This window comes from Periplaneta americana, chromosome 3 (assembly GCF_040183065.1).
Source record: "Periplaneta americana isolate PAMFEO1 chromosome 3, P.americana_PAMFEO1_priV1, whole genome shotgun sequence".
Lineage (NCBI taxonomy): Eukaryota > Metazoa > Arthropoda > Insecta > Blattodea > Blattidae > Periplaneta > Periplaneta americana.
In genome coordinates this window covers 61154310-61731025 of record NC_091119.1, presented here as the reverse complement: position 1 = coordinate 61731025, position 576716 = coordinate 61154310, and the positions used below count along the sequence as shown (strand labels likewise).

Genomic DNA, 576716 nt, shown 5'->3' with positions numbered 1-576716 from the left:
GTCTTGATTAGTACTGAATTTATCTTGGTTCTTAATATACAGCATCATTAGGGAAAGAATGTATTCACAAGGTAAAGTCAAGATTTCTAAGTTTCGGAAAATATTTTTACATGAGGTCCTTTTATGCACACCGGCCATTATTCTTATAGCTTTCTTTTGTAAAACAAAAACGTGTTTAGCTTCAGACGAGTTACCCCAGAATATTAATCCATATTTCATTACAGAGTTAAAATATGCAAAGTATGACATTTTAAGTAAGTACCTTCGCTCTATTCCTCTGCACAGAACATCCTTCTACTCATTATCTTTCAGCATATCGATTCCACGCCTCTGGAATTCTCCCCTGACCATCTCAGAGACTGTAGGATAATATCAAAATTCAAATTTAAATTATTAAAGAAGCACATTCTAGTTCATGGAATTACTTGTTGAACACCTGTCATGTTGCGCAACTTCGGCTTAACCCATGACATATAATAAATATTGTAACTATGCTTTTGTAAATTTGAGAATTAATATGTAATGTATTTATTATTGTTATTATTATTTTTTTTTTCAGTTATCACTATCATCATTGCTATCTCTGTTTTTCTTTCTTTTCTTTTTCTTGTATTAGCTCGCTGAGAGATCTATAGAGTTCTTTTGACCCTGTTGACCCTCTATAGGGTTTTAATTTGATTTGTATTATTTTCATCAATGTTTGTATTTTTTTTTTGTATTTATGTGTGCTATCTGGTAGGATGGAAGAGAATACCTCATGGCCTTAATCCTGTCAGAATAGACAGACAGACAGGCAGACACATAGATAGACAGACAGACAGACAGACAGACAGACAGACAGACAGACAGACAGACAGACAGACAGACAGACAGACAGACAGACAGACAGACAGACAGACAGACAGACAGACAGACAGACAGACAGACAGACAGACAGACAGACAGACAGACAGACAGACAGACAGATAGATAGATAGATAGATAGATAGATAGATAGATAGATAGATAGATAGATAGATAGATAGATAGATAGATAGATAGATAGATAGATAGATAGATAGATAAATAAATAAATAAATATTTAGTTCGTGTCTTATATTATCGTTTGGGAGCTCGTCTATTAATCTACATTTTTCACGGTTCTTAGGAACCTCATCTCGAACACCTCAATTCTTTTTCAGAACAACTTAATTCAATGATTTTAAGGAAAAAATTGCTCCGGAGCCGGGCATTGAAGAACCCTAGATCTTTGGCTGAGCGTGCCAACGCTCTACCGACTGAGCTACCCAGGAACTCTACTAGATACTGGATCAGTTATTCCATACCTCAAGTGGGTTGGCAAGACGCCAAAGACCCAGCATTGAGTGTACACTTTCTGTGTGACTTAAATTTGTGGTTTTCTGTTAACGAATAGTAACGTGTTTTACACAAATCTGATTCGATGCTTGGCCTCAGAACAACTTTTGCTTTGAAATTATTCAAATCAGCTTTACAGGGAGCTACACCTATAAAGCCAGATTTGTTTAACTTAATGTAATGTTAATTAATTTAAAACAACGCTTTTTTTTTTTGTAAAGAATGTGTCAGCTGTAAGTCTTTTTTCATACCTCTGTCTTACATGTATATAATGTTCAAAATTATTTGAAGGTAGAAATTTAATTCAAAGACTTCGTTCTACTCATATATCTGCAAATTTTCATTAACTTACAAATTATTTATAGGCCTATAGATCTATATTTCCTCTATTTTCATTTATGAATGTTCACCAGGTGTAACAGAATTTGCACCCGTCTTTTTGCATTAATAGATATTTTGGTAAAACTTTTTAATATTAATTTTAATTTAACGAGACTTTATTTCGCCTACAAAATTATAAGTATAGCTAATGGACCTTATTCACTAAAGTGTTTTGGAATAAAATTATGTTTTACGGTTTGAAAATTTTCTCTCTTAAGCAATGAATGTGGCAAGTAACAAAAACAATTACTTTTACATTAGTATCAATTAATTATTGCTTAAATATGGATACAGCAATAGTGACATACAAAAATGAAAGAGATAAACATTCTGTATGAAAACAAAAAAATATATACCTATACGCACACAAATATTTATTTATTTATTTTTTTTTTTACTCAGAAGTATCACTTATAAAAGAAATAGTTTAAAATTAATTAGATACGATTCGGCATACTTGAGAATTCATGAGTACTACATATTGATATTATAAAATAAATTGTTTAGAACTTCTTCACGACTCCGTTTCCAAACACTGAACATGATATGAACATCTCGGAAGCACTACTGGGGAGCGAGTTCCATCAGTTCCATTAGTTTCTGCTCCTCCTTTATAATTGGTGATGTCATTTTGCGGGTGGATAAATACTTTGCTATCCTTTCTAATTTGAAAGAGGAGCCATTCAGAATAATGAGATTGAAACTTATCTTGAAAATATTTTAGCATTGTGATTGAAGAATTAAATACAACGCTATTAGATGCAAATACGCACTGCGAAGCACAAAAAAATTGTAAAAGGCGTAATATCTCCATTTCACTAATATTTTCTCCGACTAATGAAACACACTTGCTTAATTTTAAACTATATAATAAAATCTCCCGGAACATTAAATCCAGACGTTTGAGATGGGCAGGGCATGTAGCACGTATGGGCGAATCCAGAAATGCATATAGAGTGTTAGTTGGGAGACCGGACGGAAAAAGACCTTTAGGGAGGCCGAGACGTAGATGGGAGGATAATATTAAAATGGATTTGAGGAAGGTGGGGTATGATGATAGAGACTGGATTAATCTTGCTCAGGATAGGGACCGCTGGCGGGCTTATGTGAGGGCGGCAATGAACCTTCGGGTTCCTTAAAAGCCATTTGTAAGTAAGTAAGTAATAATAAAATCTCTCTTCGGCCTTCTTTGTTACAATGGATTTCTATGTCGGGAAATTTTTCACAAGTGCTGAATCAGAACACAACACAGTTCTTACTAGACAATGATTTGGTTAAATTTAATTTATAAGCATAAAATCCATCTTTAATGTAGCGTAACGTACGACAAATCTGGCTTGTATTCAAGCAGTAGTGTAACACAACATTTTGAGCCATTATTCAAATCTATTCTTGTCTTGGAGTTTGTGCTTACATCTGTGCATTTTATAGGCCACTTCTTCTTAGAGCATTTTATTCGTGTGAATCTTCAAATGCCTGATATTGTTGAAGATACCAGACTCTTTTGCAAAAGTTTATTTAAACTAACCAAATTTAAAAATTAAAATCAGAGTGTTAAACTATTAATTGTGATATACAATATCACAATAAAACAAACATTTTAGCAAATTATTTTGTAGGTAATTTAATCTTACTTGGGGAAGTGAAAGATAATATCAGAACATTAACTAAAAATAAATACAACTTCAGGTAATTTATCGGTCTATATATTAATACTGATAAAATTAAGTATTTAAAATATAGGATGATTCAAAAGGATGCGCACAAACTTAGAGGGAATCTAAATACAACAAATTTTGAATAGGAACACATATCCCCGGCGTTGGATCGGAAGGGAAGGTCCAATTGCATGGCCACCCCGCTTCCCTGATTTCACCCTCTTGATTTTTTCTTTTGGGGCATATGAAAATAACTCTCGCCAGGATATTTGCAGTATCTGATGAGTGTGCCAGAATTTTCTACGACGATGTTATGCCTGTACTGAATGTGGTGGTCGCCAATTTGAACAACTTTTGTAAAAAGGTGTTGAGTAAACATTATGTTTGCTTAACTTAAGTGTGTGATTGTCCATTATGTAGTTCCTTCGCAAGTCTCTTGTGGCTCCGACTTAAAGAACGTAGAACTTTACACTCTTTGTCTTTACTCTTTCGAATTCTGCACACTTCAACACCAAATTACCTTTCGTCTCGTTTCTCTTATCAATACTCTAACCACGACGTAAATACCAGATCACTTATCTGTGGCACGCTAAGTATACCTCTTCATAGAACATCTTGTTATTCATCATCTTTTACAATATCCACCTCGCGTCAATGGAATTCCTTGTCACAAAGTATTAGGGGCTGCAAGACAATAAACACCTTTAAGAACAGCTTAAAAGATAACCTTATTAGCATTTCACTCCAATCATACTGATTTAAACTATCACTGACTACATTGTTACTTTTTTCTTTAGACATCATCCTGATTGTGCTGTATTTTAATTGTCTCGTAATAATCTCTTTCTATTATCTAATATTATTTGAAATATATTAACATTCTATGTATTTTAGTTTAATTCTGCTACACAGTTTATTTCAGTGTTTAATTAATAGTTCATAGTATTTTGTTGTTTAATTTGTAAATAACTTTTGTATACATGTAGCTCTCATCTAAATCGAATTGTTGGATTCTTTGTAAGTTCATGCATATGTATATACACTTTTTGCTGGTTGAGTGGAAGAGAAGGCCTTACGGCCTTAACTCTGCCAGCTAAAATAAATCATTATTATTAAAATAAATCATTATTATTATTATTATTATTATTATTATTATTATTATTATTATTATTCTCAAGCTTGAACTGACCCAGGATTACTTCCTAGACCATAAGTTCCTATTCTAAAGTATTTGTATTTCGATTCCTCTATAAGCTCCTTAAGTTTCTGCGCAACCTTTTGAATCATCTTGTATATCACAAGAGCAACATACCTAATCATATGCAAGTTAACAAACATACCTTTGAAGAAGCAGAATATTTAAAATATCTGGATAAATTTTTACTACCAATACTACAAGAACAACATACCTAATCATATGCAAGTTAACAAACATACCTTTGAAGAAGCAGAATATTTAAAATATCTGGATACAGTTTTTACTACCAATACTACTGGAACAACATACCTGATCATATGCAAGTTAACAAACATACCTTTGGAGAAGCAGAAAATTTAAAATATCTGGATACAGTTTTTACTACCAATACTACAAGAACAACATACCTAATCATACGCAAGTTAACAAACATACCTTTGAAGAAGCAGAATATTTAAAATATCTGGATACATGAATACAATATAATATTTTATTACTGAGTCAATGACATTATATTGTATTCATTTATATAAATTGACAATCTGAATATTCCATCATGCTTTCTAAGTTAATGAATGTAAGTCACACAAATATTTATAAGAGATATCTCAATTGTAAAATTAAACTTCATAATACGATAGCTAATATTTGGTTTAATCGTAAATGCTTAGAAAACAAAGTCATTCCCAAATACGCCACAATTGGAATAAAATCAAATACAAAAACTGCAATTAAGACTCAAACAACTGCACAAATAAATTGGATAAAAAATGAGATCAAGTTTTTATATAAAAAGAAAGAAAACGTAAACATACAGTTATATGAACTTTATTTAATAATTTCAAAGACCTTTGGACAGACATGGCCTCTTGTCGACCTAGAAATTAATGAAAAGATCCATTCACTAATGGAAAATAAATACAATAATTTGAATAAGAAATTAGATAGCCTTACAAACAAAGTTGAAATTAAACATGATATTGAACAACAGAATCCAAAACCCAACAGGACAATTAATTTAACCGATGTAGAATTCACACAGGAAGAAATTAACATTTTGAATCTAGGTTACAAATATAATTTTCCTCAACCCAATATAAACCAGACATTAGATACGTTAATAATTGAAACTGAAACCATAATACAAAATTGTGCTCATCCAAACAAAGATTTTCTCAGACATCAAACCGCAAAGTTAATAAAAGATTACAAAACCAGTTCCAAAACCAAAAAACAATTCAAAAAAGCCAAACAAATAAAACGAAAATTAAATAATTTACAGAAAAAATTTAATGATAATAATTTGGTCCAAGTAAAAGCCGATAAATGCAATGCTGTAGTAATTTTAGATAAAGAACAATATTGCAAAAAAACTTTAGAATTTTTTGAGAAAAATCAAATTATTGAAATTAAAAATGATCCCACAGATATTTATCAAAAAGAAATTAGAACCGTTTTGAAAACAATGCCAGATATTATCCCACCTAATGAAATCTTTAAATATATTAACCAAAATCCAAAAATTCCATCTATGAAAACCTTACCCAAGACACATAAAAACCCCCATAACAATGAGACCAGTAGTTAATTGTATAAATTCTCCAAATTATAAAATATGCAAATTTCTCCAACTTTTTCTAAAATCTGCTTTGAAATTACAACATTTATACACAACAAAAAATTCAAATCAATTGATTAACAAACTTCAAAATTTCAAGATTACAAAAAATACTAAAATGTTATCATTAGATATTGAAAATTTATATACTAATATTCCCATAAAAGAAACTCTTGACATAATAGAGAAAAAACTACTTAAAAACAATATACAAAAATCCACAATAGAGAAAATAATTAAACTACTACACATAGTAACCAAACAGAATTATTTCCAGTTCAATAATAAAATATATACACAACAAAAAGGATTAGCTATGGGTAACCCATTATCCGGTTTACTTGCTGAAACATTTATTCAAGATATTGAAGATAAAGAAGTCAATAATATTCTAAAAACACACAATATTACATTTTACAATAGATACGTAGATGATACTTTAAAAATTTATGAAAGCCAACAAATCAATAAACAAATATTAGAATCTTTCAATAATTTGCATAATAACTTAAAATTCACACAAGAAATTGAAGTTAATAATATGATTCATATTTTAGACATTATGATAAAAAAACATAAAAATAAATTAGAATTTAATATTTACAGAAAACCTGGAATTACTAACCACAGCATCCCCATAAATTCAGAACATCCTACTGCACATAAATTAAGTAACTTCAATTACATGGTTAATAGATTAATACAATTTCCATTAAGTAAAAACAATTACAAGAAAGAATATAATAAAATAATACAAATAGCCAACGAAAATGGCTATAGTACTAATTTGATTAAAAAACTAATAAACAAAAATAAAAAGAAAAAAGAACTAAGTAATATATCTACATTAACAAAACAAAACAAGACCAACAAAAAATACTTTAGTTTAACATATAATAAATATATATCTAGTAAATTAGCTAACTTTTTTAAAAAAGAAAATATTTCCATAGCGCACAAACCAACTAATAAACTCAATAACAATTTAAACAATAGACTTCAAGAAGTTAACAAACTCCACAATAATGGTATTTACAGATTGGAATGTTTTATATGTAAAGAAAAATATATAGGACAAACCAAAAGAAATTTCAAAATTAGATACAATGAGCACATTTCTGACTTCAAACATAATCGTAAGAAATCTACATATGCATCTCATCTAATAGATACTGGACATGAATTAGGCCCAGCAAATGAAACCTTAAAAATATTAAAATCAGGAATAGAAACTAAATTATTAAATTCTGCAGAAGAATATTACATTGCTAAACAGATTCAAATAGAGAACAGCATTCTTAATGAAAATTTAACCCAAATCCGAAATCCCCTGTACAACCTCTAACCCCGTCACCACGCAGTATCCTTCCGCGTAGTTGTTTACACGAATGTACACTTCCCCCACGTCATACCAGTTACAGTCCTAATAGCAGCAGATCGTCTCACCACTACGTAAGTACCTCCATAATTTAGCCCTCCAATTAATTTTTCAAATTTTACTAAAATTGATATTAATTATTATTTCATTACAGATAATTTACATTAAACACAGGATGTTATAGTAATCCATACAGTTGCTAACTATGCAGTTGTCACATTTTAAGTCGACGTGAGTACTTTTAAATATCCAATTCGATTACAATTTACATTTGATATGCCCATTTCTATTATATTTTTATACATTTCAGATATTCACCACTCATTGGACTGAACAAGAGTTCCACATATTATGAAGTTTAATTACTAAATGGTTTTAAATTTTCTAACATTATTAAGTTTACTACCTGTAATATTACATTTTATTAATGGAGATGGCTTGTACATCATGAATTCAAATAGTACTCACCACCAATAGCTACGTATGTGACATTGAGATATTGTATAACTCTGCCTGAGGATGCCTGAATAGGCGAAAACGTTCGCAATTTTGTAATTCATGTATATAAACTTAATGACTATAAGATAAGTCATTATTTCACATTGATTTGTCATTGACTGAGTAATAAAATGTTATATTGTATTCATTTATAGAAATTGACAATCTGAATATTCCATCATGCTTTCTAAGTTAAATCTGGATACAGTTTTTACTACCAATACTACAAGAACAACATACCTAAACATATGCAAGTTAACAAACATACCTTTGAAGAAGCAGAATATTTAAAATATCTGGATAAATTTTTACTACCAATACTACAAGAACAACATGCCTAACCATATGCAAGTTAACAAACATACTTTAGAAGAAGCAGAATATTTAAAATATCTGGATACAGTTTTTACTACCTATACCGTACTACAAGAACAACATACCTAAACATAAGCAAATTAACAAACATACCTTTGAAGAAGCAGAATATTTAAAATATCTGGATACAGTTTTTACTACCAATACTACAAGAACAACATACCTAATCATATGCAAGTTAACAAACATACCTTTGAAGAAGCAGAATATTTAAAATATCTGGATACAGTTTTTACTACCAATACTACAAGAACAACATACCTAAACATATGCAAGTTAACAAACATACCTTTGAAGAAGCAGAATATTTAAAATATCTGGATACAGTTTTTACTACCAATACTACAAGAACAACATACCTAATCATATGCAAGTTAACAAACATACCTTTGAAGAAGCAGAATATTTAAAATATCTGGATACAGTTTTTACTACCAATACTACAAGAACAACATACCTAAACATATGCAAGTTAACAAACATACCTTTGAAGAAGCAGAATATTTAAAATATCTGGATAAATTTTTACTACCAATACTACAAGAACAACATGCCTAACCATATGCAAGTTAACAAACATACTTTAGAAGAAGCAGAATATTTAAAATATCTGGATACAGTTTTTACTACCTATACCGTACTACAAGAACAACATACCTAAACATAAGCAAATTAACAAACATACCTTTGAAGAAGCAGAATATTTAAAATATCTGGATACAGTTTTTACTACCAATACTACAAGAACAACATACCTAATCATATGCAAGTTAACAAACATACCTTTGAAGAAGCAGAATATTTAAAATATCTGGATACAGTTTTTACTACCAATACTACAAGAACAACATACCTAAACATATGCAAGTTAACAAACATACCTTTGAAGAAGCAGAATATTTAAAATATCTGGATACAGTTTTTACTACCAATACTACAAGAACAACATACCTAATCATATGCAAGTTAACAAACATACCTTTGAAGAAGCAGAATATTTAAAATATCTGGATACAGTTTTTACTACCAATACTACAAGAACAACATACCTAAACATATGCAAGTTAACAAACATACCTTTGAAGAAGCAGAATATTTAAAATATCTGGATAAATTTTTACTACCAATACTACAAGAACAACATACCTAATCATATGCAAGTTAACAAACATACTTTTGAAGAAGCAGAATATTAAAAATATCTGGATACAGTTTTTACTACCAATACCGTACTGCAAGAACAACATACCTAAACATATGCAAGTTAACAAACATCCTTTTGAAGAAGCAGAATATTTAAAATATCTGGATACAGTTTTTACTACCAATACCGTACTGCAAGAACAACATACCTAAACATATGCAAGTTAACAAACATACCTTTGAAGAAGCAGAATATTTATAATATCTGGATGCAGTTTTCACTACCAATAACAAGGTGAAGGATAGAAATAATGGAAGAATCCGAAATGGCAATAAATGTTACTCTACTATTTCAGATATTTTAAAAGAAAGATAATGCCTATAAAAAGTAAATTATGCATAATATACAAATTAACAATTAAGCCTGCTCCAAGCCTAACTTACGCTTGGGAGACCTTGGGAGACATGAAAAACAAAAACTTAAAATCTTTGAAAGGAAATAAATTATTGATAAATATTTTTGGTGCAATGGAATATCCTCTAACACAAAAATGGAGAATATTAAGTAATGAAAATATTTTACAAAGGGAAATACATACTATACAAATCCATGTATTGTAGCTAATATTAGACTTAGGCAAAGAAAACCAGCGGATTAGACGCATCAACAGAGGTCCAGAAGAAAGAAAAATTTGATAGTGTATTGAAATGGCTAGAGGAAGAAGAAATACTAATGAGACGTCATCGCATGCGGTTCAAAAATAATTTAGAAAAAGAAATTACCTTTTTTTCATTTAAGTAAATGGAAGAAATACTTCTGCTGATAGAGTCAGTTGACGTAACATTTCATTTTTTAGTTGGTTAATTAACGACACTGTATCAGCTACTAGGTTATTTAGCGTCGATGGAATTGGTGATAGCGAGATGGTATTTGATGAGATGAGACCAAGGATTCGCTATAAGTTACCTGACATTCGTCTTACAGTTGGGAAAAACCTCATAAAAACCCAACCAGGTTATCAGCCCAAGCGAGAATCGAACTGTGCCCGATCGGAGCTCCAGAGCAGAAGGAAAGCACCTCTGCCGACTGAGCTACACCGGTGGGCCAACACATTGCATGTTAAGCTGCAAATAATCGACATAGTTTCATAAAGGTTGATGAACAAGACTGACTATAAACTGTAATTCAGATCGTAGATCACAAGCCTTACTAGATGGGTGAAATTTTTATTACATTTTCTACATTTTTCAAGATAGTCCTTATTTTTGTACACATAATCACGGCATGATAGATAATGATGTGGTGAAGTTTCATTTCTGTGAGTCAATTAGTTTCTGAGTTATTAACAAAAATATTCTGAAAAAATTTGCATAGTCCAAATGAAATGTGTCGCTCAATTTTTGAGTAAAATGTTTGAAATTGTTTTTGAAAGACCAGTGACATATTTAGAAAAACAGCACTCATTATTTTTGCTATATCTTTACTACAAAAGGGGGAAGAATTTATAACCACTGCATACTTAAAAATAAAACATTTTCCATTCCCACTACAAATATTTCATTTTTTAATTTCAAAAAGTATTCATTTACTCATAAAACTCATTCGCTAATTTGTTAATCACAGTGTATAGAACATGCAGTAAAAATGTCATGTTCCTAGCATGGAAATAGGGATATCCTGAACTACTACCAACAGATAGCGCGCATGTACTTTGAGGGATGCGCATTGCGTGTGCATTTGTTATCCGGTATATAAACATTGAGAATTTACGTAGTGTATTAGTACATTAAATACTCTTAAAAACAACTCAAAATGCCAAATTTTTGCTATAGTAAAAACCAGGGAAAGCCTTTTGTTTTCATTCAGGTCCCGAAATATTCTGAATATATGCTTTAAATCTTAAAACATTTAACTAATTAAATTGCGCCTCGAAAGTGCTAGCTATTAAAAAAAAATAACTACTTCGAGTAAGGAATTGCTGGCTTCAGTTTCATTTTGGAAGAGGAAAAAGAAAAAAATTAATAAAACCATGTCCACACCTGTGGAGTAACGGTCAGCGCATCTGGCCGCGAAACCAGGTGGCCCGGGTTCGATTTCCGGTCGGGGCAAGTTACCTGGTTGAGGTTTTTATCCGGGATTTTCCCTCAATCCAGTATGAGCAAATGCTGGGTAAATTTCGGTGCTGGAACCTGGACTCATTTCACCGGCATTATCACCTTCATCACATTCAGACGCTAAATAACCTTAGATGTTGATAAAGCGTCGTAAAATAACCTACTAAAATAAAATAAAAATAAAAACATTTGCAACCTCGACAGTCAGCTATTTTAGCTTAGATTATATTCATTACTTGTAGGAGTTTCCGTAGTTTACGCCTGCAATGAACTATCTATTAACTGGGATGTTTATTATCCAGGACGATCCATAGTGAAATCCATTTCGTGAATAGTGTTTCTAATGTGTTGTAGACTAATTATTAAAACCATGTTTTTACTTCAAATTTTCAAAATCATCCTACACAGTATTCAAAACTACATGTTCTTAACCTACCTATTATATCATCTTATCAAACATTCCATTTGATCTTTCTGCAACTAGAGAAAAAATACGAGAAATTCAATCTCGATAGTCCCTTCCCTGCAAAAGAACATATTGGTGGCTGCATATCCTATTTTTACTTATAATAGTAATGATTAAAGAGGTAAATTCACCTTCTACAAAGTTCCTATTTTTTCTTATTCGTGCACCTCGTTCTCAAAGTTCTCGTTAGGTTCATGAATATTCAATTTACTCGTATCTACATTCTGCATACTGCAGATTTCCCCATCCATCTCTTAAGGGGAATCGCTCAATAGTATACAGGTTTACGTTATTATTTATTGTAAATCAAATTAGATTACGAGGTAAGAAAATACTTAATTATATTAAATTATACTAGGTTGTAGAAAATAATTATAAATATAATTTTGACACTCACAAAAAACCAACAAGCGGGAGAACGTAATCAACTGTAGCATATGACGTAATATAGCCCTACAACATGTTGTGCCGCATGGATTTTTTTTTAGTGGGTTGTTTTACGACGCTTTATCAACAGCTTTGGTTATTTAGCGTCTCAATGAGATGAAGGTGATAATGCCGGTGAAATGAGTCCGGGGTCCAACACCGTAAGTTACCCAGCATTTGCTCGTATTGGGTTGAGGGAAAACCCCGGAAAAAACCTCAACCAGGTAACTCGTCCCGACCGGGAATCGAACCCGGGTCACCTGGTTTTGCGGCTAGACGTGCTAACCGTTACTCCACAGGCGTGGACGTGCCGCATGGAACTCTCCTGCCATCTAACGGTAAAACTTCGCATAAGATATCCCTATTGTAAGAGCATTTACACTTCGAACCTGACGAAATGAGCGAACAAAAAATTGTGAGAAAACACCTTTGATAAATTTGCATGGAATTGAATATCCAGGATGCAGCCATGTAGGCCTATATACTGTGTAATTTTTATGCTTTTGAGCAAGCAGAGCACAGAAACTTGCTCAACATAGAAATAAGAAATTGCTGATTCATTTTTACAAGAAAACAAAAATGTGATTTTTGACTGAAAATGACCAAAATTTCACCTGCCATCCCCTTCAAGGGTTTAAACCAGCATTTTTATCAATAAAACTGAATAAACTTTAGAAATATTTTTATTTTGAAGTTATTGCTTTATTCTATCAGATTCCTAACTCATAGAAATTTCCTCATCGCTAGACGAAACCATGTGAATTCAACATAGTATCACCTCACCAGTTTTGGTGACCTCCGTAGTTAAGTGACAAAGCCACATCAAAAACTTCTGCATCGAAGTGAGCAATAAATTTCATTCGATCTTCACATCACTATTCCAGCCCAGGCGCTTTCCTTTGTAAGTGACAATGAAACGCTTTTCACTGTTGACCACCTTCCTATAGGCATCCAACAAGGAAAACTCAGTGCGCAGAAACCAGCGGGTGTGACTGTCTCGCGCAGATGACGTAATGCTCCCGTTTCCAGCATGCTCTCACGCCTAACTGTAGGAGAGTAAGAGGGGTGTAGCATGCGCGCTTCGAGGAGTCCGAACTGAGTTTTGCTTGTAGGATACCTAGAGCAGATGCTTTTGTAATAAACTAATTACAATCCACAGCCACATTATAACTCAAAGCCTTCCGTTTAACATTGTCGTCGTCTCAAAGCCTTCCGCTTTCTTTTACAATGCCTGGGTTCGATTGACTGGGGCTAGTATACAACATTACCAAAGCGAAGCGAATTCAATATTTCCAATCGATTGTTTCTGATATTTTAATTGATTTCATAAAGTTTAATGCATTATTTTTAGTCATTTAATGAAAAATGATTCATGAAATGAAAATATTTTTAGTAGTGTATGTTTCGCTCGTTATAATTAATAAACCGCCCTCCGGGATATTTTAGTGGGGGGGGAAGTTCTTGGGATAAAATCATTGGTGGGGGGAAATCCTACCCATCCCCCCCCCCCGGGATTTCGCACCCTGGCGGTGAAAGAAACTGTAAATGACTGTTGTCAGTCTATCTATTGAAACAGACGAGCGAACACTGAAAACGAACGCAATGAAACGTACAAAAAGTGCATTAATTACCCATTTCTTTAAACGTGATAATGTTAATACTAATATACCATCAGTAGATTCGGTGATATTACAGTACAAGATTCGGTAAGTGAAAATGTGCGGGGGAAAAAAAGTAAAATGACTAGAAGTGATGAAGCGATCTCGGAGGTGGAGTATTTATATTTTGATGAAGATGGAAATAAAGTATTAAGCCATGACGAAGGTGAACCTACGTCATCAAAGATGACAGTGCGATAGGAAATAACTTTTCAACGTCTTGGCAGAAAAATCGACCATGGTTAATATTTACTACTACTAACGAAAAGACGGACTAGTGAAGTTGTGCAGTGCTTGCGTTAAACATTCTCAGCAAGTATGTAAAACAATTAGAACTTCATCTAGTGATTTACCTTGGTCAGGAGACGGTATAGCAAAGAAGAGTAAGAAGAACTTTGATGCCATATATAAACATGAAAAAAGTGTTATTCATTCGGATTGTGTGCAGCAGGAAAAAATATGCAAAAAAAGCAGATCCTAGATTCCACACCCAACTACCTTGCTTCTCGGTTTACTCTCCTAGCTTCACATCATAATCGTAATGCACGTTCACAGCACAATCTGTTGCTATCAACACTACGTCATCAGACATCTCTGTACTCTAGTTCTTTCTCAATAGCCATGGCCCGCCCATGGAATTCACTGCCGCTGGAAATCAGTGGTAGTCTTAGTCCTCAGTTGTTTAAAATTAGGCTGATTAGAAATATTTTAAATGCACAGAATTAGTTTTATAGGTATAATTTTTATTTATTATTATTATTATTATTATTATTATTATTATTTTATACAGTCATTACTTAATTTTTTCATTAATACTAATATCTAGGTAAATGTCATTGTCTCAATGTAACCCGTTCTGTGCTGATCATACTAATTGTAGGCCTACTATTCCTTTAGTTGTGATATTATATTCATATGTATTAATTCTTTTTTTAAATTAATATTTGTATACTAGAATGTATTTTCCTGTTTATGATTATGTATACAGACAGCTATGGAGAAATCTAGATGCCACCGTCCTCAGTGTATAGTGTGGTGCGAATCTTACAAGTGCATATAGTGTTTGTGTACATAGAGCACTCCTTAGGATCGGCTCACCTAACGAGTGAAGTCTACTGAGCCAAGCCCTGTCAATCAGGAGGCCCTTGCCCTTACGGGATCTAGTAGGCTAAATTTATTTATTTATTTATTTATTCAGTCTCCTTTTTTCTTTTTTATTATTATATTTAAGTTAATACTGATTGTGTATATGTATCCAATCTCTCTTTTTTAATGCTATTTGTATTTATTATTATTATTATTATTATTATTATTATTATTATTATTATTATTATTATTATTTAAGTTAATATTTGTATACCGGTATGTATTTTTCTGTATGTGATTTGATCCTGGATGAAGAGAAGGCCTGATGCCCTTAACTCTGCCAGGGGAAAATAAAACTATTATTAAAAACTATTATTAGAAACATGTACAGTAAATGCTCATGAGCTACACTTAAAAAATCAAAAGGAAAAATTAGATGTAACTGTTAAGATGTTACGATCAGTTGATGTGGCCGCAAAAAGAGGGTGGAATTTTCGTGACCATCCAGAACTTATACAGCTACAAATTGCGAATGGCTAGATATGGGGACACATCCTCATACAGATAAGACCGCAGCAACAATGACTAATTTTATTGCTGAACAATTACTTTTAAAATTGGTTAATTTTTTTTAAATCGACTGACTTTTTTTCCATTTCTGTGGATGAGTCAACCGATAGGTTTTCTGAAAAACACTTGAATTTATATGTTACATAGGTATGTGAACGAACAAAATAACGCATGCTGCTGTTTCTATAAACTAGTACCAGAGGAAAATGCTGATGCAAAGTCTCTTGAAGAAAAAATTATCCAAGCTTTCTCAGAAGAAAGTGTGGAAATTCTTAAAGGAAAGTTTGTATGATTTGGTTCAAATGGAGCGGCAGTGTTTACTGGTAAAAAAGGTGTTGCAGCTAGAATTAGGAGAAACATATCTCCACACCTGATTAGTGTAGTCTACATTGTATGGCTCATAAGATGGACCTTGTTTCTGATCAAGTTTTTAGTGACGTCAATGCTGTTCATAACTTTGAATGCTTGTAGATGAACTTTATAAAATTTTCAGTAAACCACATACAACTGCAAAACTTAAAAACATTGAGGCGGCTATAGGCATCACGGGTTATCTGAAAGTTAAAAAGCTGTTTCATATTCGTTGAATTTCTAGTGAGAAGATGCTTTGTTGGCAGTGTTCAAAGATTTTTGTTGTATCATGCAGTTCCTAAACTTAGAATCTGAAAGCCGTGAATTATTAAGTAGAGATCGTTGTAAATTGGCAGGGTTTTATAAAAAGCTTTCACTGAGAAAAAATATTATATTGCTGGGTTTCTTATTAGATATATCATATGTTCTGTCTCCAGTTAGTACAAAAATTCAAAAAGAGTCTGTTTCTTACAGTGAAATAGAGAATAAAATTAATTCCGCAACACAAACTCTTAAAGAAATGCTTGTTGAGTCTTTGCAAAGAAAATTACTTAACATACTGTAAACTTCAACCTGAAGATGAAGGTGAAAACAGAGAGTTTGACAAAATAAGGCGACAAATAATTCAAGGTTTAATAAATGAACTTGAAAGAAGGTTTCCTTCAAGTGAAGTGATGAAGAGTTTCTCAGGTTTTTAAGAAAATAAAATTAGCGGTAAAAGTGGTATGTACGGTAATTCTGACGCATATAAAGCAGTTGAATTGCTTGGTTTGGGTGGTGACACTGCTGTGTCACAATGGAGAGAGTACAAATCAGGCTCTCTAACCTTAAATGCATCGTCTAATCTGCAAAAATTAATACGGAAAGTCCGTTCAGTGCCTCTGTCAACTGCCGCGTGTGAACGAGGTTTCAGCGTTGCTCATACCATCAAAACTGCCGAAAGAAATCGTTTGTTGGTGAAAACTTTACAGTCTCTAATGACAATTAAACTTAATGGGCAGCCACTGAATTTGTGGGATGCCTTTACCGCCGCAGATGGATGGGCCACCTCCGGACATCATTCGGCAGATCAGTCTTACTCGCTAAAGGAAAGGAGGAAGGAGCAGTACCACCTCAACATTTTTCTTTAAGGTAAGCTGACTTTTATTTGACATATTTAACATCTACTTTTCTTTTAAAATGGCAATTTTTTCATTGAATTTAGGGTAAACATTGGTAATTTCTTGGCAGTGGTTATTTCGTGATACTTTTTCTTTGCTCTTTCGTGAACTAACCAATGGTGTTACGAGATTCAAATTTACTCCAAGGGTTTGCATATGTTGTCCGGTTTCCAAAAACATACAGCTACGCTTTGTGTGACTATTGTAGCTGCTTCAGTGAGCTTCTATGTTTGGAGAGGGCAAGTTAGCGTCGACTTCTCAGGCGTACAAATTCTGTAGATGTTTGTAATTACATTACAGGCTTGTTACTAAAGGTAAGCAATGATTTATTATATCTTCATGAAATTTTAGGAAATGTTTTTGGAATTTTAGATACAGCTGTAATCGCCATAAAGGCTTAGCTTTACTGATAGAAATCTTAGCTGTTTGAGGCGAAATTTTGTTGAGTATTAAGCGTTACATTTTATAATATTTTAAAAATTGTATTACAATACGAATTTTAGAAATCTAAAGATAAGATGTGATAACAAAATAAGAAAAGGGGGACGCAATGGGTTCAGTGTAGCTTCTGTTTGATTTGTTATCATGCTAAGTGCCAATGATAAGTGCTAGATAACTTACTTGCAAGAATTGTGACAGAAGATGAAACATGGCTCCACCATTTTGGACCGGAGACAGACGCAGACAATGGAGTGGCATCATGCAAATTCACCAAAGGAATAGAAATTCAAAAGTACACCTTCGGCAGGAAAAGTTATGGGTACAGTGTTTTTCGATTCAGAAGGACTCTTGCTTGTGGACATCATGCCACACGGAACCACCATTAATTCTGACGTGTATGCGGCAACTCTCAAGAAACTTCAAGCTCGACTGAGTCGTGTTCGACGACATCGGGAGAAGCAGGATGTTATATTATTGCAAGAAAACGCACAGCCATATGTCAGTCACAAGACCACAGACCAGATCAGAAAATTCGGATAGACAACACTGAAACATCCGTCTTACAGTCCTGAACTGGCACCGTGCGATTACCATCTCTTTGGTAAACTGAAGGATCCCTTCGCGGAACGAGGTTAGAAGATGACTCCCTTGTGCACGCTGCTAAAAAGTGGCTCAGACGTGTTGGTCCAGACTTTTACCGTGCTGGTCTACAGGCCCTCGTTCCTAAGTTATGTAAGGCAGTTGAAAGGGACGGGGATTATGTGGAAAAATGCCATTTGGTTCCTAAAGGATGTATCTACATTCTGTGAAAATAGCAAAGCTTTAGGATAAAAATATAATTTTTAGAAATATGTTATGCATTACTTTTGGAGTTAAGCTAGTAATATAGGCTATAGTAAAGTCCGTAATAAAAGTGTTTACCCTTTCAGGGCAAAGGAGATGCGTTTTCAATTCAAATTTTTACTTTGATTTCATTCTTATTATGTGTTGATTTGTATTTCTATGTTTTCTTGCTATGAATATTAGACTGAATTACTATGTTTGAAGTCTTGTAACAATAAATGAGAATTTCATTTGACTTTAATGAATTGTTCCACAATTCTTCTACCTCTCACGAAATTATCAATATAATATCACGAAATTACCAAGGTTATCACGAAATAACCAACCCTTTAGCTTAAGTTGTAAAAGTGGTTTTTGGCACTTGTTCAAGAACGTGTCCAATCTTTTACGTCTCCAAATTTGTACAGCAAATTATCGTCTTTTAGATGAAAAAATCGGAATAAGGATATATTTACACATTTGCATTTTAAATTAATTTTCATGAAATTATCAAGAAATTACCAATATTTACCATATTTAAAAATCATATGTATTTGTAACTTCCCAAACCACTACACGTAAGGTAAAGGTAAAAATTCTTTTCTCCCCACCAACTTTTAACGATTTCGCACCCTGCTTGCTACCTTCAAGCTAGATGTACATTTCAAGCCGTTATCAGAAGCCTCGGTGTAATTGATGTGTCTCATTCCAAACGTCCAGGTAGCAGCTAACCTACATCAGCCTGCTGCAATTTTCTTTATTACTGACAAACTGATTCGAGTATGAAAGACCTCCAAATATTATCAAAAACAAATAATTTCTTTCGAAAAGATGTATACTTTGCTTAGTACAAATGAGTAAACATGACTATAAAATTCGAAAAATGTTCAATAACTCAATAATGTAACACAAAATCATAAGTTACTTAACAAACAATCGTAAAAGCGTTAAAAATATAGAATAAACAAAAGAAACATGCTGGTGTTAGGAGTTCTAATGCAGGGTATTGTTAAAACTCTTATTCTACACAATACAGCTCCGTATGTGAATGATTGAGTCGGTTAGAGTCATAACTCACATGTTCCAAAAATGAAAATTTCACAAATGAGGGAAAACATATTTATAATACTTGGAGCCCATTTTCTTCACAATGAAGGTTAATAAATGAAAGAGCAATGATTAAAAACTGCTATTCAGATTTGTAACCGTATTTATTTATACAGGAGTAAAAGTTATTTAGCTTTAAATTATGAATCATACGAGTTTTGACAATGACCTTCAGATCATGACTGTTCTGAGAGTACTCCGTTTGGAACATGTCAGTTTAGATAATGACCAGTTGAGATCATGTGGGATTTGACAGTAACAAATTGAAATATTACACAATAACATTATCTCAAGCATATTTTTAAATTCAACGTAGAAGAATAGGTGTCTAATTTTATTATTAAATTTTTCAGTTGAGTACATTTTACAAAATAATATAGTACAATATAAATTGAGGGGTCCAGTCAGAGAGAAGGATAAATCACAAATCTTGGAATAGGGACATTAAGTATCCTCAGAACAGTCTGAGAATTTATGGTGTAAATTTAAATTCCAGTGGGCTAATCTATTGCCAGAGTTATTGCAATTATGACACAACATTCTAGAGACGAGAAAAAAACTAAATTTTCTTAGAAAAGCGGGTTCTCCCCTTATTCGAGTCGAGCCCTCAATTTACAACCTATAAAAGAAATACTGATCGTAAATTTGATTGAAACTCAAATTTTCGTTATACGTTCCTTTATATCACAAGACTAATATCTGCCTGCATCAATTCGCACATATGTTCAGTATTGTCCAATTGATTATTATTCACGGCACCACCAATGACATACATGTAGAACTTGAATATATTAGAATTGTGATAAAATACTAGGACCTGCTTAATTTAGCAATACATCAGTAGGAGCTAAGCAGAATCAGAAAAGAATATTAACCTTGCTAATTTGGCCTGGTTTCTTTTCGTTATTTCTGGAGCTGCTATACATTTCCGTGGTCGTCCTCTTTTTCCAACCTGTAATACGTTCTCTTCCATAAATTACGCTTACAAAATGCTCAATTACAGCCGCTAAATTCACTGATATTTATAAAAATACAAGGCACATGTAAGATACTCATCCACAACACTATTCTACACAACAACAAGTAGAGAAGCGGGAAGGAAATACTGATTGGCGATTCGTCGAGAAGCGCTATACAACAGAACTCACAAGATCCTGTGGATCATGAGACTTTTGACAGAAACCGGGAAGTTTGTGGCCAGTTTACACAAGCATCATGTAAGAAATGTGAAAAATAAACCTCTGAATCGTGCTCTTCGCAGATAACTGCATGGGAATATAACGGTATCTCAATTTCTCATTTTTGGAGCATGTGAGTTATGACTCTAACCGACTCAATTGGGCCCTGGAGTAAAAAGTGGACCATGTCCATATTTCACATTTCAAGAAAACGGCATTAAATAGTTCATTAACTGGTTTATTTGACATATTATGAGTTGTATACAGGTAATAGGTAATTTAATAACTTTCGTATGTACAGTATGGTCCAGAATAAAGTATACCGAAGTTTGATTATGTTACACTCGCAGCTCAATGAGAAAACATTATTGACGGCATTGTTCGCTTTTGTTGATGTCATACAAAATTTTCTCCAACATTCTTTTCAGAAATTTAATTCCATATGTAGATGAAATTACTGGGGATCATCAGTGTCGTTTTTAGATAGGATTTTTTATATTCGGCAGATATTGGAGAAAAATGGGAGTATAAGGATATAGTACATCAGTTATTCACAGATTTCAAAAAGGCATATGACTCGGTTAAGTCAGAAGTTTTATATAATATTCTCATTAAATTTGGTATTTCCAAGAAACCAGTTCGATTAATTAAAATGTGTCTCAGTAAAACGTACAGCAGAGTCCGTATAGGCCAGTTTCTATCTGATGCTTTTCCAATTCACTGCGGGGTAAAAGGAGATGCATTTTCACCTTTACTTTTTAACTTTGCTCTAGAATATGCCATTAGGAAAGACCAGGATAACAAACAGGGTTTGGAATTGAACGCGTTATATCAGCTGCTTATCTGTGCGGATGACGTGAATATGATGGAGAAAATCCACATACTATCAGGGAAATCACGGGAATTTTACTTAAAGCAAGTAAAGAGATAGGTTTGGAAGTAAATCCCGAAAACACTAAGCATATGATTATGTCTCGTCCTGAACATAGTACGAAATGGAAATATAAAAACTGAAAATTTATCCTTAGAAAAAGTGGAAAAGTACAAATATTTTGGAGCAACAGTAACAAAGCCACCGGCGTGGCTCAGTCGGTTAAGGCGCTTGCCTGCTTGTCTGAAGTTGCGCTCGGGCGCGGGTTCCTTTCCCGCTTGGGCTGATTACTTGGTTGGGTTTTTTCCGAGGTTTTCTCCAACCGTAAGGTGAATGCCAGTTAGGCTAATCTATGGCGAATCCTCGCCCTTATCTCGCCAAATACCATCTCGCTATCACCAATCTCATCGACGCTAAATAACCTAGTAGTTGATACAGCGTCGTTAAATAACCCACTAAAAAACAGTAACAAATATAAATGACACTCGGGAGGAAATTAAACTCAGAATAAATATGGGAAATGCTTAATATTATTCGGTTGAGAAGCTTTTGTCATCCAGTCTGCTATATAAAAAAACTGAAACTTATAATTTTTAGAATAGTTGTTCTGTATGATTGTGAAGCTTGAGCTCTTACTTTGAGGGAGGAACAGAGGTTAAGGGTGTTCGAGAATAAGGTGCTTAGGGAAATATTTGGGGCTAAGATAAATGAAGTTACAGGAGAATGGAGAAAGTTGTACAACGTAGAACTGCACTCATTGTATTCCTCACCTGACATAATTAGGAATATTAAATCAAGACGTTTGAGATGGGAAGGGCATGTAGCACGTATATGCGAATGCAGAAATTCATATAGAATATTAGTTGGGAGGCCGAAGAGAAAGAACCTTTAGGGAGGCCGAGACATAAATTGGAGGATAATATTAAAATGGATTTGAGGGAGGTGGAATATGATAGCAGAGACTGAATTAATCTTGCTCAGGATAGGTACCGATGTCGGGCTTATGTGAGGGTTCCTTAAGTATAATGCTTCTATTATGTTCAGTTTCCAGTGCCAATTATAGTTTGCATAACTTTTAGTTTTTGTGTTTATATTTATGTTAGAAGACTATTATCAGAATATTCCTCTTAGAAATTACGGCTATTGGCCTACTTTTGTCTTAGTTGGTTATTTAACGACGCTGTATCAATAACTCTGTTATTTAGCGTTGATAGCGAGACGGTATTTGGTGAGATGAAGCCGAGGATTCGCCATAGATTACCTGACATTCGCCTTACGGTTGGGAAAAATCGCGGAAAAACCTAAACAGGTAATCAGCCCAAGCGGGAATCGAACCCACGCCCGAGTGCATCTCCGGCTCGGCAGGCAAACGTTTCAACTGACTGAGCTGAGCTGGTGACTACGGTTACATTTTGATATAAAAAATGTATTTAAGGTTCTCTAAACTTAAACATCTTCTGTTTAATTATTATAAAAGTTGAACACTCTGTATCGGAATGGTGAACGGAAAAAAAGTTCGCGGCAGAAAAAAGATATCGGATGATAGACAAAATTAAGGGGTTAGGTACAGCTTACAACAGTAAAATTTTGAAAATATTGAACATTTTTTTCCTTCATTACTATATCTTGTACAATAATGAAAATTAGTATGTGTAAAACACTGTCCTTCTACTTTACGAAAAAACAAAAATATTTTTGTAGTAAATACTTACGGATAAACTTGTAAAAAAACTAAATAAATATAACCGAAGTACGCCCAATCGCTGTGGACTAGGGTGGAGTGAAAATATCAAGTTAATGGAATCAAAATGCAATACCAGGAAAAATTTGTGTGGTGATATTATAAAGAACAATGCAGAATATATTTTCTCTAGATTAATGTTTAGAGATGCCCCAAGAGCATCATATTTTGAAATTTTCAGAAAATTTTGAGCGAGAGAACATTCTTCAGTGATTTAATCCGAACTGGATACCAGGAACATGTTAAAAAATACATGTTAAAAGACTTTGCATATTTTTAGTCTCCTGTTGCTTCATTTTGAAGTGACACAAAAACCTCAATTTATAAGAAAATTGGGAATAATCACAAAACTCTTCGGTAAGATATAATTCATATAATAAAATTAACGGAAATTCATTCTTATGTTGCAGGGTATTTAAATCAGAATATTTCTAATATTAATACAAGAAATCTGACCTTCTACCCTGTGTTCGCAAGGTCAGAGGGGCTGAATCCATCACAATTACCTATCTATCATGACGTAATGAAATATTATCTATGGGTCAAAAATGAATTAAAATCTTACTTGAGATTTCACAAAGAGTTGCTATCAAAACTAAGGAAATTCAGTTAAAGGCATAAATTCCGAAAGTCAGTCATACAAGAATATTACAACTGATTCGTGCTTACCATGATCAATACACAAACTTAATGAAGCCTTGTAAGAAACGACATAGTGACGACAACTATAATGGCAACATTGCAAAATTCAAAGCAGTAAACAAACTATTTCATATAAGCAGTTGCAAATGCAAAAAAATTTAATACTATAGGCCTAATTGTGACAAAGACCGCCGTGTTCCAAAACAAGGAAGAATGTTTTACTTGAGCAAATAACAGAAAGAAGGATGATAATTGGACCTGTTGATTTAGTTACCACTCAGAAATTTTTATTTTAATAGGTTATTTTACGACGCTTTATCAACATCTTAGGTTATTTAGCGTCTGAATGAGATGAAGGTGATAATGCCGGTGAAATGAGTCCGGGTTCCAGCACCGAAAGTTACCCAGCATTTGCTCATATTGGGTTGAGGGAAAACCCCGGAAAAAACCTCAACCAGATAACTTGCCCCGACCGGGATTCGAACCCGGGCTACCTGGTTTCGCAGCCAGACGCGCTAGCCGTTACTCCACAGGTGTGGACACCACTCAGAAAGAAATGAAAAAGAAAGAAGAATAAATTCTAACTAAAAAAAATGAATGGGCTGAAATGGAATTTTTGCCATATTTTACGTAAAATACTATATCTTTTGTCACTTTGGATCCCTTCATACTGCAATCCCAATTTAGAGTTTTCCAAATAAAGTTTAAATGTGTGATTTTACAGCAATTCATTAACTATGTAATGAAAAACAAAATAATATAACAAATACACAAAGAGGCAAAAGAATTATAATTTTAAGAAACTTCAAAGCCTTGGGGCACCTCAAAAATTAAATATAGAAACTCCATATTTTTCACATTTATAAGTAAAGTGAAAATACAGATTTTTGCAACTATTAAATAGAGAAAACAGGTAAAAAAAACAATTTCATGTATAGATTCACTCCACTCTGTTGAACACAGACAAATAGACGGCATGCGGGAATCAATTGTTTCTTTACTATAAGGGATTTCGGTAGATATTTCGAAACGTATTTTTTGCAGCTTTGTCTAATGAGACAGTAACATGAAGAAGGATGGACGCCTGTAATCTTCTTGGTCTATAGGCCTACCTATGACGTAATCTGAGTAGCTGATAACAACTCAAGAAATGAAAGAACCTGCTTCTTAGCCAGACTTGAGTGATTTCGCGTTAACTTGTCAACGAGGAATTAAGAAATCATTTGCTCCCGAAATTCTAGTAGGCTTTTTTTATACTAGGTAAGGGGGGGGGGCGAATCTTATTAAAATGTGACTGCTCATATTTCGAGTGCAACACGGTCTTCGGAAACAGACATTCTTGATTGAACTACCCTTGCCGACACACTAATGGCCACCCCACACCCCCCGGTCCCCAAATTTACGAGTTACATTATTCAAACACCCATCTCCGTCCTGAGCCCAATTTGTCACCCCCTCTCTCCGCGCCGGCCAGCAGACGTCTGGTCTGGCACTCCCATACCCCGGCCGCCTCACCCGGCGCTAGGCCCAACATCCCTTTAGTGCAACAAGGGTCTAACGCACCAACGGAAAGTCCAAGAAGACGTGTGCGTAAAATATCCAGAGACCAGCTTCATAAGTAAGGGGCAGTCGTTGTGTCTGTCATCTATCATTACATCAGTTTGACATTTTCACTTTTTTGTTATAAGCCTACCACAGGAAGTATTGTGATGTCACAAATCTGCTCGTCTGTTCTCTCGTTAAGCCGGTTCACGCATTTCATTCCCGCGCCACTGAAACAAACATTAGTTCAAACACTAGTAATGCCGCACTTTGACTATTGTGGCGTGTTGCCCACTGACTTAAGCACCGAACTCTTGAACAAATTACAACGTGTTCATAATATATGTAGATATGTTTGCAATGTCCGATGATACGATCATATTTCACCTTTTTTTCGAATCTTCATCTTGGCTCCGCTCAACGATCGCAGAACTTTACACTGTCTTTCTCTTCTATTTCAAAATTCTGCGAATCTCAACCCCAAGTTATCTGTCGTCTTGTCTTGTGTATCTATGCTCCAACCGTAACCTAAATAGTCGATCTCAGATCATCGGTACATCATAACACTTCCCGATACTCTTTTATCATTCACCGTTTCAATTTCTCGTCATTGGAACTCCCTACTGCACACCTTAAAAGGCTGTCAGATATTTATCAATTTCAAAAGCCGGTTGTGAAATAGACTGCTTAGACTGTGAGCTTTTCTAAAATATAATTTTTTCTAATATAGGCCTGTGAAACCTGTTCAAATAGGAACCTGAATAATCCGGAAACCTATTTGTTCTTTGCAATGTGTTTGAAATAATCTGCTTGTCTGTCCTATGATCGGTTCATTTCCGTCTCTCTGTAAACTCTGTTATGTAGAACTCAGTCTAACAGTTTCTTGTTGCATATTATGTAATAAATTACGAAGTTTTGGTTTACAGCTATCCATGTGAATTTATGGCAATTTTTGTGCTCAAACATTACTTTCCTAAACCTTAATTGGTTAGGCCTACAGGCTATGAAATCGTTAACCTCACTTCTTTCCATTGCGTGTTTGTTCATGATTTTTAAGCCTATATATTGATATTTGTTCCCAGTTACCAACTTTGCTACTGAATTCCCCCATAAAATCATCCTTGTCATTTGTATTTACTTTAGGCTATTAGCAATATTTGAAATTTGGATAGAATGTATTACTTTCGTTCTTATTAACATCTTTGGGACATATTGTAATGTACCCTCCGAAGATTTAGACTTATACTTAAATTAGTCTTTCAGTCTCACAAACGTAGCTGATTTTGGTTTCTTTCATCGTGACCATTATGTTTGCCTTTCTATTGACTTCTTTCTTAGCACCACTATAATTTTGAATGGAATTTTCAGTTCTTAATCCATTGCAATTTCCTTTGCCTCTCTGTTATTACTGCTATTGCTACGTTCTTTTATTTTGAATATAATCTAACTGATCCTCTTTATGTAATAACTTTACGAATTATGGAATTAATGTTTGTAATCAGTACAATTACAGTATTCTTATGATTTAAATGCAGAATAAAATGCATGGGACGAACTTACGAAATAATTTAGAAATATGTATGTATGTATGTATTTATTCACACTGCAATGGGTATATACCCGGTGGCAGTGGTAACTAATTACACTCAATAATTACAATAATAAACTTATTAATTAAAAATACAGTTAATAATAATACCAATAATTAATACAAATAATTAATACTAACAATAATTAATAATAATAATAATAATAATAATAATAATAATAATAATAATAATAATAATAATAATAATAATAATAATAGGGAATATCCTAAATTAAATGAAGCACGATCACTTAAAATAACATTTAAAATAAATCTAATTTGTATCTTAAATCTAAGTTCGAACTAAAACCCACGAGTATGACATGTTCATATCTGCACAAGTACCTTTCCACATTACACACATTTTGCTGTCAACTCACTCACTGCACTGGAACTATGACACATTTCACTGATTCTATCCTGATTTCACTAACACTTCAGAAACATTTCACTGTTCAAATACTTTGCACTGCCACTATAAACTATAAAGCTTCCCTGACAGGAACACGTTTCACTGACACAACACACTTCACTGACACAACGCACTTCACTGACACAACATAATTCTTCATTGATACAACACTTCAATAACAAAATATCATTTACATTCTTTACATACTGTGTATTAACTACCGTCTATTAGTAAAGTCCTTAAGCCTATTTTAAATACGTTTTTGGTTGTTGGTAAAGCCTTTAGTAAGTCTGCAGGTAAAGCATTCCAGTCCCTGATAGTACGATTGAGAAAAGAAAACTTTCCAGTGTCCGTCCTTTGTCTTCTTTCCCTCAATTTATATGAGTGGTCGTTCCTTGAAGTGTAATTTGGCGGTTGCAGCCTATTTTTTTTTCTCTCCAGGCAGGCTCACCTCTGTATGTTTTGAACAGTGCGCATAATCGAATTCGCGTTCTCCTGTCCTTGAGTGTGTCCCATTTTAATGGTGAATTTTTCCGACAACACTTGAGAGCCCGTTTTTTAATCTTTCCCAGTGTCTTAATATGTTCTAATCTGTAAGGATCCCAACATGCAGCACCATATTCCATTACTGGACGTACTAGTAATTTATACGCAATCTCTTTGGATTTACCAGAGCCTTTTCTTAGTACCCGCATCACAAAGTGTAACGCTCTCCATGCTTTTCCCGCTGTGTCTGTAACGTGTTCCCCCCAGCCAAGATCGCTGCTAAATGTTATTCCGAGGTATTTACATTTGTTAACTCCCGAATGGTTTCACCCCCTAACGTATACGATGCGACTATTTTATTTCTTTTCCTTGTAAAGCTGATGGCTTTGCTCTTTAGAAAATTTATTTTCATTTTGTTGGCTATTGCCCAATCGTTTATTCTATTTAGGTCAGTCTGAAGAAGAGTAGTATCTTCATAACTTTTTATTTCCCTGTATACCATACAATCATCCGCGAATAAGCGAATACTAGACAAGATATTAACTGGCAGATCATTTACAAAAGCCAGGAATAGAAGAGGCCCCAAGACATTCCCCTGTGGGACTCCGTATTCTCTGAGTGCGACAAGTTAAAAATTCCTTGATCCACTGGAGTACTCTGAAGTCAATCCCCGTTGATTGTAGTTTAAACAACAATATATCGTGTGGGACTACATCGAATGCGCGTGAAAAGTCAATAATCACTGCATCTACTTGGCTACTGGAATCTATTCCGCCTTCTAAATCCTGACATACAGTTACTAATTGACTCTCACATGAATAGCCCCCCGAAATCCATGCTGACAGTTATGTAACCAATTTGAGTTATCCCAATGCTGCCTTAGATAAGCTGAAATCAAGTGTTCCATCTGTTTGCAAACCACAGAGGTAAGGCTGACCGGTCTGTAATTTTTTGTATCTAAGCGAGACCCTGACTTATAAATTGGAACCACTATTGCACAGGGGCGTATTTTGCGGACTACCGGGGCTACCGGAGGTAGCCCAAGGAAATTACAAAAGAAAAAGTTTATAATATAACATAATGTAATAATTTTGTATTATTAGTTTTACCATAGTAATTAAAATTAAAGTAATTGTTAGATTTATATGCGCTCTCTGTTCTCGAAAAGAAACAAGTTGTCAAGGCGGCATCGCTGGAGAAACCGCTTGCTACGTGAGGTAGCCTGTGACCGTACCGCGCACGCTGTCCTTCGCACAACTGTCCGTCCCCCCCCCCTCACCCTTCTGTTTCCATCGTGTAGTGTAGGCGGGTGAGTTGCCGCTCTCGTGATCGGTTTCTTCGCAGGCGCGAAGCAGCAATACGCTTAGTACGCTAGCTCATGAATGTGATTGTGTTCTTGCAGTGCATTATTTTAAATCTGTGATTTGTTCGAGTGTCTAAGAGTTATATTAATTGTGAATTATTAAGTTTTTAATTTCCCAATTAAGTGATATTGTCAAAAATATGGCAGAACAAGTTTCTGGAGAGGTTTGTGTTGAAAATGACTGTGTAATAGAAGGTTTATTAAAAGTGCCTTTTAACTGTCGTACATAACAACGAGAAAGTTGAAATTGTGAAAATGGAAAGACCAACTCCTGAGTTAAATTTGTCCATGGACGTAAAAGAAAAACAGCGAGAGTACACACGCCATTTCACTTCAACTTCATATGGTAAGTGGAATTGGTTGTATGGTAGTTCTAAACTGTCTAAACTATTTTGCTGGCCATGTTTGTTATTTAGCCGCGAAACTAATGTGTGGTCAAAAGAGGGGTTTTCTAATATGAACTCCCTTCGAACGGCAGTCCTAGAATACGACAAATCAAAAGCTCATATTTGTAGTAGCATGAACTTTGCAAACTTTGGGAAGACAAGAATTGATTTACAGCTAGATAAGCAAAAAGCTCTACACATCAACCAACACAATGTTCTTGTGAAAAAAAAAAATCGGGAGATTTTACTGCATCTTATTAACGCAGTCTGCTTTCTAGGAAAACAAGAATTGGCTTTTCGGGGTCATAACGAGAGTGTGGAATCAGACAATATAGGAAATTATATTGAATATTTAAGTTCCTTAAGTGAATTTGACCATTTACTGGCCAATAATCTTGAGAGTTCAACAGTATTTCTTGGTACTTCTCTCGCAATTCAGAATGACTTAATATTTGCTATAAGTGGGGTTATGATAAAGAACATAAAACCTTTTGTGGCCATTGTTGTTGATGAAACAAGTTACTGCTCTAATCAGAGTCAATTGTCCACTATTTTAAGATACGTCGACAGTACTGCCAATGTTCAAGAACGGTTTATAGGATTTACAAATGTCAGTTCGGACAAAACTGCTGCTGCTTTGTTTCAGCATGTGGAAGGTGTTATAGCAGAATATAATGTCGGCAATAAGTTAATTGCACAGACATACGATGGTGCTTCAGTTATGGCGGGAAATATTAATGGCTTAAAAACAAAAGCTCAAGAAAAGTATCCTCAAGCAATATTTGTCCATTGATACAGCCATGTTCTCAATTTAGTCTTGCAACATACTACTTCATCCATTCCAGAATGCCGCATTTTTTTCAAAACACTGTCGGGTTTAGCTGCATTTTTCTCATCATCTCCTAAAAGATCAGGAAACTCAAGGAATTTATGAACAAGAAACTCCCAAAAGTAGCACCAACTAGATTGAATTTTACATCTCGGCTTGTAAATACAGTAAAGGAATACAGAGAAAAACGGACTGCTTTCTTTAAAAATATCATTTGTAATGACTCTGAAGAAAACTGGGATGATGCTGTAAATGTGCAGGCTCAAGGATATTTGAATTTTTCACACAGTTTCAGAATATATTTCTTCTTGAAGTCTATGCTAGAGTGTTCGCACATACAGATGTGCTCTACAATATTCTTCAGACAAAAAGTGTAGACATAGCATACTACTTGCAAGAGGTATCAAAGTAAAAAAAAAAAAATACTATATCCGAGTTCAGACGTAGCGGGTTTCCGTCCATATGGAGTAATATGGAAAATGAAAATTCTTCAGCCATATACAATGGAACCACCATTAAAGCGAAGAAAAGGAGATGATGAATTGAAATACAGGCAGCTGTACTACAGCATACTAGATCGTATGCACATGGAAATTACTGACAGATTTTCTGATTATGGAAAGCTTCCGTTCACACATCTTCTACATTCTCAAAAATTTATTGCTTATAGAGAAAACTTCCCGAATGAGGCACTAAACAAATTATTTCAGTCCTATAACAGTCACTTTGATCAAGTACGTTTGAAAAATGAATTAAGTGTAATATATTCAGCAGAAGTCTTTGATTTTTCGAACAAACCTATCCATGAAATATTATCTGCCATATATGAAAACCAGCTGAACCAAGTTATTCCTGAAGTCCTTAAATTGGCAACATTAATTGTGACAATACCAGCTACGTCAGCATCGGTAGAAAGAACATTTTCTGCGTTGAAGAGAATAAATTCCTACTGTAGATCAACTCATACAGAAGAACGTTTATCCGGCTTGGCACTAATATCCATTGAAAAGTCATTTCTACAGAAACTTTGCAAGTGGCCCAACTGTAATTTCAAGGACGAAGTCATCAATGTATTTTCGTCCCAATCAAGACGTCTGGAATTCACATAAATATGTAAGGAATTTTATTATAGGGATTTTAAAATATATTTTGTGTAATAAAAGGGTCAGTGGTAGCCCAAACCCTTTAACCAGTATACGCCACTGCTATTGCATCTTTCCAATCTCGCGGGACAGTACCATTGTTAATTGATATTTCAAATATACGCACTAGATAGGGAATCATGGCTTCCCCTCCCAATTTCAGTACGTCTCCGGCGATACCATCAAGTCCTACTGATTTATGAGTTTTCAATTTAGAGATCCTTCTCCTTATGTCCCTAGGCTTGATAGAAAACTGACCCCTTATTTTCCACAGAAGCTAAGTGTGGTATTATTGTCCTCATCCCAAAAACAGTGGCATAATAGGAATTTAATTATTTTGCTTTTTCGCTGTCCCGTACGATAAATTGATTGCGGTCATTTTTTAGGGGGAGGCTCGAATAGTTTTCCTTGCGTCGTCTCTTCACATATTTATAAAATTCCCCCAACCCGTTTTGTTCACCTTTGAAAATTTATTTAGGTAATTTTCCTGCGCTATCTTCTTCGCATTAAGCAGTTCTTTCGATAGTTGTGTGAATTTTGTTTGTTTTGCAAGGCTTTCCTTGCGCTGTCTGTAGGATTTCCTTAGTTTTCTTTTCAGTTTCCGTATGTGTTTATTATAATATTCCGGATCGGGATTGTTTGATAAGCGTTTAACCGGGATAAATATCTGTATTCCTGTTAATATAATCTGCTTGAACTCCGCCCAGCATTCTTCTACACTACTGCCCTTCACTACCCATAATGAGTACTTTTCTCTAAGATACTTTTGGAAACCTTCTCTGTCCGCTTTGTTATATTGCAAGATGATTTTATGAAAGTCAATAAAACGCAAGAAGACTATTCAATCAATCAATTTAAAACTATTTAAGTCTTCCACTCCCCTGTTCTTATGGAGATTTCTGAAGTGTCTCAATAGAATCTGGAATGGTGATGGAAGCCTGATATCTGGACAAACATTTTTTTTTAAATTATGGTTTCTTTAATGACGTTTGCAACTTCAGATGTTATATCAGCGTCGCCGGTGTGCCGGAATTTTGTCCCGCAGGAGTTCTTTCACATGCCAGTAAATCTACTGGCATGAGCCTGTCGCATTTAAGCACACTTAAATTCCAACGACCTGGGCCGGAATCGAACCTGCAACCTCGAGCACAGAAGGCCAGCGCTATACCGACTACGCTGCCCAGGGCGACTAGCTGGACAAAATCTATCGTATTTATGATCTACAAAAATAAAGAAAATCAAAGTCTGTAACATTTACAAAGACATACAGAAGAAAATCACAAAGTTTTAGAAATACTGAATAATACTGTAAAAATATAATTTAGCTCAAAAATCCTTTCGAGTCAGAATACAGATGGACCCAAAAAATATCCTACACATTTTCATGGATGTTATATCTATTATATGGACTCTCAAAGTTTAAATGAATTACTGTGGAAATATGTAGTGTGATATTCTATTAAAAGATAATATTAGTTGTATAAATACAAAAGGATGAGGAATTTTCGAGCAAAATGATTTGTATATCTTGATTACACAACTTTTAACACTATATCACACGGAATATGTATTATATGCAAAGCTCGGAACTTGGGGACTTGTGTCTTTGAACGTGGCTAAGCGACCGGACTTCAATGTCAACAAACTCCCGCTTCCAGCACAGAGGTATTGTCAGGTCTGCTATAAAGGTGTTTCCTGGCTGGAAAACATATTGATAATATTATGGTAGGTTGAAACACGTAATTTTATAGCATATATATAAATAAACGTGCAAAATATATCAAATTTACAGTTCTGCTCTGTACATTTTATTACAGTGTATGACTACATACATTAGAAGATTTTCGAATCCATAACTTCTTTGTCTGTTAGTTAAACATGGTTTGAAACGAAAGAAGCTTATTTCCACGTCACATGAAGTGACGGGAGCAAACTTATTTTTTTTTATTATTTTTTTTTTATTTTAACTACCTAGCTAGTGAGTACAAATTAAATTTATAAAATAAAAATGTTTCTAGCCACTACCGTACGAGCCAGGCTCATGTACGGTGTGGTCTTAGTCAATAATATAACATAAAATTTACAAGGACAGTTTACTAAATGCAGTAACTTAATTCAAACCAGTAAATACAACACAAGAGCAAGAATAAAGGTGAAAGAGAAAAAGAGAAAATACACATTTAATATAAATTGACAATCCGACAGAAGCCAGTGATATTAAAAAAATATGAATATAGTCGACAGAAATAAAAGATAAAAAAAATATATTTGTTAATATTAGGGCCTATATATCATGTATAATTTTACAAATTTCTTTTTTAAAAGCTTCAATTTTAAAAAATTTCAAATTTGGAAAATGGTGTGTAATTTTATTATAAAGTCTTGCGCCGAAATAAAATACTGAATGTTTTCACTGTCACTGTTTTGTGTTCGGTTTTCAGCAGTTTCTAGCTGATCTCGTATCTGAGAAAGATAAGCATCCTAAATTTTTCTCGAAAATAGTTTTCAATTTCTGTGTCACTACTAGGGAAGGTTCCACTACGAGTTGATCCATGGTTACGGACAAATTTTCCACCGATTTAAGGGACTGCAATGTATTTCAATGAATGCCCGTTTCCAGTCTCTAGTTTATGTGTGGCACAACTTACAAAATATAAACTCTCCACTCGAAGAAAATAATGTATCTCCTCAGAATTCCTCCACAAAATTCTGTACCTAAAATTTAATAAATATATTTTCAAACGTATATAATACCCATTCGAATAATACGTATTTTCTAATTCCTCAAATAGACCGTTTACCTCTAATTATCTGAATCTCATTGGCTTCGACACGACAGGGTTTCCTCGTCCCTCTTCCTGTCATTCGATTTGACCACTTTCTTACTACACACGACTGTCCCTGAGCAGTTGCAGGGTGAGCTGTGTGTACGTTGTACCTGTAACCTTACTCATGCACACGACACACAAGTCCCCAAGTTCCGAGCTTTGATTATATGTCTTTCTCGTGTTAATAGACACACAAAAACACATCCAAATGAAATTCTCAACACACAACTCAATTTCAGAACACACACACTCTTTGACTCCACATTACACTACACAAACACACCCCACAGGAAACACAAACAAAAGGCGCCAAGACCAGCAACAACCAGTTCTGAAGATGGTCTATAACAGACTGAAACATGTTAAACAGGTACGGTAAAATTTAACACGAGAAAGACATATAATACATATTCCAAAATGATTTGGTCTGAAAAGCACAATTTAAGCTGAATAGTAGAGTGAATCACAATTATTAAGTATGCTTATTGGACAACAGAAATTCCATGCATTCATGTAGACGAGGAATTAATTTACTGGGGCTCATTGTCTGACAAGAACCGTCATTCAGGGATGTAATTGGATCATTCTTTAAAAAAACGCTTACTGGCCTTGTGTATCTCGACATGCTTCGTACGTTAATTTCATCTTCTACTCGTGCTCTGTATATGAATGATTTATTTTATATCCAACAAGATGGTGTACCACCAAACTATCACCAAAACCATATCAGGTCAATGGATCGGACGAAGAGGTGCTGTTGAGTGCCCTCCACGCTCACCCGATTTAACTCCACTCAACTTTAAGTTATGAGAGACCTTAAAGGATGTAATGTATCGCAGAAAACCAACTATATTAATAGCGCTAAAAGAAGAAATTGAAGTAGCGTGCAATCATGACAATGGTCACATTGACTAATGTTGCACATGAAATAGTTAATCGAATCCAGAAGTATATCTCCAGAACGAATAAAACAGAGCTCTTAAACGACTGTTGGCTGAGGCCGAAACGGGTCTACAAAAGCTTAATTTGTTAAGAATTATGATGACGGTTATAATGACATAAGCCTAATTGGAAAGGAGTAAAGCTGTTTCTGAAAGGGACACTCTTGTTGTCATTGTTTTACATTAAAGATCTTATTGGCGAAACATAGACAATCAACGGCCACCGGCGTAGCTCAGTAGGTGCTTGCTTGCCGATCTGGAGTTGCGCTTGGGCGTGGTTCGATTCCCACTTGGGCTGATTACCCGGCTAGCTTTTTCCGAGGTTTTCCCCAACTACAAGGTGAATGTCAGGTAATCTATGGCGAATCCTCGGTCTCATCTCGCCATCACCAAACCCATCGACGATAAATAACCCAGTAGTTGACACAGCTTCGTTGAATAACTGATTAAAAATATACAAACACTCATTGCTTTGTTTAATTCAGAAAGGCACTCGATAAAGAATAAATGGATCCCAACATTTATAAGTTGATATTTTTTGTTCACATGTGTTATACAGCTAATAAAATGGGTGAAATAACAGACCAACATTGGTAGACGTAATATTGTTGGACGATAAAAAAAATGTAGACAAAATGTCTGTGGACGTTGTACCTGTTAAAAAAGTGGACGAAATGTTAGTGGACGGGAAGCATTGAACGAAACTACTTAGAACGAATTTCACCAGTTATTTTGTTGTGTTGCGATATAGTCCAATATCAGTTCCTAAATCCTTCAAAACTGCCTTAGTTTTTTGTAGTCCAATTTGGTGTATTCCGCTGTTCGTCTCAAAAAACGTATTTCACACACAATAACTTTATTTTTATCAAACTTTTGCGAGTTCAGTGTTGCTACAATAATAGAATCTTTCTTTATAGAATTTCATATACACATGACGGCTTAAAGTATTGTTGATGATTGCCATTGATTTTGTGTATTTATTAATTTTGTGAGTAGTATTTTGTTGATAATGAAGATATAAGTTATATAGACCTACTAAGTAATTAAATTAGTGCCTTGATTTTTATTCTATCTGTTGAAGTATCCACTTTATATTTATAAAAAAAATATTGTAAATAATATTATTGTGTGTCATCTTGGAAGTATATTACAAATCAACGACGAAATTAAGGGAAATGCACTTACTGAGACCTACTTAGTTACATGGTTTTTAAGGAACCCGCACATTCATTGTCACCTTCAAAAAGCCCGCCATCGGTCCCTATCCTGTACAAGATTAATCCAGTCTCTATCATAATATCCCACCTCTCATCTACGTCTGGGCCTACCGAAAGGTCTTTTTCCCTCCGGCCTCCCAACTAACACTCTATATGAATTCTGGATTCGCCCATACGTGCTACATGCCCTCCCTGTCTCAAACTTCTGGATTTAATGTTCCTAATTATGTCAGGTGAAGAATACAATGCGTGCAGTTCTGCGTTGTGTAAATTAAGGAAATGCACACCGAATAAAATTGATATAAGGACAATAATAATGTGAAACAATATCTGCGGGCACTTTCATATCATACGAAGCTGCAGACTGTTCCCGGTGCGGAAGAACATTAGAAAATAGAACTAGTTACAGAATATTCCAAATTTAACCTACATTTCAAAAATAGATTATTAATTCACATTAAGCGGGGTTTTCCTAGCAGCGCACTTTTTATGTCGCGTATAACGTAAAACGCCAACGTAAAACGCATTACTCAGTGCGCTGCGTACTGTGTTCTCCTAGGAACTTCGAAAAACGCAGCAGATGTCGCAGACTCTCAACAGCTGTGATTGTATGAAGAGTATGAACTGAACTTCAAAATGAGTTGTGCATTAAAACGGAAAAAACTGTGTTCGTTATTGGTGTTACTTGACTTTGAGGATGTAGAAGAAGAAATCGATTACCTGGTTCATCATTATTGCATTAGGAAGTCTGTTAGTGAAGTATTTTTCTGTAGAGAAGAGGAGGGAGTTTTCAGAATACTGATCGAAAAACACCTACTAGACGATGAAGTGAAATTTAAAGCATATTTCAGATTCACCCGAGAACAGTTCTATTTCCTTGTGAACCTCATTCAAGATGATTTGTGTACTAAACCATGCAATAGAGTGAAAAGGCCTATCTCACCAGCCGAAAAACTTGCTCTAACTCTGAGATATGTATTAGGAATGGTGTACATACAGAATGATTCATTATTTCACCTCTACAGTACACACACAAAGTATTTACACGTAATAATGAATCACCCTGTATATTGTATAGCTATAGCTTATATATTTTTAAAATGAATTTTTCATTTTTCGTACAACTACATAGGCCAAGTTTATTTATTAATCTTGTACATAATACATTTAAGTTCAAAATTTCCAGAAATGTCCACTCATATCTTCAGAACATTCTACATTTGAGTTTGTAAATATTGTATTGTTATCACAAGTAGATGACTCAAAAGTTGTACTGGGTGAGTACTGTGACTGCATGCCTACTGCTGACGGCTCACCAGTGCTGCAGTTCGAGTTGTAGGATGCGTTTGAGCTTGGCCTGGAGTTCTCCGAATCAAATGTGGAAGCATTTCCCACATGTATAGACCTGTAACTGCGGACTTCCATTTCAGTCACAAGACTAAAAATTTTCATTTTTGCTTCAGTTCTGACTTCAGGATCAAATTTTTTCACAGTCGCAGCCATGGTTCTGAAGAAGAGATCAGTTTCGTCTTCTGCTTCAGGCTTCATAATTTTTTCCAAGTATTCTCTGGTCTGTAGTCGCTCTTGTTTTCTTTCATTAAGTAAGTTCACAATGTTGTTCTTTCTGACTTTTTTGGTTTTTGTCTCAGGCGTCTGGCAAGTTGAACGTTCTGGTAAATTTTCTTTCTTTCTTTTTTCTTGATTTTCAGATTCATGTCCTATGCTCGTAGCATACGAATCGTAAGTTAATGGATCATCCGTTGCTTCGGAAGCAAGACCACAAATCGTTTCTTCCAGGGTTTCATTACTGTTTCCGCTTTCAGTTTGCATATTAGAAAAACTTTCTCGTTCATCTTCCACTGTATCAAGGAATCTTAGCCTATCCCAATATGATGCCCTTTTCTTCGTAGCAGCGGACCCTGTTCCTGTATTCTTTTCTTGTTTCCGCTGTCTCTTGTAATGGTCCCTAATACTTTTCCATCGCATTTTGCATTGTCCATCTAAAAGAAAAAAACAAGTTATATGTACGAGGATTTTTACATAAAATATATGGTACATAAATTAATGCTTTTCCATTGAGAAATTTCCTATTTAATTTTTTCTTTCCTTTCCAGATTTCTTGCAACTGGGGAGTCATTTCATTCATTGGCATTTTCATACCGCATATCTCCTTCTAGTATCTCCACATTTGTACCACAAGTACTTCAGGCGCTCAAAAGAAAACTGCTACCAAGATTTTTACCTAAACCTAATAAAATTGATTGAGAAACAAAGGCAGAAGAATTCTGGGATCGCTGGGATTTTCCTAATGTTGTTGCAGCACTCGATGGGAAGCATGTGAGAATTGTAGCACCTAACCAAACAGGGACTTTATTTTACAACTACAAAGGCTACTTCTCAATAGTCCTTCTCGCTATGGTAGATGCTAACTATAAGTTTCTTGTCGTCGATGTCGGTTCCTACGGAAAGGAAGGGGATGCTGGGATTTTTAATAAATCTGAAATGGGTCAGCTGGTAAAAATGGGGTCAATATTTCCACCACCACGAATTTTACCGCAATCAAACATTTTGTTGCCCCATGTCATACTAGGTGATGAAGCCTTCAGATTAGATGAACATATCATGAAACCTTACTGCAGACGACAAATATTGGAAGATGAAGAGAAAAGACATTTTAATTATCAATTGAGCAAAGCTAGAAGAGTTTCTGAAAACGCATTTGGCATTATGTGTTCTACGTTCAGAATTTTTTTCACGCCTATAAATGTCAAGCCTGAAACTGTAGATTTGATAGTTACAGTCTGCTGCTGTCTGCACAATTTACTGAGGGATGACTATATTGCTAAACATCCATGTGATGGAGAGAGACAAGACATAACTGATGAACTTCCAGCGGACAACATGATTCCCTTAGCTGGGTCTGGCGGTTTCGCAAAATCTGAAGGTTTCAAAGTCAGAAGCAGATTTACTGAATACTTCAACGGTAAATATTTCAAAACTAAAGCCTCGAGTAAAAGAAACAAAAGAAAATGAACATGAATGAGTGCATTGTTTGTAAAAGTAATTTTAAACAATGGCAAATTTAATTTTCTCATGTGTTCATTAATAATGTAATTATTCTAATTCAAATTTAGATATAAGTTAGCTGTTGAAAGACTGGGTCAGTGATATGTAATAAGATTGCATTCTAGAAATTTCAATTCAATGTACTTCAAAATGTAAGATATTTTCTAAAATTCCAACGACTATAATAATAACTTAAAAATAATACATTCACTCAAAGAGCCGCAAATTATCCAACCTTTTTCTGATTATAATTACATAAAATATATTGATGTGAATTAAAATTATAGGCTACTTCATTCATGAAATAAGTTACCTGACTTATTCACCATGTTTCCAATCTCCTTCCAAATTAAGTCCTTCTTTAAGGTATTCTTGAACTCTACTTCCATCATATTCCATAAAACAGAATATCCAGCAACCATCTCAATCAGCTGTTCGTCTTCTGCGGCTGAGAATCGAACTGAAGGTGGCGCCATTGTTAAAGAAACAATATGTATGAAACAAAAAACCGCACACAACTTCTCTATTACGCAGCGCACGACGTACTAGACTCCTCTAGTTCGAGTTGGTTTACTGCGCCAAGCGCATTACGCTGGCGCACAACGTACTGCGCATCCTTACAAAACACTTCAATCATTTTTTGTTGTCTGAGTCTGCAGAGTATTACGCTCCACGTGTTACGTCGTACGTAACGCAAAATGTGCGCTGCTAGGAAAATCCGCCTTCAAACATTGTTCTGGACATTTATGATATCGTACATGTAATAACTCTGGACATTTTTTATAATGATCATTTAATGACCGTGAATATTTTAAAAATGTCTGTGGACATTTAAGATGCTAGTCATCTAATGATTGTGGGCATATTTTATACTGGACATTTGATGACTGGGGACGTTTTTCATACTGGACATTTAAGATACTGGCCATCTAATGACAGTGGGCATATTTTATACTGGATATTTGATGACGGGACGTTTTTCATACTGGACATTTAAGATACTGGCCATCTAATGACTGTGGGCATATTTTATACTGGACATTTGATGACTGGGGACGTTTTTCATACTGGACATTTAAGATACTGGCCATCTAATGACAGTGGGCATATTTTATACTGGATATTTGATGACGGGACGTTTTTCATACTGGACATTTAAGATACTGGCCATCTAATGACTGTGGGCATATTTTATACTGTATATTTGATGACGGGATGCTTTTCATACAGGACATTTAATGTGTGTGGACATTTAAGATACTGGCCATCTAATGACTGTGGGCATATTTTATACTGGATATTTGATGACGGGACGTTTTTCATACTGGACATTTAATGTGTGTGGACATTTAAGATACTGGCCACCTAATGACTGTGGGCATATTTTATACTGGACATTTGATGACGGGACGTTTTTCATACTGGACATTTAAGATACTGGCCATTTAATGAGTGTGGGTATATTTTATACTGGATATTTGATGACGGGACATTTTTCATAATGGACATTTAAGATACTGACCATCTAATGACAGTGGGAATATTTTATACTGGATATTTGATGACGGGACGTTTTTCATACTGGACATTTAATGTGTGTGGACATTTAAGATACTGGCCATCTAATGACTGTGGGCATATTTTATACCAGACATTTGATGACGGGACATTTTTCATACTGGACATTTAAGATACTGGCCATCTAATGACTGTGGGTATATTTTATACTGGATATTTGATGACGGGACATTTTTCATAATGGACATTTAAGATACTGACCATCTAATGACAGTGGGAATATTTTATACTGGATATTTGATGACGGGACGTTTTTCATACTGGACATTTAAGATACTGGCCATCTAATGACTGTGGGCATATTTTATACCCGACATTTGATGACGGGACGTTTTTCATACTGGACATTTAATATCTGTGGACATTTAAGATACTGGCCATCTAATGAATGTGGGCATATTTTATACTAGACATTTGATGACGGGACATTTTTCATACTGGACATATAATGTCTGTGGACATTTAAGATACTGGCCATCTAAAGACTGTGGGCATATTTTATACCAGACATTTAATGACGGGACGTTTTTCATACTTGACATTTAATGTCTGTGGACATTTGTGATACTGGCCATCTAATGACTGGGCATATTTTATACTGGACATTTGATGACGGGACATTTTTCATACTGGACATTTTATGTCTGTGGACATTTAAGATACTGGGCATCTAATGACTGTGGGCATATTTTATACTGGATATTTGATGACGGATGCTTTTCATACTGGACATTTAATGTCTGTAGACATTTAAGATACTGGCCATCTAATGACTGTGGGCATATTTTATACTGGACATTTGATGACTGGGGACGTTTTTCATACTGGACATTTAAGATGCTGACCATCTAATGACTGTGGGTATATTTCATACTGACTATTTTTGATAATGGACATTGAATGTCTGTGGACATTTAAGATACTGGCTATCTAATGACCGTGGGCATATATTATACTGGGCATTTGATGACTTGGGACATTTTTGATAATGGACATTAATGATTATGGACTTTTTGTAGTCGACTAATTGACTGATAATCTGTCAAAGATCTAGGTATCGGCCTATTTCTTGACAATAGATTTGTTTCATAAATATATTGATTTCATTTAAAAATAAGGAATTAGAATGGTCGGTGTAATACGCTCCATAGAACTTGATATTTTTCTTCTTTCGAATCTTTTTTAATAATTTATTTCGTGTTTTAATCTGAATCTGTAATTTGGCATCCCATTACAATAAAATTATAAAACTGTAACTTAGATCCATATCTTCAAGTTGTTGGAGATCCTTACGCAAGTGCTTCAATAATGGTTATAAAAATAGTGATTTTTTAAAGTGTGACATTATACACCTCCCACAGCAATATTTTCATTCTCTCTTTAAATTTTAAATCATTTTAATGACATTTACTAATAATATTGTCTTTCACATAGGCTTAAGAAAAGTAGGATAAATAATATCCTTCAATTCCTTAATTAAAATGTTAATGGCTACCAGCGTGCTGCATGTTCTAGGGGTGGCAGGCGGGAGTCGTGCTCTCGAACTTGGTTCAATTCCCGCTTGGGTTGATTACCTGGTTGTGTTCTTTTCGAGGTTTTCCTCAACTTATGCCTATGTCTAACTCTTTGACTGAACTCAATATCTTCTCATTTTTACCAATTGCGTTCGACGCTACAGAACCGCGCGTTTTATATTTAGAATGCGTGCAGATAAACTAAATAATTGTATAAACAATGGTCACTCTGAAATTGCAAATTTTTCTTCAGCTAATTTATTTTCCCCTAACTTATTCCCTTTCATGACAAACTTAACAACCAGCCATAGACTTGAATTCCGCTATGATCTCTTTCAGAAATTAGGCCTAGGGTAAACATTGGTAATTTCGTGGCAGTGGTTATTTCGTGATACTTATTCTTTGCTCTTTCGTAAACTAACCAATGGTGTTACGAGATTCAAATTTCCGCCAAGGGATTGCATATGTTGTCCAGTTTCCAGAAACATACAGTTACGCTTTGTGTGACTATTGTAACTGCTTCAGTGAGCTTTTATGTTTGGAGAGAGCAAGTTAGCGTCGACTTCTCAGGCGTACAAATTTTGTGGATGTTTGTAATTATATTACAGGCTTATTACTAAAGGTAAGCACTTCATATTTGGTACAAAGATTTATTATATCTTAATGAAATTTTAGGAAATGTTTTTGGAATTTTAGATACAGTTGTAGTCGCCATATAGGCTTAGCTTTACTGATAGAAATCTTAGCTGTTTGAGGCGAAATTTTGTTGACTATTAAGCGTTACACTTTATACTATTTTAAAAATTGTACTATAATAATAATTTTAGAAATCTGAAGATGACATGTGATAACAAGAAAGAAAAGGGGGACGCAATGGGTTCAGTGTAGCTTCTGTTTGATTTGTTATTATGCTGAGTGTCAGTGATAAGTGCTAGATGACTTACTTGCAAGAATTGTGACAGAATATGAAACATGGCTCCACCATTTTGGACCGGAGACAGACGCAGACAATGGAATGGCATCATGCAAATTCACCAAAGAAATAGAAATTCAAAAGTGCACCGTCGGCAGGAAAAGTTATGGCTACTGTGTTTTTCGATTCAGAAGGACTCTTGCTTGTTGACATCATGCCATACGGAACCACCATTAATTCTGACGCGTATGTGGCAACTCTCAAGAAACTTCAAGCTCAACTGAGTCGTGTTCGACGACATCGAGAGAGCAGGATGTTCTGCTATTGTCAGTCACAAGACCACAGACCAGATCAGAAAATTCGGATAGACAACACTGAAACATGCGCCTTATAGTCCTGAACTGGCACCGTGCGATTACCATCTCTTTGCTAAACTGAAGGATCCCTTCGCGGAACGAGGTTAGAAGATGACTCCCTTGTCCATGCTGCTAAAGAGTGGCTCAGACGTGTTGGCCCAGACTTTTACCGTGCTGGTCTACAGGCCCTAGTTCCTAGGTTACGTAAGACAGTTGAAAGGGACGGGGATTATGTGGAAAAGTGACATTTTGTTCCTAAAGGATGTATCTACATTCTGTGAAAATAGCAAAACTGTAGGATAAAAATATAATTTTTAAACAAATGTTATGCATTAGTTTTGGAGTTACCCTAGTAATATAGGCTATAGTAAAGTCCGTAATAAAAGTGTTCACCCTTTCAGGGAAAAGGAGATGCCTTTTCAATTTCAATTTTTACTTTGATTTCATTCTTATTATGTGTTGATATGCATTTCTATGTTTTCTTCCTATGCATATTAGACGGATTTACTATGTTTGTAGTCTTGTAACAATAAATGAGAATTTCATTTGACTTTAATTAATTTTTACACAATTCTTCTACCTCTCACGAAATTATCAATGTAATATCACGAAATTACCAAGGTTATCACGAAATAACCAACTTTTAGCTTAAGTTGTGGAAGTGGTTTTTGGCACTTGTTCAAGAACGTATCCAATCTTTTATGGCTCCAGATTTGTACAACAAATTATCGTCTTTTAGATGAAAAAATCGGAATAAGGATATATTTACACATTTGCATTTGAAATTAATTTTCATGAAATTATCACGAAATTACCTATGTTTACCCTACACATAATTCAATATAAAATGTTAATAATTGTATGGTCGTCGTCCTACAAAATTCCAATTCCTATTTTCTTTAAATATCTCCCAAATAACATTATTGCTCAACATTTATTTACTTTAATGTTTTTGTTTTGAGCTATTTATTGCAATGAAATAGCTGTAGAACTTCTATTTCGACAAGAAACAGCCTAGAGTGTAATTTCATTGGTCCTTAATGGGCGTGGGAGTGATCATTTTTGTGTAATTCAATTCTGTCCCTTGTTTCTGTCATATTATTGTTTTTCTTGCTTTGTCTGTCTCAGTTTCACATTGAAAACTGCGCGTTAGCTATACTGCTATTTCTATAGTGTGCACATTTAAATTTTAAACAATTCTTAACGTCGGAATATGTATTATATGTCTTTCTCGTATTAAATTTTATTATACCTGGTTAACATGTTTCGGCCTGCTATTGGCCTTCTTCAGAACTGGTTGTTGCTGGTCTTGGCGCCATTTGTTTTGTTTCCTGTGGGGGTGTGTTTGTGTAGTGTAACGTGCATTTCATGTCAACTTAAAATTACTTGGAGCATGGCTTTCTATACGCCAAGCACTTAAAATGACTGGAGCATGGCCTTTCATATGCCAAGGATAATGGCACACAGCCATGCCTATATATTTATATATTGTTGTGATAGACTGGAATGATAAAATGCCACGCAGACGCTTAACTTTATTGCAGAAGAGAAAAACTGCTGCCTGGTTTGAACTTGAAAGCAGTGTCGCTCAAATTAGGCGTTTACTCCGTAGACGAAGTGCTTCCAGGCAGGTGGATCGGTCGAACAAACTCAATCCGTTGGCCTCAGCGATCACCTGATTTAACTGCCCTGGACTTCTTTCTCTGGGGATTCATCAAGGATCTATCTATGCAACTAAGCCACTCACCATTCCTGAATTAGTGGAACGAATTGAACACACGATACAAATGGTTACGCCTGACATGCTCACCAGAGTCCATGAAGAGTTGATACGTCGCTTACATTTGTGCATTCAGCAGAACGGAAGATATTTTGAAAATTGTACACCATAATTTGGTAACAATTGAAACTGGTTTTAAATTTATGTGTTTTAATCAAGGTTTAAAACACTAACCATTCTTTCGTTTAATAGCTCTAGCGGCGAGGGAAGGAGATGTTTATTTCCAAATCGACTTCATGGCACAGGGAAGGGTTTTTTTCCTCGTGAAGATGAATATCATTTCAAAAAATTATCCAAAATAGTTAATTTTTCGATAGATTCGTTACTTATGAAAGACCCTGTATATCTTTGTAATGCTATGTAGTGTATATTTACTTTTAGAACATTCCAGATTTGTTTATGTGCACCTTGTTATTGGCTTAATAGATCGCAGAACCAAGTCAATGTCCTCGTACTAGCTCACGTCCCCGGCCTATGAACCGTGCTGCAGTCAACTTGTGTAATCGGTCCCCAACATCACAAGTCCAGTTATTATTGATATGCAGGTATTTGAGAGCCTTCTGAACAGGACGTGGACTTACACCTGCTCCTGATACAACTATTAGTAAGATCGGCGTATTTAACGGCCTTCTTTCAAAGCTGTGCAATTTCAATTGCGAAATCAGTATAATATATTTATATTTCCGTTGTGTATGCAGGCAGTAATCAACTTTGTGCACAACCGCAATATCTGGCCTTTGGAAACTATGCTTGTCTGCAATTAATGAACTTTGGAACTACAAACTTCTAATAGTAATTTAAGCAAGAGAGCCACCGGCGTGGCTCAGTCGGTTAAGGCGCTTGCCTGCCGGTCTGAAGTTGCGCTCGGGCGCGGGTTCGATCCCCGCTTGGGCTGATTACCTGTTTGGGTTTTTCCCGAGGTTTTCCCCAACCGTAAGGTGAATGCCAGGTAATTTATGGCGAATGCTCGACCTCATCTCGCCAAATACCATCTCGCTATCACCAATCTCATCGACGCTAAATAACCTAGTAGTTGATACAGCGTCGTTAAATAACCAACTGAAAAAAATAAGCAAGAGTTTCCCCGAACGCATTTGTCGTCCTCGCTCAGTTTTGACATAAAACGTCTTACAATTCGGTACACAGAGGACAGGGGGTCACCTCGGCTCTTTCTGTATCAGTTTTTCGCGTTACCTGTTTTTACTCACTGCACTCCGCGTCTACTTCAACAAGAGCAGTGGACGATACATCGTTTGAAGAGTAAGAAATATACGAACAAGAAAAAAAAAATGGAATCATAAAAAAAATCTTAAAAACTGTCAAATGGCGGCCATGTCAAAATCATCCATGCTTTTCACATTATCACCATTTAAAACCTTTTGTGCGAGATCGTGCGTATTTGCTTGTTTTCCGCACAGAACCAATACTCGGTAAGTGTGAAATACCACATTCAGTATTCCCAACGTAACACACATAACAATTTCCCTCTTCTTACCGCTTAAGCGCGACATTCATTTTACTGCTTTAAGCTTTTAACATATTATTTTTAGAGACGTTTAACATAGTAATAATTATAAATTGGAAACTTACCACTGCAATTTGACCTAAATTGCAATGTTAATTATTGTTTTTAAATATTTGCAAAAATTAAGTGAAGTCTACTGCTCCACGAAACTTATTGCATTCCTGATACAAGTAACATTAAGGAAGCCGTGAAAAAATCAACAAGATTCCAGATGCCGATATTAATACTGCAACATGTTATATAAATAATATTGTTAAAATATTAAAATGAAAAATAAATCATTACATAACCTTACCGTTTGTTTTAAGTTCACATTTATAGACTGGGGGAAAAAAAAAGACAGAAGTATATCACGGCCTGCTGGAGTATAGTAAACACAGAAAACATTTTATAGCAACAATGTTGAAGAAAGATATTTTCGTTTTCCGAAGTTGCCGTCATTAAACAGAAACCAACATGGAGATTTCATTGCAACTAATTATAAATTCGTCTTTCAGGTATGAAATAAACGATCTTCGCACAAAATAATGTACGATACACGAGCGGTATGTTTGTTTTCATGTTCTCGGAAATTAAAAAAGCTCAACTACGTTTCGCTTTTTCAATCTTTTCCTCGAACATGAAAACGTCAACATACTGCTCTTGTAACGTATATTACTATAGTATTTCGTGAACTACCCAACATACGCTAACGAACAAATGAAGGGTTCAGAACCATTGCGGGCCAAGCGCCATTTACTAAACCCGTAGAAAACAAGGATTAAAATGAAGTTATCACCATAATTCAATGAAACATATAGCAAGTAATATAAAGTAAACACATTCAAACTAAATGATATGTCAATCTTCATTAAAGTATGGTATTCACTTAACTTTAACCCTTGCTTTCTCCGTTTTTAATAAATGGCGCTTGGCCCACTATGGCTCTGAACCCTTCAAATACTCTTTAGGAAGCTCTAAAAAGCTCAGTCAGCAGAGGTGTTTGCCTGCTGACCTGACGCTGTGCTTGGGTGTGGGTGCGATTCCAGTTTGGGCTGATTATTACCTGACTGGACTTTTCCTGAGGCTTTACTCACCCGTAAGGCGAATGTCAAGTAATCGATGGCGAATTCTAGGCCTCATCTCGTTAAACCACCAATTCCATCAACAACATTTAACCTAGTAGTTGATACTAAACAGACTAACTACAGTAGAATATTAAGGTGTAACGATGCCTAAAGATGTACTAAAAAACTGTAAAGGAATAAAAAACCTAATAAAAAAATTATAAAATTTTATATTACAGCTTCACAATGCCGAGATTAACAGCAGCATAAAAGCAAATAAACTACCGAAAACGGGAGGGTGAGGCAGAGGAGGGTTCACAGAGGCATATTAATGGTATGTATAAGTAACAAATTTTTAGTTTAAGAGATTTTGAAAACCTGTTTTTTTGTGAAAGTCACCGTTTTTTTAAGTATCACTATACCTTCTTTTTTACACATCTTATAATACACTATGCAATAAAAAAAAGATAAACATGACTTTGAGCTATGAAAAGCAATTTCCATTTTATAAAATTACTCAAATATTTCAAGACAACAGCAATTTAGAATGCGCGTTGTCTTGCTTCAGGAAATGCATTTTGTAAAGAAGCAATTTTATTGCTATTTATTTTTACATACAACAATTTCAAAATTCATAAACACATCGTAAGAAAACATCTCGTAATTTTTGTAGAGCTCGTTTGTTCCGGTGAATACACTACCTTTCCATTACGAAGGACGACAACAATAATACTCAACTTATAGCAGTGTAACTGCAGCGCATTATGGCCTACTTGACTTGAACGTTCCTTTGTTTTGTGCCATATGCAAATTTAGTTTACAGATGTGGGTATGACTTAAATTTCAAAACTACAAATGACTTGCCAACTTAAACAATTATTACTTCCCCGCATGCTTATTATAACAGGATTATTTAGGCCGTTATTTACTCGGTAATGTGTGCAATGGATGACATTAAGGGATAGTAGTGGGATATACCGGAAATAACTTTTGCCTATCCATGCCTTCTTTATTTTGCATCAATAGTGGTTTGAAAATGTTGACGTTCGTTCAATTTCTTCTCCTGGCATAAGTGCTGCTCCATATGCTTTTACTTCCTATTATTATTATTATTATTATTATTATTATTATTATTATTATTATTATTATTATTATTATTATTATTATTATTATTATTATTATTATTATAACTACATACTGCTACTGAACCACCGGCGTAGCTGAATCGGCTAAGGTGCTTTCTTGCTGATATGAAGTTGCGTTTGGGCGCGGGTTCGATTCCCGCTTGGGAATTTCCGAGATTTTCCCCAACCGTACGAGAAATGTCAGATAATCTATGGCGAATTCTCGGCCTCATCTCGCCAAATATCATCTCGCTATCACCAATTTCATCGACGCTAAATAACCTCGAAGTTGATACCGCGTCGTTAAATAATCAAGTAAAAATAAAGATACTGCTACTAGGCCTACTACTAACAAGCAAACATTCTGATGGGGGCAAATAAATAAGCTAATTTTTTTTTCTTTAACCATGTTAAATATGTCAAAAGAAGTGCTTATACAAATTCTGGCCACTCGACGCAATTACGAGGCCGTCTAGAAAGTGATTTTCCTGGGGCCGTTTACAGTAAAGAAGCACAATTGCATGGAAAAATTTATTGAAAGAGGTACAGCAATTGTTGCGCTATTTGTCAACATATCCCCCACTGGAATTCAGACATTTGTCATACCATGGGATCAATTTTTATGTCCTTGTATTGTAGAAGTCAGCCGCCTGGGATCGGAACCAGCGTTTGACAGCCGTCTGCACCTCTCTGTCGATTCCATGATATGACAATGTTTCATTTCCGGTGGGGAATATGTTTAAAAATAGCTCAAGAATTGCTGTGTCTGTTCCAATAAATTTTTCCAATGAAATTGTGTTTTCTTTCTGTTAACGACCCCTGGCGAACTTATTTTTACGGCCCTCGTAATTGCAGTCGAGTTGCCAAAATTTGTATAAGAACTTCTTTTGACATTATTAATAATGTTAAAGAAAAAAAATTAACTTTTTTATCTGCCCCCATCAGAATGTTTGCTTATAAGAACACCACCACTTTACATTAGTGACATCAAAAATACCGTTACATCATTTTATTTTTACTAATATGTCTAATAATAACCTGACTATACCTTTGAATTAACGGTTGAGGATCGGAAACACTTTACTACGTATAGGAGGGAAGAGAAGTAGTACATCTATTTACGTAAACTATGAAATATTACGATTTTGATTTTGATAATTTTCGTTCGGTTTTTGTTTACTAAAAATATAGTACAGTATTAAAAATAAGTGTTTTTTTACTCACTATTCATTATGCAATGTATAGTATACTGTATATAGCACATTAGAATACAATATGGAGAGTTCATTTAAATTGAAAAATAATCAAAATTTGAATATTTAAACAACTTGTTAAAATAGTGACCGTTCATTTCGATACAGGCTTCAATTCTTTTGTGCATATTATCGAAGACGTTTTTAAGCATATCTTCGGAAACTGAATGCATTGTTTTTTATGTAATTTGCATAAGGCCCGGTTTTATAAATACGGTTAATCTAAAGATTATGTTAAACCTAAGTTAAACCTAACCATGAACATTATACTCCCAAACACAATGGAACCAAACTAAACCTCGCATGACCATCCGCAAATTCACGCTACAGGAGAGCAATCATTTTCCGTATCAAAGGGTGAACGACTTCTATGCATGTAATGATGGTACGTCAGTTGCAGGAAGATTATTGCGCTCAGTGCTACACTCCGTACGACAAGGAATGTGACGTCTTTTCGCTGCAGAGGGACCGAAAATCCGCTGCTTACAAACAAAGTGAAACAAATACATTATGAAGAAATAATACAAAAAGTGTCGTGCTGTGTTCACAACAGTCGACAATTATAAAGTAAACTACTAAAATAAGTATTATTATCCCTTCATTAGGTTAACATTCGGCTTGTCAAACGTGAGCGGTCTGTCTGTGTTATTGCTCACTGCGAACAATCAACATAAACAGTGCAAAGTTTAATTGCATCCCAAAGGCCTATATTACATTATCAAATTCCTGTGTCACAGAATATGATAAAATTTTTGATCAAATATATATATAATCAAATGTAACATTTAGACTATATTACAGTATGTCAAAACTTTTATCATATTTTTCATCACAGTTCTAATAATGGATCTACAATAGTTCTATGCTTGTTGTAACAGTAAAATATGTGGTAATGGTTACTGCATCAATGCTAAAGAAGAAATCAAAGAAAAAATATATTTCGTCGGCTTAGCGTGTAAACCTGCTAACCAACAGAATGAAAATTTTACAGGGGAAACAAAAAAACTGAGTCTAAATTAACTCTGAAGCTTTAGAGTCAAATTCAAAGTACAGATGGTGAAGTTTCAGAGTTAATATTATATACTCAGTACAGATGGTGAAGTTTCAGAGTTAATATTATATAGTCAGTACAGATGGTGTAGTTTCAGAGTTAATATTATATACTCAGTACAGATGGTGAAGTTTCAGAGTTAATATTATATAGTCAGTACAGATGGTGTAGTTTCAGAGTTAATATTATATACTCAGTACAGATGGTGAAGTTTCAGAGTTAATATTATATACTCAGTACAGATGGTGAAGTTTCAGAGTTAATATTATATACTCAGTACAGATGGTGAAGTTTCAGAGTTAATATTATATACTCAGTACAGATGGTGAAGTTTCAGAGTTAATATTATATACTCAGTAGAGATGGTGAAGTTTCAGAGTTAATATTATATACTCAGTACAGATGGTGAAGTTTCAGAGTTAATATTATATACTCAGTTTTTTGTTTCCCCTGTAAAATTTCCTTTTTGTTAGCAGGTTTACACTCTTAAGCCGACGATTTACGTTAGAGATTGGGGTAGGAAGAAAAGATACAAAAGGAATCCATCAAACTCTACTGAGAGAACTTCAGTGTAAAGATGTGAAAATCTATATATACTAAGTATTTAATAATGGATGATGAAACATTTCATGTGACTCATAATGTGATATTAAAATTTTTGTGGTTTTCACGGACCATGTGTACTTAATGTCCGCCATTTTATTTCTTCTCAGTCACAGATTTTATCAAAGGTATGATGATGACCAGAACTTTTATCACAGAATTATGTCACAGCTAGATATGATCATATATACTACATTACACTGTAAAAGATTTTATCATATATATTTTATCAAACTGTGACACAGATATTTGATAGTGTAATATAGGCCTAACTCGGAAATGAGGAAGCGCTATTGTCACGTTCAGGCAACAGTGAAACGGAGGGATTGTAATAGATTTATCACATGTTGAATTGGTAGGCCTATTACGTATATTGTTCTCCAACCAGGAGATAAACCGTGAAAGGAATGTGCTTACTATTGCGTCATCTATTGGAGCGAAGTAGATAGATAATATTACCGTTATAACGTCATTTTAAAAACCATGCGCTCTCCTGCATATGTTATTTCCTATATGGAGGGATTAAAAGACCAGGAGATTAATAGTGATCTAATTTTATAACTAGGGTAGTATAAATATGTGTGTAACAATGTTATTGTTTGTGCTGTGAGAGCGAGCCAATAGAGATACGAGTACCCACGTCTGTGACCTTATGACATCTTATGACATCAACATTCATTCACAGCATTACCCCGCTCCGTTTCATTCCTCAAAGACTTTCTTGTGGTTGGAGCACAGTATGTACACTTCACTAGTCTCTTCCTTAGTTATTTTTCCAGAGGTCTGCAGAAGATGCTCCTTTTTCCATTAAAAGTTTCCTTTGCCATTGCTATTCTCCTTTTGACTTCCTGACTGAAGGTCATGTTACTACGTACAGCACATCCCAAGTATTTGAAGCTGTTCACTTGCTCTACTGCCTCATTTAGAATTCGCAAGTTTACCTTCTTTATTTTTCTTCCGACAAACATGGTCTTCGTATTGTTTGTATTTACCTTCATCCCATACTGCTCACAGCTGTCATTTAGCTCCAGTAACATATTCCTTAGTATCGTCTCCTCTTCTGCAACAACGCCATATCATCAGCAAATCTTATCCACTTTATTATTCTTCCTCCAACTTTCGCCCCTTCCATGTTCTGAAAACAGTTCTTTACCAAATCCTCCAAGTAAATGTTGAACAGGGTATATGATAAAGGGCATCCTTGTACTCCTCTCCCTATTTCACTTCCTTCAGATATTTCTTCTCCTATCCTGACTTTGACTCGATGTTTCATATAAAGGTTACCGAACAGCCTCCAGTCTTTCCAATCCCAAGAAAAACTGCAAACACGGCATGATGAACAAACAATAATGTGTCATTTAAAATTTTTTCGATGACGTCATAACTTGCACTGTAATAGTTGCAAAAATATTTTGTTTGCATAAAAATATTTCTTTCTAAATGAAGAGTCCACTGCAAGAATGATGGATGTCATTTGGAATACATTTTGCAGGAGAAGGAATTGAAAGTTTGAAAGCGCTCAAAGCTTAACTGAGATTTTCCGATCATTACTGGACATTGGCTATCAGTGTTAATGCCATATAACACGCTATGTACATTCTATATGTCTTAAGCTATGCATTGACAGTCTTGGTTCATTTTCGACAAGAAAGTGACATCCAGCATTCTTGCAGTGGACTCTTCAAATACAAAGTTTGACGTGTCTAATCTTTTTGTCCAAAATCCTCTCATTAAATTTTAATTACAATTATGCGTTATCAGAGACCGGAAGTTTAGGCATTATGAATCATTAAAATAGGCAGGAAAAAAGGCATCATAAATAGCTAAAATAGGCAGGTAAAAAGACATTATAAATAGCTAAAATACGCAATAAAATGCAATTACAAAAACCTTGCACTAGACTCACAATCTTGCACTTTCCACAAAGGGATTTCGGCAGCAAGAAAAGCTTTACATAAGTCGAATGCAAATTGAGATTTTCGACTCGATGTTGCAATTACTGTTGGAAGCAAAGAAATCTTCTTCCCAGTAGCCTTGGAAAGTACATTTTTGTGTTAGGTTGTACTGATATTTTGCGATATGAAATATTTAGCTAGCTACAACAACGTCGCAATGAAAACTGAAAGAATAATAACCAGGGAACGGATTTATATGGACTAAAAATATATGAAATATGTAAATATATATGTAGTTATTTTTACCAAAATATGGAATTAAATATGGATTTTTACCAAAATATGGAATTAAATATGGACTTAAAATTATAAAAAAATGACTATGTACGTTAAATATTGGTACATTTTAATCAAACTAAACAAAAAATATAATGGACGTACCTTATCTTCCAATGTAGTTTCAACAAAACACAATTTTTATTGTCTGTTACCATAACAATAGGTTACAAACATTTCTTTCAAGTGCTGAAAAGTGAATCTTCTTCTATTGTCTCTGAGGATAGATTTATACTGACTAAAAGAGCGTTCGACGTCACAAGAAGTAACTGGTACATAATTCAATTTCACAATGTCTGCTGGGGATAAGTCCAAGTTAATCTTCACTGTTGATTCACCACTCATCACAGCAACAACCTTTTGTAGTTCTTCATATCCAGGGTTTTTTGAAAGTACAGTGTCCACCTTAGCTCTTACTGCATCTGCAACTTTACCTCTACCACGATTCAGTTGTTCCACAGTACTATTTATAATTTCAAAACTTTCAGATAGTGAAAGGTGCCTATTTTGGAGACTTTTGAGCGTTTTTATGATGCATGAAAATGTATGCTGAATGTGAGCTAAGTCATTCTTCACACTTATGTCACAGGTAACTGTTTTCGCAGTATCAATTGAGACTGCATCTTCAGAGTCCAATGCAAGGAGAACATTGTTAATAGAGTCTATATGTTCGGCATAATATTCAACTGCTTCTAGCCATGTACCCCATCTAGTTAAAATTGGCTTTGGTGGCAATGGAATTTCAGGGTACATTTCTTTCAACACGTTAACTCTACTGGGAGCTTTGAGAAATACTTTTTTCACTGATGAAATCAACAAATCTACTTTAGGGAAATTGTCTCTGACCACTTCTGCCACACGATGAAATGCATGCGCCACACAAGTAAAATGAGTCAATTTAGGATATACAACAGATAATGCTTGTCCAGCTTTGACCATATAAGGGGCAGCATCGCTAATAAAGAATAACACATTATCGTACATAATACCCTTTGGCCACAGGATACCCATAGCTTCGTTGAACAGTTTAACTATAGTTTTGTTATTGCACTTTTCTAGAACATCACAATGTAAAAGAATTCGTTCAGAATATTGTTCACTTAACAAACCGATAACTACATTACCAACAAGTCTACCTTCTTTGTCGGGAGTCTCATCAATGGAAACCCAAATTGAACTATCTTTAATTTCATCTCTTATCTTCTGTATTGTCTCATCGTAGATGGATGGAGCATACGTCTTCCTAAGTGTTGACTCATCCGGGATTGTATGTTGAGTATATTTTTCAAGGAATTCCCTGAAGACCTTATTCTTTAGTTTGTAGAGAGGAATATCAGCAGAGATGAGAGAACGGCACAGGTCGATGTTAAACTCAGATCTTACATTCGATGTTGTTGGTTGTGTTAAAAACAATTGTCTCTGCTTGGAATTTAGTTGTTTGTTGGCCTGATGTTTACTAGTTGTAATGTGTTGTTGCACCAGGAACTTTTGTGTAGATGATACTGCACACTGACACAAATTACAAAATAATATTTTATTGTCAGTTGATAAACCATCTTCTTTAAATTCTGAAATGTAACTTGTTAGTTTTGATTTTAAATTGACTGAATGACGTACTTTTGGCATATTTACCGTCTTTATAGTATGATTTACAAAACTGAACCTATGTGTACTCTGACTGGCATTTAACTGTTGAGCTGCACAACTGAAGTCTGTTAAAAATTTTAAATTAAATTAATACAGTTTTGTAACTTACTTTCCCATTGTTGATAGGACTGCTAATTTTCAAATAACTCTGATGTTAAAGGGATTACTGAACATGTGTTTAAATCTCTATTGTTGAAATGTATTTTTAAAAGTTAATGGAATTTTGTTTTGTTTTATTGTTAAACCTAATATAATATGGACTGTTTTATATGAAATATGGAAAATATATGGAAATTAACGAAAATATGTACTAAACTCTAAAATATGGAAAAATATGGAAAATAAAAGTAGGATTTTTCAACCCTACACATTGTGAAACATAAAGATAATGCAAAATATAAATTATATTAGCTTTATAAGTAAATATGTATTTACATATAAATCCTTTCCCTGATAATAACGTTAGACCCGCACTCATTGTTGCGTTGTCAAATAAACACAAGCGATAAAAATTAAAACGCTTACTGTTATACATTTTTGCACGGCAGCACTCATTGTTGCAAAGAGAAGATGAACTGACTGAAAGACAATAATACACACTGGGTGAAGTCACTTTCATTGTTGCGGTTATAGAAATAAATTAAAATAATAAATTAATATATAATAGATAAATAATCAAATAAAGGCAAAAAAGCATTTATTTTGTAAATTAGGCATTTATATTTAAAAAGGCAGAAAAGGGCAACATAAAACTGTGACGTTTCAATCACAAAGGTATAATTCGTACAGGTTTACTTCCAAAATGAAGATAGATTAAACACATTTAAAAAGGAATTCTGCCAAAGTTCCGGTCTCAGTGCGTTATTTTCGACAAAGTCTGTATACTTTACTCTTAAGAATTCAGTACACTTCCCTTCACCTTTCACCTTATTTCTTATACCTAAATCAAGAGCTTCCCTACATTGAACAATTTTACTACCTTTTAGAATGCACTGAATTGCCGCGAACTAAAACACAGGTCCTTCAGTAAATAACCTCCAGCAATGATCTGTGTCCACCAAGAATTCCTCAAATTCCAATCTTAAACTCGACTTTCCTGTTTTTTACTTCTGAATGGCCAACGTGGTAGTTGTGCCCGTGTTGCTCGCAAGGTGGCGTTATTAAGGTCGGGGAAGAGATTGTTTCGGGAGTTTTTAGATGGAACAAGTGCGTATATCGGAAAGCCCACTTAAAGTAAGCCATTAGAAGGCGGAGTGTGGGATGGGGGGTGATGTGGGAACGCGACGGACGTCTGCTCGTCTTCGTGTGACAAAGGGGTTGCCTACTGACTCGAGGTAAGGAGAATGTAAACAAATTGGCACGCTCGTGGATTATCGGCAAATCTTAAACCTCGAGTGACATTTATTAGGACTATTTCGTGAATAAAATAAAAATGTAAATAATATATTCTTAAAATTCGCTTACAAAATGTTAATAATTGTATATTTATGAATACTTAACCTATTCAGATATTGTAAAGTCGAAATAGATGAATAACGATTACTGCATTAAAGAAATTGAATGTTATTCAGTAATGGTAATTGAGAAAAGGGAAATACAGGTTTAAAAATGTTAATTACATTTACTGCCCCTTTCTCTTGTTATTATAACAGTATAGCACATTATGCAACGAGCCTATAATGGTAATAATTAAGACGCAAGTATGTTTGTTTATGAAATGAGCGCAAGCGAGTTTCATAATTTTCATACGATCGTCTTAATTACCAGTATAGGCAAGTTTCATACGACTTTTTATGCTCGACCATATTTCTAGCTTGAAATTATTCATAAGTTTTCATGTTGTGGTTATGTTAAGTGACGAACGGAACTGACCTGAATTGTGAGATGTGCGCAGACGCGAAAGTATTGATTTTTTCCGAGGCATGAATATCATTGACCTTGATATAACCTAGAGAACATTAGTCTTGATATAACCTGGAAATTGATTTAGAATTGAAAAACGAGATGACAGATTGAATTTATTTGAATATTATTTACAATTAACGCTAATTATTATGGTAACAGAACATAACCTTCTGCGACAGTATTGGATTTCCAGCCTCCGTGACATTTCCCTAGTTGTCTTTCGATTGCATATCCGAGAATAATCGAAAACCTGAACTTTAATGAATAGGTGTACTTTAATGACATGCATTAAAGGACTGCTACCAGGTGTATAATTACTACATTTCGTCATGGTCGAGCATAAATACGTTTTCATTATCTGCTGAAATCGTAATTGAATTTAAACATTTTATAGTATATTTTATAGTATAGTATAGTATAGTATAGTATATTTTATAGTATTATAATTATAATTATAATAATATATAACTTTAATGAATAGGTGTACTTTAATGACATGCATTAAAGGACTGCTACCAGGTGTATAATTATATATTTCGTCATGGTCGAGCATAAATACGTTTTCATTATCTGCTGAAATCGTAATTGAATTTAAACATTTTATAGTATAATTATAAATAACTAACAATTCATGGAAATATCCCGTTCTTCCGAAATTGTACTCTAGATACATTATTATATGCAGACGATCAGGTTCTTTTCGCTACAAACGAAGACGAGCTGCAATACTCAATGCATAACCTGAATATAATAGCACAAAATTTCAATATGAAAATTTCCCCAAACAAAACAAAAATTATGGCGTTCCAAGGTAAACAGCCAGTTAGGAGTAAAATTTGCATTGGAACCCATACGTTAGAACAGGTAAACTTATTTAAATATATAGGTTATAATTTGACATATTTACCTGTTACTGATATATCTGAAAATATGCAACATATTAATGGAGTCTTAAAAACCATCAACCAGGTTTTCACAACCACGAAAACCCAAAAACATACCAGGTTAAAAGCATATAAAGTTCTAGCAAGATCTGTTCTCATGTATGGTAGTGAGGCCTGGACTGTCCGAAACTCAGATGTTCAACGCCTAACAACTGCGGAAATGAGATTTCTAAGGAGGACTGCCGGCTACAGCTTGCTTCACCACAAAAGGAATGAACTAATTACAAAAGAATTGCAAATTACACCTATTTATGAACATCTCAACCACTATAGACAAAAGTGGCTTAACCATGTCAATAAATGGACCGTTCCAGACTCCCAAGGCAAATTCTCCGCTATATACCACATGGAAGGCGATCTTTGGGACGCCCCTTGAAAAGATGGACGGAGACCGTAAGTGGCTACTAGGCCTAATACCTGCAAGGACGATGATGATAATTACAAATAACAATACATTAATTAAATGAACAATTGTTATGAAGGCGTGTAATTTTCTTTAGATACAATGGACAAGGAATTAGAAAAGGAAGATGCAGATGTGGAAGTAGGATTTCGCACTTTATTTAGTACAATGGATTCGTGCTCATCGAAACACTGACTAAACAAAAGAACGACATGCGATAAATTGATAGTGATAAATCGAGCTGCAGAAATTTTCGCGGTGTATGATTGTGATTTGTTGGAATTCAAAATTTCATTACACTTCCTTGGCCGAAAATGGAATAATGTCATATAAACGAAATATGCAATAGTAATATGTCTGGATTTAATTTTTGCCAAAGTTAGGCCCTTATGATAGGACACAACTTATGATATATGAGTACATTTAATGTAAAACATAGGGAATCTGCCTTTATTTTTAACACAAATGAAGAGATGATATAAAATTAAAAACAGTCGCCCGAATCGAGAATGCCACTTTATCATTCTGACGTCACAGCACACATTAATACAAGATCATTTTCTAGCTCAATTGGGTTGATATTTGAATCGTGAATTGCAGAAACCTCACATGTCAATTTGAATAATGTTTTCAGGAAGCGCAAAAACTGATTATCTTCAAAAGCGTTTGGTATTTTGAAGTGACTTTTTTTTATTAAAGCATAATAATAAATTGACATATGAACTGTGTTTTTTTTCTTTAGTAGTTTCTAAAAAAAATCTGAATTGCCTGGAAATGTAGGGTTTCTCCAATTCACAACAGGAAAAATCATTTTATTTCTTTAAAGCACTTTTATGTAAAGAAGACGGAGAAGAACAATTATCTTTATCTTATATATATATATATATATATATATATATATATATATATATATATATATATATATATATATATTTAAGCCAAGAAACTGAAAAAAAAATGCACAAACTTACAAAAATGCAAAATTACGTGAATAGCATATTTAATTCTTCAAAATTTATACAATCCTATAAAAAAATGCAAACTAAAGCAAAATGATTTTTTTTAAGTTTCTAAACAATTCCACATGCCCTTGATTTTTGGCGTTCCTAAAATTTTTTTCAATATATTGTAACTTAGTGTCGCTGTGAAATGTTCACTGAGTACTGAATGTATGGGACTTCTGCACCACTTCAAAGGCCTTACTTACTTACTTACTTACTTACTTACTTACTTACTTACTTACTTACTTACTTACTAACTTATTTACAGATGGCTTTTAAAGCCCTCCATCGGTCCCTATCCTGAGCAAAGCCCCTAGCATCATATTCCACATCCCTCAAATCCAATTTAACATATTGTCCCACTGGAAAGTATTCTTTTCTCAATCGTACTATCAGGGGCTGTAATGCTTTACCTGCAGAGTGACTAAAAGCTTTACCAAGAACCAAAAATGTATTTAAAAAATTGGCTTAAGGGCTTTACTAATGGACGGTAGTATATTATACACACTATTTAAAGTGTGTAATTGATGTTTTGTTATTTGAAGTGTTGTATCAGTGAAGAAGTGTTTATTATTATTATTATTATTATTATTATTATTATTATTATTATTATTATTATTATTATTATTATTATTAGTAGTAGTAGTAGTAGTATTAATTTATTATTAATTGTATTGTTTATTATTGTCATTAAGGAGTGTAATTAGTTACCACTGCCACCGGGTATTTACCCATTTGCAGTGTGAATACATACATACATACAAACATACATACATACATACAAGTCCACACTTGTGGAGCAACGGCTAGCGCGTCTGGCCGCGAAATCAGGTGGCCGGTGTTCAATTCCCGGTCGGGACAAGTTATCTGGTTGAGGTTTTTTTCGGGTATTTTCCTCATTCCAATATGAGCAAATGCTGGGTAACTTTCGATGTTGTACCCCGGACTCATTTCACCGGCATTATCACCTTCATCTCATTCAGACGCTAAATAACCTGGGATGTTAATAAAGTGTCGTAAAATAAGCTACTAAAAATCAATACATACATAGGCTATACATACATACATACATACATACATACATACATACATACATACATACATACATACATACATACATACATACATACATACATACATACATACATACATCTAATGTACACCTCAGATTTCTCAAAGGTTTTTTCCCCCCTCAGGTCTTCCAACTAACACTCTATATGCATTTCTGAATTCGTCCATACGTGCTACATGCCCTGCCCATCTCAAACGTCTGGGTTTAATTTTCTTAATTATGTTAGGTGAAGAATACAATGCGTAATATATTGAATAAGCAGTCGCGGACAGCCGATAAGGGATGGTCCTCCAGCTTGGGGATTGGGAGAAGGGCTAACAATCCATCACCATGAAATATAGCATGTTACGAAACCCCAAAATACGATTTCCAAGAAACTAGTTCGATTAATTAAAATGTGTCTCAGTGACACGTACAGCAGAGTCCATACAGGACAGTTTCTGTTTGACGCTTTCCAGGTCACTGCGGGCTAAAGCAGGGAGATGCACTGTCACCTTAGTTTTAACTTTGTTCTAAAATATGCCCATTAGGAAAATCCAAACAGAGAGCGTTTGGAATTGAATGGGTAACATCAGTTGCTTGTCTATGCGGATGACATGAATATGTTAAGAGAAAATCCACAAACGATTAGGGAAACCACGGGAAATTTACCATCATATCCCATCTCTCACAAATCCATTTTAATATTATCCCCCATCTACGTCGGCCTCCCCAAAGGTCTTTTTCCCTCCGGTCTCCCAACTAACACTCTATATACATTTCTGGATTCGCCCATACATGCTACATGCCCTGCCTGTCTCAAACGTCTGAATTTAATATTCCTAATTATGTCAGGTGAAGAATATAATGCGTGCAGTTCTGCGATGTGAAACATTCTCCATTCTCTTGTAACTTTATCCCTCTTAGCCCCAGATATATTTTCAAACACCCTTAACCGCTGTTCCTCTCTCAAGTGACAGTCTAAGTTCCACAACCATACAGAACAACCTGTAATATGACTATTTCATAAATTCTAACTTTCAGCTTTTTTTTTTTAGAGCAGACTGAATTACAAAAGCTTCTCAACCGAATAACAACAGGCATTTCCCATATTTATTCTCCGTTTAATTTCCTCCCGGGTGCAATTTATATTTTTTACTGTTGCTCCAAGATATTTGAATTTTTCTATTTCCTCAAAGAACAAATTTCCAATTTTTATATTTCTATTTCGTACTATGTTCTGGTCACGAGAGATAATCATATACTTTGTCTTTTCGGGATTTACTTCCAAACCTATCCCTTTAATTGCTTCAAGTAAATATCCCGTCTTTTCCCTAATCGTTCGTGGATTTTCTCTTAACATATTCACGTCACCCGCAAAGACAAGCAACTGATGTAACTCGTTCAATTTCAAACCATCTCTATTATCCTGAACTTTCCTAATGGCATATTCTAGTCTAGAGCAATGTTAAAAAGCAAAGGTAATAGTGCATCTCCTTATTTCAGTTCGCAGTGAATTAGAAAAACATCCGATATAAACTGGCCTATACGGACTCTGCTGTACATTTCACTGAGACACATTTCAATTAATCGAACTAGTTTCTTGGGAATACCAAATTCAATAAGAATGTTATATTATAAAACTTCTCTCTTAACCGAGTCATACGCCTTCTGTTTATGCGTAACAGAAGTTAAATATTTGCTGCTACGTCATGTTTGCTTTGAGGCGCCTCTGCAAAAGGAGATATAAAATTCATTGTTATTTTCAATATTGAATTAATTTAATTTAAATATGTATAGTGCAGAACTATTAAAGGGTATACAATCTATTACAAATAAACAAATATAGCATATTTGTTTCATTGTTATACATAGATCACACAGTGGTCTGAATAGTTTATAACTGAAAAGGGATAGGACAAGGTGTAAGCAAAGCACAGTTTCAATATCGTTTCGAAGCTATAGAGTTGTGGGTTCTATTCTCACCTGGTGCATATGTGTATTTTCTGTATTTTTAAAGTCCATTATCTGTGTTGACATTAGGAAAATAATAAACAATAGAAAATCGATTTGCTCTCAGAGCCATTTCCTGTCGGTGTTCTTTTTTGTAAGTACGAGACAAATTGGAAAAAAATAATCTTATTTTTCTTCGCTCTGTGCATTAGTCAGCTTTTTCGAGTCGTAGACCTACGTTCCTAGTTCTGCTCACAGATAACCGTATTGGCTACTATTAATGTAAGTTGTTTAATGACGTTCTACCGCTGCGAGATTACTGACGTCATTGGAATTGGTGATAACGAGATGGATCAGCGTGATGAGATTTAGAATTCGCAATGTTATTACCTGAAATTCGCCATAGAAATGAGGAAAACCTTCAAAAAATTCCAAAACAAAGAAATTAGCAACAGAATTCGAGTCCGTGCCCCAGGGTAGTGTCGGATCATTAAAACAGTACACCATAATTATACACAAATAAAACAAATTATTAATATAAAAATTATTTACTAACGAAGGAATAGGCCTATATAATAAACCCAAAAAATTATAAATATAAAATATACGAACTAATAAAGGAAGAGATGCCAATAACATATAAAATAAATACTCTAGCATTACAATGAACTTTTATGTAGGTCAGTCAGGATATGAAGAAAGTGTGTGTGTGTATGTGTGTGTGTGTGTGACTAATGCCTACCCACTCCACTGGGGTGATTCGGGTTCCGCATATTGCGGATAGAAGGCAGGATTGTGACCCATTTTTCATTTTGCACACCACTTTGGCGGGCCACGTTATGCATGGAAAGTATCTGGGAAGAGTTATCGTGTATTAAGGTGAGTGTATGTTAAGTGTTCGTGGAAGTGTAGTGAATGGGTGATGATGGTGAGGAAGGGAGAAGGGGAAACCCGGTGCCGGCACGTATCCTACTCCTGTCGAATAGCACCAAGGGGGCTGCCAAGCTTAACGTCTCCATCCGACGGACGAATCACTACCAACAGTGACATAGGCTATGCCTTCCCTTCATATGCACTGCGGAGAGATTTGGGATTTAACCCAGGCATATTGGTACACAATTTAGTGATCAGAAGTTATGCACCGCCATCTCTCCTAGTCCCGAAGTATAAATTTTACAAGAACATTTCTGACCCCGCCGGGGATCGAACCCGGGCCGGCTAGTCTGGAGGCAGACACGCTACCACATAGCTAACTCGGCGGACATATTAAGGAAGTAATAAATAGAAAAAGAATTATGTTAAAAATACCTAAACGCCGTATATAATCTGAATATTCATTATGCAAAAACATTTCAAACTTGATGGGCGTAAGGATTGTAATCGTTGATACAAATTTAGAGTTTCCTCCATTCTGTAATTTATAATTGACAGTTTTCTGGTCTGGTATTTTCCGGAATACTCGAAGCATGGTTTATGGCGTGTAATACAATGCAAGAATATTTCAACAGCTCCTGATAAGTTCATGAAATACGGTGCAAGATAATGTAGATTTCTAAACTAACACAATGGAGTGAAGTATACGCATATGATGTACATATATTATAGAGCTATGGCTGCGCCATGGTTCTATGCTTCACGGCTTCACATTTTCAGCCCTGTACTCACATCAAGATGGACTGAAACAACCACTAGCTTCAAACCTTAAAAATGTGTGACTGATTTTGTTTTTTTGCCACTATTTTAAGGCTACTGGGTAGAGCTGCTAACAGTATTTCCGCGTATAAATATGAATATGTAAACTATTTTTTCCTCTGTTTCTATCAAACACAGACTAATGTCATTTGCACCATGTAATAAACAAATGCGTTATAGGGTCTTTGGTCCACTACGTTTCGTCCACTTTTTTTTTGTCCACTGACACATTTGTCCATTTCATGATTCGTCCATCAAGTTTTGTCCACTGATCATTTAGTCCATTTTCACGCATCGTCCATTATGTTTTCGTCCACTGACTATTTCGTCCACTATGGCAAAAAAAATGATATGAAATATATTTCATTTGGTGAAAATATAATTTATTTAAATTTAAATGTGTTGTTGAATGTACATACTGTTTGTATTATAAACATGATTAGTCATCATTTTCTTCTTCCTGAAGAACTTCAGCAGGGTTAATTTTTAATCTGTATGAAATTCCTCTCATGTTTCCAGCCGGCCGTCGTTCTTGTAGTCTTCATACCGCGTAACCATTTCCCTGGTGCGTTCATGATTATTGACATACGTCTGACTTAATGGTGCACGGACTCGTGTGTGTTCTCCCAACAGTTGAGTAATCACCTGGTCATTTGATTCCTGTTCATCCAGCAAGACTTCCAAAAACTTCCAATTGCTGGGATAATAAACTACAATGAGTTTTTGAACTTTACTATGCCAAACTTCAACAACATTGTTAGTCCTCTGCTCCCCACTCAAGTCTGCTTCGTACATATTCCATGTTTCTGGTGGAAATCTTGCATTGCGCCCCGTTCTCCTTCTCCTTCTCCTTCTCCTTCTCCTTCTCCTTCTCCTTCTCCTTCTCCTTCTCCTTCTCCTTCTCCTTCTCCTCCTCCTCCTCCTTCTTCTTCTTCTTCTTCTTCGTCGATGAATCCCTCTCACATAAACTCTTTCCACGAATTCTATAACTTCTTCATTCTCTTCTGTTGCTCTTTCTGTCACAAAATCGAATATTTCGAAAACATCTTATAAAGGTACAAATGGTAGCCCAAACAACATTGCAGCATCTCGGCGACAATCACTGTCTGCAGATGCATTCTAAGATGGACGAAAGGTTACGGACATAAAAGGTGTCAAATTCGCTTCCGCTGCCTGTACTTGAAACACGTCGATTACATTCTGTCCGGCGTCGTGTGTTCACCTTCAAACTCACACAAATATACCGATGTCACGTCCCTACATATGACACAGAATTCAGTTGACAAATGGAAAAATTACTAATTGTAAAACTGAAATATTTATTGTATAAAGTAACATTATAATGTGTTCCCTCAAGATCCGTAATCTGAGTTACCTTTTTCATGTTAGGTTGGCAGTACAGTTGTCAAAAAAAAAAAAAAAAAAAAAGTGGCCGCACTCGTGAACAGCGAATATTTTCTAAGTCCACTTCGGGTCACGGCGATGTTACACGATGCATGTGTTTGTAGTAGGAGTTCCGGAACTATGGAATTATTCCATATGTGCGTCTCGTAGAGAAGCGGCAGAGTGCTTACTTAAGGATGCCGCCGTTGTGGGTTCGGGCCTTCTTCAAGTTTTCATTTTATTTTTTAATCGTTCTTTAGCGATATAATATTTAAATTATCATTTATATTCTGTTACCGTTCTTTATAGATATCAAGTTATGTATGTTTTGTTATCGTTCTTTTAGCGATATAAATAATATTCAAGTTATATTTTTTGTATTCTGTTATCGTTCTTTAGAGATATATGTAATATTCATGTTATCATTTGTATTCTGTTATCGTTCTTTAACGATATGAATAATATAAACGTTTTTTTATATTCTGTTATCGTTCTTTAGCGATATAAATAATATTCATGTTATCATTTATGTTCTGTTTTCGTTCTCTAGCGTTATAAATAATATTCAAGTTATTTATATTCTCTTATTGTTCTTTCGCGACATAAATAATCTGTATTTTATGTAAGTAATTATTATAATACAAATAAACATTTTTCTTTGTAACATAGGTTATTTTATTTAAATAATTAAATATATATTATATAATATATTATATTAATTAAAGAAACCGATATTTATCATTTATATTCTGTTATCGTTCTTTAGTGATACTGTATAAATAATATTCAAGTTATAATTTATATTGAGTTATCGTTCTTTAGCGATATAAATAACATAAATTGGAACAATACAGTTGCATAATACTGGTGTTAGTTTTTATTTTTATATTATTAAATTATACTATCTTCAACCACAATAAAATGAAAAGTAGTGACGAGAAATTGAACCTGAGACGTTAACATCTAAATTCCGACGTTCTTCCGCTGAGCTACGAGGGCACAAGTGTGGAAACATATGCGGAAAAATTGGACCAATCCCCCTCCAAGATCATCTGATAATTTGTAGAAGCTTGTCCAGTATGCGGGGGGGCAAAAGATAATTGAGATTTCCCGGTATCTGATCGGGTCAAACATCCTGATAGAACTAATATTTAACCCTTGCGGTGAATTTCGATGAAGTCCGGAGGGCCCAATTAGTCAAGTCTACTCTCCTCATCTCCACGCTTGCGTCCCCTGGGATCTAATAAGATTTGAAAGAGACAGTGGTGTGCGGAAAGCAATGGGAAGTTACAGCATTTATTCTTCCCAAGAAAAACTGTAAACATGAGCAAAGGAAGCTTTTAATAGAAAAAGGAACATCTTCTGCGGACCTCTGGAAAAAGAACTAAGGAAGAGACTAGTGAAGTGCTTTGTGTGGAGTGTGGCATTGTATGGGGAAGAAACATGGACATTACGACGAAATGAAGAGAAACTAATAGAAGCATTTGAAATGTGGATGTGGAGAAGAACGGAGCGTGTGAAGTGAACAGACAGAATAAGAAACAAAGTTGTGTTGGAAAAAGTGGGTGAAGAAGGAATGATGCTGAAACTGATTGGAAAGAGAAATATGAATTGGTTGCGTCTCTGGTTGAGAAGAATAATAGACGACATTAGGATATGTGGATCATATGCGGAGAGTAAGAGGAAGGCAGAAAATAGAAAAGATTGGAGAATACTGGGTTTGCAATGAAAGACCTGCCCATGGACAGAACACGTATGTATGTATGTATGTATGTATGTGTGTATGTATGTATGTATGTATGTATGTATGTATGTATGTCCAGAATGCTGGAATGTCGTGTCTAAGAACAGTCGCTAATTGCAAAGACTAGTCGATTCCATGCCCATTCGATTGCAAGATGTGATCGAGATAAGAGAAAGATAGACTAAATACTGAATCGTGGCTTTTTGTTTTGTTTTTTAAAGCTTAATTGTTTGAATGTTCTAAGGCAGACGTCACTAATTTTGTTTCATTTACGCCACGAAAGATATGTTTGTTGAGAATAAAATCTTTTTTCTTTCCATTTGCAGCCACAATGTCATAATGATAGAGTCATGGCATAATACATTCATGAACCTGATGTTAATTACTAAAATAATCGTAAACGAGAAAGGAGGAATTATGTATATTTTGTCTCTCTCTCTTAAAAACAAAACAAAAGCAATATAAAAAGCAGAAGGTTGTATTCGAACGCAGGACCCCAGGAATAAGAGGCCGGAACGCTACCATTAAGCTATCAAGTAACACACAGAGTACTTTTATTATAGCTGTAGATATCAAGCAAAATGGTCCAACAACATGTAACATCGCCTGTCTCCGAATTGTAGCGAAGATACTCGAAGGAAACTTTGCTTCAAGAGAGCGGCCACTTTTTCTTTTGACAACTGTACATGTTCCCTTTTTGTACCGCTAGAATTCACTGCATTTCGTCCCAAATCTGCTGTTGACGGACAGAATTAAATAAAATAGACGTGATTACGAAAGATGAAGGCCAGTCCTAAAAGATCAGTGAGCTATGAGGATCAAGAAAGAGGTATCAGTAGAGAATCTGTTCGCAGAATATTGAAATCTGTACGTTTTCACTTCTACAAATTGCAGCATTTACATACAATGCAAGAACAGGATTCACTCAAGAGGCGAACATATTGCAACTGGATCATGCAGTGTTTGCATACTGATCGATTCTTCCTTCAGCATGTTCAGTTCAGTGACGAATGTTTATTCTTTCTGGATGGGCACGCTCATACACAAAATGCATGATTCTGGTCTAAAGAAAACCCAAGATGGATGCATGAAACTAACAACCCTGGTGCTCCAAAAGTTATGTTGTGGTGTTGAATACTATGTGATATGGTTGTGGGAGCATATTTGTTTGACATGCTGAGAATTTGCCAAAGAAAAATGGAGAGGTAAATGCTGAACATCACATTCAGACATAGACTACGTGACGAAGACATAAGGAGCCAAACACATCTCAAAGACGCAGCAGAAACGGCCGACAAGCTGAAGAAGAAATGGGCAGGACACGTGATGCGACTCAACGAGAACCGGTGGACACACATCCTGGGACCCAAGGATTGGCAAACGGAACGTTGGAAGACAAAAGACAAGGTAGGCGGACGAACTTAGATCAAGATTCGGCCTTCTATTGTCAAGAACAGCTGAAGACCAACAACAATGGAACCTCATCACAATGTGACTTGCAACCCAAACAATGACTAGTGAACAGTGCACCCTCCAGTGGTAATCCGGAAAGCATCTTAAAACTATTACATTAGAAAAGTGACCATCATTCCCGAAGTGGCTAACCGGGAACTGCTTGACAAGCCACCCTGCACAGTCAGGAGGCCCTTGCCCTTCATGTGATTTTGTGGCTAATTCTTAATTATTTATTTGTTTGATGGAAATGTAAACTAACACACATATGGGGAATTGCTGGAAGCACTGTAATGGAGTTCCAGTATTATTTGTCACTGAAGAAACAGTTATAGTATTTATTTATTTATTTATTTATTTATTTATTTATTTAAATTCAAATATACAGAATAAAGAAATATAATTACAAAAACAAACAAAGATAAATACAAATAAAATAATACAAGCAATATAAAAAGAAGATACAGTAGTATTAACAAAATTTGAGACCGAATGAGCAGCGCTCGTGCTCGGTCGCAGTTAAGAATGTGGTTTCAACAAGATGGGGCCACGGCACATTATGCTCCAACAGTTCGTCAGAAACTAAATGAGATGTTTGATGTGCACAGGGTTGGGCGAGGTGTATCTCAGTCATGGCCTCCACGGTCACCAAACCTCACACCTCTTGATTTCTTTCTTTGGGGATTTGTGAAACAGAACGTTTTCAGAGAGAGCCTACATATATAGACAACTTGAAACAATGGATCACCCATGTTATCCACCACATCTCACCTGCAACACTTTTAAGCGTGACAGAAGAATTTTATTCAGGATCGAGTGAGGCACTGTCTTCAAGTAAATGGAGAACATTTTGAACATTTGCAGTAGTGAACACACTGTATATAATTGTATTTCAAATTAGAGTAATGTTTCTCATTTGTTAACTGACTTCTGGGTTCAATTCCTGGTCGGAACAAGGTATCTGATTGAGGATTTTTTCGAGGTTTCCACTCAGCTCAGCAAATGTTGGGTATTTTTCGGTGCTGAACCCTGGACTCATTCGCTGCCATCATCATCTTCATCTCAGACCTAGATAATCATAGCAGCGTCGTAAAATAAACCAATTAAAAAACCATTCGCATATAGCTGATTCTTGTTTGTTGATTTCAAAATCAAACATTTGCAAATATTTATACAAATCAAAACAATAATTTCGACATTAATTTATGAATTAAGCGTCAGTTAGAGAAATGATTGATTTTTTACATTATGAGATAATAATGTAATAGTGTATTATGCAACGAGTCTATAACGGTAGTAATTAAGACGTGAGTATGTTTTACGAGCGTTTTTATTCGACTACAATTAAATGTTTAAGTTTTGAGTTTTTTTTACAAATATTTACGTTGTTGCTTTAGTGATAATGAAATGGTGAACATGAGTGTATTTTCAGCGTATTCTCGACTATTGCAGCAGATGGCACGAGTGTGTGTGTCTCTTCATCGTGTCCTCGAATAGTGCAAGAGATGACAGGCGTCTACGCCGTATTTATTGATTTTTTGCAGGGCTTAGTTTGGAGAATTTAACCTCAAAGCAATACACATTAAAACACAGAAAATGAACTCAATTTATTACAATATTATAATTAACATGAACACAAATCGTTTTATTTTAAATACACGTTGCTGATTGTGCAGTTTGTGAAATTTATCTAGGGAATGGCTCCCATGGAATGTAATCACTGAACAACAAAAATTTCGCTCCGACTTAAAACAATATGTACTTATGGTTTGGTGTGCGCTGATTCCGAAAATGCATTTCTTTTCTTTGTACCATGTAAGGTTTTTAAGATATACTATGATTTCACTTTTCGATAAGCGTGCTGCCAGGAAACATCTGCCACGGGTTGGGGGATTGTAAATCAAAACAGAAGCTAACGCAATTTATGAGTTTATGGCTTATTTCCGGTTTCTTATGATTGTTGGCATGTTCTTGTATACTTCTCATAAGTAAACAGATATGGATCCCTTCTATTCAGTAAATTTCATAACAATTCAAAGTGAGGTCTGCACAATGAACAAACAAGGTTGTGGTGTTTAGTAGGGGAAACTCGGCAAATTTGGCAATATTCTTGTATTTCTTTTATTGCCAAATTTCCTCCAGAGTTTTAAGAAGTTCAATGACACCTTCATAGAGTATAACATCTGACTGTACTTTTTAGTTTTCGTTTCATCCGAATCCGCGCATTATAGTGGCAGATATTGTTACTAATAGAAAGAAGGGTTGAATACTTCCTGTTGACGTGGTGGTTGTGTGGACGTGTGTATACAAAGACGGAAATAAAGTGTTGTTCATTACCTACGTTTGTTTGTGCATTATATAGCAAAAGCTGAGATTCCGTATTATAAGGTAAGCTATTTATATAATTAATATTTTCTGTTAATAACTCATCAGGCCTTAGCTCGTTTTATGTTCTTCTTAGCAAAAAATGTCTTCTACAGAGTAGTGTGAATTAGCCATTTTCCTTTATAGTGATATATTGCTGCTCTCTTTGAATAAGAATGTGTGCTCGATGGTAAAATTTAAGAGTAGGGACGTATGAGGGATTTTTACAGTCTTCAATGCAGCACTGTGTGTGGTGTGTTGCAGATATGCCAAGGGAACGAGGACATTATTCTGAAAAATATTCCAAAGTTGATTTGCGGGCTGCGGTTGGGAGTGTTTTGAAAGATAAATGGTCGACTTATAGGGCTTCTAAGAAGTACAATGTGCCCTTTAACAACTTAAAGAGGTTTCTGTATGCATCCTCAGGACCCGATAACGTTGTCATTCCCAAGAAAGGACGACCCCTAGCTCTAACTGTTGAGGAAGAACAAAAACTGGTGACATATGTAATCAAAATGCAAGAACTTGGGTTTGGGCTATCGGCAAAAGAAATTAGAAGACAACCCTTCATTATAATTAATAAGAGTGGTCGGAAAAATCCATTCAATTCTTTTTTTTTTTTTTTTTGCTTTTGTTTTGTGTTTATGATGTTTAGTGACTTCTTGTCAGTGTAAATTAAGTCTTATAAACCTTGTACCACTCTTTTATTTTGAAAAATTTACTTTTTAATCCTATTGTCTAATTACCACTGTACTATTGCCAATTTATCCTGATGAAGTACCAAATCTGGAAACATGTCATTTGTTATTTATTAGTGTGTTATGTGTAAAGTAATTTAGATTTGTAGAATTTTCTTTCAGAGGTTTATTGGGATTTAATGTTTAAACACATTCCATAATAGAGGAATATTTAATTTCAGAAAATGTAAGTACAAACTGTGTCAAAATACAAATATTGCCAAATTAGACGAGTCTCCCCTATATAAAAGAAAAGTTTATCATTTTGAGTGAAGGCAAATTAAAAGAGGGTATTTTCATCGGTCCACAAATTCACGAAGTTATGTCTGACGCTTTGTTTAAGGAAAATCTTTCCGTTACCGAAAAAATGGCTTCATGCGTTTTCAAAGATGTTTGCTCAAATTTCCTTGGAAATTCTAGAGCAGACAACTAGATAGAACTTGTTGTGGAAATCATTTCAAGTGCATATGAGAAAATGGGGTGTAATATGCCTCTCAAAATACACTTTTTACATTTTCATTTGGATTTCTTCCTTCCTAACTTTAGAGCGATAAGCGACGAGCATGGGTAAAGATTTCATCACGAAATATCTGAAATGGAAAGGCGATATAAATAAAGATCATCATCTAGCATGTTTGCAGACTATTATTGGTTCCTTGTCAAAGAAAGTCCCGGGTCTAGTTATAAACAGAAGCCATCTAGTAAAGTCTTTTAAATGTAAGCTCAAATTCCGAGATTTTTCTCATTATACGGTTGAAATATTTTTAGTATTGTAAATCATTTTTGTATCCAGCACACATTTTTCAAGTATTGTGAGGCATTTTCAATCCCTAGTGTGTTGTAATTTTACCAGTAGCAGTGAAAAAATGAAATTAAAGAAAGGTTTTTCAGAAAAAATTCAATTCATTTTCCCCGAAAAATGGTACGTGATGGGACAATTTTGATTTTAAATTCAGATTTAGGGCACACATATTAGCAATATTCACCTATTTTTATTTTGAAGCAAGACAAAAAGTAAACATTTGTTGTTTAGTGAATCAGCATAGTCTATTATAGTATGGCCGAGCAAAAATTTTTCTAAAACATGGCCAAAAAATAGAATTCTCCCTTTTTTACAGGACGGTATGTTATGCTCATCGAAGCGGCATATGTACAGAAAAGCCTGTCGAAAGAGAGTTTTTGTTATCAAAAATATCACCTGACCTCTCTAGGATCTGAACCGGAGTCTGTACGCTCTATTTCTAGTGGTTAGACTTACTAGTGAACTGGTCTCGTTACTTGTTGTGTTAAGTGAGCATTGTCAGAGCGGTCGATATCTTAGAACAGCTCCTCCGTGCATGATGCTTGTCTCAAAACTTGGTCTGTATTTTAAGATTACTTAAAGTAATAAATAAGTAGGCCTACTTCATGCAGAGACCCTCGCCCCTTCCTGCTCGCTCCGCCCAAGCACCGCCTCTGTTGCACACATGTTCATCACGCAACTGTGTCATCACGAAACAAGAAGTGACCGGGAGTGCTTTATACACACTGCAGTGCACAGAGACGTGAAACCAGTCTCAGCAATACATTTACAGCATGAATTATGCAAGCAGTTTCTGGGACGATTTGGATTCTCAACGAGGAAAATGGATACAAGTACTTGCCTCCCTCCGTGGATATCTAGAAATGAGATTTCCAAATTCAAACCCAGGCGAGAATGATAAATTTAAACATCTATAAAAATATTTAACGCGTATTTTTTTCGGAAAGAAAGAGAACTAGCGATCCCAAGTTCCTGACTTACAGCATATAAAAGAAGCTTGACTCTGAAAGAGTTCAAGGGAAAATTTGTAGTACATTAGAACCTCGATTAACTGTCAGTCACTGGACCGGAGCCTTGACGGATAATCGAAAAGACGGTTAAGCGAGAAACAGGAAATTTTTCACAAAAAAACACTTTTTTATTTTATGTGTGTTTTAAAAATCTACTACAATATAATTTACAGTACAGTACGTTTTACAAAAAAAAAAACACATGTATGTAAAATTATTGTTATTGTTGTTTGAAAAGTCGGTTATTATTTTTTGTTGTTGTTTAAACACGCCGCGTTCACAAAAAACACTTTTTTCCAAATTTTAAAATTAAAATGAACAGGGAAGAGAATATTAGAGAAAAACGTACTTCCCATGTTAAATCTATATGTCCAGTACTTTAATTTTCGCAGTATATACAGAGTGTTATAAAGTATCCAATATTTTAGGAGATGATAGCATGCATCAAAACAAGAAAATAATGTCTAATAAACACATACTTTCTGAGATCTGAACACTTGTTCATAGGAGGTGCTCAATGTGACGTCCATTCATGGCAATGCATTCCTCTGCCCTACAATACAACAGACTACCAGATAATCATACTGTAGTTCATACCCTTGGCATGGAATAATGATATGTCGTAAGGAATACCGGAAACAAAAGTCTGGTTGCGGGTATGAGCGAGGTTCAGCAGAGATGATGTTTTCGTAATCAGTACAGTATGTGTGGGCTAATGAAAATCCCCATGCAGTTGAAGAAAGAAGGCATCAGCATCGATTCTCAATCAACTTATGGGCAGGCGTTATTGGTGATGGCACACCAGCACATTTTGTGCGTGAACACCTAACGCTGACATTTCAGGACCGCTGGATTGGTCGGGGAAGCCCCACACTTGGCCTGCTCGTTCCCCAAACCTAAATCCTCTAGACTTTTGGTTATGGGAACATATGAAGGGACCAGAACAATTTCAGAGAGTGCGTGATTCCTTACGCTGAAAGGCAGAGGAATGAATTCCCATGAATGGACGTCACATTGAGCATCTCCTATGAATAAGTGTTCAGATCTCAGAAAGTATGTGTTGTAGGACCCATGTTTATTAGACATTATTTTCTTCTTTTGATGCATACTACCACCTCCTAAAATATTGGATACTTTTTCTTAACACTCTGTATAATATTACTGTATAATTAATTAATTATGTAGTCTAGCTTCATCATTCGCTTTATTTAACACTTTATAATTGTTTCTTGTACAGTAAATATTGCTTTTTATTTAATTAAAATAAGTGCAGTATTAACATAAGTGTTTTACTAACTGAACTATTCAGGTGAACACATTCATCATGCAGTATAGAGTAATATTGTCTACAGCACATTAGCATACAATATGGAGAATGCATTTAAATTTAAAAACAACCAAATTTTGGATAGTTAAACAAATTGTTGAAAATAATGGCCGTTCATTTCGATACAGGCTTTAGTTCTTTTGTGCATATATTCGAAAACATTTTTAAGAATATCTTCTACAATTGAATGTATTTTTTTCTTGAATGTAATTCTTTAATTCTTCTATTGTTGTAGGATGTTTAGCAAACACAACTGTTTTACAGCAACTCCAAAAGAAATAATGCAAAACATTCAAATCAGGCGACATGGGGAGGCCATAATCCTGAGCCTCTTTAAATTATTTTATACCTACTCTATAACAGAATACCTTACGTACTGTAAATTCAGTCTTCACTTCTGCCCGATTGTACAGATAAATTTACTCAGATACTGTATGCTTGTACTGTCCATCCATGTAGTTATGTGGCAGGGTTGTAGAAAGGGTGGAAATGAAGTGACAGTTACTTAACGAGTAACCGGGATGCGACGTAGCCAAAGGGATGCACAGTATCTGTGCGAAAATATGATTCAATAATGAATGAATGCTCTTTCTTCACTGGAAAATGCGACCATACTTCTGGAGCGTACTATACTCACTCAGTACTGTTTACTATAACCGTAAGACGACTTTGACTGCATATGCGGTCTTGGTTCTGTGTGGAAGACGGGTGGAAGTTTGCTAGTAGAATAGGTGGGGGTCGGCCTCGGTAGCTAGTCGGTTTAGCGCTGGCCTTCTGTGCTCGAGGTTGCGGGTTCGATCCCGACCCAGGTCGATGGGACTTAAGTGTGTTTGAATGCAACACGCTCATGTCAGTAGATTTACTGGAATGTAAAAGAACTCCTGAGGGACAAAATTCCGGCACATCGGCGACGTTGATATAACCTCTGCAGTTGCGAGCGTCGTTAAATAAACCATAATTTAAATTTAAGAGGTGGGAGTAAAGTACATTCAAAAACTCAGGTACAAGAAAATGATGTCCCTGTATAATTATTTAATAACAGATGCATTTACTTTTTTGGAATCATGTATAATATTTTTTATTAGGTTATTTTACGACGCTGCATCAACATCTAGGTTATTTAGCGTCTGAATGAAATGAAGGTGATAATGCCGGTGAAATGAGTCCGGGGTCCAGCACCGAAAGTTACCCAGCATTTGCTCGTATTGAGTTGAGGGAAAACCCCGGAAAAAACCTCAACCAGGTAACTTGCCCCGACCGGGATTCGAACCCGGGCCACCTGGTTTCGTGGCCAGACGCGCTGACCGTTACTCCACAAGTGTGGACTGTATAATATTAACCTTACGTAAATAATATAAGAATAACAACAGAATAGCTCACTTTGTTCAGAACCTAAAATATTAATATAAATTAACAATATTCTTCAAACTATTCACGACTCTACACAGCTCCACAGAATGCTACTATGCGTTGTTTATGTGAACATACTGTGTATCGTCTGTAGCGAGCGGGAGCAGGGCGAGGAGCGATGACATCTATACTCGTCGCTGTACTCAACAGAAATGTAATGTTTTGGTACGAACTCCTACCTATGGTTCCAACCAAGCCAGAAATTCTGTCGATAGTGAGGAAACTGGAGATAACTGGCTCGCTTCTCAGCGAGAGTGGAAAACATAGGCCTGCAATGCCTGAAGCTGGTGAGGACGATGTTCGAGAACGTTTACTGAGCTCACCAGGGAAATCGTTGCGCCGGTTAATCCAGTAGACAGCTACTCATATGGCACATGCCAGACAGCAGCAAAGAAATCGCGTTTACGAGCATACAGAGTGCTTGTAGTGCAGGAATTGAAGAAATCAGACTTGTAAAAGCGAGTACGTTATTGCTGTTGAAGTGCGTAGTGCATGTTTGCGATATTACGGCGAACTAATCATTACATACGTTTTGCAATAAAAGTCAATATCAATATCAACAATGGACGACAATTATTATTGTGCCAGAGATATCAGTATGAATTCTTTCAGAACCATAGAGATCATAATATTCAAATTCAAGTTCATATCACAGTCTAGTATATACAGTCACGAAGCTTGAATTGATCAGGTTGCTAGGAACAATAGACTGTGCAGGTACTATTTCGCATTGTCTGTAATGAGGCGACAGTAGCGATCCTAGTGATTAGCAACTATCTATGGATGCATATTTACTACGTATTGAGCTTCGTGACTGTATATACTAGACTGTGGTTCATACTAACTCCCAAAGAGAAATTATAACTTATTAAAATGGTAAAAGTTTAGATCGCCTTCTATTTAACATCAAGTTTGACACATGGAATTTCATGTGACCGTGGCAGAAAAAAAAAGTAATAATACTATTGGTGGTACAACATGAAATACAAAATCCAGTATACATTTTATAATGTTTATTTAATTAATTCCTCTGAACCTATTGAGAAAATAAAATAGTTCATTTCGGTGTATTTTTAGTCCTTTTACATTTTTTCTTATAAAATTTCCTGCAAAACATAAAAAGAAGATAATATTTGCAAATAACTTATGTCCCATATTAAACTCCTATGTATGTGTATAGTAACTGTGTTTCACACAGTAGGCATATAATATGCCTATATGATATGATATCATGTCATATTATATGCAATGAATTATATTAGCCATTGCCATTCTCCTTTTTACTTCCTGACAGCAGCTGATGTTACTACTTAAACAAGGACATCATTTTATTTTTACTTCAATTTTTATTGTACCTGAGTTTTTTAATGTATTTCACTCTCACCCCTTCTATTAGTAAACTTGCATCCGTCCTCCACACAGAACCAAGGCCGCATATGCAAAGTCGTCTTACTGTCATAGTAAACAGTACTGCTTGAGTGAATATAGTACGTTCCAGAAATATGATCGCGTTTTCCAATGAAGAAAGAGTATTCAATATTTAATCGTATTTTTGCACAGGTACTGTGCATCCGTTTAGTTACGTCGCATCCCGGTTTCCCCCACCTGCTTCTGCTGGTCCCTTTGTTAAGGCTAGTGGCTGGGCTGTCTTAGTTCTTTTCTGAAAACATTTGCTATTAGGAATTGGATGTCTACGCAATATTATACAACTGCTTAAAATGACTTAAATAAAAGGGCCTGGTTAAGTAATTAACTTCACGTGATTTCTCTCCTTTCTACGACCCTGCTACATAATCACTTGAACGGATAGTAGATAAGTCTGATTAAATTTATCGTGCGGAACGAGCAGAAGTGAAGTTTGAATTTACAGTACGTAAGGTAGGCCTACTCTGTTATAGAGTAGGTACAGAATTATTTCAACATGAATTACTGTTTTAGGTACGAAGGACGAAACTGGAAATTGAAATTGAAATTGAGTGCGATGATATACAAAAAAGAACTGAAATTTATATCGAAATGAACGGCCATCATTTTCAACAATTTTTTTAAATATCTACAGTAGATTATGATTATTCTTCAATTTAAATGCACTCTCTATATTATATGCTAATGTGTTGTAGACAGTATAAAATACACTGTATAATACATACTCAAAATCATGATATTTCCTATTTTACGTAAATGGGTGAACTACTTTTCTTCCCTCCTATAACTAGTAAGTAATCTGTTTGTATTTTATACTACTACCATCAAACTCCAGTCGTGGAAGGGAGTAACAAACAGTGTTTCCAGTTCTCAACCGTTAATCCAAAGGTATAACCAGGTTAATATTAGTCTCGGTAGTACATCCCCAGTATTTGAAGCTGTTCACTTGTTCTACTGTCTCATTTAGAATTCGCGTCTTTACCTTCTTTAGTTTTCTTCCAATATCCATGGTCTTCGTCTTATTTGCATTTATCTTCATCCCATACTGCTCACAGCTGTCATTTAGCTCCAGTAACATATCCCTTACTATCATCTCCTCTTCTGCTAATAACGCCATATCAACAGCAAATCTTATGCACTTTATTCTTCTTCCTCCTGTTACCATCCTCCATGTTTTGAAAACAGTTCTTCACTAAATCCTCAAAATAGATGTTGAATACAGTAGATGACGAAGGGGATCCTTTCGTACTCCTCTCCTTATTCCACTTCCCTTTGACATATCTTCTCCTATCCTCACTTTGAGTCGTTGTTTCATATGACGGTTACAAATATAAAATGAGATACAATACGATATGTGTAAAATACGCCATGATACATACTTGATATATAAGATACCGCATGTAACATGGTGTATCATCTTTATGTAATTTGTCGACTCGATTCGCTTTATGACAGAATACCAGTAGTCTTATTTGTCTTTATCATCTTTTGAGTTTTAGTATGCATTTCTTTTCTTTTCTCTTTTTTTTTTTTTTTAGTAATTCTAACGGTCTGTTCCTTGTCACTCAATATGACGTAATACTTTACTAGTATATCTGCAGTTCAGATCTATGGTCATTTTTTTAGGCAGCGGAATAATATCATATTCTGAGTTATTAGATTTGAAAATAGATGATGGGAAAGTATTATTATTATTATCATTATTGTTATTATTACTATTATTATATAGGCCTACTGCCGTTGATCTACGATTGCCAACATACTGTTTGTTACCACATTAATAACAAAAACAAAATAGTCCACCGCTGTGGAGTAAAGGCTGGTTCGCAATAAACCGGGAACGGAAACAACGAGAACGAGAACGAGAACGGAAATATTGTTAAAATAAATGAGGAGTCCACTGCAAGAATGATGGATGTCACCTTCTTGTCGAAAATGAACCAAGACTGTCAATGCATAGCTTAAGACATATAGAATGTACATAGAGAGTTATATGGCATTAACACTGATAGTCATTGTCCAGTAATGATCGGAAAATCACAGTTAAGCTTTGAGCGCTAAGCATTTCAAACTTTCAATTGCTTCTCCTGCAAAATGTATTCCAAATGACATCCATCATTCTTGCAGTGGACTCTTCAAATGTATTTAAATTTGAGCATTCACATTTATCGAGAAGCTTACCGGAGCCGGGGAATGGGAATGTTAAAGTTAATTGTGAATATTCATATTTAAATACATTTATTTTAACAATATATCCGTTCTCGTTCTCGTTTCCGTTCCCGGTTTATTGTGAACCAGCCTTGACGGTTAGCATGCCTAACTGTGAAACGAGCAGCTCTGGGTTAAAATCCTGATTGGGTCAAGTTAAGGCTGGTTCACAATAAACCTGGAACGAAAACGACAACGGGAACGAGAACGGAAATATTGTTAAAATAAATGTATTTAAATGTGAGCATTCAGAATTAACCATTGTGAACGCTCACATTTAAATACATTTATGTTAACATTATTTCCGTTCTCGTTCTCGTTGTCGTTACCGTTCCCGGTTTATTGTGAACCAGCCTTTACGTGGTTGAGATTTCTTTCCGGGGTTTTTCCCATAGTAGTTTATATCGTTGTAAAATAAACCATAAAAAAAAGATAATAGAAATAAAATAGGATCTTGTTCTCATACCACATTTGTTCGTGAATCAGTAGACCATAACTATCGCTGAGTGTTGGCATTCAGACAGGACGTGTTTCCATTGTTAAAATGTACGTAGCTTATATTCCAGTATATTTTTGTAGTCAATCTATAGTAGCGACTAGAAGAAGGTATAGTAGAGAGAATAAAATTTTCATTTGAAATTGTAGAATTTGATTCAAAATTAATGGATATTATCAACAGTAATCTCACTAGACGTTTTGATTTATCTAGAGAAAATCAAAACTCGAGTGGGATTTAATTGACTATTACACGATTAGAAGAAAGTATATAAAGATTAGAAGTAACGAAGTATTCCAATAAAATAAAATATTGACTTACGAAAATACAACTGTCTTCAAATGTATTATTGTACCATCTCAACATTACAAATATTATGCTAGATGCATGCTAGATGGCAGTAGTGTCTTTATACAGACACTGTAATGATTACTATTCAATAAATCTTAATATTAAACAATCTCTGATACGTGACTATCCATAATATCATATAGCAAAATTTCTTTTTATGCTCTCAGAGCAGAAGCTATAACATAACCTAACTAATATACACAAGTGTTAGAAAAGTTTTAATTAACGACGATGACATAAAAAAATAAACATGAAAAATTTTAAAAGGAATAATTACTGAATGTACAATTTTCAAATTTGAATGTGGTTGGTGGTTCAATTGATGTTATATTGGACGTGTGCGTAATAGAAGTGGAACTCGTTGATTTAGGCCTACATGGTGTATTCCACTTATTCAGAATTTCCGAATGAGTAACTTTAAAAGGAATAATTATTGAATGTACAATTTTCAAATTTGAATGTGGTTGGTGGTTCAGTTGATGTTATATTGGACGTGTGCATAATAGAAGTGGAACTCGTTGATTTAGGCCTACATGGTGTATTCAACTTATTCAGGATTTGCGAATGGTGCTCTTCATTTATTTGTAAATCGGATTTCAGAAGATGCATAGGTATGATCAGTGATTTTTATTAATTCTTGTTCTTGAATGCCAATGCGAGTCATATTTGAAACTGCTGTTCATCGACTGGAGTGGTTTGTAATTTTATATATATTTTTGACGTCCAGACCAGCGCAGTTTCAAATGTTGGCAAACAAAGAAACAAATGCTAGGGACGCGATAAAATTAAACAAATGCTAGAGACGCGATAAAATTAAACAAATGCTAGGGACGCGATAAAATTGTGCGATAAGCAGCCATAATGGGTTGAAATACGTCCTTTCGTACCGTTTTATTGGTCAGAAGTAGTATGACGTAGTAAGAGCGTAAACAGTAGTTCTAAATACATTTTTAGACTCACAGATTTAATGAATTTTCCAGAAGGCGAAATAAAATAGGAATAAAAATAACATACAGAAAAACACTTCTATAATTTATTGAAGTCTATTAAAACTTTTAATTCAAAATAAAAAGTTATAATTTATCATGTAAAATATACAAACGAGCAGATGAAAATGTTCTCAAATCTGTAGCGGAAATATAACTGTGTGTGCTTTTGGTCACGTGATTTCTGTATGCTGTAGACAATTCTGTAGTGCGTAGACATGCATGTTTTTGCTTTGGATTCATTAGCGAAATGTATTTAAAGTAAGATATACAAGTTATTATGTAATAAATATAGCCACAGTGAACTACTGTTGTTGCTTCGGATGCAAAGAAGAATACGTGAAAGTACCGGAACACACGTAACCTTACTTGTAAATTTCATATTGAAGGCTTAATTTTTAGTGCTCACGTAACTTAAATGATTTGTCATCATTATATTCTTTATTTTCCCGCCAGACGAATTCAAACTCAACCTATGGAAACCCTACAGAAAATTCGAATGGAGAATTTTGTTCTTACAAAATACTCAAAAGTTTCTTCCAAGCAATTCATGGAAGAGTGTTTTGATCGAGAGAAGTTTGTGAGAGTACGGTTGAAATGTGATGACTTTCCTCAACACTTGACACAGAAAACTTCTTTTCGAAAACCTTCTGATGGTAAGTGTACTCGAATACATGTTTTAAAGAGATAAACCTGATAAACAACTTAAACGGAATCAGCGACGGTATCCTAATGGTGACTTACAATATACTTAACCACCAAAACATTTTACCTAGGAACCGGCCATTTGACTGGAGATTCAGTCGTAAAAGTAAATGCCGAATTGGAAAATTCACGATCAATCAGCATCATTCAATCTACATTTTTAACAGACTTACCCGTAACTAGAGTATATATAATAAAATTAGTAAATACAATACTCCATTCCATCCACAAATTTAAATTAACTTTAACCTACATTTATTAACCTCTGATATTTTTATGTTGCGAGGTGTTTTCTAAATGGTTCAATAATTTGTGAAAGAGTAGGCTATATTTTCTTCGTATTGGACCTAACTGCATTCTGTACTAAAGACTGAATTATGTTCTAACCAAACAAAGAATTCTGTACCAGTAGCCTATTAATACTAATTCTTTTTATTGTAAAAAGGTAAAGGTATCCCCGTAACATGCCATGAAGGCACTTGGGGGGCATGGAGGTAGAGCCCCATGCTTTCCATGACCTCGGCAGAGGTGGTGTGGTCGGTACCACGCTCTGACCGCCTTTTACCCCCGGGAAAGACCCGGTATTCAATTTTATAGGAGGCTGAGTGAACCTCGGGGCCGTTCTGAAAGTTTGGCAACGAGAAAAAATCCTGTCACCACCTGGGATCGAACCCCGGACCTTCCAGTCCGTAGCCAGCTGCTCTACCAACTGAGCTACCCGGCCGCCATCATATCATATCATATCATATCATATCATATCATATCATATCATATCATATCATATCATAGCGTATCGTATCGTATCTTATCATATATATGAAATATCATACCATATCATACATCATATCAAATATAATATACATATATCATATCATATCATATCATATCATAGCGTATCGTATCATATCTTATTATATATATATGAAGTATCATACATCATATCAAATATAATATAAATATCATATATAACATCATATCGTATCATATCATATCAATCACATCATATATCATATCACATCATATCATATCATAGCGTATCGTATCACATCTTATCATATATATCAAATATCACATAATATCAAATATCATATCATATCATATCATATCATATCATATCATATCATATCATATCATATCATATCATATCATATCATATCATATCATATATCATATCGTATCGTATCATATCTTATCATATATATCAAATATATCATACTTATCATATGATATATAACATCGTATCATATCATATCATAAATCATATCATATCATATATCATATCATATCATATCATATCATATCATATCATATCATATCATATCATATCACATCGTATCGTATCATATCATATCATATATCATATATTATATATCATATCATATATCTTATTATCATATAATATCTTAACATATATCATATTACAATAATTATATTATGCTTTATAGTTTTGTTCCTTAATGGTATGTGAAGTACTTTGTTGTGAAGGAAATTATTAGACTTCACCATGGAAAATTAAGAAAGCTCTGTTTATTGAAGAAAAACTGCTAAAAAACAGTTGTTCAGCTGAGTTCAGACAATGGAAAACATAAGAGAGCAATATTTTGTTTATCTTAGCTGCTGAAGGATTTATGGCAGAAAATAAAACTTCCTGATGAAGTGTGTCACATCTCAGAAGTAGGCAGTCTTCTAATAATATAACAATGTATTTAAATTTCTTATAGTTTCATTATAGTGATGTACCGGTAGTTGTCTTACTTTCAATAGTTTGCTCACTAAGCAATATTATTTGTTGAGGTTTTTTTTCAGTTATGAAGCATTATAAACATATTTTATTAAATAATAAAGTTCACTTTATATAAGCTATGGTATCCTGGTGTAGGGGTGCGCATGGTTACCTATTTCTAAGAGATCCTGGGTTCGATTCTTCCATTGCCAAGGATTTTTGTAAGGAAATTAGTCTTTGACATGCAAGATCTGGGTATCTGTGTTTGTCTTAGGGGAAGCTTTGTATCTTAGAAGTGTCTCCATTATGCTGTGTGTAACATAAGGGTTCATGAAAAGTGAAGTCAATTCTAGTCTATAATAGACTTCGCCTTGTTTCACAAACTTTACACTCGTGCCAAAAGAGAACCTCTATGAACTTATCTCATAAATAACTAGTAACTCACTTGTGTGTAATAAATGCTGCTTTGTAAAAGTGTTTTTCAGGGGGATAGAGAGTATTTCAATACCCTCTCAAGAGTTCGTTTGAGCATAATCTGCTCTTAATTTGCAATATGTCTAATATTCCTGTTTCTCTCTGCCAAAAACTTTATGTTATCTTACTGTTTGTTCTTATTTGTTTTCTTTCTTTAATTCTTGAGATATTGTATGTTTTCAACAGACTGTAGTTTTATGATTTTTAAAAAGTGTTCTTGTATAGCCCTTACATATGAGTTATACTTAGAGCATACTCAATAAATAAAAAAAAAGTAATTGAATTTTGTTAAACAATTAATTCAACGGCTGGAAAACGTTAGTCTAACAAGGGAATCGTCCCAGGTCGTGTAGCTTGAATTTAATGAAAATGCATATTTAAGCTAATTTTCGTTTGTTAAGAAACGTGGTGATAGTCGTTCGTTTCGCTTTTTCTCGTTTACAAAATATATTGACTTGAAAATCGTTGCTACGTATGCCGCTTCTTGCGTGCTCTCGGATCCTAATAGTTACGCTCTTTCATTAATGCTCCAGTCCAGTGGTCCTCAACTCGAAGCACTGTGTCGTCATCAAGCCTTGCCCACTCGCCCGCTCGGCATGGGAAAATCGTAACAGGGCAAGTAAGACGTTCAGCGGCGGGACCACAATATGAATTTACTGCATAGGTTTATGATTGTTTCCTGATGAAAAAAGATACGGGCTGATAGAAATAACTAAGTAAACTATCTTAAGCAATTTGAAAAAAAATTGTAGCCTATTTTCAACAAAGTTAGAAGTTAATAAATTTATAATTACTTTCAGAAAAGTAATACACATTTCCTTATAATTATTCGGGAAATGCATGACAATTATTGTAAATGTGTAAACTGCTTCTGTTGGGGAAAATGTTGAATAAAACACATAGAAACCCTAGAAATAGTAACGTAGAAATTAACTCTATTCAGTCCACTCAACACTGGCATTAGCACTGATTTTTCGGAATTTGTTTAATTCTCTTTTCCCTCAGCAATTTCTCAACGTTTGAAACTATTGTTTGTATAGTGCATAATGTGACAGCAAATTTTAAGTTGTGATTCGATACTTGGCTTCCATGACATGGCTTGTTTATCTTCATCATAGGAAAAAAATTACTGTTCGCACAGATATGTGAATCCGAAAATGCATGTCTGTACAATCGGGGAAATCTAACAAATGGAAAGTTCATATAAAAGCAAGATAACTTCTTTTGTTTTGATATTTATCCTCCAATTCACTATCGTAAAGTAAATCAGTAAGTTTCAGTTACAAATAATAATCGAAAATCAAATTGAAAATTTCCCTAGTCTTTAAACCTCGAATCATATTCCTGGCGCTGATCGCATGATGTGTGAATATACTCGTATTCTTCGAAATCCTAAGTCTTAAGAAACTAATATGCCTATATCGTTAATTTTGAAAAATGTGCTGTAACTTATCCTTTTAGTTAAGCTAACACTCCACAATTAGAGGTGGTTTCATATTAAACGCCTTCACTCTGTCATATAACTGTATAATAATCTTGTTGTTATCTTGTAGAAAACAATTTAGAAGATTCTGATAATTCCATTAAGAAGACAAGTTCACAAATCCATTTTTTCGGAATATGTTTGATAAGAACTTTCTTGTGTTAAATATTAACGTACCTTGTTAACATGTTTCGACCTATTTTCGGAGTTCCGAAGATGACCGAAAATAGGTCGAAACATGTTAACAAGGTACGTTAATATTTAACACAAGAAAGTTCTTATCACATATTCCGAAGTGATACAGTGTTAAAAGTTGTGTAATCAAGATGTATAATCAAGACAATGCGAGTCATTTAATACACAAATATAGGGAGTTCCCAAGATGACCGAAAATAGGTCGTAACATGTTAACAAGATACGTTAATACTTAACACAAGAAAGTTCTTATCATACATATTCCGAAGTGATACAGTGTTAAAAATTGTTTAATCAAGATGCATATTCATTTTTTCATTTTTCACTTATGATACAGACTTTTCTTCTTTCTCCGTGAACGATGATGTTTCCTCCCTCAGTTCAAAGAACCTATCCAATAATTTTCCACGACTTAGTCACCGTACTTTACTATATTATGACAGATCGCCATACTCGCTATTGCATTCGTCAAGAAATACTTAAATTGACAATGAGCGAGGCTTTTCGACATAATTGTGTTGGTGGTTTTTCCAACTGGGCTACTTCTATAACACCATTTTTATTTGTTTAACACATGAATTCTGTTGTTGTATAATGCAGTGAATAGAAATAAATTCATGAGATAAATGAACATTTTTTACTTCGTCCCTTAGACTCCTTATTACACCCGTTTTACTTCCAACTATGGAAGGAGCACCATTGATTTCCAAGGATATAAGTTTATTCCAAGGAAGTGCAAAATAATTTCTACAGCCTCTACATGAAAATATCGGAACCAGTAATAGTATCCTTTATGAGAACAATATATAAGAGCTCCCCCTTAATCTGAAGGTTTTCAATAACGCCTCTTACAAAAATCACCAGTTGGGGATTATCGCTTACATAAGTATTTTCATCTACTGCCAAAGAATAACAAATGAAAGACCGACAAATAATTACTAGTTGCACCTGAACGTCCTCGGCTAGACCTCTGATGGGATGCATCACGGTGGAAGGAGACAAACTGATAGATTCAAACTCCTACACTTGTTGTGAGAAAAGTTCTTCAGTTGTAATTAAACATTCTTCAAATTTTCAATCTTTTAAAGGTTTCTAATATCTTACTATTACAAGTGAAATTTTATAACTGAGACACACAGCCGATTTACTAACATTGTGATCTTAACAACTTCTAGCTCATTTTCCTTCAATTGTTGAATTAATGCTACAGGCTCTTCATCTTCGTATCTGCCATATTCGTTATTGTGAATTGTATAATGTATCTGTAAGTTGTATTGCTTTAATGTGGCCTATGTTTTGAAATGTTTTCTGTTCCTCACATCTCTTGTTTGAATGGATGGCAAGAACCGCCTCTCTTCACTACAACGCAACTCACAAACCGGTCCTCTGCCCGGTACTTACTGTACTGTACTGCACGCATTAGCCAAGCACTGCCCGCGCCTGTTCATACGCGAGTTGATGATCACTGCTCTAGTCTATTTCCCTTTTTCTTAACTCGCAGTAATAGAGCGCTCTTGCAGAAATACAAATTTCATTTGAATTTAAAGTCTGTATTAACTTTGTGACTCACCTTAAATATGATAATGTGGGTTCGAAATGAAGTGGTTGAACAGTACAAAAATTTTATATAGGCTGATTTTTCACTCTTTTCTATCTGTAACACACACATTGTTTCCAACATGCAACATTGTTGCAAGAAGGTTATCAAACTATCTCGCATGTTTCTCCATCACATATCCACTCCTCTGCCACGCGTATATTAGCATGTCTTTGAGGACAGATTAATGGAACTGTTCATACACAACAGAATGTAATGTCATTATGAAGCCCCTATCGTGCAATGTGTCTGGAATGTTTTCTCAGATAATTTTGTCTGAATTACTCGTCTAGCCTCCCAATTACAATTTTATATTGTCTAAAAATAACACATTGAAGGGTTCACAAATCTTGTAGTTTATCGAGGGATAATTTGTGTTTTTATTGTCTTGCCATGTAAAGTCTTTATTACGTCTTCAAAATTAAATATAATGTCATATATCTGACCATTTAGGAATCCAGAAGTAGTAGTGTGACTTTCTTAACATCCGGGAGAATTACGTTTCTTAACAATCTTCTCACGTGTTTTTTTGTCAGTTTACCGAAACTACTTGCATCGACCACGACATTAATTGGCTTATCTTTATCTACACGTTGTTTTGCTTAAGGTCCAAATTCTCCTTTAGTTTCTTGAAAGCATAGTACGTACAGGCGTGTTCCTAGACTTTCAGTTGCACATATATGGATTTGGACGGTGTACGAGTGAAAGATGCATGGATTGCACTACTACTGTATTGATATGAGTTCAAAGAAAAAAAAAATGACGAGAGCATTAATGCGAAATCTGTAATACTGTGTCGCGGGGCTATGAGAATCCGAGTGACCGCAAGAAGCGGTATAAGCAGCATCGATTTTCAAGTCAATATATTTCGTAAATGAGGAAAAAGCGAAACGAAAGACCATCACCACGTTTCTTAACGAACGAAAATTATCTTAAATTATATGCATTTTCATTAAATTCAAGCACCATGACTTGGAACGGTTCTCTTGTATTTTATACACACGAGAAATCATCATCATAACTATAGTGGATGACCCGTAAGTAACGTAATTAATTTCAAGGGGATATTCGTTGAGATATTTCAAACAAATATGTTTAATATAATTTTGCTCGTTTTTGCTTCAATTTCTAAACAAAAATTGTTTTATATGAAACATTTCATAGCGTGTTTTTGGGAAAGCAATCGATTTAATTCCCAAAATGCTAAATCAGTTTAAGATAGCAGTGTAGTATGGTAATATATGATTGAAAGAATTTTAGTTTTGTTCTTTAAATGTGCAGAAATTTGATCAGAACAAATGTGACATTGAAAAACTCCTTTGCAGAACTAAACATTACATAATGTACGGAATTATGGAATTAAACGCAATTACTGTACATCGCAAATATGATCCAGATTTCATTCGGATATAATTATTCAGAGTTCGTTCGAAGCGGATATAAATTAATTTGGGGAAATGTGTGGCCGTCTGTTGCAACAAGATTGTCTTATAAGGCGGATCGGATCGCTATCCTGAAATCCATGTTGTAACATGTAGCACTGTACAATATTATAAATGACACGTGATCCGGAAAATAGAGTTCTTTAATAACTTTTGTCCCTAAATTATTACTAAAACTCAATATTTCTACGTCCATGTGCACTGCCAAAATTATATATTCTTCATAGGACATACGTCCCGGAAAATAACGTTATTCAACAATATATTTTACCATAAAGCAGTGTTGAAACAAAACTTAGAAACATTCGTATACAGCTTTCAAAATGGTGTAATAATAGCCTATATAGAACATAAGTTCTGAGAAAAATAATTATTCTTTAACCACATAATTTTGTTTAACATATTAAGAATGTATGTTGTAAATCCTTCTATACTCGTATTGTGTGCACTGTCAAATGAAGTAATACGACATAGAATATATTTGCCGTCCTTGGTGCTTTACCACTCGCCGTGCTTGCCTCAGGTTTCGAAGTATGCAATTCCGAACCTACGTACATCATTCGTTGGATGAGAAATTAAGGTTCTTGCAACCGATTCGCTGTATGTAAAATAGTCCTTTATTCAAGAATAAAGACAAATATAGGCAAAATTCTACGTTACTTAACAACGCTATATCAAATACTCTTTGCTGAAATTGGTGATAGTGAAATGATATTTACAGAGATGAGTCTTAGTATTCACTATGGAGTTACCTGACATTCGCATTAAAGGTGGAGGAAATTTTGGAAAAAAAATCCAACCAGTAAAATATCTAACAAGCAAACATTCTGATGGGGGCAGATAAATCCCGGGCGAAATCCCGTGTCGATCCTGTCGAGGAACTCGTCGCCGTCATCGTGAAACCGTTGTAGAAATGTCAGTCTGCTCCTAAACGTTGCATTTTGTGTTCGGGTGTCAGGTTTTTCGGCACCCACCTGGCACATACTTTTTTGAACAGCAGGTGCTTAGTGACAATCTCACGCAACAAGGATCGCGATATCTGCGGAAAATGGCTGTTCAGCTCCGTAATCGTGAAGCAACGGTTCTCCATGATGCACTGCCGCACCAGTTCAACACGATCATCATTGATGAGGGACGGTCGCCCACTGCGCTCTTCATCATGGACACTTTGACGACCTTCGAAAAACTGCCTACACCAGCGACGCACCATCTGCTTACTCATGATGTTCGGCCCATAGACCTGACAGAGCTGCCGATGAATTTCAATTGGCGCAATGCTTTGTGCATTAAAGAACTTTATCACCGACCGAACCTCGCAGGCAGCGGGAGAAGGAAGAAGAGCTTCCAATTCGGACCACTGCTGCCACGCTACTGGCACCAGGCGGGACCTGTCCGGCTGGCATATGATTGATACGTCATAGATCTCTTACGCATGCACAATTGACACGGCTAATTACGTTTACTTTCAAGGGGAAAAAATCGAGAAACGTAGTCTACTTTCTGGATGCGCCTAGTACTAATCAAAATCCGTGATCATCAGGGCCTAAACGTAGTAATTGTATACAAGAAGAAAAACCATAATCCTGATGACAAAATATATTCTGATTTCCTGGAATTATAACCACAATTTTTTTTTAATTATCTGTAAGTAACATGAATTAACATAAGCAAAATTATTTGATTATATTACACTAAAAGGAGTTGTAAAAATAAAAGATAGGACAAAACAAAAAAATTCACTACGGAGATTCGAAGCATGCTGTGGAGGTAGCCCAAATCAGCGCCTTGTATTGTGGAGTTAACTAAAGCGGCGCACGGAGGTTTACGGTAGTGAACTGCGCGCTCACCGGAAAGGACTTAGAATATTTTCGCTGCTTAAGAGACTGGCCACTTTTGTTTTGATCAAGTGTACTGCCTGATAATACATATACATATCAGCCAGAGTCTCAATCAGAGGTAATTGTAATACGGTAATACGATGTATTATTAAAAATGCTACATCATATGTTGTTCCAACAAGTTTATTTCGTAATGAAATACAAATTCAGTAAGAAAATAAAATACAGTGGACACTGGTTAATTCGACATTCGATAATTCGAATTATTGGGCAATTCGAATAAAAGTACAATCCCCTTGAAACTCCTATTTAAAATAACGTAAACAATTTACGTTTAATTCGACGTTTTGAAGCCACCATTTTGATATTTCGAAGGAACAATTTAATTTTTTCATTATAAAAAAAGTATTCTGAATTTTATAAAAGTCGAAATATGGTTCGTGTACATCTCAGTTAAAATTTCGAAGAATCCATTTCTAGTTTCCGCATTCCTAGTTGCTTATTGTTGAATTTCCGTTAGACTGTGACTACTGGCAAACGAACTCTACCTTATTGTCCAGCGCTTTGTGTCTTCAGGTAGACACCCACCCCTCCCTCATCGCCCAAGAACTGGAAATAACGAAGTATGGTCTTACTAATAAAAACCCTATATACAGACGTTTAACTGTCTTATACTTATCCAATGAGTAGCTCGTTTATAAGTCGTGTGTAAATTCCTTACTAATAATCACTACATACGTCGTGTATAACAGTATAACTGTTACACAGCTACGTCATAGTTTCGTTATTACTTCGTTACGAAAGGTAATAGAATATCTGAGGTTCTCTATTGCATCCGGTAGAGCGCTCTAGTGTGGCGTGTTAAATATCGATAGTACAACTGGCTCTAATCGATTACCTCACTAAATTTTGGTCAAAGAGTACAAGCTATAGCAATATTATTCTAATAATTCTATGATCTTTGGTTTGTTCTTCTGTGGTTACAAGGTAACCATCATCATAAAATGACAGTCGATACGAACAGCTGTTAGAGGGGCGGCCATTTTTTCGCTATATTCAACGCTTAAACAAGGGGTTCCGTGTATATAACTACTGCAAAGCAATTCCCATTGTATAGTTACAGCCTGTTTATACGTCCATAGCTTATTCACGGTTTATTAGTAACGTTTTCTGTCTCAACTCTGCATAAGTCTCGTATAAAAACTACACACGATTTATTAGTAAGACTGGTACAGTATTGTCGGACCATCAGATCTGTGCCCCTTCAGCGCTGTCGTCGTTCTTGGAAAAGTTAACGCCTGTACTCACTCCATTCCACCCGCTTTCCTCCTACCACGTTAAACAGCAGGCCACGAACCTTGCCGAATAGGGATGTTGCCAAACGTCCGTAAAACGGTGTCTTAAATAACTGGTCCTCCATGCTACAATATTATTTCTTTCAACCAAAATACATCTTGTATTTCAACATTTTTTAAACCTAAATCCCATGTCTCGAATCACTTTCCGTAGTTTTTCTCTCCAACCTTGTAAATTATTACTTCTCTCGCAACCTTCAGTACCGTAATTTCTTCAATGTTGGAACTTCTTTCTGAACGGTATAAAATTCTTATATCTTTCTTGTTAAAATACATCGGTTCATATCATCTACAATAATTAAAAGTTCCCTTGGTCTGTTCTTCCCTGGTGATTCTAGCTTTTTATCTCCTGCACAGACTCCCTCTCTCCTGATTTTCTTTATTAGGAGTTCTGACCTCTCTGTATAAATTACATAAAATGTTGTATTATTAGTATTAGTTAAGTAAGTAATTTTAATACATAATCAATTGAAATAAAATAAGCCTCACCTGTGATCAGTTGCTCTTTTCGTTGCCTGATTTATAGGAAACAGATATTAACCTGTTTGTTTCTCTTCATCGCAAAATGCTATTACGTACTTGCTTAATAATATTTCTTTCGCCACTCCGTGCTACAATATTCATGTTGAGTTGACAACACTGGACTGCAAGTGCAAATATTGTAAACTGTCCCGCAAGAAGGCCAAAATTGTGAGTAGTGGGGGACAGAAAGGGAGAGAGATAGAAAAGAGAGAGAGATAGGAATGCAGGGAGAGAAATGAATTACCGAGGCTGAGAAGGAATTAGAGTTCAATTCGCATATCTTAAGGGGGCACAGATCCGATGGTCCGACTATACCCTCCCTTACTTTCACAGTACGCACAGTACAAAATTCAGTGAACTTAAAACCTTCAGTTGATAGGAATGTTTCAGTGACTCGTTTTACGTACAATGTCAAAACGCGGAGTGTACACCAGTTTAACACTGGCAAAAAAAGTTGAAGTGCTCAGGGAAATAGAAAAGGGAATAAAAAAGAAGAACGTTATTTCCAAGGAATATGGAATATTGCCGAACACTTTATCCACCTACATAAAGAATAAAGAAAAAAATATTGGAGAGTTGGAACTTACAAAGTGATGGAAATAGGAAAGGCATAAGAGGAGGTGAATTTCCTGAAGTTGATGAGTGTGTGCTCAAATGGTTCAAACAATCGCGTGATCGCAACATACCATTGAGTGGCCCATTAGTGCGTACCAAGGCAGAAGAATTCGCAGAAAAATTGGGCGTTAAAAACTTTAAAGCAAGTTGGGGTTGGTTCAGTGGATTTCAAGAAAGAAATGGCATTTCGTTTAAAAACGTGTGCGGTGAGAGTGCTTCAGTTAATATGGAAACAGCTAATGAGTGAATTAGTGGATTACCTGAACTCACAAGGAATTACGAACAAAAAGACATCTTTAATGTGGATGAAACTGGACTTTTTTTCAAGTGTATGCCTAAAAAATATTCACATTTAAAGGGGAGCAGTGCAGCGGCGGAAAAAATAGCAAAGAAAGAATAACTCTGCTAGTTGGTGCAAATATGGATGGATCTGAAAAGTTGCCGTTGTTAATGATAGGGAAAGCTGTAAAACCAAGGTGTTTTAAATATGTGAAAAGTCTTCCTGTTCAATATGAGGCTAACAAAAAAGCCTGGATGACTGGCGAACTTTTTGAAAATTGGCTCATATCACTAGACAAAAAAATGTACAGGGCTAATAGAAACATTTTATTGTTTATTGATAACTGCACGGCCCACAATAAGATTCCAAAACTAAACAACGTTAAAATAGTGTACTTTCCACCCAACATGACGTCAGTGGCGCAGCCTATGGACCAGGGGGTTATACATAACCTAAAGCACATGTACCGACGGCAAGTGGTTCTACAGATCATAAACGACGACATTAGAAAGTGTAAAATTGACCTACTGGATGCCAGTAGAATGCTACACAAAGCTTGAAAGCAGGTTACTGCACAAACAATTGCAAACTGTTTCCGTAAGGCTGGTTTCAACAATCGAAAAGTTAATACCGGTACTGAAATCGCAACAGAAGAACGAGATGAGCCTATCTCCGAGCAGTGGCAAGAAATAGCGCCTGACGTTAGTTATGATACATATGTAAATTTTGATGATGGGGTTGCTGTATGTGGAGAGCTGACGGAAGAGGAGATTATGCAAGAAGTGACGAGAAATCACATTTCTTCTGATGAAAATGATGGTAATGACGACGAGAATGCCGTAACAGAAGAGCCCGTTCCGTCACCTTCTGAAGCATTCAAAATGGTGGAAGGTTTAAGAAGATTTATTGAGGCTCAACCAAATGTAAAGGATAATTTGTTTCACTCGATAAATGAAATTGAAGACTTTATCCAACATGTAAAATTAAACAAAACTAAACAAACTAAAATCACGCATTTCTTTATGAAAATTATGAAAGAGGGAAATAGAATACATTTGAATAGAAAAGTACAAAATTCAGATAATGCAATTAAAGCTATTCGGAATGTTATTAAAGTTAAACTTGTAGATATCCTAAGAAAGAAAATATTTTTTCATTAAAACAAGTGATTGTAAAGTAGAGGATTCCAAATCTATTGCAAATTCTTTTAACGTCTTATAGTATATGGTACAGAAATATTATTGACAACTTAAACATTAAAGATTTTGCAAAAGATACTACAATTGGTTATTTAACAGTTGCATTTAATAATTAGTGTTAATATATGTAATTAGTCAATAACTGCAACATTGCTTTTTCATTCAATCATAACATGAATAAAATTGAATGCACATTAAATTAAACACTATTGGAAACACGTAGATAAAATTGTTAAAATCAACTGAAGGGGTGAGAATGAAATAATCCAAAGCTACACTTTTAACCAAAAGTGTTTTGTGCGAGTACATTTCTTGCACATATAGGAAAGCTACTAATAAAATATTGTAATAATTACTCAGCAAATGACATAGTCTAAGGACTCTAAACCTTTGTAAAAGTTTGTCTGTGATCATTAACACTTAATCTCAGGACTTTGTAAAACTATATTTCAACGTTACTTAGCTATTTGAACATTATTTAGACAAAAAAATCGTTGATGTAGACTAAAAATCGAATTCTCTCTCTTCTACACAACAGGCAGAAGTCTTAGCGTCTGAGCTATTGAAACGACACGAAAGCTTTCCTTTCTGTGCGGAGTGTCGATCTAGTCATGAAGGTCCATTGTCGATTTAACTACACGATTTACGTATATATTTATATTTTATTTACGTAATATTATCATATTTTTTGCAGTATTTGAAGTGAATTTCGGACCGATGGTAGTAACACACCAAATAGCCTGCATTTAAGTAACTCAATATTCGTTATCTTGTGTATCAGTGCTCTGGTCTCCGATCATGCGCAGTGTCTTACATCTGAGGCTTAAGAATATTCAATCGTCTTATCCTTTTCCAGGGAAACTGTACATAATGGTGTATTGGAATTTTGTTGTTTTATTGACATTAAATAGTAATAAATATATGTTTAGATGTACTGTAGAGGATTTTCCTTACTGCATTGCATTTAAGTTTACAGAATAAAGTACAAAAAGTATGGATACTAATAGCGTAGATTCGTTAGGAATTCTGTCTAAACATTGTGAAGATATGTCATCTATAGATTTTCAGTTTGACAATGGCTCTTACCATTGTGATCTCCTTTGGTTAAGCCAAGGAAAAGTTCTCTCCAGGTTCTTTCAATTGCGTGAACAGAGTCAAGTTGGAAGTTCGCTTTGCCTGGTAATATATCCAGGGTACGAATATTTGCGGCGCAAATTATTTCTATATTTGGCAGTAAGCACGTATGTGAGCAATTTTCCTCACTTATGAACCTCACAAAACCAAGACTAATACCAAGATTATCAGAAGATAATAAGCGTGCTATGCTACGTCATGCTGTGGGAAACATAATTTCGCCGGACATAAGTAGGTTGGTGGCGGGTAAAACAAGAATAAAAACTTCTGTATTAGACGAGAAGTCAGGAATTTAAATTTGTTTCCAGAAATGTGCTGTTCATATAATAAATACATTATTAAGTGTGTAACAGTTGCATAGAATTTAATTAGGTAGGCCTCATTATCTAAAACCTCTAAGATAAAAAATATACTATGTTTATTGTTTCTTGCAATCCTATTATTTCATTTTTCCTTATGCACAATGTCCTGTAATTTCTTTCACTTTTGTATTGGTAAGTTTAAAACAGGAAAACAGTGTTTTTATATTAGTTGGATTATTAGATAATTATATAAAAATTAGTTATATTCTAGCTATTATCTGAAACTATATAAGTTAAGGAGAAGCTATGTTTATTATTTATTGTAGCCTACTAGTTTGTAATTCTTTGCATTTATTAAAAAGATACAATCTACAAAACATGTTCTGATTTCTTGTTGTCTTGTATGAATGTAACACGTTAACTATTATTCAAAAACAGTTTAATTCATCTTGTAGTGACAGGCCAATAGACTTTACTTATTCTCTGCTTCTGTCTGCAGAATAGGTTCATTGCAACCAGTTAGCGCAGAACCATCGACGTGCTGTTGACCTTGACATTGCTGGCCTAAACAGTTTCTATGCTGACGATATCTCATATTTACTACACATTTTAATATTAGTGTAGCTTGTGTTAACATGCCCTGAACTAAATAACATAATGGTAAATTAATTGGGGATTGAAAATAAAGTTAGATAAGGTCTCAATAGGTGATTTTTAGCAAACGATAACCTGAGATTATAGATCAATTGAATATTCAAGAAAAAATTATCCTTACCACATCAATTAAATAGCTTGGAATTTTTATAAAATGTTTATCCTTACTTTTAGTCGGTTATTTAACCACTCTTTACCAACTACTATTATCTAGCGTCGATAAAATTGGTGAAAGCGAGACGATATTTGACGAAATGACGCAGAAAATTCGCCTTGGGATTACCTGATGTTTGTCTTACAGTTGGTAAAACTTCTGAAAATCCAACAAGAAATCAACCCAGGCACGAGCGCAGCCCTGGATCAGCACGAAAATGCACCTACCGTCTGAAGTACGTCGATGGCTTGTATTTTTTAGATCCGGTATTTGCCAAGACAAAGACGACTTCATAGAAGACCACTTAATAAACGCAACCAGGTCTTACACTAAGACTGTGACGTGTCACTGGGCTTAGTATTTGTAAATTAGTAACTTTTCTCCTACCTAATATATTTTTATGAAATTTTACACAGTAGTTACAGGTATCACATTTGTTTTTATACAACTATCCCATATAATGGGAAGAAATTAGACAAAAGTAGTAACTTTTGTCCTATCTAACAGATTTTTATGAAATTTTATACAGTAGTTAGACTTAGTACATTTGTTTTGTGTACAAACTCTGTTTACGTTGGTATAAGGAGAAGTGCCCCCTTACAGGGGGATGCATTTAGACAAAATTCGTAACTTTTCTTCTGTCTTAACAGATTTTTATAAAACTTTATACAATAGTTCCAGGTAGTAAATTTGTTTTGTATTCAAGCTCTAATTCTCTGGATTTTCTTTGTTTCGACCTCATATTTGCTGTAATGGAAAAGCTTTCTTGGGCAGCTACGACTTTTTTCAAGGGTAAGTTTTCTATAAATTTTCATTACTATCACGATGAGAACTTAATTTAATAAGTAGCTCACTAAGCCAATGTCCATTTCATTAAAAAAAACGCATATTCTTTATCCTCTTGCTCTCCAGCGATAAATTATCTTATGGGGGAAAATATAAGATATTAGATACTATTGCACCTTTTGGGCACTCGGGAAGCTTATTTGATACATAATTAACAAGCTGTCATCTTGAATTCCTTGAATTGTACTTCGGAAGCAGATTCGGTTCACAGATATTTAAATAATTGCAACTGAGAAAAATTTCACTACTGCACCTCGAAAGAATAGTGCTCATAATTTATTACTTCCGTAAATCTGCGCACCTTAAGACTTGATTTAAAATAGAGGTAAATAGTGGAGGAAGTAAAAAAAATCATTTTTGGGACGGAACAAAGGTTTTTTTTTTCTCTACCTTAGCAAAATCTCCACTCAATAGTTATATTTATATTTTGTCCCGTGTCCATTCATGCGAATTTGATACGCTATAATAACATTAAATGTAACAAAAACAAACAGTGTTACATACCTAAAGAACTATTTGACATGTGTATACCAAATATGAATGGAATCGACCACTTACGACAGAGTTACAGCACAAGGAAAACGGGAGTCTCGCGGCACTTGCTGAGTAAGAATGCTGGGTGGCGAAATGTGGCATGTTACCGGCTTCTTATCTCGCTCTGCAGCCACCTCCGCTGATTAAGATTATCAATTCAGTGTTACTCAGTTATATAAGAGAAATAATTTAAGAGTTTTATTTCATTTTTTACATTTCATTTTTCTACATTTGTCCTCCTAAATATGGATTTTGGACCACTGTGTGCCGTCTTGAACCACAAAGTGATTACTTACCCATATCATAGTGGATAAAGCGTCAGCATGTAAAGCTGAAAACCCGGATTCGAGTGCCGGAGAGAAATTTTCTCCGTTCTATCGATTCTTCACCACATGGAAACGCAGAATTACTGCACTGAAACTTCATATGTACTTCGGTATATGATAGTAACCGAAACTTAAGATGAAATCGCTGTGAGCGTCTGTAGAGGTGGGGTGTGACAGCTTTTGTTACAAGATGGTTAGTTCAAGTGATGAAAATGTTGCTAATGAGGATTATTGAGAACTCGTTTAAGTTCAAGGTAAAAAAAGTCACAACTAATGATGTGGTTAACTTCAAAACTTGGTGGCGAAAATTGTATAAGCTATCTAGCATGTCTGATTCATCTTATGGCCGTGGTGTACCAAAGGATAAAAAGTTCATTTTAAAATTTCTGAGATGAATGAGTTTTTTCACTGCAATGAACAAAAAGGTAAAGTTCTTTGTAAAGAGTTCATTGACAGCATTGTACCGGCAGAGGTATTCACCATTCGAATTCCTGAGAAAAGTGTTTCTGCTGAAAATTTATCTTTTGAACTGCCAACAGACCTAGCTTATAACAGCTCGCGGCTATCAATCAATGTTAAAAAAATGGAGGACCTTAAGATGATTTTGCAGTACATACCGGAAGAAGTGAAAGGATTTTACACAGAACTGTACACATGGCCTACCACCAACAAAGATAGTAATGGCTGTGGAAGCGAAGACTAGAAAAATAATAAATACTTGTAAGAAAAATGTCTGTTGCAACAGAAAAAACTTTAACTTTTGTGATTTTATACTGTAGCTTTTACATAGATTACAAAGTTTGTTCATACTTACTTTCATGCACTCTGATATTTGGAAAAAGGCAATGCTTTGCTTAGTTTCAGTTTTTTTTGTTGGAAAGACCCCATAACATCCTAAATAATTTAATTTTTTAGGGACTTTATATATAGTGGTGAATAAATATCATATTTAGCACCTAATATCAGTTGTTAAATACATTTTGACAATAAAAATAAAAGTAACGAAACTAAACAGATTTTATTGATTTCCAAAAAGTTTTGTTTTTGTCACTTGTGGGGTTTTAGAAATAAACGATTCAAGTGTGTTGTAGTATCGAGTATCAAAAAGTTACCGATGTTAATCTTTCGAGTGGGACGATAAAATTAATTAGATCTCACAAAGGTTTTCAGTAGGGCGCGATGGATTTGGATGAAAATGTTCATGTAGGCTGATGTAAGGTTCCTGAAAACGATGATGAAGGTCTGTCAGTTCGGAATTGCATATTTGTGAAAATACAGCAATTTCAAAAATCTGGATTGCATGTCGTTCTTGCGTGCAGTTTGCTCATAACCTACTTGCAGAGAACACTAAGGCGAGGAAACTACTTTATTCCATCCCTGTTAGAAATCTAAAAGTGGAATATGTTCACATTTGCATTTTAGGACGAAATTGATAATATTTAGGGTAAACTCATCTGTTATGTTCACCCATGATAATGCGAGTTCAACAAGAAATGTTCAGGACGCAACATCTTTTCACGATACTGGCATCTTATAATAGATGCTTCTTCATACTCGACACAACACACGCTATTTTCCACACGCAAAAGTGTTTGAAGTACATTATTGGAGTTTATTTTTCTTCCTGTATTGTATCCACATTTTTGCCAAGCATAAGTTAACATGTCCTGTAGGGGAGGAGAGCAGAACTGATGGTAACACTTGAATGCAAATGTAAACATATTCCACTTCTAGATTTCTAACAGGAATGGAATAAAGTAGTTTTCTCGCCTCTAGTGGTCTCTGCAAGTAGGTTATGAGTAGGCTAGGATTTTGATGAAATTCCATAGATAGTTTTTCTAGTAAGCCAGAAACATTGCTGCTTTAGTATTTATATGTTATATTGTGTTAAACTGATTGTTTTAAAACATATTTGTTAGGACATTTTTTTGCATTTTTTACCTCTTACAACCCATAAGAACATTTTTTGTCTTATTCGGTCATTTGTGGGGTATTTTTATTTAATTTTGGCCACAAATCCCTATTATTAATGTAAAATATTATTTATTTTCTTCGATATTTTCTCTACATATTTTTTAAATTAATACCCATTATTTTGTATATTATTTTAATCGTTTTTCTACACAAATATTGCCATTTTAACGACGTAATGGATCAGTCCAACCACCCCTTCAATATAGACTCCTCTATACCTGCTAGTTCTGGATAAGAGTGGCTTGTGGTGGACTACATGGGACTACATTAGGTAAAATAATTAAAGTGTACTACTTAGGAAAAGTATGTAAAATTAAATAAACTTGAATGTTAGTACTAGAATTTAGTTTAATTACTAGTCTAAATATTAATATTCCTACTAATCAAATTATGAAAGATCAATTTTTAGGGAATTTTAAGGGAATTTTTGAAAGATTTTTAGTTCATAAATGCATTGTTTTAGGACATTTTTTCATGATTTATAGGTCATCAAAATTCTAGCTCTAGTTATGAGCAAGCTACGCGTAAGAACGACACGCAATCCATATTTTTTAAATTGCTTTATTTTCACAAATGTGCAATTCCGAAACGAGAGACAGCGATTTCTTGGAGTTGTGATTTCGGAGCTATGGTCAAAATCGGAACCAGAGACAAACCTGTCATAGCGATAAAACCACAGGTCTTCAAATCACACCCCATTACTAGGCGACAGGCGGCACACCTAGAACTACTTATTTTGGTCTCAGGGATGCATTTAAAAAGATATCGAAATCTACTAGGGCATTCGAAAATTAATGGAAACATAGTTATTTAGGTTACTTTTGACACTACATACTTCAAATATAGTCTCCTGCCATGTCAACAATACCTTGCCAAATTCTTCGAAGACGACGGACTCTATCTGCAGCAGCATTTATGGATATATCTCTCACTGATCAATCTAAAGCTCTTCGAATGTCAACTTTTGATCGAAAGCGAATGTCTCGCTTCCACCCAACTTGCAATACTTCAGTATGGTAGGACTTCTCTTCCAAAGGCTTCTTGTAATGCCCTAAAGCACTGAGTTGCATGTTTTTCTATTGCAACTTGGATTTTTATGAAACATCTTTGTTCCTACCTTTAGGGCTGTACTTTTTACTAAAAATCAGAAACAGCTACTGTATTTAGAAAATATGGCTACGTAAAAATTAATTTTTTGGTCCTACAGAATTTATTTGTTATGGTAACAATTGATATTCGAGGAGGAAAAATTCAATCCGGCGCCGGAGCGAATTTTTCTCCTACAATATCAATTGTTACCGTAACAGATAAATTCTGTAGGACCAAAAAATCAATCTCTACGTAGATTCTTCGCCCAACAGTATATATACTGTGGAATCCCGGCCACCAAGTCACTCAGTTGAGTGCGCTTCTTGTATAATGGCAGTTGACTTAATTTAACATGTCAACATATACGTCGAACATGAAGTAAGACCACAAAGGGAAAAACACTAGAGGAGTGGGATTCGATCAGGTGCTGTGGATTGAACTTCGGCGTAGCTCAGTGGTTGGAGCGCTTGGTACGTAGAATCAAGAACCCGGGTTCGATCTCCGGTGCCGGAGCGAATTTTTCTCCTCTAATATCGAATTTATGAAATAATCGCACTCTATTACGTAGTACAAGATTTCAATGGAGCACTGATTTACAGCATTGTTGCTATTACTTGTCGAATGCCCTAGTAAGGGAGAGGGAGGCAGGTTGGCTCAAATTTTACGTTTCATTTTTTTCCGTAATTTGTGTAGCATTTTATGAAATCCTCAAAGATTCTACGTGGTTCTTTGGCTATGTGGAGAGATATTTCAATTTATTTTTCACCACGATTTTAATTTGAAATTTTGTATTATTTTGAAACGTGCAGGTTGAGTCAACTTACCCCGCCCTAGAGGCAGATTGACACATGGTATGGGGTAAATTGGCTACATGTTAAATAAAGGCAAACTGCATATAAGACTAGATTTTTTTAAATTTAAAATTTATTTCTTTATACATAGGCAAATGATGCAATATGATGGATGCACATAAATATATATCCATGGAGTTAAACACTCAGATAAAAGAAGAACTGAATCCTAGAAAAGCAAAGTAGAAAAATGAACTTTGAACTTGTAAATGACTACATATTATATTGTCTTATTAAAAATATCTGAGAAGGAGTTTATGCATACAAAATTTCTGTTTCCATCTGTAAAATTATTATGTACCATAACTTACACTCCAGGCACTGTCACCTGGTGCACATTCTGAATACGATTTAACACAATACAGGCAATATGTCTCTCTGTCTTGTTCGTTACTTTCCCTTCTTGAATTATTCTTTGTCTTTCGACTAGTCTTAAGACTCCTTTTCTCACTACTAAAGTCTCCTCTTGTATTTTTTGCTGAACAAATTCATTATCCTTTTTCAATATCTCCTCCTCTAGTGCTTTCTTAACTGGAGAGTCAGTAAATATCGCAGTAGACAATTTTTCCCGTATGTCCACATCCATAGCTTACCTACAATACCGAGTGGGAGTCTTGAATTGGATATTAAAATCCTTGACCACATTTCTGTTTTCTAACTTGATATTCTTTGTTCTTAACTTCTATGATAAAATGTCTAGCTTTCATTAATCAGGTATTCTTGTCGTACTTTAATTTTTATTGTAATTGTCATTGTAAATTTAATATTAATTGTAATCTTATTGTTCATGTTATAGTTGTAATCCCCTGGTAGAGGGGCAGAGAAGGCCTGACGGCCTTATCTCTACCAGGTTAAATAAATAAATCTAATCTAATCTAATAGCACTGACAGCTCGTACCGTCATATTATCAGTAGAAGTAGTTGCTCTATCAGTTTTTTAAAGTCCTCATTTTCTCATTCACTGCAATGAACATATGTTTTATATTTACAATCAATTAAATTGAACTTATATAATAACAAATTGTATGAATAAGTAGACTAAATTATGTATTGTATAATTTATAAAATCATTTAACGTAACACAGCGGAGTAGATTAAACACAGTGCCAATCTGCCCCCTACCGACTGTGCCAACTTGCCTGTCGTGTAGATATATTATTTGTGTTAAAATTACGAATTAGAGTAATGAATGGTCGAAATGAAATTAACACGAAACAGAGCCAATTGATTGCGCTTTCCAACGGTATATTTAAAGTTCACCTAATATTACATATGTACCTTGTAAAAAATAATCACAAGATGGTGAAAATTTACTTATCTGGCTGCAAAAACAACTTTACGGCTTCCTTCTTCTACCGCTTGCCACAAAAGTCTGACGCTTCCGTGGAGCATGCTTTATAAAGCAGGCATCATATTGTCTGCGTGGTGCTGCAATCCATCGCATAAACACCGAAATAAAACTTGTGTACCAACGTGCCTCTGTAGCCAACCTGCCTCCATCTCCCCTATATTCTGGAGAATTCTCTATAAACTTCGTACAGCGGTGTAGTACGACTAGAAGTGCATGCTCAGCAAGCCACGTCGCACTTAGAACATTGAAATAGGTCTTATTCTGTCACCTCTGAATTTCAACATGGGTGAAAAATGACTGACAAATTCTCATAATGCGAAATAGTCGTAATCGGTAAGCTATTGCAGCGTATCTCGGCATCCTCTAGCTAATTTCGTCTGGAGCACTTTATCAGGGACAGAATTCGGTGTTCTCGGATTTGTAATTTAGCGCTGTGGCCCCTTCAGTCCTATCCAAGGATTCGCGTACCGTTGGCTGAGGGTTTATTAAATTTCTCGTGCTATTAATAAATTAAATTACTTTGCAAAATTACATTTCATATTATGTTGTACTCATTGCGATGATCTCTGCATTAGGTTCTAATACAAAAAATAATTCTGCGCTGTATCAGTGATACACTGCACGTCACCCAGTTTCGGAAATGAAGCTACACCCTTTTCGCTCTAAGAAAAATCCTAATGTAAACACAAGCATGTAGCTGTCATACTCGTGATTGGCTTCCAGTCGAAACATTCACACAACGCAGAAAAATATAGTTCCGTATTTGAAAACCATAACCTTATATTATTTGGGAAAAAAAAAAAAAAAAAAAAAAAAAAACATTGAATTCTAGTTATTAAATACGACGAAACATATAACTTCACTTATATGTTAAACGCTATGTAAAAGAAAAGCTACTTTTATTTTATTATTTACGTTGTAAGCGGATGAATACTAAGAGTAATACCAAGGTAGCCTGTTCTTGTAATGCCCTGGCGTCACTTGAGCTTCTTCTCGTAACCACGTGGTAGTATGGCTTCTGGATACTCAATGTGTGTGGTTACTAAACATTAAGTAAAGAGAAGGAAATAATGTTGAATATATATTGCCTACAGTATTAAGTTAAATGAGTTGAATCCAATTAATTAATTATAAAGTAACAGTTTCCTAAGCAAACGAATTCATGGTAATGACGTTAGGTCACGGGAAATGTTTAACATGAAACGATGTACAACAGTAGGCGGGATCACTTACTAAGAATCTCTGGCGCCAAACTGCGGCCGATCAAGTCTCACTTCAGTCACGTGCCACTGTTTACTGTAGGGTATTCTTATAACGAAAAAATTATACAGTTGTGTTAGTTTGAATGTTTTATTTTTATTTCTGTTTACAAAATCAGACTATGGGTCTACGATAAGATATGTAGGCTACTTAAGGAAGGGTCTGGGCCTATATTTTCTCTTCATATGAAGCTACATTCTGAAATTAGACACAGCTCACAAAAATTGCTCACTGTAGTGCATTCATAGTGCGTCGTATGTATCTATTATCACTTTAACATTACAGAACTCGCGATCAAAAATCAAACGAGTAATGGCGCAAGTGGAATGAGGCCGCGTGGCGCGGTTAATGTTATAAGCAAATTTGACGTTCTCATGCCCGTAGCGAGGGTAGTAACTTCATTGGTCGTGGTCACACAAATTACATTGATTCATGATCATACTACTAATAACATTAGCATTCGGCTGAAGCTTATAGTAAGTATTGTCCATTTTTTTTCTTTCATCTCGTACCCAAAATTGGTGCAGAGAAAGATCTATTCTATGTCAACTAGCATTAATACGTGAATGATTGCATAATCTTTCACTTCCCTTTTTATTCATTTATTCATTCATTCATTTATTTATTTTATTCATTTAATTAATTAATTAATTTATTTATTTATTTATTTATTTCTTTATTTATTTAACCTGGTAGAGGTAAGGCCAGGGGAATACAACAACAATATTAAGAATACATTTATTACAATTAACTTATAATTACAATCAATATTAAATTTACAAATACAAAAAAAAAATCAAAGTACTAAAAGATTAACCGATTAATAAAGGCTAGACGTTGTAGAAGTTAAGAACAAAGAAAGATTTTTTTACTTAAGTAAAAATTAACCTAGAATAAAATTATATAGTGATGAAATTACCGGATATCGAAATATTTTGTGCTAGAATAAGAGAACTATTTACAAGAAGCCATGTCTGAACGAGTCTCAATTACTGACCAAGTGCCTAGTAAGTTTGTGTTTGAATTCAATTTTATTTCGACAGTCCCCGATTCTAGCAGGTAGCGAATTCCAGAGTATTGGCACAGTCTACTATATACAGTCGCGAAGCTCAATATGTAGTAAAAATGCAAACATGGGTAGTTGCCCACCACTAGGATCGCTACTATCGCCTCATCATCGCAGATCTCTCTCCTAGCAGCCGACAAAATATGTTACACTTTCGTTCTCGTGTTCTTTTGGAAAAATTAACACCTTCCTTCCATTATTGAAATATTAAATGCATAAAGTTAATTTATTATTTTAATGAAGTATATTAAATTCCACCATAAACTCGAAGATACCTGCAAGAAATAAGTTAATATAATTTTTGTTTGTGCAAAACGAACTGAAATTTACTATAATAGCTACACTCATTCAAGATTATAGCGATAATTAACTATGAAACCGATAAATATTAATTTGCATTTCTCTTTACAACAATAATAATGGAAATATGAATTAATGGAGTAACTTACGTGTACCGGTACTTGTAGTGTAGGCTTACGTAGTTAACAAAGTGGGATGAGGTTAAGCAATAATAATCACACCAGAATTGGAAATAAAACGTGATCAATAAATTTTATTGTAACAGACTTTTTCTACGTCTCTAGTAAAGCAACAAATAAAAATAACAACAAAATTAACAGCAATAATTAAAAACATATCCTTTGAAGAAAAAAGTAGGCGTAAGCAATAATAATCCCACCAGAATTGAAAATAAAACGTGATCAATAAATTTCATTAAAACAAACTTAATTTTTCTACGTCTTTAGTAAAATAATACATAAAAATAATAACAAAATTAATAGCTACAATTAAAAATATATCCTCTGAAAAAAAAGTAGACCTAACCTTTATTTCTCTGGAAATTTAGCAGCCTAAGTAACAGAACTTTAACCGGTATCTAATGTCCTTTCGGTTAGATTGTAACATTTCATTGTGAAAATTAAGGATATAATGTATTCTAACAGTCACAAAGAACTTCAAAATTAAGAGTTTTGTTTCTGCACAGCATTCTTGTGGAAACCCAGGAACCTTTCTGAATCTTTCGGAAATCGGAAAAAGGATAAATCTGGCCTCTTTTTCTTACTGTTGCTACAGTTTATAGCACTACAAACGTCTTCTCCTTGTCCCATATTATTATTCCAATTATTGTATTTTAGCCATTAATATTTTCATTACAACCAATAACGAACATTTCACAAGCATCAATGTGAAATACGCAACGAGCTAGCACTCGATAGAAATACGACACAGTCCAGAGTCGACCATGGACAGTCTATTGTTTCTAGTTGCTAACCGCTTGGAGCGCTTTATCACGAGATTTGGAAAAAAACACCTCAAGCTTCGCGACTGTATATAGTAGACTGTGGTATTGGTGTGACGAAGGAAAAAGTTTTTCACGATACAAAACTCTCTCGAGGGTACACTCAATTATTGTTCATGAATTCTAATTAATCATTGTATCCTATACGATACTCAGGATTCGTGAAGTTACAGTACCTAAACTTGCTTTTTGTATTTATTAATGCATATTTACTAGCAATATTTTGATGTGATCACGTCTTTATTGGAGATACAAACGGGAAAAATGTCACATTTCATAATACGTAGTTTAACAGAAAACAATGCCGTCATGCAGTGCTCATTAAGGCCAGGGCACGCAGAATCAGATGCGACGCAACATTTTGTCCGATGGTACTTGTCTACCATTGATTTCTTATGATGTGGTGCACACAGAATCAGACGCGACGCAACATTTTGTCTGATGGTACTTGTCTCCCATTGATTTCTTATGATGTGGTGCACACAGAATCAGACGCGACGCAACATTTTGTCCGATGGTACTTGTCTCCCATTGATTTCTTACGATGGGCTGCACATAGAATCAGACGCGACGCAACATTTTGTCCGATGGTACTTGTCTCCCATTGATTTCTTATGATGTGGTGCACACAGAATCAGACGCGACGCAACATTTTGTCTGTTGGTACTTGTCTCCCATTGATTTCTTATGATGTGATGCACATAGAATCAGACGCGACGCAACATTTTGTCCGATGGTACTTGTCTCCCATTGATTTCTTACGATGGGCTGCACATAGAATCAGACGCGACGCAACATTTTGTCTGTTGGTACTTGTCTCCCATTGATTTCTTATGATGGGCTGCACATAGAATCAGACGCGACGCAACATTTTGTCCGATGGTACTTGTCTCCCATTGATTTCTTATGATGTGGTGCACACAGAATCAGACGCGACACAACATTTTGTCCGATGGTACTTGTCTCCCATTGATTTCTTACGATGGGCTGCACATAGAATCAGACGCGACGCAACATTTTGTCTGTTGGTACTTGTCTCTCGTTGATTTCTTACGATGGGCTGCACATACAATCAGACGCGACGCAACATTTTGTCTGATGGTACTTGTCTCCCATTGATTTCTTATGATGGGCTGCACATAGAATCAGACGCGACGCAACATTTTGTCTGTTGATACTTGTCTCCCATTGATTTCTTATGATGGGCTGCACATAGAATCAGACGCGACGCAATATTTTGTCTGATGGTACTTGTCTCCCATTGATTTCTTATGATGAGCTGCACATAGAATCAGACGCGACGCAACATTTTGTCCGATGGTACTTGTCTCTCGTTGATTTCTTACGATGGGCTGCACATACAATCAGACGCGACGCAACATTTTGTCTGATGGTACTTGTCTCCCATTGATTTCTTATGATGGGCTGCACATAGAATCAGACGCGACGCAACATTTTGTCTGATGGTACTTGTCTCCCATTGATTTCTTATGATGGGCTGCACATAGAATCAGACGCGACGCAACATTTTGTCCGATGGTACTTGTCTCCCATTGATTTCTTATGATGTGGTGCACACAGAATCAGACGCGACACAACATTTTGTCCGATGGTACTTGTCTCCCATTGATTTCTTACGATGGGCTGCACATAGAATCAGACGCGACGCAACATTTTGTCTGTTGGTACTTGTCTCCCATTGATTTCTTACGATGGGCTGCACATACAATCAGACGCGACGCAACATTTTGTCTGATGGTACTTGTCTCCCATTGATTTCTTATGATGGGCTGCACATAGAATCAGACGCGACGCAACATTTTGTCTGTTGATACTTGTCTCCCATTGATTTCTTATGATGGGCTGCACATAGAATCAGACGCGACGCAATATTTTGTCTGATGGTACTTGTCTCCCATTGATTTCTTATGATGGGCTGCACATAGAATCAGACGCGACGCAACATTTTGTCCGATGGTACTTGTCTCTCGTTGATTTATTACGATGGGCTGCACATAGAATCAGACGCGACGCAACATTTTGTCCGATGGTACTTGTCTCTCGTTGATTTCTTACGATGGGCTGCACATACAATCAGACGCGACGCAACATTTTGTCTGATGGTACTTCTCTCCCATTGATTTCTTATGATGGGCTGCACATAGAATCAGACGCGACGCAACATTTTGTCTGATGGTACTTGTCTCCCATTGATTTCTTATGATGGGCTGCACATAGAATCAGACGCGACGCAACATTTTGTCTGATGGTACTTGTCTCCCATTGATTTCTTATGATGGGCTGCACATAGAATCAGACGCGACGCAACATTTTGTCTGATGGTACTTGTCTCCCATTGATTTCTTATGATGGGCTGCACATAGAATCAGACGCGACGCAACATTTTGTCTGATGGTACTTGTCTCCCATTGATTTCTTATGATGGGCTGCACATAGAATCAGACGCGACGCAACATTTTGTCCGATGATACTTGTCTCCCGTTGATTTCTTATGATGTGGTGCACACAGAATCAGACGCGACGCAACATTTTGTCTGTTGGTACTTGTCTCCCACTGATTTCTTATGATGGGGTGCACACAGAATCAGACGCGAGAAGACGGTCGCGAACAGACACGAGCAGACACTGAATGATTGCTTGAACTTGATGGTCTGATAGCTGCAGCGTATTGCGCATTCGTGACTAGCCACTTCTATGATTGCACACTTCCACTATCTACGGATACTATTGTTGTGTAGTGCACATTATTCATAATGGAAATCAATGCGGATAAATTAGTTGTTTTAGTACAGCAGTAGTTCCCATAGTGTGCTCCGCGGATCCCTGAAGATAATCGCGACGAGATTGTAAAGTACTGTATGCGACTGTACTTGCGAAAGTTAGTATATCGGCAATGGTGGTGACCAGATCTCACCTTTGCGTAAGTTGATCTTCTTGCTGTTGTAAAAACACAACTTTCATTTTTCAGTTAAGGTAGTCAACTCTATTGAAAAATTTTGTCTGCTTGGCGAGGGTGGCGGATTATTAGTTAGTTCTTATCTGACACTAACAGTGTGAGAATAAGTTTTGTAAATGTGCTCGGAGCTTTAATGTGTTAATTGTAAAATAAATTTTATTGGCAATGTTATTTAGTCAGCAATAAAATTTGACACGATTTTTTAAAAAGAAACTAATTTCTTCCATAGTTATGCACGCGTTCTGCTTCTGCTATGTTTATTGTGAAGTCAGTTTTTATTCATTCAGTACGAGCAGGCTTATGTGAGGTGTTCGTGTTAAATTGTGTGTTAATAACCACGTGTCTTTGATTCCGAACATAATAATATTAATTTAAATTACGAATAATTTTAATGTTCATATTATATAGTGTTTTTTCAACGGATCGGTGGCTAATAAAAGACAATAAAAATTACAGTTCTACAAATTCATGAACCAGTCGATCAACCTGTCATGTATCACACCTCAGTGCTACTAATTTAAAAACGAGTGAACCAACCAAAAACGAAAATATGATGAAACAAAGATTTAGCCAACTTCCTGTCACTGAATTGTGTTGTGGCCTACTTCAGGAATAATCGAAAATTTATAAATGTGCAGTGGTGAAACTCCTCCCATTTCCAACATATATCTGTGCGGAGTACAATTTTTATGATAGACCTATGCAGCAACAAAAATCAAAATTCCGTCACAGCCTGGATGCCACATGAGGTATGAGAATTCAACATTCTTCCATTTCCCCCAACTTGAAAGAAATTTGTGAGACGAAGAAACAACATCATTCTTCACATTAGCAATTTGAAAACTTTTTTTTAATTATGCATGTAATTACTAACAAAAATTCATGCAGTTTATAAATGCTATTGCATGTTTATGAAGTCATGGCTATGCATGGTAATTAATGTAGCTGTAGACATATTGTCGATGTTAAATACGTACAGAATATAAATGTGAAGATATTTTAAATGTATATCTATATTAATCAAGCGATTAAATTAATTTAATTTAATTTGAGGATCCGTGAAGCTTCTATCGAGTCGAAAGGGATCCGCGATCAAAAAAGTTTGGGAACCACTGTAGTACAGGAAAGATACGTTTCGTACTGTACAATCCCACTTTGAGGAAAATATCACGACAATAATGTGGTTTGTAAAATGTGAGAGAAAATTGCAAATGAGATGAAAGCACCAAGTGAGTAATAATAATAATAATAATAATAATAATAATAATAATAATAATAATAATAATAATAATAATAATAATAATAATTTTAGTAGGTCTACTTCTCTGCTCTATACATTATTGATTTAATATGTTTTTCATTATTGTGGCTCTTGACGTAGTCATAAACATACAAAATGACGTTTATGCACTACATTAATAGTATTTAATCATAATACGCTTTCATTTGTATAGATTTGTAGGTCTATTAGGAAATAATAACCAAATATAATATAATTTCTGATATAGACAGCGCTCATTCATTGCCGCCATTTTCTAGCCTAGGCCAGTTTTCCAAACCCACACAGCCAGCAGACAGTAAACTATCGCGAGGCGTTTTGTGAGATACTATAAAGCAAAACGACGCGTCGCGAATACCGCTCCGCATCTGATTCTGTGTGCACTCGGCCTAACTGGGCTCGGATTTTACTAGACAACACTTGTCATTACTAGATCTTAGATTTTAGGTTAAATGCCTATTTCTTTCTATAGGAATAAACTAAAACTATTTAAATATCTTCACATTTTATGTAAATTATGAATATTTGAAAGCTGTTTTATGGTGCCTAAAAATGCTTATCTTGCCCATTGAGACACATTTTTAAAGTTTTAGAGCCTAAAATTGCCTTTTTTATGTATATATTACAGTCAGAACGCGAAATTCGTCAAAATCCGAAGTTTCTGGATAATTCTACTTGTGACAAAGCTCTTTAGGAAATTCTAGTTTCCACTTACTTGAATCAGTTACATCTAGAAATAACTATAGCTCTTTAGGAATTCTAATTTCTACTTACGTGATTCAGTTACATCTAGAAATAACTATGGTTCTTTTGGAAATTCTAGTTTTCACTTACGTGATTCAGTTACATCTAGAAATAACTATGCCTCTAGGAAATTCTAGTTTTCATTTACGTGATTCTGTAACATCTAGAAATAACTATGGCTCTTTAGGAAATTCTAGTTTTCACTTACGTGATTCAGTTAGCCTACATCTAGAAATAACTAGGCCTATGGCTCTTTAGGAAATTCTAGTTTTCACTTACGTGATTCAGTTACATCTAGAAATAACTGTGGCTCTTTAGGAAATTCTAGTTGTGACTAATATAATTAAGTTAGATCTAAAAATAACTGATGTTATTAGTAAACGATTTCAGAACGCGAAATCCATCAAAACCCGAGGAAATTCTAGTTTTCACTTACGTAATTCAGTTACATCTAGAAATAACTTATTACTAAAATAACTTTAGGAAATTGGTACTTGCACATGAACATTATTACTACCATTGTCATTGTTGTTGAAACACAAAGTAGTTTTATTACACAAATACTGTGAGATGCTTAAACATTATAATTTTTGTTCTTGAATTACGAATAAATATGTTACAGAAACCAATATTATTATTTTTTGTCTCACAAGTCACTTGTTGCCACAAGCAGAGCCTTCTTCACTTACAAGCCGGAGCCATACGTCGGAAACACTGTAATTCACTGTCAAACGGAGGCCTACTATCCAGAACATGTGTTGGTGCTAATGCCGATTTTCAATGTAAATTAATGTTATAACATAAGTGTGTGTGTGTCGATGGAATTATATTCGCGGTCGTATCAAACGTTAATTGTTGATGTATTATAAACTAAGTTGCATTTGGCGATAAAAACAAGACAATAAATGGAAATGTGGCTGCAGTCTTCAGCAATTTTTACGGTTATTATTAGTGACAAAGTGATTGGCAATTCTTCTAAATATTAAATATTGTATAAAGTACATTTTTATAGTCTTACTTGTGGTTTGTGGTATATCAGAATTCTAGCCAAATTGTTGGGTCTCGCCTGCTATATCAATAAAGTTACGCCGTTGATTTTCAAGTTGTAAACAGCTGTTTTGTGATCCCGTAAATGTTGCAGTTTTATTGAAGATTCGCAATGCCTGCTATACGTCGGAACTACCTATAATTTGTAGATGCATATACTCACTTCGTTGGTTTTCAAGGTTTATTTATTATATTATTTCTTTTAAAATAAATTAGTTATAAACATGTTTCTTTTCACTTCTTATTTACAGGATTTAAAGTTCACTGAGTTTGCGCTAATTGGCACATACTTAACAGATAATGATGTGTTTTGTTACGTGTTATGTTGAAGGTATGTTTCTTCATTTTTTATAGATCTTTATACTTGGCCTTGGCCTATTTAAAATTATATTAAATAGTACATTATGCAACGAGACCATAATGGTAGTAATTAAGACGCGAGTATGTTTGTTTATGAAACGAGCTTAAGCGAGTTTCATAATTTTCAGATGAGCATCTTAATTACCATTATAGGCAAGTTTCATACGACTTTTTATGCTCGACCATATTTCTAACTTGAAATTATTCAAAAGTAGGTCATGTTATGTTTATGTGAGTGAGTAGCGAACTGACCTGAATTGTGAGATGTGCGCAGACGCGAAAGTATTGATTTTTCCGAGGGACGAATGTCATTGACCTTGATATAATCTAGAGAATAACATGAACATTAGTCTTGATATAACCTGGAAATTGATTTTGAATTGAAAAACGAGATGACAAATTGAATTTATTTGAATATTATTTACAATTAACGCTAATTATTGTAGTAACAGAACATAATCTTCTGTGACAGTATTGGATTTCCAGCCTCCGTGACTTTTCGCTAATTGTCTTTCGATTGCATATCCGAGAATAATCGATACTTGCGATTTTATAATGGTACAATGGTGATTTCTCATTGGCTGAACAACTGAATTATAATGAATAGGTATACTTTAATGAGGTGCATTAAAGGGCTACTACCAGGTGTATAATTACTACATTTCGGCATGGTCGAGCATAAAAAATTATAACAAATAATTTAGGATAATAATATTGTTATTGTGATTGGCGAGGTTCAAACTAAAACTGGCTTCCTGGGCATCTGAAATATTTATAGAAAATCAGAACAGATAATCACATGAAATTAAAATGTATATGATATCCTGTACCTTTCATGTCAGAGGTGAAGTAACATAAAGCGGCAAAACATTGTCAATTTACTAGCCATATAAAGGTTAATTGATTGGAATAGGGCATATATTGCGAAAGTACGTCGTTATTTTACTTATTTTTGGTACAAGTCATATTTTTTAAAGTATTTATTTATTTTTCCTTGTACCATCAGTAAAAAAGACGTATGCTTTTAATTTTTTTATCTTATAAGTGGTTGTATGCAAGTACTTACGCGGTATTCTGAAACTCAAAATACCATTTCGGATTCCGTAATAAATTACGTACATCAATATACTGAATCTTGATCATATGCACTTAGTTTTGTATCAATTAATGTCGAAAATGTACATGTGACAACGAAATCTCTTGTCCGCTTCCGATAGCTTCTTTCTTTGCTGCAGTCCTTAGCGAAATGTATGCATCTCTCACCTGTTCTCGTGTCGTGAAAATTTGAGGACATACTACTGTACATCAAATTCGGATTTGAAAGAAAGAAATTATGTACTGGGTGTTGATGAAATTAAATACACTATCAGTTTTTTAAAGTTCAGTCAATCTACCTCTTTTTTTTTTTTTTTTTTTTTTTTATGTACAAGTTGTCGCCATTTGCCTCAAGCAAGACTCTTAGGAGGTTTCGCAAATCGGCCTTTCCCCTGTCGACATCCGGAATGCATATTATGATGTTACCTCCTATACCAACTGGAGGACGCGTTGCATCTTACTTGAAATCGTTACAACGGGGTTTTATTAATAGCAATCAGTTATTTCTAGATCTAACTTAATTATATTAAATTTAAGAGATGTTGAGAACCGATAAGCTAATACATTGAATTGGGGATGAGCGGGATCCATCTATGCTTATCTACATAACAAATAACAAAGTTATTTGTCACATTTTATTAGCTTTAACGTTTTCGGCTCGAAGGAGCCATCTTCAGAAAATTACACATGAGAATACATATAAATATGAGTTGGTACATACGTGTTATGTGGTACAATATGAACAATAAGCAAGTTATGAGCCTCTGCTATAAACAATCATGAACTCAAAAATGATTAAAAAGTAGTTAAAATAGGATAAAAGCTTATATAAGCTGTGGTCAATAAAATATTAAAATATAAAATGTTGTTCTGATTATAATTTGCTGAACCATGTGACAAAGGCTCCAGTATGGTGTCTTGAATGGAGACAATTCAACTGTAATACGGAATAAAATGTGTCTCAAAATGTGGACCAAAATAATACATACATAATAGGAAATTACTAACTAATAACAATGAAATGCACTTATGTAAAGCTTAACACTGTTGAATCCTACACAAGCTTAATATAACAACATTAGGCTAATATAAAGTCTGGGTACAAGCTTCGTATGTAGATAAGCATAGACGGATCCTGCTCATCCCCAATTCAATTAATTATATTAGTCGAAACTAGAATTTTCTAAAGATCCATAGTTATTTATAGATGTAAGTGAATGAAATGAAACTAGAATTTCCTAAAGAGCTTTGTCAGAACTAGAAATTCCTACAAACTTCGGGTTTTGACGGATTTCGCGTTCTGACTGCAACATATATATTTCTACTTTTTTTTTTTTCGTGTAACAGTGAAAGGGAAAGTTTTGAATTTCATGGAGTGGGAATGGTTCAAATATCCTGTAATAGTCTGGTTGTAGCAAGGAAGAAATTCCTGGAAGGTGTCTGGTTTTGTTGAGCACTTGACAGTAGAAATGTGATGAATCGGGTGGATGTAGTTCTCCCTAAAAAGAAATTAGCATGGCAGATATTGTTAGATTTAAATATGCATCCAATGCTTCGGTATCATTGGGAAGAATTTTTTTCGCTTATAAAATGGTTCTGTCTATAAAAAAAAAAAAAAACAAAGTTTCACAATAGGAAATGAGACAAAACGTTATGTATCGCAATGCCAAATATGAATAATGTGTTAACTGTAAATTCATTGGTAAATTAATTTAATTAATTGTAATTAATTGTAATTTGAGAACTTATGCATTAGTAGCCTTACAGCAACGAGGCCGATGAATTCATTAAAAATTACGTACCGATATTCATAATTTAAGATTGAACAAAAATAAAGTTTCTAACTGCAATTTTTTTACTGTTTTTGTCACTGTTTACAGTAATCCTTAGTACTCACTAATTAATTATATGTTTATAGTTACTGCAGTTTTTGTGGAAAGAAATTACATTTCAGCTGCATAAAATACCGGGTGATCCGTTTGGGTATGCATAAAATAAAAACACCGTAAAACATTTACTACTGAATTTTATTTGTTGAAAAGATCATGTGTGTTCCTGGGTTTCTGTGAATAGACAATGTCTTTAACAAAACCCTACACGAAGAAATCAGTAGGAGTTAGATCTAGGGAGTTTGGGGACCAAGCCGAGATAGCTGCTTCTCGTACTGGGTTTCGCCTGCGACTTCCTGCATGTTTTCTTTTTTTTTAACACAGAATCTGTTTCTACAAATGTTCGATAACACAACATTATAAAATCATATTTAGATACAGTAGTGGCAAAAAAAAACCGGACCGACGGAATAATCAAAGTACCCGAAATGAGCCACTGCGCATGCCACACCCGCATTCACAAGATAGCGAGTAATCTATTGAAATTATTGTAGTCTCAACTGCTGACGTAGCCCATTTCGAAAGCCATTAGAAAATAAGGTGGTAAAATTCATGTTCTGAGAATAATAATGAGTTAATTAAATAGTAAAGTATCGCTGCAATCGAAAAGTATTGGGAATAAATTTGAATAAGGAACAAAAAATGTTCCCTTCCCAGGGAGGATTCGAACCACGAAAGTCTTAGTTACCAGTCTATCGTGCTGTCACTGTGAACAAGGCTCTGAAATCAGCTATAAGGGTCGGTCCGGATTTTTTTGCCACTACTGTACATTGTTTGGAAGTAAATGCCGAAAATACAAAGTATATGATTATGTCTCGTGACGAGAATATTGTACGAAGTGGAAATATAAAAATTGAGAATTTATCTTTTGCAGAGGTGGAAAAATTCAAATACCTGGGAGCAACAGTAACAAATATAAATGATACTCGGGAGGAAATTAAACACAGAATAAATATGTGAAATGCCTATTATTATTCGGTTGAGAAGGTTTTGTCATCCAGTCTGCTGTCAAAAATTCTGAAAGTTAGAATTTATAAAACAGTTATATTACCGGTTGTTCTTTAGGATTGTGAAACTTGGACTCTCACTTTGAGAGAGGAACATAGGTTAAGGTTGTTTGAGAATAAGGTGCTTCGCAAAATATTTGGGGCTAAGAGGGATGAATTGACAGGAGAATGGAGAAAGTTACACAACACAGAACTGCACGCATTGTATTCTTCACCTGACATAATTAGGAACTTAAAATCCGGACGTTTGAGATGGGCAGGGCATGTAGCACGTATGGGCGAATCCAGAAATGCATATAGAGTGTTAGTTGCTAGGTCGGAGGGAAAAAGACATTTGGAGAGGCCGAGACGTAGATGGGAAGATAACATTAAAATGGATTTGAAGGAGATTGGATATGATGATAGAGACTGGATTAATCTTGGTCAGGATAGGGACCTATGGCGGGCTTATGTGAGGGCGGCAATGAACTTCCGGGTTCCTTAAAAGCCAGTAAATAAGTAAGTACTACTCTACATTACGCACACAATACTCACGTCGAAATTCCCTTTGAACTTTGTCAAATTTAGCATATTAAAGAACACACTGTGCCCGCTGTTGATTTCTAGTAGCCATTTTAATCATCTATGATTTTCATTTGTCCCTTCAGATTATGTATTGTTGATTGTCATATATGGAAATTCCCATCTTTTAAGGGGAGAGGATGGTATTTTTTTTAACTTTTTTCCTATTTCGTGTAAAATATTAATTTTTTGTATGTAGAGAGCTCATAGCTGTGGCAACTCAACCAAATAAAAATATTTTGAAAAAAAAATATTTGGGGGCCCAAATTTGAAAAAAAAAATATATACCCAATGCAGGATTGTACTAAAACTAATATATCTCGTTTTTAAAGATAGATTCAAACAGTTGTTTGCAATGTATTTGCAAACGCATGTTCTACAAACTGTCTGTAACAGAATTTTGATATTAGTCCCTACGTTTGTAAAATAAACAATTAAAATTTAATAACAATTTTCTGATTTCCTTTCTTGCAATCAAACGGACATATTTTTAAAATGAAATCAATTAACAAAATTCTGTTACAGAGAAAAGTTTCGTAATAATCTAAAGAATGTGTGTTCTAAATTTCATGCATGTATCTTTATTAGTTCATAAATTATATCCATTTTTGTCTAGCAATGTAACAAAAAAATGAAGTTACTGGAAACCGATAAAAGCGGGCGTGTGATTTAAAAATCCATAGCGCAGGAAGTTTAAAAATGACGTCTCAACATCCGATAAGGGCACAAATACCCACAAAATGTTATGCAATGCATTCCACACATATCAAAGGGTATTTTATAGAATTTTTTTTAATTTAATTTACCGGAAACAACAATAATGGGCGAGTAAATTAAAAATCCCTAATGCAGGAAATTTAAAAATGGTGACTCAACATCCGATAGGGGCACAAATACCCACAAAATGTTATGCTATGCATTCCACACATAATATTTTGAAATTTTTTTTTTTTTAAATTTACTCATTTTTCACCAAAAAATGCCATCCTCTCCCCTTAATCATAATATAACCAGCAATAGATTTTTCCTACTATTATAATAGCTTTATAATAATAAATTAATATTATCAATACCCAAACGGATCATACTGCAGTATAAAACTGCTTGAAATTGTATTTAAATCTATGTTTTTGTACCTATTTTGATAAATTCAGGACCTATTTTAGATGCCTAAAACTTAGTTTTTAAGTGCCTAAGAATCCTACGTCTAAGCATTATCAGTCGACCTGGTTGGCAAGTTGGTATAGCGCTGGCCTTCTATGCCCAAGGTTGCGGGTTCGATCCCGGGCCAGGTCGATGGCATTTAAGTGTGCTTAAATGCGACAGGCTCATGTCAGTAGATTTACTGGCATGTAAAAGAACTCCTGTGGGACAAAATTCCGGCACATCCGGCGACGCTGATATAACCTCTGCAGTTGCGAGCGTCGTTAAATAAAACATAACATTTTTTTTTTCTAAGCATTATCTTGGTTTTTAGTAAAAGCTTACGATTCGATATCATATGAGGGAAGTATCGTCAGAAAAAATGAAGGCATATGATCAGTCGATCTCCAGGAGAGAAGGCTCAGGTTGCTCAATAACTGAAGTATAAATTAAGCGAACATAGTTCATGAACTAATACATATACTGTATGTAAATATTACAATCTGTACAATTATATTATCCTTATTTCGTTTATTTTATGACTTTTATTAACTGCTTTGGTTATCTAGCGTCTGAGTGCAACGAAGGTGATAATGCCAGTGAAATGAATTCAGGGTCGAGGGCCAAAAGTTACACATTTGCTCTTAATGGGTTGAGGAAAAACGGAAAAAATAACAACCAGACAACTTTTCCAACAGGAATTTGAACACCGGTCTGCTAGTTTCATGGTCAGAGATTCTAACCGTTATTTCACAGCGGTGGACTGTACAACTATAACTTACAACAAGTAATAAAATTACACCAATTAATTTTTATATATAATCTCCTCAATAAAATTAAACATAATATGAAATTAAGCAGCTGATTTTAAATCACATTGACTGTGTGACTACATAGGTCATTTTTGGGTTATTAATTTTGATAATCTCATAGCATAATATTTAATTTTAATGACAGAATAACGAGGATTAAATGATATTAATGTATAATATCCTGTTGTAGATTATTTATTGTACTAGTTACATGCCATTGAAATTAAAATAATATTCTATGAGTTTAATAAAATTAATAACCCGAACATTTACCTACATAGTCACGTAAAATAATTAACCCCTTCAGACCTGAATTTATATTAAAAACAATTGAAAAAAACTGGTCACATAATCATTCTGGGGATCCAAAATTCCCAAATCAAGTCTCCACAGAAAATCAACATTTGGGGACAATTTTAACCCCTGGGGCCCCAAAATTTAAAATTGTATTTTTAATTCAGGTAAGCTTATAGAGATGTTTCAAAAATAATATTCTCCATTTCTATCACATTGAATTTTTCAAAATATTTAAAAGTGTCGAAGACATTCCAAAAAAGAAAAAAAGAAAGAATGTACACTATAATGTACATGAGGCCTGAAGGGGTTAATGTCATCTGATCATATTATGTTCAATTTGATTAAGGGGATTATAGATAAGGATTAATTGGTATAATTTTATTACTTCTTGTAGCTTATTTATTGATATTATGTTGTAGTTGTACAGTCCAACGCTATGGAGTAACGGTTAATGTGTCTGACCGTGAAACGAGCGTACCGAGGTTCAAATCCTGATTAAGACAAATTACCGGGTTGAGGTTTTTCCGGAGTTTCCCCTCAACCCTTTAAGAGCAAATGCTGGATAACTTTCGGCGTTGGTCCCTGAACTTATTTTGCTGGCATTATCACCTTCATTTCACTCAGACACTAGACAGTAATAATAATAATAATAATAATAATAATAATAATAATAATAATAATAATAATAATAATAAGAGTTAGCTCTGTGGTAGCGCCTCTGCCTTCAGACTAGCCGGCCCGGGTTCGATTCCGGCGAAGTCAGAAATTGTCATGTAAAATTTCTATCTCGGGATGACCAGATGAATTTATTATCATACCCTTTTTATTGTGGATTTTATTTAATTTTCATATATATTTTTTTTGCAGCCTTCACATAAGCCCACCATCGGTCCCTGACCTTTGCAAGATTAATCCAGTTTCTACCATCATATCCCACCTCCCTCAAATCCATTTTAATATTATCCTCCTATCTACGTCTCGGCCTCTCCAAAGATCTTTTTCCGTCCGGCCTACCAACTAACACTCTATAAAGAATTTCTTGATTCCCCCATACGTGCTACATGCCCTGCCCATCTCAAACGTCTGGATTTAATGTTCCTAATTATGTCAGGTGAAGAATACAAAGCGTGCAATTCTGCGTTGTATAACTTTCTCCATTCTCCTGTAACTTCATCCCTCTTAGTCCCAAATATTTTCCTAAGAACTTTATTTTCAAACACCCTCAATCTCTGTTACTCTTTCAAAGTGAGAGTCCAAGTATCACAACCATGCAGAGCAACTGGTAATATAACAGTTTTATAAATTCTAACTTTCAGATTTTTTGACAGCAGATTAGATGAGAACAGCTTCTCAACCGAATAATAACAGGCATTTCCCATATTTATTCTGCGTTTAATTTCCTCCCGAGTGTCATTTATATTTGTTACTGTTGCTCCAAGATATCTGAATTTCTCCACCTCTTCGAAGGATAAATCTCCAATATTTTTATGTTTCCATTTCGTACAATATTCTGGTCACGAGACATACTTTGTCTTTTCGGGATTTACTTCCCGTTTTGAAATACGTCATCATATAAAGCGATTGAAGATTTTCTGCTCTTTCGCATTGTTTTTCTTCTGATTTCTTCAGTGGTTTGAAATATAATTAAAATAATATTAGAAAATGAATATTATGTATACGCATACCGTATATAGAAGATATTAGTGCATTAAGTATGTTTGGTTGATTTATACTTTAATTATTTAGCCTTCCACTTCATATGATAGGGATTATGGACTCGTTTTACTGAAAAACATGGTACTGGAAAGTGTCGTCTAGTAAATCCGGTTCCAGTTAATACCCACTGCATGAAGCCACTACTTCATGCTACACATAAACTGTGACATTTGTCCGTTTCTACCTCCAATAAAAATGAAAAAAATATATAGATGCAGTCAAGCAATCATTGGGATTTAAAAATCTCATACCACTTTTTCTTACTTTTTAAAATCAAGTGGTCTAGAGTTTGTGAATTCAAGAAAATAGTTAGGGAGAGAGTAGCCATCGATGAACCGTTGCTTTCAGTGGATCGTTGCCATATTCTTAGTCATATTGACTGCGTATGCGTAAAACGTTACCTCAAAGTTCCCCCTCGTATATGTCACTCCTGAGTTGAGTTTGGTGGCGGCAGCAAACACGTAGGCTGAACAAGAAGCTCAGATGCGTTTTTGTTATTTTTACTGTAATTTTAAAGTAACTTTAAGTACAGAGTAGATTGGCTCAATGACATTAACTCGTGAAATGAGATATATATAGCTGGAAGCTGTAATATGTCTGCTTCCTTTTTAGTTGTTTATTCATAAATTTCGTAGAACCTCTTCAGCGCTTTTAAAGTGTGATTGGAAAATGGCGATGTCGCTATGGATGGAGCAGCTGGATTTCCCATGAATGGACTGCTTTTTAAAATGGATCATTCATGGAAACTAATTCCCTTCAGGAAAAAATAAAAATCAACACTACTGGTTTTGTTTCATATGTGAAGAAACCATTGAGGAAAATATGTTTCAGTGTATGTCTTGCAGGAAATGGGTACATGAAGCTTGTGCAAATGTTAGGCGAAGTCAAAAGAAATACTTTGTGTGGCATGTGTGTCTTGAAAAGGAAGACTTTTATCTACAATATAAGAATAATCTCAGACTCCAGAAAGAGAAAGAGAGAGATTACAATCGATGAAAGTGAATGCACAGAGATGTTCGAAATAACGGCTAAAGATTTTCGGAACAGAATAAAAAGACTACAAAACCGAAAATCGCGCGGTCCAGACGATATTCCCACAGAAATGATCCCATACTTAATGCGAATTTTTAATATATCAATAAATAATTGTTGGGAGACCGGAGGGAAAAAGACCTCTAGGGAGGCCGAGACGTAGATGGGAAGATAATATAAAAATGGATTTGAGGGAGGTGGGATATGATGATAGAGAATGGATTAATCTTGGTCAGGATAGGGACCGATGGCGGGCTTATGTGAGGGCGGCAATGAACCTCCGGGTTCCTTAAAATCCAGTAAGTAAGTAAGTAAGTAAGTAAGTAAGTAAGTAAGTAAGTAAGTAAGTAAGTAAGTAAGTAAGTGAGTAAGTAAGCAAGCAATAAATACTTGTAGTATCCCAACGACTGGAAATCGGCTATCATAATCCCCATAGCTATATAAAGCAGGAGACAAATGCGATGCGAACAATTACAGACCTGTCAGTCTCACATCAGTTATCTGCAAAATAATGGAACATCTAATAACACAATATATTCGCAACATTTTAGAAAATAACGAGTGGCTGAACAAAAATCAACACGGCTTCAGACCAGGATACTCTTGCGAAAGTCAAATCACATCCTTAATACAAGATTTATCCGATGAAATTGATAGAGGGAGAAGAATAGATGGAACTGTGATCGATTTCGCTAAAGCTTTCGACGTAGTGCCTCACGAAAAACTTTTAGAGAAACTAAGCAGGCTTCCAATAGATAATCGAGTAGTAAGATGGATAAATAAATTCTTAGAAAACAGGACCCAAAAGGTCAGACTAGCAAAAGAAATATCGGAACCAAGAAATGTAAGATCAGGCGTGCCTCAAGGGGCGGTTCTTGCACCTCTATTGTTTCTTATATATAAGTTATAAACGATATAAATAGAAATACTACGTCTCAGGTAAGGTTATTCGCGGACGACTGTATAATATATAGACAAATTAATGACGAATCCGATATCGCCGCCTTACAAAACGATCTTAACGTTATTGAAACCTGGACGACAGAAAATAAAATTAAAATCAATGTCAGTAAAAGTAAGTCAATAGGTACAGCCTTGTTGAATGCATAAAGAAATTTGTCTCGGATATCAGCTGAATGGTACATTGGTGCCACAAGTCAACACTTGTAAATACTTAGGTATATAGTCTATTTAAGTAACAAACTGGGTTGGGAGGAACAAGTCACTAATATCACAAGGAAAGCCTGGAAAACACTACGTTCCTCTATGCGTATTCTGAAGAAATCTAACCGAAGATCAAAAGAATTAGCGTACAAAACCCTTGTTCACCAAATTATGGAATATGGAGCAGTAGGTTGGGATCCGTACAGACAAAACCAAATCGATTCAATAGAAAAGGTCCAACGCAAGGCAGCAAAATATGTAAAAATGGGAAAGGGACATGGTGAAGAGATAGTAAAAGACTTAGGGTGGGAACTTCTCAAGGCAAGGCGGCGAAAAACCAGAGTCATCGCATTTTTAAGGCACAAATGGGACACAAAGCATGGACCGACATCAATGCTAGATTAGCAACACCATCATACTTAGGCAGGGCAGATCACATTAGGAAGTTTAAATGTAGAAAACAAAGAACGGAAGTGGCAAAATTTTCCTTTGTTAACCGCACAATAGTAGACTGGAACAGCTTACCTGCGGCAATCTTTCAGGGTAGTCCTCTCAAAATCAATACATTTAAGGAAAGGTTAAGAAGATTAGACTGAAAATGTAATTGTAGGGCAGTGTAATTATCTAATTTATGTCATGTAATTGATTAAGTTGATATGTAATTAAGGTTATATGTAATTTAGTTGATATGTAAATAAATTAAGGTGATATGTAATTAAGTTGATTTGTAATTAATTAAGGTGATATGTAATTACTTAAATTGGTAATGGTTGGGTGAAATAGAAGTACTTATAAGTTAGGTTTACTTTTGCTTATTGTAGGCGTTATTATAGAATAGTTTTTATTTATAGTCCTAGGTTTATTACATCTATTTATTTATAGTTAGAAATAAAATTTAGGTTTATTTTATTTTATTTTATTTTATTTTTCTTTTATTGCTGTAATTATTGTATAACTGTAATGGTATTATTGTATGTTATACTGCCAGCGGGTGTATACCCAATTGTAGTGTTAATAAAGACATACACACATACATATGTAAAATCACATCATTATGTTGCTGTCTTGTAATTTAAAGTTGTATGCTAACATTTTTAAACTACTGTATTAGCTAATTAGAAATAGCTTAACGTTTTAAAATATTGAAATGACAAGGACTGTGTTTTTCATTATTTTCAGTTTCAAAATACGGTTACAATTGGATTAAAAGCAAGTTCAACAACATCCATTAATCAAATCTATGTTTCTTCATTGTTATGATTATTCCTTTGTTGACATTATTTTGAGATATTTTTAAAATTTTTCTTTTGATCCATTAATAGAACCCTGTCACCTTCATTGAACCAATAGCCGAATTTTAAATGAGCTAATCTTTAAACGATAGAAATAGGCTGTAGCCCTGAAATTTTATTTTATCATTCCTTCTTAGTTATGTAATTTTTCAAGCCTATGAACGGAATTTTAGGGAATTGCCTTTGTTAGATAAAATTTTAAATCTTTAGGTGGTCCATTGATGTCTACTTTCCCCTGTACCTTCACTTTCTTATTTTTTATTTATTGTTATGGAACTTAATAGAAGGAATATTAAAACAAATACGAATCTGCTACGCTCACATTTGAAGAATAACAACTGAGAAATTCCCAAAAACGATAGTAAATTGCCAAACTAAGATGCCATTGAGATAAAGAACATTTTCAACTAAATGGGAGGGTGAGATCTCTTCAAGTTGGATAATAGTAGGTGAATATGCCTGACACAACGATGCATTTCCAGGGACAAGGTCCAAACAAAAAGGTCCATACAGGAAAATCCAAATACGTATTCGTCCATGATATTTAGTCCATAAACAAAAAGTCCAAAAGTAGAAATGTCCAAATTTAAATTGTGCAATAGACAAAAAAAAGTCCAAAGTACAAAAAATCCAAAATGCAAAATGGGCATTATACAAAAATGTTTATTTAAAAAGGCAGTAAACGTATGAAAGCAATACCACGAGAAAAAAAAGTCTAGACGGGAATGTTTCCAAGGTGACACACAAGTGATTAACTCAAGAAAGCAATGTTTTTGTTGTTATGGAAATGAAAGACTTCGAAAATTCTTAGTACTTTGTATAAATCTCAATGATAATTCTGAAGAAGAAATTATGGAGTTCGTTCAATATGTGGATACTAAATACATCAATAGTAGGCCAGCAAGAGGAAGGAGGAGGGCTGTTCTCCTAAGTTCTCACTTAAAATGTGGAATGTTTATGAATTAGTGTTAAAGATCGCCAACGAACGAACAACGCTATGAAGGGATTCCACTCTCAGTTTCAAAGATTAGTTACATCTCACCATGTAAATATATGGCGATTTATACAACATTTAAAACAACAGCAGAATGAAACGGAAATATTGGTGACACAATTATTATTAGGTGGACATGAAAATATTAAACAACTACTGAGGAGAAAATACCTTCACAATCAACAAGTGGAAAATCTTGTAACCAGATACCATCAATTCAAAGACGAGAATGATATACCTCGCTACTTAAGAGCAATTTCTTTCTTTCCGCCTAGAATTGCTTTCTGACCCACAACCTGAAGATGATGCTCATCAAGGCGAACTTTAATGTATTTCTTCAGTGCTTTGTTATAACAATTCTGAATAAATTAACTGTACTAATTAAATACAGTTACCGTAATACTTTTTAATCACTATTCATTAGTTATATAGTTTTAGTAAGTCTCGACATTTTACACAACTTTGTTCCAAATGGACATTTTGGGCATTGGATCATATTCAATTAAGGATTGGACCTTTTCAGATCTGACCTATGCAGTTTGGGAATTTTAATTTTGGACTTTATGTAATTGGACATTTTCTGAGCTTGGACATTTTACATAAATGGACGTTACCACATTATGGACATTTTCGTAATATGGACATTTCAGTATTGGACCATGTATCTGCTAACCCAAAAATGTGGAGAATGCATTGGAAATAGCTGTCGCTATGTAACTATTATTCTAGTAGGTAATTGCTTTTTCTGTTATGCGTATCTCACAATAAATTACTGTATACATTGTAATTTCATTTCACTGATCTTGTCCGATCTGTATGAACATATTAATTAAACAAACCATTATACATAGGAATGCAGATGAATCAGTGTTCGTGGATTCAGAAAAATGAATAACTACACAAAAATTTAATCTTGCAAAAGTCACTGTCCTATGGCCTACTGACATGAAAATTTTTCACATACAATAGAATCACATTATCTTCCACGCTATTTCTTCAAAGTGCAATATTTCTAGCCTATTATTTTGTGATAATAAACAAGTTCGATTTTAACCCGAAACACTTTTTTCTTAATATCACTTCACTTTCGAACAACAGCAGATCACTGTACTTGTACCACTTCTGCCTTCTGGTGTCATGTAGTCCCGTATTAAAAATGTACATAATCGATTCACGGCAAACAATGGGAGGAGTTGCTGCAGAAACAACCAATGGAAAGCTGTTATCCACATGACGTACGACTGGCAAGCCCCTCCTATTACGAAACGATACTTGACGTTATTAGGGAGTCGGGGCCCGCACTATAATTACATATTCCGCCTCGGTCACTCTTCCCGCTGAAAACTCGTTCCTACAAGAAGCAGTCATTTTGCCTTTTTTTTTACTGTATATGTTTATTTTTGTTTTTCTGTCTCCCCAAACATATTTCTTCAAGAGTGAGACCTTCTCTCCTTTTCCCCGCTTCCCTTCTGGTTACCCCACAACCCCTGAGCGGTTCTTGCCCTTGCAGGGAGCCATCTCTAGTCCGTCCTAGGTCGTCACTCCAGATAGAAGGCGTTTGAGTCGCTCTTATCTTACCGGGTCTTTCTATCAGTCTTGAAGTATCGCTTAAGAACAAATTAATAAGCGTGCAATAATCGTGAAATTCTGCAAGTGACAGACCAGCGAGTTATTCCACGAATTTGTGTCATCGAAATCAAGAATCGAGCTACGAACCCACGCAGCTGGATCGGCGTCTGCCATGGACTAGATTGAACCTCTGATTGCAGTTTTATCGTAAGTTATTGTTCTTTATATTTTAAGATATTTTTAATCTAAAAATCTTACGACGTTTGATATCGTAAGTTAAAATAACATTGTTCACTCAGGAACTTTTTTTTAACTATTGACAGCCAATAAATCAGTTTTTGTTTTCAGAAAGAACTTAGCACTATTTTCTCTCTATGTGTTCATCGTTCCAATGAAGTCTGAATTTTCTAAGTGTAATGTTGTATAGGCAGATACCTTGCCTCTCCAATTATAACATATCGAAGTTGATAAACTGGCTTAATAACAACAATGATAAATAGTTTTCTATTGTTTTTATGTGAGCATTGATATTAACCTGCATAATCTACAAATTGCTACCAACATAAACTTTATGGTAACATTAAAATGGTCTAATTTTCAAATGTTTACGATGGCCTTTTGTTCTTTTTATCTGCAGTTATATCATAAATTTATCTCCACATACTCTTGAGAGATAACTGATATTTTTAAAGAACCGGAAAACAGAGATATGAAATATAAAATTATTAGGACAACCTGATTCAATCCATTTGCGGTGTAATTAATTCCATATCATTTTACTAACTCCGAATTGAATAATTATACGGGTTTTAATAAAAAAAACTGGACTTTTTACTCCCTCGGGCTATTATAAACAATTCTCACTCGAACAGTTGTATAAAAAGTTGTCGTAAGTCAAAGTTGTACTCGAATTAACAGCTATTTTATCTCAAGTATAGCATGGAATTGAGATTATGAAGTTTCTGGATGTAATGGATATCATTGAATATTAAGCTAACAGTTTTTTTTTTTAATTTTGGATTAATATTATCAAAAGCACTAACTTATATAATAACGGAAATCACTATCAACAATTTCATTTTATTGTTAAAGTTGATTGAATGTTTGCATACTTTATGGAATTACTTTATTGAGTTGTTAATATGTCAAATTATAGTTTTCTGATAATATGCCTATGACTGTAATATTGAATGTAAATTCCTTTTAAAATAGAAACAGTTAATCTAAATTTATACCATAATTTATTTGATATTCATTGTAATCTTTGCGGTGACGTATTCAGAATCTTTATTAAAAGTCTTGTACGTTATTCTGTGTATAAACAAGGGTTGCCATACGTCCTGGTTTTCCGGGATTGTCACCGCTTCTATGTCCACTGTTCCTGTGTCCCGACAAACTCGTTCGGGACGGTCAGATGTCCCGATTTTGAATTGGTTTACAGTTTCTTTGTATTTTAAGGTTACTACAATAAACTGTATCTATTGTGTGATTTACCAGAACTTGTTGAAAACTTTAAATAGTGATATTGATATAATGATATAGAAGAGACATTGACTTACCTAAAAACAAAACAAACAAACAAAAACAAAAAAAAACAAACAAAAAACTGCAGCTTTCAGAATCTGAAGTGTTTGATCAGTTTGTTTGCTTGAAAATCTTTGTGAGTACAAGCTTGGATGTCCATGAATGGGGAAAGCGGAAAAGTTCAAGACAAGTGGCTTACATTTTTGAGACTGTAAATCATAAAGAACAGTGTTCAGAATTATTGGAAATCTGTCAGTATATTTTCGCTGTGCTTGCTCAGAATGCAAATCTTGAACGCAAATTTTCTCTGATGGTAGCTGAAAATCAATTTTTGCACAATGAGCGGGTGTCTTAATTATATGTCCCGGTTTTAGTTTCAAAGTTTATGGCAACCCTGGTATAAACTGAAGAATTAAAAGTCAGTTTTATAGCAGAAAGGCGTTAAAATGCGACTGCAGTTAAAATAATATTAGGCCTACACGGACTACGTCTAATAGTAGCAATTGAAGACTTCACAATAAAATAACGACAGCGAATATGTTTGTTGATTAACAGAATGTTTGTATATATATTGCATGTCTCGTAATTTGACGTTTGATGACGTAACTTATTATCATGTGCTTGTCTGTAAGTCAGAACGCTGTCACGATAACGTTGTAATTACAGACAGAAATTCAATACCTGATTACTCTATGCGCAAGAGTAATAACTGATGCCTATTGAAAGCCGTTTAATATTTACTCTTATGAATATTAATTTGCATGTAGTAAACCTAGTCAAAGCTCTTGACAAGGAATGGGTGACTATTGTGCAACATGTAGGCTATTTCAAGTAGACTACCAAACATATTTCGAATCTAAACATGATTATTGTAACATACTCATACTTTAATAATAATAATAATAATAATAATAATAATAATAATAATAATAATAATAATAATAATAATAATAATCATCATCATCATCAGGGAAAGGATTTATATGTAAATACATATTTACTTATAAAGCTAATATAATTTATATTTTGCATTATCTTTATGTTTCACAATGTGTAGGGTTGAAAAATCCTACTTTTATTTTCCATATTTTTCCATATTTTAGAGTTTAGTACATATTTTCGTTAATTTCCATATATTTTCCATATTTCATATAAAACAGTCCATATTATATTAGGTTTAACAATAAAACAAAACAAAATTCCATTAACTTTTAAAAATACATTTCAACAATAGAGATTTAAACACATGTTCAGTAATCCCTTTAACATCAGAGTTATTTGAAAATTAGCAGTCCTATCAACAATGGGAAAGTAAGTTACAAAACTGTATTAATTTAATTTAAAATTTTTAACAGACTTCAGTTGTGCAGCTCAACAGTTAAATGCCAGTCAGAGTACACATAGGTTCAGTTTTGTAAATCATACTATAAAGACGGTAAATATGCCAAAAGTACGTCATTCAGTCAATTTAAAATCAAAACTAACAAGTTACATTTCAGAATTTAAAGAAGATGGTTTATCAACTGACAATAAAATATTATTTTGTAATTTGTGTCAGTGTGCAGTATCATCTACACAAAAGTTCCTGGTGCAACAACACATTACAACTAGTAAACATCAGGCCAACAAACAACTAAATTCCAAGCAGAGACAATTGTTTTTAACACAACCAACAACATCGAATGTAAGATCTGAGTTTAACATCGACCTGTGCCGTTCTCTCATCTCTGCTGATATTCCTCTCTACAAACTAAAGAATAAGGTCTTCAGGGAATTCCTTGAAAAATATACTCAACATACAATCCCGGATGAGTCAACACTTAGGAAGACGTATGCTCCATCCATCTACGATGAGACAATACAGAAGATAAGAGATGAAATTAAAGATAGTTCAATTTGGGTTTCCATTGATGAGACTCCCGACAAAGAAGGTAGACTTGTTGGTAATGTAGTTATCGGTTTGTTAAGTGAACAATATTCTGAACGAATTCTTTTACATTGTGATGTTCTAGAAAAGTGCAATAACAAAACTATAGTTAAACTGTTCAACGAAGCTATGGGTATCCTGTGGCCGAAGGGTATTATGTACGATAATGTGTTATTCTTTATTAGCGATGCTGCCCCTTATATGGTCAAAGCTGGACAAGCATTATCTGTTGTATATCCTAAATTGACTCATTTTACTTGTGTGGCGCATGCATTTCATCGTGTGGCAGAAGTGGTCAGAGACAATTTCCCTAAAGTAGATTTGTTGATTTCATCAGTGAAAAAAGTATTTCTCAAAGCTCCCAGTAGAGTTAACGTGTTGAAAGAAATGTACCCTGAAATTCCATTGCCACCAAAGCCAATTTTAACTAGATGGGGTACATGGCTAGAAGCAGTTGAATATTATGCCGAACATATAGACTCTATTAACAATGTTCTCCTTGCATTGGACTCTGAAGATGCAGTCTCAATTGATACTGCGAAAACAGTTACCTGTGACATAAGTGTGAAGAATGACTTAGCTCACATTCAGCATACATTTTCATGCATCATAAAAACGCTCAAAAGTCTCCAAAATAGGCACCTTTCACAATCTGAAAGTTTTGAAATTATAAATAGTACTGTGGAACAACTGAATCGTGGTAGAGGTAAAGTTGCAGATGCAGTAAGAGCTAAGGTGGACACTGTACTTTCAAAAAACCCTGGATATGAAGAACTACAAAAGGTTGTTGCTGTGATGAGTGGTGAATCAACAGTGAAGATTAACTTGGACTTATCCCCAGCAGACATTGTGAAATTGAATTATGTACCAGTTACTTCTTGTGACGTCGAACGCTCTTTTAGTCAGTATAAATCTATCCTCAGAGACAATAGAAGAAGATTCACTTTTCAGCACTTGAAAGAAATGTTTGTAACCTATTGTTATGGTAACAGACAATAAAAATTGTGTTTTGTTGAAACTACATTGGAAGATAAGGTACGTCCATTATATTTTTTGTTTAGTTTGATTAAAATGTACCAATATTTAACGTACATAGTCATTTTTTTATAATTTTAAGTCCATATTTAATTCCATATTTTGGTAAAAATCCATATTTAATTCCATATTTTGGTAAAAATAACTACATATATATTTACATATTTCATATATTTTTAGTCCATATAAATCCGTTCCCTGATCATCATCATTCTTCACGAATTAGCCCTCTGTAGACCTGTTTCGGCTCCATCTAGCAGTCTTCTAAAAGGTCTTCCTGGTCGACGATGTCCTCTAGGTTTATACTGCATCATAATTTTTTGGATTCTTGAATTTTCCATTCTTCTTACATGATTTAGCCAATTTAATTTGTATCTGTTGAGTTTTTCTTCTACTTACTTTACTTCTAATTGTTCTAAAATTTCTTCATTCCTTTTTCGGTCTAAAAGAGTATATCCTGCTGTTCTCCTGAAAAATTTCATTTCCGTTGCTTTGATTCTGTTCATGTCTTTTTTCTTTAATGTCCAAATCTCGCTTCCTTATAAAAGGGAGGGTAATGCTAGTGTATTATATATTTTTATTCTTGTAGATTTTTGTACTAATTTAGCTTTTAATGTATTGTTTATTATTCCTAGAAATTGTGTAAATTTGTTAATTTTCTTGTTCACATCTTTTTCATTTTGATAAGATATTTCACAACCCAGACAATTGAAATTTTGTACTTGTTCGAGGCATTGGTTATTGTGTATTATCTTACTTCTGACTGGGTCTTGTCCTAAAAATGCCATTACTTTTGATTTTTGTGCTGAAATTTCCATCTCAAAATCTTTTAATATTTTATTTAATGTATATAATCCTCTTTGTAAATTATCCTCTGAATTGGAAATTATGACTTGATCATCGACATAGAGTAAGGTATTTAATGTTAGAACACTGGTTATTTTGATTCCTGATGTGTAGATTTGGTTCCATTTTAAAATAATTTCATTTATATAAATATTAAATAATAATAATAATAATAATAATAATAATAATAATAATATCATCATCATTATCAATTGGAGACCTGCCCAGAATAAGAATATAACGAACAAAACCGTAATTCATGTTTCAAGAGAAAAGAAAATAATTTCAGGGGCATATTTCATTAGGCCTATATTTTATATTACAGCCATTTGACTAAACAGGATTCAAGTTTATTCAGTCATTGAAAGCAATAACTTATTGTTATAAATAAATACTTCAAAATTACTTTTTTCATCTACATCACATATTTCAAGAATCTGATGTTACAACCTCCTTCTGGAAAGATATTCAATTATAAATTAGGCTACCTGGTTTGACTTCATCCAGTAGTCTTTACAAGAGGCTTTCCTTTCTGTCTGTAATTTTTTGGTCTGTGTAGTTAGTATTTTTGTAGGCAGTTTGGTTTTGTTTATTCGCAAAAGGAGCACAATTCAATAGACTAATGTCTATAGTTTTATCAATGCTTAGTTCTGCTCTCAATGCTTCTGATATTCCCTTATTTCTCTTCTGGCCCAGAAGTATGTATCCTACTGTTTTCCTGAAGAAATTATTTCAACAATTTTCAGCAAGTTTTCTTTTTTTGATAATCAGAGCGAAAGGCTCGTGTTTTACTCCGTTATTTTAGAGGTTTTCGTATCAAGTTAAATTCTAGGGACTTGTTTAGTAATATTCTTAAAAGATGTGTGAATTTTCCAATTTAATATTAACATCAAGGAGTGTTCGTAAAGTGCCCACTATCACCAACACTATTTCATTTGTGCAGCAATATAAGAATGGCGAATATAAATTAAAAAAAAAAACAATTTTCAAAATGGCTACAAATTTTAAAAATAAATTTTATATGCCATGGACTAATTTTTTTTAGCAGACTGCAAATAGCAGTTAATGAGATCGGTAGAATTACGGAACATTTCAATGTTAAAATTTAAGAAAATAAGACCAAATATATATATATATATATATATATATATATATATATATATATATATATATATTTAGAGAAAATAATCTGCCCTCAATGAGGGTTACCATAAAGATCCAGAATAAAAGCACTACAGAATAATTTAGAAAGACGGGAATTGTTTAGTAAAAAATTCAGAGAAATGCAAACCCAACACAATCATTAATGACCAAAATATAAATGGTAATGTAATAACAATAATAATAATAATAATAATAATAATAATAATAATAATAATGTAATAGCTTTTAGAGGTGAAAGGTGAAATAGTGATCGATAAGAAAATATTGGAACAAATCTCCACGTTTAATTACTGGCATGTAGGATATCTCAGTTCTCATCAATATAAGATTACTTGGATACTATAATATTAAACAAATTCAGGACAACGACTGAGTTAAGGGGACACTGTGGTGAAATAATGCTGATAAATTAAGAAAATACTTTTTTTCTTCGTTTTTAAGATCATGTTTGAGACTGTTTTAAATGATCTAACCATATAATAAAATGTGGTCAAACATACAGTGCTTGAGTTGAGAGAAATTATATTTTTTAATGTTGTTTTAACAGTTTTAAAATTTTAAGCAATTTTTCTAATACAAAAAGCTCCTTGCACAACAGTTACTGTCAGATTGGTCTGAAACTTCTCACAGAGATCAATTAAATATTGATAAATGGAATTTAATTAGCATTTATATGAAATATTAACATTAAGTTCCTTCGGCGCATATTCATATTCCACTTTGATTAAAATATGCTGTAATGGCAAGTTGATTATATTAAAAAAATTATTGTCACTCTCTATTTAGAATGAACTCAGAAAGCTAATTAATTTTTAATTTCATGACTGTTTTCAAGATTGCGAGCAAATATGAACTAAAATTTTTGAAAACTTTGACGCAAGAATCCTTTTTAATGACGTAAATATAAAATATATTGTTTAAAAAAATAATTTCATAACTATTAGCCTTGATGGCACCAAATTTTGTACAGATGACAGCATTGTAGACCTGTTTATGTAGTTTGAATTTTAAAAAAATTGGGTAAAAATTGTGAAAGTTTTAAAAATCATGTGTGTCCCTTAAAGGGTTAGGTACAGCTTACGCAGTAAAATTTTTGGAAATATTCAACATTTTTTTCCTCCATTACTGTATCTTGTACAATAATGAAAATTGGTATGTGTAAAACGCTGTCCTTCTGCTATTTTTTAATTAATTGGTTATTTAACGACGCTGTATCAACTACTAGGTTATTTAACGTCGATGAGATTGGTGATAGCGAGATGATATTTGGCGAGATGAGACCGAGGATTCGCCATAGATTACCCTGCATTCACATTACGGTTGGGGAAAACCTCGGGAAAAACCCAACCAGGTAATCAGCCCAAGCGGGGATCGAATCCGCGCCCGAACGCAACTTCAGACCGGCAAGCAAGCGACTTAACCGACTGAGCCACGCCGGTGGCTTTCCTTCTGCTATATGAAAAAATATTTTTACGAATTAAAAAAAAATATTTATTTACTATTATTATTTTTTTTAATTCATAATGGTGGTAGTTCACTGTGCAGTGATGAAGCGTTTCCCTCGTAACTCATAAACTTTGTAACATTTTAATGTTCTCTCTCTTTTATTGCTGAAACTCATGTTTACAATATCATGCTCTTTCAACTACATTCCTTAATAAATAACATTTTTTTTAATTTTGTGTTAGAAGGAAATACTGATACTTGACAATTTTTTTAAATGAATTTATTTTTTTTCAGACAATCTATCAAAGGTAAAGAAGTGACCTTGCATCATATTGTAGATATGACATGCATAAACACACACAAAACATTTCATCACAGAATGTTGGATAGTTTTTGAGTTATGTGAGAAAGCTTCATCACTGCACAGTGAAATTAATTTTAAAAAATGTTTTTTTTTTAATCGTAAAAATATTTTTTCTTATAACAGAAGGACAGTGTTTCACACATACTAATTTTCATTATTGTACAATATACAGTAATGGAGGAAAAAAAATGTTGAATATTTCCAAAATTTTACTGCTGTAAACTGTACCTAACCCCTTAAGTTAACAAGGGAACTACAACTTAAATTTTATAAAACAATGGCAGTCTCAACCTTGAGTTATGGTAAAAAAGATGGGCAATAACTATAAAAAAGTAGAAAATTGAAATTTCGGAGATTAACTTCTAACCGTAGCTAAAGTAAGCACTGAAGAAATGAAAGAATAGTTAAGTATATTCGGTATTAAAAATATCAAATTAACAGAAATGAGAACATGTGGAAATAACAAATGACAACAGTTTTCCTAAATTAACTTTAAGATACAGATTGTTGGGAACCAGAGACATGTAACGACCGAAACGAAGATGTGGAGAAACAGGCAAGGAGGCCTAAATCTTGAAGCTCAGAAAGATGATTATTAACACCTTTTCATATTCGTATAATTATCAGGGCCTGGGGATTAAAGTTTCATAGATGTTCCAAACACGTTGTAACTGTAATATTGCTTCGTATTGGATCCTGTCAGCAAAATATCATTGTTTGGGTTCTCTCGGTGATAAGTCCAGTCTAAGATTATTTTTCTAGCTTTACAAAGCGGAGTCTATGTTCTTCTCCTGTAGATTATCCTATGAATTCTCGATTAATAATATTTTTAGAGTTACATTATTTCCAACAGAATTTGTTTTCACATCATCAAGCATGCCTTATAATATTGTGATTCAAATTACTTACATTCTCTGTTATCTTTAATTATCACATTTATAAGAATTTAATCTTCTTTAAAATTATAACAAAGAGACGTTATATCAAATAATGAATAAACAAGAACACATTATGATAGTGTAGCAAACTTAAAGCGCAAAGCCATACAAGTCATAAAAATAGGCCTATTGCAGAATGAACACTATGCCATACACTACGATTCAGACATATGTAAATCTATTATAATAATGAAAATGACACTAAACTGCTATATGTACACGTTTTGCGAGACATTATGTAATAATAATAATAATAATAATAATAATAATAATAATAATAATAATAATAAAGGTAAAGGAAACGATAAACACCAATTAGGAACAGGATTCTTTGTACATAAAAGAATAAAATCAGCAGTAAAAAAGATCAAATTTATCAGTGACAGGTTATCGTATTTAGTACTTAGGGTAGATGGTGCGAAATCGTAGTTATAAGTGCTCATGCCCCTACAGAAGAGAAAGATGACCATATAAAGGATAGCTTCTATGAGGAATTGGAATAAACTTTTGATCAGTTACCTAGATACTACATGAAAGTTTTATTGGGGGATTTCAATGCTAAAGTAGGACGGGAGGATATTTTTAAACCAACAATTGGAAAAGAGAGCCTACACATAAGTAGTAATGACAATGGAGTTAGGTTAGTCAACTTTGCCACATCAAAAAATTTAATTGCCAAGAGTACAACATTCCCCCATAAGGATATACAAAAATATACGTGGACTTCTCCAGACGGAATGACACATAACCAGGTAGATCACATCTTGGTAGATACGAGAAGGCACACTAGTATAGTATACATTCGAACTTTCAGGGGGGAAGACTGTAATTCTGACCATTATTTGGTAATTGGAGAATTAAGAGAAAGACTATCAGTAGCCAAGCGAGTAGAGCAACAAGCTAATATTAGTAGATTCAATATTTTGAAATTAAAGGACGAGGAAACTAAGCAACGTTATCAGGTTGAAATTTCAAATAGGTTTGCTGCTTTAGCAACTGCTGACGAAGCTGAGGAAGAGTTAGATGTTAATAGCGTGTGGGACAATATCCGAGATAATATAAAAATTGCAGCTGAGCAGAGCATAGGTTATCATGAAACTAAGAAAAAGAAACCGTGGTTTGATGAAGATTGTTCTATTGTAGTAGATAGAAGGAAACAGGCAAAATTGAAATTCTTACAGGATCCAATTGTGGAGAATAGAGATAATTATTTCAATGAAAGACGGGAAGCAAGTCGTACACTTAGGAATAAAAAGAGAAATTACTTGAAGGAAAAACTGAATGAGGTAGAAACAAATAGATAAAAACATTCGAGATTTATATAAGGGTATAAAGGAATTTAAAAACGGATATCAGGCAAGGGTAAACGTGATCAAGGATGAGAATGGTGACTTACTTGCAGACTCTCATTCAATCCTGAACAGATGGAAAAACTATTTTGGGCAACTACTAAATATACATAGGCCAAATAGAAATGATCAGGACGAAATTCAAATACAAACTGCTGAGCCATTTATACCGGAACCCACACTTTCTGAAGTCGAAATTGCGACAGAAAATCTGAAAAAGTACAAGTCTCCAGGTATTGATCAAATTCCAGCAGAATTAATACAAGAGGGTGGAAGGGCATTATCTAGCGAAATTTATAACCTTGTACTTGCTATTTGGGAAAAGGAAATTGTACCAGAACAATGGAAGGAGTCCATAATCGTACCTATTTTTAAGAAGGGGGACAAGACTAACTGTAGTAACTTTCGAGGAATATCACTTTTGTTGACGTCGTACAAAATTTTGTCGAATATCCTTTTGAGAAGATTAACTCCATATGTAGATGAAATTTTTGGGGATCATCAGTGTGGTTTTAGGCGTAATAGATCGAGTATTGATCAGATTTTTTGTATTCGACAGATGTTGGAGAAAAAATGGGAGTATAAGGGTACAGCACATCAGTTATTCATAGATTTCAAAAAGGCGTACGACTCGGTTGAGAGAGAAGTTTTATATAATATTCTTATTGAATTTGGTATTCCCAAGAAACTAGTGCGATTAATTAAAATGTGTCTTAGTGAAACTTACAGCAGAGTCCGTATAGACCAGGTTCTATCTGATGCTTTTCCAATTCACTGCGGGCTAAAGCAGGGAGATGCACTATCACCTTTACTTTTTAACTTCGCTCTAGAATATGCCACTAGGAAAGTTCAGGATAACAGACAGGGTTTGGAGTTGAATGGGTTACATCAGCTTCTTGTCTATGCAGATGACGTGAATATGCTAGGGGAAAATCCACAAACGATTAGGGAAAACGCGGAAATTCTAGCTGAAGCAAGTAAAGCTATAGGGTTGGAAGTAAATCCCGAAAAGACTAAGTATATGATTATGCCTCGTGACGAGAATGTTGTACGAAATGGAAATATAAAAATTGGATATTTATCTTTCGAAGAGGTGGAAAAATTCAAATATCTTGGAGCAACAGTAACAAATATAAATGACACTCGGGAGGAAATTAAACGCAGAATAAATATGGGAAATGCGTGTTATTATTCGGTTGAGAAGTTTTTGTCATCTAGTCTGCTGTCAAAAAATCTGAAAGTTAGAATTTATAAAACAGTTATATTACCGGTTGTTCTGTATGGTTGTGAAACTTGGACTCTCACTTTGAGAGAGGAACAGAGATTAAGGGTGTTTGAGAATAAGGTTCTTAGGAAAATATTTGGGGCTAAGAGGGATGAAGTTACAGGAGAATGGAGAAAGTTACACAACGCAGAGCTGCACGCATTGTATTATTCACATGACATAATTAGGAACATTAAATCCAGACGTTTGAGATGGGTAGGACATGTAGCACGTATGGGCGAATCCAGAAATGCATATAGAGTGTTAGTTGGGAGGCCAGAGGGAAGAAGACCTTTGGGTAGGCCGAGACGTAGATGGGAAGATAATATTAAAATGGATTTGAGGGAGGTGGGATATGATGGTAGAGACTGGATTAATCTTGCTCAGAATGGGGACCAATGGCGGGCTTATGTGAGGGCGGCAATGAACCTCCGGGTTCCTTAAAAGCCAGTAAGTAAGTAATAGTAAAGGTAAAGAGGTAAAGAAGCCTCTTCACATGCCATTAAGGCACTTGGGAGCAAGGAGACAGTGCCCCATGCTTTCTTGACCTTTAGAATGAGATGGTGTGATGGGCACCACGCTCCGACCGCCTTTCACCCCCGGGAAAGACCCGGTACTCAATTTGATAGTAGACTGAGTGAACCTCGAGGCCATTCTGGAAGTTTTGTAACGAGAAAGTCCTGTAATTACAAGGGATCAAAACCCAGACCTTCCAGTCAGTAGACAGCTTTTGTACTAACTAAGCTATCAGTCTGACAAAAAAAAAAAAAAAAATAATAATAATAATAATAATAATAATAATAATACATTTATTTGGCTTAAGGGCATTCGATAGAAAAAAAAATCTGCTTGGATATAATAATAATAATAAGAATAATAATAATAATAAAATAATAATAATAATATTAATAATAATAATAGAATGTTATAGGCCTACTTTTTCTGGCAGAGTTAAGGCCATAAGTCCTTCTCTTCCACTCAACCAGCTTTAATCAATACAATAGTGACATACATATTTAAATTATGAATATTCACAATACACTTAAAAGATTCTCCAGCAATATTCTTCAGTCAAGTTTTAACAACTAGTACATGTTTATTTAAATTGAGATAAAACTTATAAGAAAAATGCATGGATGATAATGATGATAATTCCAAGCGAACGGCATACAGCCAATCAACCAGCTCATTGACCTATAAGAATCTGATTATACTGATAGTACATAGGATGATGCTCTAAAATTAATAACCGATCAGTTTTTTCTTTTAAATTCATTTGTTTATTCTACGTTCATTTTTTACCACCATCTCTGCTTCGATAGTAAACCTGTGCTCATGCATATTCACTCAAAGAAAATACCGGCAATCAAACGCTAACATCTCTCAACATGGAATAGTTATTAATTATTATAACAGTTATTGTACCATTAACAAATAAGAGTTGATGGAAAAAGAGTTAACAAAATTATTAGGCCTATAACCTTAAGTTTAATGTTAAAAACCTATACTACTCATGCATATGTGTATAACCTCAAATGTTTAGTTTTCATCTATAGTTATTTTTTTTATTTCTACCATCTCTCTGGTTCATTCAATTACGGTGAAGAAAACATGCATTCTGATATTGATTAGCCTAATGGCTGTTCATTATGTCGCTATAACCTGAAATATTCAGTTGTTTTTAAATAAATTAAATTTCAGATACCCGCATTGTTCTCCTTGCAATAAAGGTAATAAAATTTGTATGTTTTGCGAAGATGAAAGAGGTAAATCACTGCCATGTACATGAACATTATGATTGCATTATAAAACTTCCAATCAAAATGGCAATTTTTTCGCATCGGAATTATCTCAATGAATACAATATTCGTTCTTGATATTTTCTCTGTGATAATGTAATTGAGCTTCTAAACTCATGTACGCTGTCATGAGATATTTTTTTTCGGCCTTCGGTCTGGAAACAAAATATCATGACAATATGCATTCGTTAAGCTCAATTAAATTATCGCAAAATTATGAACACTCGTTATATTATAGAAATTATTAATACTTTATTTCATTTATAATTTAACAATTATTTATTATTATTACTTACAGTACGTGATAATTTGCGTGGTGTAAGGCTTCATGCTTGGGGCTAGCGCAGGCTTGCAGAAATGGGCGCCAATTGTGGCGTTGCGTCACTCATCGCAATAAGTCACTCATCCCTTCCTTCCTCCCCAGCGTCATTGACTTGGTAGGGGAGGGGATTTGTATTCAGTGTCTGTGTTATGTGATTGCGTACGGGTCATAGTGACGTCATTCAACGCCGGTGGATTGTGGACGGGGAACCAACTCTTTCCCCATGCTTTCCACCCCTCTCTCGCCAGTTCTGTATCCCTGGGCTAGCATTACGGATTGAGCACTGTGTCGAGTTCTCGCAGGAAGGGGAAGAAATTTGCTTATGTATGAGACCGGTACCCACCCAACAACGTGATGAATTTGGGGAGTTACAGTGAGTAGCGAAATCCGGTTTCGTAAGCCAGCTATTACGACTAGAAAGGATCATCATGCTAACCATACGTTACCCACTTATTGGTTAGATGACTATTCACCTCCGCTGGCACATGTGGAAGTGAGACCAGCAGTCTTCCAGTGAACCTTGCCCTCCATGGGCTGTCGCGCAATATATTTGTTTGTTTCTTTATTTTTTATTTATTTTTTTTGTTAATGTGTTAACAACGAGTTTTTGAATAGGTTAGCATAAAGATATACAAAACAAGCGTAGCCGGGTTCGTACCTAATGAAGGTCGTGAATTTTAGGACTATGTTAACTTTCGTTTTATGGCAACGTTGCATCTTGTCTCAAATGACGGTCTTACTTTACGTCACTCTTTCCCAACGTGTTAGTATATTAAATTAGGCCTATATCTTTAAAGGAACTTGTTTTTGGTAATAATACTCATGGTTACAGAGATTATTTTTTCACTGTGATTTTATAATGTTATCCTGTTATAATTATCTTATTTTTGGAACGTAAAGTTTTAAGCAAATCGGTAACGTCAAAGGTTTTGAAAAAAGTTTCTTCCACATAACAGGTGTAAGTCTTTCGAAATCTCGTTTCCAATGTTGCAAAGTCTATTTTGTTTGTATCTGAATGGATATCAATTACGATGAGAATAAAAGGTACTGTACATTGCTCAATAATTGAGCTGCTGGTAGCACCGAAAGAAATTTGCAATATGTTGTTTTTTTCTAAAAGCAAAAACATTTATTCATACTGTATCTAAGCTGCAGTTATAGCTGAGAAATATGCTGGCACACTAATGCATGAAAAATCATATACACCTGTAGAAGACAACCTTTTTGGGGGTACATTCAATTGTTGAGAAAAAGGAAAAGGAAAATACATCTTAGAATTTTCTCCAGAAATTACGATGTAATGAAACGAAATTTCATCATTTCACAAGATTGTCTTCTGATGTTCTTGATTTTATTATAAATCTGTTGAGTGAGGAGATAAGAATACCAATTACAGAGGAATGCATCGCTACAGAGCAAAGATATTACAATAATGTGTTAAATTAGAAAACAATTCATGGACAGCAGCTGACAGGTGAAAGACAAATGCTCAAAACAGAATGCTTTATTGGAGAGGAATAGTATGGCTATGTGTGACTAACAAAATGCTTTTTGTTTACTTATACCAAATCGTGATGGATAGGGCTTTTGTTTATTGCTCGCTAAGTGTACGGCAGGTATATCTTAAACCACATGAAAGCATGTTGAAATCGTTTTAATAAAATCGGTTTTGACAAAAACAGCTTCATTATTTAGAATTTTACAATTCATTTTGAAAGAGTTTTTCAGATAAGTCCTTGAAATACAATAAATAATTTAATGTTGTTCCGTCACTGACTTATCATTTCATATATAAGTTATAAGAACTTTATATTACGTATTTAATTGTTGGTATTAACGTCTTCGTCACTACATGCGACATCATCAGATACCATAATTGCATTCATAATATAATAACCTCTATTTCTTTATATACCCTTGATATCAAAAGTTAAAAGATTAAACTAATATACATAAACAGACATAAAATTAAAAGTCTTCATGATTTACAACATTTTGGGAAATATCATGCTAATATGCTGAATATGAAGACTTGTTGACAAAGCAGATTTAATTGTTGTGTCATACAAATTTACTGTGAGTATAATGAAGTAACATTTGAATCTGATATTATATTGATATGTTCATGTCGAATGCACAAGTATTGAATTTGTATTACAATTAAGATTACAATTCAGGCGTTGAAGCAATTGTTGGAGAAGGCTATTAATGTTGCTAGTAAAAGTAAGGCGTCAGATGAAAAGTTCTTCTATGTTGAAATAAGTAGCGTAGGATTAAATGTTATAAACGTATTCGAGACTTATTTAACTTCAGTCTTCGATCTAGAAGGAGTGTTGTATAATATTAGGATGCTAGAAGATTTCCAAAATAATATTTTTATTGAAGGAAGACACCTTCAATCTAAGAGCCATGTAGATTGTTACATGTTGGGAAGTTAGTATTTTTATGGAGATTTATAAGACAGTGTATTTACATGTTGACTAGACGATAGCTGTGTGGTTACTATCTCATAGTCTTTTCCTATTTCATACACTGTATAATGGCAATGCAGTGTTTGAGGTACGAAGGCCAAAGAAAAATATTTTAGGTGTTCGGTAGCAAAAAAATATTGAATATTATTGCTCTATTGCATAATTTTTTGTGTGAGTAACGTATTATTTTGTTCCATTTCTTATAATTTTCTTGAATAGGGAGACAGAAGGATTTTATCATTCTCTAGATCCTTCTTAACTTCGAGCTACACATATTGCTTTCGCATATTTCTTTGCAAACAATAAAACTTTGTAACGTGTCGAGAATTTAGACAGATATATCTTGCACCACTAAAAGTTAATAAATTTATACAAAGTATGCAGCTCGAGAACTTTTAAGTGCAATTAAAGTCCATTATTTAAGCCTCAAGTGCTGCACTTTTAAAGCACAGGAATGCAGAACGTAAAACAAGAACCAGGTGAAACCGTATTAACAACCAGCTGATAAAATTAATTATGCAGCAAGAAGTAAGACCTTCCAGATAATCGCAAAAGCGATAGCTTGTCACTTCTGACATTCATACTTTTTAGTACAATCAGCAAGCTCAAGTTATGATTTATTTAGCCACATTTGAAAAAAAAAAAAAGAAATACAGGTTTAATGCTACTGTTGTTTCTTGTTGACTCTGATAAAATGTCTATTATTCAGAAACATAAATTAAAAAATGTATATGATATTGGTTGCAATGTTTTATCGGGTATTGTAACACATAGGAAAGACCTATATGAGTTTATAGGCTTCCACAGTGACTATTTCGTTTATATGACGTCATTCCATTTTCGGCCAATGAAGTGTAATTAAATGTTTAATTCGAACCAACCACAGTCATACTACGCGATAATTTCTGCAGCTCGATTTATCACTATCAATTTATCGCATGGTCGTTCTTTTGTTTAGTCAGTGCCGCCAACTGTTTCCACGTAAATCGTTGAGCATGAATCCAATGTACTAAATAAAGTGCGAAATCCTACTTCCATATCTAAATTTTCATATTCTAATTCCATGTCCATTGTATCTAAAGAAAATTACACTCCTTCATAATAATTGTTTATTTAATTAATGTATTAATCAGGTTATTTGTAATGATACTTACTTACTTATTTACTTACTTACTGGCTTTTAAGGAACCCGGAGGTTCATTGCCACCCTCACATAAGTCCGCCATTGATCCCTATCCTGAGCAAGATTAATCCATTCTCTACCACCATATCCCACCTCCCTCAAATCCATTTTAATATTATCTTCCCTTCTACGTCTCGGCCTTCCCAAGGGTCTTTTTTTTCTCCGGCCTCCCAACTAACATTATATAGGCCTACTATGCATTTCTGGATTCCCCCATACGTGCTATATGCCCTCCCCATCTCGAACGTCTGGATATAACGTTAGTAATTATGTCAGGTGAAGAATGCAATGCGTGCAGTTCTGCGTTGTATAACTTTCTCCATTCTCCTGTGACTTCATCCCCTTTAGCCCCAAATATTTTCCTAAGAACCTTATTCTCAAACACGCTTAATCTCTGTTCCTCTCTCAAAGTGAAAGTTCAAGCTTCACAACCATAAAGAACAACCGGTAATATAATTGTTTTATAAATTCTAACTTCCAGATTTTTTGACAGCAGACGGGATGATAAAAGTTTCTCACCGAATAATAACACGCATTTCCCATATTTATTCTGTGTTTAATTTCCCCCTTGTAATGATACTATAAATTTTATTACGTTTTCAGCAGATAATGTAAACGTATTTCTGTTATAGAAACAAGAGAAACGTACAGTAGGCCCTATATGTAATTAACATTTTTAAACCTGTATGGCAATTCTCTTTTCTCAATTCGCATTACTAAATAAAATTCAATTTCTTTATTACAGTAATCGTTATTTCGACTTCACAGTGTCTGAATAGGTTACGTAGTCATAAATATAAAATTATTAACATTTTGTAAGCGAATTTTAGGGACATATTATTTACATTTTTATTTTATTCACGAAATAGTTCTAATAAATGTCACTCGAGGTTTGAGATTTTCCAAATAAATCCACTCGCTTTGCTCGTGGATTTATCGGCAAACCTCAGACCTCTCGTGTGACATTATTATAGATTATTTTTGGAAGTAAACTTTTGAGTATTCCACCATGTTCCGGAACTTGGTATCTCCAAAGTTTTGGCACTGTATACAGGCTTCAAAATTACAGCACATACTAGGTACTGTTGAAGACTCTAATCTTGGAACCTGCCAGGAATGCGACGCGACCATACGGTTCGCGATAGTGACCCCTATTAGTAATGCTAGCCTGCTACCAAATGTATAAAAATTGTGTTCTGTTTCTACTGTACTCCAACCACGAGAAAGTCTCCAGGGAATGAAGGGAAGCGTGGTGATGCTGTGAATGAATGTTGATGTCATAAGATGTCATAAGATCACACACGTGGGTACTCATATCTCTATTGGCTATCTCTCAAAGCATAAACCATAACACATTTTTATACTACCCTAGTTACAAAATTAGATCACTGTTAATCTCCTGGACTTTTAATCCCTCCATACAGGAAATACATATGGAGGAGAGCGCATGATTCTTAAACTGACGTTATAACTCTAATATTATCTATCTACTTCGCTCCAATAGATGGCGCAATAGTAAGCACATTCCTTTCACGGTTTATCTCCTCGTTGGAGAACAGTACCTCATAGCAGAAGTTGTTGAACAAGTCCCATGTCAGCGTCACATTCAGGTGCAGTGTCACTGTTCTCACTACCCCTACTGCCATCACCGTCATCAGCATTACTAATGTTATCACTATCACTACTACTGTCGTAAGCCTCCTTAAATTTATAATAATTAGGCTTGTAATGTTGGGCACCGATAGGGTGCGTTACAGTGACTTCAAGTTGACTATCCGTTCACCATCCGTACTCTAGCATACATAAACAGTGTACCTGCTGAATACTCCGTTCGCCAGTCACTACCTTAGTATGCATAAACAGTGTACCTGCTGAATAATAATGCCGAAGGTTGAAGGTTCTCAGGCGCATATTTTTGCAGCGGAATTTGGTGAGAGTTTTAAAGTGAATGACGGGAATACTATATGCAAATTATGTAATACAAATATACGAGGTTACAAGCGATATTATATACAGAGACACTGTAGCACACGAAAAGAAAGGAGGAAACTCAAACCCACGAATAATTCTATGATAATTCTTCTGCACATAACGAAAGATACGTAAAAATATATCTTTGTAATGTTTTATAGAGTATATTTACTTTTAGAGTTATCCAGATTAAGTTTATGTGCACCTTATTATTCGTGTAATCGATCGCAGAACCAAATCAATGTCCTCGTACTAGCTCACGTCCTCGGCCTATGTACCATGCTGAAGTCAACTTGTATAATCGGTACCCAACATTACAAGCCTAATGATAATTTTATTAATTGCTTATGATTGGAATCCATCTTTTTCCCAGTATTGTGTTTCATATATTCAATGTGTCTACAGAATCCTTCTCAGTTCGTGTGGACACTTACATTCTCATTTTCCAACATTTTCGAAATGTCATATTGCTGTTCACCAAGGTCTCGTCTATATAAGAGGATTGATTGTCCCTTGCTCCGGAATTAATTTATTTGCACAAGATATCTCGATCTCCAGTCTACGATGGGTAAAATTGTTTTCAGAACGTCTTATAATATTGAACACGTGTAATGATGATACACAAGCCTCAGTACGTTATCTGTTGTTTTTGATTCCTCGCTTAACCCCACTCACTTCCTCACACCGCAAGTTCCAAGATTGGAGTCTTCAACAGTATAGATCATTCGTTATCTCGTGAAACCAAATGCATGCTTGCGCCGTAGCTTATAATAGGAAACTTATGGTGGAGGTAAGTCAGCTCGCTGGCTACAAGCAAAAGCGTAGCGAGGGAGGTAAGTTTCTCAATCAATTTTCTTCATCCCATGACGCGCAGGTAGGTTTCACGAAGTAACAAATGGCCTATGCAACCTGAAGACTGACCTGTTGTGTTGGGTCCGTTATGTTTTACCAAGTAGTGTGGAGTAGCCAGACATAAAGAGCCCCAGTCGTGGCTACTTCCGTCATTGACTTCTAGCAGAATGTGGTGCCCACAAGTGGCGAGGTAACACGGTAAAGTACAAAGTGTCCAACATGCCCGACTATCCAACAGACCCTAATTTACCCTATAGAAACTTTTTTGGTCAAGCAATATTTGACAAATTTTGGTATGTTTGATGGTACTACAAATTGCACCTTTTTTACATTGCATACAACTTGCTATTTTTCTGTTTTTCCTATATTTCTCTCAAGAACTCGAGTGAAGTTACGCATCTTGTGATAGTGATTTTTCTTGAGTGTTTGGTATTGTCTTCTTTTGGTGCGAAAAGAACAGTAGTAACAGCGGTCTACTGGTATATCCACAGATCCTAACACGTTATTTGACCACAGATGTTAAAGCGTGTATACTTAAATAAACTTGTTAAAAATATATATTGTAAATAATGTGTGGAAAAAATAGTAAATATCTTGCTTAGCAGTAGCAGTATCAGTAGCAGTAGGAATGGTAGTGGTAGTAATAGTGGTGGTAGTGGTAGTAGTAGTAGCAGTAGGAGTAGCAGTAGTAGTAATCGATTAATCGATAATTTCTGTTGTAAGATTAATCGATCAAAAATACTTAATCGAATAATCGAGTCTATTAAAATTAATCGGTTGTAGTTGATATTAATTATTATTTTGTTAATACAAATTCATACTAAAACTTCCGACAATATTCCTCTCTCGGAAATTGCTTACTTAAAAGCACAATTATAGTACTGTTATTTTCTAACTGCAAAGCAGGTAGCGTTGGGAAAATCTTTGCACAAACACTTGAGAAAGACATGGAGATATAAGGCCAGTGACCTAGTCTACCTCTATTGAAAGTTGAAACACAATGCGAAACCCATATTAAGTTTTATGGTTTTCCAAGAAAACTTCCACATTGTTGTCAGCTCATCTTCCTGCCATATGAAATACATACTTTTCTAGGATTCGTACCCCCTTATCCCTTGTAAAATAGCCATATCTACACTGTGTGCCATTGAGAGCGTAACTATCTTATTTTCTTTATAAAATCTGGCCACTCTTCTGTTTCGACCGCTGTACTTTTGCAGGAGTTGCAGTATCTGTACTGAGTTTGTAAATAACGGTTGTGTGATTAGTTTGATAAAGAAAAAAAAATCAGTTTTCTGTGGTCTGTGAAAAGTGTAAACTCCATTTTGTCATATGAGAATTTGAGAGGTAAACTCGGTGAAACGTTTGGATTTAAATTGAACGATCGTGGAGAAGTGCTTGACAGAAAACAGTTTTTTTTTTCGTGTTTACTAATACAGGAAACATTGCTACCAAACGTAGAGCGGCACTTAATTCGGAGCATGTGAATGCACTCACATGTTTAAAATCATGGATGAAGCAGTATTAACTAGGTGAGCCTTCATACTTTTTGTTATTTATGTTTGTCTCAAAAATTCCTGGAGAAATTGACACAATAAATTATAAATTATTTCCTTCTTTCATTTCCATCTTCGGGGTTCTTCGGTTTGCTGTGTAATTTCATTACAGGTTGACCGATTCTCACATCGCCAATATATCCTGGTTCGATCCTTATTATAAGAATGGTGTTGATAAAAATAGCCGTCTTTTATTAACAGTGGTTTGTTTCTTTTTGAAGTAATTACTTTGGGATCCATACCTGATAATTTTAAGTAAAACTAATGTATGCATTTTCCTAGCAACACCTGTCCATTTTTGAGTTCTCCACTATTTGGTACCTATTATATTGTTGGCATCTGTTTAAAATGTGCTTCTAATATCTGAATATCCAAAATCAATCACGATTGGACAATATGTACAGTAGGGTGGCCCTTATTTTTCAACTTTCTAAAAGTTTAGCTCCCACCCCTCTATCTTGTTCCAATCAACAAAAAAACGATCTGTGCAAATTTTCAGCTCAATCGGACAACTGCAAGGCGACCCTCATCGACCATGAAGTTTTGAAATTTTAGCCCGGAAAATATTTTTATAATATTATTAGACAAACCTTTATTATTATTATTATTATTATTATTATTATTATTATTATTATTATTATTATTATTATTATTTGTGCTTTATTCACTTATTTTATAACTAAACGTAATCTTGTTGATGAATATTTTTCAGTTATTGATTCAGAACTGTCTGTGCTGACCTGGTGACTGCTCGTGTAAAGTGACTTTCAAGACTTTTTTTTCCTAGAGTTGTAAAATGGAATCAACCTCTTCACGTAGTTCGTCACATAAGTTAAGACAATAATTTTATGTCTCTCTTGTTGGCTACATCTCCAATCAAATAATCGGAGCCAAACTACCTTCAAACCGGCAAGTTCTAAGCGGTTTCTTCTACAATGTACAAGTTGTAAATCTTACAACAAAGGAAAGTGTAGCATTGGAGATTCAAGAAGTTTTAATCTTTTGGCAAAAAGCACGAATCCGTACTAGAAAAAGTGACCACTGTGTTGATAAGTTATTCAACCTCTATGATAATTGGAAAAGTTTATAGAAATATTTGAGTAGAACTGCAGGTAAGGGAAAAGAAAATAAGAGATATTTTGTGAAAATTATGGACTATCTCTTTGATATAGTTCATTCAGAGCTTTGGACAGATGAAAAATGAAGAGGATAAGAATTTTTAACGATGATTTTTCTTGGCAGCGTTCCAAAAAACGGGATATCGTTTCATATACTAGGAGCAGGAAGTCATGCTAGGTGAATGGCAAAAGCAATTTTTGCATTCTAGATATACTTGTTTCAAGATCAATTTCAGTTATCTCATAAGGAGAAGAACTCTTTAAGAAGAAAATGTATTTTTCTTGCTCGAGTTAGGCTATGTTCGAGCCTGGTTTCTGTCAGAAGCAATTAAAGCACCTTATCATGATTTCCTATTCATGCGTGAACTGATAAATTATCAGGATATTGATCCAGAAATCAGTAAGGCTGCTGCAAATAAATTTTCCAACCATCTCTGTTATTCAGTTCCCGAAACTGTGGCTCTATCCTTATTTGATGACTATGTTCCAACAGCGGTTAAAGCAAATATGGCCCAATTATACTGGAAGCAAACGAAGGTGAAGAAGAAAAAGGAGAAGAAAATCAACTGAAGAGCTACATTCTGGAACAGAATGATTTTTCTTCCTTTACAAATATTGAGTTTTCGTCTTTTGTAGCTCCTGGTACTAAAATTTTCTTCACGAGATTTTCTATCAACACCGATTTCCTCAACAAAGACCCTTCAACTTGGAAGGATGGTTCTGTTTACAAAAGTCGAATTTAAAAAACTTTAGAAGATAGTTGTTGTGAAGGACGTTGCAGAAAAAGAAGTCAAATTTATTCAGGATTACAATAATATTCTCACAAAAGATGAAATTGAGAAACAGATTGCTACCAGAGACTGTAAAAAATATCCAACTGCTACTAAATCCTCCCTTAGGAAAAAATAATGTTCAATGTTCGTTCATATACATAGTGTTTTGATTCTATAGAAATTATTGTTGTAAATAAAAATGTGTTTCTCTTATAGAAGTTGTGTGCGTTACTAAAAAAAACCTTATATTTCTTAAATTTTTCATTTTATTTTCAGGAATTTTTTTAATTAATTTTTGAGAAATTTCTTTCAGAATATTTTTAAACAATTGCCGAGGTCGCTAGAATGTCCACATAAATTTCTCTAAGAAGAAAAAAAGAAATGGTCGAGATAGGGAAGAGTATACCGCTTTTGTATGGAATTAATCATTGCGTATACTATGCTCGAACTTCAAAGCGTTTGAGGGTCGCCAAGCATTTGTCCGATTGAGCTGTAAATTTGCACAGATCATTTTTTATGTCAATTGGAACAACATAAGAGGGTGAGAGCAGCACAATTTTAACTTTCGGAAAATTACCTATAGCTAAGGGCCACCCTAATGTGCAGTATATTGGACTAAATTTTTGTGGACTAAAAAATTTCTGGACAAAAATGCTATGGACTTATTCCACTGGACTTAAATGTCTTGGTCATAGAATTTTGGACGAAATGTTGTATTGGACGAAAATGTTTGGACAAACATTCCTGAAAGCGTGGTGATATGCCTTCTAATTTTACAATTATTACGGCATGTTTGTCTAATTTTCATTATTGACACAACCTCGCATAGGCCTACATAAAACATAGGACTGATAAATACTGCGACAATTGCAGGACACTTAATGCGAAGTGAAGTTGTGCAGTTGTAAAGAACCTTTTTAGGTACCGGTACAGAATTAAATTATAAAATAGGAATGACTATAACTTAAAGGAGACATTTTACACACTTTATATTTGAATAGGATTGAAGACTTCCTGGCGATGGTGGTGGTGGCGATGATGGTGGGGGTAGTAGTAATACTGATAATGACAGTTATGTTGTTGGGACGACGATTATGATGACACTTTTAGGGCCTCTTAATTATTACCCCTTCAAGGCTGTTATTTTATTTACTACCTTCCGATTTCCTGTAGTTGTAGTGTTATGTAGCCTACATGACCTGAACGAAATCGCTAAATGGTGCAAATAACTCACGTGCTGTTTCCTATATCTTCGAGATGCAAATTTCTCGTCAAGGCACATAACAGTTTATAGGGTAAGGTTGCCTAATTTCGTGACATATTTAATAAAGTCTATATTTAAGCCAAAATTGTACTAAAATTTTTCAAATAACACCTAAATGACGTTATTTGGACCTTTAGCTACAGTTTTTACAACATTCAGTGCCAACAGTTTCACAAGTTTGGTATATAATATATGATTCTTCATTGTTATACAGTGGCTCCTAAATTCGTGACAGGGATCGAAATTATGTGATAGTGGTTTCCTAATTCCGTGATACTAAAATAATGCTCATTAACTGCTCAGAAAACAAACGTGTATCTGGAAAAATAATTTAAAGTCATAGTATATTGTTTTAATATGGATTTGGCAAGAACTTACAACATAGAAAAAGGGCCTAAGTGACTAATTTCATAGAAAATACTGGTGTAACTACAGGAATACATATTACATATTAATATATTATAAACAAAATAAACTGAAAGTTAAATTCAATACAAAATTAAATTTGAATAAATTCAATTGTAACACAATTATTTCTTATTATTTATATTCCTAACAACATCAGTAATTAAGTTAAATATATGCCCTATTATTTTATTATAATTATAATTGATGTTTTCTATAACTTATTTCTATTATTATTTCCACGAATTATTCTCTTTCATAGACATTAATTTTCACAATTTAGCGTTGGCATCACTGGTCGAGTGAGCCATGAAAGAGAAATATGAAAATAAATCCGAAAATGGGAAAGCTCCTGTAGCATTATTATTGTCTCACAATGTTTAAATAATCATACACATTGATTCGGCTGACTGTAATCTACAGTAATGTATCATTTGTATAATGCTATATTAATTCTTACCTCAAATATAAAATGTTTCTTCAGGAGCGATCACAAGAGAAAGAAAAACTTACTGGTCAACCACCTTTCACTGAACAAAAGCTTCTGCAGTCGACTACTTCTTTGGAAAGACAGGTAGTCAATAGAATTGAAAAGAAGACATCTCCTGACATCTGTTAGGTATTTCAAAAACTTAAAAGTCATAGACCGCAACTTCATGGCAGTCAATAGAAATTTTATCACGGGATTAGGGGTATCACGGAATTACCTGTCGGCACCTTTACTCTACATATCTCTGGTTGCATTACTTATGAGTAGACTTCGTGGAATTGCCACAAGAATCGTAAGGTTTACTATGCACGCAGTATAGGCTGTATGAGAAGGGGGCGTGGAAAGGATAGAGTATGCCCTAATGTAAACACTGAGCAGTATACTCCGGTTACAATAAAACCTGTATCCTGCATTCAAGAAATATAATGAATGATCATTGAAGTAGGAAATGTCTAACCATATAAATACACAATTATTTTGTAGTGAGATATATTAACTCTTAAAATTTAATGTAATATACTCACATCATCCTTGAATATGTGCATTGCAGATAAGAGTTACGTACATTTTGAGCGACTGCAAAGTGAACCTCCTCCGATGGTCACTCAAACAGTTTTGTATTGGGAAAATGTACGTTCAACATCACACGATGTAATAGGTGCATATTTTAAGAACGGAAAGTCACTACTTTTTAGTACACCAACTTCAGACGTCTTGTCGTGACCTGATGGTACATCATTTATAATACGAAGTTGTGAATAGGCAGTATTTTTAGCAATAATGTTTCTCAACTTACATTTCACTTTTTCTGAAATTAGTGAATTGTTATTTTGGATAACGGTTTGTGATACTGTATACACTATATTAAAGGCTTCTGAGAGTTGTATTTTAGACGATTCTAACAGGGCGATGCTTTTGGACACGATTTTAAAATTAGAATCAATGAACAGAATATCTTCCAATATCTGTTCAGAAGGCAATGATTTTACAGCTGCAACAGCGGAATTGTCTGTGCTATCCAATGCATAAATTACCTCCATTATTTTGCCGTAATATTCTGAATAATAATTAACAGCATCCAACCACGTTTTCCAACGGGACAAGACTGGCTGCGAGGGTAAGGATTTTCCAGAGGCAATTGTTTGGAACAGCAACACTCTCATTGTAGCATGTTTGATTGAATTCTTGTCTGCACTGAACAAATGTTAAGCTTTGACTATTCCAACCACAGTAATGCAAAAACAAGTGCTTACATAGGTATACATTAGCTGTAGCTGCTCTATCTATTTGGACCGGTCACAACTCTCAACATGAACTGCTTATACTATGAGACCGGGCGGTCGCTCACCTCTTCTATACTACCATACGTCGGCAACCTGATTGCATGCTGCGTGTGGCAATTCAACGAAGTCTACTTATGAGTTTTCTTAAATTAGATAAAAAAGAGAATTATTTTACTGACAAAATCCTCTTGTAATGAATTTCTTGATAAACGTCTAATTGTACCAGAATTGACATGAAGTCTAGTCACATGGTTATTTTATTTTATGTGAAACTAAATCTGAAGGTGAAGCATACGTTAAAAAATGATTTTCGATAAATATTCAGAACTCGCAATAGGCCTAACTAGTGTTCTAAACGTGCATCTTTGTTTATGGTAAAATGTTAGGCGTTGACCTGGTTGGCGAGTTGGTATAGCGCTGGCCTTCTATGCTCAAGGTTGCGGGTTCGATCCCGGGCCAGGTCGATGGCATTTAAGTGTGATTTAATGCGACAGGCTCATGTCAGTAGATTTACTGGCATGTAAAAGAACTCCTGCGGGACAAAATTCCGGCACATTCGGCGACGCTGATATAACCTCTGCAGTTGTGAGCGTCGTTAAATAAAACATAACATTTTAAAATGTTAGGCTATTTTAAGATAAACATCAAACTACTTGTCGCCCTGTGTTGCACAGTCGGTATAGCGCTAGCCTTATGTACCCGAAGTTGCGGATTCGATCCCGGCCCAGATCGATGGCATTTAAGTGTGCTTAAATGCGACAGGCTCATGTCGTTAGATTTAGAGCATCTAAAAGAACTCCTGCGGGACAAAATTCTGGCACACCGGCCACTCTGATATAAACTCGGCAGTTGCTAGCGTCATTAAACAAAAAATAATTAAAAAATTTTCGAACTACTTGCTTTTGAAGGGTAAAATGTTGTACAAAGATATGATGAAGGATATACATTATGTGATTTTTTTTAATCCAGATATAAAACAATATGAATACGCATAAGATGTAGCTTTTTTGCATGCCATGAAGACGTATTGAAGAAAGGAGGTAAAACTTCACGTTTTCATGACTTCGGTACAAGGAGGAGGCTGAGTGGATCGAGGGCCATTCTGGAAGTTTTGGTAACGAGAAAAATCCCATTATCACCTGGGATTGAAACCGGCACATTTTAGTTCATAGCCAGTTGCTCTATCAGCTGAAGTACCCGGTCGCCAAGGCGATATATAACAAAAAAGAATTAACAATTTACTCTCTAAAAAGTTAAGCAAACATCTCTACTTCCTTTCAGAACTTACCTATGAATATTTGTAACAAAATATGGAGGATAAGATTTTCAACTAATAGAACTGAGATGGTATTCAACCTTTAAAAATACCAATATATAGAAAGAAGATTAAATAAATTCGAAAAGTTACAAAAAATATTTTTTATTAAATGCACTTTTTTAATATTTATAGAAAATTACTAAATTAAAGATTAAAATACTTTACAGTAGCTTCTCTTCTTTAATGTCAAAGTGGATTTAGTAAAGAAAGAACATGCATCGATGATGTATTAATAATGAAACCATTAATAGAAAAAATATAATAATTTAAATTGGAAAAGCAATTGACCTTTTCAGACTTCATAAAAGCATTTTATATGGTAAAAAAGCCTTACACAGAAACATATTCTAAATAAGTTATTATGTAACATTAAAATATAAATATATCGAACTGCATATGGTACAGCAGCGCCAAGTATGCCTAATTTTTCATCAAAAGATAGCCTACTATAAGCATTGTTTAATGCATGATGTAAATTTCGTAAACCTATGACATAAAAATGTTTCAGTATGGCCTTTATGTCATTTGCAAGTACAAGAGCTAAAATAGACAAATCGTCATGTCTCAGTACCCTTAGATTGAAGGATGAGGTTCCCGGTTAGGTGCAGAGTCAGCTACATCCACGTATGCAGATTTCGCGCGCATTTCTTATCAAATAATATAATTTGCTGCAGCCTGCACTGTTGTCTACTTGTACTCTCAGCTATTAATTAATAAACTAACGAACTAATAAATTCGAAGGCTATGAAAAATATAGCGAATAATTCTATTTCATTTTTGTGTGAGTTTTAAAGAAGTAAATTCGTATTTTTTTTTTCTTAAATTTAATTACTTGTATTGAAAAGTCTGTATTATCCATACGTTGTTTGACTTGAAACAATTAAGCAGTTATTAAAGGATAATAGTTTGAAATTTTGCGCATAATGACGTTCTTTCATTGCAAAAACACCTAAATCGACAATGGTGCGTTCAAAGCCAGCTACATCCAAATAAGAAATGTTTCCCGCCAAAAATCAGAAACCTAGCAAATTAAAATTTCTAGTATAGCCTATGTCTGTCTATGCCACTCATGTCAATTGATGCCCATAGGCGCAAGCGAGTGCTTTAGAGCTCAGGAGAGCCTGAGCGCTTTACAGTGGAAAGGAAAGAGACAGACGAAAGAGGTAGAAGGGTAAAGTTGTCTAATGCCGTGATATCCCTAATCCCGTGATACTTTTTTTAAACTGAATGTCATTTAAAGCTTTGTCGTTCGATCATAGCGCCAGACATCTTTTTTATGAAAGAGTTCATCTTTAGCCTACTTTTGAGACGTCGGTGAAATTTCAAGCAAGATACCCAATCCTGTGATAGTCAGTGAAAAAAAAACCGTATCACAGAGTTAGGAGTATCATGGCATTAGGGAACTTTACACTATATGCCGCTTGGTCAAGCTATATACAGGGATGACCAGCAATAGATAAAGGAAAGAGAACTTATTAAAACTGTATCTATGTTAATTTTTAGATTTGTCTCAGAAGTATAAGTACATTATAAGAATGTAAGTTTTAATTTTAATGCTCATTTTTTACAAGTTTGCTTTTTTTATTCAAAAGGAATATTTTCCCAACTTTTTATAGAAAAGTGAAATTTTTAGATATAGGCCTATTTATTTAGTAGCCTTACAGGTACTGAAACAATGTTTTCGTAATTTAATATAAGTACCGTAAATACGTATTGCTGAAGATAATGTAATACAAATTTTGAAAACATTTGCAAGGAAAATGTTTGTGAGGAAATGGATTAACAAAGCAACTACTGTTACATCATAAACAAAAGATATGTGTCCATGTGTTGTAAAAACGTCAGCTCTCTAGCTTCAGCAGGTTTCGAGAAAATAATTTAATATTCTGATGTTAGGAAGTTGCTCACCAATATCACCTTGAAAACATAATGCGATAAGACTTTTGTTATGGAATATTAGTTACACTTAAAACATATACAGTACCTAGGTAACTTTGCTTTGTACTGTAATATTGTTTCGATTAGTTCATTGATTACATTTATAAGGCTAAAGATGCCATCAATATCAATTCCACCTTATCATGTCATACTCAATCTCTCTCTCTCTCTTTTTTGGATATCACTTTCTTTATGAATGATGTATTTCATCCATTTAGTACAGTATAGTTGTACTATTATGGAATTTATATGAATATTCCTTCTTAACTGTTTATTATGTTATTAACGTTTAAAACACAACTGCAATATTAGGAAATTGGTGTTAGTACTTTTGTTTTACAGACAATATAGATAATATCAAACAGAAAAAAGCCATATAAAATGACGACATAAAATTTCATGTTCCATTTGAAATTTGTGCACCACTGTTTTCTTAATACAACAGGCTGCTTATTCATATACACAATCCTTCCTCCTTCCATACCTAGAGCTTGATGTCCGCGCACGACTTCAAGGTCAGAAAAATGCGCTTGCTTTGACCTCACTGGTCTATGCCGTAAACGAAACTTTTTATATAAAACCCGAGTTAAAAATTAGTTTTTAGTTTCTTCTGTAAAATTTTATAAAAAGGATATAGCTGACTTTGATACTAGACAACTCAATTATAATACAAAATTGAATTTGCTACTTTTAATAACGAAGAATGTTTCTATTAACTTTCATTTATAACTCGTAAAAAATCACATTAAGAGCTTAAAATAAACAAATAGTCTGTAGGAAACTCAAGGTCTGGTGCAAATTTGTCAGAATCTGTTAATCTAGGATGCATATGAAGAGTTCGCGGGAAAAACGATGGATGTCACATTTCTGTTAAGAATTATATAATGATCTAATTAAGTCTATAACTGCAAGATGTAGTGCTGTTTCTATAGAAAATAAAGGAAAGGATTACTGTATTCGTGGTGATAATTCTCCTTTTTACCATTTTTCATAAGTAGAACATTAAATTTCGTAGTGATCCATTAAATTAGATAATGACATCAACCTTAACAAAACTGTGACATTCATTGTTTCTCCCGCCAACTCTTCATATGGCTTTGATTCAAGGAGATTAATATTAAACAATCTGTTGTATGACTTACTTTTAAACGAAAGAGAAACTAACGCTTTCACAAATTGGGGAGGAAAGGAATTTTCATATTTCTGTACGTGACAGATAATCATTTGCTGATATTACAAATTGATAGAGAATTTCTGTATCCACAAGTGTCATATTTCTGTACGAGATGAAGAATCATTAGCCAACTTCACAATATTTTCTTCTCTAAACGTGGTATTGTTATAGGCTATTGAGAGCGACGGTTCTTGAAGATAAATTCGGGCGGGACCGGTTCGAACTTAACAACCGCTTTCACCTTCAACCACTTATTCATTAACAATCAGAAGATAAGTACGAAAATGTCCTTAACACTAATGTAAAAAAAAAGCTTTGCGGCGGGGTTTCGGTTTTCGGTAACTTGTTTTAAAGGTGTCTTGAAAGTTAGCTTAATGGGTTAGGTACAGCTTATAGCAGTAAAATTTTTGGAAATATTCAACATTTTTTTCCTCCATTACTGTACCCTGTACAATAATGAAAACTGGTATGTATAAAACACTGTCCTTCTGCTATATGAAAAAATATTTTTACGATTAAAAAAAATTATTTATATCTTTTTTTTTTTTTTTTTTTTTTGCAAATTCAAAATGATAGCAGTTCACTGTGCAGTGATGAAGCGTTTCCTTCATAACTCATAAACTTGCTAACTTTTTTCATGTTTTATTTTATTTCTGAAACTCATGTTTACAATATCATGCTCCAACTACATTCCTTAATAAATAATATTTTTTTTATTTTGTGTTAGAAGAAAATACTGATATTTGACCTTTTTTTTTTAATAATTTATTTTTTATCAGACAATCTATCAAAGCTAGAGAGGAGTGATCTTGCATCATATTGTAGATATAACATTCATAAATACATACAAAAAATTTCATTACAGAATGTTGGATAATGTTTGAGTTATGTGAGAAAAGCTTCATCACTGCACAGTGAATTGAATTTTGAAAAAAAAATGTAAATACTTAATTATGTTAAAATATTTTGTTTTCATATAGCAAAAGGACAGTGTTTTACACATGCAAATTTTCATTATTGTACAAGAAACAGAAATGGAGGAAAAAATGTTGAATATTTCCAAAATTTTACTGCTGTAAGCTGTATCTAACCCCTTAAGCAATCAAAGTCATAGGCAATACTGTCGTGCGGGGTTTCGGCTTTGGGGCGCTGTTACTCTTGCTTTCTCGACCGTTGTTCAGCTCTGATTCTTATCTAATCCAGGAGATAATGGACCTGCAGGCAGACCAAGAGATAGGAGGATGGTTTGATGGAAGATGCTAAGGTTGTTGAAATGTGTAATTGGATGGAAAAGGCTAGACTCAGAGGGGAATGGCAAAATATTCTGCGTAAGGCTAGGACCCTTAAAATGTTGTTGTGCTGCTGCTGATGATGATAATGATGATGATGATGATGATGACAAAACACGCTATTCTTCTAATTTTTTGAACATACAGGATTGTCCAAAAATATGTCACCACTTGTTTGGTACTATATGATAGTACAGGTTACTTCCAGGAAGATGGTGCACCACCATATTTTTCCTTAATGTTTCAACATTACCTGGATGAAAGATTTGGTAGACGCTGGATTGAACGAGGTGGATCTTTGGTTTGGCCAGCACGGTCACCAGATTTGACCCTATGTGATTTCTGGCTTTTGAAAATGGTGAAAGAACGCGTGTATGCTACAAAACCTACTAACATTGATGACCTTAAAGAACGCATACAAGCAGTTGTCCGCTCTATACCTACGGAAATGTGTGAAAGAGCTATGGCCTGTATGGTGAAAAGACTTCGCACATGCATTGAGAACGAAGGAGTACAGATCGAAGGAGTACGCTAGCTTCATTGGACTTGTGTACATGGTGTGTTATTTCATTTGGACTTGTGTACATAGTGTTATTCAAATAAAAGTAAATCCCATCTAAGTGGTAACATGTTTTTGGACAACTCTGTATAGTGCACTGGTGTATTTGTTGTTGAATACCGGACAAGTGCAGGGATGCCAGTAGGCGAGTAGGGCAACTGAGAAGTCAAACGTTTTTACATTTCAATAAATCTATAATTATGCAGATTTTTTTTAATATCGTGTTTACATCTCTATATTTTCCATGTGCGTTGATATCCTTACAATATATCGGAGGAAGGTAATAAGCGAAGATTGGTTGTCGTGGGGTATTGTATCGAGGAAGTGTTTTTCCCCTACTAAGATTAAAGCCTGCGGGCGCTTCTAGGAAAGTGCATTGTGAAGTATATAAAATAATGTGACCTTAATAAGCACAGATGACGAGAGTGATGAGTTTTTGCACTCTGGCATAATACACCAGACATTAGGACTAGATGCCCATAAATTCATACAAACGCTGACGAATAAGCGACTGCCATGAATGTAAATACGAAACGGAGAAAAGTTTCACCGCGTCTAAATGCAGTTGATACTCGTAGTTACATGTTGCGACATCACACTGTTAAAATAGCGTTTTCGAGTCATGTGCCATTTTTTATATTTTTATCACATATTATTTGCATTTTAATCACGAAAGTAAAAGTTCTTGTGTTTTTCGAATGTGTATTACGAAACTATATCGCATTTCTCATTAGGATAACCCACTTCGGAATGAATAAAAATATATGCGTGTTTCTCCTTGTACTTACAATCAGTTCCTGCTGCCAAAATTACCCCTTTCGTAATGGTAAATGTTATGGAGAGAATAGTATTCATGGTATAAACGGCAATCAGTAAACTGCATAGATTTTATTTTCCGTCAAATTTGCCTCTTTTATTGAGAAATATGATATAACGTCAAAATGTCTAGGTTACTCGAAACTATAAGGATATTTTTATTCCTGATGAAAATCCAAATACAATACACCGCTCCGCCGATTTAGTAGAATGCGTTTGAGACTAAAGAAATCAGCAAAACAGTACAACGTGGTGGTTGTTGTGATGAGAATCCAAGCCCCCGCAAACCGGTAAAGCATAAAGTCAGAAACACGTTCACGACTGTGTATTTCTCACAAAGTAAATAGTATTATTCAACGCCTTGAAAACGGCGCAAATATTAAAGGCATTGCTTGAGAGTTTAATATGATATTTATTTTTCTCTTTCTTGATTCATTCATTCATTCATTCATTTACTTATGTATGTATTTATTTGTGTGTATATTTGTCTATTTACATATTTATTTATTTATTCGATCATTCGTTCATTTATTTATTTTATTTATTTATTTTTAGTAGGTTATTTTACGACGCTTTTTCAACATCTTAGGTTATTTAGCGTCTGAATGAGATAAAGGTCATAATGCCGGTGAAATGAGTTCGGGGTCCAGCACTGAAAGTTACCCAGCTCATATTGGGTTGAGAGAAAACCCCGGAAAAACCTCAAACTGGTAACTTGTCCCGACCAGGAATTCAACCCGGCCTGCTAGGTTTCGTGGCCAGACGCGCTAATCGTTACTCCACGTGCTAATCGTTACACGTGGTTATTTAACGACGCTGTATCAACTATTAGGTTAACTAGAGTCGATGAAGTTGGTGACAGCGAGATGGTATTTGGCGAGATGAGGCTGAGGATTCGCCATAGATTACCTGACATTCGCCTTACAGTTGGGGAAAACCTCGGAAAAAACCCAACCAGGTAATCAGCCCAAGCGGGGATCGAATCTGCAGCCGTGCGCAACTTCAGATCGACAGGCAAGCTCCTTAGCCGACTGAGCTACACCGGTGGCCTTTATTTATTTATTGTTCTATTTTATACATAGATATAGTGTACGAAATAAAATTAATATTTATTAACGTTGTATCAATTTCACTTGCTTTTAAATTAATTAACAGCTCTTAAATGCCCATTCCCGTATGATCGATTTTTTACTGTCCATAATATTCCTGGATTTCCATGCTGTACCTAAACACGAAGCTTGCCGATTGCAGGGGACATGTTCAGTGTGTTTATCTAGGTTCGTAGATATTGACTTTCCCCTATATCGACGGAGCAGTGTATTATGATAAACAAATGTCACGTAACTCGAAAATATAATTTCATTGGTGTGACGTCACAACACAATATGAGAACTGTTCCGAGTCTGACGCAGTGAATCAGTCTTTGCTGCGGTTAATTTTTTTATTATCACCATTTGCTTTTTGTCACCCGTTGTTGGAATTTAGTAATTTTCTTTCTATAAAGTCGCACAAGATGAAATATTATGTGTGGTATATTGAGCCAATGAGCCTTTACACACCGCTCTCGTCACATTTTGCATTCCACAAATCACTTTCGTATCCAACAACATTATCTTCACAACTTTCTATACAAAACTGTTTTTTTATTAGAGAGAAATATGTAAACAAATCTCATACCATTTCAAAAAAAAAAAAAAAAATTCAAGAAATGTCCATACTGGTACTGCTTACCTGTGACCTTGGCATCTCGAATTTTGGCGAATATATGGCAGTAATTCTCATTCATGAACGTAATAACCATAGAGTACAGGGGAAAAAGGATGAATATCACATTGCTGTTAAGGGTGAGATAATGATCCAATTCAATGTATTAATGTATAATTTATTGCTGTTTCTATTAACAATTAAGGAAGTGATGACTATCGGTGATGATAATTCTCCATTTTGCTGCTAGGTTTGATAAGAACAAAACTAAAGTTCGTAGTAATCTATTGAATTAGATACTGGTATCACCCTTAAGAGCATTGTGACATTAATCTTTTTCCCTTGTACTCTTCTTATGTAAATTTGTATGTGGTACAGATTATTATCGGATTGCATCTTCTCAATCCTTAGCCAACCACAGCTTTACAGTCGGACAAAAGACAAATGAGTAACCATCATGCAGATAAGAATGCAACCAGAAAATGAACTTTATTCAAGCAATGGTGAACTAGATGACTATAAACCCTGATCACATATTATATAACAGATTGGCCATCTCCATGCTAAAAGCGGTAACATGTGAAAGAGAACAAACACTAGGATCGCCACTGTCGATTGGTAACGACCGCTAGATGGAAGTACAGTTTCTCCATGCAATTCAAATGAGAGTTATAACGTGATTTCTTCTGCAGTCGCTAGATGGCAGCATAATGAAATTGATAAAAGTTGTTGCATTCAAAGCCCATAAGGCTGATCAATCTGTTATATGTGATCTGGGCTATAACCACAGTCTAGTATATACAGTCACGAAACTTGAGTTGTGAGGGTGCAAGGAACAATAGACTGTGCCGGTACTATTTCGCATTGTCTGTAATGAGGCGATATTAGCGATCCTAGTGGTTAGAAACTATTTATGGATGCATATTAACTACGTATTGAGCTTCGTGTCTGTATATACTAGACTGTGCTATAACTGTCTGCACATTACAGATCTTGTGTTATAATATCGCATCCGTTTCAGATGCCTTACGAAAAGAAAGACAAAAATACACCATTTTCTACAATAAAGAGACACGTTGATGATCGAATAATGGGGAATAGAGTCTGTTCTTTTTAATCGGTTATTTAACAACACTGTATCAACAACTATATTATCTAGTGTCCATAAAATTGGTGTTTGTGAAGTGGTATTTGGCTATACGAGGCCGAGGATTCACAATTGGGGAAAACCTCGAAAAAAGCCAATCAGCTTATTTAGCCTAAGCGAGATTCGAATCTTAAGAATTAAACCATTTAGTGAATTTCCTCATTATGTCTCGATTGACCTTGTAGTAATATTGGAAACAAAATACGAATGTTTTCTTTTCGGTTCAAATCATTTTGTATTATTTACTGTGTTGAGGATTACAACAAATCTGACGATCCAATGCGTTTCCAACATTGGTCGACTCTGATTTAAATAATGTGTAGTGGTTCTTGAAACAAGCTACGAATTATCAAAGTACAACCTGTTCTATTTGCTATAGCGTGCTACTTGAGGAAGTTGCATTTAATAACCTCTAAGTTGATAAGTTCCTTGAAATGAAGCAACAAGTTCTGTTTATCTCCTCGATATGTTTCATGTAACTGAATTAAAACCATCACCACAGATTTCACACCTTTTTCTATTGATTATAAACAAGTTAGCACGAAGAAATATTGAAATTAACTTAATGCAGAGATTCTAAACCTCGGAAGTGTGGCGAAGTTGTCGAGAAACTGGGAGATGCCTTGTGGAAATAGTTCTTGCAATTGGCGAGTGGATTACTATTTTTATAAGTTGCATTACCATTAAATCTATACTCCCAGGTATCTGTTTAGGCTACAGATATATTACAATTGAGTAATCCATTGGCAAAAGTCTTATATCCACTCGAAATCTTTTTTTGGCTAGATCTTGTATCGGTTTTGTCATTGGAACTATTAAAACGATATTTTTTTTAGATTATATTTATTAAAATAAGATGCTCTTGACTGGTCGGAACTGAAGTGTCTGCAATTTTTATTTTCTCTACAGATGCAATTGCATTTAAATCTTAGATTAGGTTAATGAATTATAGTTTGAATTTCACATCAATCAATTTTCGGCTAAAACCAGATCGTACTCAAACATGTTATCCTGCAGTACATCAGGATGTCAATTCTCTTACGTCATTAATTGTTGATCCATATAACCTTTAGAATCAAAGCGATGGATATGCCAAACTAATTGATCTTCCATGTGTGTATCGAGAATTGTGATTTTTTCTATTTGTCCGATATCAGTGAAAATTAAAATAAAAAGTTTAATTAAGATTGTACACCATTGTGGCTGAGAGGTTAGCGAGTCTAACTCCGAACCCAGCGGTCCCGGGTTCGATTCCCGGTGAGGACGAGTTGCCTGGGTGAGATTTTTTCGGAGTTTTTCCCTCACTCCTATGGATAAATATTAGGTAACTTTATCAGGCGATTGGAACCCCACTCATCTTCGCCACTTCCTTTCCTCCCCCATCATCCTTTCCTCATCATCCCGTTTCTGGTTTTTTCAGATCACTCTACAGGCGGCCTCCCGGAGCTACTGGCTCTCTCGACCGGCCTCCGTGGAATGTAGTTAAGCGACGTTGGATGGCTTCTGCAATGAGCACTTGAGGCGGACCTACTCGGGGGAGAAGTTTCGCTTCGGACCGACAGGGGGGCCTTGGGGGAAGTTGCCGAAGCAGGAATGATATATGGATTTGTGTCAGCTGTAGGGACCGGTCGTTAAGGGAGTCATGTGATTAGGTCGGTGCGCGTAGGGGATCTGTGGCACGCAACTCATTCCATATCGAGGGTTAGCGCAATAGATTTCAACAGGTCGCAGTGCTGGGCCATCCGTGCCTCCTCAGTTAAATTCCATTCCATTCCATTAAGATTGGTTGAATGGAATATGAGTTTCATATGTAGACAGACACACGGAGAGAAAAACAGATAGATGGACAAAGTGGCACTAAAAAGCTCTATGAAGGATTGCGGACTATTCTAAAACAAAAGAAACAAAAATGTTGATAGAGACAGCCTCTGTGACGAAATCTTTTCCTTCATTCAAAAGACAACAGCAAACCCGAAACAAAGATAATTCTTTTTAGGATAATCACTTTGGCGCTTTTACTAACCTGTAAAATATATGTATCATAATTTGTGCATCTACTAATATCACGCATGTCCAGTCAAAGTACAATAAACTAAAGATGGTATCTTATATTTTATGACCGAAAAGAAAAGTGTAGCTACTATGTTTATTGCCCTCTGTGAACGTAAAACTAAGTTGGAGCCAAGAGATTCACTTACACAGAGATTACAAACACAGTCAACATAGATCTCATATTAGTTCGAACTTTTTTCACTAGGACTAGTGCTCGAAATGGCTACTTTTCTTAAAAGTATCGAAATCTCCCAGAATGACAATAAATTCAAAGTATGTAGTACTGAATAATGCTAGTTCGCATTTGTAGAGTTTAAACTATTATTTCCTAGTATAATTTAGAAAATACACAAATACATACACACACGAATTGAAGAACAGCTTGATTTACTGCTTACTTATTTTATTTACCAAAACAAAACTAATGAAGCAATTGAAACAGAATTTCCTATGAAAATAAAATTAGGTTTGCTGTCTTTTCACTAACCACATAATGTTACTTTTTCAATAGCCTACTATATCTTCATTAAACCGTGCATCTTTTTCCCCTAATGAAGGATGACATAATCGATTTAAAAAATAAAAGTACCTCATATTTCCATTGTGATGCTACAGTGATTTATTTACTGTTGTTTTTCTTTTTTTGTTTTTAGTAGCTTATTTTACGACGCTGTATCAACATGTTAAGCTATTTAGCGTCTGAATGAAATGAAGGTGATAATGCAGGTGAAATGAGTCCGGGGTCCAGCACCGATAGTTACCCAACATTTGCTCATATTGGGTTGAGGAAAATCCCAGGAAAAACCTCACCCAGGTAACTAGCCCCGATCGGGATTCGAACCCGGGCCACTTGGTTTCGCAGCCAGACTCGCTAATCGTTATTCCACAGGTGTGGACTTTTTCTTCTTTATAGTTGTGTGAAAATTAATTATACAATTATAGTATATTAATATGAGAATAGCAATGATTATGTAAATAATAATCATTATTAAACTTTACTTCATAGGTGTTTTCGTAACACAGGGAAAAATTAACAATATCCATACTATCAAGTACGCGTTGAGTATTTCGCGAGGTCACACGGACATAATACATCACTTTTGTATATGAGCTAATACATAAAGACAAAGGAAAAGGACTTTTACTGTTATAATTCATGAAAACGTCATTTTGGCTTAAAATATGGCGCAGTTCACTTTATTCTTTATTGTTTTTGGTTGACACAGTCTGTACAGAGCAGATAATAAGTACCGTCACAATTGAGTTATTTACATGCAAGATATTAGTTTACTGTTGATTGGTGTTTCTCGAACTATAAATCTTTCGAGAGTATTCATTACACCACAAATAACCACATCAATCTTACGAAAGATCTGAGATGCAGTAACAATGAAATGAAATGGGCTTGTTAAACTACTTACTTACTTACTGACTTCTAAGGAACCCGGAGGTTCATTCCCGCCCTCACATAAGCCCGCCATTGGTCCCTATCATGAGCAAGATTAATCCAGTCTCTATCATCATATCCCACCTCCCTCAAATCCATTTTAATATTATCTTCCCATCTACGTCTGTGCCTCCCATAAGGTCTTTTTCCCTCCGGCCTCCCAACTAACACTCTATATGCATTTCTGGATTCGCCCATACGTGCTACATGCCCTGCCCATCTCAAACGTCTGGATTTAATGTTCCTAAGTAGAATACAATGCGTGAGGAATACAATGCGTGCAGTTCTGTGTTGTATAACTTTCTCCATTGTCCTGTAACTTCATTCCTCTTAGCCCCAAATATTTTCCTAAGCACCTTATTCTCAAACACCCTTAACCTATGTTTCTCTCTCAAAGTGAGAGTCCAAGTTTCACAACCATAAAGAACAACCGGTAATATAACTGTTTTATAAATTCTAACTTTCAGATTTTTTGACAGCAGACTGGATGATAAAAGCTTCTCAGCCGAATAATAACAGGCATTTCCCATATTTATTCTGTGTTTAATTTCCTCCCGAATATGATTTACGTTTGTTACTGTTGCTCTCAGGTATTTGAATTTTTCCACATCTTCAAAAGACAAATTTCCAATTTTTATATTTCCATTTCGTACAATATTCTGGTCACGAAACACAATCATAGGCCTATAATTTGTCTTTTCGGGATTTACTTCCAAACCTATCTCTTTACTTGCTTCAAGTAAAATTCCCGTGTTTTCCCTAATCGTTTGTGGATTTTCTCCTAATATATTCAAGTCATCCTCATAGACAAGCAGCTGATGTAACCCGTTCAATTCCAAATCCTCTCTGTTATCCTGGACTTTCCTAATGACATACTCTAGAGCAAAATTGAAAAGTAAAGGTCATAGTGCATCTCCTTGCTTTAGCCCACAGAGAATTGTAAACGCATCTGACAGAAACTGACCTATACGGACTCTGCTGTACGTTTCAGTGAGACACATTTTAATTAATCGAACTAGTTTCTTGGGAATACCAAATTCAATAAGAATATAATAAAAAACTTCTCTCTTAACCGAGTCATATGTTTTTTTTTTAATCTATGAATAACTGATGCACTGTACCCTTATACTCCCATTTTTCTCCATTATCTGTCGAATACAAACTATCTGATCAATAGTTGATCTATTACGCCTAAAACCACACTGATGATCCCCAATAATTTCATCTACATATGGAGTTAATCTTCTCAAAAGTACGAAACCTTGTTAAACTATGATAACATAAATACTGAAGATACGGAAATGATTCCTCGTCCTTGTATATGTCACTATTACTGAATATTAAAGAGAAAACTATTGAAATTAATGAAGTGGTTCCTCTCCTAGCATTTTCACTATTAATCAATAATAAACAGAATAAAATTATTGAAGTTGCCGACGTCATCTCTCGCCTTTGCATATCACTATTACCATTGTGGCTCGCCGACTTCGAGTTTGTGTCAGAATGGTTGTAGGACTTTGCTAAGTGCGAATATATTCTGTGTAGTGACGTTACAATGACACTTATCCTGGACGTTGAATCGGTCGCGGCGATGTCATTTCTTGGCCATCAAGGTCACCCAATCTTAAATCATTCCATTATTGTTTGTAGGATTGGCTAAAAAGCGAAGTCTACAAGCGTAAAGACGAAATAAGGGAGCAATTGCTTTCCCGTGTTCTAAACGCTTGTGATCACATTAATGAATGTCCGAACCAGCTCAGATTAGCAAAACGGTTACTCGAGCTGCAGAGTGATCGAAGTTAACAGTAGAGAAATGGACAATAATAAACATAGCATACAGGTGACAATCTCTTAATTTACTATTACCTGCACTGTTTCCTTTTGTCAGAGTTTCGGTTGTTTTCTCAAAAATCGTCCAGAATAAGACATGTATTTACTATAAAGTGTTGTTTTCGATCTCTGATAACGAATTTAAATGACGTCATGTGCGTCAGGAATCACACCGACAGCTGAATTGCGGCGAGAGATGACAGACTAGTAGTGAGTGATTTCATAATCAGAGTGCACGGTGTATCACAGTAGCAATGCCCAAGAAAATCGAGCTGTTTGGGAAGGGGTACATAACAACCCTTTCCGATGCCAAGTACAGTTACGTTAAAATCATAGGAACCTGCATAAAACGTGGTTTCGTTATTTACAAGAAAGGCATCTTGTGTGTATCTAATAAGATTGGGAAAGCTATGATGGGATTAATTCCAGAGTGGAAAAAGCAAGCAAATCCACCCCCCCCCCCCGTCACAAGTCGCTGCACACCAAGAGATAATACAAATTAATTCCATTCGAGCTTTACCAATCTTATTAAGTACAAAGAAGATTCCTTTCTTCGAAATAACGAAACCTCGTTTATTTGAAGGCTTCTTTTATTTTCACTTAACTGTACTTGGCATCGGAAAGAGTTGTTATGTACCCCTCCCAAAAAGGCTCGATTTTCTTGGGAATTTCTGCTGTGAGTCGCCGTGCACTCTGACTATGAAATCACTCACTACTGGTCTGTCACCTCGCGCTACAGTTCAGCTGTCGTGTGACTACGGACGCACATGATGTCATTCAAATTCGTTATGAGAGATCGGAAACAACCCTGTACAATGTTTTTCCCTTAAAACCACCCCCTAATATCACCCCTCGAAATATGGCCCTATTCTCATAAATCATTCTGTATAATACACAAAAGCTGTGCTCAGTTCGATAAATGACAAGTTTAACTTAAAAACCCGATCTCAGTTAGCATTAGAATTATCATTAGGAACCACTCAGAACACGTCATACACTTGACATGAGTTTCAGGACAGACTGGAACCACCGGCAATGAAAGGGTTGACCAGCTTGCCAAATGAGCAGCATCTTCTAGTTTAAACTGTGCATATTCCTGTCTTGTTCATGTACGAACTACGAAAGAACATGATGAAGTGGGATAACCACTGGAGAAATAGCACCTCAAGATCGTTAACAAAAGAGCGGGTTTTCACTACGGTCCCAAATCGGATTAACTACATATATTGTCACTCAATTTTTGTCAGTCAGTGGTATATTTGGTTGCCATATTCAAAGATTTCATATTAATAACGAAAATGATTATCTCTTGAAAAGAAATATTTCAGACTGTTCATCATTTTGGACCGACTGCATAATTGCCTGGAGAAAAAGACAGAAATTAACATGACATTTATATAAATGTAACATAAACATACACACTGTCCTTTTCTTTTCAAACTGTTTGTTAGACATAGCTGTTACAAACATTATTTCCAGTTGCACTTGGTATATTTTTAAAAGATTGTAAACGTATTTGTATAGTACACAGTGGGCCAAAAATGGCACAAAATTTAAATGGTTATATTCAAGTAGCTAATGATTTCACTTGAAAGTTTATTTCACAGGCAAATTTCACAGTCCTTGTAAACCGGGAAAGTACTGTAATATTTTTTTTTTTACAATTTATTAAACATTATTTTTTATTTTTTGTAAGGCAGTGTAAAATCGATCGTTTATGCCGAACTAAGCATTATAGTCTTACTAGTTAAGCAGGCCAAGCCGTTTGTTGCGCTGTCATCATTTGTTTTCTTCCGTTTTGAGTTCTCATTTTGTGAATAATGGGTCCCTTTATGAACGAAGATAAGATTTTCATTAAACCAGGACTGGGCATCGGAAGCGGATCCAGACTCTAAACGGGGAAGCTTAATATTCATCAACGCTGCGCGGTATTCGGCGGGGAAGAAAGGGGATGAAGAAAAATCATATGGCTCCCCGTGAGAGAGTAGAATCCGCTCTTGCTGCCCAGCCCTGCATTAAACATTTCCACCAATATGATAATTTAATGCCTGTCAAATTGTAAGGAACTACGCTCAGTGAGAATGGTATGTTTCAAGTATACAACGATTGATTAGCAAGATAGGACATCCCTCGTGAGAGATTATTGCGTGAAAGATCGCATTTCTCAGATTCTCTGATGGTTTCTGCTAGAGTTTCAAACGAGATGTTAATCCTATAGACTATTTTGTATGGAGTCAACTACATAAAGCAGTTTACTGCGAAACAAGAATTCGTAATATTGAACATTAAATTTAAGACAACGCCTTCTTGAATGTTGGGACGGGGTTGTTCAAAGAAAGATATCCAGTGCTACTGGACAATGGAGAAGACGCCTACAAAATATGGTTGTGTGGGAAAATGGAGGCCACATAGAGCATCCTTTTTAATTTTGGTTATTTGAAAGACCATTAATAATTATTAATTTTACCAACATTCAGTTTCTGCATTTTGAAGAATAAATTGTCTTCAAAAACCACATTTTTGGCATCATTGTATATTGACCTCCATAAGATTTTAATTGACCCTCAAAAAAACATAATAAAAAGTCCTGCTCATCTTTAAAGTCTACTCTTTCCAACAGTGCATTCATTATAAATGAATAGGCCTATGTCTAATTTTGTGCCTTTTTTGGCCCACTATGTATATTATTGTTGGTTTATTATTTGTTTTAACTACAATTCTAACATACCTTAGGACTAAATGCAATAAGATTATTTGTTAATGTTGCAAATTCAATAATAATAATAATAATAATAATAATAATAATAATAATAATAATAATAATAATAACAATAAAGAGAGTTTCAAATAATATATCTTCACATTCCTACTGTCTTACAGGTAAACGAGCAAATTATATATGTTCACCAAGTTAATTACTCCAATAAGGCTTTGCGGAAAAAACATTTGGCTATCTACCGTGACCTCCGATGTGTGCGATAGTTACCAAGCTCACTTTTGTCGTATCTGCAGGAAGAATAAACTCGTTTCGGGATAACAGTCAAATGCTGGTAGTTCTTGCTGATAACAACAATATACAACGTAGTTAAGCGGGTTTAAAGCTGATAACAACACAAACGTTTTCCACAATCAGTCTCTAGATATCGTGTTCCATATTCATACCGCCGACTTTTTAAACCGATGTCTAAGCCTAAAATTAACTTCAAAACATTTATTAGACTTTTGGGTAGAACTCATAGCCCACAGTATTAGAGTAACCGGGGATAAAGATCTGCATGGGATAAAATACCTATACTAAATATTTTGTTTCCCTGAATCCCCAGGTGACTGCATCGTTGGGGTGTTGTCTGCCATATTAGAAGCTGTGTTTATACAAAATTTGGTGTTTCTCCGTCTAATGTACTAGAAATAATTATTTATTTTCAACTTTTTACTATTTTGATATAATATTGGACTCTATACTAGTATTAATACACGTTAAAATATTAATACCAACTACATTTCTTTGTTTGTGCTTTATTTCAGTGTTTATGACGAACATAATACGTAGTTCGTAGTTTCTCAATTTCGTTCCTGAATGACAGTACTTCCTTGAGTTGTTCAGCCTACCGTGTGGGATAAAGAACTGCACAATAAAGGGGGAAAATATCCGAATGCGGAACTTTGCCCCATGGATCGTAGTGCAATATTTAGTGTGTTGCTGTAATAAAATAATATCCTAACTTCGATAGTAGATATGTTTTTTTAAGAATTACTATAAACGCTGGCGGCCGGGTAGCTCAGTTGGTAGAGCAGCTAGCTACGGACTGGAAGGTCCGAGGTTCGATCCCAGGTGGTGACAGGATTTTTTCTCGTTGCCAAAACTTTCAGAACGGCTCCAAGGTTCACTCAGCCTCCTATGAAATTGAGTACCGGGTCTTTAAAGATACCTTTACCTTTTACTATAAACGCTAAACTAAGTTGCAGAAATTACTAGAGAAAAACGGATTCTAAGCCATTAATATATGAGTATGTGATAGAACAAGTAAGACAACTTTTCGATAAGGGTATATCAAAAACAAAATCTGCCAGAACGTCAAATGTAGAAGAATCCACCTTAAGAAAAGGCTTCAAAAAAGATTCGGTGTTTCTTCACTTGGTTCCATCAGACGTGCATTTAATAACGGATAAGAAAATGAATTGACAGGATACTGTAGGAATTTAAATTTGTGATTTTATGCGTAACACTTGAAACACTTCATAAGTTTGCATAACTTACTAGTGCATGACCGAAACAATATTTCTCATCGCTTCAACGACAAGGCATAGATGGCTGTCATCGACTCGGCACAAGGTCGGATAATGGGATTCAATAACACCGGAGTCAAAAAATATTTTTAATAATTCGACCCGAGTAATAATGTCCATAGTGATATTCGTTTTTTGTTATTCATTAATATTTATTTTCCATACTTCAGCAATTTTGCAAGTTTATGTAGTAGGCATACGTATAGTGTTTATCTGTTTTGGGTTCTTTACCCCAGCTAGCTGTGATAAAGGTCCCAATTGTTGTATATAATTTAAATGGTTATAACTCTAATAAAAATAACAAATACAATTTCCACGATTTTACAACATTTAAATAAAACCTTAAGGTAGATTTAACTATCAAAAACAGGTTAAGAAAATGAATAATGTAATTAGAGGAACAGTAATACAAAAATTGCGGATCTTTTCCCCTGTTACTCTACTCTAGAAAATTTAAATCACATTGGACGGGAGCACTCGTCATATAGGTTCACAGTAGTGAAGAACAAAACTAACTGTCACGCTCGCTTGCTCTGTTCGTTGTACTTGTCTTTCGAGTCTCGTCTTGTAACTCTCGTACACTTCGAGTCTCGCTCATCATTCTCGAAATTGCATTTGGTCGGCGTGGAAAGATTTCGTAACTTTGAAATAAATAACATTAGAGATGTTAAATTGATAAAAAAAGACAAAACAAAACAGTATCATAGTTAACAAAATGTTCTGGTTCTATTATCAGATATTACCTACGGTTATATAAAAAAAATTCTCAAATAAATTTGCATTTCTAAGATACATTATACATAACGTTAAATAAAGCGTTAATATTCTTTTACTTGAGATTGCACACTTCATCTCAAACATATGAAAAAAAAATCCTAGCCTTTTAATAAGGGTCTAGTAGTTAAATAAAGATTGGGGAACTGATTATTATACACTGAAAGGTAGAGATGATGTTTCAAATACGATACTTGCTTGTTTATACATATATAACAGTTGGCAAAATAGATCAAAGTTCAGTATGGTATAAACAACTGTAACGATTCAAGGCTGCTTGACGTTCGAGAGTTGATAACTTCCGAAGTCTTGATGGCTTGATTCACTCATAAGCAGCCAAAGCGTCCTAGGATATATTGTTATGCGGGTTTTCGGCTTCGCGGGCGTTGTTAGTCTTGATTTCTCGATCGTTGTTCAACTCTAATACACAGACATGTGGAATTTCTAGTGCATTGGACTTATAGTTATCTTAAAAGCAGGAGAGTAGTCGTGCCAGGGATCCGCTCCGGTACTTTTTTCTGTAATCTGGGACTGTCTTGCTTCTTTATCTTTTTTTTAAAGAAATAATTTACTTACTTACTTCTTATTAAACTTTGTATTTATAAGTATGGATTAGTAGTATGTACAGTGTCCTATTTATTCTTCTTGGAGCCAAATTTGTAACTTTTAAAAGTGTGGTTACTATGTTGAAGTGTATGTGTTGTAACGGATACTTTGATTTGTTATGTATGTGAGTCAGAGTTATGGGATGCTTGAAGTCGTCGCAATGTCGCAATTATAGTTTGATTGTGATTGTGTGACCATTGTGTATTAATTTAAGATGTATGGTACGGAAAGCTGCATATTTGTGTCACAGAAGTGTTACGTATGTGTGTTGTTAATGTTTTTGTATGTCTCAAATTGATGCCTGATGTTTGTTTTGCAATCGCAATGCCTAATTTACGGATTTTTTAAGTTTTGTTTACAGCCCGTAAGCTAATTTGTCTTTTCCATTTCTCTTTATGCTTACCTTTTTTGTGTAAAACTATAGCCCTAACATACATATGTAAAATAGGGCTAACCCCCCATTGGAGATACAATAATAATAATAATAATAATAATAATAATAATAATAATAATAATAATAATAGTAGTAGTAGTAGTAGTAGTAGTATGTATATCAGCGAAATTATTAATAAGTTGTAGGCTGATAATAATAATAATAATAATAATAATAATAATAATAATAATAATAATAAATTTAATTTATTCGTCTGACCCAATATTTTGCGTTTGCCCTGCGACACAGAATAGCTCACAATAAAATGTAAAATGAAAAATTATATAAACAGGATTCAGACAAAATTGATTAAGACATAAGAAAAAAAATAGAACCAAATATAATTTAAATTAAATGTACACCATAAAGATGCTGACGAAATATCGCTACAGAAAATTTTATTATGGTGGTGACGACGGCATCTTGAAGATCTCTCGTCAGCTTGTATTTTTCCCTCCACTTTACAAAGGCTTTCGGAATGGTGCCTCTCGCTCCGAAGAAGAGACCGGTAACTGTGATTTTTTCTATGTTGTATTTCGCCGATAGGTACTGAATCGTGGGTTCATAGATTTTATTTTTCTCTTCGTTCACTTCAGATGGTTGAGTGGCTGAGATTTCAAATCTGATTGCAGGATCAATTATTTCGGCTGTCTGTTTTATTCTAAGTACTTCTCCCTGTGGGCAACTCCCAAGCACATGTGGTGAAGTTTCATACTCACTGCAGTAATAATAATAATAATAATAATAATAATACAATATTTACTTGCGCACTTAAGCCCAAATACATAACCTACCCTCTTTTTCGACCCATTACCTGTACGCTTAAGGGGAGGTTGTACTATGTATTTTTGGTCTAAAATATCGATTTTCTGTTTTTTCTATTTTGATTGTGTAAAATTTGCTTAATTATCTCTAATTCTTATTTTGTACCAAAACGTCCTAAAAGGTCCTTTAAATGCCACGTTGTGAATTGTGTATCGAGAAACAGAGCCTCCATTTTGAACAAAATCTGTAACGGAATGTAAATGGAATGTAATTAAATGTAAAGAAGTGTTTGGGAAAGCGATTTTTAACCAATTTACTTTTTTATTTATTTTACTTAATCTGACAGGATTAAGACCATAAGGCCTTCTCTTCCATCCTACCAGATAGCACATATAAATACAAAAAAGAAATACAAATACTGATCAAAATAATACAAATTAAATTAAAGCCTTACAGAGGATCAACAGTATTAAAAGAACACTATAGAGCTCTCATCGAGCTAATACAAGAAAAAAAGAAAGAAAAACAGAGATAATAATAATAATAATAATAATAATAATAATAATAATATTACATACATACATACATACATACATACATACATACATACATACATACATACATACATACATACATACATACATACATACATACATTACATATTAATTGTCAATTTTTACAACAGCATAGTTACAATATTTATTGTATGTCATGGGTTAAGCCGAAGTTGGACAACCTGACAGGTATTCAACAAGCAATTCTATGAACTAGAATGTGATTTTTTAATTTAAATTTGAATTTTGATATTGTCCGACAGTCTCTGACATGGTCAGGAAGAGAATTCCAGAGGCGTGGAATCGATATGCTGAAAGATGATGAGTAGAAGGATGTTCTGTGCAGAGGAATAGAGAAAAGGTACATGTTCCGGGTTCGAGGTAGTGAAAGGTAAACAAAACGAGATGCTAGGTAAGAGGGTGTGGAAATGTGGATGATTTTAAATAGTAATAGGAGGGAGTTGAAGAATCTTCTTTCTTTAAGTGAATTCCAAGACAACAATTCTAGTGACGGTGTTACAATCCTGTATATGTAAATAATTAATTATATACATATAGGGCTATATAATTAGGCTATGTGTGTGCGTTTGCATACATATTTTGAATTTGTTCAGGAAAATAAACTATAAACGGAAATATCATAGTAACACACTGAATTGTTGAAAACGCATGAAACATAATATCATAAAGTATGTGTCCTTACCATGAAATCTACTTTTTAAAGCTATGAAACTATACGGGTATAGGATATACTGTGCTGTGAAAACTGGTTTCGAAATCTCAAAGATTTACTGCCGATTGATAACACACTTTATTGTTATAAGTAATATTATCATTTTGACCTTGGAATCGGGGTTACCACCGCACATCGAGCGAAACTGGATAGCTTATCTAACGCTAAATTGCAATTTACATTGCTACTGCTTAAAAAAAATTAAGTTTGTGGAAGTTTGGGAGCTAAATAATAACTTCTAAAATATTACACAGGTCTACGTTTTATAATGTAGGCCTAAACCTAAACCAGTCCTTTAACATTAGCAAGCGCCTGTGTGGGTAATATGCACAGACTGGATTCTGCATTGAAAGAACACATAGAAACGAAGCCAATTTAGAATCAAATTTAACAAAATAGACCCGCATCTTTCAAAAGAAATTTTCCCATTTTTTATATTGGGTTCTTCGGAATGATCTTCAGAACTACTGTATACTTTTCTGACTTCTGTTTGTTTAGTTATGTATTGACCGCGAGAAGATTTCGTGATCATTAGGTTGTAAATTTATTGTAAAATGATCAAACATCAGAGCCATAAGAAGTTCACGGCGGGCCAGGGTTCAAATCCTGGTTGGGACATGTTACCTGGTTGAGGTTTCTCCCCCAGGTTTTCTCTCAACCACTTTCGGAGTTGAACCTCGGACTTATTTCGCCTTCATTAATCATCTTTAATAGTTACAGGTTGACGAAGGATGTGGCGGACGTGGTTCCGGGATCCGCCTACAGATGACATCTATCTGCGGGAGCTGCACATACCCCAGAGACGCCGCAGGGACTTAATACGAGAACTGTGGTTTAATGAGGGAGTCTAGCTCCCTCGGATAGATGGCGCCTTGGTGGACCACGGAATCGACGGCGGCATGTCCCTCGATTAAGAATGCAGCAGATTCAAGCACAAGAATTGCGAACATATGCCATCGATCTGAGAGTCCACACTTGTGGAGTAACGGTCAGTGCGTCTGGCCGCGAAACCAGGTGGACCAGGTTCGATTCCCGGTCGGGGAAAGTTACCTGGCTGAGGTTTTTTCCGGGGTTTTCCCTCAACCCAACATGAGCAAATGCTGGGTAACTTTCAGTGTTGGACCCCGGACTCATTTCACCGGCATTATCACCTTCATCACATTCAGACGCTAAATAACCTTAGATGTTGATAAAGCGTCATAAAATAACCTACTAAAATAAAAAAAAACGATCTGAGGAGGCTGCAGAGGAACATCACGCGCTGACCGTTATTCCACAGGTGTGGACTGCACCGGTGTCGTCTATACGGTAACGGCCACCGTGATGTCCCACTACAAATCCGGCGACCGTCACCGTGTTAACGGCGCGACACATTGTAGTGAAGTGAACAGTTGAATGGCTTTCTTTACACGTGCCGTGTCTGTTGTCCGGTTTCTTATTTATGTACCAACATTGTGCATTAATATTGAGTGAAGGTTAATAATATGTATAAAATCAGCATTGCTATAACTCATCTACGATCCATGTTGCCAACAATACATCAAAATAACCGGCTGCGGATGTGATCGGTTGTGTGTGAAGCGTCGCGATTCCGTGTAAACGGTACCGTTTGGACGCTCGCCGTGTACGTGTGAAACGGGCCTAAGAATTTAAATTATCACCCTAATATAAGGGAGGTTGCACAATAACCCTAAAGGTTGCGGTGGTTGCCCAAAGGCCCTCCGAAGAAAAACACGCTATAAGATTATAAAACAATAAAATAACTTCAGATTTCTACATTCGACCAGTTTTAACATAATAAAATTATGTGTGAACCTTGGATAGGAAGTGAAAGAATTTTGTCATCAGGAGGAGTACATAAAGTAGCCAAAATACTTTATAGAAAATTGCTATCAATTGTGTCAAGTAAATTTGTTATTTTTAAAAATCACAATTGGATGTATATTTTGTCGTCCTGAAGAACATGGACATGGATTGCTAAATATCGATGTAAATTATAGATAACGTAGGTCGAATGCTTAGGGAAGTAACAATTCTGTGTTAATGGGCATTTTGAGAATCTGGTTTATTTATTTTATTGGGTATTTTACGAAGCTGTATCATCATCTAGGTTATTTAGCGTCTGAATGAAATGAAGGTGATAATGCCGGTGAAATGAGGCCGGGGTCCAGCACCGAAAGTTACCCAGCATTTGCTGGTATTGGGTTGAGGGAAAACCCCGGAGAAAACCTCAACCAGGTAACTTTCCCCGACCGGGATTCGAACCCGGGCCACCTGGTTTCGCGGCCAGACGCGCTGACCGTTACTCCATAGGTGTAGACTTGAGAATCTGAAGTAAATATACATGAATAATGAAAAATGAAATATTCTAATTTTATTAAGCCTATTGACAAACTTTCAGTGCTTACAGAGTAGTCTACACCTAACCAAACAATATGAAGACGGATATTAATGGTCACAAACAAACTCTTCGCAAGGTAATGGATTTATAATAGGCCTAATTATTATTTGAAAAATATTAGCGCCTCATCTCTGTACTTGAAAGAATTAACACAAACATAATTTATTTACAATAGATCAAAATATTACGTACAAAGGGTAAGGCGGTCAGTGACAATTAGAATCAGAGCTGGCATTGAAGTAAAAGGATAACAAATCTGCATTAATTTGTGTTTCTGAGATAATTATTTTAGTTGAATATTGCACTTTTACTACTTATACTACTTTGCACCAATAAAACGGTACGAAAGGACGTGTTTCTACCAATCATGGTTATTTATCCCTACAATTTAATCACTTCTTTAGCATTTGTTTGTTTTCATCATTTCCCTAGCATTTGTTTGTTTTTATCACTTATATAGCATTTGTTTCTCGTTTGCCAACATTTCAAAATGCAAATTCTTTATGGTACTACAAAACATGCTTTACGATGGTCATTTCATTCCTTCGTACTTAGCTTTGTTCAAACGTTTTGGTAAAGCTAACATTAGTGAAATAGAATTTTAGAAAGTCAATTAATACCTACAGGGTAATCTGTTTTCGTGTGGATAAAATAAAAACACCGTAAAACAATTATTACTGAACTTTATTTGTTGAAACTTTTGTGCATACAGCACTGAAAGATGGGAGATTCCTCAGAGCTCAACGCGACCCCCATTGCGCACCCTGCACAACTCATAACGGTGATGCAATTCGTCCCATGTCCGTTGTAACATAAGAGGGGTGATTTATTGAAAACCTTGAGTAATCTTTACTCTCAAATCATCAATGTTCCTGGGTTTCTGTGAATAGACAATGTCTAACAAAACCCTACACGAAGACGTCAGGAGGGATTAGATCTGGGGAGTTTGGGGACCAAGCCAAGAAATAGCTGCTTCTCGTACTGGGTTTCGCCTGCGATCTCCTGCATGCTTTTTAACACAGAACCTGTTTCTACAAATGTTGGATACCGCAACATTATGGAATCGTATTTAGATACATTACCATACTCACGTCGAAATTTCCTTTGAACTCTTTTAACACTCTCAAATTTGGCATACCAAAGAACACATTGTGCCCGCTGTTGATTTGTAGTAATCATTTCAATCATCTACGATTTTCATTTGTCCTTTCAGATTATATATTATTGATTGTCATATATGGAAACTCCCATCTTTTAATCATAATATAACACTCTCAAATTTAGCATACCAAAGAACACACTGTTTCCGCTGTTGATTTTTAGTACCCATTTTAATCATCTACGATTTTCATTTGTCGTTTCAGATTATGCATTGTTGATTGGCATATATGGAAACTCCCATCTTTTAATCATAATATAACCAGCAAGAAATTTTTCCTACTGTTATAATCGCTTTATAATAATAAATTAATATTATCCATGATAGGGACCGCTGGCGGGCTTATGTGAGGGCGGCAATGAACCTTCGGGTTCCTTAAAAGCCATTTGTAAGTAAGTATCCATACCCAAACGGATAGACTGTATTTTATTGTATTAGAGTACTTTATTCTTCTAATCCTTATTTATACTTTCATCTATTTTTATCAGCTCCCTCTCATTTCTTTCTTTGTTTGCCAACATTTCAAACTGGAAATTCTTTACGATACTATAAAACATGCTTTGCAATCGTCATTTGTTTACCCATAGATAATGAACTGAAAATGGCGGCTCCGTTCAAACGTTTTGGTGAAGCTAACATTAATGAAATAGAATTTTAGTAAGTCAATATTTTATTGTAAATTATTAGAGTACTTTATTTCTTCTAATCTTTATATACTTTATTCTAATCGTGTAATATTAAATTAAATCTCACTCCAATTTTGATTTTCTCTAGATAAATCAAAACCTGTAGTGAGTTTACTGTTCATATTTATACAACAAATCTTGTTTTATGTATCATTCTACTTAGGCTATTATTTTGATTTGTTGCAATTATGATTGTGTAATTTTATTAACTGACGAGATAAAGTGCAACTAACTCTCAGATAACCATGCTAGGTATAAATCCCTATTATCTTGCGAACAATTGAATAAATTATTTGATAAACCACACAAGTTCATATTTAGCCAAAACAAGTTTATTGTACAGGGACATCATTTTATTTTTACTAACATTTATAATATTAACTTGACTATACCTCTGGATCAACGCCATTTGCTACCTCCTTCCACGACTGGAGTTTGATGATACTGGCGTAATATATAAACAAATCACTTTACTAGGTATAGGAGGGAAGAAAAGTAGTTCATCCGTTTACGTAAACTAGGAAATATCGCGATTTTGAGTTTGATCATTTTCATTAGGTTTTTGTTTAATCAAAAACAGTACAGTATTAACAATGAGTGTTTTTACTCACAAACTGAGCTGTCCATGTGGACGTATTCGTTATGCAGTGTATACGAGGGGGATCCAGAAAATAACGACCGTTCGCGCATACCCGCCGCGCAGCTGACTCCCCTTCCTTGTTTGAAGGTCAACTGGCTTTCTTAACATGTGTTCTCATAATGTTGTGAGTACTGGTTGCAACAAGTCGCCATTGTGCATTTTGTGTTACTTCAAAATGAACGACGTGATTGATAATTCCGCCGACTGTGAGGTGAGTAGTGTGATTCGATTTTTAAATGCCCGACATTTGAAACCTGCAGAAATTTACCGGCAATTGAAAGAAGTGTATGGTGATACTGTAATGAATGAAAGAAATGTGAGAAAATGGTGCGAAATGTTCAACAATGGGCGAACAAATGTCCACGATGAAACTCGACCCGGACGCCCATCACTCATCACAGATGACCTGAAGACTAAAGTGAACGACAGAATCTTGCAAGACAGGCGCACATCACTCGAAGAATTGCATATTGCCTTTCCTGACATTTCTCGTTCTTTGCTTGGTGAAATTGTGTCGCAACATCTTGGCTACCACAAAATCTGTGCACGATGGGTTCCACGGCAACTGAGTGACCAACACAAAATTCAGAGAATGGCCTCAGCATTGACATTCTTGATGCGATATCACACAGATGGAGAGGCCTTTCTTAATCAAATTGTGACTGGTGATGAGACCTGGGTGTCTCACAACACCCCAGAGACCAAGAGCCAATCACGTCAGTGGCATCATCCCTCATCACCCAAGAAACCGAGAAAATTCAAACAGACTCTCTCAACACAAAAAGTCATGGCTACTGTCTTTTGGGATCGCAAAGGTGTTCTTTTGCTGGATTTCATGCCAAAAGGCACTACGATCAATGCAAATCGTTATTGTGAGACTTTACAAAAACTACGGCGAGCCATCCAAAACAAGAGGCGAGCAATGCTTTCGAGAGGAGTTGTGCTTCTTCACGACAACGCCCGCCCGCACACTGCTGCTTCAACTCGAGAATTGCTGGATCAATTCGGTTGGGAAATCTTCGATCATCCGCCCTATAGTCCAGACCATGCTCTTAGCGATTTTCACCTTTTCACTAAGCTGAAAGACTTTCTGGGTGGTACGCGTTTTCGAAGTGATGAAGAGTTGAAGAAGACAGTGAACACCTGGCTTAATGAACTGGCGGCAGAGGAGTATAACACGGGAATTCTAAAGCTAGTGAACAGATACGACAAATGTTTAAATGTAGGTGGTGATTATGTAGAGAAGTAAAGGAAGCTTCAGTTATGTAACAGACTTTGTTTTTTCAAATAAATATTTTTTTTAATTATTACAACAAAACGGTCGTTATTTCCTGGATCCCCCTCGTATTATACTGTCTACAGCACATTAGCGTACAATATAGAGAATGAAGTTAAATTGAAAAATAACATAATATGCATATTTAAACACAGTTTCGAAAATGATGGCCAATCATTTCGATAGAGGCTTCAGTTCTAATGTGCATATTATCGCACTATAGATTATTGTACCTAATCTCAATTACCAGTTTCGTCCTTCGTACTAGTAACTCATGTTGAAATAATTCTGTACGTACTCTATAAAAGAGTATCTTACGTACTGTAAATTCAATCTTCACTTCTGCCCGCCCGATTCGAAAAGATAAAATTATTCAGACATACTATCTACTGTCCGTCCAAGTGGTTATGTCGTAGGGTCGTAGAAAGGGAGGAATCACGTGACAGTTAATTACTTAACGAGGCCCTTTTATTTAAGTTACGAGTATTTTAAAGAGTTGTATAATATTACGTAAACGTCCAATTCCTAACAGAAATTACTGTTCTCAGAAAAGAGCTAAGACAGCCTAGCCACTAGCTGGCGAATAAAAGCTGGTGGGGGAAACCGTGATGCGACGTAGGCAAATGGACGACAGTACTTGTGCGAAAATGATTCAATATTGAAAGCTCTTTCGTCACTGGAAAACGCGAACATATTTTGGAACGTACTGTTTATTATGATCGTAAGGCTACTATGACTGTTTATGCTGTCTTGGATCTGTGTAGAGGACGGTTGAACTTCATTAGTAGAAGGGGTGGGAGTGAAGTACATTCAAAAACTCAGGTACAATAAAAATTGAAGTAAAAATAAAATGATGTCCCTGTATATGGATGTCTGTAGGGGAAAGTGGACATGTCCGACTTATTTTAAGTGATGATATCATGACAAAATTCCCTTGTAAAGAATGAAATCAAAATATTTATTTAGATATATTTACCTGGCCTAGTAGTAACAAGAGATGACGCACATGAGAAGCTGTAGTATGGGATTTCAATAAGATTTCAAGTAGTTTCAATTCAAAACGTTTTAGATTTTTTGTTTCGTAATATGAAGGCCAAAATACATGATGTACTAAATTTTTACTTGAATGACTTTCTTTATTACCTTACATACAAAATAAACATAAATTGTTACAATTTTTACACCAAATACTCAATGTATTTGAGAAATAACATATATCCACGTACTTTAGGGTACCCTGGTGCTCTCAAATACAGGCTGAAAAGTAATTAAACTGACGAACTCCGGGAGGTTGTATGAGACACTAAAACAAACGGTTTTAATAATTATTATATTTTGTTCAGAGACTTCATTAAACCAGCAGAGGACGTATGCGTTTTTCAGTTCATAACTACTCTACAAATTCACATTTTCTTCTACGTCTTGACCCAGTGCAATGCTTTATTAAATCGGCAGAGAGCGTATGTGTTCTTCAGTTCATGACTACTCTACAAATTCACATCGTGTGCGTGACTACTTGAACAATTTCCAGGAAGGTGGATTGGCAGAAGCGGTCCTGTATCTTGGCGTACTCGATCTCCTGATTTGACCCCTCTGGTTTTTTTTTTTGTGTGGGGACAGATGCGTAATCTTGTTTACGCAAACTCAACTGAATCACAAGATGATCTGGTGGCCCGGATATTTGCTGCAGCAAGGAAATAAACTATAATCCTGAAATCTTTCACAGCGCTAGACAATCCATGTCCTGCCGATGTAATAGGTCAATGGAGATATTTTTTAACACCTTTTGCAGTGATTTTGGTATGTAAATATTGTAAACATCTTTGGAGTTATTTTAGTGTGTAAACATTTTAGAGACCCAAGCAATAAAGCATGGCAATGTTTTGTGTTACATTAAGATCTTCTGCCCTCGCGAAATAGTGCCTCACAGCACAATATGACATTACAGAAAACTGTTTGTTTTGGTGTCCCATACAACCTCTCGAAGTTTGTCGGTTTAATTAATTTTTACCCTGTATAATGAAATATTTATAAATATTGCAATTCAAATGAAGAACTAACCCTAAAAAGAAAACGTACTTCCACTACTTAAGAGCCACAGAGAATTGTTTGCAGTTTTCTCTAAACCTATAATAAGAACATGTGCGGTTTCTCAAATAAACTATTTAATTGGCTTCTTTCCTCATACTGTTTAGTTAAATATAGGGCCTTCTCTACAACCATTAGAAGTTTGTCGGTAGATTTTCGTTTCACTCTGTGTTGCGTACTTCTGAATTTTGAGCATACATGTTTTATAGTTATTGTTATTTAATTTTATTGCTATTTTGATTACAATTTACTTATCCAAGTGTCAGATCTAGGAAATTTACATAATGAAAAATATAACAAAAATGAAATGATAATATTATCGGACACCATATACTTGTAAGAGTACTCCAGCTTCTACTTCATAAGATTGTTCTGAGTTTAACAATTTCTTTTAAGCGAGTTATTTAACGACGCTGTATCAACTATTATGCTACTTAACATCGATGCAATTGGTGATAGCGAGATGGTATTTTGCGAGATGAGGCGGAAGATTCTCCATGTTATCTGGATTACGCGAGAAATTTCAAGGCTCTCTAGGCCATCTTTCAATGTATCAATATTCTGTGGATTTCTGCCTTATAGAAAAGAACACGCTCTGAGGATCAACGATTTTTATTATGCTGTTTCAGACCAATTAGTAATGTACTGTACACTGTTTCTGGCCTGATATCCTCTGACAGAAGTCAGCAACGAGCGTACCGTACAAAATTTCACAGTACATTATAGGTTGTTTTTGGTATATTTCACCACAGTATAACTTACATTTATACATTTTATTTACTTTATTTTCACATTGAAGTATACCTCGGATCAACTATTCACTTAGACTACACTTTCTAAATATTACGATAGATACAATCATCTTATGTAGTGATTCAACATCATGAAAACACCCTTTTCATATGCTTTTTTATTAGAGCCCAGTGTTTGGTCACATTGAACTACAAGTTTAGCGAACACATACAGAAAACGGATGTTCACAGAAAACGGATGTTTACAGAAAACGGATGTTGTCAGAAAACGGATGTAGGTAAATTCTCATTTTTAAATAGAACTATAAATGATTGGAATGACGTACCTGCAGCGGTCTTTGAGAGCTGTCCTTCCTTAAGGAGATTCAAGAATAACTTAAAAAGTTGTGTATAAAGTGTAAATTAAAATTAAGGTGACATTTAACATTTAATTTTTTAAGGTGACATGTATTTATTTAGTCTGACGAGTTACTCCCTTGAGTTTGAATTGTAAATTATTTAAAATAGCATGTAAGAGGATCTTAGACTTGAAATGTTTAGTTTAAATGTAGTTCTGTTTATAATTATGCATAAGGGTGTAATTATGTATCTTATTTGAGCCGTTGTATCAGTGAAGCGTGGTGAGTCAGTGAAGTTATGGTTTTACAGTACAGTGAATAGTGCCGATCAGTGATAATTTATAGTGTCAATGGAATGTGTTATAGAGTGTCAGTGAAATGTGTCCTAAAGTGTCAGTGAAATGTGTCATAGTGCCACTACTGTGAGTGAGATGAAAGTAAAGCGGAAGATTACTATCAGTACCAACGTGAAACTTACGTAGGGCCTATAACTATGTAGGTTGTATTGTAAAATTAGGTTCACTTATTAATTAGGTTATTTTATGTATTATTATTAATTGTAATTATTGTGTTAAATTGTACTGTGTATTCTTATTGTATTGTGTATAGTATAATTGTATTGTGTACTGTAATTTTATTGTGTATTGTTTATATTGTGTATACCACTGCCACCGGGTGCTTGCCCACTTGCAGTGTAAATAAATACATATATACTTAAACCCTCCACTCTACTGTGCAACGAACTACTCGACAAGGACCCAACTACTGTAACTGGGCATGTATAAACTTACATAATCAACTCAATAAATAATTTAACGTAATTCATCTGCAAAACAATGTTTTAGTAAATTATTGTTTTATTATAAGAAAACCATAGATGATTGTTTATAATTAAAAAATAGACTTAATAAAAATAACGTAAACTCAACATAGATATATTTGAATATATTTTCAGTTCATTTATACCAGTTTTATAGGAAACGACAGAAATACAGTCTTTTTTTATAAAACGTGATAAAATCTTCTTCCGTCCAGCGTAATTTTAAATGGTATGAAGATACAAAAATTTCCTGAGACTAAAAGCAAAAGAAAGTGTTTATTTAACTCGAGTTTATTGCCAATTAAAAATCAATTTCTAACAGTTCTCTCTTAAATCAAATGATTGGTGCACGGACTGAAATTAATGGATTTTTTTTATCGTATGTTTAATTACCTTGTATCTGTGTACATTGACTTGCCGATATATCTCGGATATTTCTTAGCTGCTGAACTATTTGCGTAACTTGTGTTTTATCGAATTTCATTAGAATTCATGGTATTATATCGTCGAAAGTAAAGGATATTAAATCTCAAGATAAAACTCACAATACAAAGCATGTTCTTTTTAATTGCTTAACGCATTATTATTGTGATAAAATAATAATAATAAATAGAAATCTCTGTGTGTAACTGGGAGGTATTTCGTATTGAATTCTTACTAAGGCATTAACTTCATTTTTATAATGCAGATTGCATACTTGCCATTAAGGGGGAGGTATACTATTGGCCTACAAAAATTTAGTGAAATTCATTTTTTTATATCTCTGCTAAATGAACATAACTTTTCATGCTTAATATACATAGGCCTACATTACACTTTATAAAACACTATTCAGAATATTAAAATACAGGGTTGTTTTCGATCTCTGATAACGAATTTGAATGACGTCATGTGCTTCAGGAATCACACCGACAGCTGAATTGCGGCGAGAGGTGACAGACCAGTAGTGAGTCATTTCATAATCAGAGTGCACGGTGTATCACAGTAGCAATGCCCAATAAAATCGAGCCTTTTTGAGACGAGTACATAGCAACCCTTTCCGATGCCAAATACAGTTATGTGAAAATCATAGGAGCCTGCAAAAAACGTGAGTTCTTTATTTACAAGAAAGGCATCTTATGTGTACCTAATAAGACTGGCAAAGCTCGGATGGGATTAATTCCAGAGTGGAAAAGCAAGAAAATCCACCCCCCGTCACAAGTCACCGCACCCCACGAGATGATACAAATTAATTCCTTTCGAACTTTACCAATCTTATTAAGTACACAGAAGATGCCTTTCTCGGAAATAACGAAACATCGTTTATTGCAGGCTTCTTTTATTTTCACATAACTGTACTTGGCATTGGAAAGGGTTGTTATGTATCCCTCCCAAAAAGGCTCGATTTTCTTGAGAATTTCTGCTGTGAGTCGCCGTGCACTCTGGCTATGAGATCACTCACTACTGGCCTGTCACCTCGCGCCACAGTTCAGCTGTCGTGTGACTCCTGACGCACATGACGTCATTCAAATTCGTTATCAGAGATCGGAAAACCCTGTAGTTAGTGATTATAGATATAGATATAGATTTATTGTCATCAACATTTATATATTAGTTATGGTGTACTACAACTTAGTTAATGATTAACTGTAAATGTAATATCAAATTTGCACAATTTGTTTACAATCATAAAGCATTTACATAATAAAATCTACAATTGATTAAATATCTATATAATTCTTTTACAGAAATATTATAAAGACCTACATCAACAACATAGTCTAGGATCTTTTACGTATTCCTTCAAGAATTTTTTTTTTCTTAATCGTTATTTTCAATATTAAATTTTCTAAAATTTTTTATTAAGGAAAAAAATATTTCCTGAAGGAATAGGTAAAGGATACTATACTACGTTGTTGATGTAGGTCTTTAGAACACTTTTGTAAAAAAAAATCACGCTGATATTTAATTAATTGTAGATTTTATGTAAATGTTTTACGGTTGTAAAAAAAAATGAAAATTTTGTTTTATTTTACAGGTAATTATTAGCTATTTTAAAAATCTGAATAATGTATAGAATTTAAGCATGAAAAGTTTTATTCATTTAGATTTTATAGTAGCTGAGATATAAAAAAATGAATTCCACTAAATTTTTGCAGGCCAATGGTGTGCCTCCCATCTTAATCCGACAATATAAAGATCCCTAGCACTCTGGATGCTATTAGTTGTACTCGTTCATAAGCATTCAGTGCAGCTATCAATAACATGAAGTTATATTAAACTTTCTCACAGACATGTTCAAGTGACTGTAGTGACGTAGGAAGTAGCTACAGATCGTGGACATATCACAGTGACAGTGCAAATTTGAATACATACTTTAAAATGTAGATGAAAAAGCTAAGGCAGTGTGCTTTAATTACAGCAGGAAAGTATTGTACGTTCGCTCTAAGAAAAATCAGAGGAAGGGGTACAATAAGTGATTAAGCTACCGAAGCAGTGGTTATTACACAACTCGACACGCGACTAAGGAAGCAGCGTTGCAACATCTACTAGAATACATCACTTAAGGGGTTAGGTACAGCTTACAGCAGTAACATTTTTGGAAATATGCAACATTTTTTTTTCCATCATTACTGTATCTTGTACAATAATCAAAATTGGCATGTGTAAAACACTGTCCTACTGCTATACGAAAAAAAAAAAATATATATATATATATATATTTTTTTTTTTTTTCGCGATTAAAAAAAATTATTTATATATTTTTTTCAAAATTCAAAACGGTGGCAGTTGACTGTGCAGTGAAGAAGCGTTTCCCTCATAACTCATAAACTTGTTAACTTTTTCATGTTCTCTCACTTTTATTTTATTGCTGAAACTCATGTTTACAGCATCATGCTCTTTCAACTACATTCCTTAATAAATAATATATTTTTTTTATTTTGTGTTAGAAGAAAATACTGGTAGTATTTCACCATTTTTAAATGAATTTATTTTTTATCACACAATCTATCAAAGGTAGAGAAGTAATCTCGCATCATTTTGTGGATGTGAGATGCATAAATACATACAAAAAATTTTATCGCAGAATGTTGGATAATTTTTTAGTTATGTGGGAAAAACTCCATCACTGCACAGTGAATTGAAAAAAAAAAGGAAAAATGTAAATAATTTTGTAAAATCGCATTTTTTCATATAGCAGAAGGACAGTGTTTTACACATACTAATTTTCATTATTGTACAAGATACAGTAATGGAGGAAAAAAATGTTGAATATTTCCAAAATTTTACTGCTGTAAGCTGTACTTAACGCCTTAAATGTCGACTTACGATTTTTGTTTATTTTCACTAATAACATTTGTCATTTTTGTTAGCCTATTATTATTATTATTATTATTATTATTATTATTATTATTATTATTATTATTATTATTATTATTATTATTATTATTATTAACCCGCCAGTGAAAGGGTCATGAAAAGTTACGTAATTGCACGGGTTGGGTCTTTCAGACCCATTTTCTAAATATGAAAAAAAAAAAAGTATATTTATTTGAGTCATATAATAAAAGTTTTATTCTTTTATACAGCTGATGTAATAAATTTCTTAATTTTACAAATTTCAGAACAGTATAACCTATAACAATTGAGTCAAATAATATATTTTTTACCAATACAGCAATTCGCAATCTATGCTTTGTGTGTGTGTTTTTTTTTGCACTTCACTTAAAATGATGTTCAATGTCGGGGGTAGGCCTATGTAGTTGTTGTGACATTAAAAATGGGGCGTCGTAGGCTATTGTATCACGTCCGAAATCATCAAATTTCTTGAATTTCGTAACTGTTTGTAATGCAGTCTGAATTTTCTTTTTAGGAGTGTTATACTCGGTTATATTGATAGAAATTATTTTCTTCACTAATGCTTTTGAAACAGTTTTAGCTATTGGTGAATCACATTTGCCTTCTTCTTCACTGAAGAACAACTATACTTCTTTTATAATATGTGCATCTTGTCTCTCTAATGAATGATCTCTTCCAATAGGAGAAGTACGAACATCGCAATTATTGTCGTCATCACTATGTTGTGCACTCTCTTCAACAGACTGCCATGGTCGCCATATATTTCACTAATTTCAATGTACACTAAGAAAACTAAAGAGATAATGCAAACTACGTACATTCCAAGTCGTTACAGAACTGACAACTATGTGGTGTTTACCTCTGCGCGGAACGAAGGAAACAGCAGTAACTTGTGTGGCCTTCTGCATTCAGCCCCCCCCTGGTTTTCCTCCGAGTGAATGTTCAATAATCTCAACACAACCAGTCTGTGTCACCACAAATTCAAGTTGCACTTTCCGGAATTTTAACTTCGATTTCTGACCGAAAAATGCGCTTCATTACCTATTCAACGCTAACTATGCGATAAATGAAAAATTCCGATAAAATTTAGGTTTTCATTCAACATTTCCAGTTTTGGAAGTGGTTGATCACGACATCATTGGAGATTTTATTTGTGATTTTTCACTTTCTCACAGCACGAAGAACAAAACAGAAGGCATTGTGATCCTGCAAAGAAATAATATATTATATGTTTGCATAATCTCTGACATCATATTGGTTTTGGGTAGGTCTGTCTTTGTACAGCAATTTCTCCGAAGCATATTTTTTTAGTAAGTCATTTTACGACGCTTTATCAACATCTGAGGTTATTTAGCATCTGAGTGAGATGAAAGTGATGATGCCAGTGAAATGAGTCTGGGGTCCAGCACCGAAATTTACCCAGCAGTTGCTCATATTGGGTTGAGAGAAAACCTCGGAAAAAACCTTAATCAGGTAACTTTCCCCGACCGGGAATCGAACCCGGGCCATCTGGTTTCGCGGCCAGACGCGCTAACCGTTACTCCACAGGTGTGTACCCGAAACATATTGTGGACAATGTCTTCGTTAACATTAACATCCGCCCAACGATCAATTATAAACAAATGCTATCAAATGATGAATAGATTGTTGCATGTAACAATTAAAACGTCCGACAACAGTCGAAAAGACACGAATCTGAAAATCACCCGTTTCATTGGCTCACCTTGTATATGATAAACATGTTTATTATGATGAATACGCATGTGCCAGAAAAAACTGCGGTGTTGAGAGAAGCTTACTTATAGTTAATCTTTAAATGTATGTAGGATCTTAGCATTAGGTTGGTACTCGTACAGAGATGAACAAGCGACTATAATAACAACACAGAAATAATCATTTATCTGTGTGAAATAAGTCTCATTGCTCGTGATATTGAGGAAATAGTGCGCTGCTTGTGTTGCTATGTTATCACATTGCGCGGAGATTTCAACAGCCGGGTGAGACATGAACCAGACAGCATACAAACGCTTTTCATATCTATAGCAACCTCTGGCAAGCATCTAGTGGGGGTTAGACAGCTGAGTCTTGTACTCACAGAACTAGAAATGCCATGATGAGGGAACTAGACTTTATCTGCGTATGCTGGCGGAATACTGACCACAGCCAACATCACTCGTAGTTTAAGTGTTCTACAAATGTTGCGCCAATTTGTTTGATCAGGGCTTGGTTAGTGTAAAGCGATAATACTTCTGAATGTTGTTCTGTCATGAGTTTTTATAGTAAGTGAACAATGTTTCATCGACAGTGAGTGCGCGCGTCACTTGCAAAACTCATTATCTTTCATTGAGATTTACGGACGATGTTCTGCGCCAGGTTTTTCTCATTCTTAACATTATACTAAATCACATAGCAGTACTCAATGTTAAAACCCGACCTTATCATTCCACAAACACCAGTTCAATATCCGGCTTTCACTGGAATGATACTTCTTGTGAAAAAGATCGAAGAACGAGAGTTATTTCAGGATATCTTCCGTTTCCCTTTTCATCCCAAATTTCATTCCACATTGACCTTCTCACCTTAAAAAAGATAAAGGGCGAAAGGGTAATGGAGATAGTTCCACGCTTTCATGACCTCAACACTAGAATAATGTGATATGGTCCGTATATCTCCTCTTCGACTGCCTTTTACTCCCGGGAAAGACCCGGCAACAAATTTGACAGGAGGCTGAGCAGACTTCGGGGTCGTTCTGGAAGTTTCAGCAACGAGAAAAGTCACCATCCGAAATAGAACTTGGAACTTTTCAGTCCATAGCGAGTTGCTACATCAACTAGCTACCCGACCAGCTTCTTCCTCATTTCATTATAACATTTTATTTCATAAAAATAAATGTCGTGGAGATGATTACACAGCTAGATCTACACTTCTTCTCATTAAAGGACACTATAACTGAGTTCTGCAAATTTTATTATCTTAATCCGATATATTTAATTGGTTAACTGTTTCTTAGATGGATTAAGAGTAAGTGCGTCTAGTTTTGAGTTCAATCGGACTGCTAGTTTTGAAGTTAATTTTATTTTAATTATGCAAATTAGTGTTATACGGTAATTAAAATGTTTCATACGTATTACATGTAAATACAAAAAGTTCATATTTTTTCATATGAACCATGATTCACGGGCAATATTTTAAATTTGAGAAAATCGTGATATCAAGGATAGTTTAGCTATAATATATTTGTGAAAATCAGACTTTCATTTATTAATGTTTTTTATTTTCATAATTTTTAGCTCCTAATTTTCAACATACTTAACATTTCTCAACGTTATATCTCAGATAACATGTGAATAGACACGTACGAATATTTGCAATAAATTTTATTAAAACCTCATGAGCATGGAGCATTTTGAACATTGAAAATGTAGTTTCGAGAAAAGGGCAAATTTGTCAAAAGAGATACAATACTAACATTTATGGAGCAGTCCTAAAAAAATCGCTCCTGGACCTCAAGACCTAGGTAAAAATACCTCTTTCTATCAATTTTCTAAGTGGTCAAGGAATATTTTAGTACAAAAAACAAAAATGGATTTTTTGACCAATTTTTGCAAAAAAATTAGTCCCTAAATGCTTAGAACTAGAAGTGGAAAATATCAAGTGCATAGTTGTACAAAACTGAAAGCTTTTAAACGTACTTATTTACTTATTTACTTACTTACTTACTTACTTACTTACTTACTTACTTACTTACTTACTTACTTACTTACTTACTTACTTACTGGCTTTAAGGAACCCGGAGGTTCATTGCCGCCCTCAAATAAGCCCGCCATCGATCCCTATCCTGTGCAAGATTAATCTAGTCCCTACCATCATAACCCACCTCCCTCAAATCCATTTTAATAGTATCCTCCCATCTACGTCTCTTTACTTGCTTCAAGTAAAATTCCCATATTTTTCCTAATGGTTTTTGAATTTTCTCCTAACATTCACGTCATCCGCATAGACAAGCAGCTGATGTAACCCGTTCAATTCCAAGCCCTCTGTTATCCTGGATTTTCCTAATGAGCTATTAAACGTAATGAAAGGAAATCTTGATGAAAAAGGAGTTGCTTTGGAACGTTGCACTCGAAAATCTACTTTCTGCACTTCATGTAGCCTACGTCTTGGAGATGAAAATACGGCGACGTTGTGAATATCATACTATTGCACAAGACTATTTTATTCTCTAATGAAATCTCACTCATGACTGCACAACACAACTGATCTATTCCGACTTTCATTTGTTTGAAATATAGTGGGCCCAGTACTGACGATTTAAAGACTTTGGCAACAGATCTCGGTTTCAGGAATGTGCTCAAGAATAGTGACGGAAATCCTTTCAAAATAAGGGAAGTAAAAATTGTAAGAGTAGAAAAGGAAGATGCCGGAGAAGACTTTTACAAAAATTCCTTTACGGAAACAGAATTTTAACATATAGAACACTAGAAAGAATAAGTAGCCTACATCAACATCAGCAACATTTTTGGCAAGATTGTTTTAAAAGCAGAGTATCCGAGCGAACAAAAAAATTTCAAAAAAAAAAAGCAGGGTTTACTGTCATTTATTTTAAAAATTGTATCCCAAACATGTACTTACCTTACTACAGTATAATGATAAAGTAGCTGTAGTAGGTGGGATATGATGATAGGCTGTATAGCTGTATAGGACAGAGCCTTGACTTGTTTCAGATTAAGTAAATACTACACCCTTGCACTAGCTAAAACTACCTGTTGGGAAGAGCGCTTCCCATCCTCTAGCTAAAACATCAGATAGGAACTGAATATAGGTCGTCACTACTGACGGCTGGGGGCACGCGACAACTATTTAATGTTTGTAAACAAAACGCACGGATTAAGATGCCTATCCTGATACAGCTACTTTATCCACCCCTTAATACTGATCTGTATGTGTCCATTTTCAAAGTGATACTGTAAGCATTTTAATTTCATTGAAATCATAATTTGGTTGTGTACTGTAATTTAATTTCAAAAAGTATAATCTATTTTACAATAAAAGTGACGTAAGTGAAAATGAAGGATGAAAATTATACTGTTTAGGATTTAATATTCTAAAGCGATAGGTTTGGAAATAAATCCCGAAAAGACAAAGTATATGATTATGTCTCGTGGCGAGAATATTGTACGAAATGGAAATATAAAAATTGAAAATTTATCCTTCGAAGAAGTAGAAAAATTCAAATACCTGGGAGCAACAGTAACAAATACAAATGACACTCAGAAGGAAATTAAACACAGAATAAATATGGGAAATGCGTGTTATTATTCGGTTGAGAAGCTTTTATCATCCGGTCTGCTGTCAAAAAATCTTAAAGTTAGAATTTATAAAACAGTTATATTACCGGTTGTTCAGTATGGTTGTGAAACTTGAACTCTCACTTTGAGAGAGGAACAGAGATTAAGGGTGTTTGAGAATAAGGTTCTTAGGAAAATATTTGGGACTAAAAGTGATGAAGTTACAGGAAAATGGAGAAAGTTACACAACGCAGAATTGCACGCATTGTATTCTTCACCTGACATAATTAGGAACAATAAATCCAGACGTTTGAGACGTTTGTATGGTCGAATCCAGAAATGCATGTAGAATGTTAGTTGGGAGGCCGGAGGGAAAAATACCTTTGGGGAGGCTGAGACGTAGATGGGAGGATAATATTAAAATGGATTTGAGGGAGGTGGGATATGATGATAGAGACTGGATTAATCTTGCACAGGATAGGGATCAATGGCGGGCTTATCTGAGGGCGGCAATGAACCTGCGGATTCCTTAAAAGCCAATTGTAAATAAGGGTTTAATATTCACGTTATGTTTAAAACTTTGGCTATCTTACAAAGTGCAAGAAATACACATTTAACCGTGAGTATAAATTTCCGAACATTGCTATTTTTTTTTTTTTTTCCTAATCGCTTCTCCTGAAAACTCACACTTTTTGTATTGTGTCACTTTTCTTCTGTGAATTATCGCTAGTTGACTTTGCATAGGCTAAAGAACGAAATATATATCATTGTAGAAAGTATTTATAAAATTAATTGTATGCATGAAAAATGTAAATGGGAATGCTTATCAAGTGGCTGACGGAAGTTGAATTAATTCATACCAGATAGGCAATATATTTTACAGCTGCGATGTATTCACTATTTCATTTACTTGACACACATATCTAGTCTTATATTTTCCAAGCTGATAAATTTTCCTTTGCAACTCACTCTATACATAATAACCGAACTCACTCTATACAAAAAAACCGGAGATGGATAATGGTTTTTGTTGTGTTTAACTTGGCACAAAAATTTAATACCTGATATGAAATTAAATGCGTGTTAGAATAACGTTACCTTCACTTCTAACGGTGATTGGCAACTGAAACTAGGGAAGGAAAAGAACGAATTTTGACATGAAATACCATACATGGTTAACAGACTTTGACAGTACAGACTGTTGCATTTATTCTCCTGCAAAAGAATCTTTTAATAAAACGTATGTCCACAAATAATACCCCAGAAGTTACAACAACAAAAAAAACCACCCATATACGATTAAAACATGAAGCCATACGAACAATATACAAAGAAACGATACTACCCCTGGTTTCTTATGTTCATACGGACAGGATTTTTATGTAATATCAAGGTGCGAAATATGCACATATTTATGTAAGAAAAATAAGCTGAATATGTACCAAAATATGTAAAATCATGAAAATATTTAATATCAATATCTGGCAGGTATAGGATAGGTAAGACTCTCCAGTTGTGATTTCATAGACAACACGACTTTTCCACCCCACACTTGACACATTACTATTTTTCCATCTGTAGTGAAAGCTTCGTCCATTGCAATCCATGATTTTATTTTTATCGTTAGGGTTGAAGATACAGGGGCCATTTTAGTTAGTTAAAAGCAGTAGATAAATTCACTTGGACTTTATACTGTAGTATTAAAACCAGAGAACTGATTGAAATGAATGACACAACAGTACTGCAAGCACTGTTTCGCTTTACTGGATTAGGAGAAAATGAGAGGAGATGTGGGACACATGCATTTTAGCTGCTCCCTATAAGAAACAAGTAGCTACCTACTAAAACCTCAAACTATAGGCATTTACAAACTGTTGTTTGAAAAGTGACATTCTTCTCTCATTCAGAAGGGTAGGATTATTCCAACTGAGAACCATACTTTCTAATTGCTCGGAAAATCCCATTTCAATATAGGTCTAATAAATTTAAAATAAAGAGGTCAAGCAATAACCAGAAATCCCATGTCAGACTTGACATGGGTTTTCCCTGGAAGAATAAGGAAGAAGGTGGGTAAAGTTGCAAATTGCATGGGAACGGCTTGTTAAGACATGTGCAGAACAATTATAGTTCGAGAAAAATCATGTCGTCCTCGTCCCATCCATCGCATGAAGACAGCGCTGCTTTCTGAGTGATTTTTACAATACAAGATAGTTGTATGAGAAAGGTTGCCTTTTGTTCATTGATATTTACAGTGGGCGGTATGGGGTGAGTGCCTCTATTACTTCCTTAGATTAAGAACGTTATTTTTCGTCCCGAAATATATCCTTTCTTGGGTAGGTAAAAAGGCTTTTTATATCTGTATATTTCAAATTGTAAACTTCCCCAGCAGAAGCTCTTTTTTTCCTTTTAGAGAAGTATAAATGAACAAAACCCCTAAATATGAAGATTTATGTAATACCAAGCCATAATATGTAATGTGAGGAAAACATGTAAAAATATGTAGCATCAAATTTTAATATATTAATGGTAATTACAATATTCGCAAAGATTTGTTATTTATATACGGTTAGGTTGAATGGAATATAATACGTATTTACATAAAAATCCGGTTCCTACTTATGGAGCACCTGTGTGGATAGAGGCATTGTCAAGCCAAAGAAATCAGAGAATACATCAAAGGCTACAAAAATTAATCAGTGTTAGAATGGCAAAAGCATTTCGTACCACATCCTCCGAAGCACTGTGCATTTTAACAGGATTAACTCCGACAGATGTACCGGATGCAATGCTATATGCACCTTGAAATTTGAGAGGACTTGGAATTTTTAAAGCACAGTGGGAAGCTTTTCTCCAACATCTTAATGTTTGCAGATTATCAGTTAAAGAAGACAACCTTGATATTAATCAAACTAGGAACCTTCAAGCCGAAATTACTGAGAGTCTTCGCCACTTACCAATTAATGTCAACGATATTGGCACCATTTATCCACGTAACATCCGTAAACAACTTCGTGTCACTTCTTACCATCAGTGGAGCGCATTACCTGGTAAAGGTAAAGGAATTACATTCTACTCTCACTGGAAAAAAGGTAACACGTGATTAGCAATAAGAAAGGTCTATCTTGTGGCCAATGGGCCGAGGCCATTAAAATGAGCACCAATGTTATCGCAGTTAGATCTTTCCCCAATAGACGTCTTAGAAATACCCATTTCAGGAGATGCAATGAGCATGAAACTTTACCCCACGTGCTAGGTTTCTGCTCTCAGGGCAAATCACTGCGAATTGACAGACATAATACAGTCTTATGTTTGATGCGCGAGGAACAATTCCCAAATTTACATTGGAGATCCTCAGAAAATTAAAGATTCCTGAAAAGACTCTTCAGACAATTGCATCATCAATTTTAAAATCTTCATTGAACGTCATCAATCACCATTTCTATTCATTTTTATAATATTCAGTGTATATTATTTATTTTCAATAAATTTTTATCGTTTTGATAGCTACCACATCTTGTCGAAGAATATTTTTTTTTTAATTTTATTATGTATTTTTTTAACAATAATTTACATTTTCTTTTTTGTTCATCTAAATTGATTAGAATGCCGATATTTTAAATCCAAGATTTGGACTGCTATCATTTCGATGATATTCCTCACGCCTTCTATGCTGTAGCTGTGATTGTGGTTGAATTTACGACATTCAATAACGTTGCGTGAATATTTCTGTCTTGTATTAAATATCATTATTTTATATTTTACTAGCATATTGTAAAACCCTTCTGCATATATTTCAACTAGACTATGACTATGTAGTACTATTAAGAATTTTCGACATGTTCCATATTCTAACAGTGAAGGGATGTACGAATACCATAGAATGTAATACAATAGAATACAATACTAGAAACTCTACCACTCCAAACACAAGAGAGGATATCTGTTAGTAATAATAAAAATTGAAATGTATTTGTTATGACTGTGAATTCAATATCATGAAATTTCAGTTACAACACATTCGAGAGAGTTCGAAAGATTCACTCGAGATAAACTATAATGGAACATTACATATTTTTGAATTAAACATTTTATAGCAAGTCATTATGGTACCCACAGACTGAAACCGTTCCTACCGGCTGATAGAGAACGCGTACATAATTTTTCTGTATCATTCAAATAGTCTGTACTGAATGCTAACAAGAGACATCGGATTGAGAAAGTCTGTTATATATTTATTTTAAATTGCTCTCAACATATGCAGGCAGGACTCGATCCCGTAGCCTTTTGTCAGCGGTGATAGTGGGAGGGTTCGACACGCCAGCCGGCTGCAAGAGTGAACTCGTGTGGGACGGCGGAAGGCGAGCAGGGTCATCCCGAGGTGCAAGTACCGGCAGAGACTTTAACGAACGGTAGAGACACGAGCCTGTGACAGGCATAATTCAGTGCCAGAAAGGAAAGTGCTGTTCATGTCTTAATGGCTGAGAACTATGTGCCCCGCATGCTATTTGTATTGTGTTCTTGCATTTTACAGCATTGCAGCGAACGTTTGGGACCTATAAATGCATATATATATATATATATATATATATATATATATATATATATATATATATACACACTACATCCTGCACAGTGACCGTTCCTAATAATTTCTTTTTGTTTTGTCACGAAATAAATATACACGAATGCCGTCCAGAAAATAACTAGTTGACACCAATCAATTAGTAAAACAAATGGTTTACTATATTATTTAAACCTTGGTTACAACCATTGTATATTTTTATTAGTGTTGTGGGATTTAATTGATTAATCTAATCGATTAATCAATCTGTTGTAAGAATAATCGATCAAAAATATTTAACCGAATAATCGAATCGATTAAAATTAACCGGTTGTAGTTGATATTAATGATTATTTTGTTAATACAAACTCATACTAAAAATTCCGATAATATTCCTCTCTCGGAAATTGCTTACTTAAGAGCACAATAGTACTATTATTTTCTAACTGCAAAGTAGGTAGCGTGGGGAAAATCTTTGCAGAAACACTTCAGAAAAAGATGGAGATGGAGATATGAGGACAGTGACCTAGTCTACCTCTATTGAAAGTTGATAATGCAAAACCCTTATTAAGTTTTATGGTTTTCCAAGAAAACTTCCACCTTGTTGTCAGCTCATCTTCCTAGCATATGAAACACATACTTTTCTGGGATTCGTTCCCCTCATCTCTTATAAAATATCCATGTCTACACTGTGTACAAGTGAGAGCGTAACTATGTCCTTCTCTTTATTAAATGTGGTAATTCGATTACAATAGCGGCCAGTCTTCTGTTTCGACCGCTGTACTTTTGCGGTTGCATTTTTTACACTGGATTTGTATATGAAGGTTTTGTGTTTATGTATGTATGTATGTATGTATGTATGTATGTATGTATGTATGTATGTATGTATGTATGTATGTATGTATGTATGTATGTATTTACACTGCAAGTGGGCAAGCACCCGGTGGCAGTGGTATACACAATATAAACAATACAGAAAAAAAATGATAACCAATACACAATAAAATTACAATACACAATACAATTATACAATACACAATACAATTTTATACACAATACAATAAGAATACACAATATAATTTAACACAATAATAATAAAACATAAATAAAATACCTAATTTTACATTACAACCTACATAATTATGTATAGGCCCTACATAAGTTTCAATAGTCTTTCACTTTATTCTCATCTCACTCACTGTAGTGGCACTATGACGCATTTCACTGACACTTTAGCACACATTTTTTACTGACACTATAGAACACATTTCATTGACGCTATAAATTATCACTGATCGGAACTATTCACTGCACTGTAAAACCATAACTCCACTGACTCACCTCGCTTCACTGATACAACAGTTCAAATAAGTCAAATAATTACACCCTTATGCATACTGTACTTATAAACAGAACTACATTTAAACTAAACATTTCTAGTCTAAGGCCCTCTTACACGCTATTTTTAAATAATTTACCGTTCAAACCAAGGAAGTAACTCGTCAGGCTAGATAAACACATGTCACCTTAAAAAAATAAATGTTGAATGTCACCTTAATTTTAATTTGCACTTGATACACAACTTTTTAAATTATTCTTGAATCTCCTTAAGGAAGGACAGCTCTCAAAGACCGCTGCAGGTAGGTCATTCCAATCATTTATAGTTCTATTTAAAAATGAGAATTTACCTACATTCGTTTTCTGTTTCCTACATTTGATTTTAAAATCATGATCGTTCCTACCATATTACGTTGACCTTTCTAACCGAGCCGTTATGTCTACCCATGCTTTCTGACCTAGATGTGCTCTATACAATGATGTTATTCTAGTTTTCCTACGTCTATTTTCCAAAGTTTCCCATTTAAGTTCTTTTATCGTATCGTTTCCATCTTCTCTTTTACCTTTAACAAATTTAGCTGCCCTATACTGGATTCTTTCTAAGGAATTTATCTGATATATTCTATAGGGATCCCAACATGTAGTTCCGTATTCCATTAACGGTCGCACTAACGTTAGATATGCTATTTCCCTCGATTTGGGGCTAGCCTTTCTCAAGATTCTCATAATAAAGTGAAGTGTCCTCCATGCTTTACCCGTAACATTATGAACATGGTCTCCCCAAGAAAGTTTGGAGTTTAAATACACTCCTAGGTATTTACAACATTGTACTTGCGGAATTACAACACCACTGAATTCGTAATTAAGACTAGTTTCCTCTCGGGTTTTACAAAATGCTATAGATTTACTTTTAGAACCATTTATTTTCATCCTATGCATTAACGCCCAGTTATACATTTTATTCAAGTCTGTTTGAACAGCATCTACATCTGAATTATTTCTAATCTTTCTATAGATAATGCAGTCATCTGCAAATAGCCTCACATTTGATGTAATATCCTGGCATAGGTCATTTACGTATATTATAAAGAGTAATGGACCCAGAACGCTGCCCTGTGGCACCCCTGAACATATATTTCCAATTTCCGATATTTCATGACCTAAACATTTCTAGTCTCTGGGTTCTACCTTTTAAGAATTCTTGGATCCATAGCACCACTCTTTTATCTATTCCTAGCCTACTTAACTTATCTATTAATATGTCACGTGGCACCAAATCAAATGCTTTCGAAAAATCAATCACAACTGCATCGATTCTTCCGCCTCTATGTACCTCTTCAGCTAGATCCTGAACCAGCGAAGTAATTTGACTATCACATGAGAAGCCTTCCCTAAAACCATGCTGGCGGTAGTAAAACCAGTCTTTCGCATTTAGAACATGACGAATATAATCCGATATCAAATGCTCCATGACTTTACATACGACAGATGTAAGGCTAATCGGCCTGTAGTTTCCGACATCTAATTTATTTCCACCTTTATGTATCGGTACCACTATAGCTGATTTCCAGTCACATGGAATAGCTGCATTGTTTATGGAAACATGAAATATACACATTAAGTATGGAATTATGGCGCCTCGGAACCTAATTTAAAAATCTCTGTAGCAATACTATCTGGTCCTCTAGACTTCCGACTTTTTAATTTCGTTAGTCTCTCTCTAACCCCTTTGGAAATTATTTTGAAAGTCGAATTTGGTTCACATTCACGGTCTGTGACACAACCACTCCTATCAGTTTAGTTTCATAAAGAAAAAAATCAGTTTTCTGTGGTCTATGAAAAGCGTAAACTCCATTATGTCATATGAGAATTTGAGAGATAAACTTGGTGAAACGTTTGGATTTATATTGAACGGTCGTGGAGAAGTGCTTGATAGAAAAATAGTTTTTACGTGTTTAGTGATGCAGGAAACATTGTTACTAAACGCAGAGCGGCACTTAATTCGGAGCATGTGAATGCAGTCACATGTTTAAAATCATGGATGAAGCAGTATTAACTAGGCGAGTCTTCATACTTTTTGTTATTTATATTTGTCTCAAAAATTCCCGGAGAAATTGACACAATAAATTATAAGTCTCATAATAAATATGTTAGTAAACAATTAAAATAGTTGTTTTGTAATATAACGATACAATATATACAGATATACAACACTAAATACTTATGCTTATCACCGAACACAAGTTAAATTTAACAATAATTGTGTATTACAGTATATTAAAACATTTTTTCAAATCGACCAAAACTTCATTAATCTATCGATTAATCGATTAAATTGAAATACTTAATCGATTAAATATCTTGATCGATCAACAGCACTAATTTTTATACAATCGCCATAATAATTGAGACATTTATTGTACAGTGATACGAGTTTTTTATGCTTTCCTCAAGAAACTTACAGCCAGAGAATATAACTGCTCATCGTTCTCAAAAACTGTGAACTTGCTTTTCTCCACTGCAACATATTCAGAGGCTTAAAACCTGTATCGAAACAGACTGGCATCGTTACTTAGTACTATTGGAATGCCTCCCGCTATTATGGCGAATTTTGACGCTCGGGCATAAATGTTTCATAGCTTACCAGAAATAAGGAGAATGAATTTATAGGCTAAATACGTAAATAAATAAACATAATTTTAACTCAAACCATATATACAAATTATCATAGGCATACCACTTACGAAAGAGCGACAGAAATCAGCTTTCAAAAGAACCCTATTTTTTCTCTAATGCTTGGATCGCCAAAGACTAGTAGCCGAAACACAGTGTCATGGAACGCATTCAAAAACAAGAGAGCTATTGCTTCCAAACCTTTGCAACCCAGACATATGATTATAAGTAAGAAAACAAACACATTGCCGTGCTTACTCACAGGTCTTGGCCAAATCTTTCACCTATTGCACTACAAGAAGTTCTGATGTGTGTGGTTCGATCCCCGGCGAGGACAATAGAAGAGTTTTTTTTTCTCCCGTCTACGAGATTGAGTTTTTTGTCGTCCAAAAAAAGCATACCCACCATTCATGGTATTGGGTTATAAGCCAGTATTAAAAAGAGGAGATAAAACAAACTATAAAAGAAAGATAATATTTATTCCCAAACTGCGTCAACTGAAGTAACATAGTGTGGATCGGGGGAAGATGCCTGACTTATTCTGTGATTAAAAATTTAAGATAATATTCATTTAGTTTTGAATTTCATATTTAAATATCAAAGCCTGGAAGGTATTTTGAAACTATATTTTTGGTGCAAAATAGAAAACATTAATTACCTTGTTTATAGATACAGGTTTTCTTCTTGCCTGCACTGTAGGCATCTTTCCCCGATAGTCGGGTAAGATGGCAAATGCAATTAACACATTTACTGATATCTTATGTATTTTACCTGAACTTTGTTTGATACATGTATATAACAAAACTGACTTACCCAAAACTCATGGACACTTTTTTACTCGTTTAACACTACTTAGCAACACAGTCATTGCACATATTTTATTGCCGTGTGCAAGACTCGCGAAATCACTTCTTGCGCACAATGAATTCAATCCAGTACATTTTTTTATCATCGTTCTTTTTTTAGGCGGCTTTTAAGGTTACGATTAGGAATCCCGTATGCTTGCGATGCTCTAAAACAGTTCATACTCTCTGGTATAACATGTTCCATTGCAAGTTGAAGACTGTCCTCAATCCACTGACTTCTTAATAGAGGATCTTAAGTAATGTTTACACATTCCCTGCAATAAAACAAAAAATAAAACTCTTCAAACAAGTTGTCATCTTACCCCGAAAAAAGTGATCATTTTCCCCAAGTATCGGGGTAAGATGCCTAGTGCTGTGACACAACCTAAGATGGCGGAACAAGGTTGTTAGTTGTTAACAATACAAACTTTAGAACGTTTACTACAATATTCATTACAAAGGTTTAACAGTTATTACGAAATCAAGAATGTATTAAAATTTTAACATACCTTTGCAATTATTTTATAACAAAAAATGAGCTGTTTTCTTGCTTTTTTTTTTTCCTCACAACAAGAACACGTGGCAAAATGAGTTAGCTTCCACTGTACAGACATCCAAGTGTCTCAGTGATCATAAAGACATGCGCGTGGCGTTCTCTCTTGGAAGAATGTGAAACTACAAAGAAATAAGCATCTTCCCCCGATAGTCATCTCCCCCCTCCCCCGATTCACTCTAATATTGTATTCCGAAATTCGAGGCAAAGTATTTCATTCCGAGACAATCCCTGCCAATAAGAGACGGATCACACCCCTTCACAATATCCCAAATATTCGAATTTACTTATTAATTGCACGTTAGTACGTCGGCATTGTTAGAAATGTAACGAGGAATTAATGAGGAACATGATGGAGGAATGCAATGGAATGCAATTTCCGGAGGAGGGCACTAAAGATCTAGCAATGCAACCTTTGAATATCTATTGCACTAACACTCAAGGTAGGTAGGATCATTCCCAAACCCACACCGGCTGACTATACTAAGGTTCACTACGTACCCAGTTTTCGAGCAGGCAATCCTCTCGTTCCTAGACCAGCACTCTCCGTTCGGGTAATGCTATGGAATGATGTCGGAATGAAGAAATGTTGACGGAATGATGTACAGTACGATTATTTAGTCCTGATAGTCGCCGGCAATGTGTGCCTTGGTCAGACCAGTCCATTAAGTTACGCCAAGGGATGTTCAGGTTAGTCTGTCGCATGCAGTCAGAGCGATCGGATGTCACACATGCGGTATACCGTTGTGTTTCCAGTACAGTTAAGCTGTACTGCATTCCTTTACCGACCGCTCGCCCTTATCTCTACTCCGGAACTCTCCCCACTACTCCTATTACTTCCTCTCTTTCGCGTCGCTGAGCTGTCAGGACTAAATAATCGGTCTGCAGATGCCTAATATGCGGAAACGGGAAAATCCCAAGAAAAATTCTCTTCCGTTCTCCCTTCCTTCCTCTCCTCCTCCTCCCCTCCTCTTCTCAATCTCTCTCTCTCTCTTTTAGGAGACGATAGAGCTACCTTGCAGCGGTTCCCGCCATATTCTGGAGATTTGAAGCGGAGTCTAGTAGGCACTGTCTGATGTACAAACATTGGCAGTAATCGCAGGAATCAGATCGAGGTTGTATGGACAATTGTGGTTCAAAATCTAATGAGCTGGCCCAAATTCGATTCTCGGCCAGTCCGTTTTGGAATTTATGGTAAACAAACCAAATAGTTCACAGGGTAAAGCTCGGGGTGCTCATGTTTTTCCCTATAATTCCACCAACACTCTTCACCTTACCCTCGTTTTATCTATTATTATCTGCAATAGTTAGAAATAGGCTGGGCGAAATCTTGGAGATACGTTGATTTCCGACGCTGATGTACGAAGGGCATGGGGCTCCTGGTTCTAGAGTTTATCAGATACTCGTCTGGAGATGGAACCTAGCTGTCAGGACTGGAGCAGTATGGATAGGGTGACCAAACGTCCGGATTTCGCCGGACATGCCTTGCTTTTTTAGTATTTTGTGAGCGTCCGCCGGCTTTTTACGATAAAGCCACTATGTCCGACTTTCTGCCTCTCATTATCATAATATTGAAATACAGTATATAAGATAAAATCTGAAGTCAAAATTACGTGTTTCTGTCGTTATATAAAAAATGTGCACTTTATGAATTCTGTTCTCTAAAAGAATTTGTTTTGAAGCAAGATGAAGCATTTTTTTGAAAACAACAGACTTTCAGTGCAGTACATTTTTTGAGCAGGTTGTGAATGTTAAGTGTTTCCAAACTTTGTTGTATATACTATGTCAATTCTTTTTTTTTTTTTGCAATAATTGCACATAATGCCAATGTTGAAAGTGTATTTTCACTAATCAATACCCAATGGTCAGATGAAGGGAACAGACTATCAGTAAAAGCAGTAAATGGTATTGAAGCAGTACAATATAATTTGAAGCATTTTACATGTAAAGAATTTCACACCTATTTATTGAAAACCTAAAGCTGCTGAAGGACATTTCCTCTTCACAGAAGTATGAACAATGAAATTGTAAGATTAATAACAATGAATAACTTTGGTACTGTGTTTGTCTTTTTTTTATTATTCTCAGTGAATGAAAAAGGAATTTAATGTGTCGTCAGGCTTTTTTTTTTACAAAATGTCCTGCTTTTTCCCTTCAAATGTCCTGCTTTTGAACATTTTGATCTGGTCACCCTAAGTATGGATCATCTGTCAGCTTCAAATTCATGAATTCCACCCCTGTCGGACTTGGAGTATCATCGCACAATGGACCAAAGTAAGTTTAAGTGCAGGGATCCGGCAATCGAAAAGCCAAGCTAGGAGAGTGATCGGTAAGTCTGACTTGCTTTGCGCAGGCACGAACCTATTCAGAACTCTTCACCGTCGATACTTACTGTCCGTACGTCCCTAGTTTATTCTAAAGTACAAGACGTCAGACGACGTCTGTGGTGTAGATGGTTGTCAGTTGTGTTTCTTGAGAATACATAAAAGTACCATACTATCATTGTCTCAATTAGCCTGGAAAAATACTAAAAAGTAAAGACCAACATAAAATTGCGAATTTATTTTCACATAATTAAAGACCTCCCCGGAATAAGAGTGTAACCAACAAAACTGTAATTCGTGCTGTGTTTACGAATTGCATGAGGAATGGAAAAAAATGTCCGAATTGCGTTCGAGGTTTCCTACGAGGTATTCGAGTTGCGTGCCACCACATTCAGAGGTAAAAAGAGGACAAAATGTGACTTATTACGGCGCTTACGGTGGGAATTACTGGACCATCCTCCTTATAGTCCCGACCTGGAACCCAGTGATTTTCAGTTGAAGAAGCACCTGGGTGGTGAAGCGATTCAACACTGATACGGCCGTTCAGCAAACCGTCATGACTTGACTTCAGGGACTTGACGCAGATTTCTTCTATGCCGGCATCGATGCCTTGGTTTACAGTTGAAACAAGTGTTTGGACGAGCATTATGACTGTGTTGAAAAGTAATACGTACCAGTGTCCTACTACTGTGTATCAGTATATCTGCCTGTGAAATAAAGTTTGTCCATGAAAGTTCTTCTTACCTTACTTTTTGAAGCACCCTCGTACATTGTTTTACTCTCATTGTTCTGTAGTAAGATTCAAGATCCACTGGAAGCGATGTAGTTGACATGCTTATGAACGAACAGTATGCGCTTGATAGCCTGTTTCAAACTCTACTCTTAAGAGACGTCCAAGGGCATGTCAGCGTGCAATTCAAGTTTGTGTTAAAAAAATTCCGACACGCAATTCAATGTTACTTCTTCGACCTGCACTGATCCTGCATGCAATTCAGGAGCGCCAAATTCATATTCATTTCATTAGGCTTACATTTACTATCACAACCAATTGACTAAATAGGATAAGGTAAATACTCCTAAGATTGCGCACTTAGTGGATTTGTATCCTTAAATACTTATTTTTGAGACCAATATAAAAACTATATTTATGAAACGAAACTCTTGATTCTTAAGATCACAATAATATGAAAAAAGTTACAAAAATGAAATATTTGTTATTTACAAAAATTCTTCTTTCAAAAGTTGTGAACGCGCAATCTTACTGCGCATTGTCCTTTAAGATTGCGCGTCAACACATGTCACATTTAAAAAGTCCAACGCCTTCGTAGCGTGAACAATCTTCATGACACCACTGTTTACATCCACTACACTGCACCCAGTCCTCAGAAATTGGTTCTTCATAGGTTTCGTCACAATCAGGACAGAAAATGTTTCCTTCTGAAACTGTCCAATATGATGAAGTTGACGCTGATGGACTGTCGTAATTGAAGCTCTTCCTGCATTGTTTAATGTTGCACGAGTTTTTTTTTTTGTTGAAGCTGAAGAATCAATAGAACTGGTGTTTTTGCATTGTTTCTTGTTGCTTGAAGTTTTCATTGTTTTCTAGAACCGAGTTCTTATACGGAGAGGAAGACAAAATGTCAGACTTTTTTGAAATTCGTTTCCTTTTCTTTGACTCCACTATCTTTGGTAAATCTGGCGAAATTAGTGCCTGTCCAATAATCTCATGTTCGACTGCTAAGGAAATTTGGTCTTCATTTTCCTATGTTTTCACCATTTTGAATTCTTGTTCGACTTTTCTATAACATTTCTTGGGCAAATATTAATTTTCTGATTTCTTAACAGGCTTCGGAGTCATGACACACTAGAGGAGAAAGCTGCAAGAAATAATATTTCATTTTTAAAAACTGGTTGTCTGAGACGAAATGTGCCTGTAAGATTGCTTACTGCCTCTAAGATTACGCACTGATGCGCATTCTTAGAGGATTCTACACAGTTCTGCATTATAGTCAATAAATGCCAGGAGTGTTTATTTAGACAAACAGGGGAAAGTGCGTAACGTAGGATATGTATTTGTCTAGCAACAGTAATACATGCATGCAAGTTACATCGTTGAAATTGTTAAATAAAATAACTTTCTTCAAATGCAAATTTATAAGAGAATCAGAGAAAAAAAATTCTTACCTACACCTTTATAAATCCACTTTCACACAAACACTTTAGACCAAACACTTTACCTGACAAGAAACCTCTCTCGACGGAATTGCGGGAATCAACAATGTTGCCAACTATAAAAACATGACACTGCGTAATCTTAGGTGCCTTTACCTTACAAGTTTATTCAGCCATTAAACGCAATAATTTGTTATAAATAATTGCTTTAAAATTACTTTTTCCAGCTATATAACATAATTCAAGAATCTGATGTTGCATTCTTTTTTCGGGGAGGTCTTCAATTATATCATACTTCAAATATTAAGAAGAATCAGCCATTTCTATGCTGCCAATATTAAACTCATCAAATGTATGTCTCTTTACTTCAGCAAGTAATAATCACGATGAAATCATATCTCTGATATACATTTTCGAACTTATTTGTTGCTTCATGAGCATAAGTGACAAGTATTAGTTAATTGAAGTGCTTTCAACCCGAATCTGTATTTATGCTTTCTATATCATGTTAAGTTTTTTTGAAATTGTTAAAATGAAAACAAGAAAATCAAAATTAGCGAAATGTACCTTATTTTAAAAAAACCTTTTAATGCGATAATATAACTTATATGCATAAATTGATGGGAGTTGGGCTCCCGCCAGGTAGTGCGTCTTCTGTATTATGTTATGACGTCATACAGTCGAAACCAGTGAAAGAAATTACATCGTTGAGAAGTTTTTTGCACGAAAATATGCCAAAATCAGGTTCTGAATAAAGGAGAGCGTGGCGTGCAAATGGGCCGCCAAAATTTGAGCCAACAACAAAAAAGAGTAAATTGGAACCAGTGCGAGAACTCAGGCGAAGGAAAAAGGCATTTTCTAACCTCTCTTCTGCAGTTCAGTTACAAAGTGTCAACGATTTAGTGAATGTCCCTACACCGCCAACAATCAACGAACTATCAACGACTGCAATGCCTGATCCAACTGGTGTCAGTGATTCAGAATTAAATCATAGTCCAACTAGACTAGACGGCAGTTCGGAAGACGGTTGGCTGCTATATGCGCCGTAGTATTTCTGGTATGTGACGTCACAAGCTTGTACAGTAGAAACAATCGGAATCAGTCTGTAACAAGTATTTCCCGAGTTCGTTTGTTCACGTGTGAGTGTTCCAATACATTGAATAAGTAAAACTAACATTTACTGTGTGTGTAAGATAAATAAGTGAAAGAAGAGACTGTAAAAGGACAAGTATTGCACAGGCAGGCGCGAAAAATAGTGTTTAAGGTGTATAATTATTTTAAAAACTTTGACGAGCAGAATGCTGCCGGCCATCTTGATGCTGGCTGCAACATTGCCAACGCTCAAAAAATGATTGCAAGAAGTATGAAGTGTGGGATTGAGAACCGTGCAAAGAATATTGTTAATGAAGGAAAAAGTTTTTGTTTGGTGTCATGTTTACAGTAATCAACGGCTAAGATCATTATTGTCTTTTGATAATTTAAGTTCTCTGCTGCACTATTTGTATTGCACATGCTCGTAAAGTACGATGTAGCAATGTTGTACGCTGCCTTGCTCACTCTATCTGTCTCTCTCGACGCAAAAGCTAGCAGACTACCGCCTTCCGAATTGCCGTCGACTCTATAAAGACTTCAAATGAGATGGAAGTGCTCATGAAATATTTAAAAGCAACGAAACGTTGTGAAATTTTATATGCAATATTTCACTTTCTTCACTAGTTACGAAAAAAATTCAGCCTAAACCTTTCATAACTTATTTATTCCTCGCTTTAAGAATAATAATTATCACTGTCACTATCTTAGTACCGTCATTGTCAGCAATATTACCATCACGACCACCACCACCACCACCACCACCACCACCACCACCACAACAACAACAACAACAACAATTATCATTATCATGAAGACAGTACCTGTTTGAAAATATCCAAGTAATTTATTCTGAATTGATAAGGAGTATAAAAATATCCAAAGTTTATTTCACAATAATTTCCATGTCATAAAAGTAACATAAGACCGTACAGAGGCAAAGATGTGAAAGAGTCTTCTTTTATGAAAGCATACTTGGCCTTTGTGTTGAGACACCATCAGCAGGTGCAGTAAGTGTCAATAAAAGTTATATGCAGGATACATCAGCCGGCCACTTTGCATTTAGGCACGGCTCCAGGTCTTATGAAGTTATGACTTGTCTCTGTCTGGTGGCTAGCTGTGGATGTTCGAAAGTGGTTTTAAGGTTTTAAAATCTCCTGACTTACATACAATAGTATAAAGAGGTACTTATTTCCAGCCTGCCTTGTTTTGGAAGTCACAACAAGAGAAAAAGTTTTTGAGATCACTGATTTTCTTAGTTGGAAGATAATTTTAAACTGAATAACACAAAAGAAAATTTTACAAAGTTCAAAAGTTACCGATCGGCAGAGAAAGTTGTTCGTTGCCTCTTTGTTTAATCTACGGTACCTTCTTTTTTCTCACTACTTGGAAGTGGCTGTGATAGCGTATATGTTATATGCCAGACCGGTAGTGGAGGAATTCCGAGTTCTAAACCGATTTGTTTGGTTCTTTTTCCCCAAGTTGTCATATTATTCTACGTTTACAACATTATTGCGGTTTCATTTTTCATTTTCATTTCATTTATTATATTTCATAGATCTTACATTAGCAATGAAGGTTTAAGATGTGGAACAAGTCAAAATCTTACAAGATTACAATTTCAATTTTACAAAAAATTTTTACAATTTTGCATTTTTTTACAATTTTTACAATTTTGCAATTTTCTACCATTTTTTGGCGAGAGATATGATCCACTTTGCAATAGAACCTCTCTACGAAAATGTCCGACGTTTAGAAATGTCCGTATAGAAAATTCGTCCATGCCATAAAAATGTCCTTACCTGAAAAGGTCCACTGTCGGCAAGTCCCCGTCTTAAAAATGTCCTACGTTTTAAAATGTCTACAAATAAATTCGTCCATTTCCCTAAAATGTCCGAAAAGGAAAACTGAAAGGAATATGCCGAGAAATTTGTCATTTCAATTATGTATGTGTGTATGTATGTATGTATGTATGTATGTATGTCTGTATGTGTATGTGTTTATTCACACTGCAAATGGGTAAATACCCGGTGGCAGTGGTAACTAATTACACTCAATAATTAGAATAATAATAAAATACAGTCATATTATTAATAATAAATAATAGTAGCAATATATAATAATATTGACAAGGAGCATCCTAAATTAAATGAATCACTTAATATAACATAATTAATTAAAGTAAATCCGATTTATATCTTAACCCTAAGTTAGAACTTAAAACCACGAGTATATATGTTACGTAATACAAAAGATACATCTATTGTTCATCTTGAGGGTCACTATATAATTTCAAATGGTATGATGTCGCTCTAAGATATCGAAAAATTTAATTCCTATCTTTGTAATCTTGGTATTTACCGACAATGTTGAAAATTCTCGTTTGATTATTGATGTAGGCTACCGTTTATTTACTGGCCGCTTAATATTTGTCTGCCCACCAAAGACCTGGCTTACTAAATGTTCTGTTTCCGATTCTGTTGTTGCAAATGGCTAACGAATCGCGAAATGTTCACGTGATGTGCCACCACAAGTCGTTGGAATTGGGAGTGGAATCCTTCAACCACATTATTCGTATGCTGTCTGCCATTAATTACTAATTCATAGACATTCCATATCTCAGGAGAAAATCTAGGAGGAATTGCTCGCCTTCGCTCTCTTGCCGGATGACCAGTAATATATGTAATTTCAATGTAATATGCTAAGGTGAAGATGGTTTAAATGTAGAGCTTTTTAAATGCGTTGGAGAAGAATTTACTTATAAATTTTTATACTTCTTAAACAATATTTTGGCAGGATCAAAACCTCCAGAAAATTGTCAAAAGGCTATTATAATACCCATCTATAACAAAGGAAACAAAAGACAATGTGAAAATTACAGAGGCATAAGTCTTCTCAATTCAGATTATAAAATGTAAACAACCTTAATCAAAAATAAATTATCACATCTTTATGAAAACAAAATCACTAAAGAACAAAATGGATTCCGAAAAGGAAGATCATATTGTGATAGCTTTTTACTATGAAGATTTTAAAAGAAAAGCATAGAGAGTTTAATATCGAAACACACTTAGCATTTATTGATTTTGTAAAAGCATACGATAAAGTTAACAGAAATAAACTTTTATACATTTTATGGCATGATAATATATCAAACCAAATAATTTCTTTTCATTTATAATTTATGTCAACAAAATGAAATTGCCATAAGAACTGAACGCGGAATTAATAGCTGGACTTCAATAAACCAAGGTGTTAGACAAGAATGCGGTCTTTCCTCTCTTCTATTTATCATATAGTGAATCATATTTTGTACATTTGAAGGCAAAGTTATCATGTCGGAATTCAAATTAATCGGAACACGTTTCTCGATACATTACTGTTTGCCAACTATCAGGTCCTTATCGCTAAAACAGAAGATGATCTACAAAAAATCGTTTATAATCTACAAATAATCGCTTCAGATTTCAATATGGAAATCTTTACAGAGAAAACAAAAATCATGACTTTTTAGGACAAGATCCAATTCCAAGAAAAATCATGATAAATAATAAACTAATTGAAAGTGTCAATTCATTTAACTATTTAGGCTAAATTTATCTTATACTACTGATGAAGATATGGCAAAAAATATCTAAATTTATAAAATTCACTGGAATAATTAACACGTCTTCAAACTCTCCATAGTTAAAAAAAAACATACTAGGCTAGAAATCTAAAAAAAAAAAAAAAAACACTAGCTAGACCAGTTCTGACTTAAGGGCAGTGATGCATGGACAATCAGAAAAGCTGATGAGAAAAGACTAACAGCAGCTGAAATGAAGTTTATGAGACGGACAACGGGATGCTCATTGCTCGAACACCGTAAAAATAAAAACATACTGAAAGAACTAAAAATACGAGGCGCATCCAGAAAGTAAGTTTCCCGATTTTTCCCCTTGAAAGTAAACGTAATTAACCGTGTCAATTGCGCATGCGTAAGAGATCTATGACGTATCAATCATATGCCAGCCGGACAGGTCCCGCCTGGTGCCAGTAGCGTGGCAGCAGTGGTCCGAAATGGAAGCTCTTATTCCTTCTCCCGCCGCCTGCGAGGTTCGGTCGGTGATAAAGTTCTTTAATGCACAAAGCATTGCGCCAATTGAAATTCATCGGCAGCTCTGTCAGGTCTATGGGCCGAACATCATGAGTAAGCAGATGGTGGGTCGCTGGTGTAGGCAGTTTTCCGAAGGTCGTCAAAGTTTTCATGATGAAGAGCGCAGTGGGCGACCGTCCCTCATCAATGATGATCGTCTTGAGCTGGTGTGGCAGTGCATCATGGAGAACCGTCGCTTCACGATTACGGAGCTGAGGAGCCATTTTCCGCAGATATCGCGATCCTTGTTGCATGAGATTGTCACTAAGCACCTGCTGTTCAAAAAAGTGTGTGCCAGGTGGGTGCCGAAAAACCTGACACCGGACACAAAATGCAACTTTTAGGAGCAGCACTGACATTTCTACAACGGTATCACGATGACGGCGACGAGTTCCTCGACAGGATCGTCACGGGCGATGAGACTTGGATTTCGCACTTCACCCCGGAAACCAAGCAGCAGTCAATGCATTGGCGGCATAGTGGATCTCCGGTCAGGACGAGATTCAAACAGACATTGTCGGTACGGAAAGTGATGTGCACGGTGTTCTGGGACAGGAAGGGCATTCTGCTCATTGACTTCCTTCCAAGTGGTGAAACAGTGAACGCTGACCGTTACTGTGAAACACTGCAAAAATTGCGACGTGCCATTCAAAACAAGAGGCGTGGAATGCTTACTGCAGATGTTGTGCTCCTCCATGACAATGCTCGTCCACATACGGCTCGGCGCACAGCAGCTGTTTTGACGAAATTTGGCTGGGAGTTGTTTGATCATCCACCCTACAGTCCTGATCTTGCTCCCAGCGATTTTCACGTTTTCTTGCACCTCAAGAAATTCCTTTCCTCCGGTGAGCGTTTTGGCAACGACGAAGAGCTGAAGACGTCTGTCACATGCTGGTTTCATTCACAGGCGGCAGAGTTCTACGACGGAGGGATACAAAAGTTGATCTCACGATACAAGTGTCTCAATTCTGATGGTGGCTATGTTGAAAAATAGCTGAAACATTGCTGTACATGGTGCCAATAAATGTTTTCCTGAAAGTGCGTGTTCTTTTTTTTATAAAATAGGGAAACTTACTTTCTGGATGCGCCTCGTAGATCATATAGACAAATTTGTTCAACAATATAGACTTCAGTGGAAGAAACATGTCGAAAGAATGGATGGCATTATGGTCCGTCCGAGAAATCTGTAGAGTAGAAAGACAAAACAAGACTTCTGCGCAAGTAGTATGTGGGAGTGCTAGGGCCAATGACTATTCTGGTGGGAGGTATTAGTTGAACGAAGCTAGCAATAGCTTGCACGGTATGTATCATTTCTATCTTAACTCTACTCTACCTTTCACCAAGAGCATCTTACCCCTTAGTGGTCTCGAGCTGATGCTGCCCTCAACCCCATATGCGTGAAGTTACTCTACAGATACCTGGGACGGACCATAGATGGCCTAGGCCAGGCCTGCACAAGGTTTGCGCCCTCCGAGGCGGCTCACAGCTCGAGAGCGGAATGCAGATATTGGCTGCGCTCTGTACAAGGGTGGACTGGAAGAAGGGGTGATCTCGTACAAAATGTATATAAAAGTATAATACGAGTGTTCATGAAATGAATTCGACTATTATTAATTAATAAAGAAATATTTATTTTACAGAAATAATAGAAACTCTATAGCTACTTAAATATATAACATCATTTTGTTATATTTTTATTTATCAGTACAACAAAACGGGATTTTATGCTGTTGGCAGCTGAAAGGAACAGTACTGATTGTAATGAAACTTCAGTTACAGATGTTCGATGTCTGCCTTTATTAAAGTTGATTATAGAAAACAGTTGCTCACAAATATAAATGTTGAGCCAAACAGCAATCATTTTCACAGCCAGCCTATGTAGTCGTGGATATTACTGCTGAGGTTTAATCTTATAAAACTCAACCAGACTAGTTGTATTATTCAAAAGGTCTTTAGCCCTTAGGTCACATTGAAGATCAATAAGTTCGAGCTGTAAATCTTATGACACTGTTTCAACTAGTGTTGAAGGAATTTATTATGATAACTTTAAACTTCTTCCCAATTAAGACAAGATCTTGGAACCTAGAATTAAATTCATTTTGAATTTCAATTAATATTTGCACATAATCGTTTAACATGGCTTCACGAGCAGTTCCTATCTTGGAAATTAAGGCATATTATCTTCCGGCAACTGACTTACGAAAAGTGTAAGTTTACGACTGAAATCCCGTAATTTATTCAACATTTCAACAATGAGCTGGCCTTTTCCCTGAAGAGAGATATTTAAATTGTTGAATATTAATAAATTTTAACGTACCCTACCTCATGTAATAATGCAACTTTCAACTCCTGAACCTTTTTACTGCGATCTTCACCAACAAAACCATCGTATCTCTATGTGTGGACTAGTAACGACGTATTATATTATGTCTTCCTCTTTCTTTCAAACTTTTGTGGCAGATGAATATTGACTTCATCTGCTGTGAAAAAATATGCATTTTTCCATGCAGTATTGAAAGAATTAGCCTGATGATCACTTTTCCGTCTTTTAGATTCCTCCATTACGTAGCCGTAGATATGAAAAGTGAAATAGCTACTGATAATACACACCACACCAAATAGCTGCGTGGACTATCCTCTACCTGAAGCAGGCCTAAGTCATTCCGACATACCTTTCCGGCGAGCTGTTAGACGGCTCTCCCGCTCCGAAGGAGCGGCCGCGCTCAGTGCAGGCCTGGCCTAGACAAATTCTTGCCTATGTACCAAGAGGAAGAAGAAATTTGGGAAGACCACGAAAACGCTGGCATGAGACCGTAACGATTCCACTAGGGTCTAAAACGTGAAGGACATGATGATTTTATTATTGGTGACACTGAACACTAAAGAAGCAAATGGTGTCATGTCAATTGCACGTGCTTCCCTAATATACAAATTGCAGAGAAATCATTAAGAACTCAATACTTTCGGCTAAGACACATGTACATTTTAAATTTAATTTAGTGGAAGTAATTTATTCGATTCAGATACGGCCAAAGTAATTATACAGTAATAAAATAATAATAATAATAATAATAATAATAATAATAATAATAATAATAAATCACATAACGAGTCTGCCCTGTAATATATTCGTTTTCGTTACATTGAGTAGAAAAATTATTTCCCGCTTGTAGTTTTTTGGTTTGTAATAGGCCTGTATTCAGAAAAAGCCTGCATTGTTCTATTGAAACTTTTCTCGTTGCTGGTGAAAATATTAAAAGAAATAATGTCATTAAGGTGGCACATATTTTCTCAGTACACGCTTACGAGTCCCGCATCAATTTTCTTCCTTTATGACGTAACTGTGAATAAGTTACAGTCTGTAGTTCATTTTCATTGTCTGTTCAAAAAACATACACAAATTAAATCATGTGATATGTACCGAAATAAAAAGTAAACTTTCGTGTTTTGGATTGCATATAGGCTAAGAGGTATTGTCTATAATCCAATAATTAAGATATTTGATAGAATTCAGTGGAAATAGATAGCCTATATATAATTGGGTTTTTACTTATTTTCATAAAATGGCTATATGTTTACATAAATATTTTGATATTATTTTTCTAAATTTATTAACGAATATATTGCTTCATTTTTCTATGACACAAATACTTTCGAGTAATATTATTATAATATTTAGAACTGGTATTTCGGAGTGGCATGAATGTTAGAATAATTTATTATACCCTACTTTGGTTTACACAAGAGTAACAAAAATGCTGTTACAAAAACGTGTTCTAATTCTCTAACAGTGAGGTGCTCTTCACTAGGGGGTAGTGAGTGAATATACCTGACCGGATCTCGAGGATATTTTGGTCTTAGATTAATATTCACAGCGAAAAGTATAAATAATTTAATTTCTCCTAAATAGGCCTACAATCCCTTGGAAACAAATTGGACAGCTCATTTCATTTATGTTTTCATCTTATACAGTACAAGAATAAAAATAAAATTAAAATTGTTTGATCAGGTTGCGAGCCATTATATATCTTTGATTCGTATAAAGATCAATATTAATGCTCTACTAAAGTTATTACAGTTCATGTTGATTAGCCTCACATATAATGTATGTGAACAAAACATACATATGTGTATATTGGAATACCATAGCACAAGGAGTGTAGTAAGAGTTCAGCATGCCTTCACTTGGGAGTTTAAACATGCTGCACCTACTAACAAGACGATTCTGAGATGGTACAATACACAGCAACTACATTCCTGTGGGTTCACCTTAACTGTCTAAATGCTGCAAAATTCACACTGACTTGAAATGTAAACATTCACACCATATAACATAATTTGTTTCTATCCACCAATGCCACAATAATAAGCGAAAGAGCGGGAACAGCGTCTTGTTTTTCTTATGGTGCCATGTATTGTTTTCCGCCAACAATTACAATTACACATCCCCCGAAATTCTTTGAGTCGTTCTTTCTAATGGCACCCACTACTGGTATGAATTTCGTAATACGCATAGTTACAAGATTATAGCAGTTTATAATCATAGATTGTTTCTGTGGACACACTGTATATCAAAGCCATTTGTCTTATAAATTTCTGCCGCAAATGTTCAATTAAAAGTCAAATATTTTAAACCACACCTCCTACACGTGGAGGGCACCCTAAGTCTGGTTAGGCGTGAAGGGAAATGTGTGATTTAAAACGGCGAGACGCAGGTTAGTTGTCTCAATAATAATAATCGGACAGGTACGTTGTCTCTCGTCAGCCCGTTTCTGTCATTTTAGGCATGAGTTAAAACTTCACCGTCATCGGCGGAATGGGAAGGAATAGCGTATTGTATACCTTTATTCTTTAAAACCTTTTCAAACTATATTGCGCCTTAAAGCGTTGTTCGGCCTTAATAAAATCTGTGTAAAATTTATTATAGATGTTTCTAACGTCCAGATCCCATTAAAACACAGATTGTAGTCATTAACGTATCAGATCAACAGATACGAAACTGTAATGCTTTAGCATGTAGGCTAGTATTACATACACTCTTTCATCAATGTTTTATAGCTGTTTAATTGCTGAGATAGTCTTGAACTTCTCAATTCCTGCTAGTGAGATCTACTGTACATTACAGAAATCCACATTCTTTCACTTTATTTCAGTTCTCCTTGAATATAGTAAGTCTATTATTATTTCTTTCCAAATGCATTTTTGTGTATGCTAATAAACTTCCTAAAATCTCAATTTTATTTATTTGTAGTCTAGTTCTTCCTTTATCATTTTGGTTAGTTGCTTACGGCTCCAGATTTGGTCATGTAGATCTTCCCGAACTATGCTAGTCTCGCATTGTGAGGAATAGGGAACTTGCGTACATTTTATTTTCCGCTTTCCGTGGAAATCTGGCGCATTTAATTCATTTAAAACTTACGAAATTTTATCTTTCTTCATAAATGCGGGAGCAAATACAGGGACATCATTTTATTTTTACTTCAATTTTTATTGTACCTGAGTTTTTTAATGTACTTCACTCCCACCCCTTCTACTAATGAACTTCCACCCAAGGCCGAGTATGCAATCAAAGTCGTCTTACGGTCACAGTATATAGTATTGAGTGAGTATAGTACGTTCCAGAAATGTGGTCGTATTTTCCAGTGAATAAAGTAAATCATTATTGAATCATATTTTCGCACAGGTACTGTGTCCGTTTAGTTACGTCGCTTCCCAGTTTCCCCCACACGTTTCTGCTGGCCCCTCTGTAAAGGCTAGTGGCTGGGTTGTCAGCTCTTTTCTGAAAACATTTTCTGTCAGGAAATTGTACGTCTACGTAATAATATACAACTGTTTAAAATAATTTAAATAAAAGGGCCTCGTTAAGTAACTGTCACGTGATTTCCCCCTTTCTAAGACCATGTGACATACAGGACGGACAGTAGACAAAAATCTGAGTAAATTTATCTGTGCGAATCTGGCAGAAGTGAAGTGATTACAATACGAAAGTAAGGTACTCTGTTATAGAATAGGTACAGAATTATTATTTCAAGAGGCATAGGATTATGGCCCCCATGTCGACTGATGCTTTGCATTATTTCTTTTGGGATTACTGTAAAATAGTTGTGTTAGTTAAACATCCCGATGGCCCAGAACCAGACTGTGCCAAGTCCATTTTACTATTTTTTTTTCAGAAGTGCTATTTTAAGCTCCTGACATTCAACGCTTCATGAAACAATTTGGAATAGCTTCATAACAACCTTATAGAGAGAATTATTGATAATTTTGTTCGATTCATATATGCAGAGAAGAACTGGAACACAATGAAACACAAATTTCTTTCTTATAAAAAGTTGGCTTTAGAACAGTCTGGTTCTCAGCCATCGATCCTACAACAATAGAAGGATTAAAGAATTACATTCCAGAAACAACACATTCAATTTCAGAAGATATGCTCAAGACGTTTTTTCGATAATATGCACACAACAAAACTGAAGCCCGTATAGAAATGAACGACCATCATTTTCAACAATGTGTTTAAATATCCAGATTTTGATTATTTTTTAAGTTAAATGTACTCTCTATATTGTATGCTAATGTGCATGAATACGTCCGCCTGGATAGTTCAATTAATGAGTAAAAACACTTATTGTAAGTACTATACTGTATTTTGAGTAAATAAAAACCTAACGAAAATTATCAAACTGAAAATCGTAATAGTTCCTAGTTTACATAAATGGATGCACTATTTTTCTTCCCTATACCTAGTAAAGTGATTTGTTTGTATCAAAGTCTGGTCGTGGAAGGGCAGTAACCAAGTGTTTGCGGTTCTCAACCGTTAATCCAAAGGTACAGCCAGGTTAATATTAGAAATGTTAGTAAAACAAAATGATGTCCCGGTATGTTACCTCCGTTCTGGTTGGATGATATTTCACCTCTGCTGAATCATGTGCACATGAGACGAGCAGTCGACAGGTCGGCCCTGATCTTTCATGGGCTGTCACGCCATGGATTACTGTACATCGGTTGACACGGAAAATGGTTGCTCTCCTGTAGCGTGAACTTGTCTGTCATTGGGGTTAACGCGAGATTCACACTGGGAAATATTAAGCATCGATATCAGAGAATGAAGTGAAGTCATTGCAGCGAAGACTCTGTATGTCACGAAACGACATATTTCCTACGAAGCCTTTATGGCTCTTCCTTCTCGTTACAAAGACCGGGCTTCGAATCTGTCTATGTAAAACGCAAGCGTGTAAACACAGCGCACACGATGAATCCAGACCTATTCCGAGGTGGAACTTAGTCTCTGAACAGCGACCAATTTCCATGTCAAAGAATGTACATTCGTAATTTTCACTAATTTTAAGAATTTTCTCTGAAACGGAGTTAGTATTTACATCGTGTGCCATAAAATTGGTCTATTAGAATGCCTCTAAGCTACCATGAAGCTATGATTATTAGAGGAGAAAAATTCGCTCCGACGCCGGGGATCGAACTCGGGTCCTTGGTTCTACGTACCAAGTGCTCTAACCACTGAGATACGCCGAAGTTCAATCCACAGCACCGGATCGAAAGTCTCTCCTCTAGTGTTTTTCCCTTTGTGGCCGGTGCTGTGGATTGAACTTCGGCGTAGCTCACTGGTTAGAGCCCTTGGTACGTAGAACCAAGGACCCGGGTTCGATCCCCAGCGCCGGAGCGAATTTTTCTCCTCTAATAATCATTGTTACCATAACAGATATATTCTGTAGGACCAAAAATTAAGTTTTACGCACCATGAAGCTAGTTTCTTTTCTTTTTTTTTCAAAATTTTCCAGCAAGTTTCGGAATGAAGAACGATTACGTGACCCACACCTGAAATCATTTACAGTCCTAAATCTTCTCGGAAAGTTGACAAATTTCAATTGTATTCATAAAATTACCGAATGCGTAAGACTAATTTGCGTCGCAAGAACAAACCATTGCTACAAGAAATAAATTTGCGCAAAAAAAAAAAAAAAAAAAAAACCGTTACAACCTACACAACAATATCTATGAATAATGCTACACATCGAAATTTTCGTTGTCAAAGGAACCAAAGTGAAACAACTGAAAATAAGTATGATGTCCCGACCTTTGAATAACTTCAATTGCCTCCTTATTAACTTAAGTTTCAATATCTTTCTCTAGTTATGTAAACGTAAAGGTAGACTCTACACATGCCACGAAGACACTTGCTGGGGCATGCAAGTAGTTCCGCATGCTTGTTTAACCTCGGCACTGGTGTGGTTTTACTCCTGAAAGTCGCGGGTTCTATTCCCAATGTTTTCATGGATTTCGCCATTTGATGTAATTCTTCTTCTATGGTCCTGTGGTTTATCCACCCTCTAACAGGTTTATTTCCTGGAGGTAAAGATGGCAAGCACGTAGGACTACTACTACTACTCACTACTACCACTACCACTACCACTACCACTACTGCTACTGCTGCTGCTGGTATTACGCGTAATCTAACTATTTCATAAATTCCAACTTTCAGATTATTCGAAAGCAGACTAGATGAAAAAGCTTCTCAACCGAATAATAACAAGCATTTCCCATATTTATTCTGCGTTTACTTTCCTCTCGAGTGTCATTTATATTTGTTACTGTTGCTCCAAGGTACTTGAATTTTCCCACCTCTTCCAAGGATAAATTTTTAATGTTTATATTTCCATTTCGTACTGTTCTGGTCAAGAGACATATCCATACACTTCGTCTTTTCAGGGTTTACTTCCAAACCTATCTCCTTACTTGCTTCAAGTAAAATTCCCGTGTTTTCTCTAATAGTTCGTTAATTTCCTCCTAACATATTCACATCATCCGCATAGACAAAGAGCTCATGTAACCCGTTCAATTTCAAACCCTCTCTGTTATCCTGGACTTTCCTAATGGCATATTCTAGGGCAAAGTTAAAAAAATCACTGGCGATAATACATCTCTTTGCTTTAGCCTGCAGTGAATTGAGAAAGCGTCAGACAGAAAGTGGCCTATACGGACTCTGCTGTAAGTTTCACTGTGACACATTTCAATTAATCGAACTAGTTTCTTGGGAATACCAAATTCAATAAGAGTATTATATAAAACTTCTCACTTAACCGAGTCATATGCCTTTTTGAAATCTATGAATAACTAATGTACTGAGCCCGTATACTCCCAATTTTCTTCCCAGTATCTTTGGAATACAAATTATCTGATCAATAGTCGATCTTAATCTTCTCAAAAAAATATATTGGGCAACATTTTTTATGACGTCAATAAAAGTGATATTCCTCGAAAGTTACTGCAGGTAGTCTTTTCCTCGCTTTTTAAAGATAAGTACAATTATAGACTCCTTCCATTGGTCGGGTACAATTTCCTTTTCCCAAATAGCATGTATAAGGTTAAAAATTTCATTAGATAATGCGTTTCTATCCTCTTGTATTAATTCTGCTGGAATATGATCGATACCTGGAGACTTTTTCTATCGCAATTTAGACTTCAGAAAGTGTGGGTTCGGGTATAAATGATTCAACAGTTTCACTGCTCTCTTAAATTGACTAAGTCTATAGGGAATTAAATCAACGGCTTTCCCAAAACATGCTATGAACTGTTTCATATAAAATCCGATTTCCAAGCAGAGTTCAAGCTAGAAAATACTTAATTGTCGCAAAAATGCACAAATGAAAATTATATTTGTGCAAACTACGAAATGCTTGTGCAATATTATAAATAATTGTGCAGAAAGATAAAATTAATAATGTATGCAGAAACAGAAAGTTGTGTAATTTATTTCTTGGAGTTTTAATACTTGCAATCCATTTTATCACACTCTAGATTTTTTGTTTTACTTAGTCATTTAACGACGCTGTATCAACTACGAGGTTATTTAGCGTCGATGAAATTGGTGATAGAGACATATTTGGCGAGATGAGGCCGAGGATTCGCCATAGATTACCTGACATTTTCCTTACGGTTGGGGAAAATTTGGAAACAACCCAACCAGGTAATCAGCCCAAGCGGGAATCGAACCCGCTCCCGAACGCAACTTCGGATCGGCAGGCAAGCGCCTAAACCGACCGAGCTACGCTGGTGGCTCCCCACACTCTAGATATAGGCTACTTATTGAAGTAAATCATTAGATGTAGGTATATTTAGAATCAATTACGCTGCATTTACATCACATTAAAATATGTTATTTTATGGGCACTCTAAACATTGAAATTGTTTGTATGATTTGAGGCTTTCTCGGCGTTGGTTCGCTAATATGTTTTCGCGGGATATCAGCCGAGTTAAGATTTTGGAATGCTCCAAGCTTTCGACTGCTATCTCTGCAGCCATCTCCAGGGAAGTGATGTCCGAACAGAAAGTCGAAAGGTTATATAGATGTTAGGCTGTCTCAGGTGAAACGGGATTGGTTGGCGGATCGGCCAATCCGGGGCCGGGAATTGTCATCGATCGTAAGCTCCGCCCCTCCCGGGATTCCTGCGTGAAGTTTGGCGGGCGGCGAGCCCTTTTCCGCCGGTTGGAATCGGTTGCCGTCCTCGGTCCGTGATCTTCATGACCTTGATTGTAAGAGGGCCTGAGTTGGTCTAAGACCGGTGTCCATGCCTGACTGAGCTGGAGTCCACTGTCTCTGTTAAAGTTGTTTTTCTCCAGCTTGATCTCTATGGCCTCCTTGATTGTACGATCCCAGTAGTGGCTTGATTTGTTAATGACCTTGGTGTGGTCAAACAGTATTTTATGCTCCTTTTCTATGCTGTGTTGCGCCACTGCAGATTTTTCCGGGTAATACAGCCTCAGGTTCCTCTTATGTTCTTTGATTCTGTCTTCTATTGTGCGGCCAGTCTGCCCTATGTATACTTCGCCACACTCGCATGGAATCTTGTAAATCCCTGGAGTCCTTAAGCCCTGACTGTCTTTAACCTGACGTAGATGACTCCGGATTTTGCTCTGTGGTTTATGGATGGTTTTGATATTAACCTTCTGGAGGATTCTGCTTATTTTGTGTGACACGCTCCCGCAGAATGGAATGAAAGCTTTCTTTGTCGGTTCTTGCTTGCTGTCTAAGTCTATTGTGTTACCACGAGATGCAAGAACCGACAAAGAAAGCTTTCATTCCATTCTGCGGGAGCGTGTCACACAAAATAAGCAGAATCCTCCAGAAGGTTAATATCAAAACCATCCATAAGCCACAGACCAAAATCCGGAGTCATCTACGTCAGGTTAAAGACAGTCAGGGCTTAAGGACTCCAGGGATTTACAAGATTCCATGCGAGTGTGGCGAAGTATACATAGGGCAGACTGGCCGCACAATAGAAGACAGAATCAAAGAACATAAGAGGAACCTGAGGCTGTATTACCCGGAAAAATCTGCAGTGGCGCAACACAGCATAGAAAAGGAGCATAAAATACTGTTTGACCACACCAAGGTCATTAACAAATCAAGCCACTACTGGGATCGTACAATCAAGGAGGCCATAGAGATCAAGCTGGAGAAAAACAACTTTAACAGAGACAGTGGACTCCAGCTCAGTCAGGCATGGACACCGGCCTTAGACCAACTCAGGCCCTCTTACAATCAAGGTCATGAAGATCACGGACCGAGGACGGCAACCGATTCCAACCGGCGGAACAGGGCTCGCCTCCCGCCAAACTTCACGCAGGAATCCCGGGAGGGGCGGAGCTTACGAGCGATGACAATTCCCGTCCCCGGATTGGCCGATCCGCCAACCAATCCCGTTTCACCTGAGACAGCCTAACATCTATATAACCTTTCGACTTTCTGTTCGGACATCACTTCCCTGAAGATGGCTGCAGAGATAGCAGTCGAAAGCTTGGAGCATTCCAAAATCTTAACTCGGCTGATATCCCGCGAAAACATATTAGCGATTGAAATTGTTTACTGATACGCCCTTCAAAATTTTTTGGCAGAGTGCTAACTCTTTTTACTGAAAGACGGTTTCTAATTCCAGTTTTTACAAGATTCGTGCAATTAAATCCTCGCTCAGAATTTACAGTATGCGATGGAATTATATAAATCAATTAAAAGAAATTGCTCACTTAACTTACATGAATTGCACCAAATCTTTGAAATCAATTCCTGAACATCAATTGCTCAATACCTTTTTGAACACTGTTCATGTCATTAGCATTTCATTTAAATTCAAATTAGTTCAAATACATCTCTGATTTCATTTTCTCCATTACCATCTTCGTTTCTGAAGTCCAATGTGGTTGTTGCATTTTTTCACATTTGTATTCAAAGTTTGTTGCATTATTAGAAGTCGAGTAGCAAAATGCGACAAATGCGACTGTGGCTTAAACCCTGATTCCAAGTATTTCTATGACTATTGTGTGAGAACATCGAGGCACATTAAATAGACGTAGTAAACCATTTAAATATCTCTTTACATGTTAACACGAGTGACATCATATTACTAGAAAACGGAACAATTTTATCCGGAAAAGGTTCCGGCTAAACGCCTAACGTTATCCAATATATTATTTAGTACTTCGAAATTCATAATTATGTCCCAGCATAGAAAGGAAGACTCAATTGAGGAAATTCAATACATTAGTTAGTTTAGCGACTATCGCCATAGCAATGCTAGACCTATAACTTCATAAAATCACTTCTTAAATATGCCGTTTAGCATTTGCATATTACCTGTCCCAGCGAACGTAAATGAAGGCATAATTAAGGCATCTTATTAATTGGTTTAATGGCAATCGCTACTGAAATGCTAAATCAAAAAATAAATTACACATGAGGTACTGTTGGATAGTTGATTATAAAAACACCACAACAGACTTTTTTTTACAAAATGAGTTTTCTTTTCTGGATTTTTATTGCCAGCATGAATGCACATCTTTTGATATAAAAACCTTATAACTAGCATGACTGTAACATGTAAAAAATTGGACAAGAAATATGTATTTATTGTAAAAACCCCACAACTAACATCACATAGGGTGTTTTCAAATAAACTAGTCTGCCACACTAGCTGACAGCAGCACTGTCGCACCCAACAGCTGATTTCAGTCACAGTCGGATCAGTGTTTTGTTCTGTCTATTGCTGATTAAGTGTTGCCCTTACTATTATTATCTGTTTTGAGTATTTTGTTACAAGATGGTTAGTTCAAGTGATGAAAATGTTGCCAATGTGGATTATTGAGAACTCGTCTAAGTTCAAGGTAAAACAAGTCACAGCTAATGATGTGGTTAACTTCAAAACTTGGTGGCGAAAATTTTATAAACTATCTAGCATGTCTCATTCATCTTATGGCCGGGGTGTATCAAAGGATAAAAAGGTACATTTTAAAATTTCGAAAGTGAATGAGTTTTTTCACTGCAATGAACAAAGAAGTAAAGTTCTTTGTAAAGAGTTCATTGACAGCATTGTACCGGCAGAAGTATTCACCATTCGAATTCCTGAGAAAAGTGTTTGTGCTGAAAATTTACCGTTTAAACTGCCAACTGACCTAGCTTATAACAGCTCGAGACTACCAAACAATACTTACTTAGGCCTACTTACTTACTGGCTTTTAAAGAACCCGGAGGTTCATTGCCGTCCTCACATAAGCCCGCCATTGGTCCCTATCCTGAGAAAGATTAATCCAGTCTCTATCATCATATCCCACCTCCCTCAAATCCATTTTAATATTATCTTCCCATCTACGTCTCGGCCTCCCCAAAGGTCTTTTTCCCTCCGGCCTCCCAACTAACACTCTATATGCATTTCTGGATTCGCCCATACTTGCGACATGCCCTGCCCATCTCAAACGTCTGGATTTAATGTTCCTAATTATGTCAGGTGAAGAATACAATGCGTGCAGTTCTGTGTTGTGTAACTTTCTCCATTCTCCTATAACTTCATCCCTCTTAGCCCCAAATATTTTCCTAAGCACATTATTCTCAAACACTCTGAACCTATATTCCTCTCTCAAAGTGAGAGTCCAAGTTTCACACCCATATAGAACAACCGGTAATATAACTGTTTTACAAATTCTAACTTTCAGATTTTTTGACAACAGACTGGATGATTAAGAACTTCTCAACCGAATAATAACAGGCATTTCCCGTATTTATTCTGTGTTTAATTTTCTCCCGAGTATCATTTATATTTGTTACTGTTGCTCCAAGGTATTTAAATTTTTCCACCTCTTCAAAGGATAAATTTCCAATTTTTATATTTCCATTTCGTACAATATTCTCGTCATGAGACATAATCATATACTTTGTCTTTTCGGGATTTACTGCCAAACCTGTTTGACTACCAAAGAATGTTAAAAAATAGAGGATCTTAAGATGATTTTGCAGTACATACCGGATGAAGTGAAAGGATTCTACACAGAACTGTACACATGGCCTACCACAACAAAGATAGTAATGACAGTGGAAGCGATGACTTGAAAAATAATAAGTCCTGACAAGAAAAATATCTGTTGTAACAAAAAAAAAAAAACTTTAATTTTTTGTGATTTTATACTATAGTTTTACATAGATTATAAAGTTTGCTCACACTTCCTTGCATTCACTCTGATACTTGGAAAAAGGCAATGCTTTGTTTAGTTTCAGTTTGTTTGTTGGAAAAACCGCATAACATCCTAATTAATTTAAAATTTTTGGGAACTTTATATATTTTATAAAACACAACTAATGGTAATTAAACCTTATATTTAGCAACTAATATCATTTGTTAAATACATTTTGACAATAAAAATAAAAGTAATGAAAGTAAACAGTTTTTATTGGTTTCCCAAAAGTTTTGTTTTTGTCACTTGTGGAGTTTTAGAAATAAAGGATTCATTTAGCGTATTATCGGTCTAGCGACGATTCTTACACCAAGGCTAGGCCTAACACCAGCACACAAGGCGGGTGGGTCTGTCACCTGTGGCGGAGGACAAGGTCTAGGCGGCCGGCATCCGACATCGAGAGATCCCGGCCCTGAGTCTCCCGCCTCGCTCGGGGCGATAGTGATATCAGCGGCTTAACAGTTGTGAGTGACGTCATGCCCGCATGCTACCAACGCTGACGTGCAAACATCGTGCAGATTGCAGATATGAAAGTCTAATTATGTGAAAAACTGGAGCAGATGCCAGTTTTTGACCTGTTGATAGACTTACGGAACTGATGATTAGAAGGCAAATGTTGAAAAGTCCTCTTCTTATTTTTCACATTAGGACGATGCCTAGTAATGTATAAATCTTTTCTATGTTAATATCAACGTAAAAAAGTAATTTCTTATATTGCATTTTTCGACGTTTTTGAACTAATAGGTCATTTTTCGGCATTTTTTTTTGACATTTTTAATACTTTGTAGAACTTTCAGATCATTTGGAATTAATTTTACTTTCTTCTTTATCGATAGGTCTGTTAAATCATTTTCTAACCAAATAGGTCAGTAGTAATTACCTACTGATTAAGTGAATAACAGTGAAGTTTGAGTTTTATAGTTTGGAACAGACTCTAAAGTCCATCCCCCATTCCTCTGAACGGAAGTACCAGTAATATTAAATGCTTGTCAGCAGCTTAGTTTAAGTGAAGACTTTGTCCGCTACTGTTATTTTGTCGGTACGAGGGTGTCTTTAGAATTTATGTTTGGAAGGGGGGAAACTTTCACCATGTCCTGGACAGGATGTTATGTCCTCAACATGGTTCGGAAGGGATGTCTACTGTAGTAGACAGTATTTTTAACACAAATATTGCAATAATGCACGCTGCGCCCACAATTTGTTTTGTCATTCACACTCCCTCATCTGGAAGATCTGGTAACAAAAGTGAAGCGCGGAAGGAGGATGCGACAGAGAATGAAGACACTGATATGGACCACCCCTGATTGAAACACATTGTAAACCCTCATTAAATTCTATAGTTTTCTCTTAAATCCTTCATTTTGTTGCATGTTCTTGTATTTTACCTTAGCCAAATTCCAGGAAGTTCCCTTATCTCTCACTACATCTCGCCAAAATATAATGTAAAAAAAATTGTACAAAATTGTAAAAATTGTAGAAAATTACTAAACTGTAAAACTATAAAAATTTGTAAAAATTGTAATTGTAATATTGTAAAATGTTGACATGTTCCACATCTTAAAGCTTCATTGCTCATGTAAGATCTATGGAATAAAATAAATGAATGACATTTGCAGGGCAGCCATTGAAACAAGGTGACTAATTTTTAAGAAGTTGTGGTGCGAGAATGGTGAATAATATTTAAATGTAATTTTTTTTAATTTCATGTCATTTTTCCGTTAGTTTAAGGGCATATTAATGATCATTATAAGTAGATTTTTAGGTCATCAACATCCGCCCCCTACTGATGATGTTTCGGAATCGTAGGTCTAGTGCAGTGGTCTCCAACAGGAGTTCCGCGGAACCCCACGGCCTCATGTTGGTGGTTCCGAGAAAATCCCGTTACAACTTACAACATTTGAGTTGAGTATGTTGTTGTTTAGTCAAATGTCTGAAGACAGGTCTTAACCTCACAAGTGACAGCAACAAGGTATCGCTTATTTATTTTTTATTGGGTTATTTTACGGCGCTATATCAACATCTCAGGTTATTTAGCGTCTGAATGAAGAGGAGGTGATTATGCCGGTGAAATGAGTCCGGGGTCCAGCACCGATAGTTACCCAGGATTTTCTCATATTATGTTGAGAGAAAACCTCGGAAAAAACCTCAATCAGATAAATTGCCCGACCAGGATTCGAACCCGGACCACCGTTACTCTACAGGTTTGAACTGGCACCACTTATAAGGCGATTAGGCCAGTAGATAATGTGGTAGGATGGTCAGTTCCTTTCCCCCTCCATTGCATACTTCGCCGACTAACTACATATTACACTAATCAGACTTCAGATGTACAGAAACAATAATTGAGACGGTAGCCGGGAAAAGGGACCATAAGCAAAAGTTATATTTCGAGAAAACAACGACTGAAATATTTATTTTTATGTAATTGCGATTTGAATGCACTTTTATAAAAATAACAATTTGCATACTGTTACAATAATATTTGCCTACAAGTTTTTGTTAAATGAAGCATTCCGACTTTAATAACGTTATAAATAAATAAATAAATAAATAAATAAATAAATATTATTATTATTACTTGCTTACTTACTTACTTGCTTACTTACTTACTGGCTTTTAAGGAACCCGGAGGTTCATTGCCGCCTTCACATAAGCCCGCCATTGGTCCCTATCCTGAGCAAAATTAATCCATTATCTATCATCATATCCCACCTCCCTCAAATCCATTTTAATATTGTCCTTCCATCTACGTCTCGGCCTCCCTAAAGGTCTTTTTCCCTCCGGCCTCCCAACTAACATTCTATATGCATTTCTGGATTCGCCCATACGTGCTACATGCTCTGCCCATCTCAAACGTCTGGATTTAATGTTCCTAATTATGTCAGGTGAAGAATACAATGCATGCAGTTCTGTGTTGTGTAACTTTCTCCATTCTCTTGTAACTTCATCCCTCTTAGCCCCAAATATTTTCCTAAGCACCTTATTCTCAAACACCCTTAATCTCTGTTCCTCTCTCAAAGTGAGAGTCCAAGTTTCATAACCATACAGAACAACCGGTAATATAACTGTTTTATATTTATTTCAAATATTTATTTCAAATATACAGAATAAAGAAATATAATTACAAAACAAACAAAGAGAAATACAAATAAAATAATACAAGCAATATGAAAAGAAGATACAGTAGTATTAACAAAATTTGAGACCGAATGAGCAGCGCTCGTGCTCGGTCGCAGTTCAGATATAATATTAAAATAAATAATAATAATAATATAAATATATAAGTAAAATAAAATAGGAACTAAAATATAATTACAGCGGCAATGGAATTATATAATATAATATTAACACTATAGAAGAATAATATCGTACGTGAAAAGTAGGACTAATATATATTTCAAAATTATAGAATACAAATATAATATAGGTTGATTAATTCATACACATAGGCTATAAATTTATGTAATCAAATTGAAGATATTAACACGTTTCTAATTTTCTTGTTATATGTTAGTGGGTTACATGTTAGAAGTTCTGGGTGTAATTTAGTTAAAGCATTGTACAACCGAGGGCCAAAATTTATGCTATGCTTTAGACCAGCAGATGTGAGACATTTAGGTTCTACTAATGTTGAATTAATATTTCGTCTTGTGTCATAATTGTGTGTCTGTAATACAAACTTATTACGATTTTTATGATAAAATTTTAACAGCGTATATTTATAAATTTGTTCAATATTAAATACATTAAATTCAGAATAAATTAATTTAGTTGGATAATCGAAACGTTTCTTCAAACAAATTTTAATTATTCGTTTTTGTAGTAAATTTAACGGACTAAGATTAATTTTTGTACTTCCACCCCAAACAATTATACCATATTGAATGATAGACTGAATAATGGCCAAATAAACATTTCGTAGAACTCTAATAGGTAAGTAGCATCGAAGATTAACGAATTTATAAATTGTTTTACGAAGCCTCTTACAAAGATAAGTAATGTGATGAGGCCATTTTAAGTTCTGATCAATAATGATACCCAGATATTTGACATACGTGGCTTCTTTCAAAGGTGGACATTTACAACTTTTGGGATCTAAACAATTTTCACTGTGTATTATTAGTCTATATTTATCGCTAAATTTTAAATTTTGAACACTGGCAGCTGTTAACGAAAAAGGAACTAAAGTTGATTTAGATATATTTAAAGAAAGGAAGTTGGAATTAAGCCATGTTTTAACAATGTTAGCACCTATATTAGCATTTCTATATGCTTCCTGCCAAGAAAAACCACTGAAAATAACTACTGTATCATCCGCATATGAATATATAGATCCATTAAATTTTTCTAAATTTATATTTAGCAGACCATTAACATATATTAGAAATTATAAATTCTAACTTTCAGATTTTTCGACAGCAGACTGGATGATAAAAGTTTCTCAACCGAATAATAACAGGCATTTCCCATATTTATTCTGTGTTTAATTTCCTCCCGAGTATCATTTATATTTGTTACTGTTACTCCCAGATATTTGAACTTCTCCACCTCTTCAAAAGATAAATTTCCAATTTTTATATTTCCACTTCGTACAATATTCTGATCACGAGACATAATCATATACTTTGTCTTTTCGGGATTTACTTCCAAATCTATCTCTTTACTTGCTTCCAGTAAAATTCCCGCGTTTTCCCTAATCGTTTGTGGATTTTCTCCTAACATATTGACGTAATCCGCATAGACAAGCAGCTGATGTAATCCGTTCAATTCCAAACCCTCTCTGTTATCCTGGACTTTCCTAATGGCATACTCTAGATTATTATTATTATTATTATTATTATTATTATTATTATTATTATTATTATTATTATTATTATTATTATTATCATCAATATACTTTAAGTATGATTATATTTTAGCGGAAACTAAACATCAGCATTGAACAGCGCACATTACAGAGGTTTACAAGTCCATGATCGTTTGGATTGTTGTTATTGTTGATTATAGCTGAAGAGAATAAAGCTACAAAAACTTATTGAGCATTTCATATAATAGTTGTCTTTGCGTATTAAATTATTTTAAAATGGTATATACCCTTCAAGAGAGAACATAAATCATCCTCATTGATTAAATTTATGAAATTACACGAAATAAGCTGCGTTTTATCCTGAAATCAACTGATAATAACAAAAATACCGGTTGCCAGGCAACGATAGAAAACAAAAGATACGAAAAAAAATGAATGAGGTGTATAAGCAATTGAATGCTCTTTCATATTTATACTAATAATAAATCTGTAGCCAAAATTTTTCTGTTAATTTTCGATTTTCCTAAAATAATTGGTGTTAACATGTATAATTAACCGTCCTGAAACCGAAAATAGCTTTTTTTGACATTTTTGTTTGTCTGTCTGTCTGTCTGTCTGTCTGTCTGTCTGTCTGGATGTTTGTTACCTTTTCACGCGATAATGGCTGAACGGATTTCGATGAAAATTGGAATATAAATTAAGTTCGTTGTAACTTAGATTTTAGGCTATATGGCATTCAAAATACATTATTTAAAAGGGGGTTATATGGGGGCCTGAATTAAATAAATCGAATTATCTCGCTTATTATTGATTTTTGTGAAAAATGTTACATAACAAACGTTTCTTTACAAATGATTTCCGATAAGTTTTATTCTATGCAAAATTTTGATAGGACTAATATTTAAGGATATACAAGAGTTTTAAAATAACAATACAATAAATTTTCACCACCGCCTCAGATTATAGCGTTGTTGTTCTGCAGTAACTCCTATGTGCAAAATATAAAATTTTTGAGTAGGAAGAAAAAAACACATTTATTCATTCCATGGCAATGGTACATAGGAGATCGTGAATTCTTACATTTTCGAAAGAAAGAAATATAATTACATATCACTGTTTATGCTGTATCAAAGTTATTTGAAGGGTTCGGAACCATAGTGGGCCAAGCGCCATTTACTTAAGACGTAGAAAACAAGGATTAAAATTAAGTTATTACCATAATTCAATGGAAACATATAGAAAATAATATAAAGTATACACATTAAAACTAAAATATATGTCAGTCTTCATTAAACTATGGTTGCATGTAACTTAATAACAATTAAGAAACATGTTAAAGGAATTGTCATTGCACGAAATGAGTGGTCTCTGGATCAAAATGATCGCATTTTAATTTTATTAATACAATCTAAACTAAGTAACATATTAAACGATTTATTCTTCTATCAAACACGAATGTTCCTTGGATCAAATGTCCTATTTTAATTATGTAATTACTTTATATTTATTTCTAACGGGTGCAGCGGAGCGCACGGGTACGGCTAGTTTAAGTATAAAAATATAGGGATGCCATTTGAAATTTCAAAGTGGTGGCGGCTGGGGATGAAATCTAAAATACCCTGGTTTCAGACTTCACCCTCAATATCTAAATTGATGTGTTTTTTGTTTAAATTGAATTCAATTTAAAGTAGTTATTTAGACTGGGAAGATTTGAAACGAAATCCCTGTATATAAAAAAGATAAACTAACGCGAGCACAGCATCCTCAGATAAATTGAGGATATTGGTTACGTATAGGTGCACGAGATGCATAGTTCATAATAGCTATGGTCGACTGTCTTTGGCTGCCTGTCTGCCTGCCAGTGACTTTGTTTTTCTTCCTTGACATTATGTACGAGTACAGTAGTAACCAACCGACAACGGCAGTCCTGTCGTGCGTGACCTTCGCATATTTGTGGGGAGGAAAGAATTCTGTTGCACATATGCGACTTGCACAGAAAGTAAAAGTTTGTACAAAGAAAGAGTCCCCTCTTTGCTTAATTTCGTTAAACGTAAGGCTATGTTAATTTTAAAGCAAATTTATTCATTTAGATATCTACACGACACAAGATTTTTGCCTCAATGTTATGATTTTAACTTACGTGTATAATAATTTTAGACAGAAATAAATCACATTTCCGTGCTCTGTTTCCGTAACGAATATTCAAATAGTAAGGTTAAAATTTGAAAACCAATCCATATAGAAATTTTAGTCCAAATTCCTTTACCTGAACAAGTTTCAGATTGAAGAAACAATTGAGGACCTAACATTTTAAATGTGCTAAATGCCGATTTTATTTAAATTACATTTTATTCAATCTAAGGGAGGAACATTCATATGAGAACATCATACTACAGTCTGATCCGTTTGGGTATGGATAATATTAATTTATTGTTATAAAGCTATTATGATAGTAGGGAAAATTTCTTTCCGGTTATATTATGATTAAAAGATGGAAGTTACCATATATGGCAATCAATAATACATAATCTGAAAGGACAAATGAAAATCGTTAATGCTTAAAATGGCTACTACAAATCAACAGCGGGCACAATGTGTTCTTTAGTATGCTAAATTTGAGAGTGTTAAAACAGTTCAAAGATAATTTCGACGTGAGTATGGTGTGCGTAATGTACCTAAATATGATTCCATAATGTTGTGGTATCGAACATCTGTAGACACAGATTCTGTGTTAAAAAACGCGCAGGAGGTCGCAGGCGAAACCCAATACGAGAAGCAGCTACCTCTTGGCTTGGCCCTCAAACTCCCCAGATCTAACCGTTCCTGACTTCTTCGTGTCTATTCACAGAAACCTAGGAACATTGATGATCTGAGAGTAAAATTTGCTCAAGCTTTTCAACAAATCACCCCTCTTATGTTACAACGGACATGGGCTGAAATGCATCACCGTTATGAATTGTGCAGGGTGCACAATGGGGGTCATGTTGAGCTCTCAGGGATGTCCCATCTACTCGTACAAAGTTTCAACAAATAAAATTCAGTAGTAAATGTTTTACTGTGTTTTTATTTTATCCATACTCAAACGGACCACCCTGTAAATTGTCTTTTTCGTAGCTCAACTATAATTGACTCATTCTTGCGCCAAAAGACGGTATTGTAGGTATCTCAACATTCATTTCGCAGTGTTATTCGTCAATATCTTAGAAAGTTGTTTTTGGCACTTGGCACATTCAGAATGTTAGGTCCTCAAATATGTAAGTAATTAATTTCTCTGACAAACGTTTTATTTTTTGCATATATGCTCTCTATATCACTTTATGCATCATATTAACTTATATACGGTACCGTACCTAAAATGGATAGAAAAAAAAAAGAAAATGGGTAGTTTGTCTCCGAATATAATCACAAGGTTTCAGCGTGATTACGTCTACTGTAGGTCTGACGAGCTGCGTTTGTATCGACTCGCACAAACTCAGTTATATTCTTTTGGTTCCTGGACGTCACACGGTGCTTCTAGCTGTACTCCTCGTACTCTGTTACAGCCATCGTTGTCCCTATATAAAGTCCGGGTCAGCTTACTTAATATCCTAAGATTTAAACCTAACCATTTTCCCCCCATTACTATATAACTAGTGGATTATGGTGATTTTATAGTTTGCAGGTTAAATTTTCTTTTGCCAACTTCGTTTCGAATTTCAGTACTGAGAAATACTACAACTGGTAGTGATTTTATAACTGTTATGTTGCCAGCAGTGATACAAGTCGTCGGTAGTTTAAATTCTGAAAATTCAGATTGTTCTAGATATCTGAGCCCATTACTGGAAGCTAGTGAAATTTGAACATACCGGTATTAATAATTAACTAATCACAGTATTAATATTAATACATAACAGTTATTGTATGTGTTGCTTTGTGTTGTGGACACAATTGCAAGATTAGAGTCAGGTAGGCTAAATGTAAATAAATATAACATATTTCGTGTGATACATGCCCTTGGGTAATCGGTAGAAATACCATTTCACATTTTAATTAATTTCTTTTTATTACAATAATGGAGTAAATATTCTAAAACATACATTTCAAAGTGGCATTCGTTTTCGAAATTCATACTATTCATTTCATGTGATCAAACAAAATATATTTTTGGGTTAGGTTTCGTGATTCGTAAACTGCTTAATCAAAGCAATGAATTTCATGTTGTCAGACAAAATACATTTTAATATTAGGTCATACACTAATCTACTAACTACTAACATAATGTGTGAGAGGTCCAGAAGAAAAATATACTCTTTCACAAATTATTGAACCTTTTAGAAAACACCTCTCCAACATAAAGATGAGATGTGGGAAATAAGCAAGACATCGTTATTGTTAATACTATACTATTATGATGATGATGATGATGATGATTATTATTATTATTATTATTATTATTATTATTATTATTATTATTATTATATAAGACATTGTGTGATTTTATCCTCTTTTGGTAATATCTAGTATTAGTTGGCAACACTGAAAAGACGGCCAAGTCAGTCTTTTAGGAATTACTCTTACGTGATCCTCAGTATAGTCGCTATTCGCCTCCGCGACCTCAATTCGCGTGGCAGATGGCGCTGCGTCAGTCTCGCGTTCTGCCGCTTCTGTCAGTTTTCATCTGAATCTTTGTCGCTCGGCGGGTCAATGGGGAATTTTTAGATTTCTCAGACTGTACTCTAATCACCTGTTGTATTTTGTAATTCTGATGGTTTTTTTTTCGTATAGACCGACATTTACCGAAGACAGTCGATTTTTTTATTTTCATTCCGACCTGATTCAATACAACATAAAAATAAATTAAGTGCAATGTTACAGATAGATCTCGGCTAGACGAATCCATCGATACCGATTTTGTCGACGTACGACCACCCACTGAAGAGATATGGCCCTTGTAATTCGCGGAACGTTTCGAAGGCGCTCAGTGACTCACAGCAGAGGAGAAGGAGAGTAGCGAGTGATGCATATAACCAAAGCCACCGTTAAATAAGTAATGGAAACGTTGAGAGTGAGTATTTTATCTTTGCCGCAGTCAGTGGACGAGAAAGCTGACAACTGTGATTGGCAGATTGCTGACGTCACATCTGTTTAGGAGGTGGTACCACTCTCAGCCGAAGTGACAACAGATGCCACTGACTAGGCAGTGTGCTCAAGGACACACTCCAGAAACGCAAGTGGGCAATAAGACTGACAACTGTGATTGGTAGATTGCTGACGTGACGTGTTGGGTGGTACCGTTCTCAGCTGCACTGGCAACAATGCTCGCTAACTGGCTTTTTACTCAAGGACACGCGCCAAAAACGCTGGTATTGACAAACTTTAGTCCTCTGGTTACAAAACCCCAACACTACCATTCGTTTTTGCGCAGTGGTTTGGCATCAGTAAACGAAACAAAATACTAGTAAAATTAGATTCACTGTATTCTGCAATCTGAAAATGCTGACACATTCCTCTCACCAACGAACTCCTTGTATCAACTTCGCCATTTATATCAAATTTGCTGCTTCTGCATATTTATCACTACACCTAAGTTTCTTTAACTTTATTTCTTGTTATTCTACAAATAGTTAAATATACGTTTAGCTACATGTAAAATGTCTGAAATAAAATGTCACTGAAACAAGTGCTTTCACAGAATCGATGGTAAATCTAATCCATGGAATGTAATAACTTACTTGATAAGTTCACTGCTATTTACAGTTAACAAAATGAAGGATGTATCTGGATTAGTGTCTTGCATTTCATGCTCTATGTTCGGTTCAAGTTTGTCGAGCGTAAGAAGAATCGAAGTGTGCTTTGAAGAAGCGGATCTGTCACGCTCGCTCGGTCTTGCCCCTTGTATGATCTGTTTCCTTTGAGTTCGCTGGCCTTTCCTACATTTCTCTCCCAACCCTGCATGCTTTTAACTGAGTAAGAATTTTAGAACAAATCTTGTGAAGTTTTATTTAGATGTAAGGACAGGTAATTTTTTATTACAAAAGTATGATTAAACTTCGACAGAAATATACGTACATATAGGTACATCACATTATGTTTTAAAAATACATGACAGTTGTTACTATACCAATTACAGACAGAAAATAGGTATAATTACATTCTTCACATAATATTAAAATAAATCACAGTTGCTAGGTAACAATATTTGTGTGGCTATACGGATGAAGGAAGTATTACAGGCACTATGTTCGATTCAAGTTAGTAGAGCATGACGAAGTCGGACATTCGTCGATGTTCGTTCTGCAGAAGAAGGTCTGTCGTATTTGTTCCACTTTGTTACAAAAATATTCACTATCCTTCACTCCCACCACCTCATGTTTTAGCATAGACCTTGTGATTAATTTTTTCATATAAAATAAGACGAAGTTTGTAATGTCTTGGTTGCTTCTCTCATGTTCGAACATTGCATGATATTATTTTAAACCGCTTAAGGATTCGAGCACATATCTTGCGATTAGTTTTTCTTATGGAATAAAACGAAGTTTGCAATGTTTTGGTTTCCTCTCTCATGTTTGAACTTTGTATATACTAATCGGTACTTTAAACATATGCATTTTCTAAGTATATTTTATGTGATTTATTTATACGTAGACTATATTTGTGCGAAGGTTTAGTCATATTAATAACAAGAAAAATTACCTATACCGGTACTCATTACTACGAGTAACTTCGCAAGATATGTGCCTGATATCCTTATGCAACTAAAGCGCAAAGGCGCAGGGAGAGGAGAAACTAAGAAGAAAGGCATTGAACATACGTAAGGAAAGGGGAAAGATCGAACAAACGCAAAGCTAGCTTCAGTTCTACAGAGACTCGGCAAACATGAACCGAACATAAGGCCTCTTACCGGTTTTCAATGGACGCGATTATTTTAGTCTACATGCTTCACTTCCACGTACTGTTGGGATGTCTATGGAGTAGGGCGAAGTTTGTAGTATCTTGTTATCCTCTCTCATGTTCAAACATTGCACGACACTAATCTGGATAAACAGCATTTACATATTTAACAATCACACACACGGCAATATGCTTCTCACAACTCACAGCAACACAAGACCAAACGAAACAAAAATGAATAAATAAGACTTCAATATCAAAAAAGGCGGACAAATTAGAGGATTTCCAAAAATATATGCGGATGACTATTTTTATTATCAAAAATCGGACATGTCCGCATAAATGCTGACATATGGTAACCCTAAGTAAAATCATAGCACCTTGTACGGGAGTGATTTTAAATACTTAGGGCCTAGTCTTGTCAAAAATGTTACACTCGGTTCCAAGGAGCCTAAGTCAGCGACACATTCTTGAATGTCAGATTTCATTATCACGAACGTATATGCTTTATGTTCTTCGTGACCTGTTTGTTCCCTTTTGGCTCTTGTTCCTGGTCTCTCCATTTTTGTATTGGTCGGCCTATGTTTCTCTTTCCTATTAATCGATATTTTCACGATAAATTTGGTACTGATTTCAATTCGTTCTTTCTAGGTGCCAGTTAAGTTCCTTTGGTTCCTGGACCCCAAGGTGCTTCTGACTGAACACGTAGGCCTACGTTTCTGCTTTGCAGGGTTTTCTACTCGAGGACAAAATATTAATAACTCACCAATTTTGTGAACGTCATAATAATATAGTTAACCTAAATGACCATTTTTGTACATACGATTTCATATTAGATTTCATATTAGATTTCCGAACAATCTGAGATTTGGTTCTTGTTCTGTGATTTTGTCATCAATTACAATTTTGATTCTCGGAAAATATTTTACACGTTTTCTTTTTAAGTGGAAAATTTCATGTCATATTTTTTCGCAATTTTATTTAATTCTCCTATCTTTAGTTCGCCTTCAGATTTTTTCAATTATAGTTTGATCATCTACTTGTATGTAAAAATGACAGTTTGTTTCTTCTGTTCAATAGAATTCTATTTGTTTCTATCGTTTTATAATTTTGTCAAACTTCATTTTGTCATAAGCTTCTATATGCTGCAGAAGACTGGAAATACCTCTAAAGTGATAGCTTCACACTAGTGAGATCTATTACCACTATCACTATCACTACCACTACTACTATTACTATAACTTGAAGAAATAAAAGGATATTCAAATCTGAAACGTCACTGAAATGAAAGCTATAGGCTAATGAATAAAACGTTCAAATCGACCAAATGCAGAAGCATATCAGATCAAACAGATGCACAAAATACTACTGTTTTCCTTCATGGACGTGAAGGATGGACCAAACGAATGACAACATTTGAGTAAAATAAGCCTAGATTAAGTTTATTTAGAAGAATATTATACGTTGCACTCTGACAAACCATGAAAGAAATTAAGATATAGGCCCACTTCAAAGACTGAAACTGAATTCTATATTTTCTACTATGGAAGAAACTTGGAAAACACATTCAAACAAAGAAGTGGTTATTTTCGAATGCCGAAATTATTTTTTTGACATAAATTTCGAAAGACTGTAAAAGACTTCAAACACTTTTGAAGTAGTAACCGTAATGCACCACTTATGTGTAAATAACCTACTCAAAGACAGATTATTATTATTATTATTATTATTATTATTATTATTATTATTATTATTATTATTATTATAAAAGTTACTTTTAATAATAGTTTTATTTTCCCTGGCAGAGTTAAGGCCATCAGACCTTCTTTTCCACTCAACCAGGATCAAAGCACATACAGAAAAATACATACTGGTATACAAGTAATAACTTAAAAAATTAATAATAATAATAATAATAATAATAATAATAATAATAATAATAATAATAATAATAAATAAAATAAAATAAAAAAGAGACTTTTACAGACGCTACTAATTTTTTTTCGATTAGCCATTTATTTCGCCTTTCTACAACATTTTACATAATGCGCACAACGCGTTACTCAACACTTGACAAGTTACATTTAGCACTTCTAGTAAAATACTGTCGTATATCGAAAATCACGTATTATTTTCGAAATTTGTTTCAAACACTGTTTTACTGATTGGAGATATGAAATTGTAATAATAAAATAGTAAATTATCAAAGACTTTGGTACCTGTTTGTTAAAATATTTTTACAGCAGTTGTTTACACAGATTAAAAATGAGAAATGTCTGTTATTATTCGGTTGACGAGCATTCATCATCCAATCTGCTCTCGAAAAAGCTAAAAGAATTTATAAAACAGTTGTATTACTAGTTGTTTTGTAAACGGTTATGAAACTTGAACTCTCACTTTGAGAGAGGAACATATATTAAGGGTGTTGGGGAATAAGGTGTTACGAAAATATTTGGGTAAGAGCGATTGAGTTACAGGAGAATGGAGAAAGTTACACAACGCAGAACTGCACGCATTGTCTTCAGACGTTTGAGATGGGCAGGACATGTAGCACGTATGGGTGAATCTAGAAATGCATATACAATGTTAGTTGGAAGACCTGAGGGGAAAAGATCTTTCGGGAGGCCAAGACGTAGATGGGAGGATAATATTAAAATGGATTTGACGGAGATGGGTTTGATAGTAGGGAATGGATTAATCTTGCTCAGGATAGGGATCAATGGCGGGCATATGTGAGAGTAGCAATGAACCTCGAAGTATCTTACAACCCATTTGTAAGTAAGTAAATAAGTTTACTAAGAAATAGCATATCTTCACAAATCATATTTTTCGAGTTACGATACTATTTTACTAGGGGTACGATCTGTTGTGATGTAACTGTGTGGAAATTATGAGAACTCAGATTTCGTTCATTAACAAGTAAGTGGGCCTAATTATTAATTTTCAAATAAATACACTTCATAACTGTTAAAATATGAGTTAGTTCGCTAGCAACAAAATGTATTAGTAGTGAATCTCACTTCCCTTTCTATCTCTGAAGTGAAATATATCTTTATCACAGCAAGAGAACACTAACGTATGCATCTGCGTGTCCCAGACACATCGTCGAGACATTAAAAATGCTTGAAACACAGAAAGTAACTTGGGTTGGAAGAGCACACTCGATACAGAATGGGCATAAGCAGCTTGTTATAAAACGTCTTCATTACGGAGATGTCTTGATTACCACTATACGAAATTATATTTCTAAAAATCCTGTTTCTGTCAGGCTTCCCTGTCATGTTCCTGTGGTTAATAAATACAACTAAAATTATTTATTCGCTCCGAAACTCCCTCGAGATGGATGTCCGTACAAAAAGAAACAAGAACCTCTCTTAGAATTCGAAGATTGATCACGGCCATCAACTTATTTTTCCTTAATATGCATAACATGTCCCGTCCGGCTGCCTAGCAAACAGGCATTAGTCGTATTATCGCAGTAGTCTCACTCCCTCCACCGTGTCCCTTTCCTGTCCCTTCATTTCTTTAATTTCTCCCAAATGGTAGAACAATTAAGATGAAGAGGGAGAAGGATGTTAACATTATTATTATTATTATTATTATTATTATTATTATTATTATTATTATTATTATTATTATTATTATTATCATCATTATCATCATCATCATCATCATTATTATTATTATTATTATTATTATTATTATTATTATTATTATTATTATTATTATTATTAAGCCTCAAGGCCTGTTACGGTTTCATAATGCTTTGTAGCCATCGTATTCTTGGGCGTCCTATGTTTCTCCTTCCATCTGGTTTTATAATGAAGCAGTTTATATAAATTATTATGATAATAAATTATTGAAATAAATTTTAGTTTTGTCCTTTAAATGTGCAGAAATTTTATCCGAACAAATGTAACTTTTAGTTCTGCAAAGGAATTTTACAATGTTACACTTGTTTGAATCAAATTTCTGCACATTTAAAGGACAAAACTAGATTCGTTCAATCATTTATTATCATTAGGCCTGAGAAATATATGCCGTTATGCTACCAGTGCGTTTCGTGCGCCTCTGACTTTGAGTACGTCTCAGAGTTGGGGTGAGTTAACGCAGTGTCTTTCGTTCGTTTGAACTCATGCTTATCATCACGGTAAGTTAGTTCTCAGCATTTGGGTGGTTGAAAGACACTCCTTTGACTTCGAAACACAACTATCTATTAAAAAGAAATATTTAAAGACATCGTTTTCTTTGTTGAAGAAAAATTGCACTATTTTAAAGACATTTTATTTTCTGTCTGTAGAAAATACACCTAATATAATATTGACAAGCATCAGCCTTATCATTTCACTATGTTAATAGGATGGTGTATTACGTTTTTGTTTTACTTAATTTTTCATTTTATACATTGTTGCAGTGAATAGCAAACCACATTTTCAAATTTTCAAAGAAGAATGATTGCTTGTTGCTAGAAAACACAGCCTTACATTTAGAAAAACTTCGTTCCACTTCTGCAGAAATAATAAGGACATTTTGGAAATATTTTACACAAGCATTATCTATCTCAAAATCTGTATCATTATTGGGACTGATTCTCTGGCACGACCACAGCAAAGGAATAAGGATATGACATTTAGTACTTGGAATGTAACTAGTCTTTAAAGAAAAGGAGGGGTAATATTTGTAGTAAAAGAAGTAGCTAGATATAGAATAGACTTCGTGGGAGTACAAGAGGTTAGGTTAGGTTAGGTTAGGTTAGGTTAGGTTAGGTTAGGTTAGGTTAGGTTAGGTTAGGTTAGGTTAGATGGGAATAGCATATCACAAATAGGAGATTACTTGTTATATTATGGAGAAGAAAACAATAATCATCAATTACGAACAGGTTTCTTTGTTTATAGAAGAATAAAATCAGCAGTACAAAAGGTATTCCCAAGAAACTAGTTCGATTAATTAAAATGTGTCTTAGTGAAACTTACAGCAGAGTCCGTATAGGCCAGTTTCTATCTGATGCTTTTCCAATTCACTGTGGGCTAAAGCAGGGAGATGCACTATCACCTTCACTTTTTAACTTTGCTCTAGAATATGCTATTAGGAAAGTTCAGGATAACACAGAGGGTTTACAATTGAATGGGTTACATCAGCTTCTTGTCTATGCGGATGACGTGAATATGTTAGGAGAAAATCCTCAAACGATTAGGGAAAAAGCGGAAATTCTACTTGAAGCAAGTAAAGAGATAAGGTTGGAAGTAAATCCCGAAAAGACTAAGTATATGATTATGTCTCGTGATCAGAATATTGTACGAAATGGAACTATAAAAGTTGGAGATTTATCCTTCGAAGAGGTGGAAAAATTCAAATATCTTGGAGCAACAGTAACAAATATAAATGACACTCGGGAGGAAATTAAACACAGAATAAATATGGGAAAGGCCTGTTATTATTCGGTTGAGAAGGTTTTGTCATCCAGTCTGCTGTCAAAAAATCTGAAAGTTAGAATTTATAAAACAGTTATATTATCGGTTGTTCTGTATGGTTGTGAAACTTGGACTCTCACTTTGAGAGAGGAACAGAGATTGAGAGTTTTTGAGAATAAGGTTCTTAGGAAAATATTTGGGGCTAAAAGGGATGAAGTTACAGGAGAATGGAGAAAGTTACACAACGCAGAGCTGCACGCATTGTATTCTTCACCTGACATAATTGGGAACATTAAATCCAGACGTTTGAGATGGGCAGGGCATGTAGCACGTATGGGCGAATCCAGAAATGCATATAGAGTGTTAGTTGGGAGGCCAGAGGGGAAAAGACCTTTGGGGAGGCCGAGACGTAGATGGGAAGATAATATTAAAATGGATTTGAGGGAGGTGGGATATGATGATAGAGACTGAATTAATCTTGCTCAGGATAGGGACCAATGGCGGGCTTATGTGAGGGTGGTAATGAACCTCCGGGTTCCTTAAAAGCCAGTAAGTAAGTAAGTACAAAAGGTCGAATTTATCAGTGACAGATTATCGTATTTATTACTTAAAGGTAGATGGTGCGATATCATAGTTATAAATGTTCAAGCCCCTACAGAAAAGAAAGTTGATAATTTAAAGAACAGCTTCTATGAGGAATTGGAACACACTTTTGATCAGTCATCTAGATATCACATGAAAATTTTATTGGGGGATTTCAACGCTAAAGTAGGACGGGAGGATATATTTTTTAAACTGTTTATTGGCAAAGAAAGCCTACACGTAACTAGTAAAGACAATGGAGTTAGGTTAATCAATTTTGCGAGATCAAAAAAATTTAATTGTCAAAAGTACAACATTCCCTCATAAGGATATACATAAATATACTTGGATTTCTCCAGATGGATTGACACACAACCAAATAGATCACATCTTGATAGATAAACGAAGACATAGTAGCATAGAAGACGTTCGAACTTTGAGGAAGTCAGACTGTAATTCTGACCATTATTTGGTAATTGGAGAATTAAGAGAAAGACTATCAGTAGCCAAGCGAGTATAGGAACAAGTTAATATTACTAAATTCAATATTCTGAAATTAAAGGAAGAGGAAAATAAGCAACATTATAAGGTCGAAATTTCAAATAGATCTGCCGCTTTAGCAACTTCCGACGAAGTTGAGGAAGAGTTTGATTTTAATTTTTAGTAGGTTATTTTACGACGCTTTATCAACATCTTAGGTTATTTAGCGTCTGAATGAGATGAAGGTGACAATGCCGGTGAAATGAGTTCGGGGTCCAGCACCGAAAGTTACCCAGCATTTGCTCATATTTGATTGAGGGAAAAGCCCGGAAAAACCTCAACCAGGTAACTTGCCCCGACCGGAAATCGAACCCGGGCCACGTGGTTTCGCGACCGGACGCGCTAACCATTATTCCACAGGTGTGGAACGTTAGATGTTAATAGCGTGTGGATAAATATCCGAGATAATATCAAAATTGCAGCTGAGCAGGGCATAGGTTATTATGATACTAAGAAAAAGAAACCGTGGTTTCATGAAGATTGTTGCATGGTAGTAGAAAGAAGGAAACAGGAAAAATTGATATTCTTATAAGATCCAGTTGAGGCGAAGAGAGATAATTATTTCAATAAAAGACGGGAAGCAAGTCATACACTTAGGAATAAAAAGAGAGATTACTTGAAGGAAAAACTGAATGAGGTAGAAACAAATAGTAATAATAAAAACATTAGAGATTTATATTAGCTCAGTTGGTAGAGCAGCTGGCTACGGACTGGAAGGTCCGGGGTTCGATCCCAGGTGGTGACAGGATTTTTTCTCGTTGCCAAACTTTCAGAACGGCCCCAAGGTTCACTCAGCCTTCTATAAAATTGAGTACCGGGTCTTTCCCGGGGGTAAAAAGGCGGTCAGAGCGTGGTGCCGACCACACCACCTCATTCTAGTGCCGAGGTCATGGAAAGCATGGGGCTCTACCTCCATGCCCCCCAAGTGCCTTCATGGCATGTTACGGGGATACCTTTACCTTTTTACCTTTTTTTAGAGATTTATATAAGGGTATAAAGGAATTTAAAAACGGATATCAGGCAACGGTAAACGTGATTAAGGATGAGAATGGTGACTTGCTTGCAGACTCTCATTCAATCCTGAACAGATGGAAAAACTATGTTGGGCAATTACTAAATGTACATAGGCCAAATAGAAATAACAGGGACGAAATTCAAATACAAACTGCTGAACCATTTATACCCGAACCCACAGTTTCTAAAGTCGAAATTGCGATAGATAATCTGAAAAAGTACAAGTCCCTAGGTATCGATCAAATTCCAGCAGAATTAATACAAGAGTGCATTATCAACCGAAATTTATAACCTTGTACTTGCTCTTTGGGAAAAGGAAATTGTACCAGAACAATGGAAGGAGTCCATAATTGTACCTATTTTTAAGAAGAGAGACAAGACTAACTGTAGTAACTTTCGAGGAATATCACTTTTGTTGAAGTCTTACAAAACTTTTTCCAGTATTCTTTTGAGAAGATTAACTCCATATGGAGATGAAATTATTGGTGGTCATCAGTGCGGTTTTAGGCGTAATAGATCGACTACTGATCAGATTTTTTGTATTCGACAGATATTGGTGAAAAAATGGGAATATAAAGGTACAGTTATTCATAGATTTAAAAAGGGCATATGACTTGGTTAAGAGAGAAGTTTTATGTAATATTCTTATTAAATTTGGTATTCCCAAGAAACTAGTTCTATTAATTAAACTGTGTCTCAGTGAAACTTACAGTAGAGTCCGTATAGGCCAGTTTCTATCTGTTGCCTTTTCAATTCATTGCGGGCTAAAGCAAAGAGATGCACTATCACCTTTATTTTTTAACTTCACTCTAGAATAAGTGTGCCATTAGAAAAGTTCAGGATAAGAGAGAGGGTTTGGAATTGAACGGGTTACATCAGCTTCTTGTCTAAGTGAATGACGTGAATATGTTAGGAGAAAATCCACAAACCATTAAGAAAACACGGAAATTTTACTTGACGCAAGTAAAGCGATAGGTTTGGTAGTAAATCCCGAAAAGACAAAGGATATGATTATGTCTCGTGACCAGAATATTATACGAAATGGAAATACAAAAATTGGAGATTTATCCTTCGAAGAGGTGGAAAAATTCAAATACCTTGCAACAACAGTAACAAATATAAATGACACTCGGGAGGAAATTAAACGCAGAATAAATATGGGAAATGCCTGTTATTAGCCTATTCGTTTGAGAAGCTTTTATCATCCAGTCTGCTGTCAAATAACCTGAAAGCTTGGATTTATAAAACAATTATATTATCTGTTGTTCTGTATGGTTGTGAAACTTGGACTCTCACTTTGAAAGAGGAACAGAGATTAAGGGCATTTAAGAATAAGTTTCTCAGGAAAATATTTGGGGCTAAGAGGGATGAAGTTACAGGAGAATGGAGAAAGTTACACAACACAGAACTGCACGCATTGTATTCTTCACGTGACATAATTAGGAACAATAATTCCAGACGTTTGAGATGGGCAGGGAATGTAGCACATATGGGCGAATACAGAAATGCATAATTATAGAGTATTAGTTGGGAGGCCGGAGGAAAAAGGACCATTGGGGAGGCAGAGACGTAGAGGGGAGTATAATATCATATGATAGGCCTAAAAGAGACTGGATTAATCTTGCACAGGATAGAGACCGATGGCGGCTCATGTGAGGGCGGCAATGAACCTCCGGGTTCCTTAAAAGCCATTTGTAAGTAAGTAAATAATAATAATAATAATAATAATAATAATAATAATAATAATAATAATAATAATAATAATAATAATAATAATAATGACTGTAGTCTATAAGTCGCTTCGAAAAGCTGACTGAAGAGTAAGTAGCTCTTGATAATGGTTCTTAACAGATATAATTCCCTTTGCCTTTTCTTCCCTGATGATGGGGTGTACTGCATATGTCTCTTCCAAACACTGACTGGAGAGTAGCTATTGGAAGCGTATTCAACAGATAGATTCTCGCTTTTCCTACCTTCCCTGATGAAGGATCATGTGTGTAGCTCCGAAAGATTGGAAGTCTCTACATCTATAACATGTGAAGATTTCGCGGGAAAGACGATGAATGTCACGTTTTGTTAAGATTGATATCATTATCTAATTCAATGGATCAGTACGAAATTTAATGTTGTTCTTATGAAAAATGGTGAAAAGGAGAAATATCACCACGAATACAGTAATCCTTTCCTTTATTTTCTATAGAAACAGCACTACATCTTGCAGTTATAGACTCAATTAGATCATTATCTAATCCTTAACAGAAATGTGACATTCATCGTTTTTCCCGCGAACTCTTCATATTGTAAATACCCAGAAATCTTGCACCATGAAATGGTAGTAGCACAATCTCAGAGATTTTAAAAATAAACGAGTACAGTACTAATAGAGTAGGCCTATTAATAATTAAATACCTGTGCTATTAAATTGCAATGAACTTTAATGTTTTAGATTTTAGATCCCCATAATCATACGTTATTCACATTCACGTTATTTTTTATCACAAGTGATTACCGTGCTCACTTATGCCCATGTGCATCAACGTCGTTTAGTGTAACCACCGGTTAAAATTGTCACCTAACCCCTGGTTAAGCATTTTTACGGTGGATCGACCTCGGTTAGGACTTAAATAGGACATTAACCACAGTAATCTCTAACCGGCCATATTCGAGCGGTTAAAGGAGATAACCAGTGATTAGTAGGGCAAGTGAAACAAAATGGCGGCCAGATCCACAGGTGATTATTTCGAAGACGATTATTATTGTGCAGTACTTGAATTACTTGGATAGAGATGATGGTAAGCGTGAAGTTTCTTTAGTGGAAAGAGAGAATTCTTACGAGGAATTAGGTGACAGAAAATTTAAGGAGAAATTTATTTTATCAAAATCTACAGTTTCATTTCTGCTGCAACAAATAGATCACATGAAATAACACAAAAACAGTCATATTTATGCTATGAATCGGCTGCTAATATTACGATTCTATGCAATTGTATTTTCTGTATTTTAAGAGGGAACACTCGACTATCTCTTTCTCTATGTCACTGGCCGAACAAAGAGAGGTTATGGATGGATCTTAGGATAATGCACACTTCCCTGGTGTAAATGGGGTCCTGAATCGTACACACATTCCTACTAATCTTCTGCATCCTTTTCCTTTATGGATATTCCATGTTTTTCATATAATATATTTAAATCTAATAACTAAGTCTATCAATACTTCAACCTCACATTGGGATATAATCATTTTTGCATTCAATTTTACATTTTGTACAATTTTAACCTAACCACTGAAAAACAAAGAAATGCAACTCGCAAATGTAACGCGCCCAAAGGCAAACAAATGCAACGCGAAAATATCGGATACGTTCGTTTCGATGTAGAACGGAGTAAGCGCAGTCATTTTTAGACGTTGACTGTTAGTTTTGCAGAGGTATGGATGCTTTCCTTTAGTCATTTTGTAGAAACATAGACTTCACGCTGGTTAAATGAGGTGTCAGCTAATCATGTTTATATTATTTTAATGTACCGAAGTACTCTTTCAACGTAATCATGTTTAAGTAATTGGTGATTATGAATGGTGCATAGAAATTACATTTTAACCACGGTTACTGTTTAACAGTCGTTTCGTAATCTATGATTATTGCGTTTTTAACCGAGGTGGATTCACTTCGCCATAAAGGATCCAAATTTGGAGGGTCCTAACCAGACAACGAATCTTTCCAAAGGACCATGTATTGCAACCCACAAGGAAGAAGAAGATAGTGGAGACCGAATATACAATAATTATTAAAAGCTGAGAGGATCAGTATGCCCAAACCATGTGTGATAATGACGATGAAGTTATTCTCTCAAATTCTGAGGCTCACCTACTGCAGAACAGGTTGCCAGACGTCCTCTGAAGACGAGTAACGGCCGGGTCGACCCCAGCGAGCACTCCGGATGTTCCATGTCGCTGGAACCATCTGCTGTAATTTGACAGCGATAAATATTTTCCATCATGCTCTCAAGGAGTGTTTGTACCAAAATTAGGCTGACATCTACACGGCCAGCGATCTGTCTTCCGAGTGTGGAAGGGCCGCCTCTGATTACCGGCGTGAAAAAGCTCTTAGGGAGATTCTGTGGCAGGTCCGTTGTGACTGCTACCTACTGCCTGCCTGCCTGTCTGTCTGCCTGCCTGCCCCGTATTTCCGTGATCGTTATCTAGAATTAGGGACGGTAAAAAAGAGTACTACCAGGTAAACCTTTTTGGTGAAATTGAGCTGTTCGTGTTCCATTCACCCCACCTTCTCGCTCCCCTTGTCTTTCTCCAACTACCCTAAATTTTTACTGCCGAAGGGGCGGGGGAGAAGTCTTGGCCCGCACGCGCCACCGATACAACCCTCTACGTCCCTCCACTACGGGAGTTGGAAATTATTCTGCATGATAAAGCGCCACGTTACTTTTGGTCGTGCCCCTGCATTGCGATAGCCTCTCCAGCACCGAGCTTGTTATAGCTATAATCTACTATAATCACACAACTCTATACAGTCTTTCACAACTCGTTTAATTTGTAAATACAAAACAATCAGCCTCCCTTCATTCTTCCTAGTTTCAACTGAAATGTGTATTTTAACGTATTTCAATAAGTAGCGGCTTTAAAAATAGTAAACTTCGCTATGTGCTGCAAAAAATATTGCTTCCTCTTGAGACATCGATAATTCGAAGACGAAAGCTTTTGTCATCTAGTCTGCTGTCAGAAAATCTGAAAATTAGAATTTATAAAACAGTTATATTACCGGTTGTTCTGTATAGTTGTGAAACTCGGACTCTCACTTTGAGAGAGGAATAAGGATTAAGAGTGTTTGATGATGATGATGATGATGATGATAATAATAATAATAATAATAATAATAATAATAATAATTTATTTTAGCTGGCAGAATTAAGGCCATAAGGCCTTCTCTTCCACTCAACCAGCAAAAAGTATGAATGAACTTAAAGAAACAAAGAATACAACAATTTGATTTAGATAAAAGTTACGTGTATACAAGAGTTACTTATGAATTAAACAGTAAAATACTATGAATATTAATTAAACAATGAAATACAAACTGTGTAGCAGAATTAAATTAAAATAAATAATAATAATAATAATAATAATAATAATAATAATAATAATAATAATTCTTTATTTATACTGGCAGAGTTAAGCCCATAGGGTTTTCTCTTACACTCTACCAGGACACATACAATGTTAATATATTTCAAATAATGTTAGATAACAGGAAGAGATTATTGAGAGACAATTTTAAAAATACAGCGCTATCAGGATGCATGTCTAAAGAAAGAAGTTACCATATAGTCAGTGACCGTTAAGTCAGTATAATTACTAATTAGAGTATTTTGCTAAGAAGATTATCCTTTAAGGTATTTTAAAAATGTTTATTATTTAATAAAGTTCTTATTGCGCCAAGAGGAATGAAGTTACAGGAGAATGGAGAAAGTTACACAACGCAGAACTGCATCGCATTGTATTCTTCACCTGACATAATTAGGAACATTAAATCCAGACGTTTGAAATGGGCAGGGCATGTAGCACGTATAGCTGAATCCAGAAGTGCATATAGAGTGTTAGTTGGGAGGCCGGAGGGAAAAAGACCTTTGTGGAGGCCGAGATGTAGATGGGAGGATAATATAAAAATAAATTTGAGGGAAGTGGGATATGATGATAGAGACTGGATTAATCTTGCACACAGGATAGGGACCGATGACGGGGTTGTTCGAGGGCGGCAATGAACCTGCGGATTCCTTAAAAGCCATAAGTAAGTAAGAACATTTGGTGCCCCATAACTCCACCAGAAAACCTACCTACCCCCTCCTTTGCCAATCACAAATTTCACTTGATTTCTCTGAGATTTAAATTTAATTCTCGGGCTAAATTACCTTCATCGTTCGGCTAGTGGTGAGCTTGTAAGACAAATTTTACAGTTATTACGAAATTTAATGTAGGCCTAATTGAAACGAAGCGTAATATTAATTGGAATGCTTTGCATTTACGAGTATGTATGCGTGATATTCGAATTATCTACGCATAATCTCTACATTAATCCAATTCTTACGTTAGTAATAAAGATATGGCCTACATACTCAACTTTAAGACAATTGAAGATTGTAATCCCAAAACTCGCTCAATCCATTTGGTCATTTTTATGATTTATACATATATAGTATGCAACTAAATTGTAGCTATGTCAAAATTTTAGAGGCATATTCCTATGGATGAAAAAATATTCTATGAACAATCACCCGAAAACGCTTTATTTCCTTGTTACAACCCTTTTTCTACAACTCTGCTTAGATTGTATGATGCGGTATATTATAAAATAATAATAGTAATGATAATAATAATAATAATAATAATAATAATAATAATAATAATAATAATAATTTAATTATACTCGCAGAGTTGAGGCCATAGGACCTTCTCTTACACTCTAACAGGTCACAAAGTATACAAGCAGTGAAAATTTAACAAAATCTTAAAGAACAGTATACTGACATATTACAAAATAATAATAATAATAATAATAATAATAATAATAATAATAATAATAATAATAATAATAATAATAATAGCATAACAAAATCGACACTAAACAATACGAAAATAATACTATAATAGAAAAAAGAAAGTAAAATACCTTGGAATATAATAAAAGAAACTCATTTAATACAAGTAGTTAATATGGAAAATGTAAGGAAGAATACAACAAAATGGAATGTAATAAAATAATAATAAAAAAGAAGAAAATAAATACGAAAATTAAATAAAATCTACAATAAAAAGGGTATGATAATAAATTCATCTGGTGATCAAGAGAACAAGAAAGGGGAAAGGAAGGAAAAGAAATATAATTATATATTTTTACAAAACTATCGAAGAGAAAAGGGCTTATAATTGAAAGGAATCTGAATTGTAAAAGTGAAATTTTAGTTTATTTTTGAAACTAGACAATGTCCGACAGTCTCTGACATGTTGTGATAGAGAGTTCCATAGATGAGCTGCAGAGACAGTGAAAGATGAAGAGTAGAAGGATGTTCTGTGTTTAGGAATGGAGAGTGTGATATGGTGTTGTGAGCGAGTATCTATTTCGTGATATGAGGACAAATGTTGAAAACGAGAAGCTAAGTAGCTAGGGTTAGAGTTCTGAAGAATATTGGAGACCAACGTGAGCATATCAAATGGAAATCTGTCTTATAGGAAGTGCTCAAAAAGGCTCCTGTTAGCACAGATACATGCATCAACCCGCCGTCACATTGAATCCCGAATGCGCTAATATTTTCTCGGAGAATGTTTTATTGTCTCGTCTTCCAAAATACGGGCTCGAAGACTCTCTTCATCTTCCACAGGGGTTCTATACATAAGCTCTTTTAAATGTCCCCACGAATAAAAGTCTAGTGGGTTTAGGTCTGGAGAGCGCAGAGGCCAAAAAATTGGTCCATCTCTACCTATCCATCTGTCAGGAACCTTTGATTTAGAAATCGACGAACATTGACACTATCTATCATTAGCTATATTTTAAACTTATTTTCTTAAAAAAAAAGAACGCCAATCCTTGTCTGAAAGTTTGTGCTATTATGCATGTCACTTAAAAATTCGCTCAGTCCGTAGATCAGGGAATAAAAAAAAACTAGCGCAGTCCTTTCATTAAAATTGACTGAACGCGTTTTGAAATCACACTCTTTATTGTTCAATAATAGAAATTACGATTGTTAGAAGCTATATTGAATGACGTAATAAAGTGTAGTAATCGAAATGAAAATTTAGTATTTATGACAATATAATTTCGCAACAACGCAGTGAACTAAAAACAATACGAAAAGCGAATTAATTGGCGTACAGTAAGTATAAAAATACAACTTTCTCACGGCGTAAAAAACTGAAAGCAATACTTCCATGGAAATTAATATGAATATTAAATTTATATAAATAGACCTACAATTTTTTCACGACATAAAAACAGAAACAGTATCGAAACGTCCATTCATGTAAACATTTAGGCCCATAAAAATAACATTTCCTAACGACGTAACAAGCTAGAAACAATCTCGAAACTCCAATTCATTAATAGTTATTTACGTTACAAGACCGTTATGTAGAACTGACATGCGAGCATGGAATTTAACTAAACGAGCAATAGCGAATTGAGTTACCCACATGAGCATGTTGAGTTCTTCTAACGGTCGTGTATTGTACAACGTTTTGTGGTATTTTTAATCGTATATCTGAAGAGAAAATAAATTAACAATTTTATTTTGCATGTTGTTGGAAAGAAATTATTGAGAATTTGTAGATAAAATAACAATTGAGAAACATCGTAATCAGTTACTATGATAGGGAAAACGTCATAATCGGTTACGATGGTAGGAAAATAAAACAAACGTGTTTACTACAAATGGTTTTGCGTGAAATTAATTTGTAGGAATGGATTGCATTGAAATTCCTAACGAAATATTGGTAGAAGCAGAACAAGCAAGCCAAAGAGCTATACCAGGAAAATCGCGAGATCGATGTTATAAGGAGCTGTCAATATTTAATGAATGACGAAAAAAGAGAGCAGTGAGTGAGGTGTTAAATGAAACGGTTGTTTATCCCGTTAGTGTAAAAGAAAAGGTGCTAGCCCGTTAAGTCGTATTTCACGTACTTGGATTCACCTCTGTTAAACGATCTTTACTATTCAAAATACAATAAACACTTTTATATAAATTGAATATCAATTTATTCATAACGACATAACTAACTAGAAACAATATCGAAAATCCATTTCATTGAAATACATTGCGATCGAAAAGTCCCTCCGCAGCTCTGTGTTCTAGTAACCCTAGAATACAACCCTGTATAAAGTTGGTACTTCCCCATTCATTCCGGTTTGACAACCTCACACTCTCAGTCCATCATATGCTTAGCGGCCAGTGCTGCCACTTGAATTCTCTACCAAATACACTTGAATTCTCTACCTAATGTATTCTCGGCTACACAAGCTCTGCGGAGAGACTTCTCGATCGCACTGTATTTATAGAACACAATTATTTCACGACGACGTAATAAATTATAATAGTATCGAAATTACAATTCATTGCAACATTTATAAAATACACTTTCCTTACAGTGAAATTAACTCGAAAGAATAGGCTACTGAAATTCATTTAAACATTTCTACAAAATATAATTTCCTCACGACGTAACAAACTAAAAACAATATTGAAACTCGAACTCATTTAAACAATTATAGGTTCACCGCTGTGAAATAACGGACGGTAAGCATGTCTGACTATGGAACGGGCAGGGCTTGGGTCAAATCCTGGTTGGGACAAGTTATTCGTTGAGGTATTTCCGGGCCTCAACACATTAAGAGCAAATGCTGTGTCATTTTCGGCGCCGGAAATTAGACTCATTTCGCTGACATTGTCACCTTCATTTCACTCAGACGCTAGTTAACCATTTCAGTTGATAAAACGTCGCAAAATAAACCAATTTAAAACATTTATAGAAATACCATTTCTTAACGGCATAATAAACTAGAAACAATATCGAAGTTCCAATTCATTTAAACATTTACAGAAATATAATCTCCTAATGACATAACAAACTAGAAACAATATCGAAACCTGAATTTATTTCAACATTTATAGACCAATAAAAGATACAGACCCGGCACGTTTATGTCACGTGACCGATCCGGTGTTATGTTACCATGTGACCTATAGCGCGTAAATTGTGTTTATGTTTTAAGTGGCTTATAATAAACTGTGGATACAATACAATCTATCATTCAGAGGTAGCGCCTTGCAGTGATGTCAACGAGAGTGCAAGCGTGCCTTTGTACATTACTCATTAAGGAAGAAGTCATTCAGTAAGTTTTAGGCTGACTGGACTCTTGACTTCTTATGAGTGAAAGAGGAGATAATGTTCTTTGATATATGGAAAGCATTTAGTTACAAAGAGAAGTAATGTGAAACGCCTGAAATTATTAATTGATTTATGTAATGATGTATTGGAATTTTGTTGTTTTATTTACATTAAATAGTAATACATATATATTTAGATGTTCTGTAGAGGTTCTTCGTCACTACAATGCATTTAAGTTTACAGAATAAAATACAAAAGAGTATGATGCTAATAGCGAAGACTCGTTAAGAATTCTATCTAAAAAAATGTCAAGATATGTCGTCCATAGATTTTCAGCTTCACGATGTTCCTTACCATTGTGATATCCTTTGGTTAAGTAGAGGAAAAGTTCTCTCCAGGTTCTTTGAATTGCGTGAACATTGCCAAGTTGCAAGTTCGCTTTGCCGGGTAATATATCCCTGGGTACGAATATTTGCGCCGCAAATTATCTCTATATTTGGCAGTAAGCACGTATGTGAGCAATTTTCCTCACTTATGAACCTGACAAAACCAAGACTAATACCAAGATTATCAGATGATAATAAGCGTGCTATGCTACGTCATGCCGTACATAATTTCGCCGTACATAAGAGGATTGGTGTCGGCTAAAACAAGAAAAAAACACTTCTGTATTAGACGAGAAGTCGGGAATTTAAATGTGTTTCTAGAAATGTGCTGTTCATGTAATAAGTATATTATTAAGTATGTAACAGTTACATAACAATTAATTAGGTAGGCCTCATTATTTAAAACCGCTAAGATAAAGAAAATATACTATTTTTACTATGTCTTGCAGGTCTATTATTTCATTTTTCCTTATGCACAATGTCCTGTAATTTCTTTCACTTCTGTATTGGTAAGTTTAAAACAGGAAAACTAGTTAGATTATTAGATAATTACATAAAAATTAATTATTACAACGTTTTATCAACTGCGATATTTATCTTGCGTCTGAGTGAAATGCAGGTGATAATGCCAGCGAAATGAGCCCAGGGTCCAGTGCCGAAAGTTACTCAGCATTTGCTCTTAATGGGTTGAGGGAAAATCCCAGGATAAAACTTCAACGCGGTAACTTGTCCCAAACAGGATTTGAACCCGAGCCTGCATTTCGCAGTCCGACATCTAGGTCACTACCAGAGCCTTCTTCAGTTACAAGCCGGAGCATGGTTATGTTTGGCAACGCTGAGTGGAGGCGGGAGATTCTAAAGTGATATTGATGTAATTGTGCTTGCTCAATGCTTTCATTGTACGTAACGTTTATTTTTTCAATATTACTTTATGCACAAAGGTAAGATCAAGATTCAGAGTAGTGATGTAAATTTTTCCGGATTCGAAAATAGTGTTTTATTGCAATCAATTAGCTATACTTCAGAATACGGCGTAAGTAGGCTACTTACATACAAAGACTCCCACTTAAAATAATTACAAAAATCCATGCAAATCAAGCTTTCAGGTATAACTCCCAGTAAAGTTAATTCGAATAATTTCGAGAGAAAAATTGTTCCGGGGCCGGGTATCGAACCCAAGACCTTTGGTTAAACGTACCAACGCTCTACCAACTGAGCTACCCGGGAACGCTACCCAACACCGATCCAATTAACTTTACTGGGAGTTATACCTGAAAGCTTGATTTGCATAATACACGGCACTGTACGTAACAGAAAACCACAATTTAAAGTCACACAGAGTTAGTGTGCACTCAATGTTGGTTGCTTGACGGTTGTCAGCCCACTTTGATGTCTGTGGATATAGAGGGAAAAATTGGATCGGTGTCGGGTAGCGTTCCCGGGTAGCTCAGTTGGGAGAGCGTTGGTACGTTTAACCAAAGGTCCCGGGTTCGATACCCGGCCCCGGAACAATTTTTCTCTCGAAATTATTCAAATTAACTTTACAGTGAGTTATACCTGAAAGCTTGATTTGCATAATACACGGCACTGTACGTAACAGAAAACCATAATTTAAGTCACACAGAGTTAGTGTGCACTCAATGTTGGTTGCTTGACGGTTGTCAGCCCACTTTGATGTCTGTGGATATAGAGGGAGAAATTGGATCGGTGTCGGGTAGAGTTCCCTGGTAGCTCAGTTGGGAGAGCGTTGGTACGTTTAACCAAAGGTCCCGGGTTCGATACCCGGCCCCGGAACAATTTTTCTCTCGAAATTATACAAAAAACATGTTTTTTATTGATAGTACAAAGGTAAATAAATAATAAGAAAATAAAAAAAGATATTCCTTGCAACGAAAATAATAAAATCAACAATGCAATAAAGACGTACGTTCCTACGAAGTATTCTTAAGTTCCATTCAATTAACAAATTTGTAGCCAGCAAATTGACAATGTTTTGCAACTTTGTGGTGTTTCATCTGTAACGTGAAAGGTCTAGGATACATTTTAATATTATCTTATGCGATTCTATCGTACTTTTCTATAAATACCGTATTTCAGATGCCCAGAAGCCAGTTTTAGTTTGAACCTGGCCAGTCACCATAACAATACTGTTATCCTAAATTTTTATTATAAACTTTTTAAAATATAATTTCAAATAAATATAACTACAGAAAACAAGCTAAGAATGTAAATTATGCAAATAAAATAAAAATGTAAACAGAGGAAACTATTGACATATTACAGTAAAGTATGAGGATGCAAATACAGTTAGGAAAAGCACAAAGATCTATGAAAAATACAGAAACATATCTTCAACATAATTCGTAACAAAAAACATAATTATCTATTAAGTATGTACCAATTATCGTAAACTGAGTGAACTTTAAATCCCGTAAATACGAAGTGAAAGGAACATGTTTATACCTAATTTATTACAAAAGACCTAATATTAATAAACAAACCTTTAAAACCAACAAAGTGAGTGTATGCATCTACAAAATAGGCAGTTCTGACGTATAGCAGGCATTCCGAATCTTCAACAAAACTGCAACATTTATGGGATCACAAAACAGCCGTTTACAATGAACATGAAAATCAACGGCGTAACTTTATTGATATAGCAGGCGAGACCCAACAATTTGGCTAGAATTCTGATACATCACAAACCACAAGTAAGACTATAAAAATGTAGTTTATACAATACTTAATATTTAGAAGAATTATCAATCACTTTGTCATTATTAATAACCGCAAAAATTTCCAAAGACTGCAGCCATAATTATCTTCATTTATATACTCTTTGAAAAAGTACAGGAATTTAATCTTAAAGTATTCATAGCGTTTGTAGACTACAGCAAGGCTTTTGATTCTGTAGAACACAAATATATCTGGCAAGGTCTCGCAAACCAGGGGATCCCAAGCATATACATCAGGCTCCTAGCAAAGCTGTACGAGGGGTGTAAAGCAAGAATAATGACTGAGAGAGAGGGCGAAAACTTTGAACTAGGCAGAGGAGTGAAACAGGGAGCCCCGCTCTCTCCGAAGCTCTTCACATGCTTGCTTGAAAACCAATTCAGGAAACTGAATTGGGAAAGTAAATACGGGATCACCATAGATGGACTGAGAATGACCCACCTCCGGTTCGCAGACGATATAATATTGGTAGCGAAATCAGCAGCAGATCTAAAACAGATGCTTGAAGAATTGGACAGGATCAGCAAAGGGGCAGGCTTATCCATGAACCCAGAAAAGACGAAACTAATGACAAACACGTCTGAAGACCGGATCCACTTAAATGGCCAGCCACTAGAATATGTGGAAGATTATACCTACCTGGGCCAGAACCTGTCCTTCTCCAGCAATTCAGAGAAAGAAATAAAGAGACGAATCAGCATGGCATGGAAGAAGTTCTGGTCTCTAAAGTTCATACTTACAGACAAATTCCAGAAGCTAAGGTTAAAGGTTGAGACCCTAGAAAAATGTGTATTACCTGTACTACTGTATGGATGCCAAACCTGGTCCCTAACATCAAAACAGAGGCGTATGCTTCAAACCTGCCAACGCAGTATGGAAAGAAAAATCCTGCAACTTTCTCTGAGGAACAAAGTCAGGAACGAGGAGCTACGCAACCGTACCGGCATGAAAGACGTCCTAATCATCGCAGAAAGCCTGAAGTGGAAATGGGGAGGGCACGTGGTAAGGATGGACCACAGACGATGGACGCACAGACTGACATTGTGGGATCCCAGGATCGGCAGAAGAAGAGTGGGACGCCAGACAACTAGATGGGCAGATTTCTTCAAGAAGAAGGCAGGACCACATTGGACGAGCAGTACAAGAGACAGACAGCTGTGGAGAAATCTAGAAGCCACCGTCCTCAGTGTATAGTGTGGTGCGAATCTTACAAGTGGATATAGTGTTTGTGTACATAGAACACTCCTTAGGATCGGCTCACCTAACGAGTGAAGTCTACTGAGCCAAGCCCTGTCAATCAGGAGGCCCTTGCCCTTACGGAATCTAGTAGGCTAAATTTATGTATTATATTGTCTTGTTTTTATCGCCAACACACACTTAGTTTATAATACATCAACAATTAACGTTTGGTACGACCGCGAACATAATTCCATCGACACACTTATATTGTAACATTTATTTACGTTGAAAATCGACATTAGCACAAACACATGTTCTGTATCGTAGGCCTCCGCTTGACAGTTAATTACAGTGTTGCCGACGTATGACTCCGGCTTGTAATTGAAGAAGGCTCTGTCACTACTCTACAGTGGATTTATTCGACTTTAAATCAAAACAGAACATTATTCTTTGGTTTCATTAATTAGTTGTAATTGTAATAATGGAGTAAATCAATACATTAAAGCGTATAAAGATGATTTAATAATATATAAAAACAAATTAATAAGTCTACCCATTATAGACCATGGAGGACCACAGAACAGCGGGAGCCCAAGGCCCTCACATTTGCATACAATTATAATTTATATTAGTAATAGTAGGATGTCATTCCTACGTACTTACTGCATTTACCACTACGGAAATATCCATTGTGTTAATTTCCGTCAAAAGCTGAACGAACGTTACGCCGTGAGTGTTTGATAAATTGACAAATCTATTAATGATGACCCTATCGATAATCGAACCCGCCATCTTATGGCCCTAAGCGTGACGCTACAGCATACCTACATAATATGAGTATTTATAGAAACACAATTTCTTCATGATGTGTGAAACTAGAAACAATATCTGAACTTCAATTAATATGAACATTTTATGGGAATGAAATTTCCTCTACATAAGAAACTCAAAACAATAATATAGTCTGATCCGTTTGTGTATGGATAATATTAATTTATTATTAGTAGGAAAATATTCTTGCTGGTTATATTATGATTAAAAGATGGGAGTTTCCATATATGACAATCAACAATGCATAATCTGAAAGGACAAATGAAAATCTTAGATGATTAAAATGACTACTACAAGTCAACAGCGGGCACAATGTGTTCTTTGGTATGCTACATTTGAGTGTGTTACAAGAGTTCAAAGGTAATTTCTATGTGAGTATGATGTGTGTAATGTACCTAAATACGATTCCATAATGTTGTGTTATCGAACATTTGTAGAAACAGGTTCTGTGTTTAAAAAAAAATGAAATAAAAATAAAAACATGCAGCAGGTCGCAGGCGAAATCCAGTACGAGAAGCAGCTATCTCTTGGCTTGGTCCCCAATCTCCCCAGATCTAACGCCTTCTGACTTCTTCGTGTAGGGTTTTGTTAAAGACATCGTCTATTCACAGAAACCCAGGAACATTTATTATCTGAGAGTAAAAATTACTCAAGCTTTTCAACAAATCACCTCTCTTATGTTACAACGGACATGGGCTGAATTACATCACCGTTATGAGTTGTGCAGGGTGCGCAATGGGGGTCATGTTGAGCTCTGAGGATTCTCCCATCTTTCAGTTTTGTATGCACAAGGTTTCAACAAATAAAGTTCAGTAGTAAATGTTTTGCGATGTTTTTATTTTAGGCATACCCAAGTGGATCACCCTGTATATTACCTTATCTAAATGCTAATTAATTCAAGCATTTATAGAAATACAGTTTCATAATGTCATAGCAAACTTAAAATGTAAAGAATTGAAATGCGAATTGATTTAAATATTTGAAGAAATACAGTCTCCTTGCAGCGCAACAAATTAAAAACAATAGTAAAACGCAAACTAAATTAAGCACTTACAGAAGTACAATTTTCTCATGACGTAACAAACCAAAGCAGTACCAGATCGCGAATTCATTTAAGTACGAGTATTTTCGTAGAGATATTTGGATAATTCCTAAGACTTGTTCTATGAGTTATTGGGTAACACTTGAATTTATATTTCTATATGCCTGTCCCACACCATCATCATGGTATAAATGCAGTATCATTAACACTAGCATGTGGAACCATCTGCAGGAATGTTTGTTTCTTTTTATTATTCTCATTTAACGTGTTTTTATGTATAGGCTATAAGTATTTATTAATAAATGTTCAATTCAAACGACTGTGAAGCATGAAAGGCTGTTACAAAACACAAGCTGTGCTAGACGGATCGAGTTGCTCAAGGGATATTTCATCAACAAGAAGAATAATTTATTTTGTACATCTTGGTTACACAGCTTTTAACACTATATCACTTCGGAATATGTATTATATGTCTTTTTCGTGTTAAATTTTACTGTACAGTAAGATTTAACACGAGAAAGACATATAGGCCTAATACATATTCCGAAATTTATTTTGAATGTAAAGGTGGGAAGCAAAAGTTCAGTTAAGTTTCTGATAGTTGACATTAGACATATACGTCAACATATATGTCTAACTTGGAGTCAGGCCACAAAGGGAAACATTGAAGGAGGAGGGTTCGAGCCGGTACTGTGGATTGGATTCGGCATAGCTCAGTGGTCAGAGCGCTTAGTACGTAGAACCAAGGACCCGGGTTCGATCCCCGGCGCCGGAGCGAATTTTTCTCCTCAAATATTAAGTCTCCGGTGTTCCTATATTGCTGAAATATGCAGTAAAATCTATTGAAATGGCGAACACGGGCGAGGAAGACTTTGGGAGTGACATTGAAGAGAAATCAGGTTAAGAGAATTCCTTTGATTTTACGTCAGTAGGTATGTTTACACATTTCTAATTTTTTTGTATAATTCCTGCATTGTCGACCAACGGCGTCTATAAAATAACGACATATTTAAGTCGTATTTTGATGCACGTAGTCCGCAATTCGCTCCTTCATCAGGGTTCAGCGGTGAAGTGTCGAACTTGTAACGTGATATTTTCATCCGTTTTAATATTGATCACTTCAACTAGGAAAATTTCCTTCAATTTCGGAACTCGCCTTAATCTACGGCCACTTCGCATGTCACCCCCAGAGCCCGCTGCCCTAGACAGATCTAGATTGGCCGAGTGATTAATTCATCACTGTTCAAAACCTGTATCGTAGGTGATCATATATAATATACCGTTTACCAAGAGTTTTTCAGCCACAGATTTCACTACCCTTGAAAATATACTTCTGTGCAGTTGCGCCAACTTATATGGGCCCGTGGGGCCTGGGCCCACCCGATAATTTGTCGTCTTATTAATTTATTATTATTATTATTATTATTATTATTATTATTATTATTATTATTATTATTATTATTATTATTATTATTATTATTATAGGATGAAAATAAATGGTTTTAAAGTAAATCTATAACATTTTGTAAAACCCGAGAGGAAACTAGTCTAAATTACGAATTCAGTAGTGTTGTAATTCCGCAAGAACAATGTTGTAAATACCTAGGAGTATATTTAAACTCCAAAGTTTCTTGGGGAGACCATGTTCATAATGTTATGGGTAAAGCATGGACGGCACTTCACTTTATTATGAGAATCTTGAAAAAGGCTAGCCCCAAATCGAGGGAAATAGTATATCTAACGTTAGTGCGGCCGTTAATGGAATACGGAACTACATGTTGGGATCCCTACAGAATATATCAGATAAATTCCTTAAAAAGAATCCAGTAAAATATGGCAGCTAAATTTGTTAAAGATAAGAGAAGACGGAAATGATACGATAAAAGAACTTAAATGGGAAACACTGGAAAAGAGACGTAGAAAAACTAGAAAATCATTGTATAGAGCTCATCTAAGTGAAAAAGCATGAGTAGACATAACTGCTCGGTTAGCGAAGCCAACGTACTATGGTAGGAACGATCATGATTTTAAAATCAAATGTAGGAAACAGAAAACGGATGTAGGTAAAATCTCATTTCTAAATAAAAGTATAAATGATTGCAATGACCTACCTGCAGCGGTCTTTGAGGGCTGTCCTTCCTTAAGGAAATTAAAAAATAACTTAAAATTGTCTTATTTGAGCTCTTGTGTCAGTGAAGCGTGGTGAGTCAGTGAACTTATGGTTTTACAGTACAGTGAATAGTTTCGATCATTGAAAATTTATAGTGTCAATGAAATGTGTTCTATAGTGTCAGTGAAATGTGTCACAGTACCAGTACAGAAGATGTTTGTGACGAATTTATAGGGAGAAACATATTCCCATCACTCCGTGCTAATCCACTTTCGTATTATTAATTTATAGTTACAAAGAATTCAAGTCCCCAAGTTAAAATGTTTATATACAGTAATTGTACCGTTCTATTCAATTACTAACAATGGACAATTGTGCAAAACAGCTACGCACAAGATAATGCGGAGATTTTTGTATATAGTTATTAGCAGGGAACGGATTTATATGGACTAAAAATATATGAAATATGTAAATATATATGTAGTTATTTTTACCAAAATATGGAATTAAATATGGATTTTTACCAAAATATGGAATTAAATATGGACTTAAAATTATAAAAAAATGACTATGTACGTTAAATATTGGTACATTTTAATCAAACTAAACAAAAAATATAATGGACGTACCTTATCTTCCAATGTAGTTTCAACAAAACACAATTTTTATTGTCTGTTACCATAACAATAGGTTACAAACATTTCTTTCAAGTGCTGAAAAGTGAATCTTCTTCTATTGTCTCTGAGGATAGATTTATACTGACTAAAAGAGCGTTCGACGTCACAAGAAGTAACTGGTACATAATTCAATTTCACAATGTCTGCTGGGGATAAGTCCAAGTTAATCTTCACTGTTGATTCACCACTCATCACAGCAACAACCTTTTGTAGTTCTTCATATCCAGGGTTTTTTGAAAGTACAGTGTCCACCTTAGCTCTTACTGCATCTGCAACTTTACCTCTACCACGATTCAGTTGTTCCACAGTACTATTTATAATTTCAAAACTTTCAGATAGTGAAAGGTGCCTATTTTGGAGACTTTTGAGCGTTTTTATGATGCATGAAAATGTATGCTGAATGTGAGCTAAGTCATTCTTCACACTTATGTCACAGGTAACTGTTTTCGCAGTATCAATTGAGACTGCATCTTCAGAGTCCAATGCAAGGAGAACATTGTTAATAGAGTCTATATGTTCGGCATAATATTCAACTGCTTCTAGCCATGTACCCCATCTAGTTAAAATTGGCTTTGGTGGCAATGGAATTTCAGGGTACATTTCTTTCAACACGTTAACTCTACTGGGAGCTTTGAGAAATACTTTTTTCACTGATGAAATCAACAAATCTACTTTAGGGAAATTGTCTCTGACCACTTCTGCCACACGATGAAATGCATGCGCCACACAAGTAAAATGAGTCAATTTAGGATATACAACAGATAATGCTTGTCCAGCTTTGACCATATAAGGGGCAGCATCGCTAATAAAGAATAACACATTATCGTACATAATACCCTTTGGCCACAGGATACCCATAGCTTCGTTGAACAGTTTAACTATAGTTTTGTTATTGCACTTTTCTAGAACATCACAATGTAAAAGAATTCGTTCAGAATATTGTTCACTTAACAAACCGATAACTACATTACCAACAAGTCTACCTTCTTTGTCGGGAGTCTCATCAATGGAAACCCAAATTGAACTATCTTTAATTTCATCTCTTATCTTCTGTATTGTCTCATCGTAGATGGATGGAGCATACGTCTTCCTAAGTGTTGACTCATCCGGGATTGTATGTTGAGTATATTTTTCAAGGAATTCCCTGAAGACCTTATTCTTTAGTTTGTAGAGAGGAATATCAGCAGAGATGAGAGAACGGCACAGGTCGATGTTAAACTCAGATCTTACATTCGATGTTGTTGGTTGTGTTAAAAACAATTGTCTCTGCTTGGAATTTAGTTGTTTGTTGGCCTGATGTTTACTAGTTGTAATGTGTTGTTGCACCAGGAACTTTTGTGTAGATGATACTGCACACTGACACAAATTACAAAATAATATTTTATTGTCAGTTGATAAACCATCTTCTTTAAATTCTGAAATGTAACTTGTTAGTTTTGATTTTAAATTGACTGAATGACGTACTTTTGGCATATTTACCGTCTTTATAGTATGATTTACAAAACTGAACCTATGTGTACTCTGACTGGCATTTAACTGTTGAGCTGCACAACTGAAGTCTGTTAAAAATTTTAAATTAAATTAATACAGTTTTGTAACTTACTTTCCCATTGTTGATAGGACTGCTAATTTTCAAATAACTCTGATGTTAAAGGGATTACTGAACATGTGTTTAAATCTCTATTGTTGAAATGTATTTTTAAAAGTTAATGGAATTTTGTTTTGTTTTATTGTTAAACCTAATATAATATGGACTGTTTTATATGAAATATGGAAAATATATGGAAATTAACGAAAATATGTACTAAACTCTAAAATATGGAAAAATATGGAAAATAAAAGTAGGATTTTTCAACCCTACACATTGTGAAACATAAAGATAATGCAAAATATAAATTATATTAGCTTTATAAGTAAATATGTATTTACATATAAATCCTTTCCCTGGTTATTAGTATGAAGAAAGAAACTGGTATTTACATAAAATCCAAAAGAATGTTACCTACAAGTAAATGGAACATAGCCCATGGACGTTACACTAACTATATACAAAACAAAATCGTTCTTAGATCTCCATTTAGTTGTTTTCAGCATTCTACAATATAGCCTATTGTATAGACCTATAGTCTATACTATCCGTAGTCACATCAATATTAAGAAAAATAATATCATTAAAGGGAGGATTTATGAGATTCTTTTGGGATATTATGATCAAATGTTTGAGCCCACCCAATGTTTTTAAAAAGTTGGCGCCACTGTTTTGGTAGACTCTCCAGTTCTCATCAACTTGAATCTGGAATCTATAATATGCCACAAACTTGAGAAATATCCCCATTTCCTGTTTAGAAATTGGGCTCCACTCACCTTTCTTCATTATTTCTAACAAAATTATTGCTTAATCATCACAGTCTTTTTTCCTGCTAAACCTATACATGTTTTTCAAAAGCTCATCTTTCGGTTCACTTCTCACTTCAAACGTTTTTGTAATGCGAACTTCCATAAGATATATCATCAAAAAATCCGGAATGTTTCACCCCTGACCGCATACAACTGATTTATCAGTCTAGTGCACTTCCAGGATAACTACTTTTATCAATTTCTCTATGCTGTCATTTAGCGACTGCAAAAGAAGTTACGTTATATTCCTGATTGAATTGCTTGGAGTAATAGCTTGTAGAAATACTTCCATCTAGTGTTCGTTACCAAAAATTCATTTTCGACAGTGTAGATCATAGTGATTGTTCTCTTTTATACATTGCCATTTCATAATATGGGAATTTACAATATGACATACAGGTTGTAAGGGGTATAAGTGCCATTGTCTTAACTGATGATTGTTCATGTCATAAGGAAGGAAAAATACCCTTACAACTTTTTTCTAATTGCAATATTTAACTAATTATTAAAGTTTACAATAATAGACGTTTTGCAACGTTGCTGGTTAGGGAGGAGGGAGTTTAGAAATACACAGTACAGCTCAAGCGGGAAGGAGGGGGTTTAGAAGTTCACAGTACAGCTCAAGCTGGGAGGAGAGGGTTTAGAAGTACACAGTACAGCTCAAGCGGGGAGGAGGGGGTTTAGAAGTACACAGTACAGCTCAAGCTGGGAGGAGAGGGTCTAGAAGTACACAGTACAGCTCAAGCGGGGAGGAGGGGGTTTAAAAGTACACAGTACAGCTCAAACTGGGAGGAGAGGGCTTAGAAGTACACAGTACAGCTCAAGCTGGGAGGAGAGGGTTTAGAAGTACACAGTATAACTCAAGCTGGGAGGAGAGGGTTTAGAAGTACACAGTACAGCTCAAGCGGGGAGGAGGGTGTTTAGAAGTACACAGTATAACTCAAGCTGGGAGGAGAGGGTTTAGAAGTACACAGTACAGCTCAAGTGGGGAGGAGAGGGTTTAGAAGTACACAGTATAACTCAAGCTGGGAGGAGAGGGTTTAGAAGTACACAGTACAGCTCAAGCGGGGAGGAGGGTGTTTAGAAGTACACACTCCAGCTCAAGCTGGGAGGAGAGGGTTTAGAAGTACACAGTACAGCTCAAGCTGGGAGGAGAGGGTTTAGAAGTACACAGTACAGCTCAAGCTGGGAGGAGAGGGTTTAGAAGTACACAGTACAGCTCAAGCTGGGAGGAGAGGGTTTAGAAGTACACAGTCAGCTCAAGCGGGGAAGAGGGGGTTTAGAAGTACACAGCACAGCTCAAACTGGGAGGAGGGGGTTTAGAAGTACTCAATACAGCTCAAGAAGGGAGGAGGGGGTTTAGAAGTACACAGTGCAGCTCTAGCTGAGAGGAGAGGGTTTAGAAGTACACAGTACAGCTCAAGCTGGGAGGAGGGGGTTTAGAAGTACACAGTACAGCTCAAGCTGGGAGGAGGGGGTTTAGAAGAACACAGTACAGCTCAAGCTGGGAGGAGGGGGTTTAGAAGTACACAGTACAGCTCAAGCTGAGAGGAGGGGGTTTAGAAGTACACAATACAGCTGAAGCAGGGGGAGGGGATTTAGAAGTATACAGTACAGCTCAAGCAGGGAGGAGAGGGTCTAGAAGTACACAGTGCTGCTCAAGCGGGGAGAAGGGGGTTTAGAAGTACACAGTACAGCTCAAGCTGGGAGGAGGGGGTTTAGAAGTACACAGTACAGCTCAAGCTGGGAGGAGGGGGTTTAGAAGTACACAGTACAGCTCAAGCTGGGAGGAGGGGGTTTAGAAGTACACAGTACAGCTCAAGCTGAGAGGAGGGGGTTTAGAAGTACACAATACAGCTGAAGCAGGGGGAGGGGATTTAGAAGTATACAGTACAGCTCAAGCAGGGAGGAGAGGGTCTAGAAGTACACAGTGCTGCTCAAGCGGGGAGAAGGGGGTTTAGAAGTACACAGTACAGCTCAAGCTGGGAGTAGGGGGTTTAGAAGTACACAGTACAGCTCAACCTGGGAGGAGGGGGTTTAGAAGTACACAGTACAGCTCAAGCTGGGAGGAGGGGGTTTAGAAGTACACAGTACAGCTCAAGCTGGGAGGAGAGGGTTTAGAAGTACACAGTACATCTGAAGCAGGGAGGAGGGGGTTTAGAGGTACACAATACAGCTCAAGCACTGAGGTGAGGATTTAGAAGTACACAGTACAGCTCAAGCTGGGAGGAGAGGGTTTAGAAGTACATAGTACAGCTCTAGCTGGGAGGAGAGGGTTTAGAAATAAATAGTACACCTCAAGCTGGGAGGAGAGGGTTTAGAAATACACAGTACAGCTCAAGCTGGGAGGAGGGAGTTTAGAAGTACACAGTACAGCTGACGCGGGGAGGAGGGGGTTTAGAAGTACACAGTACAGATCAAGCAGAGAGGATTGGGTTTAGAAGTACACAATACAGCTCAAGCAGGGAGGTGAGGATTTAGAAGTACACAGTGCAGCTCAAGCTGGGAGGAGAGGGTTTAGAAGTACAGAGTACAGCTCAAGCTGGGAGGAGAGGGTTTAGAAGTACACAGTATAGCTCAAGTGGGGGGAGGGGGTTTAGAAGTACACAGTACAGCTCAAGCTGGGAGGAGGGGGTTTAGAAATACACAGTACAGCTCAAGCTGGGAGGAGAGGGTTTAGAAGTACACAGTACAGCTCAAGCTGGGAGGAGAAGGTTTAGAAGTACACAGTGCAACTCAAGCGGGGAGGAGGGGGTTTAGAAGTACACAGTACAGCTCAAGCGGGGAGGAGAGAATTTAGAAGTACACAGTATTGCTCAAGCTGGGAGGAGAGGGTTTAGAAGTACACAGTACAGCTCAAGCTGGGAGGTGAGGGTTTAGAAGTACACAGTAGAGCTCAAGCGGGGAGGAGGGGGTTTAGAAGTACACAGTACAGCTCAAGCTTGGAGGAGAGGGTTTAGAAGTACACAGTACAGCTCAAGTGGGGGGAGGGGGGTTAGAAGTACACAATACAGCTCAAGCAGGGAGGAGGGGTTTAGAAGTACACAGTACAGCTCAAGCTGGGAGGGGGGGTTTAGAAATACACAGTACAGCTCAAGCTGGGAGGAGAGGGTTTAGAAGTACACAGTACAGCTCAAGCGGGGAGGAGAAGGTTTAGAAGTACACAGTGCAGCTCAAGCGGGGAGGAGGGGGTTTAGAAGTACACAGTACAGCTCAAGCACTGAGGTGAGGATTTAGAAGTACACAGTGCAGCTCAAGCTGGGAGGAGAGGGTTTAGAAGTACACAGTACAGCTCAAGCTGGGAGGAGAGGGTTTAGAAGTAAACAGTACAGCTCAAGCGGGGAGGAGGGGGTTTAGAAGTACACAGTACAGCTCAAGCTGGGATGACAGGGTTTAGAAGTACACAGTACAGCTCAAGCTGGGAGGAGAGGGTTTAGAAGTACACTGTACAGCTCACACGGGGAGGAGGGGGTTTAGAAGTACACAGTACAGCTCAAGCAGGGAGGATTGGGTTTAGAAGTACACAATACAGCTCAAGCAGGGAGGTGAGGATTTAGAAGTACACAGTGCAGCTCAAGCTGGGAGGAGAGGGTTTAGAAGTACACAGTACAGCTCAAGCTGGGAGGAGAGGATTTAGAAGTACACAGTACAGCTCAAGCTGGGAAGAGAGGGTTTATAAGTACACAGTACAGCTCAAGCGGGGAGGAGAGGGTTTAGAAGTACACAGTAGAGCTCAACCTGGGAGGAGAAGGTTTAGAAGTACACAGTGCAGCTCAAGCGGGGAGGAGGGGGTTTAGAAGTACACAGTACAGCTCAAGCGGGAAGGAGGGGGTTTAGAAGTACACAGTATAGCTCAAGCTGGGAGGAGAGGGTTTAGAAGTACACAGTACAGCTCAAGCGGGGAGGAGGGGGTTTAGAAGTACACAGTACAGCTGAAGCAGGGAGGAGGAGGTTTAGAAGTACACAGTACAGCTCAAGTGGCGAGGAGGGGGTTTAGAAGTACACAGTAGAGCTCAAGCAGGGAGGAGAGGATTTAGAAGTACACAATACAGCTAAAGCTGGGAGGAGGGGGTTTAGAAGTAGACAGTACAGCTCAAGCTAGGAGGAGAGGGTTTAGAAGTACACAGTACAGCTCAAGCGGGGAGGAGGGGGTTTAAAAGTACACAGTACAGCTCAAGCGGGGAGGACGGGTTTAGAACTACACAGTACAGCTCAAGCGGGGAGGAGAGGGTTTAGAAGTACACAGTACAGCTCAAGCGGGGAGGAGGGGGTTTAGAAGTACACAATACAGCTGAAGCAGGGAGGAGGAGGTTTAGAAGTACACAGTACAGCTCAAGTGGGGAGGAGGGGGTTTAGAAGTACACAGTACAGCTCAAGCAGGGAGGAGAGGATTTAGAAGTACACAGTACAGCTAAAGCTGGGAGGAGGGGGTTTAGAAGTAGCCTACACAGTACAGCTCAAGCTGGGAGGAGAGGGTTTAGAAGTACACAGTACAGCTCAAGCGGGGAGGAGGGGGTTTATAAGCACACAGTATAGCTCAAGCTGGGAGGAGAGGGTTTAAAAGTACACAGTACAGCTCAAGCGGGGAGGACGGGTTTAGAACTACACAGTACAGCTCAAGCGGGGAGGAGAGGGTTTAGAAGTACACAGTACAGCTCAAGCGGGGAGGAGGGGGTTTAGAATTACACAGTACAGCTCAAGCTGGGAGGAGGGGGTTTGGAAGTACACAGTACAGCCCAAGCGGGGAGGATGGGGTTTAAAAGTACACAGTACAGCTCAAGCTGGGAGGAGATGGTTTAGAAGTACACAGTACAGCTCAAGCTGGGAGAAGAGTGTTTAGAAGTACACAGTACAGCTCAAGTGGGGGGAGGGGGTTTAGAAGTACACAATACAGCTCAAGCAGGGAGGAGGGGTTTAGAAGTACACAGTACAGCTCAAGCTTGGAGGAGAGGGTTTAGAAGTACACAGTACAGCTCAAGTGGGGGGAGGGGGGTTAGAAGTACACAATACAGCTCAAGCAGGGAGGAGGGGTTTAGAAGTACACAGTACAGCTCAAGCTGGGAGGGGGGGTTTAGAAATACACAGTACAGCTCAAGCTGGGAGGAGAGGGTTTAGAAGTACACAGTACAGCTCAAGCGGGGAGGAGAAGGTTTAGAAGTACACAGTGCAGCTCAAGCGGGGAGGAGGGGGTTTAGAAGTACACAGTACAGCTCAAGCACTGAGGTGAGGATTTAGAAGTACACAGTGCAGCTCAAGCTGGGAGGAGAGGGTTTAGAAGTACACAGTACAGCTCAAGCTGGGAGGAGAGGGTTTAGAAGTAAACAGTACAGCTCAAGCGGGGAGGAGGGGGTTTAGAAGTACACAGTACAGCTCAAGCTGGGATGACAGGGTTTAGAAGTACACAGTACAGCTCAAGCTGGGAGGAGAGGGTTTAGAAGTACACTGTACAGCTCACACGGGGAGGAGGGGGTTTAGAAGTACACAGTACAGCTCAAGCAGGGAGGATTGGGTTTAGAAGTACACAATACAGCTCAAGCAGGGAGGTGAGGATTTAGAAGTACACAGTGCAGCTCAAGCTGGGAGGAGAGGGTTTAGAAGTACACAGTACAGCTCAAGCTGGGAGGAGAGGATTTAGAAGTACACAGTACAGCTCAAGCTGGGAAGAGAGGGTTTATAAGTACACAGTACAGCTCAAGCGGGGAGGAGAGGGTTTAGAAGTACACAGTAGAGCTCAACCTGGGAGGAGAAGGTTTAGAAGTACACAGTGCAGCTCAAGCGGGGAGGAGGGGGTTTAGAAGTACACAGTACAGCTCAAGCGGGAAGGAGGGGGTTTAGAAGTACACAGTATAGCTCAAGCTGGGAGGAGAGGGTTTAGAAGTACACAGTACAGCTCAAGCGGGGAGGAGGGGGTTTAGAAGTACACAGTACAGCTGAAGCAGGGAGGAGGAGGTTTAGAAGTACACAGTACAGCTCAAGTGGCGAGGAGGGGGTTTAGAAGTACACAGTAGAGCTCAAGCAGGGAGGAGAGGATTTAGAAGTACACAATACAGCTAAAGCTGGGAGGAGGGGGTTTAGAAGTAGACAGTACAGCTCAAGCTAGGAGGAGAGGGTTTAGAAGTACACAGTACAGCTCAAGCGGGGAGGAGGGGGTTTAAAAGTACACAGTACAGCTCAAGCGGGGAGGACGGGTTTAGAACTACACAGTACAGCTCAAGCGGGGAGGAGAGGGTTTAGAAGTACACAGTACAGCTCAAGCGGGGAGGAGGGGGTTTAGAAGTACACAATACAGCTGAAGCAGGGAGGAGGAGGTTTAGAAGTACACAGTACAGCTCAAGTGGGGAGGAGGGGGTTTAGAAGTACACAGTACAGCTCAAGCAGGGAGGAGAGGATTTAGAAGTACACAGTACAGCTAAAGCTGGGAGGAGGGGGTTTAGAAGTAGCCTACACAGTACAGCTCAAGCTGGGAGGAGAGGGTTTAGAAGTACACAGTACAGCTCAAGCGGGGAGGAGGGGGTTTATAAGCACACAGTATAGCTCAAGCTGGGAGGAGAGGGTTTAAAAGTACACAGTACAGCTCAAGCGGGGAGGACGGGTTTAGAACTACACAGTACAGCTCAAGCGGGGAGGAGAGGGTTTAGAAGTACACAGTACAGCTCAAGCGGGGAGGAGGGGGTTTAGAATTACACAGTACAGCTCAAGCTGGGAGGAGGGGGTTTGGAAGTACACAGTACAGCCCAAGCGGGGAGGATGGGGTTTAAAAGTACACAGTACAGCTCAAGCTGGGAGGAGATGGTTTAGAAGTACACAGTACAGCTCAAGCTGGGAGAAGAGTGTTTAGAAGTACACAGTACAGCTCAAGTGGGGGGAGGGGGTTTAGAAGTACACAATACAGCTCAAGCAGGGAGGAGGGGTTTAGAAGTACACAGTACAGCTCTAGCTGGGAGGAGGGAGTTTAGAAATACACAGTACAGCTCAAGCTGGGAGGAGAGGGTTTAGAAGTACACAGTACAGCTCAAGCGGGGAGGAGAACGTTTAGAAGTACACATTGCAGCTCAAGCGGGGAGGAGGGGGTTTAGAAGTACACAGTACAGCTCAAGCGGGGAGGAAGGGGGTTTAGAAGTACACAGTACAGCTCAAGCTGGGAGGAGAGGGTTTAGAAGTACACAGTACAGCTCAAGCGGGGAGGAGGGGGTTTAGAAGTACACAGTACAGCTCAAGCTGGGAGGAGAGGGTTTAGAAGTACACAGTACAGCTCAAGCGTGGAGGAGGGGGTTTAGAAGTACACAATACAGCTGAAGCAGGGAGGAGGAAGTTTTGAAGTACACAGTACAGCTCAAGCGGGGAGGAGGGGGTTTAGAAGTACACAGTACAGCTCAAGCAGAGAGGAGAGGGTTTAGAAGGACACAGTACTGCTCAAGCTATGAGGAGGGGGTTTAGAAGTACACAGTATAGCTCAAGCGGGGGGAGGGGGTTTAGAAGTACACAATACAGCTCAAGCAGGGAGGAGGGTGTTTAGAAGTACACAGTACAGCTCAAGCGGGGAGGAGGGGGTTTAGAAGTACACAGTACAGCTCAAGCGGGGAGAAGGGGGTTTAGAAGTGCACAGTACAGCTCAAACGGGGAGGAGGGGGTTTAGAATTGCACAGAACAGTTCAAGCGGGTGCAGACATACCGGTAGAAAACAGATGCTCCGTTCTAATGCAGGAGTGGATCATGATAATACTATTGTGTACATAAAACGAGCAGCAAGTACAAACATTCAATCTTATTAATAGGCCTAGAACATTGTGGTAAATATACATTCAATATGACAATATTGCTGCATTTTTTATTGTACGTCTAAAAAATAAACAATAATGGTTTTCTGCAAAAAATCACACGAACTTTTTTTTCTAATGAAACATTTTAATCTCTCCCTCTTCCGTAAAGCAGTATCACTGTTAAAGAAACTTCTGGTTGTGTGATTTTCGAAAAGAATAAGAGACTTCTAGTTTCTAATAATCGTTGTGGAACTGCTACAAAAGTTCGCCGATTAGGTAACCTTCTTTGAGGAAAATGTTGACGGTACATCCTTCTTGCCTCATTTGAATTACGACGACTTTCTCCATAAATTAATAACATGATATTCCTAAACTGTGACTGACATTGTAAGCTGTTTATCGAATACCTGTACTGAACTGCCATTCGCTCGCCAGTAGAGGTATGGATAGGGAGCTTGAACTCAGTTGACTCGTACTTGCGTGCGTCTGTGCAGAGTACTGCCTGCTGAATATTGCCACGTCTCTCACGCCAGAATATTAACAAATTTAAGCTTGCATTATATTTAATTTCACGAAAACGTAATAGAACACACAAATATTTATTTAAACTAATATTAACTCTTTGCTAGATATACCTACTGATGTAATTGTTTTCGTAATTTTACTAACGATATAAGCAGTATAACGCAAATAAAATAAGAAAAGAAATATTTTTTTTCTGGGAACACTATCAAGTTTTGACCCTATGTTTGTATGGACATTCTTTGATCTTGTAGAAGTCCCCGACGACTGTGAAAAGGACGGCACTTGAACCCCTTACACTCTGTATACGTGATCAGGGCTTTTACTAGGCGAGAGAAGTGAGATAAGGATATTGATACAGACCTAACCTTTAGAGATCTTTATCGGGAGGAACATGTAGCATCCCTACACGCTTCAATTCAAGTAGGCTGTTTTTATGCTCGTGATAAATGAGTTTCTTACTGATTGTATTAACAGACTAATACATTATCCGCTATAGCACACAGTTCTCTCCAACCATGATATCCATAAGTTATACCATTCCGTGTCTGCCGTAATTCACATCTAGGCCTACATGAGTTGTGATATTCACGTCAAGGAAGATAGAATGGCCCATATGCAGATCTAAGAGTGGTCTAGAATCCACCACCACAGCTATTTACCAATCTCTGAACAAACCGGGAGGAACCTCAACCATGATGGACGATCGATTCGGTGTCACGAAAACATAACTGATGCCCTATTTCTCGACAAGAAGATGATGAGTGGAAAGTATTATTGGAATTATCAGTGAAAAATAGGAGAACCTCGAAAATAACTCTCGCAACCTTGGTTTTGTCCACCAAAATCACAACAGCGTCATTACGAACATTTGAATTGAGGTCCATAGTCGTCACAAGGCATCGCTCTGTCAACTGAGGTACCAAGGTGAACTTTTTAATATATAGGCCTACTAAGTCACTGAGGAGTGAAAGTATGTAGGGCTTAGTTCGTGTTAAGCATAGGCCTATACATGTCATAACTTAGGCAGTAAAACCTAAACATGGTCTCCTATGTTAACTATATGCCACGGATGAAATGATTAGGGCTTGTCAGTAATTTTTATGAGTAAAGATGATAGGTTTCCAATTCACTGTGGTCTAAAGAAAGGAGATGCACTATCACCTTTACTTTTTAACTTTGCTCTAAAGTATACTATTAGGAAAGTCCAGGATAACAGAGAGAGTTTGGAATTGAACGGGTTGCATCAGCTGCTTGTCTATGCGGATGACGTGAATATGTTAGGAGAAAATCCACAAACGATTAGGGAAAACACGGAAATTTTACTTGAAGCAAGTAAAGAGATAGGTTTGGAAGTAAATCCCGAAAAGACAAAGTATATGATTATGTCTCGTGGCGAGAATATTGTACGAAATGGAAATATAACTGGAAATTTATCCTTTGAAGAGGTGGAAAAATTCAAATACCTGGTAGCAACAGTAACAAATATAAATGGTACTCGGGAGGAAATTAAACACAGAATAAATATGGGAAATGCCTGTTATTATTCGGTTGAGAAGCTTTTATCATCCAGTCTGCTGTCAAAATATCTGAAAGAATTTATAAAACAGTTACGTTACCGGTTGTTCTTTGTGGTTGTGAAACTTGGACTCCCACTTTGAGAGAGGAACATAGGTTAAGGGTATTTGAGACTAAGGTGCTTAGGAAAATATTTGAGGCTGAGAGGGATGAAGTTACAGGCGAATGGAGAAAGTTACACAACACAGAACTGCACGCATTGTATTCTTCACCTGACATAATTAGGAACATTAAATCCAGACGTTTGAGATGGGCAGGGCATGTAGCACGTATGGGCGAATCCAGAAATGCATATAGAGTGTTAGTTGGGAGGCCGGAGGGAAAAAGACCTTTGGGGAGGCCGAGACGTAGATGGGAAGATAATATTAAAATGGATTTGAGGGATGTGGGATATGATGATAGAGACTAGATTGATCTTGCTCAGGATAGGGACCTATGGCGGGCTTATGTGAGGGCGGCAATGAACCTCCGGGTTCCATAAAAGCCAGTAAGTAAGTAAAGATGATAGGTTTTACCATGAGAACAGTAGGGAAAAGCACTTATTCCAACCTTAAGTATACTGTTCATTGCTATAGGCTGTAGACTGTTATTTTACTCAGAATTACTTAATTAAGACAAGCTAGATCTGTTAACCAAAATGTTTGTGTTCTTACTTGTACTGTGCTCCAACCACGAGAAAGGCTCTGCCGGGTGAGACGAAGGAGGGTAATACTGTGAATGAATGTTGATGTCGTAAGATGTCATAAGGCACACACGTGGATACTCTTATCTCTATTGGCTAGCTCTCACAACACAAACCATAACATTGATACAGACATATTGATACTACCCTAGTTACAAAATTAGATCACAGTTAATCTCCTGGTCTTTTAATCTCTTCATACAGTAAATAACATATGCAGGAGAGCGCATGGTTTTTAAACTGGCGTTATAATGGTAATATTATTTATCTACTTCGTTCCAATAGATGAGGCAATAGTAAGCACATTTCTTTCACGGTTGATCTCCTGGTTGGAGAACAGTATGTCTTCACCAGGCTTCGGTCCTGGGTAGAGAAACGCATGAAGTTCAGAACGCACGGACGATAGTGTTGTGTTGGTCGAATGGACTGGGAGATAGAGCGCGTCGTTACTTCGTGTCTCAATATGTAAACAGTCCGTCACAGTACGGCACAAAATATATGTCACCCTGTACAGATGCAGTATATACAGTACATTCCTAGTGTAGATAATAAATGTCTACCATTAAAGTATTAACGTAAATTGTAACCTTCAATCAGGTGTCCCTACTCCGAAGTATGTTACACGTACCGCAGCCAAGCAGCAATACACACAACGGTAATGCACATTACGGACCCACCTGTGCTGTTGCAGTTACCCCACACGGGTCATGACGTCATTTATACTCCGTGTACTCTAAACCTCATACTGGTTACTCTGTGTCCCTAGGCCGAAGCCTGGTCATTACTGACCACTACTCGTATGAAAGATTTATTTTCTCCGTATTCAAGATTTCCATAATAGTTGGATACATTTAATAATACTTGACCATTTCCACATTATCGCTTTGTTATGCTGTAGCAGCCACTGGCGTAGCTCAGGTAGAAGACACGTTTGTCTGCTGGTTTTTCCACACCTGTAAACGTAATGTCAGGTATATCCATATGATAAGTCTTCTGCCTCATCTCACCAAATTCGATATCTCTATCACTAACTGCACCGATGTTAACATATTAATCAGATTTTGAAGACATCTGCAGACAGTAATATAATGAGGCTACGGCTGCGTACCGGAATCCGGCAGAGAATGGTCCGAAACAGCTGTGTTTACATCTCCACCCCTCCCAACTTTTCCCTGTACCACTGGTTGCTGTACTTCGAGTCGCAAGGTGCCCTCCCATGCTCTATTAAATAACTTAAATAGTGATACAGCAAATTATAAAATATCCTATAGGCTATGTAATTATATTTCTTTCTTTCGAAAATGTATGAATTCACAATCTCCTATGTACGGCTGCCATAGGATGAATAAACGTGTTTTTCTTCCTACTGAAAAATTTTATATTTTACACACAGGAGTTATTGCAGGAACAACGACGATATACTGACACATAATATGCATTGATAGAGTTTACTCATATACCTTTTAGCTCCTAATGGTCATGGGAAAGGGAGGTACAAATTCAAAGTGTGAACTTCAAAGACATCGATATGTATTCATGTATTTGCTGATTTAGCAGTCTTAGAGCCGGTATTATAAGCACCGTTTAAACCTTTACGTTCAGTTTAAACTCAAGTTTCTCGTTCTGCTTCGTATTATAAACCTTAACTACCAGTTAATCAGCAAACAATAAACAATCATTTTCCATTTGTTGAAAATTTCTAAATCGCTGACAATTAAATTTTATATGTAGGTTTTCTAATAGATTGCTGTAATTTTGTAGTTTTTGTTGCGTCACATTTCCTAAAGAGTTGAGACTACTGTAGGAAAGCGATAGGTTGTTTTCTAAAATTTGAAATTTCCACAGATCTAGTTTCGAAATGAATGCTTTCACGTCTCCATACGCATCCACTATATTTTTTTTTGTTTTCATTACAAATGTGTATTTATCTGATTCAAATATTCACAAATAGGCTATCGGTCAGAAATGCTAGGTCGTTTAACCAAGCTTCATCTAACTCAGGAATAGATAATCCCTGTGTTCGAATGAATTCAGCAATTATTGTCGGACCATCGGATCTGTGCCCCCGTAAGATATGCAAACTGAACCCTAATTCCTTCTCGGCCTCGGTAATTCATTTCTCTCCCTGTATTCCTATCTCTCTCCCTTTCTTTTCCCCACTACTCACAATTTTAGCCTTCTTGCGGGACAGTTTATGTGCACTTGCAGTCCAGTGTTGTCAATTCATCATGAACACTGTAGCAAGGAGTGGCGAAAGAAATATTAAGCAAGTACGTAATAGCATTTTGCGATGAAGAGAAACAGATCAATATCTGTTTCCTATAAATCAGGCAACGAAAAAAGCAGCTGCGATCACAGGTGAGGCTTGTTTTATTTCAATTGATTACGTATTAAAATTACTTACTTAACTAATACTAATAATACAACATTTTTATGTAATTTATATAGGCAGGTCAGAGCTCCTAATAAAGAAAATCTTTAATTCTTGTAGATGATATGAACCGATGTATTTTAAGAAGAAAGATACAAGAATTTTATACCGCGCAGAAAAAAGTTCCAACATTGAAGAAATTACTGAAGGTTGCGAGAGAAGCAATAATTTCAAAGGTTGGAGAGAAAAGCTACGGAAAGTGATTCGAGACATGGGATTTAGCTTTAAAAAAATGTAGAAATACAATATGTATTTTGATTGAAAGGAATGATATTGTAGCATCGAGGACCAGTTATTTATGACACCGTTTGACGGAAGTTTGGCAACACCCCTATTCGCCAAGGTTCGTGGCCTCCTGTTTGAAGTGGTGGGAGGAAAGCGGGTGGAATGGAGTGAGTACAGGCGTTAACTTTTCTAAGAACGACGACAGCGCTGAAGGGGCACAGAACCGATGGTCCGACAATACCACACGAAGTTCGAAGAATCTGTGTAGCATCCGACCGCGGCTGAGCCACCTCACTTCAGCGTAGTAAATTAAATATTCATAATGTTGACTCACATCTTTCAGAAATGTTCGAAACTGACGGTGCTTAAGTGCTTTAGATTTTATTTTATTGATTGTCTTTGCAACAATGTTCATGGCGTTATCCATATTCAGCATTGTAATTCAGTAAATTTGAGCTTGTTTGAAAAGGTTAAAGGTTTCGAGGGAGATATTGTAAATGTGAATCCGCCACGGCTTGTTGACTGTTTTGAAGTAGAGCTCTGCTTGTTACGATTCACACCGCACAGTACCTCGTTCGAGACTAAGATTGAAATTGAGTCACGACACAAGAATTGCCCATTTATGTAATAGAGAAAAAATCTGAAAATCGATAAATTTGTCACATAGGAGTTATTGCAGGAACAACGACGATATTTTTCATTCTGAAAACGCACAGGCGAACTGGAGAGGTCTACTTGTGAGAGTCAATTGAGTATTAGGGACTTGCAGTGATCCAAACCCAGAGCCTCCTGCGTCTGTTACTTTGTGTCAATACTTATCAACCTCTCCCTCCGTTGGGTCGGCAGAGAAAGTCTCCACTCGCAGCGGGAATGAACTGCGCGATATCGCTGACCGAATCTCTGCCTATATTTTAGCGCGACTATGAAGGCTAGACGTGAGTTATTGTTATTGGACTTGGTCATGAAAGGGAAAGGACCGTCGGGTAGCGCAGAAGTTCGCAGGAAGCGAAATGTCTACACCACAGTTTAATACATACAGTCGCGCAACTCATACGTATAAAATATGCCAACATTTGACAACTGGCGCGGCAGTAGCGCTCCAGCGGCAGGCAAGTTAAACGTGTATAGAGTACATATGATAACATAGCAGACAAATGATAATGCGTAGTTTATTTGATATTTGTATGCCATACAATAACTGTATTTGGTTCTTATTAATTTTATTTTAGAAACCTACAAGACTTTTACACCTAGTAATGTGGATGTTAAGTAACGTAGGTGTAACATTCCACAGAAGTTTCTTGCTTTCAACATCCATTAACATATAGGTCTACACTCATCAAAATAAAGTGAACACAATGCGATATTATTGTAGGCCTACAAATAAAACTAATCGAAACTTTTGTTCATAAAATCTAATCTAAAATTTATTAGTATCTCTACTCCTGAAAGAAAAAAAATACAAGACCCAAGGTGGACAAGTAGACTTAAAGGCAAATAATCTGTATTTAAAAATAATATTACATCGATTGTAGGGCCTACGTCTTTTTCCACAGGTATTTAAACTATTCTTTCTGACATACGAATAGGTAACTGATAACCAATAAATGTTTTATAGAACATAATACTACCATGTTGGTTATGATTATGAGTTATGACCAGAGGCCGGAAGTTTGGGCATTATGAATCATTAAAATAGGCAGGCAAAAAGGCATCATAGATAGCTAAAATGGCAGCAAAAAGGCTTTATAGATAGCTAAAATACGCAATTAAAGACAATTACAAAAACCTTGCACTAGACTCACAACCTTGCACTTTCCACAAAGGGATTTCGGCAGCAAGAAAAGCTTTACATAAGTCGAATGCAAATTGAGATTTTCGACTCGATGTTACAATTACTGTTGGAAGCAAAGAAATCTTCTTCCCAGAAGTCTTGGAAAGTGCATTTTTGTGTTCGGTTGTACTGATATGTTGCGGTATGAAATATTTAGCTAGCTACAACGACGTCGCAATGAAAACTGAAAGAAAAATAACCGTTAAAAATAACGTTAGACCCGCACTCATTGTTGCCTTGTCAAATAAACACAAGCGATAATTAAAACGCTTGCACGGCAGCACTCATTGTTGCAAAGAGAATATGAACTGACTGAAAGACAATAATATATATTCGGTGAAGTCGCTTTCATTGTAGCGGTTATAGAAATAAATTAAAATATACTTGTAGGCAATTTTTAATAATAAATTAACAAATAATAGATAAATAATCAAATAAAGGCAAAAAAGCATTTATTTTGTAAATTTGGCATTTAGCCTATATTAAAAAAGGCAGAAGAGGGCAACATAAAACTGTGACGTTTCAATCACAAAGATATAATTCGTACAGATTTACTTTCAAAATGAAGATGAATTTAACACATTTAAAAAGGTATTCTGCCAAAGTTCCGGTCTCTGATTATGAGTTACGACTTCATGATCTCTCTTGGTCTTCAGGGAAACTGAATAACTACAGAATCGAAGAGATTTTAGCTTGTTGTTACTAGACACATCTATTTTATTCAGAGACATTATTAAAAAGTTATCAACAACCCACGCCCTTTTCATAAGAACGTGCTGACATCAGCAATATTGGTCTATGGTAGCAATTCTATGACCTTACTTACTTACTGGCTTTTAAGGAACCCGGAGGTTCATTGCGCCCTCACATAAGTCCGCCATTGGTCCCTATCCTGAGCAAGATTAATCCAGTCTCTTTCATCATATCCCACCTCCCTCAAATCCATTTTAATATTATCTTCCCATCTACGTCTCGGCCTCCCCAAAGGTCGTTTTCCCTCCGGCCTCCCAACTAACACTCTATATGCATTTCTGGATTCGCCCATACGTGCTACATGTCCTGCCCATCTCAAACGTCTGGATTTTATGTTCCTAATTATGTCAGGTGAAGTATAACTTACAATGCGTGCAGCTCTGCGTTGTGTAACTTTCTTCATTCTCCTGTAACTTCATCCCTCTTAGCCCCAAATATTTTCCTAAGAACCTTATTCTCAAACACCCTTAATCTCTGTTCCTCTCTCAAAGTGAGAGTCCAAGTTTCACAACCATACAGAACAACGGGTAATATAAATGTTTTATAAATTCTACCTTTCAGATTTTTTGGCAGAAGACTAGATGACAAAAGCTTCTCAACCGAATAATAACAGGCATTGCCCATATTTATTCTGCGTTTAATTTCCTCCCGAGTGTCATTTATATTTGTTACTGTTGCTCCAAAATATTTGAATTTTTCCACCTCTTCGAAGGATAAATATCCAATTTTTATATTTCCATTTCGTACAATATTCTGGTCACGAGACATAATCATATACTTTGTATTTTCGGGAATTACTTCCAACCCTATCGCTTTACTTGCTTCAACTAGAATTTCCGCGTTTTCCCTAATCGTTTGTAGATTTTCTCCTAACATATTCACGTCATCCGCATAGACAAGAAGCTGATGTAACCCGTTCAATTCCAAACCCTCTGTGTTATCCTGAACTTTCCTAATGACATATTCTAGAGCGAAGTTAAATAGTAAAGGTGATAGTGCATCTCCCTGCTTTGGCCCGCAGTGAATTGGAAAAGCGTCCGATAGAAACTGGCCTATACGGACTCTGCTGTAAGTTTCACTAAGACACATTTTAATTAACCGAACTAGTTTCTTGGGAATACCAAATTCAATAAGAATATTATATAAAACTTCTCTCTTAACCGAGTCATACGCCTTTTTGAAATCTATGAATAACTGATGTACTGTACCCTTATACTCCCATTTTTCTCCATTATCTGTCGAATACAAAAAATTTGATCAATAGTCGATCTATTACGCCTAAAACCACACTGATGATCCCCAATAATTTCATCTACATATGGAGTTAATCTTCTCAAAAGGATTTTCGACAAAATTTTGTACGACGTCAACAAAAGTGATATTCCTCGAAAGTTACTACAGTTAGTCTTGTCCCCCTTCTTAAAAATAGGTACAATTATGGACTCCTTCCATTGTTCTGGTACAATTTCCTTTTCCCAAATAGCAAGTACAAGTTTATAAATTTCGCTAAATACTGCCCTTCCACCCTCTTGTATTAATTCTACTGGAATTTGATCAATACCTGGAGACTTGTACTTTTTTAGATTTTCTATCGCAATTTCGACTTCAGAAAGTATGGGTTCCGGTATAAATGGCTCAGCAGTTTGTATTTGAATTTCGTCCCGATCATTTCTATGTATATTTAGTAGTTACCCAAAATAGTTTTTCCATCTGTTCAGGATTGAATGAGAGTCTGCAAGTAAGTCACCATTCTCATCCTTGATCATGTTTACCCTTGCCTGATATCCGTTTTTAAATTCCTTTATACCCTTATATAAATCTCGAATGTTTTTATTCTTACTATTTATTTCTACCTCATTCAGTTTTTCCTTCAAGTAATCTCTCTTTTTATTCCTAAGTGTACGGCTTGCTTCCCTCTTTCATTGAAATAATTATCTCTATTCTCCACAATTGGATCCTGTAAGAATTTCAATTTTGCCTGTTTCCTTCTATCTACTGCAATGGAACAATCTTCATCAAACCATGGTTTCTTGTTCTTAGTTTCATGATAACCTATGCTCTGCTCAGCTGCAATTTTGATATTATCTCGGATATTGTCCCACACGCTATTAACATCTAACTCTTCCTCAGCTTCGTCAGCAGTTGCTAAAGCAGCAAACCTATTTGAAATTTCAACCTGATAACGTTGCTTAGTTTCCTCGTCCTTTAATTTCAGAATATTGAATCTACTAATATTAGCTTGTTGCTCTACTCGCTTGGCTACTGATAGTCTTTCTCTTAATTCTCCAATGACCAAATAATGGTCAGAATTACAGTCTGCCCCCCTGAAAGTTCGAATGTCTAATATACTAGTGTGCCTTCTTTTATCTATCAAGATATGATCTATCTGGTTATGTGACATTCCGTCTGGAGAAGTCCAAGTATATTTATGTATATCCTTAAGGGGGAATGTTGTACTCTCGACAATTAAATTTTTTGATTTGGCAAAGTTGACTAACCTAACTCCATTGTCATTACTACTTACGTGTAGGCTCTCTTTTCCAATTGTTGGTTTAAAAATATCCTCCCGTCCTACTTTAGCATTGAAATCCCCCAATAAAACTTTCATATTGTGATATCTAGGTAACTGATCAACAGTGTGTTCCAATTCCTCATAGAAGCTATCCTTTATATGGTCGTCTTTCTCTTCTGTAATGGCGTGAGCATTTATAACTACGATATCGCATCATCTATCCTTAAGTACTAAATACGATAACCTGTCGCTGATGGACAAGTAGGTCTAAAGGCAAATAATCTATATTACTTTAAAAATAATATTACACCGATTGTAGGGCCTACGTCTTTTTCCACAGGTATTTAAACTACATACGAATAGGTAACTGATAACCACTAGGTGTTTTATAAAACATAATACTACCATGTTAGTTATGATTATGAGTTATGACCAGAGACCGGAAGTTTAGGCATTATGAATCATTAAAATAGGCAGGCAAAAAAGGCATTATAAATAGCTAAAATACGCAATAAAAGGCAATTACAAAAACCTTGCACTTTCCACAAAGTGATTTCGGCAGCAAGAAAAGCTTTACATTGGCTAAGCTTAATAGAAATTGTGATTTTCGACTCGATGTTGCAATTACTGTTGGAAGCAAAGAAATCTTCTTCCCAGTAGCCTCGGAAAGTGCATTTTTGTGTTTGGTTGTACTGATATGTTGCGATATGAAATATTTAACAACGTCGCAATGAAAACTGAAAGAACAATAACCATTAAAAATAACGTTAGACCCGCACTCATTCTTGCCTTGTCAAATAAACACAAGCGATAATTAAAACGCTTGCACGGCAGCACTCATTGTTGCAAAGAGAATATGAAGTGACTGAAAGACAATATAGGTACATTCGGTGAAGTCACTTTCATTGTAGCGGTTATAGAAATAAATTAAAATATACCTGTAGGCAATTTTAATAATAAATTAATAAATAATAGATAAATAAACAAATAGAGGCAAAAAAGCATTTATTTTGTAAACTAGGCATTTATATTAAAAAGGCAGAAGAGGGCAACATAAAACTGTGACGTTTCAACCACAAAGGTATATATAATTCGTACAGATTTACTTTCAAAATGAAGATGGATTTAACACATTTAAAAAGGCATTCTGCCAAATTTCCGGTCTCTGATTATGAGTTATGACTTCATGAGCTCTCTTGGTCTTCAGGGAATCTGAATAACTACAGAATCGGAGAGATTTTAGTTTGTTGTTACTACACACATTTATTTTATTCAGAGACATTATTAAAAAGTTATTAACAACCCACGCCCTTTTCATAAGAACGTGCTGACATCAGCAATATTGGTCTATTCTATGATCTACTGTTACAATTTTTTGTTAATTGAAATTAAAATTTCATCAAATCTGTGTATTAATTTGTTCGCACGTACGTCATATTAGCAGTAAGTACATGTAAATGTATCGTATAAGTAGGATAAGTTAAAAGTAGGCCTACTTGTGGAAACTGGATATGTATTGCAAATTGCGATAACCTTACCATAAAAAACCATAATACCTCTATTGTGGCTTAAAATAATAAAAAAATGCTATACTTAAGGAAACAAAAAAGTGAATCTCAAAATACGTTCAGTGCATCTCGTATGGGTTACATCTTCTTTTTTTTTTTATAGAGTTTACATCAGCTGTTGAGTTTACCCCAATTTACGGTATGGAAAATAGTTAATTTCTGAGGAAATACTATGGAGTACACCACTCGATAAGATCTGCAACACAAAAATATTAGGCTAAGACTGAAATGACGTCCTTGTGGCGCGGTGGCCGAAGTGATTCCGAATCTTACTTAGAATAGTCCGAAGTTTTTACTGAATAGTGTACGGCAGACGTGCTCAAAACGATAATCAGGGGAGATTCAAAGAAATGCATCCCGCAACACACAGGCAAACGTGTAGGGTGGGAGGCGATTTTAAGAAAGAACTGAAGCAGCGACGGATTGTATTGTTTTGCTGATGAGAGTTTATTTTTCTAGTTACTAAGATGATCATAAATAGAACAAAATTATACCACAGTCTAGTATATACAGTCACGAAGCTTGAGTTGATGAGGGTATTAGGCACAATAGACTGTGCAGGTACTTTTTCACATTGTATGTGATGAGGCGATAGTAGCGATCCTAGTGGTTAGCAACTATCTATGGATGCATATTCCTTACGTATTGAGCTTCGTGACTGTATATACTAGACTGTGATTATACAGAGAGAGTCAGAACTTTCTCCGCAGTGGCAGACACACTTAAATCCTGGTGTAGGTTGGTATTTCTTCCTTGTCAAGGGGGTAGCCACGCAAACAATACCGGCGCGTCCTCGCCAAGGTTATACACAAACCCTGCAGCCAGCAAGTGCATTCATTCCGTAAATTTTTTTCATTTGAATAATGAGCTTTTTTAGTGGAATATGTGTTTCGAGAAGGTGACAAATACACTGAAAAAGTGAAACAGAAATTTAGAGAACGTTTCCCAAGCTCTAATTTACGTCATTGGGATACAGTGCGCGATCTGGTAAATAAATTTCGCCAGATAGGCCCCATTGCATGGGACACCCACAGTTTTAACGGAAGAAAAACTGTTATAGTTTTCTAATCGAATGATAAAAAGCCTTAACAAATCGGTTAGAAAATTGGCACAGCAAACTGACATATCTTATTCCAGTGCGTGTAGAACATTAAAGAATGAACTAGGATTACAGCCGTACAAGGTATCGGTCGTGCATGAACTAAAACCCATAGATAATGAGAAAAGACTAAATTATTTTGTTGGATTTCAAAGATTTATTCGTCATCATGGTGTTGACGTGTTAGACAGAAAATTCTTTACAAACGAAGCTTGGTTTTTCTTTCAGGTTACGTAAATTTCCACAATACACGGATCTGGTCCTGTGAAAACCATTATGCAATACATGAAACACCACTGCACTCCCAGAAATTTGGGGTATGGTGTGCCATATCACGAGCAACCATTAGGCCTATAGGACAAGTTTCTTAAAGACAAAGTAAACTCTGAAATTTATTGCTCAGACATATTGTTTCCTTTTACTGGACAATTAAATGAAATTTAATTAAATAGCTGTTTCTTTCAAAAAAAAAATAGTGTCACAGCTCATACATCTAAGCGATCTCAGCAATTGTGAGAAGAGGTTTTCGACGGAATAATAATTTCACAAGAATTGTGGCCGCTGAGATCCACCGAAATTACGCCTCCTGATTATTTATTTTGGGTAGCAGTTATACCTAAAGTGTACCAGTCCAATCCTATCACGATCGATGAATTAAAATATGTAATAACAAACTTTTTCAATTCAGTGACGAAGGAAACTTTGAACAAGGTTTTTGAAAATAAGGTGAAACGGGTAGACCTATGTCTCCAAGAAAATGGACGACATTTTCAACTTCTTCTGAGGAGTAGGTAAGTGTTTTGGAATTTCAATATTATTGCCATATTTAGGATTTGTCGCTTCATAATGATTTTATATTCATTCTCCGTACCTAGCGCGCTCTCGCTTATTCCACTAGCGTAGCCAGTGGTACCACTCCATTCTCTGTACCAACGAGTTAGAAAGAGAGAGATATAGAGTGGTCATTGCGCCGCCATGTTTGAAGAAAATTGAACGACCGTCGGTAATGAACTTATGCGCCCAAAACAAAGTGGGCGTGGTGATAACTGACATTAGAATCGTCAGCTGTCTTAATTTCGTTTGCATAAATCAGTTAAACTGAAGTGGAAAAACCTAATTTTTCGTCAAATACGTGCTAGGAACTTAATCTAAACTTATGTGCGCTAAATTTAAAATACTTGAGCTATTCCTAGAAGGAATACTTAAAAGAATAACCTAAGCAAAATTGTCATGTAGTATGACAAGAAGTCCAAGCAAATATACTGAAGAAAATGTTAATATTCCTAGGTTCTTTTAAATGCGACCTGCAAGATTGCCTATAAAATGAACGAGTATGATTCGGATGATTTTATTAAATTGTTTTCCCAGTCTCTACACGCTGCAAAACTATTTACTATACCACAAGACATAGAATGAAAGTAGGCCCTATCTGTAGTAAACAACCTTTACCTCCAAGCTTGTAACGTGGGTGAAACATGACAAAACACGCTTTCAGTTTTTTGTTACAGTAAAGTTTAATTATTATCGAAATGTGAACGTGAGGCCAACAGCCGGCTGGTCTGTCTGAGCCTTTCAGGGGCTGTGGCACCACAGATTATTATTAGTGTATAATTGAGCACCCACGCACAATAATGGGGTAAGTAGTTACGAAATATATTCATACTTACCCCATTATTGCACGTGGGTGCTCAATTATGTTCTTTCATGTCCTTCCAATCAAAATACTAACAACAATACGACCTACCCCAGAGTTTTGCGTTATTTTGGATGCGAGTGTCGAAATACAATTTTAACATTTGATTGCTATTACTAGGTTTGAAACGGAATTGTAGCGGTTTTATCCGTATTTAGTTTAACTTTATTACTAGTGAACCATTTATTTGATTAATCGTTTGTCTTCGAAATAGGCCTACTTCTTATAAGCTACAGCTCATCGTCTTCATGTATAATCAGTAAGGACAGAAGGGGCAGAAATAATACAGTTTTAATATTGTATTGCTACTTGTTTTTCATTGGGTCTGAAACGGAATTGTATTGGTTTTATCCGTATTTACTTTAAGTACATTACCAGTGAACCATTTATTTTGTTTATACCGGGCATTGTTACACATTTATGCATGAAAAAATGCTGCTAATTAACAAAACTATGGACTTAACTTCATAAAATTTATATGAAATATTATATATCAGTTGTCTTTTTCCTTTTGACATTGCAGTTATATGCAGCACACACAACAGGCATGTTTTTTCTTCGTTTTTTTTTGTACTTCTTACCTCCGTTATACAACATTGTAAGCAGACGAATTTTTACAAAGGTGGGCGCTTAGCTCAGATCTGCCGTGTTTCGCGGTGGCACCGCAAAGAGCGCTGTACAGGAAAACATGGCCACTCTATAGTCTTCTCTTTCTAACTCGTTGCTCTGTACCTAGAGCGCTCTCGCTTATTCCACTAGCGTAGCCAGTGGTACCACTCCATTCTCCGTATCTAGTGCGCTCTCGCTTATTCCACTAGCGTAGCCAGTGGTACCGCTCCAGAGCATTATATTTATTCTTTCAATAGGCTATATCGGACATATTATAATCGTATTACATTTATGGTCTCGAGCAGTAGCCTCATAGTCTAAGATATGCCGAGGACTTGCGTTACGAAATGCGCGCTGCTTCGAATCCTAATGGCCAGAGGTCGGCAAAATGGTTATCATGATGACAGAATGGACTTTGGACTTGACGTCAACAGGGACAAAGTCTGGATATAGACAAATACATTACATTCTGTAAATGTATCGTCTAATTGTAGTATAGGATCGTACTAAGTAACTGCAGCAATTGAAATACAATATGATATGCGTAAAATAATCACTTAGTGATTTAAGACGGTGCTCATTCCGTCGGATCCCGGCCACTTAGTCACTCGTAATGCTCTGCACATAGTGCGTTGGACATTGTGCCACTGTCACACATCTGTGACACAGTGCAGAGGGTTGGCCACTAAAGGGAAACTAAGAGGTGGAACTTAAACTGAGAGGAACCAATCCGGCATTGGAACTGGAATCCGGTGTGGCTTAGTGGATAAAGCACGTAGAGCTGAAAACCCGGGTTCGAGTCCCGGTTCTGGAGAGAATTTTTCTCCATTTCACCCATCCTTCATCACTCGGTAACGCAGAATTCCTGCACGGATATATTATATGTACTTCGGTACATTACAATAATGTTTTAAATGCAGGTTTCTCAGAACTTTAAATTTTGAGTTACTTCATTTTTCAACTGTCTGCCGAGACGATTTTATAATTTGCGCAGTATGTGTTATAATTATATGGTTGAATAAATATGCAATATTAATATTTTAAATATAAATATATCTACTATTTACTCTGAGTAATTAATTATTCACAAAATTAAATTATCTGTATCATTTTTATAATTTTAGGGTAACATACAGATATTCTTGAACTTTATAATGCATACTGAATAAGTGATTTAAAATTTATAATATATGCGAACATTTAAATAGTCTGTATTGTCGTCTTCAAGAGTATGAATCAAACAGTATGATCAGAATGTAGTAGATACATATGTAGGCCTACTTCATGGTAATATTCTTCATAAGTTACGAATGATAGATGTGTGAAAATCAAAGTCAATTGAAAATCATTTCTACCATTTCAAGTGTCTAGTCCAGAGGTCTCCAAAAAGCATATCGTCGTTCGTGCTCTAGATGCTGCCCGCCGAACACAGTGTGGTGTAAGGCTAGAGAAGAGGAAGAGACTCGTACCTCAACCTCCGATCAGTGGGGGATCGCGGCAACGGTCTGCTTATGTTTACAAATAATAACATCAAAAGGATAAGAAATATCATACGTTTGCATATTATTTTGACATACTATGAAGCTGGAGCCCCGTCTGTTGCTATTGACACAAGCCATTGCAAATTCAACCTCTTCTGTGCTATGGTGCCTTTCAGTGCCTGGAAAAGATCTTCTCCAGTTGTATTTTGTAATTACATCTAGGAGACATTCAGACACAGTAAAATGTTCATTAACTCCTCGGATGAAAATGACTAGGTGAGCTTTGTCATTTCTATCTGTGCTTTCGTCCAATGCAAGTGAGTAAGCTACAAACTGATTAATTGTGGTTTCGACTTCAGATTCAATTACATTTACAATCTTGAAATTCCTTCTCTGAACTATAATTGGAAACAATTTAATTTTATAAACTTTGACTTTGTTCTGGACACAGTATTTTTGTAACGTCCTGTATGCACGATTTTACAAATGACGCTTCTGTAAAGGGCTTCATTGATTTTCAAATATTCCAATCTGGAACATAGCTAGCAAGAAGCTTTTCTTTTTTGTTTAAGACTGAGGACACGTGTTTCATTTGTGTTTGTATTTTCTTGTTTTATATTTATCAAAATATTTGTAGGCCTACTCATTACACCTAAAATTAAACGAAATCTATATGTTTGTCATGCCGAACTGAGTGTAAACGTATTGTAATATATTGATTATTATGTATAACCAACAGTTATACAGATAGCCCCAAAATAAATTATTTTCACATGTCCAGTATGCCTGTAATTGTATGATATTCTTTGTGAAAAGTCGAGTAGTGTCGTCGCATGTTGAATTTCAACACAGCGTTAAAAATTTTCGAACAAATTAAACATTTCATATTCTCCCCACTAACACTAAAAAATTTCTCTTCCCATTCATCCTTGAATGTATTACGTCCATGATTAGAAGACATTGTGAAACGGTGGAATACGCCGACCAACACAATGATAATGGCAGTCCGCCACTGCTCTTCGATTGCGCATAAACATTGAGTACAGTACAGGTGGGGATGGGTGAGGCGGAGCGCGCTCATTACGTACTGGCTTCTGTTCCGTTCAGGGGCTTACTCACGAGTACGCTTTTGGAGTCGTCTGGTCTAGTCTGTAAATGACATTCAGAAACACGTACGTCAATCAATTAGAAACTTCAAAGATAGAGTTGCCTCTGATTGAAGTTCTGGTTGATATGTATGTACTATCTATTTTCAGACAGTATATCTCACTTGATGATATGTGTCAGAAGAAAAACAACTGTTTGTATGCATCTGAAATCTGATTAGTGTATGTAGCTAATCGGCAATGTATGGAATGGAGGGGAAAATGACCTGGTCTTCCTACCCTATTATCTCCTAGCCTAGTTGCCTCATAAGTGGTTCCGTGTTGGTATCATTTGTGAGGTTTAAAACTGTCTTAGGGCAGCTAACTGAACAACAACAAAGATAGAATTCGAAGAAAACAGGTTTTACAGCTTTAAAAATGACAGACCATTTTCAGCTATTTGCAAATCCTCTCACCATAGACATAGCCAGATCACAGTAGCAGATGGAAGAAGCGGATTTACAGACTGACACGTATTTGGAAACAATACTATCATTTATCAGGTTTACATTTACATTTACTTAAAACGTGTCCAGATGCAAAATATCATCCCTTTGCTCATTTGCTACCACCAGAGCAGTTATGTTTGACTTAATTTACAATTATTATTGTCAGCGTTTTTTTTTTCGTAGCATAAAATTGCAAAATCTGTAAAAAGAACCGGCTAAATATAAGAAAACTTACTTTCTGTGATATAGGTAACCATTTGTGCAATAAATTTAGTTGTTTGTGACAATGTAAAAAGTCAGAGAAAATGAAATACGATACAATTGTTTTTTAACATAGTCTATTATATAAATTATTAATAATTTAGCAAAACCTGAAGAAAGTTTATATAATGCGACTTTTTCTTACACCACCACTGAAAGGTAGGCCTAAATGGATTGAGTTACGCAATAATAGACCAACCGACAATTTAAAAAAAATTAGATACTTGCACAAATCTGTTGATGGCAGGCTAATTTAACTCGGAAAAAATCAAGAATGCGATATCTGAATTTTACTGCTGTTTATAAGCAAAAATTCGTTTATTGCATAAAATTCATTTATTTATTTTGCTTTGAATATTAATTCAACTACTGGTCTCTTATTAAAAATCGGTTAGTCTTTTTTGGTGTTATTTGTCCTATTTTTTGTAATAGTATGAATGTTATAATAATCCTTGCATAAAATGTTTTATTAAAAAAACAGATTTATTTCAACAGCCAATATCTCGAAACAGGTTTTTGGCGCTTGGTCTCCTAATGCGTAACTCCGTCCATTAATGTCGTTTCTTTCTTTCCTATGTTTCCTGCGGTTAGCGGGATGCATTCCATGACGTCACAACTCTCGTCTTCATAACAATTTTACAGAACTCTGCTAATGGGGAAAAAATTTTCTCAGTGTATGAGACCGGTGCCCACCCAGCATCATGATCAATTTGGGGAGCTGTTATAGGTAGCAAAATCCGGTACTGAAACCTGTTATAACGGTGGGGGACCATCGTACCAACCATACGATACTTCCGTTCTGATTGCATGATCGTTCACTTCTACTGAGACATGTGGACGTAAGGCTAGGAGCGGGATGTTCAATCTTGGTCTTTTATAAGCTGTTACGCCACGGATTATTATTATTATTATTATTATTATTATTATTATTATTATTATTATTATTATTATTATTATTATTATTATTGCATTTATAGCTTGTTTATGAGATTCAGTTACAAGTTATCTAAATGTCTCTTTCCGGTATGTTGATGTTATTTAAAATATCTTTCATCGTGGAGTCTGAAGTGATATGCAATCAAAAAGGCAAGGAACTTTTGTTACTTGATGGTTTTCAGTATAGTTTTCAGAAACTGTACCTATGCACTAAGACAAGTGATGTTTTAAATTCTTAAATAAGAGCATTGAATGGAGAGTTAATCATAAACACGAAGAGATATGCCGTTCATAATCAACCACCAAAAATTCAAGATTCTTCTTAAGAATCTACTGAAAATCATGAAAATTTTCCAAAAAAAAAATATGGCTATTTCACTTATTTAGCATGTATATTTTCATACGCCAATATGTTTATTATTTTTAATTAGGCTGTAAGGCAACGGGGCATTTGTAGAGCTGTCAAAATTATTTTTTCATGAAAGAATTTTTTTTAATACAAATTTCTAATTACAAACCTAGTAAATGTATGTTCTCAAGTTGACTCCCTGAAGTTACTAGATGGATGTAGCGGAGCAGTATTTTAATTTACATAAATATTACTTTCAGTTTCAAATCCATTTTTCCGTAAGTTTATTTTTCTTGATCCAACATCAACTTTTTATGCCAAATATTAGTCAATCTGGATGAAATTTTTACTGCAAATATTTATGAGGAAGCTACATGTTTCTATGCATTTAGTTTGTGTGAAATGCTGCTAGATTATTTTATTAATATTTTTTCATGAATTATATGAAAAATAACATTTTTAAAATAAAAAAAATTCAAAGTGAATAAATAAAATGTTTCATAAAATGAATGCACAGAAATGTTTCCCTATGTCTTGTGAATGTAACAAAAAAGAAAAACGAAACTTGAAATTTGAGATCTTCTACTAAAAACTTGCTTTGAAAATATTTCTAAAAAGAATAGAAAAAAATAAAATAAAAAGCCAAAAACATCTGGAAGTTAAAAATTTGGATTGCATTAGTCCTTTACATAAAGAACATGCTGCCAAAATTTGGTTGAAAAATGATTAGGAAAATGATGTATTTAGTGGAGTGTCTCCTTAAAACGAAAGCAGAAGAAACTTCGTATAAGCGGTCCTCAAAAACTATAGCACGAGAATTGATTAAAGGGGTGACTGACACATTCGCCTTACAAGGCATTAAAAATAAGAACTTTCATACATAACATTTAAGACGATTCCAAGACTGTCTAAAACAGTAGAAGAACTACATAATGGTAAAGAAAGTGATGGTAACTTCGGAGACGGTGAATTGCCTTCTCAGGTAAAAAAACTACGTAAATTGCCTCCTATTTACATGAGCTACGGTATGTAAATTACCTCCTTTTTATCCGAGAGATTGAACGTGCTGTCCATTTGTCAATACGCCAATGTAATCAACATTTTCCTTCCCATTTGCAGACTTGGACTGTCAGTAATATAGGCATACTTGCATAATTCGCACAAATTACAGATATGGCTAAAAATGTGGTTCAATTTGATTGAAATATTGGTCAGCTTCAGGTAGAAAAACGTCATAAAACTCAAAATATGTTTAAAACATTACTTACTGCCTTCTTTAAACAGGCAGGAATTTAAAACAAACAGCCCTTACGAACTCAAGTGGAGTATTCTGTTCTTGCCGAAGTGCAAATATTTTATTTTTTGAAAGTGATTCTTTACGCAAAAGAGATTTATTCCTTTTGCCCAGGCTTCTAAGCGATACATAGGCGAGCTCTGTATTTGCTTAAGAACTTCAATGAAGTCATAAATATTTGGATGGCTTTAAGGGACACCAGATTCACTAAACTACAGTCGGTGTCATTTTTAACTTTTAGTTCATACAAATCCGCACTCTAGTAATAATAATTCGTGATAATGAGTAGCTCTTCAAGACGTTCTTTTGAGACTATTTTGCATATCACGTGACGGAAACCGATAGCTCAATCAGCTTATAGGGAATTACAGTATGGATACTTCGCGTCGGGAGTCCACACCTGTGGAGTAACGGTCAGCGCGTCTGGTTGCGAAACTAGGTGGCCCGGGTTCGATTCCTGGTCGGGGCAAGTTACCTGGTTGAGGTTTTTTCCGGGGTTTTCCCTCAACCCAATACGAGCAAATGCTGGGTAACTTTAGGTGCTGGACCCCGGAATCATTTCACCGGCATTATCACCTTCATACCATTCAGACGCTAAATAACCTAGATGTTGATACAGCGTCGTAAAATAATAAAATAAAATACTTCGCGTCGGTACCTTTGATGTAACAGGACTAATTTCAATGACCTTCAAACCAGCATTAGCGTGAGATTCTGCTTTTTCCCTAGAGTTGGCGCTGACATTACACAAGCTAGAAGTCGACACAGCGAAATATAACAGGTACATTATGTAATCAAATAAATTATTTTGGAGTGACTAAATAATAAATCCGTCATTATCTGTAACGTCTAGACCAGCCGCGGTGAAAATGCGACTCACGAGCACATTGTGGCTCGCAGTGCTTTTCTCTCGCTTCCTACCTACAACCCCCACCCTCTCACTCACTGGAGTCAAACCCCGTTCTATTTGTATTTGTCTCGGACCTGAAGTGGCGTATCGTCGCAATATCTCTCTCGAAACCATGTACCTCTATAAAAAACGAAAGTTTCAAGTAGGATGGGAGGATGCATGCTTTTGCTTACAATATGATGAAAAATATTAAATGTATGATTTGTTCACAAATATTACTAGGAAAACGGTTGTATAACATAAAACGGCATTATAAGTTACTACATGTTACTGATGAAACATTAAAAGGTTAAGTGTTATTATTATTATTATTATTATTATTATTATTATTATTATTATTAGTATTATTGTTATTATTATCATTATCATCTCTGTACGTCGATTCTTTTACACCAGATGTACGAATAATGCGGTTAGATTTTCAATTTAAACTCACAGATTTACAATGTGACGTTAAATGAAAGCTAGCTGTAAGGACTTGACAGATATTGAACTTTTCAAATCTTTGGAAAAAAATAAATATTTGAAGCTTCGTTCTTTCGCTTGCTCTGTTGAAGCCATGTTCGCTGTAACTTACGTTTGTGAAAAATTATTTTCAACAATGAAAATAGTAAAAATCAAATTTAGATCAGTGGAGTGCAGTGTGTAGGCCTCTTCTCAGTAACTGTTTCACGCTGCTTACCTACTGCTACAGTACAGTATGGAGGAATCTAAAATACGGAACATAACATTTAACGATTTACACCTCGAACTTATTGATCTTCAATGTGACCTAAGGGCTAAAGATCGTTTGAATAATATTACTAGCCTGGTTGAGTTTTACAAGACTAAAGATTAGCAATAATATCCACGACTACACAGGTTGGCTGTGAAAATGATTGCTATGTTTGGCTCAACATCTATATTTGTGAACAACTCTTTTCTATAATCAAATTTAATAAAAGCAGACAACGAACATCTGTAACTGATGTTTCATTACGATCAGTAGGCTACTGTTCTTTTCAGCTGCCAACAGCATAAACCTCGTTTTGAGGTACTGATAAATAAAAATATAACAACATGAAATTGTACATTTAAGTAGCTATAGAATTTCTATTATTTCTGTAAAATAAATATTTCTTTATTAATTAATAATAGTCCAAGATAATTTTGCAAACACTGAACTGGAATTAATTTCATAAACACTCGTAACAGTAATTTTCTTTTGTGTATATTTTGTACGAGATCACCCCTTCTTCCAGTCCACCCTTATACAGAGCGCAGCTAATATCTGCATTCTGCTCATGAGCTGTGAACCGGCTCGGAGAGCGCAAACCTTGTTCAGGCCTGGTCTAGACACTAGAGTTCCTTTATAATAAAAGTTGAGACGTTGCCCCATCAGCAATTAAAATATGTAATGATTGGTAGCGTTGAAAATGGAAAAACAAAATTCCTATGAGAAGTAAAATTATATGCCTATATATTGTATGCAAATATTAAACGAATTTGATATATAATTTTATAATGTATTATATTATTTTATAATATGATTTGTTTTATCAACTATTGATCTGATTTTTGTATTCGATAGATAATGGAGAGAAAATGGAAGTATATGGCATATGACTCGGTTAAGAGAGAAGTTTTATATGATATTCTCATTGAACTTGGTATTCCCAAGAAACTAGATCGATTAATTAATATGTGTCTCAATGAAACGTACAGCAGAGTCCGTATAGGTCAGTTTCTGTCAGATGTGTTTCCAATTCACTGTGGGCTAAAGCAAGAAGATGCACTATCACCTTTACTTTTTAACTTTTCTCTAGAATGCCATTAGGAAAGTCTAGGATAACAGAGAGGGTTTGGAATTGAACGGGTGACATCAGCTACTTGTCTATGCGAATGACGTGAATATCTTAGGAGAAAATCCACAAACGATTAGAGGAAAAAAACGGAAATTTTACTTGAAGCAAGTAAAGCGATAGATTGGGAAGTAAATCCCGAAAAGACAAAGTATATGATTATGTCTCATGACCAGAATGTTGTACGAAATGGAAATGTAAAAATTGGAAATTTATCATTTTAAGAGGTGGAAAAATTCAAATACCTGGTAGCAACAGTAACAAATATAAATGATAGTCGGGAGGAAATTAAACGCAGAATAAATATGGGAAATTCCTGTTATTATTCGGTTGAGAAGCTTTTATTATCCAGTCTGCTCTCAAAAAATCTGAAAGTTAGAATTTATAAAACAGTTATATTACCGGTTGTTCTTTATGGTTGTGAAACTTAAACTCCCACTTTGAGAGAGGAACAGAGGTTAAGGGTGTTTGAGATTAAGGTTCTTAGGAAAATATTTCGGACTAACAGGGATGAAGTTACAGGAGAATGGAGAAAGTCACACAACACAGAACTGCACGCATTGTATTCTTCACCTGACATAATTAGGAACATTAAATCCAGACATTTGAGATGGGCAGGGCATGTAGCACGTATGGGCGAATCCAGAAATGCATACAGAGTGTTAGTTGGGAGGCCGAAGGGAAAAAGACCTTTAGGGAGGCCGAGACGTAGATGGGAAGATAATATTAAAATGGATTTGAGGGAGGTGGGATATGATGAAAGAGACTGGATTACTCTTGCTCAGGATAGGGACCATGGCGACCTTATGTGAGGGCGGCAATGAACCTCCTGGTTCCTTAAAAGCCAGTGAGTAAAAGTAAAGTAAGTAAATTCATTATATATAAAACATAAAAAATTATTATAACAACTAGTTTATCAGTAAGAAATAAGGAGAAGCTGTTAACTAAAATTTATTTGAAGCAAAGCGTTACTGGATTGTGCAATAAGATAGGCGATGTTTGAATCCTGTGTCTCAACTCTTATATTCAGTTATTATCTTAACGTGTGCTCGAGTACACTAACCTCTAGCGCTTGAAAGTGGAACTAAACGCCGGCGCACAGAGAAACAAAACAGGAAAATTCGCTCAGTGTCCATTTTAAATAATCCCTATTCACTGGCTTAACTGCCTCTTAGGGTAAACTCTTAAGTGTAGCACCGTACATTTCCCAATGAAGAACTGGCAACTTTGCGAATGTCCCGCGTAGTAACTGTCAGACACATTCTGTGGCCGACTGGAGTATACAATCCGTAATATAAAATTATACATGTGCTGAAATTTGTACAAAACAGCATCTTTAATATCGCTTTCATCATCATAATCATCATCATCGTCGTCTTTGTTGTCATCAACTGCTATACGAATTAGGCTTTTTGTCCTCTCCCATCCCTTAGATTTATAATAATAATAATACTTACTTACTTACAAATGGCTTTTAAGGAACCCGAAGGTTCATTGCCACCTCACATTAGCCCGCCATCGGTCCCTATCCTGTGCAAGATTAATCTAGTCTCTATCATCATACCCCACCTCCCTCAAATCCATTTTAATATTATCCTCCCATCTATGTCTCGGCCTCACTGAAGGTCTTTTTCCCTCTGGTCTCCCAACTAACACTCTATATGCATTTCTGGATTCGCCCATACGTGCTAATGCCCTGCCCATCTCAAACGTCTGGATTTTAAGTTCCTAAGTATGTCAGGTGAAGAATACAATGCGTGCAGTTCTGTGTGGTGTAACTTTCTCCATTCTCCTGTAACTTCATTCCGCTTAGCCCCAAATATTTTCCTAAGCACCTTATTCTCAAACACCCTTAACCTATGTTCCTCTCTCAGAGTGAGAGTCCAAGTTTCACAACCATACAGAAGAACCGGTAATACATAACGTTTTATAAATTCTAACTTTCAGATTTTTGGACAGCAGACTGGATGATAAGAGCTTCTCAACCGAATAATAACACGCACTTCCAATAATAATAATAATAATAATAATAATAATAATAATAATAATAATAATAATAATTTATTTTAGCTGGCAGAGTTAAGGCCGTAAGGCCTTCTCTTCCACTCAACCAGCGAAAAGAGATTTACTAGGTTCCTCAAAACTTTCGTGGGTTTTAATAGCGATATGGAAACAAATTCGTGTAGGAAGATGGAATTCTGACTCTTTAGTGCTCACTTGTAACAGCGCACGGAATTTAGAGTAATGGAGGAAACCAGCACACCGGCTTAGTTATGTCTCTACAGATATTAGCCTACAATTCTCCTTGGACCTCTTTAAGAATGCTCTTATCCATATGATGCTCATTAAGTTTGCCATAAATAGCAAGTAAACATAAGGAACGGCCATCTGCTGTGTCGTATTCTATTGCTCACCATTTATCAAGGAACACACCCATGCTGGAAGTCACTCGTTTAGCTTCCAAATCCTAACCCATAACACCAAGATACCAGAAATTCCAACTGTGATGTATGTGCGAGACATCAATACTTTATATCAACTTGAGAGCTTCTTCAAGCTATACCTCGATAGAAAACAGATGTCACGAAAACGACACATATTTTTTCATTGTAAGTGACAAAGTATAATTATGATTATGTGCTGTGATCAGAACATAGTACGAAATAGAAATATAAAAATTAGAAATTTATCCTTGGAAGAGGTGATAAAATTCAAATACCTTGGAGCAACAGTAACAAATAGGGGAAACCCGGGCAAAGCGGATAAGCTAAGAATAAACAATGCCACAGGCTATATTTTGGTGCTCCCGAAATAAAAACTTCATGACTTTTGTTGTGACACATGTTGTCCACATATCTACAAAACAACAATTCGTTTATCGTACCTACGGAGAGTGATATGATTTGAGAAAGAAAATATAGTTAATTATTCGCTTTGCCCGGGTACACGGGCATAGCGAATAATTAACCCGGGCAAAGTGAATATCCCTATAACATTTTCACCTTTCTATTTAATTTCTGTTCACTAATAATAAAACTTAATCAACACATAAACACGATGTAAATGAGGCATATTAGACTATAAGAAATGTTATTACACCCTTTACAGCACAAGTCGACGTTTCGCTGGCACTAAAGACTTAGATTTCTTCTGCTTTTCCTCCTGCCCGTAAGTTACTTCTCTTTCAACGTTTTTAATCGGTATAGATTTAAGAGATTCAGAGCGCTGACATTTTCTTCGTTTAACTCGTATCTTTCGAGCATCCACTTTTGGCACTGGTCTAAATCAAAAGAACTGACTTGGGTTCTCCTGCTGATGATGTTGAGGGTTTTGGTGTAAACGGAACTGAAAATCAGAGTGTAATTGATGTATTGAATATTTCGTCAATCTCTGAAGATATCGACATCACAGATGTGGTTGATTCTGAGTGAGCATTAACTGTTTCTTCAGCCGTTAAAGAAGCTGGCACCGCAGAATTTGTTAAATCTGAGCCAGCTATCGTTTCGCTGATTTCTGTCTCAAGTGGGCGATCTGTAAATTGATCTGGAGCAAAATCTTCATCAACAAACACATTATGGTTGTATGGCCAGATAGCAGAACCACTGATTGGAAGATTTTATTTCTTCAAGTGCTTTCTATATGGCTTCTTCAGACCATTTGGCTTGCTCCGTCTTCCTCTTGAAAAATTAAACCATCTTAAAACACATTACGACCTTTTTAAGTAAAAATTAAGATCAGCGTTGCTGATTTATAATTTAATTAGTGTGACTTAATGCCTCCACTATGTAAAATGATCTAACACGCGTTATTACAATAGACAAATATATGCAAAACTACAGCTGACACTTATATCGTCAAATAAATGTGGCAGGGCAAAGCGGATAAGTTATCCACTTTGCCCGAAGACACCACTTCGCTTTTCATTTAAGGTTATACAATCATAAACGTCAATAATCTTCTTCGTAAGTACGGCATTTTAGAACTAATTCTATCGCCTATATATTACTATCACATAACAAAGAGTTTCTGCAGTACTGTATGTTGTACATATGTTTCTCTTACCTTGAAACACCTGTGGAGTAACGGTCAGCGCGTCTGGCCGCGAAACCAGGTGGCCCGGATTCGAATCCCGGTCGGGATAAGTTACCTGGTTGAGGTTTTTTCCGGGGTTTTCCCTCAACCCAATACGAGCAAATGCTGGGTAACTTTCGATGCTGGACCCCGCACTCATTTCACCGGCATTATCACCTTCATTTCATTCAGACGCTAAATAACCTAGATGTTGATACAGCGTCGTAAAATAACCCAATAATAATAATCTTACCTTGAAATATTTTAAGAAAACAGTCAATTTTCTTCAAACACACGCTGACTTCTTCTCTTACTAGCTATAATGACGACAAATCAGTTCCAGCAGCAAAATCTGGTAGGGATTCTTCCCCAACATAGCAGAAAGGGCTACCTGTTGGCGTTTCTAAGAAATATGCATTATTCTCTTTGCCCAGGTTATTCGTTTTGCCCGGGTCTACCCTATACAGGGACATCATTTTATTTTTACTTCAATTTTTATTGTACCTGAGTTTTTGAATGTACTTCACTCCCACCCCCTCTACTAGTAAACTTCCAACCGTTCTCCACACAGAACCAAGGACGTGTATGCAGTACTGAGTTAGTGAGTATAATACGTTCCAGAAATATGTTCGCGTTTTCCAGTGACGAAAGAGCTTTCAATATTGAATCATATTTTCGCACAGGTACTGTCGTCCGTTTGCCTCCGTCGCATCCCGGTTTCCCTCACCTGCTTCTGTTCGTCCCTCTGTAAAGTCTAGTAGCTGGGCTGTCCTTGCTCTTTTCTGAAAACATTAATTTCTGTTAGGAATTGGACGTCTACGTAATATTATACAACTGTTTAAAATAACTTGAATAAAAGGGCCTCGTTAAGTAATTAACTGTCACGTGATTTCCCCCCTTTTCTACGACCCTGCGACAAAACCACTTGATCGGACAGTAGATAGCATTTCTGAGTAATTTTATCTTTTCGGATTGGGCAGAAGTGAAGATTAAATTTACGGTACATCAGGTACAGGTGTCAAAAAAAAAAAGTGGCCGCACTCGTGAACAGCGAATATTTTCAAAGTCCACTTCGGGTCGCGGCGATGTTACACGATGCATGTGCTTGTACAAGCAGTTCCCGAACTATGAAAGTGTTCCATGTCTGCGCCTCGTAGGCCAGCGGTAGAGTGCTTGTTTAATGATTCAAAGGTTGTGGGTTCGGGCCTTCTTCAAGTTTCCATTTTATTTTTTAATCGTTCTTTAGCGATGTAAATGCTATTCAAATTATCATTTATATTCAGTTATCGTTCTTTATGGATATCACGTTATTTATATTTTGTTATCGTTCTTTAGAGATATGAATAAAATTCAAGTGATCATTTGTATTCTGTTATCGTTTTATAACGATATGAATAACAATTATTATTATTGTATCTCCAATGGTGGTTAGCCCTATTTTACATATGTATGTTAGGGCTATAGTTTCATACACAAAAAAGATAGGCATAAAGAGAAATAGAAAAGAAAATTAAATTAGCTTACGCGATGTAAACAAAACATAAACAAACCGTAAATTAGGCATTGCGATTGCAAAATAAATATCAGGTATCAATTTGAAACATACAAAAACATTAACAACACATATACGTAACACTTCTATAACACAAATACGCAGCCTTCCGTACCATACATCATAAATTAATACACAATAGTCATACAAACACAATCAAACTATAATTACGACATTGCGACGACATCAAGCATCACATAACTGACTCACATACATAACAAATCAAGCATCCGTTACAACACATACACTTCAACATAGTAACTACACTTTTAAAAGTTACAAATTTGGCTCCAAGAAGAATAAATAGGACACTTACTAATTACTATTCTTCTACAATTTCTTAAATATCTCTGTAATAAATCTGTGAAATTCCGATATGAATAATATTCACGTTTTTTTATATTGTTATCGTTCTTTAGCGATATAGGTAATATTCAAGTTATCATTTATATTCTGTTTTCCTTCATTAGCATTATAAAATAATATTGAAGTTATTTATATTGTTATTGTTCTTTCGCAATATAAATAATCTGTATTTTATGTAAGTAATTATTGTAACACAAATAACCATCTTTCTTTGTAAAATAGGTTATTTTATTTAGATAATTAAATAAGGATTATATAATATCTTATATTAATTAAACAAACCGATATTTATCATTTATATTCTGTTATCGTTCTTTAGTGATACTGTATAAATAATATTCTAGTTATTTATATTGTAATCGTTCTTTAGCGATATGAATAACATAAATTTAATATTAGGTTTGGAAAAATCCAGTTGCATAATACTGCTATTAGTTTTTCTTTTTGTATTATTACATTATACTATCTTGAACCACAATAAAATGAAAAGGAGTAACGAGGAATTGAACCTGAGACGTTGACATCTAAATTTCGACGTTCGTCCGCTGAGCTACGAGGGCAAAAGTGTGGAAACATTTTCGGAAAAATTGGCCCAATCACACTCTAAGATTTTCTGATGATTCGTAGAAGCTAGTCCAGGATGCGGGGGGCAAAGGCTAATTGAGATTTCCCGGTCTCTGATCGGGTCAAACATCCTGATAGAATTAATATTTAACCCTTGCCGTGACTTTCGGTGAAGTCCGGAGGGCCCAATTAGTCAAATCCACTCTCCTCATCTCCATGCTTGGGTCCCCTGGAATTTAATAAGATGCGAAAGAGATAGTGGTGTGCGGAAAGCAACGGGATGTTACCGCATTTAGGCCTATCCTTCCCAAGAAAAACTGCAAACATGAACAAAGGAAGCTTTTAATAGAAGAAGAAGGATCTTCTGCGGACCTCTGGAAAAATAACTAAGGAAGAGACTAGTGAAGTGCTTTGTGTAGAGTGTGGCATTGTATGGGGAAGGAACATGGACATTACGACGAAATGAAGAGAAACGAATTGAAGCATTTGAAATGTGGATGTGGTGAAGAACGGTGCGTGTGAAGTGGACAGACAGAATAAGAAATAAAATTGTGTTTGAAAAAGTGAGTGAAGAAAGAATGATGCTGAAACTGATTAGAAAGAGAAAAAGGAATTGGTTGGGTCTCTGGTTGAAAAGAATAATAGAAGATATTAGGATATGTGCATCATATGCGGAGACTAAGAGGAAGGCAGAAAATAGGAAAGATTGGAGATTGCTGGGTTTGCAATGAAAGACCTGCCCATGGACAGAACACTTATGTATGTGGGTATGTTCAGAATGCCTGGAATATCGTGTCTAAGAACAGTCGCTATTTGCAAAGACTAGTCGATTCCATGCCCACTCGACTGCAAGATGATCGAGATAAGAGGAAGATAGACTAAATATTGAATTGTGGCTTTTTGTTTTGTTTTTTGAACGCTTAATTGTTTGAATGTTTTAAGGCCGACGCCAGTAAATTTGTTTTGTTTATGCCACGAAAGATATTTTTATTGAGAATAAAATCTTTTTTCTTTCCATTTGCAGCCACAATATCATAATGATAAAGTCATGGCATAATATATTAATGAACCTGATGTTAATTACTAAAATAATCGTAAAAGAGAAAGGAGCCATTATGTATAGTTTGTCTCTCTCAAAAACATAACAAAAAAGAACATAAAAAGCACGAGGTTGTAGTCGAACGCAGGACCTCATGAATAAGAGGCCTGAACGCTACCATTACGCTATCGAATCACAGAGAGAATACTTCAATTATAACTGTAGATATCAGGCAACGTGGTCCAACAACATGTAACATCGCCTGTCTCCGAATTATAGCAAAGATACCCGAAGGGAACTTTGTTCCAGGAGAGCGGCCACTTTTTCTTTTGACAGCTGTACACTTTTATAGAGTAGGTATAGAATTATTTCAACACGACTTACTAGTACGAAGGACGAAACTGGTAATTGGAATTAGGTACAATAGTCTATAGTGCGATAATATGCACAAAAGAACTGAAGCCTGTATCGAAATGAACGGCCACCATTTTCAAAAATGTGTTTAAATATCCATATTATGATTATTTTTAAATTTAACTTCATTCTCTATTTTACGCTATATTTTACGCTAATATGATGTAACAGTAGGCCTACAATATACACTGCATAATTAATACGTCCGAATGGGTAGCTCAATTCGTGAGTAAAACACTAAGGGCCATATTCATAGACATTCTTAGCGCGGGCTTCCTGTGGATGATCAGCGAACTAACGTTTTTCGTATTCATAAACAAGTGTCAGCGATATGATATGATATGAATCCTGTACAAGTAACCAGTCGATAGCCGAGGCTAGTTTAGCACGCTCGTAGCGCGGGCTAGCGAAATGTCTATGCATAGCACCCTAAGTGTTAATACAGCACTGTATTTTTATTAAACAAAAACCTAATGAAAATTATCAAACTCAAAATTGCGATACTTCCTAGCTTACATAAATGAATGAACTACTTTTCTTCCCTCCTATACCTAATAATGTGATTTGTATTTTACGCCAGTATCATCGAACTCTAGTCTTGGAAGGGGGAGCAAGCGGTGTTTCCGGTTCTAGACCTTTAATCAAAAGATATAGCCAGGTTAATATTAAAAAATGTTAGTAAAAATAAAATGATGTCCTTGTAGCCTACATGACTCGAGAGAAAATTGAACGCAGAATAAATACTAGAAATGCCTGCTATTATTCGGTTGAGCAGCTATTTCCATCTACTCTGCTTTCAAAAAACTTCAAGTTAGAATTTACAAAACAGGTACTTATATTACCGGTACTGGTTGTTCTGTATGGTTGCGGAACTTGGACTCTCATTTTGAGAGAGGAACAAATATTAAGAATATTCGAGAATAAATTGCTTAGGAAAATATTTGGGGCTAAGAGGGATGAAGTTACAGGAGAATGGAGAAAGTTACACAAGGAAGAACTGCACACACTGTATTCGCCAATTAACATTTATTAGGAATATGAAATGCAGAGGTTTGAGATGGACAGGGCATGTAGCACGTATGGATGAATACAGAAATGCGTACAGGTTTTTAGATGGGAGACCGGAGAGAAAAAGACCTTTGGGGAGACCGAGACGTAGTTGGGAGAATAATATTAAAATGGATTTGAGGGAGGTGGGATATGATAGTAGAGACTGCATTAATCTTGTTCACGATAGGGACCGATGGCGTGCTTATATGAGAGCGGCAATGAACCTCCGGGTTCTCTAAAAGCCATTTTTAAGTAAGTAAGTGTATTTTACGTTTTCAATTACTTCCTTGTCCTTATTAGGGTCTATTATGTTAGGAACTAGTGCTCGAAAGACCGAACCTCAGTCTGTAAAAGGGTTATTTAAAAGGGCAGGACATAGTTGTCCCCACGGTCAGATAAGATGCAGCAGATAAAAAATGGTCCCTGTTTTGTGGGCATAGTTGCGCCCCGTTCCCATCAGGTAGAGAAAAAGGGCATGGCATAGTTGCGCCCCTATGAAATAGGTAGAGAAAAAGACACTACGGAAACTCGAGCCTTGTTATCAACCAACCTTATTGATTTCTTATGCGGTTTAATATTCATTATCGATACCGTTAAAATGAACATCATGAAGTTGGCAGTACTTTATTAACTGTTTTTCTACTGTTTATGCAGTGATTATCAATAGCCTACCGTTAAAATGGACGCCATGAAGTTGGCAGTATTTTATTAACTGTTTTTCTACTGTTCATGCAGTGATTATCGATTGCCTACCGTAAAAATGAACACCATGAAGTTGGCAGTACTTTATCAACTGACATATTCAAATGAGTGAGCCGTTGGAATATGGGACCTTAGCAGTCTTGACATTTTATTAATGATTTTCGCACCGTCTGTGGCGTATAGGTTAATTTAAAATTAATGTTGTTTAGTGAAAAGGGTAAAGTTTTAATAATTCACAATGGTTCTAAGTTTCAATTTTCGAAACCCTGCACCGTAGGGTTAAGATATCGATGTACAAACAAAAAATGCAGTTCATTTTTTGTATGCGATCGATAAAATAGTGTTATTTTAAATAGCAAAATTGATCATATGCTAGGCCTACCTGATTTCAATGCAGCTATCACTGTAATATTTTAAAGAAATATATTTATTTTATGACAATCACTTTCGTGTGTACTATGCCCACCGGGGCGCAATTATGCCACGTCCATTCTGCTACCTGATTTCTTCGGGGCGCAACTATGCCACGTCCATTCTGCTACCTGATTTCTTCGGGGCGCAACTATGCCATGCCTAGGCCTCCCAATTGACTGGGGGCGCAACTATGCCATACCGATTTAAAAACTAAGTCAAAGTCATGGAACCCACTCCCCTCCCGACGGGAGGGGTGGCCTACACCTCAGACCGTTGGCCAAACGGGAGAGGTGGCGTACACCTCAGACCGTTTGAGGGGGGAATGTGGGGGGGCTATTGGGGTGGAATGGTACACGGACTTAGAGGGATGGCGGGACTGATCGTTAGGGTGTTAGGGGTTAGGTCGGTGGGTGCGGTCGTTGGGTTACAACTCATCCCAGGGGTGCACAATAGATCTCAGGTCGCAGTGCATAAGCATATTCCCCTCCCGGCCTCATAGAGAGGAAAAAAAGTAAAAATCATCAAAATTCTATATGGATATGTAACAACCCACTTAGCGGTGATTCTCTTACGTTTTCCCATTCATGTATCCCAATGTACTGTGCATTTTTCACAATAATATATTTGCGAAATTGTTATTTCACAATTCCATTTTCCCAATCCATAGTTCCCAATATCGAATATCCGTTGAGATCTGGCCCGTTCAATTCTATCGCTAGAGATGAAATTCAACATATCTAGAAATCCTTTCAAAACATGTGAAATGTGCATTATAGAAGATGCTTTAAAATTTCAGCACTTATTATAATGTAAGCCAATAAATTATATTTGTAATGTAATGTTGGCTATAATTCGTGAAACTTCATTGCCGAAAGCTCACGCTTTGAATCGTAAAATATAAAATGAATATAACAGTTTATTTCTGACACATAATTTTTCTCAGTAAAATATAAAATAAATATAACAGTTTATTTGTAACACACATTTTTAACATAAATTTATTTATTATTCTTCTTCTTCTTTTTTTTTTTTTTGTTCTTCCATTTGCAATTTTGTGTAACCAATGCCCATTTTGAGGCTACAAAAATTGATATGTTTATCGGTGAAACGATCTTCATGAATCATTTTAAAAGGCATAATTATTGAAAGTACAATGTTGGCAAACAAAGACACCAATGCTAGGGAGGTGATAAAAATTGTATGATAAGCAGCCATGATTGGTTGAAACAATCGTTCCGTAATATTATGTAGGAAAAGTGTAATAGGCAGGAAAAATAAAGTTCTTTAAATTTCCGAATATATGTTGTGGGATTTAATATTACGTATCATATTAAAATAAATCGTATCGCATTTTAAAGGAAAAGGAAATGCACAACTGTTCATCAGTAGGAAAATATTGGCATTTTAAATAATTTTGGCTACTGAAATGTTTGTGTTTAAATCGAGGTCCATCAAGCTACACCTCGAGGAATACTACAAATGGTGCTATAGATGAGATCGAACTCAAGACAGTGAATTTTAAGGGATATCTAAGCTGCGGTTTAACTGTTGTATGCAGCAGTGAATGGTTGAAAAACACAATCACAGGTAAACAGGCGCACTAGTATCGCCTCAGTCGGGATGGGAACAGAACGGGTGAAGTCATTCCCATGCTCCAGCCACAAAATTAATTTGAATGGTCCATGTCGGCGCTTTGCGGTGAGACGAACAAGAAAGTTGGTGACGCCAGGGTGAAGTGTTCCCTCTTAAGAGCGCGGCGGGTCTGTCAAATGTTCACCCAGATTGAGCAGGACAGAGTATAAGGTCTGGACTCCTAAGAAGGGCCTATGACGGCATGAAAGAAATGAAGTCAATATAACGGACTAAAAGGGAATGGGAAAAATCTGCACATATTATACATAAAGCAAGAAATTAAATATATATTACTATTTTAGATTCCTAAATTAAGTCAAAATTGTAAATAATGATTCTATAGTTACATATTTCATCCAGTCTATCTACAGATATAGGAAGCATAAATATTACGATATTATGGAATTACCTGTGCTATTTTAAAATTTAACATAACATTATTTTTTGGCCTACACATTTTAAAACTTAGTACATATACCGATATTAACACTACCATTCTACACAAAACTACACAGATTGCTGTTTCGAAACTGTTACTTATTTATATTATCTCATCATATCATTAATACAAAGACATTGTGATGTGACAATGAACCAAATTTTGAGATTTTAAAGGGGGAATAGGCCCACGCGGTAAGGAGAAAGTTCTCCAAAATGTTTGTCTGTGTGTACAGTGATTTACTAGAAACTACTAGTCGGATTTTGTCCATTTTCAGCATCCACTAGCCAATATTTTATCTGTATAAGGATTACAACATTTTAGTAAAAAGTGGCAAGACTTTCACACATACCGATCATTGCGTGAAGAGTCTTCATTTTATTGTTATTTTATTATTTATCTTTAGGGATAAACCTATATTTGTTATTATTTAATATTATTTAGTTTATGCTCTTTTTCCATGTCTTGTGGGTCCCTATCACCACGGCATGGCGCGTCATCAGTTTGCGGATACAGGAGACGGCCTCCAGATATGGAGAGTAGCTGCAAGAATATATTGAATAAGCAGTCATGGACAGCCGATAAGGGGTGGTCCTCCAGCTTGGGGTTGGGCGAAGAGCTAACAACCTATCACCGCAAGAAAACAGCTTGTTACGAAACCTTACAATAAGCCTCGGAATGGGACTGATTCTCTGGCACGACCATAGCAAAGAAATAAGGTTATGAGATTTTATGGGCAGGGCATGTAGCACGTATGGGCGAATCCAGAAATGCATATAGAATGTTAGTTGGGAGGCCGGAAGGAAAAAGATCTTTGGGGAGGCCGAGACATAGATGGGAGGATATTAAAATGGATTTGAGGAAGGTGGGCTATAAAGATGGAGACTGAATTAATCTTGCACAAGATAGGGACCGATGGCGGGCTTATGTGAGGGCGGCAATGAACGTGCGTGTTCCTTAAAAGCCATTTGTAAGTAAGTTAAGTTTTTATTTTTTTTATTTTTGGTTATTAAGGATATTATACTGAAGTTTCCTAACATCTTTTATATAAGCCTACTTGCAAATAGATTACGCAATACTGGACAGATGGCAGCGTACGCTTTGGAATGACTAGCATCTAGTTGGAATTTCTTTAACTTCGTTTATATTAAAGTGTCAGATTTTCTGATCAATTGTACTTCGGACAAAGAAGTAGGCTTTTAACTTATATGAAATTTAAAAAATGACTTAATTTTTAGTGTCATCAAACACTTTTCTTCGAGACATTTTGTATCACATAGAACAGACTGAGAAATGTGGTAGATCACTTGATATCAACTGAAAAAGATTTTGCAAAGAGAAGTAAACGATTATATACAGAATTATTTCTACTCTTCACAGCGATATTTCTGTTTTTAAAATCCCGAGGTTACAGCCTGAACAGGTATAGTAAAAGGAAGGGAGAAGTGGTTCATTGTACTGCGTCATCTTTTTGTTTTTACTAACATTTCTAATATTAACCTGGCTATATCTTTGGATTAACGGTTGAGAACAGCAAACACTATGTTACACCCTTCCACGACCGGAGTTTGATGATACTAGTGTAAAATACAAACAGATCACTTTACTAGGTATAGGAGGCAAGAAAAGTAGTGCATCCATTTACGTAAACTAGGAACTATTACGATTTTCAGTTTGATAATTTTCGTTAGGTTTTTATTTACTCAAAATACAGTACAGTATTAAAAATAAGTGTTTTTACTCACTGACTGAACTATCCAGGCGCACATATTCATTATGCATTGTGTAATATACTGCCTACAGCACATTGGCACACAATATAGACAGTGAATTTAAATTTAAAAATAATCAATATCTGGATATTTAAACAAATGGTTGAAAATGATAACCGTTCATTTCTATACGAGCTTCAATTATTTTGTGTGCATATTATCGAAAATGTTTTTAAGCATATCTTCTGAAATTTAGTGTATTGTTTCTGGAATGTAATTCTTTAATTCTACTATTGTTGTTGGATGTTTAACAAACAAAACCGTTTTAAAGTAATCCCAAAAGAAATAATGCAAAGCATCAGTCGACATGGGGGACATAATCCTGTGCCTCTTGAAGTAATAATTCTGTAGCTACTCTATAATAGAGTAACTTACTTACGTATTATAATCACTTCACTTCTGCCCGATTCGCACAGATAAATTTACTCAGATTGCTATCTACTGTCCAAGTAGTTATGTCACAGTGTCGTAGAAAGGGGAAAATCATGTGACAGTTACTTAACGATGCCCTTTTATTTAACTTATTTTAAACAGTTATATAATATTACGTAGACGTTCAATTCCTGACAGCAAATGTTTTCAAAAAAGAGCTAAGACAGCCCAGCCACTAGTCTTTACAGAGGGGCCAGTAGAAACGGATGTTGGAAACAGGGAAGCGACGTAACCAAACGGATACAGTACCTGTGCGAAAATATGATTCAATAATGAATGCACTTTATTCACTGGAAAATACGACCATATTTCTGGAACATACTATACTCACTCAGTACTGTATACTGTGACCGTAAGGCAACTTTGACTGCATATGCGGCCTTGGGTTGAAGTTCACTAGTAGAAGGGATGGGAGTGAAGTATATTCAAAACTCAGGTACAATAAAAATTGAAGTAAAAATAAAATGATGTCCCTGTACAAATATATACCATGCCTTGTAAACTCACTTGATATGCAAGGGTAAACCACCGAAGCAAGGACTTAAATATTTAATATTAAGGTAAAGAATCTGAACATATCACTAATATACTTTGACACTTATATCGGCTTTACGTCCGAATTTCGTAAGCAGAAAACTAATATTATAAATAATCACAATATACTTTTATGAAAAATTAAGCCATATGATTTATAAATAATGTAAAATAACTTAATTTTGGGATTATAGAGAAAATGTTTTGTATTGTTATTTTTTAGTCAACTGCCCGAAGACAAGTCTGGACCCCTCAAGTGACACCAACAAGATATCACTCATGGGACAACTAGGCCAGGAGATAATGGGTTATGGTGGCCAGTTCATTTTCCTTTCATTGCATACATCGCTAATTAGTAACATATCACACTAATCAAACTTCAGATTTACAGTATACTAACAATTGAAGATCTACTATTTTAAATATGCTAAGTGTCAATTTTTCAAATATAATTTTATTCAATCTATGGGAGGAACATCCATGTGAAAATATCATATTGAATTATTTTTGTCGTAGTTCAACTGTAAGTGACTCATTAGTGCGCCAAAAGACGGTGTTGTAGGTCTCTCAACATGCATTTCACAGTGTTCTTTTCATCAGTATCTCAGAAAGTTGTTTTTGGCACTTAGCACATTTAGAATGTTGGGTTCTCAATTGTTCTTCCTCTGACACAATATACCGTCAAGTGAGATGTACTGCCTGATAATAGATAAAAAGTCTTAGACAAAAAAAAAAAAATGATCGTCTGCCATACGCTAAGTCCCCTTCGGAAGACTTCGATAGATTCCTTAGAACTTAGGTTTACAAGTGAAGAAATTTCTTACGTACAACTCCGCTCTGTTTTTCCCCTGCTTTGTTTGCTTGTTGCTTTTTCTATCTGTTTATATACCATAAAAAGGAGAAAAATTCTATCCGCGGCGCCGAGGATCGAAGAGGGGGATTCGATCCGATGCTGTGGATTGAATTTCGGCGTAGCTCAGTGGTTACAGCACTTGGTACGTAGAATCAAAGACCCGGGTTCCATCCCCGGCGCCGGAGCGAATTTTTATCCTCTAATAATCATTGCTACCATAACAGATATATTCTGTAGGACCAAAAATTAATCTTTACGTAGATTCTTCGCCCAACAGTGCATATTACTGTGGAATCCTGGCCACTAAATCACTCAATTGAGTGCGCTCCTTGTACTGTATAATGGCAGTTTACTTAATATATGTCACATATATCTCGAACTTGGAGTCAGGCCACAAAGAGAAAAGCATTAGAGGAAGTGGATTTGATCCGGTGCTGTGGATTGAACTTCGGCGTAGCTCAGTGATTAGAGAACTTGGTACGTAGAACCAAGGACCCGGGTTTCATCCGCGGCGCCGGAGCGAATTTTTCTCCTCTAATCATTGTTACCATAACAGATATATTCTGTAGGGCCAAAAATTAATCTTTACGTAGATTCTTCGTCCAACAGTGCATATTACTGTGGAATCCCGGCCACCAAGTCACTCAATTGAGTGCGCTCCTTGTACTGTATATTGGCAGCTGATTTAATATTTGTCAACATATATGTCGAACTTGGAGTCAGGCCACAAAGGGAAAAATACTAGAGGACGGGGATTCGATCCGGTGCGGTGGATTGAACTTCGGCGTGACTCAGTGGTTAGAGCACTTGGTACTTAGAACCAAGAACCCGGGTTCCATCCCCGGTGTCGGAGCGAATTTTTCTTCTCTAATAATAATCATTAAAATCAACAATATATATAAATCAACATTTATTTCCCTAAAAACAAGGTAATAACAGCATACTTACGGCAGTAGGAGTGAAAAACAGTTATTTATGTATTAAGGAAAGTAAAAAGTGTTTATTAGTCAAGGACAAGTTTGCGCCCAAGCGATAGTGAGGACTGTAATTAAGTAGTCCAGACTAGCAAATTATACTTAACTGACGAATTGCATATCATGTTTTTTCCGCTCCCACATTTTATGTAATAAAAATATCTTTCTTCATTTTAATATGATTTAATATCAGATCTGTAAACTGAATTAATCTTCCACAGGATAGGGACCGATGCACAGTGTGCAATAACGTAAATCTAGCTGGACAAAATTCATAACTTATCTGCATTCCAACGAATTGTTATGAAACTTTGTACAGACCATATAGATAGCACATATTCTTTGTGTACAAAGTCTGATTACGATTGTATAAGAGGAACTATCCCTTTACACGGAGTGGTTATAGACAGAAATATTAACCTCTCTCCTATCTAACAGATTTTTATGAAAAATTGTACGGAAGTTACAGGTAGGATATATGTTTTGTGTGCAAACTATATTTACAATTCCAAAAGAGGAAGTACCACTTTACAGGGATTGTATTTACACAAGATTAACTTCTCTCCTACATAACAGATTTTATGAAACTTTGTACAGGAGTTACAGGTAGCATATATTTTTTGTGTACAAATTCTGATTACATCTGTATGCTACCTGTAGATCTAATAGTTGTACAAAGTTGCATAAATATATTATATAGGAGAGAAGTAGTTAATTTTGTCTAAATGCACCACTATAGAGAGACAATTCCTCTTATGAAACATAAGCAGCCTTTGTAGACAAAAAGTATATTCCACCTGAAACTTCCGTATAAAGTTTCATAAAAATCTGTTAGATAGGACAGAATTTATTAATTTTGTTTAAATGCATTACTAAAGGAGTAGTTCCACTTATGAAACCGTAAATATAGTTTGTGCACAAAAAATATATGCTACCTGTAACTTCCGTACAATGTACCATAAAAATCTTTTAGATAAGAGAGAAGTTATTAATTCTGTCTAAATGCACCCATTATAAAGGAGGAGTTTTTCTTTTGCAAACATAATCAGAGTTTCCACACAAATCATATGTGCCACCTGCAAGTCATGTACAAAGTTTCATAACAATGCGTTAGACTGCAGAGAAGTTATTAATTTTGTCCAGCTAATGATTTGCGTTCTGATTCACTGTGCGTTTGTTAAGGTTAGATAAAAATGTGTCCAATGTATTTTTAAACTGATATTCCATATCATGTGAATAATATTGTAGGTCTAAATACTCTCACAGTGATTAAAAACTTCCTTAGTCAATGGTTCTTTTCTGCTGTTAACCCAAACATGGAACAGTTACCGTATGCCCCACCACTGAAAAAAATTAATTACTGATAAATGCGCAAGAACGCGCAAACTTTAAAACAAGAATTCAACACTCTAAATGATGCTGTATTAAATGGTAAAAGAATTGTTGTAACCGGACGTGACCGGCTGTATTAAAACTCACATTATATTTGGAGAACTTTAAAAAATATTTAAACCCTAATGTACGAAGAATAATACAATACAAACTTGAAATTGAAGTTACATTAGTGAGAACGTACCTATCTGAACAGATTTCATATCTCACAACACAATAAATCACTAAAAATTGGCTCTTTTCCACCCACATAGTACTAAGTCTCTCTCTCTATGACAACCGGAGTTAGAAGTCTTAGGAAGAACTCAAAGTTCTAAATATAGTTTGCAGCTGATAAATCAGTAAAAGCTATTACAACATTCTTCAAATGTTAAAGAACATGAATTCATATTCACCTATGTATAACTAAACAAGCCGAAATTTGATTTTTGTCCACCTAGATCGGGACAATTGCATACTGTGCAATGGCGGGCTTATGAGAGGGCGGCAATGAACCTGCGGGTTCCTTAAAAGCTATTGTAAGTACAGATCTGTTAGGAGGGACGTCGAGTTTTGTGTATACTCTTTTCTTTGTTGCTATGTTACTGTTGAATGAAACATATTTTCACTTTTTTCCCTAAAGAAGCAATATGACTTAGGCCTACATCCCGTCGTCAACAGCAACCAACATTATCACGGTAATAGTTATTTACGATATAAGTATCGTAACGTGTCATATTACAATACGAGATTGCAAAGTTGTCAAACGAGGCCGCAGGCAGAGTTCGATAATAACCAGTCGAGTATTGTAATATGAAGTTACGATAAGTATATCGTAGTCCTACAATTTTTATCCACTTTGATAAACATTTTTTAACAAAAGTAATTTTATTATTTATATTAGTTTCGGACATGTATTTTTGTTGAGAGGCGATTGTATTATTATCAGTTTCTTCCTGCAAGAGGCGATTCGTTTATGTTTGTTTTATTAGCATTGAACACGATAAGTTTTTGTTTATTATAGAATAACAGCAGTACTGGGAGATATAAACAAACATTGTTAAAATGAGTTCAAACGAAGATTCAGATACTGAGAATGCTGCAAATTCTGCAATTGAATGTAAATCCTACGCACGTAAGAAATAATAATAATAATAATAATAATAATAATAATAATAATAATAATAATAATAATAATAATAATAATAATAATAATTTATTGCTAGAATAAAGATACTGTACATATTGTTTTATTTATATAAAAATCACTCCAGCACCCTCAGAAAAAGTACATACTCATACTCAAGGGGTATATTAATGTTTATACAATAATAATTAAACACAATTCTATTTTATTTTATTTAATGTGTGGTTCGGTTCCCAAACGCTATGTCCATGGATATTTCGTCCACTGTTTCGTACGTCCCTTTGATATTCTGTCCACTATATTTTTTCGTCCTCTGGTGTTTTATGTCCACTATTATTTCGTCCACAGTTTAAATGTCCATTGTGCTATTTTGTCCTCTGGAAGTTTGGTCCACAGTTTAGTAAGTCCTACATTTATCTTTGTTCTCTTTATTAAATCGTCCATTTTATTTTCTCGTTCAGTGCACTGTGACCAATATTCCTGATTGTTCATTTTCATAAATAGTCTAAAAACTAATACACTATTATTACTCCACACCGTACACGAGCCTGGCTCTTACGGTAGTGGCTGGAAACATTTTTGTTTTATAATTTTAATTTGTACTCACTAGCTAGTTAGTTTAATTAATTAATTAATTAATAATACTTACTTATAAATGGCTTTTAAGGAACCCGAAGGTTCATTGCCGCCCTCACATAAGCCCGCCATCGGTCCCTATCCTGTGCAAGATTAATCCAGTCTCTATCATCATATCCCACCTCCCTCAAATTCATTTTAATATTATCCTCCCATCTACGTCTCGGCCTCCCTAAAGGTCTTTTTCCCTCCGGTCTCCCAACTAACACTCTATATGCATTTCTGGATTCGCCCATACGTGCTACATGCCCTGCCCAACTCAAACGTCTGGATAATTAATTAATAATAGGCATAATAATAACAATGTGAATAAAAGTGGTAAGTATAATTTGTTGTGGACTAGCATGTCCCGTCCTCTTACGGTTGTTACCATATAAACCATTTTAAATGTTTTCACTTACTTCAAAATTTAATACTGAACCAATGAACTACATATTTCCATAGAAATGAACATTATTATGCTACAAAATAAATAAATACATTTCCATAGCAACTCTTCTTTTTTAAATTGCATATTGGAAGTACTTGTTACCCAAAATGAACAAAATATTCGAGGACAAAATATTTAGTTGGCACAGAAATTAGTGGACAAATAAAAATTGGGAAAAAATTACGGACACAATTCTTGACCGAAATATTAATGGACAAATTTTGTTTGGTGGACGAAATGTTTGCTGGAATAATTTCCTTGGGCAAAATAGCTGTGGACGTGAAATAGAGGACAAATTATCTGATGGACGTATTGCTGTGGACGTAGGCCTATCGTCCTGGAAGCGTGTGGTTCACATTACGCAACCAGTTAGGTAATAGCAGTATCATTACCGAACTAGTTGGGTAATATAAATATCATTACTTAACTGATTGCTTAATGAATGTGTTAATGAAAGTATTGCAAAGTCCACATTACATAATCAAAGTGCGTAAAATCCATTTACTTCCCTAAAAACAAGCGCTAATAACAGCATACTTACGGTAGTGGAAGCGGTAAAACGCTATTTTAATAGGCACTTGATATACATAACTGAAGACTATGTTGTTTTCTTTTTCCCTACATACAAGTTTATTAGGTCTTATGGCCTGTTACAATCTCACTGTTGAGTTCTGAACCCAATGCTTAATTGGACGGTCAGAGATCTCTTCCCCTTTGAACGATAACGGAACTGATTTTTGGAAATTTGCTTGAATGCATGCGATGCAGATGATTTCTCCAGATGTTCTGGTATTGTTGTTCATGCTTTATTACACATTATAATTATATTTGTTTCTTTACATCCTCTTCCCGTTTATAACGCCATTTGCTATATTCTTCTTCCTCCATTAATGTCCTTGCTTCATTGCTGTACTGCTGTCTGATTATGATACATGTCGTCGTTCCTGCAATAACTCCTATGTAACATATTTATCGATTTTCAGATTTTTGCTCTATTAAATAGCTTAAATAGTAATACAGCAAATAATAAAATCTTCTATAGGGGAAACTCGGCTAATTCCGCAGTACGGGTAATTCCGCAGTATTGCATATATGATTTTACTGCGGCTTTACAATAGCGTGAATGTGAGTTTTGAGAGGCTGTCAACAGGAGGCATGTCCTCTGCAGTGCTATAGAAAAAAATCAAGGATATTGGTCGACATCGCTGTCGGCAATACAGTGAAACATCGAAAGTTGGCTGTTTTTCGTGTTTTGCTACACAGCTGTGAAGAAAGTGAGCATTGTTACATATAAATTGTTCCTTTTATGTTACTTTCATAATGTATTTCATGATTATTTACTATTGCGGAATTTGCCAAGTCCTATTGCGGGTTGATCCGCACTGTTGCGGAATTACCCGAGTTGTTCTTTTTCAACTGTAATGTATGTACAACTAAATATATTTGCATTTTAATAGTCTGTTTATTTTTTACTAGGTTATTTTACGACGTTTTATCAACAGCTTAGGTTATTTAGTGTCTGAATGAGATGAAGGTGATAATGCCTGTGAAATGAGTCCGGGGTCCAGCACCGAAAGTTACCCAGCATTTGCTCATATTGGGTTGAGGGAAAACCCCGGAAAAAACCTCAACCAGGTAACTTGTCCCGACCGGGAATCGAACCCGGGCCACCTGCTTTCGCGGCCAGACGTGCTAGCCGTTACTCTACAGGTGTGGACTAATCTGTTTATCTCATTTGGTAATGAAAGGTTTCGTCCATGTCTACATACCTTGATAATATTTTTCAATAAACATTTTGATAAAAATATGATAGATTTACTTCTTAATATTGCGGAATTAGCCGAGTCTCACCTATGTAATTATTTTTTTTTTCGAAAATGTAAAAATTCATTCTCCTATGTACGGCTGCCATAGGATGAATAAATGTGTTTTTTCTTCCTACTGAAAGATTTTATATTTTGCACATAGGAGTTATTGCAGGAACAACGACGATATATATGAATTGAAAAACGAATGAATAGGCGCCTCATACCTCTATATTTCTTTAAAAAAACTCTCGTAAAATATTCACTTATCCTACATTAAATTGTTTTAAAAGACACTGAACTGGTTCTAGTCCAATTGTAGCACTTAATGCAAGAGCCATGTAAGTGACAGATGTGAGAAATGTACGTAAGATAACATATTGGAGGCTGGTGAGATGGCTCCTCCTCTAATTCAGGACTCTGGTCCTCTAACAACGCGGGGTGGGGGTACGAAACAAAATAAAAAGAGTTACGTAATAAAGCTGTTATTGAAGCCGAATTCAATCCCGACGAATTCGGGAAGAAACTATAGTGAAGAAAAAGTGTGTTGTGTCACATCTGATTTTATTTCCTCTCCCACCAGGCTTCCATCTTATCATCGTCAACAATTTCGATGATGAATTTTCTCGACGCATTCCGGTTTCAAGCAATTTCAAAATTTTCTCACCATCATTTTTATGGTATTTCATCTTCTCTTCTGACCTTCCTCCATATGCCTATATAGGCCATACAATGTGTTATTTTTTCTTCATCCATCTTCACTTCATATTTGCTAATTTTCATTATGATTGTTTCTGCTACATCCTTTTGGAATTATTACTTCCTCCTTCTATAGCTTCTTTTCTTTCTTTCTTTCTTTCTTTCTTTCTTTCTTTCTTTCTTTCTTTCTTTCTTTCTTCATTTATTCCTTCACTCTTTCATTCATTCCTTCATTTCTTCATTAATTCCTTCAGTCATTCCTTCATTCATTCATTCATTTCTTCATTCATTCATTCATTCATTCATTCATTCATTCATTCCTTCACTTATTCCTTCCTTCATTAATTCCTTCATTCTTTCATTCATTCCTTCATTCATTCCTTAATTCCTTCATTCATTCCTTAATTCCTTCATTCATTTCTTCACTTATTCCTTAATTCCTTCATTCATTCCTTAATTTCTTCATTCATTCATTCCTTTATTCATTTCTTTATTCCTTCATTCATTCCTTAATTCCTTCATTCATTCCTTCAGTCATTCCTTCATTCCTTCCTTCACTCATTCCTTCCTTTCTTCATTCATTCCTTCATTCTTTCATTCTTTCATTCATTTCTTCATTCCTTCATTCAATTCTTCATTCCGTCATTCATTCCTTAATTCCTTCATTCATTTCTTCATTCCTTCATTCATTTCTTCATTCCTTCATTCCTTTCTTCCTTCCTTCATTCTTTCATTCATTTCTTCATTCATTCCTTAATTCCTTCATTCAATCCTTAATTCCTTCATTCATTCCTTAATTTCTACATTCATTCCTTAATTCCTTCATTCATTCCTTCATTCATTCCTTAATTCCTTCCTTCATTCCTTCAGTCATTCCTTCATTCCTTCCTTTCTTCATTCATTCCTTCATTCATTCCTTCATTCATTCATTCATTCTTTCATTCATTTCTTCATTCATTTCTTCATTCCTTCATTCAATCCTTCATTCCGTCATTCATTCCTTAATTCCTTCATTCGTTTCTTCATTACTTCAGTCATTCTTTCTTTCATTCATTCATTCCTTCATTCTTTCATTCATTCCTTCATTCATTCCTTAATTCATTCATTCCTTAATTCCGTCATTCATTTCTTCACTTATTCCTTAATTCCTTCATTCATTCCTTCATTTCTTCATTCATTCATTCCTTTATTCATTTCCTTATTCCTTCATTCATTCCTTAATTCCTTCATTCATTCCTTCAGTCATTCCTTCATTCCTTCCTTCACTCATTCCTTCCTTTCTTCATTCATTCCTTCATTCTTTCATTCATTCTTTCATTCATTTCTTCATTCCTTCATTCAATTCTCCATTCCGTCATTCATTCCTTAATTCCTTCATTCATTTCTTCATTCCTTCAGTCATTCCTTCATTCTTTTCTTCCTTCCTTCATTCTTTCATTCATTTCTTCATTCATTCCTTAATTCCTTCATTCCTTCATTCAATCCTTAATTCCTTCATTCATTCCTTAATTTCTACATTCATTCCTTAATTCCTTCATTCATTCCTTAATTCCTTCCTTCATTCCTTCAGTCATTCCTTCATTCCTTCCTTCACTCATTCCTTCCTTTCTTCATTCATTCCTTCATTCATTCCTTCATTCATTCCTTCACTCATTCATTCATTCTTTCATTCATTTCTTCATTCATTTCTTTATTCCTTCAGTCAATCCTTCATTCCGTCATTCATTCCTTAATTCCTTCATTCGTTTCTTCATTACTTCAGTCATTCTTTCTTTCATTCATTCCTTCATTCATTTCTTCATTCCTTAATTCCTTCATTCAATCCTTAATTCCTTTATTTATTCCTTAATTCCTTCATTCAGTCTTTAATTCCTTCATTCAGTCCTTAATTCCTTCATTCATTCCTTCAGTCATTCTTTCCTTCACTCCTTCATTCATTTCTTCATTCCTTCATTCATTTCTTCATTCCATACTTCATTCCTTCAGTCATTCCTTCATTCTTTCATTCATTCCTTCATTCCTTAATTCCTTAATGCCTTCATCCATTCATTCATTTCTTCATTCCTCTCTTCCATCATTTCTTCCACCACTCATTCACTTATCAACTCACCCACTCACTGATTTATATATTTATTTTTTATTTGTTTATTTATTTATTTCTCTATTTGTTTTTTCCTCCCTTTCTTCCTTTTCCTTTCTCTTCTTTATTCCCTCTTCAATATTTTTTACTTTATTTCCTTCATTAGCGAAGGCCATGAGTGACTTATTGACGTTAAATCAAATGAAAACTCTGGGAGATACAAACAGGCACTTGGATCCAAAGAGCTAAACTTCATAATTCACACTGTGCTTGACGTAGCTTGGAGCAATAAATAAAAAATAAAAAAAAAATTGCGAATTAGACGCTAATGGCATGTTCTGCATGGCGGCTGACGGGCTTTCGGTTTTGTTTCGTGTTGTCCCTGCAACACAATTTGCCTCTTTTAGACTGTAAAGATTGCCAAAATTTCCCAATAATTTATAGACCTTACCTTGGAATTACTGTTCAAACGTACGTTATGGATTACTGAAGTAGATAAACCCTTCAGTGTTGATGTGATTGGAATGTTGCTTTCAGGACCTTACAGCTTCTACCAAAACTTAAAAAAAATCTCTTCAAAATAGAAGTTTCACTCCTGTCCTTATACTTCTGATGTTTATATAGGGACCAAATGCCTGCTGCAAACCCCATCTCTCTAGCTTTCAAACTGTAGATTATATAACAACTTTTCTATTATGAAAGCTTATTGAAAAATCACATTCAGAAGTATTCAATTCCAAGAAATACTATTATTCAGACCATCAACCCTCTACTATTTGAAAACTTCCAGACACCTTCGGATGGTTATTTTGACAAAAAAAAAAACATGTCCGCAAATAAACAATATACAGCACGTTCTTTCCATAGTTTGTGAAAGTACGCAAATGGTCACCTAAGCAGCTATTAAGGAGGGATTTTTCGTAGTTGTACTTATAGTACAGTGGAAGCTCTTAAGTTCGATAGAAAACAAGTTCGAAATTCTATAGTTCGACTGCTTACGTAGGAGAATTAGACACGCCCCTATAAGGACACTAAGAAATGAGTTTGCTATGTGAATGGGAATTGGTTCTGTGTCTTGTAGTGATACTTTTGTTAAAGGAAAACAGAATATTTTATTGATTAGGACATCCATATTTAATCACTGATATTAAATTAATGAACTCTTCTTTTTCTATTTGAGAATTTTGCCGTTTGTGAGACGGAACTGTGGGACTAGAAGCGCATACACAAGTCTCGGGGCGGGCAGGAAATGCAAGTACAGTACTGTATTCTTTGATGGATAACGAATAAGAATTTGTATTCATTCACCTGCCACACCCACTACCCTTATTGGACTGAACTTTCAATTGTGTTCAGTCGAACTTACGAGAATCCACTGTACAATTGCTTTTAGCTTTCTAAAGCAAGAAGAGAAGAACATCAGTTTATATTAACAACTAATTAATCACAGCTTAAGAGTTAAAGTTTACAGCAGGAAATGATATACTCCCTCCGTTCCAAAATATGGCATAGTAACAAACAAAACAAGTTTGATTATTGCGCATGCGCAGACGAAATGTTTCGCGGTGTATTATTCTGTTCAGTAGTGAAGGGACTATCACACAGTGCAGTTGTGAATGTTTCTAATCTTCTGTAGTGCATCAAACTATAATATTTAAATAGTTCATTATGGACAGAGATCAAATGGGCACCTGCTGTGGTGTTCCTGTTGCAGAAAATGTAACACCAACCCAGTCAATTTTGAATAGAACGTCTAAGGCTCAACAGTCGTACAAAAACGGGTTGTAATTTATTGCAGTTTATATGTTAATTGGCCTCTCTCAAAACAATGTTTGTTTTCTGTTTTATTAATTTGACATCACACAGAATGAAATGTACTATTAGTTTTTCTTATGTTAATTTATCAAATAAATAAGTATCTAGAAGATGTATTAAAGTTACATTATATTACTGAGAACTTTAACAAATGTGTACCATATTTTGGAATAGAATTAATTACACCTTTCTATAACATATTTTGGAACAGAGGGAGACTTCTCACGGCAGTTGTGTTTCCTTCACCACACGATGAAAGTTAATCAGTTCTAATAGCACACATTTTATTGGTTAACAACTTTTAAAATTCATCGGTCAATCTATTCGATTAATCGATTAAATCGACAGCTCTAATAATAATGGCATGACGTACATTCAGAACGATTATCTTCATCGCCATTAATTCATTACGAGAGCAACGTAGACTCACTGAATGTGATGCACACCCAATAATCCCTGACTAACTAACTGGTCTACACTTCTCGGCACTAGCGACATCCATGAAGCACGCTCGTAGAATCGAGGCTAATAATAATTGTAAAGTTCAGGGTCTTGCCTTTGCACAAAAAAAAATTCAAATAATGGAATAAGTAGAAACTGTAAACTTCGTTTCTCACAATTACTATTAAATAATGTTTTCAACAAAATGTTATTTTATGGCTGCATTACAAGAGTATTACTTGACCAAGGCCAGTGGAGTCCTGCAGCCCGGAGCCGTGGCGCTACTACTCCTGCGTTTTTAATACCGCATCGCGATAGTTCACATTACGCCCGCGGCTCCACTCGCATTGGTCGAGTAATACAAAGATTTTGTGACAATTAAATGCTCTAACTTGTGCTAGGCTCATTATTGCTCATTATTGACTTGCGGTATACACGATGAAAGTGAAATACCCCTGCAGATTTTCAATGCGAATACCTCATGTAGTTCGTAACAAAAAGCGTATTACCATATGGTGGAAAGTTCATAGTTTTATTTTTTTTCCCAAATGATTAACATCCTCTTATTAGGTAACTATTGCGAGCTGGATCGTGATTTTTGTGATATTGATAGAAAATCTAATAAAGAATAATTTATCACTGATATATTTCAATAGTGTGTACGGTTTACGTGTACATTTAATTTAAAAACCAATAATTTCAAGCCACTAAGCGATGCGAACAGGTTGCAACGTTTTAGACAGAAAGGGGTATGGGACGTAATCACCTAGGGAGACAGAACTGAGTTCTTTAACCTCTTACATCTGTATTACGAGAGGAAAGAGTTGTATATTAGCGGCGATGTTGCCAGACTAATGAAAATTCCAAGTTAATGTTCTAACTAACCGAGCATTTAATCACAAAACGTAATTCAGGATTTGTATTCATTTAAGTATATCCTATCATCCCTTTCAATCTGCAGGATTATTTCACTTCCATCCTGTATAAAGAGAAACCCGAAGAGAAATATATCTTATATGATAATTTCTCGCAACGGTTAAAGGGAATGATTTCTTAAGTACAGTCCTCCTTATACATCAAGGCTTAATAAGAATTTTACTACTCCTATGCAAAAGTTGCTGGTAGTCACGAATATATATCATAACAGGAATTTCAATGTAAAACAGCATGAGGGAAAATACGAGACACATTTTAATGAAGATAAGACCTTCCGTGCTGCGATATGACGTCATTCAAGATGGTTGTACGCGATGAAAATGTTCAGAGTGCAATTAAGTGGATATTATAGCAGCTTGTGATAAGGCTGTTGTGGAGAGTCGTTTGAATTCGTAAGAATTCAGTTATTGAAATTTATTATACGGTTACGTGCGACGGTACAGGAATCAGAACATTACGCCTCATTGTTGTAACCATGAACGGACAAGATGAAAGATAGTTCTATCCCATGCTAATGGGAGAAGAGTAGACCGGGTAACATGAGAGGGATACTCTACAGTTTAAAAATAATAAACCATTGTCGGTTTCAAAGAATAATAATTTTAAACTAATGCTGTAACTACACTCAAGAATGTACATCAATGAAATGAGTCACCTTAGTTATAATAAAAAGTAAAGATAATCTATTAGCTTAATGTGTAACACTTTTATTAAGCTGCCAATGCTTATCTACTATAACAGTCATTTACATGAATAAGATTTTTACATGAACGTTTTCGATACTATTTTTTGTATCATCTTCAGATGCATTATAATTAAAATTAATAATTAACATTTGTATCATCTTCAAATGCATTATAATTAAAATTAACAATTAACATTTGTGAATGATTGAAAACAAATGTTAATTGTTAATTTTAATTATAATGCATCTGAAGATGATACAAAAAATAGTATCGAAAACGTTCATGTAAAAATCTTATTCATGTAAATGACTATTATAGTAGATTAGCATTGGCGGCTTAATAAAAGTGTTACACATTAAATTATAGCAGCTTATTGGTAACAAAACAAAAATGAAGTTAATCTAATAGCTCCAATGTCTGGTATTTTGAAAAGGCGAAAAAGATATTTGCCTATATCTTGTCTCTTGAATGTATATAATGCGTTTATAATAATAATAATAATAATAATAATAATAATAATAATAATAATAATAATAATAATAATAATAATAATGATTTATTTAACCTGGCAGAGTTAAGGCCATACGGCCTTCTCTAACACTCCATTCTCATTTAATGTATATGTCATTTATTTGAGGACATAATAAGAAAACTGCTTTGAGACCTTTACAAATTATTCAAAATAGAGCTTTAAGAAATTTATTGGGTTTTCATTATTTGACTCCAGTTAAATATCTATATCAATTTTCTTTCGTTCTACCAGTTGAATCAATTATCAAATTAGGTGCTGCCATTTTCATGTACAAAGTTATTAACAATTTAATACATAGTAATATTATATTTCAGTTTAATAAAGATAGACATACTTATTTAACAAAACAAAACGACGATATAGTTTTTTATCAGCATAGCTCAGTAACTCATGGAACGAAAGGACTTAACCATTTTTAACAACAACTTTTAACCAACGTCCTTTAGGATATAGAATTTTACCAAATTGCCGGGGTTTTAAGAATTGTTTAAAAATACGTTTTTGGAAAGATTATTTATTTTAATTCTCACTTGATTTATTTATTTCATGGTTTCAAACTTTTTCTTCTTTCTGCCCAAAACTTTATGTTATCTTATTATTTGTTGTTATTTTGCTTTCTTTCTTTAATAAATTCTTGTGTTATTGTTTGTTTTCACATACTGTAGTTTCATGACTTTTTCAATTACATTGTATAATATATGTATGTGTACTTGTATAGCCCCTACATATGAGTTATACTCGTTGGGGCATACTCAATAAATTTAAAAAAAAAAATATATATATATATATATATATATATATATAAATAATTCCACAATAGTTTTTTTTTACGGAGGAAGAGTCCGAAGGCTAGCACTGCAGCTTCTACTGGACTAATTTATACCTTACCCCAGGGGTTCTCAACCGGTGTGACGCGCAGCCACATGGAGTGTGTCGCGAAATTTTGGAATTGAAAAATAAATTTTATGCCATCCAGAAATTCTCTTTACAACGCATTATTTATTTACAACGAAGTCTTTGATATGGTACATTTTATTTTGAGACAGACTTTACCAATAAAATGTGAAGACCTGCAATAATGTTCAGTTCAGTTTTTCTGTCTGGCGAGAATTCGAATGAAAGTGAATACCTGCAACAATGGTTAGTAATTCGTTTACTGTTCCCACTTAGTAATAAACAGAGCAGGGTTGTCATACGTACGACAATAGTCGTACCGTACCCATACGACTATTCTGATTAATTGTACGAGGTACGACCGCACTCTATGTCGTACGCAATTTTGTACGACTTTCATAAAGGTAAAAAATAACTGGCAACTTATAATTTTGATTTATAATTAAAATAAAATTGATGGTTAATCGGTCCTTTTTAGACAATTCTTCTTCCTTTAGTATGTCCTGGATTAATATAAAAGAAACATGCTTTCAAGAGGGGGACGCTTTGAAAATCGAACTGGTAACTATGCTTGCCATGCAAGTCATAATTTGTCATCTTGAGCTCTAGGTTTCACGTATTTGGCGCGGTTATAACAAAGTAATATACGAGTTTAATTTTATTAACTTCCTTGTTTGTTCGATAAAGGAAGTCTTTCATCAATTAAACAGTACCGCAGTAGCATTAGGATATCTAAACGCACCGACATTGTAGAGGTGTCGTGTTTGAGTCGACTGTAGATGAATTAATTTGATATAATTTTCAGCCGCCGCGCCGCATTGATTGATGCTAGAACAGGCCTATTTGTCGCCGCGCCGGCCAAAGATCAAATTTCTGCTGATTATAACAAAGTTGTTTCTAACCAAGCGATGCACGCCTTACGGCGATGACAGTATTGATGACGAAATGGGTGGTGATTTGTTTCAATGCTGAATTTCACTGTGGATATGAACAATAATTAGTAGCATTTTAATTGGAACTAAAATTTACTGGTATAATTTTAATAAAATTATGTCTTATTTAACGACACTCGCAACTGCCGAGGTTATATCAGCGTCACCGGTATGCCGAAATGTTGTCCCGCATGACATGAGCCTGTCGCATTTAAGCACACTTAAATGCCATCGACCTGGGCCGAGATCGAACCCGCAACCTCGAGCACAGAAGACCAGCACTATACCAACTGCACTACCGAAGCCGACCATATAAGTTATATGACCATATACGTATATATTGTCATCTTGAGCTATAGGTTTCACGTATACGACGCGTTATATCAAAGTAATGAGTTCAATTTTATTCACTTCCTTGCGTGTTCGATAAATAGTTTATATATATATATATATATATATATATATATATATATATATATATACATACATACATACATACATACATACATACACACACACACACACGAGTATTTTAACTCCGGCCCACTCAGACATGCTAACCATTACTACACAGAGGTGGACTAGAAATACATTAGGAATTGAGAAATGTACGACAGTTTTATGCTGAAGTACGACAGTTGTCTTAAGCTAGTACGACGGTTTCGATTCCTTCATCTGGCAACCCTGAAACAGAGTTTAGAATCGTCAGAACATATTGGTCAGTTTCAGTATATAGTACGTGTGGGCGGGTGATAAAGCACTTTTGATAAAATAGTCGTACTATTTAGATTTTATCATGGACAAATTTTGAATTCTAAAAAAACAATCTGAATCGAGTTCTGGGTTAGATCACAGCAGTGCTAATTCAAATAATGTAAGCGAAAATTCCCTCAGGGTTCACAAAAAACGTACTGCGTTTCGTAAATATAGCGATGAATACTTGCAATATGACTTTATTTGACGTGGAGATGAATATAAACAAAATCCCGAGTGTTTCATAAGTCGATGGTGTCTAATAAACTAAAAAGACTTTTAGAAATGCCATTTTCAAAGTCATTGTGACTGGTTATTATTATATTAGTATTAATACTAATAAAAAAAAACAAATAAGTGTGTCGCGATATCGTGGACGTTTGGTAAAGTGTGTCGTCAGTCAAGAAGTTGGGAACCACTGCCTTACCCCATGTTGCGTAAGAATGAATTGATGTTTGAAAGACCGCATCCTTGTCATACAGTACAAGCGGCTGCAGTTCCGCAAAAAGAAGATATTGTGATGCTGAAGAAATTCTATTTCAAGATTCGTTTGCCTAAAGACGGTGTTGTAGGTATCTCAACATGCATTTCGCAGTGTTTTACAAAAATATCTCAGAAAGTTGTTTTTGGCACTTAGCACATTTAGAATGTTAGGTCTTCAATCGTTTATATATATATATCTGAAGTCTGATTAGTATAATATGTAGCTAATCGGCGATATATGCAATAAAGAGGGGAACGGAACTGGTCACCCTATCCATTATCTTCTGGCCTAGTTGCCTCATAATTGATGCCATGTTGGTATCACTTGTGAGGTTTAGAACTGTCTTCGGACAGTTAACTAAACAATAACAATAAATTCTAGTTATATTAGTTTTTAGGTTTTTACGGTGACTTATTAGAAATAGACTTTTGGGTAATCCACCGTGTCTTAGAACTTGACATTTCCAACGTTTTGGAACTACTGTACATACAGGTTTCATCATCAGGGTAAGAGCAGAGTTGGTGACCTTTTTGGTTTTACCTTGATGATGGACTCTATATGTAGTTCCAACATGTTGAACATGTCGCGTTCCAGGACACGGTGGATTACTCAAAAACCTAATTTTAATAAGTTCTAGTGTTTGACATACATGGACTTTTAATTTCTTTCTTTAGTATTTTCGGGGGGGGGGGGAATCTGAATCTCCTGAACATGTGGAATTTCTGAAATTTTAGGCAAGTAACAATCATTTTACTTCTTTGAAGCAATTTTTAGGTGAAGAAGGAGGAGGACTATTTTTTTTCCATCTTCTAAATAACTTTAAATGCACTGTACCTATATTAAAGCCAAAAAATTGGAAAAAGTACTCAAACATACAAAAATGCAAAATTATGTAAACAGCATATTTACTTACTTACAAAAGGGTTTCAAGGAACACGCAGGTTCATTGCCGCCCTCGCATAGTTTAATAATAATAATAATAATAATAATAATAATAATAATAATAATAATAATAATAATAATAACAGTTTTATTTTCCCTGGCAGAGTTAAGGCCATCAGGCCTTTTCTTCCACTCAACCAGGATCAAATCACATACAGAAAAATACATACCGGTATACAAATATTAACTTAAAAATAATAATAAACATAATAAAATAAAAAAGACAGACTGAATACATACACACAATCAGTATTAACTTTAAAATAATAATAAACATAATAAAATAAAAAAGACAGATTGAATACATACACACAATCAGTATTAACTTTAAAATAATAATAGTAATAAAAAATATAGGGGAGAGTCGTGTAGTAGTAATGGACAATGCGTTTCTTTCATCTACCACCATATCCATGTGCTAAAAAGGATAAATGTTCATCTCCCCTCTTGCTTAAAAAAGTCCCTTGTGCAGACACTTGCATTTCCCTATTTCGACTATGCGGACATTTTACTGACTGACCTCTCCAGCGACAACAAAATGAAACTTCAACGTGCTCATAATTTGTGTGTACGTTTTGTAAGCAATGTTCGTAAATATGATCATATTACCCCATCCCTGGAAGCAATAGGTTGGCTTAAACTAGATAAGAAAAGAAATTTACATTCACTTCTCTTTCTCTTCGAAATCTTGAACTCTTCTATTCCTTCGTACCTGTCGTCTCGCTTCACTTACCTTTCTTCCCACCATAATCTGAACACACGCTCTCGTCATGAAACAATACTAACAATACCATCCCATCGCACCTCCTCATACTCATCTTCTTTCACAATAGCCCTGCCAAGACTCTGGAATTCGCTACCTGCTAGCATCAGGGACTGTCGAAATAAAATTGAATTCAAACGAAAACTTACTAGGCACTTGGTCAGTAATTGATTACTTATAAATAGTTTCTTTAATCTATCACAAAATATTTCAATATTCAGTAATTTCATCACTATACAATTTTGTTATTCTAGATTTAATTTGTAATTCAGTAAATATAAAATATTCTTTGTTTCTCTATGATAAATTATCTAGTTTTAATTATTCAGGTAATCTTTTCGTACTTTGATTTTATTGTAATTGTAAATTTAATACTAACTGTAATATTATTTGTAATTGTAAATGTAAATTTAATACTAATTGTAATTTTATTGTTGATATTGTAGTTGGAATCTCCTGGTAGAGGGGCAGAGAAGGCCTGACGGCCTTATCTCTACCAGGTTAAATAAATAAATACTAATAAATACTATGGTAGTACCTAAATGACATGGTTACGTTTCTCTATGCGACATCACAGAAACGTAACCATGTCAATCAGGTACTATCATCGTGTGGTAGATGAAAGAAACTCACTGTCCGATATTACCCGATGTCTAATATTACCCGACTCTCCCCTACGTATAATAAAAAAAAAGAGACTGAATACATAATCACAAACAGGAAAATACATTCTAGTATACAAGTATTAACTAAAAAAAAAGAATTAATACATATGAATATAATCTCACAACTAAAGGAATAGTACAATTAGTATGATCAGCACAGCACATGTTACATTGAGACAATGACAATTACCTAGATATTAGTGTTAATGGAAAAATAAAGTAATGACTGTGTAAAATAATAATAATAATAATAATAATAATAATAAGCCCGCCATCGGTCCCTATCCTGTGCCAGATTAATCCAGTCTCTATCATCACATCCCACCTCCCTCAAATCCATTTTAATATTATTTTCCCATCTACGTCTCGGTTTCCCCAAACGTCTTTTTCTCTCCGGCATCCCAACTAACACTCTATATGCATTTCTAGATTCACCCATACGTGCTACATGCCCTGCCCATCTCAAACGTCTGGATTTAATGTTTCTAATAATGTCAAGTGAAGAGTACAATGCATGCAGTTCTGCGTTGTGTAACTTTCTCCATTCTCCTGTAACTTCATCCCTCTTAGCCCCAAATATTTTCCTAAGAACCTTATTCTCAAACACCCTTAATTTTTATTCCTCTCTCAAAGTGAGAGCCCAAGTTTCACAACCATACAGAACAACCGGTAATATAACCGTTATAATAAATTCTAACTTTCAGATTTTTTGACAGCAGACTACATGACAAAAACTTTTCAACCGAATAATAACATGCATTTCCCATATTTATTCTGCGTTTAATTTCCTTCCGAGTGTCATTTAGATTTGTTACTGTTGCTCCAAGATATGTGAATTTTTCCACCTCTTCGAAGGATAAATATCCAATTTTTATATTTCCATTTCCTACAATATTCTGGTCACGAGACATAATCATATACTTTGTCTTTTCGGAACTTACTTTCAAACTTATCGCTCTACTTTCTTCAAGTAAAGTTTCCGTGTTTTCCCTAATCGTTTGTGGATTTTCTCCTAACATATTCACGTCATTCGCATAGACAAGAAGCTGATGTAACCCGTTCAATTCCAAACCCTGTCTCTTATCCTGAACTTTCCTAATGGCATATTCTAGAGCGAAGTTAAAAAGTAAAGGTGATAGTGCATCTCCCTACTTCAGCCCGCAGTGAATTGGAAAAGCATCAGATAGAAGCTGGCCTATACGGACTCTACTGTAAGTTTCACTGAGACACAATTTAATTAATCGAACTAGTTTCTTGGGAATACCAAATTCAATAAGAATATTATATAAAACTTCTCTCTTAACCGAGTCATACGCCTTTTTAAAATCCATGAATAACTGGTGTACTATACCATTATACTCCCATTTTTCTGCAATATCTGTCGAATATAAAAAAATCTGATCAACAGTCAATCTATTATGCCTAAAACCGCACCAAATACCTTATTATAATAATACCGGAGAGCTGTATATAACAGCATTGACGTTAGTGCGAAATATCGCGGACTTGACATCTAGCGGAGTGGCGTGTAATTACGTCCACAATACAAATATTTATTGAATAGTACTGTATATAATGTAACATTATTTTATATCAAAGCTGCATATTATGAGAAATATTGCGTACTTTTTCTTTGCTTTAGTGAGACAAAATTAATTCTTGCATTAAAAATGAATTTACAATAACGCTTTATATACCCATTGCTGACAACTGCAAAGATAAAAATAGTAGTAATCTGATGCTTGTAATAATTAGTAAAGGCATATGGACAACAATAAAACTTAATTTGCTAAAACCTTAAAATTTCCAATACCTATATTTTAACTTCTATTCATTTATACGCTTAAATAAAAAAAAAGCTAATTTTTATTCTTCTATGAACACAGAGACAAAGGCATTATGCCTGATAAAGATTTTTGTTGACTCACGTTTTAAGAACTGTCGGAAATCGAAAGTACGATTTGGAGCAATTTGTAATGCTGTATAAACATTTTAACACAGCACCAATTAATAAAACTATTAACTGGCCCAGCAACAATATACATTGCAGTTGATTACAGCTTGTTTCGCGAGTATCTCCACACCGGCCGCCTAGGTAGCAGCACCAGCGTCGTTCGCGCGAAGAATTGCTAGCTGCCCAGTATTATTATGGTAAGGTATTTGACCGCATTGATAATCCCCGATAATTAAATAGTATATTTAATTCTTTAAATTCCTTCGAACCTATAAATAAGAAAGAAACGAAAACAGAATTTACTTGTTTGTAAAAAATTATACACAACTGGATTTATGGTGTTCCTGCAGTTCACTGTAACTTATCGCCGCTGTGAAATGTATACCGAGTTACTGGGATTTCTGCACCACTCGGAAGGCCTATGGATGAATATTGCAACCATATGAAAAACTGAATTCAAGGGAAAATGTGAATTACGGCGTTTCTACAATTCAAGATTCAATTAAAGGCAGGGAAAAACGGAATCCTGAAGAATCCTCTCACAAAAATATCAATTTAGGAATCCAAAATGTCCACTTGCACTAGCCTGGGTTTGCTTCATGTTATGCCGACATTCTAGTCTCTTGGGCCTAATGGCGAACACGAGGACGACTGAAGATGCGGTAAAAGCATGTTGTGTGATCTGATAGGGGCTTTTAGTCCCAGAATCAAAGTGTAGGCAGACAGATAAGAGTGATGCCTGGAGATGGGTCATGATTGCGACCCCAAGACGCGCTCTGCTGAACGTCAGTCCAGATAGGAATGTACTTAAAATCTATAAATACGCGCACGCCCACAAGTGGAACTGCAGCGGCCTGGAGTTATGGCGCCCACCAATCTTTTATTCTTTATAGCGACATTACGACGCAGATTTTATGCTGGGCTTGTAGAGTCTCTCTCACCTCAGCTATATTTATACGGGTGTCATGTTTCTAGTCATGCGATTTCAGGGCTTCAGATGTTAATGTCCTCAAGACGGGGATGTGAATCCTACTCGAAAATTTATTTATTTATTTATTTATTTATTTATTTATTTATTTATTTATTTATTTATTTATTTATTTATTTATTTATTTATTTATTTATTTATTTATTTATTTATTTATTTATTTATTCTGGTGTAGTTAAGGCCATCAGGCCTTCTCTTCCACAACACCAGGAATATAAATACAATAATAGAAATAAACAGAAAAAATACACTAAAGTTACACAAGAAATAAAGAGAGAGAGAAAAAAAACACTATAAACAAAGTAAAGCCACACAAAAATATGCACAGGTTGCAGTCACACAAACTTTAAATAGGTGATTAAGTATCATAATTAATTGTATCCTAACTAATTAACTAACATAAACAAGAAACTTGCAATTTTAATCTAGATTAAAAAAGAAAAAGAAAAAAACACAAATCAATACTTCTAGCAATACCTAAAAACATTAACTAAGAAAAAATGATTATATTATATATATATGTATATATATATATGTGAAAACTTGAATTAATTACGAAATAAAATTACTATATATGCGACAGAACTATTTACAATAAAGAATCTACAAAATTTACTGCATGTCTGTACAGAAAATCAGAACTGGAAAGGATGCCTAAATTATATTACAAATTAGATAGAAAGATATTCAATTATGAATTTAAAACATAATAAAAATTCACGGTCATTTGATATGAGATACGCTAGCTCAAACCCGGCCGAGAACGAATTTTGTGTTCTTAGATGCGTGTATTGATTTTTTAGGTGGGTGTGTGCATCGAAAGTGCCTGTGTAGATTCTTAGGTTTCTGTATGAGTTTTTATAAAGGTATACGGATCAAAAGATAGGTAAGTATGAACTTAGGTACTGGTGTGGACCTTTACGTAAATGTAGAGGTCATTGTCTAAATAATTTTACATTAGCTATATTTGAGGAGCTTGGTATCAAAGTTGGACAACTCCACTTTTGTTTGTTTTGTTTTGTTTTTTTACAGGAGAGGCGAAAAACTAGATCCTTGGAAACCAATGTCACCGTTATACCACAGTCTATATATACAATCACGAAGCTTGAGTTGTTGAGGGTGCTAGGAACAATAGACTGTGTTGGTACTATTTCGCATTGTTTGTAATAGGGCGATAGTAGCGATCCTAGTGGTTAGCAACTATCTAAGGATGCATATTTCCTACATATTGAGCTTCGTGACTGTATATACTAGACTGTGTTATACTGTATGTACATTTTTTATACATTCTCATGGGTAGGCCTAATAGAAATATTTTTTCAGTCTCTAAACATGATTAAAATTAATATTCAGGTCGAAATTTAAGTTTAAAAAATGAAGTTGTCCATCTCTGAAACTAAATCATGGAGTTGTCTGGTTTTGAAACCAAATGAAGCCATATTTAAAGTGGAGTTGTCTGTTTTCGAAACCAAACGAAGCCATATTTAAAGCGAAATTCTCTACTTTTGAATCTAAGTCTCTTATAATTCAGTTTCAAAGCAAATTTACGTAAAACAGTACTTATTCATCAACACAAAACCGATTACATAAACAATCAGCCATGTTGGATTCGCGATGCGTGATGGGAAAAGGTGGTACGAATGTGGGCTTCTCATTGGCTACTGAAGGAATTGTCCTAATTTGAAACCAAGTTACAGTGGAGTTGTCCACATTTTATTTCTAAAGCGCACAATTAAGTCCTATTTTCGCTCTGTTCTGTCCGTTTTTTAGCCTAAACTGTTCCAGAATCGCATTCACTACACAAAATTCTATGAGAAACAATCAATATCTCGAAATCCCAAAACAATGGAGTTGTCTAACTTTTATACTATGCTCCTCATTTATAATGAATATCCATTTCCAGGCTGCAATCAGTTTCTTTAGCAATAGATAACAAAATCTATGATCTTTAATGACGCTTTCTGGGGAATTTCAGTTCATATAATAGACCACGACTTCTACCAATATTTTCGGTATATAATTAAGAGATCCAACAATTACATCACTAGATAAGAAATCATTTACTCTTAACTTTTTACGACCTTGAACGAAATTTGTCTGCTGAACAGAAATCAATCATTGGATTTTCTCAAATGTCGATATTTAACGAAATCTGCATTTTCACTGTTTTGAATTAGCACCACCACAACCACACTTGCTACACTCTAGTTACGGTACCAACTGCTAGGTGTCATCTAACTGCAGGTTTGTCCTTTTTTTATGATCGATAAACTTTGAATCAGACATAGAAACTTGGTTCTCGACTGAACGTTAACTGTAATTGTGTATTTTTTTTAATTTTTACTGCATTTGTTTTTTTATTTGTTTTATAGAAACAATACCATACTGATGTTTGTTATATTTGTATTGTTTATACAAGGTGAGCCATTTTCAGCCAATTATTTTTAAACTGTGATAAAAGTTTATGGAGTGAATCAAACACGTATTTAAACAACATGATAGTTTATTTCTACTTTTGGGTTTTTATATTTACAGAATTGTTCGTCTTATAGAAAAAGAATTTACCGAGCTGCCACGGACACTGACCTAAATTGAGTTTTATTTTAAATATTCCTATCCTAAGCATGTTGAAATGGAATATTAATGGCGCCAACTTGCTGATTGCGCTATTCTAGACATCCATGGACTCTGTAACCTAAGTCCCTCGATATCGAATAATTCAATGTAAGAGTTGAGACAATCGGGATACTTCTTCTGATTGGTTGGATTCAACCAAGACTTTCATTAACATACAATTAGTAAATCTAGGTACACATAGGGCCTGTGTAGTCAAAAATAAATTGAGTCGATGAAATAATAAATTCCTCATTATCTGTCATATCTAGACTCCAGAGTTCCTTCATAATGACAGTTTAGATGTTGATCCCATCAACAATTAAAATAATATGTAATGATTTTATAACACTGAAAATGTAAAAACAAATATCCTATGAGAAGTAAAACCATAGACCTATAAATTGTATAACTAATTTGGAACATAATTTTATAATATATTATCACAGTCTAGTATAATCAGTCACGAAGGTCAATAAGTAGGGAATATGCATCCATAAATAGTTGCTAACCGCTAGGATCGCTACTATCGCCACATCACAGACAATGCGAAATAGTACCGGCACAGTCTATTGTTCCTAGTACTCTCAACAACTCAAGCTTCGTAATGTATATTACTGTGATATTACATTATTTTCTTGCTGTTATTTATACTCGCTTTAACAATTGATCATATCGCGAGTTAATCTTTCGGGTGAAATCCGAAGGCTTGTGTACCAGAGTTGCCAGGTTGGGCGATATTTCGCCGTTTGGGCTACATAAGCAAAGATTTTGCGACCTACTTTTTAAGAATTACGACTAACGCCATTTGGGCGATTTTTGCCCGGAATTTTGCGAAATTTGGGCGACATAGGAAAAATCACTTAATCGTTTATCAATTTTATTTTATTGAGCAGTCCAATGCTGATACATCGCTAATCCAATCCAACGATTGACATGAAATATTAGACTTATCATTGTTGACACGTCGTAACTTGTTTTTTTAATCAAAGAAAACTTTACTGTTTAAAATATACATTGTAGTTGAGCGCCGGAACTTGTCACCGATCTTTGACACTTGTTTGCATAAACGTATCGCTGTTTCTTCCTCGCCCCAGGAAGTAGGCCTACTGCATTATTTTTTCTTAATCTGAGGACCAATAAACTGATCAATAGTGGAACTTATAGACGAAGCATTGTAGAGAATTTTCTAACAACGCGAAAAATAGCAATACAACCGTAGTTCCTAGTCCACCTCCCTAAATATTTAATACTTTCATAGGTGTTAATATTGAGATTGGTTTAATTTGTAGGAGGGTATAACCACAGTCTAGTATATACAGTCACGAAGCTCAATACGTAGTAAATATGCATCCATAGATAGTTGCTAACCACTAGGATCGCTACTATCGCCTCATTACAGACATGCGAAATAGTACATGCACAGTCTATTGTTCCTAGTACCCTCAAAACTCAAGCTTCGTGTCTATATATATACTAGACTGTGGTATAACAGTGACTTGTGTTGTGCAAAATTGGACAAGTAGAGAAAATTAGAAAAGATCGATAAAAAAAATGCAAAGCACATGCCATGAATACTAAATTTATAGAATATGTTACATAAATATGACATAAACTTCACAAACACGCATACATTGAGATTACTTATTTCTGAAGTAGAAAATTGGCGACATTGGGCTACACTAGCACCGAGATTTGGAGACTTTAGGTAAAATCAATCTGACAACCCTGCTTAGGCCTATTATTATTGAGACTGGTTCTATTGTTGTGAACTAGATGGCGTCTGTAGATATATTTTGAGCGAGGGGGGGGTTGTTGTTTACTAAATTTTACATGTAATATCCTTAAATCCTTTAAAATTCCCTTTTATGGGGTTCAGAAGATTGTAATGGAAATTCTGAAGGCCTCTCTTCAAATTCTACACTATCATCTATATGTTAACACGTAAATTTTTGTTTTAATGTACAAATCGAATCATTATTTTGCTCGTTTCATTTCTTTTATATTTGTTAATTCCGGATCCCAGTGGTCAACCTCACTTGAGGACGAATGATTTGAAATAAATCTTAGTAGTAGTATGAATATGATTTTGGTGATGAATGAGGCCGGTGTTGTGGCCCGAATTTCCTGGCATTTGCCTTACAGTTGAGGGAAAACCCCGAAAAACCTCAACCAGGAAATTCAATTCGATCGGGAATCGCATCAGGACCCTCTGCGTAAGAGACAGCATGGTGACCTCTACACCACAGAGGCAGTCAACATTATTTTATAATATAATTTATTACACGTAGCTAATATATACAATTATTATTGCAACTAGTTTACCACTGAATAAGAGAAACCTGTTAGCTTGTATTTACTAGAAGAAAAGCCGTTGTTAAGTGCATACTGATTATGCAACAAGGTACTGTAGGTGATGTTTGAATCCTGTTTCTCAACTCATACTCAATCCAATTATTATCGAGGAACTCTAGAATCTAAAAAAATCAAGATATTAACTTCGTTTACATTGTTGGTCTACGCCGGGTTGCCAGATTTTAGATATAACAAAGAGGAGCATCTTTTTTCTCCACAAGACTTACTTTTGTCTTTAAAAAAATGAATAATTATTCCACTACATATGTGCTGTTAGTGACTAGTATAAATCTCAAAATTGCAATTTTAATAAAAATCAAATTGTAGGTACAGGTTTTTAAGTACAAACAATATTTATCTGGCTGTAAGTTACATCACGTTTCTCTGGCGTCTTTCTGAAGGGCTTGTGGCAATAATTATGCAAAATTATTAACTTAATGACTTAATACTAGTTCTGTCTCATATTTTTCCCAGCTGTTTATTATTAACAGTAAAAAACAAATTCCAAAAGATGCATCACATGTGACAAAATATTTAATTTTAAATGTTTATTAATCGATTAAAATTACATAAAATTTATTAATAATATCTAAATTCATATTTATTTTATGACTTAGCCTATTAGTGCTCAAAACCCATAATTTAACATACAGTATACATTTTTAGAGTTTATATCACTGGACTTTAGCATTTTCAACATTTTTTTTCTGTACCATACATTTCTGATGAACGTTTCTTTTTAATGTTTAGAAATATCATATTCACCACTGAACTCGCTGTTACAAATCTTACACTTGCCAAAATATTCGTTTTACCCAATGTGTAAACCTACATTGTTAAAAAAATTAATTTTAAGTGTAATGTAATTATTTAGGCCTAGAAGAAAATACTTACTAGGTAACAATAAAGTCATAAAAGTGATGTTAATTTTCTGAAGGAGGGAGTTCTTGCGGGGATTTTTATAAGAAAATCGGGACATGTCCCGCCAAATCGGAACATCTGGCAACCCTGGGTATACGGTTTAAGTCAACTTATGACGTTAATTTCGTTCAAATTCAGATAAAATAGTCATTCGTATACTGCAGGGTGCGAATTAAGATTTCTGATGAGGGAGGGGTAGAATCCTAGATAGAGAATATCGTACATAAAATTATTATCCTCATTCGATATGGCTCAACGCTTGGTCGCTCTGAGTTGCTTCTCTTGCATCTTAATCATAATAATAATAATTATATCCTTGAGCAGGCTTTTGATAAAATGTGTAATTCCTAAGTTATTGATTGTTGTCAGCTTGCCGGTAATGATAATACATCAATATTATTTTCTTTGCTTACTTTATACTTTATAAAGTATACTCGTATTAAAACGATTATATTTTGTGAGGGGGATAAAAGTTATCCCTGACAGGGATGTTAATATGAATTTATGCGAGGGGGATAACTTTCCAACAGGGGGGAAAATCTTCCATCCCCCCGTTAATTCGCACCCTGGTACTGTTATTACAAGTTATCTTGAAACTTCTGAGCGGGGACAGAGGGGCAGAGGGAAGGAAGCGCGTAACGCGGGTGGAGCCAACTGAGTTGTTTGCGCATGCTCCGCAGCATAATCTCTTGTCAAGAAACATAGTACCGTACTATTTCCTTCACTGCGTAGTGTTACCATAGAGCAGCAACCGCAGGGTAGTAATTATGGTGAAATCACAGCACCGCGGAGAAAAAGTAACGCTGTTATCCATAGCCGAGAAAGAGAAATTATTGCAAATATAATAAAATCAAGCGTTGCGAGGAGGAAAATTAAACAAATATTTGCTGGAACCTCTTGCTAAGGAATATAAAAAAGCGGCTAAATACTCTGGCAAAAATATTAGTTCCGTGAAGATAATTAAAAATAATATTGAATTACAACCGAATGAACCTCACACTACTCCGGGAAAGAATAGGTATGTAATGTTTAGAAATTATTGCTATAATAGTTATGTACAATAGTGTCTGTATTGAGAGCGACATAATGAATTACTGTTGCAAGTTATTATTTTCTTATAGTTCTACTAAACATATTATTTCATTCCAGAATTAAACTTGTGTAAAGTTGAAGTGGACGATTTCGATCAACATGTTATTCGGAATACAATCGAAGAATTCTATCGTGTTCAGAAAGTAGTACCTACGATTAAGAAGATAATTCCGAATGGATGATGCCATTGGCGAAATAATTAATTTTGGAACAAGCGATGATGGCAGCAATGATAGGGATATGGATTGTGTATAATTGTAAATTAATGTAAATTCAAATAATAAGCCTGTAAAATATTGTTATAATATGTACATATTAGCTGAAGGTGTAAGTCATGCAGGCCTATATAATGTATAGAAGTAGCTGTAGTAACTCCTCCATTGCCGGTCCTCAGCCCGGATGAGAGAGGAGGGTACACACGATTATATTTAAATAACAGGTTAATTAAAGCTTGCTACGAAACTATGTTCTCCTCTCAAAACCGGAGTATCGAGAGAAGATGATGTCTGTATTGAACCAAGTTCTTTTACAGTAGAGAGCCGTAAGGTAAAAGAACCAACGTTTTTTAAAAAGAGTCACATTACCCGAGGGAGGGGCATCCTTGCCGTGCCGTTAGGTTGATGAGTACATGCCGTACCGAGCAATTCCCAAGACAGACTTAGGGGATGTAAGGTTCAAGATAACTTGCAATGACAGTATACTGTAATAATTACTTGTATTTTATTTACTAATATCAGCATTAAAACATATATACATTTTAACAGACAATAATAATTTATAATGAGATCCTGAGCGTATTCTTCCAGAAGCGACATTACAACATCGGAAGAGTAATTGCTTCTGTGGAATTTCACCAAATCACAACAAGGAAAGTTTACATCTAGTGGAATACCAGGACACGAAGATCTGAATTGTGATTAATATGCTAATCGCCTTAACAAAGAGGATGCAGAAATCCTGTTTACAGACTCCGTAATCTATTGTGACTTACGTAAAACCATGTTAAGAAGGAAATCAGAGCTTGGGAAGAGAAACAAAAATTCTCGTATTTGGAAAATGTTCCAGGACAAAGGCAAGCGAAAGTTCATGGCTTTTCGCAGCAAAGGAATAATGAATACAGGTACCTTGAACTTATCAAACAGAAGATAAGGGCAATTATCTGTCCTACATGTACTACAGGGTTGTTTCCGATCTCTGATAGCGAATTTGAATGACATCATGTGCGTCAGGAGTCACACGACACCTGAACTATGGCGCGAGGTGACAGACCAGTAGTGAGTGATCTGATAGAGTGCACGGCGACTCACAACAGAAATTCCCAAGAAAATCGAGCCTTTCTGGGAGGGGTACACAACAGCCCATTCTTTTGGTAGAGGTACATAACAACCCTTTTCGATGCCAAGTACCTACAGTTAATTGAAAATAGAAGAACCCTGCAATAAACGAGGTTTTGTTATTTCCAAGAAAAGCATCTTCTGTGTACTTAGTAAGATTGGTAAAGCTCGAATGGAATTAATTTTTATCATCTCGTGGGGTGCGGCGACTTGTGACGGGAGTGGATTTCCTTGTTTTTCCACTCTGGAATTAATCCCATCCGAGCTTTGCCAGTCTTATTAGGTACACACAAGGTGTCTTTCTTGGAAATAACGAAACCACGTTTTTTGCAGGCTCCTATGATTTTCACGTAACTCTACTTGGCATCGGAAAGGGTTGTTATGTACCTCTCCCAAAAAGGCTCGATTTTCTTGGGCATTGCTACTGTGATACACCGTGTACTCTGATTATGAAATCACTCACTACTGGTCTGTCACTTCTCACCGCAATTCAGCTGTCGGTGTGATTCCTGACGCACATGACGTCATTCAAATTCGTTATCAGAGATCGGAAACAACCCTGTGTATTATTCGTCACAGTCCTCTAAAGTACGATCTTTAAACAATGGGCAAGACCAGATTGCCGACTAAGTCTAATTTATTATTAAAAAGAGATTAAAACACATTCTCTGTGATTGTGAGACAAATAGCTCGCTAAAAATTGATGTATTCAGGAATTACTTTTTTAACCTTGAGGATATTAAAGAGGCAGTCCTTAAAACAATTTTAGTTTCTATGAAAGCTTAAATCTTATCTAGTCAAAGCAAAATAGTGCATGCCACAAAAGTTCTTTCAGGACGCAGAGACGAAAGGCAATTACAGATTCTAACACCGTTTACATATTTTCTATTCTATTCTTACAACTACTGAACGAGTGTCTACTTAATAATGAATTCCTCTCCCAAATACTATTCGTTCAATACGAAATGCTCCGTTTCATTCATGAGTTTCTTTCTCCCTGTTTCAAGAAATCACGCAGAAATTATTGGTTTATTTCATTAATTTTACTACCATCCAGTCTGCTCTAGAAAAAGCTGAAAGTGATGGTGGTGGTGGTGGTGGTGGTGGTGGTGGTGGTGGTGGTGGTGGTGGTGGTGGTGGTGGTGAGTAATAGTAGCAGTAGTAGTAGTGATAATGCGTTTTTGTCCACTGTGCAGAAAAAATGACTCCTATAGACATTTCTTATTACGGTGTGTCGAATTGGAACATGTACGGAGAAAATATCTACCACCCTCGATGCTAAGTTAGAATAGGAATTCGCTTGCAAATCTTGATCTCATGGGGAATAGAGAATACGAACAAAAGACTGGATTGTTCCTCTTGAAGGCGAGACAGATTAGAACTTCAGCTGTTGAAGTTTGTGATGCGAACTGACGAAGGGATACTGGTATCTACCCAATTATACACTTTTATATCTGTTTTAGGTTAGGATATATTATGTAATGTGTTTTGTTGTGCCATTTTTATTTTAATATGTGTGTTCTTTTAGAGAGTGGTTGGATATAATGATAGGTGAGGGGGTGAAACCTACAAAGTAGGACTTGTTTTAGGTACAAAGCATGTACGGTCAAAAGACCCGAGCATTGGATTTTAGAGAAAATGACGATAATATAAAATCTGTATGTATAATATTTCTCAATAAATCCACCTATCTATCTAAAAAAAATAATAATAATAATAATAATTAGTAGTAGTAGTAGTAGTAGTAGTAGTAGTAGTAGTAGTAGTAGTAGTAGTAGTAGTAGTAGTAAATGGGCTTGCATGTCTAATATTGTGTTTCCTCTATTTTTTCCTTAAGCCTCGCGCCATTTTATTTGTTGGAAACTACTGCAGAAACGAGCTAGTGAATTCAGTTCTGTACTGTGTAGTCATGGCAACAGATCAATGTGTTGTATAGCCCCAGTTGGTGTAGATATCGACCCGGGCATAATGGGTTGAGTTGGACAGCGGAGAAAGTACGGCAGGGCAGCCAGCATTAATATTACTCAATGGTGTGTCCAAAAATCATCACGACGAACGTCTTAATGTCAGTTGCAAGCCTACAGTTGTTGCTTACTGCATGTTTGCTAGTAACCTCTCCATTTCACCCAGTGTCCTGGTAAGATTCCATTGCTCCAGGAGACCCAAATCTTTAGCCTTGGTCTCCATTTTTTTAAGGTACAAGTGCCGTGGTCGTTACTACACCTATCCATCCAGGATAAGTCTACTCAAACCTGAGGTCGAAGGCTATAGATCAGCGATGGGCGTTTGAGTGCATTTGCCCTCCGTGCTCACGGGGAATTCCAAGTGCAGCGCTGCAGCGCGCTGTAGTGTGCCAGCAGCTATAACAGAGCTTACACAGCTTTTAAATGAGCTAAATTTAGGACTTCAGGGAAAAGAAATTGTTAATACACAATTTGCAGATAGAATTGCAGCTTTTAAGGAGAAATTGCTGTTGCAAAAGGGCGAAATATATCATTTCCCATCCTTATCTAAGCGCATAGAATTTTGAACAATGAAAATTTCGAAGTGTACGCATGTATTCTATCCGGTCTATTGGAGGAATTTACATCAAAGTTCCACGATTTAGATTGCCTGGAAATGAATTTGTGTATTTTTGCTACATGTTCTGATTCCAACTGATTATTGATAACGTCTCCCCTTCATTATAGTGTAAATTGATTGACGTGCGATGTGATCGAGAGATGCGAGCGAAATATGATTCAAGGTCGAGTCTTATGCAGTTTTATGACGGATTCCCAAGAGGACGCTTTCCCAATCTGCATAAGCTGTGTGAGAAAGTTTTGTGTTTATTTGGTCCCACTTACAGATGTGAACAGTTATTTTCTATTACGAAAATAAACAAATCTCAAACAAGAAATGATGGGCTTTTAACGGCAGGTCTTCGCATAGCTTGTGCTAATACAGTTTCTCCAAATCTTGAGAAATTGAGTAATATGAATAAATGTGCAACAGACATGTTTTGTGTTGTGTTTAAGAAAGTGTTTCATTACTTTGTTTCTTATTTAGTTTGGTAGAACAACATTTTCTTTTTAAACATACAGTACGTACCGCAACTTGAATTAACCGGTTTTCGTGCACTCTAGAAGCACACTTCTCTCGTAGTAAACCGTGCAAGCACAGAGTGCATAATTCTGCCCAACCCTGCTATAGATTTTAGACAAAAATAAATTGAATATAATGTGAGAAAATCAAAGGAATTTATTCGGTTAAAAATCATTACGGACTAAAAGGTATCAAATGAAACATTTCAGCGTCATTTCAAAGAAGTGCGGGTTAATATGCATGGCAAGTACTTGAATCGACACGCGTGTTATTTAATCGCTCCAGCAAGAACGTCAGAAAGACAGGTGCGTTGCATATAGCCTATTGTTGTACATGGAACGAGTCAGGTTTTCTAGCTAAATAGCAATGACCTCGAGAGAGAGGGGAAGAAAATACATGTTAAATTCTGAATGGAATGTTATGGTTTTAGCAAGTAAACATGTAGATAATGCGCAATCCATGACGTGCAAAATCCACACAGTTTTAAAGAAAAGTAAGTTTTAAACGACATTAAGATGTAATCCGAGATGAAAAATGTAAAAACTGTCTTGGTGATGATAGTAATTAAACTTACCGAAAAATTATCTAGAAACTATACATTTAAGAAGTTTAAATTAATTTATCAAAACGAAATTAACGAAATAAAATTAGATGGCAAATAAATAAACAGGTAACAATTGAAGACTAGACGTAAAAATGGCTTAAGTGTCAAAGAGACAAATAGTAGGAAACGGAGTTTTCTTGTGCGACTAAGAAGGTAATATTTCTAAGTTTCGCACATCTATGGGAGAAGGTTAAGTCTTAATAAAATTACAATGGGACATTATTTTTCTTAGTGAATTTAGCCAGAGGGAGAGACTCTTTTTTTAACTCATTTGCAACGATTTTGACATTTACTAAATAAAATCCACAATAAAAAGAGTATAATAATAAATTCATCCGGTGAGCAAGAGAACAAAAAAGAGGAAAGGAAGGAAAAGAAATACATATATATATATATATATATATATATATATATTTACAAAGCTATCGCAGAGAAAATGGCTTATAATTGAAAGGAATCTGAATTTAAAAAGTGAAATTTTAGTTTATGTTTGAAACTAGATAATGTTTGACAGCATATGACAATTTGTGGTAGAGAGTTCCAGAGATGAGCTGCAGAAACGGTGAAAAATGAAGAGTAGAAGGATGTTCTGTGTTTAGGGATGAAGAGTGTGATATGGTGTTGTGAGCGAGTATATATTTCGTGATATGAGGACAAATGTTGAAAACGAGAAGCTAAATATCTAGGGTTAGAATTCTGAAGAATATTGAAGAATAATGTGAGAGAGTGAATAGTTCTTCGCTCTTTGAAACGACCCAGGACAGCATATTTAGTGAAGGTGTGTTACGATCAGATCTATGGACGTTGTAATTAAATCGAACACATGCATTATGAACACGCTGTAGTCTGTCTGTCAGTCTGATAATGGTGCATAAGGCTACATTTAGATATTATTATTATTATTATTATTATTATTATTATTATTATTATTATTATTATTATTATTATTATTAGGTTGGTGCATAATTCCGTAGCGATTTCTCATAAGTTTATTAAACACATCAGATACACATAAGAGAGAAGTTAATCATCAACAATATATTCTGCCTCACTATTTACAACAGTCTGCCAACGCTGCAGTAGTTTTTTGATTCCACGCCTGTAGAAATCACGTGGTTTTGAGTTAAAGAAGTCGTCAAGCCATGTTCGGAGCGCATTTTCATCCGGAAAGGAAGTTCCTTGAAGGTTGTTCGATAGAGAGCGGAAAAGGTGAAAATCTGAGGGTGCAAGTTCAGGTGAATAAGGTAACTTCCCAACCTAACTTCTGGATAGCATTTTGTGCCAGGTTAGCAGAGCGCGGACAGCCGTTATTGTGGAGTAGCATCATTTCACGCAGTCTTGTTGGTCGTTTTTTCTTGGATTGCGTGTGCAAGACGTCTTCAGTTGGAAACAATAAATGTCGCACGATGGTGGAATGGTCACAGTTAATCACATTTGCCAGTTCTCGGATACACTGACGTGGATCATTGTGGTTTAATGTGTTTAAACGTTCTTCACCAAACTCCGAAGGTCTTCCTGAACGTCGTGGAGTGTCACTAATGTCAAAACGACTCACCTTCAAACAAGAAAATCATTTTCTTGCCGTGCTCTGTCCGATAGCATTGTCCCCATACACGACGCAAATGTTTCTGGTCGCCTCCGCTGCTTTCGCCCCTCTACTGAATTTAAAATAAGAATATGTCGGAAATTTTCCATTTCTTCCACTTGACACTCAATTTTCTACAGTCCAAGGCTCCACTCACTATCAGCAAAAGTGAAAACTTCAATATGTAAATTCTAGCACAACAATTGAACCACAGTCTACTATATACAGTCGCGAAGCTTGAGGTGTTTTTTTGCAAATCTCGTGATAAAGCGCTCCAAGCGGTTAGCAACTAGAAACAATAGACTGTCCATGGTCGACTTTGGACTGTGTCGTATTTCTATCGAGTGCTAGCTCGTTGCGTATTTCACATTGATGCTTGTGAAATGTTCGTTATTGGTTATAATGAAAATGTTAATGGCTAAAATATAATAATTTGAATAATAATATGGGACAAGGAGGAGACGTTTGTAGTGCTATAAATTGTAGCAACAGTAAGAGAAAGAGGCCAGAGTCATCCTTTTTCCGGTTTCCGAAAGATTCAGAAAGGTTCCTGGGTTTCCACAAGAATGCTGTGCAGAAACAAAACTGTTAATTTGAAATTCTTTGTGGCTGTTAGAATACATTACATCCTTAAATTTCACAATGAAATGTTTCAGTCTAACCGAAAGGACATTAGATACCGGTTAAAGTTCTGTCACTTAGGCTGCTAAATTTCCAGAGAAATAAAGGTTAGGTCTACTTTTTTCAGAGGATATATTTTTAATTGTAGCTATTAATTTTGTTATTATTTTTATGTATTATTTTACTAAAGACGTAGAAAAATTAAGTTTGATTTAATGAAATTTATTGATCACGTTTTATTTTCAATTCTGGTGGGATTATTATTGCTTAGGCCTACTTTTTTCTTCAAAGGATATGTTTTTTAATTATAGCCGTTAATTTTGTTGTTATTTTTATTTGTTGCTTTACTAGAGACGTAGAAAGAGTCTGTTACAATAAAATTTATTGATCACGTTTTATTTCCAATTCTGGTGTGATTATTACTGCTTAACCTCATCCCACTTTGTTAACTACGTAAGCCTACACTACAAGTACCGGTACACGTAAGTTACTCCATTAATTCATATTTCCATTATTATTGTTGTAAAGGGAAATGCAAATTAATATTTATTGCTTTCATAGTTAATTATCGCTATAGTCTTGAATGAGTAAAGCTATTATAGTAAATTTCAGTTCGTTTTGCACAAACAAAAATTATATTAACTTATTTCTTGCAGGTATCTTCGAGTTTATGGTGGAATTTAATATACTTCATTAAAATAATAAATTAACTTTATGCATTTAATATTTCAATAATGGAAGGAAGGTGTTAATTTTTCCAAAAGAACATGACAACGAAAGTGTAACATATTTTGTCGGCTGCTAGGAGAGAGATCTGCGATGATGAGGCGATAGTAGCGATCCTAGTGGTGGGCAACTACCCATGTTTGCATTTTTACTACATATTGAGCTTCGCGACTGTATATAGTAGACTGTGATTGAACTTCAAATAAAAAATGACAATCGATAAATAAACCCATAGCAATCGGAGTACCAACCACGCGAAACAAAAACGCTACGAATTTATGCACTACATGGTGCATTGTTATACTACGGTGACCAATAATTAAAAAATATATATATATATATATATAGAGTATATTCTACACTTCCCCCGGGTAGTTATGACATGGTGCCTACTGTTCAGGAGTTAACGAGGACGGTAGCCCCGTGGTACAAGGAGGAAGATAAGCAGCGTGTCAGGTTGGGAGGGTCCCGCAAGTATAACACACTTGAATAGCTCTGCTTGTTACGGCTCCATCATTCTGAAAGCATTGTCAATTAGAACAGAGTACTGGTGGATGGCACCTGCATGCAGTGACGTAATTAATAACAGGATTAACACACATGCTAATTAAAAATTGCCTCTGTGACTGATCTACAGCATGTTATGAGAGAGGTTTACGTCAAAAATAATAGCTGTCTTCTAGTCAGCTTCGTCCTGTACATTCTGAGGACATTGGAAAAGTCTCTATTGAATTCATCACCATCCTTGTCTTCCAAAAATGTATTGGTCCCATTCCATCTCTCAGCCGGACATACTTCTAAAGCAGGTACTGCAGGATTTCCTTTGGAATTCTTCTATCATCAATTTTGTTGATAAGTTCTTTCAATTTCTCTCAATTTACCAATGCACTCTGGTATGGGCTCTATTTTAAATTGTTCCATAAAGCCCTATATGGTTTTCGAACCCATTTTTTTTAACCATCGGTAAGTTTCATAAATTTCAATTCCGCTCTGTGATTTTATAGACAACGCATTTGCTGATTGTCCATGTTTCACATTCGTAAGCTACAGAATTTTATAAATTTCGATTTTTACACCTGTGAAAATTTAAAATTGTTGCACTCACTATCGTTCGTGCAACAAACATTATTCACTCATGCCATAATCATCAAGATTATCTACTTTTTGCTTAAATAACTATTTTTTGTGAATTTTATTTATACACTCTTTACCATCTGTGATCACATCGCGTGTGTAGGTTGTTTGCGTATAGGCCTATCAGTAAGCTGTTTGTACTATAGTAGAGAGTCTATTTCTATTGTCGTGTCTTATAGATGGTTTGTGTTCATGTAATTGATTTAGATTTTGGTTAATGATTATGATAATGGTGACTGAGGTGATGATGAATCATGGTATATTTAAATTTCCAATCCGGATAGGTTTGAAAGTAAATCCCGAAAAGACTAAGTATATGATTATGTCTCGTGACGAGAATATTGTACGAAATGGAAATATAAAAATTGGAAATTTATCTTTTGAAGAGGTGGAGAAGTTCAAATATCTTGGACCAACAGTAACAAATATAAATGATACTCGGGAGGAAATTAAGCACAGAATAAATATGGGAAATGCCTGTCATTATTCGGTTGAGAAATTTTATCGTCCAGTCTGCTGTCAAAAAATCTGAAAGTTAGAATTTATAAAACAGTTATGTTACCGGTTCTTCTGTATGGTTGTGAAACTTGGACTCTCACTTTGAGAGAGGAACATAGGTTAAGTGTGTTTGAGAATAAGGTGCTTAGAAAATATTTGGGGCTAAGAGGGATGAAGATACAGGAGAATGGAGAAAGTTACACAACACAGAACACAACTGTATTCTTCACCTGATATAATTAGGAACATTAAATCCAGACGTTTGAGATGGGCAGGGCATGTAGCACGTATGGGCGAATCCAGAAATGCATATAAAATGTTAGTTGGGAGGCTGGAGGGAAAAAGACCTTTGGGGAGGCCGAGACGTAGGTGGGAGGATAATATTAAAATGGATTTGGGGGAGGTGGGATATGATGATAGAGAATAGATTAATCTTGCTCAGGATAGGAACCAATGGCGGGCTTATGTGAGGGCGGTAATGAACCTCCGGGTTCCTTAAAAGCCAGTAAGTAAGTAAGTAAGTATCCGGAATTTGCCTTTGTGACTGCGGGAAACCATGAAAAATTCCAGTAATATTGGCCGGCCACGGGATTTGAACCCCGGACCTTCCGAATGCGACTCTGAAACAGTACCGTCAGAGCCAACTCGCTTGATTTTCGTTTATTTATTTCCGGCCGAGAACAATAGTTTTTTAAAGACGACGAAAAATTCTCCGCATATTTTCCTTCCAAAGAAATTTAAATTTACGTCATTGATTATAGTTTAAAACGGTCGATATAGAAGGAAAATCACATCACAACATGGAAATGATAAAGATAAGCATGGACTCGAACAACTAGGCCTATATAAGGAAGATTGAATACTACACTCATCCTTCGGTACTATTAACATTTATATCTTGCCACTTCCTTTGTGATAAATTCATGTAACAACGACGGAAATTATGTCATTCCTATGCGGAAGAATAAAGTTAGTGTCATGAGTGCAATAAACATCTTCCTTATTACATCTCCTGTCCTGGTAAATAAGAGAAATAGTTGAGAATGTTTACCTTCAATCAGTATCGTTATCCAAGACAAATGCCTCCCAGCTTTTCTTGTCTCTGGAGGAAGTCATGTTAAGGATTCTATCACCCTTTCAAATCAATCGTCCACGACTCCTGTACCGTCGACAATGCAATGTTTTTCAGGAATATCAAACAAAATTAACGAGTGTGGTCAAGTCCGGTGAATTTGGAGGCCACGCAATTGGGACCACCAGCTGGTATCATTCATCGCATAGACTTCTCTGCTGAAAGTCGCCTCAGATATTGAGGCTCGCTGTCATACCACCTACGTCTCCTTTATTTCAGGCATAGTTATAAGCTTATGTACAGTAGTGGCAAAAAAACCGGACCGACCCTTGTAGCTGATTTCAGAGCTTTGCTCGCTCCAGAGCACGATAGACTGGTAATTAAGACTTTCGTGGTTCGAATCCTGCCTGAGAAGGAAACGTTTTTTTTGTTCCTAATTCAAATTTATTCCCAACACTTTTCGAGTGCAGCGATATTTCACTACCGGTACATAATTAACTTATTATTCCCAGAACATGAATTTTACCAGCAATCGAAAAGTACTGGGAATAAATTTGAATAAGGAACAAATAAAGTTTCCTTCCCAGGCAGGATTTGAACCACGAAAGTCTTAGTTACCAGTCTATCGTGCTCTGGAGTGAACAAGTCTCTGAAATCAGCTACAAGGGTTTGTCCGTTTTTTTTGCCACTACTGTACACCAATTGTAAAAAGACCCTCTTTATTCAAAGAAGCGATACCGTAATATTACTAATGCAAATTTTTACTTTCTGAACTCACATGACAAGACAGGAACACTTCGAAACTCAGGAAATCACAAGAGGCTTCTTTCATTGGTGCACAGTAGCGGCAATTTTTGTTAGGTTATCCAGAGATTGGCGATAGCGAGACAGTATTTTGGCACATTGAGTCCTATATACATAATTCAAAATAGAATTACCGTATAATTGGAGATAATCTCGAGTACAACCTTAATCAAGTAGTCAGGCCACCCAGGATTAGAACCCAGTCCCGAGCGTAGCCTCAGAGCACGAGTGCCGCTTCATACAAGAAGACAAAATCAGTGTACAGTAGTGGCAAAAAAATCGGACCAGCTCTTGTAGCTGATTTCAGAGCCTTGTTCACTCCAGAGCACGATAGACTGGTAACTAAGACTTTCGTGGTTCGAATTCTGCCTGGGAAGGAAACTTTTTTTTTACTTATTCAAGTTTATTCCCAATACTTTTCGATTGCAGCGATATTTTACTACTTAATTAACTTATTATTCCCAGAACATGAATTTTACCAGCTTATTTTCTAATGGCTTTCGAAATGGGCTACGTGAGCAGTTGAAACTACAAAAATTTCAATAGATTACTCGCTATCTTGTGAATGCGGGCGTGGCATGCGCAGTGGCTCATTTCGGGGACTTTGATTATTCCGTCGGTCCGGTTTTCTTTGCCACTACTGTACATTACGTTCTTTAGCTGAATCGTGAATTGCAGAAACCCGGTCGTTTTTCTTCAATTGCGGCAGGAAGGCGTCTGAGTTGTCGGAAATAAATGTCAATAGTTATGGTTACATTCCTGGGAAGCAATTCGTAGTATACACCATCTTTATCCCATCAGATGCATAACATCACTATCTGTGGATGAACACTAAATTTTGTACGGGGTTGAAACGGCGGAGCAATTTTCTTGCGCTGTTTTCTCCGATGGCATTCCACCTGTATACGGCACAAATGTTTCGAGCCTCCTCCGCTGCCTTTGTTTGTCTATTAAACTGAAACAGACGAATAAGTCGGAAGTGTTTTTTTTTTTACACTTGACACTCCATGTTCTTTAGCCCACAAATAGCACAAACTTTCTTCGAATCCGCAAAATTTAAGTCGCATTTACAACCACAACACTCCAAATAACAAATTAGAAATGACAAAGGATAAACAATCTCTTAACGACTCCGTGTTTTAATGAAGAATAAAAGCGCTACAAACTTATGCTTCAACCTAATGCATTCTTTAGAAGAAATAGCCAAAGACGATCCCTTTATTTGTCGCCAACACCTGAATGAGATATAACAGTGGCCACAAAAGTACAATAAGAATACACACTGGAGACAAGAGCTTGAATCATTGCGAAAACAGTCGGAATATAGCCTAATATATTTTCTCTTAAATCTATAGGCTAATTTGTAAATAGTTTCTGTTTATTTTCTCCGCAGTACCTGAGCTAGTGTCTAGCTTCTTAAAAGGGTGGGAGACAGAAATGAGAGCATTATCAGCGTCGAGCAGGGGAAGAAATATTACAAATTTGAGTAGGCCGGTCCATTAGAAGCAGGGCGGCACGTAGCAGCGCGGAGAAAGGGTTTCTGTGTTCTGCCATCTCGGGCGACCGGCGCATGCGTGAGTGACGTAACTCCATCTGCCACACTCGATCTTCCTTCCTTTCTCCCCTTCTCATCTTCTTGCCTTTTATTTTTCTCCTTTTCTTGTCTTAATTTAGTTACTTCTTTTGCTCGCTCTATTCTATGACCTTGTTCTTCCTTATTTTCTCAAAATATGTTTTCCCTTATTTTAAACTCGATTTTTGTTCCATAATAGCTTTCAACTACTTTATACTTTCAATGAATTCATCCTTTTCTATTTCTCTTTAAATTACTACTTCCTTTTCAGTAATTATTTATTTCCTTCTCATTTCTTTTCATCTTATTTTCATTTATTTGTATTCCTTACTGTTGCTGTTTTAATCTTTATAAATTCTTTACTGTCTTCTTTATTTTTGTGTATCCATTTTTTGTTATTTAGTTTCGTTCCTGGTGTTACAAACTTTCAGGGATGATGATGAATGGCACATACTTCGATTTGAGACAGGAACCTTTGTCCGAAAATGACCGAGTCGAAAGTTACAAGCAAAAATAGTTGTGTGGAAATGGAATAATTTTATTCCTCTGTACACCTTATTTATGTGTATTTATCTGTACATCTTACACATACTGTATTCATTTGACGTAGTTTACGTTGTCCACTTACAGTATTCCATTCAGTGCGCTGTCTGAGGTGTGGGGTCAGGAAACTACACTAAAACAATGCAAATGGCGTAACGCAGCCGTGGCGAAAATGCAATCGTGTGCCGAGCCACTATGTAACCTGCAACGTGCATAGCGCCAATGGAGGGAGGCGGACACTCGAAGAGGAAGTGAAGCAACTGTCTGACTTATTAACGGTTTTCATTTTCCTTACGTCAAGCGCTTAAATAAAATTTTATACAATACAAGGCTACAAACTAATGTTTAGTACGTGTGACGAAGAAAGAAATGAACAAGAAAACATAGGACACATTATCACAACCTAAAATTAATTGTCTTCAGAATGTCTCTGCGACAGTTGCAAAATCAGGAATTATGTCACTTACTGCCAGTCGTAGTTGATCACGAAGGTATTTGTCTGTCAGTCGTGATCTAAATTTGGTTTTTACTATTTTCATTGTTGAAAATAATTCTTCACAAACGTAAGTTGTAGCGAACATAGCTTCAAAAGAGCAAGCGAAAGGACGAATGTTCGGATATTTATTTTTTGGCAAAGATTTGAAAAATTCAACATTTGTCAAGTCCTTACATCTAGCTTTCATTTAACGTCACATTGTAAATCTGTGAGTTTAAATTGAAGATCTAACCGCATTATTCGTACATCTGCTGAAAAAGGATCGACGTATAGAGATGATGATGATGATGATGATGATGATGATGATGATGATGATGATGATGATAATAATAATAATAACACAACCTTTTAATGTTTCATCAGTAACATGTAGTAACTTATAATGCTGTTTTATGTTATACAACCGTTTTCCTCGTAATGATTGTGAACAAATCATACATTTAATATTCTCATCATATTGTCAGCAAAAAAAAAAAAAAAAAAAAAAAAAAAAAATGCGTCCTCCCATCCTACTTGAAACTTTCGTTTTTATAGAGGTACATGGTTTCTAGAGAGATATTGCGACGATACGCCACTCGCAGGTCAGAGACAAATACAAATGGAACGCAGTTTGACTCCAGTGAGTGAGAGGGTGGGGGTTGTGGGAGGTAGGAAGCAAATGAAAAGCACAGCTATCATTGCGAGCCGCAATGTGCTCGTGAGTCGCATTTTCGCCAGGGCTGGCGTAATGTGTAACGGACATGGTCGGTCCTGATATGCATGTCTGTAGACAGCAGTGTATGTGTACAAGTTGCAGTGTCCAGTCAATCAGTCCTAGTGAAATGGAGGAGTACACGACAACGGAATATGCACACATGATTTTCGAATACGGATGAGCCAAAGGGAACAGTAGACAAGCTCACAGATTGTTTCAAGTACCCACGTAGGAGATATGCGACCCATGCCATATTTCCACGACTGTTCCAAAGGGTAAGGGAAGGAGGTCACGTGATGCGAAATTACAATTCCATTGCCACACAACTATTTTTGCTTATAACTTTCGACTCAGTCATTTCCGGACCAGGGTTCCTTATCTCAAATTGATACATGTGCCCTTCCCCATCATCCCTGAAAGTTTGTAACACTAGCCCGGAAACTCTCTGTATATACAAAGTGTTCCAAATTGTCCTTTAGAGCTCCCCACAGGTAGAAGTCTGGAGGCTTAAATCCGGAGATCGAGGTGGGAACTACGTAGCACTTCCTCTTTGTCCTATCCATCTCTGGGTCGTCCTCATTTAGTGCGTGGACAAGTCTCTGAATGTAAGGCTTCCATTTTTGTGCTCGCAAAATTCGATGAATACTGGATTTGCTGATACCAATCTCACGAGAACATTGCCTCATTGACGTCTTTGGGGATTGTGCAAAAGCCTGCATTGCTGCATCAACACTCTCGTTATCGGCAATTATTTTATAGGAGAAAAATGAGCTATATTCTTGTTTTTCTTCTTTTCGCAACAAGAACACGTCGCAAAAATGAGTTAGCTTCCACTCTATCGACATTTAACTGTCTCAGTGAGCATGAAGTTGTTATATAAATGCATTACAATTTATTTACTGCTGATGATTATTATTGTACATGAAGGTATCTGAGGCACTTATCGCATAAATTGTCTTATTTGTGTCTTTGTGATTTTCTTGACAACTACAATCCCTTCCTTATAGGAACTCTTTCTACATCCCTGCCTGTAGTCTTACAGTTAAATGCTGTCTTTCAAAGCAGAGCACGCAGCGAAACGATTAACTTCAAAATCATAAGTTGACATGACCATTGCACTAGATCAGCATCGAAACCCATAATACCCATAATTCTTCTTTACCCCAGCCCCTATTTTTATTGTTGCAATGATAGGCAAAAGAAATGGAAGGGGAAGGTGGAGAGAATTGGTGAATGATAGCGAGAAACGGAAATACCCCGAGAAATAACCTATGCAACGTGTGCTTCCTCCGCCGCAAATTGCATTAGAACCTAGTCTGGGGTCGAATTCAAGCCGACTGGGTGGAAGACTAGCGTGCAAGCACTTGAACCATAGACGCGGCAGTGGTAAGGGGTACTAGAACTGAAAAAAAGAAGGAATGAAAAATACAAAGATAGAAATTGAATGAAAACCAACGACTTGAGAAAAAAAGAAAACGTAAAGGATGGAAAAGATAAGTGCAAAAAAGACAAAAAATAAAAAAAGGGAATATAATGGACAAAAAATGAAGAAAAAAAAAGTAAATAGTAAATAGTAGATGAACACAGAAATATAAAAGGAAATGAATCTAATAAAAATATGCGGAGTGTCCCAAATTGATGTATACACTCTTTGAAATACTATTTCACAGCAAAGAAATTAGATAGAAATATGATTTTTGCGGCTTATGATTCAGAAAACAGTTGAAAGCATGGAAACATGTTCATCTGTTTATAAACAAATATGGCGGCGCAATTATCGTTCGATGAACGTAAGTGAATACTGAAATGTTACTGGAAAGTACCCATATTTAAGAAAGGTGACAAGACTACCTGTAGTAACTTTCGACGAATATCACTTTTGTTGACGTCGTACAAAATTTTGTCCAATATTCTTTTGAGAAGATTAACTCCGCACATAGATTAAATTATTGGGGATCATCAGTGTGATTTTAGGCGTAATAGATCGACGATTGATCAGATTTTTTGTATTCGACAGATAGTGGAGAAAAATGGGAGTATAAGGGTACAGTACATCAGTTATTCATAGATTTCAAAAAGGCATATGACTCAGTTAAGAGAGAAGTTTTATATAACATTCTTATTGATTTTCTTATTCCCAAGAAACTAGTTCGATTAATTAAAGCGTGTCTCAGTGAAACGTACAGCAGAGTCCGTATATGTCAATTTCTGTCAGATGCGTTTCCAATTCACTGTGGGCTAAAGCAAGGAGATGCACTGTCACCTTTACTTTTTAACTTTGCTCTAGAATATGCCATTAGGAAAGTTCAGGATAACAGAGAGGGTTTGAAAATGAACGGGTTACATGAGCTTCTTGTCTATGCGGATGACGTGAATATGTTAAGAGAAAACCCACAAACGATTAGGGAAAACACGGAAATTTACTGGAAGCAAGTAAAGCGATAGGTTTGGAAGTAAATCCCGAAAAGACGGAATATGTGATTATGTCTCGTGACCAGAATATTCTACGAAATGGAAATATAAAAATTGGAGATGTATCCTTCGAAGAGATGGAAATATTGAAATAACTTGGACCAACAGTAACAAATATAAATTACACTCAGGAGGAAATTAAACGCAGAATAAATATGGGAAATGCGTGTTATTATTCGGTTGAGAAGCTTTTGTCATCTAGTCTGCTGTCAAAAAAATCTGAAAGTTAGAATTTATAAAGCAGTTATATTACCGGCTGTTCTGTATGGTTTTGAAACTTGGACTTTCACTTTGAGAGAGGAACAGAGATTAAAGATGTTTGAGAATAAAGTTCTTAGGAAAATATTTGGGGCTAAGAGGGATGAAGGTATAGGAGAATGGAGAAAGTTACACAACGCAGAACTGCACGCATTGTATTCTTCACCTAACATAATTAGGAACATTAAATCCAGACGTTTGAGATGGGCAGGGTATGTATCACGTATGGGCGAATCCAGAAATGCATATAGAGTGTTAGTTGGGTGGCCGGAGGGAAAAAGACCTTTGGGGAAGCCGAGACGTAGGTGGGAGGATATTAAAATGGATTTGAAGGATGTAGGATATAATGATAGAGACTGGATTAATCTTGCACAGGATAGGGACCAATGGCGGGCTTATGTGAGGGCGGCAATGAACCTGCGGGTTTCTTAAAAGCCATTTGTAAGTAAGTAAGAAGGGCTAAATACCAACTACTAAGTTATTTTAACGTCGATGGAATTTCTAATAGCGAGATGGTATGCGGCGAGATGAGGCCGAGAATTCGCCACAGTATTAGGCTACTCGGCTTTCATCTTGCAGTAAGGAAAAGTCAAACAATGAGCCCAAGCGGAACCGAATCCATATTCAGCGCAGCTCCAAATCAGCAGATAAACGCGCATGCCATTTTAGCCATGGCTACTCAATTTCACCTGGTATTCAGTTCTACAGGATCTTGAATGAACCCACGGAACCGTCCCGGAAATTATGAGGAAATGAAAAATGTAATTTTTATCTGGTTTTGAACCAAGGCTCATCCAGGCTATGACCTGTGGATAAGAACGACATAAGCTAGGAACCCGTTTTTCACTTCGCTAGAGTCCGAATTTATATGCATTTACAGAGCTTGAAATATGCGTACAAATAAAATCTTAAAATTTGCACTATAATACGCAATATAAATTTCGAAAAATAGCACCTCGCAAATGTGTATTTTTAACTGGAGTAAAAGATATCGACATTTCAAATCTCAATGCAAGCACCATTTGTTGAAAGTTGTAAAAAAAAATCTCGTACATTGCAACAAAAGATAGTTAAACAGTTAATTTGAATTTCACTACCTATATTATTTAAGTATAAAATGTCTATTTTTTACTTACATTGTTGTTGTTTAGTCAACTGTCCGAAGACAGGTCTAAACTTCACAAGTGATACCAACAATTCACCACTTATGAGGCAACTAAGCCAGGAGATAATGGGGTAGGATGGTCAGTCACTAATGAGATTTCAAACGTATACAAACAAGAATTGTTATTCCTCTAACACATATCGTCAAGTGATATATACTGCCAGATAATAGATGTACATTTCCACAGGTGGGTAACTCGTGCTCTGAAAGTGTCAACACAACCTCAGTGCAGATACAACGGACTCTGTACTAGCTGTAGTGTCTGTATGCGGTTCTTCCAAGGCACAAGTTCGCTCTCGTCTGCAGTAAGTGGCGGTCGTTTAAGTGAAAAACCAATATAATCCCTAGATCATTTCTCTTTAGTGATGAGTCGAAAGGGAAAGAGTTTCTTTATTAAGAAGGACGGTAAAGCTTGTATTATGTTCTATTACACTTTCTTACACATGACATTTTATATTACAAATAAACACACTGAAGGTTTTATTAAAGAAATACCGTCCAAATCTGCTTTAGAATAGCTAAAGGTAAAAATGGGATATCAAAAAGGTGAGACTGATATCAAATGCCCTTAGCATGTTGTGCGTGCGAGTTACAGAATTGCACAACATATGATCGACTAGCTAAGAGCATTTATGGATAAATTTGAAATGTGGCAGTATCATGTAGAACATAGACAACTTCACTTTCCTTGACTATAAACTATCTTGAAGAGTGATAAGAAAATCGTCTTATCAAATATAAGACCCTATTTCAAGATCTACAGCAGAATTCACTGGTAAGTTTGCAGAAAGAGTCTCAATTGACAAGTAATCGAGATTTTTCTGAAATCCTTTTGGCTTACAGCCGATAGAAGATCCCGAAAGTTTACAGCTTGAATTGATAAATCTACAGAACAGCACACCACTTAGATTCTAGCGAAATCAGAAATCGAACTGCCTTAGTCAGAGTTTCCAAATACATTCTTTGCTTCCATATATAATTACTGTATGTGCTTGAGTCAGAGTGTAATACAAGAAAGAAGTTTAAAAGCTCTCAATGTACAGAAAGAGCTCAGAAGTAAGTTTATTTCATTTGCCGTGACATATAAAAAATACTTTCTTGAATTTGTGATTGTTTGCGAATAGAGACTATTGCCTTTCTAAGAATAGAGGAATACTCTTTAATGTATAAAGACTTGTAAATTCTCACGTTCTATGTTTCAAATAAGACATATAATAAGAAGTATTAACAAATAGTGTAATAATAAATAAATGTTGCAGCTATTTTTGTGTATCTTGAAAAGGTTATATTCAGTTTGTGTTTCCAGTAATGACCTAATTTACAAAGCTAGGAAATAATATAATTTTGTTATGTGTGTTTAGGTGCAGTCTGTCAAAAATTACTATAATTATTGTACCACGCGTCATTCTGAAATTGAAATCATGGAGTAGATATCACGACCACCTGTATGAGCCGCCAGAGCGCACCGTGGCAGTGAACTGCTTTTGCAGCGTAACTACAAACAACTTGTAACTGCTGCTGCTCTCTTTCAAGGTTTTTTTAGCACTTTGTCAGCACGATTTGCCAATCCATGTACATTGCAGCCAGAACCTCAATCAGAGGACTTACCCACATTGAAACTGAGAATTTCAGGAAACGATGATCATGTTTTCCAAGGTGAAGCCCCTATGCCTAACAAAAGATACATTTTTGTACATTGAGAATGATCTCTCCACATCACAAGAAGCCAAAAGTGCATGTGATAACTCCGTAGTTCTTCTTGTATCAATACTCTTGCAATTCTGCTGCTTCCCCACGAAACAAATTTGCTATCTTACAAACAGAATAGTATCCAGAATTCTTTGCAAGCACTGATTGAAATTTTTCAGAATCGTTTTTTGAAGTTGTGTGTGATGTAGGGGTCAAAGCATAAATATCATTTTGAACTAAGGACAAAGACTCTTGCAGTGGAGAACTTCGTGCTTCCAGTTTGTTATTGTTTCAGATAGACTGACTCACGTAGTACTGAAACAAATGAGCTAAGCATAATGTCGCGTATCCATGGGGCGTAAATCGTTCTTTATTCATTCAGCTTCGGAGAGTTGCTTAATATGCAATTTTTTTGTGTTACAAAAGAAAATATATCTACACTAGAATATGCCTAGAATAAGCAATTCTTATACTAAAATAGGAAAATATGCATGCAATGTAAATGAAGCTTAAAATATGCCATCATATGCAATAACAAATATGTGTTAAGTGATTACTATTGTCATGATAACCGAAGAAAACCGTTTTTCCATATGACAAGTTAGTTTTCTTGCAATAAGCATTTTGTATGTAAATCCGCGCTCTACACTTCACTCATTTCGATAAAACACTGATCCACAAAGGGAAGTTCGCAGGTTTATACGACAGGAAGCCTAGTAGACAATATAAATAAGCAGGTGAAGCAGAGCTGTGTAGGGTAAAAGTTGGTAATACTGTGATACGAGTAATATTGTGATAATTATTTTTGAGAATTTATTACAATTTTACTGAGCGAGAGAAGGACCGGTTTTGTGCAGAAACTTGTCCACGAACTTCCCCCTTAATACGTTCACGCAAAAAACCGATCTTCCTTTCGCTCAGTAAAATTGTAATAAATTCTTAAAAATAACTATCACAACATTACTCGTATCACAATAATACCAACCTTTACCATACATTGCGTATCGGCAGCAGGACAGGGTTCATCCAAGATATCATGATGTGTGTTGCGCAGTCGATATTGCGAGTCGAGCCGAATGGCAATAAGAACTTAAGATTTGAACAACAATTTCGATAAGAAGTTCACTGAAGAGTATTATAAAGGTCAAGGAGTCATAACCAGAAGAAGTGAACGCTTTAGATTTATAAGAGGAAAAAATGTTTTATTTGGAGACAGTGGCGTACGCAGAATTTTGCCAGAGGGCCGGGGGGGGGGGAATCTATTAAAATTGCTTTCAATTTACATGTTGGGTATTTCAAATTTTGTGTATTATTATTATTATCATTATCATCAGCTGAGTCTTCGCAGGGGATGTGAAACTAGTTCCTAGAAGAACGTTCGCGACAACATCGCCACGCTGTGGCTACGAATAAACATTTGCCAATGTGAAATTTTCACTAACTTCGCGAGAATCACTATGCGACTTATTGCTAAAAAATTGTAAAATTGAGCTTTGCGGTCGCTTAGACATATCAAAGAACCCGGAAGGGTAATGTGAAGTTTATATTAAAAGTCAAATGCATTAAACATTAACGAACATTTCAAAATAAAGTCAGAATTAAAAGTCAAACGCACGAAACATTAAACGAACATTTCAAAATAAAGTCAGAATTAAAACTAAGCAACGGGTGAATACCGCTCTTAAAATGAGTTTAAAATCGACAATACACAATATTTAACATCTGCACTGCAGAACTGTCGAAGCAACCTTTTCAATATGTTACACAACAACTTAAATTTCATGTTGTGTTAGCTTAATTTTAATACACGATCGCTACCGTACTAGGCGGCAGGTCTCTCTATAATAAAGATGGCATGTTATAATTGGAACGTGCCGCAGCACCAAGCATAGGGATTGTATTGAAGGAGGGTTAGGAGGACTGCACCTTATGTCGATGTAGCGTTATAGGGCCTTTGGTCCACTACGTTTCGTCCACTTTTTTTTTGTCCACTGACACATTTGTCCATTTCATGATTCGTCCATTAAGGTTTGTCCATTGACCATTTAGTCTATTTTCATGCTTCGTCCATTATGTTTTCATCCACTGACTATTCCGCTATGGCAAAAAATAGATGACATGAAACATATGAAGAGTTCGCGGGAAAAACGATGAATGTCACGGTTTTGTTAAGGTTGATGTCATTATCTAATTCAATGGATCACTACGAAATTTAATTTTGTTCTTATGAAAATGGTAAAAAGGAGAATTATCACCAAGAATACAGTAATCCTTCCCTTTATTTTCTATAGAAACAGCACTACATCTTGCAGTTATAGACTCAATTAGATCATTATCTAATCTTTAAGAGAAATGTGACATTCATCGTTTTTCCCGCGAACTCTTCATATTAATTTGATGAAAATGTAATTTATTTAACTTTATGTGTGTTGTTGAATGTACATACTGTTTGTATTATAAACATGATTAGTCATCAATTCATCATTTTCTTCTTCCTGAAAAACTTCAGCAGGGTTAAAATCATTCATAACTTTCCTAACTTCGCCTTCCACACCTGCATTATGTCGATGTTTTGCAGTATCACCTTTATATACTGTATAGTGATGTCATCTAAGTCAGTCCCAGCCGTGCGTCTTGCATTAGAATTCTGTCGATCCTCACATCTCCAATATCTTCTTCCATCTTCGCTGACTGAGTGGAAGTGGTAGTAAGTTACTCATTATAATGTAACATTGGTTGCCTCCGACGCGTATATACAACCTCTGTCATAATTTTTAATATCCAAAATGAAAAGCATATAGGACTATGTTCATACTTTTTAATATTCAAAGGAAAATGAAACGTATCTAAGAAACAGATGACAATGATGACAATACCTTCTATTGTAATTGAATGTTGAATTTGCAAAACGACTTAAGTCCACATTTTGGGGGTTTTTAGCTGGGAGCATGATTATATTATTGTGTGCAAGGGGCATCGTTTAGTAGCTGAATGACTTTAATCCACGACTTTTGTATAGTTTTTCTTAGCAGAAGAATGTTTGGTTAAGGAGTAAAACGATTTTAGTCCTGGACGTAAGTTGTTTTGCCTGTCAAGTAATGAAGAAAGTTACATAATATGTAATTTTAATCATACAATCAGCTGACAAAATGTTTTTTGTCTGTTGTCATTGGTAATTCTTTAGTAGAGAAAATTTATTACGTTTGAAGAACAGAGCATGAAAATGAAAAGCAATATGCTCAGTAATCGTGCTAAACTTGTAGCTGAAGTAAAAGTATTGCAAAATGCAGCCAAGTTAAGCATCGAGAGAGAAGATTTTCTTGCTGTCATGACTACATGAAAAATGTATGCTTGCCTGAACACCAGTTCAGGATAGTACTACTATCGCCAGCTTACCGTCCCAGCTTTCTCTGTGCACAACATGAAAATTAGTGAAATGTCCTTTTGTGTCTACCATGAGGGACAGGCCAAGAAAAGTCTTAATGAGGTATGTAATTTTCTCTTGCACACTACTTCAGTAACTGTGTCCCATCCAGTATATTAAAGAACTGTGTTTGTTTTGCAGACAGTTGTTCGGGAGAAAATAAGAACAACACACTAATGAAATTCTTAATGGCAATAAATGCTCAGAAACATTTCTTCAATATCATACTTTTCTCCATCAGAGGTCTGTGCTCTTGTAGTTAACAAATTGTTCAAAATAATGTTGTTCAACAATTGCAATAAAGTTATTTTATGATTTTGGTATATTTTTTCACTTGGTTATTTAACGACGCTGTATCCACTACGAGGTTATTTAGTGTCGATGGGATTGGTGATAGCGAGATGATACTTGGCGAGATGAGGCCGAGGATTCGCCATAGATTACCTGACATTTGCCTTATGGTTGGGTAAAACCTCGGAAAAAACCCAACCAGGTAATCAGCCCAAGCGGGAATCGATCGCGCGCCCGAACGCAACTCCGGATCGGCAGGCAAGCGCCTTAGCCGACTGAGCTACGCCGGTGGCTTTTTGGTATAAATAAGTTAAAGATATTTACGTGTCAGTAACTTGATAATTATGATGCATGATTGAAGTTAATTTGCAGAACAACTTAAGTCCTGAACATAATAAAATTTTTTACGACCTGAAGAAGAGTACAAAAGTATAATTTTTATACTAAAACTAGTTCTCTTATAGGCTATATCTCTTACATAAAAAATTATACTGTAACAATATATGGTTCAGCGAAGCCAAAACAGTTTTTTTTAATTTTCTCAAAACTGTTTCTAGAGACTTAAGTCGTTTTGAAAATTCACCATTCAATTGTAAGTGTAATAATATTCTAAGGTGGACGAAAGGTTATGGACATAAAAAGTGTGGACAAAATGTATGGATGGACGTAAATTGTATGGACCAATCGATTGTGGACAAGAGAACGTGGACTAAAGTGAGTGGACGAAAGGTAATGGGCGAAACAAATTGTGGACAGAAGGCAGTGGACGAAAGGCCCGCAAACCCGATTTAGACTTTGTTACTCTGACAGTGAAAAATCAGAGAAAGGAAAACGATTTTGAATAAAAAAATATTCAAATCTAAATATGTCTTTTTTTTCCCAAAAATTCAAATGGGGATTCAAACCCTGTAACCTCCCCTTACGTACGCCCCTGTAAGTCTGTGGTCCGTATCTTTCAAGTCTAATTCTGGAATTAGTTTTAACGTCTTAAAAATGCATTTTTATTCGAAACCCTTCATTCAATTTTTTTTTATTCTTATTCATTCCTTTTCTTCTTAATTGCCCCTCAAGTCCATAGTTTGTAATAAGCTAATAATTCTACAATTTTCGTTCCATCGTGTTTGTTATAAAATAAACTCCCTTCAATGCGTAAACAGTGAAAGCCATTAAAAAAACCGACCGAATCTATTGTACTTATGACTAGGATAATTTCATTTAACAGAATCTACAGTACTTTCGTCGACGAAATTTAACTTAACTATCAAGATATTTCTTATATTAAAACCTTTCGAAGGAAAATAATAAATTAAGTGTTCATGAGACTGAGGTACCCCGTAGTGTCCTGCAATGTTCGAACATGAGAGAGGCAACCTAGACATTACAAACTTACTTTCATTTCATATGAAAACTAATCGCAAGGTCTGTGCTAAAATTCTTAAGCGATTAAAACATGAAAGCATTAGAGTGAAGGATAGTGAATATTTTATAGCAAGGTGGAACAATCACGACAGACCTTCTACAGATCGAACATAAGTGAATATCGAACTTCGTCATACCCGACAAACTTGAACCCCTGATCACATATAACAGATTGCCCACGATATAGGAATTTTTGGCAACAACAAGAGTAGTACCACTGACCAACAATAGATGACGTGATCTGGCTGAACGGCCCTAGATCTGGGCTCGGCAGCAGTGTTGCCAACCATTCGATAAATTATCTCATACGAAATTTTTAACTCTGATGAAATATGTGGTAACACTTATAGGATAATGCGATAATTTTCTTTATGAACTTCGGGTAAGGAAGTATAATTTTGGGGCGTTCAAATTATATAGTTCTTCCGTACGATACAGTGAGAAAGAAATTCATTAGGCCTACTCCATGGAGCTTGCAGCTATGCTTCTATCTAGCGCTCGTTGTCAAAAGTTCATTTTCGACAGTGAAGTTCCTAGCGACCGTTCTCTTTTATATGTTGTCATTTTATAACATGGGAATGGTCAATCTGATATACAGAGTAATTCACGAGGATTTACCGTCACCTACGGAGCTTATTTCAGAAGATATTCTGCGCATAAAATGGCATATAAACATTTGTACTAATCTCAATATTTTCAAAGTTAGACTAATTTGAAATTGTTTGTAAAATACCTTTTTTCTTTAGTTTTAAGGGTAAAAGAATATTACAAATAGAGAATGAACTATCCAGAAGTATCATTTCTTTAATTGACTAGTATTGTGAATAATTCATAAATATTTTGTGTAAGAGCCGTCTATAGTATGCTTATCAAGTACTTGATTGGCATATAGACGCCTATCACACAAAATATTAATAAATTATTACCTGCTTATCGGATAACTACCAACATGACCATAAAAACCGTATATTCTGAAGCTAAAAATTTGTTGTGAATTGCTTTGTACGATTTTGTTTTCAATTTTTAGTGAAAAATGACATCATTTTACGCACTTATCACAAAAATTGTTACAAATCATACGATTTTAGGAACTTGATTCTTTACAGTTTAATTATGCATCCTAATGTACAATCTTGCAGAATTTACAATATTGGCGTAATTTGTAAAATTGTTGTGATAAATACTTAACAAAATGTATTTTTTTAGTTAAAAATCGAAAAAATTTCTGTACGAAGCAACTATGGAATTTATATCACATTTTTAGCTTCAAAATATTACCTAATTAAAGAAATGTTACTTCTGAATAGTTCATTCTTTATCTGTAATATTCTTTTACCCTTGAAACTCAAGAATAATGGTATTTTACAAACAACTTCAAATTAGTGTAACTATGAAAATAATGAGATTAGGACAAATGTTTATATGACTTTTTTGCTCAGAATGTCTTCGGAAATAAACTCCGTAAGGAACGGTAAATCCTCGTGAATCACTCTGTATATGTTATCAGAAACACAATGCCTGTAAAACACGACGTTAGTACACACAAACATCCCGCAGAACTTCATTTTGTAAGTGATAAAATTTTTTTCGGTTCTAAATATCTGTCAGCTTGCATTTACTTTATTTCCTATAAAATTCAGTACCGGGTAGTAAAATTCGGATATAGCGTGTTACTAAGAACAACACCTTCTCCTAGTGCCGGAGTCCAGAAAACAAGTGGACTCTCCCCTCTCTGATTTCAGTATCCCTAAGCGATGCATACTTCGCCATTTTGCATTATATTTTCATGGCACAGAAGCATTTATATTTGTGTGTAATTTCATTCGAGAAACACATATACTTAGTAGAATGCAGAGTTCTAAGAATCAAGCGTAGGCCTACTATTTTACTTATGCCGGTTTCCCTTTTAATTACTAAACCATGTCTTGGCCGAATGTGACAAAGACGAAGGCTGAGGGGAAAGAGTTGGGAGCCGGATAGTCGTGGCATGCCGGCCAAGACAGAGAGCTCTCCGAGGAATGTTACATCTGTCCTCGCCCTCCCACACCTCCGATGCGCGATGTCCCATCTGTTTGCCGATCATATACTACAACATATTTACTAGGCCGTCCGGATCCTCTGAAGAACATTCCCAGGGTTCCCTGAATATGAGCGCAAGAATTTTGTTACTGTTAACTTTTTCTATCTTGTGAAATTATTACAAATTTCTTTACTGGAACGGCGACGAAGTCAAACATTTGGCCTAAGAGCTTGGAGCCCATATAGTAATTACCTCTTGATCGGGGATCCTAGAGAATATACGAAATAATAATAATAATAATAATAATAATAATAATAATAATAATTATTATTATTATTATTATTATTATTATTATTATTATTATTATTATTATTATTATTATTATTAAGAACGCGTTCTGAACTAATACCATCTGCACATGCGTCAACAGTTCAGAATTCCAGTTCTGTTCTTAATCGAGCACCAATTTCATTCGTTCCGAACGAGTTCTAAAGGGAACAGGGAACTGGGAGTTCAGTATTGGTTCACTATCAGTTCTAGTCTTTTTGGAACATACATTGAGCTACTGCGCATGAGCAGACAGTTCACAATAGATTCCGAACCGTGCTGGAACAAATCTATTATTATTATTATTATTATTATTATTATTATTATTATTATTATTATTATTATCATTATTATTATATTATTATTTATTTATTTATTTATTTATTTATTTATTTATTTATTTAATCTGGCAGAAATAAGACCATTAGGTCTTCCCTTCCGCTCAGCCAGACTCTAATTTTAATTGAAATACAATATAATTTAACATTAATATCTAGATCGTAAAACAAAATGAAAGTGAATAATGAAAGTTACATAAGTAGTATTAGTGAGACAATAATAAACATTGGTAAGAAATAATAATAATAATAATAACAATCACAATAATAATAATAATAATAATAATAATAATAATAATAATAATAATAATAATAATAATAATAATAATAATACTTACGGTACTTACAAATGGCTTTTAAGGAACCCGCAGGTTCATTCCCGCCCTCACATAAGCCCGCCATCGATACCAATCCTGTACAAGATTAATCCAGTCTCTATCATCATATCCCACCTCCCTCAAATCCATTTTAATATTATCCTCCTATCTACGTCTCGGCCTCCCGAAAGGTCTTTTTTCCTCTGGCCTACCAACTAACACACTATATACATTTCTGGATTTCCCCATACGTGCTACATGCCTTGCCCATCTCAAACGTCTGGATTTAATGTTCCTAATTATGTTAGGTGGAGAATATAATGAGTGCAGTTCTGCGTTGTGTAACTTTCCCCATTCTCCTGTAACTTCATCCCGCTTAGCCCAAAATATTTTCCCAAGAACCTTATTCTGAAACATCCTTAGTCTCTGTTCCTCTCTCAAAGTAAGAGTCCAAGTTTCACAACCATACAGAACAACCGGCAATATAACTGTTTTATAAATTTTAACTTTCAGCTTTTTTGAGAGCAGACTGGATGACAAAAGCTTCTCAACCGAATAATAACAGGCATTTTCCATATTTATTCTGTGTTTAATTTCCTCCCAAGTGGCATTTATATTTGTTACTGTTGTTCCAAGATATTTGAAATTTTTCAATTCTTCAAAGGATAAATTTCCAGTTTTATATTTCCATTTCGTACTATGTTCTGGTAATCAAGAATCAACTTTTTCCTTTCGGGATTTACTTCCAAACCTATCGCTTTACTTCTTTCAAGTAAAATTCTCGTGTTTTCCTAATCGTTTGTGGATTTTTTCGTAATATATTCACGTCATCAGCATAGACAAGTAGTTGATGTAACCCGTTCAATTCCAAACCCTCTCTGTTATCCTTGACTTTCCTAATGGCATATTCTAGAGCAAAGTTAAAAAGTAAAGGTGATAGTGCATCTCCCTGCTTTAGCCCGCAGTGAATTGGAAACGCATCTGACAGAAACTGACCTGCTTATACGGACTCTGCTGTACGTTTCACTGAGACACATTTTAATTAATCGAACTAGTTTCTTGGGAATATCAAATTCAATAAGAATATATTATAAAACTTCTCTCTTAACCGAGTCATATGCCTTTTTCAAATCTATGAATAACTGATGCAGTGTACCCTTATACTCCCATTTTTTCTCCATTATCTGTCGAATACAAAATATCTGATCAATAGTTGATCTATTACGCCTAAAACCACACTGATGATCCCCAATACATTATGACTAGTATGATCTAATATTAAAATGTATTTTGTCTGACATGAAATTTATTATTTTTACTAAAGAGTTTACGATTCTTGAGCTCTAACCTAGAAATTTATTTCCTTATTTGCATTTTCATCAGTTTCCTATACTGCAAACCAAAATTATTGCTGCCAACATAACAGTTAGAAAATAACCAGCAGTTGTATTATTTGTCAGTACCCGAAATTCGAAACGAAGTTGGTAAGAGAAAATTCAACCTGAGAACTATAAATCACTATAATTCACTAGCATATGTAGTAATAAGTGTATTAGGGTATTAAGTAAGCTGATCCTGACTATAGTGTACCCTTATACTCCCATTTTTCTCCAATAGACTAATAATAATAATAATAATAATAATAATAATCATCATCATCTTTTATCATATATCACCATTGCTTTCCATCGATGGTCTTGTACCTAATATGTATGTTGCCTTTAGATCTTAAGTCGAAATGTTCAAATCCGCGTACGACCGATAATTTTCAGTGTGACTCCTGGTTTTGACTGCTTAACTCACAACAGAGGCCTTGGAATTTACTAATTAGGAATAAATCTTGTGTAAGTTTCAGTTATGAAAATGGGTCGCACCACTACAGTGACAATGCATACCAGAGCGAAAAAGTTTGCTATTGAAGATATTTATTGAATCGAAAGGAATGCATTGCTGTACAATTTTTTTTTAAATGTGTGGGTAAATAGGGAAAAACTTATTGCAATGGCCAAATAATGTTTCAAGAGCAAGGAAGCTTTGGGATTGAAAATAATAAAAGAGTAGCACCAAAAAACCTACAGTCAATTGAAGGTTCATTTGGTCGCCATAAAGAGGAGAGAAAATATTCCTGCCGTTTCAGCATAAACATGTCTTCAATTAGACGAATCTTTGCTATAATAAGACAATTAGCTTACAAAATACAATATTATATCAAGATTTTTTCTAAAATAAATGAGAAATCCTATGCTCTCTATTAATATTAGCAAATGATGCTTGTGTTTCAGGAACGAATCAACAAGGCTGCTGTCCGAGGTGAAACGCTTTCCTTCGCAGCAAGTAAGTTATCCGTCGCAGAAGTCTACTTTGAAATATTTCTATTATCCTATCCTTTTAGGATATCCGCAATTTTGAAATGGGTACATTAATAGAATCGGGATTTCCATGCATGATCATGAATGTGCATGTACAACGGAAACAGCTTCTATACAAGCTTTGACGTCAATCGTCCATTATCCCTCTAATTATTACAACGAAAGTATAAAGATTTAATTCACTCTACAAAGAATTTACAGTTGTAAGTCTCACCGTCTCTTTGAATTCAATTGTATGAATGTCCAAATTATCCGTCTTGGTGGGTCAATTGGCAGTGCGCAGGCTTAAAACGACTGCGAGTTCAAATCTCGGTGATGGCGAAGTTGTATTTGTGATAAACGTTATGCGGCACCAGAATTCCCCATACTCTTGCGTGCCTGAATACCTCCTCTAGCCTACACCCCAATAAGCACCTCTATACTCTTGCGTCGAAACTGGATTTAAAAAAAAATACAGAAGTCTACTACAAACCAGAGAAATTAAATTAATGATAAAAGAAGCATTTTACAGAAATTCTTATCATCTGTAAGTAGAGTTTAAGCTATAAAATAAATTATTGTCGCAAAAATGCACGAATAAAAATTACAATTGTGCAAATTGCAAAAATCTTGTGCCATATTATAAAGAGTTATACAGAAAGATAAAACTAATAAAGTATGCAGAAACAAAAACTTAAGTAATTTGTTTCTTGGAGTTTTATTACTTTCAATCCATCTTATCACACTCTAGATATAGGCCTACTTATGTAAGTAAATCATTACACGTAGGCATGTTTAGAATAAATTACTGTTCAATATACATCACATTAAAATGTGTTATTTTATGGTACTCTAAACATTAAAATTTTTTACAAGTAAGCCTTTCAACATTTACTGTTAGCAGAGTGCTAACTCTTTTTACTGAAAGGCGGTTTCTATTCCAGTTTTTACAAGATTCATGCAACTAAATTTTCGCTCACAGTTCACAGTATGCAATGGAATTATATAAATCAATTAGAAGAAATTGTTCACTAAACTTGCATGAATTGCACCAACTCTTTGAAATCCATTCCTGAACATCTTACTTACTTACTGGCTTTTAAGCAACCCGGAGGTTCATTGCGCCCTCACATAAGCCCGCCATTGGTCCCTATCCTGAGCAAGATTAATCCAGTCTCTATCATCATATCCCACCTCCCTCAAATCCATTTTAATATTATCCTCCCATCTACGTCTCGGCCTCCCCAAAGTTCTTTTTCCCTCCAGCCTCCCAACTAACACTCTATATGCATTTCTGGATTCGCCCATATGTGCTACATGCCCTGCCCATCTCAAACGTCTGGATTTAATGTTCCTAATTATGTCAGATGAAGAATACAAAGCGTGCAGTTCTGCGTTGTGTAACTTTCTCCATTCTCCTCTAACTTCATCCCTCTCAGTCCCAGATATTTTCCTAAGAACCTTATTCTCAAACACCCTTAATCTCTGTTCCTCTCTCAAAGTGAGAGTCCAAGTTTCACAGTCATACAGAACAACCGGTAATATAACTGTTTTATAAATTCTAACTTTCAGATTTTTTGACAGACTAGATGACAAAAGCTTCTCAACCGAATAATAACAGGCATTTCCCATATTTATTCTGCGTTTAATTTCCTCCCGAGTGTCATTTATATTTGTTACTGTTGCTCCAAGATATTTGAATTTTTCCACCTCTTCGAAGGATAGATCTCCAATTTTTATAGTTCCATTTCGTACAATATTCTGGTCACGAGACATGATCATGTACTTTATCTTTTCAGGATTTATTTCCAACCCTATCGCTTTACTTGCTTCAAGTAGAATTTCCGCGTTTTCCCTAATTGTTTGTGGATTTTCTCCTTATATATTCACGTCATCCGCATAGACAAGAAGCTGATGTAACCCGTTCAATTCCAAACCCTCTGTGTTATCCTGAACGTTCCTAATGGCATATTCTAGAGCGAAATTAAAAAGTAAAGGTGATAGTGCATCTCCCTGCTTTCAGATTAGTTGAAACACATCTCTGATTTCATTTTCTCCATTATCATCTTCGTTTCTGAAGTCCAATGTTATTGTCGCATTTCTGCACATTTACATTCAAAGTTCGTTACATTTTTACAAGTCGGGTAGCAGATTGCGACAAATGCGACTGTGGCTTAAACTGTAAGGTACTGTGTACATATATTTCCTTCCCGCTATAGAAAGTGTTGTGATGGCCCCAAAACGTATTTCGAAATTTCCGCGGAAATAGCTACAGGTTTTCAACATCTGAAAAAGTCGTTTCAGGCAGGTTGTCCGTGTTCAGCGATTTATTCTAAACAGTTGATAGATGTTGACATTCGTTGTTTGTTAATTAATTAATTCATAAATCATGAATATGGGGCAACCAGTTTTACTAAACTAAAGGATTTTTAATTGTAAAAATATGCATTGTAAGGAAGCAAAAAGGGATTGAGGGTTTCGAGCAGTGAAATCGAAGATGCAATTAAAGAAAAACAGCGTGCCTACAAACAATGGTTACAACACATAACAGAAGAATCAAGAATATATTATGTAGAAAAACGAAATACTGCAAAATAAACAGTAAAAGAAACCCATCAAAAATCGTGGATTAATTCATTAGCGAAATTGAAAATGACGTACAGCTGTCGAAAGAAAAAGTGGCCGCTCTCCAGAAACAAAGTTCCCTTCGGGTATCTCCGCTACAATTAAGAGACAGGCGATGTTACATGTTGGACCACGCTGCCTGATATCTACAGTTATAATTAAAGCATTTTCCATATTAATGTTTTAATGGTAGCGTTTCGGACTGGTATTCGTGATATCGTGCGTTCAAACACAACCTCATGCTTTTTTTGTTTTATTTTCTAAGAGAGAGAGAGAGAGGGAGAGAGAGAAAATATAATTGCTCCTCTCTCTTTTATGACTGTTTTATTAATTAACATCAGGTTCATGAATGTATTATCCTATGATTTTATCATTATTTATTACGACATTATGGCTGCAAATGGGAAGAGAGAAAGAAAGATCATGTTTTCAACAAAACTGTCTTTCGTGGCATAAACAAAACAAACTTATTGGCGTCTGTCTTAGAAAATCCAAACAATTAAAAGTTCAAAAAACGAAACAAAGAGCCACGATTCAATATATAGTCCATATTTCTCCCATCTCGATCACATCTTGCAGTCGAATGGGCATGGAATCGACTAGAATTTTCAGTTCTCTTTCACGACATTTCAGGCATCCTGGACGAGGTTCCACAAATCATCAGGGCGTCTTGGTGGGGGATTGGGACAGTTTTTCCGCATATGCTTCTTTACTTGTGCCCCCGTAGCTCAGTCGGAAGAACGTCGGCATTTAGATGTCAACGTCTCATGTTCAAATCTGCGTCACTCCTTTTCATTTTATTGTGTTACATGATAGAATAATAGAATAAGAAAAAACTAACACCAGTATTGTTAAATTGTATTGTTTGAAATCTAAAATTAAATTTATATTACTTATATCGCTAAAGAACGATAACAGAATAAAATGATAACTTGTACAAGGCTCGAACTCACAATCTACGAATCATTAAACATTAAGCGAACACATTACCGTTGCACTACGAGACGCAGATATGAAAGACTCCTGCGTAAAATCTTAGTTCCGAAACTGCTTCTATAAGCGCAAGCATCATGTAACATCACCGTTAACCGAAGTGGACATAAGAGAATATTCGCTGTACACGAGTGCGGCCATTTTTTCTTTTGATAGCTGTACATGGAAGGCAGGCTTTCTCATACAAAATAATAAAACATTTAAACAAATCGGAAGAAGAAACAGCATGTATCAACGTAATAAAGGCAGATAGATGGATTGAATATTATAACAAACTATAGTTTCAAGAAAATGAAGATAGCCGTTCTCCATGTAGAGAAATCGAAACACATAATAACGTTGAACTTATTACGTTTAATAAATTTAAAAAAGCTTTAAAACAAAGCAAAAACAGAAAGGCAGCAGGACCCGATAAAATCAATATGGAACTTATAAAGCAAGAAGGAACTCTTTCACACTTATTACATTTATTACATTTAACTATTACATTATTATTATTATATTTAATTAATAATAAGCAAGGCTAAGATTTTTAGGGTTTTTAAAGGACGATTTTGGCCCTTTTTGAATAAAGGAAATAATCTTTCTTCAGGTTTTAACCATAAACACACTATCCTTTATTAGTTCTAAATTTTACACAAAAAATAATATAGAAAACGTGGCGACGTCCATTCTTCTTATCCGAACTGATTAATATGACATGACGACATGAGTATGACACTTTCCTTTAACTAATTTACTGCTTGCTATATGAATTTAAGGATTCTTGGTTACAATATATTATGATAACCCATATTTCTAAATTGTCTGGTGCAAATCTTTTTATATTGTCTGTCAACAATGTTTTGTATAATGAAAATGACCTTTTAACGGCACAGGTTTTCATGGGAGCAAATTTCAATACTGCCACGGATGCTGGACCTCAAGGTAGTTTGCCCGTAATTTTTTCTCCTTCAAGAACTGTACACACTTCCTTCATTTTGCAAATTCTGAGTTTCACTGAAGAATATGTTATAGTTTTGAAGAACAAGCTGTACCCACAGGTCCTGGAATTTCCATCGAGGCAGATACTGACGCAACGATGTCTATAGACTGTTTCAATGATATAGACGCACTTTCCAAACGATGTATAGCTTCAGGTACTTTTAACCATCGGACCAATCACAAAATGTTTCAGACAAATGTTTTAGGAAATTTGTCACTTGTTAATTTTCAATTTAGCTAATATTTTAGAAGATAATCGCAAAAAAATAATACACTCAACTGGTAATTTATTAAAACTAAGTTTTTTTTTTCATTTCATTTCATTTCATTTCATTTCATTTATTTAATACTGTACGCTTGAGTTACATTAGGCATTGCAGCCCGAAAGAGCAGAAGCTCGTGCTCGGGCGCAGTTCAGATCAGTTATACAAAATATATCACAAAATTAAGAGAGTTCATTGAGCACAATGACATTAATAAATGGTAAAATAATACAGCATGTAATAATAGGGTCTATATACAAATAGAAAATACAAAAGTACATGAATATTAGAGTATCAATTTTTGACTCAATTAGCTTAAACAATTAAATAATTAATCTGATTTGTTTCTTAAATCTATGTGTGTTCAGTGTACTTAGCTCAGGGTAAGCTCTAATTAATGTATTATATATTTTGGGTCCAAAATTCATGCTGTGTTTTAATCCAGCAGTTGTGTGGCATTTGGGAGTATTTAGAAAGAAACTGTAGTTTTGTCTCGTATGGTCTTCATGAGGATCAAATTTTAATTTATTGTGGTTTTTATGGAAGTAAATCAGCAATTTTTGTTTATAAATTTGTTCTAGATTTGATACACCAAATTCCTGAAAAATTAATTTTGTAGGGTAATCAAAAGGTTTATATAGACAAATTTTGATAATTCTTTTTTGGAGCAAATTTAAAGGATGGAGAGTCGATTTTGCCATTCCTCCCCAACCTAATATACCATACTGAATTATTGATTGAAACAGAGCTAAGTAATAATAATAATAATAATAATAATAATAATAATAATAATAATAATAATAATAATAATGATTTATTTTAGCTGGCAGAGTTAAGGCCGTAAGGCCTTCTCTTCCACTCAACCAGCAAAAAGTGTATATACATATGCATGAACTTACAAAGAATTCAACAATTTGATTTAGATGAGAGTTACATGTATACAAAAGTTATTTACAAATTAAACAACAAAGTACTATGAACTATTAATTAAACACTGAAATAAACTGTGTAGCAGAATTAAACTAAAATACATAGAATGTTAATATATTTCAAATAATATTAGATAATAGAAAGAGATTATTACGAGACAATTAAAATACAGCACAATCAGGATGATGTCTAAAGAAAAAAGTAACAATGTAGTCAGTGATAGTTTAAATCAGTATGATTGGAGTGAAATGCTAATAAGGTTATCTTTTAAGCTGTTCTTAAAGGTGTTTATTGTCTTGCAGCCCCTAATACTTTGTGACAAGGAATTCCATTGACGCGAGGTGGATATTGTAAAAGATGATGAATAACAAGTACACAGTATGCAGAACATAAACAGGTAAATAAGAGCGTAGAATGGAAAATTTGTGGATTGTTTTACGCAATCTGTTACACAGAAAGTAGATATGCTTGTCCCATTTTAAATGTTGGTCAATAATAATGCCTAAATATTTAACTTGTGGGAATATACTCAAAGCGTTACATGAGCAAGTAGGTAGGGTACAATCATGTATTGTTATACTTCTATTATTATTTATTTTTAGTTGCTCAAGGCCATGTGATGTTAATGAAAATGTTATTAATTTTGTTTTAGAAACGTTCAAATAAAGTAAGTGAGCATCCAGCCATTCTTTAATAATATTAATTCCACTGTTAGAATTTTGATAAGTTTCATTCCAACTCGAACCGCTAAATATAACCACAGTATCATCAGCATAAGAATACAGAGTACCAGAATATTTCTCAATGTCAATTTTAAGTAAATCGTTGACATATATTAAAAACAAAACAGGACCTAAAATCGTCCCCTAAGGTACACCTATATCAATGTTACGTGATTCACTAAGGTGATCATTTATTTTAGTTGCTTGAGTTCTGTTACTTAAGTAAGACTTAAATAATTTTAAAGCCATTCCATTAATTCCCAATCTATCCATTTTATTCAAAAGTATACTGTGATTGACTGTATCGAAAGCTTTTTGTAAGTCTAGAAAAATTCCTAGACATTTATTTCCTACATCTAATTGTTGAAAGTAAAATAGGATTATGCATTGCCTACTTTCTTTCGACAGCTTGCCAGAAGATTTTTTCGTAATTTGTTGTGAAATTGGAATCGTCGCCTATCGATTTTCGAAGTAGATATGCATGTGATGCTACAAATTTAGGCATGTGTATACTATCTGTAATTGTGCCAAGAAGGAACAATTATTCAATCACTTCTGTGACGCGCTAGCAAAGAACTAATTAAATAATGCAATATTTCGGAATATGAGCAATTGTTAGAAAAGAGGCGAGAATTTAATCTCCCTCTACATATGCTATTTTTAGATTATGAAAAAGCATATGATAGAGTCAATAGAGAAAAGTTATGGCATTCGAGAAAATCTTTTAAATTCTATAAAAATACTTTATGAGACAATTACTATAAAAATTAAGCTAGATCATGACAAATATACGGAAACAATACTAACTAACCTAGGACTTAGACAAGATTGTGGCCTTTCTCCCCTTTTGTTTATAATATACTTAGACAAAGAAATTCAAGAATAGAATGAAGTAGCACTACGAGGCATACAAATTGACGAACACACAAGACTAAATACAGCAATATATGCAAATGACCAAGTTTTGTTTGCAGAAACTGAAGACGAATTACAACGCTCTGTTTTTAAACTACAGATGGTTTTAAAAGAATACAATATGAAAATATCAACCGAAAAGTCAAAAGTAATGACAGTTTATGGTAAAAACCTTCTACGAGCAAAAATAGTGATTGATAATAAGATAATAGAATAAGTGACAGATTTTGTATATTTAGGAAGATATATTTCTTTATATAATAATTATTATCAAAAAGACATAAATAAATATAATCAATTAAATGGTATCTTGAGGAGGAACTTTGGAAAACAAATGCGAAAAGAGGTCCAAATCCGATTTCACAATATATCAAAACCAGCTCTGTTATACGGCAGTGAATGTTGGACACTGAGGCAAAAGGAAATAAATAGAATCAACGCAACAGATGAGATTTCTACGATCACTGACAGGAGTTACCTTGCGGGACTGCATTAGGAGCGAAGACATAAGAAATCAGTGGGAAGCTGAGGAGATGACCGCAGACGTCCAACATTATCAACGTAAATGGAGAAACCACCTTCTTAGGATGCCTGAACATCGTTTACCAGAGAGAATATGTATTGTATTACCATCCACGAGGACAAAGAGATTTAGGCAGACCTCACCGACGTTGGACGGACCAATTCCAATTTTTAGTTCATAGACGGGAAACAACCCAAAATTGTGTATTGGCAGAAGAAGAAGAAGAAGAAGAAGAAGAAGAAGAAGAAGAAGAAGAAGAAAAAGAAAAAGAAGAAGAAGTATATGTCTGATTCAACAATTGAATGTAGCCAACAATGTGAAATTTAAATGCATTTTATATAATTGTTTGTTTCTTTCGTATAGGTCTATTGTTCACCGTTTTAAGACGGTATTATTGTAAACATACTTACATGTATACTGGTATAATTATATATACAGACGTGGACAAATTATTAACAAAGTTGAAGATTTTTATGACAAATCTGTTTATAAAATTTGACTTTTCAATTTAGACCACAGTTGACAATTTTGCATATTTCTTTCATTACAATGGATAGAAATATGCAAAAATGTCAACTGTAGTTTAAATCGAAGAGTCAAATTTTGTAAAGATATATAATAAAAATCTTCATATTTTGCTAATAATTTGTAAATGTGCAAAAATGTCAACTGCTGTTTAAATTGAAGAGTCAAATTTTGTAAAAATATAAAATAAAAATTTTCAGTTTTGCTAATAATTTGGAAATATCCAAAATGTAAACTGTAGTCCAAATTGAAGAGTCAAATTTTGTAAAAACATATAATAAAAATCTTCAGTTTTGCTAATAATTTGTAAATATGCAAAAATATCAAATGTAGTCCAAATTGAAGAATCAAATTTTGTAAAAAAAATATATATACAATGTAGTCTAAGCTGAAGAATCATATTTTGTAAAAATATGTAATAAAAATCTTCAATTTTCCTAATAATTTGTCCACGTCTGTGTATATATATATATATATATATATATATATATAGTTTTATATTTTTTACTTTTTTCCCTAATTTTAGTCTTTCTTGACTTTTATGCTTCGCTTGGCCCTTTTTAGGTTTATATACAGTATGTCGTTTAACCATTTTTTAGGTTCTATAAGATTCATATAGCCTATTTTACAGCAGGATGCATGAGACGTACAATTGTGTTAAAATATTCTAGATACTTCACAAGGAACAGAAAAGACTAAATCCTTAGAAACCGAACCCTGATAATAATATATATGGATCATATGAGGAGACAAAGAGGAAGGCAGAAAATAGGAAAGACTGGAGAAACCTGAGTTTGCAGTGAAATATCTGCCCTTATGAATGAATGAATGTTGGCAAACTTTCAAGATCCCAGATACTTGGCAGACAGCTGAAGTTATGTCACTCTTCTAAAAAGGTGATCGTAATGAATGTAACAATTATAGAGAATTAGTCTCCTCAATGCGGGTTACAAAATATCTGCTAGAATTATCAATGAAAAGCTTAAAACAGTATCTGAAAATATAATCATGAACGAACAAAGCGGTTTTAGGCGTGGTCGCTCGACAACCGATAATATTTTCATGCTTCGACAACTACATAATTGAAAAGAGAATAGAATTTAATTTACAAACTCCTCTTGCCTTGGTATATTTCGAGAAGGCTTTTGACAGAGTAAACAGGGACAACGTATGGGTTATCATGGAAAAATATGGCTAACCCCCTATAGGTCTACATAATAAATGTTCTTAAGAGCTTGTACCATAATACTAAAGTATTAACAAATACTGGACAAGCTAAAATTGCACAAATTTTAATAAATCAAGGCGTTAGACTAGGGTGTAGCATCACACCCACTCTTTTTAATATAGAGAATGTCCTATTTATCTTGTGCACATATCATAACTTTTTTTTTGGATAGGTATTGGAATTTTTGTTTTTGAGAGTTATGTTAGAACGAGGGCCTAACGTAAGTGTGGAGATTTGGTGCATGTAACTACATTATGGTACAAGATACACGTGACGTCATCAATTTTTCAAATAGCAATACATACTTTAATCATGTTACATTGATTACATACATTAAGACGAGTTCAAAAATGTATCTCACAATGTCACCTTTCCAATCAATAACAACAATAAAATGCAAAATGAATGCCATCATAATGTGCCGTTTGTTGTGGTGCCCCATTCATCTTGTGCATTAACTTACACAAAACGAAAGACGACTGACGTCCGTACACATCGTGTGTTGTGTGTTTGCTGTCTTAACATGTAAACAATCCACAACAACTGTCGACGCCACAATCCACTACAGTGGCCTGCGCGTTCTCCGGACCTATCGCCACTCGACTTCTTCCTATGGGGAACTGTAAAGGACAGTGTGTACCAGAACATTCTGACAACACCAGTCGACATGCAGCAACTCATTCGACAGGCTTGTGTGTCCATTCAGCCAGCAACATGCCGGGCAGTCATTTGGTCTTTCGGGGAACGCGTTCGAATGTGCATTAATGTGAATGGTCACCATTTGGAACATCTTCTGTGACTCTCAAAGCATAACATTATCACATTGGAAGTACGTTTTTGTTTCGTTAATATTAATATTATGTTTTATTTAACGACGCTCGCAACTGCAGAGGTTATATCAGCGCCGCCGGGTGTGCCGGAATTTTGTCCCGCAGGAGTTTTTACATGCCAGTAAATCTACTAACATGAGCCTGTCGCATTTAAGCACACTTAAATGCCATCGACCTGGCCCGGGATCGAACCCACAACCTTGGGCATAGAAGGCCAGCGCTGTACTACCAACTCGCCAACCAGGTCGACTTTTGCTTCTTTTTTTTTTTTTTGTTATTGATTAGGAAGGTGACTTTGTGATACATTTTTGAACTCATCTTAATGTGTGTAATCAATGTAACATGATTAAAGTATGTAGTGCTATTTGAAAAATTGATGACGTCACGTGTATCTTGTACCATAATGTAGTTACATGCACCAAACCTCCACACTCAAGTTAGTCCCTCGTACTAACATAACTCTTAAAAACAAAAATTCCAATACTTATCCAAACAAAAAAGTTATAATTGGTGCACAAGATAAATGGGACACTCTGTATATACAGAATGACCACATGAAATCTTTACAATTTCAGATGTAAATAAATTATGGAGACATGATATTTGGATGCGGTTTTCTGCTGCATGTTAATCAGAAACTGTCAAAGTTTTTATGACAAAATCAATCTATCTCTACATGTGCACCGTTAGTTGCACGTAGCATATCAATCCGATACTCGATTTCCTGCCATGTTCGCTAGAGAATCTGGATATCAACGACTCCTCGTCACTGAAGACAACACGCCGAAGGAATCTTTCCTCGTCGTCAGTTCTAGCCAGCATATTAACAGCAAATGCTGTGCGGCTTGGACGATCATCTACCTAGCTTGCACTAGCTGAACTTGTATCCGTACAGCCTCAGATTCTTGTGAAGAACTTTATGATCAATCGAACGCGAAGTTCAATTTCCTGACGGCAACGCGAATGGGCTTACAAGGGCTTCGGACAAATGCACATGCACATGTTCAATGTCTTCCAGACTTGTACTTCGCAGTCCATTTCCTTTTGCCGCAGCACACTCTGAGTCTTCACAAATGTTCGGCACCCCTCGCGGATTTTTGGCCATGATGGCGGTTATCTTCCATATGGGCTATTCCATCTCAAATCGACAGGGAAAATTGATCTTGCAATTTTTAAATACAATGAAACTTTTTCTGTCCGTTGACAACTGTGATACAATGCTTTGTGCAAAGTTTGAGACATCAGAACTTCATAGTGTTTAAATTTAAAATATTTAAATTTACCGTATTTTCATAAAAATAGCAACTTTAAACTGTTGTGGCTCCGAAACCCTTTCACCCAATGATCAAAATCATGGTTTATTTTGATGCTGAGAAATTAAAGTTTATATTGACATGTAAAGAGTTTTTCTTACTTTTTATGGAAATGGAGAAATTTAGATTTTTCTTCATTAAGACGCCTTTGCCCACGAAAAAATATTTTTAAAATATATGGTTAGATTCCGCATTGAAAGTGCAAATAAACACATATTTTTTACTGGTGCACCGTTGATAAGATAATATTGAAAATATCAAATAAAGAAAATAAATAGTACGCGCGTGAACTAACCAGCTGACTGTGAGGCGGGATTTAGCCCAGACAAGCAAGGCCAGGAGACAAACACGTGATGTTTTGTCTAGTAGGCATAGCTGGGCTAGCTTTATCACAAGTTTTCATAAACACAGGAGTAAAATGACGCCCAACGCTCGCTTATCTTCAGCTCTCGGCCAGTGCTTTCTGTACTGGGCCGTTCAAGTCCAGGCGTGTGAAAATAATTTATTTAATACCCTCGAAACTTATTGCCGAGCCACTAAGCAAACAATGCCGAAGTTTTTTTCTCAATTTTTTTTCACATTTTTACAAATGGGCAAAAAGCCTAAAAGTAAGTAAAATCAGATTATCTGTCTCTCTGTATACAATAAAAATAAGGATTTCTTCTTATCATAACCTACCAAATGTCAGCTTCAAAATGAGTTCCCGTTCAATGTTCTGCAGTAAATGGTTCCAGAGTTCTGAACGCTGAAAGAGGCTTGTTTTTATAAAATACGCTAAATTTGTCGCTCAATAGTACGAAAACAGTTTAACTTTCGATAGTATATTTTTGAAAATGCACTGTCCTCAGCACCTTGTGTAAATAGGGAAAAATTAGAGTATTAAAAAATGCGAGGTTTTTTACTGATCGATTTCATATGGAATAGCCCATATTGAGTCCGGACGTGACATTGCGCTTGTGTATCTGATCGTGTCTCGATAAACCAGGTACACATTGTACCATTTCCTGAGGTGCCCACATCTTCTTCACTGTCAGATTTCAGATTTCACCAAAATTCATAATTTCAACCAAAAAACGCATTTCAACAATCAGACAAAATTCCCATAAAGACTTTGACAGTTTATGATTAAAATGCAGAAAACCCCATCCAGATATAGTGTCTCAATAATTTGTTACTTGTATTTACATGTGAAGTTGTAAAAGTTTTATGTGGACACCCTGTGTATTAACAACATCATCCATGCATGGAAATGAACCATTAAACCAGAAATGAAATTAAATAGAGAGTGTATTTTAAATATTTTGTTATATGTCGATGATTCAGTAATAATTCAAAATACTGAAGATGATTTGCGGTATTCTTTACACCACTTAAATATTGTTTGTTCTGAATACAATTTTGAAGTATCAAAAGGAAAAACCAAAGTTATGACCATAGTGCGGATCAGGGTGCCGAAACGCATTAAGTTACGAACGCACTGACCACTGTGTTGTGTAGATAGAGGGGAATGGGAGAGTGAGAGTGCAGTTACTCCTTGTCTCAACATGTAAACATTCAGTCACAGTAGGACACAAAATAAATGTTCACGTTTACAAATATAATATATACAGTGCATTTCTAATACAACAAATAATTGCTCAACATTACATGTTTCAATTTACATTATACTGTAAAAGTTTTAACAATATAAAATAAGCATTTGCATATGAGCAGAAAAGAAAAAATATACAGTACTTACATAAAATACATTTCTTCGCAATTCAACGCACCGAATTACAAGGTACATTCGCGAAGTATCAAAAGAAAAGTATCTCCTACTTTCACTCAAAATAACGTTTACAAGAAACGCTATGAAATATTGTTAAAAGGGATGTTGGCATGTATATACCAACATTATTATACACAAATCTCGATTAAATTCTTTTTCATGTTTTATATCTGATTTTGATGTTGAAGGCCAGTTTTGACTATAGGCTATAATTAAATATTTTCCATGTACCTTTCGCTATTACACTGCTTTTGAAAGAATCGAGTTCTATCTGTCTTTATACTTTTTTTTTACAAAATTTCCAAAATTCAGTGTTTTTTCCTTTAATAAAAAAATAATTCCTTTCCAAACTTCTCTATTAGTTTCTTTTGAATGAACGCTTGGTGCTCTTAACTCTCGACATGTTCCTCAGTAGTGTGAATTATAAAACAGCGAAATTAACACTAACACAAATATGGATGTATAAATAATCAAATAAATAAATGGAAAGAAATAAATTATACTAGTTTACTCACAGGATTTCCAGTACGTATGGTGATTGCAAGGACCCACGCCAAGCAGAATGAGAAATGCGGTAATGTAATTTGTTACGAAACCAACTGTACTTTCACAGTGCCATCCCATTCCATCAACGAGTTAGAAAGAAAAGACTACAGAGTGGCCATGTTGTCCTGTACAGCGCTCTTTGCGGTGCCACCGCGAAACACGGCAGATCTGAACTAAGCGCCCACCTTTGTAAAAATTCGTCTGCTTACAATGTTGTATAACGGAGGTAAGAACTACAAAAAAAACGAAGAAAAACATGCCTGTTGTGTGTGCTGCATATAACTGCAATGTCAAAAGGAAAAAGACAACTGATATATCATATTTGATGTAAATTTTATGAAGTTAAGTCCATAGTTTTGTTAATTAGCAGCATTTTTTCATGCATAAATGTGTAACAATGCCCGGTATAAACAAAATAAATGGTTCACTGGTAATGTACTTAAAGTAAATACGGATAAAACCAATACAATTCCGTTTCAGATCCAATGAAAAACAAGTAGCAATACAATATTAAAACTGTATTATTTCTGCCCCTTCTGTCCTTACTGATTATACATGAAGACGATGAGCTGTAGCTTATAAGAAGTAGGCCTATTTCGAAGACAAACGATTAATCAAATAAATGGTTCACTAGTAATAAAGTTAAACTAAATACGGATAAAACCGCTACAATTCCGTTTCAAACCCAGTAATAGCAATCAAATATTAAAATTGTATTTCGACACTCGCATCCAAAATAACGCAAAACTGTGGGGTAGGTCGTATTCTTGTTACTATTTTGACTGGAAGAACATGAAAGAACATAATTGAGCACCCACGTGCAATAATGGGATAGGCCTAAGTATGAATATATTTCGTAACTACTTACCCCATTATTGTACGTGGGTGCTCAATTATACACTAATAATTATCTGTGGTGCTACAGCCCTTGAAAGGCTCAGACCGACCAACCGGCTGTTGGCCTCACGTTCACATTTCGATAATAATTATACTCTACTGTAACAAAAAAAAAAAACTGAAAGCGTGTTTGGTCATGTTTTACCCACGTTACAAGCTTGGAGGTAAAGGTTTATTACTACAGTTAGGGCCTACTTTCATTCTAATCTTATTGTATAATAAATAGTTTTGCAACGTGTAGAGACTGGGAAAACAATTTAATAAAATCATCCGAATCATACTCATTCATTTTATAGGCAATCTTGCAGGTCACATTTAAAAGAACCTAGGTATATTAACATTTTCTTCAATATATTTGCTAGGACTTCTTGTCATACTACATGACAATTTTGCTTAGGTTATTCTTTTAAGCATTCCTTCTAGGAATAGCTCAAGTGTTTTAAATTTAGCGTACATAAGTTTAGATTAAGTTCCTAGCACGTATTTGACGAAATACTAGGTTTTTCCACTTCTGTTTAACTGATTTATGCAAACAAAATTTTGACAGCTGACGATTCTAATGTAACTTATCGCCACGCCCACTTTGTTTTGGGCGCATAAGTTCATGGCGGACGGTCGTTCAATTTTCTTCAAACATGGCGGCGCAATGGCCACTCTATATCTTTCTCTTTCTAACTCGTTGCATCCCATGGATCATGACGTCACATATACTCCGTGCGTTCCAAACTTCAGTCTCGCGACTCGGTAACCCTAGACCGAAGTCTGGTTAAGGAAAAGGAAAATGACGGAAAAATGCCCTGAGAAGGCCTGATTGCAGTCTTTTTTTCCAACTCAGAATATATCATATCTTCCGAAGATCAAATCCAGATGGTGCAAATGAACACACAAAAGATGCAGGCAGAAAACAAAGGGACTTCATGGAAGAGGATGACAACAGTATAAGGGAATCTAAAAACGTATATTTGATTAAAATCGCAAATCAATTTTTAAAAAATCACAGTTTTGCTTTACTTTGCGCGAAAGTAAAAGCGGGTATTAAATCTGACCTACATGATTCATAGTATTACAGTATTTGTAATCGAGTTCGGAAATGGAAATGCTGAACTAAAACGCCAATAAAAGCCTACATAAACAGTATAAGTAACCGCGGAGTGGCGGGGGATTGAGTTCCAGGCTAATTGTCGTGCGGTGCCCCCCGATGAATGACTCCACCCGGCTCTGAGATGTCGCCGCAGAACTGATCCGCCTGAGGGCAAGAGCGACACATCGGGCTCCACCGAGCAGAGCTGGACTCCATATCGCAACTAATGAATGACATTTCCTTCAACACTTTGGTGAAGTGCAAGAAAAATACAGGTTACGCTTTACAGAGGCAAGATAAGGCTTACTCGACCTACCGAACTTGAATGACAGTAATGACTTCTTAGAGACGTCCTTCGTGCTGTTCATAGTCATCTCTAATGCATAATGTGTATGGAGAGAAAAGTGCAAAGAAACACGAAAAGACTTAAGAACTAAACAAACAAGGAAATAACAGGAAAACGAAAGGAAAAAGGCGAAATGGAGAAGAAAATAAGAAAGGAAAGTAGAATAGATAGAAAAATAAAGAAAGAAAGCGTAAGGAAAAAATAAAAATAATATAATAATGCAAAAGTATCGGAGTGCAACCAAGTGTTGCTATACATAGTTATTACGAACTCACAGGCCTACTTTTACTAGGAATAATAACTCAATTTCTTTTGTGTAGGCTAAGCCGCAAGAGATTCGCCACGGAGATTTGATTCTGTAAGTTACAAATGCCCCCTGTTTACAATTACCCTCATCTACCCTATATATTATGAACTAGCTGTCTCGAGTCACGAATTTACCCGCCCCTGCCTTATGACAGTCCTAAGTCTGCATAGAATGGCAAGGAAAACGTTGATTTCCAACCAGTACTGCTCTATTTTCGATTCGGGACCGAACTAGTACTGTTAACTTAATGATCCGGGGCTGAACTAGTATTATTTACTTCTTGGCTACGGACCGAAATAGTATATATTTTTGAACATGGGACCGAACTAGTAAACTCCGGACAAAATCCTTAGCTTGACCTCGTATAGGAAGAAAGTAAAACTGGAAAGTTCCAACACAGATTTGCTATATACGAAAAAACCGTCTCTTTGATAGAAGGGAGGGAAAATTCGTCACCATTTCTTGCCTAACTGAATTTCGATGCCGAATAACATTTCTAGTTGAGAGCGAGTATCGTTAAATAAAATACTGCTACTGCTGCTGCTATTGCTACTACTCGGAAAAAGCAATTGTAATATTATTTTGTGCGAGATCGTGCGTATTTGCTTGTTTTCCGCACAGAACCAATACGCGGTAAGTGTGAAATACCACATTCAGTATTCCCAACGTAACACACATAACAATTTCCCTCTTCTTACCGCTTAAGCGCGACATTCATTTTACTGCTTTAGGCTTTTAACAAATTATTTTTAGAGACGTTTAACATAGTGATAATTATAAATTGGAAACTTACCACTGCAATTTCACCTAAATTGCAATGTTAATTGTTGTTTTTAAATATTGGCAAAAATTAAGTAAAGTCTACTACTCCACGAAACTTATTGCATTCCTGATACAAGTAACATTAAGTAAGCCGTGAAAAAATCAACAACATTCCATACATAACCTTACCGTTTGTTTTAAGTTCGCATTTATAGACTGGGGGAAAAAAAGACAGACGTATATCACGGCCTGCTGGAGTAAACATAGAAAACATTTTATAGCAACAATGTTGAAGAAAGATATTTTGGTTTTCCGAAGTTGCCGTCATTAAACAGCAACCAACATGGAGATTTCATTACAACTAATTAGAAATTCGTCTTTCAGGTATGTAATAAACGTTCTTCGCACAAAATAATGTACGATACACTAGCGGTATGTTTGTTTTCATGTTCTCGGAAATTAAAAAAGTTCAACTACGTTTCGCTTTTTCAATCTTTTCCTCGACCATAAAAACGTCAACATACCGCTCTTGTAACGTATATTACTATTATCGAATGTCACGCAAATGACATGTTTTTTTTTCGATTCATGTGATTTTCTTTTTTTACTTTTTATTAGGTTTTATTTGATTTTTAATAAGAAGTATAAAAGTCTCTTAATTTCATTGATTTATATTGTGATTATGTCATATTTTCCCCTACAGAACGCACTTTGGAAAATCAAATAAGAAACAATCCTTTTCTCCAGCTCTTCAAAAAGTGATAAAAGATTTTGCAGTATCATAGGCTGTTGTTGCTGTAAACGCGGCGGTGTGGCCGATCAGGGAACGGAGTCCGGACCAGATAATGCCATCAGGCAGCACGTCCGAGGCACTAATGGAGGTGTCGCTGCTGTCTCCAGGCCCCCGCCCCTCGCACGCCATCCCGCCAAAGTGGATGACTCGAACGTGACTACCTTTCGCTTTTTATAAAAGACCAACCCTTGTGTTCAAAAACGAGTCAAGTTGAGTGCGTGATCTTCATTAAATCATACGTTACATCGTAGCGCTGACTGCCTCGACTTAATTCAATTCAATCCTAGAACCTACAGTCCATATGTATTGACACGCGTCCTGGGTATTATTATTATTATTATTATTATTATTATTATTATTATTATTATTATTATTATTATTATTATTGAATTACGAGGCGTGAAGGAAAAGAGGAGAAAGTTAGAATCACGAGATTGCTGACTTGATGGTGCGAAGTACCACGTAGGCAAAGGGTTTATATGAGAAAGATAACGTTGACAGAAATCTTTAATGGTAGAAGATAGTTTTGGGATGAAGGACAACCACTGTATAGTTGAATATTCCTTAATAAAGCTTGTTATTTCCTATTTTGTCACTAAATATAACGTAATCAGTTTTCAATGTTATACTGAGATTAAAAAAAAAGTTGACCCACTCTATTGCATGGATGTCTGCCTTGAATATATAACATTTTATTTCATTATTATAAATATGTCTTCTAGCCTATGCAATATCGGTTTTGGAGCAGGATTTTAGTTCAGGGATGCAAAACTGAGGGGAGTAGAAGCACGGGGAAAGCACTGGTCCCCCTTCTCAGTCCAAGAGCGTTGATTGACGTCTCCGTGATCCGTCCATAACCATGGGGCAGATTACAAAAAACTGGTGCTAATGAACAATTTTTCCGACTACAATAATTATAACTACCAAAAAATTCGGATTAAATACATTACATACTGTATGTAATGGTACTTAAACGAATACATTACGTTTATAAGTAAAAAAATACATTTGAAAATAATTGCATAATTTCTGATTCAAATTCAATTGGTTATAGTGAACTGATAATACTAAATGTTTAAACAAAACATATTCTTGTTATTGTCTTAGTAGATTAGGATAACCTTAGATAAAAATACCATAAAAATCAGATTAAATACTTTATCCTTGTATTGGAATTTAAGCCTATATAATTAGATTTTATGTAAAAATTAAATCATCCATGACATTTTTAAAAGTATACATAACTTCTAGTGTAAGTTAAATAGACTATTTATTGATTTGTTTACTGATTTATTGATTTATTTATTTATTTATTTATTTATTTATTTATTTATTTATTTATTTATTTATTTATTTATTTATTTATTTATTTATTTATTTATTTATTTATTTATTTATTTATTTATTTATTTATTTATTTATTTATTTATTTATTTATTTATTTATTTATTTATTTATTTATTTATTTATTTATTTATTTATTCTAACAGGATTAAGGCCATAAGGTCTTCTCTTCCATCCTACCAGATAGCACATATAAATACAAAAAAGAAATACAAACACTGATGAAAATAATGCAAATTAAATTAAAGCCTTATAGAGGGTCAACTTGGTCAAAAGAACACTACAGCCCTCTCATCGAGCTAATGCAAGAGAAAAAAGAAAGAAAAACAGAGATAGCAATAATGATAATAACTGATGATGATGATGATGATGATGATGATGATGATGATAATGATAATGATAGTAATGATAGTAATAATAATAATAATAATAATAATAATAATAATAATAATAATAAATAAAAATTAATTCTGCCCAATAAACGTCAAAACTTTCATATAAGCCACCAACGTAGTTCAGTGCGCTAAGGCGCTTGTCTGCTGATCCGGAGTTGCTTTCGGGCGCGGGTTCCATACCCGCTTGAGCTGATTACCTGGTTTGATCTTTTACGAGATTTTCCCCAAACGTAAGGCGAATGACAGGTTATCTATGGCGAGTACTAGGCCTCATCTCGCCAAATACCATCTCGCTATCACCAATCCCATCGACGCTAAATAACCTAGTAGTTAATACAGCTAGTAGTTAATACAGCGTCGTTAAATAACTAAGTAAAAAAAACTTTTTATAGTACAAATCCCAAAGAAATAATAGTTATACATATAATATGCAGTTCAAAATATGTCAAAGAGAACAATAATCGCACACAGAGCAATTATTCAAATATGCATCAAGAAAACTGAAATAATCCCATGACACAAGAATAGGCTACTAATTGTTGCTGCTATTTACATGATTCAAATAAAATTCAGTACATGTATGTAAGATTAGTCTATATAATATTTGAAGACCATTCGGTAAAGCTATTAAGTAAATAAGGTAGAAGTTCTTCAAGAATATCTGGCAATATTAATCTTCTTCTTCGTCTTCTTCTTCTTCCCTTCAAGTATTAGGCCATATGGCCTGTTACGATCTCACAGTCGAATTTTCAATCCAGCGCTTCTTTGGACGACCGAGAGATCTCTTCCCGTTTGGACGATAGTGGAGCATGACTTTTGGGATTCAATCTCTACGCATGCGATACAGAAGATTTATCCAGTTGTTCTGATAATGTTTTACGTGATTAATTATAGGTTCTAGTTGTAATTCTTCCATTACATGTTCATTGCGTTTGTGATCCCATTTCGTATATCCCGCTGTATATCTCACAAATTTCATTTCATTGGCCGTTATTCTGCTTTCGTCTTTCTTCCTCAATGTCCATGCCTCACTGCCGTAACAAAGTACAGGTCTCGCCAAGTCTTGTATAGGCGAATTCTACTATGCCTTTGTACTAGAGAAGGTTTCATAATGTTGTTAATTATCTCCATTGTTTTGGTGTATTTAGAAATTTTCTGTGAAATGTCTACTTCATTGAAAAAAGATCATGTGTATCCGAGATATGCAATATTAGTTCATTCACTATATGAACTCTAAAAATGTTTATACCTTACGCTTCTCTGTCTTTATATTTTAATAGCCATTTTAGGCGCAAAAAAACAAGGTTTCATAGTAAATGAACACCTGATAACTAATCATCACCACCGACTTCATTTGGTGCTTGTCACTAGCAGATCTCTGTAGTTGATCTGTTTTCATCGATAAGATGACGACACCAACAGTCCACTGGAAAAGAAAGAAGATAATTCGAATTCGGACATCGTGGACAACAGTTCGGCCAGTATTCGTTCCCATTACTAGATATTAATCACTTAAATACTACAGATGAAACAATGACTAAAAGACAAATGAGAGCTAATAAAGGTTTTGTACAAACTATGTTCCATGCGTTTATTATTATTATTATTATTATTATTATTATTATTATTATTATTATTATTATTATTATTATTATTATTATTACTATTATTGTTCAATGATTTTGTATGGCTAAAAGTAGTCTGATTTCTGTTTTAAATATATTTAAATATTCTTTTAAAAGACCAAAATATTTATAAAACATTATATATTGGATAAAAATCCATCAACATAAACGGAGATTGCTGAAAAATGCTATAAATTACATAATAACCAACTGATGACGAAACAATAATAGCGGCGATGACGTATTGTTATATTTCCACCAAGGAAACACATTAAGGGGGCCAACGCAACGTGGTAAATAGGGTTTTTTTTTTTTGGTGAGGACATTTCATACACAAAAATTAACATTTAGTACCGTAAAATCATGTTGTGTCCTAGTGCTTAACCGTAGAATATGATAAGACAAAACATTAATTTTAAAAGCATCGTATCCTGAAATATGGGAGAGTCCTGCAGCTCAAGTGCAGAATACAATAAGAAAAAATTGGAATTTTAAAAACATATTACTGTAAAATACTGTAAAGACTTATCACTCTACTAATTAAAAAAAATAGCTTTTAAATCATAATATCGTTATAATGAACTCTGTCTCTAAAATAAGTCCTACATTAATATTTATTTTTATTCAAATACTAACTCAACTTAAGCAATGTTTGGTGGCTCATATGATGACTTGATGTGAGTGCCGTGTATGACCCGATAATCCAACTCCTTCCAGACTCTGGATAACATGTTAAGTGTCACCGTGGCTGTGGCTTCTTCAATCCTCATTTGGAGTTTCTACAGGTCTCGTAGTACGTAGAGGCGGCACATAGACTTCGTCCTTTATCTAATTCCACAAGAAAAAATTGCAAGATGCTAAATCAGGGGATTGTGGAGGCCATTTCATGGAAGAAATGTCGATGTTTCCCATTCCTCTTATTCAACGTTTTGGGAGCGAGCGATTGAGGTTGTCATGAACTTCGGAGTGATAGTGGGATGGTGCTTCATTGTTGGTACAGTAAGCATTAGAATCTTCATTCAGTCACAATTGGAGCATGTCGAGAAGGACATAAATTACTGAAAGTGGAACCTACTTTACAGACATAGTGCTTAGTAGAGCTCTATCGCCCGACTGCAGCATACGTTGAGAAAAAATTCTGCCCTGCATCAGCGATGCACCGACACGTAGAATACGTCACCTAGTTTCGGGAATGAAGTAGGCTACAGTTGTGTTGGTTTGAATGTTTTATTTTTGTTTCGTTTTACAAATGGAGAATACGGATCTATGAGAAGAGAAGTAATTAATGAAAAGCATAAAAACTAATAATATTTTCTCTTCAAATGAATCGACATTCAGAAATTAGTACCAGCTTGAGACAATTTCTTCACTATGATTCATTCAAAGTGTATCGTACGTGTCTATTATCACTTTAATATTGCAGAAATCGCGATTACAAATAAAACGAGTGGTCGCAAAAGTCTACAGCTCATCTCAATGCCGAGATATTACTGAGACTGGCAGCGCGACAAGTTTAATTTTATTCGAAAATTTGGCGCTTTCTTGCTCGTAACTCACCAAATAAGATATAAGTACCGAAAAATCATCGTTACAAAACACCTATCAAGACATCATAAACAACACCAAAATTGGAAATAACGTAATTATTACTAACAAAACAATAAGCCAGGGATCGGCAAAAATGTAATCATGATCACTAGCAATAGTGACGTCGCAGGGGCAGCGCAGTAAACTGTCTTTGATTCAGCCCTCCCTTCCATCCAACTCCCCTACAACTCCAGTACACAAGCATCTATCAGTGGCGGGTTACCTGCTTGGATTTAGGCACTTATAAATCAAACATCGAGCGACATTACGACACATGTCATAATGATTATCACACAATCATAGCTAAGCGTGAACTTATCCAATGTAATTTAAACGGAAATGTATACAGTAGAAAATAAGGATAAAAATAATTTTATTTTCGTAGGGTTGGACGGAGCGAAGAAATTAAAACATAAAAAACTAAATTCAAATAATAGTTCAGATACTAAAACAGGCAGAGCATTTTCGTTTCCAAACAAGTTAGAAAAGTTATCGGTTAGTATATCCTGGTTGTTTTAGAGTTCAATCTCTGACCCTAAATGCTTACGTCAGGACGCTACGAAAGGTATAATAATAATAATAATAATAATAATAATAATAATAATAATAATAATAATAATAATAATAATAATAATGACAACTATAAGTGGGATTGCTACTAAATTGAAATAGTCCGTCCCGCTACTTTTTAACCATGTAAACACATTAACATTACGAAACTAGTCCTGTACAAAATATTAGTGCTACATATTACAGAAATATAATTAGAACGATAATATTACTGAACTAGTATGTACAATGTATATTAAAGAACGTAATAGTAAACATGATGCAATTAACTGTAAATGCTCTAATTCATTTAACGAAATCAACTCCGTTACGGTGAACAAAAACATACTACATTCTGAGATTATGAAATCCATATCTTTCAGTATAATTGCCAGTAAAAATTTGTTTAAACTAAGAAAATGTTCTTTCTACGTTACATGAAGTTACAGGGACAAAATAATAACAAAAATCAATATACAAATTATCAATATTTACATTTTACACAATATATACAAATAATTCATTTATCAAAACCTATTCCGTTGCATTGAACGAAAACATATATTCTAAGGTTATGAAACGCAAATCTTTTACGAACATCACATAAAATTTGTTTAAACTGAGAGAATGTTCCTTCTACGTCATATGACGTTACAGGGGAATATTTATAATACATTACACTATTATTATTTAATGACCCCATGCGTACCTGCTTGCAATTCTATCTTGCTTATGAATCCACGTGACGTAATAGATGTAGCTACCAGAAGAAGCTACTCGGTCTGCTGTACGTTTGGGAACGAAAATGCGCTACCTGATGATGAAACAAGCTATGAGTCAAAAGGAACTCCATGCAAGTTATGTTATTGTTTTGGAAATAGAAAAATAATTGAAGTACTATAATGGAGAGTTCATTTTAAATCATGTCGGAATAAAGTTGTTAACATTATTTGTCCCGAATAATCTGATGTTTTTAACAGTATGAAATTATTCACACGGACAATACATAAGAGCATAAGGGATATTGGAACACTAGCTGAACGAGACATAAAATCAGAGATGCATCGAACTGTGGTCTAATCTCTCGCTTTTGGTGGAAACACAGATATTGATACAGCAGAACTGGTAATGTTCACCACCGGAGTTACGAAGGATTTCTCTGTATAAAAATATTTGCTCGATGTCATTGTACTCAAAGGAAATACAACAGGAGAGGAGTTATTCCAAGCATGAAGAAAATATATAGAAGAAATGAATCTGAACATAAAGCAACCTAGACCTATCTGTAGTGTCGACGAGACTCGAAATACGACTTTCAAAAAGTCTACTAGGTGGAATAACGTTTTAAGAGAGCTGGTAATAGTCAAGACATAAGATGTTGCCATTGTATAACACGCCAGACTAGCCTAGATTTAGGCTATTTAAAATACTCTCCATAGAAAAATAAAACTATAGTCCTATCTTAGGTCTCCTGCCGTTACCCTACTTAGCTTCTGTTTGGCTTTATATTCAGTATACTATTTCCGAACAATTGTTTTCTCAACGAAAACTTGTAAAATCTACACAAAGATAGTGACTAACAGACGAAAGTTTTCGAGTTGTATTAAGAGTGGCAAATTGTGACTATTTTCCTAGTTTTTTGGTAAAAATTAAGTTGAAATAAAATGTAATTTGTCCATTTATAAATCATTAACGTGTACAGCGCATGCATTAAGTTCAGACACTCCCCCACTCTTCCTACAGAGCTGTGCACGAGATCGGATGAGTCTACTTACGAATTATAGGGGAATGGGTTAGTTTTTTGCCTTGAAATTGGTAGCCATACGCCCGACCTTCCCTTCTACTCCTAACCCCTCTACAGAAACGTTGTTCCTGTACTGCACATCGCGAGTGTCTTGACAAAATGCATGAGCTGTAGTCTACTCAGATACTTGTGTTGAGAATCTGCCACTGGGATCCGAACGGAGTGCTCTATATTCTTCGATTGATTTACCTCATATGTTTTACGGCTTGCGTCCAGTGATGTCATCGTGAGTACAAATTTTCCGATGGCTGCGATAAGTTTATGCAATACAGTATAATATTGCTAAAATGAGAAATTTATTCATATAAAAACATCACAAAAGAAACCAAAGAATGTCAACCAAAAAAAAAAAAAAGTTATGTATTGTATGCTATAGCAGACTCCAAAAACGTACATCTACGGTCACGAGTTTTAATTTTTTACAGAAGAAGAATGATGCGTTTTCTATTGCACGCTAGTCATAATTTATTTTCGATATAAGGTAAAGTTATTGTTCATCTCTAAGAACGACTGAATGTATACACTCTTTTAACTTTTGAGTGTTTTTATATGGTTTCATTACATAATTCCGCTAATTTGTTCAATAAAACTAGCCAATAGCGATGTACAAATGACACAAATTTTCATTTAATCGCATACTTAATTGAAGAACGATAATTCTTCTATCATAAAACGAGTGAAAATATTGGCTAAGAATAAATTTAACCCTTTATACAGTTATTCAAACTTCAATTAATGAATGACTCATGCAACTTACTTGAACTTTCTCTGATGCTACCCGTAGCAAGGAAACTATTCCATCCTCCAGTGATTCTGAAAATAATTTCAAATAATTAATTTCAGAATTAAAAACAATTCATCTTTCAGTGACACCTCACTGTGAATTCCAATGTATTCAGTCGCTTCAAATTTACTGATAAAATTTTGTAACCCTTTAAAATGCAGTTCCATTTCTTAAGCAATTTTTTGTTCTGGATCATCTCGTATAGTCGACGCACAATAACTGAGGGTTACACATAAACTTAAAAATTCAAAGCCATTTTAACATTCTAGGATGAAATGGACAGATCTTTGATTTACAAGCAAAACACATGAAGTCAAAAATAATACTTCTGAGAAAAAGGCATATATAATGTGCATAATGTATGTGTATAAACTTAGATTTGGAAAATTAAATACACTTAAACAGAAACAACTTACTAAAAATAATAATATTTCCAGGGTTCACTTTTTATCAGAAGAAAAATGTCTTTTTCTCAGAAGTAACAATTTTCACTTAATGTGTATTTTTTTTTTTTTTTTTGTAAACCGACGAGATTTTCGCGCAACTCCTCTTTGGATACTAATAACTTAATTAATATCTATGGCGTATATACAGGAACATGTTATTATATTATATAAATGAAAGAACAAAGACTTGTCTATCAAAAAATTATTATTATTTTACTCCCAAAATAAAAGTGCAATTCGTTTATCCATTGACCTAAAACATGTATAACATAATATTTTCCAGCAAACAATTCGAAAATCATTCCGAACTAATACCGAATTTCTTTCGATGCATGTGCTAGTTCTGTACGGTCTCAGAAATAGTTCGGGATTTTACGTTGTTGGAACGTTTCTTGAACTGTTCTTTCACGGCCTTCAGAGTTTCTTCTCATATTAAAATTATATTTATCTTCCAAACTTAATTCGTCATAAAATATATCACAATCACTTTCCAAATCACTCATGATAGTGATGGACTATTTTTTTTAATTTAACCTGCCTAGTCTCGAAGTATTTTAACCATAACTTCAGATTAAACCATCTGCGCGTGCGTCAACAGTTCGGAATTCCCAGTTCCTGCTCGTAATCGACAACCAATTTCACTCGAAAATTCTAAAGCAGTTGGAACGGGTAACTGGGAGTTCAGAATCGGTCCGGAATCAGTTCTAGTCTTGTTGGAAAGCACATTGAGCTACTTCGCATAAGCAGACAGTTCAGAATCGATTTTGAATCGTGATAGAACTAACCTATTGCGTCATGGGAAAAGTAACATGATTCGTTGTGCAAAATTAGTTTTAGAAAATGGCTGTTTGTTTTTATTTTTATTTCCAAAATAGCCATTTTCATGGTTCATCAGCAATTAAAATTATTGAAAAATGGCGGAAAATGCAGTTCAAATTTCTAAAATTAAATGAAACATAACAAATTAGTGACAGTTTGGATTAGGTTTGCTAAGGTTTTTGGTATGCCGTGTACGTATGTCTTTGGTGTGAAAATTGTTTAAAGGACGTATAATTGTGCTGTTTGTAAAAGTAAGTTATTTTGTAAATTTTTTGTAAAAATTATCAATTTTTAGCGATTTTTCAAGTATGGAATTTGTAATGTTTCATTTTGTTTCACAAATGTAAACTGTATTTTCGTTTCTGATAAACCATCAGTGATTTTCGTTTCTGATAAATCATTAAATATGGCTATTTTTGAAAGAAAAGTAAAAAAACGGCGGTCTTAACGACCTACAGTTTTACAATAACTTTCTACAGCCTACGGAACGAAGTGGGGCAATCATGTTTTCTTCATTATTTTCAGTTTTATCAATAAGTTTTTCATCTTTCACCGTCTCTGCAGCTCATCTCTGGAACTCTCTACCACAACATGTCAGAGACTGTCGGACATTGTCTAGTTTCAAAAATAAATTAAAACTGCACTTTTTCAATTCAGATTCCTTTCAGTTATAAGCCCTTTTCTCTGCGATAGTTTTGTAAAAATATAGGCTATATATTTCTTTTCCTTCCTTTTCCCTTTTTGTTCTCTTTATCAGCTGATGAATTTATTATCATAGCCTTTTATTGTGAATTTTATTTAATTATCATTTTTTTCTTTTTTATTATTATTTTATTACATTCCATTTTGTTATATTCTTTCTTACGTTTTCCATATTGTACTAAATGAGTTCCTTTTGCTATATTCCAATGTATTTTACTTTCCTTTTTCTATTATGGTATTATTTTCATGTTGTCTAGTGTCGATTTTATTATGCTATTATTATTATTATTTTTTGTAATATGTTAGTATTCTGTTCTTTAACTTTTTGTTAAATTTTAATTGCTTGTATACTTTGTGACCTGGTAGAGTGTAAGAGAAGGCCCTATGACCTTAACTCTGCCAGTATAAATAAAGAATTATTATTATTATTATTATTATTATTATTATTATTATTAAGGTTTCTTTTGATAATCTACGCCTTTAAAAATCGTGTATAAAAGAAAGGAGGCGACAAGGCTTTTTTATAGCAGGCGACAATGAAACTTCCAAGTTGCACTTTCGAAGTTTTACTGTGCAATAATCTGTAACAGGTTAGGTTAGGTTAGGTTAGGTTAGGTTAGGTTAGGTTAGGTTAGGATAGATATTAGCTTAGGCTTTTCGTATGCTTTGTATATTCTAAATGAAGTGAAATATACGTTTCGTGTCAATTTAAAATGTTCGGTAATTATCGAGTTTTATTACTTTTGGACAATTTTTTTAACTTCCATTTTCTCCGTATTTTACCGTCGTAAAAACGATAGAAATAGATTTCCGACAGTTCAAAGGATTTTTATCGATTTTACTACGATAAAATACGGCAAATGTGAAACTTTGAAAAAAAAATAGTCAAAAACTCATAATTACCGGGGAATATAATAAGCTCTACAACTTACCAATTAGATGTGAAGTGCTGAATATAGGGTCTTCCAATCTGCTTTAAAAATGTCCCCACAATTCTCACACGTGCAACTATCAAATAACACACCATGATTAATTAAGAATACACGCAATTCTTCTTCCCTCAATCTAATAAATTCTACCTCATTCTTTCTATACCCCGTGCACTATCCACCATCAATTCCCATTGATGTCATAAAGACAAAAGACAGTCTATACCCCGTGCACAACACACGCGCCACGATCATTTTGGCTGTGAGATGATATCTGCGCATACACGGAATGCGCGGACTTGGTTAATAAAAACCTAAACTAACTAAACCTAACCTTCGTATATGCAAGATGTGTAACCGGAGCACGAAGGAAACTTCTTCATTTGATCTTGATTTCATCTGGAATGTTCACGCGAAAATAAATTCAGGTAATGATCATGCGTCACTGCATGTGAATATCACTTATATCCAACCCACTATAGGAACTTGATGAAATACCTTGAATTTATAGTATTCATTAGTAGAAATTTTTGGCATCATTGGGAGAGCTGTAAGCCCACCTAACTCACCCTAAAATACGTACCTCACTTATATACGAAAATCGTTGTGCGTGAATGATGAATACGGCCGTATTTCGTTAATGTAACAGTGGGTATCAGTGTCGCCAACATACTAATAATACCACACACCGAAACAAACATAACCTAACCTCTCTCATAATACTACACACATAATCTAACCTGTTACATAATACACACATAACCTAACCCAACCTGTCACATAATACTACGCACCTGTAGTAACATTCCTCACATTTAGTATAATTTCTTTTGCATGTATTGCCAGCCCTGCTGCTGGTGTCAGTAGCCATCTAGCGGAAGTGGATCGTAATTCCAGGAAGAAAATATGGCGACTTTCATAATAATTACATTTAGTTCGTTCAGTCTATGTCTTGTGATATATTAAATGTGTTAATATATATATATATATATGAATTATTATTACATAAACACATTTAATATATCACAAGACCTAAATTACTAGGGTTAAGAATTGTATGCCGTTACATTGCGCTTCAGTACGTAATTGCGTTGGGGTGGGGGATTTATTTCGTAGCAGATAACAGTCAACGTCCTGTAAAGAAGAATAATAGCAAGATGCCGAGGACGAAATTTGTGACTTAATTTCAAACGAGGAAATTTTTTGTAATAATGATACAGATTTTGGGATAAAATAATGCGTGTGTAAAATATTTCAAATATTCCCCCATTGTTTCTGCAGTAGTGGAACGAAGATCCCCTAGATATAAGGCTGTGTTTTCTAGCAACAGGCAATCATTTTCCTTTGAAAATTTGAAAATGTTGTTTGTTATTCACTGCAACAATATAGTGGAATGAAAAATGATGTAAAACAAAAAAGTAATACAGTACCATATTAACATAGTGAAATAAAGAGGCTGATACTTGTCAATGTCATATTAGATGTATTTTCTACAGACATAAAATATCATGTAGTGAATGATATTGTGGCGAAACAGTATAGTTTGAACACGAAATAGGAAAAAATGTAGCAAACAAGATGAAAAAAAATACTGGATAAACATTATGGATATTTAGCTTTATGTAAAATTTGTGACAATTTCAAATGAGGAAATGTATAATAATGATACAGATTTTGAGATACAGTACATAATGCTTGTATAAAATATTTCAAATTATGTCCTCATTGTTTCTGCAGAAGTGGAACGAAATTTTTGTAGATGTAAGGCTGTTTTTTCTAGCAACAGGTAATCATTTTCTTTGAAAATTTGAAAATGTGGTTTGTTATTCACTGCAACAATATATGAAATGAAAAATTATGTAAAACAAAAACTTAATACATCATCATATTAACATAGTGAAATAATAAGGCTGATACTTGTCAATCTGGGGACAGAACATCTAGAAGCTTGGAGGCCGTTAATTTTAAGCGGTCCCACCACCCCCTCCTCCCGCACTAGCAGGTACGGTACCATTCAGCTGCAAAACATTTTCTGAACGGAAGTTATTGTTTTGTGAGAGCGCAGTTGGAGAGTGAAAGTAAGTGGTCAACATTTTCAGTTTGTATTGCAACGAACAATTCTGCTGTGTGTGGGCTCTTCTGTAGTGACGTCACTGAAGCCTCTAGTTGTTCTGGCACCGGATATTAGGTGTATTTTCTACAGACAGAAAATAAAATGTCTTTAAAATCGGGTAATGTTTCTTTAATAAAGAAAATGATGTTTTTAAATTTTTCTTTAGCAGATAGTTGTGTCTCGAAGTCAAAGGAGTGGCTTTCAACCACCCAAATGCTGAGGACTAACTTACCTTGATGATAAGCATGAGTTCAAACGAACGAAAGACACAGCGTTAACTCACCCCAACTCTGAGACGTACTCAAAGTTAGAGGCGTACGAAGTGCACTGGTAGTATAACAGCATACATTTCTCAGACCTATAAATTACTAATAAAGAAATAAATAAAAAAACATGTTTCCGTAATTTACAAAAAATAAAAACCAAAACACTATTTTCATCTAAAAAAACTACCCCATAATCAAGCGCCCTTATTTAAAAAACCGCGCAATAGTCAAACTCCATAATTATCTTAATATGTTTTCAAGTCAACTGACATTCTATATGAATTCTTTACATTCAAAACTGCCTTCTCTCTGAGAATTATACTATTTTCCTACTATTTTCGTCAAAAAAACCTTGAGTGTCGCGTGCTTTAGAAATCCCGACGAAAACAAACATTACCATAATGTTTCGCTTGAATACGAAGACATATCCATCAACTTAGGTAGGCCTACCCCAGTCATCTTATCCCGGCATACATAACCTAAAATACAATGCCACTCTTAACATGCCCCGATTCCTTACAATTAAGTTGTCGTTGGAACATTATGAGTATAACATTAGTCTTTTCTCTATGCAGCACTCGTTTTAATTCGAGTATTAAGCAAATCTCAAATACAAGCTTATAAAACTTACACCAACACCAACAAAAAAACATAGTCACTTTCAATGCGAACGCTAGAAAATAACTGGCGGAAAACCAGGCAAGTGTTGCCAATCGTTCTTTCACATAGTATAATACTACACATAAGAATCTAGCGGTGCCAATATTTGAAATAAAAATAATTAATTTCACCCAGATAACTCAAGTTTCCCCTTTATTTCGTTTCTTTAACCTACTACGCAGTAAAGGAAGTAATTCTTCAGTTTCTAAAGCATTACCTCGTCTTTTCTTCTTATTGTATGCAATAGACAGGTTCATTCATTGACTATCTTTGTATGATTTCTTGTAAACACAAAATGAATGAATCAGAGGGACATGATTCCTTTGAAAACCTGCCTGAAGATGGTGTTGTTGGCTTTTAACATTACTGTCGGGTTGGGTGCTCAACGTTTATTCTATTCATTACGAGCAGCGTCCAACTCGTGACCGGATAGGACGCAGTAGGACCATGGATAACTTCTATATGCATCTCTCTTCCTTGTTCAACTTGCAATACAAAAACCTCAAATTCACATTCACATTACATGTTCGTTCAATTCATTAAATTTAACAATTGAAAAAGGACAAAATACGACATATGTAACGTCAATAACAAAGAGGTTTTGGAAGACTTTAGGGAGAATATGTCATTTAGCCTAATTATCTCAAAGTAAATTATTATTCTCGTGTTGGATATACCGAAGCATACAGTACCGGATGTTACAGTCTTTTTTAAATACCGTGTTATGTCTCATTCGTGAAGAATAGTCAAGTTGGTTGCTCTGTAATTATTTTGCTTTGTCATGCAATAATAATAATAATAATAATAATAATAATAATAACAATAATAACAATAATAACAATAATAATAATAATAATAATAATAATAATAATAATAATAATAATATTAGAATCGCCTCTCCACAAAAGACATGTTCGAAACTAATGAAAGTAATACAAGTAGGCCTACTTTTATTACAAAATCAAATTTTTTAAATCTAAGTGGATAAAATTTTGTATGATATATGTACTTATCATAACTTCATAATTACAATGCTCGGCTGGTTATCCAACTCTCCTGCGGTCTCATTTGACAAATTTCCAATCTCGTATTGTAATATGAAACGTTACGATATTCATGTCGTAAAGAACTATTACAATACCATATATTTTATCTTCCGTAATTACGATGCATCTCTTCTCCCTTCTTCGCTGTGAACTATATACAATATTATGATACGGCGCACCGTTAGCCGAATGACTAGAGCTTCGGCTTTCCATGCTAGAATTTGTGATGGACAAAGACGCTGTTTGGTGTTAAATTTTCGCGGGGAACTCCCGTTTTCCTTGCCGGCATGTCACCATTTCTCCATTAATCATCATCATTATGATGTTATGAAGTTCGCCTTCAATGGTGTACCGAGGCAACGCCTACGTGGCGGCTGAAAGAACTACAAGCTTCGGAGCGTGGCCCATTGGATGGGGACGCTTGGGTGGATAACCTGGTTGAGGTTTTTTCCTAAGTGTTTCCTCAACCAATTGAAGCAGAATTGCTGGTAACTTTCGACGTTGGACTTCGGACTCATTTCGCCATCATAATTACACTTCCCCTCTTTCATAATCATTAACTCCTTTTCTATCCCATGTTTCGGGCTTGCTCCAATAGAGTCGGCTCAGGCCGCCACCGAACTCTTGGTATGTGGTTATTGATATGATATGATATGATATAATATGATATGATATGATATGATATGATATGATATGATATGATATGATATGATATGATATGATATATGATATGATATGATATGATATGATATGATATGATATATATGATATGATATGTGATATGTGATATGTGACGTGACGTGATATATGATATGATATGATATGATATGATATGATATGATATGATATGATATGATATGATATGATATGATATATACGATATGATATGATATGATATGATATGATATGATATCATATGATATGATATGATATGTGATATGTGACGTGACGTGATATATGATATGATATGATATGATATATGATATGATATGATATGATATGATATGATATGATATGATATGATATGATATGATATGATATGATATGATATATGATATGATATGATATGATATGATATATTTCGTCACAGCACTTCTTTACATGACATAATGGTGTACCTCACATTTCTCATATCCGGTGCCACCATTAACACATTAATACAATCACACATTATTAGCAGTATAGGCCTACGTCTACACAAATACTCCAATTTACACTATGTACCTTTTTATTACTCGTCTAATCTCCCCTTCAATATGTCTCCTCCATTTCATTTGCTATTCTCTATTTATTCGTTAATCCTAATTATACCTAATATTATATAGCCTACTACTTTCCACCCCTTTTCTTTCTCTTTCTCTCTAACTAATATTCACTAAAATCTCAATTTCACTTCTTCTATAAATTATCATATTGTATTATTTGTTCTATTTGCTTTGACCTTTTCTCTTATCTTTCTTTTATATTCCTTCACTGTTCCAATGTTCAAATGTTAGTACTAATTTTATGCTGATACTTGTTCACTTCTCTTAACCCTTTTTCACTATTATGTTCACTCTTTCCTATTTGTGCTCACTTTTACTTTCTCACTATTCCACTTACACCTAATCCTTTCTCACTATTCTCACTTTCTATAAATACTTATATTTTATCTCAAAACATCTCCTCCTTCCCCTATACTTCTCGATCTTTTTCCATTTCCACTTTACTTGCACGTTTTTATCACATCCCCACATTTTTAATCGCATCTAATACTTCTGACACTATAATATCCATATCCTCTGCTGTCGCAGGTTCTGACCTTTCTTTTCTGTTCTTTTTTTTTTAAATTGGTTATTTAACGAAGCTGTATCAACTACGAGGTATTTAGCGTCGATGAGATTGGTGATAGCAAGGTGGTATTTGGCGATATGAGGACGAGGATTCGCCATAGATTACCTGGCATTCACCTTACGGTTGGGGAAAACCTCGGAAAAAACCCAACCAGGTAATCAGCCCAAGCGGGGATCGAACCCGCACCCAAGCGTTACTGTCCGTCTCTGCCTTATTTCTGTATCTGTCTTTCTTTTCATTTATTTATTCTTTCCTTTCAATTTTATTATCTCTGACACTCACTGAATCTACAAATGGGTTAACTATGCTGGACTGATTTGAATATTTTCTTCTATTCCTCTTTTATTTCCCCTCCCCCACACAAGTATGTGGTTATTAGTTGCTGGTAGTAGTGCTATGTACCGTTGACTCTCCCCTGGGTTCGTGGGAACTCGTGTGACCAGGGATGAGGAACTGCGGTGAGACCTACGCGGAAAGGAAGAGGATTCTGTAGGCTGTAGGGAAGTTCAGAGGCAGCCCGTAAAGAGGTCTATAGCGCAGGGTGTTTTAGGGCATACATACCATTACATACCTTTACATTCTGGGTAGTACACTGGCGTTCAAAGATATCTGACCCAGAATTTTCTGATCGTGTAAGCGAACATTTTAATCACGGGATAAGTCAGAACCAAAGAATAACAAATTACAAACTCTGAAATTGTTCCGCTGGACCTCAAGTGGTGACACTATTATCGCGACAGATAAAACAGTGTTGAGGAAATGACGATGTAGAATAAGTACACTGACGTTCAAAGATATCTGACCTACGATTTTATGATCCTGTAAGCGAACTTTACAACTGCAGGATAAGTCAGAAGAACCAAAGATATAAACAATTGACAAACTTTGAAACAGTTCCTCTACTTCTCAATAGGTAGCACCATTATTGGGGCGATTAAAAAAGTGCCAGGGAAAATGATTATGTAGATCAAGCATAAATTATTCTCATAATTGATAATACCAGCAGTTTCCAGCTAGACATGTCTAGCAGTTTTGTTTTACAATCAGCAGAGAGTGAAACATTGAATTCTATAATGCGGGTATATTTATATACGATTGGCAATATTGACTATTATCTTCAACATCTATCCATAGAAGTAATAACTAAAGAAGCCACACTTACACCAACAAATTATCGATTACTATCGATTAGTAGGGTCATATCTTTCAACGTTAGTGTAAAAATTACTCCCATAACTGGCAATAGCACCAGTTTGCCGCTAAACCTACTGCTCTCTACAACCAGCAGAGAGAAATGAAATTTTGAATTCTATAATGCGGGTATATTTATTAGAGACAGTCAAAATTAGTGACTCGCGAATTCGCGAAAAACTTAAAAAAAAACAAATAAACATAGTTTAAAACATGGTTCACATAAAAAATATAATATAATTACACGTTTCAACTCGCGAAACATTCGCGAAAAATCGCAAAAATCCTATGACTTGCGAATTTAGCATATTTTTGTCATTATTCGCGAAAAGACGCAATTTTTCAGCAATTAATAAATGAAGAGTCCACTGCAAGAATGATGGATGTCAATTTCTTATCGAAAATGAACCAAGACTGTCAATGCGTAGTTTAAGACATATAGAATGTACATACAGAGTTATATGGCATTAATACTGATAGTCATTGTCCAGTAATGATCGGAAAATCACAGTTAAGCTTTGAGCGCTAAGCATTTCAAACTTTCAATTGCTTCGCCTGCAAAATGTATTCCAAATGACATCCATCATTCTTGCAATGGACTCTTCAAATGCATTATCTAAATTTGGAAATTTTAGAAGTTTTGTTTGAAAAATGCACAAGGTTTGGAATGCCGGCGCTAGATGGCGTGAGTTGAAATGATTCGTAAACTGTTTGATGCAACTGAAAGCAGTTTGAAACCTCTCTTTGATCAGGTATCAACCTTAAAGAATCTATCACCTGATGTAGCAATACATGCATACAGTGAATTGAAATATAGTTAAAAATAGTCCTGGACTTTCAGTGCGAGAAGGTTTTCTGTCGTTACGTGAAGATCACAGTGATTTTGTGGACGGAGCCCTCCAAGCTATATGGGTTCCAGTTTCTAATGTTCACTGTGAACGTTTTTTTTTTTTTTTTTTTCACAGTTCTCGTGTGTGCTAACAAACAGAAGAATAAACCTTACAATGCCAAACTTAGAACTGTTGTCTGTGTACAACTTTGAATTTTAAATAATGTTAAGTATTTTAGAATTGTTGTCAACGTAAAACTTTGAATATATAATTATAATTGTCAATTATTTTAAGCAACATAATAATTTAATAAAACAGGGTGAAAATTTCAGGTTTATTCAAAAAAGTTTCGTTTTCACTCAAGAATTTTTATTCTTTTTTATTGATAATTTAACAACGCTGTATCAACTACGAGGTTATTTAGCGTCGATGAGACTGGCGATAGCGAGGTGATATTTGGCGAGATGAGCCCGAGGATTCGCCATAGATTACCTAGCATTCACCTTACGGTTAGGGAAACCCTCGGAAAAAAAACCCCAACGAGGTAATCAGCCCAAGCGGGGATCGAACCCGCGCCCGAGCGCAACTTCAGAACGGCAGGCAAGCGCCTTAACCAACTGAGCCACACCGGTGGCTGATTTTTATTCTTTTTAACCAAGAATTTTATCCCCTTTTATTCAAGAATTTTGACTGTAATATTTATGCAGCCTACTATTGGCGTCACTGACTGTTATCTTTGCTATCTAATCATAGTAGTAACAACTAAAGAAGCCACACTTACACGAACAAATTATCGATTAGTAGGGGTCAGGTATCTTTGAACGCCAGTGTAAAATGGACCCACTCAAGTGGCCTACGTGCGAGAGTAGTCCCCAGCCCGTGTCCCTTCCCTCAATGGGGACTAATAGATACAAGCTAAGTGCGTCTCGAAACCCATAGTGTAACGCATCCCGTCAGTAAGTCCATTGCAAATCACTAGTCAGTTATTTTCAATTGTTAAGTCTACATCTGTCCAGTGCAGCGGTGACCAAAACTCGAACGGCAGTGATTACACGCCAGAGACAGTCTAAGGAGTAAGGAGACGGGGGAGAGGTACATGGCATGAAAACTACAACCAGTGGTGGTTCGTGCACTAACATTGATTTCTTCATCAACGTCGCGAATAAAAATCGCATGCTTTGCTGTATCAGTAATGTCATTACTGCCATCAAGAGCCAATTTAAAATATATACAAATTTTCTTGCTTTTTTTTTTTTTAATATTCCTGATGCACACACAATAAGGAATTTCCTGAATTCTTTTCTGGATATTTAGTCGAGAAATGCGCAGTTTTTCAAAATGAATTAACAACTTTCATTGGACAAATTATTTCAGCCATTTTGATCATTACGCTTTTATAAAACTCTCCTTCGTTGGAAGGTTTAAGAAAACGAGCTATTTTGTTCGCCACTAGATGACTGACTTCCTTACTTTTATTTATGTCACCTTTCTCTTCATGACAATGATTTAAGGCTGATTTCAGTTCTTGGAGTTTAATAGCTCGTTTCATTACTACACTCGTACGTAATATTCAATCAGTTTCTCTATATTATTATTATTATTATTATTATTATTATTATTATTATTATTATTATTATTATTATTATTATTGCTGCTACTGATAAAGCTATTAGTAATGTTATTACTATTATTATTATTATTATTATTATTATTATTAAATCAATAACTAGTAAATAACTGATAATAGTCATCAAAAGATTAAAAAAGAAACTAAATGGCGATATGGCATAGTAATTATTTCATCATTCAAGGAAAGATGTAGGACTATATATTGAGGCAAGTATTATAAGAATGATGGTAACACTTGCGGTTAAATAATAATAATAATAATAATAATAATAATAATAATAATAATAATACCTGTATAATGCCCTGTAATGTCGCTTCTATATACTACTACTAATTAAACCGTTGAGCAAAGCAACATATTACAGAACAGCGAATAAATTCCTCTTTTCATTCTGTACGAAAATTTCTGTTCCTGCTCGTATAGAGAGAGGGTTCGTAGAGCGACATGGTACCGACACTGCTTACCTTCATTACGTGAGCGAGACAGAAAGCAATGTACAGGAAACTCCCCTTACCAGTACGAATGTCTTTGATTACACGATGTAATCACGATACCCAGTTTGGTCACCGCTGAGTCTAGTGATATCCCAGCATATCCTTCAACCGCTCCTTTGCTACATCTCAGAATACCCTCTTATTTATTACACTAAAATACTTCACGAAGAAAGAGCAGTTACTCGCCTTCCAATCCGAAGTTTGAAGCCAATCGCGACTCTCCGACTGACTCCTGATCTTCACGGAACATGGTCGAGAGGTTCTTAATTCGTTCTTGCCCTCACTGTTGCGCGCCATGTTATATAGCCTCTACAGGCTCAACACACTAATTTTTACTCAATGCTCTCCGCTGAACACTGTATACCTTTTCAGATGTCTAAATGGAATTGTGACCCGATTTTTTTTGTTTGTCCTTAAATACCCTCTTCCCATTACCTTTCATTCTATTTTGTTCTTTTCATCACTGATTTTTTTATACTGAATTATAAACTTTCCCATGCTAACCGAAGGATAGACGACATTTACGTCAGAGTGATCCCTTGTCTAAGACTGCACTTCTGTTTCCTTTGTATTAATCCGCATTTTACCTTTGACTGAGGTTCTGGCTGATATGTATATCTATTTATCAGGCAGTACATCTCACTTGACGATATGTGTCACAGGAAGAACAATTGTTTGCATGCATCTGAAGTCTGATTAGTGGAATATGTAGCTAATCGGCGATGTACTCATTGGAGGGGGAAAGTAACTGGCCATCCTACCCAATTATCTCCTAGCCTAGTTGCCTCATGAATGATTCCTTATTGGTGTTACTTATGAGGTTCAAACCTGTCTTCGGACTGTTGACTAAACAACAACAATCCGCATTGTGCATCCTTTTAAAGTGAAACAATTACTGTCCGTCGTTCACTATAGTCCACAAAATACCGACAAGCTATTGAATCGTTAATCAATAGTGAATGATTACAGGCGAATTAAATCATTATATATTTTATTCGGTTCTTATTTTATGCTTATTGAAACTGAACATGATTATATAGTGATACAAATATAATACAACATTCCATAATATTTGGGAAAATGCCATAACTTGCGTATTTTAGAAGAATATACAGGGCTGTTTCCGATCTCTGATAACGAATTTGAATGACATCATGTGTATCAGGAATCACACGACAGCTGAACTGTGTGGCGCGAGGTGACAGACCAGTAGTGAGTGATCTGATAGAGTGCACGGCGACTCAAAGCAGAAATTCTCAAGAAAATCGAGCCTTTATGGGAGGGGTACATAACCCTTTCCAATGCCAAGTACAGTTAAGTGAAAATAAAAGAAGCCTGCAATAAACGAGGTTTCGTTATTTCCAAGAAAGGCATCTTCTGTGTACTTAATAAGAATAGTAAAGCTCAAATGGAATTAATTTGTATCATCTCGTGAGGTGCGGCGACTTGTGACGGGGATGGATTTGCTTGGTTTTTACACTCTGGAATTAATCCCATTCGAACTTTGCCAGTCTTTTTAGGTACACACAAGATGCCTTTCTTGGAAATAACGAAACCATGTTTTTTGCAGTATCCTATGATTTTCACTTAGCTGTACTTGGCATCAGAAAGAGTTGTTATGTACTCCTCCCAAAAAGGCTCGATTTTCTTGGGCATTGCTACTGTGATACACCGTGCACTGATTATGAAATCACTCACTACTGGTCTGTCACCTCTCGCCGCAATTCAGCTGTCGCATCGGTGTGATTCCTGACGCACATTGACGTCATTCAAATTCGTTATCAGAGATCGGAAACAACCCTGTATAAAAATAATTTTGTATTTAAGTTGGATTGACCAGAGCCTACAGTTTCGAGTAGTTGGCAATTATACCCTTCAGGGTGTTTCAAATGTGATGGTCAATAATTTAGGGATCAGAAGCAAAACTAAAAAGAAGAAAACCAGTTTCAGTAAAGATGGATCCGCAAATTAACCGTTTACGATATAATGCCATTTTGTGCTGGTTAGGGCCCGTTGAATACTAAGTATTAATCCCAACAAAAGTAGTGACAATTTTATTTAACTTATCAATCATGTGACAGTAAGATTAATAAATTTTGGCTTCAACACCACAGAAATGTGATTGAACATACACAAAAGAAACTTTTTTGTTTGAACAGTGAAGTTTTTGGATAAACAAGATATGTTACAGTATGAACATATTAACTGAAGAATTTTACAGCAGGTGTTCAAAATGCTGACCATGCGCTTGAATGTATCTATCTAGTCTTCTTCGCAAAGATCCACGAATACGATTGAGTAATCCTAGGTCATTCTCCATTTTCTGAAAGGCTCTACACTAGAGCGTCTCGTTTAGGCACAATGAAAACGTAAACAAAGTGCAGATAACGTGTGGAGGGAGGACGAGCCGTACGATAAATACGAAGAATGCGCAAGGTTTTAGTTACAACATTTATGGAGGAGCATTAACTGAAATTATATTTTCCAAAAACACACAAAACTAAAGAACACAAATTGCATAACGTTATCATATACACATTTTAACAAACAAGCAATTGTAACGTTGAAATAATTCAATAACAAATCAAATTTTGCTATTTATATTATGTTGCTTTCAAGCAGCATTTTTTGCTGTCATGAATTTCATTCTCTGTGTGACTAACATAATATCACCGTCTACTGTGGCCGAATTAACAAAATTACAGTACATTGGTCTGAACTGGTCAGATACAGTGCCTGAATAAATTGAACTTTGAGAAGAGATAATGACGTTTAGGAAATAGCATTGTCACATCAGACCAATATACTGTAGTTTTGTTAATTCGGCCACAGAAGACGGTGATATTATGTTAGTCATACAGAAAATAAAATTCATGACTGTAAAAAATGCTGCTTGAAAGCAACATCACACAAGTAGCACATTTGATTTCTTATATTGAATTATTTCAACGTTACAATTGCTTGTTTATTAAAATATGTATATGATAACGTTATGCAATTTATGTTCCTTTATTTTGTGTGTTTTTGGAAAATATAATTTCAATTAATGCTCCTCCATAAATGTTGTAACTAAAATCCTGTGCATCCCTCGTGTTTATCGTAAGGCTCGTCTTCCCCCCACACGTTACCTGCACTTTGTTTACGTTTGCACTGTGCCTAAACGAGACGCTCTACTGTATTGTATTCTTGCAATTCTTCAGGTGTGGTGATATTCCTTGTGAAATGTTATGTTTTATTTAACGACGGTCGCAACTGTAGAGGTTATATCAGCGTCGCCGGATGTGCCGGAATTTTGTCCCGCAGGAGTTCTTTTACATGCAAGTAAGTCTACTGCCATGAGCCTGTCGCATTTAAGCACACTTAAATGCCATCGACCTGGCCCGGGATCGAACCCGCAACCTTGGGCATAGAAGGCCAGCGCTATACCAACTCGCCTACCAGGTCGACTATTCGTTGTGTAAACTAGGCTTTTTCATAACCCTATACACAAAAATCAGAAATATTTAAATCCAGTGATCAAGGTACAAGTCCTCCTCTACCTATCCACCGTTCACCATAATATATGTTTAGACATCGCCTCACACTTAGAAGGAAATGGGTTGGGGAGAGTATGGCATATGTACGAAGCATGAATGTTACTGCTTTACAGTATCCAGGCGCTCGGTTCACTGGCGGCTCCAACCAGCATTATCCCGTAAACGGTTAATTTTTGTTTAGTGGAACTTTTTTCTGTCTCTCTTCGTTTTTACTTCTCATTCCTAAATTTTTAACCATCGTTTTGAAATATCATGTATAGAAATTACACAAAGTTATATTAAAATGGGAATCATGACGTTCATTCCATAAATTTGTTGCACTCTTCATTCTGATCAAAATGGTTTAAGCATGAAGCACCACAGCTTTGTATTCAGGTCATTAACAATGCAAGAACAAATTAATTTATTTTTTTATTTTTTACTTGGTTATTTAACGACACTGTATAAACTGCTGGGTTATTTAGCGTCAATAGAATTGCTGACAACGACATATTATTTGGCGAGGTGAGGCCCAGTATTCGCCATAGATTATTACCTGACATTCGTCTTACGATTGGAAAAAATCTAGGAAAATACCAATCAGGTAATCAGCCCAAGCGGGGATCCAACCCATGCACGAGCACAGTTCAAGATCAGCATGTCGCTATCCAAAAAACTGAAATAATTAGAAGTATGTCGCTTTAAAACATTGAAATAATTACAAATATGTCGCTATACAAACACTGAAATAAGGATGTCTATAGAAACAACGAATTAATTACAACTATGTCGCTATATAAACACTGAACTAATTACAATGACATCGCTATTAAAACGCTGAAATAATTACAAGGACGTAGCTATAGAAACAATGAAATAATTACAACTATGTCGCTATACAAACACTGAAATAAGGATGTCTATAGAAACAACGAATTAATTACAACTATGTCGCTATATAAACACTGAACTAATTACAATGACATCGCTATTAAAACGCTGAAATAATTACAAGGACGTAGCTATAGAAACAATGAAATAATTACAACTATGTCACTATACAAACACTGAAATAAGGATGTCTATAGAAACAACGAATTAATTACAACTATGTCGCTATACAAACACTGAACTAATTACAATGACATCGCTATTAAAACGCTGAAATAATTACAAGGACGTAGCTATAGAAACAACGAAATAATTACAACTATGTCGCTATACAAACACTGAAATAAGGATGTCTATAGAAACAACGAATTAATTACAACTATGTCGCTATATAAACACTGAACTAATTACAATGACATCGCTATTAAAACGCTGAAATAATTACAAGGATGTAGCTATAGAAACAATGAAATAATTACAACTATGTCACTATACAAACACTGAAATAAGGATGTCTATAGAAACAACGAATTAATTACAACTATGTCGCTATATAAACACTGAACTAATTACAATGACATCGCTATTAAAACGCTGAAATAATTACAAGGACGTAGCTATGGAAATAATGAAACAATTACAACTATGTCACTATACAAACACTGAAATAAGGATGTCTATAGAAACAACGAATTAATTACAACTATGTCGCTATACAAACACTGAAATAATTACAATGACATCGCTATTAAAACACTGAAATAATTACAAGGACATAGCTATAGAAACAATGAAATAATTACAACTATGTCACTATACAAACACTGAAATAAGGATGTCTATAGAAACAACGAATGAATTACAACTATGTCGCTATACAAACACTGAAATAATTACAATGACATCGCTATTAAAACGCTGAAATAATTACAAGGATGTAGCTATAGAAACAATGAAATAATTACAACTATGTCACTATACAAACACTGAAATAAGGATGTCTATAGAAACAACGAATGAATTACAACTATGTCGCTATACAAACACTGAAATAATTACAATGACATCGGTATTAAAACGCTGAAATAATTACAAGGATGTAGCTATAGAAACAATGAAATAATTACAACTATGTCACTATACAAACACTGAAATAAGGATGTCTATAGAAACAACGAATGAATTACAACTATGTCGCTATACAAACACTGAAATAATTACAATGACATCGCTATTAAAACGCTGAAATAATTACAAGGACGTAGCTATAGAAACAATGAAATAATTACAACTATGTCGCTATACAAACACTGAAATAAGTATGTCCATAGAAACAACGAATTAATTACAACTATGTCGCTATATAAACATTGAAATAAAGATGTTTATAGAAACAACGAATTAATTACAACTATGTCGCTATATAAACACAGAACTAATAACAATGGCATCGCTATTAAAACGCTGAAATAATTACAAGGACGTAGCTATAGAAACAATGAAATAATTACAACTATGTCGCTATACAAACACTGAAATAAGGATGTCTATAGAAACAACGAATTAATTACAACTATGTCGCTATATAAACACTGAACTAATTACAATGACATCGCTATTAAAACGCTGAAATAGTTACAAGGACGTACCTATAGAAACAATGAAATAATTACAAGGATGTCGCTACAGAAACAATGAAATAATTATAAAGATGTCGCAATAGAAACAACGAAATAATTACAAGGATATTGCTACAGAAACAATTATATAATTACAAGGATGTCGCATTACACAGAATGGTATAATTGTAAGGATGTCGCTACAAATGACTGAAAACTCTGCCCTTGCCCACTGTGGGAAGTGTAGGGGGAAAAGCCCAAATAAAAGAACACAAATTTTATGTGGTCAAAATACATATTTGATTATACTACGGTATGTTCTTTGAATAATGGTTCAGGTTAGTAACTCTAACGAGAAAATGATTTAGAATAATATTAATAATATTATGTGAAGACACTGAATTGCATGAAAAAATGAAAATAATAACTAGAACAGCTCGTATAATGGCGATCTTGTTCAAAATAATTTAATTGAAGAGCTATAGGTCTAGGAATTTTAAGGCTACAGTTTGTTGGATAGCTAGATGAGCATCACCAACATCATTGTTTCTACAAATTTAGTTCAACAATCTTGTTTTATTTACAACTACAATCACTGACGAAAATCGATAACTCCGGCGATCATCGCTGTTAATTAATTGATTCTGAAGCAATTTCAAGACTACTACCGCCGCGTATCAATCAGATAAAAGAGACAATCTTCTAACAGAGCCAGACAGAAGACTAGAAGGAGCCATTTTGAGGTATTGCGGATTTGATAACTGATTGTGAATATTTTATTTCAAATTTGCCAACATAACAGTCTCATTTCTTTTTAAGCGAAAGGCAATGTTGATTGAATGTGTATCGAAAACATTGCCTTTTACGGCATGAATTCCAATTACTATAAAAATAACCTCGGAAAATATTGCATTTGAGGGAATTTGAGGAAATCCCTATGATTCCGTGTAATGTCTATGCAGGAATTAGGGTAATGAAATTAAGATATATAAATACTTGCTGTAAGATTTAAATGTCTTAATGAACGGAATAAAACTACAAATAACAGTCAACACTCCAATAATAATAATAATAATAATAATAATAATAATAATAATAATAATAATAATAATAATAAACATTAATATTTGGAAACATATTTTACAGTAGAGTCTGTATTAGTACATGAAAAATAATCACGTATGGAGGAATAGAATAGGATAAAAAAAAGGCGCAGATCTGTAAAATGTATAATCCATTATTCTTTTAATGTCTATGACAAGAAAATCCATGATGTACTTCGTGTCTACTATACGTTTAACGACACATTCTTGCAATACTATAATCAGGGATGCAGTGGAGGCGGAGAGGAGTGGTGCGACGCTCCGGCACTGTGTTCGAAGGTGGAGCGGAGCTCCGGCACTGATTTGGAACTTTAAAATCTATCTTGACATCACAATACTTTCCCAGCTAACGATATCTTAGTTAATATCAGAATATTTAGTGATTATATTTTCTGTGCTTCCTTTAGAAAATCGGAACAAGTTCGGAAGTAGAGGGTAGCGAGACGACTAGGAGCGTAGACGGGGTGTGTGGTGAGAAATGGGGAAATAATCAGTGCCAGGACAACCACAAAACTAAACTTTTAGGATGCCTAGTTCACTTTCGTTTCGTATCGTATTTCGTTAGTTTTCGCGTCTTTGTACGATACAGGAGATTATCTATGGTGTTACTTACCGGAATGTGTTGTGTTTGTTTCCCAGTTATTTTACGAAGTGAATTTTAAACAGTTAATTTACTGCCTATAATGTGGCTGAAAGGCTGCTTGAAACTTTTGTTTTCATCTATTACCCTTCAGTAAATATGGAACAAAATAAATATATACAAAAAACATAAACCTCTTTCTTTTCTCGTGTCATTGCTGCTACTAGTGGAGTTACAAAAGCTTCCTCTTCCGATACTGGTGATATTTCAAGCCCATCGCTTTTATTTGATGAACCTAGTAATTCAACCAGAGATACTGTTACAAAAGATACAAACAGTTCCAGTATGATTGCGAAGGATATTGAACGACATAATATTAAAAATAATGAAAGCCAAAAAGCCGGCCTGCAAAATGAGTGGTTTAATGTATGGAATGAAGAAAATATGTGGTCAAGAAAAAAATAAGCTTATCTGTGGATTGATTGTAAGCAAGGTAAGCTAAGCCGTAAATTGTGTCATGTAGTAACTACATTAGGTGCATTAAAAAGAGTGTATTTATGTATCTAATGAATGGCGCTCATATTCAGTAAATTACTACGGATCGAATAGATCAAATCAGATGAGATCAGATCAACTTAAGTCACTACGAAAGAAAATCATTGAACACAAGAAACCCAGTGCTCATAATGTAGCACAAAAATTATTGATACGTCTGAAAGCAATCAATTGAAAATGTTCATGAATAAACGAGTGCAGCCCACCGTGAAGCAACAAAAGCGAAATTTAGTTCAGCTTATTACATTGCGCAGAACGACCACCCTTACAGTGACCATTTCGGTTTACTTGAGCTTCAGAAGCTAAATGGAGTAGGCATTGGTGTTGCCTTGCATTCTCCTTACAGCGCTGTTGAGATAATAGTACATGTCTCTAAGGAAATGAAGGCTAGAATTATTAGAAAAATAAAGAATGTATCTGGGAAAATATCCGTTGTAATTGATGAGTCTACCAGCCTAAGTTCAAAATCAGTATTGATAGTCTATTTGAAATGTGAAATACGCAAAGAACAACCACGTAACTATTTATTTTTAGATCTAGTCGAACTTTCTGATGAAAAGTCTGAGACAATATTTCAGAGTTTGTTAGCTGTCTTAACAAATACGGGTTTGATAATGAATACCTCTAACAACATTTGATAGGATTTACAAGCGATGCTGGGTAAGCAATCTGGAGTAGCCCAGAAATTTTCATCCCTGTATCCAAATACAGGGTGCGTCAGAAAGAACGGATGGATTTCACATGGCAAGAAAATTGTAAAGATTCATCAAATCAAAAATTTATTGTTATCAACATATTCACCAATACATGCAGTTTATTTATGTAAAACAACATTATCCATATGATGTCCTTGGCTTTCAATACAGGCATCGAGGCGTTTTCTGATGTTCGCCATCACTTTCACAGTCATAGCTGGTGCAATTGCCACGATTTCTTCACGAATCGCTGTCTTCGGTTCGTCCAGTGTATGTGATCGATGTTTACAAACTTACGCCTTCAAATGGTCCCAAAGAAAGAAGTCGCAGGGCGCGAGATCTTACCGTAGCCTCGGACAATCTCAGTGCAATAGAATTTCGTCCAGGTGATTTCTTCTTTAATGTTGAACCTGTGATACGAAATGAAGCCACCCACCGCAAAATTGTATTCCGAGTTGGAATCCTAGCGTGACATCCGATGTCGAAATGAGTCCTGAGTGGCGATCACAGACTCTTCATTTTTCAAAAATGTCTCTACGATGAAAGCACGTTGTACACCAGACCAACACCATATTCTCAACTGAAACTGCATTCTATGGCTGACCCAATAGTCGTGGTCCCCCTCACTATATCTCTCTCCTCGTTGCGTATCGATAGTTTGAAATCCATCCGTTCTTTCTGACGCACCCTTTATAATAATTTGGCATTATATGAATCATCGACTAGAGTTAGCTTTAACCGATGCCGTTGATGAAGTAGGTGGTGTCAAACATTTTCAAATAGTCTTGGACAAGCTATACACTTTATACAGCAGGTCACCAATGAATCAACGTCAGTTAGCTGAATGTGCTGTACAGCTCGACCAAGCAATGAATAAAATCGGCTGTATTCTAACAACTAGGTAGGTGGCCAGTTAATTACGAACAGTTTCAACTGTTTGGTTTGGCTACAGCTCTTTATTTAGGTATTTTTTGAAAGCCAAAGACGATTATGAATAAGAAGCATGTACAACGGTTTATTGAGGTGATTTTCAGTCATACAGTTCTTACTGGATTTGGCCAATAATGTATGATATTTTAGCAGAAGTATTTATTTATGTATTTATTTATTTATTTATTTATTTATTCATTCATTTATTTATTTATTTATTTATTTATTTATTTATTTATTTATTTATTTAACCTGGTAGAGATACGCCATCAGACCTTCTCTTCCCCTCTACCAGGGGATTACAACTACAATATTAAGATTACAATTACAATTATAATTACAATTAATATTAAATTTACAAATAGGCTACAATAAAAATCAAAGTACTAAAAGATTAACTGATTAATAAATGCTTGACAGTTTATTGTAAAAGTTAAGGAGAGAGAAGCATTTCTTTTATTGATTAAGTACAAACTAAACCTACTGTACGCAGTAAGAAAATGCTTAATAAGCTTGCTTTTGAACGCTACTAAATTCCGACAGTCTCTAATGTCACTGGGTCACTGTCCGCGATAGCGAGATTGTGTATGATGATGAATACGATGATGTCTTATGTGTTAGTATGGCTAGTATGCGGCTAATTTGCGTGCGTGTGAAGAGATTATGATATGATGACAGGTAACTGAAACGGGAGGCAAGGTAGGTAGGTGTAGAGGTGTGAAGGACTTGGAAAAGGAGAACAAGAGAATGAAAATTTCTGCGTTCGTTAAGCCGTAGCCAGTTTAGAGTTTGGAAGAATGTGGTCAGCGCGACGGACATCGCAGACGAAGCGAACACAAGAATTATGAACACGTTATAATTTTTGCGACTGGTTGACATTGAGGTCAGTCAGTAGAAAATCATAATAATCGAAGTGGGGCATTACTAGTGTTTCGACTAGTATTTTCTTGAGTGATAGCGGAAGGAATTTTCGAATGCTGTTTAAGGAATTAGTATGGAAAGCACTTTTTTGGTAATATGGGTTACTTGGTTATTCCAGTTTAAATGCGTATCAAAGTAAACTCCAAGGTTTTTAACACAGGAAGGAAAAGGGATTATTGTGTCGTTTAACTTGACTGGAAGAGCAGGAGTAATACTGCATAATAGACGTTGATGTCCCACTAGGATTTCTTGTGATTTTCTTGCATTGAGAGTCAAACCAAACTTTCTGGCCCATGCAGATATAGATTCAGGTCCTCGTTTAGATTTTGTATTGCGTCATTGAGTGAGTCAGGGGTTGTATGGATATAGATTTTTAAATCGTCTGCGTAGAGGTGATGCTTACAGTGCTGTAGAGTCGATGGGATGTCATTTACGTAAATAGTGCATAGTAGTGGTGATAGAACAGATCGATGTGGGATTCCAGAATCAACGATACGCCATGAGGAAGTTCGACTTCCAATGCAAACACACTGCTGATGTTCGCTGAGATAAGAGGAGAACCAAGAAACTGTGCTTTCTGATAGTTGGAGTGATCGTAAGTATCTATTCTTTCTGAAAATGTACAGAATAGAAATTCCTCTATATTGTATGTATACTACCTAATTAAGTGATGCATTCGCTTAGTTGAATCTCAATGAGAAGCCTGGCAGGCGAGTTCTAGAGTTCCAAATAGCGATCAAGAATGGACAATTTTGTTCCATACTATTAACCGATAACCTGAAGGTGATTTTCATTAACAACTTTTGTCTAGTGTTGCAAACAACCTGAAGAAGAGACTACTTACAACAATATCTAGCCATTAATCTACTCAACAGCAATTCATTTTAAAACTGTTGAATACGAGTATGAAGAGCTCTTGAATAAAATCAAAGATCTTGAATGTGACCAGTAGCCCTCCCATTTACCTGTGAGGTATGACGAAGAAGAGATAGAAAAGCTCTGCAATATGTTTAAACTAAACACATTCAAGGTCAAGAATGCTTATCGAGATTACTCTGACAACAGCCACCATGTCCCCGAAGAATGAACTGCACAAAACTCGTACCGTGCAATTCAGCTGAGTGCGAACGGGGATTTAGTATGATGAACGTAATCATATCTCCTACTAGGAACAGGCTTTTAATATCACATGTATCTCCACTGATGTTCATGAAACTGCATGGGCCTCTTCTGACAGACTGGAACCCGGAACCTTATATTTCAACATGGTTGAGATCTCATGGTTCAGGTGATGATACCATAACTCGTGGAGCGAAATGGTCACATCAATACGTTGAGAAAAATGTATATGCTGAAATTTTGTTGTGTCGATGTATTGTTCACCGTGATATAGCATCTGTACTTTTGTAATACAATGTCTTACTTTACGGCATTTCCTTCCTTGTGTTATTTTTTTGCATCCAAGACTAAACCTTCCTCCTTCCCCAAAGGTTAAAAAACATGAAGAGCTCCGGCACTGTGAAGTTTGGGACTACAACCCTGACTATAATACTCTGTGGGATTTCCGTTGCTTTTACAAACAGGGTATTGTCGGATTCCTCTGGTCTCGCAGTCCTCGTGCAGGACAAATTCTCGCCCCCAGTGCAATGGTTTGAGACATGTAACCGCACACAAATACAGTCATCTCAAGAGAAGTGCTATTATTATTATTATTATTATTATTATTATTATTATTATTATTATTATTGTTGTTGTTGTTGTTATTATTATTTTTTTTATTAGCATGAACTTATAGTACATAATATCTTGCTCGTCAGGTCCCTAAGTATATAGGATGAACCGTAAGTAATGCCATTAATTTCAGGGGGTTATTCTTTGTATTAGACCCAGTGGATCCGTTAGTCTCCTGCCAACGCTTCCTAGGACGTTCCAAATTCCTGTGACCTCGTGGAGCATAGGACAGGATCTGTTTAGGTATTCTCTTGGAGGCATCCGTTCGACGTGTGATTTCCAATTTGCACGGTATTGTTGAATGTACTTGACAATTGGGTTCATGTTGAGGTCTTTCATGAGGTCAACATTCCTTCGATGTTCGAGAAAAGAACAACTTGCGGTTCTCTTCATGAACCTCATCTCTGCCGCAGTCAAACGCTTCTCATCCTTCTTCCTTATGACCCATGCCTCACCACCGTCTAGAACAGGTCTAGCAAGAGTCTGAGGGTGCTATGCATAGACATTTCGCTAGCCCACGCTACGAGCGTGCTAAACTAGCCCCGGCTATCAACTGATTACTAGTACAGGATTCATATCATGTCATATCGCTAACATTGTTTTATGAATACGAAAAACGTTAGATCGCTGATCATCCACCAGAAGCCCGCGCTAAGAATGTCTATGAATATGGCCCTTACAGATTTGGAGTCTGGTGTATTTCTGTAGTCCTGATATTATAAAAACTTGATTTATTACCCCAGTGACTTTAATATATTTTTGTATTTTGTTTACCATAACTTCATCTATAGGCTACTAAATGATATCTTGTAACCCAACACATTAAAAGAGTTGACTCGTTCAATTGAAGTATTATTAATACAAATTTTGCTTTGAATAGGATATTTCCCTTTGAAGACCATAACTTTAGTTTTGTCTCTAGAAATACTTAGTCTAAAATTCGAAGTAATTTGTTATAGGTTATAGGCAGGTTATCTTCAGAAGTAGCAATTATAATTTGACCGAAGCATGGGCAAGGATATGAACGGTTGAATTATTATACAGAGGGAAAATCATATAAATATTATACAATTTATCGTTTATCTGACACGCAAACAGGAAATATGGAGGAAAAACCGAGGAAACAATCGGAAGCAATGCTTATCATCTCCTTCATATTCATTTCCTTATATAAGCTTAAGCTCTACACAGAATTGCCAACGTTGCTGCAACATTCGAAGTATTTTGGCTATGGCCGTATCGTGTTTTTATCAAACTTATCGCACGAAGCATGATTTCCATTTAACAGAAATTCTTTAAAAATTAAACATTTTGAAATTAAAGATCCTACGCAAAGATTCTGGAAAATGACAAACTCTTCTAGCCCTTGCAGTTCATGTGCACGATGTTATAACTCATACTGAAACTCTGTAGCAGGACCCTTTGAGAGCTGGACATTCCGCCCCGCTCTTCAGACAGCTGAAGTCCTACTTCAAGTAGTAAACTAAGCCTACTTCTTATTTCGCTTCTCATAGTGATCGTAATCTGTTAAAACTTTAATAATTCATTTTCGATTTCACATTAGAGAAATATTGTGATGCTGTAAAATATCGATTTCGACATTTCCGTGCAAATACATGTTTTCAGTATCCTCGATATCGGAAAAGTGTGTATCCATTTGTATACAGCCATTTATTTTCTGTTGTTCGGATTTTGTTAATGTTAAATACAGTATTTACGTATCATCTATCCGAGAACAATGCACACGGAATGACCTATAGTAACCTTTGTAAAAAAAATTGAAAAGCCTTTATTTGAAATAAACACAAACATTGTTGCTCAAATTCAAAAATCGTCACGTGACTGATAAATATGGAACAGAAACTATCGTATTAGGAAGCTTCAATACACCATGCTGAATGCTGATTGTTGCTGTGGAGGTAATGAACTATTACTATAAAAGGGGCGGATAAGTTAATGAGTAAATAATGCGGTAATAAGATGGACAAGCAAGAAATAAGAGAGCGGAAGAAAAATAAAATGGAATAAAGAATGAAGGAAAAGTGAGGGCGAAAAAGGAGAAAAGCGACGAGGAAGATAAAGAGAAAGAGGATGAGGATGAAAAAGGACGAAGGAAAGGATGAAAAAAAGGAAGAGTCAAAGAAAAAAGTAAGAGAAGGAAAGAGGAAAAGAAGGAAAGTGTAAGAGAAGGAAAAAGAAAGAGAAGTAAAGTGTAAGAGGAGGAAAGATAAGGAGAAGGAAAGAGTAAGAGACAGAAAGAATAAGAGAAGGAAAAGGAAGGCGAAAGAAAGTGCAAGAAAAGGAAAGAGAAAGAGAAGTAAAGTGTAAGAGAAGGAAAGAAAAGAGAAATAAAGAGAAAGGAAGTAAAGAGTAAGAGAAGGGAAGAAAAAGAGAAGGAAAGTGTAAGAGAAGGAAAGAGAAAGAGAAGGAAAGAGAAAGAGAAGGAGAAGGAAAGAGAAAGAGAAGGAAAGAGAAAGAAAAGTAAAGTGTAAGAGAAGAAAAGAAATAGAGAAGGAAAGTGTAAGAGAAGGAAAGCGAAAGAGAAGGCAAGTGTAAGAGAAGGAAAGAGAAAGAGAAAGAAAGAATAAGAGACGGAAAGAAAAGGAGAAAGAAAGTGTAAGAGAAGAAAAGAGAAAGAGAAGGAAAGAGTTAGAGAAGGGAAGAATAAGAGACGGAAAGAGAAGGCGAAAGAAAGTATTAAAGAAGGAAAGAGAAAGCGAAGGAAAATAAGAGAAGGAAGGAGAAAGAGAAGGAGAAGGAAAGAATAAGAGACGGAAAGAGAAGGCGAAAGAAAGTGTAAGAGAAGGAAAGAGAAAGAAGGAAAAATAAAGACGGAAAACGAAAGAGAAGAAGAAAGAAACAGCAGGAAAGAGAAAGAAGAGAAAAAAGAGGACGAAAGAGAACGTGAAGAAAAAAGAAAGAAAAGGAAAAAGAGAAGAAAAAGAAACAGAAGGAGAAGGAAAGAGTAAGAGAAGGCGAAAGAAAGTGTAAGAGAAGGAAAGAGAAAGAGGACAAAAAAGAAGGAAAAAGAGAAGAAAAATAAGAGAAGGAAAGAGAAAGAAAAAGACAAGGAAAAAGAAAGAGAAGGAAGAGAAAGAGAAGAAAAGAGGAAGAGGGATTAAGAGAAGGGAAGGAAAGAGAAAGAGAAGAGAATAATAAAAGGAGAAAAAGTAAGCGAAGGAAAGAGTAAGAGAGAGAAAGGGGAAATAGAAGGAATAGGAGAAGAATGAAGTGTAAGTGGGAGAAGAAGAACCAAATTAGCAAGAAGGGATATAAAATGAGAGAAATCGAGACATAAGACGGAAAAATCATAAATATGGAAAGATGGAAATGTGAGGATAATGAAGGAAAATAATGAAGACAGAGGCTATGGAAAGAAAGGGTAGGCGAAGGAGCAGGAGGGCAGCACCTCTGTATTTGGTTCTGCTGTTGATTGCTCTTGATTGAGTGCAGGATTCTCCATTATTTGTCACCCTAAAAATTTGTGCCCTATAGGTCTTATTGAAGCTCTCAGAACGAAGTATCAGACCATTAGACTTCAATGCGGCATGTTGAGTCATTCCTGCTATGTTAATTAGCGTTTCAAGACAAAGGAAAGACGAAGTCAACTCTGTGGTATTTGTTAGCAGTGTTGTAACAGTCTAGAGGTACTCGCTTATATCCATCCTCAAGCACAGACTCTGAACTCAGCAAAGGATATTATTTTGTTACATTATCCTGCAACATAGCCGCCGAATATCGATGGAGAAAAATGAAACGGAATTACATAAACTGCATATGCAGTACTACTTCAAACTTGAGAGTAAAGAAGCATATAATATGACCAGGGCCTGGTATTGGAGATCGCGAAAATCACGTCATAATAGATATCCAATAGATTTTTACCAATCCTTACGGATTAAGTGATTCTGATTAATAATATGACGATAAAACAATCGGGACAAATCGGGAAATAGAGTTCTAATAGCGAAATATGAACACATTCGCGAATTATTATTATTGCGTCGTTTTATAGCGAATTTCATATTCTGCACTTTTTTATTTTTTTTCTTCCTGAATTTGTCATATATCCAAGTAGTCTATATTATTCCAGGTGTTCTAATTACATTAATGAACTCAAAAGACATAAAATTCAACATTTCACTAATAATTTGAAAGTGTTAATTTGAGAGCTGCAACTTTTTTTTCGTTTTTAATGAAGGTGTGTTAAATACAGTCTCAATTCAACAAATAATGTCTATTGGCCATACCGCACCTTTACCAGAATCCAACGAACCTTTAATGTTAATTATTTGGAAAATAATATTCATACAACTTACTTGCTTGCTTGCTTACTTACTTACTTACTTACAAATGGCTTTTAAGGAACTCGCAGGTTCATTGCCGTCCTCACATAAGCCTGCCATCTGTCCCTATCCTGTGCAAGATTAATCCAGTCTCTATCATCATATTCCACCTACCACAAATCCATTTTAATATTACTCCTATCTATGTCTCGGCCTCCCCAAAGGTCTTTTCCCCTCCGGTCTCCCAACTAACACTCTATATGCGTTTCTGGATTCACCCATACGTGCTACATGCCCTGCCCATCTCAAACGTCTGGATTTTATGTTCCTAATTATGTCAGGTGAAGAATACAATGAGTGCAATTCTGCGTTAACTTTCTCTATTCTCCTATAACTTCATCCCTCTTAGCACCAAATATTTTCCTAACAAACTTATTCTCAAACACCCTTAACCTCTGTTCCTCTCTCAAAGTAAGAGTCCAAGTTTCACAACCATAAAGAACAACCGGTAATATAACTGTTTTATAAATTCTAACTTTCAAATTTTTTGCCAGCAGACTGGATGATAAAAGCTTCTCAACCGAATAATTACAGGCATTTCCCATATTTATTCTGCGTTTAATTTCCTCCCGAGTGTCATTTATATTTGTTACTGTTGCTCCAAGATATTTGAAATTTCCACCTCTTCGAAGGATAAATCTCCAATTTTAGTATTTCCATTTTGTACAATATTCTGGTCATGAGACATAATCATACACTTTGTCTTTTCGGGATTTACTTCCAAACCTATCGCTTTACTTACTTCAAGTAAAATTTCCGTGTTTTCCCTAATCGTTTCTGGATTTTCTCCTAACATATTCATTTCATCCGCATAGACAAGAAGTTGAACGTAATATTCATACTGAGTTAATACTCCAATTCGAAAATAGGCATAATTGTATTTTCCAAAATTTTCATTAATCTCCGCCAAGAGTACAAATCAATCTCCAACAATACCAATATTAAAAAACACAAATGATAAAAATTAATCTTCATAAATACCTGCCTCTGAATATGGCACAGAACGCATAATTCATTAATTCTTGGAAACTGCCATCTTCTACATCCAGTTGAACCCTTAAACTTAATTTTATCGTAGTAAACAAATGTCTCAGTTGTTCAGGAAAATTAAGGTATACGGTTGGTCATCTCGAATCTTACTAGCTTTAGTCTAAGTTACGACTAAAGCGTATGAAAGTAAAGTTGAAAGTTGAAGTGACATTCCTGAATATGGCCTTCAGTCCCTTTAACTTAGCGGTAACCAAAGCGGGTGTCATGATTACATCGTATAATCACAGACATTCAAACGGGTACGAGGAGTTTCCTATACATTGCTGTGTGTTTCTTTCACGTACTGAAGGCAAACAGTGACGGTATCATGTCGCTTTACAAACTCTGTCTCTTCAAGCAGTAAGAGATGGTTTCGTAAAGAATGAGAACTAGAACTTTTTTGTTGTTCTGTCGGACAAAATGTAATATGTTTACTTTGCTCGACGGTTCAAGTAGGAGTATAGGCCTTATAGAAACATTAATTGCCACGCTGAATAGTTTATTATTATTATTATTATTATTATTATTATTATTATTATTATTACAAACCACTAAGTATGTGTTTCTATAATCCTTTTGTACGTGCATGAATATTGATATTTTTAGATCTTCTCCCTAGGAGGATAAAATTATTAGGTTTTATCTCAATTTTAATCTTCTTCATCTTCAGATGAGGGTAACTATTTATTAGTTATTCATTTAATAATAGTACTGTAGAAAACTGATTCAATATTATGTGCCAACGAACTGTTAAACGCCAGGAATTGACATGTCTTAAATCTTAGCCAGGAAGAGAAAGATGAGATAAATAAATGTAAGGAAGTCAGCTACCTAATGGGGTTCGAAATATCTTCTTCTCTAAACGCTTTTAATAGAACAGAATTTCTCAAAAGAGAGATTTCTTACAACTCTTCGAAACCGGCATCAAACACTTCTTTCTATCACTCATCATAGAACGTCTTTATACTCATCCTATACTGTATAAATACCGCGCCTCTGGAATTCGTTACCTAATGACGTCAGGGACTGCTGGACTTTATCACAATTCAAAATTAAATTGACAAATTTTGTCTTATTTAATGCTTTTTAGGTATTACTAGAAGTGTTGATTCGTGTGTGTGTTTTTTTTTTACTCTAGATTAAAATTGCAAGTTTCTTGTTTAGGCCTATGTTAGTTAATTAGTTAGGATACAATTAATTATGATACTTAATCACTCATTTAAAGTTCGTGTGACTGCAACCTGTGTATATTTTTGTGTGGCTTTACTTTGTTTATAGTGTTTTTTTCCTCTTTTTATTTCTATTATTGTATTTGTATTTCTGATGGTGTGGAAGAGAAGGCCTCATGGCCTTAACTACACCAGAATAAATAAATAAATGATTAAAATAGCTTAAATAACTTGTCCATAAGAAGTTTTTAATTTTGAAAAACTACAAATTTCTTGACCAAGTATCGAGAGAAGAATTTAGAAAATTTCTGATTATATTCAAGAGGAAGGTTAAAAAAAGAAGCAAGAAAAATCGTATATTATTCACTGGCTCTTGATGACAGCAGTGACATTACTGATACAGCAAAGTTTGAGATTTTTATCCGCGGGATTGATCAAGATGTTAGTACAGGAACCATCACTGGTTGTAGTTTTCATGCCAAGTACCTTTCCACCGTCTCATTACTTCATAGGCTGTTTGTCGCATGTAATCACTGCAGCTCGAATTTTGGTCACCGGCTGCTTTAACTTATGGAAACAAGCTTTGTACTATTTTATATGACGCTTTCTGGATCTCAGCAGCTCTGTCCTTCACACACGTTCTAACTCGCACCCTCCTAATCCACAATTTATAATCCTTTACGTAATGACGTCATTCACAACTGATTACTCTATCAACCGGGGCAGGATCTCTCGGAGAGTGTTCTAGCAATCACGAAGAATAAGGAACCAGAGGGACGTGATGTGTGTAACATTCCTGAAGCAGAACTTACACTGCCGAGGAATGTGCACCCTGAGCACGAGAGTCGTGGGGGAGGGTGACGAATGGGGGAGGTTCAGACTACCGCCCCTTGTGCTCTAGCTGTCCCGTAGAGGAATGAATAATGACGGCTCCGGTTTCTTCGGAAAAATTTTTCCGAGGTGAGAACGACGCTTTGCCTGCGAATAAATCAGGGGAAGCAAGGCCCAATGCATTCTCAGCTCGCTGCATAGTAAACAAAACGCGAGAGCGTAACGAGTCGGAACTGTGTACATGTGCAACAGATTCAGTCGCTGAAAACGTTACTGGAACAGGACGTACGATGGCTAGGATCGTGAGCATTCAGAAGACATCTGAATTAAATTATTTAATATACACCCAAATAAATATAATAATAATATCTGTTTCCTAAATTGTGCATAAAATATATTCTTTATAATCCCACATTTTTTTATTTTACTTAATTTATAAATTAAGCTTATACAAGGACACCGCTTTATATTTACTAACATTTCTAATATTAACCTGGCTAAACCTTTGTATTAATGGTTGAGAACCGGAAACACCGTTTGCTACCTCTTTCCACGACTGGAGTTCGATGATACTGGTGTAAAATACAAACAGATCACTTTACTAGGTATAGGAGGGAAGAAAAGTAGTTCATCCATTTACGTAAACTAGGAAATATCGCGATTTTGAGTTTGATAATTTTCATTAGGTTTTTGTTAAATCAAAATACAATACTGTATTAATAATAAGTGTTTTTACTCACGAACTGAGCTATCCATTCGGACGTATTCGTTAAGCAGTGTACATTATACTGTCTACAGCACATTAGCGTACACTATAGAGAATGAAGTTAAATTGAAAAATAATCATAATATGGATATTTAAACACATTTTTTAAAAATAGTGGCCGTTTATTTCGATACAGGCTTCAATTCTTTTTTTTTTTCATATTGTCGCACTATAGACTATTGTACCTAATTCCAATTACCAGTTTTATCCTTCGTACTAGTAACTCATGTTGAAATAATTCTGTACTTACTCTATAAAAGAGTACCTTACGTACTGTAAGTTCAATCTTCACTTCTGCCCCATCCGAAAAGATAAAATTACTCAGGCATACTATCTACTGTCCGTCCAAGTGGTTTTTTTCGCAGGGTCTTGGAAAGGAGGGAAATCACGTGACAATTAATTAACGAGGCTCTTTTATTTAAGTTAATTTAAACAGGTGTATAATATTATGTAGACGTCCAATTTCTAAAAGAAATTAATGCTTTCAGAAAAGAGCTAAGACAGCCCAGCCACTAGCCTTTACAGAGGGACGAGTAGAAGCGGGTGGGGGAAACCGGAATGCGACATAAGCAAACGGACGACAGTACCTGTGCGAAAATATGATTCAATATTGAAAGCTCTTTCGTCACTGGAAAACGCGAACATATTTCTGGAACGTACTATACTCACTAACTCAGTACTGTGACCGTAAGACGACTTTGACTGCATACGCGGCCTTGGTTCTGTGTGGAGAACGGTTGGAAGTTTACTAGTAGAAAGGTGGGAGTGAAGTACATTCAAAAACTCAGGTACAATAAAAATTGAAATAAAAATAAAATGATGTCCCTATACTTTTACGGTCTTAATAATAAAAACTCTAAGCCAGACGTTTAACTTTCTTATACTTGCACAACGAATATAAGTTTATAAATCGTGTGTAAATTCCTGACTAATATGACGTGTATAACAACACAACTGTTACACAGCTACGTCATAGTTTCGTCATTATTTTATTACGAAAGTAACAGAATAACTGAGATTCTCTATAAAATCCGCTAGTGTGCCGCTAGTGTATCGATAGTACAACTGGGCCTGATCGATTACTACGCTATATTTTGATCAAAGAGTACAGCTACAGCAGTATTATTCCAATTATTCTGTGCTCTTTGGTTTGTTCTTCTGTGGTTACAAGGCAACCATCATCATAATACGACAATCGATACGAACAGCTGTTAAAAGGCGGTCATTTTTTCTCTAGATATAACACTTAAACAGGGGATTTCGATGTATACCTACTGAGAATAAATTCCCATGTATAACTTTACACGCTACGTATTCATCCATCGCTTATTCATGGTTTATTAGTAACGTTTTCTGCCCCAACTCTCCATAAGTCTTGTATAAAAATCATACATGGTTTATTAGTAAAACCGTAAGTATATACAGAGGCCTACATGTAATTAATTTTTCACGAGTTTACATAAAATGCTTATTTTTACTGTTCATTCATTCACAGTTCCATTCATAGTTTTGTGCCTCAGGGCGGATCTTTCACTGCAAACCCAGCATTCTCCAAACTTTTAGTTCCCGCATACGACCTATATATCTTATCGTTTACATCATCTGATATAGGATCTTCTTCAGCTTCCAACTTTTTTCCGTTCACCATTCCTTCCAGCAAATCCTTCAGTAGGCAGTTTCTTCTTAACCACAGTGACCCAGACAAATTCTTTTCCTCTTTCTGTAGTTCTTGGTTATATTAATATTCTTAGAGGTTTAATAAAGTGGCTTTGGTGTAGATTGTAACCTTTTAGAGATGTGGTTAAGCTCTTTTACTAAGAAACACTCAGTTTCAGAATTATTCTTTCTTCATCCACTCTTTCTAACACAGCTTCATTTCTTATTCTGTCTGTGCATTTCACACGCTACATTCTTCTCCATATCCACACTTCACTTCAAATGCTTATTGTCGTTTCTATTCACTTTGTCGTAATGTTCATATTTCTGCCCCATACAATGCAACACTCCACACGAAGTACTTCATCAGATTCTTCCGTACTTCTTTATCCAGATATTGGTATCATTTGTGGAGTGTCACCTGTCTTCCGACAGTTGACTAAACAACAATATTAACATTTTAACGTGTAATGAAATATGATAAATTGGGGTTACAAATTTAACATATATTTTATACTCAATACTCGTCAGAATTTTAAAAGTGAAACTATTGGTTCAAGATAGCAAAATAAGTTATGAAAGCTACCGTACTCTGCAATCGTTACTAATGACCTGAGAAAACTGCGTTAATTCTTGTCCTAGATCTTGTTGATTCACTGGGTAAAATAATTTTAAAACTACAGCTGATCACAGATGAAGCACACAAAGCCAAACTGATTGTTTATAAATTGTTTTTGAAATATTTTATGAACATTTTTATTGATTTAAATTCAATATATGGTGTACTACGAATTAATTCTAACCACCGTTTGTCTGCTGGATCAAGCATTGCATTTGTTCATTGAATATGGGGGATAAACACATACAGGTAACAGCCACTCCACCTGGTGCAACTTCCCTTGTTCAACTGCTGTATGTATAGTTTTTTCGTCAATGGAAGAAGTTCACCAAACATTTTTGTGAGAGAGTTTTACTAACAAAATTGATATTGACCTCCAGAGCCATAACGCTATCATCAACCTGCATGCACTTACCCATAATCAGTTCAGTGTCACCATGTTCACTAACATGACTAAGCATGCCTGGAAGAAAGTTACTTTTCCAGTTGAATTTATTTATTTATTTATTTATTTATTTATTTATTTATTTATTTATTTATTTATTTATTTATTTATTTATTTATTTACTTATTTACTTCTACTTATTTACTTACTTATTTACTTATTTACTTACTTACTTATTTGTTTATTTATTTATTTATTTATTTATTTATTTATTTATTTATTTATTCTGGTGTAGTTAAGGCCATCAGGCCTTCTCTTCCACAACATCAGGAATACAAATACAATAATATAGAAAAACAGAGAAAAAAATACACTATATACAAAATAAAGCTACACAAAAAATAAAGAGAGAGAAAAAAACACTACAAACAAAGTAAAGCTACACAAAAATATACACAGGTTGCAGTCACACAATGTGATGCCTTTGAAGCTTCTGTCAATGTTATCTCGGACTCTGAAGATTCGAGTTGCTCAACTCCCAACTGCAGAAATGCATCATTCACGCAATGTGCTTATTGTCGTTTACATCAACACCTTCAAACATATAGTAGATGTAAGGACAGCTAAAATTAGTAGAATAATCATTATTTATAGCTGAGTTTCCTTCCATATTCATTATTATACCAATATCTAAGTAGGCTCGTAAACATGTATAATTATTGCACTATGGTCAGCTACAATTGAAACCATAAACATTGATTACAGCTGAACTTTCCATCCTATTTGATTTTATATTATTATCAGTCAGGCACTTCGCGAATATACCTTGTAAGTGTTTAACAAGCACTGCTCTCAATCATAGTAGTAATATTCGCCCTAGAATTTATAACAAATTAATAAATAAATACCCCCATTTACTGTATTTAACTCAAACATCCTTAAAATAAATATAAAAAAGTAAAAAATATATAATAATAAAAATAATATAATAATAAAATATATAATAGTTTAATACGAAGTAAATTAGAGTACGCATCTATAGTTTGCAACCCTCACTATCACTCGCACTCGGTCATTCTAGAGAGAGTACAGAATAAAATCCTAAAACTGCTATATATGAAAAAACATTCATGTTACAACATATTCCAATTTTATGAATCCATGCTGGTTGAATTTAATGTACCATCTCTCAGTAGTCGCAGGATAACAGCACAACAAATGTATTTGTTCAAAACCATAAATGGCTTAATAGACAACCCTGATCTTCTACAGCTAATTAGTTTCAATATTGGTAAATCACATTTGAGAAAGCGATCTCTCTTTTATTTACAGACAACAAAAACACTATCTCATAAAATGTCTCCACTTTTATTAATGCTTCGAACTTACAATCATCTATCAAATAAACAGGATTTAGATTTTTCGTTATCGTACAATATGTACAAGAAAAAGTTACGGTATGTAAAGCATTACTTGAAACACATGTTCTGTGTTAGTGAGTTTTTTTAATAAATGAATTGAGCCTATTGGGCCTGCTGTGTAGTGCTGTACATTGAATTTGTTCACATGGTGTTGTATTTGCTCTGCAATTTGCCAATTATAGCTACGCCTATATTTTGCATTTTTGGCTGTGATGTCTGTACTTAGCTCTTTTTGATTTGTTTTTATTTGGTGTTTTTCATTTATATCTGTATCTGTGTATTTTATTTAGGTGGTATCTATTTGTTTTTTTCTTCTCTTTTCCATTTTTAATTTGTAATTACGCTTGTATCTGTTTTACCTCTTTTTTCATGTTATAAGCCTATGCAATTCTATGTTTTATTATCTGTACTGTCTATTGTAAGTGGGGCTTTTCCTTGTTATGGACATAAATAAATAAATAAATAAATAAATAAATAAATAAATAAATATAAAAATATATGTAACTATTTTGTTATTAGTGAATATTAATTTTCAAGCTATTATTTACTGTAATTTACCCTTGTGTTGAATCCTATATCTAGAATCGAAAAATTTATAAAAGATAATAAAGAAATGGCCTCACGTATTTCACTTAAATAATTTTAAATACAAAAATGTATCTGAGCACTTTGTTATTAGTGAATATTAATTTTAAGATGTTATTTATTATAATTTAACTTTGTAATTTTGTTACTTCTCTCAGCACGTGATCACTCTCTTTCAGGGGAGTGCTAGAACTTTTGTAGTAATTAATAATACTAATAAATTGCTACAATTCTCAATTCAATTTCAATAAAGGAACTTAAGACATGAGAAACACGTAAAACTATAATGAGAAAATATGCATGATCTTCGTCACACCGTTTATTATTTGCTTGCATTTTGTTGTCTATTGTCAACCCGCCTAAATAAGCATAAATGAAATATTTTATTTTTGCGTAACCCTGGACAGTAGCTAGGCTACTTGTATGGGAACAAGTGTGGATTAATGGTGGGGCACACGTGTGCAGACCCTCGCCGCTTATTTTGGGGCAGAGCTCCGGTTCCATTACCGCGCTCATTTTGCAGCATCCGCCGCACCAGATGGGAACGCTCGTTTGGGAACCTTGTTGCCAAATTATTTGTAACCCTCCAACCCCATCGCTGCGGTCTGTCTATGTCGACGACAACATAACGGCCTAGCGAAGACTAATTGGCAAAGGATCTGTCGCTACGTCGAAAAATAGCTGGGCATTGTTGAATAGGACTGACTACCTTTAAAGGGCCAGGAAATAACTAATACTTCGTAGACAAAGATAGTTCTACTTTGTTTTTAAAAATTACCACTAGACTTTCATCTAACTACTAGTTACAACAACTTCGCAATAAAATTATAGACACCATTCAGGTCGGTAAATCTACTACTGATAAGTCTAAAAAATTGCAATGTCTTTAAATAATTGATTAAATGGCGATCTTACTCGTGTTAATTATGTAAGCATGTGCGGCTTATAGCTGTTTCGGTGCTACTTGACACCATCCTCAGAGCCTTCTGTGTCTCGGCGTCATCTTAACTTCGCTGTCTGTTGTGTGGGTGCGTTCGTGTGATGAAGAATTGAGTCAAATAGTGCACAAACATGCTGCATTCAGGACAATGGTACACAGATTACTCAACATACCCATGAGCCAACAACACTACAATGAAGAAGTGAACACAATCAAATACATAGCACAAGAAAATGGTTACAACCCAAACATAATAGACAACATCATAAGGAAGACAAAACAAAAACTCAACAAACACAAAAACACACAAAAGACAACACAAACACAAGAACACAAGAAATACATCACACTAACATAAGAAAACAAAAACACACACAAGATCTCATCCTCATTCAGAAAACAGAAATACAACATAGCAATCAGAACAGAAAACACACTACAAATACATCTCAACACACAAACAAAACAAATAAATAAATACAACCACACAGGCGTATACAAACTCACATGCAATAGTTGCGACAGTTTCTACATTGGACAGAGAGGCAGAACATTCCAAACTCGATACAAAGAACACATTAAAGCAATAACCAGAGGACACAATAAGTTACATCTATATATGCCGAACACATAACTAATGCCAACCACACATACAATAACATAAATACAGACATGGAAATCCTACACATACAACCCAAAAACCAAAAACTCAACACACTAGAACAATATTAAATATACAGACACTAAAACACACCCTAATCAAATTCTCAACACAGAGATCAATTTCAGAACACACACTATCTGACTCAACTCTTCATCACACGAACGCACCCATACAACAGGCAGCGAAGTTGGGATGACGTCGAGACACAGAAGGCTCTGAGGATGGCGTCAAGTAGCACTGAAACAGCTGGAAGCCGCACATGCTTACATAATTAACACGAGTAAGATCGCCATTTAATCAATTATTTACATTCAAGTGTTAAAAGTAGTGTACGAAAGATTCAACATGGATTATCAAGGCAATGTCTTTGTCTAATGTACAAAATGTCCAATCGTAACAAATGTCTAAAAAAATTAAGTCTAATGATAATAAGTCTAAACGGCAATCATTTTACTTGGTTATATAATGACGCTGTATCAACTACTGTGTTATAACTAGACTTCGTGGAATTGCCACGAGAATCGTTAGGTTTTCTACGCACGCGGTATAGACTGTATGAGAAGCGGATGTGCAACGGATGGAGTATGCCTCTTATGTATAAACACTGAGCAGTATACTGCGGTTACAATAAAACCTGTAACCTGCATTCAAGAAATATAATGAATGATCATTGAAGTAGGAAACGTCTAAACATGTAAATACACAAATATTTTATAGTGAGATATATTAACTCTTAAAATTTAATGTAAGATACTCACATCATCCTTGAATATGTGCATTGCAGTGAAGAATTACGTACATTTTGAGCGACTGCGATGGTCACTCAAACAGTTTTTATATTGGGAAAATGTACACGATGTAATAGGTGCATATTTGAAGAACGGAAAGTCACTACTTTTTAGTACACCAACTTCAGACGTCTTGTCGTGACATGATAGTACATCATTTATAATACGAAGTTGTGAATAGTCAGAATTTTTAACAATAATGTTTCTCAACTTACATTTCACTTTTTCTGAAATTAGTGAATTGTTATTTTTGATAACGGTTTGTGATACTTTATACACTATATCAAGGGCTTCTGAGAGTTGTAGTTTAGACGATTCTAACATGGTGATGCTTTTGGACACGATTTTAAAATTAGAATCAATGAACAGAATATCTTCCAATTGCTATTCAGAAGGCAATGATTTTACAGCTGCAACAGCGGAACTGTCTGTGCTATCCATGCATCAATTACCTCCATTATTTTGCAGTAATATTTTGCATAATAATTAACAGCATCCAATCACGTTTTCCAACGGGTCAAGACTGGCTGCGGGGGTAAGGATATTCCAGGAGCAATTGTTTGGAACAGCAACACTCTCATTGTACACTCTCATTGTAGTATGTTTGATTGAATTCTTGTCTGCACTGAACAAATGTTAAGCTTTGACTATTCCAACCACAGTAATGCAAAAACAAGTGCTTACATAGGTATACATTAGCTGTAGCTGCTCTATCTATTTGAACTGGTCACATCTCTTAACATGAACTGCTTTTGCTACGAGACCGGGCGGTCGCTCACCTCTTCTATACTACCGTACATCGGCAACCTGATTGCATGCTGCGTGTGGCAATTAAACGAAGTCTAGTTATAACTTATAACTAGAGTCCTGCGTTTGGTTACCTAAAGCTTCCGAGCAACGCGCAACAGAGTAGACCGTTATAGGACCTTTGGTCCACTACGTTTCGTCCACTGACATATTTGTCCATTTCATGATTCGTACATTAAGTTTTGTCCACTGACCATTTAGCCCATTTTCATGTTTCATCCATTATGTTTTCGTCCACTGACTATTTCGTCCACTATGGCAAAAAATAGATGATATGAAACATAATTCATTTGATAAAAAACTAATTTATTTAAATTTAAATGTATTATACATCTTGATTACACAACTTTTAACACTGTATCACTTCGGAATATGTATGATAAGAACTTTGTGTTAAATTTTAACGTACCTTGTTAACATGTTTCGATCTATTTTCGGTCATCTTCGGAACTCGTCGTTGTTGGTCTTGGCGTTTCTTGTTTCCTGTGTGGATGCGTTCGTAGTGTAGAGTCAAAGAGTGTATGTGTTTTTAAATTGAGTTGTGTGTTGAGAATATCGTTGGGGTGTGTTTTCGTGTGTCTGTATATTTCACATTGTTCTAGTGTGTTGAGTTTCTGGCTTTTTGGTTGGATGTGCAGTATTTCCATGTCTGTGTTGATGTCTCTGTAGGTGTGGTTGGCATTTGTGATGTGTTCTGCATATGTGGAGGTGTTTTGTAATTTTGTTATGGCAGTGATGTGTTCGTTGTACACATACACAACACATCCAACCACCCCATACAACACAAACAAGCTGCATTCCGAACAATGGTACACAGACTACTCAACATACCAATGAACCAACAGGATTACAACGAAGAACTAAACACAATCAAATACATAGCACAAGAAAACGGATAAACCCTAACATAATAGACAACATAATACGTAAGACAAAACAAAACCACAAAAAACAGAAGAATACAACACAAACACAAGAACACGAAAAATACATCACACTAACATACGAAAACAAAAACACACATAAAATTGCAACCTCATTCAAGAAATTAAACTACAACATCGCATACAGAACAAATAACACTCTACAAAAACATCTCAACACATAAACAACACAAACAAACAAATACAATCACACAGGCGTATACAAACTCAAATGTAACACCTGCAACAACTTCTATATAGGACAAAACAAAACCACAAAAAACAGAAGAATACAACACAAACACAAGAACACGAAAAATACATCACACTAACATACGAAAACAAAAACACACATAAAATTGCAACCTCATTCAAGAAATTAAACTACAACATCGCATACAGAACAAATAACACTCTACAAAAACATCTCAACACATAAACAACACAAACAAACAAATACAATCACACAGGCGTATACAAACTCAAATGTAACACCTGCAACAACTTCTACATAGGACAGACAGACAGATCATTTCAAATACGTTACAAAGAACATGTCACAGCCATAACAAAATTACAAAACACCTCCACATATGCACAACACATCACAAATGCCAACCACACCTACAGAGACATCAACACAGACAAGGAAATACTGCACATCCAACCAAAAAGCCAGAAACTCAACACACTAGAACAATATGAAATATACAAACACACAAAAATATACCTCAACGATATTCTCAACACACAACTCAATTTCAAAACACATACACTCTTTGACTCTACACTACGAACGCACTCACACAGGAAACAAGAAGCGCCAAGACCAACAACGACCAGTTCCGAAGATGACCGAAAATAGGTCGAAACATGTTAACAAGGTACATTAAAATTTAACACAAGAAAATTCTTAAATGTATTGTTGAATGTACATGCTGTTTGTGTTATAAACGTGATTAGTCATCATTTTCTTCTTCCTGAAGAAGTTCAGCAGGGTTAATTTTTAATCTGTATGAAATTCCTCTCATATGTTTCCAGCTGGCCGTCCTTGTAGTCTTCATACCGTGTAACCATTTCCCTGATGCGTTCATGATTATTGACATACGTCTAACTTAAAGGTGCACGGACTCGCGTGTGTCCTCCCAACAATTGAGATCACCTACTCATTTGATTCCTGTTAATCCAGCAAGACTTCCAAATGCTGGGATGATGAACAACCATGAGTTTTTAAATTTACTATGCCAACTTTCGACAGCATTGTTAATCTTCTGTTCCCCACTCAAGACTGCTTCGTGCACATTCCATAACCATGTTTCCAGTGTTTCAATTGTAGATGGGAAACACAAATATGTATTCTAAGATGGACGAAAGGTTATGGACATAAAAGGTGTGGAGAAAATATATGGATGAACGTAAATTGTATAGACCAGTCGCTTTTGGACAAGAGAACGTGGACGAAAGTGATGGACGAAACAAATTGTGGATAAAAGGTAATGGACGAAAAGCCCGCAAATCGAATAGATATGTACGGAGTACATTGCAGCGTACACACTTCAGGTCTGATGTTCAGCGAGCCATGTCAAAACAAAACAAAACTAGACGGTTGAAAATGAGTGCTACAATAGAAGAATTTGGTAGCGAGCACTTCATTAGGAAAGAAGAAAACGTAGCCTATTTTATCATAAAATATAAGAAATGTTTCTTTTTAAACACTTAAAATATTTACAGTCACTCGTAAAGCAAGTGGCCAGTACAAATAATTTTGTTTTTATTGTGATTTATTGTATTATAGTAATTTCTACCATTTATTTATATATTTATTTATAGATGGGTACATACATAGGCTGTTCCATTTACAACGTACACGTGTAAAACAAATAGGCCTATTCATAATTAATTTCTGTAATCTGACATTAGAGACTGTAATGCATGGAGACAAAAACAACCTACAAACATTTCTAAATGAATAGAAGTTGAAACATTAGAGCCGAAATATATTATATATGTTTCTAATATATTTCAATATTAACTCATTTTTTAATTATTGTGAATATTAAAATTTCAATTCTTTCAATAAATTATCAAATTATTTACTTCTAATCTCATTTAGCTTTGGTAAAATATATCTTTATTTTAAAAAGGGCAATTTATATATTCAAAACTCTGTAAAATGAGCATTGGTTTTTACTTTTTGGGTGAAAAATATATTCTGAAATAAAAAAGAAGGCCTATCTGAAATCTAGATTCGTTTTACATATTGTGAGAATAATCTTCTGTTGTCCATAAGATAGTTTTAAATAAATCTTTTGTTTGTTCTTAAATACACATGACAGTATATTTTGTACGTAAGTAGTATTCTCATTGCTCACTACCTATACTGCCCTATACGAATAATCAGATGTAACACACGAAACGGAGCGGGCAGATGAGTCAGAGCTCTCCTTTGCAAGCGAAGCTAGTCTGATCCATGTGCGTCTAACTTATACCGTAGGCCCACTCAAAGTAACCAAACGCAGGACTCTTGTGTTAGGCCTAAAACGATGGTGTTCGGGTAAAGGGGGTTAAATAATTATTTGTACAAATGAAGTTTTGTTCCCCAGGTGAATATAAATTTAAATTCTACATTTGGGTGTGCAAAAACAAAAGCATATTAGCATATGATGTGATTTATGTGTGTAGAAAATGACTTACAATAAGGATACGAAGTTTATTTATTGTATTATAGCGTCAATATAATTAGTGATGGCGAGATAGTACTTGACGAGATGAGGCCGAGGATTCGCTATACATTATCTGAAATTCTCCTTACGGCTGGGGAAAATCTCGGAAAAAAATCCAACCAAGTAATCAGCCCAAACGGGAATCGAATCCACTCCCGACCGCAATTTCGGATCAGCAGGCAAACGCGCTATCGCCTGAGCTACACCGGTGGCCGCAATCATATCTAATAAATAAAATGTCTAAAAGTAAATATTGTCTAAATAATTTGCTAAACACGTCCTCTATCAAAGAGCGCAAGAAAGAAGATACTGTTGTGTCAGTAAAACTTTGTTTTTTTTTTTTTAGTAATTAAACGGCTATTTGTAGTTTTAAAATTTCTAAATTACATATTTTCAACATGATAGTTACTTCGCAGTTTCGCATCCTATTATATATTTATCCATGGTTATAATATGAAACTGTTATGGTTGGTGGGTGGAAAGAAGATTAAAAAATCCCGAAAAATCGCTGCCATTGTTGACTAAACTTCTATTCGTGTTTCACAAATAGTAGCAATAATCATTTTTACTCTGTTTCTTTCGTAACCAATTTACAGTTTCTCATTTCAATTATTTATCTCCTTTCAAACCTAAAAAAGTACCATTCATTATGTTCATGGTTTAGTTAATGCTTATTTATGTACGTAGTGGCAATCAGTGTTTAATTTAGAAACACATACAAAATTTTGATTATTTTTAATATTAAGCATTTAATTGAAATTGTGTCAGCATTATGTAACAATTGTGCTGCCGCTATTTACTGTCTTATTCCGTTTGCATATGGAATTTATAAATATTGTAATGCAATAATAAAGTTAATGTTCATCTATTCAAATCATGTCCAATGTCTTGCTCATTAAAAAACAGACACCACCACTGCAATGAACCTCTGCTTCGTTACCACACACTCGATTGTTCAGGGCAAGCTAGCGAGCTAGAAGATACACAGTGCAAATCAGTTGACGACTACCGATCTACATCTTCGGGTTTCAGACGAGGAAGGGCGAAAATCAACTTTAAAAAACTGCTCGTTTCAGACTTAGGGGAGAGTTAGGTAGTATCGGACATCGGGTAATATCGGACAGTGAGTTTCTTTCATCTACAACCAGATGATAGTACCTGAATGACATGGTTACGTTTCTGTGATGTCGCATACAGTTACGTAACCACGTCATTCAGGTACTACCATCTGTGGTAGATGAAAGAAACGCACTGTCCGATATTACCCGATGTCCGATACTACTCAACTCTCTCCTACTCCGATATTCACTACTCAAGTGCAGTTGTATTTTCCGATACCAGCTTTTGGCTCTCGGTTAATTAATTCCCTCAAAGTTCTACATCTCCCTCAACACTATCGATTTTTGTTAAGTTGCAATAAAAATTCCCTCAAAGTGTTGAGTCATTTCATTGCAAACTATGAGACCCTGCAAATTCAAATTAATTTATTGTCTTGTTGTTGATTAATTTTTTTTATTATAGTTTATTTTTACTGTACACTATGGGATATATTTATTAATTTATAAAAGTAGATGTTTGTTGAACCTTGTGTATCAGGGTTTATTAAATTGTATTATATATTTTTATTACCTGATTTTGAAGGATTTAAACAATTATTTTAGTTATTGTTCTATAATTATTAATAATAATTGGCAGTCTAGCTCCATCTCACTTGCCGAATACCTCCAAACGCGCAGCATCTGCTGTTGAATTAGCCGTGAAGAAAAAAGTCAATAAATATGCTCATCTTTTAGACAATTATATCTTTATTCCCTTTGCTCTAGAGACCTTCGGTCCTTGGAGTCATAACGCTAAAGTTTTGGTAACTCAAATCGGCCAAATTTTGATCTCCATTACTGGTGATCGCCGTTGCACTACTTATTTGCAACAATGCTTAAGTATTGTTATTCAACGCGGAAATGTAATGAGCGTTTTAGGTAGGCTACTCTTCCCGAATCCAGCCCTTTGGACGAACTATTTCTTCGTAAAATTTATGAAGTATTCTGTGTGTAAATAATAATGAACGATTAGTGAATTTTACACTTCAAATAATAGAAGAAAAATCTTTAATTAAAAAAAAGTAATAAGGCATAATAAGATGTATAAAAGCACATGAAATATCATTCATTAACTAAGCATTTTGTAACTCGAAATACGTTATAAAGTTTGTAATATTGTCTACACGATTTATTTCTTTGTTAATTAATTTAATTATTCATTTCTTTGTTCATTCATATAAACATCCAATACTGTAAATCAGAGGTGAAAATAGCATCTTAAAAAAATGTAATTTCCAATTTATGGTTTGTCAAGTTGAACAACGCACTAATAAATATTTATGACATTAATAATAATTATTTGGTAGTGATATATTATTCTGCTTTAATGGTTTCTGGTTTTCAAGAAATGGATTTAATTCATATGTTATTATTTATATTTCTATCGTTTTAGTTTTTATTTTATTAATATTATGGGGGATAAGCTCTTTAGCACATAATATTTTTTTTTTTTTAATTTTTATTGTTCTTAATTTGAGGCGAGAAATGACTAGATTGGTTAGAAGGTCATTTGCGTACTACTCCTTTGACATTTCTGACAAAGAAAAGCACAGAATAACACAGTGACAAACAGATAAACGTCAATTCTGTCGTCGGAATTCAATCTCACAATCATATTCTCCATACTGAGTCACGGCATCGCCTTAACCGCCGCGTACTTCTTGCCACTGAGACATATTCAATAAATAAGGATTTTATTCAGGCTCTAACAGCCTGCTAAGTTATGTAGTTAGACTCATTACTACTTCCTTCTCACACTGACTTATCTATTGCAATGTTGTGTGTCGAACGCATTTGTTAAGTGCCGACTGCACTGCAGCCCCGCCCTGCACGGTTCTGCTCCAGCGAACTGGACAGACAGACAGACAGACAGACAGACAGACAGACAGTCAGTCGGTCAGCTGGTTTGTGCGCGAGGTTCGTGTGCTCGTAAACAATCGCTAAAAGTTGCACTCGTGTGCCTCTCAGGTATAAATAACACCCAACAGGAAACATTTCACAGCCCGAGTGTAATTCCTACAAGAGTACAGACGTCTGATTGCAAGACAGAAAACGCATATAATAAATGCTGAAACAGAAAACATGAGAAGAAAGAAACATTTCCAAAATCCTTGGTTTCAAAGTACTCGTAACAATAAAAGACATCTTTGATGATGATGATGATGATGATGATGATGATGATGATTAGGGATAGGATTTTGATGACCTATAAATCATGAAAAAATGTCCTAAAAACAGTGCATTTATGACCTAAAAATCTTTCAAAAATGTCCTTATAAATGCCCTAAAAATTGATCTTACATAATTGGCTTAGTAGGAAAGAGGTTTTGTACTACTTAATATTTAGACTAGTAATTAAATTAAATTCTAGTACCAACATTTAAGTTTATCCAATTTTACATAATATTTTTTTCTAAGTGGTACACTTTCATTATTTTACGTGATATAGTTTCCATGTAGTCCACCACAAGGCCACTCTTACCCGGAATTAGTAGGTATAGAGGAGTCTATATTGAAGGGGTGGTTGGAGTGTACTACGTTAAAATGGCAATATTTGTGTAGAAAAACGATTAAAATATTATACAAAATAATGGGTATTAGCCACCGGCGTAGCTTGGTTGGTTAAGGCGCTTGCCTGCCGATTCGAAGTTGCGCTCGGGTGCGGGTCCAATTCCCGCATGGGCCGATTATCTGGTTGGGTTTTTTCCGAGTTTTTTCCCAACCGTAAGACAAATGTCAGGTAATCTATGGCGAATTCTCGACCTTATCTCGCCAAATATATCGCAATCACCAATTCCATCGACGCTAAATAATCTCGTAGTTGATACAGCGTCAATAAATAGCCAAGTAAAAAATAATGGGGATTTATGGCCAAAATTAAATGAAAATGCCTAAAAAAATGTCCGAAAAAAACAAAAGATGCTCGTATGAGTTGAAAAAGACAAAAAATACAAAAAAATGCCCTAACAAATACATATGCCTTAAAACACTCAGTTTATCACATAACATATAAATACTAAAGCAGCAATGTTTCTGGCTTACTAGAAAAAATATTCAATTTCATCAAAATCGTCTTAAAAACTATTTTTGATATGTTAGATGAATGTTAAAACAGGATTTTCGACTTAGTCATAGGAACAACAGCTAGGAAGACCTGTCAAAAAAGGCCAAGCGAAGAAATAAATTTGAAAGTAACGGCAAATAAGAGAACAAGGAAAATTAATAGTACAGTATATCATGCAACGAACCTATAATGGTAGTAATTAAGAAGCGAGTATGTTTATGAAACGAGCATAAGCGGGTTTTTGACCCCTGATCACTACCCAGTCCCCATAAGTATTTCATATGGAATAAGACGAAGTTTATAACGTCTTGTTTACCTCTCTCAATGTTTGAACATTGCACAATATTAGTTGGTACTGTCAACGTATGTTTTTTAAATATATTTTGTTTGACTTATTTATTTGTGAAGGTTTAATGGCATTAATAACAAGAAAAATTATCTATGTATACTCAATATTATTCGTAAATTCGCAAGACATGTGCCTGACATCTTTATGCAGCTAAAGCATAAAGGCGCAGGGAGAGGAGGGACTAAGAAGAAAGGCACCGAACATGTTTAAGGAAGACGAAAGATTGAACAAGCGCAAAGGGGGCTTCCGTTCTACAGAGACTCGACAAACGTGAACCGAAATTAGACCTCTTACCAGTTTTCATCGGACTCGGTTATTTTAGCTTTTATGCTTGACTTCTACGTATTGTTGGATGCCTAAGGAATAGGGCGAAATTTGTATTATCTTGATATTTCCTTTCATGTTCGAATATTGCACGATACTAGTGGGTAGCACAGTCATGTCAACTGATGCCCATAGGTGCAAGCGCGCGCTTTAGAGCTCAGGAGAGCCATAGAGGTTTACAGCGGAAAGGAAAGAGCTAGTATATGCCCCTTGGTTGAGCTATATACAATGATGGCCAACACAGATTCAATGGATAAAGGGAAGAGAACTTATTAAAACTGTATCCATGTTAATTTTTAGATTTGTCTGAGAAGTAGCCTATAAGTGAATTATAAGAATGTAAGTTTTAATTTTAATGCTCATTTTTCACAAGTTTGCTTTTTTATTCAAAAGAAGTAATTTCTTAACTTTTTACAGAAAAGTGAAACCTGAAGATATGTTTATTTAGTAGCTTTACAGCTACTGAAACAAAGTTTTCGTAAATCTTATATATCGTAAATACGTATTACTGAAGATAGGGTATTGAAATTTTTGAAAATATTCGCATGGAAAATGTTTATAAGGAAATGAATTAACGAAGCAACTACTGTTACATTATAAACAAAAGATACTGTATTATGCCCATGTGTTGTAAAAATATCAGCTCTATACCTTCAGCAGATTTAGAGGAAATAATTTAATATTCTGATGATAGGAAGTTGCGCACCAGAATCAACTTAAAAGCATAATGCGATAGAAGTTCTGTTACGTAATATTACAGTTGAAACATTGAGGATGCTACCCATAGACATTTCGCTAGCCCGCGCTACGAGCGTGCTAAACAGGATTCATATCATATCATATCACATCGCTAACACTGGTTTATGAATACGAAAAACGTTAGTTCGCTGATCATCCACCGAAAGCCCGCGCTAAGAATGTCTATGAATACGTCCCTTACAGTACATAGATAACTTTGCTTTGTACTATAATATTATTTTAATAAATTTATTGATTATTTTTATAAGGCTAAATATACCATCAATATCAATTCCAACTTATCATGTTATATCTTTCTTTCGGATATCACTTTCTTTATGAATGATGCATTTCATTAACTTAATATACCCAATAGTTGTACTACTATGAAATGTATGTGAAAATTCCTTCTTAACTCTTTATTATGTTATTAACGTTTAAAACAAACTGCAATATCAATATATTAGTGTTAGTACTTTTGTTTTACAGACAATATCAATAATATCAAACAGAAAGAAGCCATATAAAAATAATTTCACATTCCGTTTGAAGTTTTTACACCACTGTTTTTTTTTTTTTACTTGAACAGGCTGCTTATTCATATACATAATTCTTCCTCCTTCCATACCTAGCGCTTGATGCCCGCGCACGACATCAAGGTCAGAAAAATGCGCTCGCTTTGACATCACTGATGTAGCATAATGCCGAAAGAAACACACATACTCACGTCGTAAGTCAGAATGGTATCTTCTAATCAAGCACCTAAATTGAAATTTGTGCCTCATGTTTGCAGATTATGGAGTAGGACATCGGCGCCATGTTCCAGTCGAATGGGGCGGCCGGTGCTGGCACCTACACCGATTCCACGCCGACCGGGAGCGGCAACAACGGTGGCGGTTTCCTGGGGGTGGCGGGGGGCTCGTCGCACCACCAGCACCCCGTGTACGTGCCCTCGAACCGGGCCGTGATGGGGGGCCTGCCGCAGCATCACCATCACCACCACCCCCAGTACAGCCCGTCAGGAGGCCCCGCGTCCAACTCGCATCACTTCGTGGGGGGCTCCACCCCGAGTCCTAGCTCGTGGCACCATCAACCCGGGGCGCCAGACAGCTACGTGACGGCGTCACCCCATCACCATCACCACCACCTCGGCACTGGGGCTCCGCACCACCAGGCACCCCTCTCTACTCCCTTCTACGCGCAGAACGCTATGATGATGTCTTCGTGGAGGGCCTACGAGAGCTCCGGTTTCCAGAGGACTTCGCCATACGGTATTGCGAACCATGTATTTTCTGTGGAATAGCAGCGAATTGTGATTGTGACAAACATAATAATAATAATAATAATAATAATAATAATAATAATAATAATAATAATAAAGGATAAATTTTGATGAAATTGCATCTTTTTTTCTAGTAAGCCAGAAACATACCCGCTTTAGTATTTACATGTTATGTGATAAACTAAGTGTTTTAAGACATATTTGTTAGGGCATTTTTTTTTGCATTTTTTGCCTGTTTCAACTCATAAGAGCGTCTTTTGTGTTATTCGGACATTTTTTAGGCATTTTCATTTAATTTTGGCCACAAATCCCCATTATTAATATAAAATAATGTTTATTTCCTTTGATATTTTGTCTACATATTTTGTCCATTAATACCCTTTATTTTTTTCCTTTGTTATTTAACGACGCTGTACCAACTATGAGGTTATTTAGCGTCGATGGAGTTGGTGATAGTGATATGATATTTGGCGAGATGAAACCGAGTATTCGCCCTATATTACCTGATATTTGCCTTACGGTTGAGAAAAACCTCGGAAAAACCCAACCAGATAATCAGCCCCAGCAGGAATCGAACCCACGCCCGAGCACAACTCCGGATCGGCAGGCAAGCGCCTTAACCGATCGAGCTACGTCGGTGGCTAATACCCATTATTTTGTATAATATTTTAATCTTTTCTACACAAATATTGCCCTTTTAACGTAGTACACCCCATGTAATGGATCAGGCCAATCATCCCTTCAATATAGACTCCTCTATACTTGCTAATTACGTATAACAGTGGCCTTGTGATGAACTACATGGAAACTACATCAGGTAAATAATTAATTAAAGTGTACCACTTAGAAAAAATTGTGTATAATTAATGTGTTGGTACTAGAATTTAATTTAATTATTAGTCTAAATATTTTCCTACTAAGCCAATTTTAGGGCATTTTAAGGGCATTTCTGAAAGATTTTTAGGTGATAAATGCATTGTTTTTAGGACATTTTTTAATTATTTATAGGTCATCAAAATCCTAGCCCTAATAATAATGTTAAAAATTTGAACTGTCAAATGCACAAACCATTAAACGAACGTTTCACAAAAAAGTCAGAACTCAACTTAATGAACAGATGGATACCGCTCTTAATAAAAGTTTAAAATCGACAATGCAAGATATTTAACATCTGCACTGCAGAGCTATCAAAACAACCTTTTCAATATGTTTCACAACAAGTTAAATTTTAGATTGTGTCGACTTCATTTTATTAAAAGGTCGATACTGTTTCTCTATAATAAAGATAGCATTGTTATAATTAGAACATTACGCACATCAAGCACAGGGATTATATTGAAGGGGTGGTAGGAGGATTATGCCTTATGTTGATGTAGATTTTGTTACTCTGACACTGAGAAATTAGAGAAGAAAAAACGATTATTGGATAAAAGAAGTATTCAAATCTAAATATGTATTTTTTTTTAAGTTCAAGAGAGGGTTCAAATCCGGTAACAGCCTTCCTTCCGTACGCCTCTGCAAGGAACTCTTCAAGCTGTCGGTGATTAAGGGCATGCGCCCTATTGAAATTAACATATTTTAGCACAATATCCATTGCACTGATCATTTAAGAATCTTTTTATATAACACCTGGAGATGAATGATGCAATAGAGACTTAGCATCATGTAACACTGGTGTCCACACCTGTGGAGTAACAGTCAGCGCGTCTGGTCGTGAGACCAGGTGGCCCGGGTTCCAATCCCGGTCGGAGCCAAGTTACCTGGTTGAGGTTTTTTCGGGGTTTTCCTGAACCCAACACGAGCAAATGCTGGGTAACTTTCGGTGCTGGACCCCGGTCTCATTTCATCGACATTATTACCTTCATTTCATTTAGACGCTAAATAACCTGAAATCTTGATACAGCGGCGTAAAATAACCCAATAAAATAAATATGGCACTGATATACACAATTTTTGCTGATTGAAAACTGTTCATATTTTCCGATTACTTAGCACATGGAAGCTCTGAAACCAGCCTTAGTTTTGTTTCTTCGGGCTACAGTTTTTCAGAAATTGGTTATAGGAAATACTAGTTTAAATTTTCTTCTTTGAGGAAATACATAAAATAAATTTTCTGAGAGATTTAAACATAAAAATGATTCACAATTTCATCTTAAGTTCCTTCTCACTCCTGGATTCCCTGTTTTCTACTTGTTTCCGCAGGTACTCGGCGGATTACTGACCTGAGCCCATAATCTTTATTTTATTACTGGTAGATCGCTTCACATTGTTACCAATAACAAAAGAAAGAGTTGGAATATTTCCCCTATAAATCAGTGATTTCTAAGAAATATCTTAGTTTTATCAATGATCTGGCTGCAGTCAATCGACTTTTGATCTTTTGAATTCCAGTGAGATCGAATGTGCTCGCGAAATGTCCCATCGTCGTCGGTGCGTATAGTCCGGATCAGCTTACTTAATACCCTAAGGGTGAAACGTAGTCATTTTTCCTCCATTCTACATAAGCTAGTGGATTATGGTGATTTTCTAATTTTCAGGTTGAATTTTGTTTTGCCAACTTTGTTTCGAATTTCGGTACTGAGAAATACTACAAATGGTAGTGATTTTATAACTCTTATGTTGGCAGCAGTGACAAGTTGCCGTAGTTTAAATTCTGGAAATTCAGATTGTACTAGATTTCTGGGTCGATTACTGGAAACTAGTGAAATTTGAACATACTAATAATTAATTAATTTCAGTATTAATATTAATACATAATAGTTATTGTATGTGTTGCTTTGTGTTGTGGTTACAATTCAAGAATTATAGTCAGGTAGGCTAAATGTAGATAAATATATTTCGTGTGATACAAGCTTTGGGTAATCGACAAAAATACCATTTCATATTTTAATTAATTTCCTTCGTGTTTAAGCTTTTACTACAATAATGGAGTAAATATTCTTAAGCATACATCTCAACGTGACATTCTTTTTCGGAATTCGTACTAATCACATCACGTGATCAAACAAAATACATTTTTAGGTTAGGTCTCATGAATCGTAAATTGTTTAATCAAAGCAATGAATTTCATTTTGTAAGACAAAATACATTTTAATATTACATCATACAGTAATCTACTAAGTACTAACGTAATGTGCGAGAGGTGTAGAAGGAAAATATAGCTACTCTTTTACAAATTATTGAACCATTTAGAAAACACCTCCCCAACATAAAGATGAGATGTGGTAAATAAGCAAGTCATCGTTATTATTAATACTACATTATTATTATTATTATTATTATTATTATTATTATTATTATTATTGTACATGGTATTGTGATTTTACCATATTTTGGTGATATCTAGTATCAGTTGGCAACACTGAAGAGTCGACCAAATTAGCCTTTTAGGAACTACTCTTACGTGATCCTCACTATAAATGGCCCTGATTCGTCTTGCTATACATGTGGTAGTTACAATCCACAAAGGCAGAGAAGAAATACGACAGACTTTTACAAAAATGCATTTAAAGCTTACTTTGGCATGCTAGTTGGTGATCTGGATAAACAGTGGGCTCCCCATTATGTAGGCCTGTTGTTCCTCGTGTTCCGAAAATATAAGACAGTGGGTTTATGGCAAATGGTAGCCTCATGAAGCAATTTGTAACTGCTCTGAATAAGGACAGCGATCGTTTCAACTTTCTTTTTACAAAGTTCCCTCAGAAAACTGAAGCTAAGATAGTAGCACTCTAAATTCGTGAGCTTATGTAGAATGAAACCTTCCGTCAATCGATGTCCGAGTTATAGAAGCCAGCATGGTTAGCATACAGAAAAGTGACAGAAAACTTTCTGCGCAACAAGAAATCTGAGAACTATAAGGAAACTGTGGAGGAAATGTTACAAAACTTTAAAAACCTAGCGTGCAGAGTTAGTGTTAAAGTGCATTTTCTCAATAGCCATATTGATTACTTTCCTGCGAATCTTGGTACAGTGAGTGAAGAACAAGGTGAACAGTTTCATAAAGACATTAAGACAATGGAAACCCGCTATCAAAGCCATTGGGATGTGTCAATGATGGCCGATTATCATTGGTGCTTGAAAAAAAAGACACTAGTGATAAACACATCAGGGCTTCGAAAAAAATTAAGGTTTCTTCTCAGTAAATGTGAACAAGTTTTGAAATTCAAAATTATTGAAACATAGCTCTCATATTTCAACATACTTATTCATAGTTAAGTCAAAATTAAACACACAGTAACAGTTTTGCCTCAGCTTTATATCTTTAATAACTATAATATTTCATTAAAATGTTACGTACATGGGTCATTTGAAAAATTTGTATAACAAATGGACGATTGAGAACGTAAAATTAAAGTCCTATTTATTGCATATTCTGCATGTATTAATATAGTGCAATGTCTCTGCCATAGTAATCAGCCACTGTACACTCAGCTTGCTTTACAGCACTGTTTTGAAATATTGTAACAGACATGACATGGAGTAACAGACTTGACAAAGCAAACAAGCATGTACTAACCTAAAATTTTTTTGCTTAAAGATCTTCAAAATAACAACTTAACTAATGGACACGTGTATTATTATGTCCTCTTGATCTTGACTTTATATGTTGTTATTTGTGGAAAACACAACACAAACAGATCTGACAGAGTAAAAATGCACGCTTAGACTAAAACATAAAGCAACAGTATGACACACAAACTCGCCAAATCAAAATGGGTGAACATAGCAGTACAATCAAAATGGATCTTTGTGCATCATCTTGGCTTGTGCTGACATCTGTGGGGCTTCTTTTTCAACTGTGTATCCATAGGAACAGAATGGTGTAACAGACCTGACTGACTTACTGGACTAGAGTAATTATGTAATCATGTTTAAGGAAATATAAATTCAGTCATAAATGAAGAAGTTTTGATAATATCAAATGTTTCTTTAATTTTTTTCTCAATTATATTATTAAACAAACCTTTATCTGGACATAATCATGCTCAATTTTAAAAACTTAAGTAGTATGGATACGGCATTTTAGCTGTAATTATGAGAATTTTATTTTATTCTCGTGAATATTTCACACGAAGGAAATAATTCTTGTGACGTTTACTACATTACTATTGAAACTACTCACTGTTAGGAATTTATAACTCTATTGTTATAAATGCAATAATGGGAAGGGTAAGAATTGATGGACATCATTTGTTATATAAATTCTGCAAATGACCCACCTACATTAGTAGGTACATTTGTTTTGATATTGTTAAAAAACCTAGCCCGATAGAATAAAACTAAAACCAGATTTGAATTTAGGGCATTCATATTATGGAAAAATTTGAAAAGCGCCATTTTTTTAAGACCAGTGTAATCGGTATTTTCTGACTGCATTCTGTTGTTTAAAATTTCTACAAATCCATTCTGTTTCTCCGTCATGGTTGATGTACCATCCGTGGTTACAGGCTAAAGTTTGCCTTTCAGAAGAATTAAATGTAGAAACTCTTGAGTACACAACAATTTTTAGCCATACCACGCACAAATATAGTCAGTTGTGCACTAGGCCTATCTGAAGTATATTTATCTTATTTGGTGGCAGAGCATTAACTACTTGAGTGGAGTGATATATATATTTTAATAAATGGGTCTTCAATAAACAGACGATATATCAGAGCAATTTTTAGCGACAACCCATAGCTAACGCATAGTATGTTGGTGTTATGCACAACACAAATTTTAACATGTACTATTTCACTCTGTAAATTAATAAAGTCAGTAATATCAAAACAAATGGTACATTTTCGTATTGTAAACTCAAAATCAAAATATCCGTGTTTACGTGATTCTGTAATTTATCTAATATTTTCGGCCGTTCGTCCACATTCATATCTCTACGTATCTCTTCGTACTATATTACGTAGTCTCTAAGTGCAAGTTTGAACCAATAAATTATTGAGATTTGCGTTAAAATAAAAAGGCTAGGAAATTGTATATTTAGTATGTAGAACTACATTTGTTTATAGATCTTTTGTTATATTATTAAGTTTTGTACTTGTGAACTATATCAATAAATCAATCAATCAATCAATCAATCAATCAATATATTACATAGTCTCTGAACACTGCTTTTCTTAATATTCAAATATTTTCCACATATTAAACACAGTACAACTTCTTCTTGTTTCAATTATAGTAAATCACACTCACATTCGGACTGAAATTATCGCACGCCTCCTTCTGTTTCTCAATGGTGAATGCCAAATTTCCATCCCTTCCTCATACCTGTCTTCTGTAGCGGCGTGCTCAGCGTGCTCTAGCTGTGTATACATGCTTTTTGACGCAAATACCGTACGCCCCTATGTGTTTACGCACCCGAAGAAGAAAGAAGAGAGCATAACATTTTACGAATGTCTACATAAGTACATAGACACCATTAACAAAACAGATTAAGCTATATAACAATAGCTGGAGACTTCAATGCCTGTGTTGGGCAAAACACAGTAAAAAATTAATTGAAACCAACGGCGAAAAAATATTGAATTAGAATGGGAAAACGTTAAGAAACTTTGTAGTGTACAACGAACTGAAAATAACTAATACATTTTTTCGCCATAAGAATATATACAAATTCACTTGGGCAGCAAGGGGCTCAAATATTATTATTAACTACATTCTTACCAATACTAAATTATCACCTCATGTGACTCAGGTGATTGATACACGTATAAATATAGAAGTTGTGACATCAGTTCCTATCACTTTATCGTTATTTTCAAATTAAATATTCCAAGTAAGTGAATCCATAAAAAGATAATAAAAACAAGTGAAATTAAAACAGACTTCAAAACAAATACATTTGTTGCAACAATAGCGTATATGGAGGCTATACTCAATAAGAATAAAAAATATTCAGGTCAGCGTACGTTGAGTACTAATATAGATGGAGAATGGAAATATCTTAAAGAAGTTATATTAAAAGCTGCAACAGAAGCATTAGGAACAAGAAAAATAACACGGAGAAGAAAGGGCTTGTATTATTTTGAGGAACAAAGAAATTAAAAAATTAATAAATAATAAGAAACAAGCATATTTTAAACATGTCCGCCAAACTCAGTTATTGACAACATATAGCCTATTATAAATACAAAAGTGTTATTGCTAATAAAGAAATAAGGAAATTAAAACGTGAGAGTTTGGATTTATATAAACAGTACTGAACAAGTTTGGCATGGTTCGCAAGATATAACATGTAAGATTTAAAAATACTTAAATTCGTATGAAAGATGATGCTTTAATTCTGTAGTGCTTGGGAAAAGTGACATAAGTCAGTTTCCACAAACCTTTTTTGATAATTTATTGACAACTTACACTGGTTTATGTCGATTTGATTTTTTTCTGTATGAATTATTGTAATGGGAGAAATACTTATGTATTTTTTCCAAGCGAGCAGATGTTCCGTAAGTTGTCAATAAATTACCAAAAAAGGTTTGTGGAAACTGACCTATGTCACTTTTCCCGAGCACTGCAGAATTAACAATATGGAAGAAAATTAATGGTTAAGATATGAGAATCTATGGACAAATAATCTTACTCTAAATACAATAGTCATAATTAATAATATTGATATGGAAGAACTACAAAGTGCACTTAAAAACTCAAATAATAAAAAAGTACAATTACAATGTTCAAGACTCACCTTATCCTATTTCAATAACGTGGTACCTATAAAACAAATAACAGAAAAACCCACGCAGTACAGTCAAAGATGTGCTCAACAATGAACCTGAGCCAAGCTTTTAAACAATTTTTGTTTCCAGATGGCGCAATGGAGTTCCAGTTTGGAGAAGGCCGGGAGTGCGTCAACTGCGGCGCCATCTCGACGCCTCTGTGGCGCCGGGACGGGACCGGCCACTACCTGTGCAATGCCTGCGGGCTCTACCACAAGATGAACGGCATGAACCGACCGCTTATCAAACCATCCAAGAGGCTGGTGAGTTGTCAAGGTTACTGTGAGAGCATTTTGTGTCATTGAGCTACGTTACTACTGCCAGAATGAGAACAGGTACGGAATAACGTTGCAGAAAGATTCCTTACGTTTTAAGAATAAAAAATAATATACCGGTATCTTTTGTATACAATGAACAATACATAAGTATATACAGGGTGTATCCTAATTAGATCGGCAAACTTTGAGACCGGGTATAAAACTTATTTTTAGATATTTCTTGTTAAGGAATCCACGGGCTGTGAATTTTCGTTACAGAACAAAAGTAGCTATATCACGTAATTACTAGGGCATTCGAAAAATAATGACAACGTAGTTACTGTTTCACACTAAATTTATTTAGGTTACTTTTGACATTATAGTCTCCTGCCATGTCCACAATACGTTGCCAAATACATTGGAAGACGGTGAACTCTATCTGCAGCAGCATTTCTGGATCTTTCTCATTGATCAATCTAAAGTTCTTCGAATGTGAACTCTTGATTGAAAGCGATTCCACCCAACTTGCAATAGTTCAATACGGTAGGACTTCTCTCCCACAGGTTTCTTGTAATGGCCTAAAGCACTGAGTTGCATGTTTTTCTCTTGCAACTTGGATTTTGTTCGTATCTTTAGGGCTGTATTCTTTACTACAAATTAGAAACATCCACTGCATTTACAAAATACAACTTCTTCGAGACTTTAAATATTGCAAATTTATGAAACAATCGTTGCTCTATTACGTAGCACAAGAATTAAATGGTCACCGCTAGGACAGCATTGTTGCCATTACTTATCAAATGCCCTAGTACAGTATTTTATATTGGTCTAATTGGCTGGAAAAGATTAAGGTAATCAGTCATTTGAAAATTAATGAATCCAATCGTGTAAACTGCGAACAAAGCTGGCAAACGGAGTGTGATGAGGAGCTCTTCAGTTTTGGAATAATCCCTGGTAAATCTTTTGAGCTCCACACCAGAACCAGATGTTGCTCCTTATGCCATGTGCATGTAGGATAACTTGTCCCATCCGAAACGTTCCATGATTTACTTTAATACATGCAGGTTACCTAATTGCGTGGAAGGATGACATTAAGCATAAGGAATGCAGTCAGAGAGGAGGATCGCGATGCCTATATTCAAAGTATGCTTTGCAGCATGGAAACGAGCAACCAGGGCCCAAACGTTCCTTAACAAAAGTGTCTAAAAAGGTTCTCTATCTGACTCCAAAGTTTGTAGGTCTAATAAAATTAAGATACATCCTACATACTGTACGTATTTGTGTTCATATTAAACCATTTAAAACATGTATGTCGTTTGAATCAGCTGCACGCAGAGACTGAGATAGAAACAGAGGAAATTAGAAATTTCTGGAAACGTTACTGAGCACGACTGTCTAAAAGCGTACGGAAGCTGACGTTGAGACAGGTTACTGATAAAAGAAAGTGATTGTTCAATAATTTAACGAATATGTGCATTAGGGGGCATTCACAACGGAATATTGAAATTGAATATATTGTATACAGTAGAACCCCAATTGTCCGTCACCCTATTAACCGATTGGTGAATTATCCGGCTGTGTTTCTCTCGCCTTTTTCTGTAGAAATATATAAAGTATTGTACATTGTATTAGCACGTTATTTTTTCTAGAGAGCGTTATTACAAGCCTTCTCCCCTACACAGTACAGTCTACTGTTCGAATTATGCTGCTGCATAACTTTTGTATAAAATATCTTCTACGGGTGTCAAAAGAAATTGTTGCGCTAAGTATCGGGAGAAAAAAGTGTAAATAATTGAGTGGTTTGGGGAAAGAGAAACTATGGCTCATCTCGCAACAGAACACGAGTTTGGAGTGTATAAAGTATGTAAATCTACAACACGAGACCTACACTTTCCACAGGCAGCCATTACAAGGAATTTTCTTGCCCTTCAAAATCCGTCGTTGACAATGAGACTTAAATTAGTGAGCTTGTGATCCACTACCTAGCGTGTTAAATACAGAGGAATTTACCAAAGTGTATTATTCACTAAATTTACGAAAATATTTCATAGTGTGGATTATCCGATTTTTTCGATTAACCGTTCAGCCCACCCCCTTCATTACTTCATTACCACGGATAATAGATGTTCTACTGTATGTAGGGTATTTCTTTCGTGCAGATCGCCTTCCATATCTCCAAATATTGCTTGAAAAACCGTGAATATTTTCCTATTTGGAGTTTAACTATTTAAAACAGATTCGTACCTTAAACTCTTAGTCGTTCTCCCTTGACCAACACAGCAATGGGCAAAACATTACAACATTCTGATATGGCATTTAGAGTATTAAGAATAATTTTGAATTGCCAACAGATTTACTGATCCTACATTTTGTAACCACTTGCACGTTCTGTCATTAGGATGTTAGTGTTCATACAGACATAACAGATACAAGAGAGTAGCGACTTTCAGATTTTGGCCTAATAAGACCTTGACGTTGAAAGCTGTTGCTATGTAATTTCAAAACGTCGGGGATAGTACAGTAAATCTCAATACATGAACCGGTATTTAAGAAAAGTCAGAAACAACTAACATTTTTCGAGAAGATAAATGAGGTTCTTAAAACTTTCACATCCAAATTTAGTAATTATTGTTTTCTCAGACCGCGACTCGTCGCTTGGGTCTGTGCTGCACCAATTGCGGAACTCGAACCACAACGCTATGGCGCCGCAATAACGAGGGTGAGCCGGTATGCAACGCGTGCGGCCTATACTTCAAGCTGCACGGCGTCAACCGTCCACTGGCCATGAGAAAGGACGGCATCCAGACCAGGAAGCGCAAGCCGAAGAAGCAGCAAGGCGGAGGGAGCGGCGGCGATAAAATGCAGGAGGACTCTGCCACACCCGGTATAAATAACAACTATAGGCGTCGAAACATACATTATACACAAACTCCCCTACCACTTTATAAATACGCAAGAGCCGCAAGTAAAACTTTCTTTTTTATTCAACTTATAAGAATATTTTAATCTATTTATAAGTAAATGATGGCAACTAGTAACACACGATACGCGATAACATGCATACATACATACATACATACATACATACATACATACATACCAATAAGACGTCATTCATTAGGCAACTAAATCAGGAGATAATGGGGTAAGGTGACCAGTGCCTTTCACCCTCCATTGTATACATCACCGACAAGCTACATATTACACTACACCTTTTCCACATGTGTGTCAGAACTGGTCAATTTAATTTCAAATAGCGTCATTTGTATTTCAGATTCGTCAATTGTATTTCAGAAAGCGTCATTTGTATTCCAGATTCGTCAATTGTATTTCAGGAAGCATCATTTGTATTTCAGATTCGTCAATTGTATTTCAGGAAGCGTCATTTGTATTCCAGATTCGTCAATTGTATTTCAGGAAGCGTCATTTGTATTCCAGATTCGTCAATTGTATTTCAGGAAGCATCATTTGTATTTCAGATTCGTCAATTGTATTTCAGAAAGTGTCATTTGTATTTCAGAAGTTGTCCATTGTATTTCAGAAAGTGTTATTTGTATTTCAGAATATCATGAGCCAACAATTTGCTATATTTATAATTCTAACATTCATAGGTTTATGAATAATATTGTTTTGAACTACTGTAAGTAACTTGCTTTAAAAATTACAATACACATACTGTATTTTGTAATTCACTGTTTTTCAATGGCATAATCAAAATAAATTGTAAACTAGGCTTACAGGAAAGTCAAATGAAGCTAATAAATGACAAAATGAAGCCTAATAAACTCGTTATTACAAACTCATGATAAACAATTACATAGTTTCCATGACAACAAAAATATATGATTCAATTATCTGAAATACAATTGACGGGATCTCAAATACAATTGACGAGTCTGAAATACAAATGACACTCTCTGAAATACAATTGACAAATCTGAAATACAAATGTTGCTTTCTGAAATACAATTGATTAATCTGAAATACAAATGATGCTTTCTGAAATACAATTGATGAATCTGAAATACATATGATACTTTCTTAATTACATCTGGAAAAGGTGTAGTCAGATTTCAGATGTATACAAACAATTGTTCTTCCTCTGGCACATATCGTCAAGTGAAATGTACTGCCTGATAGTAGATGTAGATATCAGCCAGAAACTCAGTCAGAGGGATAACTATAATGTAATCAGCAGGCTTAGAGACTTTAGACCCGATAGACGAAAACAGTGCGATTTCAAGTTGGGAAGCAGGAATGTAGTGGGTGAGGGCAGTGATGGTAGCGACCTACCTGTCGTCCCATGTGCTTTACTTACTCAGTCATACTCACAAGGCAGGGAGAGGAGGTACTGTTATGATAATAAAAACATTCCTGTACGCCTAGTTCACTTTGTCAGAAGAGAGGACAGAAGATAGTAGTTTAGTTTTAATCTGTGCATGTGGTTACCTATCTGATTAGTCGAAGAATATAATTAACAGTAAGTATGCCAAAAGTGAAAGGCTCTAAGACGCATTTATTTGTGCAAGAGTTCGGAAGTGATTATTTTGAAGTTAATGGCGACCATGTTACATGTAAATTGTGTCATGTTAGACTAAGGGGAGACAAAAAAACGGTACGTTGAGACCCACTGTAACTCCCGAAAATACATTTCACATACAAACATTTTGTCTCTTAAGAGGGAAGAAATTCCACCTGTTTCAGATTCACTTAAAAATAAAGAATCCGAGTTCTTCCTAGATCTATGTGAAATGATGGTGGCTGTAAACATACCATTTAATAAAGTAAACAACCCAAATTTCAAAGCTTTCATGGAAAAATATACCAAGAGAGTTCTCCCTACTGACTCGACGTTGCGGCAGACTTACTTGAGAAAGTGCTACGATAGAACATTAAGTAACATTAGACAACAAACAGCAAATAATAAAATCTGGATGTCGATAGACGAAGCTACTGATTCAGCTGGTAGGTGTATAGTAAATGTCATAGTCGGAACCCTCGTGACTGACAGTCCAGGAAAACAATTTCTACTAACCAGTGAGGTTATAGAAAACGCCAATTATTCGTCTATCGTCACGATTTTTAATAAGGCAATGGATCTTTTATATCCTGCCGGAGGAAATAAAGAAAATATTCTTCTGTTTGTAACGGACGGGGCTACATACATGCTGAAAGCAGCAACAGAAATTAAACACAGTTACTCCAAACTCATCCACTTAACATGTCTAGTCCATGGATGCCACCGGGTTGCTGAAGAGATACGGGCGTCCTTCAGTGATGTAGATTGTTTCATCGCTAACTGCAAAAAAATATTTTTGAAATCTCCTTCAAGAGTGCTAACATTCAAGAAAATTGCACCCACTGTTCCTCTGCCTCCACAGCCTGTTGTTACGCGGTGGGGAACATGGCTTAACGCAGCGCTTTATTATGCCAAACATTCTATATAATACTTCAGGTTATCAACTCCCTTAAGGAAGACTGTCCTCCAGCGAAGATTGTAAAATCCCTGGATTTGACGACCTTGAAGAGTAATTTGGATTTCATAGAACATAATTTTGCTATTGTGCCTAAAACAATTAAACTTCTTGAAGCATCGAACCAAGAAATGTCTGACGCTCTAAAATTAATTGAGGAAATGACGAAAGTAATTCATCAAGCATCCGCTACACCAGCTAGTAATCGTGTTAAACAGAAATTAAACTCAGTTTTGTGTAAAAACAGTGGATATGCTATATTCTGTGACATAAAAGACATGCTAGCAGGGAAGGAGTCTACGGACACTGCTGGGGTAGCGAAGATATATTTCAATGACTTATTGTTTTATCGTTTTGCACCCATTACATCATGTGATGTAGAGCGGAGCTTCTCCCAATATAAACTTTGTCTTGCCGACAACCGAAGGAAATTTAGTTTCGAGACCTTAAGAATGTGTGTTGTAGTACATTGTAACAGTTCAAATAATATTCTGGAAGAGAAAGCTGAAAAATAAACAAGTTGAACTGAGCATAAATTCTCATTACATTAAGTTATATTGTAAATATATTGTATATATTGTGGGGATATCATTGATTGTACATTATAAGTTGAGTATATTGTGTATGATTCTTATGTATGTTGTGTAAGTATTTCACATGTGCTTATGAAAGAGCCGAAAGAAAATGCATATTCATTTATTTTGAAAATTTTGTATTATAGGTTTTTATTTTAATTACGTATAGATTAATCTTTTTGGTCCTACAGAATTTTTCTCCTCTAACAATCATTTTATTTTAATGTTTGATAAATTTGTTGTCTTTCTTTGGAACGTCACTGTACAGCACGAGCAGACTGGACTGGACTTGGTTTCATGTACACATGTCTCTCCTTCTGCCGACTCCCATCCACCTCACACACAGTAACAAAGCTGTCTATAGCATGGACTTAGTAAACTTATTCTATCGGGTCCAAAATCTCGATGTCTGATCATAAACAACCATGATGGACCATGCTGTTAAAATACACGTATGCTCACACTGACGCTATGTCTGGTTTCTTTGTACTAGAGTCCAAATCGACCGCGGGCCACACGCAGTCTGTTGAGGGCTCCTCCAAGTCCGCCCTGGTGGACGCGCGCCCCTTCCTAGGACACACGGCGCTGCTGGGCGCCGTCAAGACGGAGCCCTCCGACAGCAAACCCACCCCCGCCTCGTCGTCCAACCCCGCCAGCGGCGCCGGCAGCGTCTACCCCACGTTCGCAACCCCCAACCATCACCATCACCACCAACTCAACAACCACCAGATATTCGGCTTCCCACCTCCTCCGCCACCCGTAGCGCCGGGATCGGCTACTGACGTCAGCAGCTACGTCATGGGCCACCACCCAGCACATCATCACCACCATCACCACCATATGACTGCCACCAAGCTAATGGCGACCACGTAGAGCCACGAAACCACGTCCTCTGAATCATAATGAAATTTGTATCGCAAACAAGGGGACGCATCTGTGAAAAATGAGATTCATGAGACCATCTGAAATGTACTGCGTGTTCAGTTCAAAGTGTGTCATTGGCTCGCTGTATGCCGTCATGTGGCTAGTCGTTGAGCCTAGAGAATTCAATCTTCCTACACTTCCACAGAGGCGTATTACTTATGTGCCAGAGAAGTTGCCTAGCAAGTACGGCGTTCATTCTGAAGAGTACTTACCGATACGTACGGTAACGCCAGTAGTGGCAGGAATGTGAACTGTTTGGAAACACGTACTGAGGAGAGTTTTTTCCTTACTGTCGGGATATGTGGAGAGGGTTAAGACGATTACTTACGTATTTGTTGACATTAACTTCGACGGTCAACATGGACACGGAGCATTTGATTTGTATTGTGGAAAGTTGCCGTACGCAACCGATGATAACAAATACCCTGCGTACGACTTGCCCGCGCAAAACACAGTTCGAAAGAGGTTATGGTAGCACACAGACTTTACAGACCGCCATCTGTTGCTACGACGTTCAAGTTATACCGTACACGTTCTCAAGTTCAGATTGAACGCCTTGATTAATAGGCAACTTCTCTGATATAAAAGCTGAAACTCGCTTCAAATCGCCGACTCACAACAGTGACGTCATGACACACTTTGAAATGAACACCTAGTATTCCTCTTCATGCACACTGTCTGAGGTCCCACGCATTATGAATGAAGCTTAATTTATTTTTATTCACTACGTACGTCAGGTAATGGAGATGACTGGTCAAATAGAAAGGAGTGCTCACTGCAGTTACTGTTAATGCATAGATCTAGTAATAATTTTCTAGCTTAATAGAATTCCTGAAATTAAATTAAAGCCATCTCCTTGCAATCATGTCACAAATCATGTGCTGTTAGAGAGTTTTCGCACCCTAGTGGTCCGCTAAACGTTAACGCTATGTTGACGTCAGTAATGACATATTTCATGACGTATGTTAATGTTAATTTCGGAAAGAATCGTAAGGGATCGGTGCGCTATTCCTTTAACGTTCTCTACCAGACAGCAAGGAATTTCAACAAAAATTCTTTTTTGTGCCTGTTGTACTTCGGCCTGAATAATTAATTCATTTTGGGCTGTTCTATGTAGATGAATATCGTCCACAGTGGTAAATCTTAAACGAGATCCCAAGTTCTAACATCGAATTAGGCCTACGGTAAAGTTCGTTCACGTCCACGTGGCAGGATACTTTAATACTTCTTTTACTTAGTTATTATAAGAAAGGGAAATTCAAATTTAGCCAATTTTTCTTATAAAATGTAATTTACTTTATCTGAATTTCCTGTAGGCTATAAAAACTATGTTATTTGCTTTTTCTTACTGGTTGCTCCACATTTCTCAATAATACGGTTTTTCAAACCGTTAGGTAAAAAGAAAGGCGTATAACACAGCAACAAATATGTTCATTTATTGCAAAAAGAAATAATAAATGGAGTGAAGAACAATTTTAGAATGCTGTAGAAGATGAACTATGTTACTTTAGCTAATTTTACATACCACTACACCTCTTCAATAATTTAAAATTAAATTTCCCACAAAGTGCATAATCTGCTATACGCCCCTCTTATAGCTAACTCCTCAACTATTTAAAATATGCTTTATTTTATTTTGTTATTTACACATAGGTGCTCAACTTAATATTCGGTCAGGCTTTAAATTGAATATTTCAAAACTTTAATAAACTATTTGAAGCGTAATAAATACATTAATGCGTATGAAACAAAAATATTTGTACTTCATACAAAGTAAACAATATAATACATTTTTTTCAAAATTGAATCTGACATTACACACATCAAACTATTTATTCTTTTATCAACATAAACAAAAATATCACAGTCAATTTAATATTCGGTCATAAGTTATAAAATCAAAAATATACTTCTTCATAACAACAGCAACAGAAAATTAATAATTTGTTGGGTACCCGTTCTGGTGGATAGCATGCTGCAACCGTCTGGACATACTGGCTACGATCCTGCTTGTACTGTATATGGCTCCATCAATACGACTCCATTCCTCTTCTAGTAGTCTCTTTAACTCTTCTTTTGAAGAAACTGGCACTTTTCTCAGTCTTCTGTTCAGCTCATTCCATCTATTTTCTATGGGGTTGCTGTTGGGAGGTTGGGGAAGCGTATCGATAACTTTTGGACATTATACAGTACCCAATGGCGCACAATATGCGGCTTATGTTTGGGGTCGTTGTCTTGATAAAATTTATGTATTACTTATTCCAAATTTTTCAGCACTCTTGTGTAAATTTTCTTTCAGGATTTGGAGATACTGTTCCTTGTTCATGTTACCGCCAATGAAGGCGAGCTCTCCTACTCCAGCAGCTGACATGCAGCCCCAAACCATAACCTTTCCACCACCATGCTTCACAGTTGCTTGCAAGTTGTCGATTTTCATGTCTTCTTTCACCTTACGCCACACCATCACCCGACCAGCCTGACCAAAACCGTTAAATGGACTTTAGTCGACGAAAATGACGTCATTCCACCATGCTTCATTCTTGTCAATATTGTTGTTTGCAAACTTAAGTCTTTTCTTTGCATTAACTTCAGATACCAGAGGTATTTTCCTAGCCACTCTTCCATAGTAACCACTCTTCCCCAACAGTTTTCTAATTGTTTCATAGTGCACAGTCTTTGAAGATTCTTTTGCTAGTTGGGGAGCACTTATTCGAGGGTTCTTATTAACTTTCCTGATGATCGAACATAAATCTCTGTATGTTAATTTCCTTGGTTGTCCTCTCTGCGACACATATTCAATCTTGTCTTCACTGTCATATCTTCTAATTACAGTATGTCCCCGACTGTACTCCTTCCCATATTCAACATTTCGGCTATCTCTTTATGTGTATGTCCCTTCGCATAGTGAAAAATAACAAGCTGTCGTTTTTCAGAACTAGTATTCTTGCCTTTGCGCCCCATTATTACAATGATCTTGCAAAATCGGACTACAGATCTGCAAGTGTTAACAGCAAGAAGACAACTGAAGCATACCACTCCCTCCCTTCCCTGTACAGTGCTTGCAGACGACATAGTAAACACAGTGAAAAGAGGACCGTTTCACACTTACCGAATATTAAAGTGTATACAATTTTTTGCTTTCTATATTCAAAAGTACAAATCATATGGTATATATTAATTCTGTATCAATAACTGTTTGCTCAATATTCTTCTATCGTGTGCTTCAATTTATTAATTATACTTTTTAAAGATTTTTGCACTTACTAACTGACTGAAGTTCGAAAATAATGAAATTTAAAGCGTGGGGTGAGTACCTGTAGCTTAATCATACTTTCCCTTTTACACTTTTTCACGGATGCGTTCCCTTTTCTTCATTGCATAAATTGTACGAAACAAAAAAGACGAAAATAAAATAACTTTGAACGTGTGGAATAAGAAGTGTTTGTATTCTGTCATGACACAGGTTGTCAAGTCTTTGGACGGAATTTTGTATTCGTATTAATAAAATAACGCTCGTGATGTATGCGTGTGGTGATCGAAGGCGATAGTGTTCCCATATTATTAAATAAGTGAAACACTACATAAAAAAGTGAGGAAAAATCTAGTATTCGTAGACACTATAGAAAACAATAGAGTGGATACGCAATAGTAATTTATAGTACAAGAGAGTAAAATTATATTTTACTGACGGGTGGAAAGTTCCACGAGAGCATAAAATCTATTTACTCTCACGTGCTATGCAATATTTTAACCACCACTGGTATCTAAATTTAATTTTATAATTAGGCTTTTTCTTTGTAATGTGTTGTTTGTGAAGAAGTTATAAACGAATAAATATATTGATTAGTTGTTGCTAATGTGTTGGTTGTCATGGAGAGAGTGGTTTGAAAATTGTAGTTCACTGCTATGAATAAAGTCATTATTAAGGTTGCTAGGGTCGGTGAAATAAAGGCCAGTTTAGATACCAGTCATGGATAAATGTAAATTATACTCAGTCCAGCTAAATAATAAAGCGATGTAAACCACAGAACACCAATAGACTCTTCATATGGCAAAAAAAGAGAGTGACTGCTAATCCAGAGATCTGAAGATCATGTGCATGTGTTCACATCATTTTATTCATTCGCTGGACAGAATTCAGTTGCTATGATGCAGTGAAAACAAAAGAAAAATAATTGCAATGTATCGTGGGCGAAGGCTTTGAGCACTAGTAAGGTCCTAAGAAAGCACAGTTTCTTTTAACAATATTGTGATAACAGTGTTTATAGAAATGTCAGCCATTTACTGTTTTTCTAGTTGAAAGTGTTGGAAGTACTACATTGTAAAATAATGAACGGGTTTGTTCAATGGAGATTAAATATAGGGTTGTTTCCTATCTCTGATAACGAATTTGAATGACATCATGTGCGTCAGGAGTCACACGACAGCTGAACTGTGGCGCGAGGTGACAGACCAGTAGTGAGTGATCTCATAGTCAGAGTGCACGGCGACTCACAGCAGAAATTCCCAAGAAAATCGAGTGTTTTTGGGGTGGGGTACATAACAATTCTTTCCGATGCCAAGTACAGTTAAGTGAAAATGAAAGAAGCCTCCAATAAACGAGGTTTCGTTATTTCCAAGAAAGGCATCTTCTGTGTACTTAATAAGATTGATAAAGCTCGAATGGGATTAATTTGTATATCTCGTAGGGTAGATTTGCTTGCTTTTTCGACTATGGAATTAATCCCATTCGAGCTTTGCCAGTCTAATTAGGTACAGACAAAAATGCCTTTCTTGGAAATAACGAAATCAGGTTTTTTGCAGGCTCTATGATTTTCACGTAACTGTACTTGGCATTGGAAAGGGTTGTTACGTACCCCTCCCAAAAAAGCTCGATTTTCTTGGGCATTGCTACTGTGATACACAGTGCACTCTGATTATGAAATCACTTACTAGTCTGTCACCTCTCGCCGCAGTTCAGCTGTCGGTGTGATTCCTGACGCACATGACGTCATTCAAATTCGTTATCAGAACTCGGAAACAATCCTCTGTAAAAAAAACTACGTAAAATAAAAAAACAGAACACCGCAAAAATGAAATATATCATTAAAAGAGTTCAGTTTTTTGGTTTTTAATTGATGAAATCCATTATATACTTTTAATTTGTATAAGAATAAATATCTATGGTCATTAGAAACTTAATGATAAAATTTAACTTTTGGATAAAAGCAATGGTTTTTAAAGTGATAAAAATCTCAGCATGACTTTCTCCAGCATAGAATAGATCTAATCACAGCCATGTGACTGTAATACAGAAAAAATTTACTGGTCATTTCTCTCCCAAGAGCTTTATGATTCATGGACAAATGTCTCTGAAGGATTATGGAAATGCAGAATCTGGGTTCCACTAGAGTTCTACACAGGAGCGCATTTGTTTTTCACGTCGTTTGTCAAAAAACTTCTCCCTGATTTGTTCGCGTGACTTCTGTTTCCATGTCGGGCCCCAAAATTCGAAGGCAGCTATGTACAAAAGAATAAAAAAGTCATAATACATTTTCTTTTACGTATGAAAGTAGAAAAATTCGACAATCATGTGCATATGAAAGAAAGAAAAAAAGGCAGGATAGAGAATCAAAACTTTTCGAAGAAGTCGTGGTGAAACCGATTATATTAGAACAGGGATGTCAAAACGCCTATATTACGTGCTGATATTACAAGCAATACAAATTCAACAAGGTTCACTTTTCAGCAAGATAAAGTATAATCATCGCTCTTAAGAAAATGTTGTGCGGGTTCTTGAGAGCAGGTAGTGCAGGCGTGTTGACATCCATACATTAGGATAAGATTTTTGCTGATTCAACATAAACGCAAATTAATACAATGTATATTATAGTAATTAATACTCACCAATACCCTTTTTATAAATTCTGTCATAATCGCTCACTAATTAAAATAAACTATGTCATATAAATGGGGAACTATTTTGGGTAATTACTAAATGTACATCGGCCAAATAAAATGATCGGGACGGAATTGAAATATAAACTGTTGAGCCATTTATACCCGAACCCACACTTTCTGATGTCGAAATTGCGATAGAAAATCTGAAAAAGTACAAATCTCCAGGTATCGATCAAATTCCAGCAGAATTAATATAAGAGGGTGGGAACGCATTATCTAGCGAAATTTATACGCTTGTACTTGCTATTTGGGAAAAGGGAATTGTGCCAGAATAGAAGGAGTCCATAATTGTACCTCTTTTTAAGAAGAGGGACAAGACTACCTGTAGTAACTTTCGAGGAATATCACTTTAGTTGACATCGTACAAAATTTTGTCCAATATTCTTTTGAAAAGATTAACTCCGTATGTAGATGAAATTATTGGGGATCATCAGTGTGGTTTTAGGCGTAATAGATCGACTATTGATCAGATTTTTTGTATTCGACAGATATTGGAGAAAAAATGGAAGTATAAGGGTACAGTACATCAGTTATTCATAGATTTCAAAAAGGCATATGACTCGGTTAAAAGAGAAGTTTTATATAACATTCTTATTCTTAATTAAAATGCATATCAATGAAACTTACAGCAGAGTCCGTATAGGCCAGCTTCTGTCTGATATTTTTCCAATTCACTGTGGGCTAAAGCAAGGAGATGCACTATCACCTTTACTTTTTAACTTCGCTCTAGAATATGGCATTAGGAAAGTTCAGGATAACTGAGAGGGTTTGGAATTTAACAGGTTACATCAGCTTCTTGTCTATAGGGATGACGTGAATATGTTACGAGAAAATTCAGAAACAATTAGGGAAAACATGGAAATTCTACTTGAAGCAAGTACAACGATAGGTTTGAAAGTAAACCTCGAAAAGACGAGGTATAAGATATACCTGAGTGAAATCACTTAATATGCACTCAAAGAGGTTATCTTTGATTCTCTGGATTACACGCAGAAGACATCATTTGTAATCCAGGAACTAAGAGTTGACTGAATTCATAAATTGTATTGTTTAAGTTCATATAGGCTACATAATTTAATTTACAAAATTTACACAAAACATCTAACAGTAGTCCAATATTAGAAATACCTCTAATATTTCATCAATTTACAAAAATCTAAAGTTATTTCAATATAAAAATAGATTATTGTTATATTGAGTCCTTCATTTTAATTCCAAATATTTAAGATCTTGAATCGGTGACTGGCCCACGCGTAGCATATCGATAGTATTAACATTTGATTTACTGAGCTTTTTTTTTTCAAGTTTTCTTGACTGGGTACATTTTGGAACTATTATTTTTAAGCAAATTTAGTGCATTCTGTTTCCATTTTATTAAAGTTTCATTTGAAGAGACAATCTTATTTGGACACTTTTTGTACTTGATACACTAAACATTTAATTTCAGTCATATTCGTTTTTTCTTTAAAAACCAAATTTTATTTGAAAACAAGCTATTTTGTACAATTCTTACGCATTACACGGATGAGTTTTTCTGAGTGATCCTCGCAAACCCATTCATATTTAGTTACATTGATTACATTTCAGTCTGTTTTGCTAGTTGGAACAGTAACAAAATATTTAATAATAATAATAATAAAATAATAATAATAATAATAATAAATAGATTCAACTACAGTGCGTTCTTAGCTCGGCCGGACCATTCCGCGGCGCCCTTGGACTGGGTGAAGATTGGCCGCCAGAGTAGCACTGTAGCTACCGCTGACGTGCCAGTCAGTCGAGTTAGATCTGTCGTGAGACAAAGACGTCTGTGCGCGTGTTGTGAGTAAAATTGTGTTGTCTCGTGGTGATAAAGTGTCTATTAATAATGGTTGAGTACACTTTAGAGCAACGTATTTTTCTCTATGATGCATATGTGAAACACTCTTCTGCAAGGTGTCGAAAAGAATTTGAATATCGGTTTGCAGGTGTTCGAATTCCTAGCAGGTCAACTATTCATGACCTTGTCAATAAAGTCAGACGTACAGGATATTTTTTGAACAAGAAACGTGTTCAACAATGCCGTGTACTGACAGAAGAGAAGCTTGATGAAGTAGGGACCCGGTTAAAGCACTCACCCCGCAAATCTCTGCGACGTTTAGCACAAGAGGTTAACATTTCCAAGACGTCAGCTTTTGTGGCAACGAAACTTCTGAACTTAAGCCGTATACAGAGTAACTGTAGTTCACGCTTTACAAACACATGATCCTGTAAGTAGGGTTAATTATTGCAATTGGTTTGTGCATTCCGTTCATAATGGCGACGTGGACTCATTTTTAACGTTCTTCACTGATGAAGCATGGTTTCATCTTCACGGTCACGTTTCTACTCACAACAATAGATACTATGCTACCGAAAATCCCCATATTATTCATGATGTTCCTCACCACGCTGCAAAGGTTGGGGTTTGGTGTGCAGTGAATGCGAGTAAAATTATAGGTCCCATATTTTTCGACACAACAGTTGGTTCACACGTTTATGTAACTTCAATTTCAAATAATCTCTTTCCGCAACTAACAAGAAATGAACGATTGAGTGGCTGGTTTCAGCAGGATTCAGCTACAGCGCACACTCTGCGAATTCTATGCATGAATTGCGAAGTGTGTTTGGTGACAGAATAATTAGTCGAGGATTGTGGCCACCTCGTTCCCCTGACCTATCTCTATGTGATTTTTTTTATGGGGAACGTTAAAGAATAAAATGTACTCATCAAATCCGCACACTTTACAAGAATTGAAGGACAACATCACGAGAGAAATACAGCCAATCAGTCAACATGAACTTTTGCGAGTGAACCAGAATTGTTTTCGGAGATATAGGGAATGTGTTCGAGTTGAAGGTCATTACTTTCAATATCAGTTGTGATGCAGGTAAGCCTAATGTTAGTAGAGTAGTTAGTGTTCCGTACCCATGACTTGCCATTCGTTTACGTGTAACTCTGGCGGCAGGCGCGCCAATTTTCACCCAGTCCAAGGTCGCCGCGGAACAGTCCGGCCGAGCTACGAACGCACTGTATTACTAAGTAGGTAATATGTTAAATCATTACTATTTCTTTACTACATATAGCGTCACCAAGTTAAAGTACAAATGTATTCACATTCTTGGTCCTAGACGAGACATCGATAACGCAAAGAAAAAAAATTGAGTGCGGACGCAAATTTCACACCCAAAATAAGGGTCGAAAGTCGTTGTGCAAATGGGGGTCGGTGGAGAAATGCGAGCAGGAAGGATCACTCCATTAAGGTGGAAGAGGAATTATATTGTTGAGAAGCTTTTTGCTGGAAAATGTGCCGAAATATCCCTTATACTTTATTGTACTTTCATCTCATATTTCTCCGAAATCAAATTGTACTTTATTTTTAAATTTATCATTGTTCTGTATTCTCTCCACAAATCATAATGTATTTCATTTTTAAGTTAACCTCTGCTTTGTATTCTGGATGTTAGTGGTCAGCCGTAGATTTCGGCCAGATGTCCCAAATTGTGGCATTAGCAGCAGCGTGACGTGAAAGTAGGATTGCCACCCGTCCCGATTTTGTTGGTACAGTCCCGATTTCAGAGAAAATGTCCCGCGTCCCGATATGGCTTTGTCGGGACGGTAAAATGTGCCTACTTTTCTATTTGGTAATTATTAATTTTATCGATATTTTTCTCAAATAGAATAATAATTATTATAAGAACAAAAGTAATGTAATTCTGAAGGAAAAATTCAATAAGAGCAAACATCGCAGTGAATAATCATTTAGTAGAACAGGTCATGCATTTCAATTATTTTGGAATTTTCGTAGATAATGACAGAACGAAAAATGTCAATCTTCTTCTTCTTCTTCTTCTTCTTCTTCTTCTGCACTTCACGGTATAGGCAAACTGCCTGTTCCGTCCTCACAGCATATCTCTCCATCTCTTTTTTGGTCGTCCCACATCCCTCCTTCCAATCGGTCGGTATTGATACAGTAATTTTGGTAGTCTCGAATTGCTCATCCTGTCTACGTGATATAACCAATTATTACGGTAGCTTTCAATTTGTTCATTTATAGAAACTGTCTGCAATTCTGTTCTAATTTCTTCATTTTTAACTTTGTCCATTAGTGTGCAACCTTTGGTTCTCCTTAGAAAATACATTTCTGCACTTTGAATTTTTCTTTTTGTACTGTTCGAACTTATCCAGACTTCACTTCCATATAATAACGTTGGGACTGCCATTGTTTTATAAAATTTCATTCTAGTTTCTTTTCTTGTTTTATTTCTTAATGTCTTGTGGATGGTGCTACATATCATCTTAAATCTGGACAATTTAGTGTCTATGTCTTTTAAATTTCCTGAATAAACACTCATTTCGCAACCTAAATATTTATAATTGGACACCTGCTCCAAGAGTTGTTCATCAATTATAATTTTTGATCTTATTTGCATTTTTCCCAAGAAGGCCATTATTTTAGTCTTACTTTTCGAGATTTTAAAATTATAGTTCTTCGCTATCTGATTTAATATATGGAGAGAGTATTGTGATACTATTGGAAGAACACTAGCAAAAGAGTAGGAAGAGAAACCCTACTTCATTTCTATAAAGTTTTAGCTGTATCGATTCTGTTGTATGGCTCTGAATGCTGGACCCCAAACAAAAAATTTGCAAAACGGATAGAAGCATATTATTGCGATGTATCGAAGTACATATGATATTTCCGTACAGGAATTCTGCGTTATCATATGATGAAGAATCGGTGGCTTAGCGGATAGAGCGTCAGCACGTAGAGCTGAAAACCCGGATTCGAATCCCGGTGCCGGAGAGAATTTTTCTCCGCTCCACCGATCCTTCATTATACAAACGCAGAATTCCTGCACGAAATTATTATATGTACTTCCGTACATCGCAATAATATGATATGCATATGATATGCATATATAGTTACCTTGTGATTTAAGACGGCGCTTATTCCGTTGGATCCCGGCCAGTTAGCCATTCGTACTGAGTGCACCTCTGCACATTAATATGTTGGACATTGTGCCACTGTCACACATCTGTGACACAGTGCATGAGAGTTAGCCACTAAAATGGAAACTAAGAGGTGGAGCTTAAACTGAGAGGATCAATCCGGCATCGGGATGGTAATCGGTGTGGCTTAGTGGATAGAGCGTCAGCACGTAGAGTTGAAAACTCGGGTTCGAATCCCGGTGCCGGAGAGAATTTTTCTCCGCTCCACCGATCCTTCATCACGAATAGAAACAATTGATATTTTTACGAAATGTGGCAGGATACACTCTTTTAGACAAACAAAAAATGAAGACATCCGCAGAGAATAATTGCTATTTTGGCGCTCTTAGTGAAAGATCCAGACCTGAAATTATTCAAATAAAAATTCCAGAGTCAGTCAACTTCCTAACAGGAGATAACCATACAGACATACAAAAATAAAGGAGTAATGTCTATCTGTAAAAAAAAAAAGGTAAAGGTATCCCCGTAACATGCCATGAAGGCACTTGGGGGGCATGGAGGTAGAGCCCCATGCTTTCCATGACCTCGGCACTAGAATGAGATGGTGTGGTCGGCACCACGCTCTGACCGCCTTTTACCCCCGGGAAAGACCCGGTACTCAATTTTATAGGAGGCTGAGTGAACCTCGGGGCCGTTCTGAAAGTTTGGCAACGAGAAAAAATCCTGTCACCACCTGGGATCGAACCCCGGACCTTCCAGTCCGTAGCCAGCTGCTCTACCAACTGAGCTACCCGGCCAATCAGAATAAATATTATGGGAAACTATGTAAATATTTATTTTTAAATAATACGTACAGATATTAGTAAAAAGAATATATTAACTTAAAAAAATACTTCAAACACGTTTCCAAGTCACAATTTATTATATTTTAACAAACAACTTAAACGTAAATATGCTGTGGAACTTTTCGTCGCTAAATGAATAAAATTCAATTTTACATAACTAAATTAAACTTTAGGTAATATTAGTATCAAAACATTAATAAAAGCAGAAAAAATTCGTCTGATGAATGTAGTGAATATTAGTAATTTCGAACATTTTCCTCATGATTTTGTTTTAATAAGAGCTCTTTAATCATAGTATTTTTTGTGCTCAAATTTCAGTGTTCAGTTTGCCATTAAAAATAGCTACTAAATTAATTTTCTATTAATTCAGCATTATTCTTTATTGAACAGTTGCCATGGTTCTCCTAGTGTCAAAACAGCTGCACATCAAGTAGAATTTTAACACAACAACAATGTTCACTTAGCTTAGTGAGTCTGGGCGAAGTCCTTGAAGTGAGAAAAAGAAATGCGTTGAGGAGATTCAAATGTGTACTATTTGTATGTTTTATATAAATGTTTACTGTGATCGTGATAAATCTGTGTCATATGTGATTTCAAAAAACAGTTTTGTGTGTACGTGTTTTATGATAGGAACTTGACTGATTGTGTACGTTGAATCGCCATGACAGCTACTTTCGGCGAAAACAATTTTATTACTAATTGATGTCCATACAATTAGTGCGGCGAATATGTTAAGATTTCTGAAGTAACCCATGTATGTAAATACAATATAAAACTGAATTAACTAAAATAAATATTTGTGAATGTAATTTTTGTCTTGAAAGTGTATGCTACTGAGAAGTGTATTGGTTCCGTGAGAAGTTATCCAAACATTATTTGAATAGCTTATTTCCAAAGTGACGTAAATCCACGAAATACAGGATCCAACATTTGGTTCCGACGTGTTTCAACATATTGTTGTAAAGGGACTATAAAGTTTAAAAATTAAAAAAATAACACAGTATGTAGCTTGAATAATGCGATTTATTGGACTGCCTTCATTTTTTGAAAACTACACATTTCAAATGATCCCCTTGGTATTTTATGACCTGTTGTAATCTTACACAAAAATTGTTCAAGACACTTTACAATAAACCTGGGGTTTCGTTGATTTCTTGCATTTCAGTCTATATCTTGTTCTTCAGATCCTGGACAGAGTGTGGTCGATTTGAAACACTCTTGCTTTGAGGGTGACCGTATGGTGTGCTGTTCCTGCTGCAGTCATAATTGGTCCCTATTTTTTCGAAGTTGGAAATGAGAGAGCTGTTATGGTGAATGGTGAACGGTATCGACAGATGTTACAGACATTTACAGGCGCACTAAACAGGGATGACATGTGGTTTCAACAAGACAGGGCTACGGCCCATACTGCCAGAGACACACTGCGATTGTTGAGAAATTTCTTCTCAGGACGCATAATTTCTCGGTTTGGAGATATCAATTGGCCCGCTTGATCCCCAGATCTCACAGCTCCTGACTTCTTTTTGTGGGGACACTTCAAAGCAAGAGTGTTTCAAACCAGATCACACTCTTTCCAGGATCTGAAGAACAGGATACAGGCTGGAGTACAAGAAATCAACGAAACACCAGGTTTATTGTAAAGTGTCATGAACAATTTTCGTGTAAGATTACAACAGGTCATAAAATACCAAGGGGATCACTTGAAATGTGTAATTGAAAAAAAAATAAAGACATTCCAATAAATCGCATTATTCAAGCTATATACTGTGTTATTTTTTAATTTTTAAACCTTATAGTCCCTTTACAACAGCATGTTGAAGCTCGTCCAAGTATTGGTATAAAAACTGATGCAACACCAAGTCGATTAAACCAAGTTAGATTTTTAATTAATCGACCTGGTGTTTTATATGGTCAATACTCTGAAATTTGTGGAGCAAATCACAGATTTATACCTATCGTAATTTAAGTATTTCAACAAATGGCTTTATTAACTGAATTCTAACAATAAATGAGCCATCAAATGACAAAGCAAGTAATGGTCTCTTAAACCAAATTATAGTAATTTAGCAATTACTTCTGATGAGAAAATTTAGTTAAATAATAACGTTATCTTGTCAAGATAAAATTATTCACTAGAATATTTTTTTTATTCCACAAATAATACCTTTAAGATGACTAATATTATTTATATTCTTCCAGAACCAAATGCCGGACTTGTACAAAACTTCAAAAATTAAGATTTTTTATTTTCTTGCAACTAAATTCAGATATGATTATGAATATAATGTAGTTTCGTTCATTACTTGAATACACACCGTGACACTGTTTTAAAAATCTCGTGTCATTGGAAATAGCAATAATAAAATTATTTCACATAACCTGGAGTTACGACGTTTTGGAACTAAATTATTTATTGACATATGTTTGAATGACATTTATGAACATTTAAAAGTAACAATGTATACGTACATTTGAGATATAGATTATAAAAGAAGTTCACTAGTTATTATAGTGCTTACATAAGCAAAATACATTTCAAAATAAATGTTCAAAACATGAAATACATTACATAGTCTTCAATCATCAACATCACTGTCATTATGAATATTGCAAGTTAGAGAAAGCATATGTTGATAAAACGGCATTGCAGATGGTTTCTCAGTTATGCCGAGTTTATTTAGAAGTATATTTATGTCTTTCATCTTCTGTTTCTCTGGGTGGCCTACTGGGGCTTAAGAGAAGACCATTATTACTCCTCTTCAACAATGTGTGAAAACATCCTGACATTCCTGAACGTGTGCGTTTGCAGAACACTTTGCCTGCACTTATCTGAATAGATTTGAACTCTAAGATATTAAAATCCGGTTTTGATTTAACTTATTCTCAAGCTGAAGATTCCGATGTGTAGAGATGCCAGTCCTTGCCAAGAACATGTCCAGTGCCAACATTTCTCAAAATATTGTTATACTCAGTAGGAAAAGGACACTTTCGGATTTCCTCAGCATCTTTTCGACTCCTTCCAAATGCGCGGTCTACAGGCAAGTAACTATGTCTCGTCACAGGGAATGTTATGTTTACAGTAATGGAAAACTGATCAGCAACTTTGCTAAGCATTGCTAGCATAAAGAAATTTTTTCTCTGGGCACTGCATCACAAAATAGATTCAGTTAGCCATGATTTTGATTATCATTATAAAGCACAAAGTAAGTCCCCAACACTATTCCACTACCAGCTTAAGCAGTCATGTCTCTGCATCATATCACGTGACGTCCACAGAGCCAACGGATTGGTCAAAACAGATATAAGACACATTGGAAATAAATACGCAATGGAGTTTTCAGATATCTATTAAAATAGGATATAAGACGTATTGAGACTTTTGATAGGCCTATAAGATGAGGGAACCTCTAAAGTATTTTATGAAAGCAAAAAATGAAAAATCATTCATTTTGGATTTATGTCACTTTCTAATAATCTCTTCTACTGAATAAGTTATTCAGAAAGAAGAAGACATCTCATAGATCCTACTTTACATATACCAGTTATCTAAAAAAAAACATGGTTTAGCTACTGTGTATATCAATGAGGGCATCAAATGGCTTTTGACAATCTGGGCTAATTCTGTGCACAGAAGAGCATATTGTATTTCTGAATACGTGAAATTTGTATTTCATTTGAAACTCAATAACGTTTTATACGTTTTCGTCTTATTTTATAAAACGATTATTTAACGACTCTGTATCAACTGTTCGGATATCTAGCGCCGCGCCGGTGGAATTAGCATAGCGAGATGATGTTTTGACGAGGTGAATCCGAGGAAGCACCTGAGAACTGGGGAAAATCTCGAGAAAAGAACTAAATCAGGTAGACCTGATCAGCCTAAGCGGTATTCGAGTCCACCGCTGTGGGGTAACGGTTAGCATGCCTGACCGTGAAACGAGCGGGCTCGGGTTCAAATCCTGGTGGGGACAAGTTACCTGGTTGAGGCTTTTATGGGGTTTTCCCTCAACCCATTAAGAGCAAACGCTGGGTAAGTTTCGGCGCTGTACCGTGGACTCATTTCGCCGGCATTAGCACCTTCATCTTAGACGCTAGGTGACCATAGCTGTTGATTAAAAAAAACGGTATTCGAACTCACGAGTACGCTCATTAACCCTAGATCACACCCGCAGTTAATAATAATAAAATAATAACAGAACTAATAACATGTAATTTATTACATAAGGAAGACAAAAATTAAGAAAGATTGTAGAATGCTGGGTTTGCAGTGAAACATCTGCCATTTCGCAGAACACAATGCAAATAAATTAAATGAGCTCATGCTGACATCTCACTTTCATCAAGTCGTTCTTAAATTCAGCAGGAACCGATCGGAACGGCTTCAAACGCATCGATGATCACCATATTTCAAGACTGATGAATTCATACATTGTAGATACGAGGTTTGTGGTTGGTTTTCCCGTTTATGCTTGGCAGATACAAAAGTGCGTTGATTAGGTTAATATAAAAGTGTATCCAAACGCTACTGATAATTAGAGCTCGGATGTTTAAGCATTTATTTTGGTTAAAATAGGCAGGCATATAGGCACTACAAATAGTCAAAATAGGCAGTGAAATAGGCATTTATTATTCATAGAAACAGACAAAAAATAGACAAATACTTAATAAACTATCCCATACGGTACTCAATTTCCTTGGTTACATGTCACAACAAGATGCTTTTTAAGTTGTCAACTGTCATAGGAAACGTTTTTCATGGTGGAAAAAGATCTTTCTACTTCTACTGAAGTGACTGGAGCAAACTTAAAACAACTTATTTCAGAAGAACTGTCTCTACTTACTTTCAGAGATCGGGAAAAACCGACTCTGTGTTGTCTCAAAAAGAGGGATGTGAGAAGGGATTAGAGACTTCAAAGTACGCGTGACTTGTGCGTGCAAGCGACAACAGTAACGGGACCTGGAGACTTGCTTTTAATACTTCCCTCATCCCCTTTCTTTCACTGGTAAACCCCAAAGTGACCTGAGCACTGAGGGTTATACTGTTCAAATATCTTTGTTAAGTGACATAAAAGATGGAATCGGTAGGGGAGAAAAGTTCACGACTTCTTGGAAACATATGTATTGCTGGAGGATAAGATTCTCAGCAAATATTTGTGTGAAGTGAATATATATTTTTAATTTGTACAACCGTTCTTTTTTGTTTTTTGATATAATTTATGTGCGGTTTATTTTAAATGCATTAAAAATATAGAAAATGTACAATAACGAAGTAAAAAGGCTAAAAAAGGCGTTTAACCTTAAAATAGGCAACGGGAGCTAAAATATGCAAAAAAGGCAAAATAAAAATTGGGCCTATCGTCCCCAAATATGTGAAAACATGTTTATCTCTAAAAGGTCTTTCATACATACATTCAGTTTTAAAAAGGCATTTTGCCTAACATTCGGGCTCTAGTGATAATACAGGGCGAGTCAAAATTCAGGAAACATAGAGTTATTCACTTCAGCTTGCATTGTCTATTATGATATGCTTAATATGGTGACCCTCTACAGCAAGGCATATGTTCAGATTCTCTTAGAAAAGTGTGTCTTGCCATCAGTTCTGAATGAGGACGGCGAGTTACTTATATTGTTTCAGGATGGTGCCCCGACGCATTATGGATTATTCGTACATCAGTGGATGGATGACCAGTTTCCGGAAAGGTGGATAAGTCGTTAGCCCTGTTGAGTGGTCCGCGAGGTCCCCTGACCTCACGCCAATTACTACTTATGAGGTCATCTGAAGGCATCTGACCTACACCATTTGCAAAGAAGGATAATGGAATGTCCCGCGCAAATACCGCCTGTCGCAATCCTCAGTATCCTGAAGAAATGGGAGTGTTACTTGAAAATGTGCCTTGCTGAAAAGAGTCACCATATTGAGCATCCTACATAAACTTACAGACAATACAAGCTGAAGTGAATAACACTCTGGTTCTTGATCTTTAACTCACTCTGTAGTATGTTCTTGTCAATAAATTAAGGAAATCAGAAACAGCTTGCGAAGGAGATGTATTAAAGGGTACTGATATACAGGGTGGAAGGGGACCAATGCACTAACATTTAAGATGTGATTCTACATGTTAAATATGACAAAACTTTTATTACACTTTTCCTTCGATGAAGCTCAGTTAAGCAGGAAAAAAAATAGTCTTTCCTCAATGTTTGCAGCGCTCCGAGAGAAATGGCTGATTGCTTTGAAAGCGGACAGGTAAAAATAATCTGAATAGGTAATCTCTTGAATCTTTTTTCTTATTTTTTTTAATTAAACCGTTTAGCCATGAATTTAAATTCAATAATTGAGGCGTTCAGGAGCCAACATGATTAACTCCACTTTTGGTTACTTCAGAGTTTATAAGTTGGCAATGTATTAAATTGACCATATTTTCAGTGGTCAGTAAAAAGCCCACAGACTGCAGTACTCTTCTCGACTACATCATAGAATCAATAGTGTGTGTTTAACTTTAACCTAGAATATCTCAAAATCTTTGGAAAAGGAGTTAATCATGTTGACTTCTGAACACCTCAATTGCGAAAAGCGTTAAAATAAATCTTGCAAAGCAGGGCACTGTCGCGCGTCACCGACTGAGTACAGCAGAGCGAGAGGGGAAAGTAAGGAGTGCACGCCGCGCTTGCTAGAATCAAGTATTTCAATAAAAAAAAAAGTGCTAATAGATACTGTATATAAGTCAAAATTTGTATACCCGCCTAATACGCAGTCCCAGTTAATACGCGGTTTACACGCGGGCCCTTGAACAGCGTCTTATCGGGGTTTGACTGTATTAACCCATAAACTTGGAACCACTGGGGGTAGAAATGTTTCTGTGTGTTCAAAAAACATACGACATTTAAATGCTATTTTAAGTGATCATGCTTCATTTAATTTAGGATGCTCATTATTATTATTATTATTATTATTATTATTATTATTATTAATTATTGTTTTTATTAGTTGTGTTTATTATTAATTGTCATTATTGAGTGTAATTAGTTACCACTACCACCGGGTATATACCCATTTGCAGTGTGAATAAATACATACATACATACATACATACATACATACATACATACATACATACATACATACATACAGACATGTCCCTACAACATACCAATTTTCCGATCGCACTTGTTATTTGATTTTGAGACTTTCTAAATGGCGAGTCTGCGTGCCCATATGTTGCAAAGCAACACTGCCGCTATTGGCTATCGCCAATAAGCGGACACACCTGCAAACGTCAGGAGGTTTGAGCGCGACGTCGATGATGATGATGATGATGATTTTTATTTTAGTTGGTTATTTAACGACGCTGTATCAACTATTAGATTATTTAGCGTCGATGGGATTGGTGATAGCGAGATGGTATTTGGCGAGATGAGGCCGAGGATTCGCCATAGATTACCCTGCATTCACATTACGGTCGGGGAAAACCTCGGAAAAAACCCAACCAGGTAATCAGCCCAAGCGGGAATCGAACCCGCGCCCGAACTCAACTTCAGACCGGCAGACAAGCGTCTTAACCGACTGAACCATGCCGGTGGCTGATGATGATGATGATGATGATGATGATGATGATGATGATGATGATGAGTTATGGTATTTATAGATATAAATGTCCATGATATTGTACTCAATGTTCTACAAACAACACGGGTAGGCCTGCAAATCTCAATCTTGTTAGTTTCATCATATCGTTCTTAAATTGAGCAATTATCGCTAACTGATGTAAACGATGTCTTGTTATAACGAGCATTCATCGTTTATGAAGTCCGTGTCCTTATTGAGTAATTATTTACTTCCTTGATGCTGGCTGGCTGGCTGCATTGCATCCGATATCACGCAACGTCGAATCATCATGGGAACCACCGCAGGCGCGGCGACCTGCCAACAACGTACAAGGAAAAATGTCAGACTAACACGTGGTTGTGGTTAGGGTAGAAACTAACCGCGATATCTATAAGTAGTAATGTACAGTACATATTAAAAGGTCATGGACTCGAATCCCGCCCACAGGATGGACGTCCGCATCGGCTGAGACTACGAGGCATCACATCAGCTCTTCTATCGGAAGTGACCTTGGCACTCGACGTGAATCACTGCCAAGGAGAGAGCAGTGAAATCTGTGCGTGAGCTCCGAGGCCACCTCCTGACTTAGCGAGTTTCATTGGTTTTAGGAAGAGCTTTTTTTACTCGTCTCCGTAACGACTGTAGAAGCCTGGCCGCTAATACAAATCACAATAGAAAATCAACATCCATTAGTTGTGGTTAAGTAAAGTTACGTTTCATGTCTTTCTATTATTTTAATACGCATCCGCTCTCTCGAAAATTCAAATTTTCCACAAATTGAAGACTTGTCTTAATGAATTAATTTTGTTATGATCGATGATTTAGATTGATGATTTTATTGTAACTACAGTTAACAATAAAATCGAAGTACTAAACATTACCTGATTAACAAAGACGGACAATTTACTGTAGAATTTAAGAACAAAGAAAGTAGCCTATTAGTTACTGAAGTATAAATCAAACGTAGAATAATAGTATACAGTATAGAGATGAAATTACTGAAGATTGAAGTATTTATGCTACAATAACCTTCAGTGCTCGCGCTATAATTTGTGACACCAGTACTCGCGCGGATTGCAATTGCAATCAATCTCTTTTCTTTTAATAAACAATTTTTTTTCACATATAAATATATACTTTTACAATATATGTAATATTAATGGGCCTATTACTTGACTCATTCTATTAAACTGTTTGTTATATAGCATCGCAAATCTGTTCCAACTTTAATATTGAAATCAGTGATGCCAATAAAATATGAGTGGTATTATAATCCAGACGATGAAATTATAAATCCTATTGTTATTGAATAATTAAATACTTATATAGTCACAATCATGCCATAGTATGAATGAAAAATCTCACAACCTCGAGCGGGATTGAACCTGCGATTTCTTGTACTCCGGTCAGGCGCTCTACCAACTGAGCTATCGAGTTCGTTTCACGCCAAAGGCTTGAAATTCTCCTCTCATCCTGAGTAAATTCTCCTGAGTACAGGAAGTCGCAGGTTCGAATCCCGCTCGAGGTTGTGAGATTTTTCTTTCATACCATGGCATGATTGTGACTATATAAGTATTTAAATATTCATTAATATGTCACATCAACGGACGTATATACGTCATCCAACATCGTAAGATGAAGTTTACATTCTATTGTTATTGTTGTTATTACTCGTATATAGGCTTAATTATTAGTTATTATAAATTACACTCTACAGCTATAATTTTCTACTCCTAAAATTTAAGTCACTAGTCGGTTCAAGTTTATGCCGGTTCATGTAAGAAGTCATTATTTTGTATTATGAAATATGTCCACATAATCATTTACATTGCAGGATACTATAACCATTGCAGCAATAGAAAATACGCGTAAAAATATCTTATGAACGGCTCATAGGAATAAATCACATAACAAATAAGGAAATCGAAAATACGCGCTTCTGTTCTCTCCTGTTAAAAACATTGGCATTAGCACTCGCGCGGATTACATTTGTAATCCACTCTAAAAATATATATATTAGTACACAGAAAAGAGTCGCAACTACATCCAAATACTCCAGACATTAGAGCTAAACTGTAACAGAAAGATATTCAAAATTTCATGCTATCAGCATAGAAAGCAGAGATGTGATGACGTAATAACTAGCACTGGATTACAAATGTATGCCACGCGAGTACTGGAGGGATAAGATAACTATTTACAAAGAAAACATAAGTACCGGCACTGCATTTAAAGTGATTCAAGGTTCCCAATGAGTGGACCGGTTTCTTTCTGTTCACACTGGAGAACGTGTCAAATGCTTAGTATGTGGACATACTGCTGAGCCACATTACAACACCAGGTGTGCTCAAACATACTCGTATAATAATACTGTTGGAGTTGAGTGTATGCAACTAATAGAAATGTTAAAGCAATCCGTCGTCAATAAGATAAGTTGTTTTAGGAAAGTAAATTATTGTTTCAGACATTTCCCTGCTTATTGCAAAACACAGAAAACAAAACATATAAGGAATTTTTTTACTTGCTTATTTAAAGACGCTGTATCAACTACGAGGTTATTTCGCGTCGATGGAATTCGTGATAGCGAGATGATATTTGGCGAGATGAGGCCGAGGATTCGCCATAGATTACCTGACATTTGCCTTATGGTTGGAAAAACCTCGGAAAAAACCAAAACAGGTAATGAGCCCAAACGGGAATCGAACCCGCGCCCGAACGCAACTCCGGATCGGCAGGCAAGCACTTTAGCCGACTGAGCTACGCCGGTGGCCTGTAAGGAAATACATAAAGCAAAATCATAACTCCATTTCGTTGTCTACATAATGTATTTTGAATTGAATTGAATTTAACGGAGGGGGGCACTATGGTCCAGCACAGCGACCTTGTTCAGATCTATTGGTCCTAGCCCTCTGGTGACGCATTCCCAAACCCACACTGGCCGACCACACTAAGGTCCTCTGGTCCAGGTTTCGAGCAGGCAACCCCACTCGTCCCTAGACCAACCCCCTCCATGCGTCGCCGGCCGGTGTTCGGGGAACGCTACGAATGAAAATGAAATGGAGAAATGGTGACGGAATAATGTAAAGTCCACACCTGTGGAGTAACGGTCAGCGCGTCTGGCCGCGAAAACAGATGGCCCGGGTTCGAATCCCGGTCGGGGCAAGTTACCTGGCTGAGGTTTTTTTCCGGTGTTTTCCCTCAACCCAATACGAGCAAATGCCGGCTAACTTTCGGTGCTGGACCCCGGACTCATTTCACCGGCATTATCACCTTCATTTCATTCAGACGCTAAACAACCTAGATGTTGATACAGCTTCGTAAAATAACCGAATAAAATAAAATCTATACTAATAATAAATCTGTAGCCGAAATTTTTCTGGTAATTTTCAATTTTCCAAAAAATTGGTCCTAACATATAATTAACCACCCTGAAACCGAAAATCACATTTTTGAAATTTTTGTTTGTATGTCTGTCTGTTTGTTTGTTACCTTTTCACGCGATAATGACTAAACCGATTTATATGAAAATTGGAATATAAATTAAGTTCGTTGTATCTTAGATTTTAGGCTATATGGCATTCAAAATACCTTATTTAAAATGGGGGTTATAAGGGGGCCTGAATTAAATAAATCGAAATATCTCGCTTATTATTGATTTTTGTGAAAAATGTCACATAACAAAAGTTTCTTTAAAAATGATTTCCGATAAGTTTTATTCTTTACAAAATTTTGATAGGACTGATATTTAATGAGATAAATGAGTTTTAAAATTAAAATAACGCCATCTAAGACGGTGCAATGAATTAAGAACAAATGACTTCGTCTGTAAGGGGCCTTGGACAACAACAATCGAAACAGTTGCCTTGGACATCAACAATCGAAAGCTATTAAACATAGCCTACAGAGAATGTTTCTGTGTTTGTATGAAGTAATATCAGAAGCAAAATTAACCGATTTGTGTAATTAATTATTATTTCACCATTGGAAAGTGTAGTTTCTCTAGATGGACATAATGCTATAATGTTATTACAGTAACGTCTGAGTAAATCGAGGACAGGTAAGATTAAAATAGCTTCTTATGCACAGAAAATTTGATAGGCTATTTTGTACATTCGTTTTCTGTATTTCTTAAAATAATATTTATGTACACTCATTTTAATCTCAGAGAATTAACGAACAACGAGAGTGTATTGATTTAGTATGCAGTAATAGTACGTTAGCTTAGCAATCCATTATTTTATAATTCAAATTTTAACTATGCTCAATTGAATCGTGTTAAAATACATAAAATATATATGCAATAAATGCAATGCAAAAAAAATTGGGTAATGAGCGAAGCAGATTATCTTGCGCTGTTGTAAAGTTGTTCCCTGGATCAAACGTCCTATTTTAATTATGTAATTACTTTATATTTATTTCTAACATGTGCAGCGGAGCGTACGGTTACGGCTAGTAAATAAATAATGTAAATGCCTAATTTGAGGAAAAACTGCGACCTTGTCCGCCAGAAGTGTGACTATAGATTTTTTCAATGAAAAAGTCCCATATCTGACCGGGAATCGAACCCGGGCCCCTGCGTGACAGTCTGAAGGTCTGACCGTTCAGCCACCGCAGAGTGTAGATAATGTAAATATATTGTTATCTAATTTGAAATGACAAATTGAAATGAAGTAATTAAATATTGTTGTCAAAAACATAAAATAAAATTCATTAAGGAAAACATTTCTTTAGATAATGTCAACATATTATAAATACAACTCTCTAATTTTAGAAGACATAATATTGAAATATAATATTCTTGTTAGTCCCATTAGGACAGTGGATCTTAATCATTTTTGACTCACGGATCCCTTCGAAAATCTGGTGAAACCTATAGAACCTTCCCTAGAAAAATGCCAAATAAGTTAGAAACAATTTTAGATACACCTCTGCTTTTTACGTTGAAATAATATATAGAATATATATGTTAATTTTTATGTGACTTTCACGGACCCCCTGAAGCCCATTCAAGAACCTCAAAGTAGTCCATGGATCCCAGGTTAAGAACTCTTTCACTAGGAGATTAGTAACTGAGTGGCCGCCACTGAACTCCTCACCTGCCCAATACATGCCCACCTCGCCCAGGACACGCCCGATTCCTGTCCACCATGAGCACGTCTGTCGTTAGACGAACTTTTGGACAGTTTATTTCTTTATTTTCAGTTATTAACTATTCATATTCTGTGACAAGTTATGGATACTGTTGCAGTTTTGGGCTTAGAATAGTACATTATGCAACGAGCCTATAATGGTAGTAATTAATACGCGAGTATGTTTATTTATGAAACGAGCGCAAGCGAGTTTCATAATTTTCATACGAGCGTCTTAATTACCATTATAGGCAAGTTTCATACGACTTTTTATGCTCGACCATATTTCTAACTTGAAATTATTCAAAAGTATTGATTTTATTCGTATCTGACCTGAGAGCGGAAGTGACCTTGTGCATAGCTCGTAAATTGTGAGATGTGCGCAGACGCGAAAGTATTGATTTTTCCGAGGAACAATAATGTCATTGACCTTGTAACATGAACTAATTTTGATATAACCTGGAAATTGATTTAGAATTGAAAAACGAGATGACAAATTTAATTTATTTGAATATTATTTACAATTAACGCTAATTATTATAGCAACAGAACATAACCTTCTGCGACAGTATTGGATTTCCAGCCTCCGTGACGTTTCCCTCGTTGTCTTTCGATTGCATATCCGAGAATAATCGAAAACCTGAACTTTAATGAATAGGTGTACTTTAATGACATGCATTAAAGGACTGCTACCAGGTGTATAATTACTACATTTCGGCATGGTCGAGCATAAAAGAAGATACAGGGACATCATTTTATTTTTACTAACATTTCTAATATTAACCTGGCTATACCTTTGGCTTAAAGGTTGTGAACCGGAAACACCGTTTGATACCCCCTTCCACTGGAGTTCGATGATACTGGCGTAAGATACAAACAAATCACTTTACTAGGTATAGGAGGGATGAAAAGTAGTTCATCCATTTACATAAAGTAGGAAATATCGCAATTTTGAGTTTGATAATTTTCATTAGGGTTTTCTTTAATCAAAATACAGTACTGTATTAACAATAAGTGTTTTTACTCACGAACTGAGCTGTCCGTTCGGACGTATTCATTATGCAGCGCATATTATACTGTCTACAGCACATTTGCGTACAATATAGAGGATGACGTTAAAGTGAAAAATAATCATAATATGGATATTTAAACACATATTTGAAAATGATGCCCGTTCATTTCTATACAGGTTTCAGTTCTTTTATGCATATTATCGCACTATATACTATTGTACCTAATTCCAATTACCAGTTTCGTCTTTCGTACTACTAACTCATGTTGAAATAATTCTGTACCTAATCTATAAAAGAGTACCTTACATATTGTATATTCAATCTTCACTTCTGTCCGATCCGAAAAGATAAAATTATTCAGACATGCTATTTATTATTCGTTCAAGTGGTTTTGTCGAGGGTCGTAGAAAGGAGAGAAATCACGTGACAGTTAATTACTTAACGAGGCCTTTTTATTTAAGTTATTTTAAACAGTTGTATAATATTACGTAGACGTCCAATTCCTAACAGAAATTAATGTTTTCAGAAAAGAACTAAGACAGTCCAGCCACAAAGGAACGGGCAGAAGTGGGTGGGGGAAACCGGGATGCGACATAGGCAAACGGACGACAGTACCTGTGCGAGAATATGATTCAATATTGAAAGCGAACATATTTCTGGAACATACTATACTCACTAACTCAGTACTGTTTGTGTTTACTAAGACCGTAAGGCGACTTTGACTGTATACGCTTGGTTCTGTGTGGAGAACGGTTGCAAGTTTACTAGTAGAGAGGGTGGGAGTGAAGTACATTCAAAAACTCAGGTACAATAAAAATTGAAGTAAAAATAAAATGATGTCCCTATATATAAATACTTGGGAAAAGCATGCCTGTCGGTTCACCAGATCATCACGAAACTTAAATGATAAGCTGGACAACGAAGCCGGTCCCCTCCACAGTTGATGGTCCGGAGTCCGGACCAATGAAACGCGCCAAGCACAGCAATTTCCTTGTTCATTCCCAACTCGATCTCGGGGAGTCCTGGGATCATGTGACTGCTCACAAAGGAATGAGGTATATACGAGGAAGTTTCCTCACAGTGCGATACGGGCGAGTCATCGTCACAGTGGGCGCAGAGAACGAGGCAGGAGATCAACACAGCAGAAACTACAGCACACTGCAGGTATTGTCCAGCCCAGTCATAGTTTATTACTAATTTAAATAACATTGCATGTGTATATATGCGTGCGTACACACGGAGAAAACGCACGAAGTCCTCTTGGTAAAGACGGGTAAAGCAGATTCATTATGCACGTATTCCAACTGATAAAATGTAGAAAAGTAAAAACTTCGGTTAAATGAGCGCTGAGATAGTTCTCTTCCCACTTGGCTTCCACACTTTTAGCTCTTGGTGATATTACGAAAGTTTCACCCTAGTGTACACTCAGGCTTTACCTTGTGACAGATTAGTTTAGGCTTTTGTTATGTCTTCCATATGGGCTATTCCATATGAAATCGATCAGTAAAAACCTCACATTTTTTTTAATACTCTGATTGTTTCCCTATTTATACAAGGTGCTGAGGAGAGTGCATTTTCAAAAATATACTATCAAAAGTCAAATGGTTTTCGTACTATTGAGCGACAAATTTAGCGTATTTTATAAAAACAAGCCTCTTTCAGCGCTCAGAACTCTGGAACCATTTACTGCAGAACATTGAACGGGAGCTCATTTTGAAGCTGACATTTAGTAGGTTATGATAAGAAGTAATACTTATTTTTATTCTATACAGAGAGACAGATAATCTGATTTTACTTACTTTTAGGCTTTTTTCCCATTTGTAAAAATGTAAAAAAATATTGAGAAAAAAACCTTGCATTATTAAGAGGGATTCGGCATTGTTTGTTTAGTGGCTCGGCAATAAGTTTCGAGGGTATTAAATAAATTATTTTCACACGCCTAGACTTGAACGGCGCAGTACCCCATGCACTGGGTGAGAGCTGAAGATAAGCGAGCATTGGGCATCATTTTACTCCTGTGTTTATGGAAATTTGTGATAAAGCTAGCCCAGCCATGACTGCTAGACGACACATCACGTGTTTGTCTCCTGGCCTTGCTTGTCTCGACTACCTACAGTCAGCTGGTTAGTTCACGCGCGTACTATTTATTTTCTTTATTTGATATTTTCAATACTTTCTTAACAACTGTGCATCAGTAAAAGTATGTGTTTATTTGTACTTTTAATGCGGAATCTAACCATATATTTTAAAAATATTTTTTCGTAGGCAAAGGAGTCTTAATAAAGAAAAATCTAAATTTCTCCATTTCCATAAAAAGTAAGAAAAACGGTTTACATGTCAATATAAACTTTAATTTCTCAGCATCAAAATAAACCATGATTTTGATCATTGGGTGAAAGGGTTTCGGAGCCACAACAGTTTAAAGTTGCTAATTTTATGAAAATACGATAAATTTAAATATTTTTAATTTAAACACTATGAAGTTCTGATGCCTCAAACTTTGCACAAAGCATTGTATCACAGTTGTCAACGGACAGAAAAAGTTTCATTGTATTTAAAAATTGCAAGGACAATTTTCTCTATATTTCGGTCGATTTGAGATGGAATAACCCATATACTAACTAATCTGTAACGGGGTTTTTAATAGGTTATTTTACGACGCTTTATCAACAGCTTAGGTTATTTGGCGTCTGAATGAGGTGAAGGTGATAATGCCGGTGAAATGAGTCCGGGGTCCAGCACCGAAAGTTAGCCAGCATTTGCTCATATTGGGTTGAGGGAAAACCCCGGGAAAAAAACTCAACCAGGTAATTTGTCCCGACCGGAAATCGAACCCGGGCCACCTGATTTCGAGGCCAGACGTGCTAACCGTTACTTCACAGGTGTGGACTCTGTAACGGGTTAGGTTAGGTTAGTTTAGGCTTTTCTTATGCCTTGCATATACGAGTCTCTGAAGGATTTTCAAAGCCTGCTGACTTTTGTTTAGTGATGTTATCAGTGTAACGACCGACGTGAAAACGAAGTTACAATATAGACTAGGAATTTTCTACTTCATTATTATATTTTTGTTGTGCTTCACTGTATTCCAGTGGTTATTGAATTAATACAAGTTTTGCGTTCTTCACATTATATCATATCGTGTATTTCATGTCCCTGCGTTCCTTTCCTTCACTAGAAATCACAACGTTTGCACTTCCATTGTCACGCACCTCTCATATTTCACACGTAATTCACTACATTTCCGAACAGTTTCCTTTTCTTCAAATATTTCCCAATAAAAGGCTTAACTTTTGAAATTCATAACTGCAAGAAATCCCTCACAAATTCGACCATTTACACTTCCATAATCACCGGAACTACCTCAACGGTCGTTTTTCCAAAACTTCTTTACACATTGGAATTATTATTATTATTATTATTATTATTATTATTATTATTATTATTAATGATGATGATTATGATGATGTTGCTGTTTAACGTCCCATTTATTTACTGTGGCATCAGAGATTTTGCTATGATTTTACTCCTGGTAACTCAGTGAAGTCTTCCTAAATAAACGTAAAATTAATTCTAACTATAAATAAACACTTACTTACAAATGGTTTTTAAGGAAACCGCAGGTTCATTGCCACCTCCACATAAGCCCGCCATTGGTCCCTATCCTGTGCAAGATTAATCCACTCTCTATCATCATTTTCCACCTCCCTCAAATCCATTTCAATATTATCCTCCCATCTACGTCTCGGCCTCCCCATAGGTCTATTTCCCTTCGGTCTCCCAACTAACACTCTATATGCATTTCTGGATTCGTCCATAGGTACGTGCTACATGCCCTGCCCATCTCAAACGTCTGCATTTTATGTTCCTAATTATGTCAGGTGAATAATACAATTCGTGCAGCTCTGCGTTGTGTAACTTTCTCCATTTTCCTGTAACTTCATCCCTCTTAGCCCCAAATATTTTCCTAAGAACCTTATTCTCAAACACCCTTAACCTCTGTTCCTCTCTCAAAGTGAGAGTCCAAGTTTCACAACCATACAGAACAACCGGTAATATAACTGTTTTATAAATTCTAACTTTCAGATTTTTTTACAACAGACTAGATGACAAAAGCTTCTCAACCGAATAATAACAGGCATTTTCGATATTTATTCTGCGTTTAATTTCCTCCCGAGTGTCATTCATATTTGTTACTGTTGCTCCATGATATTTGAATTTTTCCACCTCTTCGAAGAATAAATCTCCAATTTTTATATTTCCATTTCGTACAATATTCTGGTCACGAGACATAATCATATACTTTGTCTTTTCGAGATTTACTTCCAAACCTATCGCTCTACTTGCTTCAAGTAAAATTTCCGTGTTTTCCCTAATTGTGTGTGAATTTTCTCCTAACATATTCACGTCATCCGCATAGACGAACTATAAATAAATAAATTCAATAAACCTAGGACTATAAATAAAGACTATGCTATAAATAACGCCTACTATAAGCAAACGTAAACCTAACTAACAAGTATTTCTATTAAACCCAATTATTGTCACTTGAGTAATTACAAGCCACCTTAATTACATATCAACTTAATTAATTACATATCAACTAAATCAATTACATGACACAACTTAGATAATTACACTGCACCTACAATTACATTTTCAGTCTAATCTTTTCAACCTATCCTTAAATGTATTGATTTTGAGAGGACCATCCTGAAAGTTTGCCGCAGGTAAGCGTTTCATAGGATGTTTTAGGAAAGCCATTGATTGAATTCCTAATATGTTTAGTCAATTTAAGAGAGTAGTGTATTATGATAATAAATTATTGAAATAATTTTAGTTTTGTCCTTTAAATATGCAGAAATTTGATCCGAACAAATGTAACTATTCGTTCTGCAGAGGAATTTTAAAATATTTTAATATCTACAGGCCTACTATGGTCATAGAGTCTAGTAAACGTGAAGTTATGTTTTATTTAACGACACTCGCAACTACCGAGGCTATCAGCGTCGCCAATGTGCCGGAATTTTGTCCCGCAGGAGTTCTTTTACATGCCAGTAAATCTACTGACATGAGAGAGTCGCATTTAAACACACTTAAATGTTATCGACCTGGTCCGGGATCGAACCCCCAACCTCGGGCATAGAAGGCCAGCGTTATTAAACTTCTCCTCAGATGACATTCAAGTTCTGACGCTTGTATGAGTATTTACAGATCGTTTATCAAATGTATCCTTCGTGAAAGAACTTACACAACATTCATTGTGTGTATTTTCTGCTATTTTGATGGCTACTTAAAAAGAAAGTGACTAGCTCAATGTACCGAAAAATATCTAATTTTCCCCAGAGAACAAATCTATCGATATAAATGTATCAAAAGCGTTGTGTGACAAACAGTGAATACTGAAAAAGAAAGAAAGAAAAAATGGTGATTTAGTGGAACAAAGGTTAAGGGTGTTTGAGAATAAGGTGCTTAGGAAAATATTTGGGGCTAAGAGGGATGGAGTTACGGGAGAATGGAGAAAGTTACACAACACAGCACTGCACGCATTATATTCTTCACCTGACATAATTAGGAACATTAAATCCAGACGTTTGAAATGGACAGGGCATGTAGCACGTATGGGCGAATCCAGAAATGCATATAGAGCGTCAGTTGGGAAGCCGGAGGGAAAAAGACCTTTGGGGAGGCCGAGATGTAAATGGGAAGATAATATTAAAATGGATTTGAGGGAGGTGGGATATGATGATAGAGGCTGGATTAATCTTGCTCAGAATAGGGACCAATGGCGGGCTTATGTGAGAGCGGTAATGAACTTCCGGGTTCCTTAAAAGCCAGTAAGTAAGTAAGTAAGCAAGTGGATAGTAAGCGTACAAGTGAATGAATATCGTCGTTGTTCCTGCAATAACTCCTATGTGCAAACTATACAATTTTTCAGGAAGAAAAAAACACATTTATTCATCCTATGGCAGCCGTAGGCCTACATAGGAGACTGTGAATTCCTACATTTTCGAAACAAAGAAATATAATTACATATAGGAGATTTTATTATTTGCTGTATCACTATTTAAGTTACTTAATAGAGCAAAAATCTGAAAATCGATAAATATGTCACATAGGAGTTATTGCAGGAACAACGACGATATACAAGAAAAGCAAGGAGGGATGGGAAAAGGAAAGGATGAGTAGGTGGATGGAAATGTATCAGAAACGACAGCCGGATAGGTAGGCCTAGGTGGTTCGGAGAGTGAAGGAACGGTAAGGTGGACAGATGATAGGACGAGTGGATGGATGAATAAGATGGCCCAGAAGATATATGAATGGTGTCCACACCTGTGGAGTTCAGTCATGTCAACTGATGCCCATATGGGCAAGCGCGCGCTTTAGAGCTCAGGAGAGCCTGAGCGCTTTACGGAAAGGAAAGAGACAGACGAAAGAGGTAGTATATGCCGCTTGGTCGAGCTATATACAGGGATGGCCAGCACTGATTCAATGGATAATGGGAAGAGAACTTATTAAAACTGTATCCATGTTAAATTTTATATTTGTCTGAGAAGTATAAGTGCATTGTAAGAATATAAGTTTCAATTTTAGTGCTCATTTTCCACAAGTTTGCTTTTTAATTCAAAATGAATATTTTCTCAACTTTTTTTTTACAGAAAAGTGAAATTTTCAGATATGTTTATGTAGTAGCCTCACAGCTACTGAAACAATGTTTTCTTAAATCTAATATATCGTAAATACGTAATATTGAAGATAGTATATTGAGAATTTTGAAAATATTCGCATGGAAAATGTTTGTAAGGAAATGAATTAACAAAGCAAGTAGGCCTACTGTTACATTATAAACAAAAGATATGTGACCATGTGTTGTAAAAACGTCAGCTCTATTGCTTCAGATTTCGACAAAATAATTTAATATTCTGATGATACCAAGCTGCTCACCAATATCACCTTAAAAGCATAATGCGATAAGAGTCTTGTTATGTAATATTAGTTACACTTGAAACATATACCTAGGTAACTTTGCTTTGTACTGTAATATTCCTTTGATTACTTTATTGATTACTTTCAATTCCAAATTACCATGTCATACTCAATCTCTTTCTTTGGAATATCACTTTCTTTATGAATGATGTGTTTCATTCACATAGTACTACAGTATAGTTGTACTACTATGGAATTTATGTGAATATTCTTTCTTAACTATTTATTATGTTATTAACGTTTAAAACACAAGTAGAATATTAAGAAATTGGTGTTAGTACTTTTGTTTTACAGAGAATAAATAAAATATCAAACAGAAAGAAGCCATATAAAAATAACGACATAAAATTTCACATTCCGTTTGAAGTTTGTACACCACTGTTTTCTTAATCCAACAGGCTGCTTATTCATATACATAATTCTTCCTCTTTCCATACCTAGCGCTTGATGCCCGCGCACAACGTCAAGGTCAGAAAAATGCGCTTGCTTTGACATCACTGAGTTATGGTTAGCGTGTCTGGCCGCGAAAGCAGGCGGCCCGGGTTCGATTTCCGATCGGGACAAGTTACAGGCCAGTTACTTTATGGTGACAGCTCCAGCCTGGCGACGCAGTGGTTTGGGCGAGTTCACTGTTTGTTCGAAGGTGTGTTCATTTTAGTCTTCCCCTGGCTGCGTTAGCGGTCACATCTCGGGAGCGTTAGTGTGGGCGTACAGTCGCACTAAGGACGTACTACACCACCAATGTCTTGTGTGTTGCAATTTAGTGTGTTTGTTACGTACGTTTCATTTAGTTACTTGAATAGTTGTAATGTTTCTGTTTTGTATTGTTCAGTGCGTAGTATATTGTCTAGATTCACTGCTATTTTCTGTTTGTGAAAATGTTGCCTGTTAGAAGCAAATTGAAAGGCCGGGTATTGCATTCGCAATCGCGAGAAGTCGTGAACAGCGTGTAACGCTTTATGAAGATAGCGTCGGAAGAAAAAACTTAATAAATTTTGGAAAACTTGTAGCAGAGGTTACCGCTCTGCCCGAGAGCAGTGTTAGCCAAATAATAAGGAAGACTAAAGACATTGATTCCTGGACTTCAGCTTCCTTCAGTGCTCCAAAATCAACTATGGACAACTTTAATGAAGCTGTCATAAGACGAACCATACAAGAGTTCTATTTTTCGCAGAAACAGAGGCCCACACTTAAACAAAAATATTATTGAAATTGAAAGGCTATCGACTTTCAGGGAGGTATCTCGACTTTGAGGAAAGTTAATTTAAAATTAGGATTTCGTTGGACTATTGTTTCGCACTGCTGCTCATTGTATTTCCATATTAGTTTATTTCTTTAGTGTTTATTATTGTTCCGAACTGCTGCTCATTGTATTTCCATATTAGTTTACTTCTTTAGTGTTTATTATTGTTCCGAACTGCTGCTCATTGTATTTCCATATTAGTATACTTCTTTACTGTTTATTATTGTTCCGAACTGTTGCTCATTGTATTTCCATATTAGTTTATTTCTTTAGTGTTTATTATTGTTCCGAACTGCTGCTCATTGTATTTCCATATTAGTTTACTTCTTTAGTGTTTATTATTGTTCCGAACTGCTGCTCATTGTATTTCCATATTAGTTTATTTCTTTAGTGTTTATTATTGTTCCGAACTGCTGCTCATTGTATTTCCATATTAGTTTATTTCTTTAGTGTTTATTATTGTTTCGCACTGCTGCTCATTGTATTTCCATATTAGTTTATTTCTTTAGTGTTTATTATTGTTCCGAACTGCTGCTCATTGTATTTCCATATTAGTACACTTCTTTACTGTTTATTAGTGACTATTGGTCCGGAGTATGAAGTGAACACAGTGGCTGGAGCTCAGAATTATGCAGACGCTGCAACGTGCGAGAGAGCAACATGAGACTTCATTCTTAATATGACTATATTTCCCTCCCTCCACCTAGAAAGCGCTCGCTCCGTCTCGGATTGGTCTTCCTTCCACACTCGAACCTTCTCCTCTCTCGCGTCGACGAGCTGTCACCATAAAGTAACTGGGCTGTACCTGGTTGAGGTTTTTTCCGGAGTTTTCTCTCAACGCAATATGAGCTGGTGTGTATTAGTCGCCGGCTGAGGGAATGGTAAGGGTGGATGCGTAAGTGGGTCAATGAGTGGTTTACATTATGGGGGAGCGGGTGGGTCGGTGGATAGATGCATGCATGGTGGGCTGGTCGTTGATTGGATAGATGGATAGAGCTGAGACGAGATGTTATGGCACCAACCTGCGCGAAGTTTTAAATTCCCGGCCAGCAGGGTAGAGGAGTGGGGGTTGTTTGGGTTACGGTTTTCAAGCTCAGAGCGGCAGGCATATCCGTTTCATCTCTTTCTAAAAACATTCATCTTACCTTAGTCTCACCACTTCCCTACTCAAGAGTCCGAAGGTACCTAATGGAATTACGCCCGCTATTCCATCTTTATATTCTTATTTTCCGTCCGAATCAGACGACTGATCTGTGCTGGGATCAGATGTCCCTAAGTTTATGGAAATGTTCTCCGAAATACTGTCCATCACGTGCTCACTTTCAATGTTATTGTTCTCTACTTTCTTCACATAATTATACATTGATATCCATTTTTGGAAGAAGCGATTACAGAGTCGGCCTCTGCTTATGCGTAGCGTAGAAATTATAGATGAGACTTCTTATGTCTTCCTCATCAAAGCTGTCTACAGTTGCAACAATCTTCTTCTTCGGCTGTGATTTTTCCGGACTGGAGAAAGAATCTGCTGTTCCTGCCTCAATATTTTTCCCTTCTTTCCTCATTCTTGCCAAGGTTCGCTTTGAAATACCAGTAGCAGCCAGTACTCTTGCACACACGCTTTTCAATGGAATTGGTATTCTATTTACAACCTCTTCTTACATGAATTTGCATACATTGTATGCTATTTCATGTCCTTGATTATGAACTACTCAATGATTTCACACCTTAGACAATGCCATAATGAGGGCGCTCAGAAGGATAATGTTTTCAGTATTAGCAATAGCGGTAGTAGCAGAACGATCTGAACACTCGGAATGCTAGTAACCAACTAACCCAACACCCCTCTAGTTGAGTGTGAGGGCGAGTCCAAGCAAACGAACTAAAATGCGTCCCTCGCGCCGATGCCATAACTTCTCGTCCGGGCTCTATTTTCATGTATGAAATAGTATGAATGGGCGAATATACGTGTTTGCAGAGGATGGCGTCGCCAGGAGACGATATCGGGATGCCTGCCGAGCGTGGCTGCTGGCTGTGCGGCGCCGCCGTGCGACGCGTGCTGGCTCTGGTGCTGTTCGCCCTCGCGGTGTGGGCCGTGGCCTACTCGCTGTCTCCCAGCGATGTGCGGCCCCCTGACGGACAACTCTTCGAGCTGGCCGTGCTCTCAATAGCGGCCTACATAGCAGGTCACCTCATCAGCTTCGCCAAGCTGCCTCCCCTTCTGGGGATGCTCGCCATGGGCATCATCCTCCGAAACGTTGGATTTGTAGAGTTCACCGGCCAGTATGACATGTTACAAGGAAAGCTAAGGTAAGTTCCTACTTCATTTGAAATGATGTGCGTTTTAAGCTACAGTTTCGATGAAACAGAAACGGAAACTTAATATCCTGACATAAACGGAAATATATATGTGTATAGTCAGTGCCAGCGTTTTTGGCGTGTGTCCTTCAGTAAAAAGTCAGTCAGTGAGCACTTGTCGCCAGTTCAGCTGAGAACAGTACCACCCAACATGTCACGTCAGCAATCTGCCCACTGCGTCAAAGGCAAGACACTCGCACTTCGCTTTTCTGGGATGTATCCTTTAATACACTGACCAGTCACCGGCATCTGTTGCTACTTCGGCTGAGAGTGGCACCACCTCCTAAACAGATGTGACATCAGCAATCTGCCAATCACAGTTGTCAGCTTTCTCGTCCATATTTTGTGGCAAAGATAAGTTACTCGCTCTCAACGTTCCCATTACTTATTTCACACGCCAGAAACGGTAGCACTGGCTGTATTCCACTTCACTTAGATGATTCGGTTTTCGGACATTGCTGATAGATGGCAGGACTGTAACCCATTTTCAAGCTGCACGCCACTTCTGCAGGCTACGCTGTGCAGGATGTTTATCTGTGAAGAGTTATGTCCTGTACAAGAGTCAGTGTATGTGTAAGTCTTAGTGTAAGTAATGAATGAGGATGATGATGATGATGATGAGGAATGGAGAAGGGGAAATCCGATGCCGACATGTAGCCAACTCCTGTCGAATAGCACCAAGGGGGCCGCCAGGCTTAACGTCCCCATCCGACGGACGAATCACTATCAACAGTGACATATGCCTTCTCTTCATATACATTGTGGAGAGATTTGGATTTAACCCAGGCATATTGGTGCACAATCTAGTGATCAAAAGTTTTGTGCCGCCACTCTCCTAATCCCGAGGTAGAAATGCTATACGAAAATCATTAACCCCGCCTGAAATCGAACCCGGATCGGCTAGTTTGGAGGCAGACACGCTACCACAGAGCTAACTCGGCGGACTCTAAACAAAAATATAATAAACATCATTTGAGCATTCAGAATGAGAAACGCAGGTCTATAGTACGTAAGGAATAAACAGTTTTAATGATTCTCAAGTGTCATTGATTGATTGATTGATTGAGGTGGGAGGGAGGGAGGAATCGATTGTGTTTCGTTGCCGCTGTAATAATTTTTGTTTATATTTTGTTTCATGTAGTTTTGATGCTAATTTATTCCGATATTGCAAGCAGAATTTGAGATAGGCCTACTTTTAAGGGCTGAGAAAACGTCGAGAAGCTATGATTAAGTTTATCCTGTATTTAGATTCTCGGCCTTTCCTTCCATCTGTCAGTTCCGTATCTCACTGTCACGGGCTAATACACGCCTGCTAGATAACGCTACAGCTCGGAAAGGAGTGACAATATTTGTTGTCATTTAATTGCGTTCAATAATAAATACACTTCTGTAAATCACGCTGTTCACGAACTGGTGCAATTAATATGATTCTTGTATTCTTGCTATAAGCAAGCCAGTTTTCCTTGGTCAGCTTAGCTTAGGTTAGGTTAGGTTAGGTTAGGTTAGAGCTACGTGCTTGCCGCCTTTACTCCCATGGAAATGCCACGGAGATTCATTTTTGCTAGAGGCCGAGTAAGCTCCAGGGTTATATTGCGGCCCGAAGGATTATAGCCAGAGACCGTATTTTAAAGGGAAACTTTTTCATCAAAAAAGGGCAAAATAAAAGGGAAAATTATAGCCAAAAAAAAGAAAAGACTTCAAAAAGGACAATATTACTCCCCAAAACACACTGCAGCACATTCATGGATATACATGGCACACACAATCTTACATTTATCTCTTCACAGCATAAGGAAAGTGTTGTATTTGATATAGCCAAAAATGGACTTCAAAAAGGACTATATTACTCCCTCAAAAGGGTGTTATTTTAATTTAAAACACACTTCAGCACATTCACGGATACACATAGCACACACAAGCTTATATTTATCGCTTCACAACATAAGGAAAGTGTTGTATTTGATTACATTCAGCATTTCAATATGTTTCAATACGATTCTGCCCCTTTGAATGCAGAATGTCTTTATAAACAGAAAATGACCGCTCAACATCAACTGAAACCAGAGGTGAAAATTTTCTTTTTATCCTGAACTCTAAATCAGCACACTTTATTAGTTTTTCAATGTCTGGAATCAGAAGGACGATATTTACTTTCCCTTGCTCAGGAAGTTACAGGTGTATCGAAAAAAATATATAGGAAAATTATCTAAATGTTTGCGATATTCTGTCGAAAAAGGAACAAAATACGAGATATTTTTTAAAGCGGAAAGAAAGGAATATGGACTAAAAGGAGGGGGGAAGGAAGTCAAAACGACATAATTTGGTGCGGTGAAGTTAGTTTTGAACATCGTAATTAATTATTTCATGTTTCATATTGAAATAAAAAAGGGATTCCTTTTAAAATCCAGTCTCTAATTATAGCAATGGAGAAAATCCATAGCCCCATCGAGAATCAAACATGCGACCTTTTCGCTTGCGGCGCAATGCCGTAACTGCAACGCTATCACGCACCCCCACTTGAATACTAAAATTTATTTATTAGTTTATATCTTACCTTTTGGGATTACAAAAATACGTTTTGTATACAATCCAGAATATAAAGATTTAGGCCTACCTTCTTATTTGGGTGCACAACAAAGAATTTTATGTGTGTGTGTGTGTCCTTAGAATGGTTGTTAAAAATAAGCCATAGATCAGCGTTTCTCAAACTTTTTTGAAATGGGGACCACTTTTTCAAGTCAGAACAGTTCCGCGGACTACCTTACTCTTGTTCCCTTCGAAAGCAAATTTATCATTATTGTAGTATATTTTAATATCAATATACTTATATTTTAAAATAGAAATAATTAAAATTAATTAAGTCAAATTAATTTTATATTAGTATTAACTAATTAAGCTAATGTTAATAGAAGAAATTTCATTTTTGTTTCTTTAATAATTCAAGGCTACTAGAGTTTGGGTAATCTTTAACTTATTAACTAAAAAATAAATAATAAATGTTGGTACTAACATTAATAAGATGACTCAGCCTGCCGATTCTAGCACAGTTCTATATTCGGAATATGCTGGTAAACTTAAATCGGAGACTGTCACATACATCGAGTCGATTTTGGTAGCCTACTTTGTTTTTATTAGAGTTTGTGATGAAAACCCTTTCTCACACAAATACGTAGAAGCAAACTGAATTATAATCTCTAAAGCACCATTGTACAGCTCACTCTATTCTCTTTTCACTTGTGATGAGGTCCAGAAATTAACCATACCTTCCGCTTGGAATTTCATTTTAAGTCCGGTGTCATTCGAGAGTTCAATTAACTGTTCTCTTTCACTCAATGAAAGTTTGTTTGTTTCAATATCGCACTGAAAGTGACCACGAACCCATGAAAATTCGTCACATTTACTTGGAAAATAAGTTTCAAATGCTGACCTCAGAGCTGTATTATTGGTGTACGACGTACAGTACGTGACCATTTCAATGTACAGAATGGGTGTCGGCAAAACTATTAAGAAATTCATAAATGCATGAAAAGGTTCGGTCCTCTGTTATGAATTTGGTGGTCCCTGGCTGGGTTACAGGGGCCAGATGTGCAGGGAAAAGATGGCGAGAAACACCACGTTCATAGTGCTTTAAATCCCTCTTTTGTTGTTGAGAGTAGAGTGGGAAGTCAGTAGACGAATAGGGTAATAAATTTCATAAAAAGGTCAGTACTGAAAAAAAAAGTGAAAGGCGATTCCAATGTGTCATTTCCAAACTTTGAGATTTTCAGCTACTGAGTGATACGCAATTCGTTTGAATTTTATTTTTTATTCTGCCTTTTTTGAAGGACCACAAGGGTAGACTTCAAGGACCACAGGTGGTCCTCGGACCATAGTTTGAGAAACGCTGCCATAGATTATATTGGCATTATGGCAAAAGAGCCGGATTATTGTGAAACGTATAGAAGCTATAATTATAAAGTGTCATTTAAAGAAACCCTTTTCTGAGTACTGTTTTGGTTGCTCTCTCAACAGAAACATTGCCCTCGTGATCATTCTGACCAGGGCCGGTCTCGGCCTAGACCCATCTGCTCTGAGGAGGTTGAGTTTGGTCATCGCTCGATTGGCTGTGGTGCCATCTATAGTTGAAATCTGTGTTTCAGCCGTCATATCTCACTTTCTATTTCATTTACCATGGGTCTGGAGCTTCCTCCTTGGGTAAGTTGTAAACTGAGGCAATAGTGATTTGTTGTTAAGCATTTGTAAATTAATGTGATGCCACAGTGTACACTGACGTTCAATGATATCTGACCAACAATTTTCTGATCGTGTAAGCCAGTGATGTCAAAGCAAGCGCATTTTTCTGGCCCTGATGTCGTTCGCGGGCATCAAGCGCTAGGTATGGAAGGAGGAAGAATTATGCATATGAACAAGCAGCCTGTTGAATTAAGAAAACAGCGATATACAAACTTCAAACGGAACGTGAAGTTTTATGTCGTTATTTTTATATGGCTTCTTTCTGTTTGATATTTTCTACATTGTCTGTAAAACAAAAGTACTAACACCTATTTCTTAATATTGCAATTCTTTTTTAAATGTTAATAATATAATAAAGAGTTAAGAAGGAATATTCACACAAATTTCATAGTAGCACAACTATACTATACTAAGTGAATGAAACACATCATTCATAAAGAAAATGATATTCCAAAGAAAGAGACTGAGTATGACATGGTAAGTTGGAATTGATATTTATGGCATCTTTAGCCTTATAAAAGTAATCAATAAACTAATCAAAACAATATTATAGTACAAAGCAAAGTTACTGTTTTAACTGTAACTAATATTACATAACAAAACAATTATCGCATTATGCTTTTAAGGTGATATTGATGCACAACTTCCTATCATCAGAATATTAAATTATTTTCTCGAAATCTGCTGAGGATACAGAGCTGACATTTTTACAACACATGGGCACATATCTTTTGTTTATGATGTAACAATAGTTGCTTTGTTAATTCATTTCCTTACGAACATTTTCCATAAGAGTGTTTTCAAAATTTTCAATACACTATCTTCAATATTACGTATTTACGATATATTAGTTTTAAGAAAGCATTGTTTCAGTACCTGTACGGCTATTAAATAAACATATCTGAAAATTTCACTTCTCTGTAAAAAAGTTGAGAAAATATTCATTTTGAATAAAAAAGCAAACTTGTGAAAAATGAGAATTAAAATTAAAATTTACATTGTTATAATGCACTTATACTTCTCAGACAAATATAAAAATTAACATGGCTACAGTTATAATAAATTACCTTTCCATTATCCATTGAATCGTTGCTGGTCATCGCTATAGCTCGATCAAGCGGCATATATGCATATAGTATATATACTACCTCTTTCGTCTCTTTCCTTTCCGTTGTAAAGCGTTCAGGCTCTTCTGAGCTCTAAAGTACGCGTTTGCTCCTTTGGGCATCAGTTGACATGACTGAGTGTAAGCGAACTTTCTAACCACGGAAAAAATCAGAACCAAAGATATGACAAATTGACCGGGTTCGATCCCCAGCGCCGGAGCGAATTTTTCTCCTTCAATATTAATTGTCAATATCACAGATATTATTCTGTAGGACAAACTGATAAAAAAAAAATCCATAAATTGACAAAGTTTTAAACGGTTCCGCTAGTGCTCAATAGTAGGTGACCTATTATTGGGTCGGGTGAAAAAGTGTTTGGGAAATAATTGATGTAGATTATTCTCAAAATTGACAGTATCAGCGTTTCCCGCTAAATCAATTTTTTACAATCATTTGAGAGGCACGAAATTTTGAATTTTATAATGCAGGTATATTTATGTACTATTTATTGATCACACAGACTATTATCTTCGCCATCTGTTAATAGAAGTAATAACTAAAGAAGCTACATTTACACGATCAAATTATCGATCACTATCGATTAGTAGGGGTCAGATATCTTTGAAAGCCAGTGTACACACATAACTATAAATTAAGTTCTAGTCCTGTGTATGGTAAGGAGACAATAAAATCTTGCATGAAATATCTTATACAACAGTGCTTGACAAGGATTACGGCATATAAAATGCAGCTCGCAATAACGGTAAAGGAGGGGAGGATAGCCAAACTGCTTAACACGATGCACTACTGACATTAGTCGAATTTTGACAAATTTTATAATTTATTTTCGCGCTAAAAATGTATGGTTTCATGAGGAGTATTTTCGTGAAAACGCTATCTCTGCATCTTAATTTTAAGTGTAACTTTTATATAATTAGTAGAAGTTGTGTTAATGCAAGAGTTATGTGCAGCCTAAACTTTAAATTGAATTATCTCATAAAAGAAATTTTCTACGTTTTCAACGACAAATATTCATTTTATTTCTCAGTGGTCAAAGCTAGAGCGATGAAACTTGACATACTTTTTCATTAATATCTCTGCTGTGAACTGGAGCATTTGATTGGCTGTATTCAGCATAGTTTTATTGCTAGAGATTTATACGTAAAGCAGTTTATTTTATTAATGTTTGAACAGTGAAGAAAATTAAATTATGTTTTATTTAATGATGCTCGCAACTGCCGAGGTTATATCAGCGTCGCCGGTGTGCCGGAATTTTGTCCCGAAGAAGTTCTTTTACATGCCAGTGAATCTACTCGCATGAGCCTGGCGCATTTATTTATTTATTTATTTATTTATTTATTTTTTACAAATAAACATCTCGGTCATTTTTGTTTCCGACAATGTAGACCTACATAATTTCAAAGTGTGTAACAAATGAACACTCGCAAAATCCGTAACGTTTTGACATAGCGCTGTCACGAAAAAACACAATAGAGTAGCCGTGGCGAAAATGTGACTCGCGAGCACATTGTGGCTCGCAATGATAGCTATGCATTTCTGTTGCTTCTTACCTTCCACAACCCCCACTCTCTCACTCACTGGAGTCAGACTCCGTTCCATTTGTATTTGTCTCTGACCTGCGAGTGGCATATCGTCGCAATGTCTCTCTCGAAAACATGTATCTCTAAAAAAACGAAAGTTTCAAGTAGTATGCTAGGACGTATTTTTTTGCTGCCAATATGATGAGAATATTAAATGTATGATATTTTGTTCACAAGCACTACGAGGAAAACGGTTATATAACATAAAACGGCATTATACATATCACTGATGAAACATTATTATTATTATTATTATTATTATTATTATTATTATTATTATTATTATTATTGTACGTCGATCCTTTGTCAGCAGATGTACGAATAATGCGGTTAGATCTTCAATTTAAACTCACAGATTTACAATGTGATGTTGAATGAAAGTTAGATGTAAGGACTTGACAAATATTGAACTTTTCAAATCTTTGCCAAAAAATAAATATCCGAAGTTTCGTTCTTTCGCTTGCTCTGTTGAAGCCATGTTCGCTACAACTTACGTTTGTGAAAAATTATTTTCAACAATGAAAATAGTAAAAACCAACACACAAATACCTTCGTGATCAACTACGACCGGCAGTAAGTGACATTCCTGATTTTGAAACTCTGTCGCAGAGACATTCTGAAGACAGTTAATTTTAGGTTGTGATAATGTGTCCTATGTTTTCTTGTTCATTTCTTTCTTCGTTGTACGTACAAAACATTAGTTTGTAGCCTTGTACTGTATAAAATTATATTTAAGTGCTTGACGTAAGGAAAATGAAAATCCATTACTAAGTCAGACGGTTGCTTCACTTTCTGTTCGGGTGTCCGCCTCCCTCCATAGGTGCTATGCACGTTGCAGGTTACACTGTGGCTCGACGCACGATCACATTTTCGCCACGGCTGCAATAGCGGTATTTTCACAAGCCATGCTTTCAGGTCCGTTCTGGCTGCCGTCTCTCCGGCGGTCGTGATACCTTGCCTCTTCAGTCTCCAGAGACAGGGCTACGGTCTGGACAAGGGTATTCCTACTCTAATCATCGCAGCTGCAAGTTTCGACGACATTATTGGAATATCGATCTTCAGGATAATACTCAGCGTTATGTTCTCTAGTGGTGAGTGGAAGAATAAAATTATATGTAATGAATTAAACGTGGCCAGAATAACAAAATAAGTGCCACGAAGGTCGCACATACTTTCTCACTACACGTTTTATGAGCATTGAAATAATTTATTTCCTTTACCATGATACGAATTATATTTACGTTTTTTTTCTTCAATTATAAGTAGATATAGGAAGTTCATACCGAAACTGCTAAGTTGTGTGAGTGTGAACTACACAGAGTGGAATTGAAATAAGCCTGCAGGTTTGCAGAGCGAATTGATCATATTGAGTATAACAAAAAAAGTCTAATACTATGTTATTCCGACATTTCTTCTCCTGTCCTGACTTCGACTCATTGTTTCATATAATGATTACTAGAGAGCGGAAAAATGTGCGTTATCACGCGATACAGGTTAGTTTGGTTTGAAGTATGGATGACGTCACAAGTACAAGCGCAATAACATAAATGAACTACGAGAGGGTGGCAGTACAAGTAGGAACCAACAAATGACCTTCAGTGTCAACTTCTAGTCGTATGGGAAAGAAGGCCAGGTGTTTACAGAATTGTTTATTGCCTTTGTTTTTTTACCTAGTTATTTAACGACGCTGTATCAACTACGAGGTTATTTAGAGTCGATGGAACTGGTGATAGCGATATGATATTTGGCGAATGAGGCCGAGGATTCGCCATAGATTACCTGACATTTGCCTTACGGTTGGGGAAAACCTCGGAAAAAACCCAACCAGGTAATCAGCCCAAGCGGGAATCGAACCCGCGCCCGAGCGCAACTCCGGATCGGCAGGCAAGCGTAAAGCGGCTACACACGACCCAATCTGCAGGGTCCGATTTGCAGGGCGGTTGGGTCGGACGAATTGGTTCTGCTCTCCACACGACCCAACTTGCAGTAGGCTGATCCGCTCCGTTGTGAAAAGATATATCATGGCTCGTTCACTTTCCAAGTTTCAAAATGTTGGAATTGCATTGAGTTTGTTGTTACAGAACGATAAACAGGTACTATATGAAAAAAGAATTTTCCGATTTAAAAATTATTTAGGCATATATATATACATATATATATATATATATATATATATATATATATATATATATATATATATATTTTGTTTTTCAAGATTAAGAATGTTGAGAGTTCACTGTGCAGTGATGAAGCGTTTCCCTCATAACTTAAAAACTTGTTAACTTTTCATGTTCTCTCTTTTTTTATTTTATTGCTGAAACTCATGTTTACAATATCATGCTCTTTCAACTACGGTCCTTAATAAACAATAGTTTTTTTATTTTGTGTAATAGAAAATACTGATGTTTGACTACTTTTTAAAATGAATTTATTTTTTATCAGACAACCTATTAACGGTAGAGAAGTGATATTGCATCATATTGTAGATATGACATGCATAAATACACACAATAAAAATTCCTTCACAGAATGTTGGATAGTTTTTGAGTTATGTGGGAAACGCATCATCACTGCACACTGAACTGAATTTAAAAAAAAATATATTTTTTTTAACCATAAAAATATATATATATATATTTTTTTTTTTTTCACAGAGAAGGAAGACAGTTGTCTGTGCGGATGACGTGAATTTGTTAGGAGAAAATCCACAAACGATTAGGGAAAACACGGAAATTTTACTTGAAGCAAGTAAAGAGATAGGTTTGGAAGTAAATCCCGAAAGGAAAAAGTATATGATTATGACTCGTGACCAGAATATTGTACGAAATGGAAATATAAATATTGGAAATTTATCTTTTGAAGAGGCGGAAAAATTCAAATACCTGGGAGCAAAAGTAACAAATATAAATGATACTCGGGAGGAAATTAAACACAGACTAAATATGTGAAATGGCTGTTATTATTCGGTTGAGAAGCTTTTATCATCCAGTCTGCTGTCAAAAAATCTGAAAGTTAGAATTTATAAAACAGTTATATTACCAGTTGTTCTTTATGGTTGTGAAACGTGGACTCTTACTTTGAGAGAGGAACATAGGTTAAGGGTGTTTGAGAATAAAGTGTTTAGCAAAATATTTGGGGCTAAGAGGGATGAAGTTACAGGAGAATGGAGAATGTTACACAACCGCATGCATTGTATTCTTCACCTGACATAATTAGGAACATTAAATCCAGACGTTTGAGATGGGCAGGGCATGTAGCACGTAGGCTATGGGCGAATCCAGAAATTAACTTAGAAAGCATGTTGTAAATATTCAGATTGTCAATGTTAATACAGATAATACAATATAATATTTGTTTTATTCAGTCTTATGACAAATCAATTATTAAAACAATGACTTATATTTCATAACATGTAGTCATTGAGTTTTATACAAATAAGTTACGAATGTTTTCGCCCATTCAGGCATCTTCAGGTTCAGTGTACAATATCTCATTATTAAACTTTAATACTGAATCCAGAAATGCATATAAAGTGTTAGTTGGGAAGCCGGAGAGAAAAAGGCCTTTGGGGAGGCCGAGACGTAGATGGGAAGATAATATTAAAATGGATTTGAGGGAGGTGGGATTTGATGATAGAGACGATTTATCTTGCTCAGGATAGGGACCAATGGCGGGCTTAAGTGAGGGCAGCAATGAACCTCCGGGTTCCTTAAAAGCCAGCAAGTAAGTAAGCAGAAGGACAGTGTTTTATACATATTAATTTTCATTGTTGTACAAGATACAGTAATGGAGGAAAAAAATGTTTAATATTTCCAAAATTTTACTGCTGTAAGCTGTATCTAACCTCTTAAAAATAAGAAAACATTTAAACTCTTCTCATATTTTCGACAATGCATAGGTGTGCATATTGATAACGTTGATCCTATTGTGTTGGCATGCTGTGCACTACATAATTTGTATTTTTCGAGAAGAATTTCTAAAGCCTGATTACGCATATCTCTGTTCAGATAATTTGCGTTTGAAATGTCCCATAAACAAGGCATATCTTTATACTGTTCAAAAATATCCTTCCAGACTTCTTTCTCCTTTTCCGTCATTTCATCACTGTCACTGCTCTCAGTTCTTCATAAACGCCACTTCTGCAAGCTGCAACTGACAAGAAATCGGCCCGATCGTGCTACACACGACCCAACTTGCAGGGTGTTGGAGTGGGGGAGTCGGCAGATTGGGTGGCTGCCCGAACCAACCACCCGACACGAGGTTTGTTGTCCCTGCAAGCCTACACACCACCCGATCGGCAGGGTCCCTGCGAATCGGACCCTGCAGATTGGGTCGTGTGTAGGCGCTTTTAACTGACCGAGCTACGCCGGTGGCTTTATTGCCTATGCGCAAGTGGTATGTTGTGTAAAAGTGATTTAAAATACCTCAGTCGAAGGATTTGAAATTAAACAGTCTAACAAACAAGGGGAAAATATTTTCTGTGTCGTGCGCAAATGTGAAATTAAAATGCGTAGGAAATATTACATAGAACTGCAAGAAACATACCGAAAACGTACAAAAGTCTTCGACATCAAATAATGAAAAACATATGTGACCTGAATTTAATAAGGATTTATGTAATATGATTTCTGCAAATATATCGTTCAAGAAACTTGATAATCCACATTTTAGAGGTGAAAAGATGAAAGAAAAATTCCACAAATTCTGCAAAAAAAAAAAAAAATACCGGTTATACACTTAATGTGTAACTTTTTATTAAGTGGAGGGAAAAACGACATATTACGGCGCTTTTTTCATTTGCATTTCTAACATCTTGTGACACGAAAAGAAGCTTTTCGATGTTGGAAGACTGTTTGAGTGAGAGACTTCGAACTTCCTCTTTCGATAATTTACGGATGTATATTGTGGTTCAGTGTAATGCATCCTTTAATCATCCAGGCGGTGGCAGTTAACATTTAAGGTATGTTTTTAAATCATCATAACTATATTTCAACTTTATTCCAGTATTTATAGATCGATTGAATGGAGTGTACTTTCTTGCCGCTGTTTACGAGAATGAATGACAACAGTATAGTCCGTTGACACTGAACTTAAGGCATAACGCACATTTTTCCGCCCTTTAATGATTACTGAACAGTCTTCTCTCCTTCCAATTCACACCTATTTTCCTTAGGATCCCCATCAGTTTATTCCAATTCACTCTATCAAAAGCCTTTTCTAGGTCCACAAATACTACATACGTCTTTATTCTTCTCTAGGTATCTTTCGTCGATTGTTGTAGCAGTCCAATTGCATCTCTCTTATCTTTTGTATGTATAATTAAATGCATGTTGTTAGAATGTATTATCCGAGAATGTGATTTTTAGTTCACTGTCCCTTTGAAGTTTAAAGGACGGAACGTTGCAGATTGATTTTCTTCTTGTTTACTGATTTTTAACACATACAAGTATGTATGAGTAGATTATCAAAAATACCTTACAAAACCTTTTTTGTGTGTGCGTGCGTGCGTGCGTGCGCGTGCGCGTGTGCGTGTGTGTGTGTGTGTGTGTGTGTGTGTGTGTGTGTGTGGTTTTATGGAAAACCATAGAAACTGAATAAGACGGATTTTTTAACCTGATGCCTCAATTGTTGTAAGTGGAATACATTTCTTCCTCTATTAAGGTTTCCGTGTGCCAGTAATCCTGCGCTTCTTCACAGATTACTTGCAGTCATTTTACTTTTATATGAGTAAAGGCTCCTTCTGTCATTTTCTTCAGTTGTGATAAGGAGATTCTAGAAACATTTCGTTCTCTTATGTGTTCTTTTACCAAATTCCATATTAGTTCAATCGCACTTATGGCCGTGGTTTACGGTGGAGGAAGGAGTGGAACAAAATTTTCCTTTCAGCATGCTATCAACAGGCAGCGTATTTCTGTCCCCAGACGTACAGCGGATCGAGTAGTTTTTTCTGGTACATCTATTACGTCACGTCGATGCATAACGTGGCTCGTTAGCCATGGATGCATAAGCAGGGTAGTATCACAGTCTAGTATATACAGTCACGAAGCTCAATACGTAGTAAATATGCATCCATAGTTAGTTGCTAACCACTAGGATCGCTACTATCGCCTCATAACAGACAATGCGAAATAGTACCGGCACAGTCTATTGTTCCTAGCACCCTCACAACTCAAGCTTCGTGACTGTATATACTAGACTGTGATAGTATTGTAAGCAGGTACGCCTAGACTATGAATCATAGTACAATATAGGCGTTCCATCGTCAATGTTGTACATATATGTAAAACACCAAGTTACGATTACATTGTGATCTGATTCTAATACTGAGTAAGTTGCATTTTAATCAACTTTTGTGTTAATATTATTTTAAATTCTTAATATTTCATTTTGAAATGTACTTTGCATATATTGTCTAAAATGTAAATATTGTTAATTCGTATATTGATTTTTGTTGTTATAATTGTGTCACTGTAACGTCTTGTGACGTAGGAAGAACATTTTCTTAGCTTAAACAAATTTTCACTGACAGTTATGGTAGAAGATATGAATTTCATAATCTCAGAATATATATTTTTGTTTACCGTAACGGAGCTGATTTTGTTAAATGAATTAATTGTATATATTGTATTTATAGTGTATATACAGTTAATGTGTATCATGTTTACTAATATGATATATTATATACCGGTATACTAGTTTAGTATTATCATCGATCTAATTATATTTCCTGTCGTATGCAGCACTAATATTTTGTAGAACGCTAGTTTCGCAATGTCAGTGCGTTTATGTGGTTAAAAAGTAGCTGGCCAGACCATTTCAATTTAATAGCAATCCCACTTACAGTTGTCATGCTCCATTATTATTATTATTATTATTATTATTATTATTATTATTATTATTATTATTATTATTATTATTATTTACTGAACTAGGTTTTACCTTTCATAGCGTCCTGACAAGCATTTAAGGCTAGAGTTTGAACCCTGAAACTCCAGGCAGGATATACTAACCGATAACTTTCCTAAGTTGTTTGGGAACAAAAATGCGCTGCCTAGTTATCAATTATGCATATAAATTGGTTTCTGTCGATTTTTTTACTAATGTAAGAAGTTGTGGTTTCGTAATCTGCCTGTAATATTGTATTGAAATTCCATCCAACCAGTCCTGAATGTCTTTCTTCAAGCTGTTAGAAGGTAGTGACTTTTTATTAGTTTATTGCGGTAAGGTGCATTGTCTACTATACAATTCATGTTGGTCGCCGGAAATTCTGTTTTTTTTTTACATCAGAAATCAGAGAGGCACAGGGGATGAAGTCTATCTCCCCCCTCCCCGCATGCACAGTAATAATTGAACATTGACATGCATTACTGTAAAAAAAAAAAAAGACGCCAGGTACGATACCATGCTGCCAAATATATTTTACTATATAATGTGTGTGTATCCAGGTTTCATCAAAATACATGACAGGCGTTTTTTTTTTTTTTTTTTTGTGTGACATTTCATTTTTCTGTAGAAATCGGAGATAGGTTGCTCTTTTTTGCAGTAATTATGTCTCTTCGTTTACAAAGAACCTAACGTTTATCTTCTTAGAATGTTTTAAATATTAAACCTACATAGTTGACGATTTTCCGCGGTGTTTTTTTTAGTTGGTTATTTAACGACGCTGTATCAACTACGAGGCTATTTAGCGTCGATGAGACTGGTGATACCGAGATGGTATTTGGCGAGATGAGGCCGAGGATTCGTCATAGATTACCTGGCATTCACCTTACGGTTGGGGAAAACCTTGGAAAAAAAAACAACCAGGTAATCAGCCCAAGCGGGGATCGAACCCGCATCCGAGCGCAACTTCAGACTGGCAGGCAAGCGCCTTAACCGAGTGAGCCACGCCGGTGGCTCCGCGGTGTTTATTTGCAGCCTGTGAAATTTATTTTCTCCTTACGAACGATGTGTAATTTCCGTAATGTCTGTATGTCATAATGTTCGTAAGATCTTCAGATTTGGAGCCTTATTGTTACAATGTATTACCACAGTCTCGTATATACAGTCACGAAGCTCAATACGTAGTAAATATGCATCCATAGGTAGTTGCTAACCACTAGAATCGCTACTATCTTCTCATTAGAGACAATGCGAAATAGTACCGGCACAGTCAATTGTTCCTAGCACCCTCACAACTCAAGCTTCGTGACTGTAGGCCTGTATACTAGACTGTGGTATTACTACAAGACGCTGCCGTCCCACAAAACGAAAGGTCAAATAATAGGGCACGTACAAGTATTTGCTGGAAGAACCAGTGATCACCCGTGCTTCAGTATTTCAAATGTCTGATTATGCAGCAATCTAACTGATATTTACAGCGAGAGATGCAATGATAGTCATCACAAGTATGGCGAGACCAGGCTCGGACATAAAGACCAGGACCGCTAGGCAGTTAAGAGAGTCGGGTACTCTTTATGGTAATTTAGCAAAAAAACAAACAAACAAAAACAAAGAACACAAACATAGTGTTGGCACTTGAATATGTCGAAAAATTAACTGTATCAATTACAGTAGAACCTCTATTAACCGTGGTAATGAAGGGGGTGAAGTGAACGGTTAATCGAAGAAATCGGATAATCCGTACCATAAAAGGTTTTCATAAATTAAATGCTAAATGCAGTTTCCTAATTTTCTCCGTGGTCTTTTGTTTTAACACTCTAGATAGTGGATCAAAAGTTCGCTCATTTAAGTCTGGTTTTGAACGACGAGTTTTTAATGGCCAAGAAGACTCCTTATGACGGCTGCCTGTGGAAAGACAGGCATAGTAGAGGTCCCATGTTGTAGATTTACATATTCCATACACTTTATACTTGTTTTTCATTAAATCGCGCGGAGTTGTAATTCCAGTCTAGTATTCTAATACGATATGAACCACAGTTTCCCTTTTCCTGAATCGCTCAATTACTTGCAGTTTTTCCCGTAGAACAACAAGTTTTCTTTCGACACCTGTGGAAGACATTTTGCATAGAAGCTATACAATATGTCCACTCGAATAGTAGACCATACTGTGTGAGGGTGAAGGTTTGTAAAAGGAAAACACTCCAGTATTTTTTCAGCAACAAAAAAAAAAGAGATAATGACAGTCGGATAATTCACCAATCGGTTAATAGGGCGACGGATATTCGGGGTTCTACTGTATTTTATATTTTGTTCGGAAAAATTGACATTATTTTCCGTGCCCTATGTCCTCAATGCGTACGAAAGTACAGTATATTAAAGTTTATTGTACCAACAAATACCACTATTATTATTATTATTATTATTATTATTATTATTATTATTATTATTATTATTTTCCCCTCCTGGCCGGACCCCCTAGACAAGTTCGCCGCTGGGCAAGACATGCTTCTTGAATCACATTTTCAGCCTGTATTTACGTTCACTTACACGCAACTCATTACAGAGATCCTGACTGATGAAGACCGTAAAAACCAGATGATTCATGGTTGGCAATAAGGTCAGTATGACACACGTCACAAGCCGTAACAGACCTTTCCAGGAAATCCTTGTGCTGCTATCTAATGACTAATCTGAGTACTATTAGCAACTAGCATTTAGCTGGTACATCACAAGATGGCAGTGTGATTCAGAGAAGCTCTAGAGACCAGGATTACTATAGTTATCAGCGGCGAAGATTACAAAACAAACAACAAATTCTTAGACGAAGTTCTCAGCAAAGAATCTATAGAAGATATTTTAAACAAACAGCATCAACAGTTTCTACATACTTTACATAACCATCCAAATCCGTTAATGAGGAAATCTTTTTAACTTCATGCTCACGTCAATCTAGCCTCATCTGTAACATCAACGCAGAAGAAAGAAGGCATCTCATACTTAAATAAAATAAACAAATTCAAGATTTATAATTCAACTAGGAGTCAAAAGCGAAAACTTGATCTCCGCATAGTAATCATTCGAAGAATTAGGATGCTGGCTAGCTGTAGATTAGGCCTACTAATACAGAGGAACTCAACAGAATACAACTAGGCTACAGTAAATTAACTGTCTTTTAATTTTTCATTTTTCCTCTATTTGTATCTGCATTAATCTATCTATACGTCTAATCTGTCTGCATTGTCTCATTTTACCGATGTCTTTAGCTGCCTCTATGCCTACTTCTACTTCTTTATACGTAGGCCCTACTGTGCTTGTTTCTGTCCGTTTATCGGCCATTGTTTCTATGTCTCGTTCACTGTTTACCGGCCTTTATTCTCTATACCTATATCTGTTCATCGGTATTTGTATATCCATCCATCCAGCCATCCATCCATCCATCCATTGAATTGAATTGAATTGAAAGAGGAGAATTTGGAGGACAAATTTAAAAGGTAGGCAAAACGCGTCCTTGCAAGGGGTTCGGGGCTGTAAGAAACTAAATATGTGAGCTCCAAGCCTGTTGGCCACTAGTCCCACTCCGGGTTACGCTGCTCCACTGAAGGAGTTCTAGAAAATTTTGAAGGGGAAAAAACCGAAAATGGACGTAACCTCTTAGGTACCACATACGCGAGGGGACGGAAATGTGATCAAAGTGATCACGGGACGGGACGAGGATGAAATGGCTGTGTAAATCTGCACATTGAAATGAACTGTGTCATTTCGCAGTGCAGGAGGAGTCGAGAAGACTCTGTCGTCTGTTGTTCGATGACAAGGCAGGTGAAGACCGCTAGGAGAGACGCCGTGAATTCTGAATCTGCAAATTGAAAGGTTCCCTGTCCTTTCGCATTGCGACTAAATGAGTGATCTCGCAAATTAAATAGGCAATTTATAAGTTCTGAACTAGGGCATTACGTCGTTTGTTAGAAAAGGGGGAATATGAGGAAGGGCATATAGGTCCGTGGCCCATTTCTTTTATGGCTCATCCCGACATTTGTCTTAACGCCTTAGGAAAACCACGGAATACCTTAGGCAGAATGAATTGTCTCATATAAGAGACTAGCCAATTTGGCTTTTAGGTAGGGGGTGATTGATTATGTCTTGAACCTTGTTGAATCGTCTCAAAGTAGAGACCAGCCATTTGGCTTTATGTTGACTCAATTACGAAGAGACAGACAGGGATAGATGTAATTATTGATTAAATTTAGAAAAATTACCGGGGTCATGGGAATATGAGTGCAGGTCCGTGGCCCATTTCTTTTCGGGCTCATCCCGACATTTGTCTTAGCGCCTTAGGAAAACCACGGAAAAACCTCAGGCAGGGTGAGTTGTCTCAATTTCAGAGACTAGCCAGTTGGCTCTTAGGTAGAATGACTATGAATCGATGGATATACTAGCCAATTGGCTCTATGATAGTTCCATCGATCAACAAGTGGGGATATTGTTAGGGAGTGATTTGTTTAGCCCAGTTAAGACAAGGTCATTTAAAGCGGTTGCACTATCCAAGGAGTCTCATGGAGTTGAGTCGTGACTACCAAAACCTGGGAGTAACGCCAGCCTCCCTGTCCTGTCTCAATGGATCTGTCTGGTGTCTTCGCCGTAACCTAGGATGATTCCGCCCGAGGCCAGATATGAGCGGGTTGGGGTTCGCACGAGCTTCCGCATACAGTTTCCTAGCCAGACGGGCAATGAACTCGTCTATGGTTGGCAAATCTAGTTCATCATGGAACTTCCTTCTCGAGGCGACTCGGGGGAGTTTAGTAATGATTCGAATCACCTGGTTCTGGATAACTTGGAGTTTATTGTTGCTGCTTTCGTGGAGCCTTGCCTCCCGTGGACTTACGTACAGTTTGCTTCGTACGTGCCATTGCTTACTCCGTCCTCGCAACCCAAGTTGACGCAATACAGTCGCGCCCGCATCTATCTATCTATCTATCTATCTATCTATCTATCTATCTATCTATCTATCTATCTATCTATCTATCTATCTATCTATCTATCTATCTATCTATCTATCTATCTATCTATCTATCTGTTAAATAATGTACAAATAAATATATGCCGTCTTTTAAGAAAAATGTGTTTTTGGCACATTCTGTATAGACTACATGAGGTTATAAATTTCCTAAATTATGTGCAAAATATTAAGCGATATGCATCTAATAATAATCCATCGTTTTACCGATGTCATTAACTGTCTCTATGCCTACTTCTACTTCTTTATGCGTAGGCCCTACTGTGCTTCTTTCTGTCCGTTTATCGGTCATTGTTTCTATGTCTCGCTCACTGTTTACCGACCTTTATTCTCTATACCTATATCTGTTCATCGGTATTTGTATATCCATCTATCCACCCATCCATCCATCCATCCATCCATCCATCCATCCATCCATCCACCCACCCATCCAGCATTTAACACTTTTAAGAAACATTCACATTATAAAGTTATAAGCAATATTCCATATTTATTCTTCACCCAGTAAATATTCTTTTAGATGAGAATTTAGTTCAAGTCTGTAACCTCTCCAGCTATATAGATGACTTTAAAGCTATTAAGGAAGCAATTCCTTAAGGGCTTAGATACAGCTTACAGCAGTAACATTTTTTTGAAATATTCAACATTTCTTTCCTCCATTAATGTATCTTGTACAGTAATGAAAATTGGTATGTGTACAACACTGTCCTTCTGCTATATAAAAAAATTATTTTTTACGTTTAAAAAAAATTATTTATATAATTTTTTTAATTCAAAATGGTGGCAGTTCACTGTGCAATGATGAAGATTTTCCCTCATAACTCATAAACTTGTTAACTTTTTCATGTTCTCTCTCTTTTAATTTATTTCTGAAACTTGTGTTTACAATATCATGCTATTTCAACTACATTCCTTAATAAATAATATTTTTTTTATTTTGTTTTAGAAGAAAATACTGATATTTGACCATCATTTATTAAAATGAATCTATTTTTTTATCAGACAATCTATCACAGTTAGAGAAATAATCTTGCATCATATTGTAGATGTGGCATGCATAAATACACACAAAAAAATTCATCACAGAATGTTGGATAGTTTTTATGTGGGAAACGCTTCATCCAGTGGCGTATACTGGTTAAAGGGTTTGGGCTACCGCTGACCCTATTATTACACAAAATATATCTAACAATTACTTTAATTTTAATTACTATGGTAAAACTAATAATACAAAATTATTACATTATGTTATATTATAAACTTTTTCTTTTGTAATTTCCTTGGGCTACCGCCGGTAGCCCGCAAAATATCATCATTGTTCAGTGAACTGAATTTTGAAAAAAAAAAAATATTTTTTTTTAAATCGTAATATATATATATATATATATATATATATATATATATATATATATATATAGCAGAAGGACAGTGTTTTACACATATTAATTTTCATTATTGTACAGAATACAGTAATGGAGGAAAAAAATGTTGAATATTTCCAAAATTTTACTCCTTTAAGCTGTACCTAACCCCTTAAATGATTGTTTTTTTCATAAACTCTACCCGTTTAAGGATTCACTCACTCACCGAGTTCTATCCAAAGGCAGATCTTTCACTGCAAAACCACCTTTGTCCAATCTTTCCTATTTTCCGTCTTCTTCAAGGTCTCCGCATACGATCCATGTACCTTAATGTTGTCTTATCATCTGATATCTTCTTCTACCCAGAACTTTTCTCCATTCACCATTCCTTCCAGTGCATCTTTCAGTCGGCAGTTTCTTCTTAGTGAACCAGCCAATTCCTCTTTTTTCTTCCTGATCAGTTTCAGTATTAGACCTATTCTTCTTTCACCCAGTCTTTCTAGCACAGCTTCGTCTCTTATTCTGTCTGTCCATTTCACACGCTCTATTCTTCTCCATATCCACATTTCAAATACATCTCTTCCCTTCGTTGAAATGTCCATGTTTTTGCCCCATACAATGCTACACTCCACACAAAGTACTTCACTACTCTCTTAGTTATCTTCCAGAGGTCCGCAGAAGATGCTCCTTTTTCTATTAAAAGCTTCCTTTTTCATTGCTATCACATTTTTACTTTCTGGCAGCAGCTCATGTTACTGCTTATAGTCCATCCCAACTATTTGAAGCTTCCACTTGTTCTATTGTCTCAATTCGAATTTGCATGTTTACCTTCTTTATGTTTCTTCGTCTTGTTTGCATTTACCTTCAATTCATACTGCTCACAGCTATAATTTAGCTTCAGTAATATATTCCTTCGTATCGTCTCCTCTTCTGCTAAATAATCCGAGACACGACAGCCCATAAAGGACCATGACTGACCAGCCGGTTGCTGGCCTCACGTCCACATGTCGAAGCAGATGTGTACGATCATTCAACTAGAATGGAGGTATAGTGTGGTTAACACGATGTTCCCCCCAGCCGTTATAGCTGGTTTTCGTAACAGGATTTCGCTACCTATCGTAGCTCCCCAAGTGCATCACGATGCTGGGTAGGCACCGGTCACAGTGGGCCAGACTGAGAAAAAAATTGGAACAAAATTGAAAAAATGAACTTTTTTTACAATACTTTTGACAGTGTATACTCATAGTAGAGATCCTGGTGACACTACTAAACTCATGATGCATCATCGATAACATGTTTTAACAACTGTGGCTACAGCCTTGAAAGAGAGTTAATGTAACCAGGCGACAGCACACTAGCCAGTCCTAGGCAGTGCGCTTGAGACAGTGGTGTGTGTTACGTGGTCATATTCGTGAATAAAGAAATAACAATGGCTGAGAATGTTAGAACAAAGGGTAGGTTTTATTAGGGATACATGTAATTTTGAATTGGTTTATATAGAGTGTAAATATTTGTGATAACTCGGAGGAATGCAATTTAAGCTAATATATTTTAGTTTTCAATATTTAAAGAGAGTTATAAAGTGCGTGTCACTCGGTGTTACGAAAACTTTTGTGTCGATGGTTTAAACAGACCCTATAGATTGCAGAAAAGTCGTATTCAGCTGCAGCTACTTGCACTTTTCTGTTTAATGTGCGAAAATTCAGATACCTACGTACAGTATTATTCATTACTATTCCAGATGGCCGCTGTTTTTTACACCGTGAAATCATGGAAGCCTTGCTACAAAATAATAATGATAAGACAGCTGTTCATGAGTTTGTTATTTCATAATTAGGATTACGTGAAAATTGTCAACAAGAATTTTCTTGAGAACTAAAGAAAAAAAATAGTTCATTCTGCAGTAATTTGAATAAAAGATAGCAGAATTGCTACAGAATGAAAAATAAATAGGAAGAAAAATATGGCAGTTCATTGGATCAAGAATTTAAGCTGCCCCCATGTAATAAATTTCATGTTGAACATGTGGCTGGATGTTCATAGTTGTATAGTCATTCTGGTCATCCAAGAAAATTGTTCTCTGAATCATCTCAGAAGACCAAGAGGAGGAAAACTGAACATCTCAGAAGCTGCTGATCCTGCTGCGCTTGCTACTCAGATAAGTCTGAAGGCTTCTGGTAAACAGAAGCAGCTAAACTAATGGATAATGCTGTAAGTACACCAACCCGTACGGAACAAATTCCAACTGCATATAACGAGCATAGTGGTTCCTGCAAAAATGTTGCAAAATATAGTGGTGATGACGTTTTAGCCCTGATAATAGATACGAAATTATCTAAAAACCAGTACACTTTATTGAGACTGCAATCAAAATGTAGAAATGTAGATTTATATCCAGCGTGCAATGAAGTTCGAGAAGCAAAGCTGCATTGCTATCCATGTGATATTACTCTGACAGAAATAAGTGCAGAAGTGAAGTTACAGAGTCTGTTAGATCATACAGACAGACGAATTTATAAAAAAGGAGAAAGGAAGAAATTCAGAGTCGGTTTCCAAATGAGATGGGACTTCTTGTGGACAAACCTAAACCAGGAGAGATTGGAACCTCAAACAACGGGAATACTCCTAGAAGATTCTTCTCAAATCCCGAATTAACATATCCATAACCGGGATAGATAAAGACTTAATTAGGTATACGTTTTGCAGTTGTTCTTCGAGTAATTTATAGTGGAAGAGACATTAAAATTGATTCGTTCAATCAATATGCGTAGAAATTGCAAAATTGTTCATTCAGAAGTATCCCTAGTTTAACCTCCCAGCTAGCGCACACAAAATTCTCATCCATGGGTCTCAGATTATTAACTCAGCTCTGCTTCCAATTGCACAGTTATATGAGGAGGCTCAGGAGGCTCATAATAAAGATATTAAAATAATATATCGAGAGCCCCACACAAGGAAAAGTTCTCGTAAAAATACAATGACAGATTTAGTCAACAACCTCCTCATATCTTCCGATCCTCTCATTTCAAATATCAGAAAGTCACATAAACACAAAACTCCCTTGTGGAAGGAAGGATTACAGCAATTGAAAGACTCTAGTGAGGAAGAAGAAGAAAGTGCCATTCATGAAGAAAATGTCAGTAATGAAAATGTAATGATGAGGAATCAAATAGGTATTGAATAAAAAACTATTATGTTGTGAAAGTGCTTTTAACTTAAAGAAAAATTGAAAACTATTGAATAACTATTGATTTTATGCATCCAAGAAAGCAATAGCGACATAAAATAATGTTGTCCCATTTTGAGCCGATTCTGGCCCAATGTGCGGTCCCATAAACTGGCCGAAATATCATGAGAAAATTTCTTCTCCCATGAGAACTCGAACCAGCGCGCATTTCGTAATCGAGTCCTACGCAGGATGCCTTAGATCACGACGCCACGGCGCGGGATTATCTTCTTCTGCTGTCATCGTTATTTATTTTTCTTGTTTGTAATTCCACGCACAACGAAGTCTTACAAAAGTTCAAATGAAAAGAAAAGAATGTGCTTAGAGCCTCGCTATAAACCATTAATACAATGGTTCCCAAACTTTCTTGATCGCGGATCCCTTTCGACTCGAAAAAAGATTCATGGATCCTCAAATTAAATTAAATTAATTTAATTTAATCGCTAGATTAACACACACACACACACACACACACACATATATATATATATATATATATATATATATATATATATATATATATATACACACACACACACACACACACACACACACACACATAGATACATACACACAGTAAATTTAATATGCCTCCATATATATATTCTGTACGTATTTAACATCGACAACATGTCTACAATTACATTAATTACCATATATAGCCATGAATTCATAAACATACAGCTGTATTTATAAACTGCGTGTATTTTTTAGTAATTACATGCATAACTATAAAAAAAATATTTTGAAATTGTTAATATGAGGAATTGTGTTGTTTCCTCGTCTCACAAATTTCTTTCAAGGTGGGGGAGATGGAAGAAAATTGAATTCTCAGGCAAACAGATGATGACGGAATTTTTATATGTTACATAGCAAACAAAGGGCGTCCGGAGCAATTTCATTGTCTGTATACGTAAATCCAAGAGCCAAATATAATTCATCATATTTTTATTTTTTGGTTGATTCACCCGTGTTTAAATTAGCAGCACTGGGGTGTGATACATGACAAGGTGATCGACTGGTTTATGAATTTGCAGAACTGTCATTTTTATTACCTTTTATTAGCAACCGATCCATTGAGACGACACTGTATAATATGAAAATTAAAATTATTCGTAATATTAAATTAATATTATTACGTTCGGAATCAAGGACATGTGGTTATTAACATACAATTTAACACGAACACCTCACATAAGCCTGCTTGTACTGAATGAATAAAAACTGACTTCACATTAAAAAAATAGCAGAAGGAGAGCGCGAGCACAACAATGGACGAAATTCGTTTCTTTTTAAAAATACGTGTCAAAATTTATTGCTGACTAAATAACATTGTCAATCAAATTTATTTTTCAATTAATACCTTAAGTCTCCGAGCATATTTACAAAAATTTATTCTTACACTGTTGCAGTGGCGGCTCGTACCTGAAAATAATAGCGTGCTAAAATATTTTTAGACTCTCCTAATTTTTGAAGGAGAAATCCTTCCGTCAACATTTTGAATCGACTTAGAATTGCCTTTAAACACTTTGCTATTTTCAATGCGTTCTCTCACTACACTGTCTACACTGCTTATCAGATAAGTAAGACCTATGAACACACCGAGATTATCTGACATTTCCGTCTCATCGTGGCCACATAACGCTAGTTCAAATTTCCCACAAAATTTAATACAATAAATTATTTTCGATAAAATATATCGATTTTTTGGACTTTCTCATTATGTATAAGCTCTATTAGCTGCGCTGCAATATTTGCGGTGCCAATCGTACAAAGATCAAGCGATCTGTGTGAATGTTTCTTTATATATTCATTCAGAGACCAAGATCTTTGACACCTGTCGTAGACATGAATCACCGCTACTAAATAGGAGGCAAGGGAAGCAGAACAGAGCATTTCTTATTTCGCATCCACATATCCAGTCACTGTTGTCATAAACTCTTCTGTTGCATTTCCTAGTGTACACATAGTTTTTACCATACTTTACTTTCTGCACAATATTGGTGTTGGCCGCCCTAGATTTTTAATTCTAATTTAATCTTCTATGGCTGCTTGGAGAAAGCAGTTTTGAGTAATGAATCGATGGAGTTCATCATGATATAACCACAGTCTACTATATACAGTCACGAAGCTTGAGTTTTGAGGGTGCTAGAAACAATAGACTGTGACGGTACTATTTTGCATTGCCTGTAATGAGGCGATATTAGCGATCCTAGTGGTGAGCAACTATCTAATGTTTGCATATTTACTACGTATTGAGCTTCGCGACTGTATATACTAGACTGTGATATAACTACAGTATATTTTTTTTTTAAACTGTTTATAATCCCAATACTAAAACCTGTCTCTGGATTAACATACACATTAAACTTATATTATATATTTGAATTACATTGGGACAAAATATAGACAGACACACAGCAGAATATGCATTTAAAATGACCACAGTATAAAAGATAACGAATCCCATAAACCTGCACACACTGTTTTGAAAGTGGAAAATAATTCCTATTTTAATGGACTCCCGCGAAAAGGTATGCCAACATAGACCCGTAACACGCAGATAATAAACTGAAAACTATCTGCTGAGATTATATAAAAGTAAACCTGTTTACACAAACGGTCAAAAATGTATTTCAATATGATTATATTTGTGAAAAACACAAAAAGCAAAATAAGCTACATATATAAAACGTATTTTCTTTATCTCATAGTTATATCTTTAGCGGTGTCTAGGCAGCACTGTTCCGTCGACTGCTACGAACCAAAGAGTATAGAAGGGAAGAGAGAAAATTTCACCAAAACAAAGTGAAGAAGAGCTGCACGGTGTTATGTGAAAAAGCAGGACAAAATATCAAGGAGGGGCGAGGTGAAGTGCTGTTCTGCGCATGAGCAGACACTGCTAGCCGGGCTAAATTGGAAATTAGCACGTAGAGTAAGGATGGATTCCATTGAGTCTATAGCACCAAATTATCGAAAATAGCGAATTATTATAAGTAGAATTTGTATTATGTGCGTTTTTTTTAACAATATTATTTCGACGATAATTTTATGGCGTACTACAGCACGTTAGCACGTAGGGAGCAGCCGCCACTGCACTGTTGGTATCGAGAGAAAAACTGCAAACATTCATACCAAGCAGATACGAACTAAGTCGCCACCCTCGCCAAGCAAACAAAAATTTTGGATAGATTTGACTACTTTAACTGAAAATTTTCTAGAGTTCCTTCAGTGGAGCAGCGTAACCCGGAGTGAGACTAGTGGCCAACAGGCTTGGAGCTCACATATTTAGTTTGTACAGCCCCCAACCCCTTGCAAGGACGCGTTTTGCGTACCTTTAAATTTGTCCTCCCAATTCTCTTTCGATTTTTCGACTTCAGACACTGGTTGGCTAGATGGCAAAGAGATAGCTCTAACGCGTCCTCCGTCACTAGCAGCAGTCTTCCAACCAGGCCTACGCTATGGTTGTCTTTTGTTCGGACGTGTTTACACACGGCCACCACTCCTGGAACAGGGAGCCAAGCTGCGCCCCTGTCTCCTGTATTCTTTCCTACATCAGCCTCACTTCTTACTTATTATAAACTTATTTTATTCTCGTCTCGGTACAAGTCTCATCACCATCTCCAACCCACCCACTTCTCTCCCCTGATCATCCTTATCTCACACCTTCCTGACTTCGACTCCCCACTTATCCCGGCTTGTTCGATAAAACACAACCATCTCCTCAACTCCCCCTCTAGAGTCGGTAAGTCGCGAGTTCGCTCTGTTGATCCGTCGATGATAGAGGTCGAGGTCACCCTTCCCCGCTCCTGAAGTCGGTAAGTCGCACAGCACGCTGTGTTGATCCTTCGAACTAGAGAACTAACCTTCTACCCGATTCCTCTCTCTCTCGTTATTCTGCCCCCCCACAACACCCATGAGAGCAAGCCGATTTTCCCTAGGCACTCCCGTTACCCCTACCTCCCTCTCACTCAAGTCGCACTTTATTATCACCCATCATAACTCTCCCCGCATCGAAGCCCCAGGACGAAGTTCTAAATTATCAATTTCTATAACGACTTCCCCCGTTACCCCTACCATAGAACTAGGAGGGAATCACAGTTATACTTTCTTTGTTAGCTATTTCTGTAATAAACAAATGTTACTTAAAAAAAAACAGTCTCCTTTAAACTTCACCACAGTTTCGTATCCCCCACCCACAAACCACAGCCATCTTGTCACGTCACTCCCGTTTCCCCTCCCCACCTCGACAACACGTCGGAGAGTGAAACGACCAGGAGTCCGGCGTACGACAATACATACATACACACACAGTTAAAAATCATTATAATGTTCATACTATGCACGTTCTTATTATACAACGCTATATAGTATACCTACGGTGTAAGTTTTTTCTCAAATACGAATGTTCTAATTATTTGAAATATGTTTATTTAAGTCCCATTTAAAGTCTATTAATTGTTGAGAGAGTGAATATGATTCCTATTATATCCATGCGCGATAGATACCTGTGATTTGTAATCCGTCTCTGCACAGCTGTTTTGCACTGGAGAGCTGGCGGTAGTATTTCGTGAGAAAGAAGTCGCTATCCAGAGCGTTCAGTTGCTCGGCACTGCTCTAAAAACTTTTATGCTCGACCATGCCGAAATGTAGTAATTATACACCTGGTAGTAGCCCTTTAATGCACCTCATTAAAGTTCAGGTGTTCAGCCAATGACGAATCACCTTTGTACAATTATAAAACCGCAAGTATCGATTATTCTTGGATATGCAATCGAAAGACAATTAGCGAAAAGTCACGGAGGCTGGAAATCCAATACTGTCGCAGAAGGTTATGTTCTGTTACTATAATAATTAGCGTTAATTGTAAATAATATTCAAATAAATTCAATTTGTCATCTCGTTTTTCAATTTTAAATCAATTTCCAGGTTATATCAAGACTAATTTTCATCTTATTCTCTACGTTATATCAAGGTCAATGACATTCGGCCTCGGAAAAAATCAATACTTTCGCGTCTGCGCACATCTCACAATTCAGGTCAGTTCGCTACTCACATAACCATAACATGACCTACTTTTGAATAACTTCAAGTTAGAAATATGGTGGAGCATAAAAAGTCGTATGAAACTTGCCTATAATGGTAATTAAGACGCTGGTATGAAAATTATGAAACGAGCGCAAGCGAGTTTCATAAACAAACATACTTGCGTCTTAATTACTACTATTATAGGCTCGTTGCATAATGTACTATTAATAATGGTGCGTTTTCTGTACATATCATAAGCGCTGCATCAAAGATGAGCAGGTAGAAAAAGCGCTCGGAAGAGAAGATGGAAAATGAATAACTTAAGTTGATCCATTACTAACAGTGACCTTCCTTGCAGGCAATTTAACAGAAAAAATACTGGAGGGCCCGCTGGCTGTTATTTTTGGTGTTTCGTTTGGGCTAGCGTGGGGCTTCACCATCGGACTCATTCCGCAGCACCAAGATGTAAGTAAATACTTCCCATCTTGATCGCAGTCCTTCCTGTCTCTTCTCTGCTTTTCCTAATATTTCCATATTATTCTTTTCTATCACTTTCCTTCATTTCTTCTTCAGTTTTTTGTTTTCCTCCTTTTTTATACCTCATATTTCTAACCTTCATTTCCTTATTTTTTCTTCACGCCTCCCCCACATCATCTTCTTCTCTTCCGTTTTTCTTCTTAGTCCTCCTCTACTTCTCTTTCCGTTAGTACTCTATTTTTATTCTCTTCTCCTTCCTTTACATATCTTGCATCTTCTCTACTTTTTATCTTCCGTTCCTTTCTCCACTTCCGCTATTTCTCCTAACATCATTTTCCTCTTCTTTCTCCAGTCTTTCTCATCCTCAGAGACCTCACGGTTAGTAAGCTGACCGCAGGATCTGGAAGTTCTCGGTTTCAAACTCAGCTGAGGACGATGGAATTTAAAGGGCGATAAAATTCTTAAAGCTGTGGTTCCCATATCGCATATTTATAGCACATAAAAGAATCCTATTCCTGACAGAGTTCTCCCGGCAAAATCCATCACTCATTTCTCGCCCACGTCGAAATTCGATTATGGATAACGTCGGCAGTTGAAAGCGTCGTTGAATAAAACACTGCTAATACTACTACTACCGATATTACTAACGCCACTACCACTACCACCACCACCACCACTACCACCACCACTACTACCACCATCACCACCACCACCACCACCACTACCACCACCACTACCACTACCACCACCACTACTATTACTACTACTACCGCTTTTACCACTACTACTATTACTATTACCACTACTACCGGTATTACTACCACTACCACTACCACAACTACCACCACCACCACCACCACCACCACTACCACCACCACTACCACCACCACTACCACTAATACTACTACTAGCACAATCCTACCACTATTACGACCACCACAACCATTACCACCACTATTACTACCATTAGAACCACCATTACTACTACCACCATCACCATCACTAGGCCTACTGCTACTACTTTCACTACCACTACCAACACTACTACTAGCACAACCCTGCCACTACTACCATTACAACCACCATTACTACCACCACCACTATTACTACCATTACAACCACCATTACTACTACCACCATCACCACCACTAGGCCTACTGCTACTACTGTCACTACCACTACCAACACTACTACTAGCACAACCCTGCCACTACTACCATTACAACCACCAATACTACTACTACTACTACTACTACTACTACTATTATCACCACCACCACCACAACTATTAGAGTACTGTTTTCAATTTTTCTTCTTATGTCTTATTTTTCCTTTTCTTCTGCTTCCTTTCTTTTGCTTCGTCTAACTCTTTCTTCCTTCTATCTTCTCATTTTATCTTCTCCTTCTTCAGTATCCTTCACATTGTTTTTCTCATCTCTTATTCCTCTTATATCCTTCCTGTCTTGTTTTTATTTTTTCGCCGCTACTGCTTCTTCACCTGTTCATATGAGGTCATGCCGAAACATGACCACCAACCGCAGACATTGTCAAATGTCCACATAACGTCAACAAATACAAAAATTAGCTATCCATTCGATATTATCTATAAATTTGCGAAAGTAAAGCTGGAATAATACACCATCTGAAAATTCCGTGGCTATCTTCTTCTTTCCCCTACCGCGCAGGTAGGTTTCACGAGACAACGAATGGCCTATAAAGCATGCACTCATAATTTGTCTTATTTTAATTTTGTGCTGACATTTATATTTTTTTCATTTGTTAATTGCAATCTTTAATTAGATCTAAAGTATCTAGATGCGTTTTACTTATTGTAAAAATCAGGGGAAACAGACTTTAATTTCGTTTATACATAATAACATAGTGTTAACAAAAGCGGTTGTACATAGTAAGAAAATCGAACATGCTTTTTAAATAAATATCCTTATATTTGTTGCGCATCTCAAAATAATGTCCTACATAGCTTTATAGCTTCTCTGAGAGCGTGTGTTTGCATTGCATAGATATTTAATATTGTTTAGTATAATATATCGTTATCTTAGCTTGATTCGTTTTCTCATTGCGTGTGTGGACGAAGTGTGGTGGCTCCTGAAAATTTTTTAGTTTTGTCTATCCCTGGTAAAAATTATCTTTTATTGCATTCAAGCTGCCTTTAAATAAATACTTTGTTATTGTTGTTGTTATTACATCCAAATGATATTTTGTACATAGGTATTATTCCTGTGGTTCACGACTTAGGCCTATACATACACGCGCGAATTATAAGATGTAAACACACAGTATTACCAGAGCGTGCGGGAAGACTGCTGAACTGCATCGTGAATTGTTGACTCGCAACTTGCTCTTCATACCAAGCGAATCTAGTATGATCGGTGTACACCTAACTTGTATTCAAGGTAACCAAATGCAGGGCTCTACTATTGATGTATGAAAGACAAGTGAAAAGAGTGTAAAGTTATTAAAGACAAGGATAGGAAGCGACATGGAGGGCGGAAGAGCACAACAAACACATGCAGCTTCGGTGAAATTTATTCATTTTGTTACTGAATAGTGCTCCGAAAGCAACTATTTTATCTCTAGTGACACCAATGCGCACAAGAAGTAATTAAAAGCAAGTCTTTATTCAGTCCATTGTTTCTGAGTAACAGTTAGTATGTCTGACCATGAAACGAGCGGTTTATAGAGGGGTCGAAGTACAACAACTTTCGAAATAGAAACTTATGATCTAGGAAGTAATCTTGAGCCAGTGCACGCTTGAGAATGTCAGGAACTACATTACAGATGTAAGCTTACGTTGCAATGAGGCACTTGGTTCGATACACTATGAAATGATGATGTTTCTCTGCCACCATGTTTGAATGGGGTGAGGTATAAGGTCTTCTCATGTTAGAGAATGTACCACTTATCGTGCGTCGTCAGATGTGGATTTTATTTTAGTAGGTTATTTTACGACGCTTTATCAACAGCTTAGGTTATTTAGCGTCTGAATGAGATGAAGGGTGAAATGAGTCCAGGGTCCAGCACCGAAAGTTACCCAGCATGTGCTCATATTGGGTTGAGGGAAAACCCCGGAAAAAACCTCAACCAGGTAACTTTCCCCGACCGGGAATCGAACCCGGGCCACCTGGTTTCGCGGCCAGACGCGCTAACCGTTACTCCACAGGTGTGGACTCAGATGTGGATGCAACTAGACAGAGCACCTGCACACTTTTCTCTTCAAGTACGTGACATACTAAATGACACATACCCCGGACGTTGGATCGGAAGGAAAGGTCCAATTGATTGGCCACCCCGCTCATCTGATCTCACCCTCTTGATTTCTTCTTTTTGGAGGCATATCAAAAGCCTCGTATACGAGACACTAGCACCCGACCAAGAAACACTTCTCGGCAGGATATTTACAACATTTGATGAGGTTCATGAGATACGTGATGTATTCGGTAGGATGCGCCAGAATTACCTACGACGATGTCAATGCCTGTATTGAATGTGGTGGTAGCTAATTTGAATAACTTTTGTAAAAAAAAAGTGTTGAGTAAACATTATCTTTGCTTAACTTCAATGTGTGATTATCCATTATGTACTTCCTGACATTCCCAGACTTGCACTGACTCAGAATTACTTCCTAGATCATAAGTTGCTATTCTAAAGTTGTATTTCCGCACTATAAGCTTAAGTTTGTGCGCAACCTTTTGAATCACCCTGTATATCATCTTCAGCAATGGTTTCTTTCCATAGAAAAAGGAGAATCTTCTGCGGACCTTTGGAAAAAGAACCAAGGAAAGGACTAGTGCAGTACTTTGTGTGGAGTGTGGAATTATATGAGACAGGAACGTGGACATTACAACGAAGTGAAGAGAAGCAAATATAAGCATTTGAAATGTGGATATGGAGCAGAATGGAACGTGTGAAGTGGACAGACAGAATAAGAAATGAAGGTGTGTTGGAAAGAATGGGTGAAGAAAGAATGATGCTGAAACTATCAGGAAGAGGAAAAGGAATTGGTTGGGTCACTGGGTGAGAAGAAACTTCCTTCTGAAGGATGCACTGGAAGGAATGGTGAAAGGAAGAAGAGTTCGGGGCAGAAGAAGGTATCAGATGATAGACGACAATAAGATACATGGATCATATGCGGAGACTAAGAGGAAGTCAGAAAATAGGATAGACTGGAGACTGCTGGGTTTGTAGTGAAAGACCTGCCCTTGGGCAGTATACTATGAATGAATGTATATTTGCTGTGGTCACTTTCATAACCTCTGCAGGCTCTCTTTCACAGTTATAACATTTCTGTTGTGTTTTCCTGGTGGTGATATTTCCCCGACTCATGCCACCTTCCTTAAGTCCTGTGCCAGTACCAAATGCTGGACTATTCATTTTCTCTCCTGTTAATTAGTTAGTATAGTATAGTATAGTAGTAGTATAGTATTTATTAGCTGTCGTTATAGCAAAAGCTAATGACATTGTCAAATTACACGTGTGAAATTATAGTGCAAAAATGAAAATTATTCTATTACAACACTAAACATAAAACAAAATGATCACAAATACTCCTTAGAGTTTACAATTGAGAGTCAAAATTATGAAAAATAGGCTAATATCTAGATGAAAATTGTAACACATTGATCACAAATATTACTTGATTTGCTCCGTTTATATGCAATAAAACAAGAGAATTTCCTAATATATTACAAAATAATAATACAATTCAGAGAAAGAAACCTAAAAAATATCTACAGCTTGATTTTCTGATTCAAAATATTCTTGTACAGAATAGAATGGGTTTCCAAGAAGCCACGTTTTCACTTTGACTTGAATATATCAAGTGACACTTCCTGTGCTTCCTGTGGTAACATGTTGAACATCCTACAACCCAACATGTTAGGACTACTTTTAACTTTGGATAGTCTGCAAAATGGTATGTCCAGTTTTTCTTTATTCCGAGTATTATACTCATGTTTATCCATCCTACTGGTGAAGCCATAAAGATTTTTCTTGATGTAAAGAAGGAGTTCCAGAATATATTCATTAACAACTGTTAAGATGGACTCCTGTATGAACAGTGGCTTACAATGTGCTTTGCTTGGTACCTCTGTGATAATTCTTATTACTTTCTTCTGAATGAGTAGGACTTCAATAAGTTTATTGCTGTTTCCCCACACCAGGATTCCATGCTTCAATATGCTATGAAAAAAAGCAAAATAAACACTTCTTAGGTACTGCCCGGGTATTTTATCTCTAATTACTTAATTAATTAGTTCTCTTTTCCAGACGCGTGTCAATTCGCTGAGGACGCTTCTGGTCGGTGTGGGCGGCCTGCTCGCCATGTTCGGAAGCATCGCCATCAAATATGAAGGAGCAGGACCCCTGGGGTGCGTCGTGGCAGCTTTCACTAGTCGACAAGTTTGGCGCAGTAAGGGGTGGGTGGAAAATGATGTGAGTTCCATCTTGAATTTATTCTCTAATCCATAATGTTATGGTGAAATATCATTGAAGTGAATCAAGTCTTTTACTAAACAAAGTCTTCTCATATCCAAAAAATCTAGAAGTTGCCATTGCATGGCATAGCGCAAAAAACAAATAACCAAAACAAATCGAAATTAAGAACTACTTCAAATGCGATGTTCGAATTAATGTATACTCAGGGCTCGAAATGGCCTGGAGCATCCGGTTCGTGAATTTTAGGAACCTTTCCGTTCCGTCCCGTAAGAAGCGGCTATGGTCCATTCCGGTTCATTTTAATTTGGTATTAGCAGTAATAGTCCCGCGCCGTGGCGTCATGGTCTAAGGCATCCTGACTAGAACTCACCAACGTATTCCGAATCTCACCGGTCCGGTGGCATCAATGGCGTCACGTTGCAGCGAAATGCTGGAAGGATCGATGGCTGTCATGGCGACTGTACAAGTTGTTGTCTGTGCTACGCTAGCAAAATTTTGCGAAATTTTCGTACTCCCATCTCGTTCAAAGAAAAGATAGCATAAACAATTTATTTCTTGAACCGGTAGTAATAACGGGTCCGTTGACATGTTCGCTCATAAGCCATTAACATATTGTTTTTACGTTGTGCTCATTACAAACAATACAGCAGAACTAAAGCAGAACACACCGCCATGACACAACAGTGCACGATGTTATTCGTCTGCTAATTCCCGCGCTATACAAGAACCAATCAGAATCACTGATGGCGGCTGATGGATACTGCCACCACCTCTGCAAGTTGATGGCACCGGTGCGACACCGGTGGAGCATCAATAACGCCATCGGTGGAATTCGGAACACCGTGATGCCATCGGATTGCTCACCGGTGAGATTCGGAATACGCTCCACGTTACGGAATGCGCGCTGGTTCGAGTCCTCATGGGGGAAGAAATTTTCTCATGAAACTTCGGCCAGTGTATGGGACCGGTGTCCACCCAGCATCGTGATGCACTTGGGGAGCTACGATAGGTAGCGAAATCCGGTTACGCAAAACAGCTATAACGGCTTGGGGGCTCGTCGTACTAACCATACGATACCTCCATTCTGGTTGGATGATCGTCAACCTCTGCTTCGGTATGTGGCCGTGAGGCCAGCAGCCGGTTGGTAGGTCTTGGCCCTTCATGGGCTGTAGCGCTACGGATTATTATTAGGAGTAATTGGATAGAGAATGGCTTTAATCATTATGCAACATAGCTATATGACAATATTTTTCACTTACATAGCTTAAGTTTATTTTTAAAAAGTCATCAAAAATTATTCAGGCTGTGTCCATTTGATTCCATCGGTTTTTTCGATTGAAGGTTCGTGCTTTCTATATATGTGAATTTCATAAAAGGAATAAAATTTCCGAATATGTGTCTGACTTTATGCGCATATAAATATTTCATTGCAAATTATTCATTTATTCATAGTGTTCTGCCCAAAGGCAGGTCTTTCATTGCAAACTCAGCATTCTCCAGTTTTTTCTATTTTCTGCCTTCCTCTCTTAATGTCGTCTATGATACCTTCGTCTGCCATAAACTTTTCTCCCGTTTACCATTCCTTTCAATGCATCCTTTATAAGCGAGTTTCTTCTCAGCCAGTGACCCAGCCAATTCCTTTTCTCTCTTCCTGATCAGTTTCAGCAACATTCTTCCTTCACCCACTCTTTCTAGCACAGCTTCATTTCTTATTCTGTCTGTCCATTTCACACGTCCATATTGTTTAGTCAACTATCCAAATTCAGGTTTGAACGTTATAAGTGACACCAATAAGGCACCACTCATAACGTAATTACCCCAACAGATAATGGAGTAGGGTGGATAGTTTCTTTTCACTTCCACTGCATACATACTTCGCTGACTAGCTACATATTCCACTAATCAGACTTCAGATGTACACAAACAATGTTCTTCCTCTGACACAATATCGCCAAGTGAGATGTACTGCCTCATAATAGATGTACTGTAGGCTACATATCAGACAGAACCTCAATCAGAAGTAACGCTGATCAACATCATGATAATACTCGACGTCATTTCACTAGTCATTAATTCCCTCGTTGTCCTCAACACTATAGTATCTACGAAAATAACTGAGCGTTCCGGTTCGTAAAAATGTCCATTTCGACCCCTGTGTATACTATAACCACTTGACTTGTATAATAAAGGTCTTCTTTTGTTGGCAGCTTAAATTATATAGGAATAATTTAATCGTTTCTTCAGAAAACAGCAATTTCGCTTTAATTACCAAATGATTTGTCTGAAAATCAGTTTTGATTTACGTATTTCATCTCATTTTTTCACATTTCCATTGTACAGAGCGATCCAAAAGTCGCGCACATCTTAATAATACGTTCACATATATTTATAAAGATGAATTTATCACGTTTACTTACATCACTTTTTACATGAGTTACATCATTTTTCACAACATATGCTGAAAATGGTAGCCCCTTTGAGTAATGCATGTACGAACTCTTTTTACAAAGTCTGCAGCCATTTTTTTTAGGTACACTGATGTTGTTAATCTCCGTTGTTATGTTCCTCTTTAGCTCCTCCAGAGTGTGCGGCCTGTTTTTGTATACCCTTCCTTTAAGATGACCCCACAGAAAGAAATCTGGGGACGTCAAATCGGGGGAACATGGGGGCCATAATCCTTGAGAAATAATACGTTCACCAAAAAACTCGCGCAAAAACTGCATGGTTTCATTAGATGTGGCACTGTCCTGCTGGAACCAACAATCCCGTTACATCATTGTCAAGAAGCGCTGATTTACATTCCCTAAAACGAGCGATTGATCTCGTTATGGTCGAATTGTAGGCACTGCCACATCCGGATAATGCCTACGAAATTCGTCTAAAACACGTGCATAAGACGGACTGGAAAAATAATGTTCAGCAATGAAAACTCGTTGCTCTTGGGAAAACGATATGTTTGCCGAGCAATAAACAAAGGACTACTGCAAGCGTCAGTGTATACATACACATCACAATGACGTCTAGGTTTGTTGCTGTTAATACCCATGATGCTATCTAGCGGTAGCCGTTAGCTCTTTTCAGCTGCACTACTCAATATATACCGGTACACTGTAATTTTAATATGTGCGACTTTTGGATCGCTCTGTAGTTCCAATTATAAATATTCCATTTACTAATTACTTAGTATAGCGAGAAAGTAAAATTGCTTTGTTTTGCTTACAGACTCCTGTAGGAAGCAACTTCGAAGTGCTGTGGACAATCTTCCAGCCGATCCTGTTCGGACTGATAGGATCGGCAGTAGACTTAAAATTGCTCGACCCTCGAAGTGTTGGTCTCGGTATTGCATGTCTGAGCGTTGCAGTAACGGTACGTACTAGGAACAGTAAATTATTCCTAAGAAGAGTTTGTGGTTTTCATACAGTGATTTAAAATACCAGTATGAAAGAAACATAAAATGTGTGTGTTGTTAGATTCTAAAATAATTAAATAAGAAGATTATGGGGAAAAATCCGATAATTTGCCAAGAGAGTAACTTTTGTGACGTCAACCGGGACGCCACCGCGCCTTTACCGCCGATGTGCAACGTATTGAGTGTTTAAAAATAATAATTTTCATTGTTGTACGTATCATTTCATTGTTATATCAGATATTATTTATTGGTATGATCTGTATTTTAATGTTAACAGTTTTGTATCATCACTGAAACTGAAGTCTGATGTATTCGAATCGTTCACTTCTTCTTTGTATTCTTGGATGTAGGCCCTATGCTACTAGAATGATGTCTTTCTTGCTCTAACCTGGGTAAACTTCTCCTACGTGATGTAAGAAAGCTGGGAACATATTGCCTATTGCTAACAACAACTATACAGAATGTAAGGGGTATAAGTACCGTCCTTTTAACAGTCGTCGGGCAGTGGCGTAGCCAGCGGGTGGGCCAGGTGGGCCCAGGCCCACCCAAAAAATTTGCGAATTTTTGTGTGGTTTTCTTTTTTAGGGAAAACACTCAACAGAGCAATAGTTACAACCGATAGAATTAAGATAAGAAGTAAAAAATGCGTCGAAAAGTGTAATTTTGTTTTGTTGATTGTCGTTTCCAAACTCCCGATACAAGGAGCCTGATTAACTATAACCCACTATTAAATCTTGTTTTATTTAATTGGTAAGCTATGAGTCACTGATTATTACCGATTTATCATTTAACATGGTTTTGTGCATGCGGTCGACAATCGCTAACGTCAGACGGTCAAACCAACACATTGTTGATGCATATTTCTCTTTCTCTTTTGTACAGTAGTGTGCGGCAAAAACAAACATCTTCCTTTAATGTAATCTCTTCACGATTATGTTAATTATATATATATATATATATATATATAAACTGCATATTCTATAGAGGTAAATGTAAAATTCTGCCACTTTTGCATAAATTATCTCTATATGGTATTATGATTGTACTTTCATAAGATTAAAATTTGTTACAGTTGCATAATTACGCGTGTGGCAACACTGACATCGGCAACACTGATTTAGTTAATTATATTTTGCTGTTTATCTGACCCATTGCGATGTTAGTGTTTAGTTCAGGTTCCGAGTGTGGTGGTGACATTGTTATAGGATCGGTCAGATTTTATATTGTTCTGTGTGTGTTCAGTGCGACTGTGTTACATCAGAATAATGTTGAAGTGCTAGACTCCCAAAATTCCAGTACGCTCCGACAGGACATCGAGATCAAGGACGACCAAAACATCGGTGGAAAGACCAAAACCATCTTCGCTAGGTTCACCTTCACAGGGCATTTTGACCTAAAACGAACCTGTTCATGATGATGATGAATGTTAAAGTGCTGGCTTCAGGGGAACTCAGGAGGTGAACAGAATACAGTAAAGAAATTAAAAACTTGTAATGATGAAAATCCAACATCATCGAGTGGCAGCAGCCAAAACTGTAAGTAAAGATTTTCCCTCCAGATCTTGTTGTACCGACATAAGCTATGAAGCAGCCGACAGAGCATTTCAGCCAAATATTGACTCTCCTAAACGTACCATCGGTGACAGGGCCAGGTGTTTTCAAAAATAGTGGTACGAAAAATATAAATTGATTGATACCTAAATATTCTATTCTGAGTGACTATATTTTGTTTTGCATGCTGCCACTTTTTAACAGTTCATTCTAAATCAACTCAAAGGGGAGATATACAGTGACTCTCATAAACATTCGGTTTTCTCATAGTTTTATCTCTGGAGCCTAATTTAGCAGACACAATTTAAAATATAGTTGCGTTAATTCGTTCCAAAACATGTATTTCTATTCCTAGTACAATATAAAAATAACCATACATGCCTTGAATGTATTAAAAACGAAGTAACATTACTTAAGTGAAAGAGTGAGAGTAAGGCATCCGCCATAAACATTCGGTTTCACCCCTTCCACCAGCACTACTAACTTGTAAGACTCGGTACGCAATCAGTATTACGAAGATCTCTCATCTGATCAGTTGTGTATTGCTTGTGTTTACTGCTAGTTAAAGAGAATGGGTAGGAAAAGTAAAAGTACCACATTTGAACAACGACAGCTTTGCATATTTCATCATGCAAAAGGGCGTAAATATACAGAGATTACTGAAATTGTGAATATCCCCAAGAGTACTGTCGGTGATATAATACGGAGGTATAAAAATAACGACAGGGTTGAATTGATACCACCACCAGGGCGCCCAAAATAATTAAGTGAAAAAGAAGAACGTGCCATAATCAGAAAGGTAAAAAAAAAAAAAAGAAGCGACATTAAGTGCAGTACACATTGCAGCAGAAGTTGACGAGGATTGGAATAAAAATATCAGTCCATCGACAGTAAGCAGGACGCTTAAAGATGCAGGTTACAACGGAAGAGTAACCAGGAAAAATCGTTGGTGAATAAAGTAAACAGAAAGAGTAGGCTGCATTTTGCAAGAGACCGTATTGGGAAGGAAGACAATTGGTGGAATGATGTCATCTTTGCAGACGATCTGATGGACGAATAGGCCTAATTGTGTGGCGCAAACCAAATACAGAACTGCAGAAAAACAATCTCCGACCAACTGTGAAACATAAAGGTGGCAGTGTGCTCGTGTGGGGTTGCATTTCTTCAGCTGGTGTGGGAGAATTATCGTTTATAGACGGCATCATGGATAGCAAGCAGTATTTACGTATATTGAAAGGGCATTTGCGACGAAGTGCAGAGAAACTAGGGATACAGGACACATTTAAATATTATCAAGACAATGATCCTAGACACAAAGCTTATGATGTGTGGTCTTGGTTATTATTTAATTGTCCTAAAGTGATTCAAACCCGGCGCAATCCCCGGATTTGAATCCAATTGAAAAAACTAGACAGCAGGCTGCATGCAACACCACTTTCCTCAGTTCAGGAACTGAAAAGAAGATTAAAGGAAGAATGGGGGAGAATTAGTTCCAACTGCACAAAGAAGATAGTTTCGAGTATGCCAAGGCGTTTGAACGCTGTTTTGCGCAATAAGGGCTATCCAACTAAATATTGATGAAAGGTAAATAAGAGCAGCACCAAAGAAAGGCAGAAAACCGAATGTTTATGACTGCCTATAAAATTCCCCATTTTCAAATATGATTTTTTTAATATTTAGTTAACAATATAAATATGTCTAATTTTTTTTGTAAATTATATTCAGTTTAAATATCCCCACATGAAACAATTGTGATAAAATATTATATTATGTCTAGCATTTGAAAGAAAAATAAAATTACATGAAAACCGAATGTTTATGAGAGTCACTGTAAATGTATTAACTTTAAGGGGCTACAGTATCTGTGATCTAGCAATTTTATCCATCAAGAGGGAAAAAAGTTAGGATATGTCGAAGGACCCATCATCAATGATCGACAGATTCGTTGCTAGGAAATCTTGACGGCTCCAGTTCAACTTATGAAGCGTTTGTATAAGTATGCCTTGCATGACTGTGTATCATAATTTTTCATGTTATTAAATAAGGCCTCCGAGAACGAGTTTCAAGAGAGTTGATGGCAGGGGTGTTGTTAGGAGATGGGTCAGGTACTTTCTAAACCCCGCATATCTGGCCTACCCAAAATAATTAGTCTGACTACGCCACTGTCGTCGGGGACGGTCTACAGGATCAAAAAATGCCCCTACAACATAGGGTCAAAACTCGATAGTTTTCCCATAAAAAAAATATTTCTTTCCTTATTTTATTTGCGATTTACTGCTTATATCGTTACTAAAATTACGAAAACATTTACATCAGTAGATATATCTAGCAAAGAGTTAATATTAGTTTAAATAAATAGTTGTGTGTTCTATTACGTTTTCGTAAAATTAAATAAAAATGCATGCTTAAATTTGTTAATATTCTAGCGTGAGAGACTTTGTAACGTGTTCATCAGGCGGTACTCTGCACAGACGTACGTACGTACGTCAGCTGAGTTCAAGCTCCCTGTCCAAAGCTCTACTGCAGAGCGGATGGTAGTAGTACAGAGTATTCGACAATGTCATTCACAGTTTAGGAATATCATATTATTAATTTATGGGGAAAGTCGTAATTCAAGTGAGGCAAGAAGAATGTACCGGCAACGTTTTCCTCAAAGAAGATTACCTAATCGGCGAACTTTTTAGCAGTTTCTCAACGATTATTAGAAACTAGAAATCTCTTATCCCGTTTCGAAAATCACACAACCAGAAATTTGTTTAAAAATGATACTGCTTTACGGAAGCGGGAGAGATTAAAATGTTGCATTAGAAAAAAAGTCCGTGTGATTTTGTGCAGAAAACCATTGTTTACTTTTTAGACGTACAATTAAAAAATGGAGCAATATTGTTACATAAGATGTAAATTTACCATAATGTTCTATTAATGAGATTGGAGGTTTGTATTTGCTGCTCGTTTTATGTAAACAACAGTATTGTCTTGGTCCGCTCCAGCATTAGAACAGAGCGTCTGTTTTGTACCCGTATGTCTGTACCCGATTGTACTGTGTACTTCTAAACTCCCTCCTCCCCATCCAGCAATGTTGTCAAACGCCTAATATTGTAAACTTTAATAATTAGTTAAATATTGCTATCAGAAAAAAATTGTAAGGACATTCTTTCTTCCTTATGGCATGAATAATCATCAGTTAAAATAATGGCACTTATACCCCTTACACCCTGTATACAACAACATTAATAGTATATAGCCTATGTAACGACAGGAAACTAGATATTTTTGACACTCGTAAATATTTAAATTATGTATGTGTAACAATATCTGCAAACTATTTAAAATTAGGCTAAACGACAAAGCTATTTTGCCTCTAATAAGTAAGAGTGCGAGCTTTTGTGTCTTACTTACTTACTGGCTTTTAAGGAACCCGGAGGTTCATTGCCACCCTCACATAAGCCCGCCATAGGTCCCTATCCTGAGCAAGACCAATCCAGTCTCTATCATCATATCCCACCTCCCTCAAATCCATTTTAATATTATCCTTCCATCTACGTCTCGGCCTCCCCAAAGGTCTTTTTCCCTCCGGCCTCCCAACTAACACTCTATATGCATTTCTGGATTCGCCCATACGTGCTACATGCCCTGTCCATCTCAAACGTCTGGATTTAATGTTCCTAATTATGACTGGTGAAGAATACAATGCGTGTAGTTCTGTGTTGTGTAACTTTCTCCATTCTCCTGTAACTTCATCCCTCTTAGCCCCAAATATTTTCCTAAGCACCTTATTCTCAAACACCCTTAACCTATGTTCCTCTCTCAAAGTGAGAGTCCAAGTTTCACAACCATAAAGAATAACCGGTAATATAACTATTCTACAAATTCTAACTTTCAGATTTTTTGACAGCAGACTGGATGATAAAAGCTTCTCAACCGAATAATAACAGGCATTTCCCATATTTATTCTGTGTTTAATTTCCTCCCGAGTATCATTTATATTTGTTACTGTTGCTCCAAGATATTTGAATTTTTCCACCTCTTTATAATTTTGTGTTTACCTTTGTTTTGTGACTAATGTGAATTATGTGAACGTAATAGCAACTTATAAAATATTATTTTATTTTCTACTAGGTACGCTTAGCAGTGTCTGTCTTAATCGCATCTGGTGCTGGTCTGAATTGGAAGGAAAAGTTGTTTGTAGCTATGGCCTGGTTCCCCAAAGCTACTGTTCAGGTAAGCTATATTGCCTACTGGAACATATAAATAACGTTAGCAGGGACTTGTAGGAACTTCATTTTAAGTGATAATAACCAAATCTTGACTAGTATCTTATGTTAATTTAGGCTGACCAGATTTTTTATGGTCCAGCAGGGGACATCAGCAATTTCAAGAAAAACCACAAACGGTTACCTAGTCACTCTCCGTTGAAATGTTACAGAAAATACATGTAACACTAGATACAATGATAGAACTTTGCACACTAAATTTGTACAATATCTTTAACATTTTGAATTAAATGTATAAACACACGTGACTCCTATATACAGATAATCACAGCCATTAAGGATTCAATTTCAGTACTGATGCATGCATGGAAGTCTTTCACATAATATTGTGCACACTGAACTCTAACCCGCACATTTTACAAGTATTTGTCTGAAGAATGTGTCTTTTTAAGCATTTGTTCATTCCCATACAGCTTCACACTAAGTTCTTCAAACGAGGAATGAGAGTTTGTTTTCACTTGTAGGCCTAACAAAGTTTTAACTGTTTCAACTTTCTTTTTTTTTTTTTTTTTACTTTTCATCAGACCAGATTGAGTTCATTGTGGAGAAAACTCTTTCAACTGATGAATTACTGACTGGAAGTCACATGATTAATGACACTATTTTGAGAGGATTTTCAAACGGATTTTTTTTTTTTTTTTTTTTTTTTTTTTGAGATGTTGAAAAACATCATACCACTTTTACCTATTGGTTTGTTACAAAATTTCTCATTTTTTGAACGGTACCAGTACTTACAAATGGACGCTGCAGCAGTTCTAACACTTCCGTGCAGCGCGAATGCTAAGATGACTAAAGACAAAAATGCTATATTCTTCTCAAAAAGTGCAGAATATCCCATACTGTGCTCACTGGTTCTTCTGTCTGATACTGAGAAGCGTTCAGAAATGTGCATGAATCACAGCAGTTCCATCCCGATCCTTAAATATTTATATGTAAAATGTTACTGAAACAAAATCAAAGCTTCTGGGGACAAAATTAATTTTCGGGGACAAAAGCAGGGACATTTGCTCCCTGGGGAGAGCAACTCAAAACCGGAGACTGCCCCCGGAAATCGGGGATGTATGGTCAGCCTATTAGGTATTCTCTGTACAGACTTAATATTATAAACTCAAATAGAATGCTTAATTTTAATTTTTCGTTATATGAAATTTAAAGCAGAATTATCTGATGGTGTAAAAATCCTACTATTTCAACATTTTCAAGAAAATACAGTTGGAGCAAAGAAGTTATTTTGGGCTTTGGTGTGACTGACAGTAATTCCATCTAAACTATTTAAAATATTTTGTTCATATTCAGTATTTACGAAGCAATAAATTTATCCGAGAATATCGCATATGAAGTACAGTATAATAAATAAAATTCGAAAGTCATTATCAACATCAACCTTCCCCATGTTGGGTCTAGTAACTTATTACCGTCTCCTTTCATCCCTTACATGGTCTTTCCAAAGATCTCTCTTGACTATTATCGCTGAATTTCCATAGAAGCAGTGAGCCACCAGCGTAGCTCAGTCGGCTAAGGCACTTGCATGCCGATCTGGAGTTGCGTTCGGGCGCGGGTTCGATTCCCGCTTGGGCTGATTACCTGGTTGGGTTTTTCCGAGGTTTTCCGTAAACATAAGGCAAATGTCAGGCAATCTATGGCGAATCCTCGGCCTCATCCATCTCGCTATCACCAATTCCATGGACGCTAAATAACCTCGTAGTTGATACAGCATCGTTAAATAACCAAACAAAATAAAATAGAAGCAGTGATACAAAGGTTGGTAGAAATGTTTTCTGTGTACAATTGAGAGCACAAAATTGTACCTTCTTATTTTAAATGTGTTTCGCAACAGCCTCAATAGAGCCAAAGTCTATCAGCCCACTGTTAGCCTCACGCCCATGTACCTCAACACAGAGGTCAATCATTGACGTCTGTGCCCGAGGTTGCGGGTTCGATCCCGGTCCAGGACAATAGCATTTAAGTGTGTTTAAATGCGACAGCCTGATGTCAGTAGATTTACTGGCATGTAAAAGAACTTCTGCAGGAGAAAATTCCGACACATCGGCGACGCTGATATAACCTCGGCACTTGCGAGCGTCGTTAAATAAAACATAATTTCAAATTTAAATTTCAATCATTGATCAGTACGGGATAATGTATGGTCGGAACGTTGCTACCCAACCGGTTTGCTAGACCGGATTATGCTGCTTGTTGTTTTTCTCACAGTGTTGGGTGGACATCAGTTCTATAATGTAGCCGAATTTTCATAAGAAAATATCTTCTCCCCTGAGACTCGAACCAATGCTCGTTCCATACAGCCACATTCGAAGTATAGTGCTTAAGACCACGCAGTCACAGTGCGGTACAATCACCTTATTTTGATATAGGCCTATGATACAGGGTAGAAGGGAACCTATTATATTACTTTACAGAGGTAATAAATCAAGTCAATCCAAACAAGTTTTGTAAAATAAGTTTTTTGGTACGTCCAATAGTTTTGAGAATCCGAAATGTAACATGTTGTAACACTGCAAAGAGTTGCAGTGCTCCTTGAGGTCATTGCTCTGCAGTGAGGGTGAGTGTAACTCCAGTCATCCACTCGGCAAGACTTGCGAGAGGAGAATGTAAACAAAAACGTCTCATCACATACGTTTCGATCAAATTACTGTACATCAAAACGTAAAGTATTCCATGAATTAATTACGCAAATTTTTTGGTTTTTAACATTCTTTATTATGCTATAGCCTCTTTAACTATAAATTTAATACCATGAAACTTACTTAACATTCACAGCATCTGTTGATCTCTTTACTTTTTACGTAATTACAAATAATAAAGAATTTATATTCTTATAAAACAAAACTATTTCCATTAAAGATTCCTTTACATCTGATGTAAACTCAAAATAATATATTACAAATACACATTCTGTAACTCAATCTCTATTTAAGGTATTGTATTTAAAGAAGTTAGAAATAAATGAATTTAGAAAATAAATTAAGTTTACAGTAGGTAATATTATAAGAAAGTTACACTCATCCCCACTGCGAAGCAATGACCTCAAGCAGCACTGCTATTCTTTGCAGCATTGCAACACGTTACATTTCGTATTCTCAAAATTATTGGACGTCCCAAAAAAACTTATTTGACTAAACTTGATCTATTACCTCTGTGAAATAATGTACTAGGTTCCCTTCAACATGTATAATAAATTCTTGGCAAATGAAAGCACAGAGTCGATTTGAAGGTTGTCATTAGGATAGCCAAGGTTATACTGAAAGAACCATAGTGCCATAGAAGAAGAATATAATAAATTATGTCATTTTTGCATGTCTTACAAATGACAGTTCAAGAAAATAAACTATTAACAATAGTACCATTCACAATATGATAAAGGAACTGAATTGTTGCAAAACAAAATATATAATTAGAATGTATCAGTCATCTTCGTTACACACTTTTTTTATGAAGGCTTCAATATCTTCTATAGTAGCTTAGGATTGAAAACCTCGAAAAAATCCCAACCAGGTAATCAGCCCAAGCGGGAATTGAACCCAAGCCCGAGCACAATTCCAGATCAGCAGGCAAGCGCCTCAGCCGACGAGCTATGCCGGTGGCTCTCAGATATATTTATCTCAACTATTACAGCCATTTGATATATCATTTTATACAATAGTAAATTAGTATGTAACTAACAGTCAGATTTAAAATATGTTTCATTTAGGACCACATCATTGCATGGTTTCATTGACATGTATTCCGATATTTTGCTGGAGTTCTTCAATCCTCCTGGCTCAATATTTTCAGTGAATTTAAATAATGAATTTCACTCAATTTGTTTTATTCGTACTCTGAAATACACAATACATCTCGGCATAGTTCCAACTATAGATCCTTTGGTCTTTTGTAAATAAAAAATTGTTGTCATGGGTATTACATTTTTACTATTTTCAAACTCTACTTATATATTTAAAATGAAATGCCTTTTGTCAACTTTTATTATTAGAATCAGTTTATAAGTCAGTATGATTTTACAGAAAAAAAGTTGTTGAATAAAATGTATTATTTTTGTAAATTAAAAAAAAAGATTCTGTCACGGATGTTACAAGATCTGTGAACTGATTTCACACCTTATTTTCTTCTTCTTCTTCTTCTTTTTCTTCTTCTTCTATCCCTTGTGCCTTGCAGTGTAGGGTCCATCTCATTAACAAAAAGTATAAAACTCAGGTTTCTGCCTTAAGCAAAAAGAAATTCACTTTCATAGTGTCCATGTGAAAGCAATGCAAATCAAATGGCATCCAATTAGTTCACAAAAAACATAATTGGTAAGTTAAATATTTTACAGCTTCCATTCACAGATGTTACATTTTGTTACGGATATTACAGATGAGTTAATGTGCTTCATTTTTCCAATTTCAAAACAACTATGACATTTCTAAGTCAAAATAATTCACTTGAACCGTAAGATTAATTGTTATTAATCCGAAGTGTTGAAAATAAATGGCAGAAAGAATATAGTATAGAGTAAAAAGTTCTTTGAACCTGGAACTTTGTAATTATCAGTGCAGACTCTCGAAATATTTCTTCAACAATAGCTTCTTGAAAAACATACATTAACAACTGATCTCTCTATTTTTATATCAAGCAAATTCCAAATCCAAAATTTACTAAAAAACTTAAAATTGTTTAACAACACATTAAAAGTGTTAAATGCAAATAGCAGAATGCAAGATCAACAGGAACAACAGTAGTTAATAGGACAGTGAAGATGACGCAACACCAGCATCGAAACGGGCTGTCTGTCTAAGGTACATAACCTTTTTAAAAATTGTAACACTTTTAACGTGTCGTTAAACAATTTTAAGTTTTTTAACCAAAGTGTTAACGTGAACCGGAATTAATGACAAAATTTACTAGTTTTCTTTTTAACTAATCGACTTAAAAAGCATAACTGCTCTGTATACAGGATCCTTGTGGTCACTCTCACTGGAGGGCTGATGATTTAATCAAATCCTTATCTCTCCTGCAAACTTTAGGGCAACAAACAATAGGCCTACCTATTATCCATCTAAGACCACTTAAATTCAATGCCCATAAAACTTATATTTTACTTTTGAAAAAAAAAATCATCAGAATATTTAATTTTAGAGTCTTATCTATGTCTTACACTAACAATAAACAAATATTTCTGAAAAAAAGAATTTTTCATTGGAAATCCCACTTTGCCCGGAATGACTGAAATATGTTTCCCAAGTCTGATACTGTAAGCTCATTATTAAAACTATAAAAGCTTGCAAGGAACGTTTTTAATAGCCAAATATCCTTAAAACTGCCCAGCTCTTTGCAATTACAGTAGTGTCCAAATTAACGGTGAGAAATCTAAAACATATAGTATTTTACAAAATAAGTGGTAGCTTCAATAATGTTTCGTTTTAATGTTTTCTTTCACTTTCATCAGTTGTCTAAAATATGTAGTAGCTAATCGTCTATTTTTCAATACCTCTTTAATTCTCAAGGTATTAACCGAATTTATTTTAGTACTCTTGAATTATACTTTGAGAATATTTTATATCATCTTTTCTTTTGTAGTACAATCCATTTTCTTCATCCTTTTTTCCATGACGGCCCATAGATTTTCTACAGGATTTATGTAAATCAAGTGAATTACGTACCTGACTACGTCAGCAATTTAATTATGCTATTATTAATAAAATTGACGCAAGACATAAAAACATTGATTCCAGGAACAACTCACTTTGTAAAATTTCGATGTATTTATCAGAGTTGAAAGTTCCATCAGTGTTAATGCTTTACACAACCAACAATTTATATATGATACAAATTAAATAAATAAAGAAATATGACAATATTCTCTTTGCAGCAGTTGTTGCTACTAATTTGAACACCACTGTATCACAGTCTAGTATATATACAGTCGCGAAGCTCAATACGTAGTAAATATGCAAATATTAGATAGTTGCTCACCACTAGGATCGCCAATATCACCTCATTACAGGCAATGCAAAATAGTACCGTCACAGTCTATTGTTTCCAGCACCCTCAAAACCCAAGCTTCGTGACTGTATGGTCATTCACGAAGAATACCGTTTGCAATACTCTAGAATCTCATTTCTGACATCACTGTGAAAAAAGAAGTTCATACAAACATACAGTACCGGTACATGAGATTTTAAAAATTGAGTTACACTTCGCTGAATGTTCAACATAAACGTGAAAATTATAAAGATTGTTGTTTAGTCAACTGTCCGAAGACATAGCACCAAGTAACACCATAAGTAACATAAATAACACCAATAAGGCATCACTCATGAGGCAACTAGGCCAGTAGATAATGGGGTAAGGTGGCCAGTTCCTTTCCCTCTTCAGTGTATACATCGCCGATTAGCTACATATTCCACTAATCAGACTTCAGATTTACTTATTTATTTACACACAAACAATTGATCTTCGTTTGATACATATCGTCAAGTGAGATGTACTGCTTGGTAATAGATATACATATCAGTTAGGCACTTAAATTATCTACGAAAATAGTACCGGGTGTATTATAAATTCATTACAGAATAGTCACGTTATTAATATTACTCACCTGAAAAATATGTAGTAAAGCCGATTTTCAAAGATTCCACCTTCTGCAGCAATACATGAAATCGCCTGAGTGTGAACCGTGTGTGCCGCATTCCCTAACTTCCGTTGTTGGCACAAATCTCCTCGGTTGCTAGATAGATACGCTGTACTAACTCTTCTTGCTTGTTCATTCTCACAACGTTTCTTTAAACCATCCCCACAAACAATACCGGTAGTCTAATGAGGTCATAATCAGGGAATCTGGCTGGTCAAGGAAAGGAACCGCCACGGCCTATCCAACGTCTTCGGAATCTGTCATTTAAATAATCCGCTACTTCCCATGAAAAGTCATCATGCTCGAAATACGTTAGTCCTCGCGTACGCAATGGTATTTCCTCCAATAATGGAGGTATAATTCTGCAGTCTCGGGAAAAGTGACACAAGTCAGTTTCCACAAACTTTTTTTGATAATTTATTGACAACTTACGGAACATCTACTAGCTTGGAAAAAAAAATACATAAGTATTTCTCCCAATACAATAATTCATACAGAAAAAATCAAATCGACATAAACCAATGTAAGTTGTCAATAAATTATCAAAAAAAGATTTGTGGAAACTGACTTAGGTCACTTTTCCCAAGCACTGCAGAATTCCTATCGCAAAAATTGGAAGTAGCCTCGTAACGCGATCCTCGAAAATGTACCGGTATCGACCAGTTAAATTACTGCTCAACAAACCAGATCACACAATGCTGAATATTAGCCTACATACCGGTACCAAAATCTCGTGGGGATTTTCCTCCGACCAAACATGTGACTGCATACTGAAAATTTCAGTGCGGGTAAATTGAGCTTCGTCACTAAACAGAATGTAGCTAGTGATGTAACCTAAGATCACCACTTATCCACGCACAAAACTACTGCATTCATCTAGCAGTCATAAAAGTGAACATTCGGATTTTCGCTTTCTCGTGACGTTACTATCGAGTATCGATTAGTGAGAGTGTGATCATTATCGTACAGATACCTGGTCTAATCTGTGCGCTTGACGATCGGTTTTTTTTTACTTGGTTATTTAACGACGCTGTATCAACTTCTAGGTTATTTTAGCGTCGACGGAATTGGTGATAGCCATAGCGAAATAGTATTTGACAAGATGAGTCCGAGGATTCGCCATAGATTACCTGACATTCGTCTTACGGTTATGGAACACCTCGGAAAAAAACCCAACCAGATAATCAACCCAAGCAGGAATCGATCCCGCACCCGAGCGCAATTCTGGATCGGCAGGCAAGCGCCTTAGCCGACTGAATTGCGCTGGTGGCTTTGACGATTGTTGTACGATCGCTACAAAGCTTGGGTGAGGGGGTGAAGTAAGGCAAGGGGGCTGCGAGCATGTAGTGTTCTGGAAATAAACATTGCCTTCCAACATATAACAGATAAGCTAACTCGCGATTAACGTTTTCAGTTCGGGTAATCCCGCTAGTGCGAGTACGGCAGTGAAGCATAGAGTTTAATGGGGTATGGTGCCACATTGAACTCTATGCTCGAATGGCTTTCAAGCGCTACTGGGTGAGGCAGGCAGAAAAGTAGCCTATGCAACCCGCACTAGCAAAGTATTGCTTCTTTGTTTTTCACATAGTTCCTACTGTGCCGATGGCGTTATATGTGAATAAAATGGAATTTTAAGTAGTTGAGCTTCATTTAGCGAAAAAAATAAATCGGAGAATGTAAATTTAAGTTCGTACAATACCATGTAAACTCGATAGGACGACATGCTGCTGAGACGGCAATACTAAAGTACCGGTATCTCCTTCTCGTCTGCTTCAGCCCCTGCTGTATGTAGGCCCTAAGACAAAGATGGCGATACTAAGTATCTCCTTTCTTGTCTACTTCAGCCCCTGCCATATGTAAGACACTAGAGTCAGTTCCAGTTGTGAAGCACAGGCTTCAATGGGATACGGAAATGTGACGCAGCTGTGGCGTACGCCAAGCACACAGATTGGTCCTGGTACCTATACCATACAGCTCAATATAAAGATCTGAACTGACTTATAGTCTTACAATTGATGAGTCACATGATGTTACCAAATATATAAAATTAAAATGTAACTTTTACAGAATTTTCAATTTGAAGAGAGAAAACCGGAAAATTGGTATCTTAAATCAGAAGTGGGAAATAAAAACATAAATTCTCTAAATGTCGGAAAATCCCACAAATATTGGGAAATCTAGCAATCATAGTCACTGCTATCAGCTGTAATGCACGTAATGAAGGTCAATCCACTCGTCTCTGATGCAAAGTTCACAAGAATCTGTATTCCAGAAGACCTGTGATTTTATCCAAAATCGGACACATGTATATATTAACTTTTTTCTTCACAATGATGTCAGGAATCAGATCCTAGAGTATTGCATGATCTTCGTGAATCATCCTGTATACTGCAGTATTTTTCCAAATCAAATTCCTACTGAGTTAGAGTTGTGTGTCAATCTTTTGTGCTTATAGGCAGCAATTGGACCAATTGCCTACGACATGGCCAAAACATTACCTGAAAAACAGTATGCCAACATCGTGCTGATTGTGGCAGTTTTGTCCATTGTGATAACTGCGCCAATTGGAGCCATATCAATCACGCTGATTGGACCTCGGCTGCTTACAAAGGAAGAGGAGCCAGTGTGTGACTGTGAGAGGCCGACTGTGTTGGTATATGATGGAGAAGAGCAACCCTTCGTCACGTATGACTCGTGCTCAGTCAACAGCTATTCAACTTTCCAAAACCAGAGTTGACAGAGACTTCTGAGAACTATAGAAAACAAATAGTGTTGCATTATTTATGAAACTGAAGTGAAGAATATTTATAATCATTGTAAAATAAGACAAAATTCTGTTAGAATTGAAAATAATTAATCAAATACTAAATTTCCTCCAATAACATGTGACCAGATGTGATGGAATTTTTTTATTTGTAATGAAAAGAAAGTTGCTGAACTCGTATAAACTCCTGTATTTTCTATATTTCTAGGAATGTTGTATTTTGTCTTATTTTATTACGATTTCCCATCTTCCAGATTTTTAAAAATGTCTCCATATTCTTTGCATCATGTGAAATAATAATTGCTAGGTATTAGAGCAATATAATTTCTATATTAGAGATTTGCTATTAAAAATATAATCTAACTTACAGTTTAACTGCAATAACTGCTGCTTTGACGTACTAGTTAGCTTACCTGCCAGTTCTGGATTCGAACTAAGAAATTTTTTAAGGATATAGAGTCTGGAATGGTAACCACCTAGTCTTGTGATCAAAGAAAATGAGAGTCACCATAGGTGACGAGATTCCGGTTAAAGAAAGGCCAATTGACAACATCTTTGCAGCAGCACTGCTATCCTGTCTACTAGTTCCACAGTTAACTACTAGATGGCAGGTGTTTGGCTTGGCTCTGGCCCCTCATGTGGCTGTACTGTACGAAGTTCATAATTAGGATATGATTTGTCAGTTTGGCAGCCTATCAAAGCGATAACACAATTTTCAAATGAATGAAATAAAAAAGTGATAATTGACTGACTATAGTATCAACTGTAGGCTATACTAAAAACATGACATTTGTAGATTACATGTACCAGACATGAATGTTTACTTCCTTGCAGATATTAAAATTTACATTACCGGTAATGAAAGTTCTTTATTCTGTAACTTAAGATATTGTGTAGTTATGTGAAATTATGCCTGTCTCTTGTGTAAAAGTTCATTGACGTTCTTGTTGTTTAGTCAACTGTCCGGAGACAGGTCTGAACCTCACGAGTGATACCAACAAGGCAACACTCATGAGGCTACTAAGCCAGGAGTTAATAGGGTAGGATGGCCAGTTCCTTTCCCCCTTTCATTGACTTTCTAAGTGAAATATTGTCTATTAACTGATCTTCCTTAATTTGACAACCTTATTGTTCAGCAAACCTAAATACAATTTACCATCTATCATTCTGGAATGGAATTGACGGGAGGGGGGCACTATGGCTCAGCACTGTGATCTGTTACGATCTATTGTGCTAATCCTCAAGCTAGGCGCATTCCCAAACCTACACCAGCTGACTACACTAAGGTTTGCTGCATACCCAGGTTTTGAGCAGGCAACCACCCTCGTTCCTAGACCAGCACCCTTCGTGTGATGCCAGCCAGCGATTGGGGAATCCTATGGAATGATGACCAAATGAAGAAATGATGATAGAATGATGTAGATGCCTAATATGGGGAATAATGGGAGAACCCCGAGAAAAAACCCCCTGCGACCTTATCCGCCGCAAGGGTTACTATGAATTTTTCAATGAAAAATCCGAGACTTGACTGGGATTCGAACCCGGGTCGCCTGCATGACAGGCTGGAGGTCTGACCACTCAGCTGCCGCAATATACCACCCACAATTAACAATAACTAATGTGGACAGGAGGAATTAAACTAAAGACTATTAAATTGAGGATTTTTTAATTCTCTGCAACTTGTAGAATAGTACATACTGAGTGCCAGCTCTGAAACTGTGTGGTATGAGGAAGTGGGGAGCGGGAGCAAGTGACTCAGCATAAACAACTAGGGAGTATTCCCTCTGTAGCAGAAATATTAACTCTTGAGCGGTGAACTGCTGCTGTGTCAGTGCAGAAGAAAAATAAAGCAGTATATTCTGAGGATCGTAGAATTATAAGTAATATAATTGAAAAGAGTGATGAAGCTAAAAACAAAGCACCCGCTTATTAGTCGCATGCCACTTCCCTACCGCATTGTATATTTTTACTTAATTGTTCTACTCCTCGTTCCTGTGGCAGTTACAGAACTGGCACTCAGACAGTAGTCGAATTCAATATAAAAGTAGGCTATCGGACTTTCAGCAGTAATGTTCAAGTGAAATACATGTATTACAAAGGTAAATTGACTCTGTATGATATTCTGCAATGATTAAAGTAAAAATGGTAACATACTGATTTCAATACTTTCGTTTATTTCTCTTTTCCTCTTACAATGATCAATCTGACTTTTGGCTTTAGGTACACTGCTTCCTACTGTGCCCGTCTATTTCAGATAAATGTATTACAAAATTCCTATATCCTAAACAAGACAGAATTTTCTTGCCACAACGCTGCACTCCCAGCTTCCACTAATTATTACTGTTACAATATGAGTCGTCTAGATTCAAAACCCTCCATAATCCTCAAACATGATTTTATACAGTGCGTTTGTAGCTCGGCTAGACCACTAAAACATTCAAATTTGAAAATTGTACTTTCAATAATTGTTCCTTTTAAAGTTATTCATGTTTATTTTTTATTTCATCATCCTTAATTAAAAGTTTTCTTGTTTATTTCATCATCCCTAATTAAAATTTTTCTAACACTTGTTTATATTATTTAGGTTATGTTATAACGGTCCGGCCGAGCTACGAACACACTGCAGAAATTGCAATTTTTTATATTTCCATGAAACAAATCCAGAATTGCCAAAATATGCTACGGCTATTAACAGAAAAAAATAAAACTACGATGGATACCTGGTCATTGCAATATATATATATATATATATATATATATATATATATATATATAGTGAGGATCACGTAAGTTCAGTTCCCAAACAGCAAATATTTCCGCCTTGTCAGTGTTGCCAACTGTTACCAGATATCGCCACATGTAGTAAAATCACGATCCTATGTACTGAATGACTTCTTTACTCACCGTACTTTACCTTAATGTTGGAAGGTTATTCTAAATAGTTTCAATAATAATGAGAAATGTATTGCTATGTTCTATTCTTTTATTCCTTTACATTATTATTAGTATTAGCATTAATAGGTTACTAGACGTAAATATACAACAAAGTATAGTATATAAAACAAAGTATAGTATATAATATTCAAGAATCAAATCTGTTCCAAGACCAATTAAATTATTGTCACTTCACTTCAAAGATTCCAGCGTACATATACTGTACTTCCTAAAGGTAGATAAATTAATAACCAATTGACTTTTGGTTGGAATTCGAATGAACTTCTGATTATCTTTTGAAATTAGTAAGGAAATGGATAATACAACTAGGCTAAAACTGAAATAATAATAAATCAACTCACAAAAATAATTTTGGTCCTTAAAAGCATAAGTAATTTCACTTCTAGATACCTTTTTAAAGATTTCATTTGTTTGTAAATTGCTTAATAATGCTACACTTACACTTATTATTTCTGCAACTCCACGTCTGTCATTGAAAAAATGTATGATACATAACTGTGAAGTCTCTTTTTGGCTCTTGTGTCCTAAATTTAAATAAGAAAAAACAAATGATTCAAGAAATGTGAGCTGGTGAAAATTAAATACTCAATTAATAAAATAATTACTACCAAAAGAATATTTTATTAATTCTATACAAAAGATGGATTACACAGAACAGATGGCCAGAAATCATAGATTTATACACAACATACAGCATGAAACGATCATCAAAAAATGCTTTTTGTACACAATAACATCTTTCAAACGAAGTGAAATAGCCAATAAGTTCAATAAATATTATGCTAATAAGTAATAACTATAATTAATAATTATCTACAAGCTGTGAAAGGGAATAAAATAGTATATTGTTGAAATTAGGGGGTTATGGTTTATTACGTGTATTTATAATTTTAATTACTTTTTCTACATTTAATTATATTTTAATTTCTATTAGATTAGTTGGTGGTGTGGTTGTCAGTTTTATCTGTGTACGTCAGACTATTAAGGAAAAACTGAAAGAAATATTAAATCTACTATCTACTTTATATAACAATATTTAATCAAGAACTGAATATTACTATTAATTTAATAACATAAGACCCAAAACATCTCCAAGTCCAGACAATACACATGCTGATTTTCTTAAACATGTTGGCAAACAAGCAAACTCACTACTTTTATCTTGTAATCTCATCTAAAATACAATATCTGTCTGGAGAAAATCTATCATAACATCAATTTTGAAAAGCAATTATTCAACTAATATCTTTTCGAGTTATCGACAGATACCACTTACTAGTATGATAGCCAAAATTATGGAAGAGATGATTTCATAGATTGAATTGGTTCCTGGAATCTAGTAACTAACTTTCATTTTATTGGGTTGACTTTAGAGAATTGCATTCAACAAATGGACAGATTTTAAATTTTAGTCGAGATATTAAAGATATTTTAAACAGAAAACAAAACAACTTAACAATTTTAATTTATTTTCAAGGATCATATGGCTCTGTAGATATAAATCACTTAAGAAATTGCAAACTTAGGGTGTCCATGATAAAGTGTTACACTGGGTCAGTGACTTGATTATTTGATTCATTGTCACAAATATGTAAATAGAGACAGATTCATCTGGGCTTCCCACATTGTTGTTTTCAGGAATACATTTTCCAATATTAATGTCGATGGTCTAACTAAAGAAATAGATCTTATGATAATCTCATCATTTGCAGATAATATGGTTGTCTAGAACAAAAAATCACAGTCCACAAATATTAATAAACTGAGCCAAAATCCCAACAGACTTTTTGACTCTACTTGGAGAACTCAAACTTGCTCAATTAAGGGAAACTTTACTAATAAAACACAATCCCAAGTTATTTCAAAATGAATAGTATATAAGTTAACTTTAACAGATGATGTTAAGAAATGTGATACTTCTCCAGACATTTTAAAAATCATTAGAAACGATAAATGATCTGGTCAGTGAGTGACTACATACAGTATTTTTTATAGATGGATCCTGTTTACCAAGCCATAGATGTAGTGGTGTTGTAGTACAATACCAGTATATTCCCTTTTACAGGGAATTATATTCAAACACTTGTTTGCCCCATTTTAACCGTGACAACGCTTTTTAGCTTTTTAAACATTCTGGTTATTGTATTGTGTTTGTGTTTAGTGAAAGATTTTAGATAAGGGCGCAAATAGCCATAGTAGCTGACGCGCCCTTTTTAAACGCCACTAACTAACTTCAAACACTGACTAATTTTGATAGTGAAAATTTAGATACACTTTTAAGCTTACAAAATCTCCAGTATCGACTTCATAAATCTGAGAAGGCTGTCATACTATCAGATTCAAAATCAGATGTTCTTGCTGCAGTAATGGACGTAACAGCATGAAATCTCAATATTTTACAGTGTTTTAATATTTTAAGCAAAATGGTCGAATTACATCGACGACTGGTACTTCCGTGGATCCATGAACTTTATGGAGTAGGAGGTAATGAGGTAGCTGAAAGGTAGCAAAATTACTGTAAGGTTATCTATACCTGCATCTTACCACACTGTTAAAAGAATAACAAGATCAGAACATGACAATGTGGTAACAAAAATCGGAATGACTCTAAAGCAAATGAAAAAATTGCAATAGGCCATCCGGCATCTGCTCCACGATGGAGGAAAATCCTCAGAAGAAACCAACTAATCAGACCAAATGGGGGATCCAAACTACCCTCGAGTGCAGCTCTGAATTTGCAGGCCAACAAGTCTACCGACTAAGCTACATTGGTGGCTCCACTAAAAATATGAAGTACATGGCACTCAGATTATTAAATTGACAAACCTAAACAATTATTCATCAGTTAAGCTATAAAATATAATACATAGCAAGCAAGTTAATTCAATTTAAAAGTATAAACAATTCAATCTGTTGAAATATACAGAAACTGATAATAAATATCATGCAAATTACTTCTCATTACAAGCATCAACAATTCATCACTTGTGGTATACAGCCTACTATTTAATTTACAGCACATACAATTCATCAGTTAAGCTATAGACCTACAGTCTACTATTCAATTTACAGCATATATAATTCATCAATTAGGCGAAACAAAAATATAGTACAATACATAGTAAAAATAATACACCTAATTTAATAACTGAACTTCTATGAAAATCTACAGTGGCAGTACTCATATTATCGCAGGCCATGATTGTCTCAAATATTTACAAAGAACTGATATTTCAGAATCTCCCCATGCCATTTCTGAAATCTCAATGAAGATATGGATCATTGTCTTGACTGTTTAACTTTACACAGCTTTCAATCATCTGGTTAAATATTGGAGTGCAAGATAACAAATGACATCAACTGCTGAACACTTGGTATCAATCAACCAACAACTTCATTACATTAAAGGGGAAAAAAAACTGAAAGAATTAATTGTATATAGACACAACACATAAGACAAGGCCGCTTCAGAACAGTAATTGGCAAGGCTCTGTTGTTTTAGGATTCTTATGTAGATTCAATTTCACCTGAAAGAAAAAAGTAGCATCTATAAGTAGTAGTAGTAGTAGTAGTAATAATAATAATAATAATAATAATAATAATAATAATAATAATGACTGTAAAGTATGGAAATTAATATTGCAATGTAATATCAAAAGGTGATTTCACACCATCAACTCTTATCATTTAGTACAACAAATCTATTATATTCAGTTGCAATCACCAGTAGCTGTTCTTTCCTCCATTTTGTTGTTGGCTGATTTTTCACAAGTCTGCTATGATATGCAGCACTATCCATGACAATAACGCATTGCCCTAATGTTCTCAGGTCAACAATTGTGTTTGCACCCACTTCTCAACTACAGGGCTATTCATAGCACTATGGTAGTCCTGACTTTTCTTTCAATTGCATGAAAAAATTAAATCAGCACCTGCAATAAAAATTATACCTGGGCATATAATCACGTCACATGAATTCACAGCATTTAAATAAAGAAAATAAAACATAACATAACATGACATGAGATCCTCTTTGGTGAAAGGCTTTCCCACGTTTTTATTTAGTCACCAATTTTTATATTTTTATACCCTGATTTAAAAAATTACTCTTGCCAAATTTATGTAAAATATAAATCAATATAACTTACCGAGTATAAATCCACCTTTCGTTCCGGCATCTAATCTTCCACCCTCATTTGTTGGTCTATGAATAATACCATTCATGTCACTGGAAACTTCACCTGGTTTATTTCATGAATAAGTGGGTGATCCTACTTTAAAAAACAGAGAGAGAAAAGCAATTCACATTGACACTCTAAGAGACACAAAAATTTTAAAGACAGGAAAACCGTTCAAGAATTTTATAACTAACCTCTAGTTATAATATGAAACTATTAATTGCAAAACATGTTGTTCCCACCTGAATTCATTACTAGTAGCCTATATTAATTGCAATTTCATATTCCACATAAGTGTTAATCTATTTGTTAGTAAAAAATTCAATCACTCAATGTCTCACAATACATTGAAATTTACCATTCATAAAAATCCAAGTCTCATCCAAGAATACTACGGGTTTAGGGTTCTCACGCTCCACATTTCTTATATATTCTCTTAAAAACGAATAACATCACTTTCTCATACATGTGTATAAGGATCCCCTTTGCTCCATAGAAATTTAATCTCTTTCAAAATTTTTTTCACCGATAATAAGGATACTCTAAATAAATATGTTTCATAATCATCATTCATATGTTCCAGAACTTTTGCTGCTGTTAGTACTTCCCCTGTAACAGTAAATGAAAATTATGCCATATTTTTATACATAGGCCTATGACTAATATCAGAATTACATTGCATAAATCAACACAATAATTCCTGTAACTTCCCTACCTTTATGTAACTTGTCATAAATAAATCTCGCAATTGCATCTTTCGTAAAATCATCAGCATCAGTCACTGGATGTTTACGTAGTCTATGTTTTCCTGGTGTCACGAGTGGGGTCCCCTTATGTGAATTTATCACTTTCGTGGCTGTAGTTAAGCCAAGCTGTAATAACAAACAATAACATAATACTTCTAAAAATTGTTATATCATAAAATTCATGCATGATACCAACATCTACAGCTATATGAATAGAAAATGATCAACATGTTAGGTTGGGTCTACGATAGGTTTAAGTAGGCTAATATTTAGGTAATTCTCCAGAAAAGCTACACCAAAGAAGGCATAATTTTATTTTGTTTAATTGATTTCTGTGATATTTACATAGTGATGAACACGTGGTTTTAGTGCACAGCCACAAATACTTTCAGCACAAAAATCCTTTGACACTTACCTGTATATTCTAATGCATTGTTGTAGTCCCTCCCTCAAACTTGTTACTAATTACCAATATAACATGCGAGAGGTCCAGGACGAAGAGAAATTGTTAGTTTCCCAGTAGTGCGTCCTCGTCCTCTCGAGTGTTATATCTTAACAAGTACTTTGGGTGGGGTAGCTTTTCTGAAGAAACACCATATTTAATATTACTTAGACCAGTCATGAATAAATTATTCAGCCAGAGTCAACGTTCCTATGCTTTATAGAGTATGTTATATAGTTATTATATAAAACTGAATTATTTTTAAGCACCATAACAGGTCAACATTCATGTAATATTTGCTGCAATATCAAGTTAATAATTACAATATGACTTGTATTTTCTTCTGCCGATATGGCATGTAAATTGTGATCTGAACGGTTAATTTAATACCAAAAGAGAAAACTGGAAATTTACTTTCGTGCTGTTTGATTATTTGTTCGTCTAATTTGTAAATGTATTTAAGCTATCACTTACTGCAGTATTACAGTATCTTAAATGTATTTAGTTTGGCAATATGAAAATCACTGACTTGATTAATGATATAGGCCTAACCTAAAAATTTGTTTTGTTTGACCACAATCATGAAATTATTAGTGCAAACTCCTAAAACTGAATACCACTTTGAAATGTATGCTTAAGAATACTTACTCCTAATAATTTTCCTATTCTGGTTGTAATTGCTGTCTCCGTTAGCATAATTCCTTCTTCATTATCTTCTTTCTTCAACTCATTATACACGTGAACTACAGATTTCTGAAGCGTACTCTGAATGCCACACATTTTCTTCCTTGGAGGAGTCACTGCAACACTATTTCATTTTTTTGACATAGTAATAAAAATCTAAACACGAAAGAAATTCATTAAAATTTGAAATAATATTTCTATCCATTACCCACGTGCATTATCACGCCCAAATATATTATATTTATTCGTACTTATCTGACTATTCTTGAATTATAACCACAACGCAACACATAAAATAACTATTATGTATTAATATTAATACTAATATTAATTAATTATTAATAAGTTCGAATTTCACTATCTTCCAGTAACCGGCTGAGAAATCTAGTACAATTTTAATTTCATGGAACTCCAGTACCGGCAAATATTGTCGATATTTGCCTCAGCTGCCAACATACCAGTTACAAAATCACTACCATTTATAGTATTTGTCAGTATCGAAATTCGAAACGAAGTTGGCAAAAGAAAATTCAACCTTCAAACTAGAAAATCACCATAATCCACTAGCATTTGTAGTAATGGGGGAAAAATGGTTAGGTTTCACCCTTAGGGTATCAAGTTACCTGGTCTTCCCTATATATATATATATATATATATATATATATATACTTACTTACAAATGGCTTTTAAGGAACCCGAAGGTTCATTGCCGCCCTCACATAAGCCCGCCAGCGGTCCCTATCCTGTGCAAGATTAATCCAGTCTCTATCATCATACCCCACCTCCCTCAAATCCATTTTAATATTATCCTCCCATCTACGTCTCGGCCTCCCTAAAGGTCTTTTTCCCTCCGATCTCCCAACTAACACTCTATATGCATTTCTGGATTCGCCCATACGTGCTACATGCCCTGCCCATCTCAAACGTCTGGATTTAATATATGTATATATATATATATATATATATATATATATATATATATATATATATATATATATATATTTGGAAATGACCAGGCCGACATATTGGCTAAAAAATGGCGCCCAGATAACCCAAACAATGAAACAACAAATATCATATTTTACAGCTAAATTAAACATCAAGAATGTTATCCAAGAAGCTTATGAGCAAGATATTAAGAGCAGAACACAAGAGAAACAGTGGCAAAGGAACGTCTTAGAAATACCAAATAGACCAAGAAATGAAGCAGTTGCAAAGTTCCACTTATGCACTGGGCATGACCAGGGCCGCCAACAGAATTTATGGGCCCCTATGCAATACTGTACTCGGATCCCGTTGAAAAAAGTAACAATTATAAATTACCAGTTATTCTAATCATAATAGTTATTTGTAAAATAAATAAAAGATAACCCCATACACAGATACGAACCTAAACATATACACTTTTATTACATCGAAAACCTTTAGCAAAACTTCACATTAGCACAATATATTATATTCCTAAACACATGTAATTTCTAACCTGCAGTCCAACATCAAAAAACAACTCTCCTTGACTTCATTGATGCAAAATCATCAATTATATCATCAAAATTTAAAGACCTAGCAAGATTGCTCTCCAGACTAAGGAGGCCGAGGTTACTCAGTCGTTCTTGACACATTGTTTATCTGACTACATTTTGCTGAAGGATCTTTCAGAATCAGCAACTGTCACAGGAATTGTATAGAATATGCTAATGGCTATACAAATAGTTGGAAATAAACTGTCCATTTTTAATTCCCTCAGACTATTTAGGAGATTCATAGGTTTCAGTGGGGTTGGCCCTAAATTAGAGGCATGAATTGATTTTAAATATTTCGACTCATCATTGATCTCTTTGTTAATGTCTTCATAATATTTTTCACGCAATCATATTAATAATCTTCCAGTTTTTTCTGTCTCTCCTTGTGCTTCTCAGCTCTTGACTTATGCCTGTACTTATCCATTGTGCAGTTAAACTACAACCAGTAACATTAATGAACAGAATTTACTAGACAAATGACAACAAAAAAACGAAAGTTTCGACACGAAACATACAATGTAATGAAAAGGAAACGTGATCCTGCGACTTTGGGGGAGAATCCACTAGCATATTGCAGTGGGCAAGCGGGGGTAGTTAAAAAGGACAAGCCAATAAATAATTGAACATGTTCGGTACAAGCGACGGGAACATAGTTCAGGCAAATGCTGGGGCCCTCAAGTGTCATGTCGGTGAACTTTAATGCAGGAAACCGATGTTCTATTATATAAAAGTCAAATATTTACATATGAAGTGGTAATTTGTATTAATTCTACTATTGTTGAGTTAATGTGTCAAATTTATGTAACAAATATTCTTACAAAATGTTATAGTACCCATATGTATCTACGAATAATTATTCATGATAATAAAAAGTAATCAGACTCACTTAATCTGATGGGCCCTTACTGCTCACAGGCCCATATGGACTTGCCCCCTTTGCCCCTCTTTCTCGGTGGCCCTGGGCATGACTGCCTAGTTTCGGCTTACTACCAGACCCAAAATGTACCTTGTATGATCTACAAGAAGATATGAACAGGGACCACCTATTTTGCTTTCACCAAAGTGAAAGAGAGTGACCGATACTGAGAGGCGAGGAACTTAATGAGACAATGAAGGACATTTTCTTCTCCTTTTGCATTCTTTTTTATTTATTTTATATTTCTTTTATATTAAAGTTGTGTTTAGGTCAAAAATGTAAATCTCAGTACCTGTCATTGGAAAATAAATATTTCCATGAAAAAATCAGGTTGTATCCAGTATATATGGTTTAAGAACATTATTAAGTGTCAAGATGAGTTTTAGAAAAAGAATCTGAATTATATATATATATATATATATATATATATATATATATATATCAGTAAAAGAGTTACATAGGCATTTAAATTGCATACATAGTGGGTTTTGTTCCTAAATTGGTGAGATAG

The 576716-nt window shown here is 35.6% G+C and overlaps 3 protein-coding genes, 1 long non-coding RNA gene and 1 pseudogene across 4 annotated transcripts; 3 read left to right on the top strand and 2 right to left on the bottom strand.

Moving 5' to 3' along the window:
- The first annotated feature begins 37490 nt into the window (after positions 1 to 37490).
- On the top strand, positions 37491 to 40064 carry LOC138696082 (putative nuclease HARBI1; annotated as a pseudogene).
- On the bottom strand, positions 38111 to 40756 carry LOC138696081 (transcription factor Adf-1-like). The gene is made up of 2 exons (XM_069820608.1): positions 40353 to 40756; positions 38111 to 38973 (listed from the first exon to the last, which is right to left on the bottom strand). The coding sequence occupies exons 1-2, from the start codon at positions 40513 to 40515 to the stop codon at positions 38147 to 38149; spliced, it is 990 nt and encodes a 329-aa protein (XP_069676709.1). The 5' UTR covers positions 40516 to 40756; the 3' UTR covers positions 38111 to 38146.
- An 89553-nt stretch (positions 40757 to 130309) lies between these two features.
- LOC138696080 (GATA-binding factor A-like) lies at positions 130310 to 475930 on the top strand. Its single transcript, XM_069820607.1, has 6 exons — positions 130310 to 130758; positions 382222 to 382273; positions 460243 to 460720; positions 468531 to 468703; positions 471338 to 471581; positions 475240 to 475930. Exons 3-6 carry the CDS (start codon positions 460267 to 460269, stop codon positions 475617 to 475619), a joined length of 1251 nt encoding a protein of 416 aa, XP_069676708.1. The 5' UTR covers positions 130310 to 130758; positions 382222 to 382273; positions 460243 to 460266; the 3' UTR covers positions 475620 to 475930.
- A 26148-nt stretch (positions 475931 to 502078) lies between these two features.
- LOC138697026 (sodium/hydrogen exchanger 9B2-like) lies at positions 502079 to 566918 on the top strand. Its single transcript, XM_069822619.1, has 9 exons — positions 502079 to 502339; positions 511378 to 511709; positions 515769 to 515951; positions 519613 to 519788; positions 540564 to 540670; positions 545969 to 546133; positions 549359 to 549502; positions 555215 to 555316; positions 564453 to 566918. The coding sequence occupies exons 1-9, from the start codon at positions 502079 to 502081 to the stop codon at positions 564732 to 564734; spliced, it is 1752 nt and encodes a 583-aa protein (XP_069678720.1). The 3' UTR covers positions 564735 to 566918.
- A 1387-nt stretch (positions 566919 to 568305) lies between these two features.
- Positions 568306 to 574716, bottom strand: LOC138696079 (uncharacterized). The gene is made up of 6 exons (XR_011331228.1): positions 573731 to 574716; positions 572610 to 572766; positions 572253 to 572503; positions 571865 to 571990; positions 571441 to 571648; positions 568306 to 571243 (listed from the first exon to the last, which is right to left on the bottom strand). It is a non-coding gene; the product is annotated as an uncharacterized lncRNA (long non-coding RNA).
- Positions 574717 to 576716: the final 2000 nt, after the last annotated feature.

Bases quoted from the DNA above. Each gene is read 5' to 3' on its own strand.
- LOC138696081 (XM_069820608.1), bottom strand. From the start codon at position 40,515: ATGGCGCCACCTTCAGTTCGATTCTCAGCCGCAGAAGACGAACAGCTG. The intron at 38,974-40,352 runs GTAACTTATTTC...TTTTTCTTTTAG, and splicing joins AAACATGGTGAATAAGTCAG to ATGGACAATGCAAAATGCGA.
- LOC138696080 (XM_069820607.1), top strand. From the start codon at position 460,267: ATGTTCCAGTCGAATGGGGCGGCCGGTGCTGGCACCTACACCGATTCC. The intron at 468,704-471,337 runs GTGAGTTGTCAA...TTGTTTTCTCAG, and splicing joins TCAAACCATCCAAGAGGCTG to ACCGCGACTCGTCGCTTGGG. The intron at 471,582-475,239 runs GTATAAATAACA...TCTTTGTACTAG, and splicing joins GGAGGACTCTGCCACACCCG to AGTCCAAATCGACCGCGGGC.
- LOC138697026 (XM_069822619.1), top strand. From the start codon at position 502,079: ATGATAAGCTGGACAACGAAGCCGGTCCCCTCCACAGTTGATGGTCCG. The intron at 511,710-515,768 runs GTAAGTTCCTAC...CTCTCTCAACAG, and splicing joins ATGTTACAAGGAAAGCTAAG to AAACATTGCCCTCGTGATCA. The intron at 515,952-519,612 runs GTAAGTTGTAAA...CCATGCTTTCAG, and splicing joins GTCTGGAGCTTCCTCCTTGG to GTCCGTTCTGGCTGCCGTCT.